Source organism: Spermophilus citellus (genome assembly GCF_964194105.1).
Source record: "Spermophilus citellus genome assembly, chromosome: 12".
Lineage (NCBI taxonomy): Eukaryota > Metazoa > Chordata > Mammalia > Rodentia > Sciuridae > Spermophilus > Spermophilus citellus.
In genome coordinates this window covers 83,672,575-84,249,290 of record NC_138198.1, presented here as the reverse complement: position 1 = coordinate 84,249,290, position 576,716 = coordinate 83,672,575, and the positions used below count along the sequence as shown (strand labels likewise).

Sequence of the window (576,716 nt, the reverse complement as noted above, 5' to 3'; positions counted from 1 at the left end):
TCCAAGTCTGTTTTATCAGAAGCTATATAGAGTCTCTGGCCAATCTGCTCAATTCTCTACTGAGAACTGTCTTTCTCTTAGCTTCCTAGTTTCTTCTTTTCTGTAATTCTGCTGAACACAGCTAAAATGAAGCCCTGCCACTAGAATAGAGGATTCCTAAGGGTAGCTATTTTGGTGGATTTTGTTCCCTATTGTGTCCTATGGCAAGGGGCACTTTGCTAAGCCCTCAATCAGTCAGTATTTGTGGGATGTATGGCAGCTGCTACAGCACCCACTCAGGATACAAGTCTACATGAGCTTATCACCATCAGTAACCCAGCACCACCTGGATGACTCAGTCTCTATATTCAACTACATATTTCAGGAAAGAAGATATGATCAGCCCAAATGTGGGTCAAGAGTCTATTGTAGTCAACTCAACAGAAACCAAGGAAGCAGAGTCGCATCTGGCTGCCTCCTCTAGAATAAATTATTTAAGAAGGAAATAGAAACAAGTAGAGAATTAGAGCAGCTTTTGTTCATACAGCATAAAAGTTCAGAGGAGAAATGGTTCAGGGTTGGCAAGAGGCATCGAGGATGGCTTCCCAGGCTTGGTGGCATTTCAGGTAGGTTTTGAAGATGAGCTTTGGGTATGAAATGAGATAGTTTTTGTAATGTCCCACTCATTAAATTTTTTCTTAATATTTTACAGTGAGAAAAAGCACACTTCATCATTGTAACCAAATTGTGGCTGAGTTCACTGTGTACAAAGTTCTGTAGTAAATGTCTAGATATGCAAACACATGTATGCGGATCCTGCCTTTAGGTGCTGGGGGAGGAGAAACGACCTAGACATAGGAAAAGAAGGATTCTATGAATTCAGAGGAGGAAGAGAACTTTTGAGGCTAGGGATGTGAGACTATGCTGAGCATTGAGCAGAGCATGAGGAGGTAGAGGGAGTGAAGGAGTGTGGTCCATTCTCTTCTTGGCTTACAAAAAGCCATTCTCAGCCCCCTTCTCCCTGCCCATCTTCATTAGCTACACATTCACTTTCCCAGCCTCCCTGAGAGCTCAGGGGACACAGAACTCCTGGACAATGAGACATAAGTGAAAGGTGATGTGGATTCTGCTCTACTGATAATGAGCCAGGCATCCCCAGAGCCCTTCTTCCTGACCTAGCCAAGGAGCACACCAAAGACTACAAAAGCATGCCTGCAACAGCATGGGTCTCATATAAGAGAAAAGAGCACCCTCAAATAGGACCAGGCACACCAATTTGAGGACATACCCCTCCTTTCCAGCTTTTTTTAAAAATGACTTGTCGAAAATATTCCTTATGATCCAAATTGTTTAATTGTTTCACCTCCAAATTCAGATCCTAGTTTTTCTCTGCTTTCCTACATAAATTAACACAAACCTGCCACTGTCACTTGGTATTTATTTTACAATTTACTAGAAATAGATTCAGTCCTCCCAAAGTATCCCTCTCACCAGGTCAATGCACCCACCCTAACTAGGCTTAGTCTCAAGCGCTCTTTGGGGACGAACACTGTGCTCAATACTCATTACCTTTTTTCTAAGTAGGAAATATTTTTAAGAGAGAAACAAAGAGGTGGATATGCCTTATTGACTCAAAGGGGGAGAGATAAGAACGTCTGAATCTGATTCAATATATGGAAAATTGGCCAGGTGTTCAATATTCAATGACTACCCATCACCTTAAAACACTGACTCCATCCAAGTCTCCAGATTCCATGAATGAGGGAAGTCAGCTTTTTAATAGAGACTTACAATGAGCTCCGTGGCTAGCACCTCTGTGTTTTGAAGGGTCCTATTGGTCTCTGTGGTCCAGGTTGTAAGTGCTCAGTATGCAAGAACTGGTATCATTTCATAGATAAGGAAAAAGATAGGAGGGGGGCTTAGAAAATGATCAAACCTCATCTGGGAGTTTTCACAAAGTCATTGTCACTTCCCAGTCAAATCAACTACCATAAACAGAATATGTGTACCTCCTCCAGATTCATATGCTGAAACCCCCTCCCTAAAGTTATGGTACTAGGAGGTATGACCTTTGAGAGGTGATTAGGCCATAAAGGTGCAGCCCTCATGAATTAGTGCCTGTATAAAGGAGACCCCAAAGTGTTCCCTCACCCTTCTACCATGCAAGAACATAATGACAAGACTGCCACCTATGATGAACCAGGAAATGGGACCTCACCAGACACTAGGTCTACTAATACCTTGATCTTAGACTTCCCAGTCTCCAGAACTGATCATTTTCTGTTATAAGAGCCCAGGCAGACTACAACATCAACACATTTTTAGAAAGTACTATTAGGACTGGGACCCATAGTCTAATGAACCCACTAACTCAGCAGGCAGGAAAAGAGAAGAAACTAATGCTTAGAAGTACACCCTTCCCCTAGAACTTCACAGATGCTGGGGGAAGCCTGCTGCTTAGGCTGATGACCAAGACTCGCCCAGGTGGTCCAGGTTGTATGGAAAGGTTTGGGGCTCGCTTCAGACACTGAGCTGGCCCTGTCCATGTGTAAAGATTGGTGGAAAGCAAGAGTTTTAGAGTCAGACACCAGCTCTAACATGTCCTAACTGTTTGACCTTCAGTCACATTATTTAACCTCTTTGCAGGTAATGGGGCTCCCTTGTCTGTAATATGGAATAGCGAGAATAAATTGCTATAATGCATCTAAAATGATTCAGGCAGTGCCTGGCACACATAAGAACTCAACAAATGTTGTCTCTTACTATTTTGCTATTATTGTTATTATCATCATTAATTATTATTATTGCCACCAGTGGGTTCAGAAGTTATCTCTAATGCCCAGAAGGCACTTGGTCAATACTGAATGAATGCATGAATGAGCGAACAAATGAACAAACAAAGGAGCAAACAGGAGGGGAATTGTCACCAGGCAGTGCATGATTAACTGTGGATTTAGTGAGTTCTGGAGTAAATAATTTCCTTGCAGCCTCATCTGTCTTTGAAAATATGTGTTCGTTTTCAAATCAGTCTCAATATTACAATTTGCAGATTTTTCTAATATGCTTCTGGAACACAATTCTTTTTAGAAGCTGAAATATTACAAATGCTAATGTTTAACAAATAAATAGCTCCTTAGAAATGGGAAACAGCTCTTATTAATCCTCATGGTAGGGAGATCTGTTTAAAATTCTAATTTGCTTTGTTGAAGGCTGAGAACTCAGGTTGTCATGTTCACCCGGAGAGGATACCTCTTAAGGAGTAAATTAGAAATTGGATACACAGCTTCGGAGGGACTGTGTGTCCCTTTTAAAATGTCTGTTGAGATCTACTCAAATAAAAGAAGAAAGAGAAGTCCTGCAGAATCTGGCCTCAGGTCAGGGGCAGGAGGAGCTATTGGAGAGAGGCTAAATAGAACCATCTAGGAAGCTCAGATTGAGTAAACAGATGTGGGGAAAAGGTAATTAACACCAGCATTTTAAGTAGAAATGAAGGTCAGACACTGACAAAAATGACCTGGGACAACTACAGACAGGTAAAACACAGAAATCTCAATCTTGACGTTGAGATCACACATCACAAAATGAAGCAAAAGAGCTTTAGCTACTGCCATCTAAGGAAAAGAATCTTCAGGTTCCATGGCACACACTCATGGGTTTGGCCTGGTTTATCTCCTGGGACCTGGATTTCCTTATTTAGCCAATCAATTCTGTCTCCCCTTGGAACTCCCACTAAGGGCTGGCCTTTAGACCATGAGTCAGAATAAGTCAGCATGTGCTTCCCTGATACTAATGACAGCTTCAGGGACTTCATTTCTGCCTGGACAGTTGTCTTAGTCCTTTATCTGTTTCTATAACTGAACACCAGGGTCGTTCCCAAAGGCTGGGCAATTTATACAGAATAGAGGTTTATTTAGATTCTGAAGGCTGGGAAGGAAGTTCAAGAGTACAGAGCCAGCATCTACCCAACCTTAGGTGAGTGAGGGTCTCGTGCTGCTTCATCCCATGGTGGAAAGCAGAAGGTTAAGTGGACACATGGAGAAGGAACAAAATAGGAGGAGTAGCCTTGATTTATAACCAGCCACCCGCAAGGCAATTAATCCACACCCACATGAAAAAGAATTTAATCATTCTTTACAGCATAATCACTACTTAAGGGTTCCATTACCTTCCAACACCATTACAACAAGAATTAAATTTCACTATGAGCCAGCTTCTAGGACAAAATGCATAACACGTACCAGAAATAACAAGTATGCCAGGGTGCATTGAGTGCAGAATGCCCAAAACGGGGAGAAGGTAGTGAGACTGGAAGTGGGAGCCTGGTCTCAGAGGGCCAAACTCTTGAAGCCATTTAACCACAGGTTGTAGCATGAATGAGGTCTGGTCTCTGTAGCACTGGGTGATCTCTGTACTAGGGACTTCTTTCTAGAATCAACTTTATAAGCCTCTTGTTTGCATGCAAGACATTGTTTAACATTTGCTTTATTTTGTCTTGTAATGTGGTACTTAGTTTCAAATACAGTCAAATGTCCTTTTTACCTTGTATTATTCCATATTTTATGGTAATGCCATCCTAATCCACACACATGCCTCCTAATAAGGGCGCCTTTTAAATTCATACCATATTTCCTCTCTTAGTTAACTCTTGATTCTATTGCCTCCCTCATTTGTAGAAGAAAAAATAATTTTTTTCAGTAAAACTTCACTGTTTTCCCCCCACACAGATTCTTCTCTGCTCTACAGCTAGCACTATCCCTTGATTTCTACTGACAATATTTCGGCTGCTTTTCTCTGGAATTTGCTATTCATCCAAGTGTCCAAACATCCAAGACCTTCCATCCCCACAATCCTCACTGCCTAAGGTATTTCTGAGTTTCCTAGCTAAGTGGCTGGGAAAAAAACCTGGCTCCGCATGAGTCAGGAGTCTACCTTCTGCTAATCAAAAGAGGAAACTGCGCCCTCTGACATCCGCAGCACACAAAGCCCTCTCTTCAAGCCAGGATTGAGGATTTTCTCTAAATATCCCAGAACAGGCTGGTCACAAACACACACGTGCCTACTTTCATTGCCTTTTTCCAACATGAATGCTTCAAGGCAGCCTTTCCTTGTGGGGGTAGTTTTGTGAAGCGAGAGAACTAATAAAGAAAAAGGAAACCCATTTACACAATTTGATTCTAACTACATTGTCGCTGATTGCAGTGTAATTCTGGATGGGTTGTTATTCTTTAGTTAACTGGGAAGAAGAGACATTATAATTTTGAGGGTAAATGAGATGGACCATAATTCAGATTATTGTCTGATTAAAGTCTCTGGGCTTGAATTAAAGTGATGGTACCAGAAAAATAGTGTATTTTGGAAATAACTTTGTTTTATTACACATGTAATCAAGATATGAAGACGAATGGTGTTTCGTCGTCATATCCAGATGGGTTGGCCTCTAACCCATTTTATACTTGTAAAAAGTCCAGTGTCTACCCCAGGACTCTGGAAGCTTCTGAGTCCCCTTTGTCTCCTCCTCCTGCTTCCATTGACTAGTTTAGTTTATGAATCACCACCTATATCTGCTGCCCATACTTGTGCCTTTCCTAAGACATTAAACTCAGGTTTGGGCTCTACCTCCTTTTGTCTTTCTACCTAATCAAAAACAACTTGTGCAGAATAGCAGACGTCACTGAAGATGCGGGAGGTAAAAGGTTGGCAGCCCCCACTGGGCCCCTTCATTGGTGCCCTAGCAGGTGGTTGGTTCAGAGAGAGTAGGCTCTGCCTTGAGCTCAGCAGCACTGTGCAGAGAAGAGGAAGCTGGAAAAATAGAAGTCTGGGAAATAGCCAGGCCTACAGATGCCACTCAGAAGAGGCCCGGAAGACAGGAGCCTGATGGAGGAGCCCCAGAGTTATTGCCATAATTAGTCTAGAAATCAGGAATGCAGTACCATAATAACAACTCCGGGCTGGGGTCGCATATAGGCTAAGCTCTCTGAACCCTCCTCCTCCTGGCTCTTCTCTATAAAGCATTCTGACGGATGCCTGTGGCCTACTGAAGCCCAGAGGCCAAGAGGTCATGCACTCTGGCAGCTGAATGTCTAGCAAGAGTCTGTGTGTTTGTTCCTAAGCCTATTGATAATCATGTACATGTGCCCCACATGAATTATAAATGGGAAAGGAAGTAGAATTGGTGTTTCTGCAAAAACTAAGTTGAACTCTTTAGAAAGACTTGTGTGTCTAAAAACTTGCTTCCAAATTACCATTAGGTAACACACTGGTAAAAAGACTTGGAGAAAACTATAAAAATGCAAAAGGATCTGAACTTGAACTTGCTTCTCACATCTTAAATTCTCTTGACTAATGCAAATGAAACAAAAACACCAAACAAGTTTGTATGCTGCATGACAAGTGTGATTTATACATATAAATCTATGAAAAACTCCAAAGAGCTAAACCATAGGAGGTCTTGATCCTCCTTCAAAAGAATATACATTTATTGTGTCTGCTTTAAATTTTTTGAGGCATTTTTTTAAAATTAAGCCAAATACTTGATCATGTTGAAGAAGAGGGCTTATATCAAGCTTTGGAATTTGGAGAGCTAGTATTATGCTGTGTGGAGCATTCTCTACATTCTGCAGATTCTCAGCCAGCAATTAACAAAATACAGGGTCCAGAGATCCCAGGGGAGACCCAGAAGGACATAGGTAGAGAATTAATATCTGTGTCAAAGGGAGTCAGCTCAGGATGGGTCCCTAATCTTAGGAGGATACTTAGGCAGATACTTGACAAAAGCAGAGGCCTATCATTTTTATTGGAAAATGAGATTTGTGCAAAGGGGTGTTCTAGACTTGTTTCTAATCCAAATTCCTGAGTCTAAATGGCAGCAAAGATTCTTGGGTTACAACAGGAGTGATGGAAAAGAGGCTGGGAGTAATGTACATGGGGACCCCAGCAAGTATGGCTGAGCCACCAGGTAGGTACCAGGAAGGTAACCTTCATTAAGACCCCACCCAACGAGACTACAGATGATTGGGTCACAGTGGTTATTGAGCTAGATTTGACTCGACGTGCCCCATAGATGGCATCATTTCACACTAAACAATCAAAATTGGGGAAGTTGATGTCAAATTATTGGGTGATTATCCTGTTAGTGCCCCGGGACCTGGTGGCACCCCTGAGATTGAGCACATGACTCTGTAATAATGAACTGAACATTCCAGGGGACAATGACTTTAGGAAGAGGTCAGTCCAACATCCAAAATGTAGAGGAACTAGGAGGTCAGCCTTACATGGGAAAGAAGAACACAGTCATTTCTCTGAACCTGAGGATCTGTTTAGATTCATAACAATGTACCAAGGGGTTTGAGGTATTCAGGGAGATGAACACAAACTGTCACAAGCCATGAAAGAGGTAGACAGAGATCTAACCCGGCAGAGGACCCTGGGAGGTGTCTTCATTGGCATCTGTTATCTGTTATATAAGCCTCTCTGTTATGCTTCCTTTTAGTATTAATCAGAACTCTGGGTTATGCATGATAGAATTCAAATCAAACTAGCTGAAAGCAAAAATAGAATTTACTTATCAGAAAAGACACTGGTAAAAAGACTGGGAGAAAACTATAAAAATGCAAAAGGATTCTGAACTTGAACTTGCTTCCAGGAAGATCAAGAAAACCCATTAAGATCAAGAACATTTGAACCCAGGAATCCAAATGCCTCTAACACTTGTCTCTCATGATCTCTTTCATCTGCATGATAACTGCACCCTCTCTCACCACTTAGATCCTTCCATAGTGTTGAACATGGCCACCACCAAGCCTTGTATTTACCTCTTACACCAACTGATACCAGAGACTGCCAGGACCTCTGTCTCTCTCTGTAGCCAGAGGAAGGGTTCCTCTTGGCTCAGTTTTGATCATGTGTCTGTACCTGGGCCAATCAATTGATGCCAAAGGTATTGGGCACATCCACTCTTGTCCACGCCACCACATTTCATCATTTATACCATGGCATGATCACTACAGCACTCATCATGAGCTGGATGACATATTTAGTGTATCTTTTTTATCTTCTTCATCTTCTTCATAAAAATTATATATTCATGGTATATATCATGTTTTAATATATGTATACATTGTGGAATGACTAAAACTAATTAGTATATTACACACTTATCATTTTTGTGATGAGAACACATAAAACTTAGTATGTCTACTGCCTATTTTCCTAACTGGAATGTAAATTGATGAAAGTGGACACACTTCACATGCCTAGGTACCTGGCTCAGGAATTTAGAGGGTCAAGCCTGCTCCTGAAGGCTACCAGTGTCCACAACAGGGAGAAGAAGACAATTCACAACAGCTAAGCTATGGAACCAACCTAAGTGCCCTTCAACAGATGAATGGACAAAGAAAATGTGGTACATATACAGAGTAGAATATTGTTCAGCCAGGGAAAAGAATGACTTGATGAATTTTGCTGGTAAATGTATGGATCTGGAGACTATCATGCTAAGTGAAATAAGTCAATCCCAGAAAACCAAAGGCTGAGTGTTCTGTGTTATATACAGATGCTAACATACAATTGGAGGAATAGGAGGAATAGAAGGTTATTGGATTAGGCAAAGGGGAATGAAGGGAAGGGAAGGGAAGGGAAGGGAAGGGAAGGGAAGACAGTAGACTGAATGGGACATAACTTTCCTCTGTTCATATATGAATACAAGACTAGTGAAATTCCACAGAAGTTCAACCACAAGAATGCGATCCTAATTAGAATAAGTTATATTTTATATTCCATGTATGTATAATATGTCAAAATATACTCTATTGTCATATATATCTAAAAATAACAATTAAAAGTATTTTTTAATTAAAGGTAGAAAAGGAACTAAAGCCTAAAATAGATTTCCACAAAATTCAGTCCACTTGATTATGTGACCCCAACAACACTTAAACAACTAAATTCTAGAATCCTGAAAATTTCAAGGCAGGAAGCTGGGGTGATCAAATATTACCCTTCATGAACATATTTACTTAAATGCTTTAAGTGATTTTTCCAGCAGTATGCCTGCCTGGACACATTTCAAACCAAGAATGAAATGAAGCACAATTGAAATAGACCAAACCCAAGACCCACAGCTCTGTGGAACCCCCACAGCATCCAAACTCTATCCTAAAATAGAAATTAATTATTAATTAATGAAATTATTTGTGAACCCCTTTGAGAGCCACGGATATCAGATGTAGAACACTGTAAAACATTCCAGGGAACATGCACCAAATGCAGGCTCACTTCAAGTTTCACAGACACCCAGTTGTCATTAATCCTCAATGTTGGATGTGGTTCCTCATTAGAGACAGAACTCGTTAATGTCTGCATTTTCCACCCCGCTTTAATTTTTATTTTGGCTTTTTGAATTTTATCCCCTTTAGTCTTTTTTCTCCTTCTTCTTCCCCTTCCCCTTCCTCTTCTTCCTCCTCCTCCTCCTCCTCCTTCTCCTCCTCCTCCTATTCTTCTTCTTCTTCTTCTTCTTCTCTTCTTCTTCTTCATTAAAGGAAAAAGAGAGAAAGTAAGCTTTGAACCTGACCCTTCATTGAGATGGCTCTATTAGAGGAAGAGACGTTCCTACTTCTACAGCTCTCCCGAAGAATATCTTATTCGTAGAAGAAATAAAACTAGAACCATTATCATAGCAAAACACAGGTTTTTAACTTCATTCTTACAGTTTTTTCAGGCTTTAGGTATTTTAGCCCATTTGAAAATATTAAATGCATTGGGAGATATTTGGAGATGGTAGGTGCTAATTAGACTCTAAACAGAATAATTAAAAAGCAATTGGACTCCATTCATCAAGGTCATGATATAGGAAGCAGTTGCTGATCTGGATAGTCCAAGAGCCACAGAATTAATTGTTTACATTTTGGTTTTGTTTTTTTTGGAGGGGTGTTTATTTGTTTGTTTGTTTGTTTGTTTGTAATACTGGAGTTTGAACCCAGGGCTTTGTGTATGGTAGGCAAAAGCTCTACCACTGACCTACATCCCCAGACCCTTGCACAATGAACTATAATACAATACGGCAGTTCTATCTTTGAAACAGTCAAAATAATGAGACTGGGGGTTAAGACATCAATCCATACTTGGCTAGGCAGTGCATTAGTCAACATGGGCTACCTTAACAGACTCTCACAGTCTGGGCGGCTCGGACAATAGCCATTGATTTTCTCATAGCTCCAAAATCGAGGTTCCAGCATGGTTGGTTTCTGATTTCTTACATAAGGACACCAATCCTATTGGATTAGGGCCTCATCCTTATGATCTTTTCAACATTGACTTCCTTCTTAAAGGCCTTTCTCCAATACAATCAAGTTGAAGTTTAGAACTTCAACATAAGAATTGGGGGAGACACAATTCAGTCCACAACAGGTAATATGAGCCTACCTAAAATGTATTTTTCTACTGTTTAAACTTTTTAGGGAGGTTTTCTCTCCTTCTTTTCCTCCTCTTCCTCCTTCTCCTTCTTCTTATTTTATTTCCCTATTATATACTGAGTCTTTCCCAATTCAAAGCTTTATGGTAAGTTACAAAATGTTCTTCTTCCGTTACTTTTCTAAAGCACAAAGTGTAGAATCCTTTATTACTTTAACAAAAAGGGAATAATTCACAATTAACTCAGAAGAATCCCAAATATATTTTTCAAAATAGTCCAAACCATTCACATTTGTTCTTAGACCAGATTCAATTCAACATAGCAATAAAAACACAAGAGGGAACATATTGGACCTGACCTCCAGGGGGTTACTTCTAACATGTATTTGATGTATGTGACTTTATACACACAGTGAAGTAAGACAGACACATTATAATTCCTAAGCATAGCCACTCAGTAAATCTGTATTCAACCAAAGAAATAGCAATGTTCTGATGGGAAAATCTGAACATAGATGGGCTTCCTGAGAGCATAAATCCACAGATTTGTCTGCACTGTATTTTATGGGCAACTTACATTTCCAAGAGTTTTTTTTGTTTTGTTTTGTTTTGTTTTTTTTTTTGAGGCAGGGTCTGTCAATGCCGCTTAGGGCCTCACTAAGTTGCAAGGTTGCCTTTGAACTCGCAGTCCTCCTGCCTCAGCCTCCAAAGTCGCTGGGATTACAGGTGTGTGCCACCAGGCCAGATACCAAGGATAAGTTTGTGTGATTTTTTTCCTGATGATATATCTTCAAAAATTAACTCCAAAAGTAAGACTTGATTTTAAAATGTATCATGACAAGGTTTAAGGAAGAAAGTGGGGGTTCCAATGGCCAACCACAAAAGATGAATAAAATTTACCTAAGTGGCAGGAAGGAGGGACAGTCGCTCTCCAAGGGGAGGGAAGAGTAAAGCAGAACACAGAGGCAAGTGTGCAGTCAGAATGGTGTGGGCAGGGATTCTCAAACTAATGTGCTCAGGATGAGCAGAGAACCTCTTAAAGTGCAGACTCTCCTTCTGCCCTGGAAAGGTGACTCCCAGGTGGGCTGAGGCAAATGGAAACCTCACACCCTGATTACAAAGCACCTACAAGGAGATCAAAGAGATAAACTGCAAAGATGTTTGTTGGAGGGTAGTCAGAAAAGGAGGCAGGGTCCTTTGTTGAAGTCGGCTAAAGAGGGCCCTGAGAGCCAGACTCAGGAGTAGAACTTGTAATAAGGCATAATTTTTGAGATGATCAAGCAAAGGTGTTAGCAGGAAAGTGTTAGGAACCTTGGGAGTTATTTCAGAAGGTGGGAGAATTTGCCTCTCAAAGAGAAAAATCCTACTACAGAGGGCAAATATTTAGAGAGATTAAGAACAATGAAAACAACCCAATTCAACCCACTTCATTGTAAATTTATACCCAAAGGCCCTAAAATGGGTGCTAATCTATGTCTTTATAAATGCCTCCAAATGAACAATTATAATTTCTCTCCTAAGTTTGAAAACACTCTGTGTTTATCTATGAGAAATATTGCATTGCTATTCCAGCAAGCCCTTCAAAGAAATACCATCATGAGCAAATATTTATACACCAGTACAGTATTAAAACCCATAAAAAGACAACATTTACAAAATCAACCATAACAGCAGAAAAAATTCATGCCAAAGATCGACTTTTCATCCTATTTCTACAGCAAGAACAACGTGCATAGGGGAAAAAAAAAGGTGCAAATCTGGAAGGTATATTTTTGCCAGGATTTTGCTACCAATTGCTTGGCAGAAACTGCTTTTTTAAAAGCTGATCAGTACTCCAAGGTGTATTGTTTGGACCGAGCTCTAGATAAAGATAAACATTCAGGCTTCCATGGACTGGAATCACAAGAGTGACTAGCAAAGTTCATAGGAGCTGAAAGACCCTGGTGCCAATTAAAAACCATACATCCCATCACAGCAAGGAGGGAGGCTATTGAATAATTGAATAATCTCAAGCCATTCCAAAGGAGAATAAACAGATGATGGCCCGGTCCCGTGGAGACTGGATGGAGCTGTGCGCATTAGAGTGCTCTATATTTTCTTCGTACTTTGATTAATTATCCAGCTGTGCAACTGTCATTAACAAGGATATCTCTGAATCATGTGGCTCCAACAGTAACCAAATCTGGCTGTTCCTTTCATTTTTTTTCCCCCATCCCGGTAAGCACCTTGCTGTTTGGAAGAGAGTAGCCCGGTATGTCACTTGAAACAAGCAAATAAATGCTCCATTCACTGCAGACGACAATGAGACAGTCTTTAGATTGTTTTCCACAGTCCTGCGGATGGGCTTGTCAGAGACAAGCCTGGGAGATGAGAGAAATACGCCAGTCTGCAACTTGAGCCTTCTGTGGAAAAGGTTGGGAAATACCAGACTTGAAAGGAGAATGACTGTGGTTTTTTTAATCTTATTCACGTGCCTGTGTGTTGATTTATTTGTGCTACAAATCACCACCCTATCATTCCAAAAGGGGCTTAAGCCTGTGGTTCAGGTTCCAATATGGTATGTCTGTAAAGGATATTTTAATTTTTAAGGCATCCAGAGTATAAGCCAAAGAAAGCTATGCGAAATTGCAGTTTTCTCTTTCAACCAATCATGGGAGGAAATACAGAGGGGTGGGGAGGCTTCTCAAATAATGTCATGTCAACGGTCACCTATTTCACCTGCTCTTGGTAGCTGTGCTGAAGGTGGGTGTGTAATTTTGAGTGAGTCACTTAATCTTTTTTTTTTTTTTTAATGCAGTACTAGAAATTGAACCCAGGGGTATTCTATCACCAAACTACATCCCCAACCCTCTTTATTTCATTTCATTTCATTTTTGAGACAGGATCTGTCTCACTAAATTGCCCAGGCTGACCTTGAATTTGCAACCCACCTGCCTGAGCCTCCCAAATCACTGGGATTACAGGTGTGTGCCACTGTGCCTGGCTAAATCACTTAATCTTTCTTCACCAAAGTCTAGGTACTGATTAAATCTGGACAATATAATGCATGTTTTCTCTACTTCCAGGGAGGCAGCACAGGTGTTGGGAAGAACCAGCCTGTTTATTAATATTCTAATTCCCTCTATTTCCCAGCCCTCCTGCAGTTAACCAAGATCTTGTGATTAGTTCCAGCCAATGAAATGTGAGCAGAATGATGCGAGTCACTCCCAAGCAAAGGCAATAACATTCTCCTGCTTCGTACTCTCTCTGCTCTCCTTCCAGAGCATGCAGCTGCAAGCCCTTAAACCTGGGTCCCTGAGTCAATGTGTGGAGCTAAGACCCCTTGCCATTATCCTCTAAATCTATCAGGAGCAAAAACCAAACCTCTGTCTGGTTAAACCTTCCTTCTCCTCTCTATCAGGGAAAATTTTATTCATCCTTGAAAGTCAATCACAATTGCCACTTTCTCCATACTTCCAACATGGAATTGTGGCCAAAAGTTCCAGGATTCAAATTTCAACCCAACTTGTTTGGCTTCAGGCAAATCATTGAATTTCAGTATTCTCACCTGTAAAATGGGGTTAATGAAAGGTGCCAGGAAACTTAAGTGATATGAAATGTGAAAAGTTCAGCACAAGGTCTGATATTGCAAGTGAAAACCATTTTTTGTTACTTTTGTGAATCAATACTACAATCTTACAAGTTTTTTAGAGTCTCATGTGCCATGACGATATGTCCATCAACTTCCTGTCTTCTACAATACCTGGGTCTCACACACGACATGTATGAAGTAAATATTTAAGGCATGAGTAAGCTAAAAATATATAGACATAATATAATATAATATAATATAATATAATATATAATATAATATAATACTGAAATTACATAAGAAAAAAAAATGGCTTTTTCTCCCTCTGGAGATGGTTCACATTCTCTCTTGAATGTCTCAACTTTCCTAAATGAATCTGTTTGTGTCTCTGGGGGAAAAATAGTCTCTGAGAAGCAAAAAAATAAATGAGACTGAGAAAGAAAATAAATATTAGAGGAGAAAGCTTGGAAATGGACAGTGAAAAAATTTTAAAGAAATTATGTTGATTTGAGAAATATAGAGAGACGTACTTTTGTGTTTACAGGTGACCATTTTTAGAGAGGTGTCAGAACAGAAAGCCAAGGCAATTCTAATGCTCCTCTTTCCCCTGTATTTTATACTCTTTCAATGAAACATTTACATTTTTAAACTTTAAGGATATACATTATATAAAATGATGCTCTGGATTCTTCAGAAGTCCCCAGGTAAGACCAAAAACAGATTTGACATTACTTTACAGAGTAAAGTAAAAATAATAATAAACCAAATTGAAACAATGGCCTTAGAGTATGGGTCAGCTGCTGTGAGGTTTAGCAGCATCTTTTTTAAGTTTATGTAAAAGTGTTTCTCCTTATTGTAACAGTTATCCCTCTTCCCGAAACTTCCTGAATGGTTCCTCACAAAAGCTGGGTTTTCATTCCTCTACATTTTAAGCAACAGCGACATCATGTGGTCACTCTGGTGACTGACCAGTCTCTCCCAACTGAATGCCCACAGGGAGTGAGGCCTTGCTTTCCCTGCCTCAATGAAATGAAATGAAAAAACATTCAGTCACTCTAGTGTGGATTCCCTGCTTAGGATAGGGACAGTGAACTACATCTCTACACAAACTTATCTAAAGGATCTTCCTGTCACCACCAAGTTCTTAAACAAGCAGACCTATTCAGAGAGAAAACTAGTCACATGGCAATCAGGTCACCTGTGTTTGATAAAACACTCTTCAAACATTACTGGTGATGAACTCATTCTAGAAGCCTGATTCAGAAATGACAACACAGTGTCATTTTCCCACTACTGTCCATAAAAAGCTTCCCCAACCAAACCAAGACCCCTGTTATGCACTCGCGTCACTCCCCAGTAATGCCTCACATACAATTTATCACAAACCGGTGACCACGAGAGTCAGGCTCTTCCTCCACTAAGCCAGATTCTTCATGAAGACAGGCACGAGATGCTTTGGCTTAGTTTATTTCTGCAGCCTCTGTCTCTCACTAGGAGATGCTAGGTCATTCATTCATCAGATACTTATTGAGCTCCTACTGTGTGCCAGGCACTGTTGTAAGTGCTACAGATTTCACAGTGAATGAAACAAGAGTCCTTTGAAGCTTAGTTTCTAGTTGGAGTCAGGCAGTAAATTCAGGAAGGAGGCAGGAGTAAGTGCTAAGGAGAATAGGGGATCCCAAGGGAGGGGGTACTACTCTAAATTGAGTGCTCAAGTAAAGTAGAAACCTGAGGAAAGTGAGGGAGTAGGTCCTGGCTAACAGGAGGTCTCTAGAGAAGTGTATGGACTTTAATGGAAGGAAAGAGAAAGAACTTGTGAGCCACTGCACACTAGAAAGAAAGAGACATAGAGAATGTGGGCTGTTTCACTAGTGAGCTGTGCAAATTCAAGCTTCCCTTTCCCTCTCCTTTTCTCCACTGCTGACAAATTTCGATTAGATCATTGCTGAACTCCCAGCCACTTTTAAAACTATCACGAAAATTCACAGGTTATAACATTTGATGGTATTTTGTGTGTGAGCGCTTGTGTGAGGACAAGCACATATGCATGTGATTATTCTCCCAAAGCAATCCCAGACATTTGGGTTTCTTTCAAGGGTGGTTACACAAAAGCCTCTATTTGCTTATTTAAAAGAAATTGATCTGGAGTCTCTCAGTGCAGAGATTGGTTGGCCTTACATTAAAATCTACACTTACAGAGATTTGTCATTGTGTGCCCAAACTCAGTAATTGCTCAAGACTCAGCTACAAAATTTCAGAAAGCCGTTAAGAATGTGACATTTTACCAAGAAGTGAGTTTTCCTGTTTTGTAATTCCTTAGTTGGACGGTTTCAGCCGTACTGATGAGGCTTAAGTCTAAGGATCTCTGATAATGCGATGACAGATACATACACACAATAAATAGAAAAAACGAGAGTACAAAAGCCCACTCAGTGGGCCTGGGTTTAAAATGTTTCTCCAACTTTCATCTACATTCTCACATGTGGAACTAACTACAGAAGAGAGAATATGTTGGCTTAGCATCGATGGACTCATGAAGATTTCAGGAATCAGTAACCAGCCGTGCATTTGCCCAGAAATAGTTTCTTCACTGGACCATCATTTTGCATTAAATGTCATCAACAGAGATTCACTCTTTGAGCCCAGTTGTTATTTCTAGAAAATTCCTATTAAAATGCAAAGATGTTCCCAGCAAAGAGCTAACCATTCCACTTTAATTGTCGTAAATGTCTCAGGAAGAACTATCAAGGTCAAAGGGACACAGAAGGATCCAGCCTTGGACAAGATGGCTGACATGGGAAAGGATGGCCACAGTCATGCAGTAGGCAGATCAAGGTAAGAACAAGTAGGTCCCAGCTGATGAGTTCTGTCGTGAACACAAGGCTTTAGAGCGAGACTCTCCTTCTCATGTATTAATCAACCCCACCAACGCCATTTTTGCAGATGAGGAAATAGAAGTTCCCCTGAAATCTCATAGTTTGGGTTCCATCCCGAACTCACACATACCCCATTGTGTCTGGCTGTTTCTCTCTGTCAGGAGCCCTGGATACCTCAAAGAGAAGGGAATATTGCAAAGGAAAAAGGAGGGCAGTGCCAGGAATGATAAGAGAAAAACAACCCATTGCCATTCTGTCCTTAATTAGCCCAGCTTCTTGCCCCATGCCTGAGCAGTAGAGAATTATGGGTATCACAAGGCCACAGGCACCTCTGTGGCAGCCATGGGCCATGTTGAACAGGATGACTAGTTGTGGAACATTCTGGAACAGTGCTTTTGAGGCTGAATGGTCATAAAGAAATGAGAGGTTCAAAAAGGAGCCCCATCACTTCTACACTGAAAAACTTTGGGCACGTCAATAACCTCTCAAAGCCTCGGTTTTCTCCTCTATAAAATGGGGATTAGAATACCTACCTAGGAGGGTTTTGTGAAGATGAAATTATATCGAACCTAGCTCAGTGTGTAGCACACAAACCAGGGGAACTGAGCTCATTGTACCTGACCCACTTCCACTGTGCTTGCCCCTCGAGCTGTACCTGCTCCCACTCCCAGGATCCACCACAGTAGTGAGCGGCTGGTCCTCTTGCTTCCCAAAATTGTCCCTACATAGATTGAAACTTCTTCATACAATTCCCAAGCAAGTCAGCCTGAAAGTGGAGCCCTCATCTGCTACCTACAGAGGAAACACTGGAATAAAGCCTGGCACCGTGTGGGTTAAGGTCCTGAGATTCTTTGTGAGTTTATTCTAGATTGAGGGTGAACCAGGAGAGAAAGTTGAAGAATCTAAGAAGGCAAACCATAGCTAATTGGTAAAAGCAAGAATTCCTACAGCAGGCCTTGTACTAGGATACCTGGGACAAGGTCATCAATTTCTCAAGCCATGAGAAAAGGGTCAAGGACACTTAACCTGGGGGAAGGAAACAGGCCAGAAGGACAGCTCTGCTCCTGGCACTTTTCCCCAACCTCATCCCATTCCTTCTGGATGTGAATGTCTAAGACACACTAAGCACATAATAAATATTTGACTGATGAATTAATAAATTATGAATAGATCAAATATTAAATGGATGGATGAGTAGATCTTAATCTATATAATTTATATAATTGCATTCCTACCAGCTTTGAAATAGATTTTTTAATGGAGCTTCATGCACTCACGACATGATCTGCCACAGTGCTGTGACTATATTTGCTAATGTTTGTTCTGACAGTGGGAAGGCACATCTCAACACCCAAGTTCATTTTTCTCGTGTCCTTCCATCCTCTGAGCCTCATAGCTTGACGGGTTAACACAGCCATGCCAAAATAGTGTGCCAAAGAGAAATAATGTGCTGTGAGTGTTACTATGACATCCTTGAAAGAAGAAAGCATTTATTTCTTGGAGTTACAGATATACATGAGAGTCGGTTGCTTTATTGCTCTTGAAATTGTCCATCTGTGATTCATCTACTCTTGAGGGTGTATGTGTATTTCCACATCTCGTATTTCCAATATTAACATTTCCAAAAAATATTAAGCTTTTCAACGAAAGAAAGGCAAAGAGAGGGTTAACCACTGCCTCGAGCCTCTGCAGAAAAGAATAAATCTTTAACCTAAGGCCTCATGCCTTCACTGTGGTGGGCAGCTCCTTCGATAGCAGAAGCACAGTGTGGAGCCCAGACGAACAAGTAGACAATGAAAGAAAGAGATCTTGTGATCTTTACATCCTTGGATAGTCTTGAATTCCACACAGCTGTTCCTAGACAAAGGGACATTCTGGAACTGGAGTCTTCTCCCTCGGGATTGATCTTCGTGTCCTTTATTACCCGCGAGTGGCGGGTCTTTGGCACCAATGATGAAAGCCAGTTCCCAGGCTGCGGTGGACATAAAGGCTTTTTGTGATTTCCAAGTGTGTGAGGAGGCAGGCAGGAGCAGGCACCCGGCACTCTGGCAACCCTACTCAGATCTCAGGGACGCTGTGTGCCCAGCTCCTCCCCACTGACCTGGGAAGGCCCCGACAAGCCACTTCAAGGAGATTACCTCGTTTCTCTTTTGCAGCTTTTTCTGGGTTTCCACGGGGTGGTTGCCTGGACATAACACACACTGGCAGTTCATCTTAATAAAAAGCAGAACCAAAAGAGCCCGATCAAATCCCCACCTAAAGGAATTCACAGCAGATGCTTTCAGAGAGCCCAGGGCTCCCTTCACCCGACATCCCTGTGAGGGGACGTCCAGCCGTGGCCAGGGGACCAAATAGATGCAAATTCCCACCGAGGAGATTTCTTTCTTCCCTCGGGCATCTCTACCAGGGCTGTGCAGACGGTGCTGTTCTAACTGAAACGTTTTTGAAAAGAATAATACTGACCTCAATTTTAGATTGACTCCAAGTTTGGGCTAATTAATATTTTATTTATTTGAATTAAATTGAGCACTCACTGCAATGACCTATTATCACAACCCCATTCCCAAGCTGAGCCACTAACATATCCACATATCTTGTAAGATTATCTAACTCTCCCCAACCTATTTCTTTCTCCCTTTCTCTATTATCCCCACTCTTACCTGGTACATATGTCTTTCTGAATGGGGTCTTTCTATTCACCCCAAGGGCTACTATAATAAAGTGCCACAGACCGGGTGGCTTCAACAGCACAAAGGTACCATCTTCTCATTCTGGAGGCTGGAAGTTCAAACAACAAGGTGTTGGCAGGATTGACTTCTCTCGATGGCTGCTGGGGCAGGAACTGTTCCAGGCCTCTCTCTGTGGCTTGTAGGTAGCTGACTTCTCCCTCTGTCTCTTCAGATCATCTGCCCTCTAAGCACGACTGAGTCTAGATTTCCTCCTCTTCTTATAAGGACACCAAACATACTGGTTTAAGGCCCCACCTAATGATCTTATTTTAACTTCATTCCTCTCTAAAGACTATCTCCAAATACGATCACATTCTATAGTACTGGGGGAGTCAGATGGAACATGAATGCATGAGTTTGGGGCAGGCGCGCAACTCAACCTATAACAAGGAGCTTTGCCCAGAGTAGTGACTGTTGAATTGAGGACACAAGCAACTTCTTCAAGCTGGACACAAAGCTTCCAGAAAACATGCAGTTTCCATGAAATCACAATGAGAAAAGTTCTCCCCACGATATGAACTTGTTTATACTGAGCATCAAGCTGTGTGTGTGTGTGTGTGTGTGTGTGGCATGAAACAGCAAGTCACTCCCTTAGTGCATTTCCTGGAAGCACACTGTTCTTCTTCTTTTCAATTATCTTCATGTTTTATACTCTTCGTATTTATTTGCACCTAGTGAGACCTCCATTTAATACACACCATGAATGTTGAGCAAAGCAAATGGCATATTCTATATGCTTGAGATGTTCAGAGACTAAGTGCCTCCAATCTCCTTCCACACACCATCAGGGAGGGAGGGAATGTGGGATGGGGACTCATTCACTATAGGTCCTTTCTCGGTTTATCCTTGCTCTCCATGTCTCTTCCTTAATTCCTATAATAAATATCTGGCTAATAATTAACCATAGAGAACTAAGGGATAGCTACTCTATTCTGCATCCAAATCAGAGCTGGAATCCAGAAGCTCTTGGGCACATCGAAGGCTCTGTCCCCTGAGGGATTTCCATGTAGTGTAATGGACAAGGGCCACTGTCCACACTTCCAAAACCGAAGGTCACCTGCCCTGGAAGCACCAAGATAAAGCATGCGGGCTTGTGTCCCTTGTGGGATTCTTCTGACTTTTGATTCCTTGCCACTTAAGGAAAGCCCAGCATTCATCTGAACAAAGATAATGAGGATGATTGAAACCAAATACTGCATCCTATGAGAAGAAGGTGAAGGAACTTGCCTAGCTAGCACTAAGGAGAAAATTCTTAAAAGCTGCCAGACACACACACACACACACACACACACACACACACACACACACACACAAGATTGATGGCAAGTACTGGGAAAAGTTATAAAGAGCCCAAAAGTCAGTATAAGTTTGCTGTTACCAATGAGCTGTCTATAAAACCCATCCCCATAAGTAGTGAGCTTCCAGCCACTGGAGTGTGGAAAGAAATACCATGGCACCAAACAGTGTCGTTCGAAGAGCCCAAGTCTTTGGAATTTGCATCCTGGTCACCCCTTTCTAACCATGAGACCTAGATAACTCTCTGAGCCCCAGTTCCCTCATACAAAATAAAAGTCACCGTCTCTATCATATGGCAGGTCCTCAATTAATATGACCACACCTCCAAATGTTCCCCTTCTTTTCCGGGTCCTTTCTCTACAGTGACAGGCACTAGAAAATCTCATTTCCATTTCTCTTGTTGAACAAACTGAGACAAGCCAACCCCCTCAGCATGGATGTCTGGCTTTGAGTGGGGGGACGAATTCCACCACAGAATTCCTCAGGGTGACTGGAGCAGGGCACGAGTTTACCACCATAGTTCTTTCCTTCCTATCTGCAGGGAACCAAGATTTGAGCACGGGTGATCACATAAAACATTCAACTCCATCTTGCTGGTAGTTTTAACCATGCTTAAATATTTCATTGAGAACATTTTTCTTTGAAACACTCTCTTGTCTCGTTTTTTAACAGAGAGTGACCTGAATTAATGTGGAGAGGCCAGAATAGAGAGCAGAAGAAATTAATACAGGGGAAGCTCTAGAGCTAAAACAGTTGAACATCCTCAGTATCATGTTTGTGTACCTGTCAGATAAATTCAATGTCTAAGTAAAATCTTCCAGTGCTTCAGAGATATTACTGACTGAGTGGGTGCTTACGTGTTTTAAGAGGCAGAATATATAGACACTGTGCTATGGCTGGCCATGGTTTATCCCCTAGAGGTACATGTGCTGGAAATTTGGTCCCCAACACAGCAGAGCTGAGGTGGAACCTTTAAGAGGTGGAGCCTCGTGGAGGGTAATTGGATCACAGGGTCACTGCACTCATGAGTGGATGAATGCTGTCTTGCATGAGTGGGGCAGGTCTAGAAGGTGTAGATTAGTTCCCAAGACTGTGGTAGTTATAAAAACAGCAAGCTGCCAGGCACAGTGGTGCACACCTATAATCCCAGCAACTGAGGAGGCTGAGGCAGGAGGACCACAAGTTCAAAGCCAGCCTCAGCAACTTAGTGAAGCCCTAAGCAACTTAGCGAGACCCTGTCTTAAAATAAAAAATTAAAAGGATTGTGGGTATGGCTCAGTGGTTTAGTGGTCCTGAGTTGAATCCCTGGTATCAGAAAAGAGCAAGACTACTCTCTCCCCAGTCTCTGTCTTCCTATCTTGTCATGTGATCTCTTCCGCATATATTCCTGCCATTGTGATGCCATCTGCCACAAGGTCCTTACCAGAACTGAGCGGATGTTGGCGCCATATTCTTGAGCCTCCAGAACCATGAATTAAATAAACCTTCTTTCTTTACAAAGTACCCAGCTTCAGGTACTTTATTTTAACAATGGAAACGGTCTAATACACACACTATATTCATCTTTCTCCCTGAGATAAATTAAATCAATGTTCAAAAATATTTACTCACTGCTGGGCTGGGAGATGTAGCTCAAAGATAAAACACTTACCTAGCATGCGTGAGGCCCTGGGTTCTATCCCCAGCACACTACACACATGCACACATACACACATTTATTCCCTGCCTTCCTCCTCCAAGACAGGAGTATACTTGCCCACCCATGTTTGGAGTTCAGTCTCATGACTTGCTCTACCCAGTGAAATGTGGACAGATGTGACAGGGTACCAGTTCCAAGCCTGGCTTTAGAGGCAAGGCGTTTCCGTGTGCTCTCTTACCACTCTGGCATTGCACTGAGAAGAGCGTCCCCCATGAAATCCCTGCTCTATCCTCTGCCACGGCCCTGGAATGAATACTCATGGAACCAACCAAGTGGACTTTCCCAGCAGAGCACAACCTGAAAGTACAAACCTGCAGGTCCAGGAGCCAAAACACACGCCTCCTTCTCACTTAAGCAATCCTCATGTTCTTCAAAGTATTTCTGGTGCCATATGATGTAACTTTAACTACATAATAAAGTGGATAGTACGTGGACATCATTACTCCTGATCAGTATAATAAATACGTGTGTGTGTGTGTGTGTGTGTGTGTGTGTGTGAATTTAATTAAAAAAACCATCTGGTGGAGGACCGTGGCTAGAGGAGCCACAGAAAGGAGCCAGCCTCCTGAGTTATGGTTGATGGGGGCTCCCCAACATATGCAGCAAGTCATCTGGCCCATTTTTATGTCTCCTGAAAGAATAAGATGTGGCTACGAGACCCCAAGACTGAGCCACGATCCAAAGTAGCCCTTGAATTAACTGATTCTAAAATTCTATTTTTTTTCAAAGGCCTCAATGGCCCTATTGATTGGACCACTCGTCTTGATAATGGCTTTTGTGGTTCAACCACACTGGGGTCCTTGGTCTGGGGTGTTAAATCCTAGATGTGTCGGTGCCATCAATTAACATGGATTGAATGTCCATTTGGGGTTTGGCATCGTTGCTTAAGCCCAAAGCTCAGGGCCTAGGGGTCCCCAGCCAGAGCAAGTGCATTGATTTCCTGATGCCCTCTCCTTGACAACTGTGGGTCTCTCTCACTCTTTCATGACTAGGAAGAAACTCAAGCCATTGCCACTCAACCACCAGAGAGGACAGAGTGGCCCGGGAATATGCAGGAGTCACACTGGAGCCTTAAATGTGTACAAAGCACAGTTTGCACCCATTCACTGGCTGTGGCGATGCGGTCCTCGTTGGAGCAGGTGTTGTCTCCGGGTGAAAACGCGTGGCTCCAAAGCCAGGGCAGCAAGCTGGAAAGAGGAGTGGCGAGATTTGAAAATAAAGCAAGACGTTGAGAAAAGAGCAACTCAGTGAACGTCAGAATGTGCTGTTTCCTGCCTGTCTCTGGCCGTCATTATGAATAGAAAGCAGGCAGGCTAGAATCCCTGCCATGGGCAGAACCAAATGCAAAAGGCTTCTCTCATATTTTATAACAACATAGCCCATACACAAGTGTTGTGAGGAAAAGAGAAGGAAGAAAGGCACCCTACGACTCCTCAGCCATCCCATAGTAGGTGCTCCTCCAAATGTGGATCATCTGATCTTACCCACAGGTTCTGCCCACACTCTAGAGGAGGACTTGATACAAGGGCAAGGGTCCTTGGGGGGGAGTCTTAGAATTCTGCCTCCCACACAGATGTACCCACTTCCCCCCACCCCCAGGTTCTGGAGTCCTCCCTAATGCTCTCAAGACTCTAGCCCCATTCTGGTCCACTGAAATTCAACCCACTTGTCCAAATCCAGGAAACTTGCCCAAATCCAGTGAGCTAACCTGGTAAACTAACATCCAACTATTACTGAGTTCATGTACCCACCTTGACCATCACCTATGCCTTCTTAATAAGAGCGTGGTCGCGTGGGACTTAAAAAGATGGCAGACAGGAGCCAGGTGCCGTGTTGCATGCTTGCAATCCCAATGACTCGGGAGGCTGAGGCAGGAGGATCAGAAGTTTGAGTCAAGCCTCCGTGATTTAGCGACGTAGTGAGAACCTTATTTTATAAAAATAAAAAGGGCTGAGGATGTAGTTTGATGGTAAAGTGCTCCTGGGTTAATTCCTCAGTATATAAATAAATAAATAAATAAATAAATAAATAAATAAATAAATAAATAAATAAAGGCAGGAGAGAAATTGGACCTTAGCTTTTAGCTCAAAGACACTGAATGGTGGAAATTTTGCACTTTGACAAGCTGGCGAGGAGGATATGTTAGATCTAGGAGGCTTTTGGGGCATCTCTTAATCACATTAACTTGCCTCCCCTCTTCTATTCTGGGTGATGCCTGCTTTCTATATCAGAGTATCATCAGAAAATAAAGTATATAATAGTCCTCTGCTATCTAGGGGAAATTGAATCCAGGACCCCTATAGATACCAGAATCCATGGATGCTCAAGTCCCTTCTATGAAATGGTGTAGGATTTGCATATAACCCATGCACATCTTCCTGTATACCTGTGAACACGGTAATGTATGGATGTAACAAGAACGTAAGAGAAGCAACCTGCCTAGAGCTAAGCAGTAACTGTCACACACACCTGATCACGCCTGAAAAGGAGAAATTTTAAGGAACCATTGTAGGGACAGGTGCTGTCAGGTCAGATCACCACCAAAAGACAGAACCCAGATTTGACCATCAGGGTGACTTCATGATGCTCAGGAAGAAACTAATTAAAATGCGTAAATCCCAAGAAACCTGGAAGTCAAGAGAGTCCGCTGCTCAGCTGTCTGTTCCAGCTGAGGGTCGGGAGAAGCTAGAGCCCTTTCAAGGTACTTTCTGGACTAGCACGGGCTAGAGCACTTTCACGGACTTTCTAGAACTGAGACTAAGGGGGAAAAGGAGAATTAGAGAACACACAGACCCAAAGCCTCAGCATCTAATTATCTACTTCCCCCACCGGTCTGTGCTTTGTCACACAAACACTCCATAAAGTTAATTCAACCCACCCTTGCATACAGAACAAAAATTCTTCCCAACACCTACAAAAACCTCCTGAGATGCATAGCAGTAGATGTCACGACTCCTGCACCCTGAGGAAAGAGCATTTCCTAGCTCATTGAGAAGAATCAGAATCCAGCAGCATTTGCAAGAGGGAGGACAGGAAAGTCAGAGCAAACTGTCCCCAATTCTTCTGAGAAACTTGCATTTTTTTCCTGATTTGTGATTGCAAGAACAAGCATCCAGAAGCTTCTTCATGTGGTTTTCCTCCACTCTGTTTCTGTTCTGTGATGCAGTAAGATGACTGCACTTATGTCATTGTGTCATTATGTCATTATTTTTCTCCATCTCCAGTCTTTCAAGATGAATTGCTCGTGCTTTTTCTATGCAAGCAAAACATGAGAAAAATCACCATTAGCAAAAGCATAAAATTCTTTTTTTTTTTTTCTATTTTTCGGCGGACACAACATCTTTGTTTGTACGTGGTGCTGAGGATCGAACCCGGGCCGCATGCAGGCCAGGCGAGCGCGCTACCGCTTGAGCCACATCCCCAGCCTCCAAAGCATAGCACTCTTAAAAGAATATATATGCTATTCAGAAACTAAAGCTATGTTCATGAAAAGAGAGTGGCCTTTTTAGACATTTTAGAATTTTATACAAATATTAATTTCATTATTCTTTTTTCCTCTCTTTTCTTACAGATTTTTTGAGAAAGAAATCTTTTTAGGAAATACTTTTCCTCACTAAGGCATATTTATAAAATAGGAACCACAGATTATATGTGGAGCTAGAAATATGTTCTAAGAAATAATTCATAGTCTGGTGACAATATAATTTATACAGGGAGAGATGCTAATTTCCATGCATCCTGATTTATTTCATTATTAATTCTTACAGGCAGTATATTCTGTTATTATTGAACTTATTTTAGATCAGTAAGTTTTCAAATTGGCTTATGATCAATTCATAAAAATACTGGAAGTAATCAGATACATAATAAATTGTTCCACAGAGTCAGATATAACTACTATGTAACAGTATATTGAGATGATATTGGTTTTAATCAGCTATCCAAAAAAAAAATGGAAAATTTATACCCTTCTCTGTTTAATTTAGATTATAAAATTCACCAGGGAAATCAAGGAATCGGATAGCTGATAGGAGTTCTTAATAGCAATTGCAGTAAAACACATTTCACTGCTTGAAATTTGTGAGCCTCAATTAATCATGGGCTCAAATAGTTTTTAAAAGTGTTTTATAATCCAAATATTACTATCTCAGTAAGACACTCCAGTGTGTTTATTAATCCATATCTACTTGCCTACTCTCCTTGACCTTCAGTCACATGTCTTATAGCTCAGCAGGCTTCAAGCAAGATGCCAAAACTCCTGCTCCGTCTAATTGCACAATTTTCAGTTACTCTGCACCATTTTCTTCCCAAAGAAGCTATTTTTAAAAGACTCCCTCACCAGTTCAGTTTCCCATTTTAATGACAATAGGATATGCATTCATATATTCTTGGAATTTTAGAGCCTTTTCTATCATTCCACTTCAAAAAAAAAATCATTTTTCCAGTCCCTACCTCTTTTTTATTTTCCAAAATAAGACAAACTCATTATTAAGCTCTTTAAGATTTATAAGAGTCTGTTCTCCAGGGAGAGAGATGCTGGGTGCCCTCATCAGCTACTCCATTCATTCTTTCCCTGCTATCTCTAGAACCTCTACTAGGATCTCTGACTCTTACATCTCAGTTGCCCCAGCATGTAGCATTGTGCACAGAACTTAGTAAGTATGTGACTATCTCACTCCAAATTCTCAATCTGCCATTTTAGACCATTTTGCCTTATTTGTCTGTTTGTTTTAGAAAGGGATACATACTCTTCAAAGATTTGATAAATACAACCTTGGATGTGATCTAACACACTGTTAAAAGATATCAGTAGAAACTGAAGAAATGCCGAATTCTGCATCCTTCCTTTCAGGACTCCCCACTTCTCCTGGCATGTAGGTAGCCTTGCCCCCCTCCTCTGGAGCTTATCTAATTAACTGGTTCACAAACACACACACTCCACTTGTCCTGCCCCCACCTCTCTGCTCATAGCACTCTCTAAATCTGGAATGCCCTCTCCTAAAACTCCACCTATCCACCCGCCTTACACACAGTGTGGCCCAATAGAAAGAGCACAGACTTTCCTTGGTGTCTTTATAGTTTTCAGAGTTAACTACCATGCACTTTGGGAATATAGTTTTTTCCTCTGCTTTTGGGATATCAGTGGGACAGTAGGCAAATTACTTAAATCATCTGAACATGTGTCTCCTCATTAGCAAAATAGGGATAACCCAGATACTAAATGATTCTACCATGTGTTTAAAAAATAGAAAGAGTCAAGCATAATGGTGCACACCTGTAATCCCAGCAGCTCAGGAGGCTGAGGCAGGAGGATCTCAAATTCAAGGCCGGCCTCAGCAATTTAGTAAGGCCTCTAACAACATAGCAAGACTCTGTCTCAAAATAAAAAAATAAAAAAGGGCTTGGGCTCAGTGAGTAAGCACCCCTGGTTCTCTCCATTGAAGATGCTACCTCTAGAAAGGTAGTACCACAATTTATGCCTGCCTTGACTTCTCTTAGAAATTCCAGGTCCCTCATGACCCTTCCACGTGAATGTTCCACAGACATCACCAACACAAGTCCAGAACGGATCCCACCATGTCCCTTCCTGCCACACCCTACCCCTCCATCACATAGAGAAATCTTCCCATAAAGCCCAAGCTTTAATTCCTCCTTTCAATGAGGCTCTTCATTTGGAAAAGTTCCTCCCTTTTTTGAAACACTATGGCCTTTCCTGATGTCTTTACAGTATTCACAGTTAACTACCATGCACGATGGGAATGCAGGGTTTTTCCCTCCCCTTTTGGGATGTCAGATCTTTTAGACATTCATGAATTCTCCCATGAAGTCTCTTCAGCATTCTCCAAGTGGAAATATCAGTTGCATTAATCAATCAGTGAGAGGGAAAGACAGTGGACAAAGACAACAGTCTGCTTCCTGGATGCAATTAAGATACACAAACAAAATGCTTTGATGTCTATATAAGACGCACCGAATTTTTCCTGCATTCAGGGATGAAATTATTGGCCCAAAGGGCATTTTGGGAAACCACCTGGTTCAGAGATTTTGCAAAACTTTTAAAGTCAAAAGACATTTATGTGCCTGTAATCCCAGGGGCTCAGCAGGTGAGGCAGGAGGATCATAAGTTCAAAGCCAGCCTCAGCAACTTAGTGAGGCTCTAAGTAACTCAGCAAGACCCTGTCTCTAAATAAAATATTTAAAAAGGGCTAGGTATGACTTGGTGCTTAAGCATCCCTGGGTTCAATCCCTGGTACAAAAAAAAAAAAGTCATTTATGTATAAAAATTAAAATGCACAAGATTGATCAAGAGATAAAATTTTGAGTATAAAGATACACACATAACATAGTAAGAAATCAATACCAGCTTTAAAGTCAATAGTTTGTGTTAATTAAGCAAACTTGAATTTCATGTTCATTTATTTATTTAATAAACACTGTCAAGTAATAAGTGCCAGACATTTTTCCAAATAGTTTAGAACTATTAACTTATTTTCTTCTCACAATTAAAGGTAAGTATTATTATTATCCCCATTTTATAGATGAGAAAACTGAGGCACAGAGTTTTTACATGATATCTCCCAGGTCATGTGATGCATAAGTTGCAAGATTAGAATTTAAGTCCAGACAATGTGGCTCAAGTATGCACACTCATAACAAACCAAAAGAGCTTCCTCATTTACTATTGTGATTGTTAATATTGAGAAAAGAATAAAACAATACTGTGGTAAACAGCTTGAGAATAGAATTGTGAATGTCATGAAACATTCTTTTTTCCTTCTAGATGATGGAAAAAGAGTTGAATTAAAATTTTATCACTGTATAGAAGCTTAATTCACAATAGCTAAACTAGGTGTCCTTCAATAGATGAATGGATAAAAAAGTGATATATATATATATTTTTTTCCAATGGAATATTACTCAGCTTTAAAGAAGAATGAAATTATGGCATTTGCCAGTAAATGCATGGAGTTGGAGAATATCATGCTAAGTGCAATAAGCCAATTCCAAAAAACCAAAGGCTGAATATTTTCTCTGATATGCAGATGCTAATTCACAAATAGGGAGGGCGGGCACTAGTGAAAAATAGATTTATATTAGATTAGGTAGAGGGGAGTAAAGGGAGAGGAAGGGAGAGGACTTGGGAATAGGAAGGATAATAGAATGAAACAGACATTATTACCTTATGTATATATATGACTGCATGACCAATGTGATTCTACAACATGTACAATCAGAAAAATAAGAAATTATACCCCATCTGTGTATGATATATCAAAGTGCATAAATGTATTCTACTATCATCTATGACTAATTAAAACAAATTAAAAAATTTAAAAATTTTCTCACTATATCTGGGTACAGTGGCACATCCATGAAATCCCAGCAACTTGGGAGGCTTAGGCATCAGGATTGTAAGTTCAAGGCCAGACTCACCAATTTATCGAGGTCCTAAACAACTTACTGAGACACTGTCTCAAAATAAAAAATAAAAAAGGCTGGAGATGTGGTTTGTTGGTAAAGTGCCCCTGGGTTCAATCTCTAGTATAATAAATAAATAAATATATATAATCACTATACATGACAACATTTATACTCACTTGGCTACTATGGTCCTTACTCTTCTTGACTGACTGCTGGGTTTTATTTGTTCTAATTAGTTATACATGACAGTAGAATTCATTTTGACACATGATACATAAATGCAGTATAAGTTCTTATTCCTCTGGTTGTGCATGGTGTAAAGTTACACCCATCATATAGTCATATATGCACACAGGGTAATAATGTCAGATACATTCTACTACCATTCCTACCTCCATACCCCTCTCCTCCCTTCACTCCCCTCTGGATTTACTGCTCCTGGATCAAGAATGCTTGATTGACTTTTTATAAACAAGAAGCATGTAAAAGAGTGAGGTTAAGAAATTGTTTCTTTGCCATCTTTATAATTTAGAAAAATAATCACCAGTTCATACATATTAAATGTTTTAACTCTACTCTTGTAGAATAACCCGTGGATCATTGTTAAATTTCTCTGAAAATGAAGTGCCTGAAAAATGTTCCTATCCACTTCTATCTCGAGGCATAAATGAATGAATGGATAGATGAATGGGTAAAGAAAACGTGGTATATATAGTCAATGGAATATCTAAACTTTCATGGGAAGATTCAGGAGCAACTTAGCACAGGGTCTCTGTCTTGTGTGTCTGTGTATCTCCCTATGCTTAGATTAGCGCCTGGTGTAGTATGAGTGCCTTACATGTTTCATGAATTGAACGATTTGTTTTCTAAAAAACTACAAAGCAGCAAAAATCCCACTTTTGCATTATTCAATCTGTTTGCAGAAGGATCCCTGAGGACAGGAAAGAGTAGAGAAGCTGACCACTGAAATCCTAGAGCCAATAAAATTTTGCCCCCTTCCCTGTGGGGATCACACCTTGTAAGACCACAATGTAGGGGCCTCTCATTGCTGATCAAAAAAAAATGGTGGCATGCCTCCCAAAAGCAGGAGAATAAAAACAAAGCCTAGAAATTCTCCGTAGCCAACCCTCAGAGGAAGATATAGACCATATCTTGTCAGTGACTCCCCTAATAGACAGATTCCAACCCATTAGATGGGAGACTGTTGAGGTTCTAGGATGCTTACATCTCTGCTCCAATCAAAAAAAAAAAAAAAAAAAATGTCCTCTGTGAACGATGAAGCACCACAAATAGAAATTCTCAGAAACTTCAATAATGGAAAGGGACCCAATATTCATCTAATACTTCCTTTTGGTAGATTATGTTCCAAGAAGAAATTAGGAGTAACTTCAAGTTAAAATTAGGTTGGCAGAAGATCCAGAACCCAGAGTTCAGGGAAGAGAGGAAGTCTGGAACCTGTGTTGCTTGATCCAAGCCCAACACCCTCTCAGGTGCACTTGGCTTAGTCTTCTGTGTTGTCAACAGAAGGAGGATCTTAAGTTTTATCTGCCATTCATGGCAGCATTTCCTAAGGCTCAATCATTCTCACACCTCCCTTGCAATTTCTTTCTATCCCATTTTTTTTTACAACTTGTACTATTTGTTACTTACTAGTTTTCTCTAAATTCATGTTCAACCTTTTAATCTGTGGTAGAAATTTCCAACTATTCCATTATTCTGCCCTTTTGTTCTTGGGGCAATAGAGCACCTTACATCACTATTTCTGGCTGTAGACAAGACAACCAACTCTCCTTTATCTGGGTAGAGTCATGTGACAACAGAATATGAACATACATAATATCATACATAATATAGAGATTTCCTTATTTAAAGAAAACCCCTTGCCATAAAGTCCCTCTTTCTCCCCTCTGACAAGGTAGAGCTAGCAGGGTCATGGGGCAATCTCAGTCCCCCAAAGGACAGTGCCACAGAGGATTACAAGGTGACACAATGGAAAGAATCCAAGTCCACAAATCTAAGACACCAGCTCCAGACATTGTTGACAAACTTCTTTTCTTATATAAGATAGTGTACCTTGGGGATTTCTTGTTACAGCAGCTTAGCATTTACGCTAACACAACATCCTATGTGAGAATAGCCATTAAAATTTTATATTTTATTTACTTTTTCCTTTTGGACAAATACATTAAGTTACATAACTAGTCAAACAGATAATATTTGCTCAAATGCCAGCTAAAAATCATTCCTCTGCATGAACACCCAATTGGGGGAAAAACCAATGTCAAGGAAGCAAAAGTAGGCTTTGCTAAGGTATGTCTTGGTTGAGGGTATGCAGACATGGAGAAAAGAGAAAGAACTACAAGAAAATCCAGGATTGGGCACTGGGATTGTAACTCAGTGGTAGAGCACTTGCCTAGCACGTGTGGGATACTGGGCTCAATCCTCAGCACCACATAAAAATATTAATTAATTAGTTTATTAAAATTAAATAAAGATATTGAGTCCATTTACAAAAAAAAATTTAAAAAAGAAAAAGAAAAGCAAGGACTGGGTACACTAAAAGTAACCTTCACCTTATTCACCATCTGACCTTGGTGAGCTGCTATCTGCCACACAGCCCAGGCAAGAGGCCAGAGAAGTCCAAGGTCTCTGTCACCCCTTCTTCATCCATAAAAGAATGCTGCTACTGGCTGGGACAGATATCCCTCCACACAACCTCCCACCAAGAAGCCAAGGTACATGGGACTTCACGCCAATGGGTGCCATTTTCCAAGGCAGGGCTGTAATAGAGGGTCCATCCAGCTTGGACCACTCAGTCTGCCCTGAGTTCTACTCCCTGTGCAAACCAAGAAGAGGCACAGCATTCAGGGCACCGAGCCAGAGGCAGCATTGTCTGTGTTTGCCAAGAAAAGGCAGCAATTTTGTGTGTATTCCTGTTGGGCTTTCCCCGTATCTCCTTCCTCCTGGGCCATGTGCCTGAGAGGATACAGATTGGAAACACCTGGACCAGAACACGCCTCCCCTGACCCTTGCATCCGCTGCCACAGTACATGGCCTTGCCCCTAACTTCGATGAGTCTCTGGAAACTTAAAATACTGTTTTGCCTGGGGCCAACTTGGAAGAGAAGAAAATGAGTTTTTAAACTAATTTTGAGAAAATCATATTCATCATCCTAGCTTCCCATCTGGAATTATTTAAAACACACACTGGCAGGTTCTGCCTTGGTCTCTGTCTCTAAATTTGACCCCTGAACTGAAGCAGAACAGAATCAAGGCAATAACTATTTCTCCCTAGAAGATGGCTGATGCTACCAAAGAGCCCTCGCTGGAATCTCCCCGAAAGTCATTGTGGCTACAAAGAACCCAAGTTCTCCTCCTCGGCCCATATCCACCCATCACAGTAAACACATTGGAGTACAATTCCTCAGTAACTACTTTCATGTGCATGGAGAGAAAAATCTCCTGTGTTGGTGCCTGAGCTAAGCAGGGTAGACCTGGAAACAAATCACTGAATACTGGAAAGAAAAACTTTGAAGTTGGGCAGAACAGGTTCTTCACCTAGTAGTTGGTTCAACCCAAGAAAATTAATTCATGTCTCTGAGCTTCAATTTTCATGCTCTGAAAAAAGGAGATAGCAATGCCTGCCACAAAAGGTTGTTGGGTGAATTAAATGTAATGATACACAAAAATTCAAATAACAGAGGGCCTGCTAGGTACTTCTTAAATGTAAATTCTCTTTTCCCTATTTCTGCTTTACCCCTAAAACAAACTAGTATGTTAGATGGCTTAAATGGAACAGTGAGCAATTTTTGTTTTGTTGTTTATCCTTTTCTATATTTTTCCAAAAATTATTCAGTGATGATTGCTTTCCTGAATAAGAAAGTGAATTATTTACAAAGAGAGCAAGGTGTAGTCTGTAAAAAAAATCTACTTGTGGGGCTGGGGCTGTAGCTCAGTAGTAAAAGTGCTTGCCTCATATGTATGAGGCACTGGATTCCATACTCAGCACCACAAAATAAATAAAGATACTGTGTGTTCATCTACAACTAAATCAATATTTAAAAAAAAAGAAACCTACTTGCGTTGATACAAGCTTAACTTCATGTATTTTGTGTATATCTTCTTCTCAAGAAGAAAACTTGAGAAACCACATCTTTTAGGGTAGGTTTTTTTTTTCAATTGATATTAAAGATAAGGGAAGTCTCCATAGTGAGGAAAGCAAGCTCTTGAATTGTTTTTTTAGATTTCGTGCCATCAGAATATAAATACAAGCAATGGTTAAACTATTACAATGGAAAAATATAAATGCAGTAGTATTTCTTTCATTGCCAGATTAAACAATGGTTCTGGGTATAAACGGAGCCAGTACTTTGAAATTTTTGATTCTGCAATAATGTCTACCTACATATATGTAGTATTTAAACATTTCATTATTTTTAAATGGTTATTTAATATTCGATATTTAGAGCATTTAGTATTTATAGCACTTATGTTATAAGTGAATGTTATTTCTATTTATATTATTTATATTATAAATGAATACATTTATATTTATAAATTATAAATAAATTCAGAGTCATTCTTTCCTAAAAATCTGATAACCTTAATTCCTATATACTAAGATACTAACCTTCAGGTACCAATGGGTAATAATGAGTGCAATGCATTCCACTATTGTCATGTATGTAAAAAATAAATAAATGAATATAATTTTTTTTAAAAAAAAGTAGGATCTTGGTACAATGCTGCTACTAGAGGACAAGTAGAACCTGACCTCCACTGGTATTTATCCCTCTGGTTTACTATATTAAAATGAGAGTGAGAGTGAGTTAGGCAAAGACACCCAATTCTGTTCAGCTGTCACCTACAGAACCTGAATTCACCTAGACACTATGTCCCAAGCATTGAATGTAAACCATCTACATACCATGTCACTATTATTGGTTATACAATATGAAGCACTTCCTTAGCATCTGCATAAATAACATTTCATGTTTCCTTCCCTGGTGCCTCACTGTGTGAAGGAAATAAGTCAGAAGATAGAACAGGTGTCTCCTTTTAGAATCAGGTGAGCTGCTGCAGCCCAACTTCCTGGAGGTCAATTCTGGAACCATCCAGTCCAAAATTGGATGGACAGACTCACCAAAGGAAATTCTTTAAAATACAGCTACCCTGGGCTCCACCTCTGGAGTGCTCGAGTCGTAGGTATGAAGTACTGCTTAGGAATCCAAATATTTAAGTGTTCCCCGGGTAATTCTGAACTTGGTGCCAGAAAATCATACTTATTCCCGGCCCTACTCATGTGAGAGGTGAACTCTGCTGTAAACTCTTCTGTGAACTCTTCTTGACAAAAATAAAGCTTACAGAGGGCTGAGGATGTGGCTCAACAGAAGAGCACTTACCTAGCATGTGTGAGGTCCTGGGCTCCATCCCCAGGACTGCAAAAAGAACAAACAATTTTTTTAAAAGTAAAGCTTACAGAATTTTTATTTGCAGGGCTGGATATGTTTTAGAGCATGAAAGGGGAGGTTAGTATGGAGAAAATATACTTTTAAATATTTCTGCTCAATAAATATGTATTAGATATCAACTGTATGCTAGATAGTGTGTTACAGGGTAAATTGGCAAATAGCTTTATCCTAAGCTCTCATTATCCTAAAAAAAAAAAAAAAACTATTTTCTTCTCAAAACAATAGGAAAACCCCTAAGAAGTTATTGAATAAATTAATAACCAGGAATACCACAGAAGGCAAGAATGGCACAACTTGCTAAAGTTCTAATAGCCCTGTTAAAATGAGGTGGTTAAGCTCAGTGCTGAAAAAAACAACTGTTCTATGGACCCAGGGCTGAGTGTAGTTTTATTGTACAATAAATAAAGTTTCCAAGACCACTATGACAAGTCCGAGAAGGGACTCTGGGGGTTATTGGTGAGTCCCTGGGAAGGGTAAGAATATAATGGACAATAAAGGATAGAGGGATGAAAGTCTAAAAGTTTTGTTGATCATATTTGTAAATTTAAGTTAAAAACAATCATACTAGTCCAAAAACTTTAGATTTGTTATATTGAAGAGGTTTTTTTTCTTTTCAAAACATAACTGAGACTGAGTAGACTTCTCCTTCCATAATAACATCTTCCCTTAAAGCCCCACCCCCCAAAAAATCACAGAAAACATGAAAATGTACTCAACACATTGTAAACAAATAGAACACTATTAAAATGCAAACTTTTATCCTTTTTTACTAGCAAACAGAAAAATTGATAATTCACTCTCAATGTCATGTGAATTGGTATTTCCGTGTCTCCCTCAGAGACTGCACAAATCCAGCTCTAGAAATTCATCCTGAAGATATTCTCAGTACATAATGGGTGTAGGGTTTTTTTGGGGGGTGAGGGAAATATTCTAAAATTAGATTATGAAGATGGTTATGCAATTCTTTGAATATACTAAAATTTGAATTGTAACGAGTGGGGGGAGAGAAAGGGAGAGAGAAGGGAAACTGTATGGAAATGGAAGGAGACCCTCATTGTTACACAAAATTACATATAAGTAATATGTACAACAGTCATTAATATGGTATTATGTAAAAATGTGGATGTGTAACCGATGTGATTCTGCAACTTGTATTTGGGGTAAAAAATGGGAGTTCATAACCCACTTGAATCAAATGTATGGAAGATGATATGTCATGAGCTTTGTAATGTTTTGAACAACCAATAAAAAAAAGTTTGAATTGTATACTTCACAATATATAGATGACTATGAATTAATAGTATATGGATTATATCTCAAAACAGCTGTTCTCAGAAAAAGAAAAAGAGGGAATGAAGAAGAGCCAGGCTGTAAGATTGCCAAGAGTTCCACTCCTCCAAACCTCCCTTTTGCTCCTCTAGAATTTGCAGTCCAGAGAGGCTGTCGGACCTTGCTAAGGAGCACAGATGATCAGGACTAGACAACAAGTCTCAGTGCTCTGGAATGGAGGCTTGTCCTGAACGGGGAATGTTGCTTCAGTGCCCACACATGGAGAGAGGAAGCCCATCTTGTTGGAATAATGGGGTGGTGATTCGACCTGCACCCAGCACTACTAAAATGGACCATGTATTCAATATTCAATAAATATTTATTGGGAAACCTCCAAGTGCCAGGCAGTTTGAAGGACTGGGAGGGAACAATGAGGGAGATAAAACATTCTCTTTCTTCATGGAGCTTGTAAGTCCACAATGACAACCACCCGTCTCTATAATGTGTCCTATGTTAGGTACTGCACACGGATTATCTCTTGTGTCACTCTTATAACACTCCTATGAGGAAGATGCTCTTATGCCCATTTAACTGATGGAAACACTGAGGCTCAAAGAAGTTAACTAGTTCAAAACCACAGAGCCAATAAACCATGCAGTCAGACTTCAGTCTTACACTTTGACCTTGGAACTATGCTTATCACCCCAATGCTAGTCTAATAAGAAGAAGTGGGTCACATTAGATTGGGTAGAGAGAAGTGAGGGGAGGGGAGGGGAAGTGGGGAAGGGAAGGACAGCAGAATAACATAGACATTATTATTGCTGTGGTTATATACGTGACTGCATGACCAATGTGATTCTGCCACTTGTACATTCAGAAAAATGAGAAATTATATCCCATCTGATTCAAATGTACGATATGTCAAGATCAGTGTACTGTCATGTGTAACTAATTAAAACAAATTTTAAAAAAGAAAGAAAATGAATAACAACAATAAAACCAGCCCTGAGGTGACTAGGGCAGGTGGATGGTGAACTGAAAGGTAAGATCCCATAAAGAAGGCGGTTGGGGGCAGCTGACCTTGGAGATGGAGAAAAGGGGACCAATTCCTAGGGTGAACTTGAAATTGAATGGGTGGCCCTTAACAATGGATTAGCAAGGGGAGGAAAAGAAAGGGAGGGCAGATGACTCCTAAGACCCTAGGCCAGTATCAGGGTATCTTTTATTTTCTGTAAAATGATGCTGTGACATCCTGGGGCCTTGCTGACACTTCAGCTGCCCGCAACCGCCTCATTTACGGGATCTCACACTTCAGTCCACCATCCACGTTCCCTAATCAACTCAGGGCTGGATATGGGATCACTGGGGACACTCTCTGCACACCAGAACCCACTGAAATTATCCAAACTAGCCCATCCTATGTACACTTGCTCAGCCTTGCCGTTACCTCCCACAGGAACCACCACAAAGTCTCTGCCCACAATTCTTCCCTCTCCCACTGTATCCTGAACCCAGTGCTTCCCTCTGTGGCCCTCCATGGTATGGTGGACCCCCTTCCTTTTAGGAAAAAAACACTATCTTTCCCTTCATCTCCCTTTCTGTGGGCCTGACTTTTCCTCAAACTTTCTATTTCTGTACTAGATTTTAAAACATGCTAGTCAGTCAGAATCTTGCTCCTTGGGAGGTAGAAAGGAGACTCTGTGCCAAGTAGAGAGAGAGGCATGTGTGTAGCAGAGTATGAGAGCAGAATCCTCGTTGTAGCTTTCCAAGTATCTCCCCTGGCTTGAGATCGAGTGCACATGTCCCTTGTGGGTCCCTGAAGGAAGTACAAGAGTGCACAGGCCTGTCCCCTCTCTTCCCCATCCCAGCTCCCAGCCCCACCATGTTCACTGCTCTCAGGTTGAGAAACAGAGCTGGCTTTGGCTCCATGGTCTTCATCACACAAGGCTGAAGGAAACCCTCGTGCTCCAGGCTGGGAATGAGGCTCTGAACGACACCCTCACAGCACTGTTCACATCCCACAAGCTGCACTTGGACACCCAGAGCCATTGATATGGCAGATATTATTTTAACAATAGCTTCCAAGATAATTAAGTCAGTGAACATCTGTGCCTGGGGAACTATAGGCAGGGTCTGTGAGAGGGTGGGACAGGGGTGACTGAACATATCCACACTATTAAAAGAGGTGAGAATTAGCAGAGGCACTTAGAGGGATTTCTAAGAGTTGTTAAAGGTGATCAAAGCCTTTTCTTCCTCAATAAGACCTTAATTGTGCTGAGAGTTACCACAATTAAGCAGTGGGTAGCAAATAAAATGCCCTGGCTCTCTTTGCAAAGTGAAGCGAGGAAATTGTGAAACTGGGTTTCAACCAAGCGACATTTTCAAAGTACTGCCAGAAAAGTTACCAGGCACTAGACTGAGGCCCAGTGAGCATGGAGACAAGCTCACTCCACGGCATCCATTCAAAATGGCTGACACGGAGGCAGGAAGGGCCTGACAGGGAGGCCAGGGTAAGCTGATGGCGTAGAGGGCACAAGAAGTGATGTGGTCTGGTTGACGTCACCCCTGGAAGAGGCACAGTCATAAACAGCTCTCACCTGCTGGCCTGTTTCCAAGTCAGGGGACACATTTGAACTCAAAAGCCTGCTATAGTTTGGATCTTGAATGTTTTGTGTTAAAATTTGGTTCCCAGCCAGTGGCACTGAGGTGGAGAACCTTTAAGAGGTGAGGCCTAGTGGAAGGAAGCTGGGTCACTGGGGACATCCTCTTGATGGGGATATTTAGACCCTAACCCAACCCTGTCTCTCTTCGCTTCCCAATCTCACCATGAGACAAACAGACCTCCTCTGTCACCATGATGAACTTATGCCCCCAGAGGCCCAATGCAACAGGATCACGCAACCATGAACTTAAAACTTCTGAAACCATGAGCCAAATAAACCTTTTGCCTTATTAAGTTAATTATCTCAGGGATTCTGTCGCAGTGATGGAAAGCTGACTAACATTGGGACCCTTCTACCTACTTACTTCGTTTTGATCCCATTCCCAAGAGATGGCAGGTCAGGGTCCTCAAAGTTGGCCTTCCCCATGTGAATGGGCAGCTCTTTCCCAGGAGATCAGTGAGATGGCAGACTCTTTGGGGCCTCTGTAGCACTCAGTTGGCTGCATGGTATCCTCTCTTCACTGGTCCCAGCCATGCCTGACTGCGGCTATGCTCAGGGCCCGGACCTTGACTTATCTTTGTATGTCCCTTGCCCAAGGTCATGCCTGGCACATAGTCCATAAATGTTGAATGAATGCATGACCAAAGGGAAGGGAGGGAGAAAGGGGGATAGCAAGAGGGAAAGAGAAAGAGAGGAAGGAGGGAAAGAGGAGAGATTGGGAGGGAGGGAAGAAGGAAGGAAGGAAAGGAGGAGAAAGAGGGGGAGAGATTGGGAAAAAAGGAAGGGAGGGAGGAGGAAAGAAAAGAACAGAGAGGAACAAGGGAGAAAGGAAGGGGAAGAAAGAAGAGGAGAGAGTGGGAAAAAAGGAAGGGAGGAGGAGGAAAGCAAAGAATAGAGAGGAACAAGGGAACAGGAAGGAAGTAAGATGGATGAGATCCCTGGGAACATCGCTCCCAAGCACTGTCCCCAGCTTCTCACCATTCCCTCCCATTTTCCCCCATCCATGTCACCATCCTGTTTTCTCAAGCCCCCAACTCAGGACTATAAACTGACATCCAAATTATCTGACAAGCCAATTTTTGCAAAGGAATTGGTGAATTAGATGACAATTTAATTCCTTAGTAAACCTTAAACAGATCTACACCTAAACCAAAAGCTGCTAATGGCAACTCCTGTAGGAGAAATATGGGAAATGATGGACAGGCTTTGCATGTCCCTCAAATGGGCCCTTCCCCACTAGGAATGGAGGAAGTCTCATTCATTAATTACATGTAGAATTCAATGCAAAATTTGTCCAATGCTTCTCTGGTCTCATAGAACTGAGCCTCTTAATCATTGTTTAAAATAGGAAGGTTTTCTTTTACACAACTCGAAATAGTAACCCCTCCAAGGTAATGTCAGTTCAGTTGAAACATTTAGGGGAAAACTCTATCAGATTTGACTATTAATCCAACATTGCTGTATCACAGAATTGCTTCTTGAGCCCCAGATTATCCTTTAGATGTCTTTACCTGCATTAAAAAAAATTTAAAATAACTTACTCCTGCAAAGTATTATCATACTGACCCTGTCCAAAAAATTAAATACTTAATCTTTGTTAGGCAGGTGTAAAGAATCCAAATCTCTCTCTACGTCATAATAATTTATCATTTAGTCTCGGGATGGATAACACTTTTTCTATATCTCATTCTTGGATGCTATTCTATCAGAAAAACATGAATACAAAAAAACAAAAGAAATGAAAACTCGAAAGGAGCCTTAACATGATGAATGGTATTTGCTTTCATTTCAAATCACTTTTGTATATTTCTTTGAAAGGAAAATAAGAGCAATTCTTTGTAAAACAAGAAATATTGAGATTTTTTTTTTTTTTCTAGAATGTTGAAGTAGGGCCTCTAGCTTTCCATAGGAGCAAACAAACAGCCAGAAAACGGCACCTTTGTCTTGATCATTGCCAACATCACTCCTCCCTCTGCACTCTTCCTACATTAGTGAGGGTCACGGTTATCACCATCTCTTAACCTTTAAGGCCAGTGAACAGAAAGCGCACAGCTTCCAAATGCAGGTAGTGATGGTTAATCTTCAGTGTCAACTTGACTGCATTGAGAGACTCTAGAAAACTGATAAAGCACGCTTCTGGGTGTGCCTGCAAGGATGTTTCCAAAGAAGATTGGCATGGGGGCCAGCCAACTGAGTGGGGGTTCTAATTGTCTTCATTCTACAAAATATAAAACTGGAGTTCAAAGAAGCTAAGTGATTTGCCTGAAGTTACGCCGGTAGAAAGAGGCCCATCTAAGAGTTAGGTCTGTATCTGTTGGACTCCAGAGCTGACATCTGATCTTAGGCATTGTACAACAGCTGGGGGCCCAGATGGAACAAAAACTGAAGAACGGGAAGCTGTTACTATCACCTGTGAGACTTCGGATTCTTCAGCCTTTGAACACAGACTCAAACTCACACCAGTGACTCCAGGGAGCTTTCAGACCTTTGGCCTCGGGCTGGGGTGGCATCATTTGTCCCTCTCATTCTGAGGTTTTCAACTTCTTAGACTCAGCAGCTACTGGTTTCCCTAGTTCTCCAGACTGTAGACAGCCATTGTGGGGTTCTCCAGCCTCTGATCATGTAATTTAATCTAATAAGTCTCTTTTCATATATCCATTCTACTGGTTCTATTCTTCTAGAGAACACTGATGAAAACACAGGTGTTACCTTATCTAAATGAAGATATAACTGATGTCCTTTCTGAACACAAGGACAATTCCCAAAGAAGCCATATGGCCCATCTCTCTAGAAGAGCTGAGGACAATTAACACTTTGCCTCAACATGGCAGAAGCACCCTGGAGCAGGTAGGTGCTGGCTGCATGAACAGCAGAGAGCAAACAGTTAACCCTGCCATCTAGGGCCACCTACAGACCTCCTGCCCACCATTCCTACACAGAGATTGGCCACTGCAAGGCAAGATAAGGGTTGGGATTATTTTACTTACATCCCTTCAAAAGCAGGAAAGAGAAGCAAGCATACTGGGAGATTAAAAATTTTTCCCTTCTCTCCCTCTTCCCCCCAATACAGAGCACAGCTTTCCATAGAAAGCAGCAAGGATTATTTTAAAAGTCTGGACTTGGAATTTTGCCATGTTGGGTTCACTCCTAGATCTTCAGTAGAAGTCTACCTGTGCAATGTGGACCTGAGTTCCCATTTCCCCATCTGTAAGGCTTCTTCCTCATTTCACAGGGTTACTTCACAGGGTTGTAGAGACTTTCAAATGGGAGAAGGGATTGAAATGCCTTCACTTAGTAGAGTTCCATAAATGGTTAATGTTACTATTAAATGCCATGTAATGTACATTGCTATAAAAAGTCCCTCCAAATGAGGTCCAGTATATGCCAAATACCATTGCACCTCAGGGGTAGATAGAGTAACTGCAAATGGAAATCTCAGAAAGTCTTGCCTAAGGGAAGTAGTCCAGAAGAGTCTGCTGTTCTGAAGAGCCTTCTCTGAAGGCTCAAACATCTTCCCACAGCACCAAAAGCTTCCCACTTCCCAAAATTCATCATTCTATAATTATTTATTTAATGTTAGTCTAAATTTATAAGGTTAAAAACAAATGACCCAGGCTCTATCTATCTCATTTCCATAATCTCCCCATCACCTAAAACAAATCTTGGAACAATTGAACACTCAGTGAACAATTCTGAGTTAGGTTGAACCATCTGGTCTATCTCCCTCATCTCACAGACCAAATAGAGAGAGACCCAGCCATTTCAAGAAACTCAACTCACTCAAAGTCACCACAAAACTTTAGTTGGAGCCAAAAATTAGAATGCAGCTTTCCCAATGACCTGTCCCAGGGTCCTTCCCATGCCTCCCTCCCCTTTTTGATAGCACATAACCCTCAATTGTTGCAACTGCTTCATTTAAGCAAAATTGATTCCAGACCGATCCATACTCCCCATTCCATACGAGGATGAACTGGGAAGACCATGATTTCTCAATCCACTCTGGATATGCTGAGATTGTTATTTGGGCATCCCGCAGCTAAGCGCACAGTTAGCATTTTAGAGCACAAGCTACCCCCACCCCTCCATTCCTTGCCTTGGAAAGTAAATGCCACATGACAATATCCCTTTGGTGTAACTGCTGAAATGGCCTTCTTTCCCCCAGTGAGGAAACATCCCAAATGAGTGCAACGTTCCCTCCAGTGGTGTCATTTTCAATGAAGCTTGCCTATGTCATTTGCAGTTAGGGGTTCATGGGTCAGAAGTGTTTTCTAGGGATGCACACAATGGAAACCATTAGAGAGATACTCAGAGCCGCCAGCTAGCCCAAAAGTTTAATCCACTATATTAGCTGTAATGATGGTAGGCAGCTGCTAAAAGAGAGAAAAAGGCACAAAGTAAGAGAGCCAGGCTTACACCAACACATTCACATGAGGTTTCAACAAGACCCCCTAGTGCTGAATTTAATATAATCACAGCATTCATAATCTCCTCCAGATTACTAAAAATGTCTCTAAAATGCTTTAGATAATAAAAGGACCTGAAAAGACTATTCAAGAAACCCATATGCCTCCTCTGTAAGTTTCTATGGTGGAATTCTATTATCCCTTTTATATGGTTGCAGGGGGGACTCGTTACCCTTGGGATAACTTTCAGGATCGTTTCTCAGCTGGAGAGCTTCATACAGGAATCCCAGAAAAAAAAAATGGTGACATCCTTCTTTAGAAAGCATTGAGTAGTGCAGAAATTCTCCTCTCTGCAACCAGGCTCATCAAAAATAAAGTAGGACTTTAAAAGAGAGGAGAGAGAGAGAGAGGGAAAGAGAGAAAGAGAGAGAACTTGCTTCTTGGGGTCATTATAAAGGACCCCAGATTCACACTCATCCATCTGATCAGTGATAGCATGTCATCTGTGCCAGAGAGTCTGCGTTCGAAAGCAGCCAATGCAATACCTACAGTACAAATTACAGGCTTTGATCCCAACTTGCCCGTTAGAGCAGAGAACTAAGTTTGCTCTTTATGTTTTATATCTCCAAACATTTCAGAGTGAAGAGATGAGAAAGTGTATTGAATCCTTCGGTTCCCTCTTTATCCATCTCTAAATGGGATCTCAGGAATTTCTGTGCTTACCTCGCCTTTTATCCAGCCTGCAGTGTGACTCATCTGCAAGCACAAATTACCTCACTAAAGTATTCTTAGGAGAAATAATTAGCCACATGCCCCTCCTCTGCACACCCTCCTGCATTCCTCGGGAGGCCCCGATGCCTGACATAAATCATTTAGTCCTGAGCCCTCGCACACACCTTTCCCACTGGATTCCATAATTGGCAAAGTAGTTGCCAACTGGGTTTAAAGTGATTTGAAATTGTTTTCCACCCAGTCTTGCTGATAGCAAAAGGTTTCCCCTTTACCTCAAGCATGAGTTACAGTAACATGATTGAATGTAACCAGTTATTCAGTTCAAGCTGTGATTCTGATACAGTATAGACAATATGAATTCCCCTGAGCTCAGTGAGGCCATCTCAATGGTCCGTTTAAGTCCAATTCAATTAGACTCACTATGGTTCTTAGACTTTCTTAGGTATGTTTGCAGCAGCCCTCAGGGTTGAATGTGAGACTGGTATTCATCTAGGACTTTTAAATTAGGTCTCAGGTGTCATCATTCTAAATGAATTATTACAGTGGTGTGTTCACACTGCTGCAGTTGAAGTTATGTTAGTATCTTCTCTCAACCATTTTAATCCACTGTGGAACGGAACTTGTCATGTAAGGTCTCTGCCAGAGAGTGACTTTTTCCTTGAAACCTAGTTTTTAAAATAATTGGTCTAGCAAGTAAACACTGTGATATGCATTTTCTTTTTACAGAGGAGAGAAAATGACCACCTTCATTTACTTTTGGTCTTTCGTTTGTATGTATTTTTGTCTTATTTTGCAGATGAGCAACATGAAAGGATAGCTCTCAATGTTGATTTCTTTCCTTTTTTTTTTTTTTTACATTTAATAGTTTGTGTCTTGAATCTATCTCTATGAGGCAAGGGGGAGTTAGACCTGAAGAAAAAGTATATAGATTGGTGGGCTTTTTTTTCCCAGAATTTCCTATTGTATGCCTCTATAATCTCTCCTTCTGGAGCCTCAACAAACATTTTCTCCTTTCCTTTAATTTCCTGGGCTTCCTATGAGCCACAGTCATGACATCAGCAAGCATGGAGGAACATCTGTCAGTGTGCAGCTATTTCAGACATATTAAAAAGTCCATGATCATTCACCCACACTGGACTTGCCTAACAAACTATAGCTTCAAGCCTAGTGATGGTGACATTAATGCCATATTAGAGGGATCAGCTAGCCTAATAGAGAAAGCACCCTATGCATGTGTCATCAATAACAAATCACATGCTGGGGAGAAAATAAAATAATTATAGGACCTACTTTTCTTTTTTCAGGCAATTCAGACACTATGGCAATGTTTCAACTTCCCCCAAACCAAGGGGTTGCTATAATCAGCCTCACTCTGAAAATGTATACAAGACAGGGCTTAAAAACAACAGAGCCATGAAATTCAGAACAAAGCAACAACAGGTGAACAGATTAAATGGGGCACTAATTGGGTGGTACATAAATCAGAAACACAGAATAGGAACAGATCCTAGGTGTATGATTGTTCCCAAAGAAGGAAACACTGAACTGGCACATTGACTGATACCTCCATATGCTATCTCTATGATTATACCTGTGACTCTTGTCTATTAAGGGCACAAAGGAGGTGATATTTTGCAGTTACATGGGAAATTTGATTGATATACCCTAACTGGGAAGTTCAAACCCTCTGACTACTCAAGAAACCTGAATTATACAGGACAACAGTGCTCTATTCATACACCCAGCTATGTTTACTTTTAGTTATCACTAGAAAGTTCTAAGCAAAACTGTGGTAGCCCTCATATTTGCCTATTTAACACATGCACAATAGAGCAAGTAGAGAAAGAAGTTCTCTCGATGGCTGGAGGTGACTGAAATGATTTCAGTGTTGAAAAGCGGCTGATTCAAAAGATGGTTTGGCCGTTCTAATTTCACTTTTAAGGAGTCAGCAAGATATTGCTCACCTGGTTGGATTTTAGTTCTGATAGGATTTAGATAATGAATCAAACTGATCTTATCTCAAGATTCTTTGTCCTTGCCATTGAAGGGTTCTTCCCTGAAATGTTTGCATAGTTTCCTCATTGGCTACATGAATTCTCAGTCTAAACTTCTCCAGAAGCTCCTGTCCTGACTGCCCAGCCAACATAGCCCCTGACCCATGTCACACTCCAACCCATGGCACTGTCACATATTCTTTGCAGTCATAGTACCTGAAATGACCTTGTTTATTTATTTGGTGACATGGGTATTGTCTCTTCACCACTAGAATTTAGGCAGGAAATCTGTCTTATTCACCCTTGTATCCCACCCCATCCCCTGCCCCAAGCCTAACATATAACAATAAATATCTGTATAACAAATGACAGAATGAAGGGATTTAAAAAGTATCCATACACAGACACAAAAGCTGTTAAGAATTCAAGTCAAACTCTTCTTGCTCTTCTGATGCAAAATAAGGATCTATGCCTGAATGGGAGAATCAGAACGTTGGTACTATCAAAGATCATAAGGGAACATGTAAAGTGTATGATGTAAAATAAATAACTAATCTAGGATAGTCAAAACAGAAAAGGAAAAATAGAGACCATTCAGTGATGAAGGACATTGAATTCCTAGGTTATCATCTCAGTATTGGGATATATCTATAGTATGGTTATCATCCATAGTATTGGGATCTAAAGTTGAGTATCCAGGATATTACCATGAACATGTAAGAAGAGTCAGTCCCATGTGGATTTCTAACTCTGGCATTATGGAAAAGTAGATGTCTCAAAAAGGAGCACTGGAAAATGCTGAATAAAATATGACGAGCATCTTTTTCCTTTTTAAAATGGTAGTAAAATGTGTATAAAATAAAATTTATCATTTTAGCCACTTTTAAGTGTTTATTTCAGTGGCATTAAGTATATTCCTATTGCTGTGCAACCATCCATCACCAGAACTCTTCTTATCTTTTAAAACGGAAACGCTGTACAAATTAAGCAAAAATACCCTGTTACCCAGCGGCTCTAATACTACCCAGGAAGAAAGAGATCAGACTACAAGGCTCGCTGCTCCAGAGATATTCAGAGTCAAATTGGTAGGAAAAGAGATTTTATTCAAAGCCAGCTTTGAAAGAAGAGAAAAGAAACTTACTAGTTTCTCCACTCCACTTCTCTGCCGTCTGTCAGGGTAGAGGGTCACAGCTCTCCCAGTCTCCATGCTCAGCATGAGGAAGCCATTCCCAATTTCAGATGGAGGCCCACAAATTCAGTTTGTTTTACCCCCATGCTTTCTCTCCTGGCCATCATCATTCTGGCAAACACTATTCTATTTTCTGTCCCTATTGTGAATTTGACTAGTCTGGGATGCCTCCTATATGTGGAATTAGACCACAATGGACCTTCTGTGACTGGCTAATTTCACTTAGCATAATGTTTTCAATGTTCACACATGCTGTAACATGTCTCAGAATTTCTTCCTTTTAAAAGCTGAATAGTATTCCATGGTATGTGTGTACTTCATTTTATTCATCTGTTGATGAGTACTTACATTGCCTCCATCTTTTGGCTAATATACTACTGTGATCTGATTGTATAAATCTCTGACTGAATCCTTGCTTGCGATTCTTTTGGTGACATATACAGGGGAAGAACTGCTGGATCATGTGTTAATTCTATTTTTAATTTTTTGAAGAACTGCCATTAGGTTTCCCAAGGTAGCTGCACCATTCCCTATTCCCACCAACAGAACATAAGCATTCCAATTTCTCCATATCCTCGACACTCTTGTTCTTTGATGTAGCTTTTTTCGGGGGGGGTATTTTTAACCACCCTAAAAGGTGTGAAGTGGTATCTTATTGTGGGTTTAATTTGCTTTCCCTAGTGATTAATAATGTTGAGCATCTCTTCATATGCTTATTGGCCATCTATAGATCCTCTTTGGATAAATGGCTAATCAAGTCTTTTGAACATTTTAAATTGTATTGCTTAGGTTTTTGTTGAATTGTAGGAACTCCTTTATCTGAATATTAATTAATTTTCAGATACATGATTGGCAAATATTTTCTCCCAGTCCCTGAGTTTTTAAACTCTGTTGGTAGAGTCTTTTGGTGTACCAAGATTCCAAGATTTTTTTAATTTTGATGTAGTAAAAACGGTCTTCTAGCCAGGCATGGTGGCGCATGCCTGTGATCCCAACAGCCAGCTTCAACAATGGTGAGGCACTAAGCAACTCAGAGAGACCCTGTCTCTAAATAAAATACTAAAAAAAAAGAAAAAAATAGGGCTTGGGATGTGGCCCAGTGGTTAAGTGCCCTGAGTTCAATCCCTGGTTAAAAAAAAAAAAAAAAAAAAAAAAAAACCTCTATTGCACAGCTAAACTGGTGAGAAGGACACTAAGGCATGTACTTAAAGCCATGCATTAGGTAAAATCTTACATCCAGAGAGGTAGTCAAGTCTGAGACCACAGTTTGCCTGACGCCTGTATGCCAGATCCTGGATATTTAGATCTTTGTGTCATACCCAATCATAGATGGTGAGAAAGGAAACAAAACCTATGGTCAAGCAAGGCAGAATTGAGACTCCATGAAAGTGATACCCTCAATGGACAATTTTTTTAAGTTGCAAAGGGAGACAGTAGGAATACTTAGCTGTCTCAGCTTTATGTTAGGTTAGAGAATTGAAGAGAGAAAATTCTCCTAGTAATTCCTAATAATAAACTCATTTTCATGAATATTTGGGGCTGCTGTTCATTACTGCTGAGACCCAGAAAATTCAAGCTAAACATTTATTTTAATGCAATCTTGGTTGGTAAACATGGTTGAGACCTTGAAGAACAAATACAATTGCATGGAACATGAGTTCACAACCTCCAGATACATGAGAAAACAAGCTACCCCAGTAGAGTTAGCAGAAGCAGCAAACCAGAAAAACAAAGATGCAAACGTGCAGATATCAGATTAGTAAGAGAGTTACTAGAAATTACATGTTTAAAAAAATTCTTCTAATGTTTTCAAAATTATGAGGGTTGAGATATTAACAAAGATTTCTGAAAATTTTCTAATACAATTTCCAAACATGTCAAATTGAAATGGAAAACAAGCAATGGGTGGGTGAATGTTCTGCTTAAACAGAGCTAAAGAAAGAATATGAAAATTTGGGAAGCAAGATGAGTAGATCACAAAGAATACAGCCCTGAGAGAGGCAACAACAAGGGAAATACAAGAAGTTAAGAGACATGAAACCTGAGATCTAGAGTAAATCTAACTAGTTTCAGAAAAATAAGAGGAAGTGAGGGAGACGCAAGCATCCAGAAGTGGAAAATATCTACCATCTGCAGATTTGGGAAGTCCAGGAATCTCAAGAATGATTAAAAAATAAATAAAACTCACTAATCATATCATAGATAATATTTTTTAAAAAACAATGCCAAGTTTTTAAAATTAAAAAAAATTTTAAAAAATTACCTACAATTGAATTAATGGCAAGCACAGAAAGCAGTCGAATAATAACTACAACAAACTGGGAAAAAATAACGTTCAACCTAGAACTTTAAAGACTATCAAAAATAAGGGCAAATTTCCTATCAACTGGCTTTCACAGAATGAAATTCAAGAACATATCCTTCAGGAAAAATAAGCATTACCCCACAGTAGAATCTGGGATGCAAGAAAAAGGAAAGATGAGAGAGAGAAAAATCATTAACTGCCTAAAACAAACAAACAAAAATATCTAATTGGTGGAACTGAAAAGCAATCAAGCTGGAACTAAATAATATTAATAATAACAATAGCAGCTAAGTCAGAAGATTATGAAACCTTTTATAAGAAAAAAAAGTAATATATTATCCTCACCTTTTGCAAGGCTCATGACTGAGATCCCTATAACAAGAAGACAGATTAGCAAGAGAAAACCATAACAAATGTACTAAATATGAAATTTGCATGCCATGATAGCCTTTAGAAATGAAGACACTAAAAGACAGGGTAAATGTATACTTTTATGCTTAGATTTAATGAAAAGTGGACATTCAGATAGAAGTACAATTAGACAAAAGGGGAATCTGAAGGGAATGGCAATAAATGGGCAGGTATTTTCCAGTACTGGTTTGCTCAGATTCTTCTTGGCATCTCTGTCTTAGCTCCTCTCCTCCAGGTATAAGGAGGACCCCCTGAAATGAGAGTCTTATGACCTTGTCTTCAGGAAGATTGGAGAATTATTTTATTGTCTGCTTCAGAACATCAGAGAGACCTTCCTACTTGTGCTGTTTTCTCAAATGCCAACATGCCATATTTGAGGGTAGTATGTTCTTTGTTCCATCATATCCAAACCAATAGACAGGGAAATAAATGAGAAGTGGAAAAATTAAAGATAATCACAAAAAGACTAAAAAAGGGAAAAAATCTTTGAATGAACAAAATATTAAAGTAATAATAATGGTAAGAACAAAAAGAAACATTGTTTCCAACATAATTCACAAAGACATAAGCCAATATAACACAGAAGTTATAAGTAAAATCATGTTCTATAAGTCACCATACCCATATGAATCTGAATAGACATACAACTTAATATAATCTTATCAGGGCTTCAAAATGACCTTTATTTGTTTCAAAAAGTTGAAAACGTGCATTCACTAGACACAGACACACACACACACACACACACACACACACACATGATGCATAGAAAAATCTGGATGCATGCGAGGCCCTTCATAACTTTATGTACTTTTCATTATTTGAAATTATTTATATAATAAGCATGCATTTGTTTTATAATAAAAATGTAGAAAATACCCCCAAAATGCATCTAAAGGGGTTTGAGGGACTCAACACAAATTTTTTAAAACAAGAGAATAAGATGAAGGTCATAGAGAAGAATAAAATATAAAATGATATACAGTGGTTTAAAAAAAAACTTAATTTGAGAGGAAAATTTAAACAAAGAAATTAAGCAAAATGGAAATGTTCTTTTAAAAAGTAAGAAATTGGAAAACAGGAACACCAAAAGGTTACTTAAACATTGCTCTATTTAACTTTTGTGACCAAAAATAATAATAATAATAATGGCTCTTTTATTTACTAGTTGTTTTGTTTCTTTAATGTCTGCTGGTTTGTTGCCAAAGCTCTAGATTTCTCTGCAGCTAATTAAGACCCTTGTCTGGATTTGGACCCTGGAGATAAAGGTCACAACTGCTGGTGGGGCTCTCAATGTTTTTAACTGTTATTCTTTGAGCTCCTAGAAGCTTAACTCCTCAATTACCAACCTGAAAAATGGTGTTGCTCTTTTCAGAAGACAAAACCCCTGTGTTTAAATCTTTGCCCATTTAACCCCTCATTAACTCATTGAACCCCTTTGACTGAATTTACATGTTTATTCTCGCAGCTTTGGTATTTTCCAGGGATAATGCTGCCTGGGAACATCATTTCTATCTCTCCAACGGCTAGTTAACATCAGGACCCTGATCTTCCAAATTGCCACAGCTTTTTCAGCATGAAAAGCCCTGAGAGGAAGGTGTTAATCAGAGCAATACCTAAAACAATTGGACTCTGGGTACCCACTCAGTTCCTGGAGTCGAAGCAGGCTGAAAATACCCAGTGGCACCCAGGCATCAAAAAAAAAAAAAAAAAAAAAAAAAGGTTGTGAAAACTGAACAAAAACACTGACGGGAAAAGAGGAGGCAGGAAATGAGGTAATAAGTCGTATAAATCCTCAAGTCTACCAATGTGTTTGTTAAGAAGGAAATGAAAGAAAATAAAGGTGCCCCTCTGTACTGCTTAATTTATAGCCCAACATGGGAACATTCTGCTAATGCAATTGTCAGGCGATTCGGTTGTGCAGGTAGTTATTAAGTTCTCAAAAGAACCTGTAAACTAATTGTATGGCTGGTGAAAAATTTTTAGCCTAAAAATATTATAGCCCAAGGCACTTTATTCTTAAATAGGGAGAAATAACCTGACCTCCCCCCGAAGGGGGCGCCTCCCCAAAGGGTACTGGGCATATTGACTGACAGTGGTCTGGATTGTCCTAGATGAAGTTATTTGGCCTTTCAGTTCCAACACAATAGCCCTGATGTAGCAAACTGTCCCTATGTGCTCCAAACAACATGAAATATTCACTTCTTCTCTACCATGTAAATCTTCAGCTTTACAATGTGAATTTTCATCTTCACGAATGGCTTTACCTATGGGCAGAAGAGGCAGCTTCCTCCTTACTATGTTTAGAGAAGTTCCCTGACGTCCCTCAGAATGTATGTGCACCTGGGACTCTAGAAACAACACCACTGAAATGAGAGTTTACAACAGAATTTGGGGCAAAGAAAATTCCTTTCCTTCAGGTTTCCTTTCAAATGCAAGTGTTACACAGGAATGATATACAAGTCACCCACATCACACCTTCAGTGAATGGCACAGGGATGCAGACCACCTGAGATGAGAGGTAAGGTCTTCCATTACTTTATACCACATCCGTTCAGTATAAGATGAGGAGTTTGGGCTAGATCCTTCCTCAGGAGCAGGAGTTCAGGTGAGAGTAGGTTAACAAGGATCTTTGTCATAACCTCCACCTGTGTACCTCCACTTCCTGCACCCTCATCCCTTTGCCCACCAACACCAGCATGCCCCAGACTCTCCTTAAAAATCTCAAGGTGTGGGGCTAGGGTTATGGCTCAGTGGTAGCACACTTGCCTGGTATATGTGAGGCAACTGGGTTCGGTTCTCAGCACCACGTAAAAATAAATAAATAAAATAAAAGTCTATCAATAACTAAAAAAATATATATTTAAAAAAATCTCAAGGTTTGGGCTAGGGTTGTAGCTCAGTGGTAGAGTACTTGCCTCGAATACAGGAGGCTCTGGGTTCGATCCTCAGCATCATATAAAAATAAATAAATAAAAATAAAGATACTGTGTCCATCTATAACTTAAAAATATATATATATTTTTTAAAAATCTCAAGGTTTCTCACAGGAATAACATGCTACAATTTCAATACTTCTATAATATGATTCAAGCATTTCCTACCTTCCCTAGTTATGGGCCCTTCAGTTATCTAATAAAAGTTATGAACTTCACAGTAAGAGGATAACTTTAAGAAAAGCATCCAACATGTACGTTGGCACAAACACAATGGATGTTTATTTCTTATCTGTGTAGCACCAAAGTGGGTGCTCCTGGCTCAGTAGGAGACTCTACTATAAGTGGTGATTTAAAAACCCAAACTCTTTCTCATCTATGGCCCTGCCACCTCAGCATTTCCAAGGTCACCATGCCACTAGGCAGTCAGCACGCAGGAAGGGAAAAGAGGTGCAGGTGGAGTTAAGCCCAGGTCTAGAAGCTGCATACAAAACCACCAGAAACTCTTTCACACGTCAGGGTTAGGGTCCATGAAGGTTAAAAATTCCCTAGATTAAAACCTTTTCTTACTGAGATTCTTACTGAGACATTATATGTGGAGCACTCCAAAGGTTCATAAAAGGGAGATGAGGAGGTTGCAGGACCACGTTGTACCCTACAGGATTTTACCCAAGTGCCAGCTTTCCTTACCTCAGGTTATAGAATAAATACTGGACCCTTCCATACTGTTCTAGAGGAGTTATCAGCTCACACACACACACACACACACACACACACACACACACATATGCATGGGAATGTGTGTGTGTACATATACATCTTGTTGGAATTTCTAAGATTTATGTATATATAATATGCATATTAGTCATATATTTATCAGATATATGAATATGAAATATTCATAACATTCATAAATTTATACAAATAGATTTATTATATTTATGACATAAATATATGCTATTCTTATATATGGTAAATGTATATTTGTCTGATTTATGTCTTATACAGTTCAAATTGGTAACCAAAATAATAATTCCCCTTTCAAGAACTTCACTGCTTTCTCTAGGAGGTACTGCTATCCAGAGGACAAATCCCATATATTCACCTACCACAGTAAATAATGCATCAGAGACTATGTAGTCAGTGGGGAAGTGTCATACAAAAGGCATTTAAAATGACAATCCTACTTAGAATGTCCTGCTTGTGTATGTGATTTTTAAAGAAGAACATTTTGGCAAATACACAGGGTTATATCCAAACAGTGTATCCGCATCCTCCAGTGGCTATTCAAACAATGGAAGTCAAGTTTTTAAAGAGATTTTCAGATCCCGTTCAAATAATTCCCTGTGTTAAATGTGAAACAAGAATAAAATAATGTCAAATAGCATACAAAATAACTATTATGACATTCATTTTAACAGAGGAATTTTTATTTATTTATTTATTTTTTATTGTTTGTTCAAAACATTACAAAGCTCTTGACATATCATATTTCATACATTAGAATCAAGTGGGTTATGAACTCCCATTTTTACCCCAAATAGAGATTGCAGAATCGCATCAGTAACAGAGGAATTTTTTTAAAAAAAGAAAGAAAAAGAAACAAGGAGCAAAATTTTCAACTGCTTGACTCTTGTATAACTTGTCAACTCTCATTGTTTTTTGTTGTTGTTGTTGTTTGTTTGGTTGGTTTTTGTTTTTTCTCTCTGCAACCCCTTTCCCAGCTACAGAGACAGAAAGAGAAAAGATGAGTCCAAAATTCCTTATTCAATAAATCTGGTGCCTTTAGAAGTTGGCAGAATAGTTGTACCTCTCAAAAAAAAAAAATAAATAAATCATTGGGAAGAGGTATTTCCATTCTGCCCACTGGCCCACTTGTCCACCATAGTGAACTGCATAGACCACCTGGCTCTAGAAGATCTGCCTTCTATTTGTCATCACAGTTGCTGGGAAAATAAGAATATGTACTTTCAGAAAGTGGTCATTCCAGATGTGCATAACTCTGTGTGTGTGTGTGTGTGTGTGTGTGTATGTGTGTGTGTGTGTGTGTTATAGGTCAAACTAGAAAACATTTCCCTTAAGTTTGAACAGTGGAAGGTAGATACATTACTTCTTAAAGATATATTACTTGGACATTTTATCTTTTTTTTAAGACTTACAGAAACTAGACTCCATCTCCCCATTTTCTCTCCTCTCTCCCCCATCTCAACCATTCTGCTCTGCTTCCTCCATCCACATTGATTTTGGAAGCCTCACCATGTAGAGAAATTCAGCTCCCTCTCCTCAATCACTGCCCAAATCCAGCCATTGACCTGCCTTTGTGTATCAGACACCTCTCTGTGCTCATGAAAAGGATTTTCACAAAACCAAATCCACCCTCCTCAAAAAGCCACATGGACTGCAGCTAAGTCATTATTCTTTCTTCATTATATATGTTAGTTGAGAGTTTGAAAATTTTTCCCACTATAATTTTTCTGATAGGATCCTCTGGTACTAATAATCTAAACAGGGGTCATTACAATGGTTTCTGTTATTGTTGCAAAACATAGTTTCTACAACTCTCCTAAGAAACTCCCACTGAAGACCCTTATCTCTGCAGATGGTCTTGCACATCAGCTTAAGCAAACAAGGGAACCAAAACAACATGATGTTGACCTTTGTGAAGTGAAAAAAAAAAAAAAGTGGAATTCCATTTGTGATTTCATGTCCGATGTATTGTATACATTCTAGGTACTCGATAGTGCTGGTTAAATGAATAGTTGTAAAAATATGCTGCTGGTAAATAAATTCTAAATTCTTGCCTGCAATTAACATTTTAGATGGGGTAGATAAAATTATAGCTCAACATTTAACATTTGTCAGGAAGGATGTAGCCTGAGGGGCAATGTTGCCAGTGTGCAATCTAAATAGCACCACTACAATAATTAGTTGAGTAGAAGGAAATTGATTCTGCATATTTTTTTAAATCTACACAGTATGTACTCATATAAAGCTTAAACTGGTTTAAACATTGAAGTGATTTATGTAAAAGCCCAGCAAGAATGACAGGAAGTACATTCAGATGAGAAAGGTATTGTCAACTGGAAATATGAATGTGCTTGTGGTGTCTTTCTGGCGATCTTTATTTTATTGTTCTGAACATAAACATTTGTGTGGTGCAGGAATAGAAAAGTCCCACTTGTTCTCCATGCCTTTCAGGTACATTGTTATATAATACAATCCAGAATGGATTGGTAGATGCCTTCATGTTTTTGCAATCGTCACTGTGCCATAATCCCAGAGTTTGAAATAAAAGAATCTAACAATTTTTTTAAATAATTAGGTGTATCTTTACACTACACTTGCATACATGGAGATTTGAGTTTCTATACTTTGTATTAACTGTTATCATTTCAATCTGGAATGTCCCCTAAACACCCATGTGTTAAAGGCTTGGTCCTCAGCTTGGCACTATAGGAAAGTAGGTACTAGTGGGAGGTTCACAAACCTCACAAAGAAGGTTCTAGTCAGAGATTTTAGGTCATTAAGAAATTCCCTCAGAGGGGACTGTGGGACACTGGTCTCTTCCCTTCCTCTCTTTTTCCACATGAGGTAGACAACTTCCTCTGCCATATGCTCCCCACCATGATGTGCTCCTTCTCCACAGGCCCAAAAGTAACAGACTAACTGGCCATAGCCTGAAACCTCCAAAACTGTGAGTCAAAATAAACCTTTCCTCTTTTTCAGTTGATTATCTTAGGCATTTTGTCACAATAATGGAAAACTAACCAACACAAAAACCTGTGACCATATTTCGCTGTTGTATCCACCGTGTGTATTATAACATTGGTATACATCTGCCACTCATCTACCAGCTCTCTGAAACGCACTAGGTCTACCTCCATGTATAGTACCCAACATAAAAAATCTTTCAAAAATGTTTATTACATGAGTAAATGCTATGATTTGATTATCTGTACTTCTGGGCCTCTCTGATATTTATAGTCACAATGAATTTCTTCTGTCTGCTCTTGAGGCAACTTATCCAACTCCATAACAGCAGCTAGCATTTTGTTTCTTTGGAGCATTATAATATACAGGCACTGTGCTATACACCCTAAATGCATTCTCAATTAATCCTCAGCACAACCCCAAAGGGTTGACATTGTGGTTCTAATTGTCTTCATTCTACAAAAGAGAAAACTGAAGTTTAAAGGAGCGAGGTGATTTGCCTGAGGTTACACAGTTAGAAAGAGGCCCAGCCAAGAGTTAAGTTCTATCTGTTGGATTCCAGAGTTAACATCTGATCTTAGGCATTTCACGAAAAGTCTATACCAGAAATGAGCCAGAGGAAAAACTAAGTGCCCATTAGTAATGGATAAAAATCATCTTGCCTCTCAGGGCCTTGGGCCTTGTAAAAATGCAGGGTTCTTTACCTCTTCTGTCTACAGTAACTCCAGATGGGGGCCCTCAGCTCTCCCTTTTGGGCTTCTAAGAGAGGGAAGGAGTAGAGCCACAGAGATGCTCCCACCAGGGGGTGAGCCCCAGTCTACACAGAAGAAATGGAAGTGGAATGAGCAGAAACAGGTCAGTCTTCCTCACAGCTATAAAATGCAAAGCCTTTCTGTAGCTGTGGTCCTGCAGTTAGACACCAGTGCAGAACCCAGATTTGATTATGAGATTCCACCTTACACCCAGCTCTAGGGAAAGAGAACTCTATTAATTAAACGTAACTGCTGCTGAATTTGGCAAACTCCTTCTTTGCTTACCAGGAGCATTGCAGGAACAGTATCTGCCTATAACAGAGTCATCATCTGGTGCATTATAAGATCCGAGGGAGGCCAAAGGGCCCCACTTATCCTGCTCCAGAAACTGACCCTTTCTAGGGTCGTTCCTTCCTGTACTCCCTAGATGGGGCCAAGCCTCTTTGTCCCAACTCCCAGAGCATCCTTTGCAAATGGCTGTGTCACATCATATAGCAGCTATGAGAGGACAGCAAGTGTGTGAACTGAAGAAATACCTCTCTGCCCCCTCCCCAGCCCAGCAGTGAACTGGGCTGCCTGGAAATCTGTAAGCCTGTTTTCTGGGGACCTTCAAACAGAGGTGGTGGCCATTTGCCCAGGTCCTATGGCAGGGAGGGGGCAGGGGGAATCATGCATTTGGCAGAATGTTGAAAGAGGTGACCTCTAATATGTGACTCTCCAGTGCCCTGAGTGCTCTGCTAAGTCTTTGTGTGATGCACACTCTTAACACTCTAGGTATCCAGACAAAGGGGGAAACGATGGCTTTCATTCAGGTTATTCTGAGGATGATTTGCAAGCGCACCCAACACCTAAATCAGCCATGGTTACTTAGTGGTAAGACAACTTGTTTTTCTTTGTTGAGTTGTTTATTTATAATCCACCCTTATTTCGCAGAAGCTCTGGGGGTGACTGCAAATGCAAATTGGACAAAAGCAAAAGTGTTAAAAATGCAGAGACAGACCTACAAATACTCCAAGTCCTAGAGAGCCTAACGTCGGTGTCCAGGGTATTTCTATGGAGCAATAGTGACATCCAGTGGTCAATTATATTACACCAGGATGAGGTTTGTCATTTTCCCTCAACTTGGAAATAATTATACTCCAAAAATTATTTTTTTCAGCAACTCAATTTGGGGCTCTTCTGAACTTCAAGAAAGGCCTGGATGTCAGGTCTTCGGATGCAAAAGAACATTTTCCTCTGTCTCTCGACTTGCAGCTTTTGTGTCTGCAAACAGGCTTCCTTCAAGCATAGGAAAAAAAAAAAAAAGACTTCTGTACCGCCTCATCTATAAAATGGAGCAGGTAATAAACTACCTGCCAAATCGGAGCCAGCAATGAGTTACCACGGGACACACAATGGGTGAGGACAGTCATAAACATGTACCAGAGGAAAACGGGAGAGAAGGTGTTCCATAAGTCAAATCAAGAACAAAGAAAGGAAAGCTGAAAGAAGGAGCCAACTCCTGCCTAGGCAGAGAACTGCACAGAGGGTAAGGGCCTCGGTCTATTTGTGCTTTGATCCCCAGCAAGAAGCACAATATCCAGCTCACAGCAAGGTTCAGGTTCTTTTTGACTCTATGAATAAATGGATGCACTGGGATTTTCTAGCTATTATATCCCCAAGGATCTGCCAGTAAAGAATTTTGTGGGTCTTCCCAGATCAGTCGTTGTTATTATTTGTTGTTGTTTTGTATTTTTGCAGTGCTGAGGATCAAACAGAGCAGGGAGCTTAAACATGCAGGCAAGCACTCTACCACTGAGCCCCAGCCCCCAGCCCCCAGCCCAGTTTTGATCCAGAGGTTGCACCTCAAGGTTACACTGGAGACCAGCAAGATAAAGCTCACAGATGCTCTGAAAGCCTCAGAGTAAACCAGGCTGGGACACTAAAGGAAGTCACACGGGGGAAGCTGTGTTAAGGATTGAGTCAACATAAATCCCTTCTTTGTGTAGAATGGACACATGAAAATATACATGTGTCATTATCTAATTTGCCATGTGCTTGTGGCATTCATGGCTGACCCACACGAACTGACAGCCCAGGAAGAGTGGCACAGGAGCTGTGACAAGTGGCAGTCCCGAGGCTCCTAAATCGAAATATTCCCTTCATTCCCTTGGGGCATGACAACCCACTTGTCACAGGCAGATATAAAGAGGCTTTGGCCCTATTGTGCTCTAGATGGTTTTGCTTATGCTGTAACTGAGACCATTTATCTCATCATAAGTAAAATATTCATAGCAATAATATTAGATTCCATATAAATATTTTTCTGTTATTTTAGGAGTTGGTTACATAGGAAAAATATCTTTGTTTAGAGGATTCCTCTGCATACTATGTTGATTATATTGCTACAGGGCTAGCAAACAAAGCAAAATACTTAAAGGTATTGTTCAAATATCATATCAGTGTCCTCTGGATCCACCTTGGGGAAAAATGGTAAAAAGACTCCTTAAACAGCATCAAATGACATTTTTACGTAGCCTGTAAAAAATGGCCAGAAACGATTACTTCCAAATCATCATCCTATAACCTCGAAAAAATGCAATAAAACGTGATATTCTTGGCAAAAAGTAAAATGTCTGAGATTATAATCACATGAAACATACAGAGAAAGCCAAGTCAATTTCTTCTTAACACTGTAATTGACACAAAACAGCAAAAAGTCTTCTAACAGTAATACATTTGTATTAAGAATTCTTGGCCATTACTAGGAAATTGTTTCAAAAGGACGCAAATATAAAAATGGTTAGTACAATTATTATACTCTCTTCCCTCCATGAAATATGATCATGTCAATGTTGCAGCCAATAGCAAATAGAAGGGTGAGAGTGTGAATTCATTTAATGATTTTTCTACATCTTCTGTGTAGATTGGCTCCAGTCTAGATTAGAATAAAGAATCAAGAATCGCTGAAATGATTGATCAGGAGTACAATACAATCTTCCTGCCCTGTGGGGGCTCCTGTTAGCAAAGTGTCATTTGCCTCTGATGCGTTGCATAATCCTCTCAACTTCCCAGCAGTGAGCTCAGCATCCTAGAATGGAGCTGGCCCTTGGTTCTCACAAGTAATTCTTTTCAAGGTCCCAAAGCCCAAATATCAGAGGAGAGGGAGAGGTGTCATCTGAGACAAAAGAAAGGGTCTCTCTGTGTCTGTAGTTATGGATGCCATACTCTTTTATTTGATTCATTTCGGTCATCGCATAACAAAAAGGCATCGTACAGAAATACAGCTGTATAAAATGAAAGTCAAATTTAAATTAACTTTCCCTGAGATTATTTTTTTAGGATTCCAAGGCAACTTTTAAAATAATTAGACATAGCAATAATTTTTAACTGGATATCCTTCCTTAGCTAAAACCTTTTCCAGGATTTCCCATTGCCTGGCTTATAGACTCTACCTGTCTTGTAGAACCCACAGGTCTATCGTTCTGACCACTATATACCCTTGCCTGCCATGCCTCACACCCTACCTAACCCAAACCTCCCCCAATGAACACTCAACATCACAAACAGCTAGAAAAACAAATAAAGGATTCATTTATCTATATTTCCCATATATCCTTAATCATTCAACAAACATATATTAAATACCTTCTATGTGGTTGAACCTGAGGAAAAATTATTATTCCTGTCCCAAATGATCATAAATCTGTCAAATGTCACAGTATTATCTCCATCTGTGATGAAGGCAACAGGACACTCACCTACAAAAGCTGAAGGTTTCATGACTGTATAAGGTGACACTGGTCAGCCCAAGCCTCCAATCAGGCATATGGGCCAACCCAGACCAGTTACCCACAGAAGATGAGACATTGGAGAGAATCGGTCTTAGGGGTGCAGAATAAAATGCAAGGGAGAGTTCAGTGTTGTCCAGACCTTTCATGATCACCAGATTCTTCATGATTCCAGAAAGAAACAAGGCTCACTGCCTTACCACAGTGAGAAAGATGATCAGCCTGGGGATTGCCCTGGTATGAGCAGAGGATGCAAAGGACCCAGAAAGTTGGGCAGAGGAGTGGTTGGTTTAAGTCCTGAGTAAGTAGGGGGTGAAGGAAGTTCAACTTTGGTACTTGGAGAGAGAGCAGCCATAAGAATGTGCAGATCGCAGAGACTGATGGAATAAGTTGGCCCAATCCTCAATGGATATGGGGAAAGGAGGATCAGGCTATGAACAATTTGGTACCCAGATCTCACTGCTTACCAAGATCTTTCATCAATGTTAAGAAGGAAGGTTGTGGAGAGGTCTCCAATGAACAATGAATGCCACTTCTCATTTTCTCAAGGGCCACTATTTATTGAGCCCTTACTAATTCCCATGATCATGTATGCAGTATTACGACCTCTAGTCCTTTACAAAAAGTTAGACTCAGATAAACTAACTTGCTCAGCATCCACACAATAAATCATGTGTTGGGGCCACAATTCTAAAACCAGTACCTTGTTTTATTTTGTTTTGTTTTTATTGGACCATTATAGTTATATGTAGTAGTTGGGATCATCCTGACAAAATCATACATGCATGAAATTCAATTTCAGCTCATGATCCTCCCCCTTTTACATCCATCCTCCCTTCCAGGCCCCTGTTCTCCTACCACTACTATACTAGACTTCCTATTCCTCATCCTTTTATTTATTTTTTATTATAAAACTAATACTTTTAATCACTTCCTTGTGAGATGCCCTTGAGTTGCTTACCTGGTTGCTTGGTTGCCTACCTAAATCTCCTGGGAATCACAGCTCTATTACACAGTAAGATAAAGCAAATGTAGATAAGCTGTTCTCCACCTAAGATGTTAAGGAATATTCTGAGGTCATTTCAGAAATTTCAGACTGACTTTAGCCTTGAGGACTAAAATAAGCCAGTTCTAGAGTCCTGGGGGAGGGGGGGATGTCTATCTAGTTTATACTACCCAGCAGTCACTGCCAAATAGGAACAATTCTAATAACTGAAATGTAGGATCTAAATAATGAAAAAGACAAAAGCTATTCCACTTTGGAAGTCAGCTATGCAAGCTGATTATGTCTGAAGGGGACTAATTTCTCTGTAACTATGACTGGAAGACACTGATGGTTGTCCTTGCCCTGCTTCGTAGAAACTGTTGGTGCAGTAGCAGTTTCTAACATGGTAGAAGCTAGAGAAGAAATGTCATGCTTCATCAGAGACAAAAAAGAGTGAAGAATAGTCAACTGAAACTTGGTGTACTGAATAAAAATACTTGTAGCACTACTTCATGAAATGATCCATTTATAAGGCATCAACTGCTTTATACAATATCTCATCACATTAAAAATGTTCCTTTCTGAGAGTAGGGGTGTGGCTCACTGGTAGAGTGCTTGCCTAGCATGGATGAGGCCCTGGATTCCATCCCACGCACCGGGGGGATAAAAATGTTCTCTTCTGGTTCTACATCTAGAGAAAGTTAAAATATGTTCTTAGGAATATCTACGTGATAGGAAGGGATGTTTGTAACTGTTTTAGTTAGCTGTTTTTGCTGTTGTGACTAAAAGAACCCAACCAGAAAGGATGAAAGGTTTATTCTGGGGCTCACAGTTTCATAAGTGTCCGTCCACAGACAACAGGCTTCATTCCTTGGGCTCAAGATGAGGCTGAACAGCATGGTGGAAGAATGTGGTAGACAGAAGCAGCTCACATGATGATCAGAGAGGAGAGAGAGAGAGAGAGAGAGAGAGAGAGAGAGAGAGAGAGAGAGAGACACTCCATTCTCCATATACAAAATACATACCTCAACGAACCACTTCCCAATGAACCACTTCCTCCAGCCACATCCCACCTGCCTCCAGTTACCACTCAGTTAATCCCTGATGAGATTAGGTTGAGGCTATAACCCAATCATTTCTCCCCCAAACCTTCTTGTATTGTCTCATACGTGAGCTTTTGGGGGACACCTCACATCCAAACCATAATAGTAACTATACCTAAAAATGTATTTAAGGGCAACAGGATTAAAGGTGCTGCACATTGAAATTTCAAGTATGTGTATTTAATTTTGGAAACAGGACCTCTATCTTTTATTTCTTTCATGCCAATAGGAAAATGTGTGTGTTGTGCAATTTCAGATTAATGTTTTTTCTTAGCTGTTTAGTGACATAATGGAAAGAGTACACAGCTGAAAATTTGTCTCTGCAGTGCATCTAGAATGATAATATCCAAGTTATCATATAACTTGCATTTATTTAGAAAAATGAAACAGCTCTTTCCCTCGCTCTCTCCCTCTCTCTCTCCCTCCCTTCCTCATTCATTTAATTTAGTGAATGCTATATGATGGAAAAGGAATATATGCAATCCACTAGACCAAGTCTTTTCAACCTTGACACTATTGACATTTTGAGCCAGATAAGTGTTGATTGTGAGGAAGCTGTCCTGGGCACTATAGGACGTTTAACAACATCATTGGCCTCTACTACCAAATAGAGCAGTACCATGCCTCCTAGTGTGACAACCAAAAATATATCCAGACATTGCTGAAGTTGCCTCACTTGAGAAAGATGCCCTAGCCTCCTGCCAGATACACTCCCCAAGGCCAGTAAGAAGAATTAATTGTGTTCTGATTTTCCTGAGATATGGTCAAGCAGCTATTTTCTTTGCCAGGGGTCAGTGTGTTTCTGGACAATAGAACCTTAATCTAAGTATCTCAAATGCACTGAGAATAATGATTGGGTCCAGGTGCACACAAAGAGAGTTTTCACTTCTAATATTTAAGTACTTTTTTGATTTTGTTTTTTAATTAACCTCTGCTCCCAACCTTTAATACATCTGGTAATGTTGTCAAGGAGACAACCACTAGCTAATACATTATGGCTGGGCCTAAATAATTGGCTTTTGTACCTTTCTGTTGTTCCCACATGCACACAGTGGACCTCACCAACTCCTTAAATCAGAGCTGGTTGCATAAGATAATATCCAAATAAGAAACTCATGGATTCAAGTGTCCTTCTTTTACCTGGATTAGAATCTGAGAGACACATTTGTTTCACCAGATGGAATAAAGAGGGAGTCTGGCAATGGTGATAAACTCCAGAGTTCTGCTAAATTATGTCCCAACTTGACATTTATATGAGCACACGCCTCTCCATCTCCAGAGGTGATTAAATTAAGTGTATTCTAGTTTGCATGTCATGCATGCATATCCCAAGAGACTTGGGGAAAGGGGCAGATTGTGACCAATATCAATGGTTTTACTCAAATATTTATATTGCCAATAAGCTGCGCTAATGTTACCTGGGCTAGGAACTGCATTTCAATAGTGTGCACACAGCCTTTTCCATTTCAGGATTAGACTGATCATACCTACCTTTGCTCAGAAGTTGAGTGAATGTTTCTGTTGCTGGGATATGAGATCCTCATTTCCTGTATGGGCATCCTGCCCCATAGCATTTTCTACCTCCAGAGACTGGAATCATTTGCTCAGCGATTTTTGATTTATTTCATTAACTTCCAGAAATCTCAGGAGAAACCCAAGACAAAACCCTGGAATACAATCTGACCAAACAGAACAGAGTCTCTGGGTACAATGGGAGGTAGTGCAAGTGTCTTCTGTACTCCTACTAAGCTCTATGCAGGGGTGGGTGGCAAAACATTTGTGCTTCAGGAAAATTCAGAATGAGAACAGAAATGCAATGCAAAGTCACCAACAACAAGCCAAGCCCACCTTTTTGTCCTTGTTACAAACTAAACCCCCACTGATGGCATCCAGGGGGTATTGCTTATATCACGGAGCCATCTGTTCTTAAGAGGAGAGTAAGCCATCAGAACTTCAGATTTCAGATCTGATAGTTGGAAAAGTAGATACAGAATATGTGTCAAAATGTACTGGCATCCAAAAGGAAGCAATTAAGATAGTTTTAATTTTTTTATACATTATTAAATTCTTCCGATCTGAAATGTTTCAGTCTTGATTTTTGAAAAAAAAATACTAGATAATAATTTAATGTTCTTAACTTTTAAATTACTTTATCTGTGAACCTAAGCTATTTTTAATTATAGAAATTTATGTTGTTTCTTTTGCCTCCCCTTTGTTCTTTCTGTTTTATTTAATCTATAAATATTATGACTATTCATCCTCAATTTAGCAGACCTATTCCAAATATTGTATCCTGTTGCTATTGTGTCAGACCCATGTGTTCCAATTTTAAGGTCCAAAAATACCTACCAGTGTCTGATAAGCACAATATTTTGGAAAGAGGAGTCCCTTGTCCTGCCCAAGCCTCCAAGATTCTATTACACATAACTGTCAGGCACAATGGAAACTCCATAATTCATTTTCCCTTTTTGCCTATATTCACTCTCACCTCAATCCACAAAGGATTTCAGGCAACTTACAAAAGTATATACATCACAAATGAATAAAATAGTTGAAGGAATCAGGGCAAAAGCAAAGAAGGATAGGGCACAAGCCACAAGTAAGGTCAGAATGCAGACATGGGGCACTATGGAGTTGCAAGAAGTGAGCCCAGTGTGACTTGAAGCCACATAGTGGCCAAATTAATGGCAGAAAGACAGTCTGTGGTGAGATGCAAAGCCAACTGTTCAAGAGCAGCTCAGTGGGATGTCAAGTCCTGAAAGTCATCCCCCAAGGTGGTGCTTCCTGGGGAGGCTGGATCAGCCAGGGACCTTAACAGCATCTGCATTAATTTTTTTCCAGTTTCCTGGCCTTTATCAAGGCAACGCCTAAGCCCTCCCAAGTAGGAAATGGATCATGTTCATTGTTAAAAAAAATAATAATAATTGTTGGGGGGAAAAAACTAATAGCTGGGAAAGGAAACTTGGAGACATCACCCAGTGATTCATAGGGCTGAAAACACTTTTCCTCTTTACTTGCTGCTTACAACGTCCTTCCATGATTTCTTGTCTCCTTTGGCTGCAGCATGCTCCAGAACTTTCCCTTCACATAGAGGAAGACTTAACCACCCTACAAACCTACTCTTTGAAAGTTGTGTAAAAGTTCCAAGCATTCAATAAGGCTTCATATTCATCAGGACCCATCGTGCTAAAAAACATGTTTCGTTCTAACATACAACCTACTGATGTCTTTTAAAAAAATGTGGATACTCTGGGATTGCTTTTACTCAAAACTTTCTGTAGTATATACATCTTCCTAAAATAATTTGCCCTTAGTAAAATCTTTTTTTTTTTTTGGGGGGGGTGAGGGGCAGGGGTAGACTGTGGAATAAAAACAGGCAACAGAGAGTAATAATGAATATTACATGCTCTCGTAAAGAATGTCTTCAAAGGAGAGGAGGATTGCCAGCATTACTGAGTAATGATCTTTGAACACAGCATTAAAGTTATAGCATGAAGGAAGGGAGATAAAATATTTAATGACATCTTAATATTCCTAGATCTTGCAAAAAGCCAAGAACTGGTCACAGTTTATCAGTGGCTGTACATTTTAATGCCAGTAGACAACAATTTTTTCCAATCAGAGTAATAGACTTACCAAGATCACGGGGTGGTAAAAAGGGAAGAAATAAAGTAGGCTATAAACTGCTTGGAAATCCTGTCTTTTCCAATTGACTTTTAATATGGATGTGGAAACTGGGCTTGACAATCAATTGGCTCACTTGGCTAACAGCTTGGCTGGAGCCTCAATAAATATTGAGGATGTTTCTATGAAATAATCTTTGACTAACCACACTCAGGATGAGTCCTCTAAAACCCCACTCACCTCTTGGGACACAAGTGTGGTCAGAAAATTATTTTTGCATCTGGTATGTCATTACTCTCAAATCTTCCAATCCTTCCAAGATGGGTCATATCATGGAGAATTATACAGAGTCATCTCTAAGTACCCATAGGGTATTGGTTCCAGGACCCTGTATCCCCCACAGACATCAAATTCCACAGATGCTCAAGTTCCGAATGTAAAATGGTGCACATAACCTAGGCACATCCCCCTATATACATTAAATCAGCTCTAGATTGCTTGGTCCTAATACAATATAATGCCATGAGAGCAGTTGCTATGTTATATTGTTTAGGTAATGATGACAAGAAAAAAAAAGAAGTCCATACATGTCCAGTACAGATGCCATCATCGTGGGACTAATTACATCTTCAATCAACGGTGGGTTGACTCCACAAACATGGAACCTGCCGGTGGAAAGGTAGATAAGGCAAGGAACCTTCTCTGTCACAAGGAGAGAGCCAGGCATGAGGGCAGAGAATGTGAAAACAGAAATTATGGAAAGATATTGTACTGAAAAGCCATCTGGCCTAGGTTCTCATTGCATGTTCCCTTCCTCCTCCACTCTACCTCTCCCTTCCAAGAAGCAAGGTCCTGACTGATTTCTTGCCACAGACATGTGAGACAGTAGAAGCTACTCAAAGTCAATGGCCCTTTTTTCCTTTCGTAAAAGCCCAAGCTTAACCAAAACAAAGAATACAGAGTATATTCATTTTCTAAGGACTGCCATAACTATGTGGCACAGACTGGGTGGCTTAAAAAACAGAAGCTGATTCCTCACAATTTTAGAGACCAGGAGTCTGAGACTCGAGGTGTTGGCAAATCGGTTCCTTCTGAGGCCTCTCCCTTTGACTTGCCCCTGGATGTATGTGTGGTCCTCTCTGGGAAAGCACAGGTCTGGTCTCTTTGTTTTCTAATATTTTCTTCTATGGACATCGGTCATATCGGATGAGCCCTTCCCATGACCTCATTTTAACTTAATTTTCTTTTTAAAGGCCCTATCTCCAAATACAGTCACATTCTGAGGTGTTGGAGGTTAGAACTTCAACAAGTAAACCTGGGGGACATAATACACACAGAAAAGTGTATACAGGGGAGAGGCATGGAAATCCTGTGGGCAGTCTAGACCCACATTCGTACCAGGGAGCACCTAGGGTGGTGATAAGACGTAGGAGGAGTTCCTCTGGAGGATGCCTACGGAGAACAGAGCTAAGAAGAGTGTCTCTCAACCTCCTCCAAGATTCCTGGGTCCTAAACAAAGCACACAAGTAACAGAGCTTCCAGGTCTGAAAGCAGGACTGCTAAGAATTTCTGTGATCAGAAGAACAGGGTGCTCAAACCTTAGGACCCAAATCCTTTGTGGAATTCAGGGATGGAAGTCCTCAGAGAGCCGTAGTGAGGAGTAACACTGACTTTCCAAACCACCTATAGAGTAGGGGCTCAGCAACAGATTTATTATTATTATTATTATTATTATTATTATTATTTATATTTATATTTATTTTATAGTTGTAGTTGGACACAATACCATTATTTTACTTATTTACTTTTATGTGGTGCTGAGGATCAAACCCAGGGCCTCATACATACTAGGAGAACACTCTACCACTGAGCCACAATCCCAGCCCAATAGATTTATTATTACTTAAAGAAAAACATTTAATGTGCTCATTCTTGTTGCTTGTGGACTGAGTTTATACCTGCTGGAGTGGGGTCAGGATATATATAAAGTTTGGGGAAAAAATTAACAAAAACAGGTACATATTTATACAATGAGTCAATCAGTATATCTAGAGATGGGAAGAAAAAGGGAAGGGCTCAAACTAAGAGATCTTGGGGTACAAGGCAATTTATTTGGACTTAAGAGTTTGGGTTCCTGACCTACTCCAACAAAATATTATCTCCATAAATGATGGTAATAGTGGTTAATGGCTGGAAGATAGTGTTCTACCTCCCTACCTCATCCAGTCATGCCAGCACTTTCATTTGAAATCAGTCCTGTAGTCAGGCATGGTGGTGCACACCTATGATCCTAGCAGCACGGGAGACAGAGGCAGGAGTTCAAAGCCAACCTCAACAACTTAGCAAGGCCCTAAGCAACTCAGCAAGACCCTGTCTTTAAATAAAATTTTTTTAAAAAGGAGTGGGGGCTGGAGATGTAGCTCAGTGGTTAAGCATCCCTGAGTTCAATCCCCAGTACCAAAAAAAAAAAAAAAAAATATTCCTGTAGTTCCCCTATTTGTCTTTTTAATTTATTTTTTAATTTATTTATTTGTTCTAATCAGTTATACATAACGGCAGAATGTTTTTCGATTCACTGTACACAAATGAAGCACAATTTTTTACTTCTCTAGTTGTACCCAAAGTAGGGTCACACCATTTGTGCAATCATACCTGTACCTAGGGTAATGATGTCTGTCTGTCTCATTCCACCATCTTTCTTACCCCCATGCCCTTTCCCCCCTCCCCTTTGCTCATACAAAGTTCCTCCACTCATCTCTCCCCAACTCACCTGCCCCCCCCCCGCCCACCCACCAATATAAATTAGCATCAACTTATCAGAGAAAACATTTGGCCTATGGAGTTTGGGGATTGACTTACTTTGCTTAGCATTAAAATATGGAACGCTTTACGAATTTGCATGTCTTCCTTGTGCAGGGGGCCATGCTAATCTCTGTATCATTCTAATTTTAGTATATGTGCTGCAGAAGTAAGCACCCCCCTATTTATCTTAACTCCCCTATTTATCTTAATATTTTAGTATTGTTTGTGGTTGTGTGTCTCTCTGGTTCATGCAGTCCTCCTATTTAAATAATAAACTTCATGAGAGTAAGAGCTCTCTTTTTTGCTTCCTTTGGGTTGCCTGACAGTATCTAGAGACATTTTATTTTGTTCAGTTAATCCCAGGTCACAGTCATGACCAAGAAGTCTTTCTTTTCTTCCCTCCATAAATGTAAAAAAATAAAATAAAAACCATGAGTCCCTTTATACTCCTGTTACAAAATGGGAAAACTGGTGTGAAATCTCTCTATTCCTCCATTAACACAGATTAAAGGTGTTAAGAAAACTTTTCTTGCAGGTAACTATGTTCTAGAAAGACCAATGAGAGAAAATAAGAGATCTGGCTTTGAGACAGGTGAAAGAAACCAGAGAGGCAAATACTGAAGAAAAATGCATGAGAACATTTTTCAGTTTAGGATAATATTAGCTCTTGAAAGTACTCCCCACCCTTCTCCTACTCCCCAGCCAAATATGTGCCTGGAGTTCTGAATCACTAAAGAAATAAAGCAAAATCGTGAAGCAAATATGAGATCAAAATGCCCCCATTATTTCAAACAAGGTTGATATTATAGAACATAGTGTCCACCTTCAGGCTGAGCCCCTGAATGAGACTGTGGCTGGTCCTCCCCACTCTGGGAGGACTGGTTACTCTTAGGCTCCCATGTAGTTGCAAGATCTTACCATGAGCAGGTCAAGAGCACAAGCTCTCCAAGAGCAGCTCACCAATGAGGGAGTTTCTCCTCTTCAAAGTGGAGAGGGAGCAGAGAGGTGAGAAGTGTTAAGCCAGTGGACAGGAACCCCATGGATGAACACATCTGAAGTGAAGAGTCACTCTTCTCCCCCTGGTGGATACACCAAGCACAAGATCACCAAGAAAACTAGAGCCCTCTGACAGGCAGATACAGAGAAAGATAGGGGGTGTAAAGGAAGGAGGTCAGGGCTGGGACACCATTTGGATATCATCAGTGTACACATAGTGGTAGAAACTGTGAGAGGAGATACAGTTTCTTAGAAAGAGTATGTGGAGTTTGAGGAAAGAGGAACTAGAAGTAGAACCCTTAGAAAGATGAGCATTCAAGGGTATAAGCCAGGAAAGAAGGGGTGGAAGAGGCCAGGAGATAGCAGAAAAAGGAGGGTGTCGTGAAAGCCAAGAAAATGAACCTGAAGAATGAAAACCAAGAAAAGAGTGAGCAATAATACAAATGCTGCTGGGTAGTCAAGTAAAATGAGATCATGTTCAGGACTTGGCCTCTGGGTAACCTTTGGGGCACTTTGGTCCTTCTGAAGAGTAGATCAAGAATATGGGAAGCCATATTGTAGTAGATTGGAAGTTGAGAAAAATCTGTTCCCTGCCCTCAAGGAGAAAAGATTCCCCATGGTGGCTATTTATAATTAAACAGGCAATTACAAGTGGCACATGCCTGAAATCCCAGCTGCTCAGGAGGCTGAGGCAGGAGGATCATGAGTTCAAAGCCAGCCTCAGCAATGGTGAGGCACTAAGCAAGTCAGTGAGACCCTGTCTATAAATAAAATATAAAATAGGGCTGGGGATGTGGTTCAGTGGTCCAGTGCCCCTGAGTTCAATCCCTGGTACCAAAATTAAAAAAAAAAACACAGTCTTTATCATGGATTCATGAAGTTCCAAAAACATCATGTGCCTAACTGTACGCCTGGTGTATGTGCATATGTTTCCAGAAAGAGATGTACAGATTTGACAGAATTCATTTGCTCTGTACAAAAAGACAAGACTGATTACTGAATGAGGTAGGGTAGATTCTATACCCTCACAAAAAAAACAAGGTTAAGTCCTAGGCCATGGGGTCTAAGTGGGATAGGAAGAGAACTAAAACCAGGAAGGCAATGCTCCTGAAAGTGTTTAACCAGCTGATACCTGAGAGACACTTGAAGGGCCAGGTGAGGAAAGCTTGATAGAAGAACAGGAGGAATGAAAGCAAGAGCCAGCCAGAAAAGTCAATCTGAATGTAAAATAGTAATTAATAGAGGTTGAAAAGGGGATAGGGGGAGGGTGGGTGAAGGGAGGTTGGATTTGGTCAATGAACATTTTTTTTTAATATCTATTTCTTAGTTGTACACAATACCTTTATTTTGTTTATTTATTTTTATGTGGTGCTGAGGATCGAGCCTAGGGTCTCGAATGTGCTAGTGAGCGCTCTACCGCTGAGCCACAACCCCAGCCCCCAATGAACATTTTTTATATGCTTATTGAAATATCACACTGAAGGGGTGGAATCGTGGCTGGTTGGTAGAGTGCTTGCCTAGCACGTGTGAAGCACTGGGTTCGATCCTCAGCACCACATAAAAATAAAAAAATATAGGTATTGTGTCCACCTACACCTAAAATATATATATATAAAGAAATATCACACTGAACCTCATTAATATGTATAATTAATATAAAACATAATAATTTAAAATCTTTTTTAAGGCATGAGAGAGCCAGTAGGTCAGAACTACCATCCATTCGCAGGGCACATAATTGACCAGTGCCTGCTTCATTCAGGCCACAAGGCTAATTCTTGGGACAGCCTCCTTCTCCAAGAGTTTGTGTTCAGAAAGTGAGATGCTGAAACTTGAGGATTTATAGATGCAAACAGAGTCTCATGTTCACAACTGCAGGTGGGGGGGGGGGGCAAGGAAGGAAGGGAGGAAGGGAGGGAGGGAGGGATGAAGGGAGGGAGGGAGGGAGGAAAACCATGCATGGTGATTGAACCCACCAAGCTGCCAAGGTTGATCTCCTGTCCACTCATTTGAGTCATCAGGGGAAGCAGAAAACATCAGGATGACAATAAAGAGAGAGAGAGAGAGAGAATTAACATGTTAAAAACTTTGCATTTCAACTTTGAGCTGACATTGCAGCGAGACTCTTTCCAGCTGCTTTGTCTGGCCATGTCAAGAAGTGACCATGATTTATTGTGCCACCTCCGTAATTTCAATGCTCTTGATCTCCCACTGGAAGCAGTGACAAGCAAGGTTAACTGCTGTGTGAGGAGACAGTATGAGTAATGCTTCGCACACGGAGCTGGCACTGATCTACAGCATGAGCCGGGGACGCAGGGATGTAACCATTGGTTAAATTCCTTTCAAATGGCCACCTCCCAGATGCCCTAACACCTTTTGGGACAGCCGGGGTTTGTGTGGAAAAATACCCTGAATTGTGTTAGAAACTATTTCCTTGCCCTTGTTCCCTCACAAACAACGTGGCTCACATTTGCATTTTGGATTGTTAGCAATAGCTAATGTTAAGTGGCCACACCACGCCAGGTCCTGTCGACATGTTTTATGTTTTTTCGTTCAGTTAATCTTCCGCTGGCCCTCCCCAGTGGTCATTCCCATTTATAGGGGAGAAGAATGAGACACAGGCGATTGAATAACTCAACCAGGAAGGCAAAACAAAACCAGGATTTGAGCCAGGTGGTCTGACCACGGGAGGACCCAGCTATGTTATCTCTCTATTACATTCTTATTCATTTAAGACAATCCATTCATTCTAACTTATTTTTTTTTTCCTTTAACCAGCTTGGCTTATGTATATATTTCAAAGGCCTTTAGTGAGTAAATTGGAATGTGTAAAACAATTTCTTTTATCTTCCAAAACCACAGTTTGTCTTAATAAAAGGGGTTTCAATTAGAGGGTTTTTGTATCAGCAAGTGTCCTATGAAGGCACTATTTCTTATGCTTATGTCTTTTCCTCCAAATTCAGGAAAAAGAGAAAGGAAAAACTAACATAGAGTGAACATCTGCTTCCTTCTGAATATTGTGTGGGTGCAGAAAACTTGATAATGGCTCCATGAGGTAGATATCCCTTCCTATCATTTAGATGGAGAAATGGAGGCTCAGGAAAGTTAAGGACATTTTTCCAAGTTTAACTCTGTGAAAGACAGACATGGGCTGAAAGGCCTTGGCAATTCCACTTAACCAGAAGTGGACACCTACGTGTCTTTCTTAGTAAATTCTGGTGCCTCCTTATACGGTCAACCCTCCATGGGTTCTGCATCCACAGATTCAACAAACCACTGATTGAAAATACTTAAAAAATAAAAAAATAAATAAAACTTGGGTCTGTATTGAACATGTACAGACCTTTTTTCCTTGTCATTATCCCCTGAACAAGAGAGAATAACACCTATTTCCACAGCAATTACATTGTATCCGTTATTATTAGTAACCTAGAGATGATCTAAAGGACACAAGAGGGTGTGCTTAAGTTGTATACAAATATTCCAGCATTTTCTATAAGAGACTTAAGCATCTGTGGATTTCAGTATGCAAGGGAGATCCTGGAATCAATGCCCAGTGGATACCGAGGGCATTTGAATTTTACCTACAAATGAGGAAAAATTGGAAGAAAACGAGAAAAACAGGTGATAGTTGGCTTCAGAGCTTTCATATCCCTGAAACAACACAGAAATGGCTTCTTCCTTGTCCAGATTTCCGCAAGGTCTGTCCTAAGTCTTATCAGAGAATTTAGATGACAGTTGTCTGGGCGACAACCTTGAGATGCTACACTCAAAGTTTTCTTCTCTGGCAAAAAGCCAAACTCCCTCCCACGTCTGGCACACGCACAGCACCTGTGTGAGGTCTTCTGCTTTCCAAAACACCTGAGAACAGGTCAAGGATGTGTCGTTATTGGGATTTTGTCCCCCACAGTGACTCGGCTGACAGAGATTGGGTTCCTGGAGAAGGAGGTAAGGGGCCTACCCTGCTCTCTTCACACAAATATCACCTTCATGGTAGCTTCCCAGCTCTTTCACTAAAGAGTTCTTGAAAGTCAATTCAAATATCACTTCAAACTCTTTTTCACTTAGAGAAAAAAAAATGCTGTTGTTTTTGTCTAATGGAAGTGCTGTGCTGTGACTGGATTTGTAACAACAGTGTGTCAAAATGCCAAAAAAGTGTGTCAAAAATAACATTTAAAAAAACTCAAGGGAAACATGTTAGAGTCCTAAATGAGCATTTTTATTTCTCTGTGTTGAAATTTGTTAGTCTCCTCTCAAGGGTCTTAATAAACCTCAAAGAAACACACAACACTTAATGAACACAATTTAAGGGCCAATTCAGTCCTTGATACTCCCATTACTGTCAAAACATCTCTCACTTGTATTTGTGAGTTCTCCTCTTCCAAATCTCTCTATTCAATTTATTCTTCAACGGATGCTTATTTTCCCAACATCCTTAACCTCCAAAGTATATGCACATTGCCATGAAGTTAATCAACTAAAAATGATTAATTTCAATTTATTTTCTTTGTCCCTGTTGAGGAAAACATCACAAAGCATTTCCTGACAAGTTGCAGATAACAGTCAAATTCATGGCAATCCTATGTCGCCAAGAGTTTGTATATTTAATTTAGTGGGCTTCGAATAATTGTTCAAGAGAGTGTGTAGGCAGTCTGCTTGCCTCCCAAGGTCTGGTTGCGAAAAGATAAACATATCTAAAGTTTCGAATAGTGCAGTTATTTTCAAAGTATGATAGGGTCTTTATGCATGATTCAAAAAGGAAGCATCTATTTCCACCAAGCCCCATAGTGAGGGTTTGATCCAATACTAGGAAGTTCCTTGAATTTCCTGGCTCCACCACCTCAGTGGTCATCCTCAGCAAGGTCTACCTTGCTTCCCCACTATAGAGCCAGACACATCACCAAACAGAAAAATAAAAGCCAGAACATCCCCACTTCCTGCGCAAAGAAATTGGCAAACAGGAGAACCTGTGGCATAATAGGGCCATAGTTATTTTTGCAGGAATTATTTTAATACTATATGAGAAAGGATGTGTCTTCTTGATTCAGGAATGGTAAAGGATGACATAAGCTAGAATAGCTGGTGGTCATTTTTACCACAATGTGGGGAAAAGAAAACCGTGAAGTTAATGAAGGTAGCCAAGAGCCAAAAAAAAAAAAAAAAAAGGAAGAATCATTTTGATAAGCCTTTTAACCCTTGGATCCAGCTATATCTAAAGTCAGATCCACTCTCTTAAGATTTCCTAGTGCATGAGCCAGTACATTTACTCTTGCACTCAAGATAGTTGGCTCTTGCTTCTCTGCATCCTTTAATAATATTTCTAATTTTTCCCATTGGCAGCCAAAGAGAGAATTTCATAAGCTGGGCAGCATTATGTTTCCATGTGGGTGGGTTTCATGCTGTTCTGTTGCTGTAGCTATATGCTGCAAAGATGCAAGGTGTTTATGGTCAGATTCCCCCCAGAAACAGGCTAAAGTTGAACATTTGCCCATCCCTCAATGATCACCTTTCCCACACCATGCTTGCTAGGCACTCTCATACATCTATGGTGGGATCAAAACAAGTACAGTCTTTCTACATAGCAATGTACCCTGGGGATCAAAAGTTTTGGAAATACCCATATCTGGGAGATTATTACAAAATTATGAAAAAAAATCATTAATATTAATGGTTCAAAAATGAAAATCCATACAATTATCTCCATAAATGTTGAAAGGGCACTTGAAAATTTCAATATCTTCTTTTTTTAATATTTTATCAATACTGATGGACCTTTATTTTATTCATTTATTTAAATGCGGTGCTAAGAATCAAATCCAGAGCCTCACACATGCTAGGCAAGTGCTCTACCACTGAAACACAAATCCAGCCCCCTCAATATTTTCTTTTAACTTCTTTTTATCTAAACAAAATAGGAAAAGATGCATACTTCTGAGGTATAATAAAATATACTTATCTTAAGTCAAAATTCCCCATCATACTGGGAAAAAACTACCTATTCTCAGTAAGATGCGAAACAAAAACGATGTCCATTATATCAATTACTATCTAACATTATTTTGTAGATATTAGCCAATATACTAAAACAAGAAAAAGAAATGAGGCATAAAAATGAGAAAAGTGAAATTATCATTATTTGAAGGGATTTAATAGTTTATCAAGAAAATCTAACAATCAACTTTTTCAATATGGTAAAACTATTATTAAAACTAAGAACAATCATAGTATAACTAGAAATAAAATAACTACATAAAATTAATATATTGAACATATATTAACTGTACAATCAACTATGAGTTATAAATTGAAATAAAAGATATTTTTATAATAAGGACATAAAAATATATAGAAATGAACTCAACAAGAAATGTGCATAATCTACATGAAGTAAACTTTAAAATGTTACTAAGGGGGGCTGGGGCTGGGGCTCAGCGGAAGTGCACTTGCCTGGCATGTGTGAAGCATTGGGTTCGATTCTCAGTACCGCATATAAATAAATACAACAAAGGTCTATCAATAACTAAAAAAAAAAGTTATCAAAAAATGTTAATAAGGGGCAAAATGACAATAAATAAGTGGAAAGACAACCATGTTCTGAAATAGGAAAAACAAATTATAAAGGTGTCATTTCTCCCCAAATTTATCAATGAATTTAAAAACAACCCTAATGAAAACATTTATATGATTAAGAATAAAAAAGCAGGCAAAGCCATTTTAATGTTTATGTGAAAAAATAAATGAGCAAGACTATCCCCAAAAAATCTGGAAAGAATAAAGAATAAAATAAAACTGGAAATGCTAGGTATGAAAATACATTATAGGGCTGAGGTTGTGGCTCAGTGGTAGAGCACTTGCCTAGCCCATATGAGGCCCTGGGTTCAATTCTCAGCACCACATATAAATAAATAAATAAAAGTTTACTGACAACTAAAAAAATATTAAAAGAATAAAAAAAAATTAAAAATACATTATAAAGCTAGAATAATTTTTGAAGTATAAGACAGCTCGTGGGAAAAAATAGACCTATGTAACAGAAGAGGAAAATCAAGAAATAGTCCTAAATATGTATGGCAATTTAATATATGTTAATATTGATATCCCGGAGCCCCAAAGTCAGTTTCGTGAGTCAGGAGTCAGTCTTCTGGGATACACATCCCAGTTTCATCATTTTCTACTTCATTTCTCTCTGCCTTCAAGGAAATGCAGGAGATCCTCATATTTCACGTGGTATTCACGGCCCACAGTGCCTGACACTTAGTCAATCCTTTAAAAGTAATTGATGTTTTGCATGGAATACATTTGCATTTTGATTTCAGACTATGATTTCAAATCATGGAGATTAACTTTCTTAATAACAGCCAATTCTCTATTCTTCTCCATTCATGCCACTTTCCAGCCATTTGAGGACCTGTCATAAGGGTTGAGGTTTTCTTTCTCACCCTCTTGCATTAATTCCACTTTTATTTGCCATGAGGACTCCTGCTGTCTTGGAATCCCATACCAGCAAGAAGCCTTGGGGGCTTTACAAAGACTTGGTGCTGTTGTTGTCTTGGGAGGGCTGTCTGTCCTAAAAAAAGAAGGAAGGAATTGGAGGTTGGGGAAGGTTGGGGGAACCCAATACCAACAGGTTTCCAGAATATTTATATATGCACTTGAAAGCCAGGGCAACCGTCAGAATCTTCTAAGTGGCGAAAGAATTCAGGATGTCTCATTGGGCTGCTGGAAGTTGACTGATTTCCAGGCTAAACTCTAAAACAAGTGGGGAGCCCAGATCTCACTCTGAATACCATTCTTCACGAAAAAGAACCAATGCTCCTTAAAGATAAGTCTGATTTTAGGACTAGGTCAAGAAAGTTAAAGATGTACTTAGAATACTTTGTTGTACCAGAAAATAAAGAAGTACTCAAACAGTGATGAACACATGTCAAAAAAAAAACATAGAGACTGATTGAAGGGGCTCCCACTTACCAAATTTGGGACAATTTGAGCATTATATTAAATCATGGTAATATTGGAAGAAGACCCTGTAACTAAAACAAAATTCTAAAAATTTCACAAGAGAGAAGGAGAATAAGAAGGAAGAGAGAAAGAAGGGGGAACTGAGGAGGAGAGGAGGAGGGGAAGGGAAAAGGAGGAGGAAGCTCTTCCTTATAGTAGAAGATCAATTAATAATATAGATGAAGATAAATGATGAAGTTATAAAAGTATTGATGGTACAAAAACAGTAGGTCATATTTTGAAGAAGAATAACACATGTATATGGCCTGAAAACATCTACCAAAAATATATAATTGATTATATAGGGAGAACCATAAATTTATAGTGGAGAAATTTTACCCAAATTATCAAAGTCATCATTGCTATAACCAAGTAAAGCACTAGAAAGCACTTAAACCAAGTCATCACTACTAATGAGGCAGGCTCTTACAAATTTTCAATCATTATTAGTAAAGAGACATCCTGGTATAATGCACAGAGAAAGATGTCACTTCCAAGGTACTTCTGCCAAATGTGCTTAACCTGAATATAATCGTGAGGAAATATCAGATAAACCCAAATTGAAGAATCTTCTACATAATAACTGTCCTATCTCCTCCAAAAATATCAAGGCAAAGAAAAACAAGCACAAGATGAGAAACTTTTCCTGATTTAAAGACAACCTTAGCAACACAGAAATTAAATGTGACACATGATGCTGGACTAGCTCCTGACAGATGGTGAGGGGACAGGGCTGGGCGTGGGGGTGTTAACCAAAGCCTGGGGTGAAACTCTTTTACTGAGGATTTCAGGAAGGGACATCAGGTCATGGTGTGATGTCAGTATGAAGCAGAAGCCTGTTTCCCTACGGCTGCAGCATAGCTCACATCTGCAGGGCAAACAGCATTGGAAATAGGAGACCAGACAGTCACCAGAATGAGTTGATTGGTTTGTAATCCACCTTAGACATGAGACCCTTTTCTTCACTAGAAGATGCTTCTGGGACCAGGTGCCATGGTGCATGCCTATAATCCCAGCAGCTCCAAAAGCTGAGGAAGGAGGATCATAAGTTCAAAGCCAAACTCAGCAACTTAGCAAGGCCCTAAGAAACTTAGCGAGACCCTGTCTCTAAATAAAATATTTTTTAAAAAGGGCTGGGGATGTGCTCAGTGGTTAAGTGCCCCTGGCTTAGATCATGGTACCAAGAAAAAAAAAAAAAAAGAAGAGGAGATTTCTGGGAGGGCAGGGTTAGTTTCTGGTGCTGAGAACACCAAAACCCTCCTCTACACTCTTAACTTCTGTCACTACCCCATTATAGGGACACCAGTTTGACTTAGCTGCGGATGTTCTTGCCCTACCACATATTATTCAATTCCAGAAGGTAATGAAAAACTCCTCAACACCCACAGCCATGGCAAGCTCTCCACTGCAGGGTGGGAAAGGAGCAATGGGATATATTTCTTCTCACAACTTATCAACTTATCTGTTTTTTAATGCAAATTTGTCTGGGAAAGGCAGGACTAACTTTTTTTATACATAATTCATATCCTTATGAGATCATGAGGTTATTCCTGTCATTAACCAATGATCAGTAGAAATTAAGCCTACACTAGAAATGTTCATACTTAATCTACTTTTTTTCCAGAAAAAGGAAACCCTAAAGTAGTCTGATGACACAGAAAAATATATACTTTTTTTTTTTTTTGGTGGTGGTGGTAATGGGAATTGAACACTGGGCCTCCTATATGTTAGCCGAGTACTCTAACCTACATCCCTATCCTATTTTATTTTACTTTATTTTATTTTATTTTAGATAGAGTCTTCCTAAGTTACCCAAGCTAGCCTTGAAATTGTGCTCCTCCATTATGCTAAGTGAAATAATTCAGTAACAAAAAAACATACTGTATAAATCCACTGACATGCGGTGCCTAGAATAGACAAATTCATAAAAACAGAAAGTATTGTGGGGTTACCAGAATCTAGCAGGGATAGAGAATGGAAAGTTATTTAATGGGCACAGAGTTTCAATTTTACAAGATGAAGAAAGCTCTAGCTTGGTTGCACAGGTGAATGCACTTAACACTACTGATCAAAACATTTAAAAATAATTAAAATTGTGTATTTTATGTTGTGTGTGTTTTTCCACACCTAGGAATATTTTTTAATTCAGTGATTTTATTGATCAAAAATGGAAATCAAAGCAGAGTAATAAATTTGTCATTTTGAAGGATTGGCAAATACCCTTAGGTACCACGATGATATCAAGTTTCAGAAGAACTAAAGACATCTCTACCAGCAGCACCTACATATATATGATGGCCCTCAATTTCCCTACCAAGTGTGTGTTTTCTAGCATCTTTTTCCTGTGTCCACCAACAAAAGGTAAAGCATCATTTATTATATTCTTCATTTCATCCATTGTAAATATTTAATAATAAAAGCAAATCTTCTGTACACATATGTTCCTGACCCTGTTTTAAAGCACATATGGAAACATTTATTCTCACAAGTCTAGGAAGTAGATAGTATTATTATCATTCTGTTTTATAGAGGAGAAAGGTAAGGCCCAGAGAAGTTGTGGTAACCCACACCAGGTCACAAGCTAAGAGGGCAGAGCTAGAAGTTGAACTTGAGCAGTTTGGCCCCAGGTCTGTGATCTTAATCATGCTGATGTACTGTCTCCAGATTTATGATTACATACATATTTATCCTTATGTATAAAATATCTTTATCTCTAATCACCCAAGAGACTCTTATTTCAAGAGCATTTCAGCAGGTGGGAATGGTCAATGAATTGTTGTTTGCTACGATTTAGTCAATACATGCCAAGTCTTCGAGCACCCCAGTGCACAATTTATGGCTGAATGTGCAGCGTCCCTTTCAAATTGGCTGAGATCTAAGTCTTTGCCTCAAGGAATAAGCTTCTATTGTGGAATTTCAATCTGGAGTATATAAAAGAGAAGAAAATTCAGAGACAAGAAGGCCTTCTTAGTACTCCAAGTTACTCAGGGTGGGCAGCTTGATCTCTGGCCTTGCATGAGGTCTCCTACCATCCCAAAGCTCCCTTCTAGTTAGTGTAGTGGACTTTTCCTCAACTCCACATTTGCCCCTCTATGCCCCAACTTCTTTTCTGGAAAACAAGGCTAATTTAAATATTTACAATATCTACAAGCTAGACAAGGCAGAGCATGCCTGTAATCCCATCCACTCAAAAGGCTGAGGCAGGAGGCTCCCAAGTTCGAGGTCAATCTCAGCAACTTAGTGAGACCATCTCACTAAGATCTCACTAAAATGAAAAGAAAAGGCTGGGGACATGACTCAGTCATGGAATGTCCCCAGATTCAGTTTCTGGAACCAAAAAAAAAAAAAAAGCATACATCACAGAATCATTATAAGAATTAAATTAGATGACATATATAAAGTTCCTAAAATGGCTGGCATGCTGTGATAAGTGTTTGTTGATATTGTCATTATCATTCCTACCACACAGTCCATTTTACCCCACTTTGCATTTCATATAATTGTGCCACGCAGCTACTGCCTCCCTGTGGACTGTTCTGCCCACTTCATGACACCCCAATAGAAGACTTCTGTTAGTGATTGTTTTAAGTTGAATTGTGCTCTTCAAAAAGACATTGGAAGTCTTAATCTCTGGCACCTTATTTAGGAATAGTCCTTATAGATGCGATCACACTGGGTCAGGGTGTCTGACTCTCATCCTTAATAAGGAGAACACTCACACACAGAGAGAACACCTCTAGGCAACCACACAGAAACCGCAGTGATGCATCTAGAAGCCAAGCAACATCACGTATTGCCAGACACCCCCAGAAGCTAGGAACAAGGAAGGAAGGCTATTTCCATCAAGCCTTCAGAGACAGCTTGGCCCTTCCGACATCATTATTTCAGACTTCTACCTTCCCAAAGATAGAAGAGAATAAGAGAATACATTTCTGTAAGAGAATACATTTCTGCTGTATCAAGCCACTCAGTTTGTGGTATCTTGTTATAGCAGCCTTAGGAAACTAATACGCTGACCTTTGCTTTTCACATTTCCTTCTCTAAATTTCCCTCCGTGTCTCTCATAGGACCCCCATTCATGTGTCTGTGTATGAACCTCCTTCCTCCTCTTAAGGAATATCTAAGTAAATGTCTAGTCACAGGGGTCCATGTCAGAAACTGCCTGGCTCTAGAGTGGATTTTTTATGGGTTTTTATTTTTAATTTGAGGTACATTAATTCTTCCCCCCCTCCCCAAAACATGATGGTACAGCAAAAGAAAATGACACAAAAACACTGAAATTCTTTATTTACCTCTGTCAGGGTTAGGGAACAATATGTTCAGAGAACAATCTTGTCTTGCTGGGTTATGGTGAATCCTCGTTGGGCTCTGGCCATTCATAATCTTGATGTCCTAATATTCTTGCAACTGGGAGATTGACAAAGAAACCAGTGTCATTTCACCAGCTGATTATTCAATTCCATATTCCTAAATCTCATTTTTTCCAGCTTCTCTGAGTTAAACATTACATTTCATTTCAGCTAAATCGCCCTTGTAATAGGCTGAATCTTATTCTGTTAGAGATTTTGATGACTTCTCCATTGATGGAACATAAAACAGTGTCTAGCATATATACATTTTTACAGTTTAATTCTGAGCTCCCAAAAGATAAATTGTGAACCAAATGGGGAAAGAGACATGAATAAATAATACCAGCTGAACAGACTAAAATATGTAGGGAAAGTTAAGCCCTTCTCAGTAAATGTCAAGTATGAAATTGTTTTATATAATTTTATTCATTGGACCTATCCAACTCCCACAAGATTTCATTTGATTTTCAGAGATTGATGCCATTATGTTCTGCATTCCGAGTATGAGATCAAAACATTTCCCATGCCAGACTAGACTTTCCTGCACTGTGATGCAGAATTTGTTCAACAACAATGCCTTCCCTGGAACATGGGGGAGCCTACGGTTCAGCTAGACCCTATCCAACACCACTCCCTGCAGATGGGCATGTGTGCGCAAACACTGTGAGCAGAGGACTAAGCAATGAGTTCCCCACTCCTACAGCTGATCAGAGCAAGGAAGCTTAATGAGGGAGCAAGGGAAATAGTCCTCATTTTCAACAGCTATTGTCCTAACCAAAGCCAACTGGAGAGAGCACAATAGCCAGACTATATGTATAGGCAGATGTGGTAGAGATCTTTCACCAAATCGTTGGCCTTTTCCTCCCAGACACACAGCTACATATTCCAACCTCTCTTGTGATGACTTGTGGTAGAGTGAGTGATTTCTGGCCTTGGGAATGTAAATTGAAGTGGCAAGCTTGTTTTGGAAAAAAAAATTACTCTTGATACTTATTAAAGATGGTAAGGAGGACTTTACCCCAAGAGGGACCATCACAACAGGGACTTGGAGTCTTACCGTCGGGGAGAGACATTAGACTCCACTCTAAATACAGCATGAGCAAGCAGGCATCTATAGACAAGCAGAGTAGAGGTCATTGGATGGAAAATTAATAAGAGGAAACATCAGAAGTGAGGGGAATTCTTGTTAAGCCACCTCAACCAAGTTCTCGTTGAAGGCAAGTCAAGGTGATAAGATACCAAGTGTGATCAGAACCAAGGATAAGAAATGTTTTAATGGATTTAGCAGGATTCTTGCTCACACTGGATTCTATAAGGACAGAGAGGGGAGTCTGACTTAGTCCAACAGAGGACTTAGAGGAGACTGACTCAATTTTGGCCACAGGAAGGTCTTTATTGTACTCTACTTTCAGGACTGAGCTCCCATGCAATCCTCCCCACCCCCTCTCTTTGTCCTGCCAGCCAGATTCAGATGATCCAAGAAAAACCTCCAAGACTCTGGGGGAAGGAGGGGAACCAGCTAACTTGCTTTATAAAAGGCTTGATAATAAATATTTTAAGTTTTAGGTGCTCTACAATCTGTCACAACTACTCAATTCTGCTGTTGTAGCAGGAAAGCAGCAATTGACAAGATATAAATTGTGTTAGTCAGCTTTTCGTTGCTGTGTCCAAAATACCTAACAAGGACAACTTAGAGGAGGAAAGATTTATTTGGGCAGATGGTTGCAGAGGTTCAATCCATGGTCGGCTCCAAGGTTCTGATTTTGCTTCTAATCCATCTTGTTTTCCTTCGTTTTATTTTTGCTTTCTAATTTTTCTTTTTTTTTTTTTTTTTTAGTTAGATGGACACAATGCCTTTATTTTATTTATTTTTGTAATGTGGTGCTGAGGATCGAACCCAGTGCCTCACACATGCTAGGCAAGCATACTACTACTTAGCCACAACCCCAGCCCCCTGTTTTCCTTCTTTACAGGGTTGGCAGAATTAAACTGGTCCATTACAAATAATTCTCCATTGGATTTAGCCACATTCAATTGATAAGATTTGACCACACTTTACCTATAAAAAAAAAACTCATACACATATACACACATATATGTGGTAAAAGCTAATATTCTATGCTTCAAATATCAATACCCTTCACTTTAAGAATCAAATGGTATAATAACAGTTACACTGCTTTCACGGAGTTAAGCGGGTTCTATCCAAAACTACACAGAGATAATAAAATATTATCCAGACTGTGTGACCAGATGTAGTTCTTTGACACACTCCTAGGAGGAACAAGACTGACTATGGTCTTGTCTTGACCCTGTCTCTTCTGAAGCTGCAATTCACCTCACCTTCTAAATCTACAGAAAAGAAAACTGTTATACATTGAGTTCCAAGCATGTGAGGGACATGAGCCAGAGTCACAGTTGAGCTGAAATGGGGATTAAGTGCCTGGCTGACCCCCAAGCAGCCCTTTAGACAAAAGAATCTTTTTGTCTGAAAGAATGGAGCCTGCAGCAGAGCAGAGATGGAGAGAGGGTGAAATGAACAGGGCCATATGGTGTTGGCTCTGAGCCCAGCCTGCAGGACCAGGTCTGAGCCCTACAGTAAGAGGCTATAGGCAAAACGTAAAGGTGTTATTTTCTTGAGGGACTTCATGAGATATAAGATGTAAGTGGGAAATCTTCAAAGCCCTTATGAGTAATAGAAACAGGACAGGAGCACTTACAGCAAGATCTTGGTTTGCTGGACAATAGATAGAAATGAATTGGGGGCCGAGAGTACACTGTTCGTAGCATAGATAAAAGCGCCCTCCTAGGACGCTCAGTAACAGTGGAAGGAGATGGAGGACTGAGGTTCTAGACTTGAACAAATGTAGTAAATTGGTTATAGAATTGTGGGCATTTCTTACAAAGCATACTATTTGGGATTGTCCAGAGAAACAGAACCACGAGGAGATACATCTATATAGAGGTTTATTTTAAGGATGAGGCTAATGAAATTATGGAGGCCAACAAGTCCCAAGATCTACCAGGTTGGTCTGCCAGTGGGAGATTCAGGAGAGTTAACAGTTCCAATTTAAAGGTAGGGAGAAGCCCATGTCCATCACAAAGAAAGAATTCTCTTTTACTCAAAGAAGGGTCAGCTTTTCAATTGATTGGACGAGGCCTACCCACATTAAAGAGATTATTCTGCTTTACTCAGTCTACTGAATTTAAGTCAATCTCACCCAAAATCACTCTCAAAAACACATTCAGAATAATGCTTGACCAAATATCTGGGGAATCCAGTAACCCAGCCAAGTTTGCACTTCAAATTAACCATTACACAAAGTAACCTCATTTATTCAAATGGACTGACAATTTTGGTTGGTTCCCACACCGTTTCATGGAACTTTCCCCAAAACTTTGAGATCACTGAGGTAGGGAAAAAGGTTAAGTTAATTGCCTGAGGTCACAGGTAGCAGAGGGCCAGGATTTTATTAAACCCAGGACTTCATGTATCAGTCAATAGTTGCCAACATAAGAATTCCTTTTTATTAGCAACAAAGCACCATACCTTTGTTTAGATATTGTTTAGTTCTTTGGGGCTGCTGTAATAAAATAGTTCAGGCCGTAGTCCATAAACAACAGAAATTTATTGCTCACTATTTTGGGGGCTGGGAAGTCCAACATGAAGACATCAGCAGATTTGGTAAGGGCTCATTCCTCATAGACAGTATCTCCTCACAGCATGCTCACACGACAAGAGGCAAATAAGCTCTCTTGGGCCTCTTTTATAAGGGGACCAATCTCCTTTATGAGAACTCTGTCCTCGTGATACAATCAACTCCCAAAAGATTGCCCCTCCTAATACCATTACATTGGTAATTAAATTTCAACATAAAAGGTTGGGGGAACACAAGCATTCAGACTATAGCAGATTTTTAAAAGAATTTTTTAAAATATGTTTTATTTATTCACATGTGGTGCCAAGAATCAAACCCGGTACCTCACATATGATATGCAAGCACTCTACCACTAAGCTACAACCCCAGCCCCATAGCATATCTTGATGCAAGTAAACAAACTAATAAAAAGTTGTTAGAACAACTAGGGAAAACCAAATGTGATTTTGATTTAAGATAATATTCAGAAATTATTATAAATATTTTTAGGAATAATATGGCAAGAAAATGTAGAAAACAAAAACCATAGACCGTTACATGACAGAGTTGTGAGATGATACATTTAAATAAAACCTTTAAAAAATATAGTTCTAACCCTCACTTTCTCTCAGCTTTATAACCAGCAGGAAGAAAATGTTTAAATTCCTTGACAGTCCTCCTAAAGCCCTGGGCCTTGTTCAAGTGACCTAGGTCACTTGCCTTTCAAGCAACCATAGCTGGGAGGTTTAACCTTCAGAGCTAAAAAATGGAGCCACCCTGTGCCCAATTACACAAGCTGTTATTGGGCAAGAGGTGTCCAAATAAATGTGGGTGCTACTAAGAAGACAGAATGTATGGGATTCAACCCAGTGGCAGAGCACTTGTGTAGCATGGTCCTCAGTTAAGAAGAAGGAGAAGAAGGTGAAAACAAAGAAGAGGAAGAGGAAGAAGACAGAATGAGTGATGAAGGGTGAGCTAGTCCTAAGGTTTTAGGTAAGAAGAAAAGTCGGCCCTTTGGGTGTGGAATGTTTCCCAATGACATGGAAGTCTTATAAGAAATGAGCTATTCCATCCACAATTATTCCAGACACATTAACTTATTGTTTCTTTTTTAGGCCAGAGGCTTTGTTGTCTTTGCCTATGGGAACTCCTTCTGCCAGAAATGTGCTCCCTCCCACCTCTCTCAGCTTATAACGTTCCCACTTATCTTTGATGGGCAGCCCAGACGCCACGTTCTTCAAGAAGATTTCTCTGAACTCCTCCCATCTTGGGCTGCTATGGCATTCCTCCAAAATTCAGATGTTGAAACCTATTCTCTAATGCTATAGTATTGAGAGATGGGGGCTTTAGGATGTAATCAGGTCACAAGAGCAGAGCCCTCATGGGATTATTGCATTTAGAAAATGGCTTGGAGGAGCCCATTTGTCCCTTTTGCCTTTCTGCCATGTGAGGACACAGTATTTGCCCCTTTCTCCATGTGAGGATGCAGTCAGAAGGCGCCATCTTGGAAGCAGAGTGCAGGCCCTCACCAGACACTGAATCTACTGGTACCTTAATCTTGGACTTCCCAGCCTCCAGAACCATAAGCATTAAACGTATATTATTTATAAATTACCCAGTCTAAGGTATTTTGTTATAGCAGCAAGAAGAAACTAAGGCACTGCCCTCCACACCCACCCTGATCCAACTCTTTCAAACCTCTAAGGCACTGCACAACTCTCATGGCACCTCTTCTCTCGGATTCAAGGGAAACACAGCTCTTTGTGTTGTCATCTTATTCCCCCTCCACACTGTGAACTCTCTGAGGCAAGCCTCTGTTTGTCCAGCAATATGCCCCAGTCATCATTTATGCAATTCCATTCAATTCAGCATGCAGAGGTCTGTGTATTCTCACAGCTATTTCAACCACCATTAAAACAAAACAAGATGTTCTATTGCTTATTCTGGGTGATGGGTCCAGAAGCATCTTTTTATTATTACTACTATTATCATCCACTCTTTAACATGTGTGATACAAACTGTTTAAGAAAAGCAAACCAGAAAAACAGAATGAGTTCTCACGGATTCCCCATCATCAACACATTGCTTTCACACATGAAGGACTGCTTAAAGTGTAGAGGGTAGGCTATTCTCTAAGATTAATTCTGCTTGGGATCCCTCCCGTGCTCCTTGTAGCTGGGTCATGCTACCTTAAGAAAGCACTAGTTGAAACTTGATGCCTATAATTCTTAATTACAATTGCATTGCTGGCTTTATGTGCATCTCTGCTCATTTAAACTCAATGCTGACTGACAAATTGTGCTCGTCTGCCTATTCGACAGTAATTTAGTCAGGCAACCTGCAGCTTGCACCAGATTGATGAGCAGCTGTTTGATCTGTTTGGGGGGATGTATTGTTGTTTTCTTGGAGGAGGCTGCTTTGTGCAGCTGCCTAACGGATGAATAGTTTTGTCTTCTCCAATGACATTGTGGACACTCTGGATGGCCACTCCTGTAACTACAAATGCATGTTTCAAAGAAAAAAGAAAATCAATCACCCACCATCCATCCCAGACACAGCATCATGCAGAAGAACAAGACAGAATAGCTCATCAGACCCAAACTGAATTCACGCTGCTGTTTTTCAGGCCAGCGGAAGTTCCGGTTGAGACTCAAAATATGGCTATCCTTAATCCTCAAATCCAAACCTATGCAATTGGTTACATGTGATGGCTTATCTCTAAAGCACTTTGGGCTAGTAAATGTTGCCTCTGTGTAGAATAACCATACCCACAGCTCCAGGGTTCATACAGTTCTGAACCATTCAATCTTCCTCTGACATATCTTAAGCATGGCAAGTTTCTGAGTTAATTATCTGAAACTTTGAGCAGAGTTTATCTCTCCCCCTCCCCTGCCAACAACTTGCATTGTATTATTTTTCCGGTTGGGTCTTTCATAGTCCCTGAGGTCAGGATACAGAGTTAAAGAAAAGTGTCCCCAAGGTACAAGCAAGTATTTTATTGAGATATAATTCACATACCATGCAATTCACCCATTCAAAGTGTACAACATTTTGGGTATATTATATCATTAATTTTAAGCTGTGGCAAAATACATATAACAAAATTTGTTATTTTAGCAGGGCATCATGGTGCCTGCCTGTAATCCCAGCAACTCGGGAAGCTGAAGTAGGAGGATCATGAGTTCAAAGCCAGCCTCAGCAACTTAACGAGTCCCTGAGTAACTTAGCAAAACCCTATCTCAAAAAATAAAAAGGGCTAGGATGTGATTCAGTGAATAAATGCCCCTGGGTTTAGTCCCTGGTTTAAAATAATGCTGCTTTAGCCATTTTTATGTGTATAATTCAGTGGCATTAAATACATTCATAATGATATGCAACCATCACCATTATTTCCAAAACTATTTCATCATCCAAATTCTGTAACCATTAAGCAATAACACCTCATTCCCTTCCCCTCCATCCCAGTAATATGTGATCAACTTTCTGTCTCTATGAATTTGCATATTCTAAGTGCCTCATGTAAGTGAAATCATGCAATATTTGTTCTTTCATAACTGCCTTTTCTGCTTAGCATGTTTTCAAGGTTCACCCACGTTGTAGCACTCATGAGAAGTTCATTCCTTTTTAAAACTGAGTAATATTCCATTGTATGCATTTACCACATTTTGTGTATCCATTCATCTATTGATAGAGACTCAGGTGTTTGCCACCTTTTGTATATTGTGAGTAATTCTGCAATGAACATTTGCATATCATTATGTTTGAGTCCTTCTTTGTGATTCCTTTGAAGGACACCTAGGAGTGGAATTTCTGGTCATATGAAAATTCTATGTTTAATTTTTGGAGCAACTGTGAAGCTGTTTTCCACAGTGTCTGCACCATTGGAAATTCCCACCAGTGCACAAGGGTCCCAACTTCTTTACATTCTTATCTAAACTTGTTCTTTTCCACTTTAATTGTTGTTTTGTTTTATAGTCATCCTAGTAGGTATGCCCAGCACAATTTGATCCTTAGAATCTGAGCAGCAATTTTCACAAGTAGCAATGTGAAAGAAGGAGACTGGCCATTTGGGATTTGAAAATACACTGACACACCAGGCACGGTGTCACTGGCCTGTAATCCCAGCAACTTGGGAGGCTGAAGCAAGAGGAATGCAAGTTCAAGTCCAGCTTCAGCAACTTAGCAAGACCCTGTCTCAAAATTTAAAAAAAAAATTAAAAATTAAAAATAAAAAACAGCTGGTGATGTAGCTTAGTAGTATCAAAAAGAAAATACACTGATGCCACCATTTTTAGGAATTTAATCTAGGTCAGCTTTAACTATAGATGTTTACTGGCGGTCTCATTTTATGTCCTGTGACATAAAGAGGGGGCAGTGGGGACATAAAAGTTATAGAGATCCTCCTCACTTATAAAGATGTTAACTGGTTCCTGTTAAGGGACAACATCAAGTAAATTGATGAGTTACCCATAGGTGGCAATAAAGTATGGACATGTAACAATCAATATATTCTATACCTCATCTGTAAGGAAGTTTTCCAGAGTTGAAGACAAATATCAGGGGACAAAATTCAATCTCTGAAACAACTCGGTAAGACTCAAATTAACATTCACTTTTCGAACTCCCAACCCTCATATCAACCCAATATTATAGCCAATCATGTTGATTCTCTCTTCAATGAGAAAATAAAAGCAATTACAGTGGAACCCTCAGATCTATTCTTCACGGACTGCCCCCTGTCTATTCTCCTGCTGTCTCCAGAGAGACCCCCACATCTTTTTCAAGACCACCTGTCCCTTGGGGCTTGCCCTCCCAGTGGTGCCAGGTCCCCTAGGCTCTCCTATCCTTTCTCTCTGACATCTTCCTTTTGAGGCCACAAACAACTTTCCTTCACTAAACTCCTGAAACCCAATGTTTCTACTGGAGAACCCCTGACATAGTGAGCATGGAGCAAAAGAGGACTCCCCATAGCAGAATGAGGTCTGGAAACTAAAAAGGAAGAGCAATAAAGCAATAGATCCAGAAATGGAGTTGGAGGCGAAGGTGCATCAATGGAGGAGGAAATAGATACAGGCACAGAAGCATCGGCGCCCAGAGCCCCATTGATACTAGAGTCAGACCTGTCACCTTCCTCATAAGTACAAATGGAACTAAAAGATCTGAGCTCTTTAGGACATTTTAATGAATTCATTAATGACCTTCTTTAACTCCAGTCATACTTCAAGTTTTCAGACTTAACAAACAAAAATACAGAATGTCCAGTTAAATTTAAATTTCAGCCATTTACTTTTTATTTCTTATTTTGTTTATAATTTTAAATTCATGTTCCATGCAATATATTAGGATGTCCCCAATATAAGTGGGTCCTCAATATTGCATGGGACATAATTATACTATTTTTTAAAAAGCTTCATTTTTTTGTCTTCAATTCAAATTTAACTAGGTTCCCTATAATTTGCCTGGCATCCTTGGTCATATTTCACCTCCTTAAAGGATTTGTCCTGTCTCTTCCTAAATCCTCCCTCTCACAGGACTTGTAGCATATTTTTCCTTCTGTTTCCTTCTGTTTCTTCTTCAACCTCATCCTTGAATGTAGGGATTCTACAAGGTTCGTGCCACAGGTCAGGTCCCGCCTTGCTCTGTGTTGTCCCCCAGTTCATCATCTTCCTCACCAAATTTACAGTTAATGAGCTCTTACTGCTCTAAAACTGAACTCCCTGTTCTACCTCCAAATTTTACTCCCGATTTCCCCCATCTAAGTTCATGGTACCAACATCATCCTGATCATCCATTCAGGAAATGTCACATCCTAAGTTCCACGTTTTCTAATTTGTAGTTAACATCCAGTTACCAAATCCCTTCCATTCTACCTTCAAGAATGGTCACTCCTGTCACCAGGGCCTCATCCTTTGTCATTTCTTCTTTGAACAATAGTGACCGGTTGCCCACACTCTCCATTTTTTTCTTCAAACCACTGCCACACGATATTCAGATATGCTTTCTAGTTGTTTGATTCCATTCCCCAAAGGTCTGCACAGTTTCCACTAAGAATTAACTTTTTATTCTAAGAATAAACTTATTTCAATCACTGAAGGACCCTTCTTTTTTGTTCTGGATCAATGTCATAAACAGTATGAGAATCAGCCATCTACCTTCACCTCCAGCTCCATAACACAGTTACATGTTAAATGTACATTTTATTTTTTCTGCTATTTGCAGAAAATTGGAAAATACAGAAGAGCTTAAGAATAAAATTCAATCATGTTTTCTAAATGAATGACATTTTAACCTCTTAGTGTGTGTTTCATGATCAGTGTATTAGTCAGTTTTCCATAGCTGTGACCAAAATACCTGACAAGAACAATGTAGAGGATAAAAGGTTTATTTTGGCTCATGGTTTCAGAGATCTTAGTCCATGGTTGGCTGGCCCCTTTGCTCTGGGCCCAAAGGAGCCAATATGGAGGAAGGGTGTGGCAGAGGTGTTCTGCTGCCTTCCTGGTGGCCAGGAAGCAGAGAATGAGGGTGGAAGAGACCATAGGAACCTTTCTAGGCCACACCCATAGTGACCCACCTCCCCAACCACATCCACCTCCCGCAGTTACCACCTAGTCAGTCCATTCAAACTAGGATGGACTGATTAGATTACAGCTCTCATAAGCCAATCATTTCACCTCCTGTATTAACAGAGAGCTTTGGGGGTACACCTCATATCTACATCATACCAATCAAACGATTAGTTGTCATGAACAGTGTCTCCAGGCCCCTCCAAATGTCTGTAACTAAGCCTCCTCATTTCCTGTATAGGCCACACCCTTTCCTGACCATAGGCTTTTCCCAGCCTGAAATTCCCTTGTGCCTTTCCTTCACCAACCCATCTTTGAAAAATGAGGCCACCCTTTATTCCTGTCCCTTCTCCCACTTCTAGTCAGAATTAATTTCTTTGAATTTTGACAAAATGCTGTCCCTTATTTAACATTTATTTATCTTCTCACACCAAGTTGTTGATCAAACATGGACTGATTGGGTCAGTTGCTGGGACAGATAACTGGAGAGGCAAGGGACAGACAATGAGAGTGTGAGCTCAGGGACTGAGAAAGGAAGTCAGAACCCCTGGGTTCATATGGAAAAATCAGAATGGCACCCCATCTCAGTCTCCTCGCCAGGGGCTCTCACCTGTGGCCTACTCTGAAGTTTTGCTCTGGCCTTAGCTTCTTGGCCTTAGAATCTAGAAGGGGACATAGTCTCCTGGGAGTGACCCATATCCTTCCCCCTTCACTAATGACTAACTCATTCTGAGGTATAAAAGCCTGACTCTCTTGCTTCAGGGGCACAACTTTTCAATCAGATTTAAGTTCCAGAGAACTTCCCTCTCCCCAACCCTCCAGCCTCAGCAGGCCAAGGCTGGCCCCTGACCTAGGACCACAGTTTGCTCAGCTCCCTCCCTCCCTTTCCCTGGCTTCCCTCACTCCCTTCCCTCCGTAAATCCCAGGCACCTCAGGTGCTAGCTCATGTTTGGGCCTTGTGCCAAGTCTGTGCTCTCTCTGGGATCCATTCTCCTGGTCTCCGAACTGGGGGTAAAGTTAATCCCCAGAGTTGTGAATGAGGACCTGTGGAAGCACTTAGCTGGGTGCTGGGAATTAACAAACACCCAATAAGTGTTCCTGAAATCTGAGCCTCTGCCCTTCATAAAGGCCAAGAGTGGACGGGATGACTAGAAGGAATGTTGTGAGAGGCTGAGGGTGAGGTGTTCTGCCTAGACACCTCTGACCCACTCTGCCTCATCTTAGCAAATTCTACCAAGTATTCCACCCTCTCTTTCTTGATTCACTTATTAATTATGTCTAGCTCTTCCTAAGCAGTCCCCCAAAAACCTAGGACTGCTAGGCATTCCGTGGTTGGTCAACACCTGCCGACTTAGACACCTGGAAATCTTCAGTGAAGAAAACGCTGGCTTAGATTCAACTCATATGCTCTTGGCAAAAGGACGATGGCGCGGATTCTGATGAGATGGATGTACTACAGAGGAACTGGGGTGCTGTCCTGGGAACTTAGAGATGGACCCAGGAGGAGAGAGACAGGGATGACTCACACACGGCTAGGGAATAAATTTCCCCCATTTGTTTCATGCTATACACTAACTACCATGAAGCTGTGATTTATGGGTCTACCCAGTCTTGTCTACTTTTTATTTTGATCACCAAGCACTTGAGGATTCTGCTTGCTTGGAATTAAAAGAATGCCTTAATTTTCAAGCCGATAAAAGATCTTCTTGCAGATCAACCAGGAGCATTTCATCTTTTCCTCCTATGATTTCCATCCCAAAGCATATAGCCCAATGCAAGAAACAGACATCCTGGTTGTGAATTAGAACGTAACCAGATGGTTTTCCAGTTCTGGCGATCTAAATACCCTGTCATCTGCATTACATAATTCTTATAGAAAGCACACTGCTTTAATTGTGCAGCACGGATCATGACAGATTGCTCAGTTTTTTGACATCATTTTCTTCAGTGTTTTCTCTGCTCTGAGCTTAGGGAAACTAATTATGTCCAGGTGGGGTCCAGGTGCAGGTATGTATGCAAACTCCAGAGGGCCTGCTTAGATATAAAATGGTTTTGCTGGAGTGTTCCTAGCTTTGAAAACTTGCTCTCTTGGCCCTTTTTAATCATTGCTCATTTCTCTCTAAATATTCCCCCATCTTCATGCTGACTAATGAGTAATTGAAGTTCTGAGCAAACAGGACCAGCTCTGATAAGGAAGAGAGCATTCCCCGGGCCCCTTGGCCAACTGTGGACTGTCATTCTCCAGTCTCTTAGGAAACCTCGCTTTACAACACATGGACTCGTTCTTCCAATTATCATCATCGTGGACAATGCTGAAATGATTTAGCTTCATTTCGAGTTTAAAATAGAAAATTGTACTTGTTAAGAAGATATATTTCCTGTTATCAAAAGTAACTGGAGTGCTAGAGATGGATGGTGATGATGGTTGCATAACAATGTAAATGTGCTTAATGCTGCTGAATTGTACATTTAGAAATGGTTAAAATGGTAAATTTTATGTTACGTGTATTTTACCACATGTGTATTTTACCAATTATATCCAACAATTGGTACTGTTTCTAAGTTCAGGAAGTGTGGTCAGTAGAAATTAGAGCAATAAGCCATGTAAAAATTGATCTAGCTTCATATCCGTATCACTGATAATGTGAGTATCTGACATTGAATGCCCCCAGCTTGATGCAGGGGGAAGGACACAGTGCCACCTGTAAAATATTCTTGTCAATTGACTGTGATCAAGCTTAAGATAGAACTCTCAGTAAGACTTTCTCATCTGGGGTTCCTCAACTAAATCCTAGATCCACAGAAAATGAGTGGAACGATGATTTATTCAATTCTCCCAATCATGGAACATAGCTGGTGCCATTCTATATTCTTAATATAAAAGTTAATTCATCACATAAAACCAGTACCTTAGCACAATTATACCCCGAACTTCTTATAGATCCCCAGTTGGGAAGGATCAAAATAAATGAAATAATCAGACAAATCCAGAATGTGAGACATTCAACAAAACAGTTCACGTGGCTACTCCAGAAAGAAAATATCATGGTGAAAATGTGGAAAATCTCAATTAAAAGAGAGTAAAAACCTCTCACAGTTTTTCTTGTTGCTTCCTATTTGTTTGTTTGATTTGGTTTGGTTTCATTTGCTTATTTTTCCCACCTTCATTTACAAGGGATGACACAGTATGTGCCAAACTTGTCTCTTTCAACATAATATCTGAGATTCATCCATGGTCTGGCATGCTCCATTATCTCTTGTCTTTTTATTGCTCTGTAGCATTTTTGTATAAATATGCCACAATTTATTTGCTAGGGCATTTGGTTAAAAGTCAAGTATCAAGATGCCCATAACTTATTTTCAAATGGTCAGCAAGTGTGTGTGTGTGTGTGTGTGTGTGTGTGTGTGTGTACACAGAGATACAGACAACATGAAAAAAAAAACATGGAAAAATGTTAAGTATGGTAGGATACAAGTAGTAGATATAAAAGTATTATTTATATTATCTTTTACAACTTTTCTGAATATTTGAATTTTTCTAAAACTTAAAAAATATATATATATATGTTTGGGAGAAGATATAAAGACCTGAGGAGACTGGCTTTAAAGGACAAAATAACTAACAAGAAGACCCTAGAATAAAAATCTATGAACCTCGACTCCTAACTGTCATCCTGGACTCTGCCCCTGTTTCGTGGTGTTAAAAACTGATTATTAAATTTGAATATAATTTGTTAATGTATTTCCTTCTGCAATGTACCCCAAAAGTCTACAGTCTATCAGTTTATACAGGCATGCCAAAGACACCTGGAGATTCATCTTATAAATAAATTGAACTTGCATTGTACCTGAAAACTCAAACTTCCCTCCACAAATCTCTCTCTCTCTCTCTCTCTCTCTCTCTCTCTCTCTCTCTCTCTCTCTCTCCTCTCCACCCATCTACCCCCTCTCCACAGCTATATTCAAAATCACTCCACAACCACCTTACCCAAATCCTATTCCCTTCTTGTAATGCAAAAGCTAAATTGAAAGCTAAGTGGCCCTGGCAGCCCACAAAGCCCTGGTGATTTGTGCCCCTGCACAGGAGGGGACAGGACAGACTGCAGTGCTTCTGTTTGAGGTTCCCTCACCCAGCTGCAGCGCTCAGCAGAGCTTCTCAGGTGGCTGGGCCGCTTTGAAGGTTTACTTTCAATTAAAAGAAAGAAAGAAAAAGACAGAAGCCAAATCAGCAGCTGTCAGGGATGAGGGAAGATTTATTCAGGGTGGTCAAAGGGGAGCATGGGCAGCAGTAAAGGCCTGAAGGTAGACAGGAAGGAAATTCAAACTGGGAGAGAAATTCCTCCTGGCAAGGTCAGCTGGCGCCGGGCTAGTCCTGGGTAAGGCTGCACTGATCCCCGTTGCTGGCTGCCTGGAAAGGGAAAGGAGGACTTGGCTGGGGGACACTTGGGTGGGGACCGAGCCTGCCCAGGGGGAGCAGGCAGGCGGGCAGGGCCTTGAAAGCACAGCTTATTAATCAGACGAAACCAGGCCTGAGGGATGGAAACATGACTGATTTTTAAATTGCTTCCTGATTCAAGAGCCGGTGTTGCCCACCTCAACATGTGATGAGGGGTGACGAGGCCAGGTCCCTGGGCGGTTCTGCGAGCTCAGAGCTTCCCTTGAAGTCGGCCTGCACGGAGAAGCCCGCAGATGTGCACAGAATAGCGGGAGTCCGGCCTGAGGTTTTATCGCCTTTCATTTCCTGTCTCAGCTCTTATGTGGCTTCAGACGTGTGACACGCTAGTGTGAAAAGTAACGTGTGCTTTTCAGAGGGAATGAGCCAATTTCCCCCCTTAACCCTGAGCCATGCCCAAGGAACTCGTGGAAGTGAACTGTTGAGCTAGAAGAGTGGGTTTAAAAAAAATTTTCCCCTCAGCCCCTCACCCTGTGTCTCCACCTCTACTTCTTCCACCCAATCTCAGGTGCAATTGGAATATGGAGGCAAGCATGGGTACCATTCTATGTATGTCCTGTAGATCTGAGAGTTACCCATATTACACCTGCTCTCTTTTCACCTTTACATTACCATTGAAGCTGCCAGTTGTAGCAGGAGATGTTGACTGAAGATTCACTCCAGGCCTCCTTAGCCTGTGACTACTCTAAACATCATATATGTGTATATATAACATCACAATCATGACCCAGATGATGGCATTTTGGCAACATCACACTGCACATATGACAATGGTCCCATCAGATTACACCACCTAAAGACATCATAGCCATCTTAGTTTAAGTACACTTTATAATGTTTGTACAATGATAAAATCACATAATTCCTAATTTCTAATCTCTCAGAACATATCATTAAGCAACTCATGACTACATATATATATACACACAGAGAGATATTTAGAGAGAGTGTGTTAGTAATCATTCTATCACTGTGACAAATATCCAAGATAATCAACTTATAAGAATGAAAGGTTTATTTTAGCTCACAGCTTCAGTCCATGATTGCTTGACCCTGTTGCTTTGGGCCTAGAGTGGCATAACACATTATGGTGGGAGTGTGTAGTAGACAAAGATTGTTCACCTCATGACCCCTGAGACACAAAAATGTGAGAAAGGAAAGGCTTGGGATTCCTATATCTCTTTCAAGGGCACACCCCCAATGACCTAACTTGCTCCCATTAGGCTCCACCTCCTAAAGGTTCCACCCCCTCCCAATAGGTCCACAGGCTGGGGAAACATGGACCTTTGGGGGACACTTGAAATCTAAAATATAACAGAGAGAGATTTGATTTTTTTAACTAACAAAATTATGATAGATAAAGCTGATATTTGTCTGATTTCCAGACACTATCCTTTTGGGAACTTTCCTGTCATTTCTGACAGTTCCCTAAGAGATAGCCTCTCATACCCACACACCATTCTGTCTGCTAGAGTCAGCCTGAAGCAATCCCCCTCTTTCTAGCCTCCAGCACTGGCTCTCCTTTGTCCTTGAAGCTGTCTGGGTGAGAGAGTTCCAGTACTGCCGGTGCCCATCAGGAGAATTCAGTGATCACACAGGACTCCGGTGATGGGCTGCTTCCATGGGAGCCCCACATACCAACCAGCTGTCAAAACAACGTTGGGTTTCTTGCAGGATGGAAGAGGATGACTTCCTCCCTAGCTCTGTGTCACATTGTGACATCTGGTCACCAAGGCAGCTGTGTTATGCCAAGAGAATTCCCAAGTCTCTCTTGAAATGTTTTATCAACTTGAGGGGTCACCTCTTACCTGGATGGGAATCCTTTCATATAAAACGATTCCATAACTTCTTATCTGTATTCCTCTCTCCAGGAAAAACTCAAATATAAGCCAAGAAGAAAAACAAACATTATCAACTCTTTCCTTGGGTTTTGTTTTGCTTTGTTTTTGTTTTTTCCTCTTTCTTCCCAGATTTTCTTCCCCCAAATAAGTCTCTGTTTCTCAAGTTGCAAAACAAAACCTCTCAGAATTTTAACAAATGAAACAGATATTGAAAGAGATGGAATGAAGGTATAATCTGCATTAACTGTTTCTAGGACTGTCTTTAGTCAAAATTGCATATTAATCTAAAAAGACCATTAAAACTGCCAACACTTAGCTTTCTTTTTTTTTAAATTTATTGTTTTTTAAGTTGTAGTTGGACACAATACCTTTATTTTAATGTGGTGCTGAGGACCAAACCCAGGGCCTCACACATGCTAGGTGAGTGCTCTACCACTGAGCCACAACCACAGCCCCAACACTTAGCTTTCTTAACAACAGCTGAGATTTTAGAAATAAATGTATGTGACTCATAAATAATGCCCACAGCTAGGTGCCGTGGTGCACACCTGTATTCCCAGCTAATCAGGATATTGAAACAAGAGGATCTCAAGTTCAAGACCAGCCTGGGCAACATAGTGAGACCCTGTCTCAAAATAAAAAGAGCTGGGGATGTAACTCATTAGTAATGTGCCCATGGATTCAATCCCTAATACAAAAAGTAATAATAGAATAATAAATAATATCCATGTTTGTTTTAGATTTATTTCCAAAAAATGACTAGAGTAATTTTCACCAAGATGTACATGATTTCCTCCATTTGCAGTTTTTATAATATTGAAGACATAGTCTCAAAAGAGCAAAGTCTGACGAGTAAGGGATACTTGGATTTAAATTATACAGAAAAAATTTTTGATAAGATGAAGATTTGATGAGGATTACCCACTTTCTTTATTTGAGGGACTGACACAGAAATAACTCAAGTGATTGTTTTGTTAAAACTTATAGCAACAGTAAAGTCAACCCCAACATGCATGTGCTGAGTGGATAACCAGGGAAGCTATGCCCATGACTAAAAATTTAAAATGTGGCTGCACTAATGGCACATGGTGTAATATATAATATTGGAAATTATTTTGTAATAAAAATAATTTTGTTTTAAAAAATTATTTTATAATAAATTATTCTTATTACAAAATAATTTCACTTTTTACTCAGAAGGAGTTCTATTGATTCATTGGGGGCAGGGCATCAATTAGAACTGATCTGCAATACCAAGTTTAACCAGAAGAGGGTGCTTTCTAAAATAGAGAAAATGCCGTTGAAAATCCTGATTTTATGAAAAATTTCAAGTTGAAAAATCATGAATTTGCAGCTATCTCTGACTGTTAAACCTTTGGATACTCTGGTTTATGGCATTTACAATGAGAAGTGGACATCTACTTTAATGTGGAAAGATGGTTTGAGTGTAGATGTAAGAGAAAAGCCAAAAAAAATTAAGAAAGATGGAATAGGTTTGTATATGTGTAAGACAGAAGAGAGTTATTCCTTTTTAGTGAAATTTTAGGAGGAAAAATCTTTAAAGATTTTGAGGTGCTGGAATGCAATAAATCTTTTAAAATCAATAAACCATAATATTGTTATAAAGGAAGGTCTAGCAAATGACCCTAGTGAAACAGAGAAAAACTTTTGTACTTACATTAGAGTCTCAGGAGACTATAAGGAATGTGGGGTGGGACCAGTTGGTTTGGCTCTGCATATTTGTGGACGTGGATGGGTGTGTGGAAGTGTGTGGTATGGAGATGTGTGTAGATATGTGTGGATGTGAGTGATGATGAACATGTGTGGCTAGTGGATATGTATAGTATTTGGATGTGTGTGGGTGTGTGGAATTGTGCAATGTGTGGATGTGTGGTGTGTGTAGTTTGTGAGTTGTGTGATATGTGGTGTGTGTGTGTGTGGAAGGTCGTGTCAGGTGGAGGCAGGGGTTGGGCCAGCTGTGTGTTCAGTGGAATGCCCACACACACACACACAAATGCCCTTATGCAAACACCCAGGACAAATTTGCCTTCTAATGGGTGAAAGACATCATTGTTTTGTTTTTTTAGAGTTTATGTTGCCTTAACTGATTTTCTGAGTTTAATTCAATATAAAATATCAGGACGTGAGGGGCCGTTATCAGATTTCTTTACATTGTAATACAAAACAATCCCTCCTGTTTATTCAGTGGCTGTCCTGATGGAAATAAAAGCGAGGAAAAGCGTGTGGAACTACTGCCATCTGGTGGAGAACATGGAAATTGCCATGTGGTGCGGGTAGAAGGCCCTTAAAATGGGATATTGTTGATATTGAATGGTTTTTGTTTTGATTTGACTTGATTTGTTTTGCTGTCGTTTTTGTTGCCGTTTGGTCCACTAGCCCTTCACCTCCTCCCAAAAGCCTAACTTATTAACTTCATATCCCCCTAACTGTTGAGACCCCGGTGCAATGAAGCTTAAGCATCTGGACTCTGGTTTTAGATTCCCCGGGTTCCAGTGATGACTTCATTACCTGCAGATCATGTTGCCTGCAGCAAGTCATTAACTCTCCTCTTTCTTCAGGGTCCAAGGAATGGGGTATTTAATTCTATGCTGGCAGAGCAAGCACCAGACTTCATCCTTATCACCCATGTGATTTTATTCCAGCTTGCTCCAGCCAGAGGCTTATCTATACAACATCCAGGAGAACAATTACACGACCTTGCTACAGGAAGATTGGGCTTCCCCCAAAGATGCAGGCCAAGCAGGGCAGCTCTGCAGCACTACACTATCAGGCACTGCCCTCTCCTATCGGTACAAACATCATCCTGCATGAAACAATCAATCAAGTTATGTCACTTCACTGCCACACGTGTTCCTGTTTGTGTTCCTGTTGATTCCATGTCAGATGATACATAACTCCTTAAAGGCACAGACTCTGCCTACCCTGCCCCCCAGCAGCCAATTCATGATATTAACCTTGCTGGGCTATTATTTCAAAGTAGCAGACATTTTTCTCAGTCTAGAGAATAATTTGAAAGTGTATGGCTTTCAGAACTCCAAACCATCCAGAGGATGAAGGCAGAGGAATCAAACTCAAAAGTAATGACTGAACTCAAAACAATTGGATTCAGAAATGAAGAGTCCAGGAAAAGCAGAACATCCAACCTGTCACCTACCTGTCCTCTGGGCTATGACCCAGATGCTGTAGATTGGGGACAAAGAAACAGGAAGGACTGAGTAATCACTTAAAAACCATTTGTCTTTCAGTTTCTAAGAAGAAGCTGATAAGCACCTTTCCATGACGGAAAAAGTGTATTTTTTCCATCTTTGTTTTACTATTGGAAATTTTAAATAAGGATGTACATCAGAAAAAAATGTTTCAAAAGTTGCCCTGAATTTTTTCTGCAGGACATTTTCTTTTCTCTCTCTCTCTTTTCTCTTTGTGTGTGTGTGTGTGTGTGTGTGTGTGTGTGTGTGTGTGTGTATGTGTGTGGGTTACTAGGGATTGAACCCAGGGATGCTCCACCACTGAGCTATACCCCAGCCCCCCCTTATTTTTTATTTTGAGACAGGGTCTCACTAAGTTGCCCAGTCAGGCCTTGAACTTAAGATCCTCCTGCCTCAGCCTCCTGAGTAGCTGAGATTACAGGTGTGTGCCACCTCTCCAGACAGCACGTATTCTTTAATGTTCAACTCTTTATGACCGACCTCTCTAAGAGAGCAGAGAATAGACAGTATTGACATCTAAAATGAGACGTAAACTATTTCTACCATTCCTTTCACAGAAACTACTAACCATGAACCAAACTGGCTGGTCCTACTAAGTCCTCTTCCTCCTCTTATTCCTTCATAAAATTCTAAGCATATAAAGAAATGACTACTAGCATGAGCAAGGAAAGACACATTTTTTAAAATGAGAGAGACCATTTGATACAAAGTGCATAACCAATAGTTAGGTCATAGTCTCTGACCTAGATGGCAACTTGAAGAGACTGACAGGAAGGATTAAGGGAGAGATGCACAGAGCTAAGAACAGCTTCTTTGCCCCCAGGGGGCCCTTCCTCACCATCCTCACAGTGCAACTTTACCCTCATGAGTGCACCTAGACCACTGGTATGTTATGCAATTTGTGTTATTTCAAAATCAGTTATCCCTGCTACTAAATCATTTTGCAATGAATATGTTCCTGTAGAGAAGTAGCCATGACCTTTTGAAAAAAAGACTGTTCTCTTGCATAATAATGTTTATGTCTTGTGTCCAAGCTCTCACACTAGAATAAACAATATCAATGTCTACTTCTTTCTTCTACTCACTTTTGGAGGGTATGTTTAATACACAGTAGGGTAGGTGCTTGACATGTCAGTGAGCTATTGTCAAACAATGAACACTCCCAGGATGAAGACTTACTATTGTTCAGGCATCACTGGGTCAGCTGTGTGGTTCCTCTGGTCTGGGCCATGCTAGGAGCTTTCGGCAGAACTCATTTTGCCTCTTCCTCACCAGGCAGCTGCTGAGTCAGCTGGAGGCTGCCAGTCTAAGTCCGCTTCAGCCATGGCAGCTTGATTCTGCTCCACGTGGTCCCTCATCCTGCAGCAGACTGGCAGCTGGGCAACTCCCAAGAGACAGAACAGATGTGCACAGGCCTCTTCAAGCCTAAGCTCAAGCAGGATGTTATTATCCTGCCTATTGGCAGAAGTCTATTGGCCAAAGCAAGTCACTCTGGATGGGAGGGTCTGGAAAGTCACAGTTCAAAAGTGGGGATGCAGGAAGGGGTAAAAATTGTGTTCATCTGAAGGTAAATATCTAGCAAATATCACTAAGTATCAGCTGAGGTTCTGTGGCACACCCAGCTGTGTTAGTAAAAGAACCCCTCAGTAAAATTCCTGTTCCTGGGGAATCTAAATCTTATTGGCAAGGTTCACCGGCATCTTTACCATAACTAGCTAATACCTGTTAAGGCCTCAATAACATTTGTTTGATGGATACATTCATGGGCCATCTAAAGTATTCATTTTTCAAACTCTCATAGAGTAGTAGCCTATTCAGTTCATTTGTCATGTATATATCGTATTTCAGCATGTCTAAGATACATATTGTTCATTTCTCAACTCTGAAATCAGAATGAGACTATGAATGTGATTTTTTTAAAATACTGCATCATAAGCAGTTTGTAGCATTTCCATTTTATGGTGGTAAATAAAATAACTTATTTTACATTGACAGCATCTTACACTGAATGAAATATATATGAAATATATTATATTTTATATATAATTTAGAAAACATGTATGAATATTTAGGCATGCTTCTCTTGAGGTTTAATTGGGAAAAGTTTTCCTAGGACCACTCGATTCTGTGCACAGTCAAGCCTCCAGCAATCACATGAGCTCTATAACTACTGATTTATAAATATTAAAGCCAACAGCTGAGGCATAACAACTTTACATATTTATACATTTATAAAAACTTACTTCTCAATTTTTCAAACTGCTATTAAATGTAAAACATGTATCTCTTATGTAATGAAAGCATAAGTGTATATAAAGAACATGTACATTTCTAAGCCATGCACTTAACAGATTTTTTTTTGTAATTTAGTGTTCAAAATTAACCAGACTTAAGAAGGCCAAGAAATATAAAAATTATTAAACTGTATGAAAAGTCTGAGAAATTGTAGAAGGAATACTTAAAAAAAAAAAGAAAACTTTAGGAGAGATGAAATTAACTCGGAGAAAAATAAAATTGTATGACATTGAGGGATAGAAAACATTTAAAAGTGAACAAAGAACAAAAACATCACCAAACTAATACATTGTGAATTATCGGAAAGTATAACCTGTATCAACTACATTATAAAGGAATAACACTGAGCGCTGCAATATAAAATATTGGGCAAATTGAGTAAAAGACATTAAATAGATACGACAGTATTTGAGAAATAACCATTGACATCTGCTAGATCAGTGGTCCTATGGTCCTCTCACCACCTCTTACCTGTCCTCTTTTTCTGGTATTTCCACGCAAAGAGTTGTAGCTTGTATGGAAGTTGGAAAAAGAGGGCAGGAAGGAATAGGACAAGCTCTTCTCTATCTCTCCTCCTCTTCTGTGATTGCCAGGGCTTTCTTCTACCACACCACACCTCCTTCCTTACTGGGATCAGGGACATAAACTCTGGAAATACACACGAGCTCACCTGGGTTCACTGCAACTCCCCTGTTCTTGCCAACTCAAACCCAGACACACCTTCCCACTGATGATCACGGAGCTCCCTACCCCCAGTTGAGGCTCCTGGCTCTATTGCATACTTCAGGGAATGATTTTCAAAACTGGACACATTTGTATCGCTATCAAATAAAAAGGTGAAATTAACTTATGACTGTAGCAAACATTGTACATAAAAAGAGAAGAGAGACTCTGGACTTTCACAATCAAGGTTGTATCAAGATCTACAAAACAAGGAAAAGGTGATGACTAAGAAAAATAGTACTTTGTGGCTATGAGTTTACAAAAATATGTTATCGATTCATCATTAGACTGTTATTTACTGGGATAATGTTCCATTGGCGTCCAAGTGCAGATTTTTTTTTTAAGTTTTCAATTGTTATGGTTTTATGGACTTTTTTTTTTTTTTTTGGTAGAGTGGAATGGGCAAGATGAAAACCAGATGAAATTCACCTTGGTGAGATGAAGACTAAAATTTACAGAAGTGAGAACATTATCATCAAGAGGATGTTGACTGATTGTGTGATGGTATTCGTTGCTTTTTCATACAAAATATTTTTGAGAAAGCCTTCTGAAAATGCCTGTGACACAATGGATACAAAAAGGGATTGACAAAGGAGTTGAACCATTGCAGCCAAAATGCAATTCTGTACCAATCCGATTTCGAACGCTGCTCTGGTTTGTAAATTAAAAGAACAACTGTGGACAGAGAATATGGAGCCCAGCAAATGGCAAAAACACCCAAGAGAATAGCCAGCGACTTGGCTAATTTTTTAGCTCTGAGCAGTTCCATGTGTTCTCTTTGGTGAAGAGCTATAGAATCCGATTTGGAGAGGGAACTAGCTTTGGAAGGGATTGTATTGCTATTCACATGGGTTCTGAAGGAAAACAAGAGACTGTTGTTTCTTCCTTGTCTCTCTGAACCACAGGATGATGTGGCTTCCTTCCCTGCAAGAAGAGATGTCCTTGAAAACAGTCCATGTCTGGATGAGTGCCCGCAGTCTCTGGAGGAGACAGAGGTGAGTCCAGAATGGCTGAGGCACCTACCAAGTTTACCCCGCTTCCAAAGGCTCCAGTAAATATGCACATTGAAATAAGCAACTAAGATGACTGGGACCAGGAATTCCAAGAACGACGTAATAAGGGGGATATACCATTTCAAAAAAAATCCAGGTTCACATTCCTTATTATTATTAGTATTCCAAGTATTATTCTTCCAAGACTCTGAAACCAGAATCGTTGGCCCATTTACCAAGAAGGCCAGCACCCAAACAGCCACCATCTGAGTGACAATCTTCAAGATCCCAGTATGTTGAGCTCTATAAGACACCTACAAGAGACCAAATAAGTTTGTTTCAATGTCATGAACATCTGTTGATGCACAAAGCATCGCACAGGCTCTCAGAAGTCTCAGGGATGTGCAAGAGGTTGAGACGTGATATATAACATGGGTATTGTGACATGTGCCAGGACACAGAGTTCTATTTGAGTGGAACCTGAGCCACAATGTGGATTGTCTTAATGATTGTCAAGGGAAAAATTATAACCTTCAAGGTTAAACCTCTGACACCAAAGGAAATGTCAAGGTTAATATCTAAAATTAGAAAACAGGGGCTGGGGATGTGGCTCAAGCGGTAGCGCGCTCGCTTTGCATGCGTGCGGCCCGGGTTCGATCCTCAGCACCACATACCAACAAAGATGTTGTGTCCGCCAAGAACTAAAAAATAAATATTAAAAATTCTCTCTCTCTCTCTCTCTCTCTCTCTCTCATTCTCTCTAAAAAAAAAAAAGAAAACAGATATTCCCACCAATAGACATTCATCTGAATGTTAAACTGAAATAAGGTACACCTGATCACATTATTTCTCAACCTGCAGGCTGGATCAGGGCAGGCATTCTTTTTAATTCAATAGAAGAGTCAATGTCACAATGCATCACACAGAGTTATTGTTTGATGATGTTTTTTCAACCAAAGTAATATACCTTTGGGAATACAGATACGCATCGGGAGAGAAATGCATGTACTACATCACCAACCTAAAACACATTTCTCACCATGGACCTACTCTGCAGTTCATTCTGGGGCCTGAAGGTGGCGTCAAGAACAGAAAGAAGGACTCTTACATCACTCCCAAGAAGATAAGCACACACCCAAGGATGTTTACATATGCTGTTGGGAAATACTGCAGTGTTACTGAGAATTACCAAATCACTCCGTCCACAGCGTTTCCATCAGACAGATCACAATGCCAATGCTGGATGGCTAGCCACTGACAGAAATGACTATGGCAAGTGCCACTGCTGGTTTTAAGGGTAGACAATGTTCTAGCTCCACTGGGTGACAAAGACAGGCTTCTACAGGGGAAAAAGCTTCTGTAAGTGATGGCTGACCTGGGATCACAGGATCCTTGTGTCAGACCTGAAATCATTAAAAATATCTTCTATGTCAAAGGACATCTAAGGCCCACCATTCTATACGAGGGGTAAACATCTGGATCAAGAATTTTGTAAGGGCATTTAGAACAGGCAAACTTTCTGAACCTCTTTTAGGTCTATAAGTTTCCTTCCAGTTCAAACATTCCATATGTCTCTACTTTCCTCCCTTTCAAGAAAGGAAATGATTTACTCAGGAAGTAGGAACGTGCCTGCCTTTCACTGTCTCTGTTTTTTTTTTTTCCAATTTTTTTTTAGTTGTTGATTGACCTTTGTTTATTTAATTATATGTGGTGCTGAGAATCGAACCCTTGTGACTCACACATGCTAGGCAAGCACTCTACCAACTGAGCCACAACCCCAGCCCTCACTATCTCTTGTGTACTATTTTCTCATGAGTTTTAAAAGCTAGCCTGCAGTGTTTGTCCTATTTTTAAGGGGTATAACACTTCTAGCACTGTGTTTCTTTGTTGGATGTATCTGCTAAGAAGAGATGACCAAAGGCTGGAGGTAAGAGAAAACTGGTTAGTAATTTTTAAAAATAATAAATATTTTTCAACTGTGGGGAAGTGGTTTTTCTCATCCCACCATACTACTGGCATTTCTGAGGATATGCTAAGATGCTAACCAGAACCATGATGACCACAAATGCCTTCTGCTTCTTTATGCCACTAATTAATACATCTCTTGCACTAAATCTAATGACAAAGAAGATGATAACAATACCCAGATGGTCATAAAACTGCATTTAGTTTTTTAATTACTTCGTTCTGCCTTTGTGATGATATAATACAATATGCTGGAAAGTGATCTTTCATTATGCATAAGGTCAATTGAGATAATGGACATCCAAGAGATTTGAGAAGAGAATTCCAATCCCTTCATCTTTAGGGAGCATGTTGGACAGATAAGCAGCTCAAGGATTGCTTGAATCCAAACAACCAGATGGGGTGGCCTCCTAAAATCCATTGATGCCCAAGTTCTCACTCATTGCTCCAATAAAATACCCAAATTTCTGTCTGTTGGATTTATTTTGTGAGGCAGAGAAGCACACTAGGACATACTCTGAGATGAGATTATAGACACAGTCTAAGTGCCTATTATGAGTTGAATTGTGTCCCCCCCAAAAAGATATATTGAAGTCCTAACAACCAGTACTTGTAAATGTGGCCTTATTTGGAAATTAGTATTTATAGATGTAATCAAAAATGAGGTTGTATTGGATTAGGGTTCACTTTAATCCAAAATTACTGGATTAGGGTTCACCTTAATCCTATATGACTGGCACCCTCACAAAGGGAAATAGACCAGAGATCCTGCATCTAATGGAAGAAAAAGTAGGCCCAAATCTCCATCATGTTGGATCAGGTCCTGACTTCCTTAACCAGACTCCAAAAGCGCAAGAAATAAAATCAAGAATCAATAAATAAGATGGATTTAAACTAAAAAGTTTTTTTCTCAGCCAAGGAAACAATCAATAATATGAAGAGAGAGTCCACAGATTGGGAGAACATCTTTACTACATGCAGATCATATACAGCACTAATCTCCAGGATATATAAAGAACTCAAAAAAACTTAGCACCAAAAACAGAAATAACCCAATCAATAAATGGGCTAAGGAACTGAACAGACACTTCTCAGAAGATATACAATTGATCAACAACTCTAGTAATTAGAAAAATGCAAATCAAAACTACTCTTAAGATTTTTATCTCATTCCAGTCAGAAAGGCAGTTATCAGGAATACAAACAGCTGGGGTTGTGCCTCAGTGGTAGAGCGCTCGCCTAGCATGTGTGAGGCGCCGGGTTTGAGCCTCAGCACCACATCAAAATAAATAAATAAAAATAAAGGTATTGTGTCCAACTATAAGTAAAATTTTTTTTTAAAAAAAGAATACAAGCAACATTAAATGTTGGCAAGGATGTAGGAGAAAAGTTACACTCATACATCACTGGGAGCAATGCAAATTGGTGCAACCACTCTGGAAATCAGTATGGAGATTCCTTAGAAAACTTGGAATGGAACCACCATTTGACCCAGCTATCCCACTTCTCGGTTTATACCCAAAGGACTTAAAACCAGCATACTATCGTGACACTGCACATCAGTGTTTATAGCAGCACAATTCACAATAGCTAAACTGTGGAACCAACCTACATGCACTTCAATAGATGACTAGATAAAGAAACTGTGGAATATACACAATGGAATATTACTCAGCATTAAAAGAGAATAAAATTACGGCATTTGCAGGTATTATGGATGGAGTTGGAGAATATTATACTAAGTAAGCCAATCCCCCCACAAAAAAAAGGCCAAATTTTCTCTCTGATAAGTAAATGCTGATCCATAATAGACGGGGGAAAGACATGAAAAGAAGAGAGGAACTTTGGATTGGACAAAGAGGAGGGAGGGAAGGGGAGAGGTCATGGGGGTAGGAAAGATGGTGGAATGAGATGGACATCATTACCCTAGGCACATGTATGATTGCACTAATGGTGTGACTCTACATTGTGTACAACCAGAGAAACAAAAAGTTGTGCTCCATTTGTGTATAATAAATCAAAATGCATTCTTCTATCATGTATAAAAATAATTAGAACAAATAAAAATAATAAATATTTTTTTTAAAAAAAGAAGAGGAAACAGAGACACAGACACTCAGGGAGAAAACCAGGTGACAACAGAGGCATAGATTGGGGTGGAGAATCTATAAGCCAAGGATTTCTGGCAACATTAGAAGCTAGGAAAAAGAATTGAACAGGTTCTCTAGAGCCTTCTGAGAGAGGACAGTACTGTTGTCCCCCTCCTTTCAAGGTGAGAGAATACATTCCTGTTGTTTCCAGCTACATGGAATCTATCTTTCTAGAAGATTCTGAGTACTGTAATATTGTGCTGCCAAATTATTGTCATATTTCCATTTCTCAGGCCAAGCCCACCCATTGCCTATCACATCACCTGTTATAGAGTCAGAGCTCAGCTTCCCACCACCATTTCTGTGAACTTACAGGAGTCCTAGAAGTCTTCTTTCTGGTTTCACTAGGCTTCCCCAGAATCATTAGCGTAGTGCCTCCATGCATTCACTCCTGGAGACTGTTATGCATTCACCTCTGTGCTGCATACTAGGGACAGGGATCGAGGCACTGCCAGGTATGTCCTAAGGGTAAGACTCAGAGAAAACACACACACACACACACACACACACACACACACACACACACACATCCACTTTCTCTCTGGTATCATTTCTCTTCTCTCTGAAATCTCTAAGCACTTTTTCTACATGGGCAAGCTGTCCCTCTTCTGCCCACAAGCATAAGGGTTGACAACCCATGAAAGAAGTCCTAGGAACATCCAATGAAAATTAAAAAGAAACATTAATCCATAAAGAAAGGAAAATTTTAAAGTACAAATGGGAAAGATTCTGATTTAGAGTACCTAGAGTATTTAAAGTAAATATATTTCTAAAGCAAGAACTCTATTTTGCATCATAACCAAGAATACAGACAAGAATATTCAAAGAACAGTAGTTGCCTTTATGATGCACAAGGTATTCTGATATTTTCTACCCTAATTTTATATTCTGTTCTATTCTACTCTATTCCCCTTTTTTTTCATTAAAAAAAATAAGCAACCAATTGAATTGATAGCATGACTCAATAATGAGTAAAGTCCTGCAGCTTGGAAAATACGACATTATTGGTATCTGAATTATTAATCCAAACTGATCTATACTTTCTCCATAGTTTGACCAATATAAACTGCAATGAACCCTGCCACTAATTAAGTACCCAATACCAATTTGTGGAAATAGCTGGCTGTCCTCTCAAATTCATTTTACCCTTTCCCTTAACCATATGGTAGCACAGTTATAGACCATAGTCCCCAAATTCTTGTGCATAGAGGTGGAACCATGTAACTAAGTTTTACCAATAAAATGTAAGGGGAAATGAGAAAGCGATTCTGCAGTACTTATTTTTTTTTTTTAAAGAGAGAGTGAGAGAGGGGAGAGAGAGAGAGAGAGAGAGAGAGAGAGAGAATGAATTTTTAATATTTATTTTTTAGTTCTCGGCGGACACAACATCTTTGTTGGTATGTGGTGCTGAGGATCGAACCCGGGCCGCACGCATGCCAGGCAAGCGCGCTACCGATTGAGCCACATCCCCAGCCCTGCAGTACTTATTTTAAAGAAAATCCCTTTGTCTTGGATTTCTGTCCTTTCCCTTTCCTATATAGAACCGGGAGTAACAACAGCCTAATTTTAACTCTGCAGGGAATAATAACCTAGAGCACATGTAAGCAAACTGCTGTCTATGGAACAAATGTGGTCCACCTCTTGTTTTTCTAAATAAAGTTTTATTGGAAACAACTGTGCACATTTTTTTTTTACCTATTGTCTAGGGTGATCTGTGCTACAACAGTGAAGATGAGTAGTTCCAACCAAGACCATAGTCCTTCAAAGCCGAAAGTATTTACTATCAGGTCCTGTCTAGTAAGTTTTCTGGTCCCAGACTTAGAGGAGAGGGTACAGAGCCATCCTGTTACCGGGGTCCTGGAGCACAGCCTTCCACTTTTCCTGGACTGGTCTGTGATCAAGAAAGAAATTACTGTCTTGCTTGAGCCTCATCATTTTGAAATCGCTTTGATCCAGCAGTTTGCCCTTTGCTTTATCTAATACCTTTTCCCAGGTGTATATGCCTCCAAGTCACAGAATATTCCTGGAGGGAAGATTCTGTTCCCTCCAGATCACTGTTCTCTCAAGGTCATAGCATAGTACTTAGACCATGTATTAAACCCATGTACTTCTGGGTCGGCCTCCACTTAGATTATTATGATCTTCCAAACAGGGTCTCTGCTCATTCATTTCTATATCCCAACACTTAGCAAAATCCCTGTCACCCTATAGTTGCCCAAGGATTTAGACCCCTGAGAGTGAGAAGTGAAAGTGTCCCAGTGAGGCCTCAAAGATTTCAAATTACTGCCACATATTTCTGAGGCTTTCTTCAAGCTGATGTTCTCCTTTGTTCTGTTTCTGAGAAATTTAGCTTGCTTAAGAATAGTTACTAATTTATTGAGGCTATTCCAGATTTTGGCTAAGTTCAGACTTTCTTGGCATAGGTCTAACACTGGCACTGGGACTTGGTCTTTTGGGCTAATTCCACTGTATAACCTGGCTTCTCCTTTTGGTCATTCAGAACTTATTTTCTCATCTCATTCAAAAATCTGGGGTTCTTTCTAATTGCCTAGCAAATTCCTGAAGAAAATATTCAGGTCTCAACTTGTCTATGGAGTGGAACCTACTGTGAACCTCTCATATATCCATGAAAATAGTACAACACTGAGACAGCTAGCCTGGTGCTTCCTTTGATGCCTTCCCATTTCAGTAGTTCATAGGGGAGTGACTTACCTCGACCACACAGACTAAGGGCCATTGAGAATTTTGTAACAAAAGGATCAGATTCTTCAACAACAACAACAACAAAAATAGACTTAAATATTAGACTTTAATTATTAGACTTAAAAAATGTTTTTGTTGGGATTTGGGTATAGTTCAGTGATAAAGCACATATTTAGGGGTAATTACCTGGATTCCAGCTCCAGATAATTTGAGAGACCCAAAATTTTCATCTATATTTCTAAGAAAAATAAATTAAACGTTTTGACTTACAGCATTAGAGACTGACTGGTATCGATCATAGCTGATGAGAACAATGTTATACACAGATGCTGTACACAAAAGATGGTCAATGATGAGCCAAAATACACAGAGTTCATTTCCAAAATTCCAACCAACCAGTGTGTGAGGGATGTACAGAGGAATGGAGATCATACCTGTTCAGGGGGAAAACAAGAAGTAACAAATAGCACACATGGATGAATACAAAAAGGTAGATTCAAATGGGTACACAACACAATGATATATCTGAATTCACTAAATATTGTTTGGTTATTGCTATAACTTGGATGAGAATCCCCCAAAGGGCATATATAGAAGATTAGTCATAAAAGCAGCAGTATTTGGAGGCTTTTGAACTTCTAAGAGTTGGGGCCTTTTGGGAGGTCCTTAGGTCATTGAAAACATGTTCTTGAAGGAGACTGGGGGACCCCAGACTCTAAATATCTCTCTGTTTCCTGCCTCTAGATGTGAGCAATAACTCTGACATGTGTTCCTACAATTATGATCTGCCATCTTCATCAGAAGTCGAATCAATGGGCCAAAACCAATCTCGGATTTGAACTCCAAACTGTGAGCTAAATAAACATTTTCTTTTTATAAGCTAATGGTCTCAGATACTTTGTTGTAGTAATGCAAAGCTGACCAACACAGTATTTCACTAAATAGCTCAGGATTGACTTTCTATGCACTCTAAATGTGATTCACAGTATTTCACTAAATAGCTCAGGATTGACTTTCTATGCACTCTAAATGTGATTTTTTTTATAATAGATGTCATAAACAATGTAATTCCAAAGTCTCCTTATTACTTTCCAATTTAAATACAGATCATGACCTCTATTTCTAGTCATATACAGTAGAAACCATCTTTATGTTCTTCATGATCCAACCCAAAGAGAGTGGGCTTCACCAAACATAACCCACATTTTCACATCTCTTTCTCTTTGTTCACATCATTCTTTCTTCTTAGAATGTCGTCCTCTTTTATTTATTTATTTATTTATTTATTTAAGTGCTGGGGATTCAAACCTAGACTTGCACACACTCTTGTCCTCCTTTTTTTCTACTGAAAAAATGTGCTTACTTCTTTATCGTTTTTTCCCTAAAGTCAAAAAATGACTTCCTCCTTGTCAACTCTCTTGGAACTTCTTTGGCAGAAGTGATCCCTCTGCACCTGCACTCTCCTGGCACTTTGCCACTTTGTCTCTTCTCTAATTTCATTCCGTTTTACATCACAGTCATCTTTTAATTTGTCTCTCTTGAGGCTGAAGAGCATATCATAAATCAATGCTTACATTTTCTATGATGCCTAGATTGATTTACACGGTCGTTTGCACATTTAACTTAAACTAATAAGCTAATATGTATTGTACAAATGACCATATGTCAGACACTGTGCTCTGTGCATCATAAATATCATCTCAGTTAATCTTCATAGAAACTTGGTGAGGTAGGAACCGTGCTGAATTAATAGTTAAGAATCAACTACACAGAAAGAAGAGAGGAACAATTAAACAAGACACACTTATCTAGTAAGTGGAGAAGAAGCTGAATCTGAAACCAGAAACTGTGATTTCAAAACCCCTGATTCCAACCACAACCCTTCACTGAACGAACAAATAAGTAAACTCTACCATGGCAATTCACCCCAGCACAGAAACTGCTTACCTGTGAAAGTAACTAAGTTGGGTTCCCCTTCTTTTAGTTTTTAGGGTTTTTTAAAAACTGTGTTGACATTTCAGACAGGTGTCTTTACTTGCTGAGAATATGATACATTAAGTGAGAACTCAGTTGAAATCTGATTTTGGTGATTATCTTCATATTTTGTCAGGCACTTACAGAAATTCTTATTTTAGGTGCATGAGAACCAAACTAGCCTATCATTGTTGGTGGGACTGCAAATTAGTACAACTACTCTGGAAAGCAGTGTGGAGACTCCTCAAAAAAAAAACTAGGAATGGAATCTCCATATGACCCACCTGTTCCACTCCTCGGTGTTTATCCAAAAGACCTAAAATCAGCATACGATAGCAATAACATCCACTTCAATTTTTATAGGAGCCCAATTCACACTAGCCAAGTTCTGGAATCAATCCAGATGATTGTTAGTAGGTAGGTGGATTAAGAAAATGTGGTGTATGTACACAATGGAGTTCTATTCATCCATAAAGAAGAATGAAATGATGGGATTTGCCAGTAAATAGATGGTGACATGGAGAAAATGCTAAGTGAAATAAGCCAGACTAAGAAAATCAAAGAATGAATGTTTTCTCTCATTTATGGAAGCTAGAGCAAAATAAGGGAAAGAAGATGGTTGGAGAGGGGATCAGATGTCATAAAGATAGGAGGTAGATCAGTGGAGCAGAAGGAGAGGGAGGAAGGAAGGGAAAGGGGAGGATTAAACTGAATGAATTTGACAAAATCAGGCTAGATTCATATAGGGCTTCTGAAGGGAATTTCACTTTTACACGTATGTAGAAGAAAGGAAGTTTAAAAGAGTAAAGGAAGGAGAAGGGAAGAGGGGGCTCGAAATCAAATTCCTTGCAAGTTTGATTTTGTCAAAGTGAATTACTAGCATAATTATGACACGCTAATAAAAATACATTTTAAAAACAGAATAAATCATAAATAAGTACAGAGAAAAGAAAAGAAACAGGGAGGAAGAATTCTTCCAAAACAAGACAACATGAGACTACAATGGCAAGATTTCAGAACCAGTGGAAGGGAACCCAGAATGTAGGATTCTTATCTGGATTTACATACAGAGTCATCAGATGGACACCATAGAGAAGAAGAGCTGCATGGTCAGCTTTTATATGTATGTAGTCCCAGTAAACTTGCTTTATGTTTCAATTTTATTTTATGTATTTATCTATCCATCTATTTATTTATTTATTTTTGGTACAAGGGATTGAACTCAGGGTGGTTTAACCACTGAGCCACATCCCCAGCCCTTTTTGTATTTTATTTAGAGACAGGGTCTCATTGAGTTGCTCGCTAAATTGCTGAGGCTGGCTTTGAACTCAAGATCCTCCTGCCTCAACCTCTGGAGCTTACTGGGATTACAATTGTGCCACTACCGCACCCAGCTTCGATTTTATTTTGAGCCAAAAATTCTCATCTCAACCCTTATGGGGTGTGTGTCTGTGCACACCTATGCACACAATTGTAAAACAAAGAAGATCACTAGGTTTATCTGAGATAAATCAAAGTATCTCAAAAACAGACACTTTATGATATTTTGGCCCACGCCAGTGGATTCCAGTGTTTGCAACATGAATATTTTCACAGCTGCACTCATTTCTCCTACAGAGTGAGATGCCAGTAACCTTTTGCATTATAGACATCACTAACTTAAAGGTTAAAGGGAGCCAGACCCGAAGTGCACATCTGTAATCCCAGCGGCTTGGGAGCTGAGGCAGGAGGATCTAGAGTTCAAAGCTGACCTCAAAGCAGAAATGTCAAGGCACTAAGCAACTCAGTGAGACCCTGTCTCTAAATAAAATACAAAATAGGGCCGGGGATGTGTCTCAGTGGTCAAGTGCCCCTGAGTTCAATCCCCAATACAACATCCCCCCCAAAAAAATAAAAGGTTAAAGGGAGGGATCTGACTTAACTCTTTTTCACATGCATTTTGGATTATATGAAAGAGGAAGGGTGTGTTCAAAACCATAGAAGCAGCTTGAAATTGCAGTTAGCTTAAAACAGACTCCAATCTATTTAGTTTTAGTAAAACCCTGCTGTCTACCTTATGTTCTTGTGCTGCGTTTTAATACAAATGTCATGTTCTCAGTTCCTCTGTCTAGAAGTCATAGAGATATTCTGAAGGAGTTTCTGAAAAGTGAATATGAAATATCCCTCAGATTTAAGTGTTTCTACAACTTTTGCTCTGAAACTGTGCTTGTGGGTCATGCGAACTCACTGAGGAAAGCCAAGAGCCAATTCCTTGAACACAACAATAAGCCTTTGACACATTTGATTTAGGAAAAACTGAAGTGAGAAATAGCAAATAAACTATATTAAAAGAATGTGGGAAAGGGGTGGGGCTGGGGCTCAGTGGTAGAGCCCTTGCCTTGCACTGGGTTGGATCCTCAGCACCACGTAAAAATAAATAAATAAAGATATTGAAAAATATGTATTATTTTTTAAAAATGAATGTGGTAAAGGGAGGAAGAAAGGTGAATAAACAGGGACAAGAGAAGGAAGGAAGGACAATGAGAAGAAAAGCTTGTGAGGCTCTGAGGACTCAAGTCATTCCGGGTGACTTGCTTCAACCCAGCCGCCCACCTCCACTACTCCTGCGCCCCTCGCTCATCCTGCCCCAGCTCCTCTGGCCTCCCATACACGGCACACCCTCCCACCTCCCTCCTCCTCACTTGCTGTTCCTTGGCAAGAAATGCTCTTCCTCCAGAAAGCTGCTGATTTCTCCTGTGCCTTTCTCAGCGAGCCCACCCCCAAAGCTTAAAATGGTAACCCCCCACCCAGAACCCTGCCTCCCCCTCAACCTGCTATATTTTTCTCAACAGCAATTATCACCCTCTAAAATGCTACTTCGTTTTATCTACTTATTTAGGTAGCTTATTATTCAGCTCCACTTCCCTGCACCTAGCAGAAACAGAACACCAGGGAGCAGGACTTTTGTCTGGATCTTCACGGCCATGTCCCTGGCAACTCTAGAGGGCACCTGCTTCAGAATAAGTCATTGTGGAGTGAATGAGTGGATGAGGGTGGGATGCCCAGTTTGCTTCAAAATTGCCTCAGTCTGGGATTGCGCCTTCTTTCCAAGACAGCTAAGCTGCTATACCTTTTATGGGAAAATGTCAAACAAAAACTGAAGGGAGCCAATAGCCTCAGTCAGTACTTTGGGCTAATACAGGGACAAGTGGATGACAGTAAATGTACAGAGGTGTTAAGGACTAAGTGTTCATCTACCCTCCCCAATTCATATACTGAAGACCTGACTCTCAGTGTGACTGTATTGGAAGATGGGACCTAAGGAAGAAATTAGGGGTAAATGAGGTCACAAGGGAGTAGCCCTGATTCAATAGGAATGATGTCCTTTTAGGAAGAGACAACAGAGAGCACTCAGAGAATGCCCATGTAGCCAGGCACAGTGGCATATGCTTGTTATCCCGGCATCTCAGGAGCCTGAGGCAGGAGGATCTCGGGTTCAAAGCCAGCCTCAGCAACTTAATGAGGCCCTAAGTCATTCAGCAAGACCCTGTCTCAAAATAGAATATAAAAAATGGCTGGGGGTGACGCTCAGTGGTTAAGGCCCCTGGGTTCAATCCCTGGTACAAAGAAAGAAAGGCCACATGAAGACACAGTGAGAGGGGACCTGTCAGCCAGGAAAAACGTTCTCACCAGGAGCTTGATTGTCCAGATCCGGGATTCCCAACTTTCAGAACCATGAAAACACATCCCTGTTGTCAAAGCCATGCAGACTCTACAGTCTATTATACCAGCCCAAGTAGACAGAGGGATAGAGGGGTAGAGAAGGTGCTGAATGGGCACATGAAGGTATTAAAGATAAACTTTAATTTATCCTGGAATTTTGTCTTGGATTGGCAACACTTTTCACCCCTGAAAATCCCATCCAGGCCACATATGACATGGCTGCATAGGCTATAAATGCCCACAGTACATGTAGACACCCACAGATGGAAACATTAGCCACGTGATAGCAATTTTATAGATATATATATTTTTCCATCTACATTTATCAATAGTGTATAGATGAGATGCTGTGCAGTCAAACTATATTGATATATCTCATTTTTATATCATCCGGTATAGGTGGTAAAGGAATTTTTCCCTCAATAAGTCTTTGCTTTCCAACAGTAAATTCAGCCTGGGAAGCTAGCTAAGCAGCTGCCACAAATTTAGATTTCAACAGGAGGCAAGTTCTAAAGCCTGTGAGGAAGGGTGTTTGGCCATGTGTGTATGAGGATCTAATCTGCCATCATCACAGGGTTCCGGTGATCTGGGTTTCCTGACCCCAAATATAAAGAATGGCTGCCTTACAGCTACAGAAAACCTCTCAGAGTCCTGACATGCCCTACCACCACCTCCCAGAGTTCCTCCAAGCTCAGAATCAAAGGCACACTTCAGAGCATGGCAAAGGAGAATATTCAAATCTTGTTACCAAAAGCTCAGGGACTGTCCCAATTCTTATGTCATGGCAAGTGCCATGTTAAATGAGTAACTCTGGATAAAGCCGGTAGGGACAGGGGAACTGTGAAGGATGACACTTGAAGATGACAAGAGATTCTGTTTGGCCTACATGCAGCTCCTCTTAGCAGGAGTCGACCCTACACCCATCCTCCTGCTGATGGAGGGAGACCACCAGGAACACTAAATAACTACATGTACCATTTCTTAAAGACAAGGCATATCTTTGTGGTGTGGTACTCCAGCCCTGGATGGTGGGGAGGAGCTGCCTTGATGTTGACCTTGAGCCAGACATGGAGACACTCATTCCCACATTCTTATCTGAAACCATCTTTGTTCAAAAGCTTCAGGCTCTGGGTTCTCAGTCCTTTCACCTGGTCCCTCCCTACTTCCAGGGCAGTCAGGGCCTCACTCCCATTGGGTTAGACAAAATACATCATCTATTTTATATGCTGATCATCACTAAAAGCCACACAATTCTGTGGAGGAGGAGAAGAGAGATAAGTATATTTATAGCAGAACATTCTGTACGTTCACATAAATAGACTTGTATATTTGTACATGTTTATGTGAGCATAGAGAATAATTTGAAACCTACATCAAGCTGCAAATGTTGGCTAGCTGGAAAAATTGAATGGAGGAGGGAAGCAGGAAGACTGATGCTTTTTTTTTAATATTTCTACATTGGTTATTTGTGACCCTGTCAATTTATGCCATGGCTCCTCAATCAATTTCCCTGAACAACAGTTTCCTCCAGAACTTTGAAGGCAACATCAGAATCACAGCTGCTCTTCCCAAATGCCCTTCACTTTCCCTGTGTGCCAGCCCTTTCTTAGTACCAGAAGCCCAGTCGTTGACTCATCTTTATCTTGACCAACCCCACCCTGTGCAGATCTGCCTCCTGCTCTTCCTTTCTACCCTCATCCTGGCTCAGAGCCTTGCCACATGACCTCTGCCTGGATTGCTGCACCATCAGCCTGAAACATGCTCTGCATCCTCCAACCTCTCCTACCTCCTATAGCTCGTCTGACGCCTCCGAGAGAGAGAGTTCAATCCATTCACTTGCTCACCTGCTTTTAAATTCTTAAATCTCCACACTGCCATTTAATAATCCAGACCGACATTACTGCTTACTACTATTCCCATCCAGCTGACAATACTATTTAAAGCTCTTGGCCATATAGATTTCGACTTCCTCCCTTGCTGCTCCCATTTCAATTGTCTACAGACCAAACCCCAAGCTCACCCAGGGAGATATGCATGGTGACTTCATAGCAGCATGGTGACTTCATGATTGCTGGTAATGCTTGGGATTCTTCTCTCCTCCCCATATCTGCCTATGGAAATTCTATTCATCTTTCAACAGTTAATTTTGAATGCCACTCTCCACTAAACGAGCTTTATCCCTCCTCTGAGTGGCCTCTGGTGGGTCTTCGTGGGGTCCTACATTACTCTATATCTCTATAGTCATTTGTAAATTTCTCTATTCCACTCCACTATATTGAAACCTCCCTGAAGGAGAATAACCTACTCTTCTATAAATCCCTTGATTATCTAATAATACCTGCACATATAACAGTATTGACACACACTGTGTACTATACTAATATTTGTGAATTTGGTTTGGGTGGACATATATCTGTAGAGAAATCAAAAGAGAAGGGGACTAATATTTGTTGAGCAGCCACTGTGTTCCAGGCAATGAATTAAGTATTCTTTGAGTTTTGTTTCATTTTAACATAAATGCAAGCTTTATGAAGCTATAAATGAAAAAATCTGAATATGCCAGAATAAACTATACTAGAAGCTCCTTTAAAATAATACCAGTTAGTTGACAGATCTATGCTTTTATTTATTATAATATGCATTATTAAAAAATGATAACCAGCAGAAAGTAAAACTTAAAAGAACATGTTTTCAAAGAAACATTAATTTGATCTCTATGGTCTCATCCAATTACATATTGGATGTAATTTATATGCAAGGTAGTTGAGTATTGAGTATATTTTATAATATCTGTTATGCCATAAAATAATACTATTAAACATACTATTTAATTGACCTGACCATCCCATTTTCTGATTGTGCTAATTACCAGCATATGAGTTATTCCTATTACCCCAACACTGTGATAGTGAGGAAGCTATATGTACTTAGAGAAAAATACCTATAAATCTAAACATACAAGGATAATAGTTCTAGAAACAAGTAACTCTTACACTAAAATAATTTTATATCTATTTGGGACTTACTTTTATTCTATACAAAGAAAAAAATCTTTTTAGATGAAAATTCCATTATCACACTGATTTACATAATGTATAACATTCCCTTAAAGTGCCTTTCCCAGATTTTAATATTTTAACGTTTTTGGTTTTAATCCCCCATCTCATAAATTCCCTTGAAATATTAACCACTTATTTTAAGGTTTTAGGAATAAATTATAATTAGAAAAGGTTATTTTAAATAAAGACACAACTTACCCACGAAGAAATCAGAAATGGCCAAGTTAAGAAAAAAAAAATTACTTCGATGTCTAAGGTTTTTGTCCACTACAAAAGCTAAAATAACCACAGCATTTCCTAGCATTATGGCAAAAGCTAGTAAAGACATTAAAAATGCTAAAGTAATTTGATAATTTGATATCGAGCTACTTGTACTATTAGCATTTGACATCACATCAAATGATGAAGAAGCTCAATATAGCAAAATTCAGACAGACAGACAAACAGTTCTGACAAGTGTAACTTCCAACCAGATACCTAAAATATATAGACTCCTACTCAAAACAACATTTTTTAATCTTATGCTGATCTCATAGTACTTCCTGATTCTTGATAAAGTATAAACTTGTGGTAACAGTTTCCCCTTAACTGAAATTGAAAAAGTATTTCCAAAAAACAGTGAAATGTTTTTTTCTTAATCAATTTAATATGATTCATCCAACCCCAGTAGAGCAATATTATATAATATCTACAAAATACAACTTATACATTGCACGGATAATAAGTTGGGCTCAAGTGAGATTCAGTTTTTAAAACTAGTATATCCAGTTAAATACTCTCTTCAGGTCAGGATGGAGTGATCCACTTAATTGCCCCATCTGAAACAACCCAAATGTTGGACAAGGGTTTTCTAGGCACTGGACAGGAGGCAATGAAGGGCAGTAATCCCTGAGAGAAGGGGGAACAAGGGGAGCCCTGAAGTTGCCCTTGGATAGTGTCTTGAGAGTTTCCATGGCCCAGGAACGGAGGCCAAAGCCAGGCAGAACCTAGCTGACTCCCTGGGATGCAGAGATGGAGCTGAGAATTGGGAGTACTAGAGAGGTCTCTGGAAGAAAGAACCCTAGAGGTCTGCAGAGGGCCTTCCTCATGTGTTCAACAGAGTACTTAATCAGCACAGGGCAGAGAAACATTCTCAGGCAGGGAAAAGAACCATTTGAGAAGATTAGAGGAAACAGAACCCAGTGCCCACACAAGGTTAGTTACAGTGCCTGTTTCTCCTCAGCAAGACAGAAAACGTGGATAATTAATGGAGCATTGGATGGTCAACCCAGAAAGCTCTTGCTTAGTAGTGAGGGATAATTACTCCTGTACTAAATACTTCTTGGGTCTTGCTAATAACTCTTAAAAGCAAAACTTAAAAGAATCAAAATCAAAACTATCTCTAAGTAATTTGACTGCAGACTTGGACATAGCTCAAGATTATTTACAGAATATAAAAATATTCAAAACCCAGTGATGTAAAACTTACAATCCAAGCAAATATAACTTACAGTGAGGGGGAAAAAATCAATCCATTGAAACCAACCTAATATTAACAAAGAAGAGCATTAAAAGAGTTGTTAAACCTGTATTTCAAATTTACAAAAAATGTAAATATAGAGAAATTATTCTTTAAATATCCAAATACAACTCTGGAAATAAAAACTAGAATGTTCTAACTAAAAATACACCAGAAATAATGAATGGCAGATCAGACATTGCAGAAGATTGGCGAATTTGAACACAATGTAATATAAGCTACCCAAATTAAATACAAGATAAAAGAGAATTTAAAACAACAATTAACAGAGCACCACCAAGCTGTAGGACAAATTCAAGTGACTTGATATATGTCTAAGAAGAATCCCTGAAAGAAAGGACAGAGCAGGGAACAGAAAAAAATATTTTTTTTGAAAATTTAATCACCAATAACTTTTACAGTTTAATGAAAACTATAAACCAAGAAGCTCATTGTATCACAAACACAAGAAACAAAGAAGGGCTGGGGTTGTAGCTCAGAGGTAGAGAGCTTGTTTAGCATGTGTGAGGCACTGGGTTCGATTCTCAGCATCACATATAAATATAATAAAGGTACATTGACAACTAAAAAAATGTTTTAAAAAAATAAAGAAAACTACACAAGACACATCAAATAAAATTGCTCCAAAACAAGAGTTTAAGAAGAAAATCTTGGGGCTGGGATTGTGGCTCAGTGGTAGAGCATTTGCCTAGCATGTGTGAGGTACTGGGTTCGATTCTCAGCACCACATACCAATAAATAAATAAATAAATAAATTTTTTAAAAAAGAAGAAAATCTTAAGAACAGCTGAGGGGAGAGAAGGCACAAAACATGCCAAATAAGAAAGACACGAAGACAACAGATGGTTTCCCGGAAGCGATGCATTCAAGAGTACAGTGGTTGCAACCTCTCTCAAGTGCTGAAAGGGAAGGAAGTGTCAACCTAGAATTCTCTGCTTACTACAAATAGCTATCAAAATAAAGGCTTTTTCAGATATGAAAGCTGAAAGAATTCATCACGAGCAAACTTGCACTGTGAGGAATGTTAAAGTACTTCAGGAAAAAAGAAAATGATACCAAGTCTGAACATGAATATATACAAAGGAATGAAGAGCAACAAAAATAGGAGTCTTCCTGCTTGTCTCTCCTGAGAGTATGTGAGTTGTGTGGGGGGGTAGGGGTGGGAGGGGGATATATTTTGCTTCATTTGATTACTTTTTATTTGTCTGACACATACAGGAAAGTGCACAAATCTTAAGTGTATAATTGTTGAACTTGAACAAATTGAATATACCCATATAACTATCCTCTATACTGACAAACACCTAAAAATCTCCCCTTTTCTAGTTATTCAACCCTCATGAGCAAGCACTACCCTGACATCCATAAACATAAGTTAATTTTGCCCATTTTTGTTCTTTTTTATAAATGGAGTTATGCATTCAGAAATTGTGTGAAAACACCTTTTCATATATGGTCATCTATATGGTCTGTGTTTCGTTGATTTAATTATAAAGAAATTGTTATATTATGCTCCACTATAATTTAATTTCATTTTCAATGCTTTTAAATTTATTAAAGTAAAAGAGATTGATTACATTTGCCCTTTCTTTATATTACTCACTGGAAGGGCAAAAACTATTCTTTCCCACTTGCTCACCACAACCTGAGCCTGGGACTCCTTTATTTGATAATTTCAGCTAATATCTACCATCCATTAGATATCACTTAAAAACCATAATCCAATCTCAGCAATAAACATACAAACATCTCTGAATTCAGAACCTACATCTATTTTAGCTTAAAATTTACAGCAGAAGGATACAATTTCTCAAAGACAAAGATTCTGGTGAAGCAAGGGGCAAGCAGAGATTCTCACCACCAAATCCCATTCCTCTCCCTGGAGACCTGGGAGGAGAAACTCAGAGTAATTCTTGGGACTTCCTACCTGTAACTCTTAAGTCAAGACACTCAGTTCACTGCTAATGCAGACCACACTAAGTTAGACAACATCAATGGGCTGACACTCTCTCTCCCCCTCTCCCTTTCACTCACCCTCTCTCTCTCTCTCTCTCTCTCCATATATATATGGTACTGGGAATCTAACTCAGGGGTGCTCTACCACTGAGCTACCATCCCCAGCACTTTTTATTTTTTATTTTGAGATAAGGTCTCACTAAGTTGCTTAAGGTCTCACTAAGACGCTGAGGCTGACAATCCTTTAGCGTCAGCCTCCCTGAGTTCCTGGAATTATGGATGTATACCACACAGTAGATAGATTTATTATTTACCTTCAAAGAAGAGAATTAATAGGAGATTGGAATGGATTAGTAAAATGCCTGCTTAAGAAGGGCATGACAGGGGCTGGGGTTGTAGCTCAGTGGTGGAGTGCTCGGCTTGCATGGGGAAGGCACTGAGTTCAATCCTCAGCACCACATAAAAATAAAGGTGTTGTGTCCATCTACAACTAAAAAAATATTTTTTAAAAAAGGGATTACAAAGAATAAAAGGGCTGGTCTATAAGCCTCCAGTATTATGTTTCACAACTTAAGATGAAGGGGACTAAAAGTGAGTTCCGTGAGATAAATGATTACACTTTTCAGTACAGTTAGGGGAAAAGAGGTTAAGGGGCAACACAGGCATTAAAGCACAAGTCTACCCTGCTTCATTACAACTCTCTTTGTCAGTGGTAGATATGTTAACTCCTGAAACCAGGGTTGCCATTAAAGATCCCAAAGTCTAGTAGCATTCCAAAGCAAGATAATATGAATATTAACTTGAACCTAAATGGAAAAATTCCAAAGGGATTGGTGGATTGGATTATTTATTCCCTGCACCTCATCAAGTTGAAACTGATTGCAAATGTTTTTTGTCTCGTAGTAAAGATAGTCCCATTTCTATTTATCCAATCCAAGCCACTCCATATTTATCCAGTCTCTGATCCCCCTGATTGAGAATGGGGAAACCCCAGAAAAATCTTATCTTGCTACCAGCAAATGTAGGCTAGCCCTGTGATTTAGCCAGAGAGACCTACCTCACAGGGAAAGATGTATATTTAAGTTAATAATAAGTGGATAATGATTAATGAAAATAAAAATTGTTTCTGAGGATAGTTCATAAATAGCTGTTACAAAAGGTAAGAGCTTATATAATTGTGGTGCCTTAAGAGAATCTCAGAGCAAAATAATGATATTCTATTAAATTTAACTTCAGATGCCTCTTGGAATAAAGGACTTTTTGCTCCCAAATCTCCACTTCTGAACAACTAAGAAATAAGCAGGATAATAGCCAACCCAATGAATATACATATGCTTCAAAGAGTGGTCTATGTCCTCAAAATGTATGAACAGATGGAAGCTCGGACCGTAACTCTAGGAACAATACTAATGTGACTGTCTTTTGGGTTTCATTTCACAGGACAGGGTTATTATTAAGTTCCTAAGTTGGGAAGCAAACTATGGAAATACATATCCAGTTCAATCTGGAGAATATACTTATTAATACTAATCTGAATATAAAAAGACCATTAATTGTAGTGTTGAAGAATTAAGGAAAATACTAGGATAGTCTAGAAAGTCCCATCTGTCAAAAATCATGTGTAAAAATAGCTCTTTGTCTTGTTATTGTGGGTGGAAAGCCATAAGGAGGTGGAGGAAGTGAAAGAGTAGGCATGGAACCCAAGTTCTGACCCAACTATACCACTTCTCTCAGTATTTATCCTAAATAATTAAAGTCAGCAGCATACTGTAGCGATACATGTGTTTATAGCAGCACAATTCACAATAGTCAAATTATGGAACCAGTCGAGGTGTCCACAAACAAATGAATTGATTTTTTAAAAAAATATGTATATATACACCATGGAGTTTTATTCAGTCATAAAGAAAAATGAAACTTGAGAACCTCATGTTAAAGTGAAATAAGCCAAATTCAGAAAGTCAAGAGTCATGAGTTTTCTCTCATATGTGAAAGCTAGAAAAGGAAAAAAGAAAGAAAGAAAGAAAGAAAGAAAGAAAGAAAGAAAGAAAGAAAGAAAGAAAGAAAGAAAGGTGGAATGGGGAAAATCTCATAAAAATTGAAAGGAGATCAGTAGAGGAGAGGAACCCGAGCAGGAGAGAAGGGGAGGGAAAAGGAAAATGCTGGGGAATGATATTGGCCAAATTATATTATATGCATGAAAGAATATGTAACAATGAATTCTAGCAATTAAAAAGTGGGGGGAAAAAGAGGGGAGGAGCAATTGGGACACTTGGACCACCGAAAAGGGCAAACAACTAAATCTTACTTTGTGGGCTTACATTCCTGAGAATGAAAAGCCAGAAAGTCCGTGTGGATGACTGCGAGAAACATTATAGCACCACCAAAGCAAACCCCACTTAGTAGTGACTAGTTCTCACATGGCCTTAGCCTGAGGGGGCCAACACTGTTGGATCCAAGTTTAATTCTTGATCATAAGAAAGAAATTAGTACTCAGTATCAACAACACTTCTCATGGATCAAACTGCATTGGCCTTATCAAAATGAAGATTCGTGTGAGAATTTGGAACTGGGCTGGGAATTCACTGTAGATGGGAAAAGAATATTTTGAAAGAAAACAAATGAAAGATTTCCAGTGCAAAAGGGAAACCTCCAAGACATCCTCCTCCAGAAAGAAAGACCAGGGTGGCAATAGAAATGGCAACCTAGCACTGGCAAAATGGTCTTTGCAATCAGAGCAGACATTAAGACAATATGCCCAAACCCAGTGTAGGAATGAGCTTGCATGTCAACACAGCTGGGTTATTAGATAACTTAATTTAAATGGAGTCGGAATCATCCCAGGCCCAATGGCCAAGGATTCTCATTACAGAAACATAGGGTGTGCACTTATGGGAGGCTAATGGGTTACCCAATCTATGGAAATTTGTAATTGGAGAATACAACCTATTGAAATTCTCTTTAACTATTTTAGTGCCACAACTAAGTGCTAACCATTCTTTTCCCACAGTACAATTTGTGGATATTGGACACATTTCAAACAGGACTAGAGGACTTACAATTGGGAACAGATGGGCCTTGTTTTGGGACATTCCTCACAGGGAAATACTATCCGTCAAACCATGTAACCCAAGAAAAGGAATGTGGTTATGTTTACAAAAGGTTTGGAGTGCTAAAATAATAAAGACGTGGATTTTAACATATACATCCACTAAAAAAGGTAGCTTTTGTTGGGAGGGAGAAAATAATCCTATGCAATTATGTCTAATTTATATTAAACCATGTATTAGAGTACTACAGGATCCTAGTATATGGTGAATATTGAAACCATACGTAAACTTAATACTAATAAAACTTATTATGAGGTTGTGATAAATTGACTTGAGGAAGATTTAGACTTGATGAGTCATAATTAGTATTCTTGAAATCATTCAATAGATGAATTACTTTAGAGTACCCATAGCTTAAATCAGCCAGGCAAAAGGAATATAAAGTTAATGCAAAATATGAGACAGTTTGTATTTTGTGTTAGTATTATTGGATTGATCAATTCTCTGTTTAAATTCATACCAACCCTTATCAGTTATTATAGATGTTTGAATTAGGTGCTTTTTTGATTGTCTATGTGATTATACAATGCCATACAGCAGGTAATTGCTGTCAAATGAAGAGGTGTCAGTTAGCCTTGATCCTGGTTGAGGGGGTGGTATGAACTATATTGTTAAAATTAATGTCAGAAGACCTGGAATAGCCCTGAGTCGTCTGCCTTACATATCTGCAAGGACTGACACTGATCAAGCCATAAGACGTACTGATTAAGAGTATCTTTCATAAATGACAAAATCATGGAATTTGCAGGGAAATGCATGGCACTAGAGCAGATTATGCTTAGTGAAGCTAGCCAATCCCTAAAAAACAAATACCAAATGTCTTCTTTGATATAATGAGAGCAACTATGAACAGAGTAGGGAGGAAGAGCAGGAAGAAAAGATTAACTTTAAACAGAGACATGAGATGGGAGGGAAAGGGAGAAAAAAGGGAAATTGCATGGAAATGAAGGGAGACCCTCATTGCTATACAAAATTACATATAAGAGGTTGTGAGGGGAATGGGAAAATAAACAAGGAGAGAAATGAATTACAGTAGATGGGGTAGAGAGAGAAGATGGGAGGGGAGGGGAGGGGGGATAGTAGGGGATAGGAAAGGTAGCAGAATACAACAGTTACTAATAGGGCATTATGTAAAATTGTGGATGTGTAACCGACGTGATTCTGCAATCTGCATTTGGGGTAAAATTGGGAGTTCATAACCCACTTCAATCTAATGTATGAAATATGATATGTCAAGAGCTTTGTAATGTTGTGAACAACCAATAAAAAAAAGAAAAAAAAGAGTATCTTTCATAACTATCAGTCTGAGGAATTGGGGGACAGTTTGTTCCAGCTTTCAGCATTGTTTCTTGTTACCGGAGATTGATGATTTGCACTTGGTCACTGTGAGACAAAAGGGGCTTTGCTGGTCGAGCCGATTACTTAACAATAGTGTGCCTCTGGGACCAGCAAGGTTTCAGAAGCCCCAGCTGAAACTCCATTTGGGGCTCCCTGGAATCAAGGTGTTCCATGCACATGTCAGTGGTTCCTGGTCCTAGAGAGGCAGCACGTATGTGGCTTTTCAAGGAGAGGACATCTGGAACTCAGGCCTGGCTTCTCCAGCACTGTGGTAAAGAACCTTTGACTGTGAGGCATTTCCTTCTTTTAATGCTGGTGTAATATAGGATCCTTGCAACAAACCACAGAGTAGTAAACACTGTCATTTTGGTTCCTGTGAGTCTTCTTTAGCAATCAAACCTTAATTATCACCATTAGTACAGTTCACAATCCAGACACTTTAGGACAAGAGCTATAATGGTTGTAGTTTTTCATCCACATTTCCTGCTCCCCAACACCTTTCTCCCCACTACCTCTCCTCTCTCTTCTAGGACAAGAGTTCACATCCCTCCCCCAACAGAAAGCAGACAACATTAGAGCAAAAATTGCAAAATATGAGAAAATGCCAAGACTTAGTCTTTTCATTAGAGGAGTAGGAAAAAAAAATCCTTGGAAATGGAAGGGCAAGGCCTTTAAGTGAGAAAGGGAGAGGCTAAAGAAAAAAGACTTCAAGGAAAAATGCAGATGACAGAATGAAAATGAAGACTGAGTGTTCTCTTGGGCCATCTCTAAAAGCTTGTATAGCAAGGCACAGCTGGTACAGCTCAAGAAAGTAGAATCACAAAACCAGTGACATAACACTCAATCCCTCTCCACCCCACTGAATGAAGAGCTACTCAAACATGCATCAAGAATTAATCTGTATTCAGAACCAACAAAGAAGAGAAAGTACAGCAGGTTAAGGAGTACTCAAGAAGTCAATTACAGGTCTCTTCATTTGTGCTATCCCAGAAGCAGGTCCTAAAACATGGATTTGAGTTCAAGTAATTTAACTAATATATGATTCAGGGAAATACTAAAAGTAGGGGAAAGAAAATCAGTAAGAGTGCAACAGCATCAAGCAACTTTTTGCAGCCTGAGATGTTGTGGGTCAGGTCACTCAGAAAACACACCAAGTTCCAGTTTTGTTCAAATTGAAGAGTCTTTATTTAGGTGGTAGCTGGCGGTGGGGGGGGGAACCCCACTCCCACCCATAACTGTCTCTGCAAGGAATAGTCCTGAGTAGTTTAGGATATTTAAAGGCAAAAAAAAAATGCAAAAGCCACATCCGGGTTGACATAGCTACAAGCAAGCAGGTACAGAAGATGAATTGGGCAGTAAGCAAGACAATGCAATGGGTACACTGGTATTTCCCGTGGGACTTTCCAGGTTGGCATAGCAGCAAGCAAGCAGAAGGGAAGTGGATCAAAATGACCCTAGTTCAGAACTAGTTAGAGAATGGTTACTAATTCCTAGACAATCAATCTCGGACAGGGTACATTGCCCAAGAAAAATGGAAACCAAAGAGAACAATTTTATATTGTATAAGAATTGCTATTTTGTGTTGCCAAGTATGCTATGCTAGGTAACTATTAATGGGTACAGAGGTGGGGCTTACCCATGAGAAGCATTTCTTCCATGATATAGAGTCTCAGGGTAAAATGGAGTCTGTTTGGTCATTGCCTATATACCCTGGTCCATAACACAGATGCAAATACATCTCAGTCTTAGGCCACCAGAGAAATTCCCAGGACAAGGAAATGTAGATTCTAGTCACTGGGAGTCAGCAGGTGTGGTCACCAAGGACTAAGGAGAGAATGAGTCAGGAACCTGCAAGGTCAATTCTAGTAGGCAAGGGTTTTTCCTCAAAGAAGAGTAATGACAACCATCTTCCCAAAGTTTACCTTTCTTAGACTCAATTTTTGCTAGGGACTCAATTTTCAGACAAAGGGAAAGGGTCTACTTCATGGTTAACATTTGAGGGCTCTGTGTGGGATTTTTTAATTTGGGTGCTGTATCTAGCTGTGTCTTACTTCATATTCATGTCCTGAAACTGAGCCACCTACAAGGGTACATGCCACCCAGTGCACCACTCAGAGCTACGATGGACACAATAGCTGAAGGACACCAATTAGCTGAAGGACACCAATAGGCAAAATTGGCAAAAACACTTTTCATATGCAAAACACTCCAAGAGCTTAAAAGTCCTCTCCCAGGTACACATCAAGGGCTAAACCTTTATGTGAAATATCCAGGGTTTGGATAACCTAGGTCTTCAGAGTCAATCTTTTACTTGACTCCACTTATTTTTGGTAATTCTTCAAAACTGGATGAATGATGGAGAGATAAAGAAGTAGCTGCAGGAACACAACAACCAAGAAGAAGGATGAAGAGATTTAGCAGCTGTTTCCACAGAAGTAAAGAAGAATTAAGGAACTCAAAATCATACAGAAAAAGTAAGGCAGCTTAAAAAAGGAAAAAGGAGAAAAAAAGACCAAAAAAGAATGTAAGAAGAAAATTGTTATAAAGAAATGACAAAATTGTCTCAGGAAGAAAACAGCCTGGTCCTTCTGCTTCCTCCTCTTCTCTAAATGTAAACCTGCTAGAAAGTCTCTGTGTGGTGATGATTTTAATCCCTGACTATGAAAGGAGATGAAACATACTGGAGACCAACTTGCAGAACCCATCATCTGAAGGGGAAGATTGACTCTAGGGCTGGGGATGTGGCTCTGATAGTTTTTAAGCAGCTGGGTTCAATCCCTGGTATGCATAACCCTCTCCCCAAATAAAAGACTCTGACTGTGTCCTTCTGAATGTTCTAGCAAGATGAATCTTTAACTCAATATATAATTGCCTGGAATGTGCTTTTCACAGTCACTGGTCAAAGTGAAATGAGGTTTATCTCTGTTCTTAACTATATAAACACATTTAAGGGATTAAATGAAAGGACCTGAACAATGCCAACAGGCATTGAAACACTAAAATAAAGTTATGTTAATTCATTATTTAATAGGAAATTGCTAATTGAATATAAAAGCCTTTAATTGCTCTACAGTCTTAATTAAAAGGGCTTAAGCATGAACTTTTACACATTAAAATCCATGATTATGGAACAGTTTCTGCAAATGGGTTGTGTCAAATGGTGAATCCACCTATGAAGATTACTTATAATAAATATTACCTGGAGTTTTATATGTGTGTGTGTGTGTGTGTGTGTGTGTGTGTTTTAATTCATAGATTTTTTTGGGGGGGGGGCGGGAGTACTGGGGATTGAACTAAGGGACTCTTGACCACTAAGCCACATTCCCAGCTCTATTTTCTATTTCATTTAGAGATAAGGTCTCACTGAATTGCTTAGTGCCTCATTTTTGCTGAGGCTGGCTTTGAAATCAAGATCCTCCTGCCTCAGCTTCCCAAGCCACTGGGATTATAGGCGTGAGACACTGCACCTGGCTAATTTATAGAATTTGAATTTTTCGAGTACCATAACTATTTTATAAGAATAGTTAGATATACATCAGGTGTGTTTGGGGTGGCTAACATATAAGTTTGAAAAAGATTTGACACTTAGGAGTAAAGTTCAATAATTTAAAAATAAATTCAAATAGAATTAAAACTCTGAACTTTGCACCTAACCAACTCTTATTTTCACATCAGGTAAGACAATGAGATTTGGTCCAACATGATTCATCAGTATTCTTTTTCCTGAGTTATCCACCTGGCAACCCACTTCATTAAAGGCAATTCACCATATTCTAAGGCCACAATTTAAGATCCCCAGGGTTGTTAGGTTGCTTTCTCTTTCTTTATTACCAAACACAGTCCATAGAACAAATACTTGATAATTTCTGAGCTGAACCACTCAGCAGACCCATTTGTGCCCCTTTACAATCTTATCTTCAGGGGTTGCTGTCATTTTGTTTACTTACTTACCTTATCATACACTATAAAGCTACCACTGTGTTTAGCAACCCTTCTTTCTGTCCCCTTCTCACCGAATGCTCTGTAGAGTATCTACTTTTAAAGTCTCGAATTAAGAAATACATAAAATGACAACTACATCTTTGTTAGTGGGAAGATCATGGAAGTTGACTAAGCATAAACATTGCCTATTTTTGAAAGATAATTTGAAATTGTGGAAGAATGTAAAGACATCCTTATGCCTCTTGTTACTGAGCTAATAATGAACGATGCAAGGAAGAGTATAGATTGAGGAGAGTTCCCACTCCTTCAGGTCTTCTTTATCATTAGCAATAACTTGCATGCTATGAATGGAAAATTGTAAAATCAACTCAACTTTAAGTCATACTTATCTATTTATTTTTTGAGGATGCAATTTTAAGAACTATAAGTACCACCTTGCTCACAAGGCCTCCACTGTATTAATACAGCTTATACATATCCACCCAAATTTTGAATTAAATTGTTGAAACCTATAGTGACCAAGTTATTGGGAGTTGTCTGTTGTCACACACACTTGTGTATTAGTGTTCATTCATCAATAACCTCACATATCAAAACAATCTTTCCAGTACATTAGTTGACTTATTTGGTTTTCAGACTATATTTTACAGAAAGAATTATGATCATTAATGTCTGAGTAGCCATTTTAATTTACTTTAAAACATTTTTTTGTAGTTGTACACAGATAGAATGCCTTTATTTTATTTTTATGCAGTGCTAAGGATTGAACCCAGTGCCTCACATGCACTAGGCAAGTGCTCTGCCACTGAGCTATAGCCCCAGCCCTACTTTTATTTACCTTTAGTGAAACAAATGATAAAGGAATTACATATCATGTTATTATTCTACAGTGGACCCAAAATATCCTGGTTAATTTTGTAAATGCAACTGCAATTATAAGTGCACATACTTGTCTTTTGTTTTCCAAATACTGAAATAAAACTAGAGTAACACGCAATATGATTTTAAAAAATAAATTCTTCATTGGGATGAGAATTTAATTATTTTTCTTTCTTACATACGAAACTGTAAAACTAGACACTCATTTCAGCTGAAACTGTATCATCTCAACAAGGAAACATTTCAGAAATTCACATTGCAAATATCTGTATAATTTATTGATGCTTTTCAGTATGTTTTCATAATAGATTTATAATTTTATTGAAAATATATTCCATAGAAAATGCTCTACAAATATTATTTTGGCACATATGATGTATCTTTTTTATAAACCATCCTCCAAGTGTTGACAATCATATATATCTTTGTTTTTAACTTTTTTTTAGTTGTAGGTGGACACAATACCTTTATTTTATTTTTATGTTGTGCTGAGGATCAAACCCCAGACTCTGCTTTCAACTTTTTATGGAGATAAAATTTATAACAATAAGTTACCCTTTTGAAGTGTACAATTCAGTATGTTTTAGTACACTACAGTATGTTTACAAAGTAGTACAACTGAATTTCTTCACCCCAGAAAGAAACCCCATGCCCTGAGTCATTCTCCATTCCCTCACCCCCAGTCGTCTCCTCCCAGGCACTGGTAACTACCATCTACTTTCTGATTTCAGAGGATTGTCTATTCAGGACACGCTACATATAGAATCATATAATACATGGTCTTTGTGACTTCTTTCACATAGCTTGCTTTCAAGGTTCATCCTGCTGTAGCATGAATTAATAATTAATCCATTTCTTCTTATTGCTGAACCAGATTCCATTGCATAGATACACCACAGTTTGTTTATTTATTCATCCACGATTGGACATTAGGGTTGTTTCCAATTTTGGTTATTATGAACAATGTTACGATAACATTCACATACAACTTCTTTGTGTGGGCATGTGTTTTGCCAGGCACAGGTACACATACCCATATTCCCAGTTATTTGGGTTTCTGAGTAAGAAGGATTGCAAGTTTGAAGCCAGTCTCAGCAACTGAGACCTTGTCACAAAATGAAAAATCAAAAGGGCTGGGGATGCAGCTCAAGTAGTAAACTGCCCCTGGGTGCAACCTTGTTTCCCCCCCTCCCCCGGCAAAAAAAAAAAAAAAAAATGTTTTCAATGTTCCTAAGTATATAATCTAAAGTGGATTGTTGGACAAATGATAACTCCATGTTTTACATTTTAAGGAACCTCAAACTTTTCCAAAGCAGTGACACCATTTAACATCACTGGCAATGTACAAAGCTTCCAATTTCTCTGCATTCTTACCAACCCTATTCTCTGTTTTTATATATTATTCCCATTCTAGTGGATGTAAAGTGGTATCTCTCTGCAGTTCTGATTTGCATTTCTCTAATGACTAATGGTGTAGAACATCTTTTCATGTGCTTTTTGGCCATGAAATCGAAGTATCAAAGAAATCTCCAGAAAATAAAACAAGGATGTTCAACAGGTAGATCTATGAAAAACTATGCCAATAACTCATCTATCATCCAATTTATTATCAGATTATAATTTTGCCTCCTAAACTTTTCACATTTGTCTACATATTTTCAACTGCATTGCCATTATCATAGTTCCAACCATCACCATCTCCATATTACTGCCATAACCTCTGAAATACTTCTCATCATCTACTTGTTACCTTTCAATCCATTCCCTAACTAGTAACCAGAGTTATCTTTCTAGAATACAGATCTGATGTTTTGCTCACTCTTCTTAAAATCCTCCAGTTCCTTCACATTGCTCTTCATCAGGGACTTTCAAGATCCTCCATGACTGGCCTCTTGACTAACTTTTCTATTTCATTTCCATGTAGAAGTCCCAGCACTCCAGCCAATTGACTCTAAGCAAAGGCTCTAAATACATTTAAAATGAAGGAAGAAAGAAAGAAAGAAAGAAAAAAAGAAACAGTGAGGTAGCCTTCTACCAGTACTATCCTCTAGACCCTGTATTTCAAGTAGGACTTTTTTCTCCCACTCATCTGCCCCAAGCCTTTGAACAACTGTCATCAGCTACTTCCCACCAGATCTCTTTCTGCTTGCCGTGTTACCAGCCAATTGGAAAAAAGCTACTGCTATCCTAGAATATTCAGGATCTAATTACCTTGTTTAAACTTGTGGTAAAATACTCATAAGATTTGCCATCTTCACCATTTTTAAGTGTACAGTTCCGTTTAGTGGTGTTAGTACTTTCACACTATTGTACTCTTTTCCTCCAGAACTCTTTTCATTTTGTAAAATTGAAACCTTATAGTTGACTCTCCATTCTTCCCTCCACCCAACCTCTGGAAACCACCATTCTTTCTGTCTCTATAAATCTGACTACTCTAGGTTCCTTTTATTAGTAGAACCATGGAGTATTTGTCTTTTTGTATCTGATTTATTTTATTTAGCATAATGTGCTCCAGGTATATCCTTGCTATAGCAGATGTCAGAATTTCCGTCCATTTTATGGCTGAATTACCCATTGTGTTTATTTACCACATTTTACTTTTGTTCTATTATTTATCTTTCATCTTTGTGTGTGGGTATTAGTGATCAAACATAAGGTCCTGCACATGCCAGGCAAGTATTCTACCACTTAGCTACATACCCCGTTCTTCTTGACACAGGGTCTTGCTAAGTTGCCCAGGTTGGTCTCACATTTGTGATCCTCATGCTTCAGCCTCCCAAGTAGCTGGAATTACAGGCATGCACCACCACACCCAGCTTGCTTATTAGTTATCTTTTGATGTTCACAAGTTGCTTCTACTTTGGCTATTGTGAATAACACTGCTATGAACATAGGTGTGGAATATCTCTTTTGGCCATTGTGAATAATACTGCTATGAACATAGATGTAGAATACCTCTTTGGGACTGTTTCTTCAGTTCTTTGGGGTATATATCTAGAAGTGAAATCACACGGTAATTCTATTTTTAATTTTTTGAGGAATCACCATAGTTCCATAATGGCTGCACCATTGTACATTCCCAACAGTGTGCAAGGGGCATGTTACACATCCTTGCCAACACTAATTATTGATAGTAGTCATCCTATTGGTATGAGGTGATAATGTGATTTTGATTAGCCATTTCTTTAATGATGAGTGATGATGAGCATCTGTTCATGTGTCTGTTGTCCATTTGTACATTTTCTTTGGAAATGTGTTTGTTCAAATCCTTTGCACATTTTTTAACTGGATTGCCTGATTTTTGTCATTGTCATTGTTGTTGAGCTATAGTTCTTTAGGTATTCTGGATATTAACTCCTTAACAGATGCATGATGTGCAAATATTTTCTCATTCCATAAGTTGCCTATTCAGTCTGTTATATTTTTTGATATACAGGTTTTAATTTAGATGCAGTCCAATTTCTGTATTTTTACTTTTGTTGCCTGTGGTTTTGGTGTCATATTCAATGGGTCCTATTACTTTCTAAAGTGTTTTCAATGCAACAATCTAAGAGAGATAGAACAAAAAATAGATAATACTGAGTTTAAACAGAGTTTCCCAAAGAGTCAACATTGATGCCTAATTTATCCATACTATGCTCATTTTCCCTGGAACTACATATATTCTGTTTTCTTCTCCATGATACAACTTGAACATCTAGTTCAATCTGTTCCTTTTTGTTTGTTTAAACCCAGGCCATTAAGCTAAACCGCCAGCCCTATTTCAAAGCTATAGACATTTTGCTTCTATACATTTTTAGAGTCTTGATTCTGTCAAATCATACAGTGCTACAAATGATAACTTCTTTGAAAAAGTCTCTTTAGTCTTAAGCCTAAATTACCTTTTGGCTTTAAACTGTGCTATTGTATAATTCAATAGATGTGTCTCCATTGAAAGGAGAAAAGATTCTTCTGAATTTACTCATTCATGCCCTCCCACATGTCCCAGTAATAGAGAATCACACTTGTACAGTCAGCTTTCTTCCTTCTTGACTTCCACCACTGGTTTCCTGATTCAGTTTCTGTCTGGGCTCCAAACAGTCTTCTGCTTTGACTTGAAATTCTTCCATAATGCTTATTGGGTCACTTCTTTTCTCTTTTCAGGGAAGTTTCTATAAGTTCCATCCTCCGGAAATCCTATTTTCTCTGAGGACTGGCTTCTCCTTTGCCCGATGCTTCTTTGTTCTGTTAGAACTTCAGCATTATATCAAGATTGACAGCATTTGGCAGATAGCTGTACCAAAGGGCATCATGCAAATGAGGCAGAGCAACACCACTGCAGGAATCCAGGGATTGAAATAGGTGAAATGGCTTCCCACTAGGAAACCAGGTGAGATTTGAATGGACCATCATATGCCTAACTGAATGCCAATCTTAACTCCTCCTTCTCCCTCAGCATTCACATTAGCAAGTCCTCTCTATTTTATTACCCCAATATACCTAAATTTTTCTACTTCTTCCATCACCACTATCAATAGCTCAGTTCAGGGTTGGGGGTAAAGCTCAGTTGTAGAGTATATGCTTAACAGGCTGAAGGCCCTGGGTTTGATCCCTAGCACAGGAAGGAAGGAAGGAAGGAAGGAAGGAAGGAAGGGAGGGAGGGAGGGAGACAGGGAGACAGACAGGGAGGAGAAAAGTTCAATTCAGACCACTATCATCTATCACTTGGCTTTTCTCTTGACACTCCTTTGTACCAATATCTTTTGACTACAGACCAATTTGATCTCCTTTCTTCTCCAATGATAAATGACATTTCACCCATTATCTCATTTCATTCAACCCTTCCAAAAATCCTAGAATAGGATTAGCCCCATTTTACAGATGAGGAAAATTAGGTTCAAAGACATTGTCTAAGAACTTGTCTAAGATGACTCCATGTTCAAGAAATGGAAACAATTTAAATCTAAGACTTCAAACTCTACCTCTCCTTAATTACAAACACATATTTGTGATTCATTTCTTGTCCCTATAGAGAATCCCAACTAAAAAATCTGAGTTAAAAGGGAAAGAAAGCCTCGTCCCTATACTCAGATGCAAAATCCTATGTTAACATTGTACTGTGTGACTTGTCAATCCCCAGCCCCATCTCTTATTTTTTTGTGGTTCTGGGATCAAATCCAGGGCCTCACACATACTAGGCAAGTATTATACCACTGAGCTATAACTCTAGCCTGTCTCTCCCTTTTTCGTGGTTTATACAAGGGGTTGGCAAACTATAGTGTGCAGACCATAGTTTGGCTTATGATTCAAGAATGGTTTTTACATTTTTACACAGTTGGGGAAAAAATCCAAAGAATAATATTTCATAAAACATGAAAATCACATAAAATTCATTATCCATAGTTTTATTAAAATACAACTATGAGGAGCTGGACACAGTGGCGCATGCTTCTAATCCCAGTGACTTGGAAGGCGCAGGAGGATAGCAAGTTCAAAGCCAGCCTCAGCAATGGTGAGGTACTAAGCAACTCAGTGAGTTCCTGTCTCTAAATAAAATACAAAATAGGACTGAGGATGTGGCTCAGTGGTTGAGTACCCCTGAGTTCAATCCCTGGCACCCACCCCCCAAAAAGAAATACAACTATGATATTCATTTACATATTGTGTATGGCTACTTTCAACCTACAACAAAATTGAGTAATTGTGACTATATGGCCCATAAAGCCAAAAACATTTAATATATGAGTGATTACAGAAAAAGCTTGCCAACCTCTGGTCTGTATTCCAGAATTCCCCCTTGTTTCTCTGTAACTAAGTAGTCCTTTGATATCAAGCCATGGCTGGCTGAGATACATGTGCTATTTTACCTCTTAGCTTCTAGTCCTGACTTTGTTCTGTCTTGCTGTGAGCCACATCTACCAAGCATGACAATACGAAAGAGAAAGACAAGATAAAATTTGCAAGCAAGTGTGATCAATGATAGTCACTCAATTGCTTTATAAGCTTTTTAAATCTCAGTACAGAAAAACACGATAACTTTCCCAAACTTGCAAGACTAGAGAAAAGTAGATATAGGATTCAAATCCAACAGATTCTTAACTACTGTACACTATTATCTCCCTAGGAAGCTGAAGATCTTGGTAATCCCAATGCCAACCTAGAATTCTAGGTACTGTTAAAATCCTCAGAAATAGCCTATCTAAAAGTAAAAGACTTTATTGAATTCTTTTCACATGCTAATCACCACAGAAACCTTTTGTATGTGTATGTGGGTGTGTATGTATGTGTGTGTGTGTGTTACTGACTGGGGATAGAACCCAGGGCCTCACACATGCTAAACAAGCTCTTTATCACTAAGCTACATCCCTAGACCTAAAAGGCATCTTATTTAATCCTAGTATCCTAGGTAGGGGAGATGTATAACTCATATTTTTACAACTATAAAAGTGATGGCAAAAAATGATTAAGTTCCTGGATTATACCAGTGGGGTGGTGATGGGTTTGGGGGCCCTCAGAAATGCAAACGTATAATTAAATTCCCTACATCTGATCTGAAGTTGATAACAAGCCCTAACTTTCCATTCCTGGAAGAGAGGGAAAAAAAAAATATTTCTAGGTAACTCAGTTCAGATATAAAATGTAGCAATCAAAGGTGTTTAACATTATTAATCATCTGGGAAATACAAATTAAAACCATAAACTGATGCCAGCACACACATCTTAAGAGCTTAATTAAAATAAGAAAGGCTTTACTAGATATAGACATATTGTGACTAGAACTTGCATTTACCACTGGTAAGAGTGTCCACTAGTATAAACACTTTGGAAAACTGCTTGCCAATATGAATGCTATGCTGGAGTTTATATGTACTAGCTTACAGAGAAATTGCTAAATTTTTAGGTATCATGTGAGCTAGCTGACTTCACTTTGGTTGCCTGAAATTATGCAGAATGGGAATATAACACTCAGAAACTAGTAATCAGCACCCACCCCAGAGCCAGTTGTCAAAATATACCAGCACACCACTGGGCAGTATTTACCAAAGCTCTACCTACACATATCCTATGACCTTGCAAATCCACTCCTAGGCATATACCCTATAGAAATGTTTACATATATTCACCAAAACTCATATGTAAGAATGTTCATAGTAGCACTAATTGAAACAGCTTTAATCCAGAACACAAATATCTCTAAACAGAATAAGTTAATTGAGTCTTGTTCATTCAATGGAACATAATGCAGTGATAAGAATGAAAGAACTACTGCTACCCACAAGTCCCCAGCTGAATCTCAAAACAGACAAAACCAATCTCTGGTATCAGAAGTCAGAGAAGAAGTTATTATTGGTAAAAAGGGAAGGAGATAATGAATGGATGAGAAACAAGAGGATTGGGAGGTACTCAAATTGTCCTTGATTTCTAAGTATTTGTTATGTAACTGTGTTTACTTTGTGAAAATATCTCAATAAAACATTCAATTTCAAAAATCAATCACTTTCATAATTGTATATCCATATGCAAGCAAAAATAAACTTCATCCCCTATATAAAAACTAAAAGTGGATAGTAGATTTAAATGGAAAAAAAAAAAAAAGCTGTATCACTTTAAAAACAGAAAAGAAAATCTTCATTACCTGGGGTTATGCAGTCTTTAGACATGACACCTAAAGAATGATTATTAAAAAAAAGATTTATTAGATCTCATCAAAATTAACCTCACCTCACTCTGCAAAAGAAACTGCTAAGAGAATGACAAGCCATGAAATAAGAGAAAATATTTATAGATCACGTATCTAACAAAGGAAATTTATCTAGAATATATTTCCTGATCTTGAAAATGTAGTATAGTTTTGCAAAATGTTACTGCTAGAGAAAGCTGAGTTATGGTTACACAGGACCCTGAAACTATTTTCACAACTTCTTATGGGTCTAAAATTATTTTAAAACAAAGATTAATTTTTTAAAATGAATATGAAGAGTTTTGCCAAGCAGACTGCCTATTTTCTCACATTACTGAATAGAATCCTTAGTATATTCTAATAGAATACTAATGGGGTATAATTGATAAAACTTTTCTAGAGAGAATTTGGGCTAAACCAATCAAGAGCTAACAGAATGTGTAAACATTTGAACAAGGAATTCCATTTCTAGTTTTTCATAAGGGCATAATCAGAAATGCATACAAAAATTTGCATACAATGATGCAGTTTTCCACATTTGTTTGTAATAGTGAAAAGGTGAGAAAACTTAAAAACTGGAAATAACTAGGGGACTAGTTTGTATATAATGGCATACCAAGAAGATAGAATACAGTGCAGCCATAAGAAGTTAAGCCATAGAAGAATATTTATTGACATGGGAAAATGTTAACAATATACTTCTATATGAAATATGTAGGATACAAAACAGTATATACAGTTTAATACCATTTTATGGAAAGAAAAATAGCCATATATACAAAATCATGCATAAGAAAAAATAATAAATGTACATACCAAATGTTTATAATGATTATCTCTATTGTGAAATTAGAAGTGATTATACAATTTTCTCATTAAATTTTACCTGCCCTGCAAACAGTATCCAGTTTATGCTTTTCTTTCTTGGTTGTGATTAGTTTGACATAATTCTCTTTAAACAGGCTGTTTCATGATCCATACCCTCAAGAACATACTTTTGGTACAGCTGTTGCTATCCCCATTTAAAAAATATATGTGACTTGCTTTTATGTACTGGGATAAGGAGAATATTTTTAACTAACAGAACAGACTACAAAACATTAGCATAGATCTAGTTAAGAAAATTATTACCTGGATAATCAGAAATCCTCTATTTAATAGAAATTTCAAATAGAGATAAAAACATAATTTCATTAGGGTTTTCATTAATGATAGACTGTGAAATACTCTACCATTAATGAAGGGTATGATGAAGAATTTTGAATCTCTCCTCTTACCAGCTGACTTTAGGAAAAGAGATTTGGGGTTTTTTTATTCAGTAAAATATGGTTAGTAATTTTGTAAAACGAATCAAAAATAAGATTTTTTTTTAAAGTAAGAGAAAATGAGATAATACATATAAGGTGTTTTGTTTTCTGTAAAAACCCAAATAAATGCTACATAAAATATCAACAAAGAAATTAAAATCAACTCAGATTTGTTATTCTGCAGGAAATGCTTGCTATTTCTTCACCCTTCAGGTTTGACATACCAATATTGTAAAATTATTTTAATGTTAATAAACAGCCTCTAATTTCTTCAATAATTTTAACAATTAATACATAGGACGTACTTAACATTTCATGGAAACCAAGGTAAGTGCTCCAAATACATATAAGTTATCCTTTGAATCTTGATAACTCATAACATTAAATAATGTTGAAAAATAAGATTTTATATCTCCAAATTCATCCTAGTGTAAAGTTGTTTACTTGATTATTACTAGAAATCCCTAGTAAGAGTTGGCACTTTTAAAGGTGAAATATTAAAGAAAAAAAGAAAGAAATCTGTCCAGCCTCTGATGTTTTCCATGCTCTAGTACCATTTCAAAGTTGCCTCCTAATTTCTGTCCTCTCCCTTGGGAGGAGAATGCCAGACAAATCTGTGATCGACTGAGTAACTGTTAGCAATTGTAATCATATCTGAAAGGGAATAAGTTCACAACTTTTTATATCTCAAAGGTAAATTTACTGTCTAGAGGTAATTTTCATAAAATATTAATTTTTTTAAAAAGGATGACTTGCTAAGAATAGAAAAAAAAAGGATTCTGTTTTCCAACTTAAAGATTTGTTCCTCTTCTCTCTACAAAATCATGGAACTGGAAAAGCTTGCTGGAGCACTAATGGGAAATATATATCAAATTTATAACATACTCATGGCCTTACTCCAGTGTCATTCTGACACCTCTATCCCATTATACAAATGTCCCATTAAACATAGTATAGCTTCTAGCATGGTTCTAATTTTTCAATGAGGATCACAAGAAAGGTACTTTTGGGTTGTTAAAAGAAACCAGAATATTACATCAACACATTTCAGGGATGAAAGGAGTCTACTGATACTCCATATTCATTGTTTAACATTACAAGAATTAAATGAAAAAAGGCTGCAACTAGAAAATCACTTCATGAAATTACACAATCACCAACTTGTGACAGAAATTGAGGCATAACACTTAGGCTAACAAACATGTTAGATGAATTATCACTTTGACACATAACTGCAGATGGATACTGCTGGATTTTCACTTAATCAATTACTCAATGATGAACACTATAAAATGAAAAGTGACATACTTATGAACTGAAATCACAAGAAGAAACTCTCCAAGATCAATCTTCAATGAGCTCCTATTCCAATAAGCCATAAAGAGCAGTAAAAGGCAATATTCATTTAACAATGTGAGAATCCCTATGACAAGAAATCGGGTATTTATATTCCTCTGGAGACATTTCTTCCCCACCTAACAAAGGCACTTGTCATGTACTGAAATGGACAGTTAATTCTGGTACTGCCCTGGGCAACTGTTACCTTCCTAAAATTAGATGAAGTAATGATTAAGTTCAGATTAATTCTTCCAAATAAGCCTAAAACATACATGAATATAAAATAAGTTCTCTATTTTTGGCATATGATATAACCAAGAAGGAAAAGATAATGCTGGTGTCCACAATGAATTGACTGACTTGAGCAGTCGAGGATATTCTCTCTGTACATTATATTCCTTGATGACTATGGAATGTGTATATAATTATAGGCAAATTAACCTTTCATATAGTTTCAGGTTTTAATGTTCATTCCTCTTCTTGTCTTTTTTTACCTTTTTGTTCTTTCCCAAACCCTTAGAGGATTCCTCCTGAAAAAGACACAAATCAGTGCAGCATCATTCACATGATGATGAAAGCTTACATGTAATCATAAATACAGTCTATATATAATGGTGAGGGTATAACTACTTTGATTTTTTTGTGTGTGTGTCTTACAGGGCAGTTTCACTTAGTTTATTATAGCATTTTCAAGGCCATCAAGGATAATCAAGATAAATAGTGTTTAGTAGATTTATATTTGAATAATTTCAACATTATTTAATCTATTTCCATTTTCCCAAGTAAAGCAATAAAGCTTAATAAAATAGATACGAACACACTTAAAACACGAAACAAAATAAACTGAAGAGTATAAAGAAGAAAGTATCTAAAGGCATGCCCGGGGCAAAGGAAGACACTAACAGAATTTTAGAATTTTATAGATGTTTAAAGAACACCTAGTCCCATGTGACACTTACCTACAATCTCTTTGGGCCTCAATTTTAGTGGAAAACTAGTTGGTTGTTAAAAAGTTTTCCTAATGTAAACTCCATGAACCTATAAAATCAGTACTCAAAGAGATGAAGTGATCTGTTCAAGGTCACATGTCTATCCTGTTCTGACTAGGGTCTAAGGGTCCAGTTTCCTAGTCTAAAGGTTTTACTAATGTACCCTTCACACTCTGATTCATTCTTAATTTTCTTAAGAAACTAGATACTGGGGCTTGGAATGTAGCTCAGTGGTACAGTGCTTGCCCAGCATATGCAAGGCCCTGGGTATGATCCCTAGCACCACACACACCTGTAATCCCAGCAGGTCAGAAGGCAGAGGCAGGAAGATCCCAAGCTCAAGGCCAGCCTCAGCAACTTAGCAAGGCCCTAAGCCTAAACTTAGTGAGACCCAGTCTCAATATAAAAAGCAAACAGGGCTGGGGATGTAACTCAGTGGTAAAGTGCCCCTGGGTTCAACCCCTAAAGATAACAACAACAACAACAACAATAAAAAGACAAACAAACTAGATATCAATAACAACTTACAGGTGAACTTGTATAGTTCTTCTCCACCAGTATGTTTCTGGCACAGTTGTTGATATGTTTAAAGCGATCTGGTCCTAGCAGAATCCCTCCATACCAGCGTGATACTACCACCATGACATTCCTCACATTCAAAATCTGTTATTTCCAGAAGCATAATTAGATACACAGATAAACATGTACAAATGTGTTTTTAAAAAGAAAGAAATAACCCATATAAAATTGCACATAAAATTTCCCAGTGATCTTAATGGCAGAGTCATATGAGTATGCACTAAGATAACTAACAATTCAAGGGTAACACATTGGAATAGAAGGGAATTTGGAAAACCAACACCATGTTCCAGTGCCCTTAAATTCCAAACTTCGGGGCAACATGGCAGAGTAAACAGGAGGGGAGACCATGCAGGCAGAGTTTTAATTCCTGATGACTTCAACCACAATAGCACATTTTAGGTAGTCTTTTTACCACTAGGCCAAAATGACAAAAAAATAAAATAAAATAGTCTGCTTCTGAACAAGCTCTGAGAGAAAATGGGCTGCACACGTAATCTAATGCCTACCAATAAAGTCTTCATCAGTTTGACATTTGTCAAATGCTGCCCTTAAAGTGAAGCCCACCAATGTACAGGCCCACATACAGAGTTCCTATTCAAGGGAAAGGCTTAGTTAAGAAACAAAGCTCCATATACTTTAGCAGAAGAAACCACAGTAACTACCTTAGGAAAAAAACAATCCATTCTTAAAATTAATGCACAATCAATGATCACCAGACAGATGAAGAAAATCCAGCAGCATGAAAGAGAAAGGACAAGATAAACAAACTAAAATGGATCAGGAAACATTTAAGGGTGAGAACATCTGGGGGGAAAAGCTCTAATTAATATATGTAGAGAAATTTAGAAGATAATGCATCCATAAAACCAGAACAGGATTCTATGAAAAAAGAAAAATAGTGAGCAAGAAAAACTTTTAAGAATTAAATACATGGTTGCTAAATTTTTTTTTTTCTTAATTCAATAGAAACTTTGAAAGACAGTTAAGAAAATGTCTTAGAACATAAAGACTATGAGATGGACAAGTTAATTTTTTAAAAGAAACATTCTCCATTAATACAAAAGTTCTAATATTCAACTAATAGGAGATCCACAAAAATAAAACAGAAAAGAGAAGGGAAACTGTCCTAGAGAGAGAGAAAGAGAGAGTCTTTCCTTCAAGTTGAAGAAAATCTTCTATTGTCTATACCTTGAAAACAAATCACTGGTTATAAACCATTTGCTTTCTGCCCTGTAACCAATCATTAAAATTTTCAGTTGATGTTTAAAAATTAACTATTAATTTATAACATTTAACTGATTTATTTATTCCTAAATGGAGCTCTTTTATTGAGAAATTTTATGGCTTGTACAGAATAGGTCTCACAAAGTTTAACTTAACACCTACCTCCATGAGATGGAGAAGACGCCCGCCAGCTGCTGTTTCCCCATCATCCTCACAGTCTTGCAAGAAGGTCTGTTTATCCTCACAATATATCCTAGAAATACATGTAACGAGGTTACACTCTGAAACTGAAAGTATATTATAATGGAAGTCACTCGATACTTGTTGTAATCAATTTGATTACTTCCAAAATTTTTGTTTTAAAAAATTGTTCTTGAAAATTCATGGACAATTTACTATCCAGTATGTTTCACCTTTTTAAAAAATATATATATTTAGAAAAACTAAGAGTCAAAGGTGTCTCCTGTATATCAGAGATGCTGCTTTTATGGGAAATTTAATCTACATACGACATTTCCCTTAACATCAAATCTATGAGTAATAAAGAGCATTCACTGAAAAATATTTGAGAATATACTATATAGAAATATAATGATAATCACTACAAAATGGTATAAAAAAAATAACAGCATATTCCTGTCTTCAAAAAGCCTAAGATTCAGTGAAACAAAAATCACATAAGATTAATACAACCATAAGTCAATATTTCATATTTTCCTCTCATTCCATCCATCAATCATTTCTTTCTTTTCCCCTTTCTAAGTAGGAATTAAATTATCTAATATTGATAAGCATCCTGGAACAGATTTTAAAGACAAAAATTAGAGATAATCATGGTATTTTTATCATTTAAGTCACTGGAAAAGTTATTCAGAATAATGATGCAGAGTAACATCATTATTAGTAGAATAAGCTTGTCAAATAAGTGTTATAGGTAAATATATATATAAATATAAATACATTATTTGTATCTTTTATATTGTTTTATATTTAGAGTTAACAAATAAGCATATTAAATATAAAATATATAACATATTTATTAGTGTGTGCTTGTGTAGTACCAGTTTAGGTCTGCCATCTAGTGGATTTTTTAGGCCCCTACAATGATATCATGTGAAATGACTAATGTGGTAAAGACACCTGCCCAACTACAGCCATAAAATGTTGGAGACTTTTAAAATAAACATAAAAAGCTATAAAAGCTCATCTACATACATAATTCAATTATATTAATCATAGATTACAGTAATAATATTCATTCATTCATCCTTCCATCCATTTATCTATTCATCCATTCATTTATTCATCCAAAAATACTGACTACTTACTATGAGCAGGCTCTATTTTTATTCACAGTTGACCTCATATGAGGAAAAGTGAATTAGTACTATTAAACAAAAATTTATATGACAAATTTAAGAATGACGAAAAGAAGCCAGGGGTTGGTTTAGATTAGATTTGCAATTATAATCTAATCCCATTATTTTATGGAACAAATGAAGAAAATTTGACTATTTAAATCAGTACTGTTAGATTATAGGGAAAAAAGGATCTATAGAAATTTTCACTAACCCTTTCCTCACATGCCAGGAAGATGATGACACAGCATCCAACAGCTGTGTGTACAGTAGCCTGAAGAACGCCCCACAACTACAAAAGGAACACAGCCCGGTACCAGGCAGTGACATCTTAAAAGGACCCTATGCATTCAAAATATACAACTCAAAGTCAAAAAAGTTCATTCTTTCTACTCCCAATGGGTTCCCCAAGCCTCCACTTAGTGTCTTTTTAGTGATACACAATCCTGACAAGCTCAGTTCTTTCATTTCCAAAAATCAATTACAGAAGGGAGGCTGAGGAAGAAATAATCAGAAAACTGGGGCCTGAAATAGAATAGTCAGCACATAATTTAGCTTTCTTTTTTGATAACTTGGGTCAACATTATGTACAAGGTTGTTGAAGCCACATAGGAATAAAATAAAAAGAAGTAAAATTGAATTATATTTATTTTAATTATTAATCATGTAACAATAGGATCTTTAAAAAGATAATATTTGGTACAATTACTGAAATAAACATAATTAATTTACATAAACTGTTAAGTGTGCACTAAATAAGCATGTGGAATTAACAAATGGTAACTATTATTAATAATTTTTACAGCACAAACCACTGAGAGCAAAGTTTAATCCTTCATTTTCACACCAATGGCCTTAAATCATTAAGAATATATTAAAATTCTGTTCAGTAATACTGTTTAGAAGAAAAGTATATAACTAATATGCAATTAGCACCACAAAAAATAAATAAATAAGATTAAAATCTCACATCTCCAAAGTGCTACTTTTCAATGTGAGTTTTGAAGAGCCTAGGTTTTACAAATAGGTCTCAATCGAATTTTAATTTTGCACCAAATCCCTGTATTTATATTCTTTTATTTTAGGCCTAAACTATGTCCTTAAGTTGTCTTATGTTGCATATTAAAAAATATACCCTTTATGTCTTCATTTACAAATCAGCAGATTTGTATACATTAGTATTCAAAACTAAATGTGGTAAAAGAAGCACTCTTAATCCACTGCTCATAGGACGGTAAACTTTGGAAAACCACCTTTGGAAAAAATTTAGCAATATGAGTGAAGTTTCAAAAATGTTCATGCTTTTTAATAATTCTACTCTTTAAGAATTTATTCTTATGCACAAGGCCCTGGGTTCAATCCCCAGCACCACCAAAAATAAACAAATAAATAAATAAAATTCAGTTAAAAAAAAAAGAATATGACTTTTTTTTTCTAATTATAGCCCCATTTCACTAAAAAAAAAGTTCACGTACTATTATTTATAATGTTGGAAAATATGAAAAGCTAAAGCAAAAAAGAAATGTTTAAATAAATTGTGGTATGGAGCCTCAAATAAATAACAGTAATTGAAATAGTATTTATCAAGTAGTTCTAACAACCTGGGAGGATGCTTTTGTTAAATTAATAATAAAGAATATAAGGGTAAACCACTGAAAAAAATTGTTTGCATAGAAAATATATAAAACTACAGTTGATATTTAAAGTCAGAAAATGCTAGATTTTCCCTCCAATTCTTCCCCCCCGCCCTTTCTGCAGTTTCCAAATATTCCACATAGCTATTACTATTATAATGGAAAAAACCACATATAGTGGTTTTTTAGTTATGCATCATTTCCCAACCCTTGTTTACAAATTGCATATTCCAAAAATTGTGATAATCACTTACCTATAGGCATAAATGTTGTGGGTGGCACTAGCTATTTTCTTATTCTCATACAATTTGGCAAGAACCATTTTCACCTTCAAAACAGCAATAATATAAAAAAGGTAATGTATGCTTTTCATTTGTTCTGTGAATAAATGCTAGAAAAAATATCTTAAAGCATATTAATATTAATATTGTATTAAAATAAACAGTCTTTTAAAGAATCTTCAAGATTCTGAAAAGGGCATTTCCAAAGTTTCCTCCTCAGTGTAGGGGCAGAAATGAGTACTCTCAATCAGTACAAAAATGACCGACCTGTTTTTTTTTTAGCATTAATTATCAACAGATTAGTTTAGGCACGAACTGTCTGAGGCTTTGTATATGAAAAATTCTTCCCCATACAGAGAATTTTAAATGCAAATGTAAAAACTTCTAAACATCAGCTCTGAAATTCACTCAGTGCGGTAATTATACGATAATGATATGTTCCAAGTGTGATAAGTAGACTCAAGTCTTAGAAAATAACTGGCAGTTCTTTTCCATCAAAAGGGAAGAAGAGCTGGGTGTGGTGGTGCACGTTTGTAATCCCAGCAAGTCAGGAAGCTTAAGCCAAGAGGATCGTAATTTCAAGTCCAGCCTGGGGAAATTGACAAGACTCTGTCTCAATATAAAATTTAAAAAGGGTTAGAGGTGTGTCCCATTGGTATGATGTATGGTGTGCCTGCATTTAATCCCAAATACTGAGAAAAGCAGGGCAGGAGGGACAAGAAGACGACATTCTGCTCAGAGGAAACAGCATGTGCAATACACACATGCAATATAATATGACCAGATTTAGCAAATAAAAATAAAGGACAGGGGCTGGTGTTATGGCTCACAGGTGGAGCACTTGCCTCGTGCGTGCAAGGCCCTGGGTTCGATCCTCAGTACCACATAAAAATAAATAAATAAAATAAAGGTATTGTATCCAACTAAAACTAAAAAATAAATACTAAAAAAAAAATAAAGAGCACCGAGTTAAGTTCAAATTTCAGATAAACAACAAATATGGATCAATATAAACAAACATAAGTAAAAATATGCTCCTATGTAATAATGTTTACCTGAAATTCAAATTTAGATATTCTAGGAGAAACATAAAATGAAAGGTTTAGAAAATTTCATGTAGCTGTTATTTAAGAAGAAGAATGAGATGATATGTGTGTCAAGAATGATAAGCTAGGATCATATTGCAAAGGACCTTATATAAGAAGTTTACATTTTCCCTTGTAGACAACTGAAATCAGCAAAGATTATGTATGTGAGGGAGAACGGGGGAGTGAAGAGAATAAAATGTGATCATATTTTCAGAAGACCTGTAAATGGCAAGGAGTACAAAAGAAATACTGGAGGCAGCAAAAACTGAGCTAAAATTGTACAGGCCAATTTGAACCATTAATTTCACAATCTTATCTTTATCATTTTATAACCCTTAAGATTCTCAGACTGTGTGTGTGTGTGTGTGTGTGTGTGTGTGTGTGTGTGTGAGAGAGAGAGAGAGAGAGAGAGAGAGAGAGAGAGAGAGAGAGACACTAGGTATTGTACACACTAGGTATTGAACCTAGGGTTTTGCACATGCCAGGTAAATGCTCTGCCACTAAGCTACATTCCTAATCCTTCTTGTTTTTAATTTGAGACATTTCTGAGGCTGGCCTTGAATTTGCCATCCTCCTGCCTCAGCCTCTCAGAGTAGCCGGGATTACAGGCATGCATCACGATACCCAGCTTCAGCCAATTGATCCATAAAGTAAAGTAGGAAATGACCGCTATGATTTGTTTCAATGCTCACATAGTTCAAGTGACTATGATGAAAAACAGAAAGAGGATCCAGGATGAACAGATTTGGAAACGAATGTCTACAAGGGACCTTGATTGAAGAGTAAAGAAAAAAACAGGATTCCAGAAGAGGAAAGACCAGAAAGCTACACCGAAAGCTTGGTTTTAATCACAAATCTATGTAGAAAAGAACTTCCTCTTCTAGAGATTAAAAGAGAAATGAAAGGCCTAGTACAAAGAACTGTATTCCTAAAAGGTCTTTTCAAAGAACTTCAAGAGGAGAACAGCAACAGAAAACCAAGGGAAGACACAGATCCCTAAAACGTGTGGTAAATAATGAGACATTATTATTATTTTATTATTATTATTGTTATTATTTACTTGTATACATCAAATTGGAATTGCCTCATACATCAATTAAGTTTAACCTGGACTACATTATAGCAACAAGAAAGAAGAAAAGGATTTTTGCTAAAAAAAAGAGTGAGAAGGGAAAAGACCTAGGAATAGTTTTTGATTAAAAAAAGTCCCCTATTTATCTTTTAATAGGAATAGGACACCTAAGGGAAATAAGGTATCCTAAAACCAGGAAGCAGAAAGGCCAGGAAGCAGGAAAGACTGGGCTCAGTCCTTTTGGCTACTCTTCTCTTTGTTGGGCAACTGTCAAATGAACTTAGCTTCACAGAACTCCCACTGAAAAGGGCAAATAATTCTTTTAAACCAACTATTAAGCATTATAATTTTCTGTAATGACAAAATGAGTTTTTCTTAGATTCACTGGAGGGTTAAGTCCCATTCAAGAGACCAAGTGCAATTTTGAAAGTTGTGACAAACAGAAACAAAACTAATCTTCTATAATTCACAGTAATTTGGGAGTAGGGAAATAGTCCCAAATAATTTTTATCTTTTTTCTTTATTTTTTAATAATTGTTTTTAAGTTGTAGTTGGGCACAATACCTTTATTTCATTTATTTATTTTTATGTGGTACTGAGGGTGGAACCCAGCACCTCATATGTTCTAGACAAGCGCTCTACTGATGAGCCACAACCCCAGCCCCAAATAATTTTTTATCTTATGTGAAAATTAAACATTTGAGCAAAAATAAAGGTATTACTGCAAAATCATTTACTTGACTTACTTTGGCAAAATAACATCAAAGTGAGCTAACTTTACCTGTTTAGGACAAACTACAGGAGCCAAGTGGGCCTGAAAAGTACTTCTTCGGTCAGTAATAGGAATACCATGATCAATCGGAGGTAATTCTTCTATTTCTATAAATTTAAAGAATAAACTTGCTTTATTTTTCAAAGTCTTACATTCAAATACTGAAAAATTGGCAAAGGGGGACAGGAAATCAGGCAATAAATTTAAATTATACAGCAAATTAAAATAGCCATTAGTAATTACTAAATTTAAAAATTTTTTAATTTACCAAAATTAAATTTAAATATAATTTAAGTAAAAAGTCTAAAATGTATATAAGATAAAAATACTTGATTTATAAATGCCAATGTCACTCAGTGGAGATAGTAGGATTGAGACTCAAATCTTGAAGTATTACAGCAACCAAAGTTGGTATGACATATAATAATACAATATGTAGTTTTTTTAATAATAATACAATGTGTAGTTTTTAAGAGTGTAAAGATTGACAGCTGCTAATATACCCCTACTTCCTTATTCATCTATGGACACAGACCTCTGAGTTGAGAAATCTGTTACTTTAAATTGTATAGCTACAATATATCTCCTTATAACAAATATTTCCATTTCTTAAAATGGAATACATCAATACTATAGCCAAATGGTATTCCATGAAGAGTACTATGATGCCAGTTATTGTGTCTCTTCAAAAAGTTTAAGCATCATTAATTAACCCTTAAATCTGGTGAGAAATTTAACCATCATGGTTGCTACTAACTGCCTCATTTAGGATGAAGTTAATGAAGAAAAAAACTCAGGTTCTGGTAGGATGCTATTGCTTTTTTTTTTTTTTTTTTTCAGTGCTAGAGAATAAACCCAGGGCCTTGTGCATTCTAAGTGCTCTACTACTGAGTTATATCCCCTGTTCTGCCCTCTTCTTGAATTGCTTTTGGCCTCTATACTGATACAAATAAATCAAATATAGCATACAAGTCAGCATGAATTACTGACCTATTGGTGCTATTTATGATAACTGATTTTTCACCCTTTTTCTTTAAATGTTGGATCCTACTTCCCAGAAGTCTTATGTCAAATCCATGAATATATAAATGATTAAAATGGAGCTACTTTGGTTGAAGCACAAGTAGGAGCTCTGGATCCTCTCCCCCACTTTCATTTCTACTTCATGCTCTTTTGCTAGCCCTGGAGCACCACCTTTCAAAAACCTTAAACTTTCAGAGTACTATTTTTAAAAGCTATTGTAAAATAACATAGTGAACTGCTCATCTTCTAACCAAACACATATTTCCTCTGGTCTATAAATGTTTTTGTAAGAAACTTAAAAGGAACGGATGATAATATTGAAAATTTTAAAAATACTAAACCAGAACATGCTTTCTCATATGCACATAGAGCTATATACACATCAACCTATTTATAAGTTGAATACTACTGTGAAACATATTTGCTGAAACAAAAATTAAATTTTTAAAGGTATTTTACTAGCTTTATTTCAGTAGTTCTACTTTCCATGTTACTTTATTTATGTTTGTGAGCATAGATTGAAGTCCAAAACATCAGGAAAAAGTTGAAATACAAAAACAGAATATGAACTGAAAACATTAACAGCTTTTTTTAGTTTTGATATCTCCCATCATTAAGTCAAAACTCTATAAAGCCAGGGGAAAAAAGGAAATTTCTATTTTTTTTCCTCACCATTCTGACAGACCTGGGAAAACACCAAAATGGTCAACAGTCAGGAAAAAAATAAATCTGTCTGCAAATTAATAACTACTTCCTAACACCTGAGTGTTTACTAAATTTCCATAAGATGCCAAAGAATAATTCACAACACTATCACCCCACACTCCTCATAAGAAACTACTTAGTGACATTATACCTGGTTGATTTTCACTGATATCAAAATCCAATGCTTTCACTGGGTTCTCTGGCTGACATGCTAAAATGAGATCGTCTTCACATTCAACATCTTCCTCTTCAGTTTTCTTCTTCACATCTGGGCCTATGTGGATATGAGACTTCATGATTATAAAAACGCAATTATAAAATCACTCTTACATAAACAAAAGGTCTTACAAATTGGTGTGAGTATACTATGTATACAACCAGAGAAATGAAAAATTGAGCTCTATATATGTAATAATAATTGTAATGCATTCCACTGTTATATATAAATAAAAATAATTAATTAATTTTTTTAAAAAATTAGGTCTTGACTCTAAACACCATTCTTAACAGAAAGAATCAGAATTCCTCTTCCTCACAACAGAATTCCAATGAATAAATGAAGAAAACGGAGAATCATCATTAGGCAAACAACATAGTAATAACTACTGCTGACAGAATCTTCTGATGGATACTAAAATGTAAATGAAAGTTTAAGGAACAGGATATTGGCATAGCCTTGGCACATGCCTATAATCACAGCTACTCAGAAGGCCAAGGCAGAATGATCATGTCAGTCCAAAAGTTTAAGGGACATCATGTCTCAATTAAAAAAAAAAAAAAAAAGAACTTCCCACAAGACACAAAGGAAAAGTTAAAAGGTATTAATTATGATAGTTCTTTTACATGTTAATTTGGGTACCCAAGTCAGGGTACACAGATATTTGGCTAAATGCTCTTCTAGATGTTTCTGTGCAGGTATTTTTTTATGAGATTAATATTTAAATCAAATGACTCTGGGTAAAGCAGACTGCTCTCCATAACAAAGGTGGACCTTATTCATAAAGAATGACCTCCCCAGAAGAGTGAATTTTCCCAGCAGACTACCTTTGGACTGAAACTGCAACATCAGTTCTTCCCTGGTTCTCCAGCTGCTGGCCTACTCTGCAGATGTTAAGACTTGAAAGCCTCCACAACTGTATAAGCCAATTCCTTAAATCTCTTTCTCTGTACACACAAAGACACACAGACATATACACACACACAAACATACCCATTTCTCTGGAAAACCCCAACACAGTAACTTAACAGTGGAGATATCTGGCACACACCACCTTAACCAAAGGATCAAGGTAAGCATCACCAATAATACATCAGACTGATATTACGAACTCCTGGAAATGATGTATTTATACAGGACACAATATCATTTTTGTATTATTTTTGCCAAAAATAGCTAATCTTATTCCAATCATGAGAAAACAACTAGACAAACCCAAACTGAGGGGTATTCTACAAAATACATGATCAGTACTTTTCAAAAGGGTCCAAGGTTATAAAAGTAGAGGAAAGAATGAGGAACTGATTATAGAACAGAGTACAGAGAAGTCATAATTAAATACAATGCAGAATCCTGGACAGGGTCCTAAAGCAACAGAAAAGGCATTAGTGGAAAAACTAGTGAAATATGAATAAGCTCTTTGGTTTACTTCATAGTACTGCACTATGTTATTGATATTACAGCAAGGTAATGTATGATGTTAGTAGGAAGTTAGGGTGAAGAATATAAAAGAGCTCTTTGTACTATTTTTACAACTTATCTGTAAATTTGAAGTCAGTTCAATTTTTTTGGTGAGTGGGGGGTACTAGGGACATAACCCAGAGGCTCTAAATCACTGAGCTACATCCCCAGCCCTTTTTATTTTTTATTTAGAGTCAAGGTCTCAATAAATTGCCAAGGATCTCACTAAGTTGCTAAGGCTTGTCTCAAACTTGTGATCCTCCTGTTTCAGCCTCCAGAGTTGCTGGGATTATAGGCATGTGCCCTGGCAAGTTAGTTCAATTTTTTTTTAAAAAATTGGAGTTATGTATAATTACTTCAAATTTAAAATTTTTATTCTAGAAAAACAATAAAGAATAAATTTGTACTTGTTAACAGTAAAATAAAAATAAACTATTCCCTAAAGAAGAAAATTCTCATCCTGATCACTATATCGTACCCTTATTAGTTCTTCAGAATTATTATTAATCCTTCCATTTTAATGTAATGTCTGCAAAAACAATTCATTTTTGTTTTTATTTAATTTATTTATGTTTATTTGGTGTGAGGATTGAACCCACTGCCTCGAACATGCCAGGCAAGCACTCTACCACTGAGCCACAACACCAGCCCCATGCAAAACAATTTTATTTATTTTTTGCTATCGGGGATTGAACTCAGGGGCATTCAACCACTGAGTCACATCCCCAGTCCTATTTTGTAGTTTATTTAGAGACAGGGTCTCATTGAATAAGCTACTGGATTTTTTAAAAATCCTTTTTACCTCCAAATTAAAAATAATTCTACCAGTGGTATCAATAAAATGCTATTTAAAAGTACTTTTAGAGTTATTTTTATCTCTAAAAAGTCTTTTGTGGTAAATGGAACAGACTACTAAATGTGAACAGGAGACATTAGAGATTTCTATGTTGTCATAAGCTTAATGAAAGATTAATAAAAAGCAAAATATCAATTTCCAAATGTTCTACAACTAGTGGTGATGGCTGAATTGTATACTAAAACCACTGAATTGTATACTTTAGAAGGGTGAATAATTATGGCATATGAATTATATTTCTAAAATTATACTCAAAATTAAATTCTATATCCTAATATTGGTCACTGTTCTTCTCAGGTTTTGTTTTTTTTTTTCTATAAGGAGTAGATTCATTTGAAGCTAAACTCTATTTATGTAGTGCATAATTCATGAAGAATGTTATAGAGTTCATATTACCTTAATGGAAATTAAAGAGAACAGATTTGGTCATAAGTTGTTTCACCAGAAAACTATTTCTATAAAAGTATAATATGAAAATTGCTGGGTATGCTGATGCAAACGGATAATCCTGGCAGCTCGTGAGCCTGAGGTAGGAGGATCACGAATTCAAAGCCAGCCTCAGCAACTTAGCAAGGCTTTAAGCAACTTAGAGAGACCCTATCTCTAAATAAAATATAAAAAAAGGCTGGGGATGTGGCTCAGTGGTTGAGGATCCCTGGGCTCATTCCCCAGTACCAAAAGAAAAAAAAAGTATAATATGAAAATAAAGAGGATAACGCTTTAAAAAAAAAAAAAAGGAATAACCATAATTACCACAGGTAAATGAACTTTCCAGGGAAATTTTTATTATATACAAACCACAAACCATAAATTTTCATGTAAAACTTCAATTAGAATATCTTTGTGAAAATTTAATTACCATAATAAGTTAAAAGGGCATTGATATATTTTTCATTCCTACCTGGTTCTGTCATCTGAGATTTTTGTATAAGCACATCTCTTATTTTCTCCACCCACAGGTAAAGAATACTTTCACCAATATTCTGTCTAAACAAAATTCAAGAGAAAAAAAAATTGTTATTTAAAAAAAAATTCCCTTCCCAAATTCAAGAAAACAGAAACATATTTACAATTAAAGACATTATTTTAAAAATCTAACCATGCCTTATTCAAAAGTATTTATAAAAAGATAAGATCACCAACACTGTATCTGAGTATTTAATATAGATTGTTTATACCAACATTAAAAATCCCAACTAACTCCAAAATTAACTTGGCTTTACTTACAATAAACAGAAGAGTTAAAACCAAAGAAGGGAAAGAAAATTTCTAAACTTGAACTGAATGCACTAGGTAGTTCTAAATGTGATTTTCTTCTATAAGAAGATACAGTTTCAGTATTAGTGTCTAATCACTGCTCTTTTCTAAACTTCTGAATAACTTCCAACCATTTTCAACTTATCATTTAGGATACTTATTTCAACAAATAAAACTGCAAAGCATATGGGGAACTCCTTCATGGAGTCAATTCAGAAGATCTAAAAGATAATCAATTGAAAAGTTTTATAGCCATACCTTGTTTTTGACAAAATATCCTATTGCCTAACTGATTCATTTGGTTACAAATAATGTTTGGCTGCCCCTGATGAAAACTGTCTCAGAGAATCACTGAGAAAAAGAAATGTGTCCTGGGTCTTAGAGACATGTCCATAGTTATGTTGCATGATGGAAACAACAATAAAGAAATGGCCAACTATCTGTTCTTTAAGTAATAACTCAAATTTTAGGTTAGTTTTAGTATGTGTTTAAAAAAATCACCCCACTATAACATAGCAATATCTTACCTTCCTTTAAAAGTTCTCCCTTGAAATTGTTCTATCATCACTCATCAGCACCCACCATTTCAAAACAAGCATGCAGAAGAAAATGAAAAACTGCTTTCAAATAATTATCAAACCCTCCCTATATCAACTGAGAACACTGGTGAATTTCTTTTAAACAATTTCAACTACTATCCATTCTTCTAAAAAGAGTTCATCAGACACTCAAGATAAAATGTATTAAGGACATACTAAACCCCAGGTTCATTACATACATCAACACCTTTAATCCTTATCATTGTCTTCTGTATTACTTCCCCATAACACAAATGAGAAAATAAACTTTACAGAAATATATTAACTTATCCAAGACAGTCTTCTAAGCAATTTAAGAAGCCCAAAGCTGATTTAAGAACCCAGGACTGAGGTTCAAAGCTCAGGTCAACTGTATTTTTGCTCTCCTACGGAGAGCTATGACCTTAGGTAAATAAGCTACTTGATTTTTCTGAGTCTCAGTTTCCTCATCTATAAAATGAAAGGTTTACAGCATTTTGTTTCTAAAAGTCTATAATTCTTGCTTATAAAAAATAAAAATTTGGGGGCTGGGGTTGTGGCTCAGTGGTAGAGTGCTCGCCTAGCATACATGAGGCACTGGGTTCGATCCTCAGCACCACATAAATGTAAAATAAAGATATTGTGTCCACCTAAAACTTAAAAATAAATATTTTTTAAATAAATAAATAATTTTAAAACAAGCTCTTAAAGTTTAAAAAAAATGAAAAACTTCAAATGAACCTCTCTCAATTTATTCAACAAATCTTCTTTTTTTTTTTTTAAAGACAGAGAGAGAGAGAGAGAATTTTAATATTTATTTTTTAGTTTTCGGTGGACACAACATCTTTCTTTCTAATGTGGTGCTGAGGATCGAACCCAGGCCGCACACATGCCAGGCGAGTGCACTACCGCTTGAGCCACATCCCCAGTCCTATCCAACAAATGTTTCAAGAGCCTCTCCTATGCATCCCATACTACCTACAGACTTGTGGGTATGATAGAGTGTGAGGTGATGGGGTTTTTTTATTCATTACTTTTAATCACTACCCTAGCAAATTATTAGTTTTACATATAACTCTATTTCCTAATCTCATGCTATTGAATTCTTCACAACATCATCATCACCCTAACCAGTGACATCAGCACCTGTGTTTAATGAACATTTTCTACATAAAAGATATGTTAAAATGCTTTATGTATATTACTTCAGTTAATCCTTATATCTACTCTTTGAGACACGAAAATCATCCCTCTGCAAATATAAACTCATATTCAGACTTAAAAAATCCTTAGAAAGATTTTTATAATTAATAAGTAATTTTTCCCCAATAACAAAGAAAATTAAACTTTCACTCCAGATTGCCTCTCCCTTGGCCCATGGCTTCCTGCAGAGGAATATAAAACAGCAATGCTGTTCAGCATCATTTATTGACTACTTTCTTCACTAGCATTTAACAGGACTGCTATTGAAAAGCCAGCATAAGGAAGTCACAGGGTGTGAAAGACTTCCTGCATAAAGTGAAATCATTCTTTCCCTTAGACCCAAAGGCCATTACTAAAAGCAGGATTGGGGTGGGGGCTATCTATCTTTTGGTTTTTTGTTTTTGTTTTTTTTGCTCATAATTGTTATTACTCTTATATTTGTATTTTCTCTAGTGACAACAGTGTATTCCTATCTTTAAAGTATCCAAGAAAATTTGGTAAGAGTGGCCTTCAAACTTTTGCTATTGTTGCAATTAAATCTTTTACAGAATCAGAAACCAATTAAACTAACAAAAACCGAGTCCTGTATATTAAACCTCTCATCCCCTTCCTCAAAGAGCCCTAAAGGAAGTCTAAATCCTAAGAACTCTGGTACAAAATTGGAGAACTACCCATTACAGACTGAAGTGTTAAAATTTTGTCTACAAAGTCAAATAATAGAAAAGAAGCTAAAGATAAAAAGTCTGCAACAAAATGTATTTAAACTTGAATAAGTGATATTTTATCTGATCTATTTGTTGAATAACTCAAATAACAATCCAATCTAGAAAGAGTACAACAAAGTTACAATTCTAATCTTACCTATGGCTCTAATATGTGTAGCTTTAATTGTATAATATTTACATTTGTTGACTTTAATGGTAAAGCTCTGCACTATAATGCTATCAGCTGTGTGACCTTAAATCACGCGATCTGGATTTCAGTCATTACATTTTCAAAATGATAAAATTGAATGAGATGAGTCTCTTAATAAGAACAACAAAAATGATGACTACTTGCTATAGTCTGAATCTTGAATGTTCCTGAAAGGGCTACTGTTAAACGCTTGGTTTAACCCTGGGGAGGGTGGCAGTCCAAGGAGGTGGCAGAGTCCTTCAGAGGTGGGGCCTAATGTGACATCCTTAGACCACTAGGCACATGTCCTTGAAGATGATTGTGAGACCCTGGCCCCTTCCTCTTTCTATTTGCTCCTGACTCATGATATAAGTAGTTGTATTCTGTCATCCACTCCCACCATGATGTATGCTGCTTCACCAGACACAAAGCAAGGGGGCCAGGCTGGAATCTCCAAACCTGTGAGCCAGCATAAACCTTGTCACTTTATAAACTGGATTATCTCAGGTATTTTGTTATAGAGATGTAAAGCTGAGTAAAGCACTTCTACTGTTAACTAAAGTACATTACATGGGTTGTGTCATTTAATTTTCACAATATTATCATCCCCAGATGATAAATTGATGGCAGATTTAATGATAAATAAAATTAAATGACAAAACGCATATAATTTTCACAATATTATCATCCCCAGATAATATTCTTACAGATAAGAATACAGACATAAAAAAGTCGCACTACTTCCAAAACTGACTACAGAAGCCTGGTCCACAATAGCCTTATCCTCTGCCTAAGCTTAGACAGGTTACTTTCTGTTTTTATGCCTCAAGCTTTCTTTTTCTTAGAGCATTTTCTTTGGAAACTTGTCATTGTAAATTCTTTCTCTACCTTTTAAAAATATATATGAAGTGTTTTATAGAAGACCCTTGTCATATTTTACAACTCAGATACATCTCAAGAACCTGAAAGACAACCCCTAGAAATACAAACCTCAAGGAAGACAGTGACCTTATCTCTCAGTCTGTGAGCCTAACTGCAAGGGGCAGCATTATAATCAGTAATAACCCAAACACCACCCCTAACATGCAGTACTTTTCCCATAGCTCTTTCCAGACCTTAAAAACTTTCCTGCCTTTCATTTCAGAAGAGTTAGGTAGGTCCAAACTTAGTTCTGGCCTCTCCTTCCTTATCCCAATAAATTTGAAGAAAAGTCTTTCTTGTCTGTATAACTTTGTCCAGTGCAATTTCTGCTTTGACAAGCCTCACTCAACAACACTAAAACCTATGATTCCGTGATTGATTAAAATGTGAAGAACAGCCGGGATGTAAAGCATGTGCAAAGCCCAGTACCACAAACAACAACAATAAAAAAAAGCTATAGGAAATTTAAAAAATTAATTCTTGGGTTTTTAAAGTAAATGTTGTACCTTTAAGAGGTGAGGCCTGGAGGGAGATAAGTCAGATCACTGGGGACATGAAGGAGACAGTAGGACACCAGCTCTCTTCCTCTCTTTTTCACTTTCTAGTCATGAGATAAGTGAGAGAAGTAGTGTTCCTCCACCATGCCTACCTGCTATGATGTGTCACTAGAGGACCAGAGCAACGAGGTCAACAAAGCATAGATTGAAAACTCCAAAACTATGAGCCAAAATAAACTTTTTCTCTTCATAAACTGATTATCTCAAGTATTGTGAGAGTAAAGGAAAGCTGACTAACATGACTTGCAAAATTCCAAAAATTAACAGGTTGCCTCTCACCCAACATGATTTTGCTTTTATAGGTCCCTCAACCAGAAAAGTCCTCCCCTTTAATTACCCGGCAAGCAAAAATCTCCTTCACAACCTTATCCACATTCTCTAATTCATTACTAAAACATCAAAAAGTGCTATTGTACACAGCACTTAGTAATCTTCTCACTATATTGTATTGTTACACATTCCTCTTAATTTTAAATCCCAAATTCCTAATAGGATGCCTAACAATGAGATGTTCCATACATGTTTACTGGAAAAACTATTTTTTTTTCTGATTTTTTCTCTCTCTCCATAAGGGGAACTAACCATAATTTATCTTTTCACCTAGGCAAAAATCAAATTTACCATTCAAAATGATGTGAAATATATGAATCTTAATGTGAAAATATTTAGGATCATAAAAACTAGAATCATTAAAAATTTACATTTATGTTATGTTTAATTTTTGAAGTTGAAAAATATTTTTCATTTGATGCCCCCTGCTGGAATTAAATGGAAAATATGATTAAAATTTGTCACAGAAAATTTTATTGTTGTTGTAATGAGGCTCAACCCAGCAGTGCCCTACCACCAAGCAACATCCTTTAGTACTGGGGACTGAACCCAGGGGTATATCACAGCCCTTTTAATATTTTGAGACAGAGTCTTACCAAATTGCCTAAGCTGGCTCCAAATTTGCAATTCTCTTGCCTTAGCCTCCCAAGTACCTGGAATTATAGATGTGTGACACCATGCCTGGCTTTATTTTTTATTTTGAGATAGGGTCTTACTGAGTTTCCCAGGCTGGCCTTGAACTTTCAATCCTCCTGCCTCAGCCTCTCAAGTAGCTGGGATTATGGATATGTACCATAGCACCTGCTTTTATTCAAAATACCATATAATGTGTATTTCTATTTAGACCACATGTGTGAAAATAATATCACTGGACTGAGATTATTCAAACACTCTAACAAGACAATATGACCCATATTCCTTCTTTAAAACACACTACTTTATAATCTCTGAACTTTCTTAAATCTCAAATAGCTCAGAAGAACTAGTTAGGGAGAACAAGCAAGTTATGTTCTACTGAAATGTATTCCTTAGTAAAAGGAAAGACGTTGAGGATAGGGTAAAGGTAAGTGGGAAGCCATTTTAAGACTGTATAACATTGCATAGGTAGGAGAAAAATCTAACTGATAAATGTGTTTAACATGATAGGTGGAAAGATTTTCAAGAAAAAAGTAAGTGGTCAATATCACTAAGTTACAGAGATCAAGTAAGATAAGAGTTGAAAAATGACCATCAGATATATCAAGACATCAATTCTGATTAAATTTGCAGTAAACTTAACTTACTCTACTTTAAGACAGAATAAATTAGCAAATAAAGAATTACACAAAGAAGTTTGTTTAAGCACAAAAGTGGGAGTGGCCAGTTAGGTTAGAGACAGATATCAAAAAACACTTAGTTGAGAAAATAACATTTATAGGCCAAGGATAAAAGAATCACTAAATGGGGACCCAAGAAAGGCACTACTTCCTTTAGAAAGGAACAAGTCAAATGGATTCCATAATGACTTACCATGTTCTAATTAAATATTTTGGGAGGAAAAGAAACCTGGCTTGGATCCCAGGGACACAAAAGGAGTACTCTCTGTACCAAATGGGGTGGCCACCTAGAACATATAATAGAATCCTTACTAGTTCCTGGATTGGGAAAAAAAATGATATTCCAGAATATTATTTGTCTTAATAAATTTATATATATATAATTAAAATTAATCCAAATCTATCTTATCTTCTTTGTACTAATTTTTCAGCCTCCTAACTGATGTCCTACATCCATTTTCGCTGCCTTCCAATCAGTCTCCATTTTCTAGTCTTCCAATCCTAGAAATAGGATAATCTTTTCAAAACAAAAATCTTATCACTGGCATCCTACCACTTAAAACTCTCCTCTACTTCCAATTATGTTCAGGATAAAGACAAAAATCCTTAACATAGCTAACAAAACTCCACAGGATTTTCCCTGCCTACCTCTCCAGGTCATTTCTCACCATGTTCATTCCTTCCCTTTCTCTTCCCATCTGATATAACCATTACTGTTTCCTAAAAGGTGTCAAGCTCCTTGACACAGAGCCATTGTACATTTTGAGGCCTCTCACTGGAGTTAACGTCACCTAATTAACTTAGCTCTTAGTCAAACAAGCTGCCCCTGACCTCCTAGACTAGGATAGGTCTTGTTTCAAACTCAGTTAGCATAGTACTGTCTAATTTCCTTTCATAGAATTTATCACAGCTTTAGTTTTACATTCATTTTACAATGTATAAAGACATCTTCCACCTCCCTGTAAATTCTAAATGCCCTGGAAAAAAGGGATCACTTCGGGTTTTGTTAACCATGTGTATCCAGGATTTAATACAGTGCTTGCCATGTAATATTTGTTGATGAAGGAATGAGGGAAGGAAGAAGAAAAACCATATCAATAAACTCTGAGTCTTATGGCGTAAAAAAAGAGAAATTATCTTTAAAAGCATTTGGAAGTTTAATAAATAATTATGGTTACAATTCTTCTATCAATTTCATCCTACATATGCTATGAAAATATACTATATGTAGTGGCTAGGGAGGCTGAGACAGGAGGATCAAGAGTTTAAAGCCAGCCTCAGCAAAAGTGAGGTACCAAGCATCTCAGAGACCCTGTCTCTAAATAAAATACAAAATAGGGCTGGGGATGTGGCTCAGTGGTGGAGTGGCCCTGAGTTCCATCCTGGGTACCAAAAAATATATATGTGTGTGTGTGTGTGTGTGTGTGTGTGTGTGTGTGTGTATGTGTGTGAGAGAGAGAGAGATATAAAAATCTCTGAATTTAAGTACTAACATATCACAGTCTCAGTAGGGCACAAAACAGAATCACTAACAGAATATTTTTAATCACCTGTTACTTACATATATATTTCTTCAAGGCTGTTTGATAAATCCACACGTTCTTGCCCTTTAAGCCAAGGAGCACTAAGAATGAATAAAGCACAATGAAGAATATTTTTCAACGATTGTATTAACATTTCAAACAGAAATTACTGATTAGTACATAGGTATACAAACACAAAGAAACATTAAAATGTTTCTTTGTGTTTGTATACTTCTATGTAGTTACAAAATACTCATACTGACATTAACTCGTTTAATTCTCCCAAGAAACTATGAAAATCCCAACACAAATTAAATTCAGCTTTTTAAGAAATCAGAAATCATGGTCATTTTTATTCTACTGAATCTACTGTGTATATAAACTATATGTATATTTATCGATTTAGTTTGCTTTTTTGGTCTCACATCCTAGAATTCTGCAAGAGAGCTATTTTGAATCTGAAACATTTTTGTGCATAGACTGTTAAGACGCCATTTGGTTTGTATGTCTTTTTTCTATTATTCAGTTTTAATGGTTTAAAAAACAAAGGTGATTTCAAAGGGTATCATAAACCTGCTCAAGTTTACATAAGTGGCAGAACAGGTTCTAGAATCTAAATTTCCAGATTCACAATATTTGCTATAATACCATAAGTTCCCAACTATTGTTTCTAACTGGTGTTTCAACAACTCTAACAAGTAAGCTGTTCGTCAAGTGACTATAAAAATAATTTTTCTGGGGCTGGGGCTGTAGCTCAGTAGTAGAGCACTTGCCTTGCACGTGTGAGGTACTAGGTTCATCTGAGCTCCACATAAAAATAAATAAATAAAGATATTGTAGCAACTACAAATAAAAAAATTAAAAATAATGAAAAAATATTTTTTCTGAAAAAGAACATTTATGTTTGCAAACATTCCTTTATCATTTGCAATACATTTTTTTAACACAAACAGTAATCCCACTAGTCAGTAAAAAATTTTTTTTTTTTTAGAGAGAGAGAGAATTTCAATATTTATTTTTTAGTTTTCGGCGAACACAACATCTTTGTTTGTATGTGGTGCTGAGGATCGAACCCAGGCCGCACGCATGCCAGGCAAGCGCGCTACCGCTTGAGCCACATCCCCAGCCCCAGTAAAAATTTTTGGTAACAGATTTTTATGCAAATCTATTCCCGTGGTTTATACATACTACTAGATTAAGGAGGCAAGGTAGATCCCAGGTTGCTTGCATCAACAGGTCATGACTCATAAAGATTAAGCTTGGACTTAGAAGAAAATAGTTCCTCAATAACCAGGAGGAGAGAGAACATGGAGAACCATAAGAAGTACCCTGGATAATTCCTGAAAGGGAAGAAGTCTTAAGCAGAATGTTTTGTGGCTAGGACAGAGGTCAGGAGAAATTTGAAGGGTCAGGGTTTCCAGATCATTAGGCTGAATAAAGAGGAAGGTTTTCTTCCCCATCTCTAAAGAAAATTCTGTAGCTATTTAACCCCTATGAACTCATCGATTCTCTTTTATATTAAGCGGCATAATTCAATGTGTTTTTAGGTAATTTGATTTTTTTATTTAAATGTACTACACCAAATCGAAAAGGTGTTTCTAATCTCTGTTTTAATAAAAGTATTTTATATAAAATGCAATGCATAGTACAGAGAAATATCTTTGAAAATATCTTTTTAAAAAATATAAATTTAGAAATAAATATAGCTTACTTCAGTTGATAAATAGGTGGAGCTGTACCTGGATATTCGTTTGGTAGCATCACCTAGAATGCAGTTTAAAAACAAATCTGTTTAACAATTCATTATCATTCAAAAATAATTATATTTATAAAACTAGCCACTGAACAAATTTCTATCCTGCCAAACTTAGAATCATTGGTTTGTTAAATCTCAGGAGAAAATCACCAATTTATGCTTCTAACATTGAATATGTTGTTAGTGATGCTGCCAGTATTTTAAGAAGTAAAACAAATTATTTGCAGAGAAAGTAAAAATAATAATAATAAAAAATAAAATAAGGGCAAACAATGCAGAGTGTGGTGGCCCACACCTATAATCCTAGTGACTTATGAGGCTGATAGAGGAGGCTCGAAAGTCTGGGGCCAAGCTCAGCAACTTAGCAAGAACCTCTCTCAAAATTAAAAAAAAAAAATTAAAGTGCTTGTGGATGTAGCTCAGTGGCAGAGCACCCCTGGGTTCAATCTCCAGTACCCTTCCTGCCCCCAAAAAGAATAAGGGTAAAGAAAATATTTGAGAGGAAAAGGAAAACTTGTAACAGGGGCATTATGCCCTGACCACAAATGGATAGAGTAACACTATAAAATTTTCCAGATTTTTCTGAAAAAATACTTTTAAAAAATTTTAAAAACCCAAAACAAACCCTAAAAAAAAATCTATTAAATATGAGCTGGGTTCAGTGGCACATGCCTGCAACCTCAGGGGCTCTGCAGGCTGAGGCAGGAGAATCAGGATTTCAAGCCAGCCTCAGCAAAAGCAAGGCACTAAACAACCCAGTAAGACCCTGTCTCTAAATAAAATACAAAATAGGGCTGGGGATGTGGTTCAGTGGTTGATACCCCTGAGTTCAATCCCTGACACCCACCCCTCAAAAATATTATATATGAAAAAGTTATAGAAACCATATATTTTCAAATAAGTTTTATTACAAAAATAAAAAAACTCAACTTTAGCACCCTTTATGTTGAAAATACAGGCAGTCATCAAAGAAGATGTACTAAGAGAGAAAGCTACAGCTAATTTTTTCATTTATTTTATCCTAACTATAACTGATTCTCAATTAATAAATTAATAGAGCATCTACTGTATGGATCATCTACATTGCTATCCTATTGTTCATTTTAAATATCAGCCATCCTTCCAGGTTCAGAAACTCTGAACCTTTCATGGGATATGAAAGGAAATGAAACTCAAATCTGTCCAAGGGACATGAACACATTTAATAATTGAAAAGAATTGGAAGAAGAAAGATTGAAACAATGCATGCACAATTTGAGGGTGATCTGAGATTTAACTATCTACATGTTTAATCAATCAAAACAAAAGCCAACAACAAAGATAATTTAGAAAATAACACATGCATGAATAATCATGAGGCTTCTATAGGCAATCATAGTCAATACTGTAACTGGAAAATGGCTGTAGAGAAGCAGAAAAGAAAGAAAGAAAGAAATATATATACATATATATACCTGCAAGCAAAGTGTCCATTTGGGGTCATCTATATCATCGCTAATTCTAATACAAAATATTTTGGCACAATCATCAATGACACACCATTCCTCGCCATAAATGGCTGCCATTGCTTCAATTTCCTCATTCTGAAAGTTGATTTAAAAAAAAAAAAGTCAACAAATGAACAGTGTACATATACCCTTAAAACTTCTTCTCAGTACTTTATATGATATTAACATTCAACATCACTATGTTGGATGAAGGATTACTGGATGAGCCTTAGTAAGCAAAAATGTTCTTAGCAGGTTACCAAACCTCTCTCTGGGTGAGGGACACTACTACAATGAATGGAACTGGCCACACAATGGCCTTCTTGTGTTTTTGTCCCCTACCGAGCCAAAATATATATGCACTTCTATACCCTTTAGTGAGATTCACAATTAAAAAGACAAACTGTTATTTTAAACAGATAACTCCCACTCTCACCACTAATAGTGTTTCCACTCTCCCTATATTCTAGTGGATATTCTATGTTGTTTTAGTTTCTTTTCATTCATTATTATTTTTATTTTATTTTTTAAATTTGGGCACAGGCCTGGGGCTGGGTGGGGTTTTTTGTCTTTTTGGTATCCAAAGCCTCAAAATATTTCAGAAATAATAATTTTGGTGTGAGATTAAAAAATAATAACTGGACCAAAAGGTGAAAAATGGAGAAAAGTATATATTCAACTCTGGATCATCTCATTTTGTCCTCGAGGCCCTGGTGGAAAAGACTTAAGAGGGCCCACGTGAATCTTACACAGAAGAAAGCTCAAGATCAAGAGAAATATAAGATTTGGTGGACTCTCTGGAAATTCCAGGGTCTGTGTTATTGCCCATATTTCCAAAGGCTGAAACCAAGGGTCTGAAGAACCTTGTCCAAGGTGACCCGGGAAACAGGGTGGGATGCAGAACCCAATTTCCTGCCTCCGGCCCAGAGCTGCTCTGTCGCGTGCTAATGGTTGACGAGGACACCGTCCGAAATAGGCCAAACCCCGAAGACGCTGACGAACAACCGGCCCGGGAGCGCTCGCCAAAGGGGAAGCGCCAGGAAAATGGAACGCGGTGGAGCGAATGAACGGCGCGGCCGGGCGGCCCGGGCGGTGCAGGCGGGAACCGGAGCGGCCCCGGGCGGAGGCGGCCCGGGACGGCGAGGCAAGGCCGAGCTGAGCCTGGGGGTCAGCGCCCCGCCGGGGCCTCACCTGCCTCTGGTCGCTCCCTGTGTCCCCCTCAGCCATGTGGCCCCGGGAGCGGCCCTGCGGCCGCCGATACCCAGGTTCGTAGAACGGGGGCAGGGAGCCGCGGCAGCTAGATGTGCGCGGGCTGCGGCGCGGCCCGACCCGGAACCGCAACCCGGTAGCGCCGCATAGCCCACATCTGCTTCCGGGTTGCGGGCCAGGTGGTGCGAGGGGCTCCTGGCCCCCGGGCTTCGGGGGGACGCAGGCCCGCGCCTTGCGTCCTCCCGGCCCTTCGGCGTGGTGGGGACCCAGGGGAGGGCGGCTGACTTCAGGAGCTGCGCGAGGCCTTCCGGGGTGTGTCTTCCAGAAGTTCTCAAGGGTTGGGGGCTTCTGCTCTCCCACTGCGGCCTCAGCACGGTTGGAACCCCCAGGGGACGTTGGGCACTCGGGTTACCCCCACATTTGGGAACGGACTCAGTCTCAGGCCCCAGTCTTGACGTTTCAATGCAGGGGTTTTGTTTGGTTTTGTTTTAACATGTTTTAAGTTATTTTGTTTGATTTTTGCAAACATGGTTCTGAGTTACCAGAGCAGCAGAGGACAGGCAATTTAGAAACATTAAGGGGGAAACCTTATTATCTCACTGTTGTGTTGCAGTTGGTTTTTTTTTTTTTTTTTAACGTCCTTGAACATTTTGTCTGAGAATGCGTTTTGTAGGAGATACTGGTTATACAATTAACATAAGGCTCTTTGTTTCATTATTCAAAAAATTTGAATCAGTATGTGTCATTCTTATCCACCTCCAACACACTCAATGACACTTTGCAGTACATTAGTTACAAAATATATTGGTTACCTTCTACAAGACACATCAATGGAGGTGTTCATTCTTATGTTTAGAAGGTATTTTATCCACTCTCACTTCTCTTTTTTTTTCACACACACACATAGGAACACTCTAAATACCACATCTTTCCTCTCTCTTAATAATGAGCATTTCTCTGTCCCCCTTTGGAACGCTTCTCTGAGGTAGGGGTGCACTGGCAAAGTACCTAGAATTGTTAATTTAACAGACTTATTTCAATATACCAAACATTGGAGGTGCAAAATGAAATGTCGTGCATTGCCTTTGAGAAACTTAAGCTTTTTTTTGGGGGGGGGGGCATAAAAGTAAATCAACAATAAAAGTGTCTTAGAATATCCTGTATATAGTTTGGCAAAGAACAGTGGGAAGACCTTTGCAACTACCAATTGTTCAACAGCTTTCTTTCCTTCTTTCACTCTAAACTCCTCCTCACCACCCTCTTCATATGACTTACAACTTCTACTGCATAAAATAATGCTTTTCAGGGCTGGGGTTGTGGCTCAGTGGTAGAGTGCATGCCTAGCATATGTGAGGCACTGGGTTCAATTCTCAGCACAACATATAAATAAATAAATAATGAAGATCCATTGACAATTAAAAAATATTTTTTTAAAAATAGTGTTTTCACACTTAAACATGTTTTTAAAAAGACCATAGAAGCCAGACATGGTGCAAGCCTATAGTCCCAGCTATTTGGGAGTCTGAGGTAGGAGGATCCTGAGTTTTAGGCCAACCTGAGCAACACAGGAAGACCCTGTGTTTTGGGGGTGTGGGGAAGTGGGACCATGAAGTCCATTTTTCAGTGAAAGCTATATGTGAAACAAATCAGGTTGTTCTGGCTGAAATAGTGATGGGCCCAAAATTCCAACTACTAAGCAACCCTTCCTCTCAAACTCAATTTTGAAAGCCACCGCATTAAACCTTAACCTTCTAAACATAGTGCAAAATATTACACATAGTACCTCTTTTCCTGCCACATTACAGCAACCCAGTTGATATTACCTTTTGCAGATTATAATCATTTTCTATTGATCCCTATTTCTTCATAAACACAACCTTTAAGTCTTCTGAACTTAAATTCTAAACAGGACTTTACAGCAAAGGGCAATGGTGGTGGTGGGGGAATTCTCTCCCTATTTCTCTAACCTGCTTAGCCCCAGACTTGAATATGCAAGGGGCACTTTGGAAAAAGGAGAGAAGTGATTACTGAAGTTAAAAGTGTTGCAGGCAACCCATATTTTGAAGAATATATTGGAAAGAAGCACAACTTTATAGACAACTCATTTGAAAAAGATATCTTGGTATGAACCCTGAGCAATTGCATAAGCAGACTCTGGGACTACTCTACAAATAATAATGGTCCTGTACTGGAGGAGTTTCTAAGCTTGATTTTGCTGATTTCTATGTCCATGTACTCCAGTGGGTACTTAAACTCAGTTTTTAAGCTTAGTGTGCTCAAAACAGCTCAATAACCTTCTAATATTCCTCCTCCTGTCTTCCTGATTCAATAAGTGGCAACCCTCAAAACATCAATGATTGCCTAAGCTTGAAACTTACAAGACATTGTGCTCTCTAAATTCACTCTATACTCTTTTCTTAACTCCATCTCCAGACAGCATGTTCTTATAATTCCAGTTGCTTAATATCTCTTGTAATCCTTCTTATTCTCCTTCCTGTCTCTGATTTCATCTTCTCTGCTGAAGTAATCATTCAAAATACATAATTCTGGTCATGTCTCTCCTTCCTTGAAACCATTCACCACTCCCCCTAGCTCTCATAATAACACTTAAACACCTTAACTCACAAAGTATGTTTCTGGCCTTCTCTAATTTTGTCTCCCATTTGTTTCAGTCATACCTACTTAATCTATTTTACTTAAGTTTTGTTTGAAAAAATAATTCAATGGCTTCAGAAAAATATGAACATCACTGTCTTAAACAATAGTATGTAAGGAATTGAACCAAATATGTCAATAAGTCTGTGACTAGAGTAAGGAAGGGAACAGATCCTGTTAAAGAGAGATGGACAGACACATGGTTAGGATGATAACTGCAGAAGTCCTGAGACAATGTGGAGGAAATATATGTGGCTGAATCCCTCAGGACTCCCACCTAGAAGAGAAATGGTGAATGGCTGCACCAGAATTTCTACACAGTACGGATTTTGGAGCCAATATTGTTGGTGTTTTAATGTGCCTAAGTTTATATTTTAACAACTTGAAACTTTTTGCTTACTATTGAGAAACAATCTAAACCAAAGGTATATGATTGAGATTAGAGAATACCAAAGCCCTATCTTGATACCAAAATGAGTACACATATGTGGAAGATACAGAGATGGTAATAAATGGTTATGCAGGTAATGTGAAGGGTTTGGCAGCTGAGATTTTATGGGAGGGGTAGGGGTAAGTTAATGGGAAAAAACCTAACATGAAATTGTGTGTATCTGACAACTATAGTTGTGTCATCGGAGCTAAGATATTAAGTCTGTGAAGAGTTTATAAACCTATGGTTTGTATGGGATCTTCCAAGTGTCTCTAGGCCCTTGCTACTCAAAGTGAGATCTAGCACCCAACAGCATCATCTTTAAAGAATGCTTCTTAGAACTACAGAAAGTTGGCCCCCTTTCAGATCTACAAAATCTGCTTTTTAAGATTCCTAGGAGATTTGCATGCATATTAAATTTTGAGAACCTTGCATGATGACCAAAAGAAAACACCTCTTAGATCTTAGACAATAGGGAGAGTACTTGACTGATGGTTCCAGATATTATGTTCTATGATCTATTACTACAGTGAACAAGACCATATTCTTCATGGACTGCTATCAGGTGAGAACCTGGCAGAATTAGAACAGCAGGCTTATTCTTGGGAGATATGACACTCCTCTGAAGCGAGACTTGAGCTCCAGACTCTGCTGAACTCTCCTTAAAACTACTGCCATACAACTTTCCTCCTTTTCCTTTGTTTTCCTCATTCACTCAGGGTCATATTCATATTTGATGATTCACTGGGTTTCTTCAGTCTCCTTCCCAGTTTTCTCACACAGATAATTAATTTTTCTTACACATTTAACTTCATCTTCATGTCTTCCTCTCCAGGATCCAGACTACTGAAAGCTGCTTTAGAGCACACTGTTCACAGGTGAATTTCTGTCCATATATTACTTGAAATAATTATTTGAGAGGCCTCTAGGCTCAGATGATTCCAGTGCATTGGGTTCCTTCATAAGCAAACTGAAACCCAACTAAATGTTAACTTAAGTTTAACCCATCAGAAACCACCATGTAACACCTAGCCAGAGACTTTACTAAGCAGAAATTGCCAAACAACCTCTAACTAGGGACTTTGCACTTTAACCAATAGAATACTTTTTGTCTTATTTCCACAAATGCCTTATAAAAGTTTCTTCCCCCTGTTCCTTTGGTAGAGCACTGAACTATGTGTGCTCTAGTGCTGCCCAATTCATGAATAACTTAAAGATCAAATAAGCTCATTAAAGTTTTAATGTGCCTAGATATATCTTTTAATAATATTAATTTGTGCTGGTGTGGTGGCTTGTGCCTGTAATACCAGCTGAGACAGGGCGATCACAAGTTCAAAGCCAGCCTCAGCCACTTAGCAAGGTCCTAAGCAACTTAGCAAGACCCTGTCTCAAAGGAAAAAAATAAAAAGGGCTGGGGGTGTGGCTCAGTGATTAAGCGCCCCTGGATTCAATCCCAGCTACCAAAAATATATATAAATAAATAAATTATCTTATAATATTATCTATTGTGTAAATATTTTTGTTAGGGCAGTATGTCCTTAAGACATAAAAACATGGGCTGGGGTTATAGTTTTTAATAGAAGAGTTGTGCTTAGCATTTGTGAGAAACTGTGTTAGATCCTTGGATCGCCCCCCTCCCCCAACACACACACATACATGCACACGTGATTTTTTTTTAAAAAAGTACAAACCATCATGATATACTATTAATGATATTCACATGTTTTTCTTAGCACCAGACAATGAAAGGCAATGTAGCAGACTACAGGTCAACAAACTTGGAGGCTATTGTTTCTCTTTGTGCCATTTATTACTAGGTCCACAGTGTGATATACTATAGCCAGGAAGAGTCATAAAGATACAAAGATTAAAATGTTAGATACTGGCCTAGGGATGTAGTTCAGTGGTAAACTACTTGTCCGATATGTATGAGGGCTTGGGTTCAATCCCCAGTATTGAAAAAAATGCTGAATATTAAACTATAATTTTATGCAGAATCTCTGTCAATGAAGTAGTCAAGAAAACAGTCAATATTAGCAAGTAATTGGGGAAAGAAGAAAATCCTTTCATGTTATTCTGTTACTATAAATAATACTACAGCCTGAGAATATTAGCTGACATTTATGTAAACACCAACTAGAAAAAGTAATGGTGCCATAGGCATTGCCTAACTTCAGAAGATTCAAAGGGAACAGAAGGGTAATATCTAATCAGTGAAACTAAGCTCACTCACAGAGGAACTGTGAGGTAAGGAGACCCTGTTACACCACCTCCAGCTAGCACCTCCAGTTCACAGATAGATACCCTGTCCCAAATAAAGTATTCAAGTACTTCACCTCTAGGACAGTGATTGATTTCCATTAATAGTGTATCCAAATGTGTATTTCGTAGAAATTAACCCTCGATATGTACAGTGATCAAAGGGAGAATGTGTTCTGTGGTCATTCATGTTTATCATCATTGTGTTAGACAGTCTGATATATTGTATACTAGAATATTCAGCATCCTGAATATTCTAATAGACAATATAAATTTCTATAAGAGGTCAATAGTATAGCTCTTCACAAAGAAATTGACTAAGGAATCCTCCCTCTTTCTCCCTAAAATCTTGGAACAGTAGAATCAATAAAATAAAATATTTTTTGAGGGGCTGGGGCTGGGGCTCAGTGGAAGAGTGCTCACCTGGCATGCGTGAGGCACTGGGTTCAATCCTCAGCACCACATAAAAATAAAGGTATTTGTGTCCACCTACAACTAATATATATACATATATATGTATGTATGTATATATGTATGTTTATAAGTACTAGTCTTTTATGGTATCTTTATACTTTATCTTCTGATGATACAGTTCAAGGTCATTATTAAATATATTTTCTGGCTCAATATTGGGAAAGACCTGGGTTCCCACTAGCCAAAAATACTAACTCTGACTTTTTTATTTTTCATTTTTAAGAAGTCTTCTTCTTAGTAAATGTATTTCTAGAAGGGATAGTTATCAATTCTATTGTTAATTACTTGTTAACAACTTTAGCAAGGATTCGTTTAGCCAACAGAGAACAGGAAGGATCCTTGGTAGAAGTTAACAGAGGAGTAGGGTAAGCCTTCCTCAGTGTTATGCACACTCTGTCTCTTCCATGCTGGATTTCCTTACCTCTTTACATGACATCCTAAATTTGTTTTTTTTTTTTTCTAAATGCTTTTCTTGACTAAAAGTAGAAAATGAGAATATAGTTAGCTTCCCCTTTACCTCAAAATCAGTGTTCAGAGATGGTGTGTGTAAAATTCAGTGTTGGTAAGAAAGGCAAATTACCTGTTTTCCCTCCAAATGAAATGTTCTTCCCTTAGTTCTTTAATGGCTGTCTCTTTAGCTTCAGTTCTTGGCATAAGGATCCTCCCTATCAAAGACTTACCTGACTGCTACAACAACAACAAAAATTTCCCTCTCCTCTTTGATAATGCTCATTAATCAAAGGCCACCAGGAACACACTGTAATCTAACAAATTTGGGCTTATTAGATGCTCCTAGACAGCAAGTGAGACCCCATGTTTTGACAAAACATGGAATGTCTCAGTAAGAAAATCTTACAAGGGACTTAGAGGATTGGGGCTTGTGTTAAGGAAGGGGGTTAGTTCTGGATTGGGAGCCATCATGAAATAGGAGTATGATTGAGTATTTAATGAGTCTTCATTGGGAGGCAGGAGAAACAAAGAGGGACTGAAGCTGCAATGGGTAAAGGAGCAGTGTTCGCTCATGATAGCTGGGAGAGAAGGATGTTTGGTCATTTCAGTGGCTTGCACAGTGTCCTTGGTTTTAGTTCAGTATCACAAAGTGACCTTAGCTGATGTTGTTTTGCCAGGAGATTATTTATGTTCCCCAGGAGAACAATGCAGTGAATGCCAGGACCCTTCCCAGCTAACAAAGGGATTTTTTTTCCCTTCATAATGGCTTATTCTGTATAATTTTCTTCACAATACAAATCAGTATACAACAATTATCTAACATTTGTTGTTGTTGTTTGGTGGTTTGTTTGTTTGTTTGGTTGGTTGGTTTTTTTTGGTACCAGGGATTGAACCTATGGGCTCTAAACAGCTGAGCCACATCCCCAGCCCTTTTTTGTGTTTTATTTACAGTCAGGGTCTCACTAAGTTGCTTAGAGCCTTACTAAGTTGCTGAGTTTGGCTTTGAATTCACAATCCTCCTGCCTCAGCCTCCGAAGCCATTGGAATTACAGGCATGCTGCCACCACACCAGGGGACAATTATCTAACTTATGTGTCTTTAAGGTATTTGTGATTTATCTTCCTCAACACATACAAGCTCTGTGAGGGCATAAGGATCATCTTTCTTATACATTGCTGTGTCCCTAACATCAAAAGCAGCCCTGACATTTGGTAGATACACAATTAATATTAGTTGAATGGATGTATACATTAGATGGCTGGGGAACTGGCTCATCTGGAGCTGGGAGAGAGGGAAGGGAAGTGAGAAAGTGCCAAAGCGCACCCCTATGGTACAGCCATTTCAAATTATCTCTGGGTTGCCATGTCCTCTGTAATAAGATATCTCATCTGGGTGGGTAAGAAGCTACTAAATAGAATGAATGGACTTTTAAATTATAATTAAAGAGTTTGATGAGATTGTGAAATGTTAAAATCCAATTTATTCTGTCTGGATAATTACAGAAGATATTCCAGGCCTTGCCAATTTGGACTGTTATTACTTTCACAAAATAGAAAAGTCCTTTTTATCCCCTTCATACATTGACATCATGAAGTGGTTTGCCAAAGCTATCATTTTAATTGCCAGGCCAGAAATTTTTCTATATATGAAAAGAATGGCAATAAATTGTCTTTTTCCCTCTCATTAAAATACTTTGATATGTCTAAAAATCAATCTGAACCTTTCAAGGAACACACTGCAGGTGAATATGCTTCCAACTACAGTTAAAGACTCAACGACTATTAGCCACCATTTAAAGCTATATTCTCGAAAATATTCATTGAACCGTTGTTCCAAAGCTAGCAAAATTTGTATCCAAGATGTAATAGTGATGATTTATGTTTATATTTACTCTTTGCATAGTTTTTATTAACTGTTTTTGATGCCTCCTGGCACTTTTTCTTACAAAGATTTTTTTCTTATAATTACTACTTGGTTGAATTCAATAAAATTATTGAGTGCCTTTTTTTGTGCTATGTGTAACACACTATGCAATTCATTTCTAAGAAGACTAAGAAATTGTAAAGGAAAATACATAATTCTGCCTTTTTCCGTAAGAACCATTATCAGCTATGTATAGCTTACTGAATTATCTTACCTAATTGGTAAGAAGAAATTAAAAACTATTATCCTTAGTCAAGCACTGCTTAGCAGCATGTTCTGAGGCTGATATGGTGTAGACTTACACTGCTATGAGAATATAGTTTCTTCATGTATTTGGAGAAAGCTCCAGAGACAGGATGCCTATGTGCAGATACCAACTTTGCCAATAACTAGCCATTTGGTATTTCTTTGCCTCAGTTTCTTTGTATATATGTAGGAATAGTATCTATTTCATAAATTATTTCAAAAATTAAGTGATATTTAATCTTTTTTAAAGGGCTGAGTATACTGCCTGGGACATAATAAGTATTCAATAAATATTACTTTTCTTCTTATGTTACTATTATATGTTATCACTATATTTTTATCATTAAGTTTACAGATCTGTAACTGATTAGTGGACATTTTACAGTAAAAGATCTCTACAATGTTTCATACAGAAAACAGTATGGAGTTTCACTATGTAACTTAGTCACAATTTTTTGAAGCAAGCTATGTGTGGAAATTTCATGAGTGTTGTTTCATGAATGAATATTAGTAAGACACAGTTATTATCATTCAGGAGTTCCCATGTGAAAATTCAGAGACTGCTGTGTGGTGAGAACAAACTCTAGATTTCTTAATCTGTTAATGTGTATGGAAAACCAAATTTTCCTATTTCTCATCTCCTGCAGCCTATTGGATTATATAAATTGACACATGCCCCCTCCACAGAGCTTCCTTGATCTCATGGCCTTGATGAAGTCTGTCAGCTACTCATTTATATCTTCATTCTCTCTCTCCTTCCCATTACTGCTCTACTACAATTAGCCATCATTTATTTATATCTACTCATCACCTAGGTATGGAGTACTTGGCCTTTAGCAATACCACACAGAGTATAAAGGCATGAACTAGCAAAATATACTATTTGATTCATATCCTTACTTATGTGCTATCTATGCAAACTTGGGCAAGTTATTTAGCTTCTGTGAGCCTTACTTTTCATTATTTATAAGAAAGACAAGGATGCTAATGTCTACTTTGAAAATTGTAAGAAAGAAAAAAAAACTTAAGCCCCTAGTACTTTTTTTTTGCATGTAGTAAATTTTTAAGAAATAATAGTTTATATTACTGAAAATAAGCTGGGCACAGGCACATGCCTATATTCTCCACTACTTGGGAGGCTGAGACAGAAGGGTCACTTGAGCCCAGGAAGGGGAGATCAGCCTTGAAAAAATAGTAAAACTCTGTCTCAAGAAAAAAAAATCAAAATTTATCTATGGTGTCGTGTCCTTAGGTGCACAAATGGAAATGGTCCCCAACAGGAAAAGTAAGGGAAAATCAACTGAGAAAAAGAATTAAGTGGCTCAGATCACTTTATGGGGTGGATATAGTGGTAGATGAACATTAGAGTTACCATGAATAATCATTTCTTAAATTAATGAGAAGTGTCTGAAAACTTTCAGGATGTGGTTCTAAAATGGAACTTTGACTACAGTGGTCACTTGTATACCCTTTGATGGAACAAATTAAATGACCCACAAAATAGAGAAGCAGACCAGAACTATTAACTTCAAGAAGATGTTCAGACTCCCAGATTGAAAGGAATAGTATTTTTATTTTGGGAGGCCAGCCAAACTGGACCCATGGAATAGGAACTATTCAAGAGAAGCTGTGACTGCAGAAAAACACTGCCGTTACCAAAAATTTTGACAAAGTATCAATAGGGGTGTGTGGTGGAAGAGTAAGGAAGTGACAAGTGTCAGTGGTTAGGGGTGGAGTGGTATCTGTATACCTCAACCTGTTTCCCTTCCTGTTTATTCTTTCTTGCTGGTACCTCTCATCCTCTGAACCTAACTTGGAAGCCAAAGGACAAGGAAGCTCAGATGGTTCTATTCCTAGAGGCTATCCTACCAGAAACAAAGCAACAAAGGGCAAATAGATAGTTCAGTACAATCAATCTGGAGTTTGAAGACATTGAGAGGACAAAAATGGGTGGATAAAAGTGAGATAAACCATTTTCAAAAATCCTCCAGTGCAATCATCTGTACATTCTACAGTTGTAACTCTGAACGGCATGCATCAACAGAGTGGTGCTCACAGTGGAAGGAACCTGGATGTCTTTTTATTTTTTATTTTGAGACAGGGTCTTGATAAGTTGCTTAGGGTCTCTTTGAGTTGCTGAGGCTGGCCTCCAACTATGATCCTCCTGTTTTAGCCTCCCAAGTTGCTGGGATTACAGGTATGCATCATTATGCCAAGCTGCTCACCTTAGGTCAGGTCCTATTATCTCAGCCTTAAACTACAACAGTAACTTGTTAGCATGTTTTTCCAGTTCTATGCTTTTCTCTTCTACCCACCCTGCTTCCTGCTAACAGATCTCTTCTACTTAGGCATCCTTTGTTCAAAAGCCTCTCCATCTTCTCCAGTCCCTTGCTCAGCAATCAGTGCCTCTATAAATCAATTGCTTACATCAGAATCTTGGTGCCTCCTTTATCTTCCTTGCCCCTCACTACTCATATGCAACCAACTAATCACTAAATTCTTTCTGTTCTTTCAACCTGTTCTCTACGTAACTACTCAATTTATCTTTTTCTGCAATAGAAATGGAATCCTGACACTCTTCTGCTTAAAACTCTTTGGGGTTTTAACTCCATGGTCTTGAGAATGAATCTCAAACTCCTTGGCACATGGTAAAGGGTCTTTCATGATCTGGCTCCTGTAGGCCTTTTCAGTCCTGGCATCTCTCCCAGCTATCTCCAGCTGGCGGGCATGCAGCTTATACTCTAACCTTGCTGAACTAATTTCACTTTCCCTAATGAGGTGCATGATCACTGGCCTGCAGTCCTTCTCACATGTTGCTCTCTACACCTGGAGTACTCTTTCCTCCTACCTCTCATCTACTCTACATTTTTTGGACTCAACTTTCTTGATTGCGATTACTACCCCTTCCTTCATCCTTGGATTGCTACTACTCAGAACAGTGCCTGGCACCTGGTGGGATCTTCAGTCAGAGAGGTCAAATATATCATTCATGTTCTTGTTGCTGGTTAAGAACTGAGATACGGTCCAGCCTTCTGATTCTAAGTTGTGCATACATTCCACTCCTTTACATTGGCTCCCACCTTGCATAAAACATCTCTGGCATAGTCTAATGTCCAAGTTCATTCATTCATTCAAAAATTATTTATTTGAGGGCTAGGGCTAAAGCTCAGTGGAGGAGAACTTGCCTAAAAATAAATAAGAATAATTTTTAAATATTTATTGATTTCTTAATATCTGCCCATGTACTGTGTTAGATAAAGATGGTAACTGATGAACATGTTGTTCCTTGCCTTCAATCTTTTTCTAGTCTGTTAAAGGCTAGAAATGTTTTCATAGGAGTAAGTATGAGGTAATAATTTAGCCAGTAAGAGGGGCAACTAGCCTAGTCATAGGGGGTCAGGAAGGCTTTTGGAGTCTAAGCTCACACTGCATGAAACGTAAACACCAGTAAGACAAAGAAGCAGAGAAGGAGACTTTAAGGCACAAATGAACAACAAGGGCAAAGGTTCTAAAGATTCGGAGAGTGTCAGCACAGGGAAAAGTTGTTTGTGATTGCAGAAGCACAAAACACTGATAATGCTGAATCTGGATATATGCAGAGTTTTATGATGTTGAGGAGTTTAGACTATATCTCAAAGGCAATTCAAAGGCAGAGCTGAATTTTAAACAAGTGAATTTAAATCAGATTTAAATTTTAGATTTAAATCTCTCTTTGCAATATAGATTAAGGTTGTGGGGAATAGTGGAAAAGATAGGAGTAGGATAGAAGAAGAATCAAGAATTCTTACCTCCAAGAAAGAGAATATAAAGAGGCAAGCAGTTTGGGGGAAGAGGAGAAATTTCCCTTTTGGCTGTATTTAGTTTAATTAGTTGGTGTGTGGGTTGGGAGCTCAGGAGTGATGTTGGGACCTGAATTACTGATTTGGGAGACATGAGCATATAGAGAGTTATTACAGCCATGGGAATCCATGAGCTCACTGAAGAAAAATAAGAGGGGAGATACAGTAATTTAAGGCAGAACTCTCAACATTGAAGGGAAGAGCCAAAGACAAGGATCTTGGGGAAACTGAGGGAAGAGCATTCTCAGAGGAGAGAAGGGTTATCAGTTTAATGCATTGCTGAAAGGTCAAATAAGGAAAGAATTTATAAAGGCCTGTTGGATTTTGCAAGGAGGCCTTTGGTGTCCTCAGCGGGAGCAGTTTCAGTGAAGTAATGGGAGCAAAAGCCAGAGTGAAGAGAGTATAAGAGAGAGAAAAGAAAGAGCCAGTGTAGACCACTCTTTCAACCAGTTTAACTCTGAAGGAGAGAAGAGAAAAAGGGTTTTAGCTGACAGAAGGGTTTTAATGGATGGTAGCATTTCTGCTGCAGGTACAGTTTGAGAGCATTTCAAAGTCTAGGAGAGAGACAGCTGATGAGATGAGGTGGAAGGAGCAATCATGAACGCTGGTGGAAGCTCTGGCCTTACCTAGGAGGGGACCTGTACCCTTTTAACAGAATAGGAAAAGGAAGCAAGGATTTGGGTGCTGGTAATTTTGTGAGTTTGGTGGCAAAAAGTTTGGGGCCCCTCATCTAATAGCTTTGGAGGTGAAGTTGAGAGTGTGGAAGAGAGTTGTGGGGTGTGGGACTTGAGTGAAAATAATGCTGTGAGGGCAGGAAACCAAGCTAGTCCTGGCCTCTTTCCTCTTAGTTTTCTCCTTTCTCTTGGCCATCTCCTGCAGGCTTGTGGCCTCAAGTCACCTCCACACAGATGATCACAAATTGACATCTCTAGACCAGACCTCACTTTTGAACTCTCAATCTGCCATCCATACTTGGGTATCTCAAAGCCTCCTGCAACTACCATGTTGAGGGCTGGCCCCAAATGGCTGTTGTTAAGGCTCCCTCACTAGGACTTCTGGTGGGTTATGTTATACTTTTAGTGTGTAGCCAGAGCTGGGAACTGGCTTTATTATGGTTAGTCAAGGCCAGAGATGCTGTGATTCACTGCATAGATTCAAGGTCATAAACATTAACTTGTGAGCATGCCCCCTGCCACGTAACCTGTTGGTAGTGTGCCCCCTTTGTTTGAGCTGTATATAAAAAGGGCCTAAGGAAATGGGCAAAAGGGGAGCTAAAATGAAACTGGTTGGGGGCCAAAGCTGAAGCTTGGGGCTGGCTAATGGCTGTGCCATCACTGATTAAAGCTTGTCTACTATCCTAACTGCATCTTGCATCTTCTTTGACCTGCAGAAAATAAATCTGTTTCATGGGTCAGAGTCCCTGCATGACACACCTGTCCCTCTTACTTTAGCTCCTGACTAGATTGTTGAGCCTTCCTGGGGATTCAGTCAATGTTTTGTTTCTAGAATGTGTGGTGTGGTCTCTGATGTGCAAGGCCCTCTTTTAGCTGTGCCCATCCTCTTCCTCCTTCCACCCTTGGTCACTTTTGCTTATATTTCATTTGCTTATATCAGGTTAAGAGCATGACACCCCAAAATATGGTGCCTTGGCACACTGAAATCTTTGAATTGAGGAAGGAATGATATATACCAAAACCAAGAAGAAACTGAACAGACAGGTCTTGCAGGGTTCCCCTCAGTCTTTTATCATTAGGTTATACCCTTTTATTCAATCATATTCCTACACTGCTGTCTATTTCATTAAACCTGAGCATAGGAATTGGGAGTTTAGCTCAGGGGTACAGCACTTGCCTAGTAAGTGGAAGGCCCTGGTTTGATCCCCAGAGTAACATACACACTCAGAAACCTAAGCATAAAAATAGATTTCCCTAGGTCTTTGGATTCTTCATTTTTGAAGATTCTTGTGTCATGTAAAACTTGGATTAAATAATTTGTTATGGTTTTTCCCCCACTAATCTGTCTTTGTCAGTTTTATTTCAAACCTAACCAAGAACTGGAGGAAGGTTGAGGAAACATTTCCTCTCCTATACTTAACATGTTGTTCCCTAACTCTTTCCACATGTTCAAATCCTATCTATTTCAATGTATTCACTTTCAAAGCCACCTTTCCTATAACACATTCTCTGATTGCTCTTCACTGGGTGGGGAGACCCCAAACTTACTTCCTCTTATTCCTCCTTTATCTGTAATTTCTTTGTGGTTTTTATTATTTTCTCTCTCTTAATATACCTGCTGATTTACAGGTTTTATATTGTCTTCCATGCCTTAAATTAAGTCCTTGAAAGCAAATCAAGGTTATTGTATTGTTTATATAAGAATTGATTATTGAATTAATGATAAATGACAAATTCTCTGTTCTGATGCTCAAATTCTCTCTACATGTCATTATTCCAATTTTCTTTCTGTTGATGATTCTATATAACATCATGGATATTTGTGAATGACTCCAGAATCTTTTTAGCTCTGAGCTCTTGCCTAAAGTGTACTTCTATATTTTTAATATCTTGCTTCGTCTTTCAAATTTACTATGTTGGAGGCACCCATTTATTATTTTCTCATGTTTCCTATCCAAAACAGGCTAAATATAAATACTACCACTTCTAAATGTCTTCACTGTTCTAGTATTTACAGATGAAGTCTTCCTCATTCTTGATTTTTAAGTGTTATTGTAATTTTTATACCTTTATTTTATTTATTTTTATGTGATGCTGAGGAGTGAACCCAGTGCCTCACACATGCTAGGAAAGTGCCCTACCACTGAGTTACGACCACAACCCCCAATTCTTTTTTTTAAATTTATTTTATTTACCATTTTAGGTGTTATTATGGCTATTTTGTTAGTTTTTCATTGTATACTGTGCTTCCCAAATTATAGTATAAACTTAAAGAGGCCAGGAATTTATATATAAATGTGTCATTTCTTTGCTGCATCCCTTCCCTCCTTTCTATAATCTTATTTCCCCTCTCCCTTTCTTTTTCCTCCATCCTCCATTCTCTTAAGAAAACTTAGCTACCACCAGGGGGCAGTGGAAATGTCACAGATGGGGAGGAAAAAAAAAAGGCTCTGGGTTTACCAGTTGATTCTTGTAATAGAACTTAATAAAATATCCCGACATTCTCTAGCTTCATAGAATCAGTTGTTCTATGTTTAATTCTGGCTGCTAGATTTTAATAGAAGAAAGTATCTGCGAATACCATGACCAACTGGTGCATAAGGATAGGTTGGAAAATCTGGAGAATGTAAACCAGAAGAAAAATCAAGGCAACTCTGCTAATGATGCTTAATTTTTTAGAGGAATGATCTGTGAAAATGCAGTTAAGTTTATTCTGTTCAGCTGAGGACTAAAAGGTTTGAGTTGTATGGAGTTAGTTTTTGCCTCATTAAGAAGAATTTCTAACAGCAATGATGGAAGAAAAAGTGGTTTTGGATGTATTGTGAAGTAAGCAACCTGCCAGTTAGAAAAGTTCCCCAAACTAGGGGAATTTCTCTTCAAAATGTAATTGATGACAATCTGGCTTTAGGTTTGAGGTTGGATTAGTGATGTCTGATGACTCTTCTAAGTCTGAGTAAAATCCAGGAGTTGGTTATTTGATCCATATTTCTAATTGAGGCCCAAAGATGGGCCTATAAAGTCTTCTCCCTTAGATCTTTGTGACTTTGGTGGATGAAGTAAAATCATGGGCTATGGTAACTCATCCAGAGTGAACCCTTTGATCTGACTGTATCAGGTGCTGAGAGGTGACTCAGGAATAGATGGTAGGAGTTGGCATCCTCAAAAGGAGATTTATTTTACTTTACTTTTAGATACTTGGGATTGAACCCAGTATTGAACTGAGCTACACCTCAAGTTCTTTTTATTTTCTAAGCAAGATCTAGTCTTGCTTAATTGCTGAGGGTCTTATAGAGTTGCTGAGGCTTAGTCAAACTTGAGATCCTCCTGCCTCAGTCTCTCAAGTGGCTGGAAATACATACTTGAACCACTGCACCCAGCAAGAGATATGTATTTTAGAAGCCACAGAAGAGCAAAGAACAGTAGACTCTATTCAGCAGACTCTGGGGCTATTGAAGAGAGAGGAAGTATTGATGTAGCTTTTGGTTAATGATTAAGAAGGGGAGAGATGAGAGCAGGAAAGGGGAGTAGTGGATGTTAGGCTATTTATAGGCTCAAGGACTAGAGAATGATCAGGTTATAGTAGAGGTTATAGTAGGCAGGAATTTATTGCAACTATACAGAGAAATAAAAGTAGACAGATCGATGTTGTTCTGGAAGTTTGTTGAAGATGTAGCTGCAGCTGGCCTTTCAGCAGGGACCATCACCTTGCCTGCTCTAGTGTTTCCACACAGTGAGGTCTCAGTCCTTCTCTCTCTGCTCTTGCTTCTGGTGCCACTGATCATCTTTTCTCTACTCTCCTTCCTACCATCCCAGAGCTTCTGTTTTCTCTCTGCTCTCACTTCCCTCTCTATGCCTTTGTGTATCTACCCTGACTGACGACTGTACTTTGTGGTCAAATATGCCCAAGAGAGAAATTTAGATGGTTCACTGCCTCTCAATAGAGAGCTTTTCTGTTGAACAGAGTGGATCTACCAGACTTTTGGTAGAAAGATGCCAGTTAGGCCACGATCATGTTCCATCTGCTGAGCCAAAAATAAGAAGCTGTATAAGGAAGTCCTGAAAGGGGGCAATGGCAGGGCAGATTTTCTGAAGCATGAAAGAAGTGGTAGTGTAACTTTCAGGAAGTTGCTTCACCAGACACTTTTGGAAGGAAAACCAGGGTGAATTCATGATGAATAAAAAGAACGGCTAAAAGTCATTCTGAAAATACTGTCCAAGGAGTTTTTTTTTTTTTAATGAGAAAAAGTATGAAAGACTCTTTTTTTCAACTTGCCTCCCATGAAGAGAGACAAAAATATAGAATTAGAATGTATTTTTCCCAGCATTGATACTCTGGAAAAACTGCAAGATTCCTCCTGCCCAGATGCCTAGTCCAGTACCCTAGTCCAATCCTCAACAGGCAAGATTTCAGCTATTTTTTTGGTGTCTGTGTAGTATGTTCCTTATTTGCTTAAGTTAATTAGAGCCAGTACTTGTTGCTTGTAACCAAGAAACTCTACAAAGAAAGTAGTCCTTTCTAAACTTCTTGTGTAGGGAGTCAGCAAAATCAATCGATGGTAGAAAGCTGATACTTAGATATCTGTGCATCACAACTCCAGGAAAAGAGAGACAGGTTCAGAATTAAGTATAGATCAAAAGAATTTAATATTTGAAAACATGCCAGCTCTTTTTAGGTATTAAATAAACTGGGGCGAATGTACAAATGACAAAAATAAAACAGACAGCTTTTAAAAGAAAAAACCCCCAATGACCTTATATCTTTGATGGTATGGAATTAATAACATTACAAAGTATTTAATATGTAGGTGTAGGGATGGTTAATTTCCCCCAACTCAACGATTTATCTGGATTTGCCTGTTGACATCTGACCTACTTTTCAGCATTCCAGGCAGTAATTATCCGAAGCCCTCCCCAAAGTCTCAGTCCATAAAATCCTCCTTTTAATAGACTTAACAAGCCTTTAGCATGCTCCTGCAGCACTTCAAAGTCACATTGGCACCAGGGGAGTGTTTTAAAACCTGCAACACATGAAGTGCATTCTGGGGTTTCTCAGGCTTAAGACAAAAATGTAGGGACACAGACATTAGGTACCGTAATCTGGGGAGACTCATATTCTGGAGGGAATCCTTGGGATGTGAGAAGGGAATGGTGGTAGAGTTTGGGGTTCTTAAAGTTCTTGAGAAAAAGGAAATAATCTGAGATGAATCCTGTTTGAACCAGGCAGTGGACTATTCTGATGAAGTCCATCCCATTCTTAAAGTTACCCCATTAACTTTTCTGTTTGGTTCAGGCAATATGGGAATGGCAGGACCAAGGTTACGTTACTCTTAAATCCCTTTCCCATCCATTCAGAGATTCCATTTCTATTCCTACTTACATACATTGTACATAGGGATTCCAGTTAATGTGCTCTGCCTACAAAGTTAAAATGTCCACCTGCTCATGTGCTCAGAAAGGAGCAAGGAGGGAAGCATTTATTAATTGGTTCCAGAGGTTCTGTGTCTGCCAAATGTTTCTCAAAATCAAGTATGACACAATTGGGGCAATATAGTAATTGTTTTGTTATTTGAGAACTGCAATGTGGAAACTGCTAGTCATATATGGCTATTTAAGTTTAAACTAATTAAAATTGCATAAAAATTCAAACCAGGGGCTGGGATTGTGGCTCAGTGATAGAGCCATGGTCTAGCATGTGCGAGGCCCTGGGTTCGATCCTCAGCATCACATAAACATAAATAAACAAAATAAAGGTATTGTGTTCAACTACTTCTAAAAAATAAATATTTTTTAAAAAATTCAAACCATCTATTACATAAGCTACATTTAAAAAGGTCAATAAGTGGCCAGTGGCTACTGTACTGGACAAGATAGATTTATGGAACATTTCCATAATTGCGGAAAGTTTCTTAGGACAGCAGTATTCTGGAATAATGAATTCTATTTCACCATCATTGTGTTTTTACCTGTACTAGTTAAAACAAACAAACAAACAAAAAAACTGCCCAGGAGAGACTGGGAATGTAGCTCAGTGGTAGACTGCCTGGCTAGTGTGCATAAAGTCCTGGGATCAATGCCCAATGTCAAATAAATAAATAAAAACTTCCCAGTAGATATCTTTTTTTCTCTCAAGTATTCTTTATGCAAATACCACAGATGTGCTGTATTGTGTAAAAACACAATTAGTTATCCCACCAACATTGGAACCTTTGATAATTCTAATGCTTAGTATTTCATCCTCCTCTAGTTCAGCTAGGAACTGTGTCTAAAGAAGGTGATTACAAAGTGTAAGTCATACATATAGGCAATTAAATAATCACAATGAGAATGAAAACTTTCCTGGAATCAAGTGGAAAATTATTTCAACAGTAAATTTAATTTTTGCTGTGAAAATAGTTCAATATTCTTAGAAAATAAGCTCTGAAGTTTCTTAGACAAATACGAATGCCTTAGTTACTATATACTCTGCAGTTGAAATATTGTGCTAGCCAAGTGCTTGTTTTATTCATAAAAGATGATGGTGTCTGTAGTACACAAGCAAGGCTATTTGTGTACTACAAACACATCATTCTAAAAGATCTGCCACTTGATGTATCTAACACGTATAGTGCAATTATCAATTGGCCTGAAACAGGTTCTAAATGTTTCTAGGATTTAAAGAACTGTAGTCCCTTTAAAAGTGATAACTGTTAGGCTCACTGTAAAGCTCATTAAATATATTTGTAAATTAAAATTAACAAATTTTTTTTTTCATATGCTTGTAAATTCTTTTTTAGTTTATGTAAATTTTTGACGTTGGAATTATACTCAAGTTCCAACCTTCACATTATAAACTATGTGCTAACTCCTCTGGCTAGAACTTTGGTGCATCTAGTCTGAAAGATTATTTAGTGGAGAAAGTGAAGGAAAATTTTAAAATCCTTATCTCTATGCATTCCTCACTCCTCCATAAATGTTTATACCTGTTTGGCATTATAAGGCCATCCTTTGAAAAGCATGAAAAGAAAAAGCTGTATAGCTAATTTACACTGCTAATTAAGTTCCCATGGATCAGACCTCAACCAAACCAAAAAAGAAAACAACAACTAGGTAGCTGGGCCATGTATCTGTTTAATAGCGAGCTTGCTGAGTATTAATCCAGTATTTATATTTTGCTTAAGCTGGGGGTCTTCCTCCCCGGACACCACAACTTTCTTGTAGACTTCCAGGTAGGGTCCAGGTAGGACTTCCAGGTACTGGCCTCAGGAGGTAGTGAGAGGAGCAAGAAAGTTGACAAAGCCTGAAACAGCTGGCCGGGCAGTGCGGGAGCCGACCAGACTGGAGCCGGCCTGACCAGAATAAGCCGGACAGTGGGCGTGGCGTTCTGGGGGCGTGGCCCCGTGAGACGGTCACGTGTCCGTCCAGCCGCCAACAATTCGGGAAGGCGCGCGACCGCTCTCCAGGCCGGCACCCGAGAGGGGCAGTGTCCCCTAGCGGAGTCGCACCGCCTCCAGCTCTGCCGGGTGGCCAGCGCCGGGGCCCCGTAGGGTCCTCAGGAGTGCGAGCCAGAGTCGGCGACGGCCGCTTCAACAACGTGGGGCTGGCAGACGGAAAGCCTGTGGTCGTGGCCCTCGCCTCAGGAGCTCGGGAGCCTGGGTGACCGCGTAGGTCAGTTTCTCGCGGCCGACCTCGCCTGGAATCCGAGGCAGCCCCGGGTTCCTGCCAGTCCCGTGCTCCGGGTGGTCTGCCCGCGCCTGGTGGGAGGTGAGCGCTCCTCTCCCGGGAGTCTCGAAGGCTGGTCAGGTTCGTGATGCCGCAGCGCGATCTCGGCTTCCCGGCGGCTGGCTCCCCCAGCACTGCAGGAAGTTGTTAAAAGTAACAAACTGTTGGCATTTGTTGCACTTCCACTATGAGGTGCTGCGACTTCGTGCTGATGCCACATGCATCACCTACCAAGCCTTCAACTGCGTGCTTTCTTGGTACTTTCATGTGTGCATGGTAACTTTTAGTTTCCCTCTAACAACGGGAGGATTGATTCACAATGGAAGTCACGAGTTGTTCATGTGACCATGTTTATTATGTACCGCGTGGTCGGGTCAACACACGTGAAAAAATCGTAGGGGTATCCGCGTGAAAGACCCCAGCTGCACAATAGAAACTGAAGGAGTCACTTATCCTGAGGCCCTGATGATTGGCAGGAGATGTCAAAGGGGGTTATCCTGACTTAGCTTTCAGGTGTCTTGGTTTTTTTATGCAGACAATATTGTGAAATTGAATTGTTCGCAGTGAGATAGTGTAAGTTAAGGGTGCTTGAATGTTCCCAATGTACCTCTCAGGCTTTATGAATGGTTGAATAATTAAGTCAGTTGTGAAACCAGTGATGTGTTTCCCTAGAAATTTAAGTATGCACAGTAGTAGATGCATTTTGGATATAGAGTTTGGGACATCCTCATCTCTTTACCTAGCATTTGGAAAATAGTTTGTTGGCTTGAAGTCTGTCAGTGTTCTTATTCTAACTGTGATACTTTGGAATTTTTGCTAAAGTATGCTAGATAATACGTTCTGAACCCCTCAGCTGAAATTGTAAAGCTCTCTATTAATCGGAGAATAGCCACAAAATCTGCTCTAAATCTCCCCAATTCTAAATTACCAGGTGGAATCTATCCATAGGCTATAGGGAGAAAACAGTAACAGTGATTTAATTTTTTTTCATTTCCCCCAGGCAAAGTAATTTTCTAACAGCGTTTAAAAAAATGATATTCAAAATGGGAGTTAACAGTCATAAATTGAGTAGATTTATCTGAAATAGTTGTATCTGGATGTAGGACTTTGAGAATGTCTTTTATCAGATGACAATTGCTAGATATCTAATTGTGAATCAGTAGGAATTTGTGGTGGATGGCTAATGCTTGTCCCTGGAGGCTGCTCATTTTTGCAGGTATTGTAGCAATATGTGGACCTGTGTTTCAGATCAGCCAGGTTGTATATCTTAAAGACACTCCTCCCCCAGAATTGCCTTAAATCAAAGAAAAATGATACTGTTTAACACCAAAAATTATGAATACAGCCAATCTCTTTTGAGTGATGTCTGTTAAATAAATTACAAGTTTTCTCCTTAGAGATACAGCTATGTATTTGATCATGCTTTTCAGTTGGAACTCTGTTGTGGCAATTTCTTAACCTGTTGACATTACTGTTAAGCAAGCTTCATAAGTATTCCCTTAAAAAGTCAAAGTAGAAATATACTTAAGTGAGAACACCTGAAGGAGACAATAAGCTAGTATGTGCATGTGAGAAATTGAACATCAGAAAATTTAAGCTGTGTCTATCAGAAATTTGACTCTGTAAATTCTGTGCAGTTCCTAGAAAGAGTACAGGTTTTGGGTATGCAGGAACCTGCTTATACCAACAATTCATTACTTTCAGTAAAGTTTCAACACACTCTGTATAGTATATATTTACGATTTACAATCCTGGTGACATGTCTTTTATGATGTTCTTGATCCCTAGAAATGTTGAATTTTTCTCACTTTACATGATTTCCCCCATCAATGTTATATCCATATTGTCAGTACTAAGGAGGTGGGCAAATATAAGAAAGTTTTAATGCAGTCAGTAAGAGGTTGTAGTAATTTGCTGATAGATTTTTATCTGAGTTCTTATTCATCAACCTTCAAGTAGAAAATGATGCACTATATAGTGAAAGCAGTCCTTCACTGAGCATTTTCCTATCATGTGACAATAGAAAGTAACCACATGTGTATTTTGTGTTTAAAGCTTCCCTTTAAAAGATTGGAGTTGTGGTGCATGTCTGTAGTTCCAGCTACTACTCCAGAGGCTGAAGCAGGAGAATCAGTTGAGACCAGGCTTTCAAGGCCATGCTGGATAACAGTGAAACCCCTGTCTCAAATAAACAAACAAAAATAACAAGAACAACAGCAAACAAGTCCCTATAAAGAGAAACTTCTATGATGCATAACTGGTCATTGAATGTAGAAAAATTATAAATAACCAGTGAATATATAGGGTTGGTGTCTAATTATGTCAATTTGGCATCCACTATTGAATATGAATAAGAAAGTTCACATACAAAGTGAACAATAATTTGTTATAAACATTGTATGCTGATTTCAATGGTTTACATGCTGTTATAATTATAGTTCAACTGTCATTTTTCCCCCAGAGGAGCAGTGCTCTTAATGAGGGCACAGAGCTTAGAGGGAAAGTTTTACTGAATTAAAAATTGATTGCCAAGTGCACCTGTGAAAATACACCTGTATTTTCAGTTACTCAGGAGCCCGAGGTAAGAGAAATGCAATTTTAAGGCCAGCCTTAGCAACTTAACAAGACCCTAACAAGACCCTGTCTCAAAGGACTGGGGATGTAGTTCAGTTGTACAGCACCTGTATTATTAAAAAAAAAAAAAAAAACCTTTATAAAACAACAATGTGAATGCTTCCTAAAATAGCTCTTATAAATTGCTGTTTTCCTTGAATTGCTGAGTTTTGGATATTTCTTTTCAGATAATAAAGCTTTGTAAAACTAGAGGGACCCAGGCAAGGTGGCGCACGCCTGTAATCCCAGCAGCTCCGGAGGCTGAGACGAGGAGCATTGCAGGTTCAAAGCCAGCCTCAGCAGTGATGAGGCACTTAGCAACTCAGTGAGACCCTGTCTCTAAATTAAGTACAAAATAGAGCTAGAGATGTGGCTCAGTGGTTGGGTGCCACTGAGTTCAATCCCCTGTACAAAAAAAAAAAAAAAACAAGTGGAACGACATACTATAATTCAGATTTTACTTCCTCAGTGCTCACATAGGAACAAATATTAGAATCAGTGGCCTTTAATTTTAAAGGCTGATTTGAATTTTATGAACTATATAGCTTTGTCACAGCTCATGCTTAGAAGTTACAGCTTCTGGCTGTTACTCTACTATCATATTTGGCAAGTAACTTTAATTTTGTGCTTTTCAGTTTCTCAATTCTGAAATTGGTGTCAGATCACACATGAATCTCTGCCAATGTTGAATTTCTAAAACAAGCAAAAAGTGCCCTTAATGGTTTGGGTTAAAGCAAATGTCATACTTGTGTGGGAATGTATGTGTATATGAGTGTGACACACATAGCTATATGATCACATCAGAGAACTTACAGATTGCTCACTACAAACTAACAAGATTTAGAGCAGAAATTAATTTTATTGTCATTGCTATGTTTTTAAAAAGTAACTTTAATTTTTAATACTTTCCCAGTATTAAAAGAATGTCAGGAAGAAACATATCATTAAGCAGCTAACCACTTTGGAGTGAAGTGCTAAACATGCAACAGTTTTTTTTTTTTTTTTGTAAACTTTAATTGTTGGATGTATTTCAAAAATTATATTAATATCAAGCACAAAAGCTGTATCTGAGAATTTTTTCTGGCTTGTGTGTGTGTGTAGACACGCACGCTGGAGCTCTAACCCAGGGACTTGTATATGCTAGGCAGTTGCTCTATCTCTGAACCACATCCTCAGTTGTGCAAGTTTTAACCACTACATATGGTTTTAATGATTTCTGAATTGTTAAACTCCCCAATCCATTTAAATGTAGAACCTTTTCATCATTTAAACTAAAACTATATCATTAAATAATAGTTCCCATTTTTCCTTCCCTTAGCCCTTGGCGAACACTATTCAACTCTAGTCTTTATTAATTACTAGCTGTGTTGTAAGTGAAATCATACAATATTTGTCTTTAGTGTGTCTGGCTTATTTCACTTAGCAAAATGTTTTCAAGGTTCATCTATGATCTAGCATGTGTCAGAATTTTCTCTTAAAGGCTGGATTATATTCCATTGTGTGTATTTACCACATTTTGTTTTTCCATTCATCAGTCAATGGATTTTCGGGTTGCTTCTACCTCTTGGATATTCTGAATAATGCTGCTGTGAACATAAGTGTTCAAATATCTGTTTGATTCCCTCCTTTCAATTTTTTGGGGGGACACAGAAGTAGAATTGCTGGATCATATGGAAATTCTATGTTTAATTGTTTGAGGAACTACTGTACTTATGTTTTATGATGTGCAGTTAAATATTACAGGGATGATTGAATAAGTTTAGCTTGGATGTCTTTGAATTTTAAACTTTTCAAATACTTTTAAAACTCTGACACATTGTTAAATACTTAAGTTTCTGATGTTGTGGTGAATTAGCTCTTATCGAACTTCATTATCTTTGAATTATCTAGGAATTTTCTACTTTGATTCTATAGAATTCTTTGATTTTGAAATTATACTTAAAAGTAACCATTTAAATTATAAAATAGATTCCTGACCAAGTTTACCATGTCATGATCGCCCTTTAAGCCAAAAGTTTTAGAGTCTCTGCTAAGATTTCAAAAATGCTGGGATCACAGAACTTATCTACTAAATTGAGTTTTCAGCAGCACAAAATTATCAGGTATGAGCGCGAGTTTAAGTTATTTGTAGTGTTTAAAATACAATAAAATGTAGAAATTTGTAAATTTGCTTTCTACACAAAGAAACAAAATGTAAATTTGCTTTCTTCAAAAAGAAATTAAAATTAAAAGTTTGCCTTCTTGGTCTTGGAAGAAAGGAAACATGGCAAAAACATTCTGTGGTCTCCCAGTTTTTGAAATCCATGTTTTCTGTCAAGTTTTTTTTTTCCCTTGAAAACATTCTTATGATCATTAAATTCTCTAATTAATAAGTTAGAGCATGGAATTGGGTGAATGTGAAAAGACTGAATGAAAACCATCCCCACAAAGTGATCAGGAAAAAGTACTGTTGAGTTCACTGATAAAGTCTGGCACCATGGCTGTCATCTCTAGTCCCAAGTAAATTGGAGGCTGAGGCAGGAGGATAGCCTGCCTCAGGGATTCAAGGGATTCAAGACCAACCTGGGCAACATAGACCTTACTCAAAAAACAAACAAAAAATCCAACCAAAACTATATTCAGTATAGCAAAAACCCATTCTAACAAGCTTCATTAAGGGATAACTTGTGTTTTTCTTTGGGCTTAAACATCAGAGACAAAGCACTTTTCTGTAATAAACTCTCATGGTTTTGGAATCTTTAAAAAAAAATATGTTAAATGAATTTGATTTTTTTTAATCAATGTAATTTTTAGTCACAGAAATTAAATACTTTATAAAGAAACATCAAATTAAGCAAAGTAGGAGTTAATAATTCTAATAATCTTGGAGTATATTTTAAAATGTTCTCCCTTCTTTATGATTTTATTTCCTATAGCATGTTAGAAATAAACTTAGTTTTCTTTTGCAAGAAAAAGTGTAAATTCATTCTAGGGAGAAATTTGATTGCTCTAGGTAATATTTGATTACCTACTGTGTTCGAGGCACCATGTTAGATAGGGATATAATGGGGACATAATAGTCACAGGATGCTTGTTCTGGTCAGTTTATAGTCCAGTCCAGGAATAGCCAAAGAAATGGAGTGATTGGGAATGGAGGGGGCAAGTCACACCTCTCTCCAGAAAGATAGAAAGCAATTTATTTGTACATTTGCCTTCCCCATTACATTTACGGGTTTTTCTAGTGTAAGACATGGTTTTATCATCAAAGGTCAGAGCAATGTCTAAAATGTGTAGCCTTCAACTCAGTGTTCACTGATTCATCTCCTCGTGTGGTATTAGGGATAGCGAAAGTGGTGCTGGCCCTAATGGTGACAGGGGAACTGCAGCTTCATGTGAATGTCATGTCAGACACCTGAGCCCTCCTCTTTCATTTATGCCAAAGTTTTCCTCCTTACTGGTTCAAGCTTCATACCCTGGAAACATGCCCAGGTATCTAATATCCTAAAAGTAAAGTCCTCACCTTCTTTTCAGAAGGAAGTTACTTTAAAGGGAACTAGTTCCTTTTTATTCTCCATTCACTCTTCAATGTACCAAAATTTATTTTTTCCCCTGCCTCTTATTTCCACTGAAAAGTATTTCATCAATTGCCTTCTATTTGCCAAACCCCTAGGCAGTGTTAGGTGCCATCCTTCATACCCTTTCTTGTCATTTCATTCCCATTTACACCCCTTAAGTGTGCTAATATTCTCTACTTCTAATACTTTTGTGCTGATAACCCTCTACTCTCTCTCTCCCTCTACCTTTAGTCTTTTTTTTTTTTTTTAGCTCCTCTTCACTGTCCCCCTCTTCCAGTATATAGGGCCTTTTACCCCTGTGATAACTCCTCCTGGTGTTTTGTTTTTTTTTAATGAGGGTCTTACCCATGCCTAGCATGTGCTCTGCCACTGATCTACACCCCCAGTCCCAACTGTTTAAATTCTAACGTATAGATGCTCTCTTGTGCTTAAGCTGTTATTACCTAATTTCTTAATAAGCATTTCCATTTCCCACAGGAATCTCAAACTCACTACAACCAAAATTGTATCTTTTCTATCCCATATCTTGATTGATTTCTATATTTTTTATCTGGTTGTACAGGTTACAAACCTTGTATACCCTTGTGATGTTGGGGAATGACTTTAGGAACCGGTTTAAATTTCATTTTCTCTGTAATACCTTCCATAATTAATGTAGGCAAAGAGCTAATGACTCCTTTTCTTCATGCAACCACTGTCCCTTATACATTGGAGTATTTTGACACATATGATTATCATTTGCATGTTTACCCTGTTCCTGGAAAGCAGGGACTGACTATCTTATCCATCATGGTACTTCCTGCCTATAGCAGTTCCTTCCATTAGTAAATAGCCAAGAAACATAAACTTTAATCCTAATACCAGCATCTATGAGCAATGGTCATGGTTAATATATCATAGGAGGTTGTTTAGATAATAGATTTATCTTTTTCCTATTTGCAGAAATGGAAGAATTTAAAAATATTTTTTTCTATCATCTTGGGGTGGTGAGGATGCAAGGTAACGTAGAATACTTCTAGTATGTTTTAAAGATATTTACTTCAAATATTGTTTAATCCTTTAAAGGATAAGAATATGAAATGAAATCTCATATAGTATGCTAGCAAGTCTAGAGTCACTTCTAGTTTAACGTACTTGACTAAAAACATATAAGATCATCTGTGATAAAATGTGCATTTATTTAGACATGTAGATTTTTAAAATTTTCAATAACTTACACTTGCCTATTATAAAGAAATGCCTTTAAAATAAATAAACAAACCAACCAACTGACGAGGGCAAACAAACAAAAAATGCCATTATGTTGTGGGAAATTTAGAAAATTATATTAAAAAAAGGCTTTTAGGGCTGGGGATGTGGCCCAGTGGTAGAGTACTTGCCTACTGTGTGCCAAGCCTTGGGGGCCATCCGCCGCATTACAAAGGGAGAAAGAAAAGGCCCTTATTATCACTCATAATTTCACCACAAGGAGTAGCCACTGTTGTCCTATTCTTATTCTGAATGTTTAGAGTACATATAGAGATTATATGATGCCACATATCTCTACTACAAATGGAATCTTGTTTGATTTAACAATATATTGCAATTTCATAGTTTTAGAAAGTTTATGACACTTAATGTTTTTATATTCAGTTATGTGAATGAACCTTTATTGATGAACCTTATATATATATAATGCTACAATTAATGTAAGTATTGTTAAAAATTCGAATTGATTAGTCAAATGTTATTTTAATAAGTGTACGCATTAATGAATGCAAAGGGGATTATTTATAAAAGCTGATTAGCATATGGTTGCTGATAGAAGTCTCTCAGGAAGCCAGGTGTGGTGGTGCAGGCCTGTAATTCCAGTGGCTCAGGAGAGGCGGAGGATTGCGAGTTCCAAGCCAGCAATTTAGCAGGGAACTCGGCAATTTAGCGAGCCCCTGTCTCAAAATAAAAAGGGATGGGGATGTGGCTCCGTGGTAAAGCACCACTGGGTTCAATCCTTGGTACAAAAAAAAAAAAAAACTTTCACAGGAAAATTTACTTTGAAAATAGGTTTTGGTCGAGAGTCTGCTTTGTCTGCCCAGAGATTTTGTGAGCTTTTTCAAAGGAAGTCAATGAACAGGCCTTACTCAGTGTGGTTATTTATTAGGGTTGTAGTAGGGGACAGGTCTTGGCCTCTGGTTGGCAGGAATTTGTAAGGAAAGTTGGCTGCTTATGAGCATAGAGGCCAACCCCTAGTTTTCAGGTTCAGGTGGAACAGAGCCCTTCTGAGGGGTGGAATGAAAATTCTTGGCAGCAAAATGTGGAAAACCTGTAATTTTGCATGTGATCCACACAGCAAGTATGGATAAGATCTAGGCCAGCACCCAGCTACATTTCAATATTTCATTTTACTTTATTAATTTCCTGTGTCTCATGTCTTCTGCTTTCTTGGTTTGTGAATTTTGGGCCATATCCTCCATTAGTTTCCTAAAAAATTGGGAAATGAGAAGTAAATTTTGTTCTTTTTCATGGAAACTTGTAGAATCTTGTTTATCATAATAGTTCTAAAATTTCATGATGCTGTGCTTTAATGGGCTTTCTTTTGTCTGTAGACCAGAAATTGTCCAGAAGTTTTGGGTTCTCAGTAGGTTCTACATTGTTGTAAATTTATCTGAATTATTTTGTGCTGCTGATTTCTGTATTTTCTTTTTCTCAAACTTCTGTCATTTGGTTGTTCCACCACCTCAACTAATCCTCTTGATTCTCTTATATTTTCTTCTCTATTTTCTCAACAGCTATATTTTGTAGGAGGTATTCTCAAGCTTATTTTTCAATTCTTTTGCTAAGCTTTTATTTTCACTATTTTTAATTAATGGTGTTTTTTTCCTATAATTTTAAGAATTTTTTGGTATTACAGGATTTTCAACTTTTAGCTTTTTCTCTGAATAATTTGTCTTCTCTAGGTTGCTTTTCTTCCTGTTTTTATTTGGTTATAGTCTCTTTCTTCAGGTTTTTGAGATTTATTCAGTTATCTTGACCTTGGTCATGGGCCCTTATCTAAGAGTGGGGAACTAGAAAACTGATTGGAAACTTAGGAAGCAGGGGGTGCCATTTATTTAATCTTGAGATAGGGTTTTGCTAAGTTGCTTATGAAATCACTAAGTTGCTGAGGCTCACTTTGAACTTGGGATCCTTCTGCTACAGCTTCCCCAGCTGCTGGGATTACAGCTGTGCACCACAGTGACTGGCCATTAGGTGGGCCCTTCACCTTAAGGTTCATTTGGTGTGGACATTTGCTGGGAGCTCCTGCTGTCTTTCTCCTTGAAATGTATTTTCTTTTAGGGACTATAATTAAAGTCTCCTCATGGAGAGAAGTGCTTGACTTGCCAGCACTAGAAACATTGGGGGTACTGCTGTTAACTCTGCATGGGCTATTATTTTCTGAAATTATGCCTTCAATATTTGTTATCCATCCTCTATCCTAGAGGCCTTCTCTTTTAGCCTCTGCAGGAGATTTTTTTCTGACCAGTTCTCTGTTGTTGGACATGGATTGTTTCTAACTTTTCACGAGAGTAAGTAATGCGATCTTTGTGAATATTCTTATAAGATAATCTGGTGTGTTTTTGTAGGATAGATTCCCTAGAAATAGTTGTCCATGTAGAGTAAGTAGGGTATGTGCATTTTGAAGTTTATTGATATCACTAAATTGTTGTCTCTCCCTATAACATGAAAAATTTTATGAATTTCTATTCATCTTAGCAGTTCATAGACATGCACATTTTCTGTCCATGCCAGTATTGGCTATTTTAATCTTTTCTTTTTTTACTTTTGCTAATCTGGTGGGCGATAAATACCATTTGTGTTTATCTGTATTTATTTGATTATTAGAAATTTGATTTATTCTGGAAATTGCTGTTCATAAGATTTGCTCATTCTGATATGTTTTAAATTTGGTTATGGGTCTGTGTTTAGTTTGGGGCTTGGTAAGAAAATAGAAAAAAAATTTAAATTTAAGTGTGTTCATTCCAGAGTCCTTATTTATATTTTTACTGTTCATTTTTTCACAGTTTTTAAGTATTAATTTATACTACATCACAATGTTTCTATGTGACTAGTCATATTTTAATTGTATATCTGGTTATTGATGCAGTAATAATAACTATATAATATTACATATCTGACAAAATACTTTTGTATGTATAATGTTATAATAGTTCATGAGGTTGGTTGAATTTTGCAGATGAGGAAACTAAGGCTTTGAGAAGTTAAGAAACTTGCCCACATGTGTATGTATTTCTTTATAATAATACAAAAGGCCAGGTTGTGGCCCTGCAGCACAATTCATTGTGTCTGTCATTAGTGGCAAATAAGGATGATTCTTTTCCCTTTTCTGTATTAGCAGGTAAGTCCCCAAACTAATTATGTTCTTAGATAATAGCAATGTTATTTTTTTTTTAACTAGAAATGAACACAGAAACAGAACAACAGCTTCTCCACCATGCCAGAAATGGCAACACTGAAGAAGTAAGAAGGCTGTTAGAAACCGTGAAGAGGAAAGAAGTAATTGCTGACATTAACTGCAAAGGTGAACTTTCACTGGATTTCATAGTTTTCTCTTGAGAATCCACACAACTCTATCATATACTTAACACTGATCTTATCTTTGGAAGAATCCCTACAAAATTGGGTGAAATGTATTCCCACTCCCCTCTAAGCTAGATCCATTCTTAAAATATTTTTGGATCCAAAACCTTATAGGCTCCAAGGTTGAGCCCACGTCATGCATTGTCTGATAATTGTTTTTCTTCTTGAAGATACTGTAAGTTGAGCCAATAGGGCTGAATGATTTTTGTGTGTCCAGCATGTAAGATATTTTGGAGATAGTCATGCAGAAATAGATGAGATCCCCACCCTCATTGAGAATGTTCTACTAAATCAATAAATCAGACTGTTTACATTACAGAATATTGGCAGTATATGTAAGTGTGGGTACTTTGGGGCCCCAGAAGAGAGGTAGTAACTTGAACTTCAAAGATTAGCTTCTTAGAGTAAGTGGTTCTAAGAGTGTGTAGGAATTAAACCAGGTGAATTCAAAGAAGTAAAAGGATTCAAGACAAAAGAAACAGCATGAGCCAAGGTATGAGTTGAGAGATTGCATATGCAAGAGCTCACAGCAGGTAGAGAGGAGGATAAAACTATTTGGGTAAGTAGCAGCCAAATCATAATGTACATTTTATAGCAAGGTTGCAAATACATTATAGCCTTGCACTCAGAGGTGGAGAAAAATAGAATTTATTCTCTAAAATGGTTTAGCATTTTAATAAACCCCTTTACATTTTGGGAGCAAGGTAGATGGACTAAAAGTTAAATTTGGGGTACTTCAGTCTTAGTCCTTTTGATGAACACCTCCCCACTGGCTCCCCTAAATTGGCTTTTAAAGTGTAAAGGTGGGCCTTGCTTTGTTTGTGCAGTGGAGACAGATGTCTTCAAATCCGTGAGGTAGCCTTTGGTTCTGTAGTGACCCTTGTTTTCTTAGTGCTCCTTAAGCATTTGTAGCTTAAGTGAAGCTTAGCTATAAAGCTAAACTTGAATCTCTCCATCTGTCATATGATACAGGTGGTACTCCTTGTCTCTTAGGAGACTTACCTGGGTCATTGTTGACTTTATGTCACCTGAGCCACCTTTTGTCACATCTTTATTGTATTCAGCTCAGCCACACTCCTTGTATTAGTCAAGCCTCTTCAAAGAAACAGAACCAATAGAATATGTGTAATTATAAGAGGGGATTTATTAGGTTGGCTTACATGATCAGAGGCTGAATAGTCTCACAATGGCTGTCTGCAGACTGGAGGATTAGGAAATAGTAGATGCTCAGTCCAAGAAGCTGAAAGCCTCAATTATGAGAGAGAGAGAGAGAGAGAGAGAGACAGACAGACAGACAGACAGACACACACAGATACACACCAGTGATTCAACCTGAGTCCAAGACTTAAGTAAGGCCTGAAAGCCTCCTGGAGAGCTGTTGGTGCAAGTCCAAGGCTGAAGAATCTGCCCTATCATGGACCAGCTAAAGAAGGATTGTATTCTCAAGAGCTTCCCTTTTTCCTTAAAAAAAAAAAAAAGATATATATATATATATATATATATATATATATATATATATATATATATAGTTGTAGTTGGACACAATAACTTTATTTATTTCTTTATATGTGGTGTTGAGGATTGAACCCAGTGTCTCACACATGCTAGGTGAGCACTCTACCACTGAGCCACAACCCCAGTCTCCCCTTCTTTCTTCTCCTGTTTCTTCATTTCATCTGGGCCTACAGTTATTAGATGGTATCACACAGGTTCAGGGCAGGTCTTCCCCATTCAGTTCACTGATCCACAAGCCAATCTTCTCTGGAAACACCTCCACAGACCCATCCAACCAATCCATAAGTTTTATGGGTTGTCTAGGCATCCTTCAGTTTACTCAGGTTGAAAACCAAAATTACCTGTTGTGTTTTTAGTCCTCTCTTGGGAAAGTGTCATGTGGTAATGTATTGAAATGTGGCAGCCTAGGGTAGCTTTGCTTAGTTAAAAGTTAGCCTTCCCTCTCCATGCATTACAGAGATTGCTTTGACATGGCCATCTTGCAGGTGGGTGCTAAGATAGGTAACATGCTCGTGATCTTTTCATTATACCTCAGATACAGCTAGCTTGTTCTCAGCATCTTCTCAGATTATCTTACATCCTGCTTATTTTATCATCTCCTTCTACGGCTAATTCCTGTCCCAGGAAGGGCTGTCTTAAGATGGATTTATGGATGTTTTACTCCTTTTTCACACACTCTCCTCATGTCCTAGAGCAGCAAATCTCCTGGCTTCACCCTCAGCTGGGAGGAAACCATGATCTGAATTGCTTAGAAACTGTAGTCTGAGTTGGCCAAAGTAATTTAAAATTTCTCTGCATCCTTCTACAAAGACTGACTCTCAATCTTTACTGCAGGGTTGTTTTTTTTTTTTTTTTTTGGTTTTGTTTTTTTGTTTTTTTGAGATGGAGTCTCCCTAACTTGTCTAGGCTGGCTTCAAACTCAAGATCCTCCCTAGAAGCTGAGATTACAGGTATGCACCATGAACCCAGCTTATTTTTAATGCTAAAAATGTTTAAAAATCCTCAATGACCCTTTTCTATCTACCTTCTTCCCCTATCCATAGTTGCCTCAGGCTAATTAGTGGAAAACCATCTAATTAGGTAAAACTGAGAGATTTATGTTAATGGTTTTTTCAAAATTTCATCTCATTATACCTGTTAGTCAGCCTTTGTCTTAAGGGGAGTTTGAGGGGTTTATGTAGAGGAGTAACAATCAGATGATGTGCAGTTCTTTACTAAAGGGAATGGGTAAGTCTGCATGTAAGTAGTGTTTCCCTGTGAGAATTGATTTTTTTTTTACTTATATAATCAAATCCTAAGATATAAGGAAATGATGCAAATTAATATATTCCGTTAGAATGAAAGCTTAACAATCAATTTACAGATGATACTATTGGAAGGAATCTACTGAGCTTAAGTCGAAAGTGAGAGAATGAAATCTTGACAGGCAGAATTGAAGGTTAAGGTGAACATATCTAGGGTCTGGGTTAGAAGATCTAACTAGTATTACTTATAGCTACTGCCTTATTATAAGCATGTGCTCATGGTTCTGTCTTTTGCTAATATGAGTCAGTCTTGTAAATAAAAATAAATATTTATATTTGTGTACATTGTATACTTCATATAAATGAGTGTCATTTCAAGAAATAAGTTTGGGAAAAAGAACTTACATTGGCTGTCTCAACACATGCTTCTAAGAAGTGCTATCATTTTTCTAGGAGCTCCAGATGGGAAGTAATTTGAATATTACCCTATCATATCTGCTGATGTTTTCCAGCATTTTAATATTCTATAAAGGGTTCTATTATTTGAGGTAATTCTTAATCATTGAATGTTTTAAAATACTATGATAACTAATTATAGAAAATGTTTGAAGTATTTTCAGAATTATTTACAATTTTGGAATTTTGATTTTTTTGGATATAGAATCCCACTTGGAAACACTAGATGTGAAGAGACCAGTTCAGAGGCTGTTTTAGTAAAATAGAGGATCTAATTGTGAGTAGATGGGACAGATGCAATGAATGGAGGTAATGGAGGAAAGTATATGTGATGTATTAATATTTAGGATGTAGAATTGAAAGAACTAATTGAATATGGGGTATGAAAAGGAGAAAGCAGCCAAGGGTGATGCTGGTATCTGCCATGAAAAATTAGGTAAATAATAGGGCAGACAGTTGTGAAAATAAGTGAGAAGGGGAATGGGTAGTGTTTGTGTGTAAATGTGAGTACATGGAATGAAGGACAAGCTCAGCTTTGTATTTCCTGAGCTTGAGGCACCTCTGCATCATCCACCTAGAAGGTGTCTGAGACTTGGAAGTGGAAATCTGTTTTTAAGTCAACAGTATATAAACAATGTAGTTGGAGAGGGCCAGTAAATACCACTTTTGATATTACCAATAATGAACTCATTAGAGACAAATAGTTTCCCACTTGGAGGAAGTTCCAGAATTGTGAGACCAGTGCAGGGCTATAGTAGCCAGGGAGGACCGTCCATCCTCTTTGATACTAGACTGTGATGCAGCAAAGTGGCAGATGAAAAGAGCCCCTGTGATTTGTTGTCAATATTTTAAATAAAAGTTGAGGATAGATTAAATGACATGGTGGGAGATGAACATATTCTTCAGTGGATAGGTACTTGATTGGAAGGAATGAAATGAAAAAAGCAAGTAAAAATGGGAAGGAAGAGTGAGGAGGAGGAGGATGATTGGTAATGAGCATGGGGTTAGAGAAGGTTTGTTTTTGCTTGTTAGAGGGGAGAGACTACTTACTTGCTCCTTCCTATGAGCAACTAAAGAGGAAAAGGTTAAAAATAGGGGTGGGGTGGGGGAAATACTTGAGAAGCAGGAAGGGATGGGATCCAGAAAGAATGATTGGTCTTTAACATCAGGAAGGAAAGATGGTAGAATATGTGAAATAGAGGTAGGAGATGGTAGCTTTATTTCTGGGATGCCCAAAAAGTTCTATGAAAGTTTCTATTTTTATTGTTAAGCTGAAAGATGATGTCACTGCTAAGGGTTGAGATGCCTGCAAAAGGAGCTTGAGGAGAATAGTAATAGATTGAAATACTTGTTATGGAATGTAGGAGAGACATCTGAAGAGGTCATTAGAAGGTTTGCCTAGCCAAAGTATGGAATCTTGACTTCATGGTGTCAAAATCAATAGGGTTTTATTATTTTTCTTTACTCTGGGTGAGAAACCTGGATGGGGTTCTAGAGAAACTGAGCTATTATGTTTATCTTATTTTGTGTTTTTTTTTTCTAGGCTGCTATGACAAAGATAGTGAAGCGAGGATATTGATTAAAAAAATATTGCCAGGCCATGGTGGGGCCTGCCTATAAACCCAGCTACTTGGGAATCTGAGGCAGGAGAATCACAAGTTTAAGGCCAACCTAAACAACTTAGCAAGACCCTGTCTCAAAATTAAAAATGGGCTGGGGATATAATTCAGTGGTAGAGTGCCCCTGAGTTTAATAAGTTGCTCGGCACAGTGGCACATACCTATAATTCTAATATGTGGGAGGCTGAGGCAGGAGGATCACAAATTGAGATAAGCCATTCTTGTCTTGAAATAAAATAAATGAAGGACTGAGTATGTAGCTTAGTGATAGTGCACTTGCTTAAGCACGTGCAAGGCACTGGGTGGAAAGACAGACGATTCTCAGTGCTGGAAAAAAGAAAGTTGACATAGAGGGCCAAGGAATACATACCAGATTTATTGAAGTCGATATTGGAGCTATTTACATGAATGAAAAATAATTAAAGAGCGAGGGACTGATTAAATAGAAGAATAAGAGAACTAGTATGAGGGTATACCTGTGAGGAAGCTGGAAGGTGGGGTGTTTGTGTTCATCAGGGTGTCCAAGTTTTGGCTTTGGCAATGGGTATGTGACATTGAGCAGCAATGGTTTGTGAGAAATGAGGGGAACTGAGAAGTCAGCATACTTGAATGGGCAGTAAGTACCCCAAGATGGTGTCAGGATTGAAGGTAAGGAGAGAGACTGCTGTTGTGTGGTTAGGGGTGAGTCACTAGAAGGCTGGCAGGTGGTGGCCTCAGAGTACACATTTGAGAGAATTATGGCTCAGAGGGCTTGCAATGTGAGTGGAAAAGTCATTGACCAAAGACACCAGTGGGTTTTTTTATTTATTTTTTTTTTGAGAGAGAGAGAGAGAATTTTTTTTTAATATTTATTTTTCAGTTTTCAGTGGACACAACATCTTTATTTTATTTTTATGTGGTGCTGAGGATCGAACCCAGCGCTGCATGCATGCCAGGTGAGCGTGTTACTGCTTGAGCCACATCCCCAGCCCAGCAGTGGGTTTTTGATGTGGAGGTTTACATGACTTCTCTTCAATGAAATAAGTAGGTGAGTGGGAGTCTCCATCTGAAGAATAAAGGGAAATTATGATTATCAGGAAGAGTTAGGCTTTATTTACAAATAGAAAGCAAAAGAAATGTTCATTGAACTACACACTGAGGCTCTGGGATTTATTGACTGTGTAATTAGATGTTCCATGGGGCACACATGTAAGAGGAAACAGATGGAGCAGTTTGGGTAAATGGCAGACACTCACAGGCACACTGATGGCAGCTCCAGTCCCGATGCCTCTGTGTGTATGTGGTGAGTGGGCATGTGTTTGAGGCCTGATGTGATACTCTGAGGTTGGTAACTGAAGATTCCGCTGGTTCAGAACCTGATGTCCAGGATCTGAGAGTGTGTATAATGCAGGTGAGGTTATATAATCCCCTTTAACCATTAAACCACAGGCTTCTCCTTGGGAGTAATCCCCTGGGAGCATTAGGCTCTTGGGCTGTGATGGACCCTCCAGGGTGGTAGGCTTTGGGAGTTTGATCAGACTATAGTCTCTGCAACCTGATTTAAATTCTACTAAGCTTTTGGAGCTATCTCAGCTCTATGCTGTAGAACCCTTTATCTTTTCTTTTTCCTAAATTGATTTTTATAGCTTTAGTTTTTTCAGCATACCTCTCTTCTGCTCCTCTGCTAGAATCTGACATTTCATTGCTTTTAACTTTGATTCTGGCTATCTTGTTGGACTTTAGCACTCTGGTAACCCAATATCCTCATTACCTGAGATTTTTATCTGAAGTCAGAGAGCTAACAGTGTTCCACATGCTGCAGGAAATACTCTACTGATTCCACTGCCTTTGGCTCCTCTGTCTACTCTCCTTAAGTGGTACGGTTTTTTGTCTTTTTGGTTTTTTTTTTAGAGAGAGAGAGAGAGAGAGAGAGAATTTTTTTTAATATTTATTTTTTTAGTTTTCGGTGGACACAACATCTTTGTTTGTATGTGGTGCTGAGGATTGAACCCAGGCCGCACGCATGCCAGGCAAGCGAGCTACCGATTGAGCCACATCCCGAGCCCAGTGGTACGGGTTTTCAAATAGAGTTGCTTGTTGTGAAATGTTATGATAAGAGAACCAAGTCTTTGCTAGATGATGACAAGATAAAGACTCAACTCCAGATCCAGCAAACTTTACGGATCATGTAATTCATGTAAACCCATTGTGTCTCCCAGAGTACCCTTTGAGGATGAGGCTTGTGTTGGTCTGTCACTGTGACAGAGTGCCTGAGATGAACAGCCTAAAAAGAGGAAAGATTCATTTTGGCTCATAGTTTCAGAGATTTTCGTCTACAGTCACTTGGCTCTGTTGTTTCTGGGCTTGTGAGGAGGCAGAGATCGTCATGGCAGGAGCATCTGGAAGAGCAAAGCTGCTTATCTCCTGGTGGCCAGGAAGGGAAGAGAAAGAGCTCCCTTTTATAACAAAGCCCTTTCCCAAAACTGATTAAGCTATGAATCTATAAGTGGATTAATCCATTCGTAATGTCAGAGCCCTCATGACCCAATCACCTTCCAAAGGCTCACCTCTGAGTATTGCTGCACTAGGGACCAATCCTTCAGTGAGATTTTGGAGGACATTAGAGATTGAAACCATAAGAAGGATGCCAAGTCAAAAAGATGGCACCCATCTGGATCATGTGAGTTCTAGTCTTTGCATTCTCTTGGCAGAAATTCAGTTTGTTGTAAAACTACATAAATAACATCTAAAAAAAAATCTTTTTCCATTTTTAGGAAGAAGTAAGTCTAACTTGGGCTGGACACCTCTTCATCTGGCATGCTATTTTGGACATAGACAAGTGGTCCAGGATCTGTTGAAGGTCTATTTATGGCTTTACTTTTAATGACTAAATGAATAATTATTATGGAAATTATAGGATAAAAATCTTAGAAAAGCCAACTGAACCATAATAGTTTATTAAAGCAATAGCTCATCATTAAAAGACACTTAATTTTCTTTACTAAAAACATAAATTAGGTTAGCTTGATTAATTAAAATTCTGTGATTTTAATAATTTGATTTTTACATTATTGGCTTTTTAAAGTGGCAAAGCAGGCATATTAATTAATGAAGATATAAGTTTCAGTTTTACAAGCATGACAAGTTGAAAAAATAACCAAAGTACATCCCACATTAAAAAATAATGTCAGAATCTCTTAGCACTGTACTTAATGAGATTTGAGACCTCATATTTCTCAATTCACTGAACAATTTTTCACATATGAATGTTTTTGAAATTAGGTTGTATCTTATTCTGTACAATTAATGGGGGCATTTTTTTTTTAATTTGAAAACTTATTACCTTATGGTGGAGGAACTAGTACTGTATTTGGAGATAGTTTTCCTTTGTTCAGTATAGCTGCTTCTAAAGTTGAGTGAAGATGTATTGATTTTTAAAGAAAATCCCTTTTTGTTCTACTTATCTGTTAGACTTTTACCATTCAGGAAACTTACTATTTATTTTTACTATGAATTGAATTTAGTTTTAGTAGTGACAACCAAACAATATTAGCAATTATTCTAACTTTGAAATATTTAATTATTTCTAAAAATTAATTCTACTTTTTTCTATTTCTTGATATGTAAGATGTTCTAAAGTTTTCATGTTTATTAGGCTGGTGCAGAAGTGAATGTGTTGAACGACATGGGAGACACGCCACTTCACCGAGCTGCATTTACAGGACGAAAGGTGAAAAACATTCTAATTTCAATGTTTACAAGTGAAATATTTGGTAGAGCAGTCACCACTATTTTCTCTGCTATAACCATCTTCTCAGCAACTGGAAAAAGCCATGAGAAAATGTATAAGCCAAATATATTGGGCAAAGGTGTTTCTTACAAATGAAATCATGGACTTGTGTCTGGCTTCTATAATTGGGCATAATGTGGTTGAGTCTTGTAATACTGTAGCATGTGTCAATAGTTTATCCCTCTTTATGAATGATATTCAATTGAATAGATACACATTTTATTATCTGTTTACCATTTATTGAAAGGACCATCTTTTTACTTTGATGAAAATCAATTGATCATAAGTATAAGGCTTTATTTCTGTATTTACTATTCTTTTCCTTGATCTATATGTGTATCCTAACATCAATTTATTGCAGTAGCTTTGTAATTATTTTGATATAATAATCAAATGGTGTAAATTCTCCAGCTATAGTCTTGTTTTTAAAAATTATTTTAAGTACTTCAGTACTTTATATTTTCATATATATTTTAGAATTGTCAATTTCTATAAAAATGTCTACTGGAATTTTAATAGAGGTTATTTTTTTGAATCTATAGGTTGGTTTGGGAAGATTTGCCATTTTAACAATTTTGAATCTTCCAGTCTATGGACCTGAAATTCATCTTCATTTATTTTTAGGTCTTTAATTTCTCTCAGCATTTTAACATTTAGAATATTTCTATCCTCAGAAAGAATCTTTGTTAGTATAAAGATCTTTCACTGCTTTTGTTAAAAATTGACCTGACCTTAATCGGTAGAATTTGGAATGCATCTGGTCTGCTGATGTCTCTGCTCAGTTAATGTTAGCATAGTTTTCCAGCACCCTTGCATCTACATAGCTTAGTGGTTAGTCGGTGTTTGGGTAGCAGTGGTCTCAAATGCTCAGTCCCATAGGTCACTTATACTCTCTACTTGTGGACCTGTGTTTAAGCTGGAGAGTGTTTTCAGAGTGAAGGCATTTTTCATTTCTGCCTCTGCTCTAAATTTCTGAAGTGTGCTCTCTTATTTTTCCTGATCATGACTGATGTTTCTAGAAGCTGAGGCTGTGGATCTAACCTACTCCTTCTCTGGTTCTTTCATTTCTAAGGACTTCCTATTAGATAATCAGGCTATTTTGCCATTTGCCCTATGTAGGAGGCAGAGTAATGGTCCCCAAAGGTGTTCATATCTTTTTTTTTTATTGTTGGTCGTTCAAAACATTACATAGTTCTTAATATATCATATTTCACAGTTTGATTCAAGTGGGTTATGAACTCCCATTTTTACCCCGTATACAGATTGCTGTATCACATCAGTTACACTTCCATTGATTTACATATCGCCATTCTAGTGTCTGATGTATTCTGCTGTCTATCCTATTCTCTACTATCCCCCTTCCCCTCCTCTCCCCTCCCCTCCCCTTTTCTCTCTCTACCCCCTCTACTGTAAATCATTTCTTCCACTTGTATTATTCTTCTCTTACCCCTCCTTTCCTCTTATATGTAATTTTGTATAACCCTGAGGAACACCTTCCATTTCCATGCGATTTCCCTTCTCACTCCCTTTCCCTCCCACCTCTCATCCCTGTTTAATGTTAATCTTCTTCTCAAGCTCTTCGTCCCTACCCCCTCCTTGGTTACTCCCCTTATATCAAAGAAGTTATTTGGCATTTGTTTTTTAAGGATTGGCTAGCTTCACTTAGCATAATCTGCTCTAATCCATCCATTTCCCTCCAAATTCTATGATTTTGTCATTTTTTTAATGCAGAGTAATACTCCATTGTGTGTAAATGCCACATTTTTTTTTATCCATTCATTTATTGAAGGGCATCTAGGTTGCTTCCACAATCTTGCTATCGTGAATTGTGCTGCTATGAACATCGATGTAGCAGTGTCCCTGTAGCATGCTCTTATTAGGTCTTTAGGGAATAGACCGAGAAGGGGAATAGCTGGGTCAAATGGTGGTTCCATTCCCAGCTTTCCAAGAAATCTCCATACTGCTTTCCAAATTGGCTGCACCAATTTGCAGTCCCACCAACAATGAACAAGTGTACCCTTTTCCCCGCATCCTCTCCAGCACTTGTTGTTGTTGGACTTCCTAATGGCTGCCAATCTTACTGGAGTGAGATGGTATCTTAGGGTGGTTTTGATTTGCATTTCTCTGACTGCTAGCGATGTTGAGCATTTTTTCATGTACTTATTGATTGATTGTATGTCCTCCTCTGAGAAGTGTCTGTTCAGGTCCTTGGCCCATTTGTTGATTGGGTTATTTGTTATCTTATTGTCTAATTTTTTGAGTTCTTTGTGTACTCTGGATATTAGGGCTCTATCTGAAGTGTGTGGAGTAAAGATTTGTTCCCAGGATGTAGGCTCCCTGTTTATCTCTCTTATTGTTTCTTTTGCTGAGAAAAAACTTTTTAGTTTGAGTAAGTCCCATTTGTTGATTCTAGTTATTAACTCTTGCGCTATGGGTGTCCTATTGAGGAATTTGGAGCCCGACCCCACAGTATGTAGATCATAGCCAACTTTTTCTTCTATCAGACGCCGTGTCTCTGATTTGATATCAAGCTCCTTGATCCATTTTGAGTTAACTTTTGTGCATGGCGAGAGAAAGGGATTCAGTTTCATTTTGATGCAAATGGATTTCCAGTTTTCCAAGCACCATTTGTTGAAGATGCTATCCTTCCTCCATTGCATGCTTTTAGCCCCTTTATCAAATATAAGATAGTTGTAGTTTTGTGGATTGGTTACTGTGTCCTCTATTCTGTACCATTGGTCCACACGCCTGTTTTGGTACCAGTACCATGCTGTTTTTGTTACTATTGCTCTGTAGTATAGTTTGAAGTCTGGTATCGCTATACCGCCTGATTCACACTTCCTGCTTAGCATTGTTTTTGCTATTCTGGGTCTTTTATTATTCCATATGAATTTCATGATTGTTTTATCTATTTCTACAAGAAATGCTGTTGGGATTTTGATTGGCATTGCATTGAACTTATAGAGAACTTTTGGTAATATCGCCATTTTGATGATGTTAGTTCTGCCTATCCATGAACAGGGTATATTTTTCCATCTTCTGAGGTCTTCTTCTATATCTCTCTTTAGGGTTCTGTAGTTTTCATTGTATAAGTCTTTCACCTCTTTTGTTAGGTTGATTCCCAAGTATTTTATTTTTTGGGGGGATATTGTGAATGGAGTAGTTGTCCTCATTTCCATTTCAGAGGATTTGTCGTTGATATACAGGAATGCCTTTGATTTATGCGTGTTGATTTTATATCCTGCCACTTTGCTGAATTCATTTATTAGCTCTAATAGTTTCTTTGTAGACCCTTTTGGGTCTGCTAGGTATAGAATCATGTCATCTGCAAATAGTGATAATTTAAGTTCTTCTTTTCCTATTTTTATGTCTTTAATTTCTTTCGTCTGTCTAATTGCTCTGGCCAGTGTTTCGAGGACTATGTTGAACAGAAGTGGTGAGAGAGGGCATCCCTGTCTTGTACCAGATCTTAGAGGGAATGCCTTCAATTTTTCTCCATTCAGAATGATGCTGGCCTGTGGCTTATCATAGATTGCTTTTACAATGTTGAGGTATGATCCTGTTATCCCTAATTTTTCTAGAGTTTTGAACATAAAGGGATGCTGTACTTTGTTGAATGCTTTTTCTGCATCTATCGAGATGATCATATGGTTCTTATTTTTAAGTCTATTGATGTGGTGAATAACATTTATTGATTTCCGTATATTGAACCAGCCTTGCATCCCAGGGATGAATCCTACTTGATCATGGTGTACAATTTTTTTGATATGTTTTTGAATCCGATTCGCCAGAATTTTATTGAGGATTTTTGCATCTAGGTTCATTAGAGATATTAGTCTGTAGTTTTCTTTCTTTGAAGTGTCTTTGTCTGGTTTAGGAATCAGGGTGATGTTGGCCTCATAGAATGTATTTGGAAGTTCTCCCTCTTTTTCTATTTCCTGAAATAGCTTGAAAAGTATTGGTGTTAGTTCCTCTTTAAAGGTTTTGTAAAACTCTGCTGTATACCCATCCGGTCCTGGGCTTTTCTTAGTTGGTAGTCTTTTGATGGTTTCTTCTATTTCCTCTATTGTTATTGGTCTGTTTAGGTTGTCTATATCCTCCTGACTCAATCTGGGCAGATCATATGACTTAAGAAATTTATCGATGCCTTCACTATCTTCTATTTTATTGGAGTATAAGGATTCAAAGTAATTTCTGATTATCTTCTGTATTTCTGAAGTGTCTGTTGTGATATTGCCTTTTTCATCCCGTATGCTAGTAATTTGGGTTCTCTCTCTTCTTCTCTTCATTAGCATGGCTAAGGGTCTGTCGATTTTATTTATTTTTTCAAAGAACCAACTTTTAGTTTTGTCAATTTTTTCAATTGTTTCTTTTGTTTCAATTTCATTAATTTCACCTCTGATTTTAATTATTTCTTGCCTTCTACTTCTTTTGCTGTTGTTTTGCTCTTCTTTTTCTAGGATTTTGAGATGAAGTATGAGATCATTTATTTGTTGGTTTTTTCTTTTTTTAAGGAATGAACTCCAAGCAATGAATTTTCTTCTTAGAATTGCTTTCAATGTGTCCCATAGTTTCCGATATGTTGTGTCTGTGTTTTCATTTAACTCTAAGAAGTTTTTATTTCCTCCTTGATGTCTTCTAAAACCCATTGATCATTCAGTAACCTATTGTTCATTCTCCAAGTGATGCATGATTTTTCCTTCCTTCTTTTATCATTGATTTTCAGTTTCATTCCATTATGATCAGATAAGATGCATGGTATTATCTCTACTCCTTTATATTGTCTAAGAGTTGCCCTGTGACATAATATATGATCTATTTTTGAGAAGGATCCATGTGCTGCTGAAAAAAAAGTGTAACTACTTGATGTTGGGTGGTATATTCTATATATGTCAATTAAGTCTAGGTTGTTAATTGTGTTATTGAGTTCTATAGTTTCCTTATTTAACTTTTGTTTGGAAGATCTGTCCAGTGGTGAGAGAGGTGTGTTGAAGTCTCCCATGATTATTGTATGGTGGTCTATTAGACTCTTGAACTTGAGAAGAGTTTGCTTGATTAACATAGCTGCACCATTGTTTGGGGCATATATATTTATGATTGTTATGTCTTGTTGGTGTATGGTTCCCTTGAGCAGTATGTAGTATCTCTCTTTATCCCTTTTGATTAACTTTGGCTTGAAATCTATTTTATTAGATATGAGTATGGACACTCCTGCTTGTTTCCGCAGTCCATATGAGTGGTATGATTTTTCCCAACCTTTCACCTTCAGTCTATGTATATCTTTTCCTATCAAATGCGTCTCCTGTAGGCAGCATATTGTTGGGTCTTGTTTTTTGATCCATTCAACTAGCCTGTGTCTCTTAATTGGTGAGTTTAAGCCATTAACATTTAGGGTTATTATTGAGATATGGGTTGTTCTTCCAGCCATATTTGTTTATTAATGTTACTAAACCTGATTTGTTTTCCTCTTTGATTACTTTCCCCCCTTTACTGCCCTACCTCCCACTGTTGGTTTTCAATGTTATTTTCCATTTCCTCTTCCTGTAATGTTTTGCCAAGGATTTTTTGAAGAGATGGTTTTCTAGCTGCGAATTCTTTTAACTTTTGTTTATCGTGGAAGGTTTTAATTTCATCTTCCATCCTGAAGCTTAATTTCGCTGGATACACGATTCTTGGTTGGAACCCATTTTCTTTCAGTGTTTGAAATATGTTATTCCAGGATCTTCTAGCTTTCAGAGTCCGTGTTGAGAGATCAGCTGTTATCCTGATTGGTTTACACCTAAATGTAATCTGCTTTCTTTCTCTTGTAGCTTTTAAAATTCTGTCCTTATTCTGTATGTTGGACATCTTCATTATAATGTGTCTAGGTGTGGATCTCTTATGATTTTGCACATTCGGCGTCCTGTAGGCTTCTAGGATTTGGGATTCTGTTTCATTCTTCAAGTCTGGGAAGTTTTCTTGTATTATTTCATTGAATAGATTGTTTATTCCTTTGGTTTGGAGCTCTGTGCCTTCCTGTATCCCAATGACTCTTAAGTTTGGTCTCTTTATGTTATCCCATATTTCTTGGATGTTCTGCTCATGGTTTCTTAGCAGACTTGCTGAGCTGTCTATGTTCTTTTCAAGTTGAAATACTTTGTCTTCATTGTCTGATGTTCTATCTTCTAAGTGATCTACTCTGCTGGTAGTATTCTCAATTGAGTTTTTAAGTTGGTTTATTGCTTCCTGCATTTCTAGGATTTCTGTTTGTTTGTTTTTTATTACCTCTATCTCCCTGTATAGTTGATCTTTTGCTTCTTGGATTTGTTTATGTAATTCATTGTCGAAGTGATCTTTCATTGTCTGATTTTGCTGTCTAATGTCTTCCTTGAGACTCCAGATCATCTGAAGCATGTATCTCCTGAATTCTTTATCTGACATTCCGTCTGTTGCAGCTATTACCTCTTGTAAAGTTGAGTTGACCTGCATTGCTTGTGGCCCTTTCTTTCCTTGTCTTTTCATACTGCTCGCGTTTCTTTCTGCTTGGTGAAACTGTTGTGTTTTTGAAATTTTCCCCCTATTTATTTATATTGCTCTTGTATAGTTGGGAAATCTCCCTTGCAGGGCGGGTTGTGGCTGTGCTCCTCCTCTAATTAGGGTGATCTGTCTACCACGCTGGTCGGTCGCAGGTCTGCCCACCCTGCGGGCGCAGGTGGCAGCTCTGCTCTGCCCCCACTCCAATTGTGGTGACGTAACTACCACGCCCTCGGGTCGTTGGTCCTGATCTGGATGTGGGCGGCGGCTCTGCTCGGCCCCTACTCCAATTGGTGTGACGTGTCTACCACGCTGGCAGGCCTCTAGGCCTGTTCCGCCAGTGGGTCGCAGGTCTGCCTACCTTACGGGCTCGGGTGGCAGTTCTGCTCAGCCCCCACTCCCAGTGGGGGTACCTGACTGCCTCTCCAACGGGTCGCTGGGCCTTTTCCGGACACGGGCGTCGGCTCTGCTCCACCCCCACTCCAACCAGTGTGACGTGACTGCCTAGGTGCTACTTGTCCACCACGCTGGCAGGCTACCGGGCCTGTCCTGCCAGTGGGTAGCAGGTCTGCCTACCTTGCAAGCTCAGATGGCGGCTCTGCACAGCCCCTACTCCAAATGGGGTGACTTGGCTACCGCGCCGTCGGGTCGCTGGTCCTGTTCTAGGCGTGGGCAGCTACTCTCTTCGGCCCCAGCTGCAGTTGGGGTGACGTGATACCACGCCGGCGGGTCACTTGGCCTGCTCTGGGCACAGGCGGCAACTCCACTCTGCCCCCCTGGCCCCCACAGCACCCAGCAGGACCCGGACCGAGAAGCAGTCACCGAAGGTTCCCCAGCCCTGGGCCAAAGCAGCTTCGGGAGCCAGAACCCGGCCTCTCCGATCCCAGCCACGCTCCGCTAGGAGCAGGCTCCAAGGAGCAACCCCCGCGGGTTCCCCAGCCCCAGGCCAAAACTGTTCCGGGAGTCAGGGCCCAGCCGCCCCGAGCTCAGCGCACGCTCCACTTGTAGCTGGCTTCAACACGCAGTCTCCGCAGGTTCCCCAGCCCTGGGCCAAAGCAGCCCAGGGAACCAGAATCCGGCCGCTCAGAGCCCGGCGCACGCCTTGCCAGGAGCGAGCCCCAAGGAGTATTCTCCACAGATTCTCCAGCCCCGAGCCTGAGCGATCTGTCTGCGAGACGCAGGCAAATACCAGCCTGAAATCACCTGTTCCGTAGCTGAATGAGCCGAGATCAGTAGAAAACAGGGATGATTACATCAGCTCTCCAAGATGGCAGCTGCTGTCCTCCTCCGTGGTCCGACAGGTGTCGAGGATCGAACTGGACCGCTTCTCTCCTCTGTCTCAAAGCCGGAACTCAGCACTAAGCACGGCCATTGCACCACTGGCAGGAGCCCCCAGAATCCGCATCGCTGCACTCCCGCTCTGACACCTCGCCGCTTCCCAGCGCGCGCTGCAGACTCCAGCTGCGGGGCAATCCGCCGATCAGGCAATGCGACCCTCTGTGCGGAGAAATCGCCCGTGACCGAGCCCCCGCAGCTGAACCTCGCGCAATGGAAATCCGTCCACTAGATTCTGGAGCACCTCAATTTCACTGGAAATTCCCAACAAGATAGCCTTCAGCTGTTTCACCTCGTCTTTCTCCCGCACAGTGACGCGGCGCACTGGGGTGATGCACTCCCTTCGCCACCATCTTCCCACTATCAGGTGTTCATATCTTGATCTCTGAGATTTGTGAATATGTTCAGTTATGTGGTAAGGGGAAATTAAAGTTGCAGATCAAGATTGCTGATTGACTGATCATAAGATAGGAAAATTATTGTGGGTTATTTAGTATAATCACAGAAATTCTTATAAGTGTGAGAGGGAAGCAGAAAAGGAGTCAGAGATGTGGCTAGTTTGATGCAGTGTTTCAGGCTTGGGAATTGTGGAGGAAGGGGCTATGAATCAAGAATGCTGATGGCTATTAGAAGATGGAAAAGCAAGGAAATGGATCCTCCCCACAGAGCTGGTCCTGTAATACCTTGATTTTATCTGATGAGCACCATTTCAGATTTTTTAAATACAGAACTATGGATAGAAAATTCCTGTTGTTTTAAGCCACAAAGTTTGTGGTAATTTTTTACAATAGAATCGTATGCACTCATGGGAAAAGCAACCCATGCTATCAGTTATTAAGATTTTCCATTTGTTTCCAATGGCGGTCTGCTACTTTTACTCTTAATGTCTCTTGGTGTAGGTTTTGCCTTTTGTTCCAAGACAAGTCAGTTCCATCTGGCAGGAAAGCTACTGGCTGTAACTGCTCTCCCTTCCCTGGCAAACATCTTTGGGCAAGTGGGGGAAGGGTTAACTGCCTGTGGCTAGAAGGCTAATGACTCCTGGTGTTCTAACTTGAGTTCTAGCAGTTTCTGTAGAATAACTGCTTTTCTTGATTTATAGTTTCTTTTAGTGGATATCCAGCACTATGGATATGGTTAGTTTTGATAATTTTGTCTTTTTTTATATACTCATTCTTTAGAATAACAGTCTTCTGGGCTCTAAATGCCACCACAACCAAAAGTTGTTTCACTCCATTTTTGTGATTTTTCTGATAATTTAAATGATGTAGTAAATTAAGTATGACATAGTGTATTTGTTTACTTTGATAATTGACTACTGTCCAACATGATTCCTAAAGATCACTTATTTATTTCTGATATCGGGTATTGAACCCAGGGGCACTTAACCACTGAGTTACATCCCCAGCCCTTTTTATTTTTTATTTTGAGACAGGGTCTCTGCTTTAGTCAATTTTTCATTGCTGTGACCACAGAGAGCTGTTCTGTTTTGGGGGGCTCAAGGACAGGCAGAACATCATGGTGGAAGAGTGTGGTGGAAGAAAGTGGCTCAGGACATGATGATCAGAAAGCAGAGAGAGCATCCTCACAGACAAAATAAAAACCACAGGGTCACACCCCCAATGACCCACTTCCTGTAGCCACATGCTACCTGCTTACAGTCACCACCCAGTTAATCCCTATTGGGATTAATTCACTGAGGAGGTTAAGATGCTTATAACCCAATCAATTCACCTCTAAACTCTTTGCATTGTCTCACACATGAGATTTTGGGGGACACAGCTAAACCATAACAGTCTTGCTAAGTTACTTAGGGGCTTCCTAAGTTGCTGAAGCTGTCTTCAAACTTGCCATCCTCTTGCCTCAGCCTCCCAAATTGCTGGGATTACAGGAATGTGCCACTGCACCCCGTTTAAGTATCTTTGAATTAGTAAATATCACACCATTCTGGCCTATTCATAAGTTGATACTTATGAATCAGAAAACAGTCTTACTAAAGTTGAGAAAAATAGTACTATTTATAATAAAACAATTAATAATAAACATAGGTTAATTGCTATGCTCAACTCAGGTTTCAAAAGTGAACTGCAAATTAACTTGCATGACCCATATGTGAACCACTTGCCGTTTCCCTTAAGAGTCTTGGATTTCTCATCTTTTTCTGTGGACTGCAGAATGTTCTATTGCCATCTATTTTTCACACATACCCATTCTTGAAAGTATAGCCCAAACATAATCACCATAAAATTTTTCTGACTTCTTGCAGTTGGAAGGCAGCTGTGCTTTTCCAGTTTTCCTGGACACATTTTATAATATTTCCAGTCACCTTATACCTTGTTATTAGAGTTACTGTTCTGTATTCTTAGCTTTCCTACTAGGTTCAGTATAATCTTGTTCTCAAGGATTTAACACAGTTCATTTTGTGTTTTCACTGCAAGTAACAGATTTTACTGCCCATCTCTGTTCTTAAGTAAATCAAAATCAATTCATTATAAATACTTGGCTCTTCACATATTGGGCCTTTTCTTCTACTCTGCTACTTTGAACATGAGACCATATAAATTGAGCCTTAGTTGCGCTGGGGTTGTAGCTCAGAAGTAGAGCGCTGGTCTAGCATGCGTGAGGCACTGGGTTCAATCCTCAACACCACATGAAGTAAAATAAAGACATTGTGTCTATCTTTAACTAAAAAATAAATAATTAAATTGGGCCTTAGTTTTGTTAGCATGCATTTTGTTATCTGTTGTATCCAAAGATAATATTCAGCTGAAATTAAATGGTTGCATCATATAAAAATGCTTAAAAATTTATGTGCTTAATAATTAAGCATGATTGGCTGGGTATAGTGGCTCAGACCTGAAATCACACCTACTTGAGAGGCTGAGGCAGCAGAATTGCAAGTTCAAAGCCAGTTTCAGCAACTTATCAAGACACTGTTTCAAAATAAAGAGAAATAGCTGGTTATGTAACTTAGTGGTAAAGGGCCCTAGGCTCAGTCCCCAGTGCCACAAAAAAAAAAAAAAAAAAAAGGACAAAAAGTTACTTTCTGACTATACTTGGGGAAGGAATCAAATTTTCTTGTGGTAATATAATCTTATTATCCTGAGATTTATTGATTTAATAAATATATCATTGAATTGAAAAGGGATTTTGTTTATTACAAAGCATTTTAAATTCTTATCCTCTGGATTATATAAAATATAGCTCCCCAAATTTTATGAGGGAATGGTCGACTTTTCTTGGTACATTAGCGACCCCTGCTGTTCACTGTGAAAAGTTAATATATCAAAAATTTTAAACGTTTAATTTAGCTTTATTTTTCGCTCAGTTAGAATTCTGAAGTTTTTAATGGCTTTTAAAATAAGTTTCAAATGGGAATAAAATCAATATAGCAAATATTTGGATTGTAGCACTGAAATTTATTTATTTTTGAATGGAATTGAGAATGTATTCAAAACAAATGCTTCCTATACCTCGGGAATGCCATCTCTCTCACCTAACTTACAGAAGTTATGTGTAATCCAGAGGTTTGTACCAGAATTCCCTACGTATGGGTTACCTACTGCCAAACAACTTGATGTGTGTTTCATTTATTGGTAGACAGCTATGCTGAAACATACATAGGAATATTGCCATTTGTGCTCCAGGAAGTCAGCTGAGATGGATAGTAATATAGAGCAGGTCTGTCAAGTGCTGCTAGATCATACCTATGATGGGGGCAAGAGTGGGCAGAGACTAGAGCCAACTGTGAGGCAATCTCAAGGGATGCCTCAGCCCACTGTGCTGAGAGCTCTGCAGAAGTTGGGGTGAGAGGCCAGGCCTCTATACACCTGGGACAGCCAGTCATTGGATACAGGCTCTCTTGGGAAGGAAGTGTGACCTTACATGATGTAACTCTCTTAAGCTGTGATAGCCTCTGACATGGCTACCAGATAAAGGCTGCCTTCTGATCACTCCCAGCTCTTGGAGTAGCAAGTATTTATTCCTGAAGGGTGATCTTCAGGAAGTGTATTATAGATTCTGTCACAGTCCGCTCTTCATTCCGCTCAGGTCCACTTCTTCATAAGTTTCAGGGTGCCAGTTGGCCTGTCCTCCTGGGGGATGCTTAGAAGAAGGCTAATGGGACTTAGAGCTCCTGTTGCCACAACCGAATTATTTTCTCCCTGCTCTACTGTCCATTCTCAATTCTACACCTTGCTAGCATACATTTTGGTCTTTGTGGCTTTCATAGTGGTGTGACCAGGCCCTCATTCCTGGAGGTCTGAGCCTTTCGGTTATTAGGCCTTTCTAAGAATGGGAAGCTATACTTGTCCGTTTATTAGTGAAATTGGACAAGAGAATACAATGAGATGCATGTAAATGTGTTCCTCTGTGTCCTCTTTGTGTTCAGCCCTACTTTTTTTTTTGGTCATTGGACCTTTATTTTATTTATTTACATGTGGTGCTAAGAATCAAACCCAGTGCCTTTCACATGCTAGGCAAGTGTTCTACCACTAAGCCACAACCCCAGCCCCCCAGTGCTATTTTCTTCTTTGATTCCTTTCCCAAGTACAGTCAGAAAGTAACTTTTGTCCTTTGTGTCTGTGTGTGTTGTGTGTGTGTGTGTGTCACTGGAGACTGAGCCTAGGGCCCTTTACCACTAAGCTACATAACCAGCTTTTTCTCTTTAATAAAACAGTGTCTTGATAAATTGCTGAGACTGGCCTTGAACTTGCAATTCTGCTTCCTCAGCTATTTCCTCAAAAGTAAAAATAGCTGGGGATTTGATGAGTGCTTGCCTAACATGCATAAATCCCTGGATTTGATCCTAGTCCCCCCACCAAAGAATTATTATGTCTTGCACTTCCCTTAACTGAAAGGGAGTACCATGGCTTCACCAGGTTCTGAGACAGCATATTTCACACCTGGACATAATGCTCTAGAAAGGCTAACTAAACACTGGGCTTGCTGTCAAAGGACCACAAGGTAAAATAGTCACCACATTAGCAGAGGTAATTTAATTCTTTAGGATAAATACTGAGGTATGTTCTAGTTGGGTCAGTTCCTAATCTTTTGAGGACCCTTCGTACTGATTTCCATACTGGTTGTACTAATTTGCAATCTCAATAACAGTATATAAGTGTTCCTTTCTCCTTTATGTCCTCTGTAGAATTTACTATTTTTTTTAATTGTACTGGGGATTGAACCCAGAAGTGCTTTACCACTAAGCTACATTTCTGGTTCTATTTTGAGACCAGGTCTTGCTAAGTTGCTGAGACTGGCCTTGAACTTGTAATCTTTCTGCTTCAACCTTCAGAGTTTCTCGGATACAGGTGTGCACCATCACATCCAGCTATTGTTTGTATTTAAAAAAAATTTTTTTTTGTAGTTGTAGTTGGACAGCATGCCTTTATTTTATTTATTTTTATGTGGTGCTGAGGATTGAACTCAGTGCCTCCCACATGCAAGGCAAGTGCTCTACCACTGAGCTACAGTCCCAGACCATATTGTTTGTATTTTTTATGGCTGCCATTCTAACTGAAGTGAGATAAAGTATTAGTGTAGTTTTGATTTGCAGTTCTCTGATTATTAAAGATGTTGAACATTTTTTTCATGTATTTATTGGTCATTTGTACTACTTTTGAGAAGCATGTGTTTAGTTCATGTACCCATTTGTTGATTGGGTGGTTGTGTTTGTTTGTTTGTTTTGGTGTTAAGTTTTTGGAACTCTATGTGTTCTGGATATTAATCCTCTGTCAGAAGTGTAGCTAGCAAAGATTTTCTTTTCTCTAGTTTCTTCATACTCTTAACTGGGATACAGAGTTTATTTGTGGTAGCTTCATGGACATTATTAAGTGTATAGTTAACTTGACCGTGTTCCTGAGCCTTTCACCTAACAGTTAATATTTTTAAATGTTTCATATTTAAGACTTGAGAGTTGTCTCTTAGAAAAATCTGTGTGTACATGCTTATGCATTCAATTTAGAGTGTCAGATATTGTAAACTTTTGAAAGGAAAAACCTATGACCCTTGCCCCATGATTGTCCACTCAGATTCTTATTTCCCTGAGGCAAACACTTTTTAATTTTAGTTGTTACTGTAGAGGTTTTTTTTTTTTTTTTAGTTAGACATAATACCTTTATTTTTATTTTATTTATTTTTATGTGGTGCTGAGGCTTGAACCCAGCACCTCTCATGTGCTAGGCAAGCATTTTACCACTAAACCACATCCCAGTGCCCCTCCCCCTTTTTAAACTTACCTGTTTATAAGTAACAAGCTTAGATCACCATTTTTTTTTCCCCAATGCCGAGAATTGAACACAGGGCTTCACTCATGCTAGGCAAGTGCTTTACCATTGAGCCTTGTCTCTAGTCCTATCACTGATTCTTGATTTCTTTTTCTATTGCTTTATCTGTGGCAGATAAGCATTTTGTTCTCTTTGTTGTTGTTTCTCTCTGACTTAACCCCTGCTCGAACCACTTTACTTTTCTCATTCTCTTATTGAATTACTAGGTTTTGGTTAAGTAAATGCTGAGTTTACATTATTATGACTATGCTAGCTTGAGCTACATATATCCTATTTGTTTTCTAGATTTAATATCTATGTGGGGTTTCTTCACTAGTTCTTTTTCTTATGTAATTATTAATATCTTTGTATGAATTCCAAAGTTCTTTTTACTTTCACTGAAGATACAAATGTACATGTGTGTATGTGTGTATGTATACATCCATATACATACATATATGTGGTATGTATATATGCATATGTATACATACATACATGTGACATATATGTGTCATGTAATGATCACTTCTTGAAGCAGCTGCTCTCCTGATTCCTTGTGTCCCTTTGTATATGTGTGTGCATGCACACACATGCACACACATACTGGGGTACTGGGGGGGTTTAAGCTCAGGGGCTTGCACATGTTAAGCAAGCATTCTGCCACTGAGCTACATCCCCAGCCCTTTTTAAAATTTTTGAGAGAGCGTTTCTCTAAGTTGTCCATGCTGGGCTTGAAATTGCGATCCTCCTTCCTCAGCCTCCTGAGTAGCTGGGATTCTGTGTGTGCACCACCATGCCCAGCTTCCCTATGTGCTCTTGCTGTCACCTGGACTAGTTGTTCCACAGAGCTGTGCACATGATTGTCATTCTGGGAGTCCTCTTTACTACTCTCCTGTATCAGAAATTGCCTATATCTTATGTCTTTCTCAAGCAGACTTTAGAAGCTTCCTGGAAAAGATTGCCTGGGAAATTAACTCTTCTTGAGAATTTATATGTCTAAAATACCTCTCACTTTGTGTTTGAGTGATAGTTTGCCAGTGTGGAGATTTCTGTTAGAAATCACTTTCCTTCGGAATTTTGAGGCATTTTGTCAGTTTTCTAGTGTTTCAGTGTTGTGGAGAAGTCTAGAACTTTTCTGATTTCTGGTCCTGGGTGTGTTACCAGATTGTTATTTAATCATTGAAAGTATTTCAGCTGAAATTACAATGACAGAGAAACTAAAATATTAGTAACTTAAAATAAGATAATCTATTTTTCTTTCAAGTAAAAGTTCAGGTAGGTAGTTTAGGGCAAGTGGCAAATACTCAAGATTCTTCTATCGTGTTCTACTATGTGTGGCTTTGACTATATTATCCAGTGTGTGAGAGCTCCTCAATTTCAGGAATCACGGTATAGGAGGCAAAAAAGGGACAAAGAATATATATACTCTACTACCTCTGACAGAAGATTCCTATAAGTTGATGTTATGTGACATCTCTCTTTAGCCCACTGGTTAGAACTAGCCTAAAGGGTAGCTGGGAAGTATAGTCTTTATTCTAAACACTCATATGCTCAGAGGGAAATGCAGTTAGGGGTGAGATGGGATCTGTCCTTGCCATTAGTGTCCTAGAATTTTACTATGTTTACTTTAGAATTTAAAATCTGAATTAGTTTTCTGTTACTGAATAATATATTACCCACTTATTAGTTCACATTTCTGGAGGTCAGAATTCTGTGTAAAGCCTAGTTGGATTCTCTGTTCAGACTAAAATCAAGGTGTCATCTGGACTGTGTTCCATTCTGGGACTTGGGAGCCACTTGCAAGCACATTCAGTTGTTGCAGGACTGAGATCCCTGTTGGCTGGGAATTGTTATCAACCCCTACAGGCCCCCCTCAGGTCTTTGCTGCATGGGGTATCACACATTTCCACTCTTAGCCATGAAGTTTCCAGTCCTTTTTGAAGGCTCACTTGAATAGGTTCTCTCTGTCCAGGAAATATTTTTTTATCAAAGTCACTTGTGCCAGGTACATGACTTGATTATAGAAGTAAAATCCATCATGTTCCCAGTCTTGAGGATCGTACAGGATGGGTACCAAGGATAGTACTCTTGAAGACCCTTCTAGGATTACATCTCCTCAATCTAGAAACTACTTCCCTTGCCTTTGGAATAGTTTCTTCTATTTAGAAGTTTATTCAGTTTTCTCTTTATGGAACTCTAGTTGGGCAGATAGTAAACTTCAGGAATGATCCTCTGCTTTTCCTTTTTTCCCCTCTTTAATCCTCTTCTTATCCCCCTGATTTTGAGAAGGAATATTTGAATTCATCTTCTAATCTTTCTATAGAATATTTTACTTTTGCCATTTTTTTAAATACCTTCATTTTATTTATTTATCTTTATGTGATGCTGAGGATAGAACCCAGTGCCTCACATATGCTAGGCAAGCATTTTATCACTGAGCTACAATCCCAGCTCCCTATTTTTGCCTTTTTAAAGAATTTTAAAATATTTTCCCATGTTTTTTATTGCTACATTATATTTATACACAAAAGTGGGATTCATAGTTACATATTTGTACATGTACACAACCTAACTATATAATTTGATCAGTATTATTCCCCAAGAAATATAATTTTTTTGAGTGTCCCTTTTTCATTGCATTCAATCGTGGTTATTGAAGAAGCATCTCATTTCTCTCAGGATGTTATAGTTCTTTTAACTTTTATGACCTACAAGTTCTTGTTTTTTTTTTCTTTTCTGTCTTGATATTTGCCTTTTATACTAGTTGTATCTCAAATATAAGAATTGAATGGCACTTTTCAAAGCTCATAGAAGTCCTGTGGTCTTGAATAGGACTTGTTGACTGTTGGGATTCATTGCAGGGTGAACTTTGAATCTGTGTAGTAGATTGTGGTGTACTTTTGTACTTGCTGTATTTTGATATATATATTAGTATATGTGACGCATTTACTTTTGTGCCTCAGGTTCTGTACCTTTAAAAAGAGGTGTAATAATAAGTATCCTTGGTATATTTTGGTGAAGATTTAAGTTAGTAAAAGTTTTTTGTATTTTATTAGAGACAGGATCTTGCCGAGTTGATTAGAGCCTTGAACTAAAAATCCTCCTGCCTCAGCCTACAGTGTCTATTACATTGAAAATGTTAGCTAAATATTAGATATTATGTATTTCACTTGCTTACAAATAATTGTTTTTAAGTTTTGAATCTGTTCTTAAGTTTCATCATAACTTTGATTTTTCTCAGGAAATAAGTCATAATTTTCCAAGCAGATGTATTTCTGTAGATATTTTTTTCATTTGTAATTTATATTCAAGGAATACTTTATTTGCCAGAGTTTGAGAATTGTATTTCCACACATATGGATATTGGATAATTAAAGGTTACCCCCTTTAAATAATCAGTTTTTTTTCCTTAAAGTAACCATTTTGGTAGCTGTATTTTTAAATGTTTTTAAAAAATTAACATTTTTTCTGCCCTCTCTATTATAGTATATTAGCATAAACCCCAAGAAGATTTTCTGATATTTTTCTTAGAATTGTTAAAGGCAAAACTAATCTAATTTTCTTGAGTCTCTCCTTACAATCTCAAAAGTTCATTAAGCTAAATTTGAGAAATTATTTCTTCTAACTTTGAAACCTGAAGCCTATATAAAGAAATTATTTTATAAATGAAATTTTTCATGTTGAATTTCTCTTAAAAATAATTTTATAGGGAAAAGATTTTTTAAAAAATCAACACCGGAGTATTCATAATAACCAAAAAATAAACCCAAATGTTCATTAATGAATGATCAAACAAGATTTGCTATACTCATGCTATGAGTGTTGTTCAGCAATACAAAAGAATGAAGTACTGGTATGTGCCAAGACATAGATGAACCTTAACACTGTGCTGGGTAGGACCTTCCTTCATCAAAATGTGCATAATAGACAAATCCATAGAGACTGAAATTAGATGAGTGTGTTGTCAAGGGAATGGGGAAATACGGTTTGAGTGTTAATGGATATGGGGTTTCTTTTCAGGGTGATAAAAATATTCTAAAATTATATAGTGATGATTATTGCACACAACTCCAAATATACAAAAAGCCATAGAATTTTACACTTTAACAGGGTGAAATTTATGTGAATTATATCTTTTAAAAAAAATTTAAATATTTATTTTTTAGTTGTACTTGGACATAATACCTTTATTTTATTTATTTATTTTTATGTGGTGCTGAGGATCAAACCCAGGGTCCCACACGTGCTAGGCAAGCACTCTACCACTGAACCACAACCCCAGCCTGTAAATTGTATCTTAATACAGTTACTTAAAAGCCATATGGGTATGGGATTTTGCTCTTTCACCTGATATGAATTGTGTGTTGATAACAAGAATAGAATTGTGCAATAAAGGAATGACTGACAATTTGCTAAGCAGAATGGGGTTAGGGCAATTTGAGGGTATGATTCATGGTCATGTTAAATTTTCTTTAAGCTCTTTTGAGTATCAATCCTAACCACTAGGGGGAAAAAAGGAAAAGTAGTATCTTGCTCAAAGCCAAAACTTTGCTCCTCCAATTACTTCTTTGACAAGTTGGTCAAAATGCTGTCATGGCCAGGAATATTTTAAGCAGAACATCTTTATTTGGACATAAATATTCAAAAATAAATAGCTGGTGTTCCAGGTGCAGGACTATAACAGTGAATAGAACAGACTAAACCCTTCCTTCTTTTTTTTTTTTCCTGACAACGAAATGCATTACAATTCTTATTACACATATACAGCACAATTTTTCTAAACCCTTCCTTCTTAAAAATCCAGGACACTGGAAATACTAGGAAAATGAATCAAGCAGAGGAAGGAGAGTTAGTGGATGGCTAATGCTACTCTACCTAGAGTGGGCAAGGATGTCTTCTCTGAGCAGGAGCTTGTTTTAGCTCTGGTTTTTGTTCTTATTGTTGTTGTTCTTTTTACTTACACATGACAATAGGAGATATACACGTGTGTGTGTGTGTGTGTGTGTGTGTATGTATATATATATATATATAATTAGCTCTGATTTGTTGAAAAAATTATTAAAATGTGTCTACACTCCCTTTTCCACCTTCCTTAGCTCCTTTTATAGTCTAGTTCTTGGCTCCTCCAGGAATTGGAGTTTGGGGGAAAGGTCATCAGTGGTTCACTAACTTTAAGGGCTTCTGTTTTCTTCAGCTGCAACCTGACATTCTGATTATTTCTTTGGAAGGAGGCTCTGAAGTTTCTCTGGCTGCCTTCATGATTCTTTTTTTGTTTTTTCCCTTAAGGCTTCATTTTTTTAACACCCTTTTCTTTTCTCGGGAAACTTTGTTCAACAAACCAATCTACTCTTATGGCTTCATTTTTTTAGTTCCTAGGGGGTTATTTGGAAATCTGTAATTTTACCTCAGACTACTCTGCAGGCATCCAGGGCCTCTGTTCAGTTGCATGTTGGTGGCCTTAGCTACCCCTCAGGGAGCTGAAATTTCATGTATCTAAAATGGGGCTTATCTTCCTCCACATGGGCTCCCTGTGTAATATTTCTATTGGTCTTTGAAATAGTTTTCACTCTTAATTCTTCTTTCTATTGTTGGCACTTGGAAATATATTCCCCCCACCACATAGATTGCTTTATCTCTGCTATTTTATTGATTTTTTTCCTTGATTTCATCCTAAACAGGTGTGCAAAGTTTGTCGGAGCTTTCTAAAGTCACTTCATTTTTTTTTTTTTCCTCACAGTGCTGGAAATTGAGCTTAGGACTTTGCACATGCTAGGAAAGTACTCTACTACTGGGCCACACACAGTAGTTGATATCCAGGAATGTTCTCTGTGAAGCCTTGTACAATGTTAAGTATATAAGTATGTTAAGTGAAATAATTAATTAAATATGTGGGCAATTGTTGAATGGTTCAGAAAAGAACAGTTTTCTCAGTGGATGAAAGGGATACCTGTGAGGGCGGAGTGGAAATTAAAAGTACCAGGGACTCGTAAGTACTAGGTGAAGAATTCCAGATCTTGGGGGATGACGAAGAAAAAGATGACAGCTAATTGTTTTGTATCTCTACAGTGTTAAAAGGCAGGATGATCTTTGAGCATAGAAAACCACAGCTGGACTTTAACTTTTTTAAAATTTAATTTAAGAGTAGTTATGCAGCAAAACGTCCACTGAGCAATTAAAAATAGGCCTCGCATATGCTAGGCAAGAGCTCCACCACGGAGTTACAGCTCTAGCCCCTACGTACTGCATTTAAAAATAGGCGGGAAAGGTCTGGGGGTGTAGCTAAGCGTTAGAGTTCTTAATATGTACAGGCCCTGGGTTTAATTTCCAGCACTGCAAAACAAAACAAAAGAATAAACAACAGCAACAACAACAACAAAAACCCCCCAGACACAGATATATATATATATATATATATGTGTATATATATATATATTATATAAAATCCCAGATTACAGATATAGATACATATATATAATTCTATATAACGTAGAATAATATATATAATATATATAATAACAGAATAATATTGAGCCATGAAAAATATGTCATATACTAGACATATATATTAGAAAATAGGTGTATAACATAAAACAACTATTTCCTATGGATGAAATTATGTTTAAAACATCTTAAGTTTAGGGTGGTACAGTGGTGCACTCCTATAGTCCCAGAGACTTGGAAGACTGAACAAGAAGATTTAAAGCCCAGGAGTTCAGGGCTGACAAGGGCAACATTGGTGAGACCTGTCTCTTAAAAACAAAACAACATAAAAACTAAAACTTCTGCAATGGAAAATGATTAGAAAGAAAGAGCAAAATGTTTATAGTGGTCATTTAGTGATTAGGAAAATGAGTATATTATTTCCTTTTCTTGTTTGTGTTTTTTTAATGTTATTTAAGTACTTAACTATAAAAATATATTTTTAAATAACATAGAAGTTTTCTCTTTCCTTTGGGCCATAAAATTTCCTATGACAACATGAAATATCACTTCCTAGGTTATAGCCACTGTCATCCTAGGAGTTAGAACAGCACTTAGTGTGGAGCTTGAAAGCAAGCACTGTCATTATTCTCTCCTTGGGCACTATATATCTCAGGCAAAGCAGATATCAAATTTCTATTGTCTGCATTTTTCTCCTCCATTTGTTTTAAGTTATATAACTGACCAGTGATACCTGGACTTAACATATATTAACAATTAATTTGAAATTCCTAAAATAGCAATTAGCCACTTATACATGAATGAAACTGTCATTTGTTGTTTGCTTCATGATAAGCAATTCCTCAGCAGTATAGTACATCTCATTAGTTTATATCACTTCAGAGAATATTATTCTATTTTCTGAATGAATAAATATTAACTTTAAGAAATGTAGGTCTTTTGGGGAATTATTGTTTCTCATCAGGCCTTAGAGGAATGATAAATGAATATACTATATGTTCTAATTTGAATAATGGCTTTTTAAACTTACACATTTAGTTTTATCACAAGAATAATTTTGGTACATGCCACATAATTTATTTTAAAACTTATTTATAGATGTTGGCTGTGTATTGTGGATTGGCAGTTTTCTAGGCAATCATCAATTATTATTACAATTATTTGAATCACTTATTGTCATAATTGATGTCATATAAAGATCCTTATATAGGACTTTTTTTTGTAAAACTCTGTAATGATTGATAATTTGGAAAAGGAATATAATAAAATCTTAGCTTAATATGGCCAAAAATAATTTGTCTATTTAGGAATTGGTAATGCTTCTCTTAGAATACGACGCTGATACTACAGTGGTAAATGGAAGTGGACAGACAGCAAAAGAAGCTACACATGACAAAGAAATCAGAAGCATGCTTGAAGGTAAATATCATGGATCTTAACATAAGCATAATTTAGCTTAATTATAGCCAAGATCAACAGTATGGGTAAAATAGCTTCTAAAATATCCATGTAGATGACAAGAAGCCTGTACTCTCTTGTACTCTATTGATAATGTCATTTGGGGAGTAGTTATTTGTACACAAAATTATCTATATGAGAATTCCCTCATGGCATTTAAATTCTTAGCTTATACAAAATTATGCATGTTTTATAAATCTATTTTTCCAATATCCAGCAAAATAAAAGTAGAAAAAGAGAAATGAGGGAATGTAGTGGATAAGCTGGTGAAATATGATTGTGAAGGAATACAGAGGTGCTGTTCCAGACAGAGAAACCAAGTAGTGTGGCTACTGGGGGTGTTTTGATATTGGGGAAGACAACTGGCTCCATTTTCTTGAGGACCTCATTGATGTATAACAGTTATTAGTGTTTTTATCTGTGTAATATCCTACATCCTACTTTTTACTATTTTTCCACTGACTTTCAGAACTGAACTCTTCTTTCTTATTCTGCAGTTAGAAAATGTCTGTGTTCAGACATCTTTATTTAAAAAATTTTTATTAATGTATATTCTTTATATGTATTAATAGGTTAGTGCAATATTTTCTTACATGCATACAACATACACTGATCAAATCCAATTCTTTTTTTTCTCCCACTTCCCAGTCTCCAGTATTCACTATTCTTCTTTCGGATCAGCTTTGCTTGTCAGATATCTTTAGATCAGTGTCTTAACATACTCCTGCATTAAAACAAATTCTTTCATTGTCAATGAATAGAAGTCACATATACTATCTCTGTCAGGCAGTATATCATGTGATTTGGGGACATGCAAAATGTATTGGTTGTAGTCTCCGCCCTTTAATACATTATAGACTAATTGAGAGGATAAGGTAACTGTCTTTGTTCCTGTCCTGTTGTTTTAATGTATCAAGATGAGAACCCAGAACTGAGGTTTTCCTGACAGACTGGAATGTTAGGTGAGCCTGACAAGTTGACATTTAATAAGAGAAATTGTAAAGACATGCTTTAAGGCTCTTCCAAAACCTAAATTGTGCAAGGACAAGGGCTTATTTGACTTCACGGGTAATATGATTTGTCAGCTCATGTGGTCATATCCTGGGAAACAGAAGTAGAGACCCAATTGAGTGATTCTGTTCTAATGAGCTCCCCTTAGTCAATATAATACCATTTGTGGGTAGATCACTAAACAGTCATTGGCAAACTACAAGAGGTGCTTTGAGCAACCTACGAAGACCATACATAGACCAGAAACCAGATCAGGGGATAATGCACAAAGAGACAGGAATTTTTTTTTTTTTTTACTTTTTTACTACCTTTTATTTTGCCTTTTGTTCAACAATGATAACTGTTTCCTTGACACAGTAAATTTCACATTTGAGGCTGAACTTCCGCAGCTGGGGTAAAATGAAGCACAGCGGGTTGACTACTGTACCACAGCTGTACAAAGCTTCCTTTATTTTATTTTATTTTTTTTATTGGTTGTTCACAACATTACAAAGCTCTTAGGAAATTTTTTATTCCAGAGAGATAGACATAGTTAGGCACAGTGACAGCATACTTAAATATCTGAAGAGCAGTTATTTAGGAAAGGATGTTGTTATTTGTGGCAGAACTACGGCCAGTTGATGGCCCACTTGATATGGTACCAGGGAGTTGATATTTGGGGCCAGTGTATTGTCACAATGGTGTGAGTTTCCTTGGAAAGTGCAGTGAGTTTCCTATGATTTTAGTATTTGGGGAAACAGTAGACTACTACTTGTCAGGCAAAAACAAAAAAACAAAAACAAAAAGAAACCCAAACTTTTTTATGTTTCTCATTTGTCTTTTTATTTTGAAAAAGTCTCCAACCTATTGGAATATTTCAAGATTAATACAATGAACAGTTGTACTTCCTTTGTATGTCCTTTATTTAGATTCATCAATTGGTAGATATTTTGCCATACCTGAGTTATTGTACATATTTGATGTTATTTACTTTTTTTTGTTAAACAATTTGAGAATAATTTGCAGAAATACTGATACTTCAGCAAATATCTCTTAAGAACAAGCATATTTTCTTACATATCACATAATTTTAGTCTTTCCTCAGTTCTGTAGGGATTGGTGTAAGGCATCCCTGGATACCAAAATCTGCAGGTGCTCATATCCCTTACATAAAATGTATTTGTTTATAATCTATGCATGTCTTCCCAAGTAAATTACTTATGATCCCTAATACAGTGTAAATGCTATATAAATAGCAGTTTTACTGTATTATTTAGGGAATAATTACAAGAAAAATTTGAACATGTTCAATACAGATACAAAGTGTTTTATTATTTTCAATCTGGTTGGTTAAATCCACAGATGTGAAACCCATGAATATGGAGGGCTGATTTCATAGTGATCACTCTCAGGGAACTTTACATTAATATACAGGTTGAGCATCCCTAATCTGAAATTGGAATTGCTTGAAAATGTAAAATTTTTGAGTACCATGATATTCAAAAAGTTTTTGGATCCTTGAGTATTTTCCATTTTGGATTTTTGAATTAGTGTTGACAAGTGATCCCAAACATTTTGAATAAGGGGTACTCAACAATATTATATATGTTTTTTATATATAAATTTTGCCTGTTGTGTAAAAAAACTTCTTGTAGCGTTTTCCACCCAATCCAGGATCTAATCAGAAGTCCCATGTTGTATTTAATTGTCACATCTTTCTAGTCATCTTATATCTGAAACAGTTCTGCAGGCTTCCCCCCTGCCCCTTTCATAATGTTTGCCTTTTAGAAGAGGAAGGCAATTGTGGAATTATTTGTAGAATGTCCCTCAATTTGGGTCTTTCTGTTTTATATGATCAGATTCAGGGTATGCATTTTTTTTTTGGCAGGAATATTGTATAGGTGAGGTTGTGTCCTCACTGGTGCATCATAGGAGATACAGAATGTCACTTTGTTCCATTATTGGTGATGTTAACTCTGATCACTGGGTGGTCCACTGGAATTCTATGTTTTTCCCTTTGTAACTAATAAACTGAGGGAGAAACTTGAGACCACTTAATGTATTTTGTTTACCAATAAATTTTCAGTCAGTGGTTTTAACATTCATTGATAATATTTGTCCAAATTATCTATTTCTGTGGTGATTGTGAAGTTGTGATTTTCTATCTGCATCAAAATTTACCAGGTATTCTGCATTTCAATGTGTGCTACTACAAACCTGTGAAAGTATATAATTGTCTATTAAGGTGAAGGTAGATTTCATTACCTCTGAAATCCCAACTAACTCTGGATTCTGATTGAAATGAAAGAGTTTGGTATCTTATTAAATTTAAATTTTAATATTTTTTTTTGGATTTAGAGTATTTCCTTAAGATGTATTCATGGAGATAAAAATATATATCATTAATATGCAGCCCACTATTTTCACAAAAATACAGTGTCCTTATGAACAGCATCCACAGCAAGAAAGAGAATGTTATCAGCACTCTAGGAGCCCCATCACCTGTTGGAGTATTTGCTTTTCATTTACTGGATCATCAGTCTTTGCTCTGAATAAACATAGCACAGGAAGTTTACAGGAACATATGCAGGGTTTTCAACTCTTAAATTCCTATTTGTTCTCATTTGTGAGCCTAGAAAATCTAGAAAAAAAATATTAGGGTATTCTTTATATCCTTTCCCTGAAGTGTGAAACATTATTTAACAACTGATATGTATTGTGCTGAGTACCTTATAAATGCCTGGATACATAAGAATTAAGAACAGGTGCTAGACTTAAAGGACCTCTGAGAGAGGACTGGGGATATAGCTCAAGATAGAAAGCTTGCCTAACATGCATGAGGCTCTGGGATCCATCCAGACACTAAGGGAATAAGTTATAGGTCAGGATAATGCAGTAGTGGAGGCAGGTACCAGGGGATTACTGCTCTTGAAGAGCTCATAGTGAAAGGAAAGATGGAAGATAGTGGTTCCTATTAAAGCCACCTAGCGCCTACATAGACAGAGTCCGAGTATGGAAGCAAAAATGTGAGAATAGATGATGATGATTCTGAGTTACTTCATCATTTCTTAAGACAAAGCTAAACTGGTTTTTACTTTTCCTATATTCAATGTTTGTGTTCTCTGTAGTTGAAATGCAGTGGTTTACATAGTATCTGGATCAAGGATTAGCATGTAGTAATTACTGTTAAAAAATGTTCATCTGTTTCCCCAGTAATCTTGTTGCCCAGCCTGTTTCTCTGCGCATGACTCGTCTTAGCCAGGAAAACTGCCAGGAGAATAATCCTCTCTTGAGCCTTTGCATAGGATATTGTACATGTGTGTTAAATGGGATTACTAAACTTTGTATGAAATTGTTTCTTTTCTGTAAGTCAAAACAGAATCCAAATCTAGCAGAAATGAGAACTTATTCTACTCTTAGATTAGATTGCCAGTTGCTCTTTTCATGCAAACATGATTTGAAAGTAGCATGGGCTTTGGCACCAGCTTGCCTAAATTCACAGCCCAGCTCCTCTACCTCATGACCTTGGCCAAGTTCCCTGACCTGATGCCTCCATTTCTTTGTCCATAAAATTAGCATAGTAACAACTACTTCAGGGTGGGTAGGATGATGTAATGAGTTAATATTTTTTAAGTGTATTGAATAGCACTTGGTAGTAGTGTTATGATATTTATTAAATAGAATAAATTTTATAATATGTGGAAGTATGTAAGTAGATTAAAACCTATCTGCATATGTTTATGTGATTTGTTTATCTTTCTACCAATGCTATTTCTTATTATTTTTCTCTTCCCTTTAAAAGGTTCTGGAAGGTCTGAACACAGTTTATCTACCTTTCCAAGCAGATAGATACATAATAGTATTTTACTATACAAAAGTAATTTATAATTTTGTTGAGTATTATGGTGAATAAAACAAAGTCCACTGAATTGAAAACATAATTCCATCAAACTTGAAGGAAATTGAACTCATCTGAAAGAATGAGAGTCTATAGTCTGCATTTGAATTACAGTTCAAAACTTTTTTTCACTATGACCACATTTTTCTTTATATGTCTTTGTAATTAAGTTGCTAAAAGGATGCTGACTGGTAGCAGAATCATACATGTTTTCTTTTTGCAGCTGTAGAAAGGACACAACAAAGAAAGCTTGAAGAATTGCTTTTAGCAGCAGCAAGAGAAGGCAAAACAGCAGAACTCACAGCTCTGGTAATACAACAATAAGCAAAAGGCAGTTCTTCAAGAAATTTTAAACTTAATGTAAAGTTCATAATTTCATGAACAGGGGACTGAATGTGTCAGAGATTATAATAATAGGACAAAAGTCCTTAAATGTCTAACAACATTGAGCACAGTAAAGTTTAAGCAGGACACATTTTAAATGGTGATTTGTTTTTCTGAATTTCTGATTTACATTCCCACCCCCTGCTGAAAACCTGATGGATAAAAATCTAATTTTTAATAGAAAATAGTTAATGTAAGGACAACTTAAATTATTTTTTTGGATTAAACCAATTTAAAATTTAAACACAATATGTAGGAGTCTCTAAAAGGGTAAGTTTTTCTCCCTAATTTTGATGAGCAGTAATTTCTGAAAGGAATGCTGTCCTTCTAGAAAATAGAAAAAAGGGATGTATTTCAGAATATTATATCATGTTAGTGCAGATTAAAAGCTTTGCATACTTTTTTTTTCCTCCTAGGAGACCTACTTTCCAGTTTCCATTTCCTGCATAGTCTCATTAAACATGAAACTCTAAATTTGTTCTGAATTCAAGACTGAAGCATTGCCATTTGCTTTAAAGTTATTTCAGCTTTATTTGAAACAGCTCCTTTAGTTTCTAAGTTTAGTGCCTGAAACATTTTTTAAAATTTTGTGAAATGGAGACTATATAAAGAAGTTCCTAAAACAGTAAGGTGGGAACAACAAATTCAATAGAACTTTGACATTTACACATTTAACATCTATGGTTTTAACTCTCCTCAGGGACTGTTCATGGTAGCCTGATTCGTAGCTTTGCTGTCACGAGTGTGAAATAAATGCAGAACTGGTCGGAGCAAGCACGCTTGGTGAAATTTTAATGCCAGGGGTGGATAGGGTGTCACTGGCATAGCGTGTAGTGTCTTGTCATCAAGGGCTGTGGAAACTGGACATAGGTCTGCGATCTAGTGGCATTTGTGGGACGAGCACAGGAGTGGTAGGGTTGGCTGGTTTAGTGAGCCAGAAGTCATGTATAGTCTAAATGCCAAACCAGTCCTGCTGTTCTCCAGGCTCTGCTTGAACACCTTCTGGGAAAAAGTCTGCTTTTGATGTATAATTCTGCATTGCATTTCTCTCATTGGTAGCTCAACAGGCCTAATCCTCCTGATGTTAATTGTTCGGATCAGTTAGGAAACACACCGTTGCATTGTGCAGCCTACCGGGCCCACAAGCAGTGTGCCTTAAAACTTCTAAAAAGTGGAGCAGATCCTAATCTGAAGAACAAAAATGGTAAGCATATTGATGAAAGCCTTTGCTGGTCATTCTGAAGCCATAAAATGCGTTAATATTATATAAGATTATTTTGTTTTAGTAGTCAGCCTTTGTTAAACTGTATGATCTCTACTTTTGAAGTCAAGGCATTCACTAAAGAAATAATAAACACTAGTTTTCTTTTCAGTTAAGATTTAAACTCTTTGGTATTGCTTACCTATGCCAAAGGAAGCACCAGTGATGACTAAGATAGATCTGACCCTTGAGGGAAAGATAAGTACTGTTGATTCCAATTGTTTGTAGTAGTTATGTCCTGGAACACTGCCACCAATACTGAATTAATGAATTCTGAACCATTGTTCCTAGAAGCTCAGGAGGTTCCTGGGGGCCTCTCGTCACATTTTCACCCACTGATCTATAACATTTGTGGGTCTTTTTAAAAACACCTTATTTAATATATATTGTTGATTCATTAATACTCAGATCATGAGTAACGAAATCATAATTATGCCTGAATGAAGCTTGGCTAAGTTGTGTTTTCTGTGGAAGGCACATCACTATCTTGTACCTAGGAACACTAGGCAGTACTTCAACACTGTGCTTTAGGGCCATTTAAAACATCAAAGTCGCCAACAAAAACACAAAAATGTGACTCTAAATATAAACCACAGCAGGGACACTTGTTCCTTATGAGAGCTGAACCAAGTATCACCTTTTTTTAGCTCAACTTGTAGAACAAGCTGGGAAAGTGAGTCTTGGGCAACTCAAAACTTTTCCCCACTCTGAGAATGTGCATGAATAACCAAGAAATCACCATAGGTATTAATTTTGGTGTTAAATAAATTTAGCAATGGGCAAGTTGGCAAATATGGAATCTACACATGTTGGGAGTCTAGGGTACATGCTTGACTGTATCCAAGATAGAATTGGATAAACAGAAAAGAAGCTACCAGAAATGTCTTGGGTAATTAAAGGGAGAATATCCCATGAGGGCCTTTTATGTCATTTTAGGATGCTTCCCTCTGCCTGACACCAGCCTGTATTAGGACTTGTCAGTGCTCCTGTAGGAAGGACTTTGTATCCAGCTCCATCAGAGCCTTAATTATGTTTCATTGTAATAGTTATCTTATGGAACTGTCTGCCTTAAGACTAACCTCATTTGCCCAGGGATAACATTTTATTAACAGGTTTAACTAGCACCTAGAGCAACATATAGCACATAATATGTTCTAATATGTGTGTTTGTTCAAGGTTTGGGTTAAATAAAAATTATTTCACATGAAGGAGTAGGTATTTGATATAGACTCTAAAATCCTAGTAGGATTTTAAAAAAAAATCATGTCTAAATGCTTCAATTTGTATCTCTAACAAAAGGCTGTATCCTTAGGTTTTTCTCTAATTTTATAAACATAATACTTTTATTAAGATTTTGATTCCCTATGATAAGAAGTTTGGGAAAGGGTATTCTTGGCAGAGAAAAGATTATGAAAAAAACATGAAGATGAAAACATAAGTTTAGGGGATATCTCCAGGTTGTCACATCCAAGAGCATATAAGAGGAGCAGCATTAGGTACTACTGCATACAGGTTAGACTTATATAGTAGAAAGCCTTGGAATGGCAGGCCATCTTACCCCTTAATTTGGAAGGTCACTTGCAGCATACCTCAATTTGGAATAGCCACATTTCAGGTACCTATTACTACATATGATTTGCATCTACCATATTGGACAGTACAGCTCTGAATGCACCAAACTATTCAAGGCTCTGTGTTAACTATGCTTTCCTCACTTGGCTTTTTTTTTCCTTTATGCTGGGGATTGAACCTAGGTATTCTCGGACAATGAGCTACATCCCCAACCCCTTTTCCTTTTTGAAGCAGGGTTTTGCTAAGTTGCTCAGGCTGGTCTTAAACTTGTGGTCCTCCAGCCTCAGCCTCCCAAGTTGCTAGAATTACAGGTGTCCACCACTACACCCAGCTTGCATATGATATTCTTTCTGCCAGAAATTCTTCTTTTCTACTTATCCATATGGTAAACCCTATTCTCACTTCAAGAGCTGGCCGAAAGTCTGCTTCCCTCATGAGGCTCTCCCTATATCCCTAAAACAGAGTATAAGTTCTTCCTGAAATAAAGGTATGAGAGAAATTGGAGGATGGAGAAGGGGACATACCCACGAGAAGGGAAAGAAAATCAGTTTAATGGAAGCCAAAAGAAGAGAAAAAATTCAGAGCAAAGGGGTAGGATGTTATTGGTATCATGTTCAACTTAGACTGAAGAAGATAAACACTGAGGAAGGGCCGTGGAATTCATTGACTCAGTGTGTGGTGGTCATTTCTGAAAGAGCAGTTTTCACTGGACCATTGTTGAACAAAGGCTAGGTTAGGGCTTAAGGATTGAGTAGGAAGTGAAGAAGCTGAGTTAGCACTATTTAACTACTTCTATTTAAGAACAGATGGCTTCATAGCCAAGTGGAGTTTTAAAATTTTATTTATTTATTTTTTTGTGTGGCATTGGGGATGGAACTCAGGGGCTTCACACATGCCAGGCAAGTGTGCTATCTCTAAGCTACATCCCCAGCCTCAAATGGAGGTTTTTTAAGGCAAAGGGAAATTTAAGCATTTAAATTTAAGGAGGAATATGTAATAGAAAAAGAACTTGAAGATTTAATTGTGGCAGAAATGTAATTTTTTAAAAGGTAACATTTATGGTAATAGCAAAAAAAAAGTGGGTATATATTTGATAAAAATGCTTAGTTTTTTTATGGAGGAAATTATGAACACAACATAAAAGAACATCTAAAAAAATAGACCTATCATGTTTTGGGTGGAGAGGAACTCAACATTTAAAAGCTAGGGGTTCTCCCAAAATTAATTTATGAATTCAAAGAAATTCTAAGAAAGTCAAAGGTTCAAAATGTAAAAAGGAAAGAGAACCTGGGGTATTCTGCTGGATAAAAGGAGTAATGACCCTATGGTAATTAAGACTCATTTATTCAACAAATACTTAGAGTGTTTGTGTGCTGGGTAATACCAGATACTCGGGATCTGGAGCAGTGAAGAAAGCAAAGCAGGCAAGCCCCTGTTTTCAGGGAGTTTTGTATCTATGTGAGATGGGAAAATGGGGGATTTAGAGTGCAGCTTAAAATTAAGTGCAAACTTAATTTGACTTAAGTTACATAATATCATCTAGCTAGCTGTAAGTAGAATAGACTGCAGGAGGGCAGGGACAGAGAGGAACAGCAAGGAAGAGGCTGTTGGAATAACCTGGGTGAGAGATGGTGTCGACTTCAGTAGGATTATGGCAACACAGGTAGTAGTTCAGTGGTTAGGTTTTTAATACATTTTTAAGGTAGAGTGGCCAGGGTTTTGTCATGGTTTGGATGTGAAGTGGTCAAGGATGACAGAGTTTGACTTGAGTGTTTGGAAAATGCCTTTAGTTATTGAGGAAGGGAAGGTAGCAAGTTAGCAGCTGATCCAAAGGGAGTTTGGCTTTTAAAGATATTTAAATTTTGAAATATCTATTATATAAATCAAGTGAGACATTTGAAAATAGAAATTTGAGGTTAATGGAAAAATCTGGGGAAGAAAGATACTTGGGAATTATTAGCATAAAGAGTTAATTAAAATCATGAGAGGAATAAGATCTCTCAGCAAGATCTTGGTTTGGGTATTGACTCAGGGTAGATGAGCAGACCACATAGTTTAAAAATGAAATCATGCACATATGGGAGCTTGACAGATGACAGAGGCGCATTTTTTTTTTCTAGTCAGAAAATGTATTTATTTATTTATTATTTTTACTTTTCAGAACAGTTTTATATTTATAGAAATATTGCAGAGTAAGTATTCATATTCCCTCATTCAGTTCCTCTTATTAATATCTTACATTAAAATGCTACATTTGTTATAATTAGTGAACCAGTATTGATACATTGTTAACTGAAGTCCATATTCAATTCAGATTTCCTTAGTTTTTGCATATTATTGTTTTTTTTGTTCCAGGATTTTTCTGATCCAGGATATGTTATGTCTCCTTAGACTACTTTTAGTTGTTTTTGATGACTTTGGCAGTTTTGAAGAGTATTTATCAGGTGTTTTGTAGAATGTCACTCAGTTGGAATTTGTTGTTAAATTAGGTTAAATTAAACCTATGAAACCATAGGGGAAAGCCAAAAAAAGAAAGAAAAAATAAAAAAGTGAAGTTCCATCTTCACATTGTATCACAGATCACACACAGATCCATACTTTATCACCTGGTTGAGGTAGTAGTGTCTGTCAGTTTCCATAGTCTAAAGGTACCGATTCCCCCCTCTTCATACTGCACTCTTTATTTTTTTTTAATTTTTTTTATTGTTGGTTGTTCAAAACATTACATAGTTCTTGATATATCATATTTCGCACTTTGATTCAAGTGGGTTATGAACTCCCATCTTTACCCCGTATACAGATTGCAGAATCACATCAGTTACACTTCCATTGATTTACATATTGCCATACTAGTGTCTGTTGTAGTCTACTGCCTTTCCTGTCCTCTACTATCCCCCATCCCCTCCCCTCCCCTCCCCTCCCCTCCCCTCCCCTCTTCTCTCTCTACCCCCTCTACTGTAATTCATTTCTCCCCCTTGTATTATTTTCCCCTTTCCACTCACTTCCTCTTGTATGTAATTTTGTATAACCCTGAGGGTCTCCTTCCATTTCCATGCAATTTCCCTTCTCTCTCCCTTTCACTCCCACCTCTCATCCCTGTTTAATGTTAATCTTCTTCTCATCTCTTCGTCCCTACTCTGTTCTTAGTTACTCTCCTTATATCAAAGAAGACATTTGGCATTTGTTTTTTAGGGATTGGCTAGTTTCACTTAGCATAATCTGCTCTAATGCCATCCATTTCCCTCCCAATTCTATGATTTTGTCGTTTTTTAATGCAGAGTAATACTCCATTGTGTATAAATGCCACATTTTTTTTATCCATTCGTCTATTGAAGGACATCTAGGTTGGTTCCACAGTCTTGCTATTGTGAATTGTGCTGCTATGAACATCGATGTAGCAGTGTCCCTGTAGCATGCTCTTTTTAGGTCTTTAGGGAATAGACCCAGAAGGGGAATAGCTAGGTCAAATGGTGGTTCCATTCCCAGCTTTCCAAGAAATCTCCATACTGCTTTCCAAATTGGCTGCACCAATTTGCAGTCCCACCAGCAATGAACAAGTGTACCCTTTTCTCCACATCCTCGCCAGCACTTGTTGTTGTTTGACTTCATAATGGCTGCCAATCTTACTGGAGTGAGATGGTATCTTAGGGTAGTTTTGATTTGCATTTCTCTGACTGCTAGCGATGGGGTGAGCATTTTTTCCTGTACTTGTTGACTGATTGTATGTCCTCCTCTGAGAAGTGTCTGTTCAGGTCCTTGGCCCATTTGTTGATTGGGTTATTTGTTATCTTATTGTCTAATTTTTTGAGTTCTTTGTATACTCTGGATATTAGGGCTCTGTCTGAAGTGTGAGGAGTAAAGATTTGTTCCCAGGAGGTAGGCTCCCTATTTACCTCTCTTATTGTTTCTTTTGCTGAGAAAAAACTTTTTAGTTTGAGTAAGTCCCATTTGTTGATTCTAGTTATTAACTCTTGTGCTATGGGTGTCCTATTGAGGAATTTCGAGCCCAACCCCACAGTATGTAGATCGTAGGCAACTTTTTCTTCTATCAGACGCCGTGTCTCTGATTTGATATCAAGCTCCTTGATCCATTTTGAGTTAACTTTTGTGCATGGCGAGAGAAAGGGATTCAGTTTCATTTTGATGCAAATGGATTTCCAGTTTTCCAAGCACCATTTGTTGAAGATGCTATCCTTCCTCCATTGCATGCTTTTAGCCCCTTTATCAAATATAAGATAGTTGTAGTTTTGTGGATTGGTTACTGTGTCCTCTATTCTGTACCATTGGTCCACACGCCTGTTTTGGTACCAGTACCATGCTGTTTTTGTTACTATTGCTCTGTAGTATAGTTTGAAGTCTGGTATCGCTATACCGCCTGATTCACACTTCCTGCTTAGCATTGTTTTTGCTATTCTGGGTCTTTTATTATTCCATATGAATTTCATGATTGTTTTATCTATTTCTACAAGAAATGCTGTTGGGATTTTGATTGGCATTGCATTGAACTTATAGAGAACTTTTGGTAATATCGCCATTTTGATGATGTTAGTTCTGCCTATCCATGAACAGGGTATATTTTTCCATCTTCTGAGGTCTTCTTCTATTTTTCTCTTTAGGGTTCTGTAGTTTTCATTGTATAGGTCTTTCACCTCTTTTCTTAGGTTGATTCCCAAGTATTTTATTTTATTTTTTTGAGGATATTGTGAATGGAGTGGTTGTCCTCATTTCCATTGCAGAGGATTTGTCGCTGATATACAGGAATGCCTTTGATTTATGCGTGTTGATTTTATATCCTGCCACTTTGCTGAATTCATTTATTAGCTCTAATAGTTTCTTTGTAGACCCTTTTGGGTCTGCTAGGTATAGAATCATGTCATCTGCAAATAGTGATAATTTAAGTTCTTCTTTTCCTATTTTTATGCCTTTAATTTCTTTCGTCTGTCTAATTGCTCTGGCCAGTGTTTCGAGGACTATGTTGAACAGAAGTGGTGAGAGAGGGCATCCCTGTCTTGTTCCAGATTTTAGAGGGAATGCCTTCAATTTTTCTCCATTCAGAATGATGCTAGCCTGAGGCTTAGCATAGATAGCTTTTACAATGTCAAGGTAAGTTCCTGTTTTCCCTAGTTTTTCTAATATTTGAACATAAAGGGATGCTGTACTTTGTCGAATGCTTTTTCTGCGTCTATCGAGAGGATCATATGGCTCTTATCTTTAAGTCTATTGATGTGGTGAATAACATTTATTGATTTCCGTATATTGAACCATCCTTGCATCCCACGGATGAATCCTACTTGATCATGGTGCACAATTCTTTTGATGTGTTTTTGTATTCGATTTGCCAGAATTTTATTGAGGATTTTTGCATCTAGGTTCATTAGAGATATTGGTCTGTAGTTTTCTGTTTTTTGAGGTGTCTTTGTCTGGTTTCGGAATCAGGGTGATGTTGGCCTCATAGAATGCATTTGGAAGAGCTCCCTCTTTTTCTATTTCCTGAAATAACTTGAAAAGTATTGGTATTAATTCTTCTTTAAAGGTTTTGTAAAACTCTGCTGTATACCCATCCGGTCCTGGGCTTTTCTTGGTTGGTAGTCTTTTGATTGCTTCTTCAATTTCATCCATTGATATTGGTCTGTTCAAATTGTGTGTATCCTCCTGACTCAGTCTGGGCAAATCATATGACTTAAGAAATTTATCGATGTCTTCACTGTCTTCTATTTTATTGGAATATAGGTTTTCAAAATAATTTGTAATTGTCTTCTGTATTTCTGTAGCATCTGTTGTGATATTGCCTTTTTCATCCCGTATGTTAGTAATTTGAGTCCTCTCTCTTCTTCTCTTCGTTAGCATGGCTAAAGGTCTGTCGATCTTATTTATTTTTTCGAAGAACCAACTTTTAGTTTTGTTAATTTTTTCAATAGTTTCTTTTGTTTCAATTTCATTGATTTCCGCTCTGATTTTAGTTATTTCTTGTCTTCTGCTATATTTGCTGTTGTTTTGCTCTTCCTTTTCCAGGGTTTTGAGATGTAGTGTGAGTTCGTTTATTTGTTGGTTTTTTTTATTTTTTTGAGGAATGAACTCCAGGAAATGAATTTCCCTCTTAAAACTGCTTTCATCTCCTCGCTCTCTCTTTAAAAAAAAAAAAAAAAAAAAAAAAAAAAAAAAAAAAAAAACTGCTTTCATTGTGTCCCATAGATTCCGGTATGTTGTGTCTGAATTTTTGTTTATCTCTAAGAATTTTTTCATTTCCTCCTTTATGTCTTCTGTAACCCATTGATCATTCAGTAACATATTGTTCATTTTCCATGTGATGCAGGATTTTCCCTTCCTTCTTTTATCATTGATTTCCAGTTTCATTCCATTATGATCAGATAAAATGCATGGTATTATCTCCACCCCTTTATATTTACTGAGGGTTGCCCTATGGCATAATATATGGTCTATTTTTGAGAAGGATCCATGTGCTGCTGAGAAAAAAGTATATCCACTTGATGATGGTTGATAAATTCCATATATGTCAGTTAAGTCTAGGTTATTGATTGTGGTATTGAGTTCTATAGTTTCTTTTTTCAACTTTTGTTTGGAGGATCTGTCCAATGGTGAGAGAGGTGTGTTGAAGTCACCCATAATTATTGTGTTGTGGTCTATTTGATTCTTGAACTTGAGGAGAATTTGTTTTATGAATGTCACAGCACCATTATTTGGTGCATAAATATTGATAATTGTTATGTCTTGTTGGTGAATGGTTCCTTTTAACAGTATATAATGTCCTTCCTTATCCCTTTTGATTAACTTAGTCTTCAAGTCGATTTTATTCGATATCAGGATGGCCATCCCTGCTTGCTTATGAGGACCGTGTGCGTGGTATATTTTTTCCCATCCTTTCACCTTCAGCCTGTGTATGTCTTTTCCAATCAGATGTGTCTCCTGGAGGCAGCATATTGTTGGATTTGTTTTTTTAATCCATGATACCAGCCTATGTCGCTTTATTGGAGAGTTTAAGCCATTAACATTTAGAGTTACTATTGATATATGGTTTGTACTTCCAGCCATGTTTGATTATTTATCCTTTTTTTTTGAAATTTAGTTTGTTTCTCCATGATTATCTTTCCCCCTGCCCTCTGTCTTTACCGAGGCACTTCCCACTGATGGTTTTGGTTATTGTTTTTCATTTCTTCCTCGTGTAGTGTTTTGCTCAAGATGCTTTGCAATGCTGGTTTTCTGGCTGCAAATTCTTTTAACTTTTGTTTATCATGAAAGATTTTTATTTCGTTGTCATACCTGAAGCTTAATTTTGCTGGATATAGAATTCTTGGTTGGCATCCATTGTCTTTCAGTCTTTGAAATACATTGTTCCAGGACCTTCTTGCTTTCAGTGTCTGTGATGAAAATCTGTTGTTAACCTTATTGGTTTACCCCTGAATGTCATCTGCCTCTTTTCTCTTGTAGCTTTTAATATTTTCTCTTTGTTCTGTATATTGGATATCTTCATAACAATGTGTCTTGGCGTTGGTCTACTGTGATTTTGTATGCTCGGTGTCCTGTATGCATCTACAATTTGTATATCCGTTTCCTTTTTTATTTCTGGAAAGTTTTCTGTAATTATTTCATTCAGCAGGTTGCTCATTCCCTTGGTTTGAATCACTATACCTTCCTCTATCCCGATGACTCTTAAGTTTGGTTTTTTATGTTATCCCATATCTCTTGGATGTTTTTCTCGTGATTTTTTACCTGCCTTTCTGAGTTGGCTAAACTCTTTTCAAGATGATATATTTTGTCTTCATTATCTGACGTTCTGGCTTCTACTTGCTCCATCTGTTAGTGATACTCTCAATTGAGTTTTTAATTCGGTTTATAGTTTCCTTCATTTCTAGAATTATTGTTTGATTTTTTTTATAATCTCTATGTATTGATAAAGATGCTTAACTTCTTCTTTTATCTGTTTATGTAATTCGTTTTCAATGTGTTCTTTCACTGTTTGAATTTGCTGTCTCATATCCTCTTTAAGGTTCCATTCCATCTGTCTAAGGTGTTCCTTGAGTTCTTTATATGACCATTTTTCTGATGACTCTAGGTCCTCCTGAATATTTAGACTGTCCTGCATTGTTTGTACTCCTTTTCTTCCTTGCTTTTTCATGCTGCTCATGTTACTTCTTGTTCTGTTTGCTGAGTTACTATTTACTCCTATAAATTTATTTGATGCTTGGGAGGAAAGGTATTAGAAGGGAAGGGAAGAAGTCACTAAAGAGAATGGGAGTAAGCAGGTAGAATTCACGGAAGAGGGAATAAGAAAATTGAAAAGAAATGAAAAGACAAATGAAGAAAAAAATAGGAAATAAAAAAAGAAAATTTTTTTTCAAAAATAATAATAGTAATAACTAAAATTAGAAAAAAATTAAAAAATTAAACAAAAAAAATTTTAAAAAACAACAAAAAAGAAAAATGAAAATTAGAAAAAAACCCAAATCAAAAAAAAAAAACCTAATAAATGCAGTCTTACGGTTTGATTAACTTCTCTCTCAGTAGGTGGAGCTGTGCCCACCAGGCCAAGCTTCTCCTGTCAATACCCCACTTTTCCTCTAGCCAGGCCCCTCTCACCGGTGACGCTCACCACAATACTGGCTACAAGCCAGGTCTGCTGCTCCCGGGAGCCCTATTTTCATGAACATCTGGGCACACTTTCCCTGTTTGCCATTCCCTCAGACCCTAAGTTTGTAGAGCTTGGGGCTGGGAATCCTCAGCTAATTTTACTTGCCCTCTGGCAGCCACGCCCCTGGAAGCTGGTGCAAGAGACCTCAGTTGTCAGCACTGGTGGGAGCGGTAGCCGGGAGTTCCACGCCGCGGATCCCATGCCACTTCTGATTCCCTTGGTCTGGCTATCGCGCTCACGGAAGAGCTGGGAGGGGCCCTTAAGGTTTCCCTGATGTGTGGAGAGGGAAGCCTAGGGGATTACACACCTGTAGCCGCAGGTTTCAATGAAGTTATCTCCTCCTCCGAAGTCTGGTGACGTCAGTTCTCTGCCATGGTGGTGTCTCTTGCAAATGGCGACAGTTCGTTTCCCTTTGCCAGGTGACCAATGCAACGGGTGGGTCCTGACTGTCTCTCCCAAGCCCCGTTTAAATCCTGTGGCCACTGCCTATGAAGGCTCGGTTGGCATTTACCTCCGTAGGATCAGAAGGGCCGACCAGTTGTTTCAACGGGATGGATTAGTGCTGAGTCACAGCTGTTTGTCTGCGGGAAGCAGGCGAATGGGAGCTTGAATTCAGTGGATCCGGGCTCAGTGTGTGTTCTGAGAGGCCCAGACTGTTCGCCCCAGATCCACGTCACCTCAGCATTGCCTAGTGATCCTGAGCAAACAGCATTTAGACTGTTTACGACTCCCTATGCCCGCACAGCTGAAGAGGTCAGAGACTTGATCTCTCCGCGCCCACCGCCATGTTGGATCTCCTGTGATATTGCCTTTTTCATCCCGTATGCTAGTAATTTGACTTCTATCTCTTCTTCTCTTCGTTAGCATGGCTAAGGGTCTGTCGATTTTATTTATTTTTTCAAAGAACCAACTTTTAGTTTTGTCAATTTTTTCAATTGTTTCTTTTGTTTCAATTTCATTAATTTCACCTCTGATTTTAATTATTTCTTGCCTTCTACTTCTTTTGCTGTTGTTTTGCTCTTCTTTTTCTATGATTTTGTGATGAAGTATGAGATCATTTATTTGTTGGTTTTTTCTTTTTTTAAGGAATGAACTCCAAGCAATGAATTTTCTTCTTAGAATTGCTTTCAATGTGTCCCATAGATTCCGATATGTTGTGTCTGTGTTTTCATTTATCTCTAAGAATTTTTTAATTTCCTCCTTGATGTCTTCGATAACCCATTGATCATTCAGTAACCTGATGACCTCAGATCTCTGCCATGTTGGTATCCCATGTAAATGGCAGCATTTCGTTCCCTTTGCCGGGTGACCAAAGCAACGGGTGAGTCCTGACCGGCCCTCACAAGCCCCGTCTCAATCCTGTTGCCACTGCCTATGAAGGCTAGGTTGGTGTTTACCTCCACAGTATTCAGAAGGACCCCGGACCGAGAAGCAGTTTCTGTGGGTTCTTTAGCCCTGGGCCAGAGCAGTTCCGGGAGACGGAATTCGGCCGCTCCGGGCTCGGTGTATGTTCTGATAGGAGCAGGCTCCAAGAAGCAGTTTCCGCGGGTTCTTTAGCACTGAGCCTGAGTAATTTGTCTGCGAGACGAAGGCAAATGGCAGCCTGAAATTACCTGTTCTATAGCTGAATGAGCTGCGATCAGTCGAAAACAGGGATGGTGACGTCAGCTCTCCAAGATGGTGGCCGCTGGCTTCCTCTGTGGTCTGACCGGTGTGGAGAACCTAATTGGACCGCCTTCTTCCCCGTCTCAAACCCAGAATTCAGCACTGAGTACAGTGATTGCACAGCTGGCAGGAGCCAACAGAATCTGCAGCGCTGTATCTTTGCGTTGCTATCTTGTCGTTTCCCAGCGCATGCCACAGACTCTAGCCGCAGGGCGATTTGCTGAATAAGCAGTGTGACCCTCCGTGCAGACAAATCGCTCGCGTTTGAGCCCCCTTAGCTGATCCTCGTGTGATGAAAATCTTTCCTCTAAGTTTTGGAGCTCCCCAATTTTGCTGGAAATTCCTAACAAGATAGCTTTTAGCGGTTCTAACTCGTCATTCTCCCACACAGTGACGCGGTACATGGGGGTGATGCACTCCCTTCGCCGCCATCTTCCGGATCCAGAGGCGCATTTTTTTGAGTGGTTAAAGAATGCTAAGACCATAGGCTAGCCATGAGAAAGAGGTGATTTTAGATGTCTCTTTTTCATACTGATTATTAAACTCCATGTACTTTAAAGATAAAATACACATTACAATCTTTAAACATTGAGAGGCTCTACTTTTGGCCATAATGGAGTTAATTCCTCTCCTCTATTCCTATTATTCATATTCTCACACTGGAAGTCCTAACAAATGTGATAAAGAAAAATGACTAAAGTCATTGAAAAAAGTAAAACTGTCTTTACTCACAGATTGTTATGATCATCCATATTAATAGTGAACTAGTATTCAATGTAAAAAGATCAATTATATGTATATTTTTAGTTCTTTTTATATATACATGACAGTAGTATATATTTTTACATATTGCCCATGCCTGAAGTATAATTTATTCTAATTAGGATCCTATTCTTGTGGTTGAACATGATGTGGAATTACACTGGTCATGTATTCATGTATGAACATAGGAAAGTTATGTCTTATTCATTCTACTGTCTTTCCTATTCCCATCTCCCCCCTTACCCTTCATTCCGCTTTGTCTAATTCATTGAACTTCTGTTCTGCCCCTCAATCCCTTATTGTGTGTTAGCATCGACATATCAGAGAATATTCTACCTTTAGGTTTTTGGGATTGGCTTATTTCACTTAGCATGTTAGTCTTCAATTCCATTCATTTACTGGCAAATTCCATAATTTCATTCTTCTTCTTCCTCTTCTCCTCCTCCTCCTCCTCCTCCTCTTCCTCTTCCTCTTCTCCTCCTCCTCCTCCTCCTCTTCCTCTTCTTCTTCTCCTCCCCCTCCTCCCCCTCCCCCCCTCCCCCACCCCTCCCCCTCCCCTCCCTTCCCCCTCCCCCTCCTTCCTTTTCCTCTTCCTCTTCCTCTTCCTTTTCCTCTTTCCTCTTCCTCTTCCTCTTCCTCTTCTTCTTCCTCTTCCTCTTCTTCTTCCTCTTCTTCTTCCTCTTCTTCCTCTTCTTCTTCCTCTTCCTCTTCTTCCTCCTCTTCTTCCTCTTCTTCCTCTTCTTCCTCTTCTTCCTCTTCTTCTTCTTCCTCTTCTTCTTCCTCTTCTTCCTCTTCTTCCTCTTCTTCCTCTTCTTCTTCTTCCTCTTCTTCTTCCTCTTCTTCCTTTTCTTCTTCCTCTTCTTCTTCCTCTTCTTCCTCTTCTTCTTCCTCTTCCTCTTCCTCTTCCTCTTCCTTTCTTCCTCTTCCTCCTCTTCCTCTTCCTCTTCCTCCTCTTCCTCTTCCTCTTCCTCCTCTTCCTCTTCTTCCTCCTCTTCTTCTTCCTCCTCTTCTTCTTCCTCTTCTTCTTCTTCTTCCTCCTCTTCTTCTTCCTCCTCTTCTTCTTCTTCCTCCTCCTCTTCTTCTTCTTCCTCCTCTTCTTCTTCTTCTTCCTCCTCTTCTTCTTCCTCCTCTTCTTCTTCTTCCTCCTCCTCTTCTTCTTCTTCCTCCTCTTCTTCTTCTTCTTCTTCCTCCTCCTCCTCCTCCTGCTCCTCCTCCTCCTCTTCTTCTTCTTCTTCTTCTTATTATTATTATTAAACCCAGGGGTGCTTAACCACTGAGCCATATCCCCAGCATTTCAAAAATATTTTCTTTAGAGACAAGATCTCACTAGATTGCTTAGGGCCTTGCTAAGTTGCTGAGTCTGTCTTTGAATTCATGATCCTCTTGCTTCTGCCTCCCAAGCTGCTATGATTATAGGTGTGTGCCACCATGCCCAGCTTCCTTCTTGATGGCTAAGTAATTTACCATTGTGTATACATACCACATTTTTATTCATCTGTTGAAGGGCACCTAGATTGGTTCTATAGCTTAGCTATTTGGTCAATTATGTTTTTCAATACTGCTCAGAAACTGAACTTGAAAAAACCCAAGCCATTTATAATAGTATTATGATTTTATGAAATACTTACTAAGAAACTTAATGAAAAATGTACAAAACTTGTACACTGAAAAAAACCCAGAAAATTGGTGAGAGAAATATAAGAAAATTTAAATAAATGGAAGAGTGTACTATTTTCAGGAATCAGAAGACTTAGCATTGTTGAGGAATCAGTTGTCCCCAAATTAATCTAAGGATTCAGTGTGATCCCAATAAAGTTCCAGCATACTTTTTTGATACAAATTGACAAATTGATCATAAATTTTTTATATGTAAATGGAAAAGACTTAGGAGATGTACACAGTCTTATTTTAGGACAGTGTGGTATTGATACAAAAAATAGATAACATAGATCAATGGAGCAGGAGAGAGTCCATAAATCAATCCATATATATGGTCAATGGATTTTGACAGAAGTGTTAAGGAGTCATTGGAAAAGGATAAACTTTTCAACAAGTGGTATTAGAAAAAATGGAATATCAGCATGCAAAAGAGTGCCCCTTGACCCTGACCTCATGCCAGATATAAAAATTAGCTTTCAGTGGATCACAGAAATGAAAAAACTGGTTAAACCCATAAATTTTTTTTTTAAATCCAGAAAATCTTACTTAGGGTTTGGAAAAAATTTTCCTAAATATGAGATTCCCAAATGAATGAAATATTGATAAATTGGACTTTGTAAAAATTAATATTTTTCTTTTTAATAGGTACTATTAAATAGCTCCTATGTGGGAGAAAATATCGGCAGAAAGTGCTTACAACAGTAGACTTGTATTAAAGCTATATAAAAATCCCCTTATAAATCAATAGGAAGTAAGCAACCCAATTTGAAAGGTTCAGATACTTCACTAAAGAAGATATACAGGAGAGGGGAAAATGAGCATGTGATTAAAGGCTTCAGAGAGAGACATTAAATCTAGATTAAAATTCATCCTCATGGAAAAAAATTACATGAAGATAAAGGGGTATATACTATGATGTTTATTTTAGATCTACTTAAAATAGAAACCTAGCTGCTTAAATCTACTGTGGATTGTCCTTGGAATAATACTAAAATAGATAAAACTAGAGATACATGTGTCAGCATGGCTAAATTTTGAATAGAGCAAATTGTAGAAGGATAGCTAAGTTGTACAGTAAATTCAACTTAAAGCCATATTTAACATTAAAATAACTTTGTTTATTAATACTTTTATGTATACTGAAAGTAGAAAGATGTGGGGCTGAGGATGTGGCTCAGCAGTATAGCGTTTACCTAGCACATCCGAGGCCCTGGGTTCGATCCTCAGCACCACTTAAAAACAAACAAATAAATAAAGGTATTTTAAAAAGTTTAAAAAAAAAAGAATTATAATACTAGCTGAAGAATTGTGATTACCTTTTAAGATTAATGGCATTTTACATACATTTAACATTGAAAGGTAAATATATAAAAGAATGAAAGGAAGGTTTAGGCATCTGAAAAGGATTTCCCTAGTGGGCTTCATGAATTATCCAGCAATGTGAGAAGCCACAGAATACATAATTTTATTATTATTAGTTAAGTGCTAAAGTTGTTTTCTTGCCTTAATATTGGAGCAGAGGAACCCTAAAAGCTTGGACTAAAATGGGTGCAAAACTGAAAAAAAAATGGATGTTAAAGTATGATTCCTAAAATCTTTTTTACCATTTTATTAAAGTCTTCACATGGTTTCATACAAATACTATTCTCAACTGAAAAAAAATCTTCCCCTTTAAACATTAAAAGGTTGCTATTGAGTAGCTGGGACCACAGATGTGTGCCAGTGCCCTTGGTTCTCTTGGAGCTTGTATTTTGATGGGAGGTAATAGACAAAAACTGAATACATGCTATCAGGCAGTAAGGTCCCAAAAAAATAGAAATAGAATAAAAAGGAATAGAGAGTGATAGCAGTGGGCTGTTGCCTTTAGAAAGGATGGAAAGGTTCTCTGCAGTGACTTTGAATAAAGAGCTGAAGAGGGACTAAGCCCTGAGGATCTGGCAGAAGAACATTCATGGAAAGCAACTGTCAAAATTCGTGAGAAGGGAGCTTTTGGTGTATTTGAGGAAAAAGAATCTGCTAGGGCAGGATGTGCTGGGGAGCAGTAGGTGATATCAGAGGATGATGAGGGGCTTGGTCCTTTACAAGTATGGGTTAGGGTTTTGAGCATGAAAATTGATATGCGTCCCACATTGCTAATCATTTTATATCCTTATCAAGTAATCTTTCCTTTTCCATTAATGTCATATCTTTCTCATACATTTTAAGAATTTAAGTTCTTCAATCAATAATGTGAAGAGATAGCCCACAGAATGGGAGAACATCTTTACTACACACACATCAGATAGAGCGTCAATTTCTAGAATATATAAAAAACTCAAAAAACACCAAAAAAACAAAAACAAAACCCCAATTAATAAATGGGCTAAGGAATTGAACAGACACTTCTCAGAAGAAGATATACAATCAATCACAAATGTATGAAAAAATATTCAACATTTCTAGCAATCACATGATTCTGCTGCATTTGTGTACAATGAGTTGAAATGCATTCTTCCCTCATGCCCCCATTGCGTTAGAGAAGTGAAAATTAAAGTACACTGAGATTTCATTTCACCCCAGTCAGAATGGCAATTATCAAGAATACAAGCAACAATAAGTGTTGGCAAGGCTGTGGAGGAAAAAGGTACATTCGTACATTGCTGGTGGCACTGCAAATTGGTGCAACCACTCTGGAAAGCAGTATGGAGATTCCATAGAAAACTTGGAATGGGACCACCATTTGACCCAGCTATCCTACTTCTTGGTCTATACTCAGTGGACTTAAAATCAGCATACTATATTGACACTGCCAATTCACAATAGCTAAACTGTGGAACCAACCTAGATGCCCTTCAGTAGATGAATGGATAAAGCAACTGTGGTATATATACAAAATAGAATATTATTCAACATTAAAAGAGAATCAAATTATGGCATTTGCACGAAATGAATGGATTTGGAGAATATCATGCTAAGCAAAGTAAGCCAATCCACAAAAACCAAAGGTCGAATGCTCTCTCTGATAAGTGGATGCTGATCCACAGTGGGTGCAGGGGCATGGGATGGATGGGGAAACTTTGGGCAAAGGAGAGGAAGGGAAGAGGTGGGGGAATGAGCGCAGGAAAGATGTTGAAATGAGATGGACATCATTACCTACGTACATGTATGACTGCACATATGGTGCGACTCTACATCATGCACAACCAGAGAAATGAAAAGTTCTGCTCCATTTGTGTACAATGAGTTAAAATGCATTCTGCTGTCATGTATAACTAGTTAGAACAAATAAATAAAAATATTTGAAATTTTAAAAAATTTGTTTTTATGTCCTGTTTTCTTTAATTGTCTCTTCCTTTGCCAGTATTACATTTAAAAAATATTTTTGTTGTAGATGGGCACAATATTTTTATTTATTTATTTTTATGTGGTGCTGAGGATTAAACCCAGTGCTTCACACATGCTAGGCAAGCACTCTACTGCTGAGCTATAATCTCAGCCCCAGTATTCTACTTTTAATGATTGTTTTAATGTCTGGTAAGTTTTCCCCTTATTCCTTTTTTTTAAAAAAATAAGTTTCTCCTTTATTTATATGAGGTGCTGAGAATCGAACCCAGTGTGTCACACATGCCAGGCAAGTGTGCTGCTGCTGAGCCCCACTCTCTTACTTTATTTTTTAGGATTTTCTTTGACCACCTTATTTGTTTATTCTTTCAGGTTCCTGAAAAAGTTGGGATTTAATTAAAATTGTATTCTGTGGAAATTCATTTGGAGAGAAATGGAATCTATTGAATTTTCCCATTAAGGGACAAATATATATCATGCAAGTTTAAAATATTCCATCTTTTATACTTATCTCAGTCAATAAGAAATATACATTTTTGAAATGATTGGTTATGGAGCTCATATAGGTAGCGAAGTTATTTTGCTTAATTCAAATTATATTTCATTGAGTTCTTATTGTATGTCAGGCACTTTAGACATTGAGTATAGAAATGAGGCTCTGTCATGGGATTTCATCTAGTTAGCAGGAGTTCAGAATTTATTTTTGGTATTAGGACAGAATTTTAAGATAGAAATCATATTATCTTCTTTCCCTCTGCCTAAAGGAATGGTTTCTCAAAAGTGCCCTAAGGTAGAGTGAAAATAACACTGAATTGCAGACCTTTATAAGTCAACTTTCTATTTGGTAGTTAGAAAAACTAGACTGATTAATTACTTGGTTAATGTTTAAAAATAGTTTTTCCTCACAAAGAAATAATTTTTATCAGTTCCAGCTTTATACATTAGCAGTTCTATAAATTGCCTCTAAAATAAATCCCAAACCCATATGCTTCTCTATATTAAAGACCATTTCTTTGAATTCTGAATGTCTAGTCCAAACCACCACTGCCTTTGACCAGCATTATTGGAGTCACCACTAGTCTCTGATTTTTCTCTTACTCATGTGTATAAGCCATTTTCCACCCAGCCTCTACAATGACCTTTTAAAAAATATTGTGATGGAGATTCTTAAAACTTAAAAACTAGAATAGTATAATTAATTGATATGTGCCTCATTCTCCTTCAGGAATTCTCAGTAATGGCTGCTCTCTGTATATCTTGTCCTACAACCTGGATTATTTTAAGGCAGTTCCAGATAGTATGCCATTTCATCTGTAAATATTTCAGTGTGTCAAATATAGCTAAGCACTCCTTTAAAAATTACATGATGGTAGTACAACTCTGAATATATTAAAAACTATTTAATTGTGTACCTTTAATTAGTAAATTGTATGATATGTGAATTTGTATCAGAGTTATTAACAGAAGCACAATAGCATCCTATTAATATGGTAATTTCTTTTTTAAATGTTTAGTTTTTAGTTGTAGTTGGACACAATACCTTTATTTTATTTACTTATTTTTATGTGGTGCTGAGGATCGAACCCAGGGCTTCATGTGTTCTAGGTGAGCGCTCTACTGCTGAGCCACAACCCCAGCCTGGTAATTTCTTTTTTTTTTATTTATTATTTTATTGTTGGTTGTTCAAAACATTACATAGTTCTTAATATACCATATTTCACAGATTGATTCAAGTGGGTTATGAACTCCCATTTTTACCCCGTATACAGATTGCTGTGTCACATCAGTTACATTTCCATTGATTTACAAATTGCCTTTCTAGTGACTGATGTATTCTGCTGTCTATCCCATTCTCCACTGTCCCCTCACCCCTCCCCTCCCCTCCCCTCCCCTCCCCTCCCCTCCCCTTCTCTCTCCATCTCCTCTACTATAAATCGTTTCTTCCACTTATATAACTTTTCTCCTACTCCTCCTTTCCTCTTATATGTAATTGTGTATAACCCTGAGGCTCACCTTCCAATTCCATGCAATTTCCCTTAACTCTCACTTTCCCTCCCGCCTATCATCCCTGTTTAATGTTATTCTTCTTCTCCAGCTCTTCGTCTCTACCCTGTCCTTGGTTACTCCCCTTATATCAAAGAAGACATTTGACATTTGTTTTTTAAGGATTGGCTAGCTTCACTTAGCATAATCTGCTCTAATGCCATCCATTTCCCTCCAAATTCTATGATTTTGTCATTTCTTATTGCAGAGTAATACTTCATTGTGTATAAATGCCACATTTTTTAATCCATTCATCTATTGAAGGGCTTCTAGGTTGGTTACACAATCTTGCTATCATGAATTGTGCTGCTATGAACATCGATATAGCAGTGTCCCTGTAGCATGCTCTTGTTAGGTCTTTAGGGAATAGACCGAGAAGGGGAATAGCTGGGTCAAATGGTGGTTCCATTCCCAACTTTCCAAGAAATCTCCATACTGCTTTCCAAATTGGCTGCACCATTTTGCAGTCCCACCAACAATGAACAAGTGTACCCATTTCCCCGCATCCTCGCCAGCACTTGTTGTTGTTGGACTTCTTAATGGCTGCCAATCTTACTGGAGTGAGATGGTATCTTAGGGTGGTTTTGATTTGCATTTCTCTGACTGCTAGCGATGTTGAGCATTTTTTCATGTACTTGTTGATTGATTGTATGTCCTCCTCTGAGAAGTGTCTGTTCAGGTCCTTGGCCCATTTGTTGATTGGGTTATTTGTTATCTTATTATCTAATTTTTTGAGTTCTTTGTATACTCTGGATATTAGGGCTCTATCTGAAGTGTGTGGGGTAAAGATTTGTTCCCAGGATGTAGGCTCCCTGTTTATCTCTCTTATTGTTTCTTTTGTTGAGAGAAAACTTTTTAGTTTGAGTAAGTCCCATTTGTTGATTCTGGTTGTTAACTCTTGCGCTATGGGTGTCCTATTGAGGAATTTGGGGCCTGACCCCACAGTATGTAGATCATAGCCGACTTTTTCTTCTATCAGACGCCGTGTCTCTGATTTAATATCGAGCTCCTTGATCCATTTTGAGTTAACTTTTGTGCATGGCGAGAGAAAGGGATTCAGTTTCATTTTGATGCAAATGGATTTCCAGTTTTCCAAGCACCATTTGTTGAAGATGCTATCCTTCCTCCATTGCATGCTTTTAGCCCCTTTATCAAATATAAGATAGTTGTAGTTTTGCGGATTGGTTACTGTGTCTTCTATTCTGTACCATTGGTCCACTCGCCTGTTTTGGTACCAGTACCATGCTGTTTTTGTTACTATTGCTCTGTAGTATAGTTTGAAGTCTGGTATCGCTATACCGCCTGATTCACACTTCCTGCTTAGCATTGTTTTTGCTATTCTGGGTCTTTTATTATTCCATATGAATTTCATGATTGTTTTATCTATTTCTACAAGAAATGCTGTTGGGATTTTGATTGGGACAGCATTGAACTTATAGAGAACTTTTGGTAATATCGCCATTTTGATGATGTTAGTTCTGCCTATCCATGAGCAGGGTATATTTTTCCATCTTCTGAGGTCTTCTTCTATGTCTCTTTTTAGGGTTCTGTAGTTTTCATTGTATAGGTCTTTCACCTCTTTTGTTAGGTTGATTCCCAGGTATTTTATTTTTTGGGGGGATATTGTGAATGGAATAGTTGTCCTCATTTCCGTTTCAGAGGATTTGTCGCTGATATACAGGAATGCAGTTGATTTATGCGTGTTGATTTTATATCCCGCCACTTTGCTGAATTCATTTATTAACTCTAATAGTTTCTTTGTAGGCCCTTTTGGGTCTGTTAGGTATAGAATCATATCATCTGCAAATAGTGATAATTTAAGTTCTTCTTTTCCTATTTTTATGCCTTTAATTTCTTTCGTCTGTCTAATTGCTCTGGCCAGTGTTTCGAGGACTATGTTGAACAAAAGTGGTGAGAGAGGGCATCCCTGTCTTGTACCAGATCTTAGAGGGAATGCCTTCAATTTTTCTCCATTCAGAATGATGCTGGCCTGTGGCTTATCATAGATTGCTTTTACAATGTTGAGGTATGATCCTGTTATCCCTAATTTTTCTAGAGTTTTGAACATAAAGGGATGCTGTACTTTGTTGAATGCCTTTTCTGCATCTATCGAGATGATCATATGGTTCTTATTTTTAAGTCTATTGATGTGGTGAATAACATTTATTGATTTCCGTATATTGAACCAGCCTTGCATCCCAGGGATGAATCCTACTTGATCAATGTGTATAATTTTTTTGATATGTTTTTGAATCCGATTCGCCAGAATTTTATTGAGGATTTTTGCATCTAGGTTCATTAGAGATATTGGTCTGTAGTTTTCTTTCTTTGAAGTGTCTTTGTCTGGTTTAGGAATCAGGGTGATGTTGGCCTCGTAGAATGTATTTGGAAGTTCTCCCTCTTTTTCTATTTCCTGAAATAACTTGAAAAGTATTGGTGTTAGTTCCTCTTTAAAGGTTTTGTAAAATTCTGCTGTATACCCATCCGGTCCTGGGCTTTTCTTAGTTGGTAGTCTTTTGATGGTTTCTTCTATTTCCTCTATTGTTATTGGTCTGTTTAGGTTGTCTATATCTTCCTGACTCAATCTGGGCAGATCATATGACTTAAGAAATTTATCGATGCCTTCACTATCTTCTATTTTATTGGAGTATAAGGATTCAAAGTAATTTCTGATTATCTTCTGTATTTCTGAAGTGTCTGTTGTGATATTGCCTTTTTCATCCCGTATGCTAGTAATTTGGGTTCTCTCTCTTCTTCTCTTCGTTAGCATGGCTAAGGGTCTGTCAATTTTATTTATTTTTTCAAAGAACCAACTTTTGGTTTTGTCAATTTTTTCAATTGTTTCTTTTGTTTCAATTTCATTAATTTCAGCTCTGATTTTAATTATTTCTTGCCTTCTACTTCTTTTGCTGTTGTTTTGCTCTTCTTTTTCTAGGATTTTGAGATGATATATGAGATCGTTTATTTGTTGATTTTTTCTTTTTTTAAGGAATGCACTCCAAGCAATGAATTTTCCTCTTAAAACTGCTTTCAATGTGTCCCATAGATTCCGATATGTTGTGTCAGTGTTTTCATTTATCTCTAAGAATTTTTTAATTTCCTCCTTGATGTCTTCTATGACCCATTGATCATTCAGTAACCTATTGTTCATTCTCCACGTGATGCATGATTTTTCCTTCCTTCTTTTATTGTTGATTTTCAGTTTCATTCCATTATGATCAGATAGGATGCATGGTATTATTTCTACTCCTTTATATTGTCTAAGAGTTGTCCTGTGACATAATATATGATCTATTTTTGTGAAGGATCCATGTGCTGCTGAGAAAAATGTGTAACTACTTGATGTTGGGTGGTATATTCTATATATGTCAATTAAGTCTAGGTTGTTAATTGTGTTGTTGAGTTCTATAGTTTCCTTATTTAACTTTTGTTTGGAAGATCTATCCAGTGGTGAGAGAGGTGTGTTGAAGTCTCCCATGATTATTGTATGGTGATCTATTGGACTCTTGTACTTGAGAAGAGTTTGCTTGATGAACGTAGCTGCACCATTGTTTGGGGCATATATATTTATGATTGTTATGTCTTGTTGGTGTATGGTTCCCTTGAGCAGTATGCAGTGTCCCTCTTTATCCTTTTTGATTAACTTTGGCTTGAAATCTATTTTTTTTGATATGAGTATGGACACTCCTGCTTGTTTCCGCAGTCCATATGAGTGGAATGATTTTTCCCAGCCTTTCACTTTCAGTCTATGTATATCTTTTCCTATCAAATGCGTCTCCTGTAGGCAGCATATTGTTGGGTCTTGTTTTGTGATCCATTCGACTAGCCTGTGTCTCTTAATTGGTGAGTTTAAGCCATTAACATTTAGGGTTATTATTGAGATTTGGTTTGTTCCTCCCACTGATGGTTTTCAATGTTATTTTCAGTTTCCTCTTCCTGTAATGTTTTGCCAAGGACTTTTTGAAGAGATGGTTTTCTAGCTGCGAATTCTTTTAACTTTTGTTTATCGTGAAAGGTTTTAATTTCATCTTCCATCCTGAAGCTTAATTTCGCCAGATACACGATTCTTGGTTGGAGCCCATTTTCTTTCAGTGTTTGAAAAATGTTATTCCAGGATCTTCTAGCTTTCAGAGTCTGTGTTGAGAGATCAGCTGTTATCCTGATTGGTTTACACCTAAATGTAATCTGCTTCCTTTCTGTTGTAGCTTTTAAAATTCTGTCCTTATTCTGTATGTTGGACATCTTCATTATAATGTGTCTAGGTGTGGATCTCTTATGATTTTGCACTTTTGGCGTCCTGTAGGCTTCTAGGATATGGGATTCTGTTTCATTCTTCAAGTCTGGGAAGTTTTCTCGTATTATTTCATTGAATAGATTGTTCATTCCTCTGGTTTGGAGCTCTGTGCCCTCCTATATCCCAATGACTCTTAAGTTTGGTCTTTTAATGTTATCCCATATCTCTTGGATGTTCTGCTCATGGTTTCTTAGCAGTCTTGCTGAACTGTCTATGTTCTTCTCAAGTTGAAATTCTTTGTCTTCATTGTCTGATGTTCTATCTTCTAAGTGATCTATTCTGCTGGTAGTATTGTCAATTGAGGTTTTAAGTTGGTTTATTGCTTCCTGCATTTCTAGGATTTCTATTTGTTTGTTTTTTATTACTTCTAACTCCCTGTGAAATTGATCTTTTACTTCCTGGATTTGTTTTTGTAGTTCCTTGTCAATGTGATCTTTCATTGTCTGATTTTGCTCTCTCATGTCTTCCTTGAGACTCCAGATCATCTGAAGCATGTATATCCTGAACTCTTTATCTGACATTCCATCTGTTGCAGCTATTACCTCTTCTAGAGTTGAATTGACCTGCATTGCTTGTGGTCCTTTCTTTCCTAGTCTTTTCATGTTGCTTGCGTTTCTTTCTGGCTTCGTGAAAGTGTTGTGTTTTTGAAATTTTTCCCCCTGTTTATTTATGTTGCTCTTGTATATTTGGGATATCTCTCTTGTAGGGCGGGTAGTGGCTGTGATCCTCCTCTAATCAGGGTGATCTATCCACTACGCTGGTTGGTCGTAGGTCTGCCCGCCCTGCGGGCACGGGTGGCTGCTCTACTCTGCCCCCACTCCAGTTGCGGTGACGTTCCTACCACGTCCTCAGATCGTTGGTCCTGATCCGGACGTGGGCAGCAGCTCTTCTCCACCCCTACTCCAGTTGATGTGGCGTGTCTACCATGCTGGTCGGCCTCCAAGCCTGTTCCGCCGGTGGGTCTCAGATCTGCCCACCCTGCGGGCCTGGGCGGCAGTTCTGCTCAACCCCCACTCCCAGTGGGGGTACCTAACTGCCTCTCCAACGGGTCTCTGGGCTCCTTCCGGACGCTGGTGGCGGCTCTGTTCAACCCCCACTCCATCCAGTGTGACGTGACTGCCTCGATGCTACTCGTCCACCACACTGGCCGGCTGCCGAGCCTGTCCTGCCAGTGGGACGCAGGACTGCCTACCTTGCAGGGTCAGACGGCAGCTCTTCACGGCCTCTACTCCAAGTGGGTTGACTTGGCTACCCTGCCGTCGTGTCGCTGGTCCTGTTCCAGGCGTGGGCGGCTACTCTCCTCGGCCCCAGCTGTAGTTGGGGTGTCGCGATACCACACCGGCGGGACCCTTAGCCTGCTCTGGGCACAGGAGGCAGCTCCACTCTGCCCTCCAGGCCCCCACAGCACCCAGCAGGACCCGGACCAAGAAGCAGTCCCTGTAGGATCCCCAACCCTGAGCCAGAGCCGCTTCGGGAGCCAGGAGCTGGTCTCTCCGATCCCCGCCACTTTCTGCTAGGAGCAGGCTCCTCAGGGCTACCGCCGCGGGTTCCCCAATCCCAGGCCAATGCCGCCCCGGGAGCCCAAGCCTGGCCGCACCAAACTCTCCCTGCTCAGTGCACGCTCCCCTGGGAGCAGAGTCTAAGACGCACTTCCCGCGGGCTCCCCAGCTCCAGGTCAAAACTGTTCCAGGAGACAGAGTCCCGCTGCCCCGCGTCGCAAGTTTCACTTGTGGCTGTCCTCAGCTCGCGGTCCCCGCAGGCTCCGCGGCCCTGGGCTCAAGCAGCCACGAGAGCCAGAACCCAGCCTCTCCGGTCCCTGCCACACTCTGCTCGGAGCAGGCTCCACAGAGGTACCCCAGCCTCAGGCCCAGGCAGCCCCGGGAGCCCGAGCCTGGCAGCTCCAACCTCTCCCAGCTCAGTGTACGCTCAGACAGGGGCAGGGTCAAAGACGCAGTCGCCGCGGGTTCCCTAGCCCCGGGCCAAGAAGGATATCCCACCCTGGGCCAAAGCAACCCGGGGAACTAGAATCTGGCCGCTCAAAGCCCGGCGCCCGCCTTGCCAGGCGTGAGGCCTGAAGAGTATTCTCCTCAGAGTTTCCAATCCCGAGCCTGAGCGATCTGTCTGTGCGACGCAGGCAAATACCAGCCTGGAATCACCTGTTCTGTAGTTGAATGAGCTGAAATCAGTAGAAAACGGATGATTGCATCAGCTCTCCATGATGGCGGCTGCAGTCCTCCTCCGTGTTCCGACCGGTGTCGGGAATCGAACTGGACCGATTCTCTCCTCTATTTCAAAACTGGAATTCAGCACTCAGCGCGGCCAGTGTGCCACTGGCAGGAGCTTGCAGAATCCGCTTCGCTGTAATCCCTCTCTGGTACCTCGCGGCTAATTAACTCGGGCGCGTCCCAGACTCCATCCACGGGGCGGTCCGCCGACCAAGTACTGCTTCCCTCTGTGCGGAGAAATCGCCCGCGACCAAGCCCCTGCAGCCGAATCCCGCGCGCTGGAATTCTGACCTCTAGATTCTGGAGCACCTCAATTTCACTGGGGATTCCCACCAAGGTAGCCTTCAGCCATTTCACCTCGTGTTTCTCCCGAACAGTGGCACAGCGTACTGGTGTGCTGCACTCCCTTGGCCGCCATCTTCCCTATTCCCAGCCTGGTAATTTCTTACCATTATGAAATAGCTCAAACTCACTTTGACAGTTTAAACATAAGTCAGATCATCTTACTCTTTTATTTGAAACCCTGTTGTGGCTTTCTATCATATTTAGATTAAAACTCTGTTTTTTTATACTGTCTCACAAATGTCTGGCATGTAAAGCCCTTGTATGGTATAGCCTTTCTAACTTTATCTCTTGCCCACTAATTCATTTCTGCCTCCCTGAAGTCCTTTGCATTAGCTTTTCTCTTTGCTGGAATGCCTTTCCACTCTGTTTTCATGAGGCTCACTCCTTCTTTTCAGTATAAATATCCCTTCCTAGAAAGGTCTTCCCAGGTATGTCCCTCCACCTCCAATCTAAAATATCCCATCCAATCTGTCAAGTCTGTCATTTAAAAAATCTTGGCATAATATAGTTCATTGCCTGATATGTCTTTTTAAATCACTAACATTCTTTCCTTATTTCTGTTCTTTTCCTATCCTCCTATCCCATTTTTGTTTAATGTTCACTTCTGAATCCCCAGTGCCTACAGTGGCGATTGACACATAAATAGACTCTCTTGAAAAGAAATGTGCGATGCGTGATGGCATATGTCTATAATCCCAGTAATTTGGGAGGCTTAGACAGGAGGATCTCAAGTTCAAGTCTGCCTCAGCAACTTAGTGAGGCCCTAAGCAACTTAGCAAGACCTTGTCCTAAAATTTTAAAAAATAAAATAAAAAGGGATAGAGAGATGGCTCAGTGGTTAAGCACCCCTCTGTTCAATCCCTAGTACTTTCCCTCACCACAAAAAAGAAAGAAATGTACACAAAAAGTTGCCAATACATGTCAAGTATTTGCAGTTTATAAAAGGGCTAAGTAATGATTTAAATTTATACAATGTTTAAATAACTAAATTATTATCTGTTCATATTGTTTTAAACTGTGTAACTTAAATTTTTTTTTATTTTTTACTAGTGGGATTCATTGTTACATATTCATACATGCACAATATAATTTGGTATATTATAAATACATTATAAATAAATATAACAATATAATTTGGTAGTTTGTGGTAATTTGTTACAGCAATCTTGGAAAATGGTGATTTAAGACCAAAAAGTTTGACAGATCTCAAGAGTGTTCTGAGGTTAATCTGATTTGCTGGGTTAGTAGCTGCTAAAAATGAGACCCTAAAGAATTGAGATGGCAACTTCTGATAGGTGATTGTTTTGCAGAGGAGAGTAGGGTGGTAGAAATGGGGTAGTGTAGTTGATGGAAGAATGAAGATGCTTCAATTGCAGTTGCAGCATCAAATTTATAGTACAATTGAGCTCATTGTGGCTTTTTCCCCTTGTATTTTATACAGAACAGAAACCTCTTGACCTTGCCCAGGGTGCTGAGATGAAACATATTCTTGTTGGTAACAAGGTATATAATAATGGGTTAAATGTACATAATAATTTTAGAATTTTTTTTCTAAAATATTGAAATATATGGATGCATTTTTAACAAAACATATTTTTGATAGGTCATCTACAAAACCTTGAAACGATATGAAGGTCCTCTCTGGAAGGTAAGTTCATATGGCTTTTTAAATTTCCTCCTCCAATGATGTACCTTCGCCTCCAACTCCATTTCTGGATCTATTGCTTTATTGCTCTTCCTTTTTAGTTTCCAGACCTCATTCTGCTATGGGGAGTCCTCTTTTGCTCCATGCTCACTATGTCAGGGGTTCTCCAGTAGAAACATTGGGTTTCAGGAGTTTAGTGAAGGAAAGGTGTTTGTGGCCTCAAAAGGAAGATGTCAGAGAGAAAGGATAGGAGAGCCTAGGGGACCTGGCACCACTGGGAGGGCAAGCCCCAAGGGACAGGTGGTCTTGAAAAAGATGTGGGGGTCTCTCTGGAGACAGCAGGAGAATAGACAGGGGGCAGTCCGTGAAGAAGAGATCTGAAGGTTCCACTGTAATTGCTTTTATTTTCTCATTGAAGAGAGAATCAACATGATTGGCTATAATATTGGGTTGATATGAGGGTTGGGAGTTTGAAAAGTGAATGTTAATTTGAGTCTTACCGAGTTGTTTCAGAGATTGAATTTTGTCCCCTGATATTTGTCTTCAACTCTGGAAAACTTCCTTACAGATGAGGTATAGAATATATTGATTGTTACATGTCCATACTTTATTGCCACCTATGGGTAACTCATCAATTTACTTGATGTTGTCCCTTAACAGGAACCAGTTAACATCTTTATAAGTGAGGAGGATCTCTATAACTCTTATGTCCCCACTGCCCCCTCTTTATGTCACAGGACATAAAATAAGACCGCCAGTAAACATCTATAGTTAAAGCTGACCTAGATTAAACTCCTTAAAATGGTGGCATCAGTGTCTTTTTTTCTTTTTGGTACTAGGGATGCTCTACTACTGAGCTACATCACCAGCTGGGTTTTTTTTTTATTTTAGAAAATTTTTTAAAAATTTGAGACAGGGTCTTGCTAAGTTGCTGAGGCTGGCCTTGAACTTGCAATCCCCCTGCTTTAGCCTCCCAAGTTGCTGGGATTATAGGCCACTGCCATGCACCTGGTGTGTCAGTGTATTTTCAAATCCAAAATGGTCAGTCTCCTTCTTCTTTCACATTGCTGCTTGTGAAAGTTTCTGCTCAGATTCTAAGGATCAAATTGTGCTGGGCATACCTACTAGGATGACTATAAAACAAAAATGGAAAAGAACACGTTTAGATAAGGATGTGAAGAAGTTAGAACCCTTGTGCACTGGTGGGAATGTCCAATGGTGCAGACACTGTGGAAAACAGCTTCACAGTTTCTCCAAAAATTAAACAGAATTTTCATATGACCAAAATTCCATTCATGGCTATGTGCTAAAGGAATTTCAAAGAGGAATTCAAATTTAATTGTGTGCAAATGTTCATCGCAGCATTATTCACAATAGCCCAAAGGTGGCAACTGCTTAAGTCTATCAGTAGTCGAATTGAGAACACAAAATGTGGTAAATGCATACAATGAAATATTACCAAGTCTTAAAAAGGAATGAAATTCTGAGCCAGGTATGGTGGTGCACACCTGTAATCCCAGTAGTTTGGGAGGCAGGAGGATTGTGAGTTCAAAGCCAGCACAGCAAAAGCAAGGGTTGCTAAGCAACTCAGTGAGACCCTGTCTCTAAATAAAATACAAAATAGGGCTGGGGATGTGGCTCAGTGGTTGAGTGCCCCTGAATTCAAACCCTGGTACCAAAAAATAAAAAAATAAATAAATGAAAATCTAATGTGGATGCTTTGGTTCTCGCCTGTAATCTCAGCTGCTTGGGAGGCTGAGGCAGGAGGATCCCAAGTTTAAGGTCAGCCTCAGCAACGTGTCAAGACTCTGTCTCAAAATAAAACATGAAAAGGTCTTGGAACTGGGGATATAGCTCAGTGGTTAAGCTCCCCCAGTTCAATCCCTGATACCAAAAAAGAAAAATCTTAAATTCTTCATTTCTCTTAAAAAATTTTCAGTCATTTCTGAAGTACAGCTGGTTCTTGATTAACTGGATTGATTTGCCCTTTTTCAACTTTATATGGAAAGGATTTGTATTCAGTAGGAACCATACTTTGGATTTTGCTCTTTTTCTGGGCTGCTGGGGCATTGGTGACATGCTGCAGCTCCTAGTCATCCTTGTGATTATGAGGGGAAGCAAGCAAGACTATACTGGGTGCCGTGTTGCCAGCAGTTTTGGAAACTGTGTTTGTTGTTTTTTAAATTTTTTTATTTATTTTTTTTTTGCAGAGTTGGAGATCAAACCCAGGGCCTTGTCCATGCTAACTGTACACTCTGCCCTGAGCTATGACTTCAGCATGTTTTGTTTTTGAATCCCATTGTTACTACAAAATGCCCATCTCTGTGTGTACATGAGATATTTAATACTTTATTATAAAATGGGCTTTGTAGTAAATTATATTGCCCAACCACAGGTTAATGAAAATGTTCTGAGCATATTTAAGGTGGGCTTAGCTAAGCTGTGATATTGGGGTAGGTTATGTGTATTAAGTGTCATGTCCTCCCCTGCCCCCCCCCGTGTGTGTGTGTGTGTGTGTGTGTGTGTGTGTGTGTGTTGATGGGGATGGAATCTAGGGCCCTGCACATATTGGGCAAGTGCTCTGCCATTGAGCTATACCCCTAGCCCTTAAATGTATTTTTGACTTTACAGTATTTTCAACTTGTGATAGACTTATTGGGCTATAAGTTCATTGTAAGTTGAGGAGCATCTGTATATGTGATTTGGTAATTCTTGTGTCTTAAAATGTAAGTGATTTTTACACTTTGGACTTCAAGTAGCTTCACCTGATTGTTATCAATTGTTATAAGAATCTACAAAAAAGGAATTGGAAGAGTACTTTTTTCTCACTAAACTATAGAATTACAGTATTATTTTTGTTATGAACATCAAACCATGGAGGACTTGGGAAAAATTAATATTTGAATCATTACAGGGTTCACACATGAAATTCTTTTGGTTCTAAAAACTTCTTTGTGCTTAGGAATTACTTTTAGGATGAACCACATTATAGCACATAATTTCTTTTACAGTTGCAAGCAATCCTTTTATATATTTATGTTCATGTGTGCTTATATAAAATTAGGATAATTTTTTTCTATTAGACATTTATAAACAACTTTGAGGAAATTGTTTTTGAAGTGCACAGCTGGTATATTTTCATAAATATTCCTGACCAGTAACCATAAATGTACTCCTCATTGATTTCACCAGTGTAGCATTTCTTCTGTTCCTGTCACCCTGAAGTGTTATGTTTTTGTTACTACACTTAGTATCTCAGTTCATGTTTGAATGTTTTTTAATGTTCTGTACTACTGTCTGGATGAAGACTCAGACAAAACTGTTAGAACCTAATTACTTTTTATCAATCAAGTATGTGTCAGCTTGGGAAATCTTTGTCATTTCTCCTTTAGAGTTCAAGATTTTTTGGCTGGAGATTATTCTGGGTAGTGTTAGAACATGGAGTCCTTTCATGGTATAGGAAACAGTAAGTATTATAATCTTTACACTTATTAACTTTCAGTATATAAATTTGAAACCTTACATTTTTTCACTTATCTCTTGCTTTTGTCTTGATTATTTTGAAGGCCTGATGCAGTCCATAATATTTATCGCCAGGGATGCAAACACCTCACTCAAGCAGTATGTACGGTAAGATGAGATATGCATCTTTGCACATACTGTGAAATGTACGGTAAGATGAGATATGCATCTTTGCACATACTGTGAAATCAGTTCCACAAATGATTGCCCCAAACTGTAAAATCTTGAGATTCTATGCAATGGCCTCGAAAGTGCTTGTATGTATTTAATTTGAGAAAAATTAAAGATGTGGAATCTGTTTTGGAAAAAAAATGTGTATAATCAGTTTTTATCTCCACATATTGTGATGTGAAAAAATGGGTGATCCAAATACATCTTTGTAGAGCTTTTAACATTTGGTGGGTGTGGGTGTCTTCATGAATCTAGATGAATCTAGATGTATTAAAGAAGAATTAAAAGCCTATGTCAAAATCAGCAATCTAGGTTCTCTCTATTCACTTCCAGCTGTTTTACTAGCTACGAGAATAAGCAGGTTTTCCTCTTTAGAGACTGATCGGTCTCAAGCCCAGACATACTTTCTTGTTTCTGGCTTTAAGTCCATTAGGGTTGCCAGCATTACCATAGCAGTCTGTCTGTCTATCATACCACCTGCCTTTCTCTGTGCAAACTCTCTCAGGACCAGTGGGACTCCCTTGGTGGGATGAGTGTGGTTTGTTTCTAGCTTAGTCCCCTGCCCTACAGTACACCCTGGAGGTCCAAGAACCTGGCCCCTTCAGTGCCCTCATACCCCAACCTCCCTTGACATGAAACCAGAGAGCCAGTGAACCTCTGTAATCTTATCTATCTAATGTTTTTTTCCTTCTGTTGGTGAAATCTCTTCTGTTCCTGCCCTCGATTCATCTATTTAATGCAAAGGTTTTTATTCAGTAGGGTCCTTTATTCTCATTCTTACATTTTTTGCATAAGTTAACCCTTTGTACTTTTTAAATTTCTTGGCCTTTATCTTCAGTGGAATTGATTATGTTCTGCCATGTTATGCCTCACTTTGTTTAAAACTTTGTATTTTTTTGTATAATTGTCTGATAAAGCCTACATCTGTGAATCATAAATCAATGCAAGCTAATGGGCATTCGATTGAGTGACTTCGATAAAGCAGGCTCTACCCTCTTTCCAGTTTCCTTAGAAGCTTAGATTATTGAGATATTTTTTTCTTATGTAGGAGTGTAGAACTATAAATTACTTTTTAAAAATTGTGGGGCTAGGAATGTAGCTCAATGGTAGAGCATTTGCCTCATGCAGAAAGACTTGGGTTCAATCCCCAAAATAAAAAAAAAATTGTAAAATGCACATAATGTAGAACTTAATTGTTTTTGAGTGTATAGCTTAGTGGCATTAAGTATGCTTACATTGTTGTGATGCTGTGAACATCATCCATTCCACAGAACTGATGCTATATCCATTAAACACTAATGCCTGTAGCCATCCCCCCACACACACTCTGCGAAGCCTCTGGCAGCCACCATTCTGCTTTCTATCTCTATGATTCTGACTACTCTAGATATCTCATGTAAGTGAAATCGTACAATATGTGTTCTTTTATGATGGGCTTATTCCACTGAACATAATGTCCACAAGATTCAAATACAGTCTCATTGGGGTTGAGACTTCGATACATGAGTTCAGTGGGGACAAACTCAGTCCCCCTAAATAATCACCGCAATCACTTCAGCTCTCACATGGTCACATGGTACAATCATTAATTGTTTAAGGACTGGAGATACAGTCTGAGTAATGTCTCTTTGGGTGATTGTATCATTGTGAACATCACGGGGTGTGTTTACACGAACCAAGATTGTTGCATTACTGGCCATATAGTCTTTTGGGACCAACATCATATCCTGTTGCTGATTGATACTTCATTATGTGGTACATGACTGTGTCTTTTCAATCTTTTACATCTATTTGTGTCTTTGAATCTAAAGCCTATCTTTTGTTGGTAGTATATAGTGGTTTCTTCTATTTTAATCTAATGATCTCTGCCTTGTGATTCGAATGTTTAATGAATTTACACTTAATGCTGTTATTGATATGGTTGGATTTATATTTACTGTTTTGTTATTACTACGTTTATGTTTTTCTGCTCTTCTGTTTCTGCAAATTAGAAATATTATTGGTGTACCACTTTTTAATTTTACTGTATTTATTTTATAATTACTATGTTATTTGAAATCAGTTGATGAAAATATGTTTATACTCTTTATAATCACTTGTGCAGTTACCTTTACCCGTGCTCTTTATTTCTTGCTTGGGGTCATTTTCAGCCTAACAGACCTCCTTTACACTTTCATGTAAGGTTTGCCTGTTCATAACAAGGAATTCTGTTTTTGTTTATTTTCTCTTTGTTTCAGAACACCAGTTTTGCAAGATAGAAGTTTTCTTTCAGCACTTGGAATTTTTTCCCCCTTCCTACCTCTGGCCTCTATTGTTTCTCATTTGATGAGTCATTTTATTTATTGCTACTTTTCAGATTTTCTTTGTCTTTCAACAATTTGGCTAAGATCTTTCTAAGTGTAAATCTCTCTGGACTTAACATACAGAGAATTATTAAGCTTCTTTGGAATATAGATTTAACATTTTCATCAAACTTGGGAAATTTTCAACATTTTTGCTTCAGAGATATTTTCAACCTCTTCTTTTCATGATCTTCTGTGATTCCAGTTGATTATTGGTACACATAACAACCTATAGTTTTCTGAGTTAGTGTTTATTATTTTTTTCCATTCTGTTCTTCAGATTGATCTATCTTCTACTTTAGTGATTCTTTTTTTGCCATCTCAAATCTTCTGTTGATTCTCTTAGTGAACTCTTCATTTCAATTATTGGTGACTTTCAACTTCAGGATTTCCATTTGGTTCTTTTTTATAACTTGTTTCTATTGATGCTTCCTATTTGATAACTTATTGTATTGCCTTGTTCAGTTTGTTAAAAATATACTTACTTATTTATTTCTGTATTGGGGATTGAACCCAGTAGTGCTTTACCCCTGAGCCACATCCCCAGCCCTTTTTATTTTTTATTTTGAGTCAGGGTCTCACTAAGTTGCTCAGAGTCTTGCTAAGTTGCTAAGGCTGGCCTCAAACTTGCTTTCTTCCTGACTCAACCTCTCAAGTTATTGGGAATACAGGTGTGCACCACCATGTCTGGCTATTTTTTAAAGCATATTTTTAAGAGATTTTAAATTTCTGGCTCATTTGTGAGTTTTTTGCTTGTCCCCAAAAGTAAGTAGACCTCATATGCTGTGATGTTGGCCTTTCCTGATTGCTGCTGAGGTAGTTTTTTGTTTTGGTTAAGAGGGATTGAACGCATGATGCTTAACCACTGAGCCACGTCCTCAGCCTTTTTAAAATTTTTGAGACAGGGTATTGCCAAGTTGCTTAGGGCCTCACTAAATGGCTGAAGCTGACTTTGAATTTGCGGTCGTCCTGCCTCAGCCTCCTAAACTGCTAGGATTATAGGCATGCGCCACCACACCCAGTTGTTTTTCAGTTTTTAGCTGGCTCTTATGTCAGTTGCTGAGAGAGGTGTTAAAATCTCCAACTATGCTTGTGGAATTGTAAATTTCTTGCTCTGTTATGGATCACACTCATATTTATGATTGTTTTCTTAATTGACATTATACATTAGCCATCTTTATCCCTTATAACACTTTTTGTTTCAAAATCTTATTTTGTCTGATATTAATATGACCACCCTGGCCTAATTGTTTGCAATAACGTCTCTTATTCTATCCATTTACTTTGAGCCAATCTGTATTTTTTATTTATTTTTCTGTGTCTTATAGATAATATACATTTTGGTTTATATTGTCCATTCTGACAAATTTTGCTTTTTTAAAAATAAGAACAGCTTTTTTTAAAAAAAATCTTTATTTATTTTTATGTGGTGCTGAGGATCACACCCAGTGCCTCACACGTGCAAGGCTAACGTTTTACCACTGAGCCACAACCCCAGCCCTAAATTCTGATTTTTAGTTAGATTTTCTTTTGTAACTGTGTTCTACTTTCTTGCTTCCTCATTTTCAGCTAATTTTGGATTGTATCCTTAATATTATCAATGATAAGCTCTGGAGATTCTGGATTCTGATATTTTTTTGTTGAATGTTTTCTCCTTTGTGTTAGCTAGTCTTTTTCTTGCCTCAGCAGTTCCAGTGCAAGTTTGGGTAAGCTGTTTTTATATGAGCTGCTTTAAATCTTTTCCTGCATGTGTGGTTTATGGATTAGTTAGATATATGAATAGATACATCCTGCCTCTCTCTTGGGGGATTCTCTTTCTTTCTCTAATGTTTGCAGTTCCAGCTTGTTTTATTAATTCCCAAAGAAAGAAAAACTGGTTATTCCACAGAAAAACTGGTTGTTCCACATGTACTCTTGTTGCTTCACATAACACAGGAACTTCACTTAGCCAGGAGAAACACCAGTGTGGGGGGTGGGGAGAGACTAATTTCCATAGCTTCTCATTCCTTTTCCTCCAAGAGCTTGCGTTCCTTATTAGTCTGTTAGTGGATGGTCACAGTTTCTTTATGTGGTTGCTTTTTGTTGTGTGTCTGTGGGAGTGGGGGTTACAAAATGCTTTTGTAGTTGTTTTGTGTAGGGAGGAAGGCAGTTACTTATAGGGTCTAGAAGCAGAAGTCTTCTCTTTTCCATTCTTAAATATCCTTCTTCTTTTCCAGCTCTTATATTTAAAAATTTTTCCTAATTTCTTCTATCCTCTTTCCCTTCCCCTTCTTTAACAACGTTATCTAACTACTCATTCTTTTACATTCAGCTTAAACATTTTCTACACTCAGTACAAACAAAACATTCAAGAGAGTGCATGAAGAAGAAATTGGAGCTGTAGTATATATAGGATTTTACAGCCCAAATGCCTACCAGGTTATACTTAACAGAAAGAATAGAACTAAAGCTACACACCCGATGAACTATAAATATTTATCTTGGGGAGGGGCTGGGATTGTGGCTCAGCAGTAGAGCACTTGTCTAGCACATGCAAGGCCCTGGATTCGATCCTCAGTGCCACATAAAAATAAATAAATGAAGTTTCTAAAAAATATTTACCTTGAGGAATTAAGAGTGAGAAAGACAGATTTGATAAAGCTACAGTGCATTTGATATACCTAATGTATCAGTATTTTCCACAATTTTATTAGTGTTTTAAATTGTTCAATTGGATGTTATTAAGCCACATTAATACTTTAAATATTATGTATGCATGAATGAATGTTGTCTTACTGATTTCTTTACAAGGTGAAATCCACTGATAGCTGCCTGTTCTTTATTAAATGCTTCGATGACACTATTCATGGCTTCAGGGTTCCTAAGAATAGCCTAAAGCAATCAAGAGAGGTAATTTTATGGGTTAATTTATTTTTCATAAAACATGGTGTTTAAAGATGAGTGAAAATATAGATTCAATATTAATATCTAAGATGTTGATTATAGTTTTAATGGGAACAGTTACATGAAGCTTCAAAAACTTGGCTTATGATGAATTAGTTCTTTTTTCAAATGTATCTGTACATATTTTCTATTAATAATTTACCATTTTGATTCTTTGAATTGAAGGGCTGCTAGTGACTTTGAAACAAAGATTAAATGATTATTTAATATACCCCTTAATTTATAAGTGGGAAAACTGAAGAATATAGGATTAAGGATATTTCCCAAGGCCATGCAATGTATGAATCATAGAACATGGACTACAGCCATGTGTTCTGAGACTAATTACAGTATAGACTACTTTGTGGTTAGTTGACCAATAATACAGGAGAAAATTGGAATTCTCCTGATTGGAATTCATGGTATATCATTTAATAAAAAGTCTGTATTTTTTCAAATCAAAGCAGTGTTGATAGATCTTTTTTTTTAATTTCTTTTGGTAAATCCCATAAAGAATTAAAAGAACCTGTTTTCCAAAGTAGTTAACTTGGGCCCTGCAAAGAGTTTTAAACAATCCAATCCATGACTGCCTCAAAATTTCATGAAATGGTAAGATTTGACCCTAAGTAATACTATAAGAAAATAGACATGTATTATAGGCCAAACATTCTTTTTGTAAAATCAAGCTTTTTAAAAAAAATATTGAAGTTAAGGCATAAGGGCAATTGTTGGCTATCTCAAAATGATCTTAGTTTCTTATACTTATAGTTTGATAAGATAGTAAAGTTGGGCTCCATTATTAGGTAATAACTTACAGTGCTAAGAACCTGTTATTCTAAATTTAAAAATCACTTATTATTTAATTTCTGTAATTTATTTGAGTATTAGTGAATATGTAAACTTATAGATGATATTTTAAAATATATATTGGGAAAATTTTTTAACCAGACATGTCATGGATAAGAGATAGCATCATTTGAATTTTGAGCCATAATATTTATTTCCTTCATGTAAATTTCATGCTTTACATATCATCAATATGCAATCTCTATACTCTTTGGAGTAAAAATGCCTTTCACTTTAATTTAAATCCTTGGATTATTTCAGAACTGGCTGGAAGCAATTGAAGAGCATTCTGCTTATAGCACTCACTACTGTTCCCAGGACCAGTTGACTGATGATGAAGAAGAGGATGCAGTTTCTGCTGTAGACTTGAAGGAGTCCTTAGAGGTAAACTGAACATAATCTCACCTTTATAGCTGTCATGCAGGTTTTAATCAAGAATTACTTTTTATTAAAAGGTGACATTTTGAAATTATGATGTCTGACAATAGTGGAAATAGTATTGCTCTTTAGTTTTATTCTATTGGTGATTATGTCTTTGTCTTGGTGATACTGTAAGGGTCCAGTGAAACGTCGGAGGAAGAGACCACAAGAGACTGTTTTATGCAACAGCAGAAGGGAGGGTTTATTTGGAGACCAGCATGCTAGGGCCCAGAGCTCTCTATAGCAAAGAGAGATAGAGCCCTGAGAACAGCTTAAGCAGAGCTTATATACTTTCCTTGGAGAGGGCAGGAAGAGAAGTTACATTTTGTAGTTGGGCAGTTGGGGACAGCTCATTCTGGGAACAAGAGTAGCAAACAGTTTACAGTTGGGGACAGCACATCCTGGGAACAAGATTAGCAAACAGTGTTTTGTTAAGCATATAGAAAAACGGAGTGACAAGTACCTATTTTATTAACCTTTCATTACTATAAAATGTCTCTATAAATATGCTGTATGGATGTGGACCTGTACCTAGACATACCTATTTTAAACTCTACATGGCTGTAATTAGACTGCTGTTCTATTTAAAATCTGCTGCCAGTAGAGGGAGCATGCAGAGCTTGACTTGCTGCCCTTTATGACTTCACTGCTTATCTTAGAGTTTAGATAATGCAATCATAGTGACACATTTCTTGGTCAGTAGTTTCATTCAAAACCATTTGTAATCTGTAACTTCATTGCTTAAAGGTAAGGTCAGGTGTCAGTAATGAATGGAGAGGCCCTCGTCTGAAGTGACATCAATGCTTTATCCATTGAGGAATATCCGCGTATATAATTAAAATGAAATAGGTTTGTTTTTGGCAGTGGGGGGAGGGACATCAATTTTATGACTATACCTTTTAAATGTACCTTGTTTATTAAAGAATGGGAATTGGGTGTGGAAGAACTAAAACTACGAAAGGATGATCAATTTTAACCTAAATGATTATGTTAAAGCATATGACTTTTCCTACTAAATTTAATCAGAACATAAATTAAATGATTAAATGAGGGCTGGTGAGATAGCTTAGAGCACTTGTCTCCGATATGCAAGGTTCTAGGGTTCAACCCCTAGTACCTCTCCCCACACACGGGGGGGGGGGGGAGGCGGAAGCTTATGAGTATGAATTAAATGGATTAGTTGTGGGATTTGAATGTTTCTAGATCAACAACTCTAATGAAACTAAGTTTGCTAACACCTGCAGAATATTATTGATATGAGCCTGTAACCCTAAATATAAAAAGGATTTTTGACTCTTAAAATTTGTGTTGGAACATTAGAGAATTTAGGCTCTTCCATGTTTTGTTGAAGTCATTTTCTAGAATTTGTTGACAATTGCTCTACCAATGCTACCTCTGTTTTAAAGCCTAGGGTGTATTGTGAAAACTATAAACATAATTCTCAGATCAGTGAACTTTGCAAAAAATATTGACTAGAGCATTTACAATAACACCAACAATATTAAAACTGGGAAAACAAGGCTTAAATATAGCCAAAATCATGTTACCCAAGTAAAATATAAAACTGAATTAAGTACTTTAAAATTTATTTGGTATTCCCTAAGTGAAAAGAAATCCTTCCCTATTTATCTCCCCTTAATATGAGGTATATGATTAAACCTGGAAGGATTCACAAAGCATATCAATATCTTTTCCAAGATTATGGTAATTTTAAGATCTTTTTAATGGAAGCTACAAATAAAATAAAAGCATACTAACTTGCATACCATTAAAAACTTTTTTATTTGGTTGTACTGGGGATTGAATTGAGGGGTGCTCTGTCACTGGATAGCATCATACCCCCCTTTTAAACATTTGACGACAGGGTCTTTCTAAGTTACACATAGGCTAGCCTTGAACTTTAAAGATTTATGCCTCTGCCTCCCAGATAACTAGGATTACAGCAGAGCACCACCACACATGGCCCATTAAAAAACTTTTAAGGTTTATTCTTTAGGACTTTTCAAATTATGAAAATTTGAGCTTATCAACCTCAACTATACTTTGTATTTTATTTCTTATTTAAATATTTTGTTTATATGTGAATTTCAAAACTATGAAAATTTTGCCTTAGTGTGTAGGACATACCTGAAGTCAGTGAGAATTTTAGACAGTGTTAAGCACTTTCATGTTTTGCAGACTAACGTTATCTCTATCCAACTATGAATGCCAGCTCTATATACCCTGATTCTGCCTCAGCATCTGGTTTGGAATAGGTATAATCTCATATGCTTTGAAATGCGTCGAATCATAACTTGTAGTATCCTGCCTTGAGGATGTCTTTGATTCTTAAGTTATAAGGAAATTTGGAAGCCAGTTTTAGGAACAGATCTATTCTTTGTGGGTATGGATATTCTAAAAGAAATTGGTTACTCTAGAATTGGAATACATTTTTATTGTTCTTTAGTTATACATGACAGTAGAATGAATTTTGGCATATTATACATACATGGAGAATAACTTCTCATTTTCATGGTTATACATGATGTGGAGTTACATTGGTCATGTATTCATATAGGAACATAGGAAAGTTATGTCCAATTCATTCTATTGTCTTTCTTATTCCCGTCTCCTCTCCCTACCTTTCATTCCACTTCATCTAATTCAGTGAACTCTGTCCACCCCTGTAATATGAGTTAGCATCTGCATATCAGATCATTTGGCCTTTGGTCTTTTGGGATTGACTTTTTTGCTTAGCACAATAGTCTCCAGTTTTATTCATTTACTGGCAAATGTCATAATTTTATTCTTTATGGCTTAGTAATATCCCATTGTGTATATATACCACATTTTCTATATCCATTTATCTGTTGAAGGGCACTTAGGTTTATTCCATTGCTTAGCTATTGTGAATTGAGCTGCTATAAACATTGATGTGGCCACATTACTATAGTATGTAATTTTAAGTAGGAAAGGAATACTTTATAATTATCTGAATTAATTATAATTACAAAACTGATGGTATTTCCTTGATATTAGTAAGTAGACTTAAAATAAATTTGGGGGAAAATGTTCATACTGAAAATGTGACGTATTTTATATTTTTCATCTTCCCAAACTGAGGAACTCCAGAAAGTTGAAAAGTTGAACATTTTCTGTTAGCCCTGTGACTCCCGTTGCCTTCAGGTTAGGCCTTAAGGAAAAAAGCCTAAGACAAAGCATAGACACATTGGCCTTGTAATGATGACTTAATGGCATTTTGAAAATATTTCATAAAAAAAATTGGAAGAGAAAGTCAAACATAAATATTGGTATAGAACTGCATATTAACAATTCCTATGAGATATTCATGGCTGTTAACATTTAGATTAATTAAAATTAAACTAAAAATTTAGTTTCTTCTTTTAAATAGCTACATTTCAAGTGCTCAGTAGCCTCATGTGGCTACCAACATGTAGATAGTGTTTCTGTCATTATAGGAAGTTCTAATGGGGAGTACTGGCATAGGCTCTTGGATACTTGTAGCGAAATGAGGGTTTTATTGAGGATATCTTTATGGTATGGATCTGAACTGTATTTGTATTATAAGTTAGGAGATAACGCTAAATTTTAACCAAATTAAAAAGTAATATGAAACTTTCCTTAAGAATAAATGATTCCTAACTAAATTGAATATGCAGAAAGATATATGTGCATCAACATGAGACTGATAAAGATTAATACATATGCACATGAGTAAGATATATAAAGTGCAAAGGGCAAGGTATAAGATGGTGTATCAAATATGCTACTAATATATTAGGAGAGAAAAACAGCAGGATGTACATACATCTATTTGTGTAGGCCTAGAGTAGCCCTGGTAAGATGAAAAATTAGCCTTTGGTGCCTTGAGGCTAGGAATGGGGCAAAAGAGGCTCTAGGACTGGCAGTCAGGTATGGGAGGGGAAGTATTTTTTCTTTCTACATTTTAAATTTTTGTGTAAATATCTATTGCAAAATAAAACATCAAGGAAATTTACAGAGCAGGACCACAATAACCACCAGGTCAGAAAGAATATGTGTGAGGCTTGACAACAAGGGAAGATGGAATATGCTGTTAGCTTTGAAGAGGATTTGGCAGGACTTAAGACAGATGACTGTTTTCTTCTAAGATGAAAGTTATCAGGATTCTATACTCTATTGAAAGTTTGAATTAATATTATTGAGTATAATATTATATAGTGAAATGAATTCATTTTATGTCTTTAGTTTGATATATTTTGACAAATGTATATACCCTGTATAACTACTACTACTATCAAGATTGAGAACATTTTTATCACCTCAAAATTCCTGCACTTCCATATCCAGATGATGTCCTAGAAACTTTAAATGTCTGACAGTTAAAATACTGTCAGATGCATCTCAGGGAACCACCAATCTGCTGATACTGATGAAGCACCAGTGTCATTATGGCCTTGTCAGTGTTCCTGTTCTAGAATTCTGTGAGAATGGAATCATATAGTATATGTGCTTCAGTGTCTCTCTTCTTTAACTTCCTGTACTATTGTGTCTATTATTGCTGGATAGAAGGTAATCTGCTTCTGTTCTTTTTTTAACCAAATGTGGATTTTCTGTTGCAAATAATCTGGAATTAATTACCGTTCTCTTACCTCATCCACTCCTCTCTAGCCAACTACTGCATTTGTATACTATTTGAGCTGTCATGTAGGTGAGAACAAGGTAGTTTAACATCAGCTTAAGTCAAGCAAAACCAATAGCTAAAGTCTTATGTGGACAAAGGTTGTAACAGGAGACCTGTGTTGTCAGCGTGGCTCACCTGGGGTACCTTCTATTCCTCTGGGCCTCCAGGGGATGGGATACTTGATCTGTGTGCTGTGCCCAGAATCCTTGGGGAAAGTTAAAATACTGTCAGCTTTCAGCATTAGAACATTTTTCACAATGTTCTAATTTAATGGGATCTCATTTATGTAGAATAAGTAAATAAAAATTAAAAAGAGCCCCTGACATAACATGAATAGCATAGAAATCAGGAATGAGAACTGTCCCAGACTCTGCAAAGCATTTGTAAGAATTATATTATATGAGTAGATATTTAGGATTTTATAATATAACCAGCAACTACTGAGGGGAAATGGTAAAAAATTGAGAATGTCATATTTTGTTATATTAATCACCTCCATTCTTTTTTAGTATCAGTTAAATGGCACTAAATTGTTTAGAAGACACATGTATGCCTGGCTCAACACAGTTATGTGTAGTTGGCTCTTCTCCAGCTGACCTACTACATGCCTTTTTAAACAAAGCAAAAAATCTTTGATCCAGGAAACTATTTTTTTTTAAATTATCAGATACACTAAGGAAAGGTAAATGTATTTGAATGTGGTGCTGTGGAGGACGTTTCCTGCCTTTTAATTATAACCTTAGAGTCACAGTCATGACTAGTCACTTTTGTGTGTCTAGACAACTTTCACCATAGAAAGGAAAAGAGAAAACAGTAGTGTTGAGTTGCACATGAGTAGGAATGTTAAATATGTATAGAGTAAGAGCAACGATTTTCTGTTAATAAGTCATGAGTGATACATTTGGTTGCAGTGCATGTTTCCAGACTGACTTTCCTCCTTTTTGAACCTGTATTCACATTTATCTGAAAAAATTATCAGACATATCAATTTAGGTCTTATGATGTTCTAAATTATGTTGTATAGGTGTTCCTCCTCTCCAAAAAAAGAAAAAAATACAAATTATTTTTAGATGTTGTTAGAACTCTCAAAGAATTATATAAACTTAAAAGAAAACATTGCCTGTCAGTAATATGGTACCATGAATAATTCTATTGAGATGGAGCTGAGCTTCATAAGTACTAAAAAATTTATAAGGTGAAATAGGAGAAAAGGGTGCTTACCTGTGTCACCTTGGCATGTTGAGCTATGGTAGTTTTGATTTTGGGTGGGCAAAATGCTTTTTCATAGGCCAGTTGAAATTAGAGTACAAAGGAGGGAAGTGTCAGAAGGCTAAATATATTGCTCTGCCAACTACAGTGTCATTCTAATATTTATAAAGTAAAAATTCTCAGAATAAAATTTTGATTGTCATAACCAAGCAGATTTACAATTATAATTTTTTGTCTTATTCTTCCCACATCTTTAAAGGGAAACTATATATAAAACTAACTACAAAATGACATTGGTTTTCCTCTTGTACTTTAAATCTGTACTAAGATATGATATCCCTTATATCATAAAATTCTATATTTGTTTTGAGATCTAATTGAATAGAACTTTCAAATTATAAGAAAGAGTATTTTCAGTGATTGATTTTACCCTATTTTCATAAGCTTCGACTTACTAAGAAAATGTCCTCATTGGTCTGATTTTGTGGGGGCAGTATGTATTAGATTGCTGGATGAAAGTCAGGCTGGTGGTTTCCAAGTAGCAGGACCATCTGGATTTTTTTTTCTTTTAACAAAAACAGTTTTCAAAATATATTCCTGAAGGATGCATTTTATAATTTCTTGATGAATTTAAGCAGACTGACTATAAGTTAATAAATCAGAAAAATCTAACTCCTCATGTATCCTTGGCGTAACAAAGATAGTAGTGTTAATTAATTTAGTTGTATATACTTACATGAGAGATGTTGAATGTGTTTAGAATTAAGAAATATTTATTCTATAATTGATTTAACATTATATTCAATTTCTAAGGAAATTTTCTCTCATTGTTTTCTTTGAAGATAAGTCTTAACAGTGTTATCAAACTACAAATGAAAGTTTTGATAGAAACATTAAGCATAAGTCATATAAAAATCCTTTATTGATTTGTCTTAATTTTCTTTTTGTTTTCTAGAAAGCACAGGCATGTCAACAGAGACTAGATAGGGAAATTTCCAACTTTCTCAAAATGATTATGGAGTATGACATGGCTAAAGGTAAAAACAACATTACTAAAAATATCACTCTTTTATACAACCCATTTTTATAGGTATTTCCCCTTTATGGTTTTGTTTGTACATTTTAGATGATTTGGGGGTTTGAATTCAGAATTATGTTTGATAAACTATTTTATAATTTTAAAAAGGATGTTCAAAAATATCTACTCCTTGAAGATGCTTGCTGTATAGATTAATACTGATTTTATTCTTTTAAGAAAGAGAAAATAATTTAAATGAACATTTTGAGGTCTTTAAATTTATTTTGGCAATATAATAAGGATTCTGTTTGTGAATACCAGAAGACTTGGATTTTGGAGTCAGACTGTCTTAGGTTGGAGTCCTTACTCTGCCACTTACTAGGTGTTACTTTGAACAGTACTCTTAATTTCTCTGAGCCTCTTTTCTCCCATCCTTACAATAAAGGGATTAGTTCTTTTCAGTCTTGGCCTTTTATAATTCTGTATATGTATATATGAACTTGTCTATATGATTATTAATCTTTCAGTAGGAACTTTTTTGTCTTCAGTCTGCATTATTTATGAATTATCAAGAATTAACTGTAGATAGCTTAAAATCAAGCTTAAATATTGAGAAGAAATTGCTTATGATTAAAAAAAATCATGGTTTTTAAACTCATAACAGTTGCTTTATAATTGACTTAGTTAATTGGGTTTTTGACGATCAATTTTTAGTCATTAATTAGTTTCTCTCAATGGAATCCTAGTTTGTATGTTCCCAGGAAATGTGAAGAAATGTTAATACTAGAATAAACTGAGCATAAATATTCTATATTTGTCCATATGTACTTTAGGCATTCCTTTACTTCAACTCAGCAAACATGTATTGCTTTTTATTTTTTTTAACATTTATTTTTATCTGGGATAGCTTTGGTAAAGACAGCAGTTAAAATCATTTTGATTATTAACTTCAGGCTGGAATATTGTATTAGCACTATTCAGTTCTTAATGTACTTTTAAAATAGTTAACACCTTCATTAGATATAATTCACTTAACAAAATATGTATTTGAATATGGTGCTGTGGAGGACGTTTCCTATCCTTTTAATTATAACCTTAGAGTCACAGTCATTGCTTACTTTTGTGTGTCTAGACAACTTTCACCATAGTAAATGTACATGTAAAGTGTACAATTTGTTGTTTCTTAGTATATTCAGAATCATGCAATTATGACTGTCACTGAGCTTTTAAAATGTCATCTTCACCAAGAATCATTGAAAGGAAGAAGAGGATGGTAATGACATTTAAAAGATGTAAAAAAAAAGTGAGATGAAATATAAAGATTTATTCATTTAACTTGGACTAAAGCAAAAAAATATCAGAACTATAACCAAACTAAGTTTAAAACAAAACAAGACAAAAAAAACCCTTTTAGTCAGGGGAAGGGATGTGGCTCAATGGTAGAGCATTTGCCTGCCATGTGTGAGGCCCTGGGTTTAATCCTCAGCACAGCAAAACAAACAAAAACCTATAGTCAAATCTCTTTGGTTCAGTTTACCTGAATGAGATGATGGTATTCGTGTCTGTAATACTGATGACTGAGCAATACAATTTGGAAGAACTGATAAGAAATCAACATAGTGTAAGGATATGTATAATATTCAATACTAGGAGAGATTTTTCATTTTCCTAAGTGTCTTCTCAAAAACTGTGATATGACAAGCCTATTTTATATGTCTACAATAAAATTCAGTGGGCTAAGGTGCTCAATAAATATCTGATGAAGGAGTTAAAAAATATTTGTCTTCTTCACAACTATGAGCACTTTCTGAAAGATCAATGCAGATGAGTAGAACATCTTTTTAAATATATAAACAGTAAGTACATAGGGTTAAGATAATTTCAGAAATGAAATTGGAGAGTTTAAGGTAATGAAGACTATAATAATGCCAAGGGTTTGTACAAGAATAATCTTGTATTCAGTGTTTTATTAAAGGAAACTGGTACAAATTCTTAGCTAGTCTGTCAAAGACTTTTCAAGATGAAAACCAAAATGTTTGTGAACAGAATTCAGATGTTGTGATTGTAAATATCAGCAAAATTATATTAGCTTTGACACTTAGATCCCCTTCTTATTCAAATTTCTACTGTTACTAGTTCAACTTGGTATCTCCTCAAATCGACTTCATGACACCAGCCTACCCTTTGGTCTCCCTGTCTTTGGGACTCCCTCTGTAAATCAGTAGATCTTAAGGGATTCTTCTGAACCACATTCTGTGAAGAGTTGGATTATTATTGTCAGTTTAATTTTACAAAGGTTCTTTGTGATCATCATCATCATCATTGTCATCATAATTTTTGACATGAGATCTCTCTATGTTGCCCAGGCTGGCCTCAAACTCCTGGGCTCAAGCCATACTCCTGCTTCAGGCTTCCATGCAACTATGACTAGAGCATGCTGCTGCATTTGGCTCATGATTTTTTTTTTTCATCTGTTGAAAATCTTTTATAGATCCTTGCAACTATAGAATAAAACATGAACTCTTTATTCTGGCATTTAAGGACTTTCATGGTCTAGTCACCTAAAATTGGGTCATCTGAAATTTTCAACTTTTTTTCCCAATTTTTCTTTCCCATGACCCCTTTAGAAAAAACCTTTGACCGAACACATGCTTTGGTTAGTGTCTTTTGTGGGAAATGTCCTCTACTGAAATACTTTCATGTTTATGAATAGACCTTAAGCCTAATTTTATTGAGTGCATGTCAGAGTTTATATATCTGACATTGGCAACACATAATTCAAGTTTCAGAGAATTCAGTATTAAAATGTCTACTGTTTTATCTTTATCAAAAGCCTGGTCACAAAAATAAAATAACCTAATGAAACTTTTGTAAGTGCTCCTAAAGGCCATGTTATCAGTCTGTTTTTCCATACATGCCTGAATTTACCCTTATGTGGTTTTGACTGTTATAAATATGTTGTGCATTTATATTTGATCCCATCACTATGTTACCCTATATTCTTAGAAGTGGGATTAGTGGATGAAAGTGTTTAACATTTTGAGCTTGCTGATACACATAGCTAAATTAATTTCCAAAAGTTGGTTCTTTACATGCCAACTTTAATGCACATACTTTATTGTATGTTATTAAATGTGTATTATGAATGCCTGATTAAGGAAATTGAAATTATTTTAGTTATCTAAAAGCACAACTATTCAATCTACTTAAAACTTTTTCCTCGAAATCCTAGGCTTTGAGGGAACAGACTAATCACCACCTTCACTGGCTCAAGTCACCATTGTGTTTCATGTGGATTATTAAAACAACCTCCCAAGTGGACCTGATTCTATGTGCCTCTACAGAGGCAAGTAGAGAGATTTTTGTGAACATTCATGGATTTGCCACCTTTGCTTAAAATGTCCAGTGGCTTCCTGATTGTCTCATTTGGTGTGAAAGACAAAGTCCTTCTAATGACCTGCTGAGCCTTCCAGGGCTCAGGGCTGAGGCTCTAGTTCAGTGGTAGAGTGCTTGCCTAGCATGCATGCATGAGGCACTGGGTTTGATCCTCAGCACCACATAAAAATAAATAAAATAAAGACATTGTATCCATCTACAACTACAAAAAGAATTTTTAAAAAAATTCTCTTCAGCCCTTAAACATGTCTGGTCTTTGCCAGGGCCCTTACTGATACCTCCTTCCCTAAAATTTCAACTCCTCTCAACACTTGCTCTCCCTCTACCTTGCTTTATTTTGTTCTGTGTCACCTCTCAGATTGTGTGTGTGTGTGTGTGTGTGTGTGTGTGTGAGTGTGTGTGTGTGTGTGTGTAGTTGTCTGCCCTCCCCCACTAAGAGAGAGGGCAGGGATTTTTCTCTTCACTCTCCAGCATCTAAACAGTGCCTGGCGCACATGATGGTGCTCACTCGTGGGCAAGCTCTCTGGCTCTCATGTGCATGGGTGAAGGAAATGAGTGACCTACTTACCTACCTTATAAATTTATAACATTTCTCTCCGACTCAGAAATGGTGATTTTTTTTTGGCAGGTTAGTAAGTGTAAAGATAGTATAAGTCAATGAGACCTTTTAGAGACAAACTAGAGAAGAAACGCTGAGAACTGTGGAGTGTTTTGCATTCTTTTGTTCAGAGAAGTCCCATTGGTTAATGCCCTTGGTTTTTGTATCTTCCTCCTCTCCTTTGGATCCAATTTTTTTCTTACTTGAGGTTAATATTTGAGTAATTCTTTAAGAGAATCTGAGTTGTAAAATATCTCTTAATCTTTTTTCATCTTCACTAGGTTATAGTTATCTTCTAGTTAACATTTAAAAAATATGATTCTATATTCTTCTGATTTCTATTGTTCTAAATATGATTCTTCTGGAGTTAATCTTTTTTTTTTTTACTTTATCTTTGGTATTCTTCAATTTTGTCTATAGGTCTGGATTTTCTTACTCTGTATCTTGCTTGAGACCCTGTTCTTTAAGGATTCATTTGTTTTCTTCCTTCAATCTATGAAAGTTCTTACCTGTTATATCTTCAGATTTTACTTCTTTAATTTCTCTTTTCTTTTCTGCCAGAACTACTGGCATTCATATGTTGAACCTTATTATTTTATCTCCTGCTTCTTAATTTCTCATATCGTTTCTGTTTTTTTGTTGCCCTTTTGTGTTGTTGTTGTGATGCTGGGGTTGAACCCAGGGTTTTATACATGCGTGGCACACACTCTACCACTGAACTACACCTCCAGCCCTTTCATGTTGCATTCTGAATAATTTTCTCAGTTCTATTTTTTGTACCAAGGATTGAGCCCAGGGACACTTAACCACCTAGCCACATCCCCAGCCCTTTTTATTTATTTATTTATTTTTTTGAGACAGTGTCTCACCAAGGTTCTTAGAACCTCACTAAGTTGCTGAGGCTGGCTTTGAACTTGCAACCCTCCTGCCTCAGCTTCCTGAGTCTCTGGGATTATAGTGTGTGCCACCATGCCTGGCTCAATTCTATTTTGTCATTTTCATTTCTTTTTTTAGTTTTCTCTGTTTTTCTATTTATTCCTTTGACTTTCTAATTTCTAGATTTACTGACTTTATAAGAAATTCTAGATGGTGGTTTAAAATTTTTTCCCACAGCAACATGTTCTTTCACATTACACTGTATTTCTGATTTTATCTCTAATAAGTATAAAATATCATTTTGAGCCTTTTTCATAATACTCTTGTATCTCAAGTTTTCCTGTTTTGTCTGCTGTATGTACCTTATGATGGTTTAAAACTTCATTGAGAGCTCTTCAGTGGAATTTTAAATTTTTTAAAAAATTTTTTCTGCTTCCTAGACTCTGGCAGTCTCTCTACAGAGTAGTTTTGTGTCTGTTCCTAGTGAGACTATAAAGATTTCTCTGTATTCTGTCTCATGTTTTTAAATTTGGATTTAATTTCTAGGTATGACATAAGCTAGATATTTCCATGTTTTCTGTTTACCACCCACCCAGGTCACTATGTCTTGTTGTAGCAACCTTGATTTTTCTTTTAGTTTCTAATATAACTGGGGTTTTTGTTTAGTTTGACAGGGACTGTTAATTATCTCATGTTGTTTCTGATATAAAACATACCCATATTTTGGTGGGGGGAGGGGGCACGGGAATTGAACTCAGGGGCACTCAACCACTGTGCCACATCCTGAGCCCTATTTTGTATTTTATTTACAGACAGGGTCTCACTGAGTGCCTTGGTTTTGCTAAGGCTGGTTTTGAACTTGTGATCCTCATTCCTCAACCTCCTGAGCTTCTGGGATTAGAGGTGTGCACCAATGTGCCCAGCTTCAGTATTCTACAAATTGTATTATCTAGTGTACTTGCAAACATAGTTTTTGCTTTATAGCAGCCCTATATATTATATTCAGCTGTTATATCCATTTTACAGATAAGCTAACTGAAGCACAGAGTGCTTAGGTAATTTGCCTAATAGCTAGTAAAAACCAGAGCCAACATTTGATCTTAGGCAGCCTTACTCTAGAGACTTTTCTTAACCAAGAAGAGTCCAGAATAAACCAAGAATTCTCTGTTTACTCCTGCACATTTGATCTATAGGTTGGAAAAATTCACAGATTTATAACCAGATCTCCAGCGTGGAGTAGACTTTGTTGAGGGCAGGTTAGCTTGACTGCTGTAATTGAGATGTTCAAATCCTTGTGGTTTCCTATAAAGAAGTTCAAAAGAGAGGATATGGGATTGAAACAGGGCAGAAGTGTCCAACCCACAATGAAGGAAACCACCCCTTTTTTATCCTGTCAATTTTTTCTTTCTCTTTCCTATTTACATATTTTGTAAGATCAGTCTTATCTCTCTTCCTTGTTCCTTCCTATATCCCCCACCATTAAACTAAAATAGGCCAGAGCCATTTTCCTATAGATGATAGCATCACTTTCTCCTGTATTCAGGGAATATTCCATAGGGTAGTAAGAAAAATGCCAGTTAACAATCGGACCTGTGCACCTTGCCAGGAGCCTTCAGTGCCTTGATTTTAGTCTGAACTCTTAAGTTGTCTGGCTTTGTGACCTGGGTCTCCTCACTTCAGCAGTCTTACCTCTTCTCTCTTCCCTCTTTCTCTGTATTCAGCAACATGAAAACTTTTCTTGTGTGTTAGGTTCTTAGTATATGTTGTTGTCAAGGTATGAAATACTAACTTTTTCTTGTCTTGTGTTCCATTTCCAAAAACTTCTTGACATTTCTAAAACTAAACTAAGTGTTCCTGGTATGTGTTTCCAAATTACCTTGCACTTTCCTTGCCATAGCACTAAGCAATCTGTAAGGTAACTTTGAATTTCTGTTCCCTTCTCTGGGCAGGTGTAGTCATCTTGGGTCTTAAAAATGATAGGAAGAGTAAGCAAAGATATAGGAGGAAACAGTTGCTCAGATCCATGATAGAGGGAACTGTAAAGGGAGTTTCTGTTCTTAGTCCAAACTTTCTTCCAGGCAGCAAGGGTGAGGAATTCAATAGGCGAGACGATGTGGCTGTAAAACTGACTTAATGCTCATTTTCATGTCTGCCAAGATATGTGGAAGACAGGCTAACACCACACCCTCAAATTCTTTCAAGCATGCAGACTAGCTTAATTTGTTTTATATCATCAGATTTATATCTTTCCTTACCTTGTTTGGGGCAGGCTTACCAAGATTCCTTGCTTAATCTGTCCACAGGTGGAGCTTTCTTGAGCAGATGTGGCTCTGACCTAATTACTATTTACTGATTTTCCTCATAAGGTCTTTTTATCACAAGGTGAGGAGCCCATTGGGCAGTTCAGTCAGGAGTGATGCAAACCAACCACCTGATTAAAATGAATCTTTATTGCCTCACTTGACTCTCATTTGCAAAAAAATGCAAAAGCATTCCATAGTTACTATTGCTTTCCTGTTTTATTTGACCCAGAAGGTCTCCTGCACTGGTATCCTTTTTTCCTTCATTTCTTAACATAATTCTTTTTGTTTTTTCTATCTAATCTTATGTTATCCCTCCTACTCTTCTAAAGTCTCCAAGGTAGTTGTTTTACTTTCTGTTTTCCTTGCTTGATGTCAAGTTCTATAAAGCAAAGACTGTCTCTTTACCTCCAGTGCCTGGCATGATGCCTGTCACTTGGTTGCCACTCAATAAATAGAAGATGAGATCCTCACACCTCTCTAGAGTTCTTATTGATCATAATTCTGAAATATCTTCATCTCAGGATTAGTATTTTTTCATACTACTTTTTTAATATTATATTTTTTAATATTACATGTATTTGTTTTATTGAGCTTATGTGGCACTAGGAATATTTCATTTTTAAGATTTAATTAATTCCCTTCTCTGTGTATTATTATTAGTTTTTAAAATTAATTTATTTTTTAGTTTGAGGTGGACACAATATTTTTATTTTATTTTTTTAATGTGGTGTTGAGGATCAAACCCAGTGCCCCATGCATGCTAAGCGAGCATTCTACCACTGAGCCACAACCCCAGCCCCTGAATATTATTTTTAATGTGCACAACTCATTTGTTATTTGTCTTACAGCATCCCTGATATTATCCTTTCTAGTATTTAATTCATTTAATATGTGCCACTTTGAACTATATGTTCTATATACTCCAGCACAATTAGTGTAATTTATAGAAGTCAGGTACTTGTTTAGTGGACAGTTTTTTTCAAACTGGCATCTTAATTTGAATAAAAATAGGTAAATTTATATTCTTGTGACTTATAGATTATCATTTCTGATTTTTTTCAAGTTGCTTTTTTATGTAGAAGTCTTTGAAAGATTAGTTAGTTTTATTTGAATGTGCATCTTCTTGTCCATTTTGAGGAAAGAATACTAATTTTCTGAGGAATTTATGTAATTCCAATGTGGCAATATAGTCATTTTAAAAAAAATCTTTCTTTTCATTCATTCAGGTCTGACCAGGGGGTCAGGTCTTTCATGTACATGGTCATGTACATTGTACTTTTTTTTCCACCACAGGGGAAATTGTCCTTTTTTTCTTTTTATTCTTTATTTCTTATGATCTTTAGCTTTCTCACTAGATTTCTTAATTTTTGGACTATTTGTTCTCTTCTTGTTCATGGTTAAGCAAACAAACAAAAAGTTTAAGGTAGCACTGTTACCACAAAGTAAAGGAAGGGGGAGGAAGTGAAATGCCTTTCATACATTTTTTTTCTTTTAAATATCTTGTCACAAATTATAGAAATATTTGAGCAGAAATATGTTGAAAAATAATCACAATATATTTCCTTGTGCTGCAAGTTAAAAAACAAAATGTAGCTTAAAGTTATCTATTTTTTCCTGGGCAGAGTGGCACACAACTGAAATCCAGCTATTTAGGAGGCTGAGATAGGAGAATCACAAGTTCCAAGTCATCCTGGGCAAGTTAGTGAGAGCCCTTGTCTCAAAAAAAAGTGGGGTGCTGGAATATAATGTAGTAGTAAAGCACCACTGGGTTCAATCCCCAGTACCAAATAAATAAAAAGGGCTGGGGATATAGCTCAGTAATAGAGCACCCCTGGGTTTAATCCCCATTACCCACCCCCATACACACACACACACACACCAAAAAAAAAAAAAAAAAAAAAAAAAGCCTGCATCTTGATTTCCATTATACAAATGAAAATGTTTTCATTTTAAAATTTTTCAGCAAACTACAAAAATTTTTGATGTAAAATATAATAATAAAAACACTTGGATTTTCTATGCAAATGATGGAAATAAGATATTAATGTCCTCATTCATTTAATGAATATTTGAGTCTTATCTTTGTTCAAAGCTCAACACAGAGTGTTTGAGGAGGTAAAAAGGTTTAGTGTTCACATGGGTAGCAGAGATATAACATATTATAATTCCTCATGTTTCTATTACAAAAGCATTGGCTGCTGTTGGAATTCAGGAAAGAGGCCATGTTTACAGCAATGTAAAGGGAAGGCTTCATGGGAAGAATGGCATTTGAACTAGGCCTTGAAAGAAAAAACTTTTTGTTGTTGTTGTTAGGTGGGGATACTTCTGAATATGAATAATTGTTATTTTCAATATTCAGGGTGAAAGGAACATCTTGAATAAAGATTTGGAAGAAATCAAAGTTAAGAAGACTATTTCTTTTTTTAGTTTGTTAATAGACCTTTATTTTATTTATGTATTTATATGTGGTGCTGAGAATTGAACCCAGTGCCTTACACATGCCTGGCAAGTGTGCTACTGCTGAGCCACAACCTCAACCCCCAAGAAGACTAATTCTAAGTAAATAAATATTTCCAGGAAAACAGTCTGGCTAAAACAGATTCAGTTTATGGAGCAACTTAAGTGTTAGGCTAATAAGTATAGCCTTTTTCTGTATTAGGAGAACAGTGGAGGTTGTATTAGAGTTTACTTTAACAGATAAAATAGTGCTGTCCCACTACTTTTAAAACTTTCCCAATTAAAAATCATAGAGTATAATCATGAAAAAATGACAGATTGTGAGCTTTTTATATGTCTCTATAGTTAAGTTTTTTCAATATGATCTTCTAGCAGCTTTCATGATTTCAAAAATATTTCTAGTACAAAAAATAAACTTTTTTTCCCTCAAAATTAACAGATTTCTATAATGGACCAAATAAGGTAATATATGGGCCTTTTGGCCTTTATTCATGGCTGTTTAAATATTAACTGGCTAAAACAAATTTGCACTAATTCTCAATTGGCCACTTTTCTAGCTTAACACTTATTTCTTTTTATGTAACAATAGGTAAACATCATTATATAAGAAGCAAGCTAGTGTGAATTAAATGGCCCTGATATGCTTACTACAGTGTAGCATATGCCAGAGTTCATCAGTTCTTAAACCGTGCTACTGTGAAAGTTAATATTCATTTCTAGAACTTATTTCAACATTAGATCACCAGTGACATTAGATAACTGTGTGTGTGCATGAGAGAGAGTGTGTGTGTGTGTACTGGGGATTGAACCCAGGGTCTTGCACTGGCGAAGTATGCTTTCTCCCATGCCACATCTCCCACCCTGAAATTAGGTAACTTTGATGATTCTGCTTTGGACAAAAGAATTTGTGTGTGTGTAAATATATATATATATATATATATATATATATATATATATATATATATATATATAATCTCGAAAATTTGCAGGATTAGTTTTTGTTTAAGCATAGTTAAGTATTCAAATGTGTTTGGAGAATGGCAATATGTAAATCAATGGAAGTGTAACTGATGTGATACAGCAATTTGTATACAGGGTAATAATGGGAGTTCATAACCCACTTGAATCAAATTGTGAAATATGATATATTAAGAACTATGTAATGTTTTGAACGACCAACAATAAAAAAAATAAAAGATTAAAAAAATGTGTTTGGATAATTAATTTTTTTATATTAATCAAGTAGCTAAACAATAAATTATCTACAACACAGTCTTTACTTTTTATTAAGCAGGTGATGGTACTTAATAAAATAAATAGCTCCATGAATTATTATCCTTCAGTCTTTATGTCATTTGTGCTATAAAAGTGGAAAATCACTAGATTACCCAGAAAATTTATGGAAGACAGAGACTGCTTTTGTTTTTTCTTGTACATCTTCTCACAGGACTTGGTCCACAGTTCGGTGTGACATCTGTTGAGGTACTATTTAAGTCACATGGCATCTAGCATATGGTACTTTTTTTTTTGCAACTAAGTAGAGAATAAATCTTCACAATGTGTATCAGAGATTCCAAATGGGGAAAAAAAAAAACTATGATCAATTTCTTTTAGAATATAGAACTTGTTTGTGTTAAGAATAGCCAACACTAGGAAACTACTCCATACGATGAAAAATATGATGAAATATTTCTTATTCTGACATTAACAAAGGTTTTTTTTTCCCTTAATTTACTCTGACCTTTTTTGTTGACCACTTTTATGAGTTTTGAGAAATATTTTCTCCAAGAAAAGGGTTCTTCTTTGGTTAAATGAATCATATTACTGTAGAAAATTTGGAAAGTTCAAAAATTATAAAGAAGATTAATATTCACAATTTTTATCACCCTGAAATAATGGCTATAAATAATTTGGTATGTGTTCTTGGTAGATTTGCTTTGATATCTTGTGTAATATTGAATGACACAACTGACACTTTATTTTCCCCTAAATCATTTTTCATCTGAGAATTTTTGTGTCTTCATAGGACCCAGTGTTCTGTGGCGTAATATTAGCAGACTGCTGACATTTGGGTTTACTCATTTGCTTTAGTTTATTGACTTTGCTGACCAAGTTTTAAGAACATCAAGTCAAGAGTATTTGAAATACAAATGATGGTAGAGATTTAATTGTCTTTCTCCTTTATTTTTTGATAAAAGCTTAAATGTTAAAATTTTTATTTAATGGGAGGGACTGACATAAAGCTTTTAATGTATAATTAACAAAAAGTCAAACAATTTCAACTAAGTAACTTTTTCTTGGTCAATCTGAATAGTATATGATATTTAACTTATCTTTAAGTGATGTACCTTGTGGATTTTTCTATCAGCATTCTGGTTTTGTTATTTTTTTTTAATGATAAATGGGTTAAAATTTTCTTTAGCGGATCAGGGAATATACTGATACTATCATTTCTTTGTTTCCAACTTAAACATAACAGAAAAGGTACTAGACCTCCATAAGGGACACATTTTTTAAAATGAAAATACCTATTTATGCCAAACATTTGTCAAATAAGAACTAGAGGAAGTTGAATTAATGCCACCTTCAGATATATTACCTACCATTTCGATCCCAGAATTATTTGTCTCTTCTTAGCACTTTACTTTTGAATAAAATAACTTATCTAATATAAAATATCATGAAAGGGAATATTGATATCTTATAAGGGGTGCTGTCCTCCTGGTGTGCTACTTTTCTTAAACTTATATATAATTATTTAATTTCTGTTCCCTTTTTGGTAATCTTAGCTCTTCCCCTTGTAGGATACAGGCCTTTCCAAGAGAAGCCTTTGTACTTTTTCTGTTGTGCCCTGGTGATAGCATATGCTTAACAATGTGCCCAAGAAACATACATTCTATATGCTTTGCTCAAGACAGTTGGAAGGAAACATGAAGTTATTAGTAGATATAAACATACTCTGGTGGTCTTAGTTTTACTAAAATTACCTAAAAATCCCACTCACTTTATTTATCTTTTATTTACAGAAATGCTGCCATCATTTCTTCAGAAAGTTGAGGTTGTCTCTGAAGCTTCTAGAGAAACTTGTGTAGCTTTGAGTGATTGCCTTAATCTCTTCACTAAACAAGAAGGGGTAGGTCCTCTGGAATTGAACTTTTCATATAATTGCTTTAATGTCACATGCTTGATCATCCAATAAGCCATTGCCTTTAAACTGTTCAAAAGTAGGAAGAAATTAATATTAACAAAGGAAAGGAAAGCATTATTTCTACCAAAATTCAGAACTCACTTATTCTTGATTAAGCAAGATGATTCTGAAAAACCTATGTTTACTTCTCTTGAATTTATTGATGTAGCCACATTTAACCAAGTATATTTAACATTGCAATACCTAGGGTTGTGTGCCATTTCAATAAGATAGATGTGAAAATAATGATTTTTATATAAAAATATATAATGCTTATATTTAGTATAGAGCGTATTGTTAATAACAATGTAAATTGAGCTCAGTGGATTAAGTTTTTTGGTGGTCTTTTCCTTTCCTCTCTTCTTATTCAATGATATGCCATTTTAATTTCCAGATTTCAGTAAGAGTGGTATGCTTATCCATTAGTAATTATATTTCTTCTTTTTTCACCCCTGAGCATTGAACCCAACACCTTTCACAAGGCAGGCAAGCACTTTACCACTGAACCGTTTTCCTTGTCCTTTTTTAATTTTTTGAGACAGGGTCAAAGTTGCCAAAGCTGGCCTTCACAAAACTTGTGATTCTTCTGCCCCACCCACCTATCCCAGCTTAGGAATTCTTTTTCTAAGGACTGAAAAGTCATAAAGATGTATTTTGGTTGCTTAAACTGGTATGATGGTGCTGTTGCCTTTTTTTTTTTTCGTTTCATGACTTTAATGTAAACCAAGGGGCAGTAGGCTTTCTTTTCCATTTTGTTACTTTCCACATCTATGTTTTGATCTTCAACATTTTACATCAATTAAGAATAATTTCTTATTATAATTTTTACCTTTTGGTAAAGGTTAGGTTTTAGTAAAATAAAAAAGATAAAAATGGTATTGTGTTTTGTATTTTCTCCATGATTAAAATGCAAGACTTGTAAATTCATAGACATTTTTTGGGGGGTTGTCTGGGGGTCAAACCCAGGGCATCACATATGGTAGGCAAGTGCTCTACCCAAGCCCCAAGTACAATTTTTGAAATGCTATGTTTGTTATGTGTACCACAAATTCCATATGTGAGTTTATTCCATATTTCCACATGGAAATATTAATCTGAATTCATTTTTTTAAAGTTCTGTCTTTATTTATGTTGATTAGTATGTGATAGACAGTAGTGAATTCATTTTAAAGAAATTTATAGCAACTCTTTCAACAGAATTCTATTACTGTCATAGGAAAAGAATTGTTTTCATTAAGCCTCTTAAATGGTTAATTCTTTTATTACTTTTTTTTGGGGGGGGGGGTACTGAGAATTGAATCCAGGAGTCCTTTACCATTGAGCCAACATGCCCAGCCTGTTTTATTTTTTATTTTGAGGTAGAGTCTTACTAAGTTGCTGAGGCTGGCCTTGAGCTTGTGATCCTTCTGCCTCAGCCTCCCGTGTTGCTGGGATTATAGGAGTGCCACCACCCTGGCTCTCCTGCTCCCCTTTTTTTGGTTGGGGGTTCCAAGAATTGAACTTGAAGGCACTCAACCACTGAGCCACACTCCCACCACTATTTTGTATTTTATTTAGAGACAGGGTCTCATCAATTTGCTTAGTGTCTCATCATTGCTGAGGCTGTCTTTGAACTTGCGATCCTCCCTTTTCAGCCTCCTGAGCTGCTGGGATGAAGTGCACCACTGTGCCTCCCTTTTAAAACTATTTTAAAAACATTACTTTTTTAATTTTTTTTTTAGTTTGTATGTTTCAAAATTAGTTTGTTTATATGGAATAGTGATTTGGTGTTGTAAATCTGGATAGGATGGTAGCATTGTAAAACATCTTTGAAATTAACTAATTTTGATGTCATAGCATTCAGGTAGTAGTTAGCATATTGTCAAACCAATTTTTTCTCACATATCTTATGTGGTACCTGATGGATGTATTGAAAATGTTTTTTGTTCTAGAGATGTGTGGTTTTAAGATTAAACCGTAGATTGAATATGTTGTGTTGGTGTGTGTTTCATTTCTGGACATGTCAACATATTCTAATTTTTAAAGTATTAAAAAAAAAGCCTAAATCCCTCTCTTTGTAAACAGTTCAGATTTACAAGAACTATTAGCCCAAAGTTTAGACTATTTAACCCCTTTTAGACTCTAAAGTTTGTCATGAGGATTAAATACAATAATATAAGCAAAATTCTTAGCATAGTTTCTGACTCACAGTAATCCTGAATAAAAGTCAGCAGTTAATGTTCTGTGGGATCTTATATTATGATTATATATTATATAACATCATTATAATATTATTATATACATTAAACGTGTTTTAGTTGTCAGTGGACCTTTATTTTATTTATTTATATGCAGTGCTGAGAATTGAACCCAGTGCCTCGCACATGCTAGGCAGACGCTCTACCACTGAGCCACCACCCCAGCCCCTGGATCTTATATTATTAACTCTTGGAATTCCTCTTCTCTGGAAGTTTTATGTCTTTAACATTGTGTTTGTTATTTTGGGAAGAGGCAGTATTGTCTAGAGAGAATTTATTTGACTACTTGTGGAATGATTGTCATGTTTCTATCCCTATTATTTAAGTGACAATAGACTACTTAAAGTTTCTGAATCTTCATGTCTTTATCTTTGAAATAAAGTGACTATGTAGAGAGTTTCTAGGAGCATTGATCTGAAAGTCTGATGGACCTGTTTTAGATCTCAGTCTTTGTTTAATAAACTATGCATCAGTTTCTATAAAATGAAAATACATAAAAACCTCAGAATTGGGTATGGTGAGCAAGTGTATGTAGGTCAATAATTTGTATATAGAGTATATTATATAGTGCATGAAACACAGTATTCATTTAGTAACTGGCATTTAATTTTTCAAACGAAAAACTTTTAAGTAATTAAGCTTTTCAGTAATTTAATGAAATATCATTTCAATAGAATCCATGAATTTTCTTTTGTGAAATAAGATTATAGTGAGAAGACACCCCCCTCAAAATATTTGAAAGATAAGTGGCATCCTTGAAGTTGGTCTTTTAAATGATCAAGAATGACAGCAGAGGAATTTAATAATTGAAGTTAGAGTGGCATAATTATGCTGGGTAATACCTCATTATCTGGCATTATCAGTTATATTGCTATTATCTGGAAATTTTATTAAAAGAGCAATAATGAACATTGAATTCAGACCTGATTCTAATATCTGGCTCTGCTAACTAATTTTCCTTTCACTCAGTTTTTAAACACATCTCCTTTTGGGTAATGGCCAGCTAAAATATCCATGGATTGTTTTGAAAAGTAAATGAGGTCATATTGGCAAAATACCTATGAATACCTGTTGCAAAATACAGATCAGATAGGTGTAGTTGACCTCAGCTTTCATAGCAGCAAAGCTGATTTTATTCTAATAAATAAATGTTGGCAGTTATGTTAAATGTTACACATTTACTACTACTTTTTTTTTTTTTTGCCTTCTTGAGGTGCTAGAGATTGAACCTAGTGAACCTAGAGCCCCTGTGAAAGCTTAGTAAGTGCTCTATCACTGAACCATACCTCCAGCTCACACATTAAATCCTTTAATCCTAAAATTCTGAAACTTCATATTTTGGGGTACCTTAGAGTATTGTTTTGTATGTTAATAATTACTTGGTGCTTTAATATAGAAATATCTCAAAGGATAGTATTTATAGGACTGCGTGTTTTTCAGCTAAATGACTCAGTCATGCTGATGCTTTTTTTAATATTTATTTTTTAGTTGTAATTGGACACAATACCTTTATTTCACTTATTTATTTTTATGTGGTGCTGAGGATTTGGACCCACAGCCGAAGAGGCGAGCGCTTTACCGCTGAGCCACAACCCAAAACCTGCAAGATTATTTTTAGGGTGGAATACTTGCAAATGGAATATCATCAAATGTTAATGTTGTGTGTTTAATCTTGTCTGAGAATTTCATTTAAAAGGCTAAAACTGGTTTCATGGGGAAATTTTTTTGTGGGGAATTGAATCCAGGGGAGCTCTACTACTAAACTACACCCAGCCTTTTTTTATTTTTGAGACTGGGACTCATTAATTTGCTGAGGCTGATCTTGAACTTGCAATCCTCCTATATCAACCTTCCAAGTTGCTGAGATTACAGGTGTACACCACTGTGCCTGGCTATGAATTATTTTTGTTTCTATAGTTTTCTTCACCACAATATGGTCTCCAAAGTGCTGAAACGTCACATGGAATCATCATTGGTGCTCTCCGATTCCCACCTACTCCTTTAGCTAGAATCTATGACTACTTAGATATCTACCTTAGATATGTACCGAGCTCTGAATCAGTATATCAAGCTACCATTTGGACATTTACATATGGTTATATAAGAAGCATTTCAAAAACCAATGTATCTAAAACTGAGTTATCCCTTTAATTCAAAGAAGTACAAGCCAGGATCATAGAGAGCTGTTTTTGGTTCATTCTTCTGTATCATCAAGCTCTCTTGATTTAGTCAAAGCAGTTTGTTCATTTTAGGGATTTGCCTATTTGAAGTTGGTATAATCTCACTTACCATACATTTTATACTTTCATGTTATGTCTTTTGAAGAGGTGTGACCCAGGTGTGCGACTGGATGATGGTGGTACTAAGTGTTTGGTGTAATGGAAAGATTCAGACTCTAAACTGGAACCATCTGAAAGTTTGGAATTTATACTACTCCTCTTGGACTAGGCACTGATATATATTTGAAGAGCAATCACACATCCATGTGATTTACAACTCAAGTTAGGATTTCTGTTTGTTTAGCTTCCTGAGCTTTCTAATCATTTACTCGGTTTGTATCCTAAAGGTTGTAGCAATAGCTCCTTCAGGCCTTCACCCTCCCTTAACTCTCTCATCTCTACAGTTTCCTCATCTCCCTATGCTCAGAGCAGTTTCTTTGCTAAAAATTAGACAATCATTTATATGCCATCAACTGCCTACTACTTACTCACCCCAATTTTTTTCTGTATCAGCGCTCATTCTTCTTTTATTGGAGACCTTTATCTCCTTCCATCTTGCTTCTTCTATGGGGACCTTGCTTCAAAAAAGAGCTCCTTTTTTCTTTTGAATTCTCTACTCCCTTACTGACAACTTTTATCTATCTGCATGCATCTCTTTTCAGTTCCATTCTTGAAAATGTGACACTTGCTGTTTCAACTTCTTCATTCCCCAAAGTAGTCCACTGAAACTGTGCTTGCCAATGTCTTTCTATTGCCAAATCAGAGGAGGCTTTTAAAATAGTCTTACTTGTTCTTTGAAGAACTTGGTTTTGCTTTCTGTTTTTTGGAATTTTCTGTGGCTTCCACAGTGCTTCCCTCTATTGGCCTCTCCAGCTTTTATGGCTTCTCTGTCCCTTGCTCAATCACTTTCCAAAACACTATTCTTCTGCTTATGCCTGAAATATTAGTACTCCCTAGATTTTGATGGGTAGCCTCAGCATTCTCCTTGGACAATCCCACCTTTAGCTAGAATCTATGACTGACTTTCTGTATTTGTTGTCTATCTTCCTTTACTCTCCCTTCCCATCCCAACATAGAAAATCCCCATTGCTATTCTACTAGATAAATTTCTCAGAATGGATTTGTTGGATGAATACCACTTTTTCCTTATCTCAGCTTCCACCCTTCAAAACTAGAGCCTTTCCTGTTCCAAGAGTTCCTTGTCATGATGGCACTTATCACATTGTATAATGATACAATGTGTCATATCATTATAATGTATACAATACCATTAGATCACCTTAAGAAAGCAATGTATTTTAGTTATTTTTGGAACATGGCCCTTAGCATATAGTAGTTAATAAATATTTGAATGAATAATGAATGTACAAAAGAAGGAATATAAGCTTTTGGGGCAGACCATTCTGGATCTAAATTCTGCTGCCTTAAGCTCAAGCAAATTAATATATGCTTATGAATTCATTTCCAAATCTTAAAATGAGAATGTAAATGAGTTATTTTATGTGAAATGCCTCAGTACAGTGCCTGGCACATTTTAGGTGCCCTGTAAATTGCTTTCTAAAACAAAGTAGCTTTTGTTGTTTGTTGTTGTGCTGCCTAGTATACTTTTGTACACTGAATTCATTCTCTAATTTTCAGGGCCTAGAGAGAAAGATTCTGTAGCAAGGGCAACCCTTTAGTGGCTAATGTGACTTTTCTAAGTGCAAGAAATGAGAATAAAAAAAAGAAGAAACAATGACTTTTCAGATAACCTGAAGCCTCACAGAAATCAATTCCAAATTTTCTGAGTCATGGCCTTTGATTTTATTTTTTTAACACATTTTACATCTTAAGTGCAAATAGAACCACCACTGATTGCAGAGAAACTAAGTATCCTGGGCTCTTTTTAAAGAAATATTATTAAAATATTAAATATTTTGTTCATTATTACTCAGGACTCACTAAAGTATGAGAACAGATATGTATATATTCTAGAGAAGTTTAAAACTTACTTTGGAGCAAAAGTTTTGCTTATTTCAACAGAGCATTTTAATTAACCAGAAATCTCATAAACCTGAATATCTCACTTAAGAGGACTGCTTATCTGGTGGATTTTTCTGTTCTTGGAGCCTTTTTCTACTAGTCAAGTCTAGGCAGAAATAAGAAGTCATCTATTGGGATAACAAACATGGAGGGAAATAAATTACAGTAGATGGGGTAGAGAGAGAAGATGGGAGGGGAGGGGAGGGGGGATAGTAGAGGATAGGAAAGGTAGCAGAATACAACAGTCACTAATATGGCAGTATGTAAAAATGTGATGTGTAACCGATGTGATTCTGCAATCTGTATTTGGGGTAAAAATGGGAGTTCATAACCCACTTGATTCTAATGTATGAAATATGATATGTCAAGAGCTTTGTAATGTTGTGAGCAACCAATAAAAAAAAAAAAAAGAAGTCATCTATTGCGCTTCAGTAGGCTGCACCTGAGTAGGATTAATACCATTTTCTGCCCCCGGGCTCAGTCTTACCTCAACTAGAGTATAAACAGTAAGTGAGGACTAGTTTACCGTGGTGAACACCAACTCCTCCTTGGCAGAAGCCAGAGTATCTGGCAGAACTGTGGTGGAGAGGATTCCTTTGCTTTCCTGAGGAGCATGCTGGCCATTTAAAAGTTGTCAGGGCCAAAAGACGCTCGAGCTCAAGGCTACTCTAGGACCTTGCAGGAGACTCACAGGACACCAAGCCTAGCACTAGTGGCAGTTGCCTTACTTCCCTTCCAAGAAACCCCTGCGGGACTCTGCTCCTAGAGGCGTTGGCAAGGCTCTCCTGCCTGCTGATCTCTACCTGCGCCTTCCCAGAGCCCCTACGCCTGGGGCAGGGAGGAGGGAGCAGGACAACGACAACGGCGGCTGCGGAAGGAGCCGCCTGCTGCAGGCCACGCCGCGCGCCGCTCCCTGCTGGCTCGCACTCAGCCGCTGAGCCCTGGAGGGCGGGTCTGCGGCCGAGCGAGCCTCCAGCCGGTGAAGGGGCTCAGCAAAGACCTCTGAGGCCTGGGCTGCAGTGCTGGAGTCCTGGACCAAGGGCGGCTGCTCCGCTGCCCGACCTCACTGGGGGAGGCGGGAGCTGCTGCCCTGCTGGAGCCAGGGGCAGGCCACGAGAAGGTGACTTAGGGAGACCTTGCGGTGCCGCCCTGGATCGCGCTTTGCTGATCAGCTCGGCTGGAGAGGCGGAGAAGCCGGAGTAGGAACAGGCCAAACGCATTTTTGCTGGAGATTGCTGAGGAGTGCAGGGTGGAGCGTGCCAGCTGGGGTCCCGAGATCCGGCCCAGGTGGGTAGGTGTGTATGCCTGCTCAGTGGCTTTGCCAGGGCAGCCTTGGGGGCTAGGGAGGACACAGAGGAATGAAGGGCGGGGGAGGGGGGCGACCAGATGTGATGAGGGATGCGGGCGGATCCCAGAATAGTTGGATGTGTGTGCACAGAGCAGGGTATAGCTGCGGGTGCAGCCATGGGTGCATGGGGAGGGGAGTATCAAGCAGGAAGACCCCAGCTTCTCTCCTCCCAGTCCGGGATCTTCCGGCTAAGTGTGTTTGCCTCTGGTTCCTACAGGAGGAGCCCCTGGGGAAAAATATCGACTGATATATATATATATTTTTTTTTTACTAAATATTAGTATTAGGTCAAGTGGGGCTGGAGTGGGAGGAGTAAGACAGTGAAAGATATTGTTGTCCTAAATAACCTTCCAAGTTAGTGATTTTTTTTGCCTGTCTCTACTCTGGCTGACATTGAGATGAACTTACCATCTCAGCTTCAGAGGCCGCTGAAATTCCAAGAATCCGAGGGTAAATGCATGAATGAATTGAGGAGAGAAAGGGAAATTATATTAATGTTGAGAAGTGGGGAGGTGGCTTTTAACTTTAATGTTTGAATAAGGATTTTCGATTACGCATAGGCTTTCTTTGTAGCTTAAATCAGTGGGAATCACGTTCCTAGCATTCAAACCATGTGGCTAGTTGTTTTGTGTTTTCAGTTGTGCTGGATTTTTCTGGGTGTGCAGGGAAGGTACTCAAGAGAGAAAGATGCCAGGAAAGAGCTTTGTTCAGCTTTTTTGACTTATTAAAGCTATTAAAAGTTTCTTAATTTTAATTAGGTTCAGAGAATTAAGGCACTTCATTTTAAAGGCATGTCATTGCTTAGCAGGAACCTCTTTCAAAGGAGAAAAATGCTTGAAATTCGTGTTGGAGTGATGTGTAGGCTAAAATATGGGATCTAAGTATAAACTTTCTTTTCAGTTTACCACAACCAATTTAATCTCTCTTCCAAATAACAGCTGATTTTTAGCTCTAGAGTAGTTGACTTGGCAAGGTGACTCAATTTTGATTTAGTAGGTATATAATCTGAACTCGAAAAGACAGAGGCTATTTCATTTCAGCCTCTGTCTCAGTACTTTTACTAGACTGGAGTTTTAAAGGAAATTTGTATCATTGTGAATGTGTTGGACTCCTGTCTCTCCTTTTTAGGAACCTTATAAAAGTTAATTTTTAGGGATTTCTTTGGTAAAAGTGACCCACCTAAGATCTTTGCTCTCTAGTTCACCCTGCAGAATTGGGGGGAAATTAAAGAAGCTTATTAGGTTTTCTATATTAAGAACAAATATAGTACAAACACATTTTAAATATAATGCATACAATAACAAAGTTATGCAACATCATAATCTAAGCTCCATGTATCATTTTCATTCTTTTAAAGACTTGACGAACTTATTACTGTTTCTGGCATTCAGATAGGCCACTGTTACTGGCTCTGAAGATTCTAAGAAAAATTTTAATTCCTTTAAAAAAAGTAGAAATTTAGGATTTTTACTTGATCCATATTATTCACGTATATTTATTTTTTCGGTTTATGTATAATCCAGGAAACACTGCTATAAATTAATTTTGGAAGGACTAGGTCACAAATTATACACAAGTAAAATTAATGTTCATGTAAAATGAAGCTGGGTTTCATTTTGATAACTTTGGGGTTCTGTTTCTTGTGACCTAAGTTCTATCTTGGTGAGTTGTCATATCACAGAGTACAAGACTGGAACCTGCATGCAATTTTGTCTTGTTTCTTACTGTATTGCCAGTGTGGAATGTAGCACGTGGCTTATACTTTCACGAATTTTGAGTAAGTTGTATTGGCAGGCATTGCTTTCATTTTAACTTCAAAATGTTCAGGATGTAACCCCTGTATATTGTTATAATGGTCCATTGGGAATTTAATAGTTATTACTTTATGTAAAAATTTTCCTTGACAATTCAGCAAGTATTTACAGAATGTTTCCTTTCTTGGAGACTGCCAGAGGAGTCTGTCTTTATAAAACTTAGTTTACAACAGGAGTCAGATGACTAGATTGTTACCGAAGGTACAACACAGAAGCAACAGAAGAGGATGAATTCTAGCAAAGACTGGATTGGTGCGGGGAGTGGGGGAGAAGAAAAAACCCACTGTAAACGAATAGACATAAGATTTTTTGAAGGACTTTGTAAAATAAGTTTCAAACTCTTAAAGCATATCTTGGGCAGTTAAAATCACTGAAAGATTTTAATCAAAAGAGATTTAATCAGATTTGCTCTTTATGAGAAGGATTAGAGGACAGGCCTGAAAGCAGGAGGACCAGGTGCAGGAATTCAAGAGAGATAATCCAGCCTGAGTTAAGTTAGTGACTGAGGGACAGAAAAAGAAGATACAGAGCAGGGAGATAATTCAAAAATAAAGAACATAAGTAGGAGCTGACAGTAGACTGAATATTGAAGGAAATGGCCATGTCATTACTGACTTCAGCCTCTGGCATTGCCACCAGATAAAGTTGACTAAGGTTGGGAATAAATGGAATGTGGGAAGATGAGTTCTTTCTTGGATGCATTGACATGTCCTTACTTGTCCAATAAAGTTTGGGAGTCACCTAAGTAAATGTGGTAATCAGTCCATGGAGTGAGTAATATCGGAGAACTATAACTTGAAAAAATTTGAAATCAAAGGATTGAATGCTGACACTTAAAGACAAGTGGAAGAAAGGGAACCAGACCAGAAGGAAACACTGAGAAAAAGCACTCAGAAGCAGGAGCAACTCTAGGACAGGGGAGGTCAAAGGAGAAGAGCTTTCTTTTTTTTATTGGTTGTTCACAACATTACAAAGCTCTTGACATATCATATTTCATACATTAGAATCAAGTGGGTTATGAACTCCCATTTTTACCCCAAATACAGATTGCAGAATCACATCGGTTACACATCCACATTTTTACATACTGCCATATTAGTGACTGTTGTATTCTGCTACCTTTCTAAGCTGTTCAGGTAATAACTGAAGCATGTCCATGGGAGATGGGAGCCGAGTGGCCCTTGCAGTATTTGATGAGAGGAATTTGATGACAGGAATAAGCCAGATTGCAGAGGAGTAAATGTGAGGGAATTAAGGAAGCAGAAATAATATAGACTGTGATTCAGTTTGTGTGGACATTCATAATCTGTGAATAATTAAAAATTTGTTGCTTTCTTCCAGTCCTTATGCTTTTCATTTTTTTAAAATATACTTTTTAGGGCTTTTAGGGTATGTTCAATATATAGTATGAGTACATTTCATCCCTTATATTAAAAAAAACACTTTTCATGATTCACTGTTATTTATTCACTGATATTTAACAAATACCATTTACCAGGTTAATGGCATTCATTTTCATTCTTGTATTAAATTTTTTAATCAGGAAAAAATGTTGTATTTTATTATGTTTTTTTCCTGTATTTGTTAAGAGGATCATATGTTTTTAAAAAAATGTTTTGGTAAATTATACATTTATTTTTTTTTCTAACAATAACCTATCCTTGTGTATGTGGAATAAACCTGCTTCAGTTATGATGTATTTTCTATAACATTCTCCTCGATTTAGTTTCTTTGGGATTTTGACATTTCTATTCATGTGTAAGAATGGCTTGTTAATTTCTTTTTGTTCTGTTCTTATCAGGGTTTAGTATCAAGGTTATATTGACCTTATAAAATGAGTTTGGGAGTATTGCCTCTTTTGCTGTTCTCTGGAAGAGTTGCATAAAATGTAAATGATCTGTTCTTTGAAAATTTAGAATTTTCTTATAAAACCATCTTTGTGAGTTTTTAAAAATTTACTATATATTTATTATATATATTTAATGTTTGTAAGGCTATTTTAGTTTTCTGTTTTGAGGGGTCAGTTTTGACAAGTATATTTTTCTAAGAATTTATCCTTTCAATTGAATTTTGTTGTTACAAAGGCATTCATAGTATTATTTTATTATTTTAAAATTTATGTTGGATCTGTAGGTATGTATTCCTTTTCTTACTCTTTTTTGTACAATTTTTCCTAATATTTGGATATATGTGAATAAATTTTTCACATTCTTCAAATGAGTGTCCCTGGCCTACACCTCATCCACTCTCACCCTAGACACTCTCAAATAAGTTTCATTAAAACTTTGTTAACTTGATTGCTTTATTAAAGATCAGTCTTTAGCTTTGTTATCTATTGCCACTTTAAAATTTTCTGTAATTATCTCATCACTTTCTTTAAATTAACACCCCCACCCCATGATCTACACATTTATTATTCTCTATTCCTTGAAAGTGGATAATTTGTTCAAAATTTGTTCTTTTCCAAATTGGAAGTTATGTAGTTTATTTCTAGTATTTTGTAATTCAGCAAACATATCACTGCTGGCTTTATTCTTTATTTTGATTATTTATAGATTCTAATAGTTTGTGTTTGCATAGACTCCATCTTGCCAGACTGAAGACTACTGAAGAATGTAGTCTAGGTTTGTCTTTTTTCCCTCTTATCTCCCTGTTTCCCCAGCTTGGCGTTTTTCTTTGTTTCTTTTCCCCACCTTGCTGAGCACCTTCCTTTTATTCCCTTCCTTTACACTTTCTTTTCTATACCTTGTTACTTTAAGTTGTAGAAGAATGATTATTTACTTGTCACTGTCTCTCACTCTCCCTGTACTGATTTTCTATCTTTGAGGATTTTTCAATTATCTGCTGGGTATACTCCATCTTGCTCTTTCCTTCTTAGAACGTTGGCCCCAGCACCAAAGAGGAAAAAAGCTGAGGTGACCTGTGTCTAATTTTCATTAAATGCTCAAAAGTTCACCATTATTTACCACATGATCTTTGTTACTCCTTATACAGCCCAACTTGAGGAAAGCATGCATGGTAGAACATGAACCAGTGACTGTTTGGCGTCCTGAGGCATGAGTTTCAGTAACAGACTCTTTCCTGGCACTTTAACTTGGGTAGGCTAAGCCTTATTCCAGGGCTCACATTCTTTCTGTGTAACCACAAGGTTTTAGACACAGATCCTTTCTCTCTGCTTCACAAGTTGCTGTGATACTCAAATGAGAATAAGAGTCAACCTATCAGTTTTATATTATAAAAGTCTTTTCGTGCTGTGTTCTCAGGAAAATGTCTTCAGAGGAATTTGTACACAATTCAGGGATAGAATGGATTGGTTTGTGGCATGTTGTGATGGATGAGAGAAACCCTGATGGGAAGCTCTAGGTGGTGACAGGAATGACAAGAAGCACAAGAGTTGTGCTCAGTGGTTGAGATGCCTGTCCCTTGGGACAACAGAGCTCATAACCTTCCTGGCTGCAGGATCATGTTACGTGTTGTGGCTGGATACTATCCTTTACTAAATGTCATCTATTTCTTTCCCTAGTTATTATTTGCTACATTCAGGACACTGGGCTTTTTTGAGTTTACTTTCTGTAAGAAATAAGCCTTCACTTATAATAATGTTTCTGTAAAGGAAATTTTGTGGTTCTGGGTTCTAGACAGCTGAATTGAAGATGTTTTGTGCATATAATTGGTTATATGTTATAGAAATAATTTAATTTTGAATATTTTCTTTTTTATTTTACTTTATGTAACGGAGTCATATAAATTCTCAAAGCAATAGGATCAATCTTGTACAGACATCAGTTTGGTGGTTTTCAAAGGTTTTATTGGGGATGGAGGCAGATGGAGATACCAGTACCTAAGACAGAAAAGCACCTTTATTCACAAAGGCACCTCTATAAAACAGCTTCAAAATGATTGCTCTGTTCTCCTTTATTTTACTGAGGAGTCTAGGACCTGGAGGACCTGGAGAGAGGATTGTTTATTTGCTCAATCTAGTGTAGGTAGGAGGATGCAAAGCTTAGAGCTAAATCTAGGATCCTGCCACCAGATTTAGTGCTAAGAACACCCCAACTTATCATATACATGGCTTGAATTAAGAAAGTTCATCTATTAGATAACACAAAACATCCTTTTTTGAAGCTGATGTGGTCGTGTATATAGTTGAAATGAGATAAGCAATGAAGAGAAAATACCAATATTCCTGAATAAAATATATACCAATAAAATACCAATATTCCTGGTTCTCAATAGGAAATTGCTGTTCATCTTTTTGGGAATTTTTTTCTGTGGTATAGAAATTGCATTTTGGAAGAAAATACAATTTGTCCATTTCTCTAGATATTCTTAATTTTATTTTGAGATGAAACCAGATGGTCAAACACTACACCCTGGATATATTTTCTTGGTTTTTAGAAAAATTGAGTTTATTGAATTGTAAGTTGGAGTTAGACCCTCATTTTATATTAAGGGACATTTCAAAAACAATTACCTTTAATCAGATGGTTATTTTGCCTTCTGATGCTCTTATTCCCCTATATGTTAACCTGGATAAGAAATTAGAGCTAAGGGCAAAGAGGGAGTTTGTTTTCCCTAGAGAACTGGTATTTTTTTTTCCTTGTGGACAATTAAAAGGGCATAATTGATTGTATTTCTCTTTCTCTTTTGGCCTTAAGAGAGTTCAAAGCCAGATTTATGGCTTGTCCATATATACTTGTAGGCTGTGTCACTGAGGGATCCTACCCCAATATGATATCAGAAATTGTTCTCTGTTTTTACAACCTTACAGTTTGGCAATCACTGGATTATGGCATTCTCTTGTGAATTAGTTGAATGTGGTTGTGCCCCACAGTAAATTCATGTATAGTGACCATATTTTGGGATTTTTCTGTAAGTAGTATTAAGTAAATAGTTGTTGAACTGTTTTTATTTTTATTTTATACTGTGGTTCTATTTTATGTGAAGAAGATAAATATTTTATATTAATTGACTTTATTATAGATAATTTCAAGCCCCCAAGTCAAAATACATGGCAAAACTACAGTGGGCACCTACCACCCCTGTGTTCATATGAGTCAGTCTAAATATATATTTTAGTTCAACATTTGGAGAAAAAAAATTTACTATTTTTATTTGTGTTTAAATACACAAAGAATTTACCATTCTAATCATTTTAGTCAGGTAGTTCAGAGGCATTAAGTATATTTGCATTATTGTGCATTCATCATCACCATCTACCTGTAGAAGTCTTTTCATCTTGTAAAATTGAAACTATACCCATTAAACAGTATCCAAACAATACTCACTGTTCCCCCCTCCTCCCAAGTGCCTAGAAACCATCGTTCTACTTTCTATCTCTATGAAATTGTATTTGTACAGTATTTGTCTTCTTTTGTTTGACTTATTTTACTTAAAACAGTGTCCTTAAAGTTTATCCATGTCATAGCATGTGTCAGAATTTCCTTCTACTTAAGGCTGTATATATGTATGTGTGTATATGCCATTCTTTGTTTGATAGTTCTTCTCTCTATGAACACTTGGATTGCTTCCTCCTTTTGGCTGTTGTAAAGAATGTTACTTGAATATGGGTGTATGAATACCTCTTTGAGTCTCTGCTTTCATTTCTTTTGCATATATACACAAAATTGATATTGCTGGATATTATATGGCAGTTGTTTTAATTTTTTGAGGAACCACTACATTGTGGTGTCCATAGCAGCTGTGCCATTTTACATTCCAACAGTGCCAAGAGTTCTAATTTCTCTATATTCTCACAAACTTTTTTTTTGACAGCCATCTGAAATGGTGTGAAGTATGGAGAAAAATGTTTTAAGTAGAATTAGTAACATTTTCTGTTCAAACATTAGCTCCAAGGTGTCCTGACTATCCCTGCTTACATTGACCTATAATTGCCCTGCAGAGTGGTGCTTTTTCAAATTGTATAGCATTTGCTCTGCATGAAATGTGATGGAGCGGGGTGCACCTTGGTGTCTCCCTTTTTACTTGGCTAAAAAACAGCTTCTCCACAAAACAGGGTGGATTCTTGAGATTTTCATGGACTCAAGAATTGGTTTAAGTTTATATATACAAAGTTTCCAGAAACTTTGAAGTCAAGGAAAACTCTTAAGATTGATGCATGGGAAAATTTAAATATAAAATTCTAAAAGCAATCTCAGAATTCATCTTATTTTCCTGTATTTGTGGAAATTCTCTCTATAATCTTTGCCAGTCAACAGTCATTTCATATTATATGTGAGCTTGTACATTGGTTGATATAAAGGTGTAAAGTCCAGTGGTTAAAAGTGTGGGACCTGAGTCATTGGGACCTGGGTTTGGATACAGGCTCTGTCACTTACTAGCTATGTAATCCTAGGTAGGTCATGTAATCTTGTTGAGCTAGAGCTTCCTCATGGGCATTAATGACTGCTTCACAGGGCTGTGGGTGGGGAAGATTGAATGCAATAATATGTATTTAGCATAACATCTGGCAAAACAACATAGATGCTAGCCCCTGCTACTGACACTTTTATACAAGAGTGATCTCTTAGGGCCACCCAGTCTACCATGAGAGAACTAGAAATATTAGAAGGTTAAGCATTCTATAAGGCAAAAAATTGTCTGCCCCTGACCCCTTTCCTTTTAAAATTCATGGTTCTAGGTCTGTGCTCTTCAGCATCACACAAAAGTGTCTTTCCTTTCCTGTGACAATTCCTTAGCCGTTTGGAACAACCAGTAAATTATTTTCCCTGAGTCAGACATCACCAGACTCCATTGTTACTACTGTGTCAAGCTTTCTAGATCGTTCCTTTTTTCTTCACTTATTCCTCTCAGGTTTTTCCTTAAAACTCATTATTAGAAAGGAGCTAAGTGTTCTATAGGGCGTTGGTGCAAAGCACAGCACTTCTCATTTGGCTTTCTATCTGGCTCACTCCTTTCCCTCTGTCAGCTGTTGATCCAGTGATACCTTCTTGTGTGCCCCCTGGACTCCTGGATGACATCCCTATCTCCCAGGACTCCCTTTCTTATAGCAGGTTTGTTTTCATCTCTTGTGTTTTCCACCATTAAACATACTAAGTATTCTTCTAGTTCTCCTTGTTCCTCTTCTCATCGTAGACTGTAAGTTGGATGAGTACAGGGATTGATTGTTGCCTATTTTCTTTACTGTTGATTCACAGAGCCTGGAATGCCAGGCATGGTGTGGGTGGTTGATTGTATTTGTTGAAGAGCACAGTGGAATGGGTGACTGACTCTTCCTTGGTTGCTGCTTCTGAATTTCTTGAAAGGGGCACTTGTTCCACTTCACAGTCATTGGTCAAATTTTTTTCTTTTGAAAATATCATAAAAAAATGTTAAGTGTACCTGAAGAAGGGAATATAAGAAGCCATGTTCATTGTTTTAGAATTTGGGGATTTTTAAATCACTTTGGTTGCTTAGTAAATTAGATGTGTCGTGTGTGTGCGCGCGCTGGGGAGGGAAGCCAGGAATAATCCACCACTGATCCCCCATTCCCTTTTTTTTAATTTTGATTTTTTAAAATTTTGAGACAAGGTCTCAGTTGCCCGGGCTGGCCTTTTAACTTTAAATCCTCCTGCATTAGAGTAGCTGGGATTACTGATGTGCAGCACCATTTTAGCTTAATATTTGATTTTGTACAAACATAAAAATTTTGTTGTATAAAAATATAGGTTATTATAGGTTATTAAAACAAGAATATTTGCTTTTTAAAATTATCTTAACAGAGTTTTGCAAGTAGTGAGCTCAAGATAAATAATCTTTAAGTATGGTCAAAGCTCAAAACTAGGTGCTTAATGTCCAGTGTGCCCTGGAAATAATTTCTATATGTTCTATGACTGGCAAAACCTGAGAACCACTGTTTTTTTAAAAAAAAACAATTTAAAATAGTTGTACACAATACTTTTATTTGGTTATATTTTTATGTGGTGCTGAGGATCCAACCCAGGACCTTGAACGTGCTAGGCAAGCACTCTACCGCTGAGCCACAACCCCAGCCCATGAAAACCACTGTTTTAAGATACTTAAAATATTTTCTTCAGATAGAGTATTAAAGTAGTGATTTCATTTTTTATCCATAGTTTGAGAACCATGGAAACACCTTTTGAAATTGAATAAAACATCAACATTTTATTCAAGAAAAGTTAGTTTCAGAAGGGCTTAACTATATTCACTGTATGCAGAAAGCTATTCTTAGAGACAGAGCTGAAGGCATTTCGGTGGAGATGTGATCATGGTATAGTTGTGTAGTGGAAAGGTCCTTTGCCGCAGTCCGGCTGCAGCAAAATAACGGCGGGGGAGGGGGGGGTGACGAACAACTTGTGTACTTTGATATAGCAGGAGTGGGAGCCGTTTATTGTAGGACAGGAGGGATATATATACATTACACACAGCTTATCTTAATTAACATAAACTAGATACAGCAGTCAACCAATAAGGAATCTCCACACTTAATGGCTCCCTGACCTTACTTCACAAACCACTCCCCCTGGCAAAATGCCAGACGCCATCTTGACTTGTTTTAAAGACCCTAACAGTCCTTAACAGTGAAAAGAAGCAACTTATTCTTTCAATAGCATTGATGAATCTTTACAGGTGGGGGTGAGGGTTGGTTCCCTGTGTGAAAGAGGCCAGGCACAAAAGAGACATCCCAAAACAGACAAACCTGATCCAGGGTTATAGAAATCAGAGTGTGGGTGCCTGGGGTGGAGAGAATGGGAGAATGCCTGAAGGAGCCCATGAGGATGGAGGAGGTGTGATAGAAATGTTCTGTGTCTTGGTAGTGGTGCTAGTTACGTGGGGTATATAGTCATAAAAATTCATTGAACTTTACACTGAAAATGGATGTGTTATACATAATCTCAGTAAAGTTCACTTAAAAATTAAAGTTAGAGTTGCTATGGTGTTACTTCTGTTATAAATAACTTTTTCTGGTTATTTTCATCAGCAGAACTATGAACAACCAAGTTCCTGAATAAATTGTGAAATCAAGATATGTGTAGATTATGATTAAACTTTTCTGCCTTCAAAAATGATTATGTATCTGTTTTGGCACATATCTAAAAAAGATATTTATTTCAAGCATGATAAAGTGTACAAATCTGTGGTGAGCGATTACATAAGGATAAGCTATTTTTAGGCAGAAGCTTTGCAGCCACAATGAGACGGGTGTGCTTAAATTCTCAGATTGGGCTCCCATGCTAGATGTCTGAAAAGCCGTGTGTAAACACCAGTTTACATTTGACACACTGCACATTTAATTCAAAACTTTGATCCAAACTTTGACTCCTAAATAGATGTGTTTAAGAATAATTTGCTAATTATGAAATTATGAGAGGGATATAGAAGGGATGTAAATCTGTGCAGTTTATAATACATCAATTATAGAGGGATATAGAAGACATAGGCATTATTAGATAGCTATTTTCTGTAAAGCATAGAGATTATAAAAATTAGAATCCAAGATCAACTAGTAAGTGTGTCTGGTTTATTCATATTGATATACAGATACACAAAATATACATTGCTGTTAAGTATCTTACATTTTTTTAAAATCAGAGTGAATGTGTTTCTTTGGTCATCTAGTTTTTGAAAATATTTTTAAGACTATAACAAATGTTTGGTTGGTTTAATTCCCACTGTCAGTATATGAGCAATCTTGTTACTGTGCTTTTCCTATTGCTATTTGTTAGCATTTTTCCTGTTTTATTAAAGAATATTTGTTTTATAAACTGCACAGATTTAAAGTGTAGTTTAATAAATTTTGACATATGCTTACACTGGTAAAGCCATCATCACTAGATAAGGAGTACCTCCCATCTTTTTGTATGCCACCCATTCTGTCTCCTACCCCATCTGTAGGGAGCTGTTAATAAGCTTTCTATCACTAGAGTCAATAGAAATTTTCTAGAACATTGTATAGATTGTACTTTGGGTGGAAGGGACCTGGCTCCTTTGACTCAGTGAAATTATTTTGGGATTCAGCCATGTTATTGCATCCCTTTTTGTTGGTGAATAGTATTCTGTTTCTTTTCATTGCTGAATAGTATTGTTTTATGCCTGTACCACAATTCATCCATTCACTTATTGATGGACATTAGTTTCCAGGACTTGGCTATTACAAATAAATTATCAATATATGTATACACGTATTTGGACATAATCTTTTATTTTTCTTAGATAAATATCTTAGGTGTTAAATGGTGCAGTTATATGATAAATGTGTTTGTGCTTTTTTTTTTCTTAAAAGCTTTTTTAAAAAATTGATGTAAAATTCCCAATATAAAATCAAATTTTCAGCATACTAGTCACTGGCATAATGTGAAACTGTCACCTCTTTATTCTTCTAAAATATTTTCATCATCCCAAAAGGGAACTGTTAATCATTAAGCAGTTTTTCCCCATCCTCTTCCTTGTCCCAAGTCTCTGAAAACCAGTAATATGCTTTCACTAATAATTTGCCTTTGTTGGGAATTTTATATGAATGGAATTATTTAATACATAAGATTTTGTGTCTTTTTCTCTTAGCATACTGTTTTTGAAGTTCATAGGCATTGTGGCATGTATCGATAATTAGTTCCTTTTTATGGCTGAGTAGTATTCTTTTTTGTGTATATTATACATTTTGTTTATCCATTGGGTTTCTACCCTTTGGGTATTGTGAATAGTACTGCTATAAATATTTTTTTACAAGTATTTGAACATTTGTTTTTATTTATTTATTTATTTATTTTTTGGTGTACACCTGAGAGTGTAATTTGTGGATTATAGGGTAATTCTGTGTTTAGCATTTTGAAGAACCACTAAATTATTATTCTCCATGGCTACATTTTACATTCCCATCAGCATAGACAAAGGCTTCAATTTCTCTATGTACTCATGATTAGTTGTTTTCCTTTTTTTTTTTTTTAATTGTAGCCACTCTAGTGGGTGTGAAGTAGTAGTCTCATTATGGTTATGATTTCCATTCCCCTAGTGACTAAAGATTGTTGAACAATTTTTCATGTGCTTGTTGGTTATTTGTATATTTTCAGGGAAAAATGCCCATTTAGGTTCTTCATTTTTTAATTGGATTGTTTGTTTTACTGAGTTAAAAGAGTTCTTTGTATAATTGTGTATATATTTTAGATAATACACTCTTAACCAATAAATGACTTAAAAATATTTTCTCTCATTCTCTTGTCTATTTAAAAATTTTTTTTAGTTGTAGATGGACAGAATGCCTTTATTTTATTTATTTTTATGTGGTCCAAAGGATCGAACCCAGAGCCTCACACATGCAAGGCAAGCCCTCTGCTACTGAGCTAATAGCCCTAGCCCTGTTGATTGTCTTTTTACTGTTGATAGTGTTCTTTGACCACCAAATTTTAAATTTTCGTTATCTGTGCTTTGGTGTACTTTTGTTTTAAAATTAACTCACAATTATACACACTTAGGGGTTATAGTACGGTATTTCCGTATACGTATACCATGTGCAGTGATCACATCAGTGTAATTTACATATTCATCACCCCAGATATTTATCATCTCGGTATTAGAAAGATTTAAAATCCTTCTAGTTATTTTGAAAATCAATTAATTGCTGGATAACACAGAACATTAAAAATTGTTTCCCCTATCTAAATACACCCCTTGGTGTATATTTTTTTAGCTACATTGGAACTTTTTGCCAGGGGATCTAAACAAATGTTTTTGCTGTAGTCTAGTACTCCTTCCTCCCCTCACCCACATTTGCCTGTTCAAGTAACCCCTATCCACAAAGAAAGTAGGTAAAATCTTCTGCTTTTAAAAAAGACTGATGATCATGTATTTTTATCAGTGTTGTTTGGGGGCTGTGTGGTTATTGGCAGCATCATGGATTGGGAAACTTGTGGGATGTGGATAAATGATCTTGGTGACTTTTGGCAACTTTATTAAAATTTTGATCTTCTATTTTTATACACATACACATATATTCCTCATAGTAGTTGTAAGAATTTAATGACCTTAAAAACACACAAAAATGCCATGTATGTTTAACTTTGCAATAGACTTAAAATTAGTTATGCGTATATATAGAACCATACACAATGGTTAGAACCATACAATGCTTATGAAATGAAAGTCACTTTTTTTTAACTAGACAAACTCATAATGAAATTAGGAATAAAGAGATTTTTGGAGATTTTTTATGAAGGTTCTTCACTTAAATTATATCTCTCTTTGTAAATTTTGAAATACTAATAATAGTGAAAGAGATCCTATCAAGACTATCTTGGATTGCTCTTTTTCTCACCTTTCCTCTTGTTATTATCCACCTTAATATTTATTCATTTAAAAATAGTTTGCCTAATTTTGAAATATTTAACCCATTATACTATAATCTGGAATAATTTGAAAATTATACATTAAAGTTCATACTGCTTGTAGGAATCTAATCCTATAAGTGCTGCTTTGGGGTTGTAAAAGGTATGTAATGAAGGAAATTTAAGCTATTGTAGAGATTTCTAATGTATTATAATCAGTGTCAAGTGGTTCAACTTTTCAATTGAAGAGCAAATTATTATGAGATTTTTGTACAAAATTATTCTAAGCCAGAGCCATGAACAGAACAGTGAAATAAACTTGCATGGAATCCCTATTGTTAGCATGTAGTGGGAGCAAATGCTAGTTTCGGAAGCTTGTTTCTCTGTTTTTTAAAAGATGTGTAAAAATGAAACAAAATTTTTATGTTGTCATTTGTTATTATCACTAATCTCCCATTGATTTTAAGTCATTCTGACAAAAATAAATCAAATATTCTGGGTTTTTATTGAGTTTTTCCAAACATCATTATCATCCTATTTTTAACCCCATCCCATTACTTATCAAGTATTTTCCCTGCAAGTGTTTCTAAGTACCTGTTTATTGGCTCTGCCCTGGGCATGGAGTTATCTTTAAATTCTTCCTTGATTTAAATGTCTAAAGACACCTTTTGAAAGGAATTAACAGTTATTAGCAGAAATTGCCATTTTAATAAGCTCCACTGAGGTCATTTTCTTTCACATCAGTAAACCATATCTGTCTCTTCCTCATCCAAGTGCAGAGACATACAGAGGTAACTGAGAAAGGCATTTCTTTCTTGAACTGAGTTGAGAAAGAGAGCATTGTCTGTAATAAAGGTGGACTTTTTAAATGGTGCTGGTTGCCCTTCACATCAGATGTAAGCAAAGGGAAAACACTTGAGGGTGTTTCCATGTGTTGGGTTACAGGTTAATGTGAATGAGGCTTTAATGGGGTCATAGGATCCATGTCATCTTTAATCTCAGGGTGAACTCCTTTCATTTTGTGTACATTTTGACATTTCAAAAAAGAGTAGAGATTTTTTTTAGTGTATCCATATGCTAGCACCAATAGGTTGTCTGTGTCTGTTTCCTGTTCTCTATATTCTTCAATTGCACTGAGATAACAGAAGCAATTAGAAGCAAACTTCAGGTTACACTTATCCACCTATCTGAGTGAGTGTGTGTGTGTGTGTGTGTGTGTGTGTGTGTGTGTGTGTGTGTATGCGCATGCGCGCACACAGGGCTTTTTTTTTTCTGCACCTAAGTATGAACTGTCCAAGACCTAAGCAAAGACCAGCTGTAGTCATGTAGATTACAGCACATTTCCTTTTGCAAACCCAACAGCATCATTGCAGCAATTCTCTTATTTGAACATTATTAATCTGCTCTATCTATTGAACCTTTCCATCAGTGTAAAACCTTACTAACTCCCCAAACCACTTCTAGCAACCATTCCCATTCTCTTTTTCTCTTCTGAGCAGAAGTTAAGGAATGTTTGTAGTTGCTCTCTCCTCTTTATTGACCCACTTGTCACCTCCAACATCCTCTCAGCACTAACTGAAACTACTCTTGAGTTCATGATCAATCTCTGTATTACCAAATACAGTTCTCTGCTCTTAGTTCTCATATTATTTGATCTGCCATCAGTTTTTCATTATTGATAATTTTTTTCCTCCTAGAAGTAGTACCTCTCTTGAGCTTCCAGGATACAACACACTTCTGGTTTTCCTCTTACCTCTCTGCCACCACCCCCACCCCGCACACGCGCACATTCTCCTTTGCTAGTTCTTTTTCATCTCTTCTACTAGGGCTTAGTCCTTAGATTTCTCTGAATTTCTATCTTTCTTCCTTAGTGATCATATCTAGTCATAAGACTTAAAACATATAATTTCTTCCTTAAGGACCTGGCTTGATATCTGGTTGCCCATGTGACATCTGCACTTGATGTCTGCTAGCTCCTCACGTTTTCCATATGTGAGACTAAGTTCTCAGTTGTCCCTGTCCTCCAGCATTCTTTCCCATGTTAGGCAATTGTAACTCTATCCTGGTTGCTCAGCCTGAAACCACAGTGTCATCCTTGATTCCTCTTTTTTCTCACATCTCAGTCTTTCAGCAAAACATTTAGGCCTTCCTACAAAATCTGTCTAGAATATGACATTTCTTGGCAATTCCATTGTTGATACCCATCTCTTACTCAAGTTGTTATGATAGCATCTTAAGAGATCCTTTTATTCTGCTCTTGACCTTCCCTATGGTCTCCAGCAGGATACGGAAATTCATTACGCTTGAAAAAGCATTGATAGCAAGGAGAGAGTTTCAGAGAGAGAGAGGTAGTGACAACTCTGAAACTGCATGTGTACAAAGGTGCTTTGTAAGTTTATGAAACAAAGCAAGTGTGTACTATAATATCGTGAGGATCTATTTCTATTCTTCATCATGGGATCATAGCATAATAGACATGGGATCATAGCATAATATCCCTGGAACTTGGAGGTGTGTGTGTGATGTAGCCTGGATGTGGTGGATTCATTGACTGGCTATGGATGTTAACCATTTACATCTCACATGGGCACTCTATCCTTTACTTAGTCTGTCTTTCTGTTGCTATATCTGAATGCCACAAACTGGGTAATTTACAAAGAATAAAGGTTTGTCTTGACTGTGGTTTGGAGGCTGAAAATCTTAAGTGTGTGGTACTGGTATCTGCTCAGCATGTGAGAGAGCCTCCTTGATGGGTCTTGGCACATTGGAGGACATCATGTGGTGAGACAGAGTAGAGGTGTTACCTGGATTTTAACTTCTCCTTTTAAAGCCATTAATGCCATCATGGAGATTCTACCCCTCATGACCTCATCTAATTCTAATTATCTCCCATAGGCCTCACCTCCAAATACCATTAACATGTGACTTTGGAGGGTTTAAGCCTCCAGTACATGAAATTTGTGGGACACATTTAAACTGAAGCCCTCTTCCTCCACCTAAACAGTGTAGTAGTTGAACTTGAGGGCAGAAGAGGTCTTATCAGTTATAACTCAAGTTTTTTTCTGTGGACCAGGGATTAAACCCAGGGACCCTTAACCACTGAGCCATATCTTTAGCCCTTTTTATTTTATTTTATTTTTATTTTGAGACAGGGTATTGCTAAGTTGCTTAGGGCCTTATTAAGTTGCTGAGGCTGTGTTTGAATTTGTGATCCTCTTGCCCTAGTCTCCCAAGCTGCTGGGATTACAGGTGTATGCCACTGTACCCAGCTCATGCTTTTTATCAACTATATAGCAAAAGCAGGGAGCCTACCTAAAATTTACATTTGGAAAAAAGTTTTGAAGTGAGAATACTATTAGGCCTATAACTACAGAAAGAGAAGTATCAGTGCTTTTCCTTCGCAGAGAGAAAACTAGGTGTTTTTAAACTCAATATTTAGCATTTCAAGTTTCTGTTACCTTCTTCATTATCAAAGCTATATGTGTAATAACAAAGAAGAAATGGCTCAGGATGATCTTGCTGAACCCACCAGAGTGCATCCAGTAGAAAGGGCTGCATCGGAATGACAATCAAGGCCAGGATTTCACCTAGCTTGTAATTGGATAATTATACACCGTGTTCTGTGAATACCAATATCAGATCACTTTTTAGTGGTATGTGTTTGCCAAATGATTTGATTGGATTTCTGCCTTTCTAAACTCCTCTGAAACAGGTCAAAAAACAGGGCCCTTGCTAGAATGAGAGTGTAAATGAGTCGTATATAAGCTGGCTACCACATGGCTTTTAAAAGATGGATTCTTTTGCTGGCAGAAGTGAATTCCCTTTGGAAGTGAATTTTACCTTCTAGCATGAAATAGGATAAAATGACAGACTACTTGGAAAGGCCTAAATTTGTATTAATCTTTCAGGGGCTACCAACACAGAGCATTGTATATGTTCACTGTAAAGGGTATAATGGTTCAGCCCTTCCATTTTTTTCCCTAAAGAGTTGTTTAAACATTTATGTTCACTTGATAATACATTGAATTTTGTTTTCTTAGTTTAAAATATCCTAATGTCGCCAGGTAGTAGTGGTGCATGCCTGTAACCCCAATGGTTTGGTTTGGAAGGTTGAGGCAGGAGGCTTGCAAGTTCAAAGCCAGCCTCAGCAACTTGGTGAGGTGCTAAGCAATATAGCAAGACCCTGTCTCAAAATAAAAAAGAAGGGCTGGGGATGTGGCTCAGTGGTCGAGCTCCCGTGGGTTCAATCCCCAGTACCCAGTAAATAAATTAAATTTCCTAATGTAATTATAAACACGTGTTGGAGTTCACTAGTTTTATGAGAAAAATTTTTATTCCTTTTATAATAACTAGGATAAGTACTATGGTTTGAGAATTTTAAAAACCTAGTAATCAGTATGTACATGTTGCTATATAATGTCAATGCAGTGAGAGCTTTGCACCTGGGATTGTAATGCACAAATAAATGCACAAAAGGTACTGTTTCTATTACAATAATTTCTATGCTAGCAAGGGAAAATTTGGAAATGGTTCAAAGGTAAGATGAGTATTTTATGAAGTTGCACTCTGCAATATCTTTATTAGCAGTTCAATACTCATTTTTAAATGCAAAATTTCCCCTAGGTATTTCTGAAATGTTGAGATTTTTAGAAGGTTTGAAATTACTTTGTTCCAGTAATCCCTCTGACTAAAAAGTGTTAATGGAAGTTAAGTATGCTGCTAGATGCTTCTCTAAAGCAACCAGAGAGTTCATTCATTACTAGTGCAATTTCTGTGCTATGTAGAGTTACTTTCTCATGTACATCCCTTAAATAATGGTAGAGATTACCATTTTGTGGGTAGTTTTATAGTAGTTACTTTAGTTCAGTTGATCCTGTTAGGCTTGAAACTAGTAAGAGTACCCTCAGATGAATTGAAAAATAAAATTAAGGTCAGAAATAGGAGGTGAGAGCCTCTTCCTTTCCTGTTTCCCACCCTGTTCACTTTCTCTTGGGAACAAGTGGGAACAGATGTAGATGTGTAGAAGTGAAGTGCTGCTTATTTTAGATGGTAAAGGATTATAACTACATTTTGAATAAAATCTTGTTGAGGGAACTGGATATTTTTGGACCTTGATCATTTATTTGCCATTTTGCTGAAATCTGCTAGATAAATTTAGGTATTAAAATGTATGTATTTTTTAACTAGAGGGGATCATTTAGTTGACCTTCATTTTTAAAGGTACAATGTAATAACACATTTACATTTTTAATATTTGAAAAGTGAAAAAGATAAAGCTAAAGAGAGTGGGCAGAGATGGAAGACTTTGATCTGGCAGTATTGTTTTTGGAATCTACAAATATAACAGTGCTGATAGATCTTTTCATTCAAAGGAAGAATCATTTTGGATGTTGTCCTTAAATCTAGATAAGTGAATTGTTTAAATCATCAGAGGGAGGAAGAACCATATTTTATTTTTTTTAAGTTGCTCTAAGCCATAGTACAAATATTTCCTCTTCTGGAAATAACAGTTTAGATTATAGGAATATTTGCCAAATATTTTTCAGTTTCCTAAAAATTGTAATTCTCTATATAATTTTTTTAGTTTATGTCTCTGCTTATTATTGCTTACCATTTATTGCTATTTTTATTTCATTAACAGCTCTAATAATTATAATCTCAATGCTATAAACAGTAAGGTGTCTAAGGACTGGAACTATTCCCAAGATCATAAAGATGTAACCCTGCTTTGTGCTATGAATTGAGCATTCAGTAAAATTGTATTTTAAGTGGTATCCAGGATTCTTATTTAGAGTGGTGTACCTACTGTGCATCTCTTAAGACCTCAGGGCTACAAAGGGCCCTGGAGTCAGAACAGAGACTGAAATGCTTCATCCTTGTTCATGGGGAGGAGAATGGGAATGTCAGGCAGTGAGAGGGTTAGATCCTGTGCAGTGAGGAAAGCAGGAGCCATTGTAAGAGTTCTACAGCTTCTAGGACCCAGGACCTGCACACAAAAGGTTTGACCTGGAAGAGGTATAGGGAGTTCACCCTGTCCAATGCTTTTCCAACTGTGGGACTAGCTCCTGGGTTTGGGCCTCGAGGGTCCACGGGGAGGGGAGAAGAAAGTCAAAGCAGTGAGACTTCTGATCCACACCCAGCATCACCAGCATGTTTCTGCTTCCTAAAATATCTTTTTTATATTTGATAAACATATTTTACTGCTAAATTTAAAAGTTTGAAGACCACTATGTTGACCACTGTTAAATTAAACCATTAAATGATAGTAGAAACCTCTTATAACAGGAAACCAAGGAAGAAGGATCTTCTGAGAAAGTATAAGATATAGCTCAGGTGGTAGAGTGCTTGCCTCACATTCACACACACACACGCACACACACACACATTGCTACAGTAGATCTCAACATTTTTGGCTCCTATATACAGTGCCCTATTGGCTCCTAATACAACCAGATTAAGGACTAAATGGCCTGAACCACTAATACAAGATAGGTGAAACTCTTCCTACCAAGTCTAGTAATGCTGTTTTGTAGAGATTAGGTTACATGGAGCTTTGAGGGTTTTAGTCATCTGCAGAAGTCTTGAATCACATGCAAGGAATGGATGGTCCTTTGAAAGATGAAAAATCAAACCAGAGTTTACACTGTCTGTTATTTTTTATTTTTTTGAGTATAGTAAGTTGAAGATGTGGAATTGAAGCTAAAATATGGAATTGAACAATTAAAATTAAAGTAGTTATATTTATTACTGGACAACTTGTTTTATTTGGTAGACCTACTGCTAGGGAAGTATATCTTTTCTTTGATGTGGTAGACATTTTTAACATTAGAATGGTTCACATTATTTTGTTAAAACCATCTTCAAGCTTTTTATTTCATGATTAATGTTGAGAAATACTATTTTTTTAAAAAATATGTGTGATTTCTGAATTGATTAACATGCTTCTTAATCTAGAATCCTGATTGAGCTGAATTTGTTTGGTAGTTCTTAATCTGTTTTCATTAACTTAGCTGTTGTGAGAAAAAGTCCCATGGGAAGAACAAAATTAGCTTAGTAATTTTGCTTATTCATCCATGAGTATATAACATGACTGTTTTCATTTCTGTTGTTTCAGTAGATATGACTCAAAAACAAATAACATTGTCTGAGTAAGTCTGTCTCTTGTCACTCTAAAATCTTTTGTCTATCTGTTTTCTTCTAGGTGAGGAATTTTAAATTGGAACAGGAGCAAGAAAAAAACAAAATTTTGTCAGAAGCACTGGAGACTCTAGCCACTGAACATCATGAATTAGAGCAGTCTCTGGTGGAAGGGTCTCCGCCTCTCAGCATCCTTAGTGAGGACGAGTTCTATGATGCACTGTCAGGTAACTGGAATCCTTTCATCTCTGTTGGGGGTGATTTATAGTCCACCATCTAAATGTCGTGTTAGCATGTTGTTACCTGGAGTTTCCCAGAATAAACACATGGATATATATTAGTATAGTTCTCCAAACTGCAATTTTTTTGTGTGTCATATAAGTAAGGAAGGCTTGGTATAAAATTTATTACTGAGTCTGCCTAGTATATGCTATACTAGGATTGGAGTGCTATTAAAATGGGACATATTTGACTTATTCCTTTGTTCAGTGACCATTTATTTAATACCTCCTGCTGCCAGGTGCTATCACATGTTCTAAGAAAGATGGACAGTTTCAAAGAGGTCGAAGAGTGAAGGATACAGATGAGTAACACTTGGTTACAGTTCAGTATGCTTAGTGCTGAAGTAGAGGTGAGTCCTTGATATAGCTGGAGCAGGCAAAAGGAAATGCTTCACTTTGACTCGGAAACACATGCATAGCCTGCCTGCAGTGAGTGTGGACTTCAATTCCTCTAGCTCTGACCAACTTTGTCACCTGGGGCAAGCTTCATGACCTCTCTGGTTCTGAATTTCTACACACTTAAAATGGAGCAATTGTAATATCTATTTTAGTACTTTAAGGATTAAATGAGTTCATATGTGTAAATAGTGCTTAGAATAGTGTCTGGTAGTACTGGCACTAAAAACTTAGAGCTATAGGTGGAGAGAGGAAGACAACCTAGAAGAGGAAGTACCAAGGAAATTTAAACTTGCGGGAATTGATTTTAGAAGTTCTGAGACATATGTGGGTGGGGAGGAGAAGCAAATATAGAGGGAAATAGTTGGAGATCAGTGAAATAGAGAAAAATTATTTTATTGAAGGAAATTAAATACTTGTATAACAAGTGAATATACATAAATATGGGTTTCATAAAACTTGTCCGTGAAATCAGAAAACCTTTGTGTATGTGAAGTGAAGGATCAAATTCATAATAGGAAATGAAAGAGAGGAACCATGGTGAGAGAGAGAGTGGAAATAAGAACTAAAGAAGATTAGGCTCAGGAAGGTAAAGAAGGGTATGAGAATATAGGACAAGGAAAGGGGGTTGGTAGGGTGTAGACTTAATAGAGGAGAGATCATTATATAAAACAGAAGCAAATGGCAGCACCATTGGCAGAGGTATGGCAGAATTAAAACAAGAGGAAAACATAATGTTAATAGCCAAATTTCATAATAGAGAAAGATGATGATGGTGGTGGTGGTGGTGTCAGTTAAATATGAAACAGTGACTCCTACTAGGAAGGCAAAGAAAGATTGACAAAGTAGTCTACATGACTGGGAGGCTGGAAGGTAGCCGACACTGAAGACTGCTGAAATTTATTATACATAACACTGTGTCACATCCGTTGGTGTTATGTCATGTACTCCTTATGTAAGGGCCCCCAAAAGGAAGTCATTCAGAAGTTTATGGGATTAAATGCATTGAGGTCTGAATATAAAAGATCTCAGGTTCTTCCACTGCTTATCTTTGTTATTCTTAAAAACAACTTAATGTTATTTTATTTAAAAACCCCCATGTTTAAGGTACTTTTCTAGTATGCACGAGATCCTGGGTCCCATCCCTGGTACTACAAACAAAACAAAGCACATTATTTGTTATAAATAATTCATTATAATAATACCAAGCCCAGTGACATTCTCCCTAACTGATCACACACTCTGCATCAGAAGTTCTTGTTAATATCCTGATATGTTCTCTTCTAGACCTTTGCTAAGCATTCACTTGTATATATATATTTGTGTACATAAGCCTTTTTTTTTTTAAAGACGTACGTGGAAGTAGCTGTTTAATTGCTCTGGATCAGCTTTTTCAACTTGTTTTAGAAGTCTTTCCCATCTTTATTATAGCTCTAGCATGTTCTTTTAAAGGCTTTGTAAGGCCATACCTCTTTGTAAAGGCTTCAGTGTCATTGTACCACAGTTTCCTTAACCATTCTTTTTTTGATAGACATTTTGTAGCTACTGTTACTTTTGTTCTTCATAGTAATATTTTAACATTTTTCTCCACAATTATCTCCTCTGGGAGGAAGAGATAAAAAGAACTGCAGTCTTTAAGTCAGGACTGACAAGTCATTTCCATATCAAGAGCCAATTCACATTGTTTAGTGCCATTTGCTACTTCATGGATTGCTGTGTTGAGAAAGCTTCTGATGTGGAGTCCAAGTGCCTAGACTAATCTGCACATTCTACCACAGCCATAGGAAATGTCCTAAGGTCCCCTGAATGACCACCTGTGTTTTGTTTTATTTGTCTAAACTTATGTGGCCTTCCTTGTTTACCACTAAAAATATTGGGAATCATTTGGGATATTATAGAAAGTGAATTAAACTGAAGGGTTAGATGCCTTCAGTTCAAATTCTTTACCTACTGTTGACCTAGCCACATAATTCATTGAGATCATAATGGCCATCATTTGGGAATGGCTTTGTCTTCTCACCACAGTATTTAGACATTGACCTCTGTTCCCACTTCCTCCTTCATTTCTATTAAAGAAGAAGAAATGTTTCCCTGTAACTAAGATCATTCCTTCCAATACTACTTCCTTGTGCCTTCCCAAACAGACTTGTTCAGTTATTGCTTCATTTACTTAGACTTTCCATATCATATAACTTTAAATACTATCTGGTATGGTTTGAATTGGGAATGTCTCCCAAAAGCTCATGTGTTGAAGGGTGGTCCCCAATTCAGCAATGTCCAGAGGTGGGACTTTTGAGAGATGATTGGATCATTAGGGCTCTGACCTCATCAGTGGATTAATCTACTGATGTACTAATAATTTATGGCATTACTGGTAGAACCTGTAAGAGGTGGGGCCTAGTTAGAGGAAGTAGGTACTTGGACACATTACATTTGTGTGCCGATTCAGGAAAACACAGTCCAAGGCCTGTCCATTCTACCTTACTATCATCCCTTGAATTTATCTTTTTTCTGTTAATCTAGGGCAATGGTTAAAGTCTAGGTCTTGGGGCTGGAGGCTGTTGGTGAATCATAGTTCTACCCATTCTTATACCCTTTGAAAAGTTAATTCAATTTTCTATGCATCATTTTTTCATGATCAAATGTGTCATAGGATTATTATAAGTAATAAATATTTGTAGTGTACTTAAAATAGTGCTTAGTACACTCAGGAGTTGACATATGTGAGCTCTCTTTGTTACCTGAGGTATGGCTAGTTTTTTTATTAATTTCTTTATTTTTTTATTTATATATGACAGTGGAATGCATTACAATTCATATTACATATATAGAGGACAATTTTTCATATCTCTGGCTGTATACAAAGTATATTCACACCAATTCGTGTCTTCATACATGTACTTTGGATAATAATGATCATCATATTCCACCATCATTAATAACTCCATGCCCCCTCCCTTTCTCTTCCACCCCTCTGCCCTATCTAGAGCTTATCTATTCCTCCCATTCTCCCCCTCCCTACCCCACTATGAATCAGCCTCCTTATATCAGAGAAAACATTTGGCATTTTGCTTTTGGAGATTGGCTAACTTCACCTAGCATGAACTGATCTTGGTTTCTAGCTTTGGCCCATTGAACTTCATTCTGTACAGTCATCCACAACAACCCTTTTGTAGATGATACATTGTCGCTTTCCCCACCTACAGTCTTTCTCATGGCACCATGAATAAGATCCAGCCACCCCAGCAGGCTGCCTACAAGGCTCTTAACATGATCCAAACCCTGCCTGTCTGTTCATATCCATCTGTCCTCTTATTCCCCCACTCACAAGTCCAGCCTAGTCTTTAGCTAGGCCTCAAAAGCAGCCATGGCACTAGGCAATTGGATATATAGCTAAATGAGAGCAAGCAAAAGTAGTCAAAGCTATATCTCATTGGAAAGTTAATTTTAATTCCTGTAATCACAATAATGGATTAAATCAAGCCTGTCCTCATATTGAGAATATATGAAAAAGTACTTAAAGATACTTATCTTAAAATATTTGAAACTTGGGGGCTGGGGCTGGGCCTCAGTGGTAGAGTGGCTGCCTTGCATGTGTGAGGAACTGGGTTCAATCCCCAGTATCATATAAAAATAAATAAAGATATTGTGTCCATCTACAACTAAAAAAATTCTTAAAATCTTTTCACTAAATGTTCAATCTTCTTTTAAAAAGTTGCCAACTTGGGCTGGGGATGTGGCTCAGCGGTAGCGCGCTCGCCTGGCATGCGTGCGGCCCGGGTTCGATCCTCAGCACCACATACCAACAAAGAAGTTGTGTCCGCCAAAAACTAGAAAATAAATAAATAAATATTAAAAAAAAAAAAAAGTTGCCAACTTGTGTTACTTCCTTTAAAAGGATAATTTTCTTTACCTAGATTGAAAGTCCATGTGATTTCCTGTTTTCCTTTATCATGTTCCTTTAAGCTTTTTTCAGACAAGCAGGATCAATGGAAATCTACTAATATGGTGGGTAAGACAGACCTTGATGCCAAGCTAACAGTGTAATATAATAATTTTTCCAGCCTTTTGGGATCTCTTGAGAAAAATCATTTTTTTTCACTGTGCTCGGTGACTAAAGATTTCATAAAATTCCATGAAGCAAACAGATTGCTTTCTCACAATTTGCATTTCATTGTGTAAAACATTTAAAAGGAGATACATTTAACAAAGCATCACATTTTGTTTTCATTTTGTGTGTGTGTGAGTGTGTGTGTGTGTAAGGAATGAAATAGTTATGTCAAGCAAAATTTCAAATATAACTAAATGAACACTTTCTTGGAAAAGAGCTAAATGTTCATGCATATTGAAACAAAAGGATTTAACAAGAAACAAATGCTAACTAGAGTTTTCTGTAAAAAAAACTTCATTTTGCCAGCAAATAAAGACACTTTATGGAAGAAAAAAAGTGATTCTATTCACATATTTCATTAGTTTCATTTTTTTTTACTATCCTCATCTCTACCAAAGCTCTCAAATATCTTTCAAATATATCCTTTCCTAGACAGTCATCCCTCACTCCTCCAAATAGAGTTCATTCCTTTCTTTATTCCTTTAGTTTATATCTCTTTAATAGCCTTATGTTGTGTTGTACTTGTCTCTTTGGGATGGGAAGGACCATATCCATTGACATTCCCTAAAATGCTTAGCGCAGGATCATCTTCCACTCTCTAAAAGCTTGGCCAATGAATATAGGTTGTTGAATTAATGTCATTGATATTTCTGTCCTCCTTGAAAATGTTTGGTAATCAATACAGATACAAGGTTATCAGTGGTACTTGCTGATTCCATGCATCAGTGGGGTAGGTGTGGATGAGTGGCAAAGGAAAAAGAAAGGATGAGATGATATCAAAGATTAAACTTGCTCAAGGAACTTGCAATCAAATTGGATCTATAGACCTCATAGAGGGACAAAGAAAAACTAAGGGAGAAAACTAAAGGTTCATGACTGTACAAGTCTCTGGTAATCATCTAAGGAATTATCTTTTAAATATTTATTACCAGTTAAATGATTTCATGACAATTATTTTTAAGTACTGATACTAGTCTGAGATAGCAGTTTTGTGGAAAATTCCTACCCTGTGAATATTATAAGTTCAAAATGTTTTTCTTCCTGTGTGCTCAATTTCCATTTTAGAAACATGTTGAGATCAGTTGCTCAAGAAAAGCTTTCTTGCTAGGTTTTCTTCTTAATGCTATTTTGGTTGAAATATGCATGAATAATGCATAAAATCCAATAATGTAGACTGGCAATACCAATAGATGGTTATGACATGAGGCTGAAGGCAGCTTTAGCATTTTTCAACAGTTATAAGGGCATATCTTTTAAATCATGTCTTTCTAAATCAAAATTTTCAAAGTGGAAGTTGGTAATGTAAGAACTTTGGTTTTGTGTGGAGGAAAGTGACATGGGAACAGTTTTGAACTATGTTAGAATTTAATCCAATAAATGCAACAGGTGATAGCTGATAAAAATTAATAACAGCTATAGTGACAGTTTACATATAGAATATACAGGATTTGATGAAGGTCATAAGTTTTATTGGTAAGAACTCAAAAGTCCATAAAGACCATTTAGTAAGACTTTGTTCATACAGTCCAATATTCTCTCCTGTAGTTGTTTTTAAAATAGCTGTATATTTGTATCTGTGACTTTCCCAAGTCTTTTTTCTATGCTCTGGACTATCTAGTAATTTGTATTTCCCCTGTTGCTTAGCAGAAAACAGGTTAATTGGTTGATATATAGCATTGAGTACCAGAGAATATGACTTTACTATGTAGCATGTGGTACAATATATGTAGCATGTGGTATAATATTCAGAACAGGTCTCGAGCAGTGGAAGGGGCTCTTCATCTAGTTTGTTTATAGTATTAAAAACTGATCTAGCAGCTTACTCATACTGGTATGTGTGTGTGTGTAGAGGTACAAACTAGTAAATGAATGTAATTTATCCTTTAAGTTTTGGATTGACTTTATGGTTCATTATCACTTTTAAAAATGTTTTATTGACTACTGCTTCTATTAATGTTCATTATAAAACCATGTATATTTGGTATTATCCTAATGCTGTTAAGAAGGTCTCATTAATCGAAAATACTTTTTGAGTGCAGACTATGTGCCAGATGGTTTGTTAGGCCCAGGGATACTAAGATAATTAGATCAAGTCTCTGAAGTCAGTGGGTTTGTGGGCAAGCTAGGAGGAGAGACAGGCATGGAAGATAATCATGTATAATGTGATGAGGTATCTGGTCCTCCAGTCCACTATAGTTCCTCCCAAGATCAGATCCAGAATCTCAGTAACTACATCCCCTCTGTAATCCCAATTTTATTCATCCCACAATCTAACTACTATCTTCTGTATTTTGACCCTCTCTCTCTAAAACCCTGACCTGACATTTCTTTGGCCTCACCCATACATGTACTCCATGTTTTCACTGTTAGTCTTGTGTCCTCCCCTTCCTCCTTGCCTGGATTAGATTTCATGGAGTGATCACTTTCATGCCTGACTCTCCCTACATTGAACTCACCAAGCAGAACTCCAGCCTCTTCTTCCCCTTCCATGCCAATTCCCAAGCAACTAGCTGAGACTGGAGTCAAGTATAAGCCCCTGCTGATACCTCCTTCAGCTCCATGGTTGTTAATGTCTGCTGAATCTGTTTTGTTGCCCAGCAGTCCATTTATGTTTTTCTAGTTAGTTCGTTCTACACACTTGCTTCATACTTCTGCTCTCTTCTAAAATTTCTAATACCTTCTCCTCCTCTCAGCTCCACTCGAGGACATTGTTTATGTCACTGAGAAATTTTTCTTTACCACTGCCAAAGCCTCACATGCAAGTGTATCCCTGTATTCTGCCTCTGTACTTTATAGTGAAGAATACTTTGTCCCTAACTGAAACCAACTCCTCTCTTTGTGCCCCTCTCACTCACAGAGGGACATTATGCAGTTCCTTTTCTCCCCAGGAACCAATCTGTCCTTGTCCCCAGCAGTATATTTATAAAAACAACCCCACCATCAACTTGACGCCACATCACTTTCCCCTCCTGTCATTCTTCTTGAACACCCTCTGTATGTTTGTTCTTGCTGTGGCACTGCAGTTTCTCTCACCTGGGCCTTCAGTGTCCTATGTTGCCTATTGATGTGGTCCTTTCTCAGTACTCTTCTTGTGCTCAGGCTATGATCATTGACCCTCTTCTCTCTTCTTTCTATACTGACTCTCTAGATCTTTTGTACTCAAAGTATGGTCTCTGGAATAGTAACATCGACATCACCTGGAGCCTTGGAAATGCAGAATCTCAGGCACCAACACACACCTTGCAAATAAGAATCTGCACGTTTACAGATCCCTAGGTAATTCCTGAACACATCAAAGCCTTTGCAGCATTGCTTTGGATGACTTCATCTTATCCCATGCTTTTAAATATAGTCTACATTCTGGTAACTCCCAACAATTTTGTATCCCCATTCTCATTCTTCTCCCTGCATTCAGACTCATATCTAAATATCTATGTATTCATTTAACTGTCTGATTGGATCTCCCAAATGTCCTAAAATGCCTGCAAGAGAACTCGTGATTCTTCTCACAAACCTGCCCCTTTCACAGTCTTCACATCTTCATAAATAGAAGTTCTGTCTTTCCACTTCTTTAGCCAAAGCTGAGAACCTTTGGACTATCCATCATAGACTCTTACTTATTTTTCTCTCATATTAAATCCAACAATTCTTATCAGATCTGCCTTCAAAAGAGAGCAGAATCTGGTCATATCTCAGAATTCCACTGCTCTCACACAGGCTGAGGCCCCATCACCTCTCACCTGGGTTATCACAGCAACTGTCCAAACAGACTAGCCTCCAGGTTTGCATCTTATTTCTCGCAGTATTGGGAGCATAACATTCATAGAGATCCTTTCCAAGCATGGATCTGTATCGATCCTCTGCACAGAACCCTTTGATGGCTTTGCTTTTCAGCCAGAATAAAAGCTGCAGTCCCAGGTCACCTGACCCTCTCTTACCTTCCTGAGACCTGTGTGACCTCTCAGTCATGCTCCACCATCCCACTGACCTCAGTGCTAGTTTTCAAACTTGCCAAGCATGCCCTTTTCCTCAGGATTTTGCTTTTCATTATTTCCTCTGACTGAAACTTTGTTTTCCCAGATATCTATCTGCAGGACTTACTCACCCATTTTCTTCATTTCCTACTTAGAACTTTACCCTGTTATTTTCTATCCCTTCCCCCACCCCACTTTATCCCCCTCAAATTGTACCTTTTAGAAAATACGCTTTGATTGATCTCTCACAACTAGAATGTAAGCTTCTCAATAAAGAGGGGAGGGGGGAGTCTTATTTAGTTCATCAGTATATTTCTATCCCCTAGAATAGGACTAGACAAAGAGGTGCTTGATAAAAATTTATTGGACAAGTAAGTGATATGTACCATCAAAGGTACATAAGGCGTGTGATAGCAATTCAGAGGAGAGGCAGCTAACTGAGAAAGTTGGAAAACGCTTCACAAAAGAGACTGCATCTAAGGAGTGTTTCAAAGGGTCAGTAAGAGTTCATCAGACAGATGAGGGCAAAACTATGCTCTGTGGAGAAACAATACACACACAAAGGTACAGCAAAACAGTTTCCAAAGCCATGAGGTGTCATGGTGGAAGCAGGGTTGAATGTTTTGAATGCTGAGGGGCAGTTAGAGGATATAAAGCCAAGATGGTGTTTGGGAACCGCTTTTGATGAGTCTTGTTACAAGATTTTGCTGGAGAACTTGAATTTTAGCGTATTAAGTTGTGGGGAACAAACAGATAAGTATGTAGAATAATATCAGATTGGTGTTTTAGGACATTTCATTCTTTTAGTAAGTAACCATTGTGGAATCTTATAATATGCTTACATTATACTAAGAACTGGGAAATGAAAGAAAAGAAGGTATGTTCTTTAGTCAACAGTTCGAATTCTAGTAGAATATTTTAGAAGTGAAGATTGATTTGAGGTCCTAGTGTCCTGGGAGAGAGACGACAAGAGCTTGAGTAAAGCAGTGTTAGTGAGCATGGAAAGTTTCTCTTCTCTCCTTTTTTTTGTTTCAGTGGCCATGTTCCTTCTGAGCTCTGCTGGGAGTTGGAGGCTTCCTCTAGAAAGCCCGGCTAACTTTGTTGACTTGATCAAATCTCCCCTTAGAGCATGTAGCACTGCCTATAGTTCGCATTTTGTACTTGTTTGTATGATTATTTGATTTTTGTCAGTCCTGCCCCTCAATAACAGTAAATTTCACCAGGAACTTTGTGTCCTTAGCAGCTAGCATGTATGCTGGTATATATTGGGTGGTCAACTGAATAAAATTCTGAGATATATTTTTCAAGGCTAAATTGAATGAAACAGGACCAATTAGTTGTGGAGGATAAGCTATCCTTTAGGATTTCCTATTCTTAGTCATTTCTTAAAATTCCATATTCTGTATTCTGAAAATTTGCACATGGCCCAAAGCATCTCATACTGTGTGATGGAAACTGGATGTGTCATCCTGTTCTATCTCCTTCTGTAGTACCTGTCTTGATTAATGACATTGTCATCTAAGTGCTGCAAAAACTACAAATATGGATGTCATTTTTTGTTCACTTCCTCATCCCCCTTCCTCAAATCTAAATGTGTAATCTTCTCTTGTTCTCCATTCCTCTCCTAGTATTCACTGACCATACCCCAGTCCAGCCTCCCCTAACTTTTGACCCCACAGACTTAACGGTGTTTTCCTGGCTATTCTCCCTGTTCCCAGACTTGATCCCTCCCACATTATAGAAAGTAAGTTGAGAAACAATCCTTCTGACATAGATCCCACATCCCAGTCCCTGAAATTTGTAAAAATATTGCCTTATTTGCAAAAAGAGATCTTAACAGATGTGATTAAGAATTTTGAGATGAGATCATTATGGATTATGCAGGTTGGACTTAAATGCCATCATAAGTATTTGTATAAGAGAAGCAGAGAGCAATTAGAAGAGAGGTCACATGCAGATGGCAGCAGAAATTAGTGATGTGGCCACAAGCCCAGGAATACTGACAGCCACCAAGCTGGGAAAGGCATGGAAGAGAGATTCTCCCTTTGATCCCCAGAGAGAGTGTGGTCCTCCCAAAACTTTGATTTTGACTCAGTAAAACTGATGTTGGACTTCTGGTTTCCAGAATTTTTAACACTAAATTTGTGCTTTAAGCCACCGAATCTGTGTGGTGATCATTATGGTAGCTTAATGTATCATTATGGAAAATGATACATTAAGGTCATGTGTAAAGTCTAAACCAGGGCTTAATCATGCTCAGAACACACCTACTGACTTCCCATTACCCACAGGTTAAGTCCAGACTCTGATCTGTTCAGTTTAACAGCCAGCTTTGCAGGGCTATATCTTCTCCCTCTGGCCACCTTCCTCTAGCTGTGTCTGGTAATGGTGGCCACATACTTTGTTCTGTCAGGCCCTGGGGCTCTCTGCTTTTCCTCTAACACCAAGTGTTCTCTCTTCCTACCTGGATGTTGCCTCTGTCCTTCCCATTACAACTCACATGTCATATCTTCATGGAAATAGATTGTAGTTCCCCTAAGAGTGGTTTCTTCCCTTATTCTCACAAACATTTGTTTAAATACACACTTACATGTGTATTTTCCACTGGAGTGGACATCAAGTATGTGGAGAGTACAAGCCATATCTTGTTAACCTTTCTAAATTAGCTCAGCAACCAGCCCTTTACCTAGCCACGTGGTAGGTACTTTGTAAATGTTCCTTTGTTAAATTGAAATCTCATGAAAATACTTTGTTTTTTAACTATGGATTATTCTATAACTGATTTTTAGTTTTAGAATTATTTTCTTTGTAGAGTGAATGCATATGTGACCTTTCTGAAAATAATTTTGAGAAAGGTTGTCAGCAAGACAGATTGGGAAGCTCTGGATTTAGTAATCCAAAATAGATGCATATAATATTTTTTATGAGCTGGGGGTGTGTAGCTTAGTGGCAGAGCACCTGCCTAGCATGTGTGAGGCCCTGAGTTACATCCCCAGAATTGAAGAAGAAGAAGAAAAAAGATTTCTAGTACCCCAATAATGTGGATTATAACAGTAGTAGGTTTGTTTAAGGACAAGCCAATACCTTTAAGAAACTCTGTCACAAGCAACACTATACCATTTGGTTAATTTTGACCCTAGACATCAATCAGAGATGATATGCTAGAATATCTCCAGCCCTTGTTGCATGCTGCCAAGGTTCTGTTTCACATTTTTATCACTTCCTTAGTAAAGTATAGCAGTCTCTTGGCAGCCTCCTCTGTACTCCTGATTTTCAGTTTATAATGTATTTTAAATTCGATAGGCTTTCTTTATTTTCTTTATGATCCTCATTGCTGTATTATTTTTGAGTTTATGCAATGATACCTTAAGGCTAAATAAAAAATTGGCACTGATATTTTAAGCCATTCCTTGGATTACTTTGAACATTTTTAGAACATGCCTGCTGCACGGGAAGCCATAAACAATAAAGGTATTAAAGCCTGTGCATTTCCTGCCCATTTCCTGTTACTCTAAGTAACAGGAGGAAGGGCAATTTGGACATTGTCCGTAGCTCTTCCATGCTTTGCTCCTTTGTACTGTTTGTTCTCAGGCTAGCTTTCAAAGGTCCTATTTTTTAAAAAGTACTTATCATGATAACTTCTAAGAATTGGAGGCATGTTTATATTGTGAACTTTCTGACCTTGTCTCCAGCCTTTTAATGGTAGGAAAATTAACAAATCAGCACCTGGAAAGCTCCTTTACTCAGAAACAGAGGGTAGAGGTAAGAATCCTCTTAAACCCAGAATAAAGGTAGAGTCCTAGAAACCTAGTCATAGCCGTTGGTTTCTAGGATATTTTGATGAGGAAGGGGACCAAGTTCAATCTGAAATGGTTTAAGCTAGTTCTAAGTTCCTGATAGGACCAGAATTTTAAAGGTCAGAGCCACTAAAGACTTGTCACATTAAAACTAACTTTGGGGTTTTGTGTTTGTTTGTTTTGTTTTTAAGCCATTCTATTAATATTCCTGTTTTAATTGAAATTAAATTCCTGTTTTAATTGAAATTAACCTAGCACATGGGAAGAATTTTGTCTACCTTAAATGCTTCTCTGTAAACTTGTGCACTTATAAAATAGTCTTTTTGCAGTGTCATTTTGCTATTTTTTTTTTTTGTCTACAAAGTATACAATGATTACTCTAAGTCCCCCAAATCATTTTGGTACTAGGTGGGTTTGGTACATACCAAGTTTTCCATTTCCCATCATGGGCTGTACAGATTTTTCTAATTGCCCACCAAAAGTTTAGTAAATAGTGTTTGGCTGTTTCATAAATCCCTTACCCTGTTTTCCAGGGGTCACTGAAGTATTTTGAAAATTTTAAGTGGCTTTGCTTTATTATCTGTACATAAGGGGAAAATTCAGTGGAAAATAAGAATAATGAAAGGCTAGTTAGCATTGTCTGAAATCTAACTACATATTGTTAAAATAATTTGCTGCTGCATTTAAAAACGGAAAAAATTGGTTTTCCTTCTATATGGTTATTTTTGCAATTGGCATTAAGGTGAGAACTAACAGGACCAGAATGTGATCCATCCATCCAATGTGATAGATCTTGGACTTGGATTGATAGATTTTTATTTGTCTGCTTGTTTGGAGGTGTTCTTGTTGTCGTGTTATACAATATTTTATATACATATAAAAACATAAAATTTACCCTTGTAACCATTTTTAAGTGTACAGTCCAGTAAAGTTCATTACATTCATGTTCTACAACCATTATCACCCATCTGTTAGCTTTTCTTCACTGTTACAAATACCTGGATAATCAACTTATAAAGAGAAATGCTTTATTTTGGCTCACAGTTTTGGAGGAAAGACCTCCCCACTCCTTGAAGTTTTCACACCACTTGATAATGCAAGCTGAGGACTAAGCCTTTAACTTATGGGCCTTTGGGTGACATTTAAGATCCAAATTATAGCACTATCCATCTCCAGGACTATTTCATTATTTCAAACTGAAACTCCTTACCCATTAAACATTAATTCTCCATTCCACCCCCCCATTTAAAAAAAATATATATATATATATATATTTAGTTGTAGATGGACACAATACCTTTATTTTTATTTTTATGTGGTGCTGAGGGTCAAACCCAGTGCCTTCCCCACGTGAGGTGAGCACGCTACCACTGAGCTGCAACCCCAGCCTAAGTATTGTAGCTTAGACTACTACTATAAGAACACAGCAGCTAGCACATGGGAAGCATAAAACACACTCTTTTTCTGATACATTTTGCTTCACACTAAGCCATTACTATATTGCCCAGTAACAACCGATAGTCTATATAAGGCCTGATCTATTTGATACTTTATGTGTGGGCAAAATTGGGGCTGGGTTTGTGGCTTAGAGGTAGAGCACTTGCCTAGCATTCATGAGGCACTGGGTTCGATCCTCAGCACCACATTAAAAAATAATAATAATAATTGAAGAACCCAGCCGGGTGTGGGGTGGCTCATGCATGTAATCCCAGAGGCTCTGTAGGCTGAGACAGGAGGATCGCAAGTTCACAGCCAGCCTCAGCAATAGTGAGGCACTAAGCAGTTCAGTGAGACACCCTGTCTCTAAATAAGATACAAAATATGGCTGGGGATGTGACTTAATGGCTGAGTGGCCCTAAGTTCAATCCCTGGTACGCACCACCCCCCCCCAAAAGAAATTGAAGAACCCACAGCTGTAATCCTAGCATCTTGGGAGGTCCAGTCAGGAGGAGGTCAAGTTCAAGACCAATCTCAACAATTTAGCAAGACCCTATCTCAAAAAAATAAAGACTAGGAATGGGAATGTAGCTTACTGGTACAATCTGGGTTTAATCCCCAATTTAAAAAAAATAAAAAATTGAATTATTGCCCCAGAGACCCTGAAACCTATCACTGATTTACTTGACCAGGAGGCTTGAAAAGCTAATCTTTGGATAAGCTTTGACCTTCATCAGTAAAACTCAATGGTCATTGTAGCCTATTTGATATTTAGCTAAACATGTTTGAATTTAAATCTTAAGAATTGTTGGTCTTTATGTGAAATGATGTCATACTGGAAATAAGCTTCATGTACTAGTGCTAAGAAGTTATAATCTATTACGAATGATTTCCTATTGCCAAAAACATAAGTTCAGTTTATTTTACACTGCATACATCAGACATTCCTGCTTATAGAACTAGAAATGACTGAACTTTTGTTATTAAGGAACTAGGTTTTGTTTCACAGTACTATAGATCATACAATTGATTGTGTTGCATTCTTTCACCTTTGAACCTTGAAAGTTGAGTGGACTTACCTCTAGCAATTATAGCCTGTCATGGTATATGGTGTTAACTGTCTCATTCCTAGCTTCATTTTATTCCTCTTTGTCCCACTATCTGCCATTGATTTTTATTTATCCTACATGGTCAACTTTATGACTGACTCACAGCCTTCACCCTGCCACTCCCATTCTCCATCTTCATCTACCATCTTTCCCGAGTCCCTCATTTTTCTCTGGGACATGCTGTTCTCCTTGCCTGGAACGGTTCCTGTGTCATATCTGTCCTCTGCCCCTGCTCTTACTCCTTACACTCTTTTCTCCACTCCAAAGTGATGCCCCTTTGTGGCACTTTGTCTGCTTTTAGACTTGTGTTGTTATTATACCTAGACAAATATACTGAATTCAGTGGTTTCCCCAGTCTACCTCTGCTGGACCACAGGTGGGAACTGTTCCTCATCCTTTGACTCTCACATGCCCTGCACATGATTCAAGGAAGGGAGGAGTGAATTCAGTAGTCTCAGATCTGGTAGATGAGTCAAAATTAGAATTGCAAATTACCATTGGACTTTGCAATATGAACTTAATAAGAGAAGGAGTTTGAGGGTCATGTAAAGAAGAATAAGGATAAGGGAGAGGGCAGAGATGAAAGGAATAGAAGAGAGGTAGATAAAGTGAGGGGACAGGAGTGGATCAGGTATTGCTAACCACAGAGGACAAGGATCTTTAATGCCATGTGATTATATATCCTTGGGGCTAAGCACAATGTTCCCATAGTGTGTATTCCTACAGTAACGGATACAAATAAAGGTAGTAGATTTCCAGCTTATATATTTCACCACATAGAAATCTTTTTTTGGGAAAAAACCATTTTTTACTTCATAAAAATCTATTATTGCTTCTTGTTTAGTTTTTACTGTATATCTACTTTGAAAAAAAAAAACCTTTTTAAGTAGGCAAGTCTTATCCTTTTAAATTGCAAACTCAATATCCTGTGTATAATAATGTTTGATAAATGCTTAAAGTTTTTTGATTTTTTTGATATCTAAATTATGAGCTAAGAATGCATCTTAATAATACCAATGCAGACAGTTATTTTGACTCTAAATGATTAATTTTTTATGTGAAACACATTTTAAAATTTAGATATGAAAACCCACCTTTACCCACCTTTCCAAGACTGCTGTTGCCATCTTTGATTCTGGCTTTGCCTGTTGCTCCCCCAGAGAAGCAATCTAGCCTCTGCTGAGTGCCTTTTTTTTTTTTTTTTTTTTTAACATTTACTATTGTGCCATCTCCCTTAGTAGCCTTTGCGTTCACATCTCTGCTGACTCCAAAATATGGTCAGATTGCCAGTCTATCTCATGTACCCTCTGTCCAGGCAGGACAGAGTGGATGGAAAGATATTTCATCTTGCTATTGAGAAGGGTGCATGATTTAAAACTTATGAATTGCTTACTTGTGGAATTTATTTAGTATTTTTGACGGTAGTTGATCTTGGGTAACTGAGGCCATGGGTAGAGAGGGTCTGCCATATACTTCTTCATTATGAGATGTGTGAGATAACAAAGCTATGGTTTTAGAAATTTTTTAAAATGCCTTTATTTTATTTATGATTTTTATGTGGTGCTGAGGATTGAAACAAGTGCCTCACTTGTACCAGGTAATAAGAGAGTGCTCTACCACTGAGCCACAAACCCAGCTAGAAGTTTTATTAAATTTTTATTTGTAGCAAATGAAAAGGACTTTCCCAATGTTGAAAGTCTTTCTGTAAGTCATTTCATCATTCAGAGTGTCTTGGTCAGAGCTCAAGGTATACTATCTGTTCTAACCTGCAGCTCTGCAGCCCCTACAGTTCTTCTGAACCAACCTAATAATGATAAAGCTCAAGATTTTGGCTGAATTATGGAGTGCAGTTGTTGGGGAAGAAAGCCCTAAAATATTTTGTTTTCTGAAGAGTTAAGTTATAACATAATCTTAGTGATTGCTGATTAATGTGTTTGAGGAAGTTTGCACAAATGTGTTTCCAAGTCTTTCCTGTAGGTGAGGACAGGCGATTTGATAGTCACAATGGGAAGTTGAAGGTTATCTTGGTCTTCCACTTTAATAAAAATTCAAGCACCATTTAAAGTTTTATAGAGATTAAATAATGTGTTTTGAGCTGAAATAAAGTGTTGAACAAGTAGTCAGAAAACCCGGGTTCAATCCTGGCGCACCTACTCATAAGCCATGAGGCTTTTCACTTGTTGATCACCCCCATTCCTCTGCCTTCCCTTCACCAGAGTATCTTGGAGATGCTCAGATGGAGAATGTGCAAGTGCCTGAAAGCCATCATGGGCTGGACAAAAATGAGTTGTCTTGTTATTTTCAAACAGGCAGATGGCTCCAATCTGAATACATAATCAGTTGGGAACATGGCATTCCATCCTAAGAATGCCTGCCTGATAATTAATATATGGATACTTCGGGCTTTAGTTCATGAGGATTTAAATAATATCACATTGAAAAAGTATTTTTAAATGTATTTTAAAATTACCTTTACTTTTGTGTCTACAGCATTGGATGTAATTTAAATTAAACTTCTCATAAGTATAGCTATTACAGCTTTTTAATTATACATGAGTTTTAAAAATAGATTTTTTTTTTTGGTAAATCATGCCTAAGATGCTTTGAGAGGGAAGATAATAGAAATGTGGAGTGGGAGAAACCACTAAATATGATTTCTTAAAAAATCAGGTAATCTTTGGAAATCTCTTTTGGTTTATGATTGGCTTAATTATAAGTTTATGTAAGTGTCCATCTGTTTCACAAAGCCACTTGAACATTATTGGGTGCAGGTTCTCTAAAATCCCTGAGGAGGTAGTTAACGGATGGATTGTTGAAGGACAAAGTAGGCTGCTTAAGTTTCAAAGCCCGATGCATTAAGGGAGATATCCATTGTTACAGAAGCCTTGCACCAAAGTTCACTTCATTCACGATGAACCTGCTCTGCCACAGATTCCGAGTCCGAGCAGTCCCTGAGTCAATTGGAAGCAGTGACAGCACGCTCCTTTGAAGAGGAAGAAGGTCACTTGAACAGTAGAAAACACAGAATGTCTGAAGGAAAAGACTGTGGTGGAGGAGATGCTCTCTCCAATGGCATCAAAAAGCACAGGTAGGATGGCCTTTAAATAGCTCACACTGCTGTTGTATTCATATAGGGTAAATTGGGATTCATAAAGAAATGTATTTGTACTACTCTAGCACTTTAATGAAAGGAATTAATGTAGGTACTTATTCCTTTGTCCCTTTAAGATAATGTCATTTATAAGCATAGAAACAAAACACAGAATTTGCTTTTAGCAACCATATTTTCAGGAGAATGTGTAAATCCTTCAGTTGGTGATTCAGAAAGTTACTCAGAACTACCTATTGAAATCGATGCTGTGTTCCCTTTTTCATCATACATCTTTTATGACTCTGCCTCCCAATGCTATTTTAGTTTCTAGTCATTTGATCTTCTTGTTGGTTTTATTACGAATGAATGGTAATATTGCCAGCCCGTTGACACAATTTAGTTAAATTTAAACAAAGACAGTTATTAAGTCCCAGGATTTGCTGAATTTATCCATTTTAAACTACCTAATGACATTAGTATATTTTTATTCCCTTGATGGGTTAGTGCTAGAGGATTGTCCCAAATGAATGAAATGTAACAGATATCACAGTTATCTGGTTTCAGCACAGGTTTACAGATACAGTGGCTTATGTGAATGCTGGTATTCACCTAATAACATACACAATTATCAGTGATGAGTATATCTTTTATCTTTGTCAAAAGATAAGGATTAGTTTAGGATTATTAACAGTTAATTTCTACAAAATAGTCTTGTTTTTTTCCCTTGTTTGTAGATTGTGTCACACCATGGTTCTGATCATACCTGGTCTCAAGTATTGTTCTGGGAAAAATGTATACCTCACTTCTCGGATTTATGTGTACTTTCCTCTTATTAGCAAAAAATGTCTTAGTTTGTTCTTATTTTTGGAAGACCAGTGAGTTTTACAAACTAAAAATAGTTAAAAGAAGAATTTGTTGTTGGTGTTATGATGTTAGAACTTGTCCTCCTCTAAATGTACTTATTAATGACTGTCCTTTGATGGAGTTTACCATTGCAAATGATATGGCTCACAGTGAGTGTCTCTCCTAATTCTCACTACAGTTACCATCAGTTTCTTTGGAGCCTAAATCTAAATTGTGTTCAGGACATTAAATATCTAACAGTAAATCTGGCAGTTTTACCAATAAAAGAGAATACAACCTTTAACTGTTTATCACATACCTGTGATAAACCTACCTGCCATCTAGTGAGAATACAAGTGAAATCTCTGGAAAACTCAAAGAAGCATACACAAGTATTTGATATAATTATTAAAATATCAGAATGAGTACAGAGTTTAGAATACACAGCTGTCATATGTTGTGGCTGAGGGGATTTCTCTAAAACTTTTTAGGGTCAGATACTCTTTTGTATGTGTGCTATAATCAGAGTGATAGCAATTTTGCATTTCACCTAATTATATCATATTCATATATTCTGTGCTCTTAGTCAATCCTAGAATGGTACAAATGTGAAATTGTTGAAAAACATAAAATCAGGAGAAGTCATTCAGAAAGACAAGAACTGTAACTAAGTAGTAACCTAATCAGAAACGTTTAACTGATAAAATGAGATGTAGCTTAGTAAACCTGTAAATATAATATTATCTTATTCAGTTATTCAGATCAAAAGAGGAAAACTTATGAATATGTCAGCAGCCTAATGTATAAGAAAAAAAATCACAATTTCCTATTTTTAAAAAGTAGCTTTTAAGGAGAATTTTAAATGCCTGTGGTTTTTTCCCCATTCTTTCTCTGTAGTCAAGTTAAGCAGTATATGCCACATATAATTTAAAAGCTTAATTTTAGAATAGGAAAAAGTTGTAGTATTCAAGGCTATCAAATCCCTTTTGCCCGAACCCTAAACTACATTAGGAATCTGTGTTTCTAGTAAGCAGTTACTGTATTGGTATTAATAATAACTTGCATTGATAGTAATCGTAGTGGTGTTTTAGAAAAGAAGGCCCATGTTGCCGTATGACCTCCATGTTTCTTAGAACTAGCTTAGCGACCATGAAACTTTATTTAAACCTTAAAATTATGTGAAATTTGTTCTCGACCTTGTATTTGTTTTATCTAGTACTGAAAAACAATCTACTTAACATTTAACTTTTCTGTGAAAGTCTTGGATCTACCCCACCTGATACTCCCAGTTAACGCCCTGGTAAATGCACACTGAAATTTAGGGGAGACACGTGGAAGTCTACAGATTATAAATTTTAAAACAGGAAATAGAGAGAATGTATATTTTTTTAATGAGAAAAGAGGGACTTTATTATAGTCCTTGCATAATTAATTTCCTGGGTTTTCAGTCAGATACTACCTCTTTTTTCAGCCATAAAACTTGTGCAACAGAATTCCATTAAACTATTAAAATCTCTTCACCTTCATATTGATAGCACTTTCCTCCAGAAAATTCATCAAGTTGCTTTGTGAAATTTTTACTACAACATACTGTAGTTGGATTTATATGGGGCTTTTTGTCCTCATGGCCATATTGCATAAAAGCAGTTCTCTATTTTTGGACCTAATTTATTGAATTTGTTCTAAGCTCTAATGTTATAACTTGTTAGCACTTTTGCCCAAGTTGTTATAATTGGTAAATTTATTTCAGCCATGTCACTGGATACAATGTAAATTAGAATTTGAAAATGTTGGATCCATGTTATAATTCTATAAATGTCATTCACTGTATTAATAAATTAATGGAGAAAACTATATGGTCACTCCTAATGGATAAAAAATATTTCAATAAAATAGTCATTCATGATTAATAAATATCTTGGCAGGGGCTGGGGATGTGGCTCAAGCGGTAGCGCGCTCGCCTGGCATGCGTGCGGCCCGGGTTCGATCCTCAGCACCACATACAAACAAAGATGTTGTGTCCACCGATAACTAAAAAATAAATATAAAAAAAAATAAAATAAATAAATAAATAAATATCTTGGCAAACTACAAGTAGAAGAAATCCTGCTTAATCTGGTCAAAAGTTACAATAAACAAATTGCTTGATAATGAGCTATTAAGACATTTTTATAATATCAGAAATAAGACAGAATGAGCCAAGTGTTGCATTGGTGAATGCATGTAATTCCAGCTACTTGGGAGACTAAGTCAAGAGAATTTTAAGGAAGCCGTCTTTCCCAACTTAGAGAGATAATCCTGTCTTATAACAAAATATAAATAAATAAACAAACAAATAAATAAATAAAGGCCAGGGTGTAACTCTATGCCTGCTTAGCATGTGTGAGGCCTTGAATTCTGTCCCCAGTACCACCAAAAGTAAACAAATAAACAGGATGCCTAGTCCCTTTTATTCAGCATTATTTGGAGCCTGTAGACAGAACACATATAATTTAGAAATAAAATTGTCATTTTTCACAGATGAAAATGGTAGTCTACATAGAAGAGTCATATTATCCATATAAAAATTAGAGTTAGGATGCTTAGCAATGTTGGTAATTTTGTATTTATCAACACAGAAAGTAGGATTACAACTGGAAGAAGAGATATTTAGAGCAACTTTTAAATGTGCCTAGAAACAAATATTAGAGAAAATCCCCCCCAAATGGAAAAAGTGTGTAATAATAAAACTTATTAGAAAAGAGAATTCATTGTCATAAAGGTGTTCTTGCCAAATTGCTCTGTACTCTAAATGTTTAGTTAACAATGTTGTTTTCCTTGGAAATTGGAAAGTGGATTCTGAAATGTCTAGTTAAATACAAAGGGCTTTGAAAGAACTAAGATGCTTCTCAAAACCAGATCAGAAGAAAGGATGATGTTTGCCCTATCAGATATCAAGATTGATGACAAATTTTTAGTTAAGAATTTTCCTAGATATAGATTGATCTTTGGAAAAAAACAAAAAGAAACAAAACCAAGTCCCAAAGATGCACCTATATAAGAAAACTTGGCATGAATAGAGCTAACATGTGGGAAAGAATGGATGGTTTGTTAAATGATGCTTAGATAATTATTTAATATGGAGGTGAAAAAATGAAATGGATCCCCATTTTATATACAGCAGTTCCTTTATATCTGCAGTTCTGCATCTTTGAAGTCAAACCACCAAAGAGTGAAAGTAATTGGAAAAAAAAAAAAAGGAATGCGAACAGACTTTTGTTTTCTTGTTGTTGTTCCCTGATCAATACATTGTAATAACTGTTTGTTTATTTATTTACATTATATTATGTATTGTATGTAATCTAGAGATGATTTAAAATAGATGGGAGGATGTATGTTGGTTATGTATAACTACTGTACCATTTAATATGAGGCATTTGAGCATCCATAGATTTTGGTACAAGGGAAATTTGATTCCAAGGGGAATCCTGGAATCAATACTCTGCAGAGACCAAGAGACAACTCTACACAATTACAAATTGTAGGTGAATCAAACGCTTCAACATGAAAGGTCAAAATTGAAATACTTTCAGAAGAAAATAGAGAATACCTATCATTTTGAGATAAGAAAAATTCCTATAACAGAAATATGGTAGGAGCAGAGCTGATTCTAATTAACTTATTTGCACTTGATATATTAACTAAAAGATTTCTATTGCAAATGTGACTGAGAATCTCAAAGGTTTATTATGTGGAAGTGGTAGATAAGAACTCGAGATGATTGCCTAGCTTTACTCACCCGTCATAACTACTTTAGACTGCAGTTGTTAGGTAGCCAAGAGGAGAGGCGTGTAATAGCAGTTGTCTAATGTGTATGAAGAATTCATATAGTTGGAATGCACTTGAGAAGTTGAAAGTCAAAGAGATTGAATATATAAGTTAAGACAATATTTTCCAGGAAGTAAGAATATATTGAGACAATGTTATTATGGGTAAATGAAAAATTTTCAGCTCTGAATATATTAATCATTGGAATAAAACCATCCTGGTTTTGAAATCTCACTCCCTAGCAGTTGTGACAAAATGATCTAAACTCAGACTTGATTTGATCAGGGAACAGAGTTGGTAACAAGTCACCTCACCCAGATGTCCTCTGCTGCACTGGGCAGAAACACACCCTTGTCCACCAGGAAACATTCAGGGAAACTCCTTGTCATGCAGTGATTAAGAGCACTTAAGCTATACGTCTGATTTTCAGAGGACTCAGGAGTTGTGAGGGAAAGAGCAACAACCTTGGCTAGAGTAGGCCAAATTTGTGGAATGGCCTGTGGAATGACACTGAGTCTGTGCTGTCTTCATACCACACTGCTCTTTGCCCTAATGAACTTACTTGCCCTGGAAAATAGAGAGTTGCAATGAAAAAAAGAATAGTATCCCCTAGAAGCTCAAGTACTTGGCTATTGGGCCTGCCTCTGACAAGCTGGACATAAGCCTGCCTTAACAGCCAGAGAGAGAGGAACACTAAGGAGAAGACAGTGAGAAACTCCAGAGGAATAGCAGAGGAAGAAGATGCCTCATGCTTATATGCTTCTTAAGCATAGAAGTTGGGCTGGGGTACCACTCTACTGTGGTGTAGGCTGACTATTTCCAGTCAGGAAACCTCAGGAGTGTGTCCTCAGAGGGCAGTGCAATTGGGCACCTGGAGCAGATTGGTAAATTGGATGGCAAGAGCTGAGGCAGAGGATTGAAAACCAGCAGGCCACTCAGATTACAGGGCATCCTTCTCTCCTACAAAAATACATTTGGAGATCTCTCCTCAAGTGAGTGCCAACTTGACAGATGGGGCTAGTCATCCTGCAAAGAGGGTTCAGGTTTAAAAACCTTATCTAGGACCAACAAACTGGCAGGCCATGGGATCACTTTGCGTATGTTTGGAGGAAAGGAAAAGCAGAATGAACCCAGATTCATGAGAACCTTCATAAGCCCAGGTTAAGTTGCTAGTTTATTGACAGGAATTACTCTAGGAAAACCTCTTTCTATAAAAATTCACCTCTTGGACTCCACTTTAGAAAGAAGATAGGAGTTTCTCTTTTGGAAGGAGGGGCTAAGGCTCAGAGTCTCACGGGCCCCCTCCTTTGTTCTGCCCCTACCCACAGAGACACCTCTTAGGGGTCTTGGGGCTCTTTAAACACAGTCGGAAAATCAATCTCTTCCAATTTTGGCATTCTATAAGCAAGTGATGGTAGGACACACTTTTGCCTGACTCTGAAGACTTGTTCTAATCTGTTGTACACTGGTGCTTATTGTGGGCAAATGAGAGCACTTCTCTTGAGCAGCCATAATCTGTAAATTTTGCTTTAATAAACAAAACAGCAAATACTAATTAGAATTGTTTGCTTAGGCTATGAAGAAAAAGAAAGACTATATTTTCAGGTGTATAATCCCATTTTTAAATTTTTTATTATGGGAAATTTCAAACATGCCTTTAGAGAAAATAATAACAATGACTCCTTTATGCCCATCATTCAGCTTCAATCAACAGTTATTATGTGCCAACTTTGTTTCATCTGTAAGTCCTGTTATCTACAATCTCTTATAACTTAAAGCAAATCTAAGATCTGTTATTTCATCTTTATTTCTTAGAACATAGCCTGTTAATTGACATATGTGAAAAATGAATACATATAAGGTATATAATATGTTCCAAAATATATATACATTGTGGAATGGCTAAATAGAGCTAATTAACATGCTTATTTTTTTGTGGGGGAAAAACACTTAAAATCTGCTTAGAGATTTTCAAGTGTATAATACATTGTTATTAACTGTAGTAATCATGTACAGTTGATCTCTTAATTTAGTCTTCCCCAAAATATGGAATGTTTTGTGAATTTGCATGTCATCCATGTGCATATTTGTACCATACTAATTACATTTGTATTGTCTCATTATTTAGTTTATGTGCTGCCAGAGTATTTATCTTTTAATAACTCAGTATATATCTCTAAAACACTGAGACATTTTCTCCTCCTAAGCCACAGTACCATTTCATACATAAATAATAATTTCTTAATTATCTATCATCAACTATTAGTATTCACAGTTTCCTGCTTGTCTTATAAGTGTGTTTTATTAATTATGTCATTTAATAATAAAGATTAAGAGTTCCACATAATTCCATTATGGCTTATATGTATTTAAAACCTTTTTAATCTCTAGGTTTCCTATCCCTTCTCCATTTTTTCTTGCCATTTATTTGTTGAAATGACCCGATCATTTCTCAGGCAGAATATTCCATAATCTAAATATGGCTCTTGCATTCCCAGGGTGTCATTCCATGTTCTTTTACCCTTGAATTTCTTGTAAATTGATAGTTATACATAGAAACTTGACCAGAATTAGGTTTGAATCTTTGGCTCAAAAATACTTGATAGGAACACACGCCATCAGTGTACCTCTTGCTATATAAATCGTGGGTCATACACTGTCTGACTTGCTTTCTTTTTGTAATGTTGAGATTGATTCGTAGGTTTAGGCATTATCAGTCTGACATGTCCATGGTAAAGTTCCATGACAGCCTTTTACCTAATGACTTTAGCGGCTATTGATCAATGTATCTATATCCTCATTTCATTAAGAGCTATAGAATAGTGGTATTTCAATTTTTGGTATCCCTTCTACATTTATTAGCTTGAATTCTTTCATAAAGTACCTCTTGCCCAAATTTTATTTATTTATATATATATATATAAAATATATGGTGTTTTTCCATTCCTTAACATTAATTTCTGAGGTGTTGTATGTATATATTAATGGGTTTGTTTAATCTCTTAAAGTTGTTTTCTGCACCTCTTTAGTTAGAGAGCCCCTCTGTGTCCAGTCAACAGGTTTGGGTTTGTATTTTCTTCTTCTTCTTTTTAAATTTTTTTAATATGTATTTTTTTAGTTGTAGGTGAACACAGTAACTTTATTTTATTTTTTTGTGGTGCTGAGGATCTAACCCAGTGCCTCATGTGTGCCAGCCAAGCCCTCTACTACTGAGCCACAACCCCAGCCCTTCTTTTTTATTTTTTTATCTTTTGGTATAATTTGCATGTAACTTATGTACATTGTCTTTGAAAGCTACTTTGCTTTCTGAAAAGATGTTTGAGACATATTTCCTGCTGCAGACATGGAATCAGCAGTATCTCTAAGGAGTCCTGTTTCATTTTAGTGGGAAATACAACTTAGAACTAGCAATAGGATGCACGTGCTACTGGGTCAGCCACTGTTTTTACTTCTTTTCATAGGAGAAAACAAATTCTTTCCCCTTCTCCACTTTTTTTTAAAGGAAAAATACTTTAGTGCATACCAGTGTATTTCCAGATTAAATTTTGGATTACATAGTTTTTCCTTGATTCCTTTGATTTTAATTGCATCTTATGTTTCATAATGGCATTTATATAATCACCTACTTGCTTTATTCTAATATGTATTTTCATATTACTTACAAACATGCGTACTAATAATGTTACTCAAAATATGATTGTTGAAAAAAGACTTTTGTATTTTTCCGTTTCTTTTATGAAAATACCATGGGATGTACAATTGGTGTTGTTTAATGAAAGTCACTTGCATTGGTCCCCTTCGTTGTGATTTTTTGTTTCATTTGCTTTCAAGATTTAGAGATTCCTTTTTTCTACTGTACTTTTTTATAGTTATGTTTTTACATGATTCCAAAATCAGAAAAGCAAACTAAGGTGTGTTTAGACAAATCTTCATTCTATTCTTGTCCCCTCAACAATGCTCCCTTCCCCTTGAGGTAACCATTTTTTCCAACTGTTTTGGGTTAAATATAAACAATATAAAAAGATATAATATCATATTCTTTGTTCCCCTTAGATAAAAGATACTGTGCAACTTGCTTTTTTTTTTTTAACAGTATAGGCTGTTCTCAGTTCTTTTGATCTTTGCTTTTTGAGTTATTCTGCAACCCTTAAGAAATTTGTACATGTGTTATATGTTTAGTTTAGAGATAATTCTTTTTTTCATAATTTTGAATTGGTGATAAGTTCCTGTGGTTCAAAATTCAGAAATATAATAGAGTGTTTGGATTTCCCTACTCCTCACCACTCCCCAGCATGGGGATTAACCCCAGGTCCATAGGCTTGCTAGGAAAGTGCTGTACCACTGAGCCACATCCCAGCCCCATGATTTGCAAATTTTAATTCCTATATTTTAAGCTAGCTGCTTCCTTTCTTTCCCCAAATGCAACAACTATTATTACATATAAATGTTTTCACACTAATTATAGAAATGTATACATAAAGTTCCTGACCTTTCTTTTAAAATAAATATATATCAAATTAGTTATTTAACAAATACTTGTTGAACCTCTCTTAATGCCAGATACTGTACTGGTTGCAGAGGACACAGTAATGAACAAAAATTTTGTTTGTAAGGAGTATCCATTTTAGAGATGAGAGAGGTTGAATATCTCTTTTGGTATGTTTAAGAGAGGTTGAGTATCTTTTGATATATTTAAAATCTGCCATCCTTGATTTCTATTGTATTTTGGAAAGGTGTTTCATAGTATAGTATGTTAACTTTCTTTAAATAAGTAATTTAAATTATTTAAATTTCTTTAAATAAGTAATTTCTGTGAATTACTTATTTCCACTACTCATTTGTCTTTAGGAGTTTTGAACTTACCAATTTTCAGGTGCTCTATAATCATCGTTAGTTAAACTGGCTTTTTTTTTTTTTTAATATCAATTGAAAAGATTTTTCCCAGGTTTGTCAAAAAGAAAGGTAATTCTTAGAATTTCTAATTCGTAACATATAATGGGAAATAGATGTACTGCAAGCTATAATAAATGGTAGCATTGATTTAAAATTTTTGGTTTGTTTCTTGATTTTTGTATACATTTCTATAAAATTCTTTGAAAAAAATACTGGTAAACTAGAAAAGTGTAGTTATTAATACTTTCTTTGAGCCAGGTGTGGTGGTGCATACCTCATCACAGTGACTTATGAGGCTGAAGCAGGAGGATCACAAGTTTAAGGCTGGCCTCTACAGCTTAGTAAGATCCTATCTCAAAATTAAAAAAAAAAAAAAAAAAAAGGACTGGGAATATACTCAGTGGTAGAATGGCCTTGGATTCAATCCCCAATAGTGGAGTGGGGGTTTGGAAAGCTTCTTGGGTTTGAATCCCATCCTAAACTACTTTTCTGACCTTACACAATTTTTAATGTTTTTGAATCTCAACTTCTTCATCTGAAAAAGAGACATAATAATAAGACATCATCTGTGCAAAGCATTTAGTGATTTTTCTTCTTTCCTGTCAGATGATATTATAAATATGAAAACTGATGGAACCTAAGTAAAAAGTGGTAAATGAAATTGTTTTGGTGTAAGAGTGTGATACTGGGGAATTGTGATATTGAACTAGAGGTACTCTACCACTGAGCTGCATCCCCAGCCCTTTTTATTTTTTTATTTATTTATTTTTTAATGTTTTAGTTGTAGATGGGCTCAATACATTTGTTTATTTGTTTATGTTATATAGTGCTGAGGATCAAACCTAGTGCCCTACACCTGCTAGGCAAGCACTGTACTACTGAGCCACAACCCCAGCCCCTCTTTTTATTTTTTATTTTGAGGTATAGTCTCACTAAATTGTCCAGGCTGGTCTGGAACTTGTGATCCTCCTGCCCCAGCCTCCTGAGCAGCAGGCATTATAGATATGTACCACCTTGCCTGGCCAGTTCTTAAATTTTAACTTAAGTAAAAAAGTTTTTGAATGGATTTTTTATTGTCTTTTGGAAGACAATACAATGGAAGTTTGTATTGTCTTTTGAATCTAGAATTTAGGAAAGAGCTGGAATCAAAGTTTTGATCTTAGGACAGTTTTCTTTTGGTAAACAAGAAATAAGAAAAATGTCCCTATATTTAAAGCTATCCTTGATTTCCATCGTATGTTGGAATTATATTTCATAGTATGGCTAAAATGATATCTGTGGTTTTTGTTTTTTATTTTTATTTTTTCTATTAAGAATACACAGGTGTGGCTGGGCTCTCCACAGCCCATTGTAAAGTTACACTGTCAGAAGTGTAAACAAGAGGTGACTAGAGGCCTTCAGCTCTGTTACTCATTCCTTGGTCCCTTGATACTACTTTCCTCATGCAGAGGTCTCATTACTTTCTCCTTGTGATCCTTAGATGTTTTCAGTCTCTTAGGTAAATATCCAATTTCTATTTCAAGTTTGCTTTGTAAACACTTTATAATCCTCAGAATGTCAAAAGAAAGAATCAGTTAAATATTTATCCAACTGTACCCTCTTGCTTAGCATCTTGCTCTATTTGAAGATGTAACCTCCCCTGCCCTTGGCTCCCACTCATATCTGAGCACAGAGTTACAAGCACTGGGAAATATTTCAGTGTAACAGTCTTTTAATGGCCTGTTTACTCTGTCCAAATTTTATAATAAGTCATAGATTGGGCATCTTGACTTCAGATGATGTATGGTCTCTACAAATACATTAAAGTATCCCTTTCCCTTTGGAACTGTGCCAGTTTCAGGTTTGCCTCCTGGAGAAAACTGCCTCAGGGGACATAGAGATCTTTGGTATTGTTTTTTCTTTTTTCTTTTTTTTGCTTGTTAACTCAGGAGGAATTTTCCTCTTTTAGAAAACACTATATATGAGAATAAAATTTGCATGGCAAATAAATTAAGAGAAGTGCTCATTTTAAAAATCATACAGATACTTTAAAGATTTGTTACTTTATTGGCCTTGTGACTTTAAAATCTGAAATTTTTGGTTGCTATACAGCTCTTCTTAAAACACATTGATTGTATAAAATGTGATATATATTCATTTTCTGGGGTATAACTTGCCATTGTGTCGTAGTATGAAGCCAGGATTTGAAACTAGCACGAACCCTGTATTTGCCCATATAAAGGGAATCCCTGTTAATGTAACATTGCTTCACATTAATTACAAACCCTGTGTCCCAATGAGGAAGGAATGAGGAAAACACCAATGACTAGAACCAAGAATGTGTACTGTTATGTGACAGAACATTCATCTAAGCAGATGATATGATTTGTAGCAAAGTGGGGCACAACCACCTTTTAGTAGGAAATGAGATGCAGCATAATATCCTACTAGTGCCATAGTAAAATGTAGGAACATACAACTGGGCCAACTCACAGTGCCCAGCAGATCAGGCTTCTATGGGTGAATCAAGTAGGTAGCAGGAAACTGTGGGTTCTTTGCAATATTGTTTTACTTTTCTGCTTGAGTTTTCATTCTTTTAACTCCTTTATGGACAGTTCCAGAAATTCTAGTAGGTGAAGTACACCATGATCATGAAACAATTGAGAACCAATGGTTTACTGTGCTTCCTCTTCTGAGTTTGGTTCTGTTGTATAGTTGAGGATAGCTTTCTGGCATTGGTAAGCATTTATTCTGTCCAGGCCTCAGCTGCTTCTGCTCTAAGATGAGCAGAATCCCACAAAGCACAGTCCATAACAAGATGGCTGGAGCCCTGGACTTTCTGGTTTTAAAGGCTATTCTTTTCTGACCACCCTGCAGATCCAGGACTCTTTACAATGTCGTGGTTAGTAATGATAGTGAGAACTTACATTGGTATCATAAATTGGTGTTTCTAAAGTACTTTCACAAGCTTTGTTGCTTTTTGAATTTCAAATATCTGAGTTACAGGTAGGACAGGTATGATTATAGCATCAGCTTTATAGATAAAGAAATTGAAGCATAGGATGTTGGATCTACCCAAGAAAATAAGCGCAGAAAGTTTGACCTGCCTAAGATCACTTAGCCAACACATGGTAGGACCAGAATTCAAACCAGGTTTTGACTTCCAACTCCCTGATATTTTCTTAGAATGTAGATTTTTTAAACAGATATTTGAAATAACAAAGATATATATTCATAGACAAAAAGCTTTGTATTCTGAAATTTAAGGTAATTTTTCCCAGCCTTTAATTAATGTAGTTCTGTTTGTTTCTTTTGTATAATAATTCACAGGGAATTAACATCATAATCCCCAAATGATTATTGAGCATCCATCTGTTGTTGGCTCAGTGTTGGGTACTCAACTACAAATTCAAATGGCCATGTAGGCCTTTTTAAGTTTCCAATTGAATAAACTCGAACAGCACATTAATACATTGAAAGTTTTCTTTTAAAACAGATCTGAAAAAACATTTGCCTTAAACAATTCTTTTTTTTTAAATATGTTTTTTGTTGTCAGTGAACCTTTTTTTTTTTTATTGATATGTGGTGCTGAGAATCGAACGCAGTGCCTCATGCATGCTAGGCAAGCGCTTTGCCACTGAGTCACAGCCCCAGCCCTTAAACAATTCTTAAGGAAAAAATTATATCTTCCTATATAATTATATTAAAATTATATCTTCCTTCCAACTTCCTACCAAAGCAGACTATTTGATAGGAAGTAGGAATAATCATAATGTTTTGTAGAAATTGTATATTTCTCTTAATACTAGTGAAAAACTGTTTGGCTGTTTGCCTTTAGGATATGAGAAAATGAGAAAATCAGAAATGAGAAAATCTCAAGAGGCCAGGGATATTTGGATCTTATGGTATTTTTTAGGACTCTCTATAATGTTTCTCATCAGAAGAAACCACCTTCAGGAAACCTTTGCAGTCCAGATGTTTTTCACTGTGCTCAGAACAGTCAGAAAGCAAACTGCCATCCTTGTCAGAGAACACCCTGTGGGTATTATGTGTCGCAGCTTAGGAAGAAACCAGAAATTCACCTCTGTCCCTGGAAATTCTCTCTCTGTCTAAGGGCAAGCAGTCAAAAGCATCTCAGATCATTTAGAAAGGAAGTTAAATTAGGATGTTGAACTAGCTAAAAAGCAAATCACAAAAAAATTGGTAATGCTCATTCTGAAAAAGGAAATGTGATTTAAAGGAAGTTAATCTGAAAAGTTCAGAGCCACAAAAAGAGGCAGTAGTATTTACAGAGGATCATTTCTATTGTTCAGTGAATCTCTGCTTCCTTTTGTTTCTTGTTGTTAAATAATTTCTGTGTGTTCCTCAAACTCTTCTTTCAGGGGTCTGAAGTTTTTGTCTGCAGTGTTCCAGGAAACATGCAGCTGTCTCACTGCAGAGCTGCCTTCAAGGATGAGCCATTCCCATCAGGCTCAGAGGCCTACATTCTAGTAGGGAGCTCCAACTCTTGCCATAGCACTCTCTGCTACAACCAGAATCCTAATCCACCTGGAACATATGCAAGTTTTGAGGCAGGACTTTTCTCTGTATACAGCCCAAAAGGTTTCTGTGTCGTCAGGAGGGCTTCTTTCCCCTTTTCTACCACAAAATTACCAGTAATAATAGTCTCAGCTCCTTTTTGGAACATGGAGAGGTAGCAGTAGATTTGTGCTCTTTGTCTTGCTGCCTCTCTGCCCTCTGTGTGAAACAGGAAGGGTGAGCGTTTCCTCTGATCTGTGCAGCACACCTCTCCTCAGCATTCTGTCATTGAAACCACTTCCTTTAGGTCCAAACAATCATGATCTGCTCTCTTCACTTTTCAGTGATTTCACATCTGTTTCAGTACCCAAGGTGTGAAATCTTTTTTTTTCTTAGAGATAAGGGTAAGTAAAAGGTAGTGAGCCTAAGTTAAGGACTGCCTCTCTGTGGCATACTTCCTTCCTCCTATTGAGGTGAACACTGTAAAGTAAGGCAGTCCGGATGCCCAGAGTGACAGCTCTAAGTCAAAGCACTGGGGCTGAATGCATTGGGGGCATACTTGTAAACCCAGTGACTCCAGAGGCTGAGATAGGAAGGTTGCAAATTTGAGCCCAGCGTTAGCAACTCAACAGGACCCTGTCTCAAAAAACAAAAGGATGCAAATGTGGTTCAGTGGTTCAATCCCAGGTACCAAAAAATAAAAAAAAGGACTGGAGATGCAGCTCAATGATAGAGTACCCCTGAATTCTATTCTTTTTTTAAAAAAATAGATTTTATTTTATTAAATACAAGACAGCAGAATACATTACAATTCTTGTTACACACATAGAGCACAATTTTTCATATCTCTGTATATAAAGTATCTTCACACCAATTCATGTCTTCATACATGTACTTTGGATAATGATGTCCATCACACTGCACCATCATTGCTAATCCCCCGCCCGATGTCTTCCTCTCCCACGCCTCTGTCCTAACTAGAGTTCATCTATTCCTCCCATGCTCCCTCTTCCTATCCCACTATGAATCGGCCTTCTTATATCAGAGAAAACATTCAGCATTGTCTTTTGGGGATTGGATAACTTCACTTAGCATTGTCTTTTCCGACTCCATCCATTTACCTGCAAATGCCATGATTTTATTCTCTCTTATTGCTGAGTAATATTCCATTATGTATATATGCCACTTTTTTAATCCATTCATCTATTGAAGGGCCTCTAGGTTGGTTCCACAGTTTAGCTATTGTGAATTGTGCTGTGGTAAACATTGATGTGGCTGTGTCCCTGTAGTATGCTGTTTTTAAGTCCTTTGGGTATAGACCAAGGAGAAGGATAGCTGGGTCAAATGGTGGTTCTATTCCCATTTTTCCAAGGAATACTACACCAATTTGCAGTCCCATGAGCAATGTATGAAAGAAATCAAAGAAGACCTTAGAAGATGGAAAGATCTACCTTGCTCTTGGATAGGTAGAATTAATATAATCAAAATGACCATACTAACAAAAGCACTATACAGATTTAATACAATTCAAAAATCCCAATGGCATTCCTCATAGAAATAGAAAAAGCAATCATGAAATTCATCTGGAAAAATAAGAGACCCAGAATAGCAAAAGCAATCCTTAGCAAGAAGAGCGAGGCAGGTGGCATCACTATTCCAGAACTTAAACTATACTACAGAGCAATAGTAACAAAAACAGCATGGTATTGGCACCAAAACAGACTGGTAGACCAATGGTACAGAATAGAGGACACAGAAACTAACCCACAAAATTACAATTATCTTATATTAGACAAAGGTGCCAAGAACATGCATTGGAGAAAAGATAGCCTGTTCAATAAATGGTGCTGGCAAAACTGGAAATTCATATGCAACAAAATGAAATTAAACCCCTTTCTCTCACCATGCACAAAACTTAACTCAAAGTAGATCAAGGACTTATGAATTAAACCTGAAATCCATTCTTAGTACCAAAAACAAAAAACAAAAAAAAACCCCACCGGTTCACAGTGTTTTCTCATTAGTACATTTTGGCTTTGAAATGTGATGACTCTATAAGCTTTCCTGTTAGTGCAGTTATGGTGATGAACAAAAGTAGGAAGTAAACTTACTGTGTTCTTGGAGTTTTTTGATAAATTCTAAATTTTAGAAATCCGCTATGTAAATCAGTGTAATTTTGTATGTATAATTTTATCTTTTTAAAATGAAAACAAATAAAGCCTCTTTTAAAATAAACAAAATCACCATTACCTCCTACCAAAGCATACCATTTGATAGGAAGTAGGAATAATCATAATTAAGCACAGTGAAAAACACCTGGACTGCAAAGGTTTCCTGAAGGTTTCTTCTGATGAGAAACATCATAGAGAGTCCTAAAATATACCATGAGATCCAAATATCCCTGGCCTCTTGAGATTTTCTCATTTCTGATTTTCTAATTTTCTCATATCCTCAAGGCAAACAGGCAAACAGTTTTTCACTAGTTTTAAGAGAAATACACAATTTTTAAGTGGTAATCAAAACTAGAGATACATCATTTAAAAGATCAAAAAATGAAAAGTAAAATTAGCAAAATACATAGCAAAACCAAACGTAATAACATAGTTATAAAATTACTAAGCTTAAAATAGAAAACCAAGTGGATGTTTTTTAAGATGCCTAACTAAAAAAGGCATGTGACTAGTCTTAGAATTCTCATGTTAGACTTGTACTAACTTGCTTCTGAGACTCTGGGCTAATTTTAGTTGAAGATGTCTAGAAGCAAGTTAAATTACCCAGCTGTTGAGTTAACTCCATCTCCTTCATGTCTGTCTTAGCTGAACATTCCGAAGCCAGTTCATACTCGGTGTTCTAGATATGTGGAGAGAACTTTGAAATTCCTATAATTGAATTCATACTGGAACTGGGTAGAGGGTACATTAAATGTCATGGGAAAAGTTTTTTTTTGTGTGTGTGTGTATAGTATGATCTCAAACTCAGCTGCTGTTGAAAATGGATATAGTTAAACGTAGGAATTTTATTATAAAGATAGGTACTTTAATTGCATTGGTTTCAGTATTTTAAACATCAGATATTTCATATGTAAGATGCCTTCAAATACTAAGTCTCCTCATATATTACAACTAAATTTTTCACTAACATTACATGGATTGAGAAATAATATTTTTAAGACTGGAAATATATCCCGTATTTAAAAAAAAAAAATTCTTAACAACTTTGGAGAGTCAATTTTATTTTCCCTGACTACATGAAGGCACCGTTTTCTTAATGATAAAGTCAAATTACATCAACTTAAACTAAAATTGTGTTGTGTGACCAATGAAACTGATTTATATTCAGATTAAGTATTAATGTGAAAAATCATATCTATTTTTTAGATAGGTAAACAACTAAAGGTGAATTTTGTTTGTAGTTTTTAAATTTTATTATATTAAAATAAGAGAATAGAGGCTGAGGTTGTAGCTCTGTGGTAGAGTGCTTGTCTCACGTGGGCAAGGCCCTGGGTTCGATACTCAGCACCACATAAAAAAATAAGTAAATAAAATAAAGGTATTGTGTCCAACTACAACTAAAAAAATAAAAAAAATAAAATTGGTTTTAAATATCTTTAAACATTCTTAGCTGAATTAGTCCTAAGCTTTTAAAGTTTTAAAGCAGAATTTAGAAATGAAATGACACTTTGAAACAAAAGTATCTCAACAGCAAACTTTCTTTGATATTTTGTTGACTGTCCTTCCTAACATCCTCAAAAGCAATCACAGTGGTTGAAATTTAATCGATATTTGTTGAATACATAGATTTTCACCTCCCTGCTGCCTTCCAAAATTTTGTAAAGATATACTAGAAAAAGGGAGTACCAGTCTACTGACTGTCCTTGCCAGTGGTTTTAGAAAGTGGTCTTTGAACCCTTGGGTTGTCCCTAAGGTTGTCTTACGGGACCACAAATTTAAACAACTTTCATAATATCACTAAGACATTTGCCTTTTTCATTTCATTCCCCATAAGTATGCAGTGGAGTTGCTGGAGACAACATGATATGTGAGATCCTAGATTGTGTACTGAAGCAGTTATGAGAATTCAGACATAAAAAAAATTACAGAAATGTAAAACAATGCCATTCTTCCACATTTTTGTTTTGGAAAGTAGTTATTTTCATAAAACTGTTGTTTTGGTTAAGTGAAAAAGTTTTTTAAATTGTTTTTTTTTAATTGTTGAATAACAAAAGATATAACTCACGTTAAAAGAAAAGCTACTTTTTGGGGTGAAGTCTTAAATGATTTTTCAGAGTAAAAATAGTTTGAGTTAAAAAAGTTTGAAAATTGCTGATTTATACCAATAAATTACATTGTAGTTTTTTTTTTAATTTCGTTGGTGAAGCAAAATTTATATGTACAGCAAAATTCAGAAATCTTAAGTATATGATTTTGTAAGTTTTGGCAAATGCACATACTCATGTAACATACATCCTAATCAAGATGTGGAACTTTCCATCACTTCAGAAAGTTCCCTCTGCCTTCAGTTGTCCCTATCCTCCATAGACAGCAACTGCTCTGATTTCTGTCACTGTAGATTAGTCTTGTCCAGTTTTAAACTGCATTCCAAATGGAATCATACAGTATATACTCTTGTTTTCTGGGTTTTTGTTGTTTGTTTATTGTTTTGGGGGGAGGATTTCTGGGGGGGTTCCTGGCTTTAGTCGATCAACACTGTATTTTTGAGATTCATCCCTACTTGCATATCAATGTTCATTCCTTTTTATTGGTGAACAGTATGCAGATGCTTGAATATGCCACAATTTGCATATATGTAGTCTTGTTGATGGACAGGACATATAGATTGTTTCCAGTTTGGAATTAGAAATAAAGTTGCTATAATTTTTTTAAAATTTATTTTATGTGGTGCTGGGGATTGAACCCAGGGCCTCATGCATGCCAGGCAAGCACTCTACCAACTGAGGTATATCCCCATCCCCACTATAATTGTTTTTATAGATATCTTTTTTGGACGTGTTTTCATTCTTGTCATTTTGTAAGAGAATTCTCAGGTGCTAGGGGAAAAGGGTGCTTTTTAATTATCATTCTTTGTAGTTATCTATAACACCAGGAAACATACACCATGACATTATTGCAAAAGTGTGGAACACAACCTGCTCCAATTCAGTTGCTAGCACTTCCCCCTCCATCCCCTCACTCTGTTACAATACTGTTCCCCATGTGCCATTTTACCTTCTTGTTACCAATACATGAGGATTTCAGTTGCTTCACATGCTCATGACCTGTGGTGTTCCATGGTGTCTCACTATGGTTTTAATTTACTTCCTTCAGTGATTTTGAGCACTTGTCTGTGTGTTTATTAACACTGTTGTGTCTTCCTTTGTGAAGTATCTGAGGATTTTGTTCACTTTAAATTGGATTATATGTTTTTATAATATTGATTTGTAGAAATTCTTTATATATTTGGATACCCATCCTCTTATGATTATATGTATCATGAGTATTGGTGTAACTTACCTTTTCATTTCCCTAATAATGAATACATACCTTTCTTCTTTGTAAAAACACGAGTTTTTAATTTTGATGAAGTCTGCTTTGTAATTTTTCTTTCAAATTAGTGCTTTTTGAGTCCTCACTAAGAAATCATTACCTTCCCCAAATGTTTACTACTCTTATGTTCTTTAGTATAACTGATGGTGTTTTCTTCTGGTTAACTTCATCAGTATCTTTGATGAGAATGACAGAAAAATGGAAGGTGTTAAAAGCACATCAGAAATCCTGTGATGTGATATTTTAGTTTCTCTAGGTGCATAAATAGGCTTTTGTTATTGACTATAGAAGAATAGTGCACTGTAGGACAGTTTACTCATTTAGAACCCTAAGTACAGAAAACCAATAGCTGTAAATTTATCTCAGCAACACTGTCTATAGTTCTGACCAGCTACAGATCTGCTGTTCACTGCAGGTTGAACAAAGCTTAGAATCTAATGGGAATAAAGTTAAGTAAATCTGCAACAATAGGATGGTATGTTTTTTTTAAAAAATGAGTGGTAAGTAAGAGTGTCTGCAGAAACTGTTATCCTTTTAGATAGTGAGAATAGGTTTCGGTCTGTATGGTTCCATATACCCTAACCAGGACAAAGAAGGGGTAGAAAAAGAATAGCAATTTTCAATAAATGTGTTTGATATTTTTCAAATGACTTGGGATGATCTTAGTAGGCTTTACACACATCATTTCCTTTTTTAATCTTTTTTTTTTAAGGATAGATTTGTGAACTGTGTCCCAAATGAACCATATAAAGATTTTTACAGTATTTTGATGCATAAATGACAGTACTTTATTACTGCAATAATTTAATCTATCTTCATTTTAAAATCTAATCTTCAATTTTATGAATATAAATGTATTTATAGTTTATTTTTAATGAATTAATAATATAGAAGACTAGTTTGGGTGTTTCATAAAGATCAGTAGGGCAATAGAAATTAAAAGATACAAACTGTGTTCACTAAGATTAAATTTAAATTGGGACTTATAGAAAAAAGGATTGGGGGAAGGGCAGAATAATTCTGATACTTGAGAAATGATGAGTATCTGACAGTTGCAGATAGATATACACACATAGATAGCACATGATAAATACACATGTACACATACAAATTTTCATTATTAATAAGATTTATTAACAAGTCTGTTTCTCTGTGAAGTTGTTTTCTGAGATGTTTGGTTCATCCTTTTGATCTTGAATCAGAGCTAAGAATTGAGTTGTGTTTTGCTTTTCAAAATATCCAGATGAATATGTTGGTACTTAAAATCATGATTTCTGCAGAATATTTAATAACATTGAACAAATGTTTATTTACATGCAAGTGAAAATGATTTTGAAGAAGTTGGTTTTGAAAATATTTTTTCAAGAAGTAGTTTAGAGACAAAAAAATGTTCACTGTGTTCTTTATCTCAGTTTCTCCTTATTCATCTGTCTCATTATTTCATTGTTTTTTTTTCCCCCTTTGGCTCCTTTTTAATTTAAGAGACATGGTGTAAAACCATTTCTTTTAACACATTTAGTACCTGTCGTGCCAAATTCTCAGTACCATGGCGAATACAGAGGAGAAGCTATATTCTCCAACCTGGGGGAGTAGGGATTACTAGTGAATGGCAGATATGTGCAGAAAGAACAGAGGATGAAGATAAGGAAAGAATTGTGAAAATTAAGCAGAGCCTGGAACTAGACAGCCTTGTTGTTCTAAGAAAATAAATGTTGATGTTTCTTTTAACATCCTATTGCTGACAATGTGAGTATGAAATTATTCCTAAAACCTAGGTGCAGAAGAAAGGACTGAATGGAAGAGCCATGCTTTAAATTTCCAAGGATATATTTTGTAGAAATAAGTACTCTCAGATCTGAAGACAAGTCAGTTTCAATATAATTTAATAATGCCAATTGAACGATTAAAGCACAGTGAAATTAAATGTGGGAAATTATTTTTGTGTATTCTCTTTCATCATTTCAATTAAATGCAAAATACTATTTGGACAGAATTGGCCTAACACTTTCACCCATGTCATATGACATTAAAACAAGGAATATACCAGTAAACTATTAAGTAACAGGAAAGAAAGGGACTTCACCAGGTTGGAGTCCTTCCCAGGTTGTTTCATTATGCCTTAAGGACAGTTTTTGTTTAAATAGAATCCTTGTTTAATATCTCCCATGTCCTAACCAGAAGTTCTGAGGGAGTAGCTTATTAGTTTGAAAAATCTCAGGTTGTGTTGATATCAAACCATAAATGAGATCCACTGCCTGCAACACTCATCCTCCTTGTGCAAAACTGCTTCATGTCTGCTTTTGTCTTGGCTTAATAGAAATAACTTTATACCTGCCTTTCTGTGAAAACCTTTCTATAGTTATGAAGACTATTCCATAAGTAGCTACTTTTCTAGATCACCTTTAAAACCATAATAATTATACAGAAACTAGTAGTAATTTTAAATCTTTTACAGCTCAGACAGAAAGACAAGATGGTTTTTCCTAAAATAGCCACTGTATAACAACATCAGAATTCACTTTATGTTGACAGTTTTTTGCCTGATAGGCCCTGGACTGAATGTTTCCTATCACTGGTCAAGTCCCATATTAAAAAAAAAAAAAAATATATATATATATATATATATATATATATATATATATATATATATATATATAGAGAGAGAGAGAGAGAGAGAGAGGGGTAGATAGATATATAGAGATATATAGATAGATATAGATACACATACATAATCCTGCACACAGGAGTATGTATGTGTTATTGGAACAAAATTTTCACTAACAATAGCTACCGTTGCTAGATATATTCTATTTCACTTTTTAAAAAATGGTGCTTATATTAGCCATTAAATTGAGTTGACAGTTTGCAGTTAATGATACCCAGAGTTTATAAAACACTGCTCTGTATGCTATCATTATAGCCTTGGAACCCCACCAAGACCTTGTGAAATATTAGCATTGTCACTTTATAAGTGGAAACATTAAACTTGGAGAAGTTGGGTAGTTACTTGTTCAAGTTTACACAGTCAGTGTGAAGAATCCCAGTTTTATCACTTCTTTCTTCTGTGGCCATGCACAAGTTATTTTATGGGAGTGCTTAATTTATAGAACTGTTTTAAATATTGAATGAGGTGGTGCCCTTTAAGTGATTAACACAGGCTTTAAAATGGAGTAAACATTTACTGAACATTAGCCATTAGTATTCAAACACTTCATCCTGGTAGAGCTCATTTAAAGTTAGCTCAGGGAAATTTTGATGTCACAGCACTTCTAAAGTACTGCTTAAAAAACAAAAAAAACAGAAAAACAAAAGACCCATCCAACTCTGAACTTGAGAATCAATGATCAGTGGTATTTTAAAATGAAATAGGAGTTAAATAAAAATTGTAGACTACTGTTAAGATTCCTGGAGGCACACGTAAAAAGATTGTTGAAGGGAGAATTCCTCTGTCATGTAAGAAAGGGAACAGAAAGGGCTCAGAGGGCATGGGAATCCTAGAGTCACAAGGGTCCAAAACAGAAATAAGAACAAACCCCTTAAAGAGACCTCTGCTTTGTAGAGTTGCAATCTTGAAATAGATGTGTATAGTTTGTCATTACAGAATTGAAAATTTAAAAAAAAAAAAAAAACTGTTGGTGGGAGAAACCTTAACCAATATACACAAAAGTTTTTTTAAAAAAGTCATTTCTATAAAAGTCTTGTTTTTTCCTTTAACCTGCAAATGTGGATTAGTGATGTAGTTCAGTGTAGAGCACTTGCCTAGCATGTGTGAGGCCATGGGTTTTATCCCCGCACTTGGGGTAGGGGACAGGAGGCAGGAGAATTAATACCAGCTTACTTACACACACACACACACACACACACACACACACACACACACACACACACATTCTGTCCTGGTATCTTAAAGTCTCACAAATTGACAGGAAAACCCAGAGATATAAATAGGCAGCTTATAGATGTGTAAATTCAAATGTTAATAAACATAGAAAGATGTTCTAACTGAATAGTGGCCAAGGGACAACAAAGTAAAATAGCATGACAGCAACACTTTCTAGTAGGCAGACTGAAAACATAGACAAAGCACCTGTTGACACCAGTTGCTGATGGAGGGGATGTGGGAAGAAGGGTACCCTCATAGATGATTGGTGAAATAGGAAATTGCTAAAAATTTCTCAGAAAGCAATCTGGCATCTTTGGAAATAGGAGACAGAGATATTTCAGTCTTACTCCTGCTACTCTATCACATAGAATTGAAAGCATCAGATTTAAATAAGAATATAATGTATTGAGATATTTTGGTTATGTTGTTGGTTTTGGCAAAAGAACAAACAGTGAATGCATTTCATGGAGAATGACTATATATTTTGATATATATTATTCTTAGATAATATTATACATTGATTAAAAGAATATTTACCATTTAATCTCAACAGATTCCCATAAGATATAAGTGAGAAAAGCAAGCCATAAAGAATTATGTACAATGAATATTCTGTCCTGGTATCCTAAAGTCAGAAAGTCCTTTTGTACACACATGCATGTTCTGTATGTAACTACTTGGGAACATGGAGAAAATAGAAAAAGAGCTTCTTTATAGCATTGTTAATAGAGTGGTAAGCAACAAGAACAAAGGTAATATAGACTACATAAAAAATTACACCAGGGGGCTGGGGGTAACTCAGTGGAAGAGCACTTGCCTAGCATTTGTGAGGCCCTGAGTTTGGTCCTCATCCCTGCAAAAACAAAAATTTTTTAAAACCCCATCATTCATGATATGCTATTTATGTAAGATTACTTGTGTGCACATGTACATGTGCCTAAAGACATAAGGAAGAAAGATGTGTACACTTGTATCTATCAACTTGAAGGGGTGTACATGATATATTATTTAGTGAAAAAGCAGTGTGAGCTATAGGGTAATATTTCAATAAAAATATATATACTTGCATATGCAGAGAGAAAAATGTGGAAAAGAGCCCCACGTTGTTTGTATTGGAGCAGGCAGTAAGACTAGATTTGCTCTTTATCGGTGGATTATTTCGTTTGTTTTATAATAATGTATTATTTAGTAATTTGAAAAATAGCCACATATTTTTTTGCTCATTTGATTTTATGTATGTGCTTGAGAAGAATGCTTTTTTTTTGTTGTATATGTTTTGGTTTAGATATATAATTTTTTTATTCATTAAAAAAATTCAAGAATGAGATTACCAAACTTTGTGAATTAAGACATTTAGCTTTCTTTTGGAGTGACTATTTAATGAATGATGAAGTGTTTTTATCTTGCCCATTAAGACAATATTGAAAGATAGCTGTTACTTTGTTTCACTTATAAAATATAATGATAATAATCTTCCTAGATAGGTGATACTATACATAGAATCATATTAGACTTGGAAAAAGTAGGTGGTGAACAAAATATTTATAATATACAAATTTCTCTTAACAAAATAGGCAGCTGTCTAGCTGTGTAGCCTTGACTTAGGAGATTTGCCCCAGGTTCTGCAGCGAGGCAGCAGCAGGAGTGTGCTGTGGCTCTAGTTCCCATCCCACAGGTTTTGTTTATGTCCTCCATGAAAAAGACTCCCTCATACACACATACCTAAATATAATGATTATTTCAGTTCAGTACAAATATATGTATATGTGTGTGTATACATGTTTTATTTATGTGTGTGTGTGTGTGTGTGTGTGTGTGTGTAAGACGTTTATTTGGATGGATAGATAGATAGATAGATAGATAGATAGATAGATAGATGATAGATATCTACATACCCAAGGTCCAGAATAACTCATGATGTGCCTCATGAAAATTAGTGGGCAAACTTGAACAACAAGGCACATTTGGCACCCATTTTTAGCCCAAGCTTCATTTTGCTTGCCTTTGTTTCATCTACTGTTTTTCTAAGGCTCTCGGTGAGCAAGCAGTGTTGTGGGTACAACCTAGCAATCCATGGATCAGAAAGGCAGTAGGCCTGATGTACAGCAGGTGTAGTGGTCTAGTCTGTATAGTTTTCATGAATGTGCAGAGCTGTCCAGCAGAGCCTTTCCTATGGTTTCTGCCAAGTCTCCTTTAAAGACTCGGGGGAAGGGCTGTGTTCTCCTGACTGTGCCTAACTTTTTTTGTAATGAGGATTTGAGCCCCAGCATTCTTTAGTTACACTTCATAAATTCATTTGGTTTGATTTGGAGTCTGCCTACAGCAGTGGGTAGAAAGAAAATAATAGTGGGACATCAAATGGAGCCCTTTCCATCAAGTAAGAAAACAACTCCAAGGAGACTTTTCATTTAAAACCAGTTACTGTCTTGTTGTGTGGATAGTCATAATGTCATCTGTATAGTCCAAACTAGAACTAGGCATAGCACTGTCAGTCCCTGGTACAGGGTGCTTTCTCTCTGTGTGAAGGGAAAAAAAGGAAGCATAGAATGTAGGATAATGACCCTCAGATCAACTTCAGCCGGAGAGAATCACTAATCTGTGGGCTCAGCCTGAATGTTCTGACTGCTGCCTCTTCTGTGCTGACTTCTGCCTGAACTAAAACCACCACCCAGTGTCACTGGGAACTTCTCTCCTTTTTCATTTCTTTTTTCTGGTGGAGGGAATGGAATTTTAAAATCTAGAAACATCCTTTTCAATGCCAATCACTTTTTAAAAATGTAATCTTCCTATTTTTTTTTTTCAGTTACTCTCTTCCCCCCCTTAAATAACACTGCAGAAGATGTTACATTTTGTTGATGCTCAAGCTGTAAACTGTTTCAATCTAACTTAGACTCTCATACTTGAAAAGTTTTTTTTCTTCCCCCACAATCTTCAAAGAGTACATTCCTTTTGTTTTCAGAAGTAATTAGAGAACCAGTTTGTCCAATAAAGTAGCCATTTGTGGCTTTTGAGCACTTGAAATGTGACTACTATGAATGAGAAACTGAACCTTTGCCATATCACATTTTAATTGATATAAGTTCAATTGTATAATGAAGCAGTATATAATAGTCCATTAAATACAACTATGTTCTGTTAAGAGTAGATTTCTCTTTAAATGTTGAAAATACTAACTAAATTGAGGTACACTCCAAATGTAAAATATACAGTGAATTTTGTAGACAGTATGGAAAAATAAAATATTTCACTAATACTTTTTATGTTGATTACATGTTGAAATGCTAATATTTATATTGGTATAAATAAAACATTAGTTTATTGTATTCCTTTTTACTTCGTTAATGTGGCTACCACCTTCGTGTTTCTCTGGCAGGCTTTTCAACTCTGGCACAGTTGATATTGGGCCTGGATGATCTTTGTTGTGGGGCTCTCTTGTTCGCTGTAAGAGGTCCAGCAGCACAGCCTCCCCCTGCAAAAGGGCCCTTTCAGCCTCCAGCCTCCAGCCTCTGCCTGAAACTCTGCTAGAGGTGAAATCTCTGGGCTCCCATTGTTGGAGTTAATTGCAAGACAGGTCTTTACGTCAGCTATACTAACATGAACTTTCACCAGTAGTCCTAGGTTGCTCGTAAACCAAATTTTTTTGAAAGAGGTAACATCTGCCAACTGGCTTCATAAAGTCCAAAGCTTATTCAACAAATACTTAAACTCCTGGGCTGGGGATGTGGCTCAAGCGGTAGCGCGCTCGCCTGGCATGCGTGTGGCCCGGGTTCGATCCTCAGCACCACATACCAACAAAGATGTTGTGTCCGCCGAGAACTAAAAAATAAATATAAAAAAAAAAATACTTAAACTCCTATTCTGAGTTAGGTGTTGTCCAGGGCAGGCTGGGCTGCACAAGGCTACATGATGTGTAAATGATGTTTGAGTTCTTGGGAGTTTACATACCTTTTGGGGCCACGGAGTCAACAGATAAGCAAAAAACCTATGTCACATGTTGATCAGTGCTGTGGAGGATGAAGCAGAGTTGCATAGTACTCTGGTGGAGGGTTTACAGAGATGGTACTGTTACTGCCATCCCAGGCCTGTCCTCTGATACCCCAGAACCTCTTTTGTGCCTAGTATTCCCCAGACCTCCAGTTTCTTTGGGTTCTTTTGCCATTTCTTACAAGAAATGTTTTCCAGACACCTTTGCTTAGCCTCTGATAAGTTCTCCTGAGTGGAGGGAATTAAGATTCCTTTTAGATATGGCACCTGGATCTGGATTCCAGTTTGAATTGCCCTTGGAGATATGTTGGGTATTCTGTGCTTTGACAGTCTGCCATTGTACCTGTCCTGGTAGCCCCATGAGGCTATTGACCTAGATTGTGGTAATACCAGGAAATCTGAACCACAGCTTGTGTATGGTATGCCTGTCCCCAGGCCATTGTTTTCTTGCTGCATCTGATCTGTTTATTGCACACAGTGTGTGGATGTGAGTGAGGGTTTGCACTTGGCTCTGCATGTACTACAGTGAAAATAACATGGATTTTATGATGATCACTTACCCTTTGAAATCCCTTTTCTTTACTCTTCTGTTTGTGCTAGAAATATACAGTGTTTCAGATTGTCTGACTTATAAATGAATCATTTTAATTTTTATAAAATACCACAAAAAGTTATGTGCATAAAAATGAGTATAGAGGATGTTTCCAGGGTAGGACTCTTTTTTTTAATTTTTTTTTTATTATTAAAGAGAGAGTGAGAGAGAGGAGAGAGAGAGAGAGAGAGAGAGAGAGAGAGAGAGAGAGAATTTTTAATATTTATTTTTTAGTTCTCGGCGGACACAGCATCTTTGTTGGTATGTGGTGCTGAGGATCGAACCCGGGCCGCACGCATGCCAGGCGAGCGCGCTACCGCTTGAGCCACATCGAGCCACATCCCCAGCCCGGGCCTCCAGAATATTGTTGTTTTTCTTGCTTTTCTGCTGTCCTTGTCTTTAATCAGAGCAGTAGGACACATTTAATGTAAACATTAATAGGGGGAATTATAGCCCTCATTCAGTCTTCACAATGCTTATTTTGGGTTCACAACTTCCTAGATATGATTTTTTTCATAGTCAGGAGATAGAAAATTTAGCTTACATATATCTCCAGAATAGTGTTTTACATGCACATGGTGGATAATGGCAGAGATCTGTATTGCTGATAACCATTGTTCATGTCACAGAGATCAGCAGTCTTGGAAAATGGGGAATGTGATTTAAATACCATCTGTGGCCATTTATCCAGCAGATTGGTTAGATGACAGATCTGCCAAATGAGCAGCGTTTGTTCCTGACAAACCAAAAGAATTTTACAATAGATAATTTTAAATAATATTGTTTATTTTAAAATTTCAAATTTTATTAACTTTTATAGTCAAATTAATGTTTAACGTAGAGGTTCTTTTAGAAGGTACATATCTTTGTTTAATATTGTCTTTAATATTTCACATACATATTTTCGAGGCCACAGGAAAACTGTCATCCCTTGCCATAACTAGGAAAAGAATGAATTATTCAGTGTTTTAAAAAGTTGGTGTGAGCATCTCTTGCCCTCCTGACCTGTGATGCTGCTCTGCTTATCTGTGGAAACGGACTCAGCACCCTGCCCACCACCAGGCCTGCCGTGCCTGGACTGTGATGTGCTGTTTAACCAAGCCACAGAACTTCTGCTGCTGATAGCCACCATCCCTCTGGCTACTTCCAAACCTCTGCAGCAGCTTCAAGGGTGCTCTTTCTGTCAAGGTTTATTTAGTAAAGGATTTTCCAATATATCCAGAGTTGCTCCATTTTGTTCAGTGTCATTGTCCTGGAAGTGCTATATGTGATATGGGACCTAAATTTTACTTTAACATTTTATTTACATATTTTCGAAGGCATTTTCCCATTTAATTTCATAAAAATCTTTAGGTTCTGTGATGGTATTTTATTTACACTGTTTGGAAGCTAGCGTACAATTATTTGTTAAATATCCGAGTATGGCAGGTATGCTCTTGAATCATAACAACTGTGTTAGATGTGCCAATGCATAAAGGATAGTGTCCCTCTGAGGTGATTCAGACTGCTGGATCCCAAGGATTGAAAAAGACTTAACAGAATCTGGGTCCATGCTACGATGAAGACAGAGGGCCTGCTGATTTGCTGCAGAACTTTTCAGGGTCCAGAATAGCAGTGAACAGGCAGAACCCTAGATTGACTGTTTTGCCCTGTGTGTGACAATGCATATTTTATAAGTGTCTTTACATATGTGCCTCCATCCCATATTAATGACAACAGGTTTTCCTTTCCAACGTCAATGGCATTAAAATGAACTCTTTGTTTTTCTTTTCTTTTTTCAGAACAAGTTTGCCCTCTCCCATGTTTTCCAGAAACGACTTCAGTATCTGGAGCATCCTCAGAAAATGTATTGGAATGGTAAATTAGCTGTCTGTTCCATCATATGGCATTAAGCAGATAGAGGTGTGATTGCATATCCTTTGGAAGGGACTCTTAAACAGCTTGCATGAAAATAATGCACAGCAATGTTTATAGAAACCTGTGAGAGTCAAAAATCTCAGAAGGTCTTAAGAGCAGTTTTCCTGACGGAATTTGAACTACTCTTTATGCCAGTTAATATGGCTTTAATGTGACATTTCTTTACAAGAAAATAAGAAAAAAGCTCTTTTTTTTCCTATCGTCACAGCACGTTTTTATGTTCACATAAACTTATTCAGAAATTTGTTCAAAGAACAGATCTTCCACCACATTGTAGTGTATGATTTCACTTATACTTCTGAGCACAAAGTCAGTTTTTGTACTTTGGATTTGTAAGTGTGGCATGTTAAACATTTGGAATATGTCTCTTGCTTCATTATCTGTGCAGGGGGTTTGATCTTGGGGGAACATGGGGAAATGGCAACTTTTCCCATTATATTACTCCGTGAATTCTCTTTAAGGTAGTGGTCAACACTTCTTAGGCTAGAATTCTGAGTAAAATTCTCTTAATTCTTCTTAGTGTAACTACCCAGAAAGATGAGAATTTTAAAATGTGGGTCCTGAGATGCCAGGGAATCTTCTATACATTACCTTGTTAAACATTGGCATTTACTCCCAGAACTTTCCCTGCACCGAGAAGTAGAATCAACTTCTGAACATGTCCTTCTGATTCTTGAAATCTTTTAAGTGCTGATGCGCCACTTCAGCGTTTTTCAGTGGCCTCTGTTCTCTGAGTAGGGTGATGTCATCTGAGACTTCCAAAGGTTGTTTCCAAGGAGCTCTAATTCCAGATATATTCCTTTTAAACAAATGTTTTCCAACTCCTGAATGGAAAATAATTTAAACTTTGTACACCTATAATGAAGGCTTTGATCCCAGCTGAACTATTTCCTTGAGACGATGGGTCAGTTGGGTACCTTCCTGGGTGGTGCTGCCTACTGTGTGAAACCAGAATATAATTTGTACTTAAAGGTGCATTGAGAAATGGATGATTTCTCAACTATCGGCACTTAACTACCGCTGAGAGAAGACTTGGGCTCTAAAAGTACTTTTTCAGTAGGACAAAGCAAATGCACATAGATAAATACATAGGTAAATTATACATGTTAGTCACTTTGGGACTGAAAATTTCAAGACAAAAAAATATATTGTTGTCAATATTTTTCAAACCCTTAATAAATGTATTTACTTTTACAAAGCAGCATGCAATTGTGTATATATGTATGTGCCTAAAATTAAAATCATTTTCACAAATGAATACTCATCCTTTCCTCAAATAATATTTTCTACTCGATTTAAATAGCATTAAATTGAGAAACAATTGTTCTTACTACCTATAGATTTGTACCACATCTAAGGCCATTTGGTCAAAGGAGTGTATAGAAATGTCAAATGTGGCTTAGTCTTTTTGTCCATCATGGAAAATACAGTTTTCTGTGTTTCTCAATATGTCTAATATATGTCCTTTTCAAGCATTCTAAATTGGGACTAGCCATTTTTTAAAAACTTTCCTGTCATTCTTTGAAAGATACTTCTTGTTTTTAGGTACAGAACTATTTGTGTGAGGAAGTGTTGGTGGCAGAGTGGTGAGCATAGCTGTCTTCAGAACTACCTATGCAAATAAACACTTGTACTGAATCATAAATAAAATAAAGCAAATAAAAACACAACAGTTTGAGTTGAAAAGGTTTCACAGGATATTTTGAAACCTCTACCTATAGAGCTTACTAAAAGCATGGGGAGAAAGCTTCCGGGGAAATAGTATCTTTGGAAACAGCTCTCTGCTGAGGTTTATAAGAGACCAACATTCTAGAGGATTATTAATGTTGACTGAAAGGAAATACCCCAGCACTTGGAGGTGGTGTTCTTTGGGCATTGTCCTTCATAGGATCCTCTCTCCTAGGCAACAGAAAGAATCAGAAGGTCTAAGGGCTGGGCAGCAGTAGAGATTTTTTAAGAGATATCTTGAATAGAAATACAAATGTTATCACAACAGCAAAATTTTAAAGAGTTAACTTTTGGTATCAAATTCTTATAATATCTGCCTGTTTCCACCCCCAAAGAAAATAGGTCATAATTTCAAAAATAGTAGTATCGATAGGTTATAATACACCTAAATTGAAGACTTAAAAAAAATCCTCTTTGAGTCACCCCCCTTATATCGGAGAAAACATTCATACAAAAAATTGTGCTGTGAATGGATAATTATGAATGTAATGCACTCCACTGTTGTCATCTATGTAAGAAATAAATAAAAAAAGAAAGAAAAAAATCCTCAATTTCATATTCATGATTCCATTACAGTTAATAATCCAAATACTTCATTTCAGGTCGTTTTGTGGGGTCAGTCTGTTACAGAAGTCATGCATACATACCCTTCAGCTGTAATCTCTATTTCCGTAGCTTATCGACCCAGTTATTTAATTTAGCAAGAGATCAGGAAATGTTATTTTGAACCTTCTGTGCTTATGCTATCACTGTCAGCAGCACAGTCAGAGCATCCCTCACCAGCAGCCCCACTATGCAGCACTGAATTGGGGTTCCATCCTAGTTTCTAAAACAGTACCCTGTTTATGGTATGATGATATAGTTTGATGGTGTAGTGTCATTTAAAATACATGACTTTTAAAACTCACAATATATGTTTCTCTGCCGGGTATGGTGTAGGTCTAATTTTGTCTCGGGAAGGGGAGGAGGTCATTGTTTCTTCTTCAGGCATTTGTCCACCAGAGCCTATGGCATTCTCCAGCAAGGTTCACCATCTCTCCTTCCACTTCCACATACTTGCACATTTTGCTTTACTTGTTTCCAAAAAGCACTTAGAGACTCAGGTTTCCCAAACTGATGGCATACTTCTTTTCTTCTTCTAATATGTTTTGGACGGGATTATGTTACCAGCCTCTTGGATTATACTCCAGGAAATAAATACTTTACGTAACTGGAATTCAACCCTAAATCTCCTTGTGGTTAAAGCTGCTAAACAAATTCCCAACATCATACTAATACTGATGTTGGCTGATTGTTATAAGCCTTTGTTCTTTATTTTCTTACTTCCATTGTCCTTTTTCTGAAAGACTTCTTAATCCCAAAGCCCAGTTCTAGTGTTTCACTTATTTTCTTTCTTCTCTCCATCCTTTGCTCTAGTGCTTTCTCTCCAGGGTTGATCTAGAGATTAGGTTATGTGGAAACCAGTACCAGAATCTAGGTGCAAAATTTGAGTAGGTGCTCACACCCAGGGATTCGCCAGTACCAACCTTGTGTTTGTTAATAGAAGCTTAGTGCGGAATTATTTTACGAGAAGAGAAGAGGTCAGCTATATACTGAATACTGACTTTTTACAATAAAAGTGTCGTAACATTCTTTTTTTTTTAAAGGTTTTTTTTTTTAAAGAGAGAGAGAGAATTTTTAATATTTATTTTTTAGTTCTTGGCGGACACAACATCTTTGTTGGTATGTGATGCTGAGGATCGAACCCGGGCCGCACGCATGCCAGGCGAGCGCGCTACCCCTTGAGCCACATCCCCAGCCCTGTAACATTCTTTTGAGGTATCCAGTGGACTCCAGATAACAACAGAGATTTGATTGCTACCATAGTTTTATTGAGGAAACACATGAGCAAGCTGTTTTTTAATAGGTGGAAAGTTATTGTTCTGTTTTCCCCTGTAACTCATATTTCCATTCCTTATTTCCCATAGAATATTATCCTGATTTCATTTTTATATTTCTGAAGGTTTTTTTTATTGACTACTATCACAAAAATAAGTATAAAAGTTAAGATTCATAAGCCTGTATCTTTGACCATAAGACTTTTTAGTACTAAAAGATTCTTTGCATCATTGCTCTTATAAATTTTATGAGTGATCAAGACTGCAAACACAAATTCATGAAAATATTAACATAAAGGGTAAAATGCTGGGTCTGGGGTTTTAACTCAGTGGTAGAGCACTGGCCTCACATGCATGAGGCACTGGGTTTGTTCCTCAGCACCACATAAAAATAAATTATATATTGTGTCCATCTACAACTAAAAAATATTTTTAAAAAGGTAAAATGCTATTTATGTATTAGTAAAAAAAAGTTTGGTTTTTTTTCTGTTATGTTTAGATATGAGATGCCCGATACTTCCTGCTAGAATGAAACAGGGTTTTCAGTAATAATTATGTTCTTGCTTTCTTAATCGATGTAAGAATTGAAAAACCTTGCTCACATTAATAGAGAGATGGGAGTAGGAGTTCTGTGGGTTTTTTTTTTTAATATTTAGCAGTGTCACTCAGTTCTTTGACCCCTTCCCATCTGTATGCCAAAAATCAGATTGTTGTAAAAAATAATTTTTTATGATTCTTAAGCTAAACGCTCAATTAGACTTCATTGTGTTAAGAAATTTTTGTGGAAAACCCTAACATAGAGAAGGTTTTGTTCCCTTCCATTACATTTGGGGACTTCATGGGACATGTAACAGAGCTCTACCAGGGTTCTCAGATCGTGACTGTTGCTATTTCCTTTCAGTTATTCATACCTTGCAGTATTAAGAAGGGTTTGAGAAAATTGAAATATATATATATTTTTGCTGAGGACACCTTTGCCAATATAATATTTTTTGATGAAATGCTTTTATCACACCATGAACTTTACAATATTCCCTTCAAAGCTGTGAATCTAGCTTATCCACTTGATGCAGAATGTCCGCCATATAACCACAGGCCCAGACTTCACACCCAGAAGTGCCATCAGCTCAGAGTGCCTGTCAGACAGGTGTGATGCTATTTTTAGATTTAAATAAACATATTAGTGTATGTCACTATGACAACTGCCCCATTCTTGAATTCTGACTCTAGATAGATATAGCACAAGATAAGATTGAAGCTTAGGCCAAGTCTGGTGTGTTATAAATACTGACTTGAGAGACAGGATGGAAGAAGCAAGGTAGTTGAAATTTGGCATCATCACTACCCTACTCTATCGTCATCTAAAATTAGAGTATCCTAAAGCAGGGCACACTGGCCATAAAAAACCTGTTTATAATATTCCTTCCCTTAATTGAAATGAGGAGACTGTGGCTCTCCAATGTAATCAAAGTGCCTTGTGTAAAAGATGCTCCACTCACATAGTACTATGCTTCTATACCTCTCTTCATTTGGTGCTTTGGAGGCTTTTGCACTTCATAGAAAAAATACTTTGCTATAATTCAGGATGATAGCAGATGTGTCTTTTCCTTTTTTAAAGTAACAGTGGACCATGAGGCTCAGCATGGAACATGGCTGCAGGCGAAGTCCTAAGCCAGCCAGCATTTAGGAAAGTGTGCATGTCGGGTTGAGTGTCTGGAAGTGGATTTTCATAAAACCACAAATGCCACAGGAAGACTGATCCAGTGCAAAGCTTCTACCAGGGCTTCCCTTGTCCTTCCACATTCCTGTCTAGCAGATGTCCAGCCTTAGGTTCAGTGCCTCCAGCGGGAGGGTTCACGCCACCTCCTAGCTCTGACATGCAGCTGCTAGACAGGAAGGATAGGGAAGGAATAGCTTTATGTTTGTTACTTTTTGCCTCGTGTGTGTGTGTGTGTGTGTGTGTGTGTGTGTGTGTTTGCATGCACAAACCTTTCTTCCCTATTTTTCTACTGGTTGCATCAAGGTCTGAATTACACATGCCCCTTTCCTGTCCTATAGTGTCTTTGTTTCTGTGACATGTCTTCTACTAACCTCTCATGTCCCTACTGGACTATTCTGGAAGAGCTGAGAAGAGAAGCACTGGTGTGAACAGCAGCAGAAGACATTAGGGCATCAGGCTTTATTCAAACTGCCCATCCTGAGTTGTACCTGGAGTGCCTTGCAATGTCTTAGTGTCACTGTTTGGGATATAATCAGTATTCAGATGCCAGGAACCTCTCACCCAGTCATCAACTACTGGATGCTAGACATCTTTGCTATTCAATAGCCCCCCTCCCCACCCTTCATGGGAAAAAGGCAGTTGACCCTCCAAGGCCCTTAAATGTAAGGAGGGTGAATTTTTACTGCCTCTGCAGCTATGGGAGGCAGTGTTGTGGAGGAAAGAGCCAGTACCACCTTCATCTCAAAGAAGGCACAGTGCCTTCCAAGGAACAGCCAAGACTGCTGCCAGTACCTGACTATGAGTGAGTGAGGAGTCCACCGAGTGCTTGGGTCTTAGCCCTGGGTGAGCACCCTGCCCACCAGCTACTGCCTGGGCCACAGAGCAGACAGGTTTACCCTAACACCTGAATTCACTTTGTCTTCAAAGCATAGGTCTTACATATTTGTACATTTGGAGGTTAAAATGGTAGACTTTACATGTAGGAAATATCTTCCATTTCAGTTGAGCTCAAATTTGGCCTTGTTTTCAGGTCATTTTTATAGTGCTGAAGCAGCCTTCCCTCTCTGTTTTTCTTCAGTTTGTCAGCTGATGAGCAATTGCAATTAGGAGTTTCTTCAGTTTCATCATTGGTTGCTATTAATTTGCATGGATAAATTTAAACTTTGCTTTTAGCTGGGTCACAAGGTAGAATTGCTTGGCATAAATATTTAATTTTTCCAGCTGACTGAAGCTCTCAGTGATAAAAGTATTCTAGCTAATGTTTCTTCCTGAAGCTTGACCTTCATAATAAGTATGTTCTTTCTTTACCTATTATTGGAATATACACACATGCCAATTAGTTGTATGAAATATCTAGGGAATGCAACCGTATTTCATTGGCATCAACATAGCAGTTGTGTTTCTGTGAATTTGAAGTGGTCTAAGAGGGAGGGAAATAAAATGTACTATTTTTTTGGAGCGGGGTGGTACTAAGGATTGAACCCAGGGGTTGCTTTGTGACTGAGCTACATCCACAACTCTTTTTATTTTACTTTGGATCCTCCTGCCTCAGCCTTCTGAGACACTGGGATGACAGGTGTGTGCCACCACCTCCAGCCGTCAAATGTACTTTTTGTCACAAAATTTTTCATTATCTACTTATGGATCTTTAAATTTTGTCAATTAAAATAATTATAAGATTGTTCACAAATACTTACAGATCATGGAATCAGTACAGTGGCAAGTCAGATGTAGTGCTTAAAGATAGCATGTTAGACTAAGAGGTTGTGGTTGTTTTTATGATGAGCTGGATTTATGTCTATTTATTCTCTCCAGCCTCCTTTCCCTCTGCTATTTGGCTCAGTTTTTGCATTTGTTTCATTAAATGCTTATATTCTGGTTTACTAAAATAAATCAAAATGGTATTTAAATCATTCTGTATTAAAATTTTTATTCAAAGAATTTTTAGAATTTTAGAAGCTTTTGTTTTATTTAATTATTTTATTTTATTGGTACCTGGGATTGAACCCAGACGTGCTTTGCCACTGAGCTGCAACCCCAGTTCTTTGTATTTTTTGAGATAGCATCTCCTGAATTTGCTGAGGCTGGCTTTGAACTTGTGATCCTCCTGTCACAGCCTCCTAAATAGCTGGGATTATACACATGTACCACCATGTCTGACTTTTAGGAGCTTTTAGATGACTAAAGAACAAACCTACCCATTGAACATTGAATTGATGATGAACCCTTGTTCCTTATGCCTTGGTCTCCAGAGTTCAGACCATATTCTTTTTCTTTTCTTTCTTTTTTTAAATATTCATTTTTTAGTTTTAAGTGGACACACTATTTTATTTTTATGTGGTGCTGAGGATCGAACTCAGTGCCTCACGTGTACCAGGTGAGTGCTCTACCACTGAGCCCCAGCCCCAGCCCTTTTTTTTTTTTTTTTGTTTTTCCTCATTATGCTAAAGATAGAACCCAGGGCCTTCCTTGTACATGCTAGAGTAAGTGCTCGGTACTTATCTCCACCCCCAGCAACATACTGGATTCTTGACCATTTACTTGTAACTAACTCATGTAAGGCCTGGCCAACTAGTGTTGAGCAGCCAATGGCTACTAGACCTTTCCCGTTCCGTTCCATGTTTTTGTGTTTTCCTGTGAAGATATAGGTGAAGAAATGGCAGCAAATGCAGCGTTGCTTCTGAATTGAAAGATGAAGTCCCTAGGTCAGGATTCCTGAGAAAAGCAAGCAAACCCCTCTGCTGGAAGCAATTCCTGTCCTATCTGATTCACCATAACCAGGAAAGGGCTTAAGTACCCAAACCACCCCAGCACATCTCTTATTTCCTCAGTGAGTATTTTCTAGTCCTTATAGTATTTCTCAGAAGAAGAAGAAGAAAAAAGTCTTACAGGTAAAGTTACTATTTATTCCTTCAGTAAATAAATCCTTTAAATTCTTTCAAGATATATCTCTTGTTCTCAACAAAGTGAAATGTAGAACACAGGAAGAGCTGAGCTGGAAGTGACATGATTGTATTCTGGTCAAGGGACAGCTGCCATCAGGATCCAGTCACTCACCCCTGCTGTGTTGTGGTGTAGATCCCTCCTGACTGACATGTGGAACCCTTCTCCACTTTTAGGCTCGGAACCCATAATCACGCTGCTGTCCTAAGTAGCTTCCCTATAGCTCTGTTGGTCCAGGGATGGGGCGAAGCATCCCAGCCTTTGACACCTCCCTGCTCCATGTAATCCTAAGGTTGTGGGGATTGTGTATGATAGCTAATGAAAATAGCATTTATTGCATATTTAACATATGCCTGCCACTCTTCTAGGTGTTTTATATGAGTTTATCTAATCTTTACATGCCCTAGGAGGTGTGTAATAAATTTATCCCCAGTTTGGGGAAAGGCTATGGTCTTGCTCTAGGCCACAAGCAAGTAGGTAACAGAACTTGGATTTGAATGTGGGGAGTTTTGATCTCAGAGCCCATTTTTCCCTATTGTTTTTCAATTATAATAAAATATATATAACAAAATTTACCATCTTAACTGTTTGTAATTGCACTTAATGCCACTTTAAATTGTTGTGTAACCATCACTGTCAGCCACCCACAAAACTAAAAGCAACAAAACTAAACCAAAACTTTGCCCATTAACACCAACACCCTGTTCCCCTTCCCAGCTCCTGACAGCCACCATTCTACTTTCTGATCAGAGCCCATTCTATCAACCACAGTGCTTTTCTATCTCTGCACTTTAGGAGCAGGCTAACCTGAGTGTATTTTGCTGTTCCCTTTTTCCCACCACACCACTTACTCCCTAGATCTTCTCTTGTTGGCGCTATGCATATGTTGTAGGGTGGACCAGCTTCTGGGGATTGAGGTTGATAGCTTCTCAATCCTTTTCCTTTTGGATTCTGAAATGGTTAGGTTTTACAATAACATCTCTTGCTTTACCCTTGATTAGAAATGCAATCCGTGTTAATTTTAGAAGATTTAGAAAATGCAGAATAATATAAAGGAAATATAGATTCCCTATACTACCAAATCCTAGAGAAAACCATTATTAATGTTTTAGTGCTGCAGTCTTCTAGTATATGTTTCTATATCTATAAACCTGTATTTATCAAAATTAGAATATGTTGCTTTTTGAACATATTCTGCATAGCCGATGGTTTTCAGGTTTGAAAGTTTGTTTAGAATGAAAATTTAAATCATAACAAATTTTAAAGTGTAAATAATTTACAAAAACCTAAGTCTAAAATGCTTTTATTTTTGAGTTGTACAGTCTTATCACATGTGATAGTGATTGTATGATATTTTCTATAGTAGAATTAAAATATTTTCTCAAGTAGTATTGATCAAAAACTTTTTGTATTTGTTCTGGGGATTGAACCCAGAGGTGATAAACCACTGAGCCACATCTGTAGTCTTTATTTTTTATTTTGAGACAGGGTCTTGCTAAGTTGCTGAGGCTGATATTGAACTTGTAATCCTCCTGTCTCAGCCTCCTGAGTTGCTGGGATTACAGGTGTGTGCTACCGTGCATGGCTAAAATCCATAGTTTTAAGATTCACTCTTGATACGGTGTATGTTCATATAATGACTTGTGTCCAACATTGTAATATCATATAGTATTTTCACTGTCTTAAAATCCTCTGTGCTTCACCTGTTTATTCCTCCAGCCCTATAACAGTTAGTAACCACTGATTTTTTTTTCACTGTTTTCAGTTTTGCCTTTTCCAGAATGCCATATAGCTGGAACCGTGGGGTGTATAGCCTTTAAGTTTCTTTAAGGTATTTTCATGACTTGATAGTTCATTTCTTGTTAGTGCTAAATAACATCCCCAAGTAACTTACTTCTTTAACTTAGAATTTCACCATGTTAAAAATCGTTCATCAGGGCTGGGATTGTGGCTCAGCAATAGAGCACTCACCTAGTACATGCGAGGTGCTGGATTTGATCGTCAGCATCACATAAAAAAAATAAAATAAAGACATTGTGTCCAACTACAACTTAAAAAAAATAAAAAGAAATTTGTGCATCAGGGCTGGGATTGTGGCTCAGTGGTAGAGTGCTTGTCTCGCATGTGTGAGGCACTGGGTTCAATTCTCAGCACATAAATAAATATAAATAAATTATATATAAATATAAATAAATGATAAAAATAAAGGTTGGGCTGGGGATGTGGCTCAAGCGGTAACGCGCTTGCCTGGCATGCGCGGGGTGCTGGGTTCGATCCTCAGAACCACATAAAATAAAATAAAGATGTTGTGTCCACCGAAAACCGACAAATAAATATTTTAAAAAATTCTCTCTCTCTCCTCTTTCTCTCTCTCCCTCTATCTCTCTCTTTCTCTCTCTCTCTTTTAAAAAAAGTAAATAAATAAAAATAAAGGTCCAACAACAACTAAAAAAATATTTTTTAAAAATGTGTGCATCAGTAAACTGACTGTTTTTGTCTTCAGGGAGCTTGTAGTTCAAAAAAAGCACCAGGGGAGGCACCAAGGTGTGTGGTGACTGCCTGAAAGAAATAGGTATGGTGGGCAATGGGAATATAAATGTGCATCTGGGCCAGGTGCACCAACAGCATGTACTCTCTCCTTAAAGTGATAAAGATTTGGCAAGGCATAAGATATCACCCCTTTCTGCTGGAATTGTATTACTTTACAGTTAGCTAGATAAGCTGGATAGTACCTGTGACATAACAGCAGGTAATACAGTCTAACATATGATCAAATGCTAGGTTGTGAGCAATAAATTCTGCTACTCCAGGAAGTGGAAGGACTAGGAAATCATAATGAGTACTCGAAGAAGAAAGATTTGAACTGGGCCTGGAAATCTGGCTGGGTTATAGAGGAATTAAGGGAAGCAAGAAGGGCATTCCAGGCCAGGAGTGGCTATGGTGGGGTTTATAATCCAGTGCCTGGCAAATAGTATGTGTTCAATTAAATATTTGTTTAATAACAACATGATTGAACAGACTGGAAGTAGTATACCTCTTTTAATGTCTTTATCTTTGATATCAAAGGAAGTTCTGACTTGGGCTAAAGATATAACACAGTTTTAGAGCACTTGCCTAGCATTCATGAGTCTTTGAGGTCAATCCCCAGTATTTTACACACATATACACAGTAGTAGTATCAATTGGCAAAGCTAACATGGAACACATTTAGCTTGGTAGTATCTAAAAATCTAAGTGAGCATGTCTTTGACCTAGAAATTCCACTAAAGAGAAATCTGCTTTAAAGCCATATCTACCTATTTTTTAATATTTATTTTTTAGTTGTAGGTGGACACAATACCTTTATTTTATTTATTTTTATGTGGTGCTGAGGATCGAACCCAGGGCCTCACACATGCTAGGCGAGCACTCTACCACTGAGCCACAACCCCAGCCCCTATGTTTTGAAAAATATATAAATTTAACAATCACAGCATTTACTAGTGTGCTCAGTAGTGGTCTAAGTGCTTTGCAAACATTAGTCTTACAGTGATGATTTCTGGAAGATGCTATTATATTAGTACCATGTTATTGATGAAGGAACTGGCACAGGGCTGATCCTGCCCAAAATCACACCGTTAATAAATGAAGGCAGCAGTAGAACTAGTTTGGTTTGGTGGTCTAATATTGCACCATCCAGCAGTTAATCAAGAACTTCATAGACTCATTGTGCATGCCTTCCATGTGAATAAGACACCCCTCCAAACAGAGCTGATGCTATGTTTTTATAAACAAAGCTCTCTCTCTTCCCTCCTCCTCTGCCCCCTCATAGATATAATGCATGTAAATACATGGGCATCGGAAACTATTGCTGGTGCTGTATCTCTGGGGAGAGGAGTGGGAAAGGGACATGAAGAGGCTGTTTTGTGTTATTTTATATTATTAAGTTTTATGTTACAAGTTATATATTCCTCTGTGTTCTTTAAAAAAAGGGGGGGGGGCAATATAGATAATTTTTCAGTAGACGAGAAAGAGCCTGTACCATTTCATTTAAGCAAGCCTTGGTGATCCTAGTTTTCTTGATTTGTCCCCAACAGCAAATATCTGGGTTTGATGAGATCTTAGGGGGTGTGTATATGTGTATATGTGTGTGTGTGTGTGTATAGTTGAACCTTCTTTTTCTCCTTATAAATTCCTGTTCTCCTTCATCTCCTTAGTAACACAGCAATAAATCTACCAGTTCTTTTAATTAGGTTACCTGGCTAGCTGTTTTCTACAGTATTTTATCTTAACAAATGAGCTTACTTTCTTTGAATGTAGTTGGTTACAGTTTTGTGAAGGTCACATTTTTGTGTAGATCATTAAGAATGTGGGCGTGTTAATGGGGGAAGTCAAAGCAGAGTCAGGTGGCATTCAGCCTGGACTGCACCTCAAGACTGCTCACGTGACCAAGTGAATTTGGCCAACAGGCTTCCTGAGAGACCTGATTCCCCAAGGAAGGGTAAATAGTGATAGGTAGAAGTTTGGGAAGATCATCAAAATATTCCAGAGAATACCAAGCGAAGAGAATAGCCATGGAGAATAGAGTTGAAAGATTGCAGTTTGGCTGCCTGCCCAGTCATTAAAAGGGCAGACAGAATTGAAAACTATTCTGTAAAATATAGATAATCTTTTAGTACCCTATTCCACAATTATACCAGAGTGCCATGCTCAGAAAAGCCCAATATTATTTGCCAAAACAGTCTCAAATTTCATTCAGAAAATTACTCACAAAATGGCCTAGATGGTTGATTCTTTGCCCACTGTGAAAAGATGAACTTAGGCATACTGAAATCTTAATGAGTTTATTTGAGTAGACAGCGATTCATAACACAGGTACCCTAGGCTTCAAGTGGTACAGCACTCCACCCAGGGAGTGGGAGGAAGTTTTTACAAGATGTTCTTTGAGGAAACAAAACAGAGAAAATAGATTTGATTGGCTAAAATGCAACATTGCTAACCCGAAGTTAGTTTGGCAGTTTCAGATTCATAGGCAATTTCAGATTCATTAAATCCTAAGTTTATATTGAATTGGGTTTCAGTTTGCCTATGTAGGAACCCAAGGCACTGGAGTGACCTCAGCTTCATGACCCCCTTATTAATTACTATCTATATGAAGAATTTTGCCTTTTGTGTCCCCATCACCATCACTCAGTTCTGGTCTAAGGCGGGCTTTTTACTAGTCATTAGTTCATGTTCATCACTAGATAGTGCGCTCCGTGAACCAAGGAGAATGTTTGCTTATTTGTACTTGGGGTTAAACCCAGGCTTGCTCCACCACTGAATTGTATCCCCAGCCCTTTGTACTTTTTATCTTGAGATAGGGTCTCCCTAAGTTGCTGGAGCTGGCCTCAAACTTGAATCCTCCTGCCTTGGTCATGTAAATTCCTGGGACCATAGTTGCATACACTGCAGCCCAAGGAGAGTGTCTGGGTAGTCTTTGTATTTCCATTAGCTGTTCAGTATTCTCCATGTTATAAGGTGCTCTGGAAAGATTTGTGAAATTAAACTGTCATTGGTTAAATTGCATGTGTTGGACTTTCTGTTCCTCTCCAGAAATGTGTTATATAAACACTTAAGCAGGTAAGTTTGCTGTACATATTGTACATAACAGTTTCACTTTTCTCATTAAACAGGAACTATCCAAGATTACGATGCCAGTTATATTTAATGAGCCTTTGAGCTTCCTACAACGACTAACTGAGTATATGGAGCATACTTACCTCATCCACAAGGCCAGTTCATTTTCTGATCCTGTCGAAAGGATGCAGGTATGTGTCAAGCACTGGAAAAGGCTTAAATCTTAGAGAGTTGTCTCCCTCCTCCTTTCCTCAATCCTACACCACACACACACATTTCCCCTCTTGGGAAATGTTCTCAAATCTTAACCACCATATTTGAAGAGTCCTCTGTGTCCCTTCCGTACTGCCTGTCCTCTAGTATGTTCTACAATAATGAAAGACCAATAGGAATTTCAAGAGAAACAGAAAAGGTGGTCACAACCACATCTGGTTTGGGAATCTGTTTCTGGGTCTTCATTTTAGAAAGTAGCATTTGTGTGTGTGGGGGGGGGGGGTTTTATTTATTTATTTATTTATTTATGGTTTTTATTTTTTGTGGGGGGTTTGAACCAAAGAGTGCTTAACCACTGAGCCACATCCTCAGCCCTGTGTGTGTATACATACATATATATATATATATATATATATTTATAGACAGGATCTCACTAAGTTGCTTGGGCTTTGCTGAGTTGCTGAGGCTGGCTTTGAACTTGTGATCCTCCTGCCTCAGCTTCCTGAGCTGTTGCGATTACAGGCATTTGCCACTGAACCCAGTTAGAAAGTAGCATTTTGTTAGGATGACAAAATCCAACATTATTCTTTCATGCCTTTTTAAAGAGCTTCTAAGAGGGACTGAATACACAAACGTGCCATATATTTATAATTTTATGCATATGTGTATATATACAAAATAAGGCAAGGAATTGAAACACCTCCCCCAAACCCCCCCACCCCAGTGCTGGGGATGGAATCCAAGGCCTCTTATATATTAGGCAAGTGCTCCACCACTAAACTATGTTCCCAACCCAGGAACTGAACTTTCAAGTTTTCTTTTAAATAGAAGATGTTTATGTGATACATATGGGTGGTTAAGAAACATATGCAGATGGTGGTTCCATATCCAATTTTCCAAGAAATTTCTGTATATTTCCCTATTGGCTGTACCAATTTGCAGTCCCATCAGCAGTGTATAAGTGTGCCTTTTTCCCCATACCCTCACCAACACTTATTGTTGTTTGTCTTCATTATAGCTGCCATTCTGACTGGAGTGAGATGAAGTCTTAGAGTATTTTTGATTTGCATTTTTCTAATTGCTATGGATGATGAACACTTTTTCATATATCTGTTGATTGATTGTATATCATCTTCTGAGAAGTGTCTGTTCAGGTCCTTGGCCCATTTATTGATTGGGGTATTTGTTTTTTTTGGTGCTTAGCTTTTTGAGTTCTTTATAAACCCTAGAGATTAGTGCTGTATCTTGGAAAATTGGGAATGGAACCACCATTTGACCCAGCTCTCCCTCTCCTTGGTCTATACCCAAAGGACTTAAAAACAGCATACTACAGGGACACAGCCACATCAATGTTTATAGCAGCACAATTCACAATAGCTAAACTGTGGAACCAACCTAGATGCCCTTCAGTAGATGAATGGATAAAAAAAAAATGTGGCATATATACACAATGGAATATTACTCAGCATAAAAGAAAATAAAATCATGGCATTTGCAGGTAAATGGATGGAGTTAGAGAAAGTAATGCTAAGTGAAGTTAGCCAATCTCAAAAAACCAAATGCCGAATGTTTTCTCTGATATAAGGAGGCTGATTCATAATTGGGTAGGGAGGGGGAGCAAGGGAGGAATAGATGAGCTCTAGATAGGGCAGAGGGGTGGGAGGGGAAGGGATGGGGCATGGGGTTAGAAATGATGGTGGAATGTGATGGACATCATTATCCAGAGTACATGTATGAAGACATTTATGAATTGGTGTGAATATACTTTGGGTACAACTATAGATATGAAAAACTGTGCTCTGTATGTGTAATAAGAATTGTAATGCATTCCGCTGTCATATAAACAAAAAAATTAATTGAAAAAAAAGAAATACAGGCAGAGAATACAGTAGACACCTTCTTGTCCTTCAAACAAAGCCATAGTATTCTGAACTGAGTCTTTCTGTTCTTTCCTTTATATAAATCAACATTTCCTAACCTTATCACCTTTGACACCAATTAAATGTTTATTTTACATCTCTCTTTCCTCATTTCTAAAAGTGTTATATGGTCACCCATCCAAATTCATGGGTTCTGCATCCCCAGATTCAGTCAACCTCAGATCCAAAGTATTTGAAGATAAAAATCTGAATATGTACAGGCCTCTTTTTTGTTGTTATTTCATAAACAATGTAGTATATTAGCTATTTACATTGTTTGGGATGTCATAATCATCTAGAGATGATTGGGGGTGTTAGTGATACGTAAATACTGTGCCATTTTATATGAAAGACTTAAGCATCTACACATTTTGGTATCTAAGCAGGTTCCTGGAACCAGTACCCCTCAGATATTGAGGGACAGGTGTACTTTTAAAAATGTGTATCGGTATTAAAATTAACTGGGTTTGAAAGATTGTAAAAAAGTCCTTGAGAGAATTTGTAGCACTCTTAGGGTGTTAATAAAGCCACATTTGCGAATGACACTATAGGAAGAGACTCGGTAATTTTTATTCTGAATATCCAAGTTTCCATATTAAATTTCTAGAGCCTTATTAAAAACCCAGAATAATGAAACTCCTCAAAATAATTTTGTTAGTTACTGTGTTCAGCACAATTTCAGTTCCTGCATGAGAGTAGGCTGGGCTATTTTTAACTGGTGTGATGCTCTGTCCCACAGTGTGTAGCTGCATTTGCCGTGTCTGCTGTCGCTTCTCAGTGGGAACGCACTGGAAAGCCCTTCAACCCGCTTCTGGGAGAGACCTATGAATTAGTTCGGTGAGGTCTTCCATTCCATTCTGGACCGATAGTTGAATTTGCGTGATTACCGTGGCTTTTCAATAAAGAAGAAAGATGAATATTTTGAGCACTACCGTATATAATTCTGTATGACTGGGACAAATTAACAATTCTGATGTTTGTTTCTATGAAACTTATTTTACTATCTCAAAAATTACTGAAATGGATATTAAATGTACATTCATAAAAAGTAATTGTGAGGATTTTTATGTTCTTGATCACATGTGATTAGTGGTTCTCTCTTTTTAAAATGTAGTTATAAGGCATGATCATGTTTTTAAAATATATAATCATATAAAATATATTAGCATGATTTCATGCAGTACTGTTGCCTTAAAGGCAGGGAATGTATCTTCAAGTGCAGTTCTGTTTGCCTGCACTCGCCTGGGTCTTGTTTAATCATGAAATTTATGTGGTTTTCTTGTATCATCTTCCTTTTCTTTGCCTAAAATTTATTCCTTAGATGTTGGAAAGTAGAGACACTGTATATCTCTACATTAAGGTGAAAGAATTGATAAATTTTAAGTGTACATGCATAATAGTTCCATTTCATATAAATCACCCAAATTTGTGTGAGTATCCTTTATTTCAAGTAACTAGCATTACGTTTGCAACAACTTTAGTAGTTTCTGTGCATGTGTACAGTTGTACCATTCCTCATGTTAAGTTGTTCTTTCATCAGGATGATGATAAAGAATTATATACTTTGTCAAGCCTGTTTCTTCAATATTTTAATTGCTGTTTTTGACTGAAATGACAGTAATGTAGACATTAGATGATAGAATAATTACAATGTTGCCCTTTCTTTTTTTTTTAAAGAGATGACCTTGGATTTAGACTCATTTCTGAACAGGTCAGCCATCACCCACCAATCAGTGCATTTCATGCAGAAGGGTTAAACAACGATTTCATCTTTCATGGCTCAATCTATCCCAAACTAAAGTTCTGGGGGAAGAGTGTAGAAGCAGAGCCCAAAGGAACCATCACCTTGGAGCTCCTTGAGTAAGTTCTGATCAAACATTCAACTCATTTCATGCATACCTACTCGTAAGCGTACACACACGTACACAGATCTCACCTTAATGTTCAAAAGCTGGAGAAAATGTAACAATATTTATCATTGTAAACTATCTGCCTCTATGTAAAAGAATTTGTTAGTCAATCTGGGTGTATCTAAAAAGTTTAACTTAATGTTCGACAATGGTGTTTGGGTCGTTTATAAAGACTGATGGGGTTAATCATTCCTTGGCAGTTCTTATGAAACTAGCTGTCTACGTATTATGCTGCCAATGTTTTATTTAAAGACCTTTCAAAATGAATTCACTTTGAGAAATAATGAAATACAATTGTGTGGCACTTATTACCTATTAGTTAAGTTAGGAGTTCTATTCTTGTGCAAGATTAGCTTTAAATTCGAAGAAATATTCAGTAAAGGCAGAGTAAGTGAGCTCTGCCCTCTCCCTGATTACCACTGGAAACCCTGGACTGAAGGCAAAAAGCAATGATCAAGGACTCTGAATGTGAATAAAGATAAACAAATGGAGAAAAGAAATCAAATCCCAAAGACCAACATGGCAGTGAGATTCTTCCCATTTTTCTTGGCTTACTGTCAATGCAGCAAGTCGCAAAATGGGACAATGCAGGCAGACAGAGTTTCAAGAGAAACTCTCTCTTTCTAATTAGAGGCCCTAGAAAGATCCCTTGCAGATAGAGAGAGACAGGAACATTCTGTTGTTCCACAACAAGCCGTAGGGCACACATCTGCTTTCCTGCAGTGGCAGTGGCAGCATCAGCCACACCAGTTCAGAAAACTCAGCGGAAGTTCTCCTTGGCCACAGGAACTGGATGAAGGGAGCCTGTCCAAAGAGTGAAGGGAATCCTTGTTACTTCTTTTCTCTTGCCTCTTTGCCCAAGAAGAAGGCCTCATTGTGGGAAGAGAGGCTCCAACCCCAGCTTGCCAGACAGAGGAAAGGATCCCTGGTAGCTAAGAGTGGAGCTAAAAGCACAGAGAGGAGGGAGCTTCACACAGAAATCTTGAAAGCCTGTGGGTGGATTTCTAAGCCCATCCTTACACTCATGCATTGAAATGACCCCAAACGGCTCACTTATGGCCTCAAGTTCTGAACACTGGTGTGGCCTCAGGCCCAAAGCCCTGGATGGCTACTGAGGAACGAATCTGAATAACACCAAAAGGCTTTGAAGATTAAACTAACACTGCAATCAAAGACTACAGAAAAATGGTCAGGACTTGTAGCGTGAAACTATGTTAATTGCCTATTAAGACAAATCAAAATAATCTTCTCCAGAAAAGGTTAAGAGGACACTGATTCTCATAAAATTCAAGAGTCCAGAATACAGTCCAAAAGTATTGGCATACCAAGAAACAGAAAAACCTTAACAACTCACAGTGAAAAAGACAGTCTCCTAACTAACCCCATAACAACCCAGATAATGAAATTTGCATCAGAAACTTTAAAGCAGCTGTTATAAGTGTGCTCCCTGAGGTAACGGTGAACATTCTCAGATGAAGAAATTGAAAGATGCCTGCAAAGAATAGAAGTATTTCTGGAAATTTTAGTAATGAAAAATACATTACTGGAAATAGAGTAACCAGGAAAAGTCAGTAGCACAGTGGTAATAATGAAATATGTAGACTGAGTATGCTGAAAACTACAAGATCCTGATGAAGGTAATTAAAAGATACCAGAGTGATGGGGAGGGGTATTGCATCTCACTGTATTCAGAAGCCTCAGTCTAGTTAAGGTATCAGTTCTCCCTGGTTGGTCTGTAAGCAGTCTTTATTAGCACAACCAAATCAAAATCTCTTGATGATTTTAATAGATACAGAGAAATATATTCTAATTTTATATGGAAAGGCAAATAAAATAGCACAGCCAAAACAGTTTTGAAAAGGAAAAACAGGATTGATAGACTCCCAGTACCCAATTTGAAGATTTTAAAACTATCATAACCCAGACTTTGTGGTATTGGCAAAAGGGCTGACCACATACATTAGTGGAACAGAGAAGAGTCCAGAAATTGACCTCACAGAAATATGGTCAGTTGATTTTTCACGATGCAAGTAAGAAAGGTGGTCATTTCCACAAAATGTATGGGGACCAGTGTTCATCTCTATGTTAAAAAATGAACCTCAGCTATCCTTCACACTTTAAATTCAAAGTAGATCATACTCTAAAATAAAACATAAAATAAAATGCTTTGGGAAGAAAAAAAATCTTATGACTTTGGATTTTGCAGACCTCGTATATAGATACAGTATCAAAAGCACAATCCATAAAATTGATGTTTTATCAAAATTAAAAACTTTTGCTCTGTAAAGAAAACTATTCAACTATTAAAAAAAATTATAGACCAGTCACAATTACTTACAAATCATATATGAAACAAAGGATTTACATCCAGAATATATAAAGAACTGAAAACTCAATAATAAGAAATAACACAGAATGATGGGCTGGGGTTGTAGCTCAGTGGTAGAGTGCTTACCTCACAAGCCTGAGGCACTGGGTTTAATCCTCAGCACCACATAAAAATAAATAAAAATATAAATATTGTGTCCATCTACAACTAAGAAATTTAAACAAGAAATGACACAGAATGAGATTGGGCAAAAGATGTGAAGACATGTTTTACCATTAGATGTGGATACCAAATTAGCGTGTGAAAAGGTGCTCAATAGCATTAATTATTAGAGAAATACAAATTAAAGACACAATGAGATACCAAGACACAGCTATCAGACTGGCTAAAGACAAAATAATTTAATAAACTCACAGTAAAAAGTGCTGACAAGGGCTGGGGTTGTGGCTCAGCAGTAGAAAGATCACCTTGAACATGCAAGGCCCTGAGTTCCATCCTCAGCACCACATAAAAATAAAATAAATAAAAGTTATACAAAAAAAAAGTGCTCACAAGGATGTAGGGCAAACTAGAAATCTCATATATTGTTGGTGGGAAATGTAAAATGGTAGAGACACTCTGGAGAACACTTTGGTGATTTTGTATAAAGTTAGCCAAATGGTTACCACATGATTCAGTACTCCTATCTTAGAGAAAAGAAAAAAATATGTACATACCAAAACCTCTGTACAATCTTGTACAGTAACATTATTTATAATCACCAAAATCCGACTACCACTTAAATGCCCTTCACTGGGTGTATGGTTAAACTATGGCATATTCATACAATGGAATATTACTCAGCAATGAAAAGAATGAATTATTGATACATAGAAGAACATAACTGAATTTCCAATGCATTCTACAAATTGAAGAAGCTAAACTTAAAAGATTATGTACTATATCATTTTATTTATGGAACATTCTGAAAAAGATAAAACTACTTTTTTACAGAACAGGTAAGATGTTTAGGGATTCAGGATGGTATTAGGGATTTGAGGATTAGGAATAGAGGAAGGTCTGACTGCATAAGGGAAGTATGAGCAAATTTTGGGACGGTGATGGAGTTGCTCCATATTCTGATTGTGTTGGTGATAATTACATAGATCTCTGTATGTATTAAACTCATAGAACAGGACACAGAAATTGTTTTGCAAAAAAATGCAAAAAAATATTTTTCCATACATAAATTAAAAATAAAATTTAAAAACACAGTACCTAAGGGTACATGTACAAAGATGTTTTTTTCAAAAGCAATGGATGTGTAAAATTGGAGTCTATTCACTTCAATGAGTTTTTCTTTTGGTGAGCTGGCAGCTACTCTTGTGGAATATGCCAAATTGGACTCATGTTTATTTTCTGCCTCCCATTTAATTTTACTTTTAATATGTTTCACCAGTTTTTTGAGTGCATAAAGTGATTATATACAGGTTGAGCATTCCTTACCTGAAATGCTTAAACCCAAAGTGTTTTGGATTTTGGAGTCTTTTGTATTTCAAAATGTTTGTAGATTTTATTAGATGAGTATCCCTAATTGAAAGTCCAAAATGTGAAATGCTTCAAAATCTAAATCATTTTTAACATTATGTTGGCACTCAACTTTGTATTTCCAATTTTTGGACTAGGAATGTTCAACCCATATGTAGTTTATACTTAAGAGTTTGGTGGAAGTTTTTCTTATGTCTTTGTTTCCTTTTAAAACAAGAATTCTAGACAGTTGATACTTGTGTTACAGTTACATTAATAATTTTTAAAGTCTTAAAACTTTGTTCTTTTAAGAAGCCTAATTTGTAATCCTGAGTAAAAGAATTTGAAGCAAATATACTTTTAAGCAAAATGACACTTCTCATTATTTCGGTGGGTTTGGTTTGTTTTTTAGGCACAATGAAGCATATACATGGACAAATCCTACCTGCTGTGTGCATAATATCATTGTGGGTAAACTCTGGATCGAACAGTATGGCAACGTGGAAATCACAAACCACAAGTAAGGCTCTTCAGGGTACTCACCTGTGTCATCAGCTTCTACCAAACCATTCCAGTGGATTTCATTTTTAAAAAGGAGGGTAGATGGAGGCTAAGTAGTGCTCATGAAAATGTATGAATCAGGCAGTAGGATAGCAATATTGGTCAGTAGTTCCAGCTACTTGGGAGGCTATGGCTAGAGAATCGTGAGTTCGAGACCAGACTGGGCAACATACACAATATAGTAAGAACCTGTCTCAAAACAAAAACAAAATCAGGCAGTGTAACTAACCCTTAAGGGCATAGAACCAATCCATTTAATGATAGTGTTCACTAAAGTTTCTGATTAAGAGCCAGGTGCAGTGGCAAATGCCTATAATCCCAGAGGCTCAAGAGGCTAACGCAGAAGGGTCACAAGTTCAAAGCCAGCCTCACCAACTTAGTGAGACCCTAAGCAACTCAGCAAGACCCTGTCTCAAAATAAAAAATAAAAAGCACTGAAAATGTAGCCCAGTGATTAAGCACCCCTGGGTTCATTTGCTGGTACCAAAAAAAAAAAAAAAAAAGTTTCTGATTAAGAAAGCTGGATAAACTCTGAGCTTCCTTAACCCCTGAAAATCTTAATTCCAATCTGTTTATTTTTCTTATGTTGTTTATTTTGTGTTATTTTATATGGGGGAGCATAGAGTGAGGTGGGAACAGCATAAGAATTACTTTAACAGTTCAAGTCCTACCTGATGAATTTAGGCAGGTTTCTTATTCTTGATGAACCTCACGTCCCTTTCCTTTATGGGTATAGTACTGATGGAGCATTAATCAGCATCTGTATGGAGCCTGGCCTGTACAAAAAATCAGGAAGCAGCAATTAACTGCCAGAAAGATTACAGAATCACTGTTCTCTACTGTTAAATGGTAATCTGAACTTAATATTTCCTTCCTAGGACTGGGGACAAATGTGTGTTGAATTTTAAGCCATGTGGCCTTTTTGGTAAGGAATTACACAAAGTTGAAGGCTACATTCAAGATAAAAGGTAAGATTTCATTTTAAATGTTGAGCAGCATAGATGTTGTTCACTAGAAGTCAGTATTAAAATCTGTCATAATCTGGGGCTGGGGATGTGGCTCAAGTGGTAACGCGATTGCCTGGCATGCACGGGGCACTGGTTTCCATCCTCAGCACCACATAAAAATAAAATAAAGATGTTGTGTCTGCTGAAAACTGAAAAATAAATATTAAAAAATTCTCTCTCTCTCTCTCTCTCTCTCTCTCTCTCTCTCTCTCTCTCTCTCACAAAAGAAAAAAATCTGTCACAATCTAAAAAGCTCACACTCTAACAAATAGAAAACAGGAGATAACTGTTTCTTAAAAGAATGATTCATGCTTTATTTTAATATTTGGTTAAATATTGGCTTGTTGGCTAAACGTCAATTTCTCTTCACAGTAAGAAGAAGCTCTGTGCTCTCTATGGGAAGTGGACTGAGTGTCTGTACAGTGTTGACCCTGCCACTTTTGATGCTTACAAAAAAAATGATAAGAAAAACACTGAAGAGAAGAAGAACAGTAAACAGGTGAACATCCCGTAAGGTGGTATCAAGGAGTAACTGGACTCTTACATTGGTACTAATCCTTTTGGAAGTGGCCTGTTATTGGATCACAGTTTGATGTTTCTTTTTTGGTGTTGCTAATGCATGTAATTCTTCTCCTTGCTTCTTTTAAATGAGTACATATCTGCCTTAGTAGCAAATATTTAATATAATCTTCTATAAGATGTGGCTGTGTACCACTTTTACAACTGTGTAGCAGTTCTGTGTGGGGCTTTGGTTTAATTCACAAAGTTTTTGAAAATTGGAGCTCACCTTAGACAAATTTTCTTATGTGGGTTAGATGTTGAAATTATTTGAATAAGTAAAATTTCCTCCAAAATGATCTCTTACGTTTTCATGTTTATCTGTCTTGTTGGTTTCTTCCTTATCTTCAGTCACTAAAGTTAAGGCTTTGGTGGCTAACAGTGCCATTATTGGACTCCTCTGCTCTTCATTCTGAATTTGCCTCTTTGTGGGTCAGTTGGTGTCCTGATAGAATCTCCCATGGGCAAAGACACTTAGCTTCTTGCTGCCTGGCCCAGGCAGGCTCCAGCGTGCAGCAGGCTCCTGTCTCAACCCTCTAGTCAGAACAGTTGAGAGCTAAAGAAAGAGTGCACCTGTTTGACCACGAAATACTTGTTTGAGGACTGACTCCTTTCTGGTAACTAGCCTGATTGTCTAGGCACAGACTCTGGGTTGGAATCCAGTTCCCATCATTTGTGAGCATGGCAAGCTCACATCTCTCTGCCTCAGTACCTTCATTTATGAAACGCAGATCAGGACAGCACCTACTAGTTGGATGAGTTAACAGTTATAAAAGACTCAGAACAGTCCCTGCTCATAATAGATTGATGAAATTCTTTCTGCTGAAAGTACGTCCTGGAACTGATATTGTCTGAGAGAGTGTGTTACAAATGCAGGCTCATGGGCCTCATCTTAGACCTACAAAATCACTGTCTCTGGTACTCTTCCCATGTTTGTTATGCATGCAAAAGTTTAAAAAGTCTTCACATTCTCAAAAGCAGAAGTTATATTTATTAGTGACTTTCTTTGTAAATTGAGCTGTTTTCTGAGATGAAGAGTTTTGTTAAATGGCCAGAGCCTGCTGCTTTCCTATGGCTTTGGCTTTTTTGGTATTTCCCTTTAGGCCTGTGTGCATGGTTCCACTCTTCTCTCACAGCCTATGTTCCTGCCTGTTCTTGCCTCATCCTGTGAGGTGTCCTAATTGTTCACTGCAACTGTCAGGGAATCCAAGGGCTGGAGAAGAAAATGTCCCAGCATCCTGGAACCCTTGACCCAGACTCCTTATCTATGCTCCTGCCAGTTAGAAGGCAGCATAGTGAAGACAGCCTCACTGGCACACAGCCCTCTTTTACAGAGCTTGGACAGCATAGGACATTTGCAAAACTCCAGAAAACGTCCCTATGTTCCCTGAATCCCTAGTGAGTCTTTGTAGACCAGTGGTTTTCCTTCATACTTTCATTTCTTTTCTTATCTGCTCTCTCTCCCCTTCCTGTCCATCTCCCTTCCATGGATTTCTGAGGTTCCTGAACATGTGCTGTGGGAAGCTTTTATCATCAATTTTGTCTGTTTTTAAAATCATGATTTCACTGAAAGTGTCTCAATCCATGGTTTAGATTTGTTAACTGTGATGTTGGGAATAAAACTAACCTTCCAAAGCCGTGAGTTCTTTATGAATACCACTATGGTAATATCAGCTCCTCCTGGGCCGGTTACCGGTTACGTAAAGACTGAATAAGCAGAGCACCTAGCTCTGGCCCACAGGGTGCGTAGCCAAAGGAAATGTTAGTTTCCTTCTCAGCCTAACATCTTTTTAAATTCTCTTTTTATCAGATGCATTCAGGATCCCTACTGGGTTTGTGTCATTAATGAGTTTAGTTAAGTGCCCCAGGATGTAAAGTTTTATTTTTCTCAAAATGTTGCCTATGTTGGCTGTGTCTCCAGTGTATTAAGTTCCTCAAAAGTCAGGCATTTCTTGTAGTTCTGCATCCCAGTACTGAGCATTTAGAAGGTTCACGGTAATTATCAAATGAGTTATTTTGTCTTTAAAAAAATCAGAAGTTTTAAAAACATAATGTGGTGTGGTACAGATGATTGCTTGATGGTGCCTTGATGCGGATGACACCGTGCAGCACACGCAGCTCCATACACACAGTACTTGCTTGGTCTTTCCCAGGTGTGAGAAGGTGAATTTATATGGGTTAGAAAGTCTGTGTTGCAGATACCTGGCAGTCTTGCAGATCTGTCTCTTGCTTCAACAGTGTTTGGATATAATGGCCCCTGAGCACTCCCTCTCTTCCAACCTGCAAACACCTTGCATTCTTCTTTCCAGTCACAACCTCCAGGACCATCCAATCTCCCGTCTTCTCCTAGAATAGCCAACACTGTGTTTTGTGGTTAGTTCCTCATTGCTGACCCACCATGACCTCCCAAATTCATCAGAATTATTCCACCAAGGTCGAGGCCCATCAGCCGGCCATCTGATCTGTTTACATCTGCAGGTCTCCTATACTGAGAATCTCCTGGGAGAGGATGTGCAGAGGCCTTATCAAGAGGAATGAGTAAAATTCTGGTGCCAGGGTCTAAACCAGGTTCCTTTGTATCTTCATGCCCTGGGCTGTGACCATACAGACCCCCTATCTTTTTGACTTCTGGAGAACCACTTCCTGGGTGAGACAGTGGAGCTCTGGAGGAGGATGGTGGCCACCTGTCTTTACCCCCATGGCCAGCTGGGAGAGCAGCTCTTTCAAAGGCTCACCCTGGAGCACAGTCTGCCAGCACCGTGAGCATGCTCTGCATCCCTGGCACCCTCTCCCAAGCCTCAGACCAAATGAAAATAAAACTTTTTGCAGCAATAAAAGAAAAGAAGTCATGGTGTCTCTGCCCTCCTGCAGTGTACTTTCTAGTGGTATGCAGTAAATGGTGTTTATTTCATTATTCATAAGTGTATGTACATATCTTAAAACTTCTTACTTAAATGCTGCTCATTGCTGGTTTTCTAGATGAGCACTTCTGAAGAGTCTGATGAAATGCCAATGCCAGATTCTGAAAGTGTATTTGTTATCCCTGGAAGTGTTCTCCTGTGGCGAATAGCCCCACGGCCTCCAAATTCCGCCCAGGTGAGACCAGCCTTGCTGGATGTGGCCACATTGTTTATAGCCAGCTTTGGGGATGCCCTTTCCCAGGCAACACTGAGACATGATCCGTTGTTCCCTGCTGGCCCCTGTGTGCTGCTTTTCCTCCTTACCCAGAGGCCCAGCACACTCATGTCATCATCCACCCTCTCTGGTGCTGGCTGGAAGACATGTAGGGTGGGACCTCAGTGGGTCTTCTTTATGTTACTTAGGCATAAGGCTGGCCTCTGTCAGATATAAGCCGATGAAGCCTGTCAGTGTAAACCTTCCAGACCCAGCCAGGAGTGAAGGAAGATGACTGTTGATGTTGCCCATAGTTCTGAAAGTTGATAGAGGTTATTGTGAGGTCTGCTTTGAGACCAGTACCCACAGATGGTGCAGAGTCAATGAAAACTGTTAGGCATGATCTAAGAAAGGAGTAAGGGGTCACTTTCAAATCAGCCTCTTTCAGGGCTTTCTGTTTGGTGTCATCATGCCTTGGTATATGTTAATTTAATCATTTTGCTTCTTGTCAGATGTATAATTTTACCAGCTTTGCAATGGTTTTGAATGAAGTTGACAAGGAAATGGAGAGCGTGATTCCTAAGACTGACTGCAGGTTACGGCCTGACATCAGAGCCATGGAGAATGGAGAAATAGGTAAGAAGTGTCTACTGCTATAACTGGTACAGTTCACTGGGGCTGGTCATTTGTTTAATTCCTGGTGATTGTTAGCATTATTGGGGTATTGGCATTTTCTTGGAAATTTAAAATTTAAATTTAACTTGTTTTTAAATTTGAAAATTAGAAGTACACTCTGTTAACTGAAACTCAGTCACACACCCTAATCATTTAATATATTACACGTGGCTAGAGGCATTGTCTGAAATTTCAGAGAAATTTAGCATGTTTGTCAACTTTGAGTTGTATTCTAATTACATTTCATAATTCACATAGCATTTTGTAAGCCTCAGAGCATGGCTTCTGCCAGGCATGGGTGGTGTGGGCCTGTAGTCCCAGCAACTTGTTTCTTTTTTGGTTGGTGTCTACCTAAGGCAGAAGGATTTAAGGGCCAGGCCAGCCTGTGCAACTTAGTGAGACCTTGTCTCAAAATAAAAAGGGGTGGGGAGATAGCTCACAAGTAGAGTACACCTTGGTTCAATTCCCGATATGGGATGGGGGAGCAGGGGGGAACATTACTTCCCTTGGGTAATTATTTAAATAATTTTTAAAGTGTTGCTTTTAACATGGTGGTTCTTCAAAAGGGAAAAATCCCCATCCCCCAGGAAACATATGGCAGTATCTGGAAACTTTGTCACATCTGGGGAAAGTAGCATCTAGAGGCCAGGGCTGGTGCTAAAAATCCTGTCGTGCACAGGACAGCCGCTGACAGTAAAGAATCATCGGATCCAATGTGGCAGTAGTAACAAGGGGGAGAAACCCTGTCTTAACTAGTCTGATTGTCTCCAGTGAGACAGAGCATCAGCATTCTGGAAAATTGTTTTAATTTTTTATGAACAGAATTTGAATGAGTTCTGTAAGGTCTCCCTAAGAATTTAAAATAGTTTTTCCATCCAATCTTTCATTGAAACATTTTAACATAATTTTTTGGCTTTATGAATAAGCAAGGGGTTTTGGTAAATGCAGAGGTTATTAAGGGCATAATCAATCAAAAGACATGAAGGCATTTTGAGTGTCAACCCTACCTTTCCTAGCCTGGGTATGTAAGATTTTAACTTCATGTTTGACATGGCTGTATTTTAGTGGCAAGAACACTAATACACACAGAGAGTGGTTCTCTATAAAGTTATGATGCTTATCCGTGTGCCTGGCATTCTTAGTGTAGAGAATAAATGTTTTTCTTTAATGTTCTTGTTTTAGACCAAGCTAGTGAAGAAAAAAAACGGCTTGAGGAAAAACAAAGAGCAGCCCGTAAAAACAGGTCCAAGTCAGAAGAAGACTGGAAGACGAGGTGTGTACCATCTTCAGTATGTGACTGAGCCCTCTGGCAGGCTGCTGTGTGTACGAGAAGCAGTGGTTTTAGAAGCTGTGAATTGCTGACCCTGCTACATTGTCCTTAGGATGGAATCTTGAAAGAGCTCTGTGAGGTCTCAATAATTTCACATTTATTCATTTTTCCCACCTAATTTTTCATTGAGACATTTTAACATAATTACTATGAAAAATATTCCAATGTTAGACTAATTATTGTTCAAATTATTATCAAAATATTATTCACAGTCATTTGAATTTAAGTAGTAAAGCCAAAAGAATTGCTTATGTGACAAAGAAAAATGACTACTGGGAAATTAAATTTAAAATATTCCCATACAATTATCATAGATAAGGCCCATTAAACTTAATTTTCTTCCTTATCCAGCAAACCCTGTCCCTTATTATAAAGGGAAAGTAAAATACAGAATTATATTTTGGCATGAAAATAACAGCTATTTGCTCATATATGCAAGGAAATTATAGGATCATTTGCTTATATGTATATCATGTATCATTGATATTTAGACAGTACCTTTACTTTTCAAACACAAGGGATTTGACACATAAAGGTAGTAGGATTGGTTTAAAGTAGCATCTTGTATTCCATTTAGGAGTAGAAAGATTTTTTAAAATCAGGAGTTATTTAGTCACTTGGGTTGAGTAGTAAAATCACTTATAAATAGGAATATCATAAAAACATTTTCTACATAATTCAGCATTACTAAGTAAATGTTAAGATTTAATATGGGCATAATTTTTCAAGCATCCCAAAAGATATTATTTGGTCATCTTTTTACATGGTACAGAAAGATTTTAGTTTTAGAAATGATCTTGGGTGTCTAATCCAGTAGGTTTTGTTCTTTTTTGTTAACATGAGACTCTTCTTTGCAAATGAAAACTCACTCTACAGATAGGAACACATGCAAACCAAGGTGCTGTGTGGGTAGGACCTGGGCGACTCTTCACTTTCTCCTCTCTGCACATACCCCAGGACCCTAGAACTCTGGAATACAGTGTAAAAACTGCTTATCTAGAATTCCCTTCTTTGTATTGGAGGAAAGCAAAGAATGGTATATTTCATTTCATTTAGGAGCCATGTTCAAAGGTACACAGCTGGTAAGCAGCAGATCCAAGGTCAGAGCCTTCACCTTCATTAGTCCTTTAGATGAAGCCCCTTTGCTATGATCCCTTTTGAAAATATGTGATACACTTTATCACATATTTTTTTCTAGAACGCCTTTTCTGATCCCATTTTCAGTTATATCATGTAAGCAAAAATCCACCAAGAATTTTTACTATCAGATGAAAGTCTTTAACATTCCAAAAGCAAATATCTGTAGAAAATTCATTAGAAGCTTGAAAATAAAAACTAGAGCTGTGTGGGAGAGCTGTCATTTTGAGGCTTGCACTTGGTTGCTTCCACGGGGCTCTCAGCCTCACTGTTTTTATATGAACATATTGGTCTTTGAAATAATCCTGCCTATGCTTTGTCAAGATTCCATGCTTTGAGCTCCTTTCCAGTGGTGGTGATGAGATTTTACACTTACTGTTTTCAGGACTGACCACGTGTTTTAAAACACTTTGGCTCAGTTTGAATGTAGGTAGAACAGTTTTGTCAAAGAGCATTTTCTTCTCTTCTTGAAATGAACCCAAAAACTCACTTTAATGTGACCCACATTTATCCTTACTAAAATCTGGAATCCCTGCTAATGTTCCTTTTGCTCACTTGAAGAGAGTTCACGCTGCAGTTTTTCAGGCTGTATGTATGTGAGTCCTGCTGAGGAGGGTGGCTGCTTGTGGTCCTGGCTTATTTCCTTAGAGGAGCCCCCAGGGAAGAGGTCAAGGAACTGGTAAGAGAGACAGGAATGGCAGAGGGGCAGGGTGATACAACCAAATTGGTGGTAGTCTTTCCATAGTATGAGTATGAGTATTTATAAAAAATATTTTTTATAAATGTTCTTTTACTGATATAGACCCCTGGGCACTGTGGACTACATGGCATCTTTCCCTCCTCTTTCCTCTTGCCCACACTTAGTTCTGAAGTATAAGATTTAGAATTTTCTGTGGGAAGGCGAGAGAAGGGGTGTTGTAGCAGAAGAAGGCCTTCTAGACACAAGTGCTCAGAATTAGAACTGGAGGTTGAAAGACCCCCTGACCCCAACATCAGGCTATTACTCTGGAGGGACACATCTTTAGCGCAGGGTTCTGGCTAAACTGTTCCCAACAACAGGAAAACCCTAAAGGTAGGATTGAAACATAGTCTTTGGAGAACTTTTCCTAGAAGTTTGTGAACGTGACCATCCTTTGCTATTAATATACCATCCTGTGAAAAGTCTTGTTACAACTTTGACAACTTCCCCTTTTTAAAGTATGAAAGTACTCTAATGGCATGAGGCTGGAGCTTGATTAACTTTTTAAAGTACTTTGGTTTACCCTGATTTGGATTTGCCTACTGATGTGCTTGGGCTTTTCTAAGCCTGACTACCAAAGCAATATTACTGCTTGGACTTTTGAAACCCAAGGGAATATAAACTTTGTATTTTATATTAGATAAAAAAAAATGGGGATAATAATAAATAACGTATCCTGAGATTTTTTAGTATATCTAAAGTCTGAATGACCCATATTTTAATCACTTAAAATATTCTTCTCATTAGAAAAACAAGTCCCCAAGGTTAAATAATATATGTAAATATTTAAAAAATTTGGTGTCATGGACATTTACTGTAGGATCCTTTAAAGGAATTAGCCTAATATAAAGCATTTTTTTCTTTTAGGGTTTTTATTGTTAATATAATGATAATAGTAATACCAGAGTCACCAAACAAGTCTGACTTCACCCTTGTTTAAATATTTGTCGAAGCAGTTTTTTTTTGTTTGTTTTTTTTTTTTTTTTGCAAAGACTGGCAAACATGTAGGAAACAGTTTTCATAAATGCCATGCTGGAAACTAAATTGTATTTATAAAATATTATACAAACTGTGAATCTTTTGAGCAAGTAGTTTTACATTTCCATATCTTATAGAAAGCTGGTAGTGTGTAAAATGGGTAAGAAAAAAAAGGGCAAGAACATGATTAGGACAGTTCTTTCTAGAATCAGGTCTGGTTAAAATGTTAAAAGCTAAATGTATCCTAAGAATATGTATTTGCATTGAGGCAATTTGCCCAGGAAGATTTAGACTAACTTCAGTGGATTGTGTTTAGCATAGTATACTAGGGAAATCATGGTCTTTAAAATCAAACCTAGGTCTGCTACCAGTTACTAGCTTGGGCAGCTAGCATTTTTATAACTGCTCTGACATTCAATTTAAAGTGAAGCTTTGAGGGGGTGGGACCAGGGTTGTGGCTCGGCGGTAGAGCGTTCACCTAGTGTATGTGAGGCCCTGGATTCCATCCTCAGCACCACATAAAACAATAAACAAAATAAAGGTATTGTGTCCAACTACAACTAAAAAATAAAGTGAAGCTTTGCATTTGGACTCTGAACCAGGCATCTCACAACATTGCCTTAGGTGTGTTAGAAAAGTTTACTTCCTTATCCCAATTCCTTACTGGCGATTGCTTATATAAGAATGCCTTCGAATGGAAGGAGCAGGACCAGAGGATGAACCAGTAAGACAAAAACACTTTCTAGCTGGGCCTGTAATACTAGCTGCTTAGGAGGGTGAGGCAGTATGATACAAGTTGGAGGCCAGTTTTGCATTTTAGCAAGACCCCGTCTCAAAAGAAAAACTAAAAAGGATCATGGGTGTAGCTCAGTGAAGCTCTCCTAGGTTCAATTCCTCAATACAAAAAAACCCCAAAACACTTTCTAACAACCCTATTAGATCCTACTTCAGTGTAGTAGAACTGCATTACTGATTGTTGTGGATTGTAACTCTTTTGCAAGATCTCATTACCTCTTTTGAAATATTCTGCATGTGTTCCCCTAGGAGCAAAATAGCATCACATCTTCAGCCATCTCTGTGTAAAGCCCTCTCACAGTGCAAGAAATTCTACAATAGGGAAATAGTACTGCAAGCTAATGAAGCCACAGATACCCTGCGATGTCAGACTATTTCCCCTATAAATTTTGTCCTTTCTCTTTAAACAGGTGGTTCCATCAAGGTCCTAATCCCTACAATGGAGCACAGGATTGGATTTACTCTGGCAGCTACTGGGACAGAAACTACTTCAATTTGCCTGACATTTATTAAAATGTAGACAAGTCAGGGTGTTTGGCTAATCTATAAATAAGTCTTAAACCTATGTTTTTAAATTTTTTCCCTTGGTTTCTACTCATCTTAAAAAAAAACTCATAACTTGTATTTTACCCAAGAAAAATAGGGCATACAGTGATAATGGTGGTGAGTCTTAGGAAAAATACATAGTAATTTTGCTATCCAAACATACTTATTTGGAATACTATTTTATAAAGAGGTAAGAGAAACTGCTGGAGAAGATGCTTTTTCTGGTTGCTATTGCCATATTTACTGAAGGTTTATATGTAAATATAACTTTAGCTTTATGGAATATATCATAATCCCAAATCAAGTTATTTTGAATATTTTTATGCTGTCATGCTTGAATGTTTTAGACATAACTGAAATGTTTAGAATTCTCCTATACAACGTTTATGTGCTCAAATGTAGAGGTTGTCATTTTATAAAAATTGATAAGATGGCTTTTATTCATATTAATCCTTTCAACTTTATCCCTTCCCATCTCCAAAAAGAAAAAAAAAACAATGCCTGAATATTCGGGATAGGTATTCCTGATTTGAAAATTCTAAACTGGAAAAGGTACTTCATTTACTTATTTTAGTGCTCTGATTTTTTTTCTATAATCATTGTCATTAGAGATAAAAATGTTTAAATTGTATGTTTGAACTGAAAATATGTATAAAATAAAAATCTAGCAAGTCACAAAAATCCCTAGACATAGATTTTAATCACCATTACATAATGACAAACCCTTTTTAAGTGCAACTTCCAGTGGCCAGTGCCACCAGAGAATTTAAGCTGCACTCATGTATTATAAGTAACAAACTATATAAAAGGAGGTCTTGTGCATTTCAAATTTGCAAGGTACCTGTGTACTTAAAATATGTATGGAGACCTACTGTACAGTAGTTTTGCCCCTTTAATTGGGGTACATTAATCTTATAGTATTTATCCAAACCCCAGACTGAGATACTGATCCAAGGGGCCTTAGGTAGCTGCCAGTAAATTATTTTAACTGCATCTTAAAAGTTAACAAGTGTTATAATGAAATAATCTGATGCTAATAAAAGACTTTAGAATGTTCCAAAAGTGTGATTCCTTTTAAAACAAATATACTAATGCTGCCCCTTAATGGTATCCTTTCACCAAGGCCAAACAGTTAACCCACCACCTAGCATGCACAGTGGTATGGGGGCAGCTGGCACTCTATTATAAAGAGGTGCTGTTGTTTTTGTGAATATGGAATGCCTGTTGGACCTGTAAGAGTTGCAAAAGAGTAAAAAATGTGATCCTCCTAAGTTATAAAATGAGAATACAAGGTTTAATGCTTGCAGGAAGTTTATTGATATAACGCTTGGTGGCAGACTCCACATTGAACGTTGACTCAAAACAGCGTCATTTTCGGCATCTGTCAGGGATAACGTAAACATTTAATTGTAAGGTCTGCTCTCCTGCTGTGTTACTAAGCTCTTAACTAATCAATACCTGTGCTTTTCCATCTCTTAGCATTTCATGGTAAAAAACAGTCACACTGACATAGGGGACCCAACCAAGCCTGAACACCCTGCCTAATCATAACTACAAAAGGCAAACCTGTATCAGTCCTTTATTTCAATACTTAACATTTCTGTCTCCTTAAGGTGTAGGTTCTAGGTTTTGCTCACACATCAGGGAGGAGGGGTTACATAGGTCTTCACATTAAGTTCAGGTTAAATGAAAAGAACAAGACAGTGTTTTTACAAATCAATTTTTCATTTAACCTGAGCTTAATGTGAAGACCTGTCTTGTTGTCTCTTAGCTGTTCAGTGTCTCCAGTCTCTCTCTCTCTTACGGGGGGTACTGATCAGCACTTCTCTCAACTCATCTTGTCTCTAAAACATACCAACTAGGTTTATCTTGTCCTTTGAAAAAAAATTCCAACCCAATGGTTCATGTGTTGGGCATTTACTAATAAGCAGTGGTTGAGGCAGCTGGAGACAACCACATGGTGGTACACCATTTTTTTGTGATCCTCCTACCTCAGTTTCCTGAGTAATCAAGATTACAAGGTCTGGACCACCATGCCCAGCCCAACTCATATATCAATTCAGTTTAAGAATCTCAATCTCTAGGTCAACAGAATGCTGGAAACTCTAGTGTTAAGGCCCACATATTATGGTAGGGAAATTTACCTACCAGTTTTTAGTTTCTGCTCTGCGAACATGGGCAGTAGTCACAGTAATCTCTCCAGCAATACCATAACTTCCAAAGGGAGAACGTTTGTCACCAGATCCTGTACCTTTTTTAGCTACATCTTCTACTGGGAAAGCAACAGAAAGAAAAACTGGGCTTTGTGGTCTGGGGACATCTTTTCCACTTGAAGGAGGACTAGCATTTGGGGAATTTAGGGTATGTTTCTGGAATTTCTGATCTGCAGGAATAGCAATGGGTACTTGTACTGCAGCATATCTCTTCATGCCATCTGACTGTGAGACAACAGCATGTCCAGGAAGAGGTTTCCAATCCTGTGCTTCCTGAACATTTGAGCCTACTAAAATAAAAGGTGGGGCACTGGTCTTCTTGGTGTCCTCCATCATCACATAAGTTGGAGAAGTAACTTGCGGTGGATTCTGCAGAAACTGTGGATCCTTAGGATTAGATAAATAGAGGGTTGCTTGGGGGAAAGGCCCAGGTGCTGGTGGCGGTGATGGGCGACTTTGTTGATTCATATCAGTTAGACAGTAAAGGGTCCACATGTTAGAATATGGTGGTGGTTGTCCTGCTTCGCTTGTTGCTAGTGCTATAAAAAAAAAAATTTGCAGGCATTAAACTTTTGGTCTCTGTATCAGGCGCTATGCACAGTAATGTCTTTATAAATCTTTTTTAAAAATATAAACAAATAGCTAATTAATATGTGCCATAAAGCGTGCTATAGAGAGGGCTATAGTGTCTGGTAATGTGAAAGAAAAGAGCCTTTCAGTACAGTTGGAAAAGAAGGACGACAGTGTTGTGATACCAAGTGGCAGGGACACTAGAGTTGTGGCTAAAGCAGCAGTTTCATTCTAAGTTGCTGTTTCCAGATTCTGAAACTATAGACATAGCTTTTATTGAGTCCTCAGAGTAAAGAGTCAGTAAAACTGACTGAACAGCCTTTGGGTGGGGAAGAGTGTTAATGCATCTGCATAGTGATTTTTTTTTCTTTCCTGAATAAGTCACAATATTTCATTTTGATCAGTTAATCCATTATCTCCTGCCACACATAAATCATCATATAATCTAGGACTCAGAACCTCAGAGAGCTCTTTTTTAGGCAAGGCTGTACCAGAGACCCTAGGTGGCAATGAAGGACTGGTTGGTCCAACAGGGGTTCTTTAAGAACAGGTCTAGGAATGCCATTTATTGACTCGTAACAATCTGTAATGCCGAGTGTGACTTGCCTAATGAAGACGACAGTGCTGTTTTGGAAAGCTGAATCCCAGAAGATGGGACCTTGGGGAAACAAGTTCCTTGTAGAGGAGAGTTTCACTTTTCCAGATGTGCCAAGTTTACCTTTTGAACTCTGGGCCATCTGTTCCTGGTGCAGCCTTCTTTACTTGCCCCAGAAAAGACCACAATGCACATGATTAAGCTGATGGTTTTTGACAGCATCAGATACTTTAAACTGATCTTCAAGCTTATTAAAATGTAACAAGCCAAGTTTTCAGTTTTTTTAAGTGGGAGAGAATTGGAGAACTCAATCTATGTTTTTTTAGCGCTCAGGACAACTGTTTTACTTTAGAAAACAGTGACTAGGTTTGAAGCTGTGCTTAAGTCACAAGAATAATGCCAGCACCACAGGCTACACTTCCAGTCTTGCCCTCTGCCTTTTCAGCTGTTCTGAATCCCTGTCACACAGCCAGACAGAATTGACCTTTGCTAAACACCTGCTTTGGTAACCCTTATTATTCTGACTCAAGTCAGTCAAGAGCTGAGAGTTTCTGCAAAAGGGATGGGGAGACTGGCTCATGTGCATCCTTCCATTGCTCCAGAGAGAAGAGCCTCTAAAAGTTTCCAGATGGGGCAGAAAGGTGGCAGAATAAATGCCATTATTGAGATGGAGGTCATATCACGTCTGTCACAAGAAAACATAGGTGGCAGTTCAGGAGCTATGAAAGCTTCAATTTGGCACTGGTCTGGGTGAACTGGTTGAAGGAAACCAATCACGGGAACTGAGTCTACTATTGCTGCAGTGCCTGGCCATCCTTCCCGCTGTTGCTACCTTCCTGCTCTCATGTGTGACAGAAGTTCAACCTAACCTTTCCTCTCCCCATCCAGCTATGAAGCTGCTCCCTCAGCTGCAGGAAGCTCCAGACCCAGCACCCAGACCTGTTGCAGAGCTCTCGGTGCGAAAGCAGAATCAAACACACCACCATTTCTTGCATGTTTTAAATGCCAAAACCCATGTAAATGCAATGCTGCAGTTTGATTTTACATTCACAAGTGAGAAATTTTAAACCAACACCCCAAATTGCAGTTTTGCAATAATATTATTCAGGTGGCGTAAATATATTTTTGTATCTAACAGGTTCTGATGTTCACAACATGTTTCCAAAAGGACACAAAATTACTGGATGACCAAACTTTAAGGATGTTGCATTAAAAATCACTCATCTCATAAAAGTAAAATCTCAAACACAGCAAAGCCTTTAGGTAGGTTTGGCATTTAAAACCCTACCGAAAATAAAGCCTGTGACCAATCTGCAGGGAGCCTACCTAGATGGTTTCTTGTGATACAGATGTCACCTGAAACGCAATGTGTAAATATGTAAGCATCTGATTTTCTTACCTGGCCTCATCAAACCTGTCCAGGTACTGCTTCCCCCTCGAGTTCGGTTTCTGGCTGAGTAAGACCTTCTGGAATATGAGGGAAGGGGCCACTAGATTCCTTACACTTCTGCAGTGTACCCCGAGGGCAAGTTCTCCAGTGACGTCTGCTGCCCAAAGTCTCTGGAAGTGATCTCCACTTCAACATGCAGAGATTGTTCAGTGCCTATTTTGATAAAGCCCTCTGCATCCAGGGATTCTGCAGGTCCCTTAGGGTAACCTTCCAAATAGCTGTCGGAGAGCAGAAAGGTAGCTTCTGCCTCCATATTTATTGAGGAGTCAAAATTTTCATCCTCCTTCAACTGCACAGGTTTGGGACTAACTGATGGTAATTGCCCATTTCCTTTCAGACAAGCAACTTGATCAGTAAAAGGGATAACTATATGTTCTGGTATTTGCTCAACATAGATAATTCCTTCAGCGACAGGCTGATTGTTATATATAGATGATATACGAAGGGCTGTTGTAACCCGATCATCAGCCTGCAAAGGGACCTTAGGAGCTTGATCATAAGCAGGAGGATGTTGTTCAGCCTGCAAGGGGATTGAGAAAGCCGTTGGTAGTTCAGCCTCATAGTCCTCATCTACCTGTACTGGCTCTCCAGAACACTCCGGAGGAGCAGTCCCCACGACTTCTTCAGCAATCTCTGACTTGAGTACCTTGTTAAGAACAGGCATACTTGTTGCCACGTCCACCATTAAAATGTCAGATTGATCAGAATGAATAGATGAAACATTACCTAACATCTGAGTGGCAAACTGAGCTGGGTCAGCTGGGACATAGGCAAACTCTGCTGAGACAGCTGCTGGAGATGGTGATGAGGGTGGAGTGGTAGTCTTGGGGGTGACTGGTTTGGAAGAAGGACCACGAACTGCTTCGCTTGTCCCCTCAGTCTGTGGGCACTCAGTATTAATTGATGGAAACTGGGTGGTCTTGTTGCTAAACTGTGGTGCAGATATATTATCCTCCTCTGTGTCCGTGGATTTTTCCATCCGTGTAGGTTCTTGGGAAACTACAGGTGTTCGTTCTGGTTCTGATTTCTTCTCCTGTGTCACTCCTTCTGACCACTTCTCTACTAAATAATAACAGTCAGATGGGTTAATCAGCATATATTCCAAAGGAAGTATTATAAAGAAAGCAATGATAGGTTGAGTATTCAAATGTTTATACATAAGATTTATGCTTTGTTTTCTAACATCTGTGATTTAATGTGGAGGGATGAAATTTTCCTGTCCTTATCCCCTTGAGACCTTTCGATCATCATATCCTTAGAAATAAGTGACCCTAAATAGCACAGTGGTGAAACTGTAATCATACCACTATAAGCTGGTCAGCATTCTTGGGGAAAAAATTATAATTCTTTCCTAGAAATAAGGATGCTGAAAAAAATCTCCATGGAAGAAACTCCTGAGCCAAAGTTGCACACAAAGCTGGGGAAAGGAAAAAGCAAAAGACCAGTTTCGGAAATAAATTGTCCAGTTGTCATAACTTAGTAATGACACAGATGCTATCATATGAATAGAGGCATTCCTGAATGTAAGATTATTAAGATTCAAAATTTAACCTGACCCTTTTTGTTCCATCATCCCCCATGTGGAACACCTATGGAAAACTTAAATTAAGCAACAAGTATACCACTTATGATTACTTTGAAATGTTTTTAGAGTTTTATTGGTTTGAGAAAATAGGCAAATGATTAGAACATTAGAAAATATTTCATACACGTGAAATATACAAAGGATATACAAAAAAGGCTCTTAGTTATGATTTTTCATCCTATTAATGCACCTGAGTCAATTTCATTGAAATATTCACAGAATTGAAAACCTGGGACCTTAATGGATTATTGATGAATTAGTGAACTGGGGACTGGAGGATTTTTTACATAAGGAAATGGCATATATTCTACCTAAAAATGGTAGTACTTGCTGATGAGAGATGATCTCATGCAGCTAAAACCATACTGATCCAGACAAAAGGAAATAAGAACCCTCCGGTTCTCAGAACTCAATGAACTGTCAGGCCTATGGAAAAGACAGGATAACTGATGACACAGGAAGTCCTAGACTGGAGGTGAAAAAATTGCTTTAAGATTATGTTTATCACCCACCCATCTGTTTAAGCACCTCAGTTGTTTGTTACTGAAAGTTTCCACATCTGCTTGATGAGGATTTTCTCTTGGAGAAGTATTTCTCTAATATAATGAAATGTACAGAAAAAGTATAATTTGCTTCACAAGATTATGTTTGGTTCAAGTTGAAACTCTTTGTAGAGATGTTTTCATAGGTTCAGCTGCTTCCCAAAGTATAGTGCCCTGCAGTGTCTCCCTTCATATTGCTACTGCTTTCTTGTATATTCAATCAAGGTGTCTAATTCTGGACATGGACACCACATAAAATGGTCACATGCCAAAGAAAAGTTTCAAAACAAAACAAAAAAAGCCATGTCTACTCTTAACCTACCTCTGCTTAGAACAGTGACCTTTTTTTCTTAACCATTCATCTCCTCAGAATTTACCTACCCTCTTTTTTTTTGACATTTCTCTATATTTTATTTTTTTATTGGTTGTTCAAAACATTACAGTACTCTTGACATATCATATTTCATACATTTGATTCAAGTGGGTTATGCCTACCCTCTTCTTAACACACCGTTTACCTACTGGTACATGACTGAACGCTTGTATTACATGTAAGAGACTGCAGCACCTCGAAGGATGAAGATCAAGACAAGGCACCATAACTTACTACACAAGATAATACATACACAAATATTACAGGTAAAGAAATACAAGTATCTAGCAATGGTACTATAATAAAGATCTTGGAAGTTCAGAGAAAATCTTATTTTAATAAACCTGACTTTGCGAGAGTTACTCTTATGCTTACTATATGGAAAGCTTTAAAAAAATATCACTCCCATCAGAACAAGAAGAAAAAGCCAGATAAACTAGGCACTGTAATCCTGGTGACTTAGGAGGCTGAGGCAGAAGGATCACAAACTGAAGGCCAGCCTCAGCAACTTAGCAAGATCTGTCTCAAAAAATAAAATGGGCTGGGGTATAGTTCTGTGGTAGAGTACCATAGGGTTCAATCACCAGTACCAGGAGAAAAAAGGAGGTGGGGTGGTTGAAAAAGCCAGATTAATAACAAAATCTTAAATTTTTTGAGGCAATCAGAGCCAGCATACAAACCTGTATCTTCTTATGCAGTTTTTCATTGTGAAAAAGTTATGAGGGGAGGGGGGGAGGACACAATCAGATTCCCTGATAAACTATTAATGATTCATAATTAATATGCTTTATTTTTCTGGAATGGTTGCTATTTCATAAAGGAGACTTCTATAGAGAGAATAGTCATTCTAATATTTTAAAATTAAATTATTCTAATTATTAATCTCCTAGATACAGATATTTAGGGACATTTTAAAAAGTTCAAGTGGGCCTTTCCAGATACTGTGTCCTGCAAAAACAGTACATTATACAGGTTCTGTGCAAATGACAAATAGAGTCATAAGATAACCAAGTAACCTGATTTCCAAAGAGCAACCAGCCCCTCCAAAAAGGGAAGAGACACAAAAACTGTTTCAAGCTGTGGCAGGGTCCAGAAAGATGAGGCTGCCATCATACTAGCTGGTGAGTATCAGTTAAAATCCAAACAAACTGGTAAAAGCCTAGGAATGACTTCCGAGGAATAATTTAAGACACTAAAACTCAAGGGGTGTCACACTTGCTCACATATACTTTTCTTTTTTTCTTTTTTTTTTTAAGAGAGAGTGAGAGAGGAGGGAGAGAGAGAGAGAATTTTTAATATTTATTTTATTTTTTTAGTTCTCAGCGGACACAACATCTTTGTTGGTATGTGGTGCTGAGGATGGAACCCGGGCCGCACGCATGCCAGGCGAGCGCGCTACCGCTTGAGCCACATCCCCAGCCCCTCACATATACTTTTCTGCAAGCCTCCTGTGACATATGGAGGCACAGCAGAAGGCCAGGGAGAAGTCTCCTATTCTTGAGGCAGAGACCAGAAATATTAGCCCAAGGCAGACCAATGATGCAAGAGTTTAGTTGCACAGGGATCATTGAGCAGGAACACTGGGAAAGCCCCACCCGGCAAGGCCAGCTAGGCCTGAGGGGGTGGAAACAATAAGGAACCTCCTGTACCACTTAGCACACCAGCATTGAGTAAGGAGAGGAGGCTGCCACCAGCCTACAGCCTGGAGAGACCTGTGTGGCAGCTAGTAGATAAGGCGGAAAGCCCAGGGAGAAGCATAGAGGTTGAAATTCTCTGGCATCTCTGCCCAAGGGCATGCAGCCCTCTGCTGGACGAGTTGGATGCCTGCAATACAGTGAAGATGAAGCAAAACCCAACCTGATTCCTGACTAGAGTGACCTCCTTATTTTCCCCCATAAGGTCTTAAACTCCCCAATCATCGATTTATTTACCAAATCAGCCTATGAATTCAATTATAGCAATCCCTAAAACATTTGCACAGAACCTGTATAATGTACTGTTTTTGCAGGACACAGTATCTGGAAAGGCCCACTTGAACTTTTTTAAATGTCCCTAAATACCTGTATCTAGGAGATTAATAGTTAGAATAATTTAATTTTAAAATATTAGAATGACTATTCTCTCTATAGAAGTCTCCTCTATGAAATAGCAACCATTCCAGAAAAATAAAGCAAATTAATTATGAATCATTAATAGTTTATCAGGGAATCTGACTGTGTCCCCCCCTTCCCCTCATAACTTTTTTTTTAATATTTATTTATTTATTAGTTATTGGCGGATACAACATCTTTGTTTGTATGTGGTGCTGGAGGATTGAACCCGGGCCGCACGCATTCCAGGCGGGCGCGCTACCGCTTGAGCCACATCCCCAGCCCCCCCCCAATAACTTTTTCACAATAAAAAACTGCATAAGAAGATACAGGTTTGTATGCTGGCTCTGTGGTTTAATAGCTGCATGGTCAAAATCAGAACTGCAGACACCTCATCTGTCAAATGAGCATAATTCTGACATTACTGTGTTTTTGTGGAGACTAAATGAAATGATGTACCTGATAGGGGTCTACAGCCTATAAATCACATTTAAATGGGGGAAGAAAGAAGTCAACATGCAGTTAAAAAGAGATTCAGAAAAGTTTTGAAAAGATGATATCAAATCAAAAATTATAAATCAAGTATCTTTAATTCACCTTTGATTAAAATTAGGTTGGCAGGGCAAGATGGCGGCTTGAATGCAGCGGGCAGCGGTGGAAAGCTTAGATCAGCCTTTCCACAGCTCCTGTAGCAGCATCTGCCCCAATTTCAGCTGAAGACTGAGGGTCCCCAGGGACTGGAAGAAATCACAGTGCCGGCTTGGAAAGAAGAAGAGGAGCCACAGCCGCCGCCGCCGGCCGTGCCGCCGCGCTCCCCTGAGCGCCGCCGGTCCCTCCCCGCTGCCCGGTAACAGGCCGCCCCGCGCCTCCGCGCTCCCACCACCGCCGCCACAGGCCCGCCGGAGCCGGAGCCGGAGGGAGCGGAACGGCCCCGCACCCCGACCGCCGCCGCCGCCGCCTCGGACCGGGCCGCGCCAAAGCCGCGTCCCGCCTCGCGCGAGGAGGAGGGCGCGTCGCCGACGTGGGACCTGGACCTGCCGAGTCGGCGCCGCGGAGTCCGCGGCGCCCGCGCCGAGCGGCCCCCGCCGCTCGAGCACCCCCGAGGTCCTTGGGCGGCTGAGTGTGGTTTCGCCGCTGCCAGGCCCGCACCGCCGGAGCCCCGCGGAGCTAATGCCTGGGACGGAGCCTAGGCCTGTGATTGAAAACATCAAGTCATGAGCCAAGGTGGAGGGAATCCATCACGACTTCAGCGCGAGCAGTAAGGCTGAAGCCCCAGGTGCACGGCTCTTTCAGCCCCATCTCCTTCTCCTCTCCGCCTCTCCGCCTTGCTTCTCCCCAGCTGTCTCTCCTCCCAAGCTCAGTCTCTAAATCTAGATTTCAATTTCTTTCCCCCACCCCGCCCGCTCTCCCGCGTGTCCGGTACCCGGCCCCCGCGGCCCGAGGCGCCGCCTCCCCTCCCCCAACCCGCACCCCCTCTCCGGGGGTCCCGAAGGCCGCTGCCGCCGCCGCTGCTGCCACCGCCTCCCACAGAGCACCATAGAGCAGACTCTTCACCGCGCGAATGAGCTGCCGAATTAAATGAAACAGCTGATAAGATGAGAGACAATTTAAAATCCAAGTGAACCGAGAACACGCACTGAGCCCTGATCCGCTGAATTCAAACTCCCGGTCACCTGCTTCCCGCAGACAAACAGCTATGACTCGGCATTAATCCATCCGGCTGAAACAACTGGTCAGCCCTTCTCATCATACGAAGGTAAATGCCTACCGAGCCTTCATAAGTAGTGGCCACAGGTTTGAAACGGGGCTTGGGAGAGACAGTAAGGACCCACCCGTTGCATTGGTAGCCCAGCAAAGGGAAACAACGTCATCAGACTGCTGTGGAGGAGATAACTTCGTTGAAACCGACAGCTACAGGTGTGTGATCCCACAGCCTTCCTTCTCCACACATCGGGAAAACCTTAAGGGCCCCTCCCAGCTCTCCCACGAGTGCTACAGCCAGCCCGAAGGAATCAGAGGTGGTGCGGGTCCCCGCGGCGCGGATCTACCGCTCCCACCAGGGCTGACTGCTGAGGTCTCTTGCACCAGCTACGGGGAAGTGGATACAGGAGGGCAAGTAAAATCCGCTGAGGATTCTCAGCCCCAAGCTCTACAAACTTAGGGTCTGAGGGAATGGCAAACTGGAAGAGTGTGCCCAGTCGTTCATGAAAACAGGGCTCCCGGGAGCAGCAGACCTGGCTTGTAGCCAGTATTGTGGTGAGAGGGGCCTGGCTAGAGAAAAAGTGGGAAGTGACTAGACACAAGAGGAGGCCCTAGACACTCAGGATTGGAGACTCGCCCAGTCTGGGAGGAGCTGCTGCACAGTGATTGGTTCCCGCGTATCGACAGGAGAAACTTGGCCTGGTGGACAAAGTGCCACCTACTGGAAGAGAAGTTAATCAAACTCTAAGACGGCATTTATTAGGTTTTTTTTTTTTTTCTTTTCTCCTTTTTTTTTTTTTTTTTTTTTTTGATTTGGGTTTTTCTTTCAGTTTCATTTTTTTCTTTCTTGTTGTTTAATTAATTTTTTTTACAAAATATTTTTTTAAAAATTTTTTTTTGCTACTAATTTTAATTTAAATTTTTTTTAATTTTTTTTTAATTATTATTTTTTTTTATTTTTTTTCTTTTTTAGTTCCTATTTTTTTCTTCTTTAGTCTTTTCATTTCTCTTATCCCCCCTTTCCTTGAATTCTACCTGCCTACTCTCATTCTCTTTAGTGACTTCACCCCTTCCCTTCAAATACCTTTCCTCCCAAACATCAAATTAATTTATAGGAGTAAACAGTAACCCAGCAGTCAAACAGAACAAGAAGTAACATGAGCAGCTTCAAAAAACAAGGAAGAAAAGGACTACAAACAATGCAGGACAGCCTAAATATTCAGGAGGACGTGGAGTCATCAGAAAAATGGTCATATAAAGAACTCAAGGAACACCTTAGACAGATGGAATGGAACCTTAAGGAGGATACAAGACAGCAAATTCAAGCAGTGAAAGAACACATTCAGAATGAATTTCATAAACAGATAAAAGAAGAAGTTAAGCATCTCTATCAGGAGATAGAGATTATAAAAAATAATCAAACAATAATTCTAGAAATGAAGGAAACGATAAACCAAATTAAAAACTCAATTGAGAGTATCACTAACAGAGTGGAGCAAGTAGAAACCAGAACGTCAGATAATGAAGACAAAATATACCATCTTGAAAAGAGTCTAGCCAACTCAGAAAGGCTGGTAAAAAATCACGAGACAAACATCCAAGAGTTATGGGATAACATGAAGAAACCAAACTTACGAGTCATCGGGATAGAAGAAGGTATAGAGATTCAAACCAAGGGAATGAGTAACCTGCTGGATGAAATAATTACAGAAAACTTCCCAGAAATAAAAAAGGAAACAGATATACAAATTGAAGATGCATACAGGACACCGAGCACACAAAATCACAGTAGACCAACGCCAAGACACATTGTTATGAAGATATCCAATATACAGAACAAAGAGAAAATATTAAAAGCTACAAGAGAAAGGAGACAGATTACATTTAGGGGTAAACCAATACGGTTAACAACGGATTTTTCAGCACAGACACTGAAAGCAAGAAGGTCATGGAACAATGTATTTCAAACACTGAAAGACAATGGATGCCAACCAAGAATCCTGTATCCAGCAAAATTAAGCTTCAGGTATGACAACGAAATAAAAATCTTTCATGATAAACAAAAGTTAAAAGAATTTGCAGCCAGAAAACCAGCATTGCAAAGCATTTTGAGCAAAACACTACATGAAGAAGAAATGAAAAACAATAACCAAAACCATCAGTGGGAAGTGCCTCAGTAAAGACAGAGGGCGAGGGGAAAGACAACCATGGTGAAATAAACTAAATTTTTTTTTTTTTAAAAAAAAAAGGATAAACACTCAATCATGGATGGAAGTTCAAACCATATATCAATAGTAACTCTGAATGTTAATGGCTTAAACTCTCCAATAAAGCGACATAGGCTGGTATCATGGATTAAAAAAACAAATCCAACAATATGCTGCCTCCAGGAGACACATCTGATTGGAAAAGACATACACAGGCTAAAGGTGAAAGGATGGGAAAAAATATACCACGCACACGGTCCTCGCAAGCAAGCAGGGGTGGCCATCCTCATATCGAATAAAATCGACTTCAAGACTAAGTTAATCAAAAGGGATAAAGAAGGTCATTATATACTGTTAAAAGGAACCATTCACCAACAAGACATAACAATTATCAATATTTACGCACCAAATAATGGTGCTGCAACATTCATAAAAAAAATTCTTCTCAAATTCAAGAATCAAATAGACCACAACACAATAATTATGGGAGACTTCAACACACCACTCTCACCATTGGACAGATCCTCCAAACAAAAGTTGAATAAAGAAACTATAGATCTCAATACCACAATCAATAACCTAGACTTAACTGACTTATATAGAATATATCAACCATCATCAAATGGCTATACTTTTTTCTCAGCAGCACATGGATCCTTCTCAAAAATAGACCATATATTATGCCATAGGGCAACCCTCAGTAAATATAAAGGGGTGGAGATAATACCATGCATTTTATCTGATCATAATGGAATGAAACTGGAAATCAATGATAAAAGAAGGAAGGAAAAATCCTACATCACATGGAAAATGAACAATATATTACTGAATGATCAATGGGTTACAGAAGACATAAAGGAGGAAATCAAAAAATTCTTAGAGATAAACGAAAATACAGACACAACATATCGGAATCTATGGGACACAATGAAAGCAGTTTTAAGAGGAAAATTCATCGCCTGGTGGTCATTCCTCAAAAAAAGAAGAAACCAACAAATAAATGAGCTCACACTCCAACTCAAAGCCCTAGAAAAGAGCAAAACAACAGCAAATGTAGCAGAAGGCAAGAAATAATAAAAATCAGAGCACAAATCAATGAAATTGAAACAAAAGAAACTATTGAAAAAATTAACAAAACTAAAAGTTGGTTCTTTGAAAAAATAAATAAGATCGACAGACCTTTAGCCATGCTAACGAAGAGAAGAAGAGAGAGAACTCAAATTACTAACATACGGGATGAAAAAGGCAATATCACAACAGATGCTACAGAAATATAGAAGACAATCAGAAATTATTTTGAAAACCTATATTCCAATAAAATAGAGGATAGTGAAGACATCGATAAATTTCTTAAGTCATATGATTTGCCCAGACTGAGTCAGGAGGATACACACAATCTGAACAGACCAATATCAATGGATGAAATTGAAGAAACCATCAAAAGACTACCAACCAAGAAAAGTCCAGGACCGGATGGGTATACAGCGGAGTTTTACAAAACCTTTAAAGAAGAATTAATACCAATACTTTTCAAGTTATTTCGGGAAATAGAAAAAGAGGGAGCTCTTCCAAATTCATTCTATGAGGCCAACATCACCCTGATTCCGAAACCAGACAAAGACACCTCAAAGAAAGAAAACTACAGACCAATATCTCTAATGAACCTAGATGCAAAAATCCTCAATAAAATTCTGGCGAATCGAATACAAAAACACATCAAAAAAATAGTGCACCATGATCAAGTAGGATTCATCCCTGGGATGCAAGGATGGTTCAACATACGGAAATCAATAAATGTTATTCACCACATCAATAGACTTAAAGATAAGAACCATATGATCATCTCGATAGATGCAGAGAAAGCATTTGACAAAGTACAGCATCCCTTTATGTTCAAAACATTAGAAAAACTAGGGATAACAGGAACTTACCTTGACATTGTAAAAGCTATCTATGCTAAGCCTCAGGCTAGCATTATTCTGAATGGACAAAAGTTGAAGGCATTCCCTCTAAAATCCGGAACAAGACAGGGATGCCCTTTATCTCCACTTCTATTCAATATAGTTCTCGAAACACTGGCCAGAGCAATTAGACAGACGAAAGAAATTAAAGGCATAAAAATAGGAAAAGAAGAACTTAAATTATCACTATTTGCAGATGACATGATTCTATACCTAGAAGACCCAAAAGGGTTTACAAAGAAACTACTAGAACTAATAAATGAATTCAGCAAAGTGGCAGGATATAAAATCAACACACATAAATCAAAGGCATTTCTGTATATCAGCGACAAAACTTCTGAAATGGAAATGAGGAAAAACACTCCATTCACAATATCCTCAAAAAAAATAAAATACTTGGGAATCAACCTAACAAAAGAGGTGAAAGATTTATACAATGAAAACTACAGAACCCTAAAGAGAGAAGTAGAAGAAGATCTTAGAAGATGGAAAAATATACCCTGTTCATGGATAGGCAGAACTAACATCATCAAAATGGCGATATTACCAAAAGTTCTCTATAGATTTAATGCAATGCCAATCAAAATCCCAACGGCATTTCTTGTAGAAATAGATAAAGCAATCATGAAATTCATATGGAAAAATAAAAGACCCAGAATAGCAAAAGCAATTCTAAGCAGAAAGTGTGAATCAGGCGGTATAGCAATACCAGATTTCAAACTATATTACAGAGCAATAGTGACAAAAACAGCATGGTACTGGTACCAAAACAGACGGGTGGACCAATGGTATAAAATAGAGGACACAGAGACTAATCCACAAAGCTACAACTATCTTATATTTGATAAAGGGGCTATAAGCATGCAATGGAGGAAGGATAGCATCTTTAACAAATGGTGTTGGGAAAACTGGAAATCCATATGCAACAAAATGAAGCTGAACCCCTTTCTCTCGCCATGCACAAAAGTTAACTCAAAATGGATCAAGGAGCTTGATATCAAATCAGAAACTCTGCGTCTGATAGAAGAAAAAGTTGGCTCCGACCTACAGATTGTGGGGTCGGGCTCCAAATTCCTTAATAGGACACCCATAGCACAAGAGTTAACAACTAGAATCAATAAATGGGACTTAATTAAACTTAAAAGTTTTTTCTCAGCAAAAGAAACAATAAGAGAGGTAAATAGGGAGCCTACATCCTGGGAACAAATTTTTACTCCTCACACCTCAGATAGAGCCCTAATATCCAGAGTATACAAAGAACTCAAAAAATTAGACAATAAGATAACAAATAACCCAATCAACAAATGGGCCAAGGACCTGAACAGACACTTCTCAGAGGAGGATATACAATCAATCAACAAGTACATGAAAAAATGCTCTCCATCTCTAGCAGTCAGAGAAATGCAAATCAAAACCACACTAAGATACCATCTCACCCCAGTAAGATTGGCAGCCACTATGAAGTCAAACAACAACAAGTGCTGGCGAGGATGTGGAGAAAAGGGTACACTTGTACATTGCTGGTGGGACTGCAAATTGGTGCGGCCAATTTGGAAAGCAGTTTGGAGATTCCTGGGAAAGCTGGGAATGGAACCACCATTTGACCCAGCTATTGCCCTTCTTGGACTATTCCCTGAAGACCTTAAAAAAGCATGCTACAGGGATACTGCCACATCAATGTTCATAGCAGCACAATTCACAATAGCTAGACTGTGGAACCAACCCAGATGCCCTTCAATAGATGAATGGATAAAAAAAATGTGGCATCTATATACAATGGAGTACTATGCAGCAATAAAAAATGACAAAATCATAGAATTTTCAGGGAAATGGATGGCACTAGAGCAGATTATGCTTAGTGAAGCTAGCCAATCCCTAAAAAACAAATACCAAATGTCTTCTTTGATATAATGAGAGCAACTATGAACAGAGTAGGGCGGGAGAGCAGGAAGAAAAGATTAACTTTAAACAGAGACATGAGATGGGAGGGAAAGGGAGAGAAAAGGGAAATTGCATGGAAATGGAGGGAGACCCTCATTGCTATACAAAATTACATATAAGAGGTTGTGAGGGGAATGGGAAAATAAACAAGGAGAGAAATGAACTACAGTAGATGGGGTAGAGAGAGAAGTTGGGAGGGGAGGGGAGGGGGGATAGTAGGGGATAGGAAAGGTAGCAGAATACAACAATTACTAATAGGGCATTATGTAAAATTGTGGATGTGTAACCGATGTGATTCTGCAATCTGCATTTGGGGTAAAATTGGGGGTTCATAACCCACTTCAATCTAATGTATGAAATATGATATGTCAAGAGCTTTGTAATGTTGTGAACAACCAATAAAAAATTTAAAAAAAAATAAAAAAAAATAAAATTAGGTTGGCAGCTTCCTAAACGGTGGCAGGATGCATAATGTTTTTTCTTCTTCATAGGTATATACATATTTATACACTTCACTACACAAATATAATATATAGATCACAGAAGCTTTTGAATAGACACACTTAATTTTTTAAAAAAGTGAGACCAAATGGCTTAAAATTCATAATGTTCTTGAAAATGCAAAGCACTCTATTAACCATTTATTTTGGTTTAGATTACATGAAAAAATATATTCCAATATAAACACACTAGTTATCATGTATAACATGTAAATCTACATTGCTAATATCTGCTTAAGAAGGGTAAAGAGTTTTTCTCCAGTGTTTTAAAAGTCTGTTTAATAAGCCTAACAACTGCTGACTTGTAACTCTGAAATTATAGAAGATTATTTCTTAAAGTAGTGTACTAGGTTTGCTGTCGTTGATTTTATCAATCTGATGAAGATAACCCACTTACTTCAGTAATCTGATTCTCAAAAAAGAAAATACTGCATGCAGAGACAGAATTAGGAACATAATTAAAAGCATTTCTCTTTGTAAGAAGTTCTTTTAATACGATAATAAAATTGATTTAAATTCTTCTGAATCCTGATTTTCCATGGAACTAATAAGTAAGATAGGTCAAATTCAAGGATATAGTGTTTCTTGGAATAGGTAGAACTCATGTGGACATTTAAGGGAAACATAAAGGAAAAAAGCATATTCTGGCACTAAAAGGAAAATCAAAAGGAGTCAAAAGACCAGAGAGAAGCAGCAACAGGGTGTATCAGGAGATAGGAGAGGGTACATCATAAAGACCGGAGATCACAATAATAGAGGGCTTAAAGTCAAGAATTTGGAGTATATATGGTACCGGGATCAAAGATGCTAAGAATTTAATAAGAGTGTTCCAATAATAGTGTGCTGAGCTGATTGGAATTCAGAAAAAAAGGGATCTGAATTTAAAAAGTGGATAGCTTCTCTTCTTTCCTTTCTTTCCTTTTCCTTCTACTCATTATTCATTCAGCAATCATTAACTGCTTTTCTATTATGTGAAAGATACTGAGGAATCAAAGATAAGACTTTCTAAAGAGCCTAGTCTGACTAAGGATAGAGGTACATAAGCAGATGATATGACATATAGTCAGTGTAGTGACTGAAATATACCCAAGGTACACTTTTAAGTTATTTTTTTGTTCAACTTTGGAAATAAGGGACAGGAGTAAAGGCACTAGTAACTTTGGTCCGTAGGAAATGAAAAGGCCAGTTTTGGGGAAAATAGCCATTAGCATATCCTAAGCAATTTCCCAAACCATCCCTCTTTGCCTTTTCTTTCTTGATGGTTCTCCAACTATACCATCAAACTTATCTGGGCCGTGTGGAACACCACCAAAAGCAGTTTGGCATCTCTGTGGTTTGTTCCTTCCCTTTCCTCCTCTACATCTATTTAAGCTTATCCCCTTCCTTCCTCTTCCCCTGTCATTCTTTCATAAATCTGTCTTCTCACCACACACACATTTTACCCACACCTCATCTCTCCCAATTACATTTTTAGGCAAATTATTGTTCTAAGATCATCCTAGCTATGTTTGAAGCAGCAATGTACCCAGCCCCAGATGATAACCCACTAATGATAAAGTGGTCCTAAAGCTATATTAGTATCACCTTTCCTTAAAAAGTATTTATGAAGGTAAAGGGAGCATTTTTAGTTGTCTTAATGCCTGAGAGGCATTACGTATTTTAAAAGCCAAGACCAAAGGATGCTAGATGTCTCATAACACATGGGACATTCCTACACAACTGCCCTGTCCAAGATGTCAATGTAGCCCCTATAATGCAGGTCTAAACCAGCCCTGTCAATTCTGATCTCCCTTACTAGAACCTTTTATCAGCCTCCCTTGACAATTCTGCTAGAAGGCTTGCAAATATTTTCCTTTCTTAATGAAAGAAATATCACTGGTACAACTACTTTCTCTTTTCTCATGTAAACTTGGGCTTAACACCTAGAGCAGTGGCATAAGGGAACAAGTAAAATATGCTAAGAATGATAGACCATTATAATTATTGTACAATTATGATGCCCTATCATATTAGCAGCAGATACTTGTTGCTTCATCATATTAGCAGCAGAAATTAACATCAATTCCAGATAGCTTGCTTTCATAAAGTCACTATTATTTAGTCATCAGGTACATGCAACTGAAAGTTTTCCCAACTGAAACATGACAGTGTTGGGTATCCTTTTAAGATATCATGTCTGTTTTTAGTCTGTAACTTTGGTAATACCATTTTTTCTCACTGGTACTTGTTGGTTTTCTTAATATTTAAGATAAGAAGATAATGCATCTGTTTTGTTTTAATCACCTGTATGAAAATTTGGGCTGTGTCCTATATACCCTCTTCTCTGTAGGAAAAGAATAGTTATCAGGAAGAGAGGAATTATTTTATTTTGCATCATCTATTATCGTAATTTTATGTCATTGGTGAATAATTTTACTACTTTGTGTATCTTTTTTGGTTTTGTTTTCCTTATTTCATTGGCTAGAACCTAGAGTACCCAAGGTTAAAAAAAATGATGATATAAGACATCTTTGTCCTAGCCCCAATCTTGAAGGAAAATCATTCAGTATTCACTACTGAATATAATGTTTCCTATAAGTCTTTTGTGCATACACATTACAAGATTTAGGAACTTTCCTTATATTCCTTGTTTGATCATAAACTTCTATAAAAGTTTATTGAGCAGATCTGATGGCCTTCTCAGTTTGTCTGATTTGAGAATGTCTTTGCTTCCATTTTTTAAAGGATAACTTCACTGGGAATATAGTCACATTTCAGCAGTTTTGTTTTGCTTTAAGTTTTCAGCACTTTAAAGTTATCATTCTGTTATCTGTTGGCTGCTATAGTCTCCATTAAGACATGAGGTCTTTGTCTTATTGTTCCCCTGAAAGTAATGAACCCTTTTACCTTGACTGATCACAATTCTGTATTTTTTCACCAGTTTGACTATAAGGTACTTAATTGTTGCTTTCTTTGTATTTATCCTGCTGTGAGTTCAACCAAACTACTTAATCTGTAAGCTGATCTTTCAATCAGATTTATCAGCCTTTATTTTTTCAAATAGTCCTCCTTTTCCATTTACTCTTTTCTTATCCAGTTACATATTTTAGATCTTTTTTAATGTCCCATATGTCTTTTATACTCTGTCCCATTGTTTTTCTCTTTTTGCGTTAATTTGGTTGTCTATTGGCCTGTTTTTTAGTTTCCCAATTCTGTCTTCTGTTAGTGAATACACCCAGTAAGTTTTTAGTTTGCAATATGGTATAACCATTATTTTCTTACTTTGTAGATTCTAATTCTGTTGACATTCTCCATCTTTTCATTCATTTTTCTATTAAAACATTAATCATCTTGTTGGACCTAATGCAGTTATTTGGATCCTCTATTTCCCTCTTCTAGTGTTTCATATTATCTCCTTTACTAGTCATTTCCTTCTGCTTCTTTGAGTGTCTAGTAATTTTTAATTGCTAGAAATTATAAATGGCATGTTATAGAGGCTCCGATTAAGTTATTATGACAGGTAAATTTGATATTCTGGAGATTTAGTTTTAGATTTTGTTAAAGTGTGTATATTTCAGCTTTGTTCTAACTCCTAACACAATGTTATTATTCACAGGGTATGATCTTTCTAGGTCTCAACTGAACTACCAGTGTTTCACAGAAGTCTCTTCATTTTGGCTAAATCCAGTCTCAACAGGGTATGATCTTTCTAGGTCTCAACTGAACTACCAGTGTTTCACAGAAGTTTCTTCATTTTGGCTAAATCCAATCTCAAAGCCTCTCCAGACATCCTACTAGTTCTGAAATCTCTACTCAACTTCCAGTCTTCAACAACTCTTTCTCCTCAAGCCTTATTTCACACATGAACAGCTCAGGAATTGGACAAAAAATATGAGGGTATTTTTCTTGGGAGAGATTTCTCTGGTACCCTGTATTTAAATTTGGGGTTGCATAATGGCAACTCCAAAATTTCCCATTCTATTTCTCTTCCCAGACAAGAATTCTCCTTGTTACTTGGGCTCTATTTTCCTGCACAAGAATTTGAAAACTTCCTTCAGGAAAAAACCCAGGGTGAATATGGGAGCTCAATTTCTGTGATTTCCTTCTCCCAAGAATCCAAGCACTGGACTTAGTTTTATATTTAACCAGCCATTATGGTTGCTTATCATAGGAGGGAAAGCCCAATGTCACTACTCCATCATAGCTGATACTAAAATCTCTCCTCTATTAAATTTCACCTAGCATAGCATGTGGCAATCATCAGGAATTTAAATATCTGTTAAATGAAATAATGAACTGGACTTTAACAATGCATAGGATTTAAAAGAAGAAAAGGGAGGGAAAAGAAATGAGAATCCAAAATTAAATAATTTGAAATTAATTTGCATTTTCAAATAGTGTCATAAGATCTATGAAGATATGAGGTGAGAAAGATAACAAGACAAGACTCAGATCACAGAAAAGTTTGTTTGCCATTCTCTTGTACAACAATCAAAATGTATATATACACTATGACTTAGATGTGCCCAGAAAGCGCATCTTTACTTTAACTGATTTTATCTTGCATTGAAATGCTCATTTTCCAGTGAATTAGAATTTACCTAATCTTTTTTTAATTAGAGCTCTGACAAACTGATACATGCAAGGAAATTTGTTTCATTTGTCCCGAATTTAAAAGTCTCTTAATTAACATATTGAGTCACTTGGGGGTTATCATGCCTTTGGCAAAGGTTCTCCCCACTTCTAAAGAGGCACTGTGAGTGCTGGGGTATGCTCTGGGTCTGAGCCACATGTTTTTTCTTCAGGTTCTCAATCACCTCTGATAGAGGTGTACCTCTGGTCTCTGGGTATGGGTCTCTGACCATATAGTCACTGCTCAATTAGAAAGTGTGCCATGTTTGCTTACTTCCGAAGGACTGATAGATCCCCTTCTTAATTTGATCCTCTGTAACATCTAAGATCTAGCTGACAGGTACTTTATTCTGAGCTTGAATATTACTATCCTCTGCTCACTTTGCCTTTCATATCCTGATTCTGATTTCCATACTAGTCATTAGGACAATGCAAAAATATCTGGATTCAGTTAAAGCCATGCCCAGGCTACAGGAAACCAGTAGTACTATATCAGGTCCAGAGAATTACTTACTTCTAATCTATTGCTTCAATGCAATTTTCAAATGTTTATGGAATGTCTGATACATAATAGAGTAGATGGCTGGATGTATCATGTCATGCTGAATGCAGTGCCACAGAGGCACACTTTCTTCCAGACAGCACCCAGAAAAAAACAAGCCTTCTGCTGGAGTTTTAGAGATTTCTGATCAGAGATTCTTCTATCTCTTCATGCCTACTTTCTATCTTGGCTAACAGATTTTAGGCTCTACCCATATCTCAGTACAACCTCCATTGACAAAAAGGAATTTCCATTGTCATTCCTTTACAGTAGGACTCAACCTCATCTAGCCTGCCTCCTTTCCTCCTCTGTATGGCTTATATAAAGTAAAATTTTGATTTTGGTAGCTTTTGGCTCTTAAAACTCTTCTCTCAACAAAATCAGGCTCCTGCAAAATTCCAAGTATTATCTTGCTCACTATGAACCTGGGATACTCAATAGTGAGTAATGACTTCATTACTCTAAGTTGTATTTACTTTTCCTCTAAAGTAAACAAATTCTTCAATGCATAAAGATCAAGAAAGCAAACAAGAATAACTAGGAGCTATCTGAAATCAAAGAATGCTAATATGTTTTTAAATATCCCTATCACATTGAAGAATTTGAATTTTATAGACAATAGGAAACTATCAGTTTATGGATGACAGAACTATACACCCAGCTTATAAAGCTAAAAACCAAGATTTTTTTCTCATATTTTGGCTCTGTCTTCTGGTGTTTCTGACCTCATCTTGGCTACATGGTTTCCTGTTCCAGCTTTTCTGGTTGGTCATTTCTGCTTCCCAACCCAGGTCCAATCCTGACCCCACTTTTGTGGACCCTAGAGTAACACTCAGACTCTGATTCTTTTTTTTTTTTTTTTTGTACCAGGGGTTGAACCCAGAGGTGCTTAACCACTGAACAACATCGTCAGCCCATTTTTATATTTTATTAGAGACAGGATTCTTGCTCAGTTGCTTAGGGCCTTGCTAAGTTGCTGAGGCTGGGTTTGAAATCACGATCCTTCTGCCTTAGCCTCCCAAGTCACTGGGATTACAGGCATGCACCACCATGTCTGGCCAGACTCCACTTCTTGGCTATACCATTTGTTCAATGATTTATTTGGCTTTCTTTAAACTAATCCCAACTAATTAATCTTACCACAACAGAAAAGCATGAATGACCTAAGTCATTATCATTCCAAATGATAAAGCTTTTTCTAAGCTTAGTGAAATTCTTACTTGGTACAAATTATCACTACCCTGCCTAGGCAAATAAGACTTCAAAAAATAAAAGGGTCATTCTGGCACAGTGCCTATCCCTGTTTAGGGAATCAGGATAGATGTACTTGAAAAAATGCCTCAGCATGTAGTAGAATAGTATGAGATCCCATAAAAATTAATGTCTAGAATAGATACATTCTTTCTTTAATTATAAATAGATAGGTACCAGTATGTACCAGTATGTGTAACCAACTACACAAAATAAGGCATACAATAGAATCTGGCATAAGAATTAAACTCAATATTATGAATACTTAACCTAAAAAAATAGCTCAATAGAAAACTTAAATTGTTATGGTGCTTCATAGCAATTGAAACTAGGCCCAATGATTGGCAGCAGTTCATGACTATAATTACTATCATATGATCAAGTCAAGATAAGTTAGAAAAGTTAACAAAGCAACTTGAGGGGTCCAGGTTGACTAGTTCTTCTCCCTGCCTCCCCTTTCTCTTTTTTTTTTTTTTTTTTTTTTTTGTTGCTGTTGTGCTGGAGATTGAACCTAGGGCCTTGTGGATGCTAAGCTCTGTTCTTATCTCTGACACTGGGAGGAGCTAGATACAGTTAGGCTTAGCGGGATGAGAAGTGTTAAGAGGTGGTGAAATGTCTGAAAGCAAAACTAGTGCCCTCTTCACTAGTGGCAAGAAGTCAGAATTAGTAACTTCTAGGCTTCAGATTCCACAAAAGATGGCAACAAGGGAAAAAGAAGTAAAATAAATAATTAGAAATATTGTAGGGAAAGGAGCTCAAATTCTTCTCCCATTACTCCTTCAGTTGAAAACTTGGATTTTTTGAGAGGGACCCCAGAATGTTACTCTATAAAGAACATGAACCATGCTACCAAGAAGATTAAGTGCAACTTCTAACTCCATCAATTTCTTTAGACACTCCCAAGCCTCATATTTTTCTTTAGCAAAATTTCTAAGTGCCTGGAACCAGTAACTAATAATTCCATCCCTTTATTCTTTTTTGTTTTTTTAAATTTTAATTTGTTATGTATGACAACAGAATGCATTACAATTCATATTACACATATTGAGCACAATTTTTCATATCTCTGGTTGTACACAAAGTACAGTCAGATCCTTTGCGTCTTCATACATGTACTTAGGGTAATGATGACCATTGCATCCAACCATCCTTCCCAAACCTATGCCCCCTTCCCTCCCGTATTCCTCCTCCCCCCCCCCCAATCTAGAGATCAGTGCTCTGACGTGCATGTAGTAAGAATCTGTTCCCAATTACTAGGCTCTCTATTCACCTCCTTGATTGTTTCTTTTGCTGAAAAGAAGCTTTTGAGTTTGAATCCATCCCATTTATTGATTCTTGATATTAATTCTTGCACTATAGGAGTCTTATTAAGGAAGCTGGGGCCTAGTCCAACATGATGCAGTGCATCTAGTTTAATTCCTAGGTCCTTGATCCATTTTAAATTACATTTTGTGCATGGTGAGAGATAGGTGTTTAATTTCATTTTGTTGCATATGGATTTCCAATTTTCCCTGCACCATTTGTTGAAGAGGCTATCTTTTCTACAATTTACATTTTTGGTGCCTTTGTCAAATATAAGATAACTGTAATTATGCATGTTAGTCTCTATGTCGTCTATTCTGAACCATTGGTCTACAAGTCTATTTTGGTGCCAATACCATGCTGCTTTTGTTACTATTGCTCTGTAGTAGTATAGTTTAAGGTCTGGTATAGTGATGCCACTAGCTTCAGTCTTCTTGCTAAGGATTGCTTTAGCAATTCTGGGGCTCTTCTTTTTACAGATGAATTTCATGATTGTTTTTTTTCTATTTCTATGAGGAATGTCATTGGGATTTTGAAATGTCATTTGGAATTGCATTAAGTCTGTATAGTGCTTTTGGTAGTATGGTCACTTTGACAATATTTATTCTTCCTATCCAAGAACAATTTAGATCTTTCCATCTTCTAAAGTCTTCTTTAATTTCTTTCTTTAGCGTTCTATAGTTTCCATTGTAGAGGTCTTTCACCTCTTTCGTTGATTCCTAAGTATTTTATTTTTTTAAATGCTATTGTAAATGGGGTAGTTTTCCTCGTTTCCCTTTCAGAGGATTTGTCACTGATATATAGAAATGCCTTTGATTTATGGGTGTGGATTTTGTATCCTGCTACTTTGCTAGTTCTAGAGGTTTTCTGATGGAATTTTTTGGGTCTTCTAGATATAGAATTACTATCATCGGAAAATGTTAATTTAAGTTCTTTATCTATATCTCTTTCTTTCATCTGTCTAATTACTCTGGCCAGTGTTTCAAGAACTATATTAAATAGAAGTGGTGAAAGACAGCATCCCTAACTTGTTCCAGTTTTTAGAGGGAATGTTTCAATTTTTGTCCATTTAGAATGATATTGGGCTGGAGATTAGCATAGATAGCTTTCATGATGTTTAGATATGTTCCTGTTACCCCTAGTTTTTCTAGTGTTTTAACATGAAGGGGTGCTGTATTTTGTCAAATGCTTTTTCTGCATCTATTGAGATGATCATATGGTTCTTTAAGTCGATTGATGTGATGAATTACATTTATTGATTTCTGTATGTTGAACTAACCATGCATCCCCAACTTGATCATAGTGTACTATCTTTTTGGTATGTTTTTGTAATTGATTTGTCAGAATTTTATTGAGAATTTTTGCATCTATGTTCATTAGAGATGTTGGTCTGAAGTTTACTCTTTTTGATGTGTTTTTGCCTGGTTTTGGAATTAGGGTGATATTGGCCTCATAGAATGAGTTTGGAAGTGCTCCCCCTTTTTCTATTTCCTGAAATAAATGAAAGAGTATTGGTATTAGTTCTTTAAAAGTCTTGTAGAACTTGGCTGGGTATCCATCCAGTCCTGGGCTTTTCTTGGCTGGTAGGCTTCTGATAGTGTCTTCTATTTCATTGCTTAAATTTGATCTGTTTAAATTGTGTATATCATCCTGATTCAATTTAGGCAAATCATATGACTCTAGAAATTTGTTGATTCCTTCAATATTTTCTATTTTGTTGGAGTACAAGTTTTCAAAATAATTTCTAATTATCTTCTGTATTTCTGAAGTGTCTGTTGTGATATTTCCTTTTTCATCATGTATGTTAGTAATTTGAGTTTTCTCCCTCCTTCTCTTCATTAGCATGGCTAAGGGTCTCATTTTTATTTATTTTTTCAAAGAACCAACTTTTTGTTCTGTCAATTTTTTCAATTGTTTCTTTTGTTTCAATTTCATTGATTTCAGCTCTGATTTTAATTGTTTCTTCTACTGCTTTTGGTGTTTTGCTTTTGTTCTTTTTCTAGGGCTTTGAGATGTAATGTTAAGTATCTGTTGACTTTTTCTTCTTTTGAGGAATGGATTCCATGCAATGAACTTTATAGTTGTTTCAATAGATTTCAATATGTTGTATCTGTGTTCTCATTCACCTCTAAAAATTTTTTAATCTCCTCCTTGATGTCTTCTGCAACCCATTGTTCATTTAGTAGCATATTATTTAGTCTCCAGATGTTGGAGTAGTTTTTATTTTATCATTGATTTTATCTTTATTATTTTATTATTTTTTAATTTTAATTTTTAATTTTTTATTTTTATTAGTATTATTTTATTATCTTATTTATCATTGATTTTATATTATTTTATCATTGATTCCTAATTTCATTCCATTATGATCTGATAGAATGCAGGGTAGTATCTCTACTTTTTTATATTTGCTAAGAGTTGCTTTGTGACATAGTATATGGTCTATTTTAGAGAAGGAACCATGTGCTGCTGAGAAGAAAGTATATTCTCTCATTGAAGGATGAAATATTCTATATATGTCAGTTACATTTAAGTTATTGATTGCATTATTGAGTTCTATAGTTTTTTTTGTTCAGCTTTTGTTTGGAAGATCTATCTAGTGATGAAAGAGGTGTGTTAAAGTCACCCAAAATTATTGTGTTGTGGTCTATTTGACTTTTGAACTTAAGAGTTTGATAAACATAGATGCTCCATTGTTTGGGTCAATATTTATAATTGTTAAGTCTTGTTGGTGTATGGTTCCCTTGAGCAATATGTGGTGTCCTTTTTTATCCCTTTTGATTAACTTTAGCTTGAAGTTTACTTTATGTGATACGAGGATGGAAACCCCTGCTTGCTTCCACATTCCATGTGAGTGTTATGATTTTTCCCATCCTTTCACCTTCAGTCTTATGGATGTCTTTTCCTATGAAATGAGTCTCTTGGAGGCAGCATATTGTTGGGTCTTTATTTATTTAATCCAATCTACTAATCTATGTCTTTTGATTGGTGAGTTTAAGCCATTAATATTCAGGGTTATTATTGAGACATGATTTGTATTCCCAGCCATTTTTGTTTATTTTTGGTATTTAATGTGACTTAGTTTCTCCTCTTATTATTTTTCCTATAGTATAATATTTCCCTCTGCTGATTTTCTCATTGTTTTTCATTTCCTCTTCATGGAATATTTTGCTGAGGATATTCTATAATGTAGGCTTTCTAGTTTTAAATTATTTTTACTTTTGTTTATCATGGAAGGTTTTTATTTCATCATCAAATCTAAAATTGAATTTTTCTGGATATGAGATTCTTGGTTGGCATCCATTCTCTTTCAGAGCTTCGTATATGTTGTTCCATAATCTCCTGGCTTTGAGGGTCTGGGTTGAAAAATCTGCTGAGATATGAAAGGGTCTCACCCTATATGTTATCTGATTCTTCTCTCTCGTGGCTTTTAAGATTCTATCCTTATTCTGTATGCTAGGCATTTTCATTATAATGTGCTTTGGTGTAGATCTGTTGTAATTTTGTATATTTGGTGTCCTGTAAGCCTCTTGTATTTGGTTTTCCAATTCATTTTTCATGCTTGGGAAATTTTCTGATATTATCTCATTGAAGAGATTATGCATTCTTATGGTTTGAAACTGTGCCTTCCTCTTTCCCAATAACTCTTAGATTTGGTCTTTTGATGCTGTCCCATAATTCTTAGATCTTCTGTTCATGGTTTCTTACTATCTTCACCGTGTGGTCAACTTTATTTTCCAGATTGTATACATTGTTCTTCATTATGTGACATTCTTTCTTCAAAGTGATCTAGTCTTTTGGTTATTCTTTCTATTGAGTTTTTTATTTGGTTTATTATTTCCTTCATTTCAAGGACTTCTGACTTTTTTTTCCCAGAGTCTCTCTTTCTTGAAGTAATCTTTAACTACCTGTATTTGCTTCTCTTATCATTGGAGTGATCAATTTTTGCTTGTATTTGCTCATTTAGGTCATTCTTTAATTCATAGATCATTTTAATTATGAGCCTTCTGAACTCCTTCTCTGACATTTCATCAACTTCTCTGTTCATGGGTTCTGTTATTGTAGTATCTTGGTTTGTTTGGGGCACTTTCCTTCCTTGTTTTTTAATGTTGTCTATTTGTCTTCCTTTCTTTCAGTGTGGATCTGAGATATTACAGTTTTTACCCTATGTTCTTGTAGTACCTGTGCAGATTGTCTGTACCTCACCTTGATGGTGGACTTCCAGACTCTGTTGGTGTCCCTCAATGTATGCTACTGCAACTAAAGGTGGTGGCAGCAATAGCCAAGGGAACTCGAGATAATAGTGGAGGTGACCCAAGATGGATACAATGTCTTACAGAAGTAGAGCTAAAAGGGTGGGCCTTACATGGTCTTTGGGATGCTTGCTCTGAGATGCAGCTGCTTCTAGACCCTGTTGTCGAAAGGTAGGGGCTACTGTGTGGGGAAGGCTATGGCGATGTCTGCAGTGTCCCAAGATGGAAGTCAGTTAAGATGAGGCTCCCAGGTGGGGTGAGTAGCGAACTCAGACCTACTCTGGTCCTGGGTCCCACTATGTCAGTGTGGGTGGATCTGGGCGGGGCCTGAGCTCCTGCCCCTTTATTTTTTCTTTTCCTAGCAAATACTAAGTAGTGGAATTTAAGGGATGACTCTTTTGTTTTAAAAAAATTACCTAAGTTTTAAATATCATCAATTGATGATTTGGATTAGAAGATTGAGAAATTGGGGGGGTCTTTCACTGACACTGATTTACTGAGATCTATTTGATCAAACTTCAGCCAAAACAAAGGGAGGATCCAAAAAAGAATTTCACAGCATGAACTACTTTGGCAATGGGATGGATATTTGGGTGAAATGCCACAATGATGGTTGACAGAGTTAGGGACCATCCAAAAGACACTAAGCTCTGGGGGGTAAAATGAGCAATGAAAAAGTGAAAGCAGTTTTCTCCAGGTCTGTTATTTTCTTTTCTCTCTCCTCCCTTCCTCTATCACCCGAATGTGAAATTTTGAAGCCATTGGGGAGATAAGTAAACATTTCTGGTTCTATGATGAGGTCTACCACAAATGGTGGTTTTTCTAGGAAATATTTCAGAATGAAAGGTTCACTAAAACAAAAGATATGTACAGGATGTTCTTATCTTCATGGTTTCTATGCATGGGCAGCACATAGTAAAGCTGCTGGGCAGCAAACTCACCAGTTTGGGAATAACTTTGGAGAACATGACATCCTCACTGAGCACTCTTATGAAACACATGCTTCTAATATCTTAAAGCTGAGAGAGGACACCAATGCACTAGGGATGGCAGTTAGTTCTTACCTACATCACTAAGTTCTAACACCTGGTGCTGTGCTAGGCTATCTTGCTTCATAGTGAAGAAGCTGAAAGACTAGATTTAAGAGTCAAGTCTTCAAAGAATGGTTCATTCCATATCTTAACAAGTCACTGAAAGTCTAGGAGAGCCTCTATCCTTGGGTCTAATAGAGCATATAGGGTATTACAGGTACTGCCTCCACATTTAAAACTAGGATCCACAAAGAAAGTTCTACTTGAATGAAAGAGAAGGTACCATCTGTTACACCTACATTTTTATTGTAAAGAACTGAACAACCATGAAGCCAAATTTTCTCAGCGTTTCCACAGGAACAGCAGTTGGGGAATGAAAGCAGCCAGAAAATAGGAGCTTGTCACTCAAGGGAGAAAATGTGCTACTATGTGGGAAACTTAAGGTGCCTGTATATATCCCCTTATAGTCTCTCTTCAGCCAAGAGTAATACTTTTCTGGATGAAGGTGGACCCATGCAGTTTCTATGATATTACCTTTGTTATTGTGTACTGTTTGTCCACTAAGAAACCATTTGGGATGACAATAGAAGACAAGTGAACCAAACTAATTAACCAGAAACATGGAACTATTTCTTGATCATCCCTTCATGTTACCCTCCCATCCCTATTCTGCCTAAAGAGCAATGTCTCTATAATCCTACTGTGAGATAGCTTTTAGAATTTCTGTATGCTATGTTTACCTTCTTGATATCTTTAGTTAACTGAAGAGAAAAGCAGTAGTATTTCTTACCCCATACTTACATCAAAAGTATAGCTATTCTATTAATTTTGTTAGTCTGTTAATTTTTAATTCTGAGATTCACAGATTAACCTACCTAAACCAGAGTCCACATTTGTTTAGTCTATCTGCTAAACTGAATTGGTGAATAAATCCTCAGTTAACAAATTCAACTCAAAAGCTACCAGGTACCTTCCACCTTAAAAATTCACTGACTTTAATCACCATTCTTAAACATAGCAAGCCTGCACACTCCCAATACTCTGAAATTCAGTTCCTTGTATAGAAAACAAATACATAGACAATAATAACCTAATTACCCAGGAAACCAAGCTCATGGGGAAGGGAAGGGTAGTTAATGTCTTACACTTGTCTATATATGCTGCTGATGGTAAGCAAGTCCCCAACCTGTTTAACATGGTGAGCTGAGAGTGCCATCAGGGAAACAGCCAGACTAGACAATAAAATATTCCTGAACAAAGGCACTTCATTCTCTGCCTCTCCAAATGCTGACTGTTGCTATTCTTAAATTTTGCTTTCTGTTTTGGATATCTCTTTCATAGCAGATCCAATGATTTTTACAATTCCTATGTCTTACTCCTAATTTCTCCCTAATATCATGTTATCTATTAACCTCACAAATGTGACAGTATAAAAGTGGTTGATAACTCACAGAATCTTACCTTTTCTCTATGATCATTCAAAACATTTTTGAATGATCATAGAGAAAAGGTAAGATAGTAAGAATTATTTATTTTCCACACTGGCTTTGCCTTGCCATTCTTGAATGTAGTAAGAATTATTTATTTCCCACACTGGCTTTGCCTCGCCATTCTTTTAGATATGTACCCTTTGTCCTTGGAATTTGATCATTAAATCTCCTTTTGCTTATAATTATCTTCTCAAATTTTCATTCTAAAAAATGCCTTTTCATTGCTCCTCTGTCAACTCAATCTCATGCTGTCATGTTCATATGAGATAGACATTTAAAAATAAAAACATAAAGCACAACTTTCTTCTAAGCAGTTATACGCCACCATGTCAGTGTCTGAGATATGGAGAAGACCACTATTGTTGAAAATTCATCTATCCATACCTAGAGACTCTTGGAACAGAAAATATGGTCAGAGATATCTAATTGATTCCTGTCTTCCAGACTGGACTACAAGTAACCATAAGGGGTTTTTTGTTTGTTTTTTAATGGTAGATTAACTTTTTAACAAAGATTTTCCAGTTTTACAAGTATACTTTATCTGAAATGCCTGGAACCCAATGTGTTTCAGATTTCAGAGTATTTTGGATTTGGGGGATATTTACATAGACTTTTTTAGTTGAGCATACCTACTCCAAAAATATTAAACTCAAAATCCCCCCAAATCTGAAAATCCTTGAGTATTGTGTTGTATCAGTGCTCCAGTGGATTTTGGAGTTTTTTGGGGGATTTGGGATTTTTGAATTAGGGATGCTCAACCTATGTACCTACGAAGAAAAATGTCTCACTAAAATTAAGCCTTCACTGCTCTCAGATGCAATTTTCTTCATCTCCATTATATTCCCCCTAAAGATGGGCATACTGATGGGTCTGAGTCATAGTTTGTACATACTGTCCTAGGCATTCATGTACATTGTCTTGCCAAACGATTTGCCAAGATGTTTTTCCTTTTTTCCCAACAATATTTAGAATTATCTAAAATGCCATTCCCCGAGTTTTATTTTTTTTAAAAAATAAAAACACTGAGTTAATAAAAACAAAGCTTCAGTGTGATTATTTATACATAAAACATTAATGTGATTTAGAAGGAAACCATCTGATAGCATCAATCTTAAATATGAATGTATTTAGCAATTATAGAGTAACTTATAATAAACATTATTAAAACTATCACTTATGGCACTTACCTTTAAGCTGATGAAATTGTTTAACCAGATCTTTTATATCCAGAGAATTATTCCCTGAAGGAATAAATACAGGAAATCAAATACAGGTACATAAACTTCCCAATTTAAAATGCTTCTTAAAAGCAACAAATATATGATCTAAAGCAATAACAAACCTTCTCTAAATACAATAAGTTCTTTAAAATAAATCGCTGCAAACTGGGTGATGTTTGATGGTTTGGTTTTAAGAACAGCTCTGCTAACTCCCTCGAGTAGAGTCTTGAGGCCATAGGGTACTACAAGTCTGGGCTTTGAAGAAAGCATTCTGGCAGGATGTCTGTAATCTCAACTATAATAAAGAAAAACAAATAGTCTTATAACACAGGAATTTTTATTAATCTCAACTATAATGTAGAAAAACAAAGTCTTAAACACAGTTTATTAAAATATTTCTTATGAGTTAACCATAGTTTCTGAGAACAAATCTTCTATTGAAATTAAAGTTTAGTTCTAATCTCCAGGTATTTATTCTAGTAAAATGGGCTAATTCTTGATAGAAAAAAAAATACCTAAAACCCTACTAATAGCTACTAATAGCTTACTATATAAGGTGAGCAACCCAGTACTAGCAAATCCAGTACTCACAGGATGATATTAAAAACAAACAAACAAACAAAAAAAAAAACAAACCAAGCAAACAAAACCTGCTTCTGTGAAACCCAGCAAATATTTTGGGAATTAACATTTAAATTTATGAAGTTACATTTCAAGAAAGATAAATTAAACATCTGTGTCTATTCCAAACATGCACAAAAACACTGACTTTGTTGGACAAAACTGTTTCTACAAGAAAATGACTTGCTCACTTTTGTAAATATATCATCAAATTGCTCATATTTTTCCTTTAATTTTTTTACTATTAATCAGAGTAGGTAAAAATGTTCTGAGGTGCTGCACCATCCACTATTATATGCACCTCCCCCCTCCATAAGCTCCTTTTATTCTCCTAATTTCTTCCTATCTTCCCCCTTCTCCTGATTTTCTGAGGGTATTGCATAGTCTAACCTGTAATTCTCAGAAGCGCAGAGATTGTCAATCTCCTGATTTTCTGAGGGTATTGCATAGCCTAACCTGTAATTCTCAGAAGCGCAGAGATTGTCAGTGTGTAGGTTCTGTCTCATTCTAAAATACTGTTCATGAAGGCTAACAAATACATAAGAAAATTAAATTCATTCAGTGGTAAGGGGAAAACCGTGGTAGGAAAAACAAAGTGAAAATACTGCACAAGGTTAGCATTCCAATGCAAGCCATTGGTCCTTCATTTTTTGACAGAAATATATAAAATCGGTTCTTGGGCTACCAAACAGCCATCACCAAATAGAAAACAAGTGGGTTAAATGATTCCACTGTCCTGAAGTCAAAAAACAAATCTGTTGCTTGGGAGAATCACAGCTGTTCTGGACAGAAACCTATGAAAAATTTCTCCCCTGGGTCCTTATAAAAAGCAGAATAGTATGACATAATGTCCTTAACTGCACAGTACAGAGTAATAAGTTTCATGGGGTTAAGTGGCACAGTTTAGTTATGGCAATTATACAAGGGGATAACTTTTAATAAAAAGCAACTAATGTGTCATAGCAAAACGCTGAATATTTAAAAGCAACATTTCATCTCCCCCAAAGTCAGGACAAAACCATTCTATCTGCCTAAGCAAATCCTTTGAGAAAGATATATATCTATATCTATCTCCAAGTAATTACTTAACGAAAACATACTATCAGAATATCATTCATTGGGAGCTTTACTAAATTAAACCATCTTTGAAAAAACTGCCACGTTTGGGAACGTCCTACAAGGCAGTTCTGTACAAACTGTCCTGAGGAAGTTGAGAAATAACGGTGGCGCCAGCATGGCCACACCAACGGGTAAAATACAGAGGACTGTTTATATTTCTACTCAAATGTCTTTCAAAAATGCGATAAATAATCAATAAAATAAAGAAAACGAGGGCCCTCTGGCTGGGGACGCGTGTGGGGACCTCAGAAGTACAGAAAACGTAAAAGGCACACACACACTCCCTCTAAGACCTCAGCTGGGACCCAGCTTGTTTTGCAGTTGGGGTGATGTTCGGGGGTGGGGGGTGGGGGAGGGGAGTCGACAGTGAATCGTGGGAGACCCGTCTCAGCCGGCGACTTGTTAAGGTAGGCGGCCGCCCAGCCGACACCCGCAGCTCTGCCACACACTGGTAGCTGTTCCGCCGCCGCCCACGCAGGTGTGGGCGAGGACCTCCCACTCTGGGAACCCTCGGCCTTCCCAGACACTACAGGGCAGGTCCAACTCCGCCATCACACGACATTCCCAGAACGCCTAACTGCCTCCGGGGCACAAACTCGCCCCACCTTCCTCTTTCCAGCTAAGCTCGGGCTAGCTTCCTCGTTGCCCCCTCGCCGGCGGCTCCTGTGAAAAACTGACCTGGGCGGGGCTTTTATAACCCTGGAGACGTCAATGCGTGCGTCACAAAGCCCCACCCCCTCGCGGGAAGCTCGAGCGCCACGAAGGAGGCGGGATCGCGGCGTCCTCAACCAATGGGGAGCCGAAAGGGACAAAGGCCGGAACTCGGAGGGCGAGAGGGGCGTGCTTCTCCTTTCCTGCCGCGACACCGAGGCGCCATGAAACTGGCGGTACCAAACGGCCTATAGGAGGTCGATGCGACTGGTCTATTTCGGTTGATCCGAGATGAGAGCTGCTTTGGAAGGCAGTTCTATCTTGTCATCACTGACTCTTCTTTCCCAGCACGACTCCATGCCCCTTTATTACTCTCTTGGGTCACCTTTAATAAAATTTCTGCTACGGTTACACAACAAACACTGTAAGTGAATAATTATATCCAACAGCACTTCTTCGCTTGACAAAATCCCGTTAATTCTGAAACTTCTTGTTTCTCCATTATTAGGATTACGCAAATCTGTTCCCTCAAAATCACTGATCAACAGGATGCGAGTTAAAGACAAACTGAGGCTCAGTTTTACCAAGTTAAAGAAACGTTGCCTCATTTTAAAAGGCCCGCTCTTTTCAAGGGCTCACAGATTCGTGCTGGGCGTTAAATAACTATACAATGATTTTGAATCCAAACAGCTTTCAGTGTAATCCATCTTCAAATGTGCAAAAAGCAACAGGAACCACTGTAAACCAGCTATTAAATAGCATCATTGGGTACACAGATCTGATCAGATTTTTTTTTTTTTAATTCAGGAAAAAAATGCTTCTAGAGAGCTTTGCAATCAAAGTCAATATCAGGCCTCCATTACATCCAAGCTACAAACAGCATTTTCTGGGGCAATTCATTCACTCAACGATTATTACTAAGTATCCATTAGTTGCTAGATAAGCTTTCTCTTACTGTGAAGATTACTATTTAAAGGGGAGAAAAGTTCTTTGGGGTAGGGTTTCAGGTGTTACATTTTCCATACTTCATCATTTGCTTCCAGCCCCACTGTAGAAGTGTAAATAAAAGATGAGCTGTCATGATTTTTGAAGTTTTTACTTATAATACTGTAACTGTCAAATGTGCTATGAACTGTGTTACTGAAAACCTTAAGTACAGACATTGGAGACCCTATTTGTGGCATTTTGAATTAGGAATGTTAATGGTTGTGTAGCCTAACCTTGGTTGGCCATCTTGTACACATATTAAGTGTCAGGTACTATGCAGAAATACCTGCCACTCAGAAGGGAGACCTTTGCTCTTTAATTTCTCCAAGGACTATTTTGGGTCACTCTGAAATGCAAATTGTTACAATGAAACATTTAAACAAGGGTTTTTAAACCATTGCCTATTTGCCACTTTGATTTCTTGAACTCTTAAGGATTATAATGTGGTTTTACAATCTTTAGTCCTTGCATTTGTCTACTTGCATTGGTCATTAGACAATCCACCTTGTTTTCCTGTTCTCCTCTTCACATCCCAAATCCTTACCTTACAGAAGTTCAAAGTTCTTGATATAGTCTGTTTACTTCTTCTGTCTTCCTCTTAACCATCCTGTTCCCACTTGAGACCCCAGATTCTTGAACACACATGCTATTGTCACCTCTGAGTTTTTAGCTTATCAGGTCCAAGACCTAGTTGGCCCCTCCAGGCATCATTTTTATCTTTAAAACTAAGTTCAGAAATCTACTTTAGAAAACCAGTGGATTAGAAGCATTTCCTTAGTGACCCCATAATAATATATTGTGACTGAGCTCAACCTTGCTATATAATTCTGTTCATTTTACACTTTTCTATCAGGTAAACTAAATACATAATAAAAGATGATGGCCTAGGGCATTATTTCTCTAATTCAGACCACCTGCATTGGAATCATCTTGGGACTTTATTAAAAACACCTTTCCAAGCCTACCTAGAATCTACTGAGCCAGAACTTTGGTGAAAAGGGCTAATCATTAAAACATAAAAATGGGAGCCTCTGGCCTGTGGGAGAAGCAATTGTTATCCAGAGGCTACCTGGGTTACAAGTATTATAACCGAGTCAACAAGGAGAGCTCTCAACCCCCTGCTAGTGTTCATAGAAAGGCAGGTCTACTCTGTGTTCTTGAGAACCGTGCACACTAATGAGGGGCCACAACTACTATGTCCCAACTTTACATTCTCTTGTTCCTGTTTTCCTTTTCTCTTCCTCTTCCTAGCTTCTAAGTCATCAACCTCTATTATATGTTTTCTTATGATCAACTGGGTGTAACACTTTTTTTCCCCCTACAAAACATACCACTCACAGAAACTAAAACAGTTTATCACGATGGCAATAAGTTTTATCTTCATATGTATAAAGCCATGTTTGAATGCTTGTCACATTTGAATACTTGATTTGTTTAAGGAAGAAATCCATTAAAAAAGTTTACACAGAAAAGAAAATGTGTGTATGTGTATAGTGAGTGAGTGTGTGTGTGTGTGCACGTGTGTTTAAAATTGGATGTGCACTGTCCTTTTAGTTGGCAGAAATATAAAAGTACAAATTCAGTAAACTGATTTTAAAGAATACATAACAATAGTCTATTTTTCTGTAACACCTGAAAGTTAAAATTCTTAACTCAGTAGAAGACTTAGTTATAAGTGCACTAAAATTAAAAAAAAAAAGATACCTAACTCAATAAAGGTAAAATCTTAAATATATTAACCAGCAAGGTACATGTTACATCATTATTACTAGACCATGCCTCCAAGTCCATCAAATTATAAAAATGGGTTCAGCATACATAAAATATACATTAGGGATTTCTCTTATCATAGGCACAATCTAATACAAAAATATATTTGACATTTATAAAGTAGAAGATCCATTTGAAAGCCTCCAAATTAGGAAAGGGGAAGGAGTGGTAACATAAAAGCGAAGCACACATAGATGAAAATAGCTCTACTTATATGATTATTTTCTTCATCAGCAAGGGGAAAAGAACAGTTTATACTGAATCAAGTTACCAGGCAGATCACAGTCAGTTCACAGGTTGGATGGGGCACAGCATGTAGGCCAGATAACTGTAACAAATCACTCAATTCAAAGTGTACTCAGACTCCAGCCACCCTCATAGTACAGTGGACTCACACTGCGCTTTTATTATTTTGGTGTCCTTAGAATGTTCATCTACCCACTGTTTGTGGACCACATTAATACAAATGGGCCACGGGGGTTCTCTGAACTGAGGCTGGGAGAGACTATTTTTTAACAGACCTATGCTTTGACTACTAAAGAAAATCTCCTGAATGGTGTTGCACAGTTATCTATTAAGTGTCAGCTGAACACAAATTTATTTGAATTCCTGGAATCTCTATGGGAAAATAAAAGTAACTTTTAAAGCTATGAGTGTACACATAAGTTATTTTTTAAAAATTGAAAGCATAAGATTTTATGTAATTTTTTAATACGGAAGAATAGCTTGGATAATATTGGAACTGAAAATTCAAATAAGAATGAACAAGTCAAGAAGTTCATGATTCAGAAGGCTCCACAGTCAAAACATAAATGTTTGCTGTGTATACTATAGATTAAGAAGAGAAAAAAAATGGCAACAGTCATACTTTAAAGATTCACAATGTTCTTCCTGTCAGTTATCAGACTCCCAATATTTTTAGACACTAATTTTTCTCTTCAGAAAAATTTTCTCTTCTTGTCTTCTGGATGTACTCACTCCCTGAATGTAGGAAAGCAATCTTTTCTCTCTTGCTGGTATTAAAAATCCATACGGGGTTTACATCAGGAAGTTAATGTGAATGAATACTTTGGAAACAGCACACTGATTTATTATTTAAAAATAATAGATCACAAAACTAAAAAAAAAGTGATTCATAACAGAATGAGGAAACATAGGTTAGCCCAAGTCAGTAAAGAGAAACTTCTTTCAAAGAAATCATTTCTTCAACATAATATTAAATTAGATTAAATTTGTCAATATTCTAGCTGTTCTCCTTTTTATTTTATAAATATCAATGTATTAACATCATGTGAGATGGTGCTTCAGTCAACAGGATATGTAAATGAATGATACTGGATATAAAGTTTTTAAAAATTGAACCTAATTATGGCAAAAATTCTTGAAAGTGACTGAGGTATTTAGATTCTTCAAAACCCCAGGAGTTCAATACTGTGCATGGAGGCAAATTAAAATCAATAAAAATAAGCAATGAAGAATAAAAAAATAATTTGAATTCCTTTTATAACATCTAATAACCTGAGCGAAGGGGAAAATGATTAAATCCTGGCAATATACAGTCCAGCAAATACTTCACCATCAACTATTTTGAGGCAAAAAGAAAAACAAAACCCCCATATTTATTCAAGAATAACTTTTCAAGTAATTTTTAAAAGATTTCTAAAAGTTGATCATTAGGCAATCTTTACAAAGAAAGGGGAAAACTCCTAAAATATAGGTGTTATTTATCTAACCCATAGAGAAGGAAAGAAAAGGTCTACTTTGAAACATTTTGTAGACAATCTGGAGGTGAATATTTTTTATAACAAAGCTTCAACCAAAGAGCATTTTTTTTTAAATAAGTAAACCATGGAATACTGGGTTATTAATATATGTGTGCATCTATATGTGTATATATATATATTTTTTTATAGTAGAAGAATATTTAATTGGTGTCTAGGAAATCTGTTTTCTATTCATTGCTCCACTGATAACAGGGATAATTAATTGGAATAAGTAATAAATTATTTATAAGTGATAAATTAATTGGATTAGTTGTTTTGTGCCTGAGTTTCAATGTGTGTGAAAGGAGATAAGAATATCTGTGCTATATTATTTATAGGCATATTTTGAGGCTAAAGTAAAATGCTAGAAAGCACTTTTATTTTTTCAAAACACAATATAAATGCTATGTCTTGATACTGTTAATAATTTTACAGGTGCTGCTTCACGTCACCCATTCTGATGTCTGCTTACGGTAGGCGTTCCTACAAGATCACAGGACAAATATTGAGTTTGATTTTATTTTAAAAATAATAAATCACAAAACTAAAATGTTGGAACAAGGTCACTTAACCCTCTCCCCAGGTGGTTAGTTATTGTTATTGTCATCATCATTATTACTTCTCGCTACATGTTTAAAAGAGGAGATCTTTAATATGTCAGCCTCATTCAGAAAATGTGTCCCTGGCACAGGTGGTTTGCAGAAGAAAAGTCGATCTTCACAAGTGCTTTTCCTCTGCTTTTATTTTAAAGTGCAGACCCTGGGTGGGGAGGGACAGAGGGGTCACTCCGGGTCTGTCACTGAGGAACCAATTCCCTCAGAGAGGCCAGAGCAGCATGGATGCGGACGTGCAATCTGTTTTCAAAGTCGTAGCCAGAGAAATCCTCCTGTAAGAGCAGAGAAAGACTGTTTAAAGTGGACCGTTAGCTCCACCTGCACAGGGCACAGGACATTTCACACTCCAGGCAAAGCTCCCTAAAGCCTAGTAAAGGTTTCACATCCACTTGATTTTCTTATTCCCCAAACCTCAGACTTTGTATTTACTCTACAAATGTAAACTGAATGCGGTAATGTTCTCTTTGGAGAATTCTCCTTATGTTATTCTTAAAATAGTAGTCTCAAGTTGTGCTCAAACTAAGTTACTGCTAGAAATTCTTAACTCAAGAACATAGTTATGGGATGAGAAGATGGCCGCTGCGTAAGGGGGTAGCTGAAGTGCTGAGCCTGGTGCTCAGAACAGCGGCGTTAATAGAGACTTCGCCCAGCTTGTTAGAGCTCCTTTCACCATTAATCTGTAGTGGACCACCCGGCCAAGCAGCAGAAAAAACAAAGAGATTGAAAAAGAGACGCTTGGCTCCCGGACGCTTTCCTGCTCAAAACCGCGGGCGCTTTGCGCCCATCTGCTTCCTCTTTCACTTCGCTCCCGGCAGAGAAGCTGAAGGGGCAATCAGCAGTGGATTGTAAGTACCTGAGGCAAAGAAAGCTCAGTACACCCCGCCCTTTTTTTTTTTTTTTTTTTTGAATATTGTCTATACAGGGAGAGTTAGTGGATTGGAATTGTTGGCGGGGCTGTAGTTTCAGGGCCGAAAATCCACTCCGCGGGAGCCGCCATTTGCTTTCTGCACGCTGTCTTGATGGCCCTGTCTACATAGTCCAGCTGCTGCAGCTAGAGACTGGAACTGGGCTGCGTGCCGAACCCTGTCCTCCGAAGGCTGGACCACGGCCTCAAGTGCCTCGGTCGCCTGTTCCCTGCTGCACCTTGGGGCATAGCCTGCTCTGGGGTCATTCGGCATCCCTCTGCAAGGGGACAGGCGCGGCAGCAGCCGCTTGGGCCCTCCGCAGCGGCGCTGCTAAGGTCGCAAGCGCGACGCCAAAGAGCGCGGACCAGAGGTGGAGGCGACGGCAGCAGGATTTCAGTTCTAGAAAACTGGACTGCAAACAGAAGCAGCAGTTTGTATAACCCCAAGATCTTGCTTATGCCAGGAAACTGTAAGGGTAACATGAATATCATTGAGGAGGTCTAACATGACGGCAGACGCGGAGGGATCAAGTCTCTGACCTCTTCAACTGCGAGGGCATAGGGAGATGTAAATTATCTAAAGCTTATTTGCTCAGGATTACTAGACAATGCTGAGCTGACGTGGAGCTAGGGCGCACACTTTGGGCCCCTCAGAAAACACACACTGAGCACGAATTGGCTGCATTTAAGCCCCGGATCGCCTGCTTCTCGTGACTCAGCACTAACGATCCTGCTGAAATAACTAGTCGGCCCACCTGATCTCACAGAGGTAAAAGCCAACTGAGCACCATAGCCAGACCCAGGGAATCAGGAGTGAAGTGGGACTAGCAGCACAGAATCCCCGGCTACCGCTCCCACCAGGGCTGACAACAGAGGTCCCTTGCACCAGCTACCAGGGGAGTTGCTACCTAAGGGCAAACAAATTTGCTGGGGGTCCTCAGCTCCAAGACCTACAAACTTAGGGTCCGAGGGAGGCAAACAGAAAGGGCGTGCCCAGGCATCAGTGAAAACAGGGCTCCCAGGAGCAGCAGACCCGGTGTGTAGCCAGTAATGTGGTAAGCGTCACAGGTGAGTGGGGCCTGGATTGAGGAACCACAAGAGAAGGACCTAGACACTCAGGACTGGAGACTCGCACAGTCTGGGAAGAAGAGCTGAGGCACAGTGATTGGTTCCCACCTATCACGAGGAGAAGCCTGGCCCAGTGGGCATAGCTCCACCTACTGGAAGAGAAGTTAATCGAGCTCTATGACTGCATTTATTATTATTACTATTTTTTTTTAATGATTATTATTAGTATTTTTTTTATTCTCACTTTTTGTAGTTGATATTGTTGTTGTTCTTTAACTTTCTTATTAATGGTTTCAATTTTTTTAATTCTTTTTATTCTATTATTATTATTTTTTAAACTCTAATTTCCATTTTTCTATTATCATTATAATTTTTTTTGTTTGTTTTAAAATTTTTATTTTTTCGTTTTTTCTTTCTTTCTTTTCACTTTCTTTTCTTTTGTCTTTTCATTTCTTTTCAATTTTCTTATTCCCCCTCTCTTTAATTCCACCTGCCTACACTCACTCTATTTAGTCACTTCTTCCCTTCCCTTCTAATACCTCTCCTCCCAAGCATCAAATAAATTTATAAGAGTAAACAGTAACTCAGCAGTCAAACAGAACAAGAAGTATCATGAGCATAAAAAAGCAAGGAAGAAAAGGAGTACAAACAATGAAAGACAGCCTAAATATTCAGGAGGACCTGGAGTCATCAGAAAAATGGCCATATAAAGAACTCAAGGAACACCTTAGACAGATGGAAAGGAACCTTAAAGAGCACATTGAAAAGGAATTACATAAACAGATAAAAGAAGAAGTTAAGCATCTTTATCAGGAGATAGAGATTATAAAAAAAATCAAACAATAATTCTAGAAATGAAGGAAACGATAAACCAAATTAAAAACTCAATCGAGAGTATCACTAACAGAGTGGAGCAAGTAGAAGCCAGAACGTCAGATAATGAAGACAAAATATATCATCTTGAAAAGAGTCTAGCCAACTCAAATAGACTGGTAAAAAATCACGAGAAAAACATCCAAGAGATTTGGGATAATTTAAAAAAATCAAACTTACGAATCATCGGGATAGAGGAAGGCACAGAGATTCATGCCAAGGGAATGAGTAACGTGCTGAAGGAAATAATTACAGAAAACTTCCCAGAAATAAAAAAGGAAACAGATATACAAATTGTAGATGCATACAGGACACCAAGCACACAAAATCACAGTAGACCAACGCCAAGACACATTGTTATGAAGCTATCCAATATACAGAACAAAGAGATAATATTAAAAGCTACAAGAGAAAAGAGGCAGATTACATTTAGGGGTAAACCAATAAGGTTGACAACGGATTTTTCATCACAGACGCTGAAAGCGAGAAGATCCTGGAACAACGTATTTCAAACACTGAAAGACAATGGATGCCAACCAAGAATTCTGTATCCAGCAAAATTAAGCTTCAGATACGACAACGAAATAAAAATCTTTCATGACAAACAAAAGCTAAAAGAATTTGTAGCCAGAAAACCAGCATTGCAAGGCGTCTTGAGCAAAACTCTACACGAGGAAGAAATGGAAAACGATAACCAAAACCATCAGCGGGAAGTGCCTCGGTAAAGACAGAGGACGGGGGGAAAGCTAACCATGGAGAAACAATCTAAATTAGGGGAAAAAAAAAGAGATAAATAATCAAGCATGGCAGGAAGTACAAACCATATATCAATAGTAACTCTAAACGTTAATGGCTTAAACTCTCCAATAAAGCGACATAGGCTGGCAACATGGATTAAAAAAACAAATCCAACAATATGCTGCCTCCAGGAGACACATCTGATTGGAAAAGACATACACAGGCTCAAGGTAAAAGGTTGGGAAAAAATATACCATGCACACGCTCCTCGTAAGCAAGCAGGGGTGGCCATTCTCATATCGAATAAAATCGACTTCAAGACTAAGTTAATCAAAAGGGATAAGGAAGGACATTATATACTGTTAAAAGGAACCATTGACCAACAAGACATAACAATTATCAATATTTATGCACCAAATAATGGCGCTGCGACGTTCATAAAACAAACTCTCTTCAAGTTCAAGAATCGAATAGACCACAACACAATAATCATGGGTGACTTCAACACACCTCTCTCACCATTGGACAGATCCTCCAAACAAAAGTTGAATAAAGAAACTATTGACCTCAATATCACAATCAATAACCTAGACTTAACTGACATATATAGAATATATCAACCATCATCAAGTGGATATACTTTTTTCTCAGCAGCACATGGAACCTTCTCAAAAATAGATCATATATTATGCCATAGGGCAACCCTCAGTAAATATAAAGGGGTGGAGATAATACCATGCACTTTATCAGATCATAATGGAATGAAACTGGAAATCAATGATAAAAGAAGGAAGGAAAAATCCTACATCACATGGACAATGAACAATACGTTACTGAATGATCAATGGGTTACAGAAGACATAAAGGAGGAAATCAAAAAATTCTTAGAGATAAATGAAAATACAGGCACAACATATCGGAATCTATGGGACACAATGAAAGCAGTTTTGAGAGGGAAATTCACCGCCTGGAGGTCATTCCTCAAAAAAAGGAAAAAACAACAAATAAATGAGCTCACACTTCATCTCAAAGCCCTAGAAAAGGAAGAGCAAAACAATAGCAAATGTAGCAGAAGGCAAGAATTAATTAAAATCAGAGCAGAAATCAATGAAATTGAAACAAAAGAAACTATTGAAAAAATTAACAAAACAAAAAGTTGGTTCTTTGAAAAAATAAATAAGATCGACAGACCCCTAGCCATACTAACAAAGAGAAGAAGAGAGAGAACTCAAATTACTAACATACGGGATGAAAAAGGCAATATTACAACAGACGCTTCAGAAATACAGAAAACAATTAGAAATTATTTTGAAAACCTATATTCCAATAAAATAGAAGATAGTGAAGACATCGATAAATTCCTTAAGTCATATGATTTGCCCAGACTGAGTCAGGAGGAAACTCACAACTTAAACAGACCAATATCAATAGACGAAATAGAAGAAGCAATCAAAAGACTTCCTACCAAGAAAAGCCCAGGACCGGATGGGTATACAGCGGAGTTCTACAAAACCTTTAAAGAAGAATTAATACCAATACTTTTCAAATTATTTCAGGAAATAGAAAAAGAGGGAGCTCTTCCAAATTCATTCTATGAGGCCAACATCACCCTGATTCCGAAACCAGACAAAGACACCTCAAAGAAAGAAAACTACAGACCAATATCTCTAATGAACCTAGATGCAAAAATCCTCAATAAAATTCTGGCGAATCGGATACAAAGGCACATCAAAAAAATTGTGCACCATGATCAAGTAGGATTCATCCCTGGGATGCAAGGATGGTTCAATATACGGAAATCAATAAATGTTATTCACCACATCAATAGACTTAAAGATAAGAACCATATGATCATCTCGATAGATGCACAAAAAGCATTTGACAAAGTACAGCATCCCTTTATGTTCAAAACATTAGAAAAACTAGGGATAACAGGAACTTACCTTGACATTGTAAAAGCTATCTATGCTAAGCCTCAGGCTAGCATCATTCTGAATGGAGAAAAATTGAAGGCATTCCCTCTAAAATCTGGAACAAGACAGGGATGCCCCCTATCACCACTTCTATTCAATATAGTTCTCGAAACACTGGCCAGAGCAATTAGACAGATGAAAGAAATTAAAGGCATAAAAATAGGAAAAGAAGAACTTAAATTATCACTATTTGCAGATGACATGATTCTATACCTAGAAGACCCAAAAGGGTCTACAAAAAAACTACTAGAACTAATAAATGAATTCAGCAAAGTGGCAGGATATAAAATCAACACACATAAATCAAAGGCATTTCTGTATATCAGTGACAAAACTTCTGAAATGGAAATGATGAAAAACACTCCATTCACAATATCCTCAAAAAAAATAAAATACTTGGGAATCAACCTAACAAAAGAGGTGAAAGACCTATACAATGAAAACTACAGAACCCTAAAGAAAGAAATAGAAGAGGATCTTAGAAGATGGAAAAATATACCTTGTTCATGGATAGGCAGAACTAACATCATCAAAATGGCGATATTACCAAAAGTTCTCTATAGGTTCAATGCAATGCCAATCAAAATCCCAATGGCATTTCTTGTAGAAATAGATAAAGCAATCATGAAATTCATATGGAAAAATAAAAGACCCAGAATAGCAAAAACAATTCTAAGCAGGAAGTGTGAATCAGGTGGTATAGCGATACCAGATTTCAAACTATATTACAGAGCAATAGTAATAAAAACAGCATGGTACTGGTACCAGAACAGGCGGGTGGACCAATGGTACAGAATAGAGGACACAGAGACTAATCCACAAAGCTACAACTATCTTATATTTGATAAAGGAGCTAAAAACATGCAATGGAGAAAGGATAGCATCTTCAACAAATGGTGTTGGGAAAACTGGAAATCCATATGCAACAAAATGAAACTGAATCCCCTACTCTCACCATGCACAAAAGTCAACTCAAAGTGGATAAAGGAGCTAGATATCAAATTAGAGACTCTCCGTCTGATAGAAGAAAAAGTTGGCTCCGATCTGCAGATTGTGGGGACGGGCTCAAAATTCCTTAACAGGACACCCATAGCACAAGAGTTAATAACAAGAATCAACAAATGGGACTTTCTTAAACTGAAAAGTTTTTTTCTCAGCAAGAGAAACAATAAGAGAGGTAAATAGGGAGCCCACATCATGGGAACAAATTTTTACTCCTCACACTTCAGATAGAGCCCTAATATCCAGAGTATACAAAGAACTCAAAAAATTAGACAATAAGAAAACAAACAACCCAATCAACAAATGGGCCAAGGACATGAACAAACACTTCACAGAGGAGGACATACAATCAATCAACAAGTACATGAAAAAATGCTCACCATCTCTAGCAGTCAAGGAAATGCAAATCAAAACCACCCTAAGATACCACCTCACCCCAGTAAGATTGGCAGCCATGACGAAGTCAAACAACAACGAGTGCTGGCGAGGATGTGGGGAAAAGGGTACTCTTGTACACTGCTGGTGGGACTGCAAACGGGTGCGGCCAATTTAGAAAGCAGTTTGGAGATTCCTGGGAAAGCTGGGAATGGAACCACCATTTGACCCAGCTATTGCCCTTCTCGGACTATTTCCTGAAGACCTTAAAAGAGCACACTACAGGGATACTACCACATCGATGTTCATAGCAGCACAATTCACAATTGCCAGACTGTGGAATCAACCCAGATGCCCTTCAATAGATGAATGGATAAAAAAAATGTGGCATTTATACACCATGGAGTATTACGCAGCACTAAAAAATGACAAAATCACGGAATTTGCAGGGAAATGGATGGCACTAGAGCAGATTATTCTTAGTGAAGCTAGCCAATCCCTAAAAAACAAATACCAAATGTCTTCTTTGATATAATGAGAGCAACTAAGAACAGAACAGGGAGGAAGAGCAGGAAGAAAAGTTTAACATTAAACAGAGACATGAGGCGGGAGGGAAAGGGAAAAAAAAAGGGAAATCACATGGAAATGGAGGGAGACCCTCATTGTTATACAAAATTACATATAAGAGGTTATGAGGGGAATGGGATAACAAACATGGAGGGAAATGAATTACAGTAGATGGGGTAGAGAGAGAAGATGGGAGGGGAGGGGAGGGGGGATAGTACAGGATAGGAAAGGTAGCAGAATACAACAGTCACTAATATGGCAGTATGTAAAAATGTGATGTGTAACCGATGTGATTCTGCAATCTGTATTTGGGGTAAAAATGGGAGTTCATAACCCACTTGATTCTAATGTATGAAATATGATTTGTCAAGAGCTTTGTAATGTTGTGAACATCCAATAAAAAAAAAAAGAACATAGTTATGAAAATCAAAAGTTTGTATTCCCTGGAACTAGGTGCATGCTCATATTCCCAGCCTGCATGTATTCGGGAGGCTGAGGCAAGAGGATAGTTTGAGCCCAGCAGCTGGAGACCAGCCTGGGCAATATAGTGAGACCCTGTCTCAGAAAAAGAAAAAAAAAAAAGTTTGTTTCTCCACCCAAACACTAAAACTGTAGCAATTATAAAACAGGCCAAATAATGTCTCAGGATCTTGGAATTTCACTTAAAAATCTAGGGCTCAGCCAGGCATGGTGGCACATGCCTATAATCCCAGCAACTAGAGAGGGGGCAGGAGGATCTCAAGTTAGAGGCCAGTCTCAGGAATTTAGCAAGACCCTGTCTCAAAATTTGAAAAAGAGATGGGGATATAGCTCAGTGGTGAAGTGCTCTTGGATTCAATCCCTAGTACAAAAAAAAAAAAAAAAAAAAGGAAAAGAAAAAAGAAAAAAAGAAATCATGTTCTCACTGATTCAATTAGTTATCACTTCTCCTTTCCAGAATTATTGATCAGAACATTGCCTCACAAACTTTCTTGAATTCAGACTCAGGTGTACAGTGAACAGGAAAAGAAGGGCCATGGGGAAGAGGAAGATTCAGGATGTTTACCTTTGCTTGAAGAAGTAGAGTTCGTCCTCTTCCTACAGTCTAGATATAAGAAAAACGTTATTTCAACATACATCCATTTATACTTAGGCAGAAAATATTATCATAGGAGGACATGTTAACGAACATAATTCATAGTAGGTAGAGGTGAGTCAACTGATCAGTCAGGTCAAAGACTCCATGTTTCCTTAATATAACAATGCTTATTAATTCTCATCAAGGCTTTGCTTGATAAATAATGCTTCATAGTCCTCACTGTACATCCTGTGAGGAGCAATAACTGAGATATAGTTCTATAGGTTAAAAGCTTACTAAACAACCTGAAATTATTGATAATTAAGAAAGTGGTTTTATCTGAAGACACTAAGATATATCCTTTTGAAAGTATTGCTCAGTGAGGATATCAACTTAATTTCTCAAAATAGATAGTCCGTTCTTGTTGTATACATTATGGGTACATGAAGAGAAAAAAATTTTCATTAAAATAAAGAACATGGTGTTAGAAGATTCTATCTAAATTTGTAAAAAATGACATCTTCTGTTTTGGTAAAATTAGGTGTCCAAATGAAAAGATTTTCCAATTAAAAATCCATCTTTGGAAAGATAGGCTTTTACATTTTCAAGAATTAGGCTAGAGTTTTAATTCTGTCAATTGCCCATACATTTGAAAGCTAAGATGAACTTACTAAAATTTGGTATTTTATAAAGTTAACCCCACTAACCCATTGTACTAACTTAAATGCACACCTTAATAATAACTGTCAATATTATTTGTATGATAGTCTAAAATTTTTAAAGTAACCATACATGATATCATCTTTATTTATTCTCACTGCCATCTTTATTAAATTGGCAAGGCAAGTATTTTTTTTTTCTGTTTCATACACGAGGAAGAAGGTATGTGGTTAAGTAACCTAACCAGTGGCATGAATGTAAACGGCAGAACTAGAATCCTGACTCAGTTCTGTTCCCAGTACATCATCCTCCATCATATTGTACTGTACTAGAAAAAACATTCGATTTTCCTAAATGAATCTTTGTCTCAAAAGTTACATCTGTAATTCAAATTCCAGAAAAGACATTACTTCCTTAAAGATAGGAAAATGGGATTATTGGCTTTTTGGACTCATCCAACATGCAACCAAGGAAAACAAAACAAAGAACCTATGGTTCAATCCATTTATTTTAAGTGAGGGATGCTTTGTGCCTGTTTGTGAGCACATTTTTGCTGATGAATATTATTTTAAAATATATGTACATATATGGAAGTGATCTTACCTCTGGTTTGTCTAATAGAAGACAGCCAAGTTCATAGCAAGCATATGGCTGAATATACAAATTGTTCTGACGACACACCTCATCTTTAGCAGCTCGCTGAAAGAACTGAAAATAATAAAAAATGTTACTGGAATAAATTTATTTCCCTACTAGCATAAGGCTTATCACAATCTTCTGGAGACAGGAAGGGAGAGAGATTTTCTTTTTGTTTTCCAGATCAGATTTTCTCTTCTCACTTTCGTTCCTTCCTATCCATCCCATTCACATCTTAGAAATCCTTCACATGCCTGTCGGTGGGCTTCCTCCAGAATATGACTTCCACCACTTAACCTAACTTATGCTACTTATTTTTCCAGATGACTCACCAACTTCTATGGATCTTATTATTGAAAAATATTTTTATTTGTATATCAAAGTATAAACATCCACATTTTTTTGGTGGGTGTCATACTTTTAATTCACAAGTAAGGAAAAAAAATGCCATGAAGAAAAAACATTTGTTGAGCACCCACTATGTGCACTACATAGAAGAACTAGAAAAAAGTATAATATGTGGGTTCTCAAATAATGCAGAATTAGTTTGGAAGACAAGATGCACAAAAAGAGTTACAGCATAAGAATACAAGACCTGATTGTTCACTTGGAACTAGCAGATACATGAAATCAGAGATAGTGAATAAAGTAGCTAGAATATATTTCCATGTCTCCTCCCTAATCTTGGTGGAAAAGCATCATTTTTATATTTAAAATAGAAAACACACAAGCCAAGAACCACCTCTTGATGTGTATCCTGATTGTGTCTTGTTGATACTTAAACAGAGTGATCTAAAATAAACTGTTTAGAGTCATGTAATAATGATCATAATCACACATTGGAAAATTGATTTGAAATTCCAGTACAAATATATTAATATTCTTGCATTTAAAAGTCAAGTCTCTGTTACTTATATGAACTCTTTCAAAAAGTAGTCAGAGTAACTCTGGGATACACTTAGAAAAATTAACTGAGGTGGGGATGTAGCTCAGTGGTTGGGCCCAGTTCTAGCCCTAGCACCAAAATGAAAACAAAACAAAAACTAACCCAAACAAATAACTTAGTTAGAAAGGTCCCTCCAACAACATTGGAAACCTGTTAGTGATTATTTTTCATTTAATATGTACCTAAACTATCCTAAGCTAGCAACTTCCTGGACTTCACCTCCAGTTCCACATCAGAAATCTGCAGGTATAAAAGGAGGAAATGATCATTTTGGTTTCTGGCTATGTGTGAGGCCTCCTCCTGGCTATTCATGAGATTGTATCTTTGATAAATACCTAGTGCCAGAAAAGAAGCCCATGTATAAAGAAGTGTCCTGGGAATCTGCAGTTACATTAAAAATATTATACTCATCACCGTCAACTTCTACCATCTGAAAAGATGGCGTTAATCAAATAAAGTGGGTAAAGTTCACATTGCAGTGGGAGGTTTGGTTTTGTTTAATCCTTTTTCATCTTTCTCACAAACACAGATGTAGGTGGTCATGGTTTATTTTCTGTAGCCACGACAACGTTAACAGCTTACCTGAAGGGCATCTTCTGAGTTTCCTAGACATTTGTGAATGGCACCAAGAAGCAAATACTTTAATCCAACAACAGATGAATCATCCACTTCGTGGCAAGCTTAAAGAGAGGGCAGTGAAAACAGCAGGAAGGAAACACAGTCATTCGGTTCCTTGAATATCACCAAGCGTGAAGTCACTATTTCACCCTGTAGCTACATATTCAGTTCATGTTTCTGCTCCCAGAAATTCAGAAGACACCATTTATCTTCCATTAGTGAATCTCCTCCATCAAAGAAAGGCAAAACTATCAAACTTTAAAGAGCCAAGAAAACTCAAAACAGCACCATATTATTACCAAGTAAAAGAAGCCACTCTGAAAAGGCTGTGAAGATGATTTCAAGTATTATTCATGACATTCTAGAAAAGGCAAAACTATGGGCACAGTTGAAAGATCAATGGTTACCAGAGGTTACAGAGGATGCAGAGACTAACAAGTGGGACACAGAAGACACACAGAAAATGTGCAGCACTAGGAGTGAACCCCATGTGAACTATGGACTTTGGGTGAGTTATGCTGTCACTGCTGGTTCATGGAGTGTAACAAATGTACCACATGGTGGCAGGAGGCTGCAGTGGGGGAACCTACAGGATGGGAAGGAGTATATGGGAACTGTCTCTTCCACTCAGTTTTGCTGTGAATCTAAAACTGCTCCAAGGAAGAAGCTCATTCATCTCAAGATACTGCCATCACCTTAACTTCACAAACCATGCAACAGGCACGTTTACATGACTGAAGTACTGTGCTAAGCAATCAAGAAGGACCGGAAGCTTTCTTGAAGGATGTTATGGAAGTTTTCCAAGGAAATGAGATCAGATGCGTAGTGGAGCTAATAGAGGAATAAAGTAATGAAAGTATTTCTATGGACTAATAAAGATATTAAGGTGCAATGAGAGAGTATATGTATAAAATGTGCTCAAGTTGCAGAACATTGTAAGAGCTGGTGGAGTGGCGGGGAGCTAAACATGAAGAATAAAATCTGAACCTTCAGAAGCAGGAGTTGACCCCCAAACTCAGCTGGGAATACTCCCATACAAAAAAAAAAAAAAAAAGAACTCAAGATCTTAGGGCAGCGATGTTAAGGAAATGTTAAATGCAGTTCATTCACTTGCTCATTCATTCATGCATACACTCACTCAGTCGATATTTATTTGACACCTACTATTTTTCAGGCAGCAGGTGCTTAGACTACAACAGTGACAAAATAGGTAAAAATTCCTGCCTTCACAAAGGAGTAGAATAAACATTTCTCCAAAGAAGACATACAAATGGCTGACAGGTATGTGAAAAGATGTTTAACATCATTAATCATTAGGGAAATGGGAATCAAAACCACAAGGAGCTAATATTTCACATCTGTTGGGATGGCCATTATCAAACAAACAAGACAACAAAAAATAACAAGAGGATGTGGAGAAATTGGAACCCTTCTTGGTGGGAATATAGAATGTACCCATATAAATATAAATATAAAGGTAGTTACTATGGTAAACAGTATAGAGGTTCCTCAAAAAAATTTTAAATACAGGACTAGGGTCATGGCTCAGTAGTAGAGTGCTTGACTAGCATATCTGAAGCCCTGGGTTCAATTCTCAGCACTGCATATAAATAAATAAAATAATGGCATGTCAACAACTAAAAATTTAATTTAAATCGAATTAACATATAATCCAGCAATTTCCTTTTGGTTGTTTACCAAGAGAACTAAAATCAGAATCTCAAAGAGCCATCTGCACATTTGTGGTCACTGTAGCATTATTAAAAATGGCCAAGATAAGGAAACAATCTAAATATCCATCAGTGAACGACTGGATAAAGAAGACGTAGGACAGACATATAAAGGAACATTATTCAGTCTGACAAAAGAAGGAGATCCTGTCATAGGCAACAACTGGGAGGAACCTCAAAGAACATCCTGCTAAGTGAAATAAGCATCACAGAGGGAATACTACACAATTCCACTTATATAAGTATCTGAACTAGTCAAATTCAAAAACAGAAAGTAGAATGATGATTTTAAGGGGTAGGACAAGTGGGAGCTGCCATTCAATGTGTTTAAAGCTTCAATTATGCAAGATTAAAAAGTTCTAGAGATATGCTTATACAACATTGTGCCTACAATTAATAATAAAAAAATTACTATGAAGATTCTAAATGGGTATCAATGTGCTTAGAGGGCAATATGGGGAAATGTACTAAAGAATTTAATTGGCACATACTTTTGACTCAGAAATTTCTCTTTTAGGAACTTACTCTCAGCTAATACAGCACACAGACGCAAAGATAAACGTGTCCACTATGGTCATTAAAGCAACTGTTGGAGCACAAGTTTGGAGATAACCAACGTGTGCGCAGCTACGGTACCAGTTAAGTACATCATCAATGTCTCCTCTTTTGGAAGACCACAGAGACATTTCAAAGAATGAGGCAGCTCTATATGTCAACATTAAATGATCCCCAAAATGTTGTTAAATGAAAAAAAGCACAGGGTGGACGAGTGGGTAGAGTGTGTTCCCATTAAGTGTAGCTATCCCTTGGCATCCTTGGCTCATCGGTTCCAGGACGCCCCCAGGATCCCTAAACCCAAGGATGCTCAGGTCCCTGATGTAAAATGGCCTAGTATTTGCAGATATCCTATACATCTTTCTATATACTTTATATCATCTCTAGGATTACTTGGAATGACTAAAAAAAGGTAAACACTATGTAAATAGTTGTTATACTGTATTGTTTAGAGAATAATGAGAAGAAAAAAAGTCTGTATGTACATGTTCAGTCGGAAGCAATTTTTTTTTTCAAATATTTTCTGTCTGAAGCAGAACCTGTAGATGGAGGCAGGGGAGACTGTATGAGTACATACACACACACTCATACCTGTATAGATAGGTACACTCACATGTATTTGAATGTATGGAACATCTCCAGAAGGTCACTCCCAAAATCACAGGCTGCAGTTGTCTTTTGGGAGGAGACGATGTCAGAGTAGAAGGGATGCTTAACAATTTGCTTCCCACCTCTTTGAGAAGTGTGAATATTTTTGCAAGTTTGTGAACTACTTAAAAAAATTAAAACACTGCTGATCCTCAAAATAATGTCAACAACAACAACAAAAAATTCTGCTCTTAAGAAGCTTACATCTTACTGGGCACCATGGTGAACACCTGTAATCCCAGTGGCTAGGGAGGTTAAGGCAGGAGGATTGCAAGTTCAAATCCAGCCTCAGTAACCTAGCAAGCCCCTAAGCAATTCAGTGAGACCCTGTCTCTAAATAAAATACAAAATAGGGATGGGGATGTGGCTCAGGGGTCGAGTGCCCCTGAGTTCAATCCTCAGTACCCATGCACCCCCCCCCCAAAAAAAAAAAGAAAAAGAGAAAGAAGCTTATATTTTCTGGGGGAAACAAATAGTGCAAAAGACAAACTTGTAAGTAAGTGTAAGTGCTAAGATGCTAAGGTGAAAAATAAGGGGGAAGTGGGATTAGAAATGTGCGCATAGGTCGAGTTTCACTGAAAATGAAACATCTGAGTAAAGACCTGAAGGAAAGGAGTTGAAGGAGCCATGGGAATGTGTGGGGGGAAACACTCACAGTGGTAAAAAGAGCATGTGTAAAGGCATTGGGGCCAACAGGGAACAGGAAGAATCAGCAAGGCTGGAGCCTGAGGAGTAAAGGGGTAGAGCAGAGAGCAACTATGTAGGGCTCTGCCAGCCAGAGTGAACTGGAGATGATGGGCCATAGAGAGTTCTGAGAAGTGGAGCGATACAATAGTAGTAAGGTTTAAACAAAATCACCCTGGCTGCCGTGATGAGAACACAGACGGCTGGCTTCACACCAGGAAAGATGTGGTAGGTGGGGCCAAGCTGGTGGGATCAGGAGCCATGAGTGAAACCACCAGAGCAGGAGACAGTGACCCAGCAAGCCCTGCTGACCGTTACAGAGGGGGCCTCAATGCACAACGCTGTGCGGGCTTGATGGACAGCATTTTCGAAACGTTCAGGATCCCCACTGCCTGCCGTCACAGGTTCTGAGGGAGTGTAACTTCCTCTACAAACTCTTCACTGAACTCTGTGTAGCTGGATTGATTTGGAGCATGGCTGCTTAACACCAGGGACTGATAGTATCTGATGAACCTCGGAACTGGGTTGACTTTTAATAAAGATATTAAAGAATCATCTCATATTCACCCCCAGAGGCTGCCCCTCTCTCCACCAACACATCTTTCTTGTTGGATTGTTCATTTTGAAAACTGAAAATATAACGGTCAAATCTCACATGTGATTTATGTGCCCGCCTCTTATATCTCTATATGTTTTCAGTCTCTCTAAATACATGGCCCTGTACTTGCACATTTAAAAACTACTTAAGATCTTCATTATTCCTTTAAGGTACACATTGGTAGATATTCTATACTTGCTTCTACAAGGGAAGGGTTTTGAGTTATGCAAACCCTTTAAAAATGAACATAGCAGAATTTATACATCTAAGAAAATTTTGTTTCCTTTCAAGCAGTCCCCTTGGGAAGGGAAGTTCCTATTCTAATTACAGAGCCACTGCCCCAAACTTCTTTGGGAATTTCTTTTGACCCCTGGAATATAAGAGTGGTAAAGTTTTAACCGTTAAGAGCAGACTCTTTTTTTGTTTGTTTTTAAGAAATAGGCTGAAGTCATCTATGGGGTCGTCTGATGGTAAAAATGTGTGATTGATGGACAATATAATCTTTGGTCAGAAACAAGTGTAATAGCAGAAAAATCAGATTTTCTACACTGGTTTATAATCTATTTCTGGAATAAGCTCAAAACGTTCATGTTAAAGTCTTTTGGGAAACAGCAGTACATATGTGAATAAGAATTTATTTCCAAAGACATTTTCCATGAAACCATACTTTTGGAGGTACTTGCGTATATATATATTTTGTATTTTTTTTTTAGTTGTAGATGGACACAATACCTTTATTTTATTTCATTTTTTATATGGCGCTAGGGATCGAACCTAGTGCCTCATACCTGCTAGGCAAGCGCTCTACCACCGAGCCACAACCCTGGCTCTACTTGTATTTATTTTAACGTAGCTGCCTCATCTTGGAAGTACTTCTAGCTGCATGATTTAAGCCTCCTCACACTCCCAGCAAGGTGAAGCTGTTTGCAGGATCACTGAAAGCCCTGCCACTCAATGTGTTAGACTCACACCAGCAGCATAGATGCTGGCTCCCAGGGAGCTGGGCATGTCACCCAGCTGCTCTTGAATCTGCTTCCTCATCTACAATGGGCATGACAATACTCTCCGCCATTCCTCTTTATCTGGATTGCAAATATCTTGCTAGACTACCAAATGCCATTCAAATACCTACCATTAAGCCTTTAGATGAAATGCTTTTAAATAAAGCTCTATTTTAGTCAAATATTTAGTTCATTCTCCCTTTGAAATTTTCCTACAACTATAATAATTATCACTGTTACCTATAAGCTGCTGGGTTTTCTAATACATGAATCAAAAATGTAGGCTTCTAATTACACTCAAGGTATGTGTACACAAAACACTCATCAACTTATGTTGTACACTTGTGTTTGTTGTGACTTGGCTCATGATAGTTTAAAAAAACAAAAATAAACAAAGGTCCATTAATAGAAGAACAAATAAACAAATGGTGGTATGGGTATTGCCACACAATGGAATGCTACTCAGCAAGTAAAAGAAACTACCTATTGCTACAGGCTGCAATGTGTTTAAATTTCACAGACATTACGCTGAACAAATTAAGCCATGTGCAAAAAAAAAGTACATCCTGTATGGTTCCTCTTCTACAAAGTTCAAGGACAAGCAAAACTAATCTATGGTCATAGAAATCAGAACACAGGGTGCCTTGAGGTGGAGATTAACTGGGAAGAGGCATGAGGCAAATGTCAAGGGTGGCAGATCATGATCATGGTGAGGGATGCCAGGTGTATCTAGGTGTCACAATTACTCGCTGAATCAAACACTCAATCTGAGTGTCTTATGCACGTGAATCACATCTATGGGAAACAAAGTGCTTTCACTGGGGAAGGAAATGCACGCTTTCAGAGAGACTCATGGCTGCAGAACTAAAACCAGGTGTAGCAGAGAATCACTAAGCACTCCCAGCCAAGCAAGTGCATCTGTCTACACCTGTGTCTCCCACTCCCACATGCTGTGACACAGAACGGCCCTCACTGCTGCACTCTCGATCCAAAAACAACACAGCCTGAGTAATGCTAAGGAGAGTCGGAAGGAGCCACACTGAAGAAAGAAGCAGGTGTGCACGGTCTCGTGTTTACCTTGACTCATCCTCTGCAGGTTGGGGAAGGAGCAGTTGGGAAGGGCTTTCCACAGGTATAAGACCTCAATGGACGCCAGCACACACAGCACTTTGGTCGGGGTTTGCTTCCGGAATCTCTCTGCCTGCAAGCAGTTGGAATGATTAGGCTCCATTTTTCAAAAATAAATACAAAATACATTTTGGAGACATGGAAAAACACATGATACATATTCAATGTGAATGTCCCTCTCCCACAAAGCCAAAAATGAAAATTTCTCTATATTAAAAAAAGTTCTGCTTTCCAGTTTCTAATATATTTGTAGATAGGCCTCACATTCATCATTAAACTCGATTCTCAAAGGATTCTGAAAACTTGGGTATGAGACCAGATTTATTTTAGTTTAAATCGATACATGTGTAACAGCTATGTGACAAACTAAACTAAGTTACTACTCCATGTGTTACACAGAAGATGGAAGACTAGAGACGTTTGAGTTACAAGTCTATCAAGCTTTAAATTTTCTCCTTATGCCTAGTATTCTCAGTTGTATTTATTATAAACATTATAATCCAATGTTTACTCAAACAAATTCATTAAATGATCATTCAATAAATATTAATGAAAGAAAAATATGCTTATAAAGTAAAAGAAAATTTATAAAATTAAAATCATGGAAACCTCAGGATATGACATGACATTATATAATTCAAGGGTTAGCAGAATAAATTTGGGACATTGTCCCTATAGTCCTGACCTTTCTACTGGCAAATCTGACATATGCTCTAGCTTCTTATTACATCAGAATGTGACATGCTTACCCTCCTGAGCATCCAACAGTCTGTGTCTCTCACTAGTTCTGCCAGTGTGCACCCTTTTGAGACCACCTAATTTTTTAGGCAGATATTTTCCCTGTCCAGATGTGCTCATTAGCTCTGCAGGGTCTGTGACGTCTCTAATCAACTTTTTTTTTTTAAGTTTGCCATAGTTATTTGTATAGAAACAAGTATTTTTTATTCAGAGCAGAAATGTGATCACAGGAGTAAATTCTCTCCACAGTGGTGAAGCACATTTCATGTGACATGTCTGTCACCTGATATGAACGTGTTTTCCTAAAGCCTATCCAAGGCAGAGCTAGTCACAAGTGTCCATCATAGATAAGACACTGGACCCATCAGCTCCATCATACCTTTTTCACCGAGAACTGTTCGATCTGGTTGTTTTTCCTTTTGAAGAGTTTCTGAACCTCTTTAAAGACGATCTGTGCCCCATCCACATCACCAGTGGCTCCCTGGCAGACTGGAAGAAAGCAGAACTGTATTTCTAGAGTATGAGGAGGGGCAGGAGGGGAAATGCCACTGAGCCCCAGGAGGAGGATGCCTGGAAAATACCACCAAGGAAAACACAGGAGTGCACACGTGTAAAGACTGCCACACGGGGGACTGTGCTGCTCTGCATGAAAGCCACGATCCCCATCCTCTTGTTGGGGAGGAAGGCTTGCGTGCAATGAAATCCTGAACTGCTGTCACAGTGTTCAACCTACTTGGAGCCCATGTGCCCAGACGGTAGAATAAAAAAAGGATGCTTTGGGGCTGAGGATGTGGTTCAGTGGCAGAGTTTCCACAAGGCCCTAGATAAATCCCCAGCACCCCCCCAAACAAAAACAATAAAAGGAATCTTAAGGAAGAACAACTAGGAGGTGAAGGGATCATGGAAGCTTCATGGCAGGAGGAGAAAGACATCTGTGTCCTAAGAAGAAAGTCATGGATTAGTCCTGCACATGTTCATTGGCCTCCTACCATCATAACCCATCAATAAAATGTCAAGAAGAAACACAAACTTGCAGTTAGAAAAAAAAATGTATATTTCAGCTGTAGAGATCACACACACACACACACACACACACACACACACACACACACCACAGAGTTCCAATTACAAGGCACATAGTAACAGGAGCCCTTAGCAAGGGAGAACCAAAGTGCTTTTAGGAAAGATCAGAAAAGAAGAATCATTTCTTTTTGGCGTAATGGGAAGCTCTGAGAAGCTAAGCTGAGCCTTGAAGGATGGCTAAGATCTGGATCATTAGCATACCACCTTCATACTGCCCTGTGCTCCATGCAAACAATCCTTCAGGTGTGAGACACAGTACGCTAACTCATATGTCAAAAATAAGCATATTCAAACATCAGATACAGCCATGAAGAACTGATGCCCTGTACAGTAAGATGCATAAATTAAAGAGGATTTTGTACTGATTGCTAATAGTCTGACACAATTTTATAGGGACTTGTAGGATATCCAGGATAAATGCATTGGCTCATGTTAATTCAATCATAAATAGAAGAGTTAAGGGGATGGAATGAAAAGGGAAGATGTTTCATTAAATCCAAGTGTTCAAAATAAGGAGGTACTCAAAATAATGTTTGGGAGGCTGGGGTATGACTCAGTGCTTCAGTGTGCTAAGCATGTGTGAGGCCTTGAATTCAACTCAACACCAAAAAAAAAGTCTTTTTTTTTTTCCACTTTTAAAAATCTTTTTTCTTAGTTGTATATGGACACAATACCTTTATTTTATTTTTCCATTTTTATGTGGTACTGAGGATCAAACCCAGTGCCTCACATGTGCCAGGCAAGTGCTCTACCACTGAGATACAATGCCAGTCTTAATTTTTTTTTTTTTTTTTTGGTACTGGGAAATGAACCCAGTGGCATTTTACCACTGAGCTAAGTTCCCAGTCCTTTTTTATTTTCTGTTTTGAAACAGGGTCTCACTAAGTTGCTTAGGGCCTCACTAAATTGCTGAGGCTGGCCTCAAACTTGTGATCCTTCTACTTCAGTCTCTGGGATTACAGGTGTGCACCACCACACCTAGCAAGTCTTAATTTTAAGTAAAAGAATTATTTATGTGGATGCATAAGGAGAGTTCGTCCACATAAACCTGAAAGGATTTACATAAAATTGCTTAAAGGCAAAAAAATATACAACCAATTGGGGGTTTCTTCAGTTTCACACCTCATGCATGTATCACAGGGACACACAATACTTTTGTCCACCAGGTGGCAGCACATCTTCACTTATCCAAAAAGACTTAAAAAAAAAAAGCAAAAAATAAAACGAAGATTAGTGTTTATGCTATAATGATCTGCAGAGTTTAAATACTCCTAGTTCTAGAACATTACAGGTAAATATAACAAGGTGACAGGTAAAGCAATGTTGGACCAGATAACTATGCAACTCTGTAACCAGGTCACCAAAAGCATTATTAACACAATGAAAAAGACATGTTCAGCTGGGTGTGGTAGCACATGCCTGTAATCCCAGTGGCTCTGGGAGGCTGAGGCAGGAGGATTGCCAATTCAAAACCAGCTTCAGCAACTTAGAAAGGCCCTAAGCAACTTAACGAGACCTTGTCTCTAAATAAAATATAAAAAAGGGTTGGGAATGTGGTTCAGTATTAAGTGCCCCTGGGTTCAATCCCCAGAACCAAAAAACATGTAGACATGTTCAATCTCAAAAATTCCTTAAAATACTAATAAATAAAAAAATACAGCAAAAAGAAAAAAGTGTAATAAGGGCAGGTGAGGTTGTTGAGGGCAAAATGTTCAAAAACTGGGAAAGCCTCACAATAAGTATTTTCTTTTTTAAAAAATATTTATTTTGTAGTTGTACACAACACCTTTGTTTATTTATTTTTATGTGGTACTGAGGATCAAACCCAGGGCCTCACACATGCTAGGCAAGCACCCTACCGCTGAGCCACAACCCCGCGCCAAATAAGTATTTTCAAGACAGAGCACAGGATGGGCCAGGCATAGGAGGGGGAAGAGAAGGAAGAAACATCAGGTACACTACTGAATTTCTTGGCATCCAGCTGGGTCAGTGAACACAGTAGCCCACTGCTATTTACTGTCAGGGAAACAGCTGCTTCTATGATTCTCTACCTCCAGTATGTGTGAGCGGACTCTCCACAGACAGGCATATTACGGCTCTGTGGACCACCACTCACCTGCAGTCAAATACGCATAATAACACTGTGACCACCTGGACTCATTTTTCAGCCTCTCAAAGGAATCAAATGCATCCTTGAAGTTGAGTTCGATCATGCTGCACCAACCTAGGAAAGAAATATAAATTTAGCATACAACCCTAAGGTAGAGAGCTCCATGATCTGTATTTAAGCTACAAATCTCCAACATACCACTAACCTTCTTGTGAATGTTCTAGGAAACACTGAAAACTTAAAATTAGTTTTTCCTCTAAATGCTTTCAGTGTAAAGTTTGAGCAAGACAGGGCATTTTGGATATCACTACCGATTAAGCAGTATGGAAGAAAACGGTGTAAAGATTTCTAGAAAAATTCTCCAGTCTGCCCCATATCGTGGTGAGATTAAACCAAGTACTTCTCCAAGTATTGGCGCAGGCAGAAAGAGCAGCAGTGGAAGCAATATATTTATATTATATACTTAGCGACTCAGAAAGTCTCAAGGCACTCACCTAATGATTAATGATTACTATTAATGCTCAGACTTTTGTGAGAAGTACAGAGACAACCAGTCAGAAATAAGTACTGCCCACCCTCCATCTGTTCATTGGTAGTAGAGCCGAAAAGAGACCCCATCTTTCCTACATTAAAACACTGTCAGACTGGCATTCTGGTAAGGAACAGCAGCCACTAAAAGGAAAAAAAGTTATATTCTCGTTGTTAATCATGTTACCTTCCGTCAACTGGCCCTACTGTGTGCTATCATGTGATACCAATTATTGCTAATCTGTAGTGCAACCCTGCAAAGCTGGCTGATGGTGTCCTCTTGATAGAGGGAAAAACCTAAGGCAGCCACAGGTCAGTGACTTGCTCAAGGCCACACAGCTATTAGGAGGAAAGAATTGTGGATTAAAGTCCAATGCTCTCTCCTTTTCACAATTGCCCCCATAAAAACAAATATGCTGGTATCAGATACCAAAGTAATCATGTAATCTTGTATTTGTCATTTAAACAATTTGGCGGGGAATGATATCCACTTTGACCAATCTCACTGTCAAATTCTGTGGGACTTCTATGTTGACTTATTTTAGCTAATTGTTTTCACCCCATATTAGATGTCAGGGAAGGATCTAGATTGAATACAAAACCTAGGTAGAGGCCCCAAGCACAAGCCTGCAGAACAAGTTGGAGTGGCTACTTATTCCTGAGTTGACCTTCCTAAGGCCTGGGGTAGACGGTCCCTAAGCTTCCTTCAGCTCTAAAGTCCTGTCCTGCAACAGACCTTGAAATGGCAGGTTAGAAAAGGCCACCAAAGCTGCGCTTTTTAAATTCAAGTTCTTTGAAACACTTCTCACTCTACCTTACGGCCACTAAGCAGAGCTCCATCAGAATTTAGGTTACATAAAAGTACATGTTTCCATGGGATTGTACATCATCTCCTCTTCCTAAACCATAAGAGGCATTTAAAATGTAATGTTATTTATTGGGTAATTCCCAATCTTTTTTTTTTTTTTAAAGAGAGAGTGAGAGAGGGAGAGAGGAGAGAGAGAGAATTTTTTTAATATTTATTTTTCAGTTATCGGCGGACACAACATCTTTGTTTTATGTGGTGCTGAGGATCGAACCCGGGCCGCACGCACGCCAGGCGATCGCGCTACCGCTTGAACCACATCCCCAGCCCAATTCCCAATCTTTTTGTTGGCACTTTTCTTCAAAGGATTCAGGAAGACAGTTATTTCCACAGCAGGAGAAGCTGCTGTGGTCTGGTGCTGACGGGTGTTAACTGCTTCTCTGAGCACTCTCTGCTTCCTCTTCTCTGTCCCTCTGCAGAGACAGGGAAGAGGAAATGGGGAGTGCTCCTTTCTCTACCCTTTTCCGATTCTTTCACGTGTGCTGTATGGTGTGAACTTGAAGTATTAGGCTGGAACCCCCCTTTAAAACAAAATAAAACAAAACAACTTTTCATTTCAAGCCCAAAAAAGTGTTTACTTTTTTCAGAATAATGGAGAAACTTCTACATAAAAGGACTTTGAAACCCAAATGTGCCAGGATTTAAGAGTTGATTGCAGACAGCAAAAAGACTCAGCAGTCATGATTTTATTCTCTTTTAAAGCTGAGTAATATTCCAATATGTATATATACCACGTTTTCCTTATCCATTCATCTACTTTAAGGGTATCTAGGTTGGTTCCACAGTTTAGCTATTGTGAATTTTTGCTGCTATAAACATTGATGTGGCTGCATCCCTGTAGTATGATGTTTTTAAGTCCTTTGGGTATAAACCGTGGAGGGGGATAGCTGGATCAAATGATTCCATTCCAAGTTTTCCAAGGAATCTCCATACTGCTTTCCAGATGGAACTGGAGAATATTATGCTAAGTGAAGTAAGCCAATCTCCAAAAACCAAATGCCAAATGTTTTCTCTGATATGTGGATGCTGATCCATAATGGGGATGGGGGATGGCATGGGAGGAATGGAGGAACTTTAGGTAGGGCAAAGGGGAGGGAGAGGAAGGGAGGAGGGAAGGGAGGAGGAAAGATGGTGGAATGAGTTGGACATCATTACTCTAAGTACATGTATGAAGACAAGAATGGTGTGACTCTACTTTGTATACAACCAGCGATGTGAAAAATTGTGCTCTATATGCGTACTATGAATTGAAATGCATTCTGCTGTCATGTATAACAAATTAGAATAAATAAATAAATTTTAAAAAGACTCAGCAGCCACTCTGGTGAAGAAGGGGAGAATCTTAGGCAAATAAGCACTTCTAAGTCCATTTACAAATGTTATCTCCAGGAGGAGGAGAAGCCTCTGACAGGTGTGGAGTCTCCCGTGGAGGCTTCACCTAAACCTTTGGGCTGCCCTGGGTGAGCTCCTCCACACCAATGGCGACTATGTGGCTCAGAAGGTTTAGGCAACTTGCTGGAGATCTCAGGGCAGCTGGCATTGAGGTCCAATTCTCTCTGATGTTATATTTTTCTTCTCAAATAAGCAGTGGTGGGAAGGAGGGAAAAAAAAAGGGTTTGGATTCTTCTGTGCACTAGGTATTCAAAAATGGCAATGCAGTGAATTCACTTAACATTACCAATTATTCTAAAGTCAAAATGTTACAAGGCAGAGTGACCCAGAGAGAGAAGCACCATGACACGTACTAGCATAACAATCAAAGTCCTTTTTATGCAACAGCATTTTGCAAAGACAAACTGAACCGCATTACAAATGAAAAGTTGCATCAAGAAGCATCAATACTGCTTCATAACAAGAAGGTGGATAGCCATTTGATATTTACCAATTTCATACAGACAGACATGTTGAATTTCTCTCTGATCTACTGCAAGCTCCAAAGCAGTATGGAAAGAAGTCAAGGCACTGTTGATTTGACACTAGGAAAAAAGGAAAATGGAGTTAGTGGCTAAGATCTGCCATTGATATTATAATCATCCTAATGCAAAAAAAAATTTCCTATGTGGTTACTTCAAACAGATTATGCAGTGTAGAAGAGAGTCATTTAAGGATTGCTAAGAAAGCACTCCAATTGTCTCAGCATTGTGAGATTAATCTAAGCACAGAGAACTCCTTTTTTTTTCTTTTTTCTTTTGGAGACAGGGTCTCACTATGGTGTCCAGGCTGGTCTCAAGCTCTTGATCTTGATACTCCTACCTCTGCCTTTGGAATGCTGGAACTATGGGTACACACCCCACACCCAGCTCCTTTTGCTTAGGTAGTAGATTCCACCTGCAAGGGCTCAGCTTACAACCACCTTCTCCTTCAGCACCCTCTTCATGCTAGTACAGTAGAACTCGTTGTACCACAATTGCCTGCTATTCTATCCCTTTGTTGCCAGATATATTCTAAAAGCGAAGGGCCTTATATACAGGTATGTATCCAATCCTGGCCCAGAAAGAGTCTCCATCAGCACTGAGGGAATGCAGGAAGCCACTCCCCTTCGGCCAGTCCTCAATCCTTTGTGTGGTCCTCCCAGTCTCTACCACACACTGGACAGTTTCATTCTCTAACCAGAATGTTGATCTCTAATTGCTTCTGGCCATCAGATCCTCCTCTCCCAGTAATTTAGAAATTCTCCAAAGATCCAGGTTGCATTGGCAACTTTTGCATTCATCTGCTAATGTCCAGAACCACCAGCCTTCCGTAGAGTCAGTTCTGCTTATTTCTGATTAAACACAGGAGTCGCCCAACCCACCCACTATTTGCAGTTCTGCTTTCTGTGGTTTCAGTTACCTGTGGTCAACTGTGATCTGAAATACAATATAATACAATTGCATTTTGAAAGAGAAGACCCCATTCATAGAACTTTTTATGACAGTATATTGTTACAGTTGGTCTATCTTATTAGTTATTGACATCTCTTACTGTGCCAATTTATGAATTAGCTTTATCTTAGATACTCTCATATAAGACAAGCCTAGTACTTATGGTTTCAGGCAGCACTGGGGTTCTTGGACTACTGCACATTCATTTTTCTCTTGACTAAACACAGCTTTCAAAGTTTGCTGACCTGATTTCACCAGAACACCTAAAAAGCACCACCAGGACAACAAGGGTTTGCTGACATGGAGGTAGGCATCAGCAGGTGCTAAGTGCCACGTACACAATGAATAAAACCTCACACACCCTGAAGTCTTGACGCAGCCTGCTCTCAATGGCCTGCTGGCGTGAGTGGCTTTTCCTGCCCTGCCTGTGCTGGGCTGTGGCTTTCCCTCCTCCCTTCTCCTGTGCCTCCCTGAGTGTCTCCTGCTGCTGCTCCACACTCATTTCCTCCTTGAGGTTCCCAGCTGCCTCTTCTCTGCTCAGCCAGCCAAGCAGGGGACAGGAGTGTCCTGGAAAAGAAGCTGCAGGCTGTTGGGAGGACCCCCATCACTGCAGGAGGCCTCTGGGACAGCAAGGCACCATGAGTCAGCAAGGTGATCTTCAGGACAGCCCATGACTCAGGGACACTGTAAGCCAAATGACTCATTATCCAAGGCCAGATCAATAAATGTCCATGTCCTAAAGTGACATGCTGCTCTGTTGTCAGGAAGGCTCAAACCGCAGTGTTGAAACCCTTATCCTCAGCCATGAATGCTGGGTAGGTGGCCTCAGAACGATACATGTCAGCATGTCACCCATGGCTGTCTCCGAGCAGTTTAATGGGCAGTTGGAAGGAACCTCATGGGAATGTACGACAGACCCACAATGCTGAAGTCATGCCGGCTGTAAGTACACAGCCAAAACACAAAACACCAGCAAGGTAAAAAAAAAAAAAATCAGTCTTCTATGCAGAATGCGTGTGTGTGCGCGTGCGTGCGCACACATGCACATGCCCACACACATGTATGTGGATAGCTGGGTGCTTGTTAAACCCATTGCAAACTTTTCCTTTTCTGGATCATCAGTTCTTTTCCTGTTTCATATATGCACTTGGCTCAGCATGGTGACAAAGAAACTCCAGGTTAGAGGTTCTGCTTGCTAAGTGAATGACACTCAGCTTTCTCAGGATGTTTTTGGATGGGTCATTGTCACTGAGCCAGCTGAGGGTTCAGTGCATGATGGTGCAATGCCACAATATCCTTCAGAGGACAGAAAAGCACTCAGCAAGCACACATTACACAACCTCTACATGTCAGGGGTGGCCAGGCTCTGGAGGTGCAAAAGTGAGTCAAAACAAGGTTTTGAATGCAAATAAATAAAAAAGACAAAGAGGTAATATTTGAATCAATATCATTTCTCTTAAGCCTTTCGAAAACTTAGGAATGTACCAATTCCCTTTTGAGATGAAGTAATGTTTTAAGAAGTTAAGAAACCTGGTCAAGGTGAATAGGCTAGGAGTTGACCAGTATTCAAATTCTCTGCCTCCAAGAATGGTTTTGTTTGGGGTGCATTTATGCAGCTATGATTAAATTAAGGATCTTATCTTTTATATAAGAATGCATGTAACTACATGCATTCTTATATAGAAGGAAGCAGGGAAGACCAACACATGAAGAAAGAGAAGCTCTGTGTCCACAGAGACTGAGAGTGGAGTGATATGGCCATAGGCCCAGGTATGCAAGCAACCAGCAGAGGCACAAGAGGTAAGGAAAGGATTCTCACTATAGCCTCAAGAGCAAGCGAGGCCCTGCTGACACCTTGATTTCATTTGGCTCAGTGTTTTGGGAAAACCCAGTGTTTGAGAACTGGTCACCAAAGGTAGTAGGTGCTATAAACCAAAGAAAAGAGGCAGACAAATCTAGAACTGCACCTAATGCAGCCTATCAGGGACTTACAGGCAGAAGCACATCTTGAGGGCTACAAGACTGGAGGATCCTTATACTTCAGGACAGGAGGAAAGGGCTCATAAGGTACCTTAAACAAAGATGGCCAGCAGCCAACTGAAATATGGCCAGGCTTTCTCAGGACATCAGGTAAGTACAGGCGTGAGTGCCCAGCATAAAACTCTTGGCTGACTCTCTTAGTGACTCTGTTTATCCTGCAGGGCTTAGAATGTGCTCAAGGGTCACACATTATTACCTGGTTACAACCAAGATGGCTGTAGTCTTGTCAAGAGGGATTCCCTACACCCAGTGACGCTGATTCTGAACTTCTGGCCTCCAGATTATATATGAAAAAATTTCTATTGTTTTAGGCCATCCTGTTTATAGCAATTTGTTACATAGCCTTAGGAACTGAACACGGTTGCTTTTTTAAAGAATTAAACTGTGAAGAAAGTAACATGTATTTTCATTTATAAGGATTAACAATTTGAAAGCACTAAAATCATATTATGGGAGCTGAAAGACATGGCCCAAGAACAAGTATAACTACAAAATTCTAGTTCTATCCTGATCATTCTTTAAGAAATTACAATGAACAGACATTAGGTAAAATAGTGTGAATATAGTTTCCATCAAAATAATTTAAAATAAAAATGACCTATGGAAATTTTCATTGTTACAAATTAGAATATCTACCACAGAAGAGAGAAATAATTATTCTCAACTGGATATTTGATTTAGTTTAATTTTATGGGAAAGAGCCATTAAGCCAGGGCTTGGTACCACATTAGCTTTTAGTTCACGATGACACCATGATGAGCCATGTCACAAAAACCACTTGAAGCCTCAGTTTCTCACCAGTAAAATAAAAAAAAATGTTATATGGCTTTACTTTCCAAAGGAAGCAATGAAGAACACAAAGCACCAATGTTTGCCAAATTAAATGGAGCATATTTATTGCCAAATTAAAGTAAGCATCGTGACCACAGCGATGAAACATGTTTTTCTTAGTTATTCAAGCTACTTTTCATAATAGGAGTATTCACTGATGCTGGAGGAGCATATGGTGGTCATGATATCACAGTTCCTGAAAGCCAAGGGCTAGGGCTTCATACCCATACAGGGCTTCATGCCCACACAGTAGCAGGAGAAGAGGCCTGGGCCCTGTAGAGGGAAGCCAGCTGGAACTAGACCTCTGCTTTTAGCTGCTATGCCTAGGCATTTCTAATACTTGTGGCAATCATAAAAGAAATTTATTGTTCTGTTTTAGTCCATGAGTGCTGCTGATCTGTAGGAAAACTCTGAATTTCTGCAAGTAGATTTTGTATATGTCATATTATTATACTCCTAGGAATTCTAATGATTTTTTTTTCTCTTGGATTTTCCATGGATACATTAAAATCACTTGCAAATAATTATGATATTGTCTCATCCTCTGGAATAGATTTGCATGCTCACTGGCTGAGAGCACCAGTTAAAATAGGGAATCGCAGCAAGCACAGCACACATCCTAGATTTTTTTTCTGGCTTTAATGAGGATGTTTCTAATGTTGCACTAAGAAATGTGGTTTGCTGCAGGGATTTGGTTGATGCCATTTTTAGCAAAAGGAGAAATTTCTATTTATGATTTACAAACAGTTTGTTTCATTTTTTAAAGACCTGGGCTGGGTAGTGTCTTTCTTTAAACATTACTAATAGGATTATATATGGCTTTATCACTTACTCTCTTAATGCAGGAAATAATAGGCACATACTTCCTGAGGGAGAATCATGATACGTCTCTTTGGAATAATCTCTACTAGGTTAAAACATGACATTAAAAACATACCTTATTCAATTTTATTTGCTAATATTCATTTAGAATTTCAATACCCAGGATGAATGATCTACAGTTTTTTGTTTAGTGCTCTTTGGTATCAGAAAAATAGTTTACTTGTAGAATCAGCTGAAAATATTCCCATATTTTCTTTGCTCTGGAATTGTGTATATGGTGAGTTCACTTTTAAAAATCATAATTAAAAAATTAATTTAAAATGTTTAAATCACTATCATTAAATATTTTTCTTAATAGGCATTGGTTGTAAAAAAAAAAAAAAAAAGACTAAACACCAGTTGATACTGATACTTCCAAATTCTAGTACCAACCTTGTAACCAACACATTTGTATCTTAGGAAATAACTTCTACTTATTCTCAGGGGATGTTGAAATAAATAATTTTATATAAATAAGTGCTCTTCTTGCCTTGTTTTTAGAAATAAGTCTATGTCACCTGTAAAGAGTGCTGGGACATAGTTCACCACACTGTTTTCCTGCATTAAGAACAAACCTTCACAGGGAAGTGGCAACTAAGTTCTGCATCAATTGTTTCAGACTCACCAGACTCATCAGTTTTATCTAGAAGGCATAATTAAAAGCTATTTAAATTAAGATCCTAGCACCAACATAAAGCTATGTATTCTTGTCTTAAATCCAAACAACCACATGTGTGTCCTCTGGAGAGACAGAAGACAGAAAAATTAAATATGAAGAGACGCAGTGACTGCAGGTAACGTCTTCCATACAATTAAAAATAAATCTATTGAGGAATTTGGAGCCCGACCCCACAGTATGTAGATCATAGCCGACTTTTTCTTCTATCAGACGCCATGTCTCTGATTTAATATCGAGCTCCTTGATCCATTTTGAGTTAACTTTTGTGCATGGCGAGAGAAAGGGATTCAGTTTCATTTTGATGCAAATGGATTTCCAGTTTTCCCAGCACCATTTGTTGAAGATGCTATCCTTCCTCCATTGCATGCTTTTAGCCCCTTTATCAAATATAAGATAGTTGTAGTTTTGTGGATTGGTTACTAGAATCAACAAATGGGAATTACTCAAACTAAAAAGTTTTCTCTCAACAAAAGAAACAATAAGAGAGATAAACAGGGAGCCTACATCCTGGGAACAAATCTTTACTCCACACACTTCAGATAGAGCCCTAATATCCAGAGTATACAAAGAACTCAAAAAATTAGATAATAAGATAACAAATAACCCAATCAACAAATGGGCCAAGGACCTGAACAGACACTTCTCAGAGGAGGACATACAATCAATCAACAAGTACATGAAAAAATGCTCACCATCTCTAGCAATCAGAGAAATGCAAATCAAAACCACCCTAAGATACCATCTCACTCCAGTAAGATTGGCAGCCATTAAGAAGTCCAAAGACAACAAGTGCTGGCGAGGATGCGGGGAAATGGGTACACTTGTTCATTGTTGGTGGGACTGCAAAATGGTGCAGCCAATTTGGAAAGCAGTATGGAGATTTCTTGGAAAGCTGGGAATGGAACCACCATTTGACCCAGCTATTCCCCTTCTCGGTCTATTCCCTAAAGACCTAACAAGAGCATGCTACAGGGACACTGCTACATCGATGTTCATAGCAGCACAATTCACGATAGCAAGATTGTGGAACCAACCTAGAAGCCCTTCAATAGATGAATGGATTAAAAAATGTGGCATTTATACACAATGGAGTATTACTCTGCAATAAGAAATGACAAAATCATAGAATTTGGAGGGAAATGGATGGCATTAGAGCAGATTATGCTAAGCGAAGCTAGCCAATCCTTAAAAAACAAATGCCAAATGTCTCCTTTGATATAAGGGGAGTAACCAAGGACAGGGTAGAGACGAAGAGCTTGAGAAGAAGATTAACATTAAACAGGGATGATAGGCTGGAGGGAAAAGGAGAGAGAAGGGAGATTGCATGGAACTGGAAGGTGAGCCTCAGGGTTATACACAATTACATATAAGAGGAAAGGAGGGGTAGGAGAAAAATTATATAAGTGGAAGAAACGATTTATAGTAGAGGGGGTGGAGAGAGAGAAGGGGAGGGGAGGGGAGGGGGGACAGCGGAGAATGGGATAGACAGCAGAATACATCAGTCACTAGAAAGGCAATTTGTAAATCAATGGTAATGTAACTGATGTGACACAGCAATCTGTATACGGGGTAAAAATGGGAGTTCATAACCCACTTGAATCAATCTGTGAAATATGGTATATTAAGAACTATGTAATGTTTTGAACAACCAACAATAAAATAAAAAAAAATAAATAAATCTAAATTCATATTAAATTCATATTAAGGTATTTAGACCTTAAAATCTTTTAAAAACCTTTTGAAAATAAAAATATCAAAACAAATACAAAGACACAAAAACATCTGAATAATTTTCAGCACAACAAATTATGCTGGAAGCCTACTGATGATACATTTTGTTGAGATTTTCACTCACAACCAGCCTGCAAGGATTCACTGATAACTACCACCCAGCAAAAGGTTCCTTCTCTAGAGTTGCAAAAAAAAGTAAAAATGGAGACAAGGCCAAGTGCATCTGGGGACTTGGCCCCGACAGTAGTGCTGAAGGGACATTAAGTTCCAGACTTCCCTGAATCTGTGATTCAAGTTCCATTTCCTGAGCAAGCAGTTTCCTTTTGTAGCACCTCTAAATTATACTTATCATTCAATGATGAGAAAGCTCCCAGACACAAAGGTCTCGGTTCAGACCTACTGGTATTAAAATAATGTTGATAACTCTTAATTCTGCTGGGTTGGAGACTAGAAAGGAAGTAATGCCTCAGGGACAAGTCACAGAACACAACAGTCCCTTCAGTGGGGACAGTGTGCACTGCCCTGCAGCTCTGAAGTGCATCTGCTTCTGAGAACTGTCAATTCTAGCACATAAAGAACTTTGTAGTTTTGTAAAACATGGGCACATTTTTTTTCTTTTTTTGGTACCAAAGATTGAACTTAGGGGCACACAACCACTAAGCCACAACCCCAGCCCTATTTTGTATTTTATTTAGAAGCAGGGTCTCACTGAGTTGTTTAGCGCCTCAGTTTTGCTGAGGCTGGCTTTGACTTGATCCTCCTGCGCCACTGGAATTACAGGGCCTAGCTAACATAGGCACATTTAATTCTAAGATTCTCATTTCTGTTGTTGTTGGTACCGGGGATTGAACCTGGGAGTACTTAACTACTGAACCACATCCCCAGCCCTTTTTAAAATTTTTTATTTTGAGACAGGGTCTCGCTGAGTTGCTTAAGGCCTTGCTAAGTTGCTGAGGCTGGCCTTGAACTTGCGATCCTCTTGCCTCAGCCTCCAAAGCTGCTGAGATTACAGGTGTGCGCCACCATACCCAGTTTTTAAGATGTTTTAAGTAATAGTTAAGCAAAATGTCTATTAGACTTAGGCAGAATTCATGAGATATTAGTAATAAATGAAATACTTAATGAGTGCGTATGTGTTACAGAGAAGGATAAAAGGTGCAAAAACCCTAATATCCAGGAGGTCCCAAATAGCACTAGACATTAAACCAAATATACAAAGACTCTAAATACAATGCTAAATGTGTGTGTGTGTATCAGAACTTAATTTTCACAAGGTCTTATTTGATCACCCATCAGTGACACCCAGTCTGGCACCAAATATCCTCAAGAAACACCTCTAAGAGTCACAGCTGCCCACTAGTTTAATGAGCCTTGGACAGGTGCAATCTTCCCGTGGGTCTCCCCTGCGCTGTGTGCCACTGCTCTGGTCTTCCCAGCCACCATCAGACGGAAAGGCTCAGGCAGAGCAGGGCACTGCACATTGCCACCCCTGGACTCAGGGCACATGGGGCTTCCACCCTGCCTGCACTCTCTCCTGAAAGTGCCATTGTTGTCCCTTTCCCCTGTTTCTTGCTGTGTATTCCACATTGACTTAGTAAACTGTGTGGTTCAAGACCACTTTAATTTGGCCCAGGAGTCTTACTGTTCTGAGAGCTCTGGTGCCTGCAGGCTACCAGGGCCGATGGGGAGACACTGACCGGCAATGACTGCCAACTATTATGGGTGGAACTGTGTTGCCCCCAAATTTACAGTTAGAATCCAAATCCCAGAAGCTCAGAATGTGATCTCATTGGGAAATAAGATTGCTGCACATGTGATCAGGTAAGTTCAGATGAGGTCCTACTGGAGTCGGGTGGGCCTGAATTCAATCTGTGTAAGAGGGGAAATTTAGACACAACTTTGGCACATACACAGAGAGAGCCATGGGGAGCAGATGAAGGCAGAGGTCAAGGTGACAGTTCCAAACACCAAGGACTGGTAAGGACTGCCAGAGAACCACCAAAATCTTGAGAGAAATGGGACAGTTCTACCTTGCAGCCCTAGGAGGGACCGACCCACCCTGCTGACTCCTTGGCTTTGGACGCTAAGCCCAGGACTGTGATAATAACATAACTGTTGTTTGAGACATACAGTTTGAGGGACTTTGTTACAGCTGCCCTAGAAATCAAATACACCAGCACTCAAATCCTAAACCTCAATGTGATGGTGAATGAAACCCAGGAAGTGGGACCTCACTTCCCACTTTTAGTACCTTAATCTTGTACTTCTGGCCTCCAGGATTGTGAGAAATAATTGCTTATTGTTCAAGCCACCAGGTCTATGGTATTATGTTATAGCAGCCAAACTGATTCAGACAAACCTATGTGTAATTTATTAGCAAGCAAAAGCAGTGGGATGTATGAGAAAGAGCACTGGATTAAGATAGCCTAAATTCAGGGGCTTCCTTAATCCTACAATAAGAAGGTACACCTGCACATACTTGGACAGACAGGATGAACACGTGTGAACAATTACAAAGTCTAATCAGGAGAAAAACAGGGTGACATGATTACAGGAAGGGAAATCTTCAGCAATAGAAAAGAAATACTTTTATAAACACAGTATCCATTTGAATTTCCATAGAGTATTCAGAATTTGATCAACTGATAGTTAATATGTACGAGAGAATAAATGGCTAAAATAAATACATACTTAAAGGCAATGATGGTATACTTATTCTTTTTAAGGCATACAATTACAATTACGAAAGCTATGTAATCCTTTAAAACAGAAGAAATTAGAGTGCAAGAACATTTCAAAACCATATTTCATCTAATTTAAGAATTTAACTCAATAACAGAAAGAGAAATACCCTTGAATCAGAAATGTATTCCCAAATTATAGAAGGGATCAGGAATAAATCACACTCATGGTTCAGGCAAAGCCAAGAGATGAGAATAGAATAAGATCATTTTTAAAACATCAGTTTACAATCTAAAAAATAAGAATAATCTAGGCAACCCAGTTTGGGAAGGATGATAAGTTTCATTTCTGAAGAAATGAAGTATATTACTATTACAATAATATCAGTACATTAAAAATTTCCACAATTAAATATAATAATAATTCTCAAAATGAAAGTAACATGATGGAAATACAATAAATATTACTCTTGATTTTATTACACATTTAGAACTTGGGCAAATATATAAGAAATATTTCTGACTCAAAAGTCATCAAATTTGTTTGACTGAATCAATAGTTTATATCCAAAGGAAAAAGATCATATATATATGGAGAAGCACAAAGTATTTTCCAAAGTGGCCATACTCCTTACATTATGGTTCCAATTTGAATGATGGTTCCAATTTCTCTTGCTATTGGCTGTCTCCTTTTCTAAAAAAATTAATTAATTTATTTATTCTAATTAGGTATATATGACAGCACAATGCATCTTGATTCACTGCACACAAATGGAGCACAACTTTTCATTTCTCTGGTTGTACACGATGGGGCAGTCATACATGTACCTAGGTTAATGATGTCCATCTCATTCCACCATCTTTCCTGCCCCCATTCCCCCTGGCCGTCTCCTTTTTTATCATAGCCGGCCTGATGGGTGGGAAATAATAACTCACAGTGTGAGTTGCATTTTTAAATGACTTATGATGCCCAGTATCATTTCATGTGTTTATCAGCCATTTGCAGATTTTCTTTGGCCAAATGTCTCTTCAAATCCTTTATCCAATTTTAAATTGGGTTATTTGTCTTTTTAATCACTGACTTATAACCACTGCTTACATATTCTGGATTCAAGTCATTTATCAGATATATAACCTTTAAATATTTTCTCCCATTCTGAGTTGTCTTTTTACCCTCTTGCTGGTACTGTTTGTAGCACAAGTAGTGCATTTAAAAAAAATTTTTTTAGATGTTAATGGACTTTTACCTTTTTCATTTATTTATATGAAAAGCTGAGAATCAAACCCAGTGCCTCACACATGCTAGGGGAGCTCTCTACCACTGAGCCACAACCCCATCCAATGAGAAGTGCATTTTTGATGAAGCAAACTACCTTTTTTTCCCCTTGTGGTCTCTCTGCTTTTGACCTCATGTGTAAAAAACTATTGCTTCATGCTCACTTCCACAGCACATACACAAAAGTTGGAATGATACAGAAAAGATTAGCACAGCCCCTGTACAAGGAAAACATGCAACTTTATATGTTCCATATTTTTAGAATTAAGGTCAGCATATTAAAAGAAATACATGCATCCACATGTTTACAGCAGCACAATTCACAATAGTCAAGTCATGGTACCAGCCCAGGTGCCCATTAACAGATGAATGATTAAAGAAAATGTGGCATATATGCACAATGGAGCTTTATTCAGCCATAAAGATGTATTAAAATTATGTCATTTGAAGGCAAATGGATGAATCATGGTAAGAGAAAATAAGCCAAACTCAGAAAGTCAAGGGTTGTGTGTGTCTCCCTCATACATGGAAGCCAGAGAGAAATAATGGGAAAAGAAGCGGAGCTTGGGGGTCCTCATGAAGATAGCAGACAGACCAGTAGGGTAAGGAAAGGGGTTTAGGGCTGGGGTTGTGGCTCAGTGGTAGAGTGCTTGCCTAGCATGCACAAGGCACTGGGTTTGATCCTCAGCACCACATAAATGTAAAATAAAGATATTGTGTCCACCTAAAACTAAAAAAAAATAAATAAAATATTTAAAAAAAATAAAACATTTTTTTAAAAAAAGAAAGGGGTTTAGCTGGAGGGAGGAGGAAAGAGCAAGAGGAGGTACTCGAGATTGAAATTAATCAAATCACTACTATGTATGTATGAATATGCCACAATGAACCCCACTATTCTGTGAGTATCAATTTAAAAAAAAAAGAATCTGTTTCCTAAACCAAGAGTTAGCTTTAGATTGTATGCTTAGGTCTATGATCCATTTTGAGTTAATTTTTGTGTATGATGAGATAAAGGTCCAATTACATTCTTTTGCACGTGAATCTGTAGTTGTTCCAATACCACTAAGACTATTTTTGCCCACTGATTTGTCCTGGCGCCCTTGTCAAGTCAATTGACCATAAATACAAGGTTCCTTTCTTGACCCTCATTGATCTACATGTTTATTCTTAAGCCAATGCCACCCTGTCTTGAGTACTTTGCAGTAAGTTTTGAGATGAAGAAGTACGAGTCTTCCAACTTTGTTTTTTTTCAAGACTGGTTTGGTTGTTCTGGGTCCCTTGAGATTAGCATTAGTTTGTCAGTTTCAGAAAAAAAGCAAATTGCAATCCCCCCCACCCCCCTGCCCAGTGCTGAGAATTGAGCTGAGGGTCTTGTGCATACCAAGAGAGCAAGCTCCCTACACTGAGCTAAACCTCCCACCTCATGCTGCAATTTTGACAGGGTCATTCTTGGGATTTTGTATAAGATCCTTAACTCAATGGGGGTGTGAGTAATGCCATCTATTCCGGTTTAGATCTGATGTCCCTCAAAAGTTCACGTGAGATAATGCAAGAAGGTTTAGAGGAGAAATGATTAGGTTATAGCCTTAGCCTAATCAGTGAATTAATACCTGATGGGATTGACTGAGAGGTAACTGGAGACAGGTAGGGTGTGGCTAGAGGAAAGTGGTTCATTGGGGGCCATGGCTATGGGGTATATATTTTGTATCTGGAGAGTGGACTCTCTCTCTCTGCTTCCTGATAATCAGATAAGCCACTTCTCTCTGCCACACTCTTCCACCATGATACCTTGCCTCATCTCAAGCTCCAGGGAATGAAGCTGGTCTTTATGGACTAAGACCTCTGAAACTGTGAACCCTCAAATAAACTCTTCCTCTCCTATAGTTGTTCTGGTCTGTCCCTTTAGTCACAGCAGCAAATAAGCTGTTGAGAGCCACAGCCGAAGGGGACCCAGCAAACTTCCAGCTGCCAGCAAACTTCCAGCTGCCAGCTGATGATTGGCTCACAGCGGCCCCAGCAACTTCTACTGCCAACTGATTGGCTCCTCTGCGGTGATGCTCATTGGGTTGTTTCCCCTCCCTTTCAGACTACAGAGCTGCTCACTGGGGGACTTTTTTTGGCTCCGCCCATGCGACCCAGCCAATCGGCCTCAAGAGCAGGAGGAGTGGGGGAGGTTGAGAGGCTTGTGGGAAGCCGGTGGTGGCAGTTGGGCTCACACAACCTATGGTCCTCAAGCACCCTTCACTGTAAGCATGGTCGAATCCATTAACAACTTGAACATGACACCAGCAGATTGGGCTATGCTGTCTTTAAATTTAGATTCTCGCCCCATGCTAAAACTAAATATTCAAGGACATGAATTTAATGGGCTACTGGACACAGGTGCTGACCTTAGCATCATATCTCGTCGAGAATGGCCAAAACATTGGCCATTACAACAAGCCACTCAAACGCTTCGAGGCCTCGAGTGGCGACTAATCCCCATAGAAGTGCAATGGTATTAGATTGGAAGGATCCTGAAGGATGTGAAGGAACTATACAGCCATATGTATTGGATCATCTTCCCATAAATTTATGGGGACCAGATGTCCTAGATTAATTAGGTTTGACATTAACAAATAACATCAAACAAAATGTACCCACTATTATGACTAGACAAGGTTTTAGGAAAGGAAAAAGATTAGAAAAACAAGAACAAGGTATAGCAGCACCAATATAAATAGATCAAGGAACGGACAGACATGGGTTGGATTTTCAGAAGGGGCCACTGAGACAATAAAAATTACTTGGAAATCAGAAAGACCAGTATGGGTTCCTCAGTGGCCCCTGACTAAAGAAAAGATACAAGTAGCCCATAACCTGGTCAAACAACAATTAGCAGAAGGACATATACAACCTTCTGTATCTCCCCATAATACTCCCATTTTTGTCATCAAAAAGAAATCTGGTAAATGGAGATTATTGCAAGATTTAAGAGCCAATCAGTTGGCAGCTAGAAATTTGCTGGGGCCACTGTGAGCCAATCATCAGCCGGCAGCTGGAAGTTTGCTGGGGCCCCTTCGGCTGTGGCTCTCAACAATAAGCTGACTAAAACACCATCTCCTGTGATACTGAGTCTTCTGATCCATGAACTGGGATGTCTTTTTGGTAATATTTTAAAGAAATATCTTTAACCCATTTCAATCTGCATCATTTATGAACATAAAAATAAACAGAAATAAAACTAGGGGCAGACTACAGGAAGTAATGAGTAGTTATACTGTGGCCCACTATTTCTTGAGTGTAATCTTTCATCATTTAGCAGGAGCTACAGAACTGTTCATGCTCTATGATTTTTTTATTGGTACATTATAATTATAATTAATGAGGGTGGGATCCATTGTGCCATATTCATACATGCACATAATACAATTTGATTAATCTCATTTCCTTTCCCTTCCTGCCTCCCTCCCCTGATTCGCTGGATCTACTCTGCTGATCACACTCTTTGATTCTAATAATGATATCTCTGGAGCTATAATCCAAGGTAACTCAAGGGAAAAAATGAAAACTGTGCAGAGATACGTATGGCATCACTTACTATCACAATGAAATACGGGGGGAAACAATAATCAAATATCCCAACAGTAATTTCCTAGGAAGAGGAAAATATCAGAATTAGCACAACAGCAATCTAAATAGTCTGTCTGCATAACAGTTATTTATAAAAACTGTGAATTTATATAAACATTAGCTTTCTAAACAAATGCATAGTCTTGTATGTATATTAAAGGCCACAAAATAATATGAAAATAAACAGCTTAAATTAAAACAAAACTTAATCACTACAGGGCTGTTTTTAGGAAGTTGCTTAGCATCTTAAACTATTATTTATGTGTTTTGGGATGGGACAATCTCCTTGTCACCTGTAGCATGCAGGACATGCTGTGACAACCCACCCACATGCAATTCAGCACTAATGTTGCTGAGCAGCAAAATGGGTTTAGCAACATTGCTCTCAAGGACACCAAGCAATGGCTTAAGTCTCCGACCCTTACGGGTAGGACAATCATTGATGTAGGCAAAGGAAGCTCATCCGCTTAGGCACACTTAGTAAGCTTAGAGATATAAATCAACATTAGCCGTCTACTTGCTTTTCAAACCCACAGCCTGTAAAGATAGGGTTAAAAGAAAGGCAAGTGCATTCTACTTATTAGCATATGTGAGTGAACAGCCATTAACTCACACAATATGGATCTATCTCACTGGAAAGTAAAGACAAATACATCCTCCATCTCCCCTACACCATATTAAATCAATCTCTCATTTTTTTTTCTGTATGTCTAAGAATAAATGGCAACCCTATTTTTTGGTGCCTCAAGTAATTAAGAGAACCACACAGGATGGAGGAAGAGGAGGAGACTACAATTAACAGAACTTCAGGGAATTATTTCTCTTCCCACGGTAGCCTTTTTCCTGATTCTATAAATAACAACATTACATCATGCTGACGAGGCATGCTGTTCAAACACAAGAGCCAGGGTTGCCCTTCAACAGAGCAAAGAAACGCTGCTACCAGAAGGCACAGGAGAGAGGCTAGGCCCTCTGCATGTGGCCCTACTGCACTGGCCCTTACTCCCCATGTCCCCTGCAGCCTCCCTTATCTGATGAATGAATCACCACAGAAAGCCACAGAGAGCCACTTTTCCATCCCTGCCATATCATGAATGGATATGCTACAGAGCAACACAGACTCCCACTTATTTTAGAGGCACCAACAATAAATGTAATTTTATCATATTAAAAATACAGAATGAAAGCTCTACAGCCAGCTTTTAAAAAGTCCCAGTTTTAAAAGGTCTCCCAGTTGATAACCTCTAACATAATGGGTGGGACAGAAGGTGCAAAGACAGTGTGCGGGCACACTGGGTTGGATTCTCAACACCACATAAAAATAAACAGAATAAAGGCATGCTGTCCACTTACAACTACAAAATAAATAAATAAAATTTAAATTTAAAAAAGAGTGCTCAAAATGTTTGCATAATAGCAACTTCATGTTCATTAACTTTACAAGGACCTTTCATTCATGCAAATATTCGAGCATTTTTTTACAGATAGACTAATATTAAAAATTAGTTACATCATTAAGTTGCCTCACCATAAAAAATATATATGAGAGTATAAATACACATAGAACCAAATATATATACATATTTGCTTAAATGCTTAGTACGACTAACAACGGTCACACGGTTACTTGCGAAAGATAGGCAAATTTGTATTGCTTAAAGAAAACAAGGAGACCAGAGAGAAATAAAAATACTTGATCAAAATGTAGACTTTGTCCCTAATACTTAAAGATAATCATTATATATTGATGAGCTTAGTATTACATGGGTTTAATTGGATGAGAAATAAAAAAATTTCTCATCCAATAAAAATAAAAAATTCAAAACTCTATCTACAAATTCACATTTTAAGATTAAGGGTACTATACTATCCATATGTTAACTTCCTAATAGCTCTTTGCATTAATGGAAACATCAAAGAAAAGTAAATACCTATGTAGTTCCTGGAGTTCCCATAGCTACCTGCATACCCATTTTTCCAATCAGAGGCCTATAAATGCTTTCTCCCCAAAAGAAAAATGTGATACCCTACTTCCCAGGCTTATGGGCTCAATGTGACTAACAACGGTCACCCGGTAACTTACATAGCATCCACCATATGCGAGGCACTGTCTCATTCACCACAGCACAACACAGGTCAGATGGCAGGAGCCAGGGAAGACAGAATAAGTAGTAAGGGCAACACCAGTGGGTGGAGAGGTTGAAAGTGCTGGGAAAAAGAGAGGCAGGGAATTCTTTCTGTAGTCTGGCAACAACTCCTGTACACACCAGCTCAGGGGCAAGAGCACCACTGAGGGGTAGAACTATACCACAGCGTCAAGAGAGATCACCATGGCAAAGCCTAGTGAAGCCACTACAAGGAGGTTTATGTAAGTGGCAGGAGGCACAGATCTGTTAAAGAAATCATCCTCCCATAAGGATTCCAAATAGTCTCAAACAAGGAAAGGAAAAATGTTTGTTTTTTTTTTTTTTAAAAAAAGCTGTTCATGAAATGCAAAGAGAAAGTGGAAAGCAGCACATGACTCACAATAGTGAGTATAGCAGAGTGGAAATGGATTTGTGCCTATTGAGCTAAACACCCTAGACGAAGAGAAGCTTTATTCCAGAGCAGCTGTTCAAACAGTTGAGTGGATTCTGTGTGATTTCTTCAGTGATTTTGTGCACTGAAGAGACTAAGATAGTGTCATAGGCTGCACCTGCTTAAAATGGAGCCTGAGACCACGTTCTGTGTGCATTGATAAAAGTCCCCATGGGGTCCAACCACTCATCTAAATGCTTGCTGACAAGGAAAAAAGGCTCTTTGGAAGCAAATTCATCCACAGAGCCCTATGTTTACAAAATCAGAGGCAGGGCTTTAGAGGCATTACAAAAAGCCCTGGACTAGAGAATCTCCCTGGGCAGAGATTCTCACCTGCAAAGGAAGGGTGCCACAATCTTCCTACTTGGGAAGATTCATGAAAGGCCAGTGTCTGGGTACCCTGAGGAGAATAACAACAATCGCATTTCAAGAAAGCCCTAAAACCCATTCTTCCTTTGGGCTTTAGGGAAGAGACCAACAGAAAAACTCCTCACATTTTGCCAAGCCCTGGGGCTCCCACACAAGAGCCGTCACAGATCTCATGTCCTTTCTCTTCAAATCAAATACCAGTCAAGTGAGCAAGCTGCTATGAGAGAAAGGAGGCAGATTACATTCAGGGGTAAACCAATTAGGTTAACGACTGATTTTTCATCACAGACTTTGAAAGTGAGAAGATCCAGGAACAATGTATTTCAAACGCTGAAAAATAATGGATTCCAACCAAGAATACTGTATCCAGCAAAATTAAGCTTCAGATTTGACAATGAAATTAAAATCTTTCATGATAAACAAAAGCTAAAAGAATCCGCAGCCAGAAAACCAGCACTGCAAAGTATTTTGAGCAAAATACTACAAGAAGAGGAATTGAAAAACAGTGCCCAAAACCAACAGCGGGAGGTATCTCAGTAAAGGGGGAGAAAAATAACCAAGAAGTAAAAACTAGCCAAACTAAAATAAATAAATAAATAAACATGACTGGAAGTAAAAATCATATTTCAATTGTAACATTAAATGTTAATGGCCTAAACTCACCAATCAAGAGACATAAGCTAGTAACCTGGATAAAAAAAACGAATCCAACAATATGCAATATGCTGCCTTGAGGAGACTCATATGATAGGAAAAGACATACACAGGCTGAAGGTGAAAGGTTGGGAAAAATCATACCACTCACATGGCCCTCGGAAGCAAGCAGAAGTGGCCATACTCATATCGAATAAAATCAGCTTCAAACCTAAGTTAATCAAAAGGGATAAAGAAGGACACTATATACTGTTAAAAGGAACCATCCACCAACAAGACGTAACAATTATCAATTTGTATGCACCACACAATGGTGCGGCAACGTTCATAAAACAAACTCTCCTCAAGTTCAAGAGTCAAATAGACCACAACACAATAATTATGGGTGACTTCAACACACCGCTCTCGCCATTAGACAGATCCTCCAGACAAAAGCTGAATAAAGAAACTATAGAACTCAATGACACAATCAATAACCTAGACTTAACCAACATATATAGAATATATCAACCATCATCAAGTGGATACACGTTCTTTTCAGCAGCACATGGATCTTACTCAAAGATAGATCATATATTATGCCATAGGGCAACTCTTAGTAAATGTAAAGGTGTGGAGATAATACCATGCACCATATCTGATCATAATGGAATGAAACTGGAAATCAATGATAAAAGAAGGAAGGAAAAATCCTGCATCACATGGAAAATAAACAATATGGTACTGAATGATCAATGGGTTACAGAAGACATAAAGGAGGAAATCAAAAAATTCTTAGAGATAAACGACAATACAGACACAACATACCGGAATCTATGGGACACAATGAAAGCAGTTTTAAGAGGGAAATTCATTTCCTGGAGTTCATTCCTCAAAAAAAGAAAAAAACCAACAAATAAATGAACTCACACTACATCTCAAAACCCTAGAAAAGGAAGAACAAAACAACAGCAAATATAACAGAAGACAAGAAATAATTAAAATCAGAGCGGAAATCAACGAAATTGAAACAAAAAAAAGCCATTGAAAAATATTGATAAAACTAAAAGTTGGTTCTTTGAAAAAATAAATAAGATCGACAGACCCTTAGCCATGCTAACAAAGAGAAGAAGAGAGAAAACTCAAATTACCAACATACTAGATGAAAAAGGCAATATCACAACAGACACTACAAAAATACAGAAGATAATTAGAAAGTATTTTGAAACCCTATATTCTAATAAAATAGAAGACAGTGAAGATATCGATAAATTTCTTAAGTCATATGATCTGCCCAGATTGAGTCAGGAAGACACACACAATTTAAACAGACCAATAACAAAGGAAGAAATAGAAGAAGCCATCAAAAGACTACCAACCAAGAAAAGCCCAGGACTGGATGGGTATACAGCGGAGTTTTACAAAACCTTCAAAGAAGAATTAATACCAATACTTTTCAAGCTATTTCAAGAAATAGAAAAAGAAGGAGCTCTTCCAAACTCATTCTATGAGGCCAACATCACCCTGATCCCGAAACCAGACAAAGACACTGCAAAGAAAGAAAACTACAGACCAATACCTCTAATGAACATAGATGCAAAAATCCTCAATAAAATCCTGGCGAATCGAATACAAAAGCATATCAAAAAAATTGTGCACCATGATCAAGTAGGATTCATCCCTGGGATGCAAGGCTGGTTCAATATACGGAAATCAATAAATGTTATTCACCACATCAATAGACTTAAAGATAAGAACCATATGATCGTCTCGATAGATGCAGAAAAAGCATTCGACAAAGTACAGCATCCCTTTACGTTCAAAACACTAGAAAAACTAGGGATAACAGGAACTTACCTCAACATTGTAAAAGCTATATATGCTAAGCCTCAGGCTAGCATCATTCTAAATGGAGGAAAACTGAAGGCATTCCCTCTAATATCTGGAAGAAGACAGGGATGCCCTCTCTCACCACTTCTATTCAATTTAGTCCTTGAAATACTAGCCAGAGCAATTAGACAGACAAAAGAAATTAAAGGCATAAAAATAGGAAAAGAAGAACTTAAAATATCACTTCACAGAGGAGTACATACAATCAATCAACAAGTACATGAAAAAATGCTCACCATCTCCTGCAGTCAGAGAAATGCAATTCAAAAACCACCCTAAGATACCATCTCACTCCAGTAAGATTGGCAGCCATTATGAAGTCAAACAACATTAAGTGCTGGCGAGGATGTGGGGAAAAGGGTACACTTGTACATTGCTGGTGGGACTGCAAATTGGTGCGGCCAATATGGAAAGCAGTATGGAGATTCCTGGGAAAGCTGGGAATGGAACCACCATTTGACCCAGCTATCGCCCTTCTCGGACTATTCCCTGAGGACCTTAAAAGAGCATACTATAGGGATACTGCCACATCAATATCATAGCAGCACAATTCACAATAGCTAGACTCTGGAATCAACCGAGATGCCCTTCAATAGATGAATGGATAAAAAACTGTGGCATTTATACATAATAGAGTATTATGCAGCACTAAAAAATGACAAAATCATGGAATTTGCAGGAAAATGGATGGCATTAGAGCAGATTATGCTAAGTGAAGCTAGCCAATCCTTAAAAAACAAATGCTAAATGTCTTCTTTGATATAAGGAGAGCAACTAAGAACAGAGCAGGGAGGAAGAGCATGAGGAAAAGACTAACATTAAACAGAGACGAGTGGTGGGAGGGAAAGGGAGAGAGAAGGGAAACTGTATGGAAATGGAAGGAGACCCTCATTGTTACACAAAATTACATATAAGAGATGGTGATGGGAAAGGGGTAAAAAAACAAGGGAGAGAATTGAATAACAGAAGATGGGGTAGAGAGGGAAGATGGGAGGGAAGGGGAGGGGGGATAGTAGGGGATAGGAAAGGTAGCAGAATACAACAGTCACTAATATGGCATTATGTAAAAATGTGGATGTGTAACCGATGTGATTCTGCAACTTGTATTTGGGGTAAAAATGGGAGTTCATAACCCACTTGAATCAAATGTATGAAAGATGATATGTCATGAGCTATGTAATGTTTTGAACAACCAATAAAAAAAAATAAATAAAACCTCAAATTGATTCACTGCTACTAAGTGGTAAGAAAATGGGTGGGGCATGTAGTCTAACAGCCACTTTCTTTCATGTGGATGATGAATCTCTTCTATTTTCATTTTTCTACAATCCCTCATGCCTCTGAGCAAGCAGATAAAGATGCAAAGGAGAAGTGGAACTCAGCAAAAACCAGGGTATATTTTGGCTTTGGAGTGGGAAAACCGGGGCTCCCTCGCTGAGGAAGCTCAGGGCATTACTGGCAACCCTTTAGACCCTTGTGTTTCTTTTCTTTAACAGGCAGATGATAGTCTTGTATCTATGCACAGGGTTGTTCTGAGAAGGGAATGGGATAGTGTGTGTACCGCTCTTGGCATGGTACCTAGCCAAAGGAAGCACATGAAAATCTGACAAAAGCTACTGTGATTTCAAAGCTGATGTTATCCTGACATTTAAGGCAGTGAAACTTTTATATAAATTGTTAGCTAGGATCAAAATTTAGAAATAGATTGTTAGTAAGTCAGAGAGGGAAAAAAATTGTATTTTGTGTTCTAAATCTAAGAGATCTAATAACGCTCACATGCCTTATGCTTCGAGTACACTAATCAAGTCTCATAACCAGTGAGGAACGTCACCCTTGCTTTGCCCACGTCCCCTGAACAGAAGGTAACTGACTAACATCCTGGGTTCCTGGAAGAGTCTTCCTTAGCAATAATGCAATGAAAGGCAAACAAACAAAATGTTCCTGGGCCTAGGACATTGTGGCTCACCAATACTGGCCCCCAAGCAGATAGATAGAGGAGTTTTGATCATCAGAAGCTTTATTTTAAAAAGACGAGGAAGGTACGGTACCTCTAATCGTTGGATCCGTCCCTTGAAAAACATAAAGAGGGAAGAATTTGGATATGCAGATTCTTTTTTGAGAAGAATTTCCTTCGCTTCATCCAGGCCCGCTCTGTTATCACTGCCATCCAAGGCGAAAAATGGGCGAACCACAGTGTGATACCAGAGTAGAGCTAATCTGCAGAGGGAGAAAGCAGGGACACTGAACAACAGAATTTCCCTTGGACTGTTTCTGTTTTTTTGTTTTTTGTTTTGTTTTGTTTTGTTTTTTTAATCAGTATGTGTTCTTTTACTACACCCCCCCCAAAAAAAAAAACTTACTATGTAATATAAAATAATATCAGAGCACATTTCCCCCATCTTAATGCTATCAATATTTGGGAAATCGCTACTTCAGCACAAATTATAAATCAGCATATTCCCCCCTTCCATCAGATCAGGGGAGAGGGCAACAGAAGCATTTAGCCTTCTAGATGGATGGATGGCTGAAGATATGACATGTACATTTCTGAATTCCATACCTCAGTCATCAGTGGCCACATTAGGAACCATAACCTGTCACCATGAATTTACTGTCCTCTCTTAATAAAAGCTTTCACTTTTTGCGAAAGGAAAATGTGGCTTTCTCTTGTGTTTACAAAAGTTAAGATACCAACCTCAGAATCCAAATTTATTAAATAAGAATCCACAGTCACAAATATTGTCACATTGCATTGAAATAAGTGAGAGGAACAGATTAATGGCCCTTTCTCCAGCCCTCAAAGATGTTCAATTTAAACAAACACACACACACACTCACACACACACACACACACACACACACAAATAAATTATTTAAAATTCCCTTACTTCAAACTCATTAAAGAGAAATGTCATGTTAAATTTAGGCAAACAGAACAGAGTCCTTCAGATCTGCTATAATGAACAGATAAAAATGTCTAGCCAGCATGGCAAATATTTTTATGTAAATGTAAGCTTCCAGTGTCTCATAAATTCTATCACAGAGATCATACTAATCTAAATTAAATTAAAATGTATTCATTTATTTCTCAGAAATAAGTATGAAATAATATTAAGATATAAACAGAGAAATGATCACAAGTTATCAATCTGTTAATCAAATTAATAAAGGACCACTGTGTAATTTAATGAGTTTGGGGAGGCACAAATATTTTCAAATGAAAAATAATCATTTTTAAGTAACTTCCAACAGATTAAGAGCTATCATCCAAATTCCTCAATATTCACATGAGTAAAAATACATCTAACAGGTCCGCTGTGATATCAACATTCTGTTTGGAAAATTTTGACAAGTGGCATCATATCAGACAAAGAACACCTGGTGTTTGGTAAAACTGTTCAAATTGCAGGTTGACTTGTCATTGAAGTTTACACTGAGCAACATAAAATGACTCAATAGAGCAGAATAGCACAAAATATCCAAGACACACAAGGGACCAACAGACCAGCTAGAACCATGAAGGAACATTATCCAATAAGAAGACTCTTTATAGGAATAAAAATTTCTAAGCCACAGAAAAAGCTTATCAAATTTGTACCTCTTGAGTTAAAAAAATCAGGATTGTGCATCTTTGTGACTGTGGTCAAAGTCACAACATTGGCTTATAAAATTAGTGGAGAGTAAACGATAAGGTCGCTTTACCTGTTTAAAATACAGGACCCCATAACTACCGCCCGCCACCAGCACAGAGCGCTGTGCTTGGTGCTGCATTCAAAGACGTAAGGCACAGCATCGTGTCAACCAACCCGTATTTTTCCTGAAGTTTCCTTTAAAGATTTTGCTTGTTGGTTACTTACTTTCAACACTATATTATCTACCAAAGCATTGCAATATAGCTACTCACGTAGCTAAAGGGGCCTTCATGTCCTTACTTTCGCTTGCATACATCAGTGAAGAAAGCCCCTGCAGGCGGTCTCCAGGAAACCCCAGCAGATTGATGATTTTGAGCAGGTTTGGGGGCACCATGGATATGCAAAGGTGAAAAAGGCCATATCCAAAGCTAACAGCACCTTTCAGTCTGTTTAGGGACTCCTCAGTCACCCCTTCAGCCACAATGTGATTATCATTTGCAGTGTCAGAAGTCGAAGGCTCTTCAGTTAGCTTCTTCTGATACAGCTCCTGAAGGGCATTGATGTCCAGATAGCATTTATTGTAAATCTTCCAGGCTTTCCTAAGGATCCACCCACCTTTTATGTAAGCTATAAAGAGAAGGAGAGAAAAGCATTTGAAAACCAGCCTTAGAAACAATTTTTGCATTCACACAATAAAAGATATTGGAAAACAACCTGAAAATCAAGCAGAATTGATTAAACACATTAAAATTATTAGCTATCATTGCATCTAGTCTTCTTTTTTATTTTTTCTTAAATATTTTTAGTTGTAGTTGGTCACAGTACCTTTATTTTATTTTTTTATTTTCATGTGATGCTGAGGATCGAACCCAGTGCCTTATACTTGCTAGGCAACCACTCTACCACTGAGCCACACCCCAGCCCTGCATCTAGTTTTCTTTGTAGTGCTTACTTAAATCTCTTATTTGTTGTTGCTCTTCCTTCACTACACTGCATAACCACTTGGCAAGAAATATATATAATATATTATATATGTACATTATATATAATATATATTATATGTGTGTGTGTGTATAACTCTTTTATTTGTTTACCCTACCCTATATTTTCATTCCTTTAAAAGAAAGTTCTAAGTCTAGTTCATTGCTAAATTTATACCCAAGTATTTTGGGCAACTTGCCAAAAAAAATATTGCAAGCAAATAAAAATAATTAATTTACATTTACTGGGTAAACCAATGGCCAGTTTATTGCAGAAAAAAATTATTCATGTTAAATGCAAAGAATCCCCAATTCACCTAGACCTGATGCCTGTTGTGTGGCTTAACATCTGATTGGGGTGGATTTTTTGGTCTATGACCATGGCGTTAACCCACTGCCCCAGCCTAGAGAGATCCACAGTGAACAGGGAGGAAGACAGTAAGTTATTCCATATCAGAGGGTGATAACCTATTTGTTTTGTTTTCAGCACTGGGGATTCAACCCAGGGACACTCTACCAAAGAACCACAACCTCAAACCTTTCAATTTTTTGAGACAGGGTCTCACTCAGTTTCTGAGGCTGATCTGAATCTTGTGATCCTCTGCCTCAGCCTCCTGAGTCACTGGGATTATAGGAATATGCCACTGCACCTGATCTCATCTATTATTTTTAAAGCTGCTTCCATTATTTCCCATTAGGCCAATTTCCCTTAGTAGAGCCCTCTTGAAAATGTATCACAAGGAAGACTCTCAGGATAGGAGTCAAGATGTAGGATTCAGCACCCTTTAAGCCCACTGAACCCCTCTAACAGGCCCTTGGCATTCTGCCATCCATCTTTCCTCTGTGGACATTTTCACCCTCACATGGAATGGGGTTACCAACCAACCTGTGACTATTTCAGTCTGTTTAGGGACTCCTCAGTCACCCCTTCAGCCACAATGTGCATCCTGTTTTAGATATTAAATGTCACTCAAAGGCCCATATGTTAAAGTCCTGGCCCCTATTCTGTGGAGATACCTGGAGGTGGCAGACGAATGAAGTTAATCTCTGGAAGCTTTCCCTTGAAGGGATACTGGGACCCTGGCCGCTTCTCCTCCCCCTCTCCTCCCCCTTCCCCTCTCTCTCTCCCCCTGCTTTCTGATTATCATGAAATGCAACAAGGTCAAGTGACCATGACCGAAACCTCTGAAACAGTGGGCTAAAATAAATCTTTTCTCCTTATAAGACAATTTTCTTAGGCATTTTGTCATAGCAATGAGAAGCCAACACACATCATTGCCACATTTTTTGAGGTTTTCTGTAGAGAATTTTCTGTAAAATGAAACTTCCTTATAACCACAGAAGAGAGTTTATCCAGGTGGCACCACAAATGATACCACAACCCTGACATTCCTGCACAAATGAAAAACATGAACTAACCCAGACTTCCAGACCCTGAGGAACAGCAGGAAAACATATTTTTAAAAGGTTATTTTTCAATTTCAGGAAGTACATGATATAAAATAAAATATGATTTATAAACTCTCAGTCCCTGAATTGAATGTGAGCTATGACTAGATGGTATGTTTAGAAAAGAATTAGCTCCCTAGCCCTGCCTACTATCCTCTAAAAGGCCTGCTGACAACATAGGCCCTTGGCTGGATGTGGAATTTGGACCTGGGATGGGGTTCTTATCATTTACAGAACCAAAAGAGAGTGGCTTGCTGTGTGCCTAATCTATAAAAACCGTGGTTTATAACAAATGCCTGCATTCCTTCTGGGGGTTTAGAATTGGATTGCAAGGTAGGGAATGCCTATAAGATCAGCCCCATCACATATACCTAAAAACAACAAATTTTTTTTTAAAAAAATGCAGTTTTGAGTACAACTGCATGCTAAGTCCTGAATCCTCCTTGTGATTCCTCAAACCTCAGGAAGAACTTGGAAACCCCCCAATACATACTAGAAAGCTATTATTTCACTTAAATGTATCAATTTTCCAACAAACGATGGCCACATTTCCCATGGGATCACAATTGAAAACACAATCATCTTCCAAGTTTGGGTAGTTAATGTCCTAGAGTCTACATCTATTGAAAAGGATGATACAAAATTGAATGAACAAGTGAAACAAATTAGTCTATAAAAGTTTGGTTTAAAGGAAATGATCTTCATAATTTTATAATTACAAAAGCAATACATGTTTGAAACAATCTTCGTATTTAGTTCAATTTAACAGAAGTAGTCATTGCTTATAACAGAACTACATTTTAGGAACCGATCCAGGTAAACCAAAGAGAAATGGGACAAATGTTCTTTAAGGCTCAGTGGCTTCCCCCTCCAACATGGAAGTACTATAGGAAGAGAAAAGTTTGAGCAAACCCTATAACTTCTTCATATACTAACACAGTGGAATTTCAAACATTTGGATTGGTCCAACATGCTGACAAACAAGAAAGATGATTCTCAGTTATGATCAGAAAAGCCAAATGTATAATTTTAAAAAAGGAGAAAAAGAAAAGAAATGGGAAACATATACTCTTAAGAAGAAAAGCAATTGAGATCTAACTGAAAATAAATAGTCACTGGCTTGAAAATTTTAAAAATGAAAGAAAAAGAAAGTCTGCAAAATCCTAAACATGTTTATCAGCTATTGATAAAGTTCCTATTATATGCCAGGGACTATGGTGGCATCTAAGGGACACAAAAGAACTATAAAACTAATTTAAAAGGTTATTTTAAAATTCCAGCCCTCCAAATGCCTGAATAAAATTAAAATGTAAAAAAGTGTTAAAAATTCATGCAATATAAGACAAATTATATGAATGTATGTACCTGGGTCATACGTAGAAAAAGTGAAAATAAACCAAGCTAAGTGTCTGAGTGAATGGTTCTTTTTAATTTATTTTTGTCATTAAATTGTTTTCCACACAACAAACATGTAAAAATGCCAAATGAAGCACTGTAGGATTTCAGTAGAAAACTTCACTGCTTCCCACCCCAATCCCTAACTGGAAATTTGGAGGGAAATTTTTAACTCTCTTCCTCAATGCAGGAAAAGGCATCGTCCTAGGAGAGGGGCAGAAGAGTGTGACACTGAAGAACAGTGGCAGAACAGTGGCAGGTGAAGCAGGAGACACATTGGGACCAATGGGTTTAAGTCCAACTCAGGAATGAGCACCAGCTATAGAGAGACGGAGCATCTTCTAACACTGGGCTTGAAGGGAATCAGCTATAACAATCCAGATCTCAGATGAAAATTAGAGAAAAGGACAGTAGCCCTGAAAACAGACATAAAATCTATCAAGTCCTCACTGCATGAAACTTAGTTAATAATATAATACAAGCCCCCCACAAAACCCTCATTCTTACAGAATAAAAATGAAATGAATTAAACCTGTTTTTAATTTCATGCCTAAGATAGGCACCTTACTACCATTTTAAAAATCCCATATTAAAATCCACAGCAACTCGAAGAGCCTTAATTTGAACCAGGGAAATGAAACCCAGGGTTTCGGACTACATCAAAGACTATAAACTGAAATATGTCCAAAACAAAGTTAACATGCAAACAGAGGGTTGTTTTGCTTTTACAACTTTCTACATTCAACTTGATATTGGAATAGGTTCTGCAGAGGGACTTGCCCCACTCCTGGTCCCAAACACTGTGGCGCATTTGGAGAAGGTGGTGCTAAGTGGCGCATTTGGAGAAGGTGGTGCTAAGTGAATCTCAGCCAGAGCACAGCATGATCCAGCTCTGCAGGAGGGGCCTGTGGTCAGCTAGACTTAGCAATGACGCCAGTGAGTACCTGCTTCCCAACATGCAGGCAACACCATATTCAATAGTCACACACTGCGTGGCCTTCCAAAGCCTCCTCTGAAAGGTCAGTATAAATCATTCAGCCATGGTGATCCTTCTGTGCCTATGGAAGAAGGCAGAGAGGACAGGAACACACCATTTGCCCTATGAGAATAGATTTAGACATCAATCCACTGGGGAGTTGCAGAGAGGACATAGGTGGAAGTCCTTCTGGGAAAGGGCAAGGGTCGCCTGGGAAACGAAAATGTCAAGGTGCGCTAAATTAATTTGGAATGAATTTTGTAATTTTTGCAGGGGGAAGGTATCTGATGAGAGCACCCACCATCCACCACATTCCATCTGTTTACTTATCCTACGAGGAAACTGGATAACCCCATAAGAAATGGTAAGTATAGGCTTGTCTCTCTGGTGACCCAAATGACAGACACTGAGGACAAAAGATGATACTGTTTTCACCAGTCAGCCCACCGCCTCATTATCTTCACCCCCAGTCCACGGACTTCTATCCAACTTGCTTTTCTACTCCCAGTTTCTTTTCTGAATGACATCATCCCTCTGCCATTCCTCCCTTTAATTCTCTGAACAGACACACACCATGCGCTAGGTAGAGACACCAAAGCAAGTATCAGGGACATCAAGAAGGAAATCAACTTTGATTCTTCTTAATTCTGCGCAGGGACAAAATCAGGGATTCTTGATCTCCCCAAAGGTTCAGAATGGCACTCCCCAAGCAATCTCTAAGACTAACCTAATGTCTGCTGGCTGTGGTATCTCCCTGAAATAGAATTTATTTAGCCATCATTTCCCCCTGCTAGATCATGGGTTCCCTCAAGGCAAGGGCTGCCTCCCATTCAACTCTGAAGCATCAGCACCCATCATCTCACGCAGCATCCGATGTGTTCTACTAGTTCCATGTGTGTTGGAAACAGGGAAAACAGCAGGGAGACCAGCGCAATCCCTGCTCTCAAGGAGTTTACAGTCTCATATTTTAGCAGACATGTAAAAAAATGGGGATGGCTGTGTGATAACTGCTGTAATTGATTATGTAACTTATGTATACACAGAGGGACAAAATTTGACTAATGGAGTCAATGAGGAAGGAGGAAGGCTTGGGCTGCACTTGACTGGGTGAGACAGAAGGAGGAAGGGGCAGAGGTGTTCCAAGCTGAGAGGCAGCGTGGACAAGCAACAGCAGCCAAGGGGACCCAGGGAGGAAGCAAGGAGCTCTGCTCAGCCAGGTGAGAGTGGGCAGCAGGAGCCTAGGGGCGGGCAAGTTCTTACATGCCACTCAAGGAAGGGACTTGGACTCTACCCTGTGGTCAGTGCAGGACAGTTAAGTGTCTACAGTACAGATGTAACATGTGTCAGGAAGATGGCCTCAGGGGTTGGGCAGAGACTGTGGCAGGGAGAGGGGAGTGAAGGGGCAGTAGGCTTTACTCTATGCTGGGGCTCGTGCCACTGGACATTGGAGATATGAGGAAAATGCCTTGGGAAACACAGGGTTTGAGGCTACATGGTGACACAAGTAACCAGATTGATGTGATGGGCAAAGGTGTGAACACTAGGAATTTGGTTATGAAATAAGAAAACCATGGCTTTGGTCCTAGTCTGTCATCGCTCACAAGGTCTGCAAATCACTCAACCTTGACCAAATCACTCACTCTCGGTTCTCCCAGGAAAGGAAGGAAAGTGGCTGAGTGTTCATCATGCCAAGAACATAAGATATGGGCCCTATCTTCAAATCCAATAGGAAATAAAGGGAACCAATGATAAACTCAGGTGGCCAGTGTCACAAAATATGTTTAGAAAATAATTCCTTATTACACAAGCAATAAAGAGAATATAAATATAATATAATAAAGAGAAATTAAACACTCTTGGATCAAAAAATAACTAAAGAGAAAGTAGCATGGGAAAATGAGGAAAGATGAGATGGTGGGGCAATATGTCATAAAGAAATTAAATGAGATAAACCCTCTTCAAAAAGTATGAAGCACTAAAAACAACCATTGACTCATCTTCTCCCAGAGGTCAGTGTGTGCCCACCAGGTGTGCTGCCTCACACTCCTGGTAGATACTTCTAGAAAAGTATCTATCTAAAGTGTTTTCTAAGAAATGAATTCCAACAACAAATTATTTGCAGTTGTTTGAAAACTAAAAGAAACACATGTTAGTTATGTTTATTTGCTTATTTGAAACAAATGTGGAACTATTCAAAAAGCAAACTGACACTGCACAAATTCATTAGGACCCAAATACCAATATCACATGTAATAAAACCTAAGGCTTCAGGAAACAGCAAGAATGATGCTACATATGTATAGAAAATGGGATTAAATAATTGTTTCATATCAAACTGATAGAGGAATGGGTAAAAGCTATGATGGCAAACTGAAAACAGAATGGAATGGAAAGGCTTGGAGCGTGGCTAAGTGGTAGAGCACTTGCCTAGCTCAAATGTGGCCCTGGGTCCATCTCCTGCACCACACACCAAAAACGGGAATTGGTGGGGGTAGAGACGTAGCTTAGTAGCAAAATGTCCACCAGCATCACAAAAATTAATCAATTGATTAAAACAGAAATAGGTTCAGCTTCACTAATAAGAAAAAATACACAAAAAAGAATGCTCAAATGTCTACGGAATTGATTAAGTAAACCATAGCCCATCCCTATAATAAATTAATAATGCTATTATTTAAAATTATATTATGAGACTAAGTCATAGAAAAATATTCAAAGTATAATCTAAGAGGGAAAAGTTATATACAAAAGAATACAGGTTCAATTTTGTAAAAGTCTCTATTTTTATAGAGCAGAAAACTTAAAATCCATTATTTGCAATAAAGAATAATTCCTTGGGAGTAGTTAGAGATGATGGCTTGCTTTCTTTTGCACTTACTTACTTTTTCAAAATTTTCTATAATAATATTAGCAATTTTATAATCAGAATAATTTTAAAATAAATAATATGATCTGCTGCCTGTAACTTCACGTGGGCAGGGTCCATGGTCTGTGCTTATCACACAGTATGAGCTCTGTAACTTATTTGCTGAATGATCAATGAATGAGCAAATGAAGGACAGACATGATCACTTTTAACTTTTGACATTTTTATACTTAAGTGTGCGTTGGTTTTACCTCTCTTTAACTCAAGTGATCCGTTCCAGCCTCACTCAGCTACCTAAGGAGTTGGACAACAGGTATGTGACCTTACACCAGGCTACCCTTCTCTCTGAGCAGATATATATATTTTTTAATGGCTAAAATTAGCTCCTTAGAAGAGTTCTTGAGCATCAGGAAGATAATGTACAAAATCATAGAAAACCCAGAGTCCCTGTCTTAAACAAAGAGCGACAGATAAGCTCTGCATTCTTTTATATCCAAATCAGTGTGGAGCTGATTGGGGTTTTACCTTACTGCATTATAAGGAGATTAACACAGGCTAGGAGCTGTCAACCACGTAAACAAGGCCTTGAGAGAGTCATGAGAAGAGGGTTAAAGAAAAAGAACTGAACCAAAAGAAATGGTACAAGTGCCTCATAGGACATATTTTAAAAAAATAAAAAACAAAGATAAATTCTAGGAAGCCCAAATTTTGGAGGCCAAATTAAAAGTTAAATTCCACTTTGAATTTGAGCCAAACAGAAACAAAACATTTTCAAGTATGAGACAGACAGGTAAAGAGAGCAAGAAAGAGAAGAAAAAGGCGGGGGAGATATATTGGTTTCTGGTTGTCTAGAAAGAAAAATGTACTTATAATGTAGCAGACACATCCTTCTTCATTCAAGTTTGGGGAGAAAATATTTTTCTAACTGTGAATTTTAACTAATTTTCTTTTTGAATTTTCATTTTTTGCCAAGTTAATCCTGTCTACCAAAGTGGCAGGTTTCTGCTGCAAGGATCCAAGAGACACAGAACCACAGTAGGGAAAGAATTAGGTCAATTTTAGACATACTCTTACAGCAAGCTATCAGAGACTCATCGAGTCTATTTCACTTAAGAAATTAAAGCTACAAAAGCCTAGAAAACATTTGTCTTGGACAAACTAATTAAGAAATCAGTTGATAACCCCTGTTAAAAGTTGTTACCATGCTGGTCATTCAAGTGTATTAGAAAATATTTAACGATCTTTAATCATTTCCTAATATTCTTAAAACCATTGAAGGTGCTCGGGCCTTTAATAACAATTTCCTGAAAAACTTAAATTTAAACCAGTTAGATTTCACTTTAAAGATGACAATTACAACTTGATTCCCACAAAGAAAAAGTAGTATATCTACATAAAAAAAAAGGCATTCATGGGCTGGGGTTGTGGCTCAGTGAGAATGCTTGCCTCGCATGTGTTAGGCACTGGGTTCAATTCTCAGCACCATGTATAAATAAATGAATAAAATAAAGGTCCATTAAAAAATTTTCAATAATAATTTTTAATAATTTCTCTAAGTAAGACAAAATCATCTTGAGACAGGGGATGAAACATAAACTTTGGGACTAAAACTACTCTGCTCAACACACATTAAGCACTTGTGGTTTCAATTTCCCAAGTAATAAATCAGTATCAAGCCCCAAAGAGGCGCCACATATTTTCAAAGACTGAAATACAAGGTAGTCTAAAATTTTTTTAAAAGTATTACCGATTTTGTCTGCTGAATAGCAAAAAGCCATTAAAAAGAAAGCTCCAGCATACCTGACAATTCTTGTTTGACAAACGAAAGCACAGCCAGATACACCTGACAGTCAGCTATGATAATCTGCCTTTGAAGTCGATCGACCATAGAGGGAGTGGATTTGCGGACATCAACCTGTTTGGTGGAAAGAAAGTACAAGCCAATAAATCACACACATGAACGATACTCCCTCCAAACAACTCTTACTTAAAGCTACAAGATAATTCACATTGGAGTTGTAAAACATGGCAGTCACCCAAAGCCAATACCAAATTTATGCTAGAAGCTTGGAAGCTCCATACTGCCATTAGGTTGAGCTTTGCCAACAACATAGTGCTAAAGAACATTTTAGATTCAAAAAAATATTCTAAGTGATAATATCTAAATTCATGGAAAACATGAACATCAACGCAAAACTTCAGAGGCTCACTTTTTTTAAGATAATGTAAATTCTAATTTATCCAAAATTAAAATCATCAGAGATATAATACATTCCCTAAGTCAGTAACCCGAAAAGTCAATTTACAGCATTTATCTGCAGGTAGGACTAATATTAGGGCACATTCTTTTGGTGTATGCAACTGAGATGTAAGGGCTAGAAATTGATTACATTTCCATTAAGGAAAAAATACTCTGGAATTAAAATTAGTTTTGAATAAATCTCAAATTATACTTGAAATTTAGGCCATATAAGTAAAAATAAGCAAAAAATAAAATCATTAAAAAAAACTGGTTTTATCATAAAGAACATTTCTTTACATTTCTGCATTCTTAACCCCAAGAAACTTTCATAGTGACATAAGAAATTATAGAATTTTGCAAATATGTCAATAGAATAGATAGTATACATAACAGTAAGGCATGTTTCTCTTTTTTTAAATTTTTTGTAATTTGTTTTAAGTAGTTACACATGACAGTACAATGATCTTGACACATCATACATTTGAATCAGATAGGATATAATTTCTCATTTTTCTAAGTGTACAGGTTGCAGAATTACATTGATCATGCAGTCACGTATATACCCAGCAATAATAATGTCTCTCTTTTTCTAGATTTTCATAATCCATCATCATTTCTGCTATTCTCTGTCAAGCCCCAGCACTCATTACTCTGATTGCTTGGGGAAATGTCCGTGTATCAATGCTTCTGTTTCTTTATTTATAGCAACATCTACTGTGCAGGTTGTCCAGAAGGCTAATGAGATGCTGTATATGAAAATGCTTTATAAATTGCAACAGCCATTGCAAATGTTAATTATTAACACTTATGCTAGGTGTAGTAGTAGAAATTGAGAACAGACATGTAAATAGTTTACAGTTAATGAGGAAATATAGACCTTATCACCATGTAACATAGAAAGTGGTCTGAAGGGTTAAAGCACAGGGAACTACAGGAATCTTAGGAGACATACTCAGCAGGGTTTGGAGACTCAGGCAGGCGTTCTTGGGGGAAAACTTATCTATGAAGGAAGAACTAAGAGAAGGAATCTGATGAAGAGGGAGAAGAATATGCAGAGGCATATGCCAGCTATACTTAGGGGTTTAGACTTTATTATAAAGGCCATGGCTGGAGCTGGCACTGAAAATCAAGTAAACAACATATTATTGACTGTATTATAGAGATTGAATGGGAGAGTAGAGACCGAGGCAGAGTTCCAGTTTATCTTAGATAAAGGGGATGACCTAGGGAGATGACAGTGAGGATGGAGAGCAGTCCACAAACTCAAGAGGTATTTAAGAAAGACAGTCATCAGGGACTGGTCACTGACTGTAGGTTTGAAGGAGGAAGAGGCAAGAACGAGTCTGGCCCATGTGGAGCGTCAGTGGCTTCCTCATGGTGGACATCACAAGCAAGAAATGTCAGGATGGAAGCATTCCCCTCTGTACTGGGAACTTTTGAACAGAAAGGGGAAGGCAAAATACAGAAAGGGGATCATGGTGTAACTGAGACTTTATAATCAAAGGCTTTTGAGACCTGGGGAAAACGAGGTCAGTGGCTAAATTCTTCAAGTCAGCCAAGTTGCAGGTGTTTTATTGCTCAGCTGTCACTCAGTGATGTTTAATTACACACAAGAAACTCTAATTAGAAGAGCCTTGTTATGGGAGCCCATTATGGAAGAAGATCATTCTTGCTTTCTTTTTCTAGTACTGGAGATTGAACCCAGGGCCTTGCACATGCTAGGCAAGTGCTCTACCAGTACACCAATCACACCCCCAGCTCTAGAAAGGGTGGCTCTAAAATACCAACAGATGGCTCTAATGACTGGAAAGGACTTCTACGACTTTGTGAGAGGCATTTCACATAACCAGAAGCCACGGGGAACATTTACTGTTTGTTTTCAGTCCTATTTTAAATATGGAAACCCAAGTGATACTCTTAAGTAGTACACAGCCCATAATCTAAAGGCGCACGACTTACGTTCTTCTTAATTTTATTCTTGATTGTTTCAATGACTCCAGCCTCTTCACTTTCACACAGCTTTTCTGTGGTTTTCAAGTCATCACACGCCAACTGCATTTTTTCCTCCTCAAATGTCATCATGGCATTCTGCCAAGAAACAAGGAGAGAATGAATGAATCAGTAAGTGTCTGAAACTTCAGGCCCCTTTATTACAACAATACTCCAAACTAGGAAAAAAAACCAAAAACCTCACTTAAATTATTTGTTTGCAAGTAATAGAATCAAAATGTAACAGCACACCCTTTCATTTAAAGAAACTATAATCTTGATATTACATAATATATGACTCTATTACACCAGCATGAAAAAAAATTATACACACACACACACACACACACACACACACAGTAACGAATGTCCTTGCGATTGTCATTCTATTGCATTTCTGTTGTTATTAAATGCAGCAGCAAAAATTTTGTATAATTTCTAATTGGTCTACTCCATTCAATTTTTTTTCTTTTTTTTAAAATATTATTTTAGTTGTAGATGGACACAATACCTTTATTTTATTTGTTTATTTTTATGTGGTGCAGGGGATCAAATCCAGTGCCTCATGCTTGCTAGGCAAGCGCTCTACCACTGAGCCACAGCCCCGTCCCTCCATTCAGTTTTTATGATAGAGTCTCATTCAAAAGTTCATTCTACTCTAGATAGACCCCTGCCTCCAGTAAGTACTATATAGAAAGGCTAACGAAACAACCACTAGAGGCGCTCTTTGAAAATCATCAGTCTTTCCAGGGTAATTCCTGTGGGTTTCCTTATAAGGCATTCATTTTATATCATCTATAGTTAAAAATTCCACTGACAGCTTGATTTCAGGCACCTGATGCTGGCTGATGTTGTCAAGACACATCTGAATGGGTGGAAGTGATGTTTCTGAGATGGGTGTGTACAGGAGCAGGAAACCTGGTTCTTGGAAGGACCTATGAACAGTCTCTACCTCTCCATTCTCCACTGGATTCCCCAGCCTTACCTTGAAATTCTAGGCCTTGTCACTATGACTTGAACCTATTTTTCCATCCTAGCCAAAACAGACCCTGGTCTGTTTTTGTCCAAGTTTCCTAGTTACACTCTTTCTCCCAACCATCCTGTTTACTCCATGCCCCCCCTGCTGCCCCCGTCACCACCCAGTTCATTCCCTTTGATTCAGCCTTTGTGGCAGTCTTTGTAGTCACTTGGGTACTAATGTTACAATCCCCATTCAGTATTTTTTTTTTCAGATGTGGAACTATGTATTGGTGCCAAGAAAAGGCTCTAAAATTTTGTTGCATTATCTATAATAAGAGGAACTACATAGTCTGAATAAAACCCCATCACACTGGAGATGGCCTCATGCTTATAGCTGGGCACTACCAAGCTGGGCATAATATGCCTATTTGGTGACATCTTTCTGAATTTCAAATCTAAATGCTGTCTCCCTTCTGGTCTCTACTGGGTATCTTCTCCTGTCTCCCTAACCCCCTTTTATAATACTATGATGTTTTGAAAAACGTGTGTGTTTGGAAGTAGTTTGTGTGAATATTTCTGAAAAGAAAGCATCCACTTTCTTATACCACCTGATTGTAACCTAACTAAAACCTATTCCCTCAATTCTCATATCTTTGCTCATTGAATTTGTCTTCTAGTGCACACTCAATAATTTTAGAGCAAATATTTATTACCCAGAGGCAGACCTGCCTCCTGTCCCAATACATTTTTAATTTTTGAAGGTCTTTCGATTATATTTTTATTCTAAAAATAATTTTGAGTGGGAAAAATATAATACTCTACAAGATACAACATTTTATTTTTAAAATGAAGGAAATTATTTACAGATGTTAGTTAATAGGCAAAAAACGATTTCAGTTTTAAATGCTACAGAATTTTCTACAATGGTATACTATGCAGCTGGTAGCCAATAAGAGACATTAGTTTATAACTGCTTCCTTAATACCAATACCTCTTCTGATATCAACTTACCAAAAAACTGACAAAGCTGGCTCCAAAACTCATCAGTGGGCTATGATTTCTGTTAAGAAAAAAAAAGTATTTTTATTGTAAATTTTTACTTTAAAAATCATCTGATAGCCTTCCTCTTCCCTTATTAAAAGTGTGAAATTTGATCTACTAATTTATTGCTATTTCCATGGAACTCTGAGAACATAGGTAAGCTGTAACACTGGTTGAACAAGTTTTTTTTTTTATTAAAGCAATGAATCATGTTTATGTTGTTAAGAGTGCTGTGCTATATAATTAAAAATCATAAAGATGATAAATTTTGTTATGTGTTTTTTCAATAATAAAAAGCAATAAGTTATATTGTTATGTTATTACAAAAAAATCATCTGATAGGATATACAATCCCATTAGTTGAATTGAAGTTAAGGTCATCAAGCCGATTAAATCACCCTATGAAAAAAATTAATGAGGCAATGCACTGGTTAATGCTCTACCTGCAGGACAGAATCTGTTCCCAATTCTTCAAAGTAAAGCAGATAACAGGAACAAATTATAACAGAGACTGCTTTTAATATTGTAGCTATTAAAGAATTGACACGGTAGCTATAAAGATGATAGAAGCAACCTGATATCTGTAACATCATGACCACAGGAAGGTGGTTATTATTCACTTTTTTTATTTGTTCTTTTTAGTTATACATGACAGTAGAGTATATTTTGATGGATTATACATACATGGAGTATAACTTCCCATTCATGTGGTTGTACATGATATGGAGTTTCACTGGTAGTGTATTCATATATGAACATAGGAAAGTTATATCCCATTCATTCTATTGTCTTTCCTATTCCCATTCCCCTTATTATTCATTTTTCAAATGCAAAACAGCCAGGCGAGGTGGCACACGCCTGGAATCCCAGCAGCTCAAAGGCTGAGGCAGGAGGATCACAATTTCAAAGCCAGCCTCAGCAAAAGTGAGGTGCTAAGCAACTCAGTGAGACTCTGACTGAAAATAAAATACAAAATAGGGCTGGGGGTGTGGCTCAGTGTCATGTGCCCCTGAGTTCAATCCCTGGTACAAAAAAAAAAAAAAAAAGCAAAACTTGTTCAAACTTTACACACATAAAATTTGTATTACCTCTAGAGCAGAACAAAGGAGTTTACCGCAGAATCAGATCTCACAAACTCAACTTACCATCCAACAATGTCAAGAATGCCTCTCTAAGTCAGTCATTCCCTCACTGTGTTACATGCTCATCGTCCTATTTTAGAATAAGTCAAAGATGAAACCAAACCAATGCCAATTGAGTCAAAAGCATGTAAGGATATAAGCTTTCTGCTTCAAATTAAAAAAAAATAGTACAAAATATATATCTCTATAAATTGTACTAAAAGGAAAAAGAACCTGTAATTGCCTTCTTCTTTTTTTGAATTGGTACATAATAATTTCACATAATGGTAGGATTTGTTGTCACTATAACTGCCTTCTTAAAAAATCATTTTACTAATTTTTTATTATGCAAATATATGGTCAGTATATAAAAGGCATGTAACAATTTATTTAGTTAATCCCCTCTTAGAAAATTAGATTGTGGAGGTGTGACTCTCCACATATGCACAGGTACGCATATGCTTAGTGGACATCCTGTACCTATAATTTTGTACGCAACACCAAATACATTCATGGGATAAATTACTAGAGGTAGCTCCACTGAGACAAAAGGTATGCACATCCACCTTTTCTCTTGGAGTGGACTGTGTGGGGTGGGGAGGTAGGGGTATCTGAGGTACCTAACACAGTAGGCATTCAGCAGACAGGAATCAGTCAAGAAGTGATAGAGCCCTGCTATTGAGGAACAGATGTGTTTCAATCCAGTGCTGGCAACAGGCTTCACCTTCCCCCTTCCTTGCCATGTTAGCCACTCTGCCACTTGAGAAGTGAAAGAAGCTGAAACTAGTGTTGCTACTTTTGCTTCTTGTTCTTGACTAAAATTAGGTTTCTGAGAGCCATGGCAATTAATTATTCATAGTATCTAACCTTGCCCTTATGACTTCACATGCCATCTTATCATTTAAGTCGGGGGGGGGGGACGTAGAAACCAGCCCAATAGAACAATTTTCCCTCCTTGAAATGCTGTCTGCAAACTGCGTAGCATCTGGGTGCACCAGGCATGAAGAATGTAGGGTCAGGGAGCACACCCAGGCTCACTTGGTGTTTTAACTTAACATACTTCAAGTGATTAACTTACTTCATCTTAATTAAGATGTCTTTATATGAAACATATTTGTTTTGGAGATCTAAAATCGTTCCTCAAAAGTATGAGGATGATTATGGAAAACCCAGTGCCAGGGTCAGGAGAGGGAAGAGGCACTCAGCTCATTTCGAGAGTGCTCATGCTGGGAACCTGCCATGGTGAGATAACTGGTAACACTTGTTTTAAAAATGGATTCCTATAGGGTGAGGGAGGGAACAGGGAAGACACAAAGAAATGAAGTTTCCCCATATCTACCTGTCTGTGGATTCAACTTTGGAACCATGTAATCATGATACACAATAACAACACCAAATTAAACTTTAACATGCCATTCCTACAAATCAGAAGTGAAATGAATGCAATGCACTTCTGATGTAAATGAAATGGTAACATACACAGAGTAGCAACTACTCCAATATTGTAGAACGTCGTAATCTAATAGTAAACCCCAATCATGAGTATCCCTGAAAACAGACCCTCAAAAGATGCCCCTGTCCCACTCATTTCGGTAACCACATTCTAACTGGATAAGGGAGTCTTACTCTCAGGCTACTGTGTGCCTCATTTGTAATAAAGCAAGGATTATATATGTAGAGATTCAAGATTTTGTGCATATGGGAGAGGATGAAGTTAATTTAAAAATCTGAAAAGTCCAAAAAAGAAAGAATCAATGAAAACCCATTGTATTTTTTTTTTCTAATCTTTGAAAGCATATATTTATCCTAGATCTGCCCACTGAAAGGCCCAGAACCAATGACCACCCAGCTGTGCTGTGCATGACATGAGCACCCTCTCCAGATAATGGAGCAAGGGACTGTGGCTTACTTGAAGCAATGGCTGCTTCCAAGTCAGGGGCAAGAAAGGCTCAAGAAGAGCCTGAAAATGCCCTTGTATAGCAGAAATTAAGGAAGTTTAAAAAACATAGTAGGGTCTTGAAGAGGTTCCCATTAGCCAAATATGGAATAATTTGATCACCCTGGAGAACAAAAACAGCAACGGATTGAAATATCAAGTTGAAACCATGCATTCATAATGATGCTTTTAATTTTTAAAAAACTCACTAGTTTCCTACTGGGAAACCAACTCATTATTTTTAAAAGAGATCCTTTAAAAGAGCAAGAATAAGCATTTACCCTGCCTTTACTCTGTGGACGAAGAGGAACCAATTGTTTGGGGGTAGGGAGAGTTTCCCTTTATAGAAGTATCCTGGGCTCATAAATGAAAAGTAAATCACCGTGGTACAGGTCCTAATGAATTCAGAGATATGGGCAATGCACATAAAGACGGACAGAATGTGTTAAATGCTGTCGTGGTGACAGAATCAGCAAAAATCTAAGCTGTGGAAAAGTCTACAGGATAAAGATCCTAGTTTCTTCAACAATAAAGAATCATAAGAGGGAAAAAGAGACCAAAAGGAAACTTTAAAGTGAGACTATCAAACATCAGACACATAAATACACTCAAGAGGAGACATCTCAAATAACACCACATAGGTGCACACACGCGCGTGTATCTATTTAACACACACAACAATTAGAAAATGAGGTTTAAAACAATCACCCTTTACAATAGCACTAAAATATTAAATTATCTAAAACTAAATCTAATAAAGATTATGAAGTACCCCTACATTGAAAACTCCAAAAACACTGCTAGGACAAATTAAAGACTTAAATCAGGGTTTTTTAAACAATAGTATTCTGAACATTTTGTGCCGAATAGTTCTTTGGTGTGGGGTTGTCCTGCACTTCACAGAACATTAAGCAGAAATATACGTGAAACAAGACTGGCCAATGAGTTGGTAATTATTACGGCTATAAACCAGAACACTAAAATTCATGAAATATTTTCTATGCTCTGGAAGATGTGACAAGGTTTAGATATGGCTTGTCCCCCAAGGGTACATGGGATAGAAGCTTGGTCCCCAGTGTTGAGATGGTGTGTACATCTAGGAGGAGGAGCGAGTGGGAGGTCACAGGTAAATTGGTCACATGCCCTTGAAAAGGAATAAAGTATTTTTTTTATGGGACCCTGGTTAGTCCTCATAAGAGAACTGTTATAGAAGCTTGAGCCTGACACCATGTAGTCTCTTTTTGCATCCTGTCTTGCCACATGATCCCTTGCTCCTGCCATTGCCATAAGCCATGATGTGATAGAGATAAGACAGTCCTCACCAGAACTGAGCTTATTAATAACAACCCCAGGCCATAAAAGCTCTAAAACTCTTAGTAAACCACTTTACCTATCTTAGATATTTCATTGTGGTGACAAAAAGTTGATTAACACAAAATGTATGAAATTTTCCAAAATAAAAAGTTTAAAAACTTACAATTAAAAATGTTCTTCAAAAGATAAGCTGTCATGGGAAATCCTCTAATGACAGGGCTCCTTGTGATTGCTGCCATAGTTTACTTTTTGAAAATGAACCATCAGTAATAAGATGGCTCTAAATTTTTCACTCTGTATAGTGAGTCACCCAAATCAGAAAGACCATAGAGAATATAAAGAAGCAATTTATCATCTATTCCTATAGTCACTAACATTGCCATGGCAATTATTTTTTAAAGTTTCACCAGGATATTAAAAATAGGACTGAGCTGATGAAAATTTTGTTTCCTGAAATATAGGAGAAGGAAATGTATACATTTAATTCTTAAAGGAGTATCTTTCCATTACATAAATGAGCATAATTATAAGAATACCTATTTCTTCAAAGGTAATTTTATTGTCCATAGTAGCGAATGGTTACAAATTTTCAAGTCTTCCTTTGATTTTTTTTTCTGAATGTTCTAAATTTATAAAATGCTGAGTTCTTAGAAGAATTCAAAATGACTTTTCTCCCCTCTAAATGCCTGGGGAGCATGGACCCTTGTGGATTACACAGGAAATATGGGGCCACCTGAATCTAACCAGCCAATGGCCATCACCATCTTACCCTGGAGTCAAGAGATCCCAGATCTGAGAATTGAAGGGGGAAAAAAATGACATGAATTTACCCCTGCTGCTCTTAATGGAGGATCTGTCTTTTCTATGACCCACAATGTTTTAGAAACCATAGCCCCAGAGGACCACTGGAGTTAATTTTATAAAATTAGCAAAAAATGTCAATATGGAATAGCTTCTCTGATGTCTCTGAGCTACCCTCACAATTTATTTTTTTATGGAAAAACAATTGTTTTCGATACAATAAATGCCTTGTAAAATAGCCAAATAGAATGTGATGACCTACAACTGCTTTCATAAAATTTAATGTTTAGGAAAAGGCTGTGTGTACACTGTGTTCCAACACAAAAGAGCAATTAAAACATTTGTTATAAGGGGAAATACAATTAGTGTTGTTGTTTTTTCAATGAAAAGTGTTGACCACAGTGGGTGGTCAACATCCACTGTGTCTTCATATTGTTGCTGCAGAATTCTCCCTATATTTAGACCCCCTTTAGGAAGAAAAATGCATCATTTAAGTCAATTTACTTGTCCTGAATATTCCCTGTGATTCAGTTGCTGCTATTTTTTTTTTCATCCAGCCAACCAAACAGAAAAATGGGTCATTTCAACAGCAAAACAGCCAAATCCCATAGGAGTGGGTTATTCACTTAATGGTAAGCTAAGGCCCAGCTGTGTCCAGCTGTGGCCCAGGGCACTCTCAGCATAAGGCTAATAGAGAATTGGACCCAAAATAAGTAGAAGGGCCCCTTTGAGGTTACTCCCCAAGACAGTTCCTAATTTTTTTCCTGAAAAAAAAAGAAGCAAATTATTTGGTGATTGCTTTTTATATTATCCATACAAATGGTATAAATAATATTTTATATGTTCCCTTAAAAAAAAAGATGATGACAATAGCCACCAGTAGGCCATTAGGACACAAAACAGAATCATATATTTTATTGTGATTTGAACTCTTTTTTGTGGGGGTGGTGTGGGGTGGGATAATTGAACTCAGGGGCACTCAACCACTGAGTCACATCCCCAGCCCTATTTCGTATTTTATTTAGAGACAGGGTCTCACTGAGTTGCTTAGCACCTTGTTTTCGCTGAGGCTGGCTTTGAACTCACGATCCTCCTGCCTCGGGCCTCCGGAGCTGCTGGGATTATAGGCATGCGCCACAGCGCCTGGCTGAACTCTCTTCTTATTTAAACATTTTCTTTAATTTTTAATAGTGAAAGCTTCCCACTATCTAGCTGATTCCTCCTCGCTCTGTCAAGAAAAATAATAAATAAAAGGCTTTATAATGGGAAATTTGATGGGTTGAAATGAAAAGCTAAAAATATGTGCTTTTCCCAGATAAAAGCCTTGAAATGTCTCAATTTCACGGGAGCCAGAGGGCCTGACAGCACTCCCACTTAGCTGGCACTCATGGTTTCTGGCCCGTGGGCTCAATTTGTTCTATCTTGTATCTCAAGTTCTCTAACTTTGAGTACACCATGGCAACAATCAATAGCTAAGATTGATTTGACACTTCTGCAATGAACTATGCACATACTAGGCCAGTGTTCAATCCCTGAGCTACACCCCCAGCCTTGAATTGACCTCTTAACACCATTTGGACATGGGAAACTCATGGTGAACTACTGAAGCCCCAATCTTAATATGAAGATATTGTAGCAATACAAGAGAAAGGAACATCTGGCAGACCAGAGTATAGAAGCTCTTGTCAGTCACCAGCTAAAGGGACAGAAATATATGTCTCCACTCATACTATGATTGCAAGGAAGAACAGTGATGTTTGCAGCACCTTGCTCATGCAGTATTCATCCACCCAATGCTTATTAAAGAGAGCATCTTCCTTATGCAGAAAATGGAAAGGTGCCTTGGAAATGAGAAATGAAAAACTCTAGGCTGAAAGTCTAAGAGAAGTGTCTCTTTCTCCCAGAGGATGGCCCAAGAAATGTGACAAACTTCATTTAAAGACATTTTTGACTTGATTTCATAACTGTTAAGAATATTTTTCAAGCTGGGCATAGTGGCACATACCTATAATCCTAGCAGCTTGGGAGACTGAGGCAGGAGGATCTCAAGTTCAAAGCCAGCCTAAGCAACTTAGCAAGGCGCTAAGCAACTTAGTGAGACCCTATCTATTTCAAAATAAAAAAGGGGCTGGACATATAGCTCAGTTGTTAACTGCCCTTGGCTTTTGTTACTAGAGAGAAACAAAAAAAGAAAAAGAAAAAAAAATTCAAAAGAAAAAAAAAATCTAACTTATTCTGCTTCTTAGTTTAAAAGTGTTCCAAATGCTTTCTTATTACGCACAGCATCCCTAGAGGTCTGGTATGTGACAGAACAGCACTGGAGGAATGTTCTCTTTTTGAATCCTGCTATGAATCAGATTATAAAATAAATTCCATTATCTATGGTGTTTTAGAAAGTTAAATTGCTTCTATAGTGATCCAATGAATATATTCTGTTCATTAAGTTGCATCTTTTCAGCAGGCCTGAGAGATAGGTACAGTTGCCCAGGTCAACTCCCAACCCTGTGTACCCTGCTGTTCTGCATCTTCCAAATATCCATGACAAATTTCCAATGGAGGATGAAAAGGTCAACTCCACCCAAGACAGATGGTTAGGAGGATGATTAAGAAATCAAGCCAAACAAAAGCAACAGAATCCACTATTAAAGTCGAAGAAGTAATTTATGATTTTCTAGGTTGCTCCTTGCCTCCATAAAAAACAAATTGCCTAAGAAAACCATAATTTCCTTTGGAAAAGCCACAATAATATGTTCAAAAAATACTTACTTTCAAAATGATATATCTAAGTCATGTTCCTCAGTTTAAAACAAATGAACAGTGACCCTTCTTCATACAAGCCTTTAGGAAAAAAAAAATCAAGTGAATCTAATTTTGTTCCATGCATCCATTTATGCATTTGCTGAATGGCAAGTATGCAGCAGGCACTGTGCTATGAACTGAAGACATGGCTTCTCAGAGCCTACGCAGTCCAACCTGGCAGCTAAAAAGATATGCTAACACCTTCTTAGTAAATGGCCTTGGAGAGTAGGTAAGTGGTTGTTACTTTGACTCCCAAAGTTGTCCCTTGTCATGGTATTTTTTTAGTGGATTAGCCTTCCTACCCGTACCACAAACACCATGTTTAATGAGATCTGGGGCAGGCTACTTGCCATCTTTGATTTCCTCTTCTCTATTCTTTGAATATATAAAAAGCTTCCCAGTCACCTATCTTTTAATTCTCTGCAGGGCACTTCTATTTGATATTCATCTCATTATTTATTTTGGTTGGAATAAGGGAAAATTCCCCAAGAAGGGGACTTCAACTCTGTTATGTGCTGCCATCTTGACCCCCAGCATATAAACGAGCCCCCGCACATGTCTGTTTAAAGAATCCACTAGTCATGTCCTACAAAATCCATACTTCACATGCTATCTGATGGACCGTCCTTCACAGAGTCCAAAAAATGGTCAAGTATGAGCTTTTCATCAACCTGAGCCCATAAGAGCTGCCTTCACTAAGGAAAAAAAGAAAGAAAGAAAGAAAGAAATGTGCTTATTTCCTTTATCGGAAGATAGCAGTGGGGGAAATTCCTGGAAAGGTTCCATTTACTTTCCAGACACAACTCCAAATAAGACCCTCAGGGAACATTTATCTAAAGGACAGCAAGTTTCTCAAAACATTGATCTCCACAGTCATTGACTTTATAAGTATTTGATTTATAAGAGTTTGAAATAGATCCACCCTTCTCATCAGTCTTGTTTTTATCCTGGGCCTTCCTAGGGATGTGGGAGTCTATAATCTCCATGGGTTTGCCCCAGGCACCCCTGCAATCACAGGTTCCCAACCAGGAGAGGCGCCAGTCCCCAGGGTGTGTTCAGCACTACTTGCCCTCAAAGAGGCTACAGATTCTCACCGGTTTACTTTTAATACACTAACTAATGGCTTAGTCTGTGGCCTTGCATCTAATCAGAAAAATAATGTTAAAATTCACTGGCTGATGCCAAGAAGCCATGAAAGACTGTCACATCCGGTGGCAAAGCTGTTGGCTTGTAGCAGCCAGAGCACTGAAGGACTTTGGTGGACCAGCCCCGTGTCTCAGTTTTTTCATCACTGTGACTAAAATACTTGACAAGAACAACTTGGAGGAGAAAAAGTTTATTTTGGCTTATAATGAGGTCTCAGTCTGTGGTCAGCCAATTCCGTAGCTGTGGGCCCAAGGTGAGGCAGAACATCATGGTGGAAGTGTGTGGCAGAGGAAAGCTACTCAAGACATGATGGCCAGGACACAGAGCCAGAGTTCTGCTCATCAAGGATAAAACATAAGCCCCAAAGGCACACCCCCAGTGAGCTACTTTCTCCAGCCACACCTTACCTGCCTACGGTTTACCCAGTTAATCCATATCAGTGGATTAATCCACCAATTAGGTCACACCTCTCCTAATCTTATCATTGCACCTCTGAAAATTTTTGCTTTATCTCACATAACAGACACCTGACAACTAAACCATAATACCTGGACTCTGAGCCTCCTCCCCATATAGGAACAGAATAAGCAGAAGCCTCGATGGTCTGTTCCTACAGCTTTGGGGCTTGGTGATTCTCTACAGGTTGATCATTATCAAGCACACTGAAAAAAAAAAAAACAATAACTAGGCCCTTAGCCCTTACTTCTTAATAGTTTTCACTGATGCATTTTGGGGATGCACATAATTAAGAATGCTAATTACCCTGATTTGATCATTACATATTGTATGTATGTATTGAACCATCATAGGGCACCCCCATAAATATAAGCCAATATTATGGGTCAATTAACATTTTAAAAAGATCAGACATTAAAGAAAGAATGCATTCCCCCAGCAGGGCAAGATATTTTTCAAAGCTGAGAGAATTTTAAAAGTAGATGTGTTCCCAACCAAAACATTTTCACTTTTTAGATGGTCTCTGGCACCCAGCAAAGGAAAAGTCAGCAGACGCAGGGGCACCCTTTAGAATTTGTGAGTTCTAAGAGGCAGGTAAGATTATGAGAACAAGAGAGAGAGAGAGAGAGAGAGAGAGAGAGAGAGAGAGAGAGAGAGAAACCTAGTGAACAGGACAGGGAATGAGAGCTTGGTCTGGGGTAGAAGGCTGGAGGGAAACAGCAGTTTGCAAAACGGAATGCCACCCCTCTCATAGCCCCAAGTGATGGCAGCACCCAGCCGTCAGGCCTGGGAGGAGGGAGAGGGGAAAAAGAAATAACAGGAAAAGAAGGCTAGGGAAAACCCTGATCCCCTGTCAGTCCCCATCTTTTAACTGCCAAATGATTTTTTTGAGTCAGAATTAACCAGTCTAAATAATATGACAGACTATTCGGTGAGCAGATATTTAGGAAATAAAATAAAATCAGGGAAGGCTTTCATTTTATTTTTCCATTATTCCTTTAATGCTGTAAAATTTCAAAGCCAAAATAAAAACTGTGGGAAGGGAATGTGATGTCTGCTCTCTTGCTTAGGACTCTGGCACTTGGGGATCCCCTGTCTGGATTACTTACCGACCACTCTCTTTCCTAATGGCTCTGTCTAGCTTCTGGGTCTTGGCATAAATGATTCTGGTTCCAGGGCCTACCCAGTCCTGCTTATGCTGGGCGCCTTTGGGACACTACCACACCAGCTTGGTGCCCAACTACTGCCCAGCATCTAGTCTCTCCTCAGTGGGGACTTGTGAATGAATCAATCAACAGCCTATCAAACAATCACAAGAATACCTGTATGCTATTTGAGGTGGCTCTGTGACAGGCAAAATTGTTTCTATGTCATAAACTTTTTTAAAAAAAATTCATTTATTTATTGTAATTCGGTATATATGACAGCAGAATGCATTTTGATTCATTGTACACAATTGCAGCACAACTTTACATTTCTATGGTTCTACATGATGTAGTGTCGCACCATATGTTCAGTCACACATGTACCTAGGGTAATGGTGTCATCTCATTGCACCATCTTTCCTGTCACCATGCACCCCCCCCACCCTCCCTCCCCTTTGCCCAAAGTTCCTCCATTTTTCCCATGCCTCCCCCATCCCTGTTATAGATTGTTTTAATGAGTTAAAAAAAAACTCACTAAAATGGTATCTACATATAGTTAGTAGATACAATAAAAGTAATTTTGAATGAAGATGCAAAAGATTTTTCTATAACTAAGAAGCTACTTCTGAGAAGACAACTAGTACTTGGGGAGTCTCTGAGTTATATAAATATACTTAAACTTTCCTACCTTTACTGTTGGCTCTCTTTAAACCATAATTTGCAAATACATTTCTTGAATTGTTCTCCTGTTGGTCTTTGAAAATTAGGTATGGTGGCATTATAAAGGCAGCTTCTTAAACCAGGATTCCTTTTATGATACACTTGTAAAATTTTCTAATGAGTTAGCAAATATATCTTAAGGACAAGAACGAAGTAATCATGTATTGATGTCTTCATTCTATAATTGCATGTTAAAATTTTAATGTTTTGAAATATCAATAGATACTGTTTTCACAAAGAATATATTCCACAATAGGAAATAAGAAATTTAATTTTTTTACCAACACACCAATAGTCAATACCAGCCTACACTGAACTCCTTGCATTCGAAAGGAACACTAAAGAAAAAAAAAGGCAAAGAAAAACCTTAAAATGGCAATCACTGGTACTTCATATAAGAGTGGTACCTTACAAGAGAAATACTGTTATAACTTTTAAAATATTTTTATTTTTTAGTTGTAGTTGGACACAACACTTTTATTTTATTTATTTATTTTTATCTGGTGCTAAGGATCAAACCCAGGGCCTCGCACATGCCAGGCAAGCGCTCTACCACTGACCACAACCCCAGCCCCCGTTGTAACTTTTTAATGAGCAGGAGTACATAGTGCACAAAAGGAAAGAAAGATTTGCTCAAAGTTACCCTAAAACTAACTGTACTCCAGCTCTTATTGCTTATACAACAATATATTAAGGTCTTACTTACAGTTTACCTAGTATTTCAAAGTTGCAAAACTTCGTATTTTGGCCAACACCTGTATATGTCTATTCTCCAAATTCAGTACTTTATTAGTATGACACATATTATTAAACTAAACTGCCATATTTGGTATTTCTATTCTAGTAGAGGCATTATTGAACAACAACTTATGTATAAAACCTACCAAGAGATTCCAATTAATAACAGAATGAAAAAGGTTTTTTTGCCAGAAAAAAAAAGTTGCTGTGATAAAATATATATATGGAGAGAGAGATTTATATATAGAAATTATACTATATTTAATACTACTGTCTATACCTATATAGATATATATAGATATTTTTTTAATTTCTTTTTTTAAATTTTTTTATTAATATACAAGACAGTCTGTTTTTTATTGGTTGTTCACAACATTACAAAGCTCTTGACATATCATATTTCATACATTAGATTGTATCTCTATATCTATGTATCTACATATCTACGCACGCATGCACACACACACACACACACACACACACACACACACATACACACATCAGGGATTGAAGCCAGGGGTGCTTAGCCACTGAGCAACACCCCAGCCCTTGTTTATATTTTGTTTAGAGACAGGGTCTCCTTGACTTGCTTAGGGCCTTGCCAAGTTGCAGAGGCTGGCTTTGAACTCACTGCAGGTGTGCACCACCATACCTGGTGCTGTGGTGATATTTTGAGAAAACTACACTACAGATAAAAATATACAGGCAATGTATAACATAAATGTGGCTCAGTGAATACGATGGTATGACTCTGTGCCTCGGTACAGAGCTGTTAAATTTTATAATGATCTGTTATGACTCCAGATACCAGCAGTAGGAGGCATTTCCCTCTTCAATAGTTTTATTGAGGTATCAAATAAAGCTTCATGAATCTGCAGGTTGGTTTTGCTGTTGTTACTACACTGGCTTTCCTCTCTGGGTGCCATCTGCATTCCTGCCACAAAAAGATATGAAGGAGAGAAGGAAGAAGGAAGGTAGAGAGTAAGGGAAGGAGGGAAGCAAAGAAGAAAGGGATGGAGAAGAGAAAAGAAAGAAAAACTACCCCGTAGTCTTAGGATAATCTAGACGTCATGATTTTTTGGAATAAGTGATATTATATACACATTAAAGTTGAATAAATTGTATGTGCACAGTAAAACATCACAAATTTACGAAGAGCTCTGAAATTAAAGTATCTCTCAATACAAATGTACACCTTCTTAAATTGGGGGCTTTATTAAACTATGACTTTGAACAGGGCAGCATGAATGTTATGCTAAAATCAAATGTACTATTGAAGCTGGTATTTGGGAACAGCTAAATATTCTAGTGAAATACCCATTAGATTATGTGCAATGAGTTATTTGAAAGGAAAAGAAAATATGCTTTAATCGACTTTTTTTTTTCCTGCCACAGCAAGGGTAACACATAACTTTATCCATACATATTTATAATGACTGGTGGGAATGTAAATTGATGCCAAACTTTTAGAAAGTTTTTGATCTTTGCATCTATCTATCTTAACAAGAAACTTTAAAATATTTCTAAGAATCTACCCTAAGAAAAATAAAACAGACAAAAATTTCGACACAAAGACGTTCATAGTAAATTGAAATACGGTATCAAGAAATAAGACCAAGCTGGGCGCTGTGGCTCATTCCTGTAATCCAGTGGCTTGGAGGCTGAGGCAGGAGGATCAGAAGTTCAAAACTTAGCCTCAGCCACTTAGCAAGGCAATAAGCAACTTAGTGAGACCCTCTAAATAATGTATGTATAATTTATATATGTTATTATATGTATGCATATGTATGTATGTATGTGTGTGTATATATACACACATACACATACATACTTATGGGCTGGGGTTAAGCACCACTGGGTTCAATCCCCAGTGACCATAAAAAAAAAAAAAGAAATGAGAAGACTACAGACTGTTGAAGAATAGAAACTGATAAACAAATTAGACATTCACTCAGCAAAATATTATTTTGTTACTAAGAAAATCATAGCTAAGGAAATGCTTATTTCAGTGTTTGAAAAAGCTTAAAGTTAAAATCTCAACTTGATCATGGAGCAGCAGTGAGACCTCCCTGGCCAAGATTTCCTCATCTGTAAATCTGGTGTAATGATTCTGCCTTATGTGGATGTAATAAGCAAACAGGAAAAGTATCTTAAACGTCTACAGCTTGCAGAAGACCAGTTACTTGTCATTATAATAAAAGAAGAACACAAAGTAATATGTGCAATATGACAGTCTATGTAAAAATATACACAAAAGTACACTTCCCCAAATGATATTTATGACTAGTGAGATTAACAGGTGGTCTTACTTTCTCTACTTTTCTTTCTTCTCTGTAAATAAAAAGTAAGCCTTCATCTCCTTTATAATTTGAAAAATTTATCATTTAATAATAATTAATAAAACATTTTAAATACTAATACATAACAAAATTTTATCTATTTACTTGTTCAAAAGATCACAAATATTTTTTATCACCTATAGGTTCCAAGCACTGAAGGCATTTTCCACTGGAGTATTTTGTTGCTGGTTGTTGTTGTTGTTTTAAGTGCTTTTATTTATATTCTTTCAACTCACAATGCAGTAAAGGAGGTACAACCACATTATGGCAGAACTCTGTCCCAGCGCTGATATGAAGCCTGAATTAAACATTAAAATTGCCTCCATGCTCAATAAACCCATCGTACTCTCTCTGTGCAGATGACAAATTCCGTATGGTGAGGAGCTTGGGGGGACAAACTGTTCCACTTTCTATGGATGAGTCACTCCAGTGGGAAAATTTTCCGAGTTCAGACTATCATACTGCTGCACATAACTTCTTCTGTTTTCAAAGGAAAGCAGCTCACTGCCCTTATTATCAAAATGAATGATCCTCAGGTAAGACCAGACCTTTCACCAACAGGTTGAGAAGTGACCTTCTGAGAGGAGCCCCAGCCTCCCTGAAGAGCATGACAACTGCCTTTCTCTGTAGGTCAGACCCACCGTGAGAGCAGCAGCCATCCAAATTAAACCTATTTACTCGTTTATTATATTACTCATTTGTTATATAATATTATTATATAATATTTATATTATAAATGAAACAGATGCAGAGATGCACAGGGCAAGGCCTGTAGGCAGGGCAGCTCCCGTGCCCTCCAGGAGCCTCCACCTGTTTGTTCAGCCATCCAGCTGCCCTTTCCCACAGTTTATGCTCTCCAGCAGAAACACAGTGACAAATATTCATCTCTAAATTGTCAATTTTGGAACTCATCTTATAAGCACTTCTAAAATAGTATTCTTCGCATTTATTACAGCCTCCCAGAAAATAACAAAACTGGGTGTTGGAGCAGAGCTGCCTGCCACTTCACTGTGCATGTGAATGCCTCCTGGTTAGAATGCACAGTCTCATTCAGATGAGGCTGCTATACCCAAATCATGCTCTGACCAGTGTTACGGTTTGGATGTGAGGTGTCCCCCAAAAGCCCACGTGAGACAATGCAAGAAGGTTCAGAAGAGAAATGATTGGGCTGTCAGAGACTTAATCCAATCAGTGAATTAATTCCCTAACAGGATTAATTGAGTGGCTGGAGGAAGTGGCTCACTGGGGGCGTGGCTATGGGTTATATATTTTGTACCTGGAGAGTGGAGTCTCTCTCTCTCTCTCTCTCTCTCTGCTTTCTGATCATCATGTGAGCTGGCTCCCTCTGCCATACTCTTCTGCCATGATGCAGCTGGCTGTATATGGACTGAAACCTTTGAACCCATGAGCCCTTAAATAAACTTTTCCTCCTCTACGATTGTTCTGGTGGGTCCTCTAATCACGGCATTGAAAAAGCTGACTAAAGGAACCACTAAGGTCTTGGAGGCACTGCGAGGATTTTGACTTCAAAAAGTGGTGCCTTAAAAATGCTTGCAGAAAGAGCTGTGTTAAGTAAAACACTCTACGTTCTAATGCAAACCTTTTGGCAAAAGAAAATTGGAAGACATGGCTAATATTCTCCTCCCTGAAATAAAAAATTCTCCTATTTCCTGAAGGCCTGCCTGGTTGAGATACCATGCCCAAAAGCATGTTGCAGTTTTTTTCATTTTACTCCATAGCCTCTTGTCTTCCAATGGTTCTTCAGGGGCTGAGAAGCCTACCTTTTCCTTGTTTCCTAGTGATCTTCTTTGATTGGCACATAATAATTATGCAGACCAATGAGTTTCATGGTGACAGATTCATACAGGCATTTAACATAATGTGATCAATTTCATTCCCTGGTACCTGCCCTTGCCCTCTAACCCCTTTCTTCTAGCCTAAAAGTCCCCCTTCTATTTTCATGAAATCTTTTTTTTTTTTTAAATCTATCTTCCACAGCTGAGAGAAAACATATGACCCTTGACTTTCTAAGTCTGGCTTATTCCACTGAACACGATGCGTTCCATGTTCCACCCATGTTCAGGCAAAGGACAGCTCCTGCAGTCATTCTCACTGCTCTTCCCCTGCCATGCCCCTGTCACACCTGTCTCCTTCTTGGTCCCCATCTCCCAGGACTGGCCTGCTGCACAGAGCCTCCCCCAGACTCGTATCCCCACCCAACTAACATAAAAGAAGAGTTTCCTGGAGATGCCTTTCAATGTACCACCTGTCACACTGCCAGACCTGTGTGTCCCTCCAACAATCTTGCCCTTACTGGCTGTGCTTCTTACTTCTTCCAAGCAGGTTCTCTGAACCAGCTCAGCAAATCCGCAACCCCTTAACCACACCACATTACTGAGCTTTTCCTTCCCAGCCTTTGTATGTTCTCCCTTCTCTTCAAATCATTGCTTCAAAGCCCGGAGAAAAACTTACCCAGCGTCCAATCTGTCATGGAATGAAACTTCCAAAACCATGAGCCTTTATATCTTCATAAGTTGATTCATAAATCTTCATAAACCTTTTATCTTCATAAGCTAACACACACTCCATACAGAAATTTTTATGAGAGTCATGGTACTTGCTCTTAAATTGCTCTAGACACTCCAACAAAGTATATAGGTTATGTTCAAAACATGACTTGGCTAATTGAAAAGTCCCCAAGACCCGAAGAGTCATTAGGTATACTCTTTCTTTACACGGTATAAATATATAAAACATCTATTTCTTTTCTGTTTAATCTTTTTTAAAATAAAAATTATGTCAGATATAGGAGAGAGAAGGTAATTAAAAGGAAAACTATAAGCCCCTGTAAAACACCTTTAAGAGGGATTTGCCAATATACAGTAACATTGATCCTTTGAGCCAAGAATATCATGTCTAGACATATATTCTGCACATGTGTGTGAAAAAAAGTACAAGGTATTCACTAAAGCACTGTCAGGGATCCTAAGTAGTTATTGGTAGGGTAATAAGTACAGCATACATTTATATGATAAAACACTTCACCCAATGGTTAAAATGATCACACTTGCTTTATATATATCAATATAGGCAGATTTCAAAAATTTTAAAAAGTGGGTAAAGAAAGAAAACTGCGAAGGATATTTATATGCATTTTGAAATCAGAAACCTCTGTTATTTGTGGTTAGAAACATGCAATATAAGTACAAAATATAGATGGAAAAGACATAGTGAGGGCAGGGACTGCCTCTGGGTAGGTAAAGAGGGAGATGAAATTGCACTGGGCTGCAAAGGGCCCTTTAACTGTGTCAGGGATGTTTTACTTCTCTAAAAAAACACATGCATATTTGTTGATAATATGCTATACTTTCTTGAATGTTTAAAATATTTGTAAAAATTTTTTTAAGTGATACCCATTAAAAGTGTCAAGAGGTTCAATTTCTCTCCATTACTGAAATAACAAAAGCAAATCAGGAAAACAGAGGGAAGAGGTCCCTAAGATACTTCATCCTTAATAGCTATTCCTAGCCTAATGACAAAGGCCAGTACACCTCCTTGTTGCAGCTTACATTTGCTCAGTGGCTTCTGAGCTGGCAAATGGCACTCCTGGGCTTTCTCTTGCTCCATTAACATACCACTGAGCCACCAGCTGGGTGCTCTCTCCACTGTCCAGCCATCCACAGAGTGCTGTCAAACAGCCTCACTGGAGGTGGAGCTGAGCATTCTCCAAACTCGGGCCTCCCTTCCTGTGCTAGCTGATCAATGCTAATCCTGTCACCCAGGGAAAAGAACTGAGTTTCCACTATAATGGACTGTATGTGAAGGCTGCTTGTGAAGCTCTAATTAGCTGTGCTTTTAGCAAAGCCAGAGTTGGTGGGCTCACTTTGAAGCACTGATCATTTAAACTCATGCCATTAGGAGTCTAAGAAGTCATAAATTATGAAGTGACATGTAAATCTGATTTTCAAAAACAAATACTTCTACTGCTCTCTCTCTCTCTAGTAACTCAACAGTCCCTTGGAAGTCACATTTGTTTTTCTGAAACTCAATCCATTTCATTTCACTACCATATTTAATGAGAAGTTTCACCAACATCAGTTTCATTTTAAATTACTATTGTGTAATGAGTCCTATACTCTATATCTCCTCTTTGGGGAGTTACACTAAATGTAATCAGCAATTCAGAATATAGCCCTGAAACATATAATGCTACCATTTCAAACTGAGTCTACAATGTCTTTGTTTTACATATGTTTATGCACACACGCATGCACATGTGCTTGCGTGCACACACACACACACACACACACACACACACACACACACACAAAGTTCACTTAACAAATCTCCACTCACTTAAACCTCCAGATTAACCAATTTTAGGAGGAAAAAAATAGATGCCCTTCACTTACTGAAGCTAGTGGGCTTTTCTCCAGTGCTTACTAGTCAGGTCATATGCACCCTCAGAGTTACCTGGTCGTTATTCTCAAATGCATTTGTGCCCATTGCCCTAATGATTGTAATTACATAATTCACTGTTTATTGTGTAAATGGACGAAATAAGAGGACCAAAAATGCATTATGTATGTGAAAAAATAATTGAATACTTTGAAAAGGGCAGATGACTTCAGAAGTTGCTTTCGGATTACTAAGAGCAAGACAACTGGAAAAGACTTGTCAAATAAAGGACTGTCAGACCAGACTGCTCTGCAAATGACATGAACCTTTTGCTTCAGTTCAAGGGCCCTCAATGCTGAAATCACAGGAATGCATGACAGGTATATTTCGTGCAAAAAAAAAATTAATCTGAAAATCCATCAGCAAACTACAAAGGAAAGGTCTTGGTTCTGTATCAAAAGCTAGAACAAAATGTTCACTGGATTTTATTTCATTTGTATAATCCCCTGCTTTAATTGACTTTGTAAATAATCACTAGTATCCCCAGCCATGGTGGCTAAACGGTCTCCAGTCTATGCGACTAGTCCTTTTTCAACATTCAATACTGCATACATTTTTTTTCCCAATGGAGGTCAAATACTTGATGTAATATTTCATCATGGATGATAAGCACATAAAGAAATTGCTATATTATTTAAACCTTCAAGTTTACTCTTATTCCTGTATTTCTTCTCTAAGTGGCAACACTGCCTATCTAGTGGCTGAGAACATCCTTAGTTTCTCCATCTTCCTCCACCGCAATCCCAAATCAAATCAGAACCAATCCGGAGTCTTGTTGAGTCTACAACCTTTCCTCTGTGTCTCCCCTGCCCTCACCAGCCCCCACCTGGGTTATGCTGATTGCTCTCTTGTTTTCTTGCCTCTAGACTCTGTGCACACCACCCCAGAATCAGCTTTCTAAAACATTTCTAAAAACGTTTAGAATTAGCTTTCTAAACCCACAAATGTTTAGTCTTATCCCACTTCATGAACATGCATCATCAACCTCCATCATTTCTTTTAATGCATATGTCTATAGCAGCCACACAACAGCATGATCCTAAATATAACACTCGCCCAGTCGGAGCTGCTGGCTCTGCCCCATGTTGCTAGGCCTTAGCCCCAAGGCACCTCTTCTGAGACCCCTCAATTTCCACCAACTGGGCTCAAATCCTGGCTCTGCTAAGTGAGTGACCTCAATCCTTCTGAACCTCAGTTTCTCATCTGTAAAATAGGGGAGAAATTTATAGTATCCATCTCATAGGTTCATAGGGAAGAGTAAATGAGACCGCTCAGCCCAGAGGTCCTCCATACATATCAGGCATCCCTATTGCTATGCAGTGAATTGTGTCCCCTTCAAAGCCATATGCTGAAGACCTAGCCCCCAATATGACTGTAGCTGAAGATAGGGCTTTTAGTAGTCTACTAAAGGTAAAAGAGGTCATAAGGATGGGCTCATAATCTGAGAAGACTGGTGGCCTTATGAAATAGAAATCTGTCTCGTACTCTCCCGCATCTGCAACCCTGTGGTCAGAGAAAAGGCCATGTGGGGACATGGTGAGAAGATGGCCATCTCTTCAAGCCAAGAAGAGGGCTCTGGCCAGATCCCAACCATGCTGGCCCCTGATCTCAGACTTCCAGCCTCCAAGACAGTGAGAAAATAAATCCCCGTTGTTAAAGCCACCAAGTCTTTGGTATTTTGTTGTGGCAGGCCAAGCTAACACCCGTTTTATCACTACTATACTCAGGATGTGACTCCACTTAAATTATATGCCACACGGCTCTTCCTCCACAAACTAGGATTTCTTTGGGGGCAGAGAATGGGTTTTATTCACCTTTGCTTCCTCTCGGGATCTGCCATGGTGAATTTGACAGTCAATAAATGTCTACTTTATAAGTGAAAATTATGAAAACTCAATTTTAAGCAAACATCACTCTCCATAGAACCAGGTTTTGAGTTATAAGTGATAAATGTTGCCAGGCACAGGGGCACATGCCTGTAATCTGAAGACTGGGACAGGAGGATCGCAAGTTTGAAGCCAGCCAGGGCAAACTAGCAGGACCTTCAGGAACTTAGAGAGACCCTGTCTCAAGAGAAAATAAGAACAGCTGGGGTGTGGCTCAGTGGTAGAGGGCTTCTGGGTTCAATTCCCAGTACCAGAGAAATAGGGGGAGAGAGAGAGAGAGACGGAGACAGAGAGAGATGTTGTCACTAGACACACTTTTTTTTTTCCTTTTGTGTTTCTGGGGATGAAACCTTGGGCCTTACATATACTAGTCAAGTGCTCTACCACTGATATACACCCCCAGACCTAGATATGCGTTTGACTATTCAGGGAACATGAATACAAGTGTTATGATTTAGACATGAGGTGTCTCCCAAGAGCTTATGTGTGAGACAATGCAAGAAGGTTCAGAGGTGAGATGATTAGATTTGGATTAACTGGGTGTTAGGTGGAAGCAGGGAGGGTGTGGCTGGAGGAGGAAGGTCACTGGGGGCATGCCCTTGGGGTTTATATTTTGTACCTGGCAACTAGAACTCTCTGCTTTGTTGCTATGTCCTGAGCAGCTTTCCTCCACTGTCCCTTCTACCATGATGTTCTGCCTTACCTAAGGTCCAGAGCCATGGAGCTGGCCATCTGTCCCTTCTACCATGATGTTCTGCCTCACCTAAGGTCCAGAGCCATGGAGTTGGCCATCTATGAACTGAGATCTCTGAAACTATAAGCCAAAATAAACTTTTACTCCTCTATGTTGTTCTTGCCAGTCTTTTGGTCACAGCATCATAAAAGCTGACAAAAACCAGCAAGAACCAATTTTTTGTTGTAATTTTACTGACCCCAGGGTGAAGTCCCACAAGCAGGGAAGTCTCTGAAAAACTATGCAGCCTGAAGAATGAAAAGAACTGAAATGTCTTTTCCCTTGATCTGATCCCGAGTAGATCTGCCTCCCACAGCTCCATGCCAACATAAAACGCCACATCCCTGTAATGACCTCATTGAAGCCCTGAGTTCAACTACACTGGTCAACTACACTTTACTATCATGTATCCTTTGTAATGAACTCTGCACTTCACAGGGGATCACATCTAGTGTCCAAGTGATTAACTGATAATACTAAGGTGTTACAATAACCAGCTAACGATCCACAGAGTGTCTGTACAAGCCTTAAAACTGCTGAGATACCAATTTGTCGTCTGACTTAGTTCTCCTGGTGAGACAGTCTAGGTGAGACCCTGGGCAAGTTTCCTATCACAAAGGATGCACACATTTGGAAATCGAGCCACGTGTAACACATATGGTGGGACCTACTACATGGCAAACACCAGGTTAAGTTCAGGGGACACCAAAGGAGCAAAACAGACACCGTCCCCAATATCCAGGAGCATAGTCTAGTGGGGGAATATTATGTGAGGGAATACAGGTAGAGTTTGAGTCAACTTTTTCGCTGCTGTGGCTAAAGGATCTGACCAGAACAACTTAGGGGAGGAAACCTTTATTTAAAGAAAATTTGGTTTTTTTTAAAAATTTTTTGTTGTATTTGGACACAAAACCTTTATTTTCTTTATTTATTTTTATGTGGTGCTGAGGTTCGAATCCAGGGACTCACACAAGCTAGGCAAGCGCTCTACCACTGAGCCACAACCCCAGCCCTTTATTTAAGGCTCATGGTTTCAGAGGTCTTAGTCCACAGAAGGCGGGCTCCATTTCTCAGGGTTCCAGGTGAGGCTGAGCATTATGCCAGGAAAGTGAGGTGGAGGGAAGAGGTTCACATCTTGGTGACCAGGAGGCAGAGAGGGAGAGACTCCACTAGCCAGATAGGAATACATACCCCAAGCCACGCCCCCATTCCCACCCCCTCAGCCACACCCTACCACTTCAATTACCTCTCAGTTAATCCCCATCAGGGGATTAATTCACTGATTGGGTTACGATTCTTATAACACAATCTTTTCTCCTCTGAGCCTTCCTGCATTGTCTTACATTGTGAGCTTTTGAGGGACACTTCACATCCAAGCCATAACAACTTCACATGGGTGAGGGTTGCATTCTAAAAAGAATCATGCAATCCAAGAACATGAAAATTAATCTAATAAGTAGAACAATCATAACTGTTCTGTTTTTTTTTAAAAAATCTTTTGTCGAAACACTAAACCCACATCATACACAATAGTGAAGACTGAAAGCTTTTCTCCTAAGATCAGGAACAAGATGGATGCCCCCTGTTACCACAGCTATTCAATATAGTACTGGAAATACAAGCCAGAGCAAGGTGAGAAAAATAAAGAAAAGGCATCCAGTTTGGAAAGGAAAAAAAAAATAAAAATCTCTCTACTCACAGATGACATGATCTTTTATGCAGAAAACCCCTAAAAATTCCACAATAAAATTATTAGAACTAATTAAATATTGTTAGCAAAGTTGCAAGATACAAAAATCAACCCATTAAAATTAGTTATTTCTATACACTAACAATGAACAACCCAAAAAGGAAATGAAGAAAACAACCTTATTTACAAGCATCAACAAGAATGCTAGAAATAAACTTAGCCAAGGGAAAAAAAAAATACTTGTATATTGAAAACTACAAAACCCTGCTAAAAGAACGTAAAGAAGATGCCAGTAAACAGGAAGATGTTCTATGTTGATGGATTGGAAGACTTAATATTGTTAAGATGTCCATTACTACCCAAAGTGATCTACAGATTCAACATAATCCCTGTCAAAATGCAAATGATGTCTTTTTGCAGAAATAGAAAAATCTTAAAATTCACGTGGAATTTCAAGGGACCCCACGTGGTCAAAATAACCTGAAAATGGACAAAGTTGAAGGTCTCAGATTTCCTGATTTCAAAGCTTACTATTGTTATGGTTTAGATACAAGGTATCCTCGAAAAGCTCATGTGTGAGACAATGCAGTAAAGTTCAGAGGTGAAACATTCATTCGATTCACTTGAATGAATTATCTGGGTGATAACTGCAGGCAGGTAGGCTGTGGGTAGAGGAGGTGGGCCATTGGGGGTGTGTTTTTGGAATTTATATTCTCTCCACGGTGAGGGTGAGAAACTGATGTGACTCCATTTTTGAGAAACCAGCCTCTACCTCAGAGCAAAGCCTGTCCAAAGGGAGGGGGCATGACCCTTGTCCTTGGAAAAATGCACAGAGTTCCTAGGCACATAGCCACCCTGCTGAGTTATTTGTCTGTAAGTAATAGGACAGATCTGTGGCGTCAGGTGTCCCTGACTCAGTTACCCTAGTTCCTGGAAAGACCAAAGAATGTTTGGGGCCTAATGCCTGACCATGACCCATAGCAAGTCCCTAGCAACCACCAATCAGCGTGTGACAGGGAAAATACCTGGAATGTCAGGTGACCCTCCCAGTAGTCTCCGTGATTAATAACCTGTTAGGAAACCCTACAGTTTAGCACATACACCCTTGCAACCCCTCCCAGCCCCACCTCTTGAACTAACCCATCACCCCTACCCAAGTTTCTGCCAGTGAATGTGCTGATCAATGTTAAGAGTTGTTGTTTGATTTTCCCACGGTATGGAATGATTTGCTGTGTGATGCTGTGACGCATAGAGCATCCCCCCAAGACTATAAAATCTCACAGAACAGAGGACCAGGACTCACTCCTCGGGACCACTGTGTGGGAAAAGGTTGTGAGTCCAGGCTTGAGCTTGCAATAAAGACTCTTGTGTGATTGCATCGGATTCGGCTCCTGGAGGTCTACTGGGGTCCCAGGAATCCGGCATAACAAGGGGAGCTCTGTCTGCTTCCTAGTGTCCTTTCCTGAACCATTTTTTCTCCACGGTGCCCTTCTGCCCTGAGGTCCTGCCCCAGTAGGAGAGAGCAACAGAGTCAGCCATCTGTGAACTGAGACCTCTGAAACTGTGTGCCAAATAAACGTTTTCCTCCCCTAAATTGTTCTTGTCGAGTCTTTTTGTCACAGAGATTTATTTTAAAAAAAAGAAAAAAGAAAAGAAAAGAAAAGAAGCTGGCTAAAACACTGTAAAGCTACAACAATAAAATAGTGTTGTACCAGCATTAAGACAGACATATACAATGTCTGTCTAAATAGGATAGAAAGCCCAGAAAGAAACTTACATATATGGTCAAGTGATTTTCAACAAGGGTACTAAAACCACTCAATGGTGAAAGGATGGTCTTTTCAACCATTTCAACCAATGGTATGGAAAAAACTAGACATCCATATTTTTTTAAATGGAGTTGGACTCTTATTTCACATGACAGACAAAAATGAACTTAATTTGAATCAAAGACCTAAACATGAGAGTTAAAATTATCAAACTACAAAACATATGGAAAAAGCTTCACGATACTGACTTTGGCACTGATTTCTTAGATGTGAAACCAAAAGTACAGGCAAAAGAAAAAGAATAAAAATAAATACACTAGAATCCATCAAAATTAAAATCTCTTTTGCATCAAAAGACACTTTCAATGGAAAAGGCAACCCACAGAATACGGGAAAATGTTTGCAAGTCATACATGTGATAAGGAGTAAATAAACACCATATATAAAGAACACCTATCATCCAACAACAACAAAAACAATTTGATTAAAAAATGGGCAAAGGACTTTAACAGACGTTTCTCCAAATAACATATACAAATGATCAAGCACATGAATAGATATTCAACGTAAAGTCATTAGGCAAATGCAAATTGGATATCATCTCACACCTATCAGGATGGCTATTATCCAAAAACAAAACCCAAACAAACAAACAAACAAACAAAAAACCAAACAACTATTGGCAAGGATGTAGAGAAACTGGAACCTTGTATAAGCTGATGGGCCTATAAAATAATACAACCACTATGGAAAACTATATAGTGGTTCCTCGAAAAATTAAAAACAGAATCACCATGTGATCTAACAATCCTATTCTGGGACATATACCTAGAAAAATTGAAAGCAGAAGCTCAAACCAGTATTTGTACACCACTGTACACAGAAGCATCATTTGTAGTCATCAAAAGATAGAAGCAACCAAGCTGCCCTTTGGTGGATGAATGGTAAGCAAATCCATGAAATACTATTCAACCTTAGAAAGAAAGGAAATTCGAACACATGTTCCATCGCATCATGGATGATTCTTGAGGACATTCTGCTAAGTAAAACAAGCCTGTCACAAAAGAACAAATATTGTATGATTTCACCTATATATGGTATATATTATAGTCAGGTACATCAGGACAGAAGAAGAATTCTGGTTGGCGAGGCAAGGGGAAGAGAAAATGAGGAGTGTTTAATGGGTGAAAGTTTCCATTTGAGAAGATGAATAAAGTTCTGGATGGATGTGACAGTAGACCAGCAACATGAATGGACTTCATGCCAATGAATTGGCATTAAAAATTTTTTTAAATGTGAATTAAAAAACATAAATGGTAAACTTTACCTGATATTCATCATGCCATAATTTTAAAATTAATTTTAAAAACATTGAAGTCTGCCTGTCTTACTACTGGTTATAAACATATAGGGGAAAAGAAAAAAATAGTGAAACTGATATCTATCTAGACTTTAACTCAAAATATTACAAATTTGGAGCAAAAAAAAAAAGCCTTTTTATTTTTTGGTCAAAAACTGATCAAGAGTGGTCTAACAGGGCTTCCCGCCCCTGTGTCACACACCTTAGGTCTCAGAGTGAGCATCTTTGCCATACTTTAAATCATGATACCCCTTAGGAAGTTTGGATCTGCTTCCACGTTTAGCCATTGTACTTTCATGTTGTAAAATATCTGAGAGTTTCTTCAACGTGAGATTTTTTTTGTTGCCAGCCTCCATCCCTTTCTCTGGGACCTGGGGCATCTTCATCTTGTTCCTTACAACCCACTTTCCCCCCAGCTATTTATCCAGAGTTCCTCCAACAGTGGCCATGCCAATAGCTCAGTACCTCCAGGTCAGCTAACCCTTCCATTGATATTTGATTCAAATTTCTCTTCCAATGTTATTTCTTTCTATCTTAATTTGCTGTTCTTTCACCTGTATTGGCCAATACCCTCTTCTAATAATCCATTTTTGAAAAATGTCCTTGGGTCTCTCCCTCGGAGACCAGGAAGCAGCCCAACTGAACACTTGACTGGGAACTTGATGAAAGAGCAATGACCAATCACAGGCAGACTCTGAAAGAAGTGAGTGACTGGTCACTGATCATGATGTGCACATCTGTAAAGTTATTTGTGGCCGGAAGAGCCGGCAGCTTGTGTATAAAAGGCAGCTGAAATCTGAACCGTGTTACTGGAGGACTGGTGTTATTCAAATAAAACCCTGGAAACCAAAATCTGGGCAAATCAGAATCAAGCAAAGCCAGCACTGTGGAACCCCAGAGCCCAGGAACTCAGTGCTCAGTGTGTAGCAAAGAAACCAGACTGGAGATGGTCTCTTCAGAGAGGAAGGCGGAGTTGAGGCTCAAGGTTTAGTAGGCACTGAATCAGCTTAGTGGAGGCTGAAGGGAAGTATCCGTTTCTAGCCTCTTCCAGACCCTGGAAACTGCCCTCATTCCAGGGCTATGAGTACTATCCTTCCATTCTTCAAGGCCAATGCCTTCAAATCTCTCTGTTCATTTTCCACATTGCCCTCTTTGTGAAGGTGCGCTCTCCCTTACCTCCCTCTTATGAGGATGCACATGATTACATTTAGGATCCATCCGGATAATACAGAAAAATCTCGCCACCTCAAGATCCTTCATTTAATCACATCTGCATGGTTCCTTTTTTTTCCCTCCCCTATATTGAGTACGACTTAGAGGTTTCGGGGCTCAGGATGTGGATGTGTTTTCGAGGGCCCTTTTTCAGGCTACTACAGAGACCATGAGGGAATTTTTAGGGAGAAGCATGTACTTAGACTCATATACTCAGAAAAGATCCCTCTGGCAGAGGTGAAGGAGGGGCAGAGAGCCCAAGAGGAAGCCAGCTTGGCCAAAGCAACTGTTTGAACGAGAGGTGAGGGACCCCTGGGCTAGGCAGTAATGGTGAAGATGAAGAGGATGGACCAGGAGGGCCTTCTAGACTCGTGGTGTGCATGACCAGGTTCCAAGGGGTGCCATACACTGAGTTGTGGGCACTGAAAGGAGACCAGGCACACACAGGATATCAGGGCTGTAACAACTGACCTGTGATAGTGCTCGATCCACATACTATTCAGAATAATGAGGTTCTTTTGGAGGCAGCAGGAGAAACAGCATATACTCTAGGGCTGGGGGCAGATCTTCTATATAGATTTCTTTTTTCATTTTATTTTTTAACTTGTTCTAATTAGTTATACATGACAGTAGAATGCATTTTGACACCTTGTACACAAATGGAGCATACCTTCACCTTCCTTTGGCTGTACATGGTGCAGAGTCACTGGTAGTATAATCGTACATGAATATCGGGTAATAATGTCCATCTTATTCCATCTCCTCCCCATCCTCACACCCCCTCCCCTCTCCCTACTCCCCTCTCTTCAATCCAAAGTTCCTTCATTCTTCCCCAATCGCCTTCCTCCATTATGGATTAGCATCCACTTATCAGAAAAAAAATTCGGCCTTTGGTTTTTTAGATTTGGCTTATTTCACTTGGGTTTGGTCAGGTGTGAAGTTGTAATAAGAGAACTTATTCTTTTTATTTGTTATTGATGGACCTTTATTTATTTATTTATTTGTTTATAAGTGGTGCGGGGAGTCCAACCCAGTGCCTCATGCTAGGCAAGCTCTCTACCACTGAGCCACAACCCCAGCCCAGAGAACTTATTCTTGGGGCCTGCATTAGTCAAGGTTCTCCAGAAAAACTCTCCCCCACATATATCTATATATGTATGTATACATGTGTATGCATGTGCCCATACTTATATATACCCACACATACATGGACACTCGTATACATACATACCCACATACAGAAACACAATATAAACATATATTCATTCATATATTGACAATTTTATATGCATATAAAATTATATATATAATTATGAGAGAGGATTTATTAGATTGGCTCACATGATCAGAGGCTGTCTGCAGGCTGGCGAACTAGGGTAACTGGTAATGCTCAGGTCAAGAAGCCAAAAGCCTCAGAATGAGAGGGAGGCTGATGATGCAGCCCCAGTTCCTAGACCAAAAGTCCAAAAGCCCCCTAGAGAGCCTCTGCTACAAGGCCATACTCATAGACTAAAGAACACAGAGTCTGACATGCATGGGTGACAGCAGCAGCAAAAGAGCCCCTGAGAAGGATAGAATGCAAATGAGAACCAGTTTCCCCTTCTTCCACTTGGGCCCCCGGCCTCTTGGATGGTACCACTCACTTCAGGGCAGGTCTTCCCCACTGAGCTTGCTGACCCACTAGGCAATCTTCTCTAAAAACACCCTTGCAGGCACATCCAGAAGCATGCCTGAACAATTCTCCAGGCATCCCTCAATCCAGTCAAGTTGGAAAAAAATTAACAGGGCTGTTGAAAGAACTGGGATTAAGGATGAGATGTACATGACATGATGACTTAGTATCAAGCAGCATTTATCACTTGCTTTGTCCTCATTCACTGTCCTTTCTCTGTGCAATAATTCAAGAAAAGATCAAAAGACTATTATACAATCATAAGACTCTACTACTTCCAACTTTACTCAGATCCCTCTCTAGCTTTGCTTATTCATATTCACGTATTGCAAAATTCCTGATGGTAATTTAGAATTAATGATGTATTCTGAAAATAGTTCAACTAATTGAAAGATTTTCTAATGCATCCTTCAACAAGGGCTATTTATAAAAAGGAACAAAATTGACCACGATATTTTCATTATTCTCTCATCTTTAAGATATAAAGTACCCTTTATTATAGGTGGCAATGCTCTATAAATTGCATGAATAGTTTAAGAATTAAATACTTTCACCTATTTATATAAGCAATCAAAATACCAATTTATCTTAAATAATCATTTAGCTCTTTGGGAGATTTCTCTATTTTTGAGTTGAAAGGCATTTCAAAGTGAAGCTAGACACTTATTATGTATAATAAAACTTTACTATTAGTGACCAACTCTTCATTTCATAGGTACGTCATTCACAAAGGCATCCAGGTTTTTCCTTTATTAGCAGAGCATAGGTCAGGAAATTTGCATCTGGGCTTACCTTATTATGCATAGGCTTCTTTAACTATAAGCTTTTAGACTTTAACAGCTCCTTGATGAATTTTTATTGTTTTACAACTGGGCATTTTTCTATTCAGAGAAAAGTAATTTCAAGTTAGCTTCGACTACTGTCTCTCAAAAGTCCACTGCAGATCCAAGCTGTCCCATGAGATTACAGAAAAGCAGTCATTTTTGCATTGTCAGTTTCTCCAGAAGGAGGATCTCTAAGAAGCCCACCATTAGAGCCCCCAACATTTGCCTCCACTACTTTAGACAGCCATGCCCTCATTCCACACCCCTTCTCTTTTACCCCTGTTGTTATTTCAATAGGAGTAATTTTTAGCTCAATTTGTAATTTTGCAATGAGTATCTCATCAATCATCAATACAGAAATAACCAAAAAGACATTTGGATCCACATGGTTGACAGCTGAAGCAAATGTCATTTCAGAGTAAACAAAACTCTTTTCTGAGATTGACAAGAACCTGGCCAGAATATGGAGGAAAGTCAGAAACCTAATTACTCCAATAACTACAGACCTAGAAGCCATCCTGGGCTACCTGGAGTCAAATCAGATGAGGATGCAACTGGTGAATTCAATGTGCTTTTTTAGACTTTAATAAAGAAGAGGTGAGGGCTGGGGATGTAGCTCAGTGGCAGAGTGCTTGCCTAGCATGCAGAGGCCTTGGGTTCAATTCCCAGTGCCACAAAAATAAAATAAAGCGAGGAACATGAATGGCAAGATGCAAGGGTTTCAAGTTCTTTCTTATTCCAGAGATCCGTTGACAATACATAACTTGAGATTTTGCAATTCACTGCTCAAAATGAGGGAGGAAGAAAACACTCAAAGCTTTGACAGTGACTCATCCTATTGGAAGCAATTCTAAAGAGGACATGCAGCGTGGATTTTAGCTTAATCCAATTGCTTCTTATTGAATCTCTTGTCATTTAGCAAACTCAACTTGAATTTGGAGGTGAAATGTCATTTTCCCTCCTTATTTTTCTGTCCTGAAGAACTGTGCAAAAAAAAAAAAAAACCTTTGTCATAGAGAAAAAAATGACACCAACATGTACAAATCTGCTTTGCTTTGATGGTTATTTTATGGATGAATAATTTACATGAAGTAGAATGCAAAGGTCAGCTGCTGCAGAGATGAGGCAAGATAGTGCAACCGCAAAGCAAAGGACACTGTCTGTACAATAAGAAGGCCGAGGTAGACCAGCAGCAAGTAACGCTCAACCACAGGCACTCAGAGTGAGAAGCTCATGCTCAGATTTACCTAGAAAAGTCCCACCCAACAAAGAATATTATAGTGCAATCCAGCTTGTGAGAACAGGTTGAGCGAACATGAACTACGGGATACACTTGATGTCATGCTTGAGGGTGGGACCTGGGCAAGCTCTATATGCCAAGGTGTCCTGTGTCTTTTTTTCTTTTAACCCCTTACTAGTTGCTTCAAATTATAAGCAGAATGGAAGACTGTCATGAAGCAGTCTGCCCTATTTCCTTGCATTTTGGAAGAATCACTTTCCTGGTCCCTTTGGCTACATAACGTTAGGGCAACTGTGCCCAGGTTCCTGGGGGATTTGGCCCGTTTATTTTAATCTTTAAAATACCATTTTTAATTTGTGTAATCTTTGTTGCTACCAAGTGGAAGAAGTGAGCAAGCCCTCCTGGGAAGGATACGGACCAGTCTGTACCCTGAAGTCCAAAGTTAGGGAAGATTGTGCTGGCAGAGCCAGGGCAGAGAATCCAGGTCTCTGAAATAAAGTCACCTTGAGGCTGGAGACAGAGGCCCCATAATCTAGTTCTGTATTAAGTCTGAAGAAGGGAAGGGACCTCAGTGGCTCTCCATCCACAGGGCAAGGGACAGAAGGATCAACGCTGACATCCCTTCCTAGAGCTGTTTGAGACCTAGAAGTAGCATGTGTGTGATGGGCAAAAGCTTGTGTGTCAGGGCAGTGACCCACAGGGCCCAACACTGGGGCTCTGCATCCTCAGGGAAACCTACACAGCCCTGACACCAGTGATCACAGACACAATGAAGGAGAGATCCTCCAACATGCTTCTTTAGCCATGGCAGCCTCTTGGGCAGCCTCTCCCCTTACTGCTGCCTGTCAGCAGGAAGACCCCACCTCATGCTATTCCAGGCAGCCTGGGAATTCAGCTGCAGAGAACTAACCTTGTCCTAACCTTGTAGCCCCAAGCTCAGTGCCCCTCAAAGGTGGCATTTTAGAAATCTTTAGGGCCATTTGAGGGTGATACAATGTAGTAGAATACGCCAAAGATACAAACCATCCTGCAATGCATGAGATCTAGTATGATGTCCCACATGCTGTATGACTTTTGAACATCTCTTGGAAATTTGTGGGGATAAAAACCTGTTTACAATTATTTCTAGGACCTCTTTCCATTTACACAAAAATGCAAAATACTCTCGTATCTCAGTATCCAAGGAAGATTGGTTCCAGGATTCCTATGGTTCTGATGCTCAAGATTCTTAGGTAAAATGGTGTGATACCTGCCTATATAGCATACACACATCTTCTCTATAATTTAAATCATCTCTGGATTACATATAATACCTAATATAATGCCTACACATACTTCATTTGTGTGGATTCAGCATAGGACTCAACACACAGCACATTTAAATTTTATGTTTTGGAACTTTCTAGAAGTTTTTTCCCCCAAAATTTTCAATCCTTCATCAATTGAATCTTTCAATGCAAAACTTGTGGATACGGAGGGGAAACCATATTCCTTGACTGTTTCAATGCATACTTCATCAAGATTTGTTCATGATTTTGGAGAACCATGTCCCCAACTGCAACACTGCTTCTGGCTTTTGAGTAGCCAACACCCCAGAGCTCAACTGGTCTGCACATGCCAGTATTTAATAGGGGTACTGAAAGTTCCTTTTAACATACTAAGAGTCAAATAAAATACTAGATACCACCAAATGTCATTATTCAATTTATATCATTTTTGCCTCCCAATATACTTAAGAATTTGTAGCATACTGAAATTAATGTCACGGAAATTACATATTGAAGTTATTTATTTTGGGGTTTGTTCTTATTTTTCAACAAGATTCTGGGACTGTCTTTAGGGGTTAACCCCTGCCCTGTAAATTTTTTTTTTTCAATTTATCCTCTAATCTCGAACACCTGTTAAAAGCAATGGCCTCTAAAGTTCTAGGTTTGTGGAGGAATTTCAAGATGTGAAATATTTTCTGTGATACTTTGTCAGAGGCATTCTATGTCTTAACATAGGAACTTTAATGATTGTGATACCACCCTGACAAAGGTGGCCTGGCTTACTGTAAAAATATCATGCTTCTCACGTCTGTCACTTAAATAGTCAGTATCTTGCCTTGGTCAGTTATAATCCTTCAATTATGATTACCCTATTTCTCTTATATAAGATAAATGTGTATATAAGAGAAATAGGGTAATCACAACTTCCTTTGTGTTAAAGTGTACTGCCTCTCTCATATTTCTACCTTTCTGCAAAGTTTCTCATCTTTTTATTTCTCTTAAATCCAAATGCATTCCTGATACACAGGAGCAAGCACTTAACTACTTCATTTTATCTTCTGATAAAGGTATACTGAATACTTACCTTTAGAAAGATATGTAATTTTATATTTAAGAAATTTTTTGTAGTTGCAGATGGAAAGAATGCCTTTATTTTATTTGTTTATTTTTATGTGAAGCTGAGGATCAAACCCAGTGCCTTACACATGCTCGGCAAGCGCTTTGCCTCTGAGCTATAACCCCAACCCTATGAATTTCTTTTGTACTTCCCTTTTATAATACTATTCAGACATTCTATTGATTTTAAGATATTGAACATGTGGGTAGGTAATTTCATCCACTAATTTATTTTCAGATCATAAAGAGGGAATTACCAAGTGTTTGTCATCAAAAAAGGGGTATTAGACCTGATAGGGTCAAGAATCCCTGCTCAGGAAAGTATTAATTCCCAGTTACCAAAGCTTCTGGAGTCTGGGAATTATATTTTGGATAGTAACTCCAGAGCTTGTTACAGCACCATGCAGGGGTAGCCTCAAAGCCTTGGAGATGGCTAAGTAAAAAAAAATGAAAGCCCACCAGTTAGACTGCCCTCCTTGTCACCAGGCATAACACTGAGCAGAGGACAGACAGATCACTTGGAGCGCTATGATCCCCCGAGTTACATCTAGCTGGGCCAGGCACAGCTGACACCCATGGCCACTTAAAAAGCAGATCAGTTTCATGGAGACTGAGCCTCATTAGGGACTCAGCCTTCCCCATGATGGCACCTGTCCAGGCTCAGGTGTGCTCAGCAGCACCTTTGTGCTCCACTGCCCCCTACTCAGCATGGGGCAGCTTGGGACACAACAGGGAAAGAGATTGATGGGGCCAGGTGGGAGTTCTACTGCTTTATAAGAAAAGAGCATCAATTTTAGGGCCTCTCTGGTGCACCCCAAATTGGGTAAGAAGACATGCCCATGAGCATATGAGGAATACAAGACCTTCAGAGATCCTAAAGGCACTGTCTTTGGGCTGCACTTCCTGACTGGCAAATAAGAGAGCTGCTCTGCTCTGAATACATCCTGGACCCCAGAAAATTCCAGTAAGCTCAGGAAGGCCAGGAACACTGCAGAGAAAGTCCAGGTATTATCTGTCTTCCCAGCCCTCTTCTCAACAGGAGACTGGAAACGGCATCAGTGTAACACAAGTCCTGGCTAAAGGTAAGGACGGGATGCTGGGGAAGCACAGTGGAATCCCACAGTCTTTCCATGGAAATCTGAGCTACATCTTGAAGGACAAGACTCAACTGGATGGATGTTGCAAATTATTTTTGCACAATTAGAGTAGAAGCCGCAGGAGAACAGCAGGAGTGAGGCCAGGAATCAGACAGGGACAGGCGACCGGCTATCTCTTAGCAGGCTGGGATGCTGAGTTTATCATACAGAAGACTGGAAGCCACATGGGTCTAAACTTTGAGATGACCCTCTCCTGAAGACAGAGCCCCTTGGTAGCTTGAAGAAGACTCTCTGGTGTCACAGCATGGTTGGCGTATTTCTGGGAGAATGCACCCAAAATGGCTTCAATGGCATACATGTGAAAGTTACAGAAAGGAAGTCACATGCAATGGTCACACAGAGACACTGGAGCTGGGAGGCCTCGTTTCCACCCCAAAGCTCCTACTTCCTGCTGACCTTAGACAGGCTGCTTCATGTCACTCACCCCCTCCACACACACACACACACACACACACACACACACACACACCCTGCTCTCCACTCAAGAGAGATATCAAGACCCCCACCCACCCACCAAGCTGGGGGAAGTTTCCTTGGGGAGTAAAAACATGCCAGGAGGCGTGGGGGGAGGGGGATGGCCAGGCACCTAGTAAGCACCACCTAGTCAATGGTATGATGTTTATTTTGATGCATATGAGGGAACAAGTCACCTCAACTAGTGTGATTTTATAGATATTACAACTTGAGACAGGACCCACTGTAGAGGTAAATAAATGTAAAAAAAAAAAAAAAAAAAGACATTAAATAAGCAGCACCTCCTGGAACAGAAGAAGATGGATTCTCACCTGTATCCTGAATGTGGCAGCCATTCCCTCCTATCATGAATACCAGTTCCAACAGAGATGTACTTCCTGACTCTCTACAGCCTTTTCTGAAATAACTGATTTCCTCCAGGCAGCAGCAACTACCTGTTGTATACGTGTAGGTATTTTTTACATTCCAGAATTCTTATACAAGAAGGAAGAGAAGTAGAAAACAACTTAGCAAGGGAAAAGGCTCAGATGGCTAACTGCCAACCATTTTTACATAAGAAGAAAAGCCCCATCTCAGTCTCTAAATTGGTGTCAAGAAGCCACGACTTGCTCTTCTTACACAGCAATTTTATGAATAACTTTACACAAAGATATGTATTCACAGTCACTTGTATGGCAGTTGGAATGCGTTTTCCCCATAGATTAATACACAAAAGCCTATTCAGTCTCAAATTGGACCCGTGTTACAGAATGTGCAGCACAGTCACTGATTAAGTGTGCTGGGAACAAGAGTTAAATGCCGAAAGAGGCACAGGAGTCTCCTCTGCTCTGTGGCGGATATATTCCAAGACCTCAGTGGATGCTTGAACTGTACATGGCCATGAACTCCATAGATACTATATTTCTTTTCCCAGTACAAACATACTTCTGATAAATTTTAATTTATAAGTTAGGCACAGTAAGAGATTAACAATAACTGATAATAAAAATAGGACAATGATGACAACACATTGTAATAACTAATTTAAAATTTATTAATTATTTCTAGAATTTTCCATTTAATATTTGCAGACCATGCTTGACTACAGGTTAACTGCAACCACACCAAGCAAAACCATGGATACAGGGGAACTATTGCACAGGACAGAGACCAGTTCCTCCCTGCCCTGCCACAACCCCTTTTAGAGGGCAGAGGCCAGTGCTGGGCAGAGTTTTGAATAATTCATCTGGGCTACTCCGCCTAGACTTCCTGTGCTTCTTTTATGCACTCTTCTCCTTGAGTTCTTCTTAGCATTAGCCTTTTCAAAGTCTCATTGCTGTTGCTGGGTAAGTAGGAGGGTTACCCTGGCAAAGGAGACTGGATGAGAAAATGATATTTTAAAAGCTAAAACAGCATGTGTGAAAGGTAAAGACTCCTAAAATATCATGATGTGTTTGCACATCCACAAGTGATTTTGTGTAACTAGGTCAGAAAGGGTCCCATGATCCAATATGACTGCTCTCCTTGTTTGTTTGTTTGTTTTCTTATTCTCATCAAAACTTCATTTCACTCAATACAGTTTCTTTCAACTAGCTTAGGGAAAGAAGGTGATCTCACTGAACCAGCTGTTAAACACAGCAGAAGTGACTCAGAACTTAAAGATTCTTCAAGGGTTCACATCTTTAACTGTGGGCTTGTACAAATGGCACATGCGCATGCGTGCGCGCACACACGCACACAAACACACACACACACACCACAGTATAAATACTCTTTTTTTTCCCCCTGATAATTTCCTCCAAACCCTCCTGTTATTCTATAGACAGCTATATTTCTTAATTTTTTTTTTAAAGAAGACTCTCTGGTTAAGCTAAATGAATAATAAACATTTAACTGGGACATTTTCAGACTGTGCAAAAGCTGGGGGTGGGAGGAATGAGCTTTTTTACAAATGTACCTTTGAGTTGAGGAGGATGGGAAAAAATCAACAGATGAGTTTCTTGTCTTTCCTACCAGCTCCCTCAAACCATTTCTGCTTTTCATAACTTCTCCTTTTCTTGCATTTCTGCATCTAAAGACTCTCCCACAGACTCCAGCAGCAGAGACATGCTGTTTGTGAGCAGCCAAAGTGTTCAGAAGACACTGGCAGCCCACAAGTGCTTCCTGTCCTCCCAAGTACCTGACATGGCTTTGGGCAAAGAAGAGGCTGGGGAGGTCCATGGCCCAGTGTCTCTTACTCACACTTTTGAGTTTTTCCAGGAAGTATCATGGTTTGTACTGGGCTCAACAACTTGCATAAGGCCAGAGGATCAATACTTCAGCCTCTGTAGGCCACAGAGTCATAACTATTTATTTCCACAGTTGTGGTATACAATCAGGCATAGACAATACATAACCAAATGAGTATAGCTGTGTCCCAGTAAAACTTTATTGACAAAAATAGGCAATTGGCCCAATTTGGCATATAGGCCACAGTCTACCCACACCCAGGGTTATACCTTTAGAGTGATACTGGCTCCACAGTCAACATGCTCACAAAATAAGGCCACACATTGTACAGCTTTGCCCTGTATGCCATAAACTGCTAAGGCAATTTAGGATTTATACACTTACGCACACGATACTTCCTATGAATTTTTCTTGCTTTTAATTTTTAATAATATTTTTACCATTTTATAGTTAACTGGAAAAGATAAACCACAATTCATAACACTGTTCTATATCAAATCCTTATTTATTCATACATATTTATCACCAGTGAACATTTCATAATAACCATTATATGCTTCTTTTTTTCTTTTTTCCAGCACTGAAGATTGACCTCAGGATTTCATACGTGCTAAGCACATACTCTAATATGCTTACTTTAGTTGACAATGATTCGATATGACTTTTTAATAATACCCACAGCTAGAAATCAGTAATAGTATTACCAGAGTAAGAACTGCAGAGAAGAAGCCCTTTAAGGTCAGAAAGGATGCCAAAAATAAAAGCAGGAGATGGCATGTGGCTGCAAGGGGAAGGAGGCAGACTCAATGCCTGAAACAAAAACTGCAAAGCTCACTGGGACCGGGGTCCCCAAACATCTCTCATGCCCCAATGTGCTGTACCTCTCTTACATGCAAAGAAACATTTCAAGCTGTAAAGAGAAAAAGATGGTGAGAGTAGGACTCAGAAGCCCCAAGAAGCCAAGAGTTAATTATGGATGAGACCTCCACACGGTGGACAGTGGTCATGGGGAAAGTGAGTTGACTAGACACCAAACAGCCAAGTAACTCTAAGAAACAGCACCGACTCAAGCAGTAGTAAGAAGAAACTAACCCACAAAAAGCACTCAACACAAAACAGTACCCATCGGCCTGCAGTTATTATTATAAGTCCACAGGCACTTTCACATCTCCATGTAGGTTTTCCCCTGTTTCCTTTGCTAGACTTGGGTTAAGCCTCACCATCCCTCACATTCTCTTCCATCCCTCCCAATTCCTCCTCTTTCACTTGACTTGCTTCTATCCCATCATGAAGCTCAAGCATCATTTCCTCTGCAAAAGTTCCTTCTGACTGGGCTAGAAGTTGCTTCTCTCTGGTCCTATAACAGCCTGTGGCTATGTCTCCCAGCCTCCCTACTGTCAATCTTACCTACTGTCAATCTTACATAGGGCACAACACCTAAAAGTCTGGCATCCTCTGGTGCACTTCACCTATGGTCTGTCTTATCATGTGCCTGAGTACGTGACACACAAGCCAAAATCAGTTCAGAGCCTGAGAGAGAGAGAGAGAGAGAGAGAGAGAGAGAGAGAGAGTGTGTGTGCGTGTGTGTGTGTGTGTGTGTGTGTGTTATGTAAGGAGTGCTGGATTAAAGCACTGAGCCCTAATACCAAGATCAGAAGTTTGATTTCAGGCTATCAGTATCATAAACTTACATATTTTCATGGGCTCAAAGTAGAGAAGCCCTGAAGCAACTTGTATCAGTCAACTTTTCATGACTGTAGTGAAATACCTGACACAGGCTACTTATAAAGAAAAGGAAATTTATTTAGCCTAGTGTTCTGGAGATTCAAAGTCCAAAATAAGCTAGGCCCCATTGGTTTGGCCTCTTGTAAGGTCAGCAGATGGCAAGACATCATGGTGGGAGCTTGTATAGGAAGAATCACATCTCAGAATTACACAGAAAATGCACGGGCTGGGCTAGGCATGCTCTTTTGACAAGAACCTTTTCACAAGAACTACCAAGATGTCACATGAGAAATACCTCATGTGCCCAATGACCTAAGAACTGCTCCTTAGGCCCCACATTCTACAGGTTCTATCACCTTCCAATAGTGTCATCCTGGGGACCAAGTCTTTTATAACAGTATGGTCCTTTGGGGGACACAAACCATGTTCACAAAAGCACAGCACAAGCCTGTCCTGATCTCTGGGAAGACATCTCTAAGTGCACAACAGAGGCTCAGGGCCAACATCAGGGCAGCCTGTCGCTCACTACATTATTCCTGTAGTAATAAGAGAACTGGCATAAATTTCAACTAGAACCTTACTGAATGTCTCAAAAGAAGGTCTCTGCAGTGCATATACTTCTAATTCCTATATAAATGATATCTGAATTATACAATTCAGACTTTCCACAAATTCAGAATGGCCTTCATGATAAGCTGTTTCTACAAAGTGACCACTTCTCCTTAGGTCACTATTCTGTAAAATTTTTTATCCCAATAACATGGCAAGAGAAAATGACCTTCTTGATGTAATAAAAATGCAACTGTTACACTAGACACAAAATACTTCTTTGTTAAACTATAACAATAAGACTTCAGGAGGTTTACAAGTAAGGGGAGTGAGCCTGAAGGGGGGTCCCTGTGAAATGGCAATCATGAAAAGAAGATGGAGCTGGTCATTGGGTTATCTATCCCTCTTCCACAGATGAACTGAGCTAGGGGTGTTTCTTGAACACTTATAAGACATCAATGCTAAGCTTCCAGGAGGTCATTCACCATTAAGACAGGAAGCTATCCGATGCATAACAGGGTCTTATATCTTCCGGACATAATGTGTGAAGTGAGCTTTAAATATAAAAGACACTCACACACAAGGCATTTTGTCTTGTACTCAAACTACAGTCACATATAGAAACCCAAGACTAGTGGGGAGGCAACAAGTACAGAGCTAATGAGCAACTGCTGAGTGCTTAGACTGTGCCAGCTTCAACAACTGTGAAGTCAGTACTGTCACTGCTACTCTCATTGTATAGGCAAGGAAGCATATTTTGAGTGACTAAAGTCAGCAGATACAGAAGTGGCAAAACCAGGATTTGAGCCCTGGTTGCTGGATGCCAGTTCCTGAGCAGATCTTTAGGCAACTGTGCTTCCCAAAGCACGAATGAATGAGAAGCGTATTTTGGAGGTGGAAAGAATGCAATGACTTTTCACATCATAAACATCAGATGAAGCAAGGGAAAGCTGACAGGAGAATGCTGTCACAGTCATCTGTCCTCTTCCCTCCTCCCACTCCAAGGAAAGCTTTTGAACATTGCTGGACAATAAGGTCATGGGGCAGACAACAAAATATAATAATCAGACAGAATGGTAAAAATCAAAGAGTCCCTGATTTAGAACCACAATGATTAAGCCCATGCTAACACCGAGTCTCAGGTCCCTTGTTATAAAATTGTCATAAGATATACCTCTTTTGTTGTTCTAAGAACAGTGAGAACAGATAAGGATATGTGGGTAGCACATGTGCTTGGCAGAGAACAGGTATTATTTTTTCTTCTTCTTTATCTTCAATTCCCATTTGGAAATATAAGCATACAACACAGGGTTCCCTGGTTACGCAGGGGACATCTTCCCTGGAAACTCCTCCCTCCCTCACCCACAGAGAAATACCATTCAAGGTGTGTCTCTCTGTTGTTGGCCTGAAAGAGTGTGTTCTGCCCTCTATTGACAGTGTATAAAACCAGATGAGACAAAATTTTCATGCTTTCAATATAACAGCAACTGCACCATGAGGTTTAAGTATGTAAATGTACAGAAAGAAAAAAGACCATGGAAATAACTATTGCAGATTTCAAAGCAAGAATTAAAATATGCAAGTACCTAGACCAGCAACTACAGAGAATAAATGTGACTCTCTAGACTTTCTCCATTCCTCTCCCATACAATGCAAACTGGTAGTCAGAAAAGTCATATGAAACATTCAGATCTTTTTTTCCCATGAAATACATTTTCAGAGGGCTAAAAACAGAGATATTGTGGGACAAGTAAATCTTTTAAATCCTCCGTCAACAGCCTTTGATGAAACTATGGCTTGACACCAGACTTGTAGGTTTCACAAATAAAATGTTCTGAGAAAAGCTTAGGTGTGTTCATTTTCAGACCAAAAATGAGGGTGGGGGGTGAGCAGCTGACTTAAAAGTAAAATACCTTTAACAAAAAGTTCTAAGGTATATGTTTTGGCATTAAGAATGTGGCAGCTTCCCAAGCTTGATGGTCTCAAACTTTAGGTGTTCCCCGTCGCCTCATTTTCTTACACACTGTGGCTCTCCATCACAACACATTATGGTCCTCTCATTTCAACAAACCATGAGGTCTAAAAAAGTGAGAAGCATATGGCCCTAAAACATGTTCCAGAAAGTTGCTAATCAACATTCTTATGGCTTGTCAATACTAACAAGACAAATCACAAACTTGCTTCCTAAACAAGAAAATGTAGGCTTTTGGTCCCCAGTAAAAGGAAGGCTTCTCCCACACCCACTAGAAAGCTACCAGGCTTCAGATTTTTCATTTATATATATATTTTTTAAAAATCAACTGAATTCACGTGTTTCCCCTTCTATTCTTAAGCGTTTTTAAAAATCCCTCCAATTTCTTCTTCCTTCCTTTACATTAGAGCAATTCTTCATTAACACGCTCGCTTGAAAGGCATTAGAAACTCATTTCAGGGACTTAGTTTTTGGAAGAGCGGCAGAAAAAGGAGCGGGCAGAGTTGGGTTAAAATTGTTAAATTCCTGCACGGCATGACAACTATGCATGCGTCCTCAAACAATGAAAGTGTCTGGAATGCACGGGGATGCGAAGCAATGCCAGGCGCAACAAACAGGCACTATGCAGCTGCTGTACTTGGTGTCACAAAGGCTGCCCCGCCAGCACGCTAGCCAGAGTCACCCCGCAGCTCCCGGCTTGCAGCTGCCTCAAAAGCATCGGGCCCTAAACCCAGCCCACTCGGGACACGACAACCGCTGGGACAGGAGCAAACACTGGACACACCTCGGAGGGCAAGGCGGGGAGAAAGTGAAGGGAGCCCGCAGGAGAGCGGGGAGACGCGCGGCAGGTCCCGGGGAGGACAACCGAGCGGGGGTGGGGTGAAAAGGGAGGATGTGGCAAAGGCGCAGGAGCGCCAACTGCAGATCAGGCCCCGGGAGGCGACGCGGGGACCGGGAATTAGCGGCAGAGGGAAAGAAGAGAGGGGGAGTCTGGGGACCAGCCGCAGGTCCCAGCGCGTAAGCCCGCCACGAGGTCGCGCGGCCGGTACAAGGGAGCAGGGGCTCTGCGGTCACCTGTATTGTTTGAAAAGCTGGTCCGACTCCCTAAAGCCGTTGTTGAGCAGCATGTTGATGCCGGCCAGGGCCAGCTCCGCGTCCTGCAGGGGCGCCGCCGCGGCGTCCGAGTCTCTGTCGTCCCGCCGCCGCGGCCGCTGCTGCTCCGAGCCAGCCATGGGCGCGCGAGGCCCGGCCCTGGGCCGAGGCGAGGTCCGGAGGCAGCTGCGGCGGGCCCACGCGCGCCTGGAGCCCGGCTCTACCTGCCCGGAGCAGAGCCGAGCGGGCGGCGGGGGAGGGGACAGGAGGGGAGGGACGCGGAGCGAGGGAGGAGCCGCGGCCGGGCTGCGGCGCGCGGGGAACGTGGGCGCCTCACCGCCGCCGCCCGCCGCTGCGGGGTATTACTCAGCAGCCACCCGCCCGCTCTTCCCGCTCCCTCCGAAACAGGCGGCCCGCACGGGTACCGGAGCCAAATCCGTTTCCGGGTGTTTCAAACCCCGATGAGCCGGTCCCCGAGAGGCTGTCGCCTCCGCTTCCTGCAGCCCCCGCGCGCCGGCCGGGGTCTCCACCCCGCGCCCACGCCCAAATCCAGCACGCCCAGGCTGCTCCCACCCACTCAAATGTCCGCAAAATGTCGGGACCTTCGACCCTCCAGTGAAACCACCGGACCCGAGAGTCAGGGGAGATCCAGGGGCTCGGGAAGGACCAGCGGATTTGAGAAGGGACGGGAACTCTGGGCCGCAGCGAGTAGGGCGCGGTTGGAGACCAGGTGGCCTTGGCTTTGGCTGAGTGCCTAAAACCTGGGGTGGCCAGTACCTGCGACCCCTAACTTGACCCCGGGACCGATAGGATCAAAGCAGCCAATACCCGAGGAAGTGGGCGGTGGGGGCGGGACCTCTGGACACCTGGGAGCCCAGCGCTGGAGACTGGGTGGGGGCAGAGCTCTCAGATCAGGGTACCACCTACTGGGACCCCCACCAGCCTTAGAGCAGTGGAGAAACAGAAGTCCCTATACCACCACAGCTAAATATTTAAAAGTTACGGATTAAGTTATTAAGGTGTGTTCTGTTTTCACCCTATTATACTTTCCATACCAGTGGAACAGAAAAGCTGAGGTTTTTATGTGACCAAAAGTCAGCAAAATGTCGGTGACAATTTAATCATCGTTATATTGGTCTCACTGTGCGATAGTTTGATAATGTCTGGATCCTAATATAGGGACAATTCATATACCATTCATATGTTTATTCATGTTTTCTATAAGTTTATGTTTCTCTCCTTTAGCAAGATCACTAAATATACCGTTACTTTATAAAGATTTCATTCTTAATTCCAAATCAGACCACCTTTCCTGAATCATTGTAGTTCTTAGAGTGTAGTTCACTAAGCTCAATTTGGAGAAACACTGCATTAAGCAGAAACTTTGCTTAAGCATTTACAAAGGAGTTGTTTTTAAAAATTAAGGCAATACTCAGGTTTAGAAATAGCCCATACATTTTAAATATCATTCCTATAGTATAATGAGATCAATAAGATAAATGATCACAGAAATGTTGCAACATAACTTAAATTCATTATACACACTGTTTTCACTTAGAGTATTTCTAACCTTCATCTATACAAATGCAAGAGCAATATGTATTGCTACCATTCCTTCACTGTTTTGTTGTTGTTGTTTGTTTTTTGTTTTGTTGTTTTGTTTTTGAGACAGAGTCTCACTATGTTGCCTAAGATGGCTTTGGACTCAAGCAATCCTCCTGCCTCAGCTGCCAGAGTGGCTGGGATCAGAGTGGCCCACACCAGTTCCTCAAGCCCACTGTCCTATGCAACTGTTGCAAAACCATGCTAATTCTTGAGTACATCTGGAACCACAAATTGGAACACCAAAAGAAGCAAGAAAATGAATGCTTCTCCTGGTTGAGAAATAATACTTTGCATTACAGAACTCATTTTGTTTATGCTGAGAAGAGGGATTTCATAAATTGACCCTTTTTATGTTTTTACATAAAAACCTTAATGTGTTTACATAAAATTGTTTTCATCTCAAACATTAATGATGTCATAGTCCTTCATGGCATTCAGAAACTGTAACTTTTTGTTTTTAGGACATTGTGTAAAGAAGAGAAGTGTTTTCTTAGGACCTAAATGGTATTCATGGTAAGAATTGCTGTGGAGGGTGATATATCCCACCTAGCCAAGACAGAGTACCAGAGTGACAGAGGTACTCAGGTGTCCTTTAATAAGTTTATGTGTGTGTGTTGATTAGCAGGGCCTTCTAAAACAGGTCTTAGGGACTATCCTTCTTACTGAAGTCCACGTGAGGCCCCTGGCCACACATTGCTAGTAACTATGGTTGCTGCCAGTTCGACCAGGTGCTTACCATTTACAGGCTTCCTAAATTTTGGTTCTGGAACCATCTCCAGCCTTCAGTCCCCAAAACAATCTAGTCAACAAGGGAGGGAAGCCAAGAGCACAATACCAAATTTAGGAGATGGCTTGCCTTCCCCCAAGTGGGGAAGGTGGTCAAGCACAGTCATCTATGTCCCCATTACTGGGGAAAGAGGCAGGGGAAAGAACTTGAAGGAATTGGTGACACCATGAGCATTGTTAACAAGTTGTATTTGGGGGCCTGTAGCTGAGAATGGGGGAAGGGGTAAGCAAAGTCAAAACAAACTTTGTGGGACTAGCTCTGCCTCAAGGACCCAGCACAGTGGGTTATGCAGACTTAGGGACATTTAATTGTCAAATCCCTGGGGCAGGGTCCAGCACAGCAGCCCAGCTCCCCATCACAGGTAGGGGAGGGGTGTTTGTGGATATAGGGATAACTACTGTGAAATATAGACCAGGTCTGTGTAAAGTTAGATTTGGTCAGGGACAAAGCAATTAGATTCATTTCGTCATCATGAATGGATGTTTGTAAATATTTGCTCCATGCTAAGGGATACAAAGAACATTTACAATGGGCCCCCAAATCCTAAGGAAGAGAACACATGGACCAGTGATAATTGTGACATCTGTAGTTGGTATGGACAAAGTCCACCTAGCAGGTGGGGAATTAAGACTGTTTTCTTCAATAGATAATCGGATATTGAAGAGGTTGTGGTGTGTACAACATATAAAAGGAAGAAAAATCTAGATTACTAACACTGTAGGCCATCATACATTTGACAATGTGAGAGTCTCAGCACCTTCCTGCAAAGCTAACACAGTCTTCAGTACACTTGGCTTCAGAATGGGATTTACCCAAGTGTTTGCTTTAGAAATTGGAGAGAAAGAGGCAAAAAGGAGAGGAAGGAGGAAAAGCTAGCAAATGGAGGAAAGAACCCATTTCCTTTCTGCAAACCCCTTGTGGGTATTGCCACTATTTCATGGTTCTGTGTCTGATTTCATTATGAAAATGAAACTGCAAGCCCAAATGATCAGGAAATGGGTTTTAGACCTGTATGTTATCATTTATATGGTAAATATTTCAAAAGTTGTTTTGGTTGCAAGTAACAGAATAATCTGACTCAAACTGTCCTAGAAAAGCAATTTTTTTTTGATCACGTATAGGGGGTTTCAAAATGAGGTTATATCCAAGGTTCCAACCCAGTGAATAAGACCAAGTTTTTCCCCTCCATCTCTTACCTCTGTCCCCTGGGTGCTTGACAGTTCTCTTCTCAGATAGGCCCTCCTCTTTCAGTCCCAAAAGTAGCTTCTAGAAGTTCCTGGGACTACCTGCATGCCAGTCACATGACAGGGAGGCATCACTTTTCTAATAGCTTAATCATTATTCCCTAGTTGAATCTCACTGGCTTTGATTGACAGCCTTTGGTAAGGTGTCCATCCTTAAACAGTTGCCAAGACTAGGAGGGGTGGATCATGCTGAATGACTTAAGTCAGAGCCACCAGGACTTGAGGTGGTAAAACCAACTTCACTCAAACTACCTGGCTGGGAAATACCAAGTCTCTTAGGAAGAGGCAGGTAGATAATGGATGTCAGAAAGATAACCAGGAAACATCCTCTACCCTTGTCTCCCTAAGCCTCTTTTGAGTTTTGAGAATCATATTGTAAAAGCATTTAGAGAATAAAGTTCCTTAAAAAAAATCTAACTCTCTGTTCATGTTCTTGATTATTTCCTTTGCTGTGAAGAAGCTTTTTACCATCCCGGCTCCCCTGGGGGCCCTGTTCTCGCTCTGCAAACGGCCACCCCGCCCGCCCGGCTCTTAGCCACGCGGCCACAGCTGCCCCGCTTTGCAGGCAGCCCCCAGCGGGCCGGCTCAGCGAGAAGGGTCCCCGCCCGGCCGGCAGACGCCCCTTCATCCTTTTATCTTCAAAACACTAGAAAAACTGGGGATAACAGGAACTAACCTCAACATTGTAAAAGCTATATATGCTAAGCCTCAGGCTAGCATCATTCTAAATGGAGAAAAACTGAAGGCATTCCCCCTAAAATCTGGAACAAGACAGGGATGCCCTCTCTCACCACTTCTATTTAATTTAGTCCTTGAAATACTAGCCAGAGCAATTAGACAGACAAAAGAAATTAAAGGCATAAAAATAGGAAAAGAAGAACTTAAAATATCACTATTTGCAGACGATATGATCCTATACCTAGAAGACCCAAAAGGGTCTACAAAGAAACTACTAGAACTAATAAATGAATTCAGCAAAGTGGCAGGATATAAAATCAACACGCATAAATCAAAGGCATTCCTGTATATCAGCAACAAAACTTCTGAAATGGAAATGAGGAAAACCACCCCATTCACAATATCCTTAAAAAAATAAAATACTTGGGAATCAACCTAACAAAGAGGTGAAAGATTTATACAATGAAAACTACAGAACCCTAAAGAGAGAGATAGAAGAAGATCTTAGAAGATGGAAAAATGTTCCCTGTTCATGGATAGGCAGAACCAACATCATCAAAATGGCAATATTACCCAAAGTTCTCTACAGGTTCAACGCAATGCCAATCAAAATCCCAACGGCATTTCTTGTAGAAATAGATAAAGCTATCATGAAATTCATATGGAAAAACAAAAGACCCAGAATAGCAAAAGCAATTCTAAGCAGGAAGTGTGAATCAGGCGGTATAGCGATACCATATTTCAAACTATAATACAGAGCAATAGTAACAAAAACAGCATGGTACTGGTACCAAAACAGGCAGGTGGACCAATGGTACAGAATAGAGGACACAGAGACCAATCCACAAAATTACAACTTTCTTATATTTGATAAAGGCGCTAAAAGCATGCAATGGAGAAAGGATAGCATCTTCAACAAATGGTCTGGGAAAACTGGAAATCCATATGCAACAAAATGAAGCTGAACCCCTTTCTCTCGCCATGCACAAAAGTCAATTGAAAATGGATCAAGGAGCTAGATATCAAATCAGAGACTCTGCACCTGATAGAAGAAAAAGTTGGCTCCGATCTACATATTGTGGGGTCGGGCTCCAAATTCCTTAATAGGATGCCCATAGCCCAAGAGTTATATACAAGAATAAACAAATGGGACTTACTTAAACTAAAAAGTTTTTTCTCAACAAGAGAAACAATAAGAGAGGTAAACAGGGGACCTACATCCTGGGAACAAATTTTTACTCCTCACACTTCAGATAGAGCCCTAATATCCAGAATATACAAAGAACTCAAAAAATTAAACAATAAGATAACAAACAACCCTATCAACAAATGGGCCAAGGACCTGAACAGACACTTATCAGAGGAGGACATACAATCAATCAATAAGTATATGAAAAAATGCTCACCGTCTCTAGCAGTCAGAGAAATGCAAATCAAAACCACCCTAAGATACCATCTCACTCCAGTAAGATTGGCAGCCATTATGAAGTCAAACAACAATAAGTGCTGGCGAGGATGTGGGGAAAAGGGTACACTTGTACATTGCTGGTGGAACTGCAAATTGGTGTGGCCAATATGGAAAGCAGTATGGAGATTCCTGGGAAAGCTGGGAACGGAACCACCATTTGACCCAGCTATCGCCCTTCTCGGTCTATTCCCTGAGGACCTTAAAAGAACATACTATAGGGATACTGCCACATCAATGATCATAGCAGCACAATTCACAATAGCTAGACTTTGGAATCAACCTAGATGCCCTTCAATAGATGATTGGATTAAAAACTGTGGCATTTATACACCATGGAGTATTACGCAGCACTAAAAAATGACAAAACCATGGATTTTGCAGGGAAATGGATGGCATTAGAGCAGATAATGCTAAGTGAAGCTAGCCAATCCTTAAAAAACAAATGCCAAATGTCTCCTTTGATATAAGGGGAGTAACCAAGGACAGGGTAGAGACAAAGAGCTTGAGAAGAAGATTAACATTAAACAGGGATGATAGGCGGGAGGGAAAGTGAGAGTTAAGGGAAATTGCATGGAACTGGAAGGTGAGCCTCAGGGTTATACACAATTACATATAAGAGGAAAGGAGGAGTAGGAGGAAAATTATATAAGTGGAAGAAACGATTTATAGTAGAGGGGATGGAGAGAGAGTAGGGGAGGGGAGGGGAGGGGAGGGGTGAGGGGACAGTGGAGAATGGGATAGACAGCAGAATACATCAGTCACTAGAAAGGCAATTTGTAAATCAATGGAAATGTAACTGATGTGACACAGCAATCTGTATACGGGGTAAAAATGGGAGTTCATAACCCACTTGAATCAATCTGTGAAATATGGTATGTTAAGAACTATGTAATGTTATGAACAACCAACAATAAAATAATTAAAAAAAAAAACAAATGCCAAATGTCTTCTTTGATATAAGGAGAGCAACTAAGAACAGAGCAGGGAGGAAGAGCATGAGGAAAAGACTAACATTAAACAGAGACGAGTGGTGGGAGGGAAAGGGAGAGAGAAGGGAAACTGTATGGAAATGGAAGGAGACCCTCATTGTTACACAAAATTACATATAAGAGTTTGTGAGGGGAAAGGGGAAAAAAACAAGGGAGAGAATTAAACAACAGCAGATGGGATAGAGAGGGAAAATGATAGGGAAGGGGAGGGGGGATAGTAGGGAATAGGAAAGGTAGCAGAATACAACAGTCATTAATATGGTATTATGTAAAAATGTGGATGTGTAACCTATGCGATTCTGCAACTTGTATTTGGGGTAAAAAAGGGGAGTTCATAACCCACTTGAATCAAATGTATGGAAGATGATATGTCATGAGCTTTGTAATGTTTTGAACAACCAATAAAAATAAGAAGCTTTTTAATTTGATAAAATCCCATTTATTGATTCTTGACTTTACTTCTTGTGCTTTAGGAGTCTTGTTGAGGAATTCAGTTCCTAAGTCAACATGATGGAGATTTAGGCCTACATTTTCTTCTAGTAGGTACAGGGTCTCCAGTCTAATGAGTAGGTCCTTGATCCATTTTAAGTTGAGTTTTGAGCAGGGTGAGAGATAGGGGTCTAATTTTCATTTTATTACATATGGATTTCCAGTTTTCTCAGCACCATTTGTTGAAGAGGCTATCTTTTCTCCAATGTGTTTTTGGAGCCTTTGTCTAGTATAAGATAACTGTATTTATGTGGGTTTGTCTCTGTGTCTTCTATTCTGTACCATTGGTCTTCATGTCTGTTTTGGTGTCAATACTATGCATTTTTGTTACTATGGCTTTGTAGTATACTTTAAGGTCTGGTATCGTGATGCCTCCCTGCTTGACTTTTCTTGCTGAGGATTGCTTTGGCTATTCTGGGCCTCCTATTTTTCCAAGTTAATTGTATGACTGCTTTTTCTGTCTCTATGAAGAATGTCATCAGAACCTTAATAGGAATTACATTGAATCTGTATAGTGCTTTTGGTAGTATGTCCATTTTGACAATATCAATTCTACCTATCCATGAACATGGGAGATCTTTCCATCTTCTAAAGTCTTTTTCAATTTCTTTCTTTAATGTTCTGTACTTTTCATTGTAGAGGTCTTTCACCTCTTTTGTTAGATTGAGTCCCAACTATTTTATTTTCTTTGAGGCTATTGTGAATGTGGGATAGTTTTTCTAATTTCTTTTTCAGTTGATTCATCACTGAGGTATAGGAACACAACTGATTTACGGGTGTTTGATTTTATATCCCGCTACTTTGCTGAATTCATTTATGAGCTCAAGAGTTTTTCTGATGGAGCATTAATCTTCAGGATATATAAAAAATTCAAAAACTTAACATGAAAAATAATAATAATAATTCAATCAATAAATGGGAAAGGAACTGAACAGACACTTCCCAGAAAAAGAAATATGAATGGCCAATACATATATATGAAAAATGTTCAAAACCAGTAGCAATTGGAGAAATGGTGAGTCCACAGGGGTCCACCTGGTTGTTTCCCCAGCTGGATCTGTGTCACCCAAGCTGCCCTGGAGACCACAGCAGGCATGGTGGGGCAGGAAACCATCCCTCTTCTGGCTGGACACCTCCTCCTCTGTCTTTCCTCAAACGGAATATCTGCTGGACTGCAGGAGATTTACTAGGGATGTTGTTCTGCTCCTGAATAGATTCAGGCAGAAAACTGGGGAAGAAGTCATTGTGTCCTCTGCCTTGACTGGGGTGTCTCTGAGTGGGAATGGCATTCTCTCTTGATCTTTAGGTGGTGTCTCATTCATGTTCTCCTTTCTCCCCACTTATGCTTCTCTTTAACCCATCTTTTATTCCTGTTTTTATTGATATTCCTTGTTTTGTGGGTCTACTGTAACCTCCTTCCTCTTTATAGAAATAGACAAGTCTCCTGGTCCCTTGACCTCTTCCCATGACTTGCCCATATTGCAGTCTCTGGTGAATGTCTCTGTCTTCTTTGTCCACTGACAGTTGCTTTATAGAAGGAAAAAATGTCATGGCATTCAAGATTCGGATCTGCTGAGTCCCTTGGGAGGGAAGTGAATAGGAATTCTGGTCCTATGGGTGAGAAAGAGGAGAGGTGTCCAAAGGTATAGCAGGACCCAGTATGTGCAGCGGCAGGGATTTTCCTGGATTATCTAAAGCCTGACATATCTTGCTATTATGATTAATTTCTGTCTAGATTCCTTGTTTTCACCTAAGCCAGAGATTTATTTTCCTTTTGTTCTTGCAGCTACCTTATTTCTTACCACCAATACTGGCCTTATTAAGCCAAGATTATTAATTCTTTCCTACACTAATGAAAGACAAAGGGCACCCCTCCAGCTGTCCTCCACTTAGCTTCTCCCCTGACTGCAGGAGGAAGAAGGAAGTACTTGACTGGTCACCTGATCACACAGGTGTGGGGACAGCAGGAACATTGGAATTTACTTCTCTGAGTGGATTTATTTCCAAGTCTTAAAGTGTAGGCAGATCTCAGCCAGGCATAGAGGCGAATGCCTATAAGCACAGCAAAGCTCAGGAGGCTGAGGCAGGAGGAGCGAGAGTTCAAAGCCAGCCTCAGCAACTTAGTGAGGCCCTAAGCAACTCAGCAAGATCCTGTCTCTAAATAAAATACAAAAAAGGGCTGGGTATCGGGAGCCACTGTGGGCAGGAGCTATGTACATACCTTTAAGTCCTGAGTAAAGAGGTACTGAACTGAGACAATGCAATTGGACCTTACCTCTGCTCAGATAAGAGAGGTGCAGCTCCAGGAGTGGGCGTCATCCGGTGGGGTTGGATTACACCCACTTGTTTGTTGTAACCTTACCCCTTGCCTCCCCAATAAGACCCCGGTTCAAGGCTTGCTTCTTCTCTTTTTCTTGCCTGCCTTGCTCGCCTGTCTATATGCTGTATGGTAAAGAGGAGCTACCAAGAGAGTGAGCTGGAAGCACAGGATGGGGGAGATTTTTTTTAAATATTTTTTTAGCTGTTGATGGACCTTTATTTCATTCATTTATATGTGGTGCTGAGAATCGAACCCAGTGCCCCATACATGCTAGGCAAGTGCTCTACCACTGAGCCATAGCCCCAGCCCCAGGATGGAGGATATTGAGCCAGAAGTCTAAACATGGTCACGACACTGTTCTCACAATGCCAGAAAATAAAATGGTGGACAAGTAAAAATATTCTATTAAACTCTAATACTAAGATCTTATCTGAATCCATATAATTTGTTTTCTAATATTAATTAAAGTCAGTGGATCCTTCTGTTCATATATTTACTTGTCAATAGTATCATCTTGAAATACACAGCTCATAGAAATCTGTGCAGTTAAATAACCAGATGCATCATACAGAGATAATAAAACTGTTTCTAATACAAACAAGCCATGTTTGCTATTATTAATGCAGCCTGAGGAAGAAGTGCAGATTTTCTGCAGAATGTAGAAAACATATAAAGCAAAACTGTCCACATTTTTTGATTCTTCATTTGGGTTTGAATTATTTCTGCTGCTTTTATAATCTATGAATATGTACTTGACACTGTCTGAAGGGTTAGACAAGGAAATAGATAATATTTAGTATGAAGATTTTTAAATGCATCTCTATGTCATGTGTGTATGGCAAATTTTGCAGTCAACTCTTGCTAATCTTTCCAAAGAAAGATGCATTGCTAATATAAAACAATGTCTTGTTCATAAATCACTTGAGTTTTGCTCTAGAGTCATGTTGGCAGACAGGTGTTCCCCACTCAGAATTCTGTTCCACTGAAATCCCCTACAGCAAGCAATTTAAGGAACCAGTTGAAGAAGTTTTCTCTCAGTGCAGGTAATCCACACAGTATTACCTATGCAAATACACAGACAGCCTGAAGCTGAGAAGCCAGACAATTGATTTTCCCCAGGACATTCAGAGAGTATTCCCACTGTGTCAGGAATAGGGATGCATGCTGGCTATAGTGATAAAACTGCAAGACCCTTGCCTAGAGAAGCTCACTGCTGATAAGACCTATAGACAGATACTTATTCATAATATAATATGGTGTCATAGTAGAGCTAAGCAAAGTTGATCAGAATCCATTTAATTCCTGGATTTACAGTCATGCATTGTTTAGCAATAGGGATACATTCCGAGAACTGTGTTGCAAGCAATTTCACTGTTGCTCAGAGATCATAGAGTGCACATACATAAACCTAAAGTTAGTCTCCTACATGGCTGGACTGTATAGTATAGCCTATTGCTCCTAAGCTACAAATCTGTACAGCATGTTATGGTATTTAATACTGTAGGTAATGCTGTAACACAATGGTAAGCATATCTAAACATATCTAAACAGGTTTGCTTACCAACAGCATTGCCACAAACATACAAGTAACGTATTACCCTATGACCTTGCAATGACAATGACATCATTAGATAACAGGGATTTTTCCAGCTCCATTATAATCTTGCTGGACCACTGTCAGATATGTGGTCTGTCATTGGCCAAAAAATGACTATACTTAATGTTATCTCTCTAAATGACTATAATAAGTATACATTTTATAAATTGATGTTCACTGATGTTATGTTAATTTGTTCATTCTTTAACCTTTGGAGTTCACTTCTGGGCCACTTCAGATCACTTGTCTCAGTATTTTATATACATTTCTTGACTTTTGAAATCCAAAACAATGTTGATGAGTTTGAATTCCCCCATAAGCCATCCAAGTGAACTCATCACTATTTTTATCACTTTCACCTCTGCTTTCAAAATAAGATCTACAACATCATGTTGTGTGTGTATATGACAATGAATTCCACTAATATATATAATTACAATGCACCAATTAAAAACTTTCAAAAAAGAAGATCTATAAATTCAAACATCAGATAAAAATGTAAATAAATTTTGGAATACAATTCCAGTAGACAGGTGAAGAAATAATAACTTAAAGAAAGCATTTAGAGTCTCCCAAGGTCTGTAAAAGAGGAAATATCTGTTACAGTATATATTTTATATTTGTTTTGAAAAATTCTACTGGGCAAGTTCACTCACCCTAAGGAGGGTACATATATGTGCACACACATACATAATACAGATATTAAATCTCATCTTTTAAAAAGTTCTAAAGTTAGATAATGGTAATGGTTCCATAGTTTGTAAATACATGACAAGCTATAGAGTTGTACATTTTCAGTGATGAGTTTTACATTATATAAATCATATATCATAATGCTGTCAATTTTAAAAAGCTTTAAGTCCTTCTAAACCATGGTACAACAGATGGTAACTCCTGGAAAGCATAGGGGCTTTTGGTTCTTTGTGAACAATAGCCTGATTCCTTACCTTAGCATATATTTGAGAAATATTATATTAATAAATGAGTGAATCATAACTGATTTTCATAGCAAGTCATTTTATATTCTTGCATATAAATGGTTGTACTATTAAACATAAAGATACATATTCAAATCGTAAATTTTAAAAAGTATTTCATATAAATCTTAAGAAATTCTATGCATTCTAGGGCTGGGGGTGTAGCTCAGTGTAGAGCACATGCATATGCCAGGCCCCTGTTCAACCCCAAGCACCAAAAAAAAAAAAAAAAAAAAGTGGGTGGGGTTGGGGGGAGAGGGATTCCATGCATTTTGTTGGCTAGTGACCCAGATATCTAGCATTTAAAGTAACACCACATGGGTGTAACCAGGTCAGAAGAAGACTGGCTCACATTGAGGAAAGAAAGATGTGGACACTAAGAAATCACTTTATTTCTAACTCTTGACATTTATTTTTAAATGTGGTTATAAAAGAAGACTCAGAACATTCTGCTGTGTCATGGCCAAAAATGTTTCTTCACTTCTTCTCACCCCCTTCACCCTGCCATCTCCTCTGAGATACAAACAGTAAAAACAATGGTATACTATGAGATGATTAAGAGAAAATGAGAACACAGTTTATATCCACAGATAGGAAGATGGAGGCCCAGATAACAGAGGGACTTGTTTCTTCATTTCACAAAGAAGGTCAAAGGACAACTGGACTCAGAAACAATTTTATTTCCTTTAGTATTTGGAAAAGGAGACAGCCTCTGGTAGACTTGCCTCTCACCTCTGTCTGAGAGTCTTGCAGTCCCCACATCTCCCATACTTGCCTGGGGAACTAAAGTGGCCATGTGTAAATAACAAATGTTTTGTTCCCTCTCATCTTATGGTAACAATTCTATTATTTGCCTTTGTTTGACTTGGTAACTCATGCAATTTAAGAAAATTCCTTGTCTTTAAAGAGCTCTTTTCACACCAGTACCATACAAATAGTCATCAGTACAATAGTGATTCATTCAAATAATGATGCATGATGTAAATGGCAGTTTATCCTAGATGTTGTCCAAGATGGCGTCATTTCATTATCCAATACATCAGAAAGGCTGTCATACTTGACCTATAACAAGGGCCAATTCAGTTCAACTGTGTCTTCTTTGAGGACCTACTATGTTTTGGCCAGTAGATGCTAGGTGTTGTGGAAGACAGTTAAATAAGTGCAACCCCTAGATCTGAGAATCTTCTGATCTAATGGGTGAGGCAGATGTACCAGCAGATGAGTTAATGTGAAGTGGCCATATTCTAGAGGTTTACATTATATGCTTTGGGACCATCCAAGAGGGACATTTGTCCAACTAGGGATTCATGAGGCTTCATTAAAGTATGTGATGTTTGAGCTGAGTCTGAGAGAGAGAAGAGATATAGCCCAGGCAGAAGGCCCCACATGAGCAACGCTATGAAATAGCAAAAATCTTCAGACAATGTAGTTTTTCTGTAGTCAAGTGGCCCAAGATGAGGCTGGCAAGTATTCAAGGAAATGGGGCTTTCTATGTCTTTCTCCAGAACCTCTGGATGAAGAAGAGCTGAGAAGAAACTGTAGGTAGGGAAATGACCTGGTCAGATATGTGGGTGGATGGAAAACTCACCTGATTTAACATGAAGAGCTAATTTAATGTGAAGAAGACCAGAGACTTATGGGAGGCAACCACAGAAGATCAGAGCACTTGCTACTCCCTCTGTATGTGAAATTGTTAGTTCCCTTTCTATTGCAAGTGACCGAACCCACCCAACTCCAAGAGGCTGCAATGAAAAACATACAACCTGAGGCTGCTCGCTCAGTAACACCAGGACTCTGCTTCTCTCTACAGGGTGGCCTTTCTCTCTTGCTGTGGGAGAGCAAGTAATGGGACAATTCTCCATTCTGCAGAGCTCTTCTGCACAGTGCAAATCTAGCATTCCTGCGTCCGAAGGCCAAAAGCACTGCCCATCAAGTGGTTTAATAACCTAGAAATACATATTTTAAAAAAACAGAGAGTCCTGAGAATGGTACTAAAACCATTTCTCTAGATTTTCAAGGCCCCTCTTTGGCCATACTTGAGTTTTCTGTACCACCACCAGTCCTTCAAACTCTTAAGTGGTTGCCAGTCAATTGGATTAATTCTAAGCTAGTAACCATCATTGAGATCTCCAGGTGCAATCTTTTAAGTTCAGATCTCACCTTCTACCTCTGTCAGTTTTCTCCTTTTCTCTTAGTTTTAGAGTTTTTCTCATTTCTGTTTCTTTCTACTGATTGTCAAGAATGATTCTGATTGGTTCTGCTTGCATTACATGGTAATCCCTGATCCAATCACTGATGGGCTACCCTAAATCCTAGGGGAAGGCTGCGGGGAGGCTGACAGCCCTGCCAAACCCACAAAGAATAGAGGAGACTTTATTTCCAAAGAAAGGAAGGTGGGCACACAATTTGCATGTACCTTGATGGATGAATGAGCCACAATCCATCAATCAATAAAAACATGGCACACTTCACCCTCCATTGTTGTATTCTGTGGTAAAGAAAAAAAAATGTAAACTCCCAAATCTACTCTTGCCTTTTTCAAAAATTTTTCCAAAATCATTTGGAAAATGATCTAGTTGAGTAGGACCTGAAAGTAAACAAAGCAAAACTTTGTTTAAGGTTTCTTCGAAACAATGATGATACGATGTTGGTGATGCTGGTGGCAGAACTGAGTTAGTGAGGCTATTACAAATCTGTGGTAGAACAGGGGCTGTGGAAAAGGCAGCAACATCAAAGGAATGTCAAGGGACAAGGACATCCACCTGCTGAAAGAACATCAGCCAAGCAAGACCAGAAGAGAGAAGAGAGGACAAAGGAGACAAACTTTGAGAAATGGTGAGACTCTGCAGTAGACAGATTAGAAGGGCTGTTTTATCCCAGGAAAAATGAGACTATGTTGGGAGCCATCCATGGACTGTGTGTGTGAGCTATACACATTTGAGCGTTTGAGGGAACTGGTCTGGAATTCTGTGGGTTTTTGGGCTGTGTGACGGCATGTATGCCTTTTCTCTTGCTCTGCCTGGGATCCCACACAGCACCTGATATGGGTATGGCTTTCCAAGATGTCAATCAACCTGCTGATCACAAGGCATCACCAAGCAAGACTATACACTTTGAAACCCAATCCCTTGCCTTATTTGGGTGGAATATTCTATGTATGATTTTTCTCCTAAATAAATAGTGGTGTTCAGGGTGTGCTATCTCTCTTGCCTCTTGCCTCCCTTGCTCCTCTTGCCTTACAGCATGGGAACTGATACCTGAGGTTTCCGATCTGTCTCTGACCTCCCAAAAAGGTATTTCTGTGTTTGTGTGGTTTTTGAATTGCCAGCCTGGCCAGCTGCTGACAAGACTGAATATCTAAAACCAAGAAAGAGGTCATTGGTTCCTAAAGGTGTTTCTCAGATCTTGGCACAGATCCAGTGGCCTGAGGTCTATCTGAACCCAAGCCAAGGTGACCTGGGATTCAGGTAGGCAAGAACCTTGCTTCTCCAGACATATCGTGTCAAATAGAAACACTAGAGGGGACCAGCATTAAGACAGTACTACAAGTTGGTATGGGAAACCCCTTGACTAGGCACCAGGGCCATCAAGAGCCATCTAGAAGACACTAAGCAGCCTGTTTTCATGCACTAACCATTGGTCAAGATAACCTGGTGAAGGCAAGGCAACTGTGTAAGGTTTTACTTCCATATCTGTCTAAATTTCTCAATCGAGGTAAATTTTAGAATTACAGAATCTCAAAACTGGTTGAAAAGCAGAGATCTTTCTCTGAGTTCTGTGTCCAACTCTGAGTAGTTCTGTGGACCTTGATCAACTTGCTGAACATCTTCCCATGTTGATTTCATCATCAATAAACACAAATAAAGAAAAAGTCTCTGTTTAATCTCTCAGGATTACTGTGATAACCAGGCAGCAGGACTTGCTTCATCATTTGTGGGGCCCAGTGCAAAGTGAAAATATGGGGCCCTTTGTTTAAAAAAATTATGAAGAATTTCAAGATGGCATAAGCAGAAACCCCACCAAGGGCTGAGTACTTCTGAGAACAGAGCCCTGATGACTACATGGTGCCAATATCTAGGAAGTCAGCTCTGCCAGGTCAGATGAGGACACCATTGTGTTTTAGCATTTGACAAAGAGTTCAACAGGACTGGTTTTCCCCATCCCTACCCTTGGCTCTCTAACATTGCATTAGTTTTCTGGAACTGCCATTAAAAAATACCACAAACTGGCCATGTGAGGTGGTGCATGCCTGTAATCCCAGCGGCTCAAGAGGCTGAGGCAGGAGCATTGTGAGTTCAAAGCCAGCCTCAGCAAAAGTGAGGTGCTAAGCAACTCAGGAGACCCTGTCTCTAAATAAAATACAAAACAGGGATGGTGCCATGGTTGGCACCATGGTTGAGTGCCCTGAGTTCAATACCCAGCACCATCCCCCAACCCCTACCATCCAAATACTATAAACTGAATGCCTTAAATGGTGGAAATTTATTGTTTCACAATTCTGGAGGCCAAATGTCCCAAATCAAGGTGGATCTGTTCCAGGCCTCTCTTTGGTTGAACATAGTCATCTTTTCCTGTCTCTTCACATCAGCTTCCCTCTGTGTATGTCTCTGTGTCCAAATTTTCTCTTCTTATGAGGATATTAGTAATATTGGATTAGGACCAATCCTAACGACCTCATGTTAACCTGATCTTATCTATAAAGATCCTATCTCCAAATAGGGGCAGGTTCTGGGAGGTGGAACTTCAACATATAAATTTGACAGGCAGAGGACACAATTAAACCCATGACAAATTCAAACCCCTGCACTATTTTGGAGGTATGCCTAGTGGGGTGTAGTCTCAAGGGAAGGCAGTGATTTGTGGCCGTGGTAAAAGGAAAGTTCTGGATTCTACCACATGACAGTGGTGTTGGGCCACTGTTTCTTCTGCCTGGTCTTGCAGATCTCATTGCTAGTTCTAAGCCCATTCTTCAGTCAAATGTATACCAAATAAATCCCTTTTTGGCTTATCGAAGGTAAAGTATGTTCCTGTGGCTTGCAAACAAGAACCCTGATGGATACTCAAATATTACATCACAATTGGAAAGGGCACTGTATCGAACCTGAGTTTTATGCCTTCCCAGATTTGCTTTGCTCCATCTGTCTGCTGGGCTTTGGCTGCTTGCTCAGTGGAGAGCCCCAGCTTCCCACTGTCACTTCATCTCTGCCACCATCTGCAGATGCAACCTCCCCTGGGCTCAGGCCCAGCTGCTCCTGAGTCCACCCCAAGGGAGCAACGGAGACTTTGCTCCAGGTCCTATTGCAGACTTAGATGAAGCACCTTCTTTCCTGCTTGCTGGGGACACAGAAGATGGTGGCTCTGCCATTGCTTGAGGGCCAGGTGCTAAGCCTGAATTGAGGGACAGCCAACTAGAAGACCAGTTTTACCAGCAGGAGTCAGGAGATAAAACCAGCAGATAAATTCCTCTCTTCTCCTCCCCAGGTTCCCCACAGCCTGCCCAGAGAGTCCAATGTGACTGTGCAACAAGCAGTTTTTTTTTTTCTGTCACCCCACCAACTTGGCACACATCACCTTGCACTGGCCCAGGCTCTAGCTACTCTGGGACAGAGCTTTACACCTTAAAGCTTGCCTCAGGCTCTGCTTTCAATAGATACTGGCAAATTTCCAGGGGAATTAGCCCCTCTTGTTCCCGGAGGCTAGGAGCCTGGGACAAAGGTTTCAGTCTAGAATCTAGGAGGGGAAAGGATGAAACCATTTCATCATACTCAAACGTTGTTTGCAGCTCTCGACTTAGCTGAGTCTCAAACATAAAAAAAAATAGCACAGAACCAGGAATTATGAACAATGAGGCTGGGCATGTCATGCAAATATCAATTATGCAAAAAGCCACACAGAGGACTGAGGCAACCATCCAAGATGATTCAGGACAGAACCTGGAGCACAAAAGGGCTTTCACCTGAGTGAGCATGTAAAGGTTTGTGTGGAAAGGGATGGGTCACACATGTATTTAAAGGGTGTGGCTTATTCCCCTACAATTACAGGCCCCTGAGTAGTAGGATGGAAAAAATTTTTAGCACTGTACAGCAGTTTACCATTTCAAAGAGCTTTGCTCTCTGTAAAACCAGATTGGGATGCACAGTTCAGATTGCAGAACTACACACACACAAAAAAAAGAATTAGAAATACAACTTTGATGCATCATCGATTTCAGTTGCATAAATGGTAGCTGGTTAGACTATTCAGGCCTTCTAGTTGTATTTATAAATCTTAAAGCTGCTTCTTTTTTTAAAACAAAACTCAAATAGATCTTATTAAAAAAAAAACCCAAAAGATAAAAATTGGAGTTTGGGACAAGGTCCACAATAAGGGAGATTCCAGAAGAAGAAATAGTTCAGTGATCTGCTAGGTCTCTCACCTGGGGCAAATTTGAAGTAAATCTCTCCCAACACCAGTTCCCTCATCCACAAAGTGGAGAACATAATACTCTAAGTGTGTGTGGGAAAAGCCTAGTACATAATTAGTGCCTCATAAATGATAGTTATTGCTGCTGTTATTAATCACTACAAATTATTGCTTCTCAACACAGAAGGATTGCTCCTGGAAGACAAGCTTAGCAGTTTACAAAAGCCCGTAACACACTACCCTACCACTCTCCGAAATAGTACACAAATTTCTTTGCCCTAAATTTTCTCAAAGCGATTCCTTTTAAAGTCAATCTCTTCATAAGAAGGAATTCACCTATGCCCTGAATTAGAGAGTTGGATCCCCAGTCTTCCTGCATGAAGCAAGGTAGGCCACATATTTTTTGAGAGCATAAACACCATCTGGTCTACAGATGTGTATTTCTAGGCACATCCTGCCTTCAAAAATGCTGATCCAGTAGGTCTGAATTTTGGGGGACCTGGGAGTCACTATTTTACACACAGGTGTACATGCGTGTGAGCACACCCATGCCATGCCATGATTCAGAAGCAGCAGGTATTTGAACCACACTTCTGGAATTATCTTCTGCAGGTCTCAGACATTCTTCCAGCCCTGTGACAAGAAGATACAAATAATCTGAGACCATGGAAAACACCTCCAGTTCCCTTTCTTTTGGACTACTGCCATATTTAATTAGCTGGACTCATACAGGCCTTGTTTTAATGTTAGCACATGTGCCACAGCTGCAGTTTAGGGTAAAACTACATAGAGAGGAATTAGAAATCATACATATAATATGGCAGTGATTCTCAAACTTGCCTGTGTACTAGAAACACCAGAGAACTTTTTGACTTCTCATCTCCTTGGTTTGTGCCCAAATTCAATTAAAATGGACAAAAGACATAAAGGAGAAATTCACTGAAAAGGATATACAGGGAATTTTCCAGATAAGCACATGAAAAGATGCTCACCACCACTAGTCACAAAAGTAAACTAAAACACAAGAACACTTCTTGATACACCTAGAAGGATGACAAAAATAAGACATACAGCCATAAATATGGACAGGAATGGGGAGAAACTGGGTGGCTCAGACATTGCTGGTATGAATGGAAAACTCTGGAAAGTTGTTAGATAACTTCTTTAAAAACTAGATAAATGCTTACATAGGATCCAGCAATGAAAATTTATGTTTCTATGCAAAAACCTTTATACAAATGATAGTGGCAACTTTATTTGTAGTAGCCCCAAACTGTGGTACATCTACACCAGCAATACTTAACAACATTGATACATACAATGCATTAGACAGATCTCAAGTGCATTGTACTAATCTCTAAAGGGCACAAACTTTGTATAACATTCTTGAAAGGACAAAAGGAGACGGAGAATAGGTTAGTGTTTATGAGGGGTTAGGGATGGTGGGGACCAGGAATGTAGGTGATACTATACATGGTTAGTGCAAGGGGGATCTTTGTAATGATGGAGTAGTTCTGTATCTTAATTGCAGTGGTGATTATATGAATCTACACATGTGATAAAAATGGCAGGGAATTATATACACATAGTATACCAATGTCAGTTTTCTGGGGCAAACATTGCAATCTCCTATAGATCTACATTATTATTTTAAATTATATACACATAGTATACCAATGTCAGTTTTATGGGGCAAACATTGCAATCTCCTATAAATCTACATTATTATTTTAAAAACTTCTGATATTCAGACCAGTGAAATCAGAAAGTGGAGCCCAGGCATCCGTATATTGCCAGCTTCCAAGGTGACAACTAAGAGCAGCCAAGCCTGAGGTCTCTGTCATAAGGCGTTTTCATAGCTTCTGTGCCAACAGCATCACATTCAGTAGAAAACCACCATCCAAGGTACAGCACAGCAGGCTGAGGGCCAACATTGGTTGCATAGTGATGAGGCTTTTTTAAAACCTCAAGACTGAGCCAACAGATGATATTTCCTAAGGAATGTAAATAAAATTTGATCAGTGTGTGAGGATGAGCCCTAACAGAGGGGTGAGGGGTTGGATAGGAGGAAGCACATAGTGTTAAACTAGGCTAACAAAGGCCCTGCGTTTAATTTCTCTTTGTTTTTCTAGATTCCTGGACAAATACAAAAAGCTGTCTTTTTTTTTTCTGTTTGAAGTTCATAACAGACTCCCCAAATATTAGCAAAACATCTGCCAACCACATTGATGAACTCTTATACAAAGATTTTTAGATTCAGTCTGATTGCCTTTGGTGACTGCAATTGTTCTCATCTCCCTAATTTTTGTCTTTATCATCTTATTTTAAATGAATGAAAACTATGGCACAAAAATATAATGAGGGTACTTGAAGAAAATGTAATTATTTTTCTTTTTGCATCTTCAGCCAAAATAAGGACTAATCATTAAATGAATAAAAAATCTTTTGCATTGAGAGATTGTTTTCTGTTCTGAGCCTTCATTTATTGCTTGCTGTTTCCTCACAA

General features: G+C 38.2%; 5 protein-coding genes across 15 annotated transcripts; 1 reads left to right on the top strand and 4 right to left on the bottom strand.

Moving 5' to 3' along the window:
* Positions 1-106,656: 106,656 nt before the first annotated feature.
* HRH4 (histamine receptor H4) lies at positions 106,657-123,117 on the bottom strand (the record flags this gene model as incomplete). The annotated part of the gene is made up of 3 exons (XM_081263031.1): positions 106,657-107,487; positions 114,262-114,425; positions 122,925-123,117. 3 exons carry the CDS (start codon positions 123,115-123,117, stop codon positions 106,657-106,659), a joined length of 1,188 nt encoding a protein of 395 aa, XP_081119157.1.
* A 20,662-nt stretch (positions 123,118-143,779) lies between these two features.
* Positions 143,780-172,305, bottom strand: IMPACT (impact RWD domain protein). The gene is made up of 11 exons (XM_081263619.1): positions 172,030-172,305; positions 170,806-170,934; positions 169,307-169,359; positions 167,634-167,696; positions 159,939-160,024; positions 156,655-156,777; positions 154,785-154,882; positions 151,817-151,890; positions 148,733-148,823; positions 147,293-147,427; positions 143,780-146,305 (listed from the first exon to the last, which is right to left on the bottom strand). The coding sequence occupies exons 1-11, from the start codon at positions 172,063-172,065 to the stop codon at positions 146,237-146,239; spliced, it is 957 nt and encodes a 318-aa protein (XP_081119745.1). The 5' UTR covers positions 172,066-172,305; the 3' UTR covers positions 143,780-146,236.
* A 20,015-nt stretch (positions 172,306-192,320) lies between these two features.
* OSBPL1A (oxysterol binding protein like 1A) lies at positions 192,321-409,621 on the top strand. Of its 7 annotated transcripts, none has more exons than XM_081263607.1 (28): positions 192,321-192,641; positions 203,295-203,417; positions 211,064-211,149; positions 211,945-212,019; positions 233,939-234,050; positions 239,201-239,286; positions 240,421-240,565; positions 268,597-268,658; positions 268,759-268,803; positions 272,193-272,266; positions 272,367-272,430; positions 277,626-277,724; positions 278,865-278,987; positions 285,851-285,932; positions 298,570-298,676; positions 327,850-328,012; positions 345,822-345,978; positions 375,805-375,880; positions 389,863-389,997; positions 392,678-392,775; positions 393,616-393,798; positions 398,096-398,203; positions 399,123-399,212; positions 399,624-399,750; positions 402,789-402,905; positions 403,436-403,559; positions 404,781-404,871; positions 408,988-409,621. In XM_081263607.1, the coding sequence occupies exons 2-28, from the start codon at positions 203,297-203,299 to the stop codon at positions 409,088-409,090; spliced, it is 2,853 nt and encodes a 950-aa protein (XP_081119733.1). In that variant the 5' UTR covers positions 192,321-192,641; positions 203,295-203,296; the 3' UTR covers positions 409,091-409,621. The 7 variants fall into 7 exon arrangements, with proteins under 7 accessions (XP_081119733.1, XP_081119732.1, XP_081119734.1 ...); XM_081263606.1 differs by having other exon boundaries at positions 192,322-192,737; XM_081263608.1 differs by lacking the exon at positions 277,626-277,724 and having other exon boundaries at positions 192,325-192,737.
* Positions 409,622-410,416: 795 nt separating this feature from the next.
* On the bottom strand, positions 410,417-444,947 carry CABYR (calcium binding tyrosine phosphorylation regulated). Of its 5 annotated transcripts, none has more exons than XM_081263616.1 (6): positions 444,896-444,947; positions 442,673-442,845; positions 442,518-442,571; positions 414,678-415,013; positions 411,272-411,875; positions 410,417-410,504 (listed from the first exon to the last, which is right to left on the bottom strand). In XM_081263616.1, coding segments are annotated over exons 2-6 (1,143 nt in total). In that variant the 5' UTR covers positions 442,821-442,845; positions 444,896-444,947; the 3' UTR covers positions 410,417-410,503. The 5 variants fall into 5 exon arrangements, with proteins under 5 accessions (XP_081119742.1, XP_081119740.1, XP_081119741.1 ...); XM_081263614.1 differs by lacking the exon at positions 410,417-410,504 and adding an exon at positions 443,562-443,627 and having other exon boundaries at positions 411,106-411,875; positions 444,896-444,942; XM_081263615.1 differs by lacking the exon at positions 410,417-410,504 and adding an exon at positions 443,628-443,699 and having other exon boundaries at positions 411,106-411,875; positions 444,896-444,924.
* A 4,641-nt stretch (positions 444,948-449,588) lies between these two features.
* On the bottom strand, positions 449,589-556,214 carry TTC39C (tetratricopeptide repeat domain 39C). The gene is made up of 14 exons (XM_081263605.1): positions 555,637-556,214; positions 512,705-512,753; positions 510,704-510,832; positions 508,303-508,417; positions 499,109-499,463; positions 497,253-497,421; positions 475,043-475,136; positions 471,774-471,881; positions 468,954-469,063; positions 467,786-467,909; positions 461,457-461,554; positions 459,896-460,000; positions 458,621-458,659; positions 449,589-450,347 (listed from the first exon to the last, which is right to left on the bottom strand). The coding sequence occupies exons 1-14, from the start codon at positions 555,792-555,794 to the stop codon at positions 450,258-450,260; spliced, it is 1,743 nt and encodes a 580-aa protein (XP_081119731.1). The 5' UTR covers positions 555,795-556,214; the 3' UTR covers positions 449,589-450,257.
* Positions 556,215-576,716: the final 20,502 nt, after the last annotated feature.

Coding starts and splice junctions, on each gene's coding strand:
- TTC39C (XM_081263605.1), bottom strand. CDS start 555,794: ATGGCTGGCTCGGAGCAGCAGCGGCCGCGGCGGCGGGACGACAGAGAC. Junction 497,422..499,108: donor ATGAAGGCCCCTTTAGCTAC/GTGAGTAGCTAT, acceptor CTCCCTCTGCAG/ATTAGCTCTACTCTGGTATC. Junction 475,137..497,252: donor GACGGATCCAACGATTAGAG/GTACCGTACCTT, acceptor CTTTTTTCCTAG/TGTCAAATCAACAGTGCCTT.
- OSBPL1A (XM_081263607.1), top strand. CDS start 203,297: ATGAACACAGAAACAGAACAACAGCTTCTCCACCATGCCAGAAATGGC. Junction 268,659..268,758: donor ATATTCTTGTTGGTAACAAG/GTATATAATAAT, acceptor TATTTTTGATAG/GTCATCTACAAAACCTTGAA. Junction 277,725..278,864: donor GCCTAAAGCAATCAAGAGAG/GTAATTTTATGG, acceptor GGATTATTTCAG/AACTGGCTGGAAGCAATTGA.
- CABYR (XM_081263613.1), bottom strand. CDS start 442,820: ATGCTTTCTTCAAAGCCCAGACTTGTAGTACCCTATGGCCTCAAGACT. Junction 442,572..442,672: donor ACTTATTGTATTTAGAGAAG/GTTTGTTATTGC, acceptor TTATTCCTTCAG/GGAATAATTCTCTGGATATA. Junction 411,876..414,677: donor GTTTGCCACTCAGATGTTAG/GTAATGTTTCAT, acceptor TTTTTTTTATAG/CACTAGCAACAAGCGAAGCA.
- IMPACT (XM_081263619.1), bottom strand. CDS start 172,065: ATGGCTGAGGGGGACACAGGGAGCGACCAGAGGCAG. Junction 170,935..172,029: donor CAGGGAGCGACCAGAGGCAG/GTGAGGCCCCGG, acceptor ATCAACTTTCAG/AATGAGGAAATTGAAGCAAT. Junction 167,697..169,306: donor CCACCTATTTATCAACTGAA/GTAAGCTATATT, acceptor ATTCATTCTTAG/TGCTCCTTGGCTTAAAGGGC.